General features: G+C 40.9%; 55 protein-coding genes, 3 long non-coding RNA genes and 1 pseudogene across 112 annotated transcripts in view; 30 read left to right on the top strand and 29 right to left on the bottom strand.

The window, feature by feature from the left end:
* Positions 1-1755: 1755 nt before the first annotated feature.
* Positions 1756-17209, bottom strand: LOC120445666 (probable serine/threonine-protein kinase DDB_G0267686). Of its 3 annotated transcripts, none has more exons than XM_039626212.2 (3): positions 17055-17209; positions 11709-12777; positions 1756-3265 (listed from the first exon to the last, which is right to left on the bottom strand). In XM_039626212.2, the coding sequence occupies exons 2-3, from the start codon at positions 12531-12533 to the stop codon at positions 1943-1945; spliced, it is 2148 nt and encodes a 715-aa protein (XP_039482146.1). In that variant the 5' UTR covers positions 12534-12777; positions 17055-17209; the 3' UTR covers positions 1756-1942. The 3 variants fall into 3 exon arrangements, with proteins under 3 accessions (XP_039482146.1, XP_039482147.1, XP_039482148.1); XM_039626213.1 differs by lacking the exon at positions 17055-17209 and adding an exon at positions 16745-16761; XM_039626214.1 differs by lacking the exons at positions 11709-12777; positions 17055-17209 and adding an exon at positions 4687-4888.
* Positions 17210-27193: 9984 nt separating this feature from the next.
* On the top strand, positions 27194-29300 carry LOC120446409. Of its 4 annotated transcripts, none has more exons than XM_039627354.1 (3): positions 27209-27465; positions 27612-27845; positions 29055-29300. In XM_039627354.1, exons 1-2 carry the CDS (start codon positions 27355-27357, stop codon positions 27792-27794), a joined length of 294 nt encoding a protein of 97 aa, XP_039483288.1. In that variant the 5' UTR covers positions 27209-27354; the 3' UTR covers positions 27795-27845; positions 29055-29300. The 4 variants fall into 4 exon arrangements, with proteins under 4 accessions (XP_039483289.1, XP_039483288.1, XP_039483287.1 ...); XM_039627353.1 differs by having other exon boundaries at positions 27210-27465; positions 28976-29300; XM_039627352.1 differs by having other exon boundaries at positions 27210-27465; positions 28954-29300.
* Positions 29301-29651: 351 nt separating this feature from the next.
* On the top strand, positions 29652-153002 carry LOC120446404 (fibronectin type-III domain-containing protein 3A). 4 transcript variants are annotated; one of them, XM_039627344.1, is made up of 6 exons: positions 29652-30068; positions 42482-44561; positions 124786-124836; positions 143506-143675; positions 148369-148822; positions 148892-153002. In XM_039627344.1, the coding sequence occupies exons 2-6, from the start codon at positions 42731-42733 to the stop codon at positions 152644-152646; spliced, it is 6261 nt and encodes a 2086-aa protein (XP_039483278.1). In that variant the 5' UTR covers positions 29652-30068; positions 42482-42730; the 3' UTR covers positions 152647-153002. The 4 variants fall into 4 exon arrangements, with proteins under 4 accessions (XP_039483278.1, XP_039483279.1, XP_039483280.1 ...); XM_039627345.1 differs by lacking the exon at positions 124786-124836; XM_039627346.1 differs by lacking the exons at positions 29652-30068; positions 42482-44561; positions 124786-124836 and adding exons at positions 94032-94175; positions 111877-112873.
* LOC120446408 lies at positions 33827-34635 on the bottom strand. Its single transcript, XM_039627351.2, has 2 exons — positions 34338-34635; positions 33827-34282 (listed from the first exon to the last, which is right to left on the bottom strand). Exons 1-2 carry the CDS (start codon positions 34519-34521, stop codon positions 33981-33983), a joined length of 486 nt encoding a protein of 161 aa, XP_039483285.1. The 5' UTR covers positions 34522-34635; the 3' UTR covers positions 33827-33980.
* On the top strand, positions 95666-97333 carry LOC120446407. Of its 2 annotated transcripts, none has more exons than XR_005615850.1 (2): positions 95666-97153; positions 97221-97242. XR_005615850.1 is itself a non-coding variant. In XM_039627350.1 (2 exons), exon 1 carries the CDS (start codon positions 95780-95782, stop codon positions 97094-97096), a length of 1317 nt encoding a protein of 438 aa, XP_039483284.1. In that variant the 5' UTR covers positions 95666-95779; the 3' UTR covers positions 97097-97140; positions 97221-97333. The 2 variants fall into 2 exon arrangements, 1 of the variants encoding a protein (XP_039483284.1); XM_039627350.1 differs by having other exon boundaries at positions 95666-97140; positions 97221-97333.
* Positions 97317-100002, top strand: LOC120446406. Its single transcript, XM_039627348.2, has one exon. It carries the CDS (start codon positions 97338-97340, stop codon positions 99795-99797), a length of 2460 nt encoding a protein of 819 aa, XP_039483282.1. The 5' UTR covers positions 97317-97337; the 3' UTR covers positions 99798-100002.
* Positions 153003-154866: 1864 nt separating the features above from the next.
* LOC120446638 (transient receptor potential-gamma protein) lies at positions 154867-166911 on the bottom strand. Its single transcript, XM_039627705.2, has 16 exons — positions 166845-166911; positions 160985-161163; positions 160541-160909; positions 160151-160483; positions 159909-160091; positions 159619-159853; positions 159236-159531; positions 158905-159173; positions 158615-158731; positions 158351-158546; positions 158091-158285; positions 157806-158031; positions 157382-157735; positions 156678-156953; positions 156497-156615; positions 154867-156438 (listed from the first exon to the last, which is right to left on the bottom strand). The coding sequence occupies exons 3-16, from the start codon at positions 160889-160891 to the stop codon at positions 156214-156216; spliced, it is 3375 nt and encodes a 1124-aa protein (XP_039483639.1). The 5' UTR covers positions 160892-160909; positions 160985-161163; positions 166845-166911; the 3' UTR covers positions 154867-156213.
* A 1673-nt stretch (positions 166912-168584) lies between these two features.
* Positions 168585-184103, top strand: LOC120447068 (RE1-silencing transcription factor A). The gene is made up of 4 exons (XM_039628457.2): positions 168585-169643; positions 169706-169969; positions 170026-171108; positions 183954-184103. The coding sequence occupies exons 1-3, from the start codon at positions 168780-168782 to the stop codon at positions 170344-170346; spliced, it is 1449 nt and encodes a 482-aa protein (XP_039484391.1). The 5' UTR covers positions 168585-168779; the 3' UTR covers positions 170347-171108; positions 183954-184103.
* Positions 170977-172585, top strand: LOC120447069. Of its 2 annotated transcripts, none has more exons than XM_039628458.1 (2): positions 170977-171108; positions 171531-172585. In XM_039628458.1, the coding sequence occupies exon 2, from the start codon at positions 171544-171546 to the stop codon at positions 172330-172332; it is 789 nt and encodes a 262-aa protein (XP_039484392.1). In that variant the 5' UTR covers positions 170977-171108; positions 171531-171543; the 3' UTR covers positions 172333-172585. The 2 variants fall into 2 exon arrangements, with proteins under 2 accessions (XP_039484392.1, XP_039484393.1); XM_039628459.1 differs by lacking the exon at positions 170977-171108 and adding an exon at positions 171337-171474.
* On the bottom strand, positions 172871-174942 carry LOC120447072 (E3 ubiquitin-protein ligase RNF8). The gene is made up of 2 exons (XM_039628463.2): positions 174922-174942; positions 172871-173377 (listed from the first exon to the last, which is right to left on the bottom strand). The coding sequence occupies exon 2, from the start codon at positions 173350-173352 to the stop codon at positions 172927-172929; it is 426 nt and encodes a 141-aa protein (XP_039484397.1). The 5' UTR covers positions 173353-173377; positions 174922-174942; the 3' UTR covers positions 172871-172926.
* Positions 173624-174799, top strand: LOC120447071 (LON peptidase N-terminal domain and RING finger protein 3). The gene has a single exon (XM_039628462.2). It carries the CDS (start codon positions 173791-173793, stop codon positions 174265-174267), a length of 477 nt encoding a protein of 158 aa, XP_039484396.1. The 5' UTR covers positions 173624-173790; the 3' UTR covers positions 174268-174799.
* A 25-nt stretch (positions 184104-184128) lies between the features above and the next one.
* LOC120447066 (serine/threonine-protein kinase grp) lies at positions 184129-194182 on the top strand. The gene is made up of 6 exons (XM_039628456.2): positions 184129-184260; positions 184895-185118; positions 190884-191061; positions 191765-191907; positions 192420-192629; positions 193218-194182. The coding sequence occupies exons 1-6, from the start codon at positions 184157-184159 to the stop codon at positions 193895-193897; spliced, it is 1539 nt and encodes a 512-aa protein (XP_039484390.1). The 5' UTR covers positions 184129-184156; the 3' UTR covers positions 193898-194182.
* LOC120447070 (zinc finger protein 415-like) lies at positions 193951-195311 on the bottom strand. Its single transcript, XM_039628461.2, has 2 exons — positions 195103-195311; positions 193951-195042 (listed from the first exon to the last, which is right to left on the bottom strand). The coding sequence occupies exon 2, from the start codon at positions 195038-195040 to the stop codon at positions 194270-194272; it is 771 nt and encodes a 256-aa protein (XP_039484395.1). The 5' UTR covers positions 195041-195042; positions 195103-195311; the 3' UTR covers positions 193951-194269.
* A 149-nt stretch (positions 195312-195460) lies between these two features.
* On the bottom strand, positions 195461-197482 carry LOC120444818 (zinc finger protein 2-like). The gene is made up of 2 exons (XM_044005886.1): positions 197411-197482; positions 195461-197336 (listed from the first exon to the last, which is right to left on the bottom strand). The coding sequence occupies exons 1-2, from the start codon at positions 197480-197482 to the stop codon at positions 195591-195593; spliced, it is 1818 nt and encodes a 605-aa protein (XP_043861821.1). The 3' UTR covers positions 195461-195590.
* A 1390-nt stretch (positions 197483-198872) lies between these two features.
* LOC120445663 lies at positions 198873-210484 on the bottom strand. Its single transcript, XM_039626210.2, has 2 exons — positions 210345-210484; positions 198873-200353 (listed from the first exon to the last, which is right to left on the bottom strand). Exon 2 carries the CDS (start codon positions 200254-200256, stop codon positions 200086-200088), a length of 171 nt encoding a protein of 56 aa, XP_039482144.1. The 5' UTR covers positions 200257-200353; positions 210345-210484; the 3' UTR covers positions 198873-200085.
* A 162-nt stretch (positions 210485-210646) lies between these two features.
* Positions 210647-214291, top strand: LOC120445662 (cytochrome c-1). 2 transcript variants are annotated; one of them, XM_039626208.1, is made up of 2 exons: positions 210647-210784; positions 213774-214291. In XM_039626208.1, exon 2 carries the CDS (start codon positions 213783-213785, stop codon positions 214098-214100), a length of 318 nt encoding a protein of 105 aa, XP_039482142.1. In that variant the 5' UTR covers positions 210647-210784; positions 213774-213782; the 3' UTR covers positions 214101-214291. The 2 variants fall into 2 exon arrangements, with proteins under 2 accessions (XP_039482142.1, XP_039482141.1); XM_039626207.1 differs by having other exon boundaries at positions 210656-210793.
* A 238-nt stretch (positions 214292-214529) lies between these two features.
* Positions 214530-217344, top strand: LOC120444515 (cytochrome c-2). Its single transcript, XM_039624234.2, has 2 exons — positions 214530-214627; positions 216695-217344. Exon 2 carries the CDS (start codon positions 216736-216738, stop codon positions 217060-217062), a length of 327 nt encoding a protein of 108 aa, XP_039480168.1. The 5' UTR covers positions 214530-214627; positions 216695-216735; the 3' UTR covers positions 217063-217344.
* Positions 217345-217714: 370 nt separating this feature from the next.
* LOC120444514 (V-type proton ATPase subunit H) lies at positions 217715-222413 on the bottom strand. Of its 2 annotated transcripts, XM_039624232.2 has the most exons (7): positions 222233-222413; positions 221609-222087; positions 220453-220683; positions 219484-219618; positions 218857-219419; positions 218678-218791; positions 217715-218517 (listed from the first exon to the last, which is right to left on the bottom strand). In XM_039624232.2, the coding sequence occupies exons 1-7, from the start codon at positions 222267-222269 to the stop codon at positions 218439-218441; spliced, it is 1638 nt and encodes a 545-aa protein (XP_039480166.1). In that variant the 5' UTR covers positions 222270-222413; the 3' UTR covers positions 217715-218438. The 2 variants fall into 2 exon arrangements, with proteins under 2 accessions (XP_039480166.1, XP_039480167.1); XM_039624233.2 differs by lacking the exon at positions 220453-220683 and having other exon boundaries at positions 217815-218517; positions 222233-222410.
* A 365-nt stretch (positions 222414-222778) lies between these two features.
* LOC120445760 (zinc finger protein 184-like) lies at positions 222779-224497 on the bottom strand. The gene is made up of 2 exons (XM_039626356.1): positions 224480-224497; positions 222779-224386 (listed from the first exon to the last, which is right to left on the bottom strand). The coding sequence occupies exon 2, from the start codon at positions 224380-224382 to the stop codon at positions 222844-222846; it is 1539 nt and encodes a 512-aa protein (XP_039482290.1). The 5' UTR covers positions 224383-224386; positions 224480-224497; the 3' UTR covers positions 222779-222843.
* A 58-nt stretch (positions 224498-224555) lies between these two features.
* Positions 224556-225451, top strand: LOC120445761 (tRNA-splicing endonuclease subunit Sen2-2). The gene is made up of 2 exons (XM_039626357.2): positions 224556-225023; positions 225079-225451. The coding sequence occupies exons 1-2, from the start codon at positions 224570-224572 to the stop codon at positions 225339-225341; spliced, it is 717 nt and encodes a 238-aa protein (XP_039482291.1). The 5' UTR covers positions 224556-224569; the 3' UTR covers positions 225342-225451.
* Positions 225287-225874, bottom strand: LOC120445763 (COX assembly mitochondrial protein homolog). Its single transcript, XM_039626359.1, has 2 exons — positions 225722-225874; positions 225287-225663 (listed from the first exon to the last, which is right to left on the bottom strand). The coding sequence occupies exons 1-2, from the start codon at positions 225771-225773 to the stop codon at positions 225359-225361; spliced, it is 357 nt and encodes a 118-aa protein (XP_039482293.1). The 5' UTR covers positions 225774-225874; the 3' UTR covers positions 225287-225358.
* Positions 225875-226025: 151 nt separating this feature from the next.
* LOC120445762 (probable proteasome subunit beta type-2) lies at positions 226026-226964 on the bottom strand. The gene is made up of 3 exons (XM_039626358.2): positions 226774-226964; positions 226476-226701; positions 226026-226411 (listed from the first exon to the last, which is right to left on the bottom strand). The coding sequence occupies exons 1-3, from the start codon at positions 226862-226864 to the stop codon at positions 226123-226125; spliced, it is 606 nt and encodes a 201-aa protein (XP_039482292.1). The 5' UTR covers positions 226865-226964; the 3' UTR covers positions 226026-226122.
* Positions 226965-227325: 361 nt separating this feature from the next.
* On the top strand, positions 227326-228398 carry LOC120444925 (cytosolic Fe-S cluster assembly factor NUBP1 homolog). Its single transcript, XM_039624923.2, has one exon. It carries the CDS (start codon positions 227412-227414, stop codon positions 228345-228347), a length of 936 nt encoding a protein of 311 aa, XP_039480857.1. The 5' UTR covers positions 227326-227411; the 3' UTR covers positions 228348-228398.
* A 4-nt stretch (positions 228399-228402) lies between these two features.
* LOC120444924 (structural maintenance of chromosomes protein 4) lies at positions 228403-233118 on the bottom strand. The gene is made up of 5 exons (XM_039624922.2): positions 231853-233118; positions 231169-231793; positions 230782-231095; positions 229036-230719; positions 228403-228970 (listed from the first exon to the last, which is right to left on the bottom strand). Exons 1-5 carry the CDS (start codon positions 232986-232988, stop codon positions 228497-228499), a joined length of 4233 nt encoding a protein of 1410 aa, XP_039480856.1. The 5' UTR covers positions 232989-233118; the 3' UTR covers positions 228403-228496.
* Positions 233119-233360: 242 nt separating this feature from the next.
* LOC120447216 (chitin deacetylase 1) lies at positions 233361-237268 on the top strand. 4 transcript variants are annotated; one of them, XM_039628732.2, is made up of 4 exons: positions 233361-233506; positions 235268-236000; positions 236065-236587; positions 236646-237268. In XM_039628732.2, the coding sequence occupies exons 2-4, from the start codon at positions 235333-235335 to the stop codon at positions 236922-236924; spliced, it is 1470 nt and encodes a 489-aa protein (XP_039484666.1). In that variant the 5' UTR covers positions 233361-233506; positions 235268-235332; the 3' UTR covers positions 236925-237268. The 4 variants fall into 4 exon arrangements, with proteins under 4 accessions (XP_039484666.1, XP_039484668.1, XP_039484665.1 ...); XM_039628734.2 differs by lacking the exon at positions 233361-233506 and adding an exon at positions 233558-233895; XM_039628731.2 differs by lacking the exon at positions 233361-233506 and adding an exon at positions 234776-234966.
* A 131-nt stretch (positions 237269-237399) lies between these two features.
* LOC120447217 (U6 snRNA-associated Sm-like protein LSm7) lies at positions 237400-238038 on the bottom strand. Its single transcript, XM_039628735.2, has 2 exons — positions 237894-238038; positions 237400-237834 (listed from the first exon to the last, which is right to left on the bottom strand). Exons 1-2 carry the CDS (start codon positions 237906-237908, stop codon positions 237517-237519), a joined length of 333 nt encoding a protein of 110 aa, XP_039484669.1. The 5' UTR covers positions 237909-238038; the 3' UTR covers positions 237400-237516.
* Positions 238039-238218: 180 nt separating this feature from the next.
* LOC120447215 (BUB3-interacting and GLEBS motif-containing protein ZNF207) lies at positions 238219-244861 on the top strand. The gene is made up of 7 exons (XM_039628730.1): positions 238219-238385; positions 238560-238867; positions 238924-239188; positions 239475-239892; positions 240989-241375; positions 243814-243946; positions 244073-244861. Exons 1-7 carry the CDS (start codon positions 238345-238347, stop codon positions 244207-244209), a joined length of 1689 nt encoding a protein of 562 aa, XP_039484664.1. The 5' UTR covers positions 238219-238344; the 3' UTR covers positions 244210-244861.
* LOC122756406 lies at positions 238238-238632 on the bottom strand. Its single transcript, XR_006356457.1, has 2 exons — positions 238496-238632; positions 238238-238441 (listed from the first exon to the last, which is right to left on the bottom strand). It is a non-coding gene; the product is annotated as an uncharacterized LOC122756406 (long non-coding RNA).
* A 4175-nt stretch (positions 244862-249036) lies between the features above and the next one.
* Positions 249037-252854, top strand: LOC120446137 (protein yellow). The gene is made up of 3 exons (XM_039626962.2): positions 249037-249133; positions 250378-250658; positions 251561-252854. The coding sequence occupies exons 2-3, from the start codon at positions 250394-250396 to the stop codon at positions 252655-252657; spliced, it is 1362 nt and encodes a 453-aa protein (XP_039482896.1). The 5' UTR covers positions 249037-249133; positions 250378-250393; the 3' UTR covers positions 252658-252854.
* On the bottom strand, positions 252822-255180 carry LOC120446138. The gene is made up of 8 exons (XM_039626963.1): positions 254457-255180; positions 254190-254343; positions 253926-254129; positions 253710-253858; positions 253526-253656; positions 253323-253473; positions 253155-253268; positions 252822-253096 (listed from the first exon to the last, which is right to left on the bottom strand). The coding sequence occupies exons 1-8, from the start codon at positions 254688-254690 to the stop codon at positions 252938-252940; spliced, it is 1296 nt and encodes a 431-aa protein (XP_039482897.1). The 5' UTR covers positions 254691-255180; the 3' UTR covers positions 252822-252937.
* A 6212-nt stretch (positions 255181-261392) lies between these two features.
* On the top strand, positions 261393-283262 carry LOC120445172 (myosin heavy chain, muscle). Of its 25 annotated transcripts, none has more exons than XM_039625379.2 (18): positions 261393-261408; positions 263126-263426; positions 263708-263851; positions 265008-265388; positions 265461-265524; positions 265593-265691; positions 265913-266016; positions 268950-269357; positions 270733-270903; positions 271322-271911; positions 274218-274335; positions 275027-275290; positions 276820-277029; positions 277251-278137; positions 278736-278814; positions 279151-280326; positions 280402-281307; positions 282513-283262. In XM_039625379.2, the coding sequence occupies exons 2-18, from the start codon at positions 263223-263225 to the stop codon at positions 282594-282596; spliced, it is 5889 nt and encodes a 1962-aa protein (XP_039481313.1). In that variant the 5' UTR covers positions 261393-261408; positions 263126-263222; the 3' UTR covers positions 282597-283262. The 25 variants fall into 25 exon arrangements, with proteins under 25 accessions (XP_039481313.1, XP_039481312.1, XP_039481311.1 ...); XM_039625378.2 differs by lacking the exon at positions 270733-270903 and adding an exon at positions 270163-270333; XM_039625377.2 differs by lacking the exons at positions 270733-270903; positions 274218-274335 and adding exons at positions 270163-270333; positions 273578-273695.
* Positions 283263-283413: 151 nt separating this feature from the next.
* On the bottom strand, positions 283414-285215 carry LOC120445175 (cytochrome b5-related protein). The gene is made up of 3 exons (XM_039625388.1): positions 284713-285215; positions 284064-284446; positions 283414-283991 (listed from the first exon to the last, which is right to left on the bottom strand). Exons 1-3 carry the CDS (start codon positions 285124-285126, stop codon positions 283478-283480), a joined length of 1311 nt encoding a protein of 436 aa, XP_039481322.1. The 5' UTR covers positions 285127-285215; the 3' UTR covers positions 283414-283477.
* Positions 285216-286068: 853 nt separating this feature from the next.
* LOC120446563 (cytochrome b5-related protein) lies at positions 286069-288707 on the top strand. 2 transcript variants are annotated; one of them, XM_039627583.2, is made up of 5 exons: positions 286069-286127; positions 286232-286358; positions 286432-286762; positions 286837-287219; positions 287276-288707. In XM_039627583.2, the coding sequence occupies exons 2-5, from the start codon at positions 286261-286263 to the stop codon at positions 287799-287801; spliced, it is 1338 nt and encodes a 445-aa protein (XP_039483517.1). In that variant the 5' UTR covers positions 286069-286127; positions 286232-286260; the 3' UTR covers positions 287802-288707. The 2 variants fall into 2 exon arrangements, with proteins under 2 accessions (XP_039483517.1, XP_039483516.1); XM_039627582.2 differs by having other exon boundaries at positions 286075-286358.
* Positions 288708-289217: 510 nt separating this feature from the next.
* On the top strand, positions 289218-290900 carry LOC120447094 (UDP-glucosyltransferase 2). The gene has a single exon (XM_039628500.2). It carries the CDS (start codon positions 289263-289265, stop codon positions 290841-290843), a length of 1581 nt encoding a protein of 526 aa, XP_039484434.1. The 5' UTR covers positions 289218-289262; the 3' UTR covers positions 290844-290900.
* A 1175-nt stretch (positions 290901-292075) lies between these two features.
* On the top strand, positions 292076-293910 carry LOC120447093 (UDP-glycosyltransferase UGT5). Its single transcript, XM_039628499.1, is given in 3 exon segments — positions 292076-292841; positions 292900-293141; positions 293144-293910. Coding segments are annotated over 3 exon segments (1614 nt in total). The 5' UTR covers positions 292076-292143; the 3' UTR covers positions 293818-293910.
* A 655-nt stretch (positions 293911-294565) lies between these two features.
* Positions 294566-297082, top strand: LOC120447092 (UDP-glycosyltransferase UGT5). The gene is made up of 3 exons (XM_039628498.2): positions 294566-294701; positions 295204-296042; positions 296113-297082. The coding sequence occupies exons 2-3, from the start codon at positions 295330-295332 to the stop codon at positions 297029-297031; spliced, it is 1632 nt and encodes a 543-aa protein (XP_039484432.1). The 5' UTR covers positions 294566-294701; positions 295204-295329; the 3' UTR covers positions 297032-297082.
* Positions 297083-298067: 985 nt separating this feature from the next.
* On the bottom strand, positions 298068-317301 carry LOC120447095 (trans-1,2-dihydrobenzene-1,2-diol dehydrogenase). The gene is made up of 5 exons (XM_039628501.2): positions 317142-317301; positions 299374-299778; positions 298936-299215; positions 298631-298877; positions 298068-298580 (listed from the first exon to the last, which is right to left on the bottom strand). Exons 1-5 carry the CDS (start codon positions 317203-317205, stop codon positions 298158-298160), a joined length of 1419 nt encoding a protein of 472 aa, XP_039484435.1. The 5' UTR covers positions 317206-317301; the 3' UTR covers positions 298068-298157.
* Positions 307715-312116, top strand: LOC120447090 (mucin-2). The gene is made up of 2 exons (XM_039628493.1): positions 307715-307925; positions 309742-312116. Exons 1-2 carry the CDS (start codon positions 307715-307717, stop codon positions 312114-312116), a joined length of 2586 nt encoding a protein of 861 aa, XP_039484427.1.
* Positions 313002-323176, top strand: LOC120447091 (diacylglycerol O-acyltransferase 1). Of its 2 annotated transcripts, XM_039628494.2 has the most exons (10): positions 313002-313138; positions 316316-316679; positions 316731-316859; positions 316917-317008; positions 317077-317129; positions 321619-321727; positions 321798-321941; positions 321996-322306; positions 322367-322639; positions 322700-323176. In XM_039628494.2, the coding sequence occupies exons 2-10, from the start codon at positions 316327-316329 to the stop codon at positions 322931-322933; spliced, it is 1698 nt and encodes a 565-aa protein (XP_039484428.1). In that variant the 5' UTR covers positions 313002-313138; positions 316316-316326; the 3' UTR covers positions 322934-323176. The 2 variants fall into 2 exon arrangements, with proteins under 2 accessions (XP_039484428.1, XP_039484429.1); XM_039628495.2 differs by lacking the exons at positions 313002-313138; positions 316316-316679; positions 316731-316859; ... (1 more) ...; positions 317077-317129; positions 321619-321727 and adding an exon at positions 321743-321760 and having other exon boundaries at positions 321863-321941.
* Positions 317353-321439, bottom strand: LOC120447088 (exportin-2). Its single transcript, XM_039628492.2, has 7 exons — positions 321205-321439; positions 319816-320675; positions 319261-319744; positions 318890-319192; positions 318677-318824; positions 318320-318620; positions 317353-318266 (listed from the first exon to the last, which is right to left on the bottom strand). Exons 1-7 carry the CDS (start codon positions 321287-321289, stop codon positions 317529-317531), a joined length of 2919 nt encoding a protein of 972 aa, XP_039484426.1. The 5' UTR covers positions 321290-321439; the 3' UTR covers positions 317353-317528.
* Positions 323177-323293: 117 nt separating the features above from the next.
* Positions 323294-328056, top strand: LOC120444509 (aspartate--tRNA ligase, mitochondrial). Of its 2 annotated transcripts, XM_039624227.1 has the most exons (8): positions 323294-323453; positions 323701-323851; positions 323928-324090; positions 324259-324759; positions 324825-325003; positions 325065-325154; positions 325211-326668; positions 326732-328056. In XM_039624227.1, exons 3-8 carry the CDS (start codon positions 323931-323933, stop codon positions 327596-327598), a joined length of 3255 nt encoding a protein of 1084 aa, XP_039480161.1. In that variant the 5' UTR covers positions 323294-323453; positions 323701-323851; positions 323928-323930; the 3' UTR covers positions 327599-328056. The 2 variants fall into 2 exon arrangements, with proteins under 2 accessions (XP_039480161.1, XP_039480160.1); XM_039624226.1 differs by lacking the exon at positions 323294-323453 and having other exon boundaries at positions 323669-323851.
* Positions 328057-328318: 262 nt separating this feature from the next.
* On the bottom strand, positions 328319-330308 carry LOC120444512 (phospholipase A1 member A). The gene is made up of 4 exons (XM_039624230.1): positions 330139-330308; positions 329712-330083; positions 329120-329551; positions 328319-329060 (listed from the first exon to the last, which is right to left on the bottom strand). Exons 1-4 carry the CDS (start codon positions 330173-330175, stop codon positions 328450-328452), a joined length of 1452 nt encoding a protein of 483 aa, XP_039480164.1. The 5' UTR covers positions 330176-330308; the 3' UTR covers positions 328319-328449.
* Positions 330309-330338: 30 nt separating this feature from the next.
* LOC120444513 lies at positions 330339-336965 on the top strand. Of its 3 annotated transcripts, XR_005615674.1 has the most exons (4): positions 330343-330357; positions 330731-330899; positions 335578-335720; positions 336670-336965. It is a non-coding gene; the product is annotated as an uncharacterized LOC120444513 (long non-coding RNA). The 3 variants fall into 3 exon arrangements; XR_005615675.1 differs by lacking the exon at positions 330731-330899 and having other exon boundaries at positions 330339-330357; XR_005615673.1 differs by lacking the exons at positions 330343-330357; positions 330731-330899 and adding an exon at positions 334909-335038.
* On the bottom strand, positions 330910-333524 carry LOC120444511. 2 transcript variants are annotated; one of them, XM_039624229.1, is made up of 2 exons: positions 332418-333524; positions 330910-332297 (listed from the first exon to the last, which is right to left on the bottom strand). In XM_039624229.1, the coding sequence occupies exons 1-2, from the start codon at positions 333462-333464 to the stop codon at positions 331500-331502; spliced, it is 1845 nt and encodes a 614-aa protein (XP_039480163.1). In that variant the 5' UTR covers positions 333465-333524; the 3' UTR covers positions 330910-331499. The 2 variants fall into 2 exon arrangements, with proteins under 2 accessions (XP_039480163.1, XP_039480162.1); XM_039624228.2 differs by having other exon boundaries at positions 330910-333524.
* Positions 336966-339448: 2483 nt separating the features above from the next.
* Positions 339449-345210, bottom strand: LOC120446029 (hydroxysteroid dehydrogenase-like protein 1). 2 transcript variants are annotated; one of them, XM_039626790.2, is made up of 6 exons: positions 345083-345210; positions 343209-343422; positions 341039-341161; positions 340854-340964; positions 339847-340295; positions 339449-339712 (listed from the first exon to the last, which is right to left on the bottom strand). In XM_039626790.2, exons 2-6 carry the CDS (start codon positions 343384-343386, stop codon positions 339596-339598), a joined length of 978 nt encoding a protein of 325 aa, XP_039482724.1. In that variant the 5' UTR covers positions 343387-343422; positions 345083-345210; the 3' UTR covers positions 339449-339595. The 2 variants fall into 2 exon arrangements, with proteins under 2 accessions (XP_039482724.1, XP_039482723.1); XM_039626789.2 differs by lacking the exon at positions 345083-345210 and having other exon boundaries at positions 343209-343428.
* A 1561-nt stretch (positions 345211-346771) lies between these two features.
* On the bottom strand, positions 346772-348782 carry LOC120446388 (hydroxysteroid dehydrogenase-like protein 1). The gene is made up of 3 exons (XM_039627324.2): positions 348407-348782; positions 347479-347592; positions 346772-347403 (listed from the first exon to the last, which is right to left on the bottom strand). Exons 1-3 carry the CDS (start codon positions 348684-348686, stop codon positions 346889-346891), a joined length of 909 nt encoding a protein of 302 aa, XP_039483258.1. The 5' UTR covers positions 348687-348782; the 3' UTR covers positions 346772-346888.
* A 1695-nt stretch (positions 348783-350477) lies between these two features.
* Positions 350478-352618, bottom strand: LOC120446387 (hydroxysteroid dehydrogenase-like protein 1). The gene is made up of 3 exons (XM_039627323.1): positions 352261-352618; positions 351266-351379; positions 350478-351190 (listed from the first exon to the last, which is right to left on the bottom strand). The coding sequence occupies exons 1-3, from the start codon at positions 352538-352540 to the stop codon at positions 350658-350660; spliced, it is 927 nt and encodes a 308-aa protein (XP_039483257.1). The 5' UTR covers positions 352541-352618; the 3' UTR covers positions 350478-350657.
* Positions 352619-368820: 16202 nt separating this feature from the next.
* LOC120445239 lies at positions 368821-369627 on the top strand (annotated as a pseudogene).
* Positions 369628-369750: 123 nt separating this feature from the next.
* LOC120445238 (mitochondrial pyruvate carrier 2) lies at positions 369751-370619 on the bottom strand. Its single transcript, XM_039625504.1, has 3 exons — positions 370428-370619; positions 370334-370374; positions 369751-370197 (listed from the first exon to the last, which is right to left on the bottom strand). Exons 1-3 carry the CDS (start codon positions 370531-370533, stop codon positions 369922-369924), a joined length of 423 nt encoding a protein of 140 aa, XP_039481438.1. The 5' UTR covers positions 370534-370619; the 3' UTR covers positions 369751-369921.
* A 246-nt stretch (positions 370620-370865) lies between these two features.
* On the top strand, positions 370866-372798 carry LOC120445528. The gene is made up of 3 exons (XM_039625990.2): positions 370866-371273; positions 371946-372017; positions 372400-372798. The coding sequence occupies exons 1-3, from the start codon at positions 370899-370901 to the stop codon at positions 372796-372798; spliced, it is 846 nt and encodes a 281-aa protein (XP_039481924.1). The 5' UTR covers positions 370866-370898.
* On the top strand, positions 372733-377821 carry LOC120445527 (carbohydrate sulfotransferase 13). Its single transcript, XM_039625989.2, has 3 exons — positions 372733-373164; positions 376760-377231; positions 377288-377821. The coding sequence occupies exons 1-3, from the start codon at positions 372877-372879 to the stop codon at positions 377515-377517; spliced, it is 990 nt and encodes a 329-aa protein (XP_039481923.1). The 5' UTR covers positions 372733-372876; the 3' UTR covers positions 377518-377821.
* A 937-nt stretch (positions 377822-378758) lies between these two features.
* Positions 378759-379581, bottom strand: LOC120445529 (electron transfer flavoprotein regulatory factor 1). The gene is made up of 2 exons (XM_039625991.1): positions 379404-379581; positions 378759-379294 (listed from the first exon to the last, which is right to left on the bottom strand). Exons 1-2 carry the CDS (start codon positions 379443-379445, stop codon positions 379079-379081), a joined length of 258 nt encoding a protein of 85 aa, XP_039481925.1. The 5' UTR covers positions 379446-379581; the 3' UTR covers positions 378759-379078.
* A 765-nt stretch (positions 379582-380346) lies between these two features.
* LOC120444430 (transmembrane protein KIAA1109 homolog) lies at positions 380347-408484 on the top strand. Of its 7 annotated transcripts, none has more exons than XM_039624074.2 (23): positions 380347-380713; positions 383089-383368; positions 383424-386574; positions 386632-386835; positions 386898-387441; positions 387496-387776; positions 387836-387956; positions 389125-389705; positions 394086-394422; positions 394488-395699; positions 395791-395955; positions 396013-396214; positions 396829-396919; positions 397022-397137; positions 397202-397857; positions 397924-398056; positions 398121-398982; positions 399047-399662; positions 402189-403157; positions 403221-406866; positions 406930-407130; positions 407198-407328; positions 407389-408484. In XM_039624074.2, exons 1-23 carry the CDS (start codon positions 380591-380593, stop codon positions 408067-408069), a joined length of 15303 nt encoding a protein of 5100 aa, XP_039480008.1. In that variant the 5' UTR covers positions 380347-380590; the 3' UTR covers positions 408070-408484. The 7 variants fall into 7 exon arrangements, with proteins under 7 accessions (XP_039480008.1, XP_039480012.1, XP_039480010.1 ...); XM_039624078.2 differs by having other exon boundaries at positions 394488-395687; positions 397082-397137; positions 407389-408483; XM_039624076.2 differs by having other exon boundaries at positions 394488-395687; positions 407389-408483.
* LOC120444434 lies at positions 381529-382954 on the top strand. Of its 2 annotated transcripts, none has more exons than XM_039624085.2 (2): positions 381529-381692; positions 381777-382954. In XM_039624085.2, exon 2 carries the CDS (start codon positions 381883-381885, stop codon positions 382639-382641), a length of 759 nt encoding a protein of 252 aa, XP_039480019.1. In that variant the 5' UTR covers positions 381529-381692; positions 381777-381882; the 3' UTR covers positions 382642-382954. The 2 variants fall into 2 exon arrangements, with proteins under 2 accessions (XP_039480019.1, XP_039480018.1); XM_039624084.2 differs by having other exon boundaries at positions 381773-382954.
* LOC120444431 lies at positions 389874-392104 on the bottom strand. 2 transcript variants are annotated; one of them, XM_039624079.1, is made up of 5 exons: positions 391951-392104; positions 391700-391898; positions 390435-391641; positions 390140-390377; positions 389874-390086 (listed from the first exon to the last, which is right to left on the bottom strand). In XM_039624079.1, exons 1-5 carry the CDS (start codon positions 392074-392076, stop codon positions 389961-389963), a joined length of 1896 nt encoding a protein of 631 aa, XP_039480013.1. In that variant the 5' UTR covers positions 392077-392104; the 3' UTR covers positions 389874-389960. The 2 variants fall into 2 exon arrangements, with proteins under 2 accessions (XP_039480013.1, XP_039480015.1); XM_039624081.2 differs by having other exon boundaries at positions 389874-390076.
* Positions 392120-393798, bottom strand: LOC120444433 (RNA-binding protein 34). Its single transcript, XM_039624083.2, has 3 exons — positions 393313-393798; positions 392866-393249; positions 392120-392811 (listed from the first exon to the last, which is right to left on the bottom strand). The coding sequence occupies exons 1-3, from the start codon at positions 393728-393730 to the stop codon at positions 392312-392314; spliced, it is 1302 nt and encodes a 433-aa protein (XP_039480017.1). The 5' UTR covers positions 393731-393798; the 3' UTR covers positions 392120-392311.
* Positions 399686-401956, bottom strand: LOC120444432 (xaa-Pro aminopeptidase ApepP). Its single transcript, XM_039624082.1, has 2 exons — positions 401834-401956; positions 399686-401711 (listed from the first exon to the last, which is right to left on the bottom strand). Exon 2 carries the CDS (start codon positions 401681-401683, stop codon positions 399842-399844), a length of 1842 nt encoding a protein of 613 aa, XP_039480016.1. The 5' UTR covers positions 401684-401711; positions 401834-401956; the 3' UTR covers positions 399686-399841.
* Positions 408485-441635: 33151 nt separating the features above from the next.
* Positions 441636-444242, bottom strand: LOC120445829. Its single transcript, XR_005615784.1, has 3 exons — positions 444026-444242; positions 442805-443118; positions 441636-441969 (listed from the first exon to the last, which is right to left on the bottom strand). It is a non-coding gene; the product is annotated as an uncharacterized LOC120445829 (long non-coding RNA).
* An 18373-nt stretch (positions 444243-462615) lies between these two features.
* Positions 462616-471126, top strand: part of LOC120446245 — a 20300-nt gene continuing 11789 nt past the window's right edge. Inside the window, 2 exon segments of the mRNA XM_039627117.1 lie at positions 462616-463225; positions 466058-466614. Coding sequence (XP_039483051.1) covers positions 466539-466614 — 76 coding nt within the window. The 5' untranslated portion in view covers positions 462616-463225; positions 466058-466538.

The raw sequence follows: 471126 nt of genomic DNA, 5'->3' as shown, positions 1-471126 counted from the left end.
TTTTACACACAATTAATTTATTCACATTTAGTTTTCCACTTTTTTACACATGACTTTTCATTTCGGTTTGGACTTATGCTGTTTTTTTGATTTTTGTTGTTCTATGCTAATGTAAAAACTAGGGCTAAAAAACGCAGCAGCAAAAGCCGAACTGCATTTCATCATCCTCAACTAACCATCTATCTCTTTCTCTCGTTTATGTGACTAACTAATTTGCCCGTATTTTATTAGTTTTATATATATGTGTGTATATATATTCATAAAAATTAATTCAATGTTTCTGTTTTTGCTCTGCTTTGCTTTGCATATATAAAAATAAAAGCTACTTAAATATTATGCAAAAATCATTAGGACCTAAAAAATAAACACAAAAATGTACAATGTTTCGCTTTTGTTTCTGCATTTGCGATGCTTTTTGTTGTTTCTTTAACAAACTAGTGACGACAGTATTTGTATTTCTATTTGTATTTGTATTTGTATAATATAGGTAAAAGTTTGCGGTTGCTTTTTGTTTGTTGGTTGGTTTCAGTGGTTGGGTTTGGATTGGTGACTTTACGACGACCAGACTTAAGTGACTAAAAAAACATCTCTGTTTCAAAATAAGGTACAATGATATATTATATATTTTAATCCATTTACATATACATACATCCATATGCAGATATATAGAAAACATATAGATTTCATAGGTGCCTTTCTCAACGGTTAGCTTTTCGGGAACATGAGTTTCAGTGGTGCCCAAATTGGAGCTTGACTTTTTAGCAGCCGCTTTTCCTTGTCTTTACGCTAGTTTTGCTTACAATTCTCTTTTCTTTTTTCTCTTTCGAATTTTTGTAATTCTGTATTTCTGAACTTCTGTTCTAGGGCGAGGTTTGGTTTGTCGGGGCTCAAGCAACCAGCATTCAGAAAAGAAAGCACCCAGGAGTGGACGATCGGGGCCCAAGGAAACGATCTATGGCAAATGCTTGGATCCCAATCCGATTTGTTGCGGTTATCTACGGTCTATGTACGTATGGTGTAAAGTGTATTTTATAATTAATACTGAGATTCTGCTAGTTAGACGTCTCAGGTGTGTCGCTGACCCCAGTAGTCCCAGACCCATTCTAACCTATCTAGTATCTATGTATTTTATGTATTTCATGTACTGTAATATTGAAGTTGTGGGCACACAAGATAAACTATTGTTTATGCAGCCCTTCAAACAGAATAGAAAGTAACTTTGGTTTGTGTTCTATGTTGTGGTTTGTGTTTTACTCGGGGAGAGATGGCAGATGTCAGCACAGAGGTCTGGACTTTACAAAAACAGAATCAGTTAATTCACGCTAACGAAATACACATTTGACTAATGTTTTTTTTACAAATAAAACTATAATTTTGCTTTTAATAATTTAAGCGTTGCACGTATTGAAAGCACATTCCAAGTTCCAACCATATAACATAATTGTTCTACTCCTAATTGCATGCTAGCTAGTGATAGTTAAAAAGGTTTCCATTTTCAAAGTTTCAAAGACCTCTTTTAGAAGTATGACCAAATGTGATATATTTAATCATTGGTTGAAATCCTTCAGCATCATCATCAGCATCTCTCCCTCCCTGGTGTATAAGTACCTTTCTCTAAGCCTTTCTTCAAGCTTTCTTCTCTCCTTCTCCACTTTCTCTCCGGCTAAGTAACACTGCCCCCGTTCAAGCCAAGCTTTGTACAAGTGGTGACCCCGATCCTGGCCAAACTAAAAATAAGTTGTACTGTTTTCTGAATTGGTTTCTGTATTTGCCTACCCTCTCTGTTGACTATTTCAAATGGAATTCACTTGCCATGCTGCGGGGCGAGGAGGCTCCTGCCCAGCCTGATCCTGCTCAAACCCACACCGATGCCCAGGCCCAGACCCACGGCCCCACTACTTCCGTTCCCCATTGCTGCCGTCCACTTCTTGGGGCGCCACTGTCACTTGGGCTGTATCCGGGCAGAGCGTTCCAGCTCGTTGAATTGCCCGTAGTACAAGACTTCGCTGATCAGCTTCTCCGCAATGATCCGCTGCGTGCGGTCCATGGCTCGCAGTTTGAGGGACACGTTCGAGCCAATGAAATCGCAATCATCCCGATTCAGGGACTCTGCGTAAAAGGCGGACGCTGCAACGGCCGCCTGGGCAGAAACACTGCTCTTTATGTGCCCCGGACTGGCGGCCGATTCGGTGGCCTCATCGTTATCCGGATCGGGTTCCTCGCCGTCCGACATGCTCTCCCTGGAGCCCAGCAGAGAATTCATTAGCATATGCCCCGCACTGCCGGCACCGGTAAGCTTTCGCATATTTAAGGGCATGGCGGTTGTGCTGGCGTCACTGCCTCTGGGTGGCAGGATGAAAGCACCGAAATTGGCCTTCGCCTGGGCGACTCTCAGGTCCTGGGCCATGTCCGCCAACTGAAGGCGACTCTCCTCGCCCGCTGAGCTATAGGAACGATGCGATTCGGGTGGTGGCGGTGGTGCAGGTCCGACAACACCACCACCGCCACCACCAGCCGCTTGGCCATGGAAATAGTCCACCAACTCCTGCTTGATGTCCAATTCGTCGTGGCCGTGATGCAACTGCTGCTGCTGCTGATGCTGTTGCAGTTGCTGCTGTTGCTGTTGCAACTGCTGCTGTTGCTGCTGCTGCTGCAGCTGTTGCTGCTGCTGTTGCAGGTGGTGCTGCGTGTGCGGATGGTGGTGCAGCTGCTCATGCGCCTGCCTTGGCGTGACCGCCCTTCCGCCGGCGGGACTGTTAAGCAGGTGATTCTTGTGCGCCTCGTGCATGTTGGTATTCGGTATGGGACTGCTGCCAGCTTCGCTTAGAGTGCGGTCGGACTTGATGGGATCGCTGGCCAGATCATTGGCGTCCCTACTACTCGACCCGCCGCCGCCAGGACCTCCGCCCGCCGGAGATCGCAGCTCGACCTTGGCAGCCAGTTGTCCCAGTGCCGCGGCCGCCGCCACGTCCTCCTTGGTATTGTTGTTGTCCTCATTGTCCGAGGTGTCCATGGTCTTCAGAGGACTCTGCTGGAAATCACTACTGCTGCTGCCACCACCAGGTCCGCCATGATAGCTCATGGGCAGGGGAACTCGCAGTTGCTGTGGCGGCACTCCGCCACCTCCGCCACCACCTCCACCACTTCCTCCTCGCTCCGAGCCACCGCCGCCGGAGCCCGATATCGGCGGCGAGTACTGACCCGCTGTATTCCAACTGTCCAGCGTCTGGCTGCTCGCTATCAACATGGGTATGTTCAGGCCCATCTGAAAGTACAGAAACGGAACGGGCACGAAGAGATTAGAGATAGGGCATTTCCAGGCTGGTGTACAAAGGTTCCTCACTTCGTCATCGTGACGCAGTCCAAAAGATTGGACCATTAAGATAAGCAACTAATGCGGAGCCCATTAAATTATTAAGTGCAAAGTGGGAAATTCTGTTCTTCAGTTTCAAAATCGAATCAAAGTCAAACCACAAAGTTTTTAGAATATATATGAATGAATATTCATCTTCAATTGCTTAACTCTTATCGAAATGGAGTATGTTAATAGACCCGATAGTGGAACAAAATGTGCCATAACTGGGTTTCTAATAAATTGTCGAGATAGCAGGGAAATCGGTTTTTAAAACGAAAGTGTTTCGATGATTGTTTAGTGAAATCATACTGGCTCAGCGCTATTTAAAGTATCGTGATATATTTTTGCAATATCATGATACAAAGGCGCATTTGTATTTGATTGGAAATTTCTGACCTAAAGGAAGTTTCGTGTTTCTGTTTGAACTTTTTGTTTTTGTAATATGAGTAAACTTCTTAAAATCATATTTCCTTGAATTAATAAAGTAACAAAGTTTAATACAATTTCTAACAGTTCGAGAGAATTGAAGAGATTTACGTCTTTTTCTTAGCAAATTGTGGAGAACATTTAATTTTGTCGCGTTAAAAGTCGAAAGCAATTTGCATAAAATAATGCTAATCAATGTCCCCAAAACCAATTGAATGAGAAATTTCAGATTCTGTTTTTTCTCATCGCATTCCAATGCCGGTCAAATTCTCGGCGAAAAGTTGTTTTTGTCACAGTTTTGAGTGAATTCGAAACATAAATTAAGGCAGAAAGAGTGCGAAGTAGGTCCAAATTATGATAATAATGGTAAATAAATAATAATTTGACTGCGCTCAGATCGAGTTTTTGTTGCTATTGCCTTTAGATATATGTATGTTTGTATATCTATATATGGCAAACACACGAAGCGATCAAAACAAATTAGCAGACACACGCACGCACACAGGTGAAAAAAGCAAAGCAAAAAAAATCAAAACAAGACGAAAGAAAGTTGAGACTGGAGAAGTTTGTATGCTCTTGTACGAATAATAATATTTTTCTGAACCTAACCGAGCTATGGATATTAAGTGATATACATTTAACGATGATGAATGTTATAAATCAAATGTTTGTTTTATGGTATATTGTTATATTAATATAATAGCAAAGTTTGTATGCTGCAGCAAAACAACACCAAATGCATATGTATGTTAATTAAGGAATTTAAGTTCTGGTTAAATTGAAACACCCTTCGGGTAGGGTATCATAACAACACACACACAGGTGGCAAAGTGCGCGAACTTTCCAAACAATCGCCCTTCGAAAGTGCCTCGCTTTCCGGCAAACTAAATAATGCTGAAACTTACGTTTGTAGAGTTTGTAGTGGCTACCGATTCCGGGGGAATTCGATGTGGCATAGCAGGTGATCTCAGATTAATGATATTGTTATTATTATTATTAGTGTTTTGATAATGCATTTCGCCTGTTGCTTTTGCTGAGGATCGCTATTTAAACTTGTTGTAGCTAGACCTTTTTTTGTTTGCTGTGTGCGAAAGCGACGACAACGCGACTCGAACTCGTAATATTTTTGTCCGAAATTATTCTAGCGGCGTAGTACAAATTTTCGAACAGCCGAATAACGTGCGAGCACGGGAGAGAACAAGTGTGAGAGAGAGAGAGTAAAAAACTGTGAATTGAAGAGAACGGTTTAAGAGAAACGTGCTTTTTCTTACCAAAGTGTTGGTGACTGACTCATTAAGAGGCAGATAAAACGGAAATAACTGTCTATTTATCGAAAACTTAGGAAATAACAAAACAAATTAATTTTGATTGTTCAAAACTTAACTTATTTTTCACCTTTACACTTTTTTAATCCGAATTTGTGAATTAAAATTACTTAAGTACAAATTATTAAACTGAAAATTAAATCCGAACATCCAATTTAATATGGTTGTTTGCTGTTGTCTTTTGTGAAAACTTTGCAAATGTCAGCATTATTTCGCAGAGAGTCTTCTGACACGCGAAAGAGAATGCCGAAGAATCCAAATTCTACGTCTAGAGGAACCCAAAGAGTGGGATAGACAGATGGAGAGTTATGTGCATAGAGAGGGTTTTTAATGGTCAGGCGAGGCATTAGCATTAACCTACCCCACGTTTGGGGCCTCACACGAAAATAAAACAGCAACAACTACAATAAAAAGTTGAATGTGGTCAGCAGCGATCAAAGTGAGCGCTCCCTGTCTCTTTCCTCCCGCTCCACCCTGGCTAGTGCCATCCCTTTCTGTCTGCGACGATCTCTTTGATTTTGCCTTTTTTTCGCCTAGAACTTTCCATCAAAATGCTGAGATAAAAGCGGTTGGGCACTAACATTTTGGAAGTACCGACCCCACAACGCTCTATTGTTTTACAAAATTACATTTCTTTGGAAATATTTAAACACATTGCTGTCAAAAGTGTCGATCTAAGATTTTGTACATTTCTCATTGAAAATACATAAATGTTTTTGCCTTTATATTTGAATTCGATTCGAATTCGATTTCCATTACTTGCCGTCAAACGCCTACAAATGTCAAAAATCGAATTTTGCCTTTTGGGGCATCCCGAGAATAAGAGTTCAACCTGGGTTGTTTATTTGTTGTTGCCCCCGCTGCTGTTTTTAAGTTTCCTCAACTACACCGCCCCATCAGCCCATCCACCCAGCCCCCATCCCTCCACCACTATCGCCATCTCGTTCCCGCTGCGTGTTGCTATTGTTGTTGCAGCTGCTTTTGTTGTTTACGCATTTGGAGCAGAGTGTGCGTGCGTGTGTGTGTGTGTGCTTACGGGTGTGTTAGTGCGCTGTGTGCGTGTTTGCATGTCTGTATTATTATTTTGTTAAGGCAAATAAAATAAAACAGACATGAGAATGAACTTGCCCTCTCTCGCTCCCACCCACACTCGCGCCCGCTCGCTCTTTCGCTCTTTCGTTCGGATTGTGTGTGCAACTGAAAAATGTAAACAAACTGATTATCATCCAATCCAATGAATAAATAACACACTACACAAACTACGCGTCGTCGTCGCTGCTTCTACTCCTTTGGCACGAAATCCGCCCAGTCCCACCACCGCCCCCTTTGGCCCCCTGTACCACTCTCCCCCGCCCCCTTTCTCCGCACCGCCCCATTCACATTTGTCGCGGGCTACCTCTTTCCACAGCTACAGTAAAGCATACCAAACTCTTTTTAAAAAACGGATTTTATTTAAATAATTAGATTAATAATTGGTATTGTACTTCAAGATCGTTATTAAAACAAAATTTTCAAAGTTTACACTGTGCTGCTGGTAACTATAAAAAGTTAGAAAGATTATTGTACGGATGTATCATATCTCAAGAAACGCCAACTTGCATATTTAATTGAGAAATCTGTTTTCGCAAAGGAGTATTTTTCCAAGAAGCTGCAGTTAGCGAGTTTGGACTGTATCTATCCGGCTGCTCACGCCAATGTTTTTGTAGTACGACGGCGATATTTTTGCAAAAGCGCATACACCGCAGCAACAACAAAAATAACTGCTACACTAACATTAATGAAACTGCCATGAAAACCGCAAGCGCAAGCGCCGCAAACAAAGCCCCCAACCCCCCTTCTTCACCGCCGACTAAAGTGGGGGATTTACACTGGAAAGGGGAGTCGTAAAATTAACAGTGGAACAAATTGCAATTGAAAATGCATTGCGGTGTGCGCAGGGTTATGTGTGTGTGTGTGTGTGTGTGTGTAAGATGACTTCGTCACCTGGCAGGTGCCAATACCAGAGTTGCCAAGTGTCTCGGTTAACGGGTTAATCCCCAGAAAGCTCTGCTCCCTAATGCTGGGAAAGTTCCCCACTATTCCCACACATCTTTGAAATTTATTCGAACCTGAATTTTATCAACTCGTATACATAGTATGACTAAGGTACGATTTCTAGAGCTGTCATGGCCCACGAAAAAAACACTTAAAACACTTGTTTTCCGGGAACTCCATCTGCTTTTCCTTATTGTTCGAACTGCGCCCAAACGGGAATCTAGAATCAAAAACTGTTTATTTTGTATAATCTATTTACAGGTACTATGATTTTTAGAGTTCCATCTTATAATTTGACCATTTTGTAAGTCTTCTAAAAACATTAAAATACCTTCAAGTCGTTTTAAATGACTAATTCGCATGAACGATTTTTAGGGTCATTATTATGCCAGGGCCATCCAAAAGAGCTCAATTTCTTTACGCACCAGCACCAAAAACTCCAGAAGTCTTGCATGAGTTTGGAATCCAAACTTCAGATGGTAAGAAACTGCAGCGAATTCCACGCGCATTTTCCAACAGATAGCCCCAGATTTGCCGCCCTCTACAACAAGCCCTATTCTCTATCATCATCACTATCATCATTACCATCTACATACTGCACACATACATGTACGTACTTATTCATAAAAAAAAACCATACGCTGCGCGCTCGGTTCTAAACAACTTTGCAATGAATGAGTAAACAAAAACAAACGCTGACTTCGCTGCCGGCGTCGCAGTTGCTGCATATTTGCCTTGCACTTTTCATTCCACTCCCGCGGGGGTGGGAAGTGGGTGGTTTATAGGCAGGCAATGCGAGGGAAAACAAAACAACGCGAATTACAACAACAGCTTGATACTCGGCTACTGCTACAACAACAGTAGGAAACACAAACAAGAGAAAACTACACTCGAAAAAACGAAACAACTTCAAGCTGGCGAGCGTGCAAAACATAAATGAACTTCAAATTTGGTGTCGATTATTATTAAACTATTAATTATTAACTTATTAAATGCATTTGTACAGAATCCAATTGACTTTTTATCTTAACTGACCAAACATAATAGAACTATAAGGGTAATGCAAATAAATCATCAACAGCACTATAGCACTATAGTTTAAAATTTCTACAAATTTAAAGTCGTTTAATGTTTTCCTAAAGAACCCAGTTTACTTCATATCTTAACTGAAGATTATATGATTATAAAGCTTATGCAAATGAATCATTGTTAACTATCAAAGGATTTTCTGTTCCCAAAGAACTACGAATATATAGACAAATAAAAATACATATATTAATTATAATAGTATCTACAATCAACATGCTTTTTTCAAGCTAAAAATGTATTTTTTTTTTGCAGGTGTTCCAGGTTGTGGTGCAAATTGTGGGTGGTGAATGTGAGGCAGTGCGTGAGTCGTTTGCTAGCCACAACATTGCGGGACAACAACCAAAACAACAACAAAAACACCAGCTCGTCTTGGGCTTCACCTTGTTTTTGTTTTTCTTGTTCACTTGTCTTAAGGAAAATACCGCAGAGCAAAACAATTGCAAAATATGAACAAAAATACATAACAATAAGTGGGCGGTGGGCGTGGGTGGCGTTTGTGGGTGGGAGGGTGCTCTGTTCGTAGGTGGGCGCTCTGAAAAGGGGGCGTGGGCGCCGTTGTTAGTGACTGCACACGCAAATAATAATGACGCAGAAACAGAAAAACAACACGAGACCAAAGCCAAACCAAAACACAAAAACGGGAGCAGTGGTAGTAGAAAAAAGTTTTAAAAAAATTTCATTGGGAGTGGATTAAAAGGGGAGCACGTCCAGTGTGAACCGATTTTCTACTGTCCAAAGTGGAATAAAGAAAACCCCAAAAAAAAATCAGACCCAGGCATTAAACGAATTAGAGTATGGGAACCTCCGCCCTTCAAAATAGTAAGAATGGGATAAATATGAATCAATTTATGAAAGAAAATATAAAATAAAAGAAAATTAATCATCAAAAACAAAATATATTTATTGCGTCATTTATACCTTTAGTTAAGACGTTTAACATAAATAAAGTAAGCAGGCAACCAGCAATTTGATTTAATTTAAGAAAGAAATCAGATGATTATAGCCTTCAAAAATAAATGTTTTAAACAAATTATTATTATTTTTTCTTTAAATATAATTTTTTTTGAACAGCTCTATTTTGATGGCCCTAAGTGCCAAAAATTTGTTTTGGGGACAACAAAACCGGAAAACCAAAGGTGACATGACTCGGACAAACAAGTTGCATGCATTTAGCCGAGCCACGCCCCCGATCTACCCATGCCGCCCACTCCCTAGTAAAAGGAGAAGGAAAAATGAAAACAAAAAACTGAGAAAAAGTCCAGGCGCCAAGTTTTATATTCTTTGCCTTGCAAAAATTTCATTTGTTTTCTAGAAACGGCAGCAAAAAACCAGCAAAAAAGGAAGAAGAGGCGGCGAGCACAGCTACAACTCCTGGCATTTTGTTTTGATAAGTCTGACAAACAACGGAGCCAAGTAAAAACAAAAGCTTTCAGCGAATCACGACTCAGGGGTGTTTTCGGGGAGAGGGAGGGAGGTAAGGTGGTGTCCACCGGGTAACCACAAAACAAAACGTCACTACAGCAACAGCAAAACAAAGAGCCAGTTCAGAGCGGAGTTTGGAGAGCCGAAGTTGCCAGTGAGTATAATTCATAAATTGGTTAAAAGTCGATAGCTACTATGGTTTTGTTAATTAATTTAAATACGTCACTGGAATCCGATTAAGCACAGTATTAATTGAGTACATACGATTTGCACTTTATCTTTTCAGTTAGCTAACCGATACCAAACAGTTGTCTTTGCTTAAGCAAATTTCCCATTTCTAAGTTAAGATTATCTATTAATTATATCCATATAGTTCGCCCAAATATTACTAAAATTAAAGATACATATATGCACTGAAGAATGCATATGAACTCTTACAATTGGTCCTGCTTATGAAGTGGATAATTGATAGCCTCACAGGTAATCCCGACCTTACAGTTATGTTAGGATACTCAGATAACCAAACGGAGGAAAACGAAACCCGTGAAAAAATCACCGTAGCAAGTGCTGTGCCTTCTCTGCCTGCGTCGCAGTCGCCAACACATTTCGCCGTGCAAAACAAACATTTCATCATTCAGAGAAACAGAAACAACAACGACAACAAGAGGCGAAGGAGAAGACGAATAAGAGTTCGGCGACGAAATGTCAGGGCCCCCCAGTCCCAAGACACCCCCTTCCTTCCCCCTCGCACACTTTTTGCTTGCCTGGCGCGACAACGCATATAAAAACAACAAAAGTACGAGCAACAGCAAGCAAGCAGACAGTGCGGGAGAGCGGGAAGGAAGGAGAGGGTGAAGAAGAAGGAGGGGGTGCGGGTGCGGGAGAGAGCTGGGGACAATGCCTCGCACACACACCACTGCGCATTTCTAAGAAAAATTTATGCGTAAAATTTTAATTCTGTTTTGATCGTCAACAACGAAAAAGAGCACAAACAAGCCAAGCACACCAACACTCCCACCAAAGAGAGAGCGAGAGCGCCGGAGAGTGAGGCCAGTGCAGAAACAGCAAGTCACTTGCGCACATGTTTGCCTGAGCGCCAGCGCCAAAGAGAGTGGAGCCCGAGTGCGTCTCTCTTATGCCGACACTCTCTCTCTCTTTTTCATTTCACAGTTAACTCCAAGTCGTTGTTTTGATTGAAATTAACACTAGAAATGCATGTTTGCCTTTAAAATATTCAATTGAAGTGATAAGCTTCCAAAAATATACATAAAATATAGTGTGTAAAATAAATATTGGTTGCTATGCTGGAAAATTGCTCACACGTCACACGTGTGGTCCTCTAATGCTGAAAACTATTTCTATTGAATTTGATTTTGATAAGAGTTCTAGGGAATATAATGAAATAAATAGATTCGTATGAAATATCCAACGATTTCGCCAAAAATGCGATTGCCCTTGTGGTTTGCTAATGCTTGTTTCCCAATGACACTTTTCAATTTTGTAGAAGTCAAATTTTTTCGTCGGAAATAAATAAAAAGCGTGGATATGTTTGCTTAATACGATTTTGTTTTACATCACTCAATATTTCGGGCGAATTTAAGGATTAAAATGTACCTTTTTGGGTTAAGATCTGTTTTAATTTTTCATCATTTCTAAATGTGGACTTTGGTTTTTGGTACATTAATAGACATACATATGTACATAAATGTGTACAAATAAGATAAGAGCGTAACTCTACTCAATGAAATACAAATCGTTGATTAAAAACGTTTTTTTTCTACAATCCAGCTATGGTGATGAATTGATGAGTATTTCAAGTTTCCACCATAATCTACATACATATGTTTATTAGTTCAACACCTTAAAACACCTTAAGTAATTAGAACCATTTAATATTGAGCTGTATAACCCACCTGATTTGCTTTCAATCAAATGAATTGATAAATAACACAAATTTTGGTAAATTCCTAATCCGGGGTTTTTCAAAACTTTTGTGCTCGACGTCCGTCATTTGATGAAAGTTAATGGAATTTTTTTAAACTAAAGCAATTGCTTACCGCTCCGAAATATTTCAGCTCTTTGGTCTTGATGCGTCTGTGCTGCATGACGGTCTGAGAGCCAGGTGCTCCGCCACCTGGCACAGTGGGTGGTGCTCCTCCGTTGCCCGCCGCTGCAATCGTACCGCTCTCGTAGGCCGCTGCCGCGGCAGCCAGTCCGTTCAGCCCGTTGTGGGCTGCAGCCGCTGCGGATGAGGAAACGGGATTCGGCACCAGGTTGCCGCTGGGAGCATTAACACCGGAGCCAGCGGATCCACCGCCGCTTAGGCTTCCGCCGCCCGCCTCCATGAAATCGAATCGCTTGAAGGCATACCACTTGGACGGATTGGGCTGGATGCCCTGGTATATCTTCACGAACATTTTGTGCTTCTCGCGGCGATACTGCGTGAGGAGCACGTTCATCTTCCGCTCAACCTCCGCCTTGCTGCAACCAAAACGCTCGGCTATTTCCGACCACGCCCGGAATCGGCATAGTTTATCCTTATACTTGGGATCGGCGCGATTCCAGAGCTCTGTATGGCAGCGATACTGCTCAATCAGCTCCAGAGCATCGTCGTTGGTCCACTCCATGATTTTGGGCGATGTATCGCCGCCGCCGCCGCCACCACTGCCAGTGCCACCACCCACTGGTAAACTTCCTCCTACGCCGACGGGCAGTGGAATCAGCTGTTGTTGCTGTGCTTGTGGCCGGGTGACGTTTTGGTGGTTCTGCAATTGCGGGTGGCTTAAATACGGATGGTGGTGGTGATGATGATGGTGCAGATGGGACGTCTGATGTGCGGCTGCTGCTGCGGCGGCTACCACGCTGGCCGGATTGAAGTTCATTTGCCACGCCTCTCAACCGATCGATGGATTGCTTGGTTGCTTTAAATATGTTACTATATATGTATGTACAGAGCTATGCAGTCGAGCTCGTCACTTGAGCTTTACTTCAGCTTTCTAGCGATTTCTGAAGCTGACTCTCAGGGAATGTCACGTGAAATGCACTCAATCAACATCGTCTTCTTGGGTCCTGTCGACTGCGTCTCATTATCTTTCATTTAGCACTGTGTTTACTACTTTTCATTAACTGAAAAGAAAAAAAACAATGACAAAATTAATTATCTAAGTATCCCCTATAGTTTTATAAAATAGTTTCCTACTCCTAAGCAACTCATACGACTTTTCTAAATAAATACTAAATTTGAAAGCGGCGAAAACAAGTTTGATTTAACATATTTTGTTTTATTTACGTTATCACTGGGTTTTTCCCGCACGTCAAACATTCCGTCCCTGAGTCGAATGATAGCCATGAGTCATTTCACACACTCATTCACCACTTGAAACATTTTCAGCGAGCTGTTTGCGGCCAAATACATATGTATGTACATCGAATCGATCGCCATTGGTCATTGTATTATGATTTCGTTTCATTCGGGTCTATGCTCCCTGTTAACTTATTTTGTGCGTCGAGGTGTTAATCAGAAATGGGAAATTTTCTGGCCAACAACAAAGCCAAGCACATGGTCAAGCAAACTTAACAACCACAAGCTTCGAAACCTAAGGCAATCATCATCACCCTACAGAAATAGGCCCCATAGGCCACTCTATTGCGATAGTTTTAGTTGTAAGTGCGGTGGCAGTCAACGTGATAATTGCTGGGATTTTTATTTGATTTGACATCTAATTGATAAATTCCGAATGACATTTTATGTTCACGGAGGAGGGCAGAAGTTGATTGTGCGGAAGGGAAAATAAAGTACATATTTTAAAATTCTAACATTTAACTCCGATTTTCGTAATTGGTTTGAAAACAAAACGGGCATATAGCAAATTCCTTTATTGTTTACTGAGGCAATTACAGTTGCGTAAGTATTTAGTTATTACATTAACTTTCAATTTACTTATATAGTATAATTCAAAACTATTTCGCAATAAACTTATTGTACGCCATTCTACAGCGCTATTAGCCTCATTCTTATCCATACTATTATCCCAACTATTGTATCTGCTCCTACAGCCAAAAATAAACTCGGCATTCGAGCTTATCGGGGACTTCTCAAAGGGTAGATTAGGCGAAATTTTATCTAAACCATGATGTGACGCAAAATTATGAAATAACCTGTTGCCGTGACGTAGCTTTATCTTTTTAATGTCACATGAACTGCTGAGGAAATTCCGTAAATGCTCATAAGATCTCAGTGCAGGGGAAAACCAAAAACCGATATTGCGTTGCTTCTAACGATCGTCATTATCTGAACTGTAACTGACTGATCGACATTTGTAATCACGGCAAACAGCGAAAACAATCGAAAGCAGCATTTTCCATTCAGCAAGTCCCCTTATATAAATCCCCAGCAATTTCTTATAATCAGTTTTTACAGAACACACGTCATCGTCTGCCTAGGTCAGTGGCACTAGTATATAGCTAGGTATAGAACACATTAAACAGTGGAATAAATTCCGCAGTGGATGACAAGGCAGATTTTATAAGGCATAAGCATTTCGGTGTGTAACTGATTTTACACGGGCACAAATCTTGAATTTTTGGATCATTCTTGAACGTTTTCAAATTTGTTTAAGTTTAAAAATCCTTTTTTTTTCATCCTTTTTCTTATGTATGAGTTTTGGACCTCGGATATCATTTGTACAAATTTAGAGTCCATAACCAAAATTTCTTTTAATGACTTATGGTGTACAGCCAAAATACGGCAATTTCAGCAAACGGAGAAAATTCTGCCAAGAAAAGCGCGTGAGTGGTAATTTTTTTTCTTCGTAATCGTGTGTGTAAATGTCACAAGTCAACAGAAGCCGAAGCAGAGGCAACAACAAACGATAACAAAGATGGCAAGGCAACTGCTCGCGCCTCGTCATTCACAATAGACGGAAGTGTATTTCGCACACACACAATCTGCACCCAGGGACACGTGCGCTTTCACTCGCACCAACACCAACACATGGGGCTTTATACTATGCGGCATCTCGCTTTTACATCAATCTTTGTCGAACGTATATTTTCGCTTCCTGGTTTTAGCGACGAGCGCAATTTGCTTTACGTTTTAGCACTTGTCGTTCGTGCTTACAAAGCACAAAAGCCAGCATATTAGGGATTTTGGAAGGAATCAAGGCTTTTGGGAGGGGAGATCCTTCTATGCATTTTTAGAACAAACAGTTATATGCTATACTAGTAACCAGAAATACCAAAACCCCACAGAACATGTAAACTAAGAAGAAATGCTTGATTTGCTAGAATGATAAATTTGGTTTGGTAAGCATAACCATTTTTATCAAACTGTATATTAAAGCTGACAACTGTAAACTTATTTGTGGGTTTTTATAACTGGATTTAAATCAGTAACCGAAACTATAACTACAAGTTCATATATGTCTTTCTGTTTTAGTACACGAATTAGCACACATAATTTTATTAAAAAAAATCGTTTAGTAATCGGTTTTTGTCTCTCAAGCAAAAGTTCGAGAAGTATTTCTTTTTGCGCAGATTGCTACGCTGCGCAAACAGCTGGATGAATCATAACGGTAAACTCGCGCACGGCTCTCTCTCTCTCTCTCTCTCTCTCTCTCTCTCTCACACACACACACACACCCATAAGCAAGCAGAGTTGAAAAGAGACGGGGCGATAAAACCTTAATTTGTTTTTAGTTCGTTTTCGTGTGGTTTTTATTGTTTGTGTTTTATTCGTGTGCGAGTTTTTTTTATTGTGTTTAGTTGTTTGCTTTGGTTGTTTGCGCTACACTATGCGTCAATTTTTAGACGCGACACATTTTGGTCTATTTTTAGAACTTGTTTTTTACGCCACGCTGCTTTTTTTTACGCACTTCTTCGCTCTCTATATTTTTTTCAAGTGATTTTCCAATTATTTTCCGTTGTAGCTTTAGGCTGGAAATACTCGAAATATCATTTTGGCTAGGTTTTTTTGGGGCTTTCCCTTGCATTTCGTGTGCGACCTCGTCGTTTTTTTAAGTAGCACAGTTTTGAGGGATTTTCGTGGAATTCTGCGGTCATATATTTTGTTGTGCTATTCGTACTCTTGTTGTTTACTGATTGCGATTTGTAGAATTTGGGTTTTTCTGCGTTCGAAATTAATTTGCATGTCTCGGAGCTTTGATTCGTTATTTGATTACCGAGAAAATGTGCGACTGTATGGAGAGTTTATCAGGAATTTCTAAATGTCACCGTTTTTATTGTCTTGTAATGTGAGTCAGGACGGAAATGCTTAGGTTGCCATTTTGTTGGATGTTTATTTATAAATTAGGTATGTTGTTCGTAACTTTTTGTTTTTACTTTCTGTACGGTGATTGCTTCGCGTTTTAATATCGAGTGTTACATAATATAATTGATCTTTAAACGAAGCATTTTGATTGAACAGTTTTTTATATTCCACGCTTTATTTGACTGATTTCTTCGACCATTTTGAATTCGTTTACGACCGCTGCCAAAATAAAGGTCTGAATCAGAAAACGCCGAATTTGCATAAAATCCATGTTATCCACAATTTAGTTTGTTTTCGCCTTTTGTCATTTTGGATAAAGAAGAAACCCAGGGAGAGAAACACAACACAGGCCAAAACAAATTAAACAACGCAAAAAGTAAACAACATCCAACGCGAAATTGAGCACAGAAAATTAAAAATACATTTCAAGGCGCGCGGAATGAAATAAAAAACAATTTACAATCGAACGCAGACACACTCGCAAACGCACATGTTATATGTGTATTGTAATAAATTTGAAAAATTTGTTGACTTATTGGGGGTGTTTCTTTATGAAACCAAAATAAATATTTATTTCCGAAGCTGCACAAGGTTTTCGAAAGGTTTCAACATATTTGAACCATTCTAATTCATGGTTTGTATTTTGAAATTTATTTTGAGTATAGTTTTATAGTTAACTCGCGAATTTTAATAGATATTAACAAATACTTTTGCATCACAGTTTAAAAGATTGTTTTACTATACTTAGGGAAACTCTGGTACTAGCACTTCATTTATTTTTATTTGTAAAATACACAGTTTTCGACAACATTCATTATTATGCACCTTCATTTTAATCCCATACGTATTGCAGTGTTTAAACAATTTTTTGTTTTAAGTTATGTCTTTAAATTAACTAGGCTAACTTTTTAACGGTATTTAGCTACATAGTTGCACGCTTAACCGTTTTTACCGCATTTGAAATGAAGGAATAATATTTCACACTGATATTCCAGTCCATAAAAACCGTTCAGAAAATATTTCGATATTGTTGAGTTCTGCCATCACTTTTCTGTTGCTTGTTTGGCAAACAAAAGGAGGTTGTGACGATAAAAAACATCCTTCTCGCAAAAGCACTCGTACTGGCGATATTTACCGCTATTTCAAAGGCGCTGTTGCGCTTTTACGGCTCCGTATTTTTCCCGTTACGCGCGCAATATTGCGTCGAAACAACTATAGCTTTACCGTTAATTACAACCGCTCGCGAGCACCGGATTTCGTCGACTGTTTCGGGCAAACAGTCGCAAACCTATTGGCATCGATTTGTAAACGCACCGACTGCGACGCCGACGACTACGCCGACAACGACTACAGCGCCGGCAGAGGAATTGAAATGAGCACAGGCGGCAGCGGCAGAAGAAGAAGCAGAACCAGAGTAAACAGTTGTTTCGTGGAAAAACAAAACGAACATCGTAATGAAGTTCTCTTTGGCCTGTTGTGAAATTCTACAGTGCCTTGTCATGCTTAAGACAACAACAACGTTGGTTGGGGGAGGGTGGAGAGGAAGAGAGCGACGGAGAGAGTTAGTGAGATTGCGGGAGAGAGAGCAGTGCAGTGCGCGCCAAAAAAAAAAACAGTGGCAGACATACAGGGGCGGCTAAGACAATAGTATTTAGCATAGCTCTTACTCTCTGTGGGGAAAAAGTTCTCTAAGTTTTGACCATTTCAGAAGACACATACATACATATGTATACAAATTCAAAAATTTAAATGTAATTAACTGGTATTACATGAACTACTCTCTTATTTTTAATGTTTGGTAATATTTTTCATCTCGTGTTTGATACATGATGAGCTTCTTGCGTGCTTTATTTGCGACCTCTGCTGTGTGAAGGCTGACTGCGGCGCGACGTCGACGTCGACTGCGCAGTTGTTTTGATAAAGAGCAAAAGAAACACGGCAGCAACAACAAAAGAAGGGGCGGAGGTTTCGGCTGGAGTGGGGGTGGGGAGAGGCGGCTGCTTCTTGGGCCGCACACACATACAACGACACACGCGCAGCCGAGTCAAACAAACAAATAAAATGTGAAGCAGAAATGGCAAAAAATTAAACAAACAAGTAGACAGGAGCGGTTCAGTAAAAAAAAACGAGTTGAACGAACCGAGGTCGACACAAAATAACAAAAATAACAATAAAAAGCAATAATCACAATCTGCTTCGCGCCAAAATGAAACGAAATGTCTACTACGTCGTAGTAAAGTTCCTAAGACACAAAAAAATGAAACAAAAGAAAGTTCAAAGAATGCTGTCATGTTTCATGCAAATAATTGTGATATTCTAACTAAACTCGATGAGTTATTAACCAAATAATTTTAAAAATGTAAAATAATGTAAAATTTTTGAACGTAATACATAATTTCATTTCTTTAATAGATAAAGAGTTTTAAAAACATTCTAGAAATCTATTCATTTCTATTTCAGATACTACCTTGTTAATACTTTTGTTCACTCAAATGGATTTTCTGGAAACTAATTAATAATAAAAATGCAAAGCTGTAAGTCTTCTCTTTTTTCCCCACTTCATAAGTTCGAAATATTTCCTGCTTTTCTATTTTGCTGCCTTTCTTGTGTTTCTGTTTCGGTTTCTATTTATTTTTGTTTAGTTTTGTTTGCTCGTTAGCCGAGTGGGCGGTGCAATGGGGGCAGGTGCTCTCCCATTTCTATCCCTCTCTCTCTCCCACTGCTCTACCATGTATTTCTCTCCAAATGTGTCTCGCTCGCTCTACTTGCTTGTTTGTTTGTTTTTCGTGGCGTGTTTTGGTGTTGTTTTTGTGCTTGGTGCGTAGTTTTTACGTTCGTCATCGTTCGCCTGGTATTTCCGTCTTCTGCCAACGTCGCTGCTTACGTTCTGCCGCAACGCTGCCTAAATGGTTTGCCTTGAGTTGTAGTTGCACTATATATGTACATATTTGTTCTTTTTTGCTTTTTGCGTGCAAACGGATTGCAATTGTGCACAGGAAAAAAAGTTTTACAGTATATTAAATGTTAAATATAATAATTTAATCTTTTTTTTAACGTTGGTTATCATTACATATTTATGTAAGTTTTTTTATTTTTATTTTTTTATTATATATAAGATTAGAGATATAAGATTTTAAGAATTAAGTTGAATACCCTTAATGCTTGTTGCACCAATTTTATAAATAGTTATTAACGTAAAAAAGTGTTTCTGTATATTTTTCGTACCTTTTCAAGTTAATAAATATTTGTGTAAATTTGTGATTTAAAGAAAAAGCACCAATAAAATAAATTGTATTATAAACGAAATGTAATCATTTACAGGTTTTTTTTGAGTTTTGTTTTATCTGCTCTTACTTACATATTTGCCAGATACCCTTTTGTTCCCATCGCAGTCGGCCCGCTGCTTATTCCTCTGCTGCAGTCAAAGTGCATTGCGTTTTTGGTGGGTGCGTGGGCGGTGTATTTTTGCATTTGTTTTTATTGCTGTTGTTTTTCTCTCGTGCGCAAGTTCTCAATTCACGTGCTGCGCTCTCTTCCCCTCCTAAGTCCACAAGCCTGCTCTTTCCGCCTCCTTTCTTCCTCTTGTTTTTCACAAAGCCATTGTCATCCTTTCTCTCTCGCGCCTTCTGTTTTAGTTTTCTGTTCTTGGTGGAATTTTTGTTGCGCCGTTACTTTTCGGCAAGCACTGTGGAATGCAAATAGAACAAAACTATGTAGTAAAGAAACATTGTTTTGTAAATTTTCAATAAATAGAACAACCTATTTAATAAAATGATATCCTATTATGTTTCGTCATTAACGGTTTTTTTTAAACATAGTTTGAAATTGCTAAAGCTCTTAAATTTCTTACTACATCATGCCTACATTTTCGCACTGTAATCATTTTGTGTTCACGTTACGATAATAAAATATCTTAATCTGATTTAAATTTATACGCGCACAACAAATAAAATAACAAGTCATTGTTTACAGGGCATAATTTAGTCGATACCGCCCACTGTGAAGGCCACATGAGAAATGCTAATTAGTGCAAATTCGTTTGTCACAATTTGACAGCGGAGAGCGGGGGCATTTTCTTTTTTGCGAGTAATCAAATAAGAAAGTTCGCCGGTGGGACAAGGGTGATGGGTGAAATGTGGGGGTGACTCTGCCGCCAGCTCTGCCAGCGTCAACGGCGACGCAGCAAACAAACACTTGTTTGCACAGGAGAACGAGAGCGCGAAAGGGAAATAATTCTCTTTCAAAAAGACGGAGAGAGCGAAAGGTAAGGGATTAACTCAGACTCAGAGAGAGCAGGCGCACAGTTAGTGTTAAATGGCTTACACTAAGAAAATTTGATTTTCATATATTCGGACAAAAATTAAGCTAAGATAATCCTCAATCTAAAGTAAAAATAAATGTTTATATTAAGCAGTAAATCTAAAGTTCATAACATACAATATGTATGTATGTATGTACATTCTACAGTCCCCAATTCCTAATTTGTTGCCTTCAATCGTATTTCATAAATTTCTTGCACTTTATTTGCGTTTGTTTGCGTTCAAATTTACAACTAGGAAGCAATTTCGTTTGTTTACAATGTTTGTGTGTGGGCGAGAATAGCGAAAAGAGAAAGAGAGCGGCGGTATGAGGTCCCTGACTACCAGAAATTAAGTCGTGTTTTCGAACCCCCACACCCCCGCACTCGTAGCGACCCCCTCTGCCGACTGAGATGTCAACGTAGGCAGCGACGCAACTGAAGGTCATTATCCATTTCGCATTTCTCAGTGGGTTTCGCTGCGGATTTTTCTCTTTATCACTATCTTTTAGGAGTTTTAATAGAGGGTGTTGTGGGTTTAGCCAATTATTAAAATATTAAACATAATTCTAATGTCCGTAACAAGGAATGATTCCTATTTGCGGTGTCGAAACCTTTATATTAAAATTAATATAGCAACTTAACTATAAACTGAGCCCAAATCAGTACGTAAAGTATTATATTCATTACATCATTAGTTTTTCTAACAAAAGGTTTATGTTTATTGGTTTATTTTAGGGTACCCTTTGAGTGAATTGCCTTTTGCATGCATAAATACAGACTTAATTTTTTTTTTAATTTTTTTTTTTTTTTTTTATGTTTCTATTGTTTTTTGTTTTGCTGGACTTCGGTTGTGGAATTGTGTAAACAGCGGCGACTGCTACGTCGGCAGAGCAACAAAAATAACAAAAACAAAGGGAACGCAGGCATAAGAGTAAACAAAAGTGCTTCTTTCCCGTTTTTCGCATTTTGCAGAGACAATGCAAGAAAGTTGGGTTGTGAAAAATGGAAAAGGGGGTGGGCGCTGCTAAGAAGAAGAAGTTCCGGTGGGTGTGTGTGTGTGTTTGACTGATGGTGGTAGGGGAGTGTGAGGGGAGGGAATACATAAGAAGGGGAAGCGGACAGAAATACCGAAAGCAAAGTTAATGAAGATGAGCCTGATGAGTTTTGTTGCTCTTGTTGTTTTGTTTTCGGCCGCCTTTTGTTGTCGAGCTTCCACTGCAAAAAATATGCAAAGCAGCAGCAACAATAACTAAAACAACAGTGAAACAGCAGCAACAGAAAATGGCAAGAAAACATTCTTATGTATATGTATGTATGTATGTACATTAATTACTTTGGAGGTTGAGTGTTTAAGAACTTTAAAATTATGATCATTTTTGAGTTTTACTTTTTGATTAAAAATATACTAATTATTATATTAAATAAACTAAGAACTCATTAAATAATACTTTCAAATATTGACCAAAAAATGAAAATAAGAAACTACAGCTTTTCTGATTATATAATTTATATTGATTACACTCCCAGCGAATAAATTGTACGGAACAAGGGTATTACTTTGACAAACATAAATCAATAAATCTTGCAAGGTATTTTTTTAAAAATAGATTACAATATAATAATATTAATGCAATTGTTGTGACCATAGCTGTGAGTACATAAATGCGAATCCATCCGATGCAGCGAAATACGCAAATAGAAGCAATGAACTTAATTAGTTGTTGTCTGTCTCAGTCTTTGTCACTGATGAGAAGCGCTTGCGGTGGAGTGAGAAAGAGATGTTAACAGAGTGTCCACTGTTCAGGTGTTAAACCATCAAACTAACTTTACTAGGGAAATAATTAAATATTATAATTTTGGCAAGCAAGGAACTGAACCCCTCCCTCCATTGATGTGTCATTACAGAAAGTAGGATCCTTACCTCTCTAAAATTTGTTTTCAATTTTTATTTCTTTAATCTGGTTTGAAAGAAAATTTGAATGATTTTAATTGTATTTAACATATTTAATGTTTGTATTCAAAGTTCCTGTTTCAAATATTTTGAAAAGTAATTTGTTTGCATATCTCGCAGAAAAAGTACCTTAAATAATGTCTATTCCCTTGTTTTGACTTTTGTGGAGAACAAATCGCAAACCTTGGCAAAACTTCAAGCGGAAGTAAACAAATTTTTCTTTGGCTTTTCACCGCCTTCTGCCTTCTGGCTTCTGGCTTTTGGTTTTACCAATTTCCATGGTACATGGTACTTTTCTTAAGGTCGCCCCATGGTATGCAACATTTTTTTGCAGGCTGCTAACTAACTGAAACGCAACTGTACCGCATCTGAATATAATTATGATGAAATGTTTATTCGGCAAGTGCAGCTATAAAAAATGTGGTGCGGGTGGTATTTTTTTTGGAAGTTTTTATGTTTTCAGTTGAAATGTTTTCGCCGTGTTGACATTGTTTTGCTGAACGGAAAAAATACGCTTGTCGCATTTATTTACTAACCCAGACCCAACTGGTTGTTGTTGCAATTGTTTACTCTTGTTCTTCTGCTTATTTCTGTGTTGTATTTTTTGTTGTTCGGCAATCAACAATAACAAGAAGCAGCGGCAGAAATAACAACAATAACAGGGCCACAAAACTGCTGCAATTGGAAACACTAAGAAAAATAATTAAAATCTAGGTGGCACAAGGTAAATACTATAAATATTGCGGAGCCTTAAGCAGATTTACTCATATTATATTTTTATTTCATTTTAATTGCTATCTAACTAGTTGTTGCGTTGCTTACAATCATTTGAAATTGTTAGAAAATAGTATTGTGCCTTTTAGAATCGTATCGTAAAGTTTCCGAACATTACATTAAAATTTTCGAGTATTATGTGACACAGTTTTATTTATTTTTTGAAGCTTTGCTAAAAACGGAACAACTGTATAATAATAGATCTATAAGATGAACAAATTGTTTAAGAGGTATTTGGTTATCTGATATTCTTAACTTACAGTGCATCCGCTTCGTTTTGGTTAGGTATCTCTTTTTTCGTTGATTTTTCGTGTGCATTCAGCAAAAATGGGTTTGTGCAGCTTCTGATGTTGCTGTTGTTGTTGTTGTTGTTTGTGTTGGGTGTATTTGGTTGTTTTGTTTTGCTACGTTGTTTTTTACGTGCAAGTTGTTCTTTTTTGCGCTTTTACTGCTGTAAATTTGCGAAAGTACAGCTGTTAACAATAACAATGACACCCATATAAACACTCCCGCAGCGGCAACAAAAATGCCAGCTCAGCGATGCCAAGAAGCAAAACCAAAATGCTACAAAGTACGAGTATCTGGCTCGGACAGAGAAGGGAAAATGCCAAAAAAGTCAAGCACAAATCAAACAACAGCGAATGCAGAAAAAATTAATTAATTAAGCAATTTTTGTTTCGCTGCTGACCAACCAACGTCGGCAACACGTGAGTTTTTTTGTGGGTGGTGGTCGGGCGTAGAAATGTATCTGCCTGCTTATGTTTTAGCCTCAGTTCTTGGCTTCAGTTGTTTTTTATGCGTTTTTCCATAGTTGTTGCTCATCGGGTATTTGTCGAATATTTCACTGCGCTTTTCATGGCTGTCGGCGCGCTGAAATGCCTTGAAATGTAAAATGTAATGGAAAAGTGGCCAAAACAGAGCTGAACTTGGCAATATACTCGTAAGTATGTCATCATGTACACAAGTGGCGGCTTAAGCTGATGCGAGTAAGAATGCCTTAATATACTAAATTATTGGGGAAATGCAGTTAACCAATGGTTTAACTTGTGGCGGGAAATCCTGTTTCTTACAATCATAAATTTTCATAATAGGTTATCATAGAAACTAAAATAAATTTTTAAGCTTAATGTAAGCACAAAAAAATATCATATCATATCATATACACCTACATATCTATTTAGTTCTATGGGAAAGCTGCCTTCACCAGTTAATAAATCAAGTATGTAAGCATTTTTAGCAATTATCATTAGGTGCAATTGCACACTAGCAACCAGGATATGCCCGGAATACAAAAGGAGGTGGCCAAATGGTCCTTGGGGCGTGGTGGGGTTAACGGCGAACGGCGACAGCAAGGCAAACAGAAAGGGAATGAAACAATGAAACAAAACGAGCCAACATCAGAATGAAATACAATAAAATTTGAAAACAAACAAATGCAAACACACAGACACAGAAACAGGCAAACAATCAAACATACAAACATACAAACACAACAAGGAGCCAATGCGAATGCGACTAATGAGCACTGAAACAACAACAAAGAAGCTCAGCACGAAGAAGTAGGTACACCGTCGAAGGGAGCGGGGAGAGCGGTTTTGGTGGAGCAAGGGGATGGATCTGACAATCACCTAACCCTTGGCATCCAGCACCCCCCACCCCCCTAACCAACCCTCTTGCGATAAACAAATAGCTCTAAATCCAAGTAAAAAACAATAAAAATCCTATTTTTCGAATTTATAGTACCTCGCCCTTGGGATGATTAGCTAAAGGAATATAAATCAGCAAATTCGGATTTTTTGGATCCTTAAAAATAATTGTAAAATAATTTTCCTTAAGAAGAAAGTTAAATTGTATCTGTTTTACTTAATTTATATATAAATTCGTCTTATTTCTATATCATCATATTCTTATATAATTAAGAAGGTATTTTTTAGTCAAGCATGCCTAAGGGTTAAGCCAACTTGCTGGGTAACAGACCAACAAAAACAACAATGACGAGGACAAGAAACAGTTTGTGTTGTATAGTAAAATGCTTATTTACGCATACAATTGCACGTGAGCGGACGAAAGCCGAGGGAGCGAGAGGGACAGGATAAAGCTGTGCTGGGTGCGAGTGCGACGGCAATAGCCGACAGGGGGTGGTGCCAAAAGGGGGGCGGGTGGAGGAGGAGGAGCAGAGGTAGGCGGTGGGTTAAAATAGGAAGTTTTGTTTGCAGTGCGCACAGCAACGAGGAGAGACAAACACAACTGTAACTGTAATTGTGTGTTTGTTTGCTCGAAACTTCCCCCCACTGCGGCAACCCACCACCCCACATCTGACCGCCCAACCACGCCACCACCCACAGCTGTCTGGCTTCTGTTTCCCTCGTTCTGCCGGCCAAATAAAAAGTTTGTTGAGAACATGGGCAAATGTTTGTTTCAGAAAACGGAAAATGCTTCGGTTGTTTCATCATTATCTTCCTGGAAATTAACGTCGTCATCATCATCGTGTTTCGTATTTGTCTTGGTCTTTGTTTTTATCTTTGCTCCTCTTGGTTTCCTTCGTTTATTGTGCACTTACTTAGTCTCTTTCCTTTTCACTTTCTCTTTCGCTTAGTGGGCATTATTTGTTTATTGCTTATTTTATTTAAGTAATGCCACAAAATTAAAAGGCTAAATAATAAAAATACTAAAATTTCTAAAAATCTTTTTTTCGTCTAATCTTCATTTTTATTCAATTCCAGCGATCATTTCTTTTAATAATTGAGTGGAATAAAAGAATATCAACTGAGAATGGTATTTTCATAAATGATAATTAAAATATTCTAAATTGTATGTTGGTATTTAGACAATGCAGTTCTTTATAAGGGTATTTGGCAATGCGCAGCATCGATTAATTATTTGGATCCTTGTTTGCTTCATCGTCATCGTATATTCGTTTTCGTCGTCTGCTACTTTTGCGTAGTTTTGTTTATTTTATTTGTTTTGCTTTGTTTTATTTTTGTTTGATTTACGTTTGGTCGTACCATTTACACTGCGCGAAATGGGTGGCTTAAGTGTTCCTTTGATTTTTCATTGTAAAGTTGTTTCTTGTGCATTATTATCATTATATTTAAACTTAAAAGCGGGTGCTTTCGGTTTATACATATGTATTATAACGATTGGTTTAAAATAATTGGTTGATTAACTTTTAGTTATTAAAATTTGTATTAGTGCTCAATGGCGCTGTCTCTATCTCTTTTTTACAAGCCGAGCCACCCAAACCACCTACTGCTCCGCCCACTTTTCAAAGCGCCCTCCTCAAATTGTTGGCCTGTCGCCGTGTTTTGTTTTTCTTGTGCTGCTTCTTTTATTATTCGGCTGAGTGGAGGGGGGAGGGGCGGAAAGTGGCGAGTTTTTCTTTTCCTATTTAATTTTGCTTTCTTTTTGTTTCGCCCTGTTTTGTTGTATTTTGTGTAGGTGTATTGACTTAAAGTTTGTTATACTTTTTTGCCTTTTGTCTTTCAGTTCCAGGTTCAATTTTGCTTCTTATTTACACTTCTTCTTCTTCTTTCCTTGGTTCTGGACATGTTGTTGTTGTTGTTGTTGTTGGCTTTGTTGGTTGAAGGAAACGCCTTCGAAACATTTCGTTGTTTGTCCTTCGGATGGTTTGGTTTGGCAAATTTTATCAAGTTTGTTTTTTCAGAACAGTTTTTTCAGAACAGTTTTGGGCTTAGACAGATAAAAAACGAGAGAGAACGCTATAGTCGAGTTCCCCGACTATCTGATACCCGTTACTCAGCTAGTGGAAGTGCGAAGGAGTGTCTTCAACTATGACAGTTTTTGGCGGTTTGTGGGCGTTGGAGTGGGCGTGACAACATTTTTTTTTTTAATTGATAGAAATTTACAAGACTAATACAAAAATGAAAAAATAACAAAACATTTTTCAAAAGTGTGGGCGTGGCAGCTATGGGCGGTTTATGGGCGTTAGAGTGGGCGTGGCAACATGAATCGACAAACTTGCGCTGCGTCTATGTCTCTGGAGTCTGTATGCTTAATCTCAACTTTCTAGCTTTTGTAGTTCCTGAGGTCACAGCGTTCATACGGACGGACAGACAGACGGACATGGTGATATCGACTCGGCTATTGGTCCTGATCAAGAATATATATACTTTATATGGTCGGAAACGCTTCCTTCTGCCTGTTACATACTTTTCAACGAATCTAGTATACCCTTTTACTCTACGAGTAACGGGTATAATAACTGTTTTACTGAGAAAAATTTAAACTACTCGTAACGCCTTTTCCTTCAAACCTATCTGAACTTTAGATTCGTAAATTTATCGCATTAAGATATGCTTTTTCCAAAATCTTAAGTTTTTAACATTATTAAACATTAAACATTATTACCGACAAATTCTTTGTAAAACAGTATACATAGTCCCCCATGAAATGAATAAGCAGACCAAAGAATGGTCGCGAGCTCGCCTATGTAAGCCTAAGGATAATCTCACCACCGAGGCGGGAAAACGAGAACGCTTTGTGCCGTCATGTGAACTAGAGGTGACTACACATTCTTACTTTTGATTTTAAATTTTGGAAAGAACCCACTTAAGTAGGCAACCAAATAAATGCTTAATGTTGAAAGCACACTCGGTGCCGTTGTCAATACATATCGGTATTATCTTGTTCCTATACTTTTCTTACAGTGCAGTCCGGTATCGATGTCGCACTTGATTGGCTGGGAATACGCTCGAATTTGGCTGCGCGATCGCGACAAATTTGTGCAGCAACGCGAACGGGCTGTCAAAGCCAAATATATCAAGAATGACTTCGAGTGGTGGTTAAGGCTGCGAAAAACATCCAAAAAGTTCTGCAAAGTCGGGGCATAAAAGAGAAAAAAATGTGCGAACAACGAAATGTTTCTTACTCCATTTTTAATAGTAAGTACGGTTATAAAATTATTAAAATATATAATAAATAAATTATTAGCACACACATTTTTTTGGTTGCAAGCTTAAGTTTTAATGAAAAGAAGCTGATAGATTGCATTCAATCTTTGTATTTGCTAAAATTAATTAATTCTAATTCTAAATTGTTTTAATCCTATAGTAGTTCCGGAAATGCTCTAAAACTGTATTTCCGGCCCACTCATTCAATTTACATTTTAGCGTGGACACCTACCGCATTGGTTTGGTAATTTGCTAACGCTTTCCAGAAGCTCTTGTAAAATATTCGTAGGTACTGGTGTTACTCGTTTTTGATAACAATTTTATTTATGTATGTAAGTGAGAATTTTGAAAGGAGTATTTTATCTTCTCAGTAGGGTTCATTTAAAGGTTTATCGTCATTTTATTTTATAATCCATAATAAAGCGTGGCAAATGAATTTAACTTTGAATTAGCAAAAGTATCTTCCGCTTGTGTAATTGAACTTCCTTTAGATCTGCACGACATCGGGGGAGAAAACCTCATTGGCTATTTTTTACAGGCGCTCGAGTTTTTAACAAGTGATACATTTTGAAGTAGGTTCCTGTGAGTTAATTGGATTCCGGATTTTTTCACATATTTCACAAATGTTGATCAAATAAGCATTGATAAATACCAAATTGCCTAGATACGAAAAAAATATAATAAAATGAATATAGCTTATCTAGTTTGTTTCTTCTTGCTTCTATATAAAATTATTAATAATTAATATTATTATATGATAGAAATCTTTTTTGTTGTATTCTGCAAACAGTTGTCCGCATTTTGGTGGGCGTCGCAAAAACAACAATTTTGAACAGAGAAAAGCTCATTCATACAGGTTGTAATTTTGCCGATTTTCGAGATTTTTTGACCGGAAACGACGGCAGAGAAGATGCAGCTCGACGTCGAGAGGGATATGTAGTGTGTCCTCATATGTGAATTCTAACCTAATCCTAATTCTATTATAATTATAAAATGTATTTTTTGTTTTAAAGTTTAATATATAGCTGAATCGTACCTAAATTTTTATATATGTTTGTACATATATTGTATATATTTTAATAAAAATATTCTACGATAGGTTTTACTTTCTTTTACTTTAGGAAGTGATCTTCTGTGCATTTAAATACCAGTGCCCAATAACTTCGTAAGGACTTAAATCACAAAATAACTCAATTTCAGGACTTTCAGTGGGCGGAAAACCTGACACCCACGCAAACGAAACGGTTAAAAGAGAGTGAAAAAGAGAAACGCGCGATAGCAACAATTGCTTACTCTTATGCACAGAGAAAAATGTTGGAGAAAATTACTGAAAAGGAAGGAGAATGTAACATTGCGTTGACTTATGTAAAATTTATTAGAAAAGTAAACATGCTTCTAAAAAATCAATGCAATAAAATAGATATCGACTTATGTATTTAGAATTTATATAAATTAGATATTTGATTTTATTCGGTTAATGGGTGCGATTAGAATACTTTCGCATTGGTAAAATGAAATGAAGCTTTATGTTACCGTTACGTGAACTAACGTTAGCAACCGAAATGCGAAGAGTAAGCGCCAGGAGCGACTCGAGTGCAAGAGGAAGCAGCTGGTGCAGGAGAGGGAGAGGGAGAACGTGGCCAGTGCGGTGGAGCAAGAGCTGGGAGCATTCGGTGGGCGTGAGAGAGCAAAGGCGCCCGTATCAGCCGCTTTTCGTAACTCACTCAATGCGAATTGTTTTCAAGCGCCAGAGAGAATCTATATCTACATATATAGAGGGGCTTCTCCGACTCGGTTCGAATATGTTTTTCGCAGCGCGCGCGTTCGCATCGGAAAATCAGAAAAGCTGGCAAGCGTTTAAAAACAAATTCGGCAGGTTCAATTGTTACTTGTTTTCCCCCCAGTGACTATTTCGTCGCAGGTTTTTTGCCAGCGGAAACCATCCGTAATAACCGTTTATCGTTATTTTGTTATATTCGCGTAATTCGTTGTTTGTTCAACCACAGAATACTTGTTACGCATTTCGAAAATGGGAATGCAAAAATTTCCAAGCAGTGAAAATCAAAACGAATAAAATATGTTGGCTGCTTTTTGTGTTTTGCGGGTATGTGTGTGTTTTTGTGTAAGTGAGTGCAGCAAGAAATAAAACCAAAAAGCAACAAACAAATAAATAAATAGAAAACAAAAGCAAATCCAAAGGCAAATACTTGCAAAGTAAGTTGGCAATTTCAGTGTGTGTGCTAGCATATGTTGCATTATTTTGCCCACCAATTTACATGTTTTTCACATTTTCTTCTCTCACAAATGGCAACTTACTATTATGGATGATTTTAACGGTGTTTGGAGTTGGCTTTTCCATTGAGAAATATGAAAAAATGCGTTCAATATGTCAGAGTACACACAAACACACACACCCACAAGCGGCGGCTAACTGTTGTTTCTGTGTATGTGGGTGAATTGGCAATAACGCGCACGTGTATTGGTGTGTGTTTGTTTTTGTTGCCTTTGCGGCCAAGTGGCAGCAAAACGTTGCAAGCAACAAATACAATAACTACGATGGCAAAACAAGTGCAGTCAGCAAAACCAGTGCCTCTCGCTCTGCGCTCTCCCATTCTCTCTAATTCCCACCTCCTGCCCCCACACTCACTCCTCTCCCTCGCACCCATTGACGCAACTGCATGGTCAGGGCTTCTTTTACTGTTACAAAGCTCATGCGTGGACCCGCTTGCGAAATGAATGCACGATGTACTAAGTTCATTAATTCCGTCAAATTGGAAATTGTAATCATAGTAGTTTCGTGGATTAAAGTTAGAGGATCATTTACTTTTAATTGTATGAGCACATAACCATGGTTTGAAGCCATCACTATTTCATGAACTTCATGGCATAAACTTTGCAATTCACTATCTATGGCCGTCTATGGATTTTTGGCATCGCGCTTTTTGCTCTTCGAAGTGCGCTGCTCTCTTTGCGCCAAACAAAGCTCAGCCGACACTTGTCGCGTCTTTCGGATATTTTGCCTCCCACCGTCAACGTCTGCCTCTTTATATCTTTTACAATTTTTGCTTTCACACACTGAACAAAATTAGGGGTATATGCGCATAAACAATTTACTATCAATGTTTCTGAGTGAATTGAATAAATAATTTGATACTGATTTCTGATACAATAGATTGTATATGTATATAGTCGCTGATATTTGAAAAGAGTTTCAAGATAGTGTTACATTGGGTGTAAATCCAACAATACTTCAAATGAAATATTTGCCTTAAATATAAGTGTTTGTGAAAACATTAAATAGTTTGAAAGTGTATTTCTTTGGCTTTTCCACCTCGAGCCGTTTTTCGCTGAAGCTTTTGCGAGTTTGGTTCGATTTCCATTTGCGTTTAATTGCATTTATGCATATTTAATCGAGTTTTACTTTGGTGAGCTTTTTACTTTGGCATATGCTAGATTGTCGCCCAGAAGTGGGGTTGTTTTGGGTGAAAATGGAGTCTTGCTGATCCGAAAGATAGGTTTCAGTTTCTTCCTTTTTGGTAGTGAGATGTTTGGACAAAGTTTTCTAATTGGCCTTGACGCCGTTTTCAGAGTTTTAGTGCTACTAAAAGGCAAGACTGCGAACTTACTGCGTCTTTAATGAGATAATTTATTTGCAATTATAATTTGGTTCATTAAAGTTAATTGAATTAAGGGCAGGCGTTACATGCCAACCAAATGGCATGACAATGGGTGTAGGGTTCAAGATAAAAGGATTTTAGTTAGTGGAAAGTATACTTTGTGATATTAACGGTTAATTACATTTTTTATTATACACAATACCGCCATACACTGTGCACTTGAATACATAGAGAAAACTCTCTAAACCGTCGATAAATCTTGTTTATTTAATATTTTCATTTAGAAAACTTACTTAATTTATTGATTCGGTGCAAATTGGAAATGTAAATATTTTTAATTATTCAACTTTTCCGATACATTTCCCCAACAATATTTAACGCTCGCTAACAGCTGTTGCATCCTAAGCAAACATTTGAGTGTTTATCTTAGTCCCATCAAAAGCTCAATCAAAGTCGCATGTGTACCACCCACTAGCCGGAGATTCTCCAAACTTCTGCACCCCGTACTCGGAAAGTTTGCAACTTTGCATATGTTTATCTGCTAATCATGAAAATGCGATGCGGTGTTGCAAAATATTTATCTAGAAACGCTTGACTCAAAAGAGGAAAACAGGCGAAACAGCTTTTCAGCCAAACTGCAAATGGGTAGCTGCTCTCCTACCGGTTTTCCACTTTTACAGCCCCTGCGACCATATGCCAAAAAGCTGAACCGAAAATCGCACACACATTTGGGGAGAAAACGAAGCGAAACGAAAAAAACATAAGTAGGCTGCTGTGACATTTCGTTGTCTGGGCACACAGTCATCTCCAACAAGGACTGCCATTAAGGATACAGTAGGATTAGGGTACAGCGATTTGCTTAAAGCTAAAAAGAAAAAACTTTAAATTAAGAACAAAATCGTTCATGTTTATTGGACCTATGCTTTTTATGGCTCTTAAATAAAATTTAATTTTTTGTAAGGACATAATAATACCAGCAACTTTCATGGACGTTTAATCTGATTTTAGCATATAAACCTGTATTTACGTTGCATTTTTAAAATGCTCTGATCTTTGAACTCGGCTTAAATCGACGCACCCTGATAAAAACGTAAATGTATGGAGGCACATATTTTGTATATCCGCACAGCGGCACACACAAATAAATCGCCAAGCTATGTATGCCAGTATGCCGAAAAAAAGGGCAAGACATAGCTTCACCCGCTTTTGTCGCTGCCCACGCGTCACGGGCCGAAAGGCAACCACCCACTAAGCCCACTCAACTAACCCACCGCCCGCTAAAACCACCCACCGACGAGCTCACCCACTCAGCCATCGGGTATGCCTTAACATTTACCTTGTTGGCCCGAAGTTGTCCACCAAACATTTGTTGCACTCATCGCGTAGGAAACGCTTCTCACCATGCTGGTTTTTCTTTTTCACCAGGCTCTCCCGTTCTCGCTCTCCCTCTCTGTCTCTTGCTTTCGCCGCCTTTCTCTTTCTCTGTTTACATTGCTCTCTCTTTGAGGTAGCCGACGCCGGTCCGACGTCATCGCAAAGGTCAAAGAAAAGCAGCGCGAATAACTGTATAAAAGTCCCACTATTGCACCGGAAACAAATTTGGTTTTCGAAATTTAATAATTTATTTCAAATAAACAGTAAATACAAACGAAATATTTTTAACAATGCACTCTATTTTTAATATCGGAATAAATTTATACAGTACAAAAAAACCATTTTTCAATAAATAATTCTAACTTTGCAAGAAAAGTATATATTCTCAAACAATAATATTCCACATAAAAAATACAATAAATTAAAAAAAATGTATTATTGTAAAATCCTTACAAGTGCAACTTTGGTGTAGAATTCAAACATTTGAGTACACAGTAAAACTTGTTTAAGTGTATTAAATCTTTTTTGGAAAATCTAAGGGATTCCGTCACTGTGGGTTGGCCATTCTACGTGCCTCGAGGGGTGTGGGTGCGGATTGCGTAAGGTGGCTTTGGTGGGTGTCCAACCATATGGTCACTTCAATGCACTGGGTAAATTGCTCCTTGGCGGAGGCAACGCTTCATTTGGTTTTCAAATTGAATAGGAAGCTTCGCGACATTGTGGCCTCGTTGCCACCCACATTCCCGAATGTACATATATGCTCCGCATCTCCCTTGCATTTGAGGATTCTTCCTACGCTAATTGAGACATTTGTCAGTTTGCGCAAATGAGCAGTCATTTCTCAAAGGCATCCTCTCATTGGCCAAGGGAATTAGTAGACTGAAAGTAAGGGCATCTTCCCGACAGCCATTTGGTATTTTAATCGATTATATCCAGTGGAATCATTTAAAATATTTTAGATTCAACAAAAAAAGTCATTGATGAAAAGAAGCATCTAAATGTATTTTTAAAAGAATTTAATACTTTTCCTCATTATAGGCCGAATGTTACAAAGCAATTTATCCTGTGTTATCCATGCTTAGCATGGATTTCTGCGCTATTTTTTTTGACAAGTTACATTATTCTGTTGCATTTTCTACTTAAAAACAGTTCGTTTAGTTATCTTGGAGGACGTTTGTTTTAAGACCGTGGATGAATTAGGAATGTCCTGCAGTCGGCCCTTTTCAGTTGGTTTTGGTTTTTCCAGCTGTTCCGAAGTCTTGACTTGACTGGGCTTCTTACAAATTTTCTTTTCAGTCACCGACGTTAAAGGAGTCTTGGGTATATATTTCTTTATCTTTTTGGGTGTCTTCGACTTCTTGGAAGATTCTTCTTTGTCAAGGGCGTCCATCTCAGACATCAGTGCATCGAAGGTCATATGGACCAGGAAGTAGCGACCTTCCGAATGTACATTTTTTCTGGTGTAAGATAAAAATATTTTGCTATAACTCACCATCCAGTTTCTGCAGGAATCCCAAGCGATGGCCCATTTCGAGGGTTTGTTTTACAGGCGTTTTTAGCTCATCTTGCGTCAATTCCGTGTTTTTGGCTATGGTCACCAATATTTCTCGCAGAGTCGCCGGTGATTTCAGCAACTGAAGCGTGTGCACTATAATAGCCCCATTAAAGTTGGGCATATTTCCGATTCGTGTGTTTCTACTACTGTATAAATCTGTGCTATCACTAAAATCGGTTCTAAGAACTGGGAGCTATGTGCAAAACACAAAATAAAACTGGACTGTTGATTGTTAGATTTCAATGACAAACAAATTCTCAGCATGCTGTAATTCCAATACTATCGAAACTTACATTTCTAAATAACAAAAAAATATATATATTTTTGTTTTTACACTCCAGATTTGTAGTACATATTGATAGAAAAACCGCTCAATGTTTAACATTCTCTGACCGATGGCGTCGGAATCATTGGCCCAGTTCAGATGGCCATCCAGTTGGTAACAAGACTTACGCAGACTGGCGGACGTCAAGCGCTTATCTATCAGCCTTGCAGAGGCTGGCCAATATAAGCGGAGTTAGCCATATCTATCAATAATCCCCGACTCACAACAACAGGAGTGGTAAAAGAATTGAGCAAACTTTGCCGCTCAGCTTTCCAATATTGGCTTCTGATATTTACATCAGGGACGCCTTTCTGCTGACGTTTTTTGCCACTGCTGTTTCTAATCAGCGTGGTCTATATATAGAATCCCTGACCGCCCACACTTTGGTAATCGAGCCCAGAATATATACCATATGGGGGTTTAATTAAACTTTGTTGTGCAAAAAGAGGCACAAAAAATCAAATGCAAAGAAAACAATAAAGGATGTTTATACGCAAGCGAATGTTTTCGGCATCAATCATGTTTATAGTGGCAATTAAATCGTCAACAGCTGTCGAAGTCAACTGACAAGCTAAGATGTCAATGCTCATGCATCATCAACTTCAGGCTCTAGATAAATGGACGAAAAGGCGAACGAAAAGCACTAAATGAACTTAAAATATTATTAATGCTTTTTAGGTACAAAAATTACGGCAGTTTCAGGGCTGCAAGGGACAGTTGAAAAGCAGTCTCGTTTACTTTTGATATTGACAGTCCACCGGTAATTTAATCAAAAAGTGTCAGATTTTGCCATATGGCTGCCTCTGAACCGAATGATTGGAAGCCAATAAAAAAATGGTTAAAAAGAATGTGACAGCTTGAAAATATATCGATTCTACGATGCTCTGTTACGTATAAGAATGCTCTTAAAGAATTTGTACATCTTAATTTAAAACGCTTGATTCAAACGCTTAGATATTCTTGACAATAATATTTATTTTAAATTTAATTAAACACAATATTAAGAAATGTTTCAATGTAAAGTAATTCAATTATTAAAAAGAAAAAATTCACATGTAAGATCTAAAAAAGACCGATCGGCAGCCAAAAAAATGTTTAAAGGTTTATTATTTCTGTATTAGCTTCTTTACATTCTATGGAAATAACGAAATTAAATGATTCACGGAAAAAAATCCCGAACCTGAAAATTAATACCAAATACCAGCAAACTTGTTATGTGCAAGCTTGCATATTAATTAAAAAGACATTTTCGTTTTTAATAAATATACAGCAATCCAGTGATTACACTTCATTTTACTGACCCTAAAGCACATTAAAGTATGCTTTGATTTTCGCCTAAAGCTATGTTTTCCGTTCCTGTTAAGCTAAGGGCCGTAAATGTATCTGTGTATGCCAGAATGGATTTTGTGGGTGGGTTAAATTCTATTTGATTTCCGTTTCGCATAGACCTAAAAATAGAAGCGTCGAAAAATCAGGGACGACAGCTCTCCGCCCAGAGCGAACATTTATTTAAAATGTTTGATGTTTTCCTCGGTTAAATGTAGCTTTTTGACTCCAGCCCAAAATGAAACACAAACACCGGACTAACAGGAAATTCGTTTGTTGATTGTTTTGCCTCAACGTTATGCACACTAGAAATACACAAATTTAAAATGGCAACATACTTCCACACGGAAATTCTTTTCTCGAAATGCCATTTAAAATGCAGTACAAATGTTATTTTAACACTTGTCACTGTGCACAGCCATAAAACACGAACGAAGTATTTTATGAAGTCGGTAGGTGAAAGCAGAAGGCGTGTTTAGAATGACACGCTTTCCACTTATTATTTATGGCAAGTGAGAAAAGCTGAATTGTGAACAATGCTGGTACGGTTTTTATTGGACAGGAAAGGACAGGTTACAAGCATTTATGAAAATAACTGCGTTTTTTGGGGGTTTAGGTAAAGACTTTTGAAAAATATACGGAAGAAATTTATACCACAACTTCCAACATTGAAATACCTCGTACCAATACCGTACTTAAATAGTTTACAATATCCATTGGCTTTCTGTCAAGGGTGGCTCTTGACTCACCGAATTGCATCAAGTTTAATTTGTTCAATAAATAAGCTTAATTGAACTGAAATCTTTTGTACCAAACTGGCAATACACAAACACATATTCTTTGACATTTATGCAGAGTCAACCCATAAGCACACAGTGAGCTACAAAGGTGAGTGTACAAGCGTGAACTATGCGTACATGTGTGATAAACGGCAGCCTCTGCAGCCTGACAGTTATACTTGCTGTGTTTTATTCGAAAGGATGACCTGTCCGGCCTTCCCTTCCTTTATTTCCTATATCCCTCATTGTGAACTTACACTACAAAAAACTTGCAATGCTTTTGTCATAAGTTAAATGACAATCCATTTTGTGTGTTTCAATATTAACAAAACATTATTCATGTATAATCATGTCTGGAAACATATGTTGCATACATATTTTTAAAAATATATTTAAAACAATAAATGAATATTTTTTACAATTTTCTACGTGAACAAGAAGATTTAAAATATCTTTAGATTTATTTATTTTTTAAAAATTCTTTTTTTATGGATGTTTTATCCAGTGATGCCAGCTACAATGCTAAGTGTTTTAAAGAGCTCTATAAAATTTCTTTGCGTGCCTCGTGTTCTCTGGTGTATGAAGACCATGCAAGTGACAAATTATATGCACAATGGTGGGGCAGGGGGGCTGGCCGATTGGGGGACTGGGTGACTGGGAGACAGGGGAGACAGATGAGTTGTGTGAAAGTGTCAGCATCAGTGTCAGTTTGGGTTTTTCCAAGTAAAATGTTTTATGAGCAGACAGCGAGACATTTTTGGCCTTGGTAAAATATGAGTTGCATTTTGCAGCTCCCTGAATACGGGCAATAAACTGTGACCTGCTCCACCTATGTGCCAGATACATGCTCCTACATACATACATACGTAACTGGTATCTCGTATATCAACTAATTGCAATTTGTTTATTGTCCATGTGTGTGCCATCCTTGTTTTGTGGGCTTTGTAATTTTGTTTTATGTCTGGGACGTGCCTTCTTGGCCAATTGGAAATTTTATACCCATCGATTGCCAATTTTAATTGACTTATTTTCCAGTGCAAAGCAGGCAGGACAGCTGTTGCGAAACGTGATTTGCATTTGGTTAATTCACAAGAATTAAAGCCAGGCCCGTTCGGAGCTGTCTAAATATCATCAACATGTGCCGTATTATTTAAGACATTTTGATTGGGCATAAGCCTCTAACCATAAGCATAAGCTTAACCATCATTAAGTCGGCTCCTCCACAGCACAGTGATGCCCAAAAGTATGCCACATTAAGCATTTTCCAGCAGCAACCATTGCAATACTCTCTTAAATTTTTGCTCCAGTCAATTAATTGAAGCCATATCTTTCGCTTACTTTCGTGGGGCCTTCGTTCAGCCTTCTCGACTGTCACAAATTTTCTCGTCTGACGCTGATCGTTTGCGTCATTTTCATGCGGGCAACTTTTACGCACTTTCGTCTTAATTACTCACACCGCATTTGGTCCGCCTACGTCTTCCCCTTTTCGACCGACTTTTCCGGACTCCCGCTGTTTCCATTCCATGTCTTGGCTTAAATCCTTAAGCTCCTTTCACCGTTTGCCTGTCTGCAAGCCGCTTTCTACATTTGTTTTACACCCTGCGGGGAGTTTCGATTAAGGCTGTAAAGCCATTTAGCCGAGAGTTATATGTACGTACATATGTACATTCATGTTTGAGGAAACATTTGTAAATATAAATAAATACGCTTTTATTGTTTTCCGATTTGTGTTTATTCTTCAAATAGCTCAGATTCAAAATACTACAAAAAATATACTTCAGTGTTTAAGCTTTAATTTACGCCATAACTTTAATCGGGATTAAATTGTATACATGCTTTTTAAAAATGTCATTTTATTTGCTTTTTATTTTGTTTTAGAGAGTATTTCTGAATTCGTTTAGCTACCGAAACAACATTTTTTATCAGGATTTTGCTCTTGTGTCGCCCACCCATTCACGAAAATATAGGTTAAGTGGCGCTTACTGTTTTAGGAGTTTCGCGTTTGATATCTACCCTAAAAATAATAATTACATTTTAAAATGGAATTTTATATGAATTTGAAATAGAGATTAATATAAATAAAATATTATAATAATAATTTCCTCACAAAGTTGTCTAACTTTAATTTCTTCTATGTAGTTTAACTTATGTTTAAATCAAAAAGTGTATCTATGTGTTGCGTAAGAAGTTATGCATGACAGTCTTATCAGTTGAGGGGCTTAGGCTACCGTTCGCGGGTTACATATAAATTTCCCTTTGCTCGGCTCCTTCATCAGCCTCCCATTTTTCTTTCCAAAGTCATCATCATCGTTGTCTTCAAGGACCGCTGCAACATGTTTGCATTTCATTTGTTAGCAAGTTGTCAACCTTTTATCTACGTTATTATGTCTTGCCTACTTTGCTGCTCCTTTCTACTGGTTTCGCTCCTTTTTGTTCTACTTTATCTTATTTTTCCACGCTTTCTTGCTGAGCTTAAAGGTAAGCATTCTAAGTTTTTCACGAATGGAATAATAGCGAGCTGTGGGGTGGTGGCTTGCCATTAGTCAACCGTCATGTCATGGGAATGGGGCGTGATGAGCGTGCAGCGAATTTATCATTGGGCCGCATCTAAGATAAGACCAGGCCACGCGGCGTATGCGCAATAAAACAAATTAATACAAATATTAATCATACGCCGCGTGGTACAAAAATGTCAAGGATCAATAAGTGGCAGGCCAAAGGAGTAAGCGAAGCATCCAAAGGGTCAGCCAACCCCAAAACTGGAGCATCTTTTATTTCTGACGCCTAATCCTTTCTAGTAGGTTAATTTAAACTAATTTTTATAAACTTTGGTAAAAATAAAATATATACGTATATAAAACATTAAACATTTAAGCAAAGTTTTTATACCGAAACTCCACCAGAAATGTTCTCGAATATATGATGATGTTTTCCGGTCGTAGGTCATGAAATTGAAGTATAACTTGTTGCGTTTTGTGGAGCGGAAAGCTCCAAATTGGTTTCGGTTTTTTCGATAGTTCTTACGAGGTATCCCTTACACATGCGTCATGAGAGTGGGTGGCACTTGGAGAGAGTTTTAGAGAACGGTTATTCGGGCAAAACTGAGAGCCCATTAACAATATACTCATTGCTGAGAGCCTGTGGCCGTTTGAGTGAAAATATTTGAGTGGGAATATGAAAGCAAAACCGACACATCTTTGTAAAGATTTTTGGAATGTTAAAAATGGTACAAAAGTACGAAATGGTTTGGGTTCCGTTATTGGGTTTAATAAATAAATGCGTTCATAGAAATGGATGCCTAACTTTAATGACCATATTACTAGGTCTAAACTAGTAGAATATAAACTTGCTACAGTTTCTAAGGGCCGTTTATGAACGTTTCTGCAAACCAAAGTCGTAAAATTTTAATTTAATTTAAAGTGCGGTTTACATTCCAACTTGTTGACTTTGCTTGGGACTCGAATGCTGCAATTCCCTTACTTATGGAGTTGCTTTATTTATTTTTTTTTTCCATCGTGCGTGGCTAATTAAATTTGTGGGCTCACATACACACTGAGGGCTCACAAGGATACTGCCTCACCCAGATAGTAAAAGTATGTGGTCCCCTGAAAACCCTATCCATGCCATTCCCTTGGTGTGGAAAACTTAATTGCATTTTTCCAAGCTTGCGAAGAGCACATCGCTTTGCAACTTTTCCCCCACAGCTTCTTATTATTGATAATACCGAGGTAGCACCCGGTTGAATGACTTTGACTTTCATTTATGACTGGGAAATAGGTGTTTTTGAGATAATTTTTGCAAATAGTTTTATGGTCTCGCATATTTCGATTCAATGGGAACCCTTTAATTATGATTTTGCCTTTTTTTATTGTTCTACGCAATTAAATTTTCCACCCCCTGCTTGCGAAATTATTGGAGTGTGCAAATATTTGTTATATTTGGAAATGTTTCTGCATTTCAATTATTAAAGTATGTGTTCGGAAATGGAAATGAGCTCCCAAATATTTTGTGGCTATTTTGTAAACAGTTTTCCCTGTTTCGCTGCCATCCACGCCAAATTAAATGCACTGAAATATTATCCAATACATTTTAGATAATTTTATACAATTGTTTTCATTTTGGTTTATGATATTTGTTTTGCGGCTGACTTCTAACTCACTTAGAATTTGCTGTATGCTAGTAATATGAATATGAAAACGCCGTTGTTTATTTTCATGCAAACTAATTATATATAAGAGTTCAACCACTTAGCGATAATTTATTTCGTTTGGTTTAATGTGCAGTAATTAATCATTTTAAAAATTTTTATTTTTTTCATGTATTGACTATTAAACGGTGTAAATGTTAGTTACATATTACCTAAAATTACCTTAAATAAAAATTGGATTATAAACACAAGCAAATTTCTTACCTCTCGGATGATGGCAAAATGAATGCCCAATATATTTTAGTCGTAATATTGCTAAAAACAACTATTTCAAATAAAGTATTTATAATACTAAGATATATTATAAATTATAAAATAAATTAAATGAAAACTACACACAAAAAGTGTTGACAAATAAGAAAGAATGTGCCTACAAGCAGAATATATTTACACACAAGCCCATCGGAATTTTCATTATTTTGTTGCTGAACCCTTGTTGCCCAAGCTTAGTCCTAGTCTCTCCAAACACTTCGACATATTTAAGTGTTGTAAATTGAATAGAAAATAACTTCCGGTATATTATATAAATAATTCATTGATTTGGCAGGCCACAAGAATTCGCACAGCGTTTTCTGCCGGCCGTACACATTGCTCATACGCCAGGTAGGCCGCATAAAATATTGAAATTGTTGACCAAAACACAATTTACACATACATTTTGCATATTGACCAATCTCCGAGTGTGCGTGTTGGCGTGCAGCAAAAGTTGTTGAATGTGTTTTCATTTGAATTTGTGCGGACTTAGCTGATTTTACCATCGTTCCCCTAATGTTTAGTTTTTTTTACTTTTGTGATGTGGGTTTTGGTTTAATTTGATTGCCGGTGTTGCAAAATACATTTAAAGTAAAAAACATTTAAATTAAGGGATAGGCCTCAGGCATTTATTTAAAAGCATTTACTATTAATTAACTGGCTTACATTTCGATTCTATTCAAAATTTATTTAGTTTGCTTATAATTCGTCAAAAATGGTTTAACTCAGTATTTACGAAATTCCAGAAAACTCTATTTAAAAAAAAGATTTTTTCTATTTATTGAGTGGCATGTACGGGAAAAAAGGGAAATCAATTTTTTTGTTTGAGTGGCATGTACGGGAAAAAGGGAAATCAATTTTAAAATTGAGCTCAGTAACTTTGCTCTTTGTCTTGTTTATGTTTTACCAATAAAACTATGTTTTTCCAACAAAGTATAGGCAACTCCGTCCACAAGTTTCCCAAACATTTTCAGTTATAGCTCCCCTTTTCTACTTGAATTTATGATTTGCTTTTAATTAAAATAAATATTTTATGGCTTTCGATAAACAATCTGCAGAGGAGCACAGGAGCAGAAGGGCCAGAGCAACACAAGTCAAACTTTCGCCTCGAACTTGAGAGGGCAAAGTGGATTGAAAGTGAAAAACTCTTTGACTTTAATAATTTTTTCTTTACTTTTCCGTCTCGTTTCAGGCATTGCCAATCTGAAAGGTGTAAATAATTGAGGCCTAAAACTTTGACCCTGTGTTTATCCAAGTTCAACTTGTGGTCGTTCGATTCACTTTAAGCAGCATGACACTTTTGCCGACAACGTTTAAAGGCGATCCCCACAACTTGCGACTTTTGTCAAAACAGAATCTCAGTTTGTCATCTCTCATTAATACGATGAAGATCAGCTATTACTAATCAACGATTGATAAGAGAGTTTCGCCTGGAACAAAAATGGCAGCTGCTGTCTTGGAAATTAACGGAAACCAATTGGAGCTGGACTGCGATGAATGCGATTATTACGGTTCCACAGACACCATATTTATCGATAATAGTACGCAAACTGATGGCTTTGATCATGATGAGTCAGAGCTAAAACCTTTGAAGCCCAGATTGACTCAGATTGTTGAAGAGGACGCGGAAATGGAAGTGGTAGTCAAAGAGGAAGTGGACACGCAAGTGGAAACCAACGGTATGCAAAGCGATAGCAATGGCATCAGGGATGTGAAAATCACGATAAACGGTGCTGAATCGAACGAAGAGGAAGAATTAACCGTGGAGGAGCCTCCAGTTAAAGAGAATGTACCACCTGTTGTCCAGGAGCTAGTTGAGTCCGACGATGAGGATGAAATCGACGACGTGACTCGGCTTGCGGGCTTGACGTTGGGCATGGGCTATGCCCGCATCATAGACTACGATAACTTGCGCATCATCGAGCATGTTATCGAAAGCGACGATGAGGACGATAACAATGTGGCTGCAGCAGGTACAGCAGCAACATCAGCGGAATTGCAGCAGGCCTGCCATGATTTGGTGTCTTTCATCGGTGAAAGCTATCAGGTAATCGAGAGGTCAGGTCATGGTCGTGAACCACCGGCCACCTTGTCGGTGGTGGACAACAACAATAACAATCGAAGCAGCGAAGTATCCGCTAACGGTCGTGCCCCCATCGTAGATCAATACAAATCTACCCGGAAAGTGCAGAACGGACTGCAAGCAAATCAAAACGTATCCACCAGTGCATCTGCAACCAGCAGCAGCAGCAGCAGCAATGTCAAAAGCAACAGCACCAGCAGCGGCAACAGCACTTCTGCAACAACCACCAGCAGTGCGTTGATAAAGGCTTATAAATCGAATCTTACCCCATTGGCGCCGCCCTTTCAGCCCGCCGCCTTGAAGGCCAAGCAGCTGCAACAATCGTCGCTGGCCAGCGGCAACATGTCTTCGGTTACGACGACAACAACCACAGCTTTGGGTTATACCGCCTATGAGCAGACAACGGTTTACTATCAGCAGCAAGTTCAACAGCACCAGAAACACCCACAACAGCAGCAACAGTTGTCACCCAAGCAGCAGCAGCAGGAGCAGCAGCAGCCGCAGCAGCAGCCGCATCAGCAGCAGCAACAGCAACAGCAGCCCCTCTGCGCTCAGCATGGAGGGTTGCCGCATATTCATGGCGCCCAACTGCTGCCCGTGCAGCTGATAGCCCTGCAACCGAATGGCGTAACGGCAGCAACAACAGCAGCAGTAGGAGCAGTGGCAGCAGCAGGAGCAGCTGTGGCAGCGGCCGGAACTCCGGCAGCCACAGCAGCGGGTGGTGCCGCAGCAACGTCTTTGACTGGCGCCGCTTGGCCACTTGTGGAGGCGCCAATTTACATCGACATCAATGGCGAATATCGCAGCTATTGCCCGGCACATGGACCGCCGGCAGTGACAGCCCCAAATGGCGCCATCGCCCATCATCCCCACATTCATGCCCTTCCCCACGCCCATTCGCATGCCCATCCTGCCCATTCGCATCACGCACAGCAGCAACAGCAGCAGCAGCAGCAGCAGCTTCATCATCACCATCAGCAACATGGGCAGCATCAGCAACATTTGACGCCATCGCCAGTGACAAATGTTAATGGAAACATAGCACAGGCAGCAGCAGCAGCCGCAGCAGCTTCAGCGCCTAGATTGCTGCTGCAACTGGACGCAGCAACTGTCCAGCAGCAACAACAGCATCAGCAGCAACAGCAGCAACAAATCGTGGCTTCTGGCAAGCGTAGCAAAGTTTACCGAGGTGAGTGGCCGTTTTATGACATTTGTTGTACAGTTTTTATTCCTGTCCATGATGCCCGGGGCTATTTGGGTCCATATAGTTTGCCCAAAGAATGGCCCATGCACTGCTAGAAAATAGTGGGCCCTCAAGTGTGACCATTAACCATTCGTAGTCCATACTATGATCCTATGTGGATCCTTTTACATTTCAACTGGAGCAAATGGATTTTTAAACAGCTCACCATTACTTTTATGTATTTAAACAATGTGTAATTATTTGAGAAATATTCAATTATTAAATATTTTACATACAGTTGCGTTTATACACAACGTTTCTTTCTGTGCACTGACCACATATAGCGCCTGTACGATCTAAAGTGTCTTTCCTGTAACTTTTGCCATTACTTTCCGCTTTGATTCATGATGCCAACATGTAGGATGAGAGTTACATGAGGCACCCGAGACCCTATTTCCGCACCCCTGCCCCTCGTAGCCTCTTTTCGAACCGTCTGCAACCGGGCAGGGACTTAATCAGTTAAGCAAAGCTAACTGAGATGGCAAGCTAACTTGGCCCTTTAGTGTGTGTGTCGTCGCAGTCTGGGTTAAAATTAATTTCGAAACCATTGGGCGCTCCCTTTGTGTGCGGATTGTTTGCTTTTTGGGCCTGGCCAAAGGTAGCGAAAGCATTGGTTAAGTTCTTGGCTTGTTTGCCAGGCTTATTTGCCAAATAATCTGTTTGTTTGGCCATGCAATAAGTAGTTCTGGCCCCGGCGCTAGTTGACATAGGCAGGTAGGACTGTGTCTTGCCATCGAGAAGAGGAGCCTAAACACGAAGCGCTGAAGGTGAATGCAAATGAAGTGGTAATTGCTTTAGCCGCAATCTTTGCAATGCAGGATGGACGATGCTCGTATATATATTATTAAAGAATACCTATCATGAACATAGTGTCCTATGCCAACGTATAGTGCGATCCGTGTCCATAGTATGTTTACTGAAGCAGTTGCACCTCTCGTCATCTATTATTTGGACTGTTACTCCTCCTTCATTTATCTGTATGGAGCCCTGCTCCATTTGTCCGTCTTCATTGCCGACTATCAATGGCATCCGATTGGTTCGACACCTGGCAATTGGCCTCCAGTGATGGCTGTGTCTCCTGTTGACTTTATCCGGCGACATCTAATCGGATTCATTTTTGCCATTTCAGCCATTTCAGCTGCGTTTCAATTTGCATTTGCCGCCGACCAAGTCCTGGGGCTCTCATGTCCCTATCTGCTCGAGTTCGAGTTCGCCGGATCGCAGGATAGTGCATATTGAAGTCATCACAGTTGGCGACACTCCCAGGCAATTTTCTGCGCCAACTTGACCATATCCAGCTGTGTGTATGCAGATGACACTGTGTCACCAGAGTTCCCGGATTCTTGCAGGCCACCCTCCTCCTTTTTTTTCCGCTTTTCTCCCTTTTTTTGTGTGCTTTGTTTTTGTTCCACTGCCAAGTTTTCCGGGGAAGTGTTCTCCTCATAGCTGCGCTCATTTTCAATGTAGATTTTTCCACTGGTCCGCCACACGCTGTGGTCTTATGGACTTCTCGATTTTTATGTTTGGCCCCATGCGACTTTGTTGCCTTGTTTCCCATACCCTCTCCCATCTCCTTCTCCGTTCCCCTTGGCTCTCCCTTTTGCACGCACTGGGTACAATTGGTGTCCATTTCCCATTGTTGCCTGCGCTTCTTTTTCGCAAATTTTCACTTACACATACGAATTTTGCAGTTTTTAACTATTTTTATTTCGTTTCCATGCCCGGCTATTTGCCAAAAACATTTTTTATCTTCGCTTAGCTATATTTGTCTCTACACCATATTTTTCGCTCTCTCTGTTTGCTCCCTGTTCTTTTTTAATGGGTTTTATGTCTCCTAGTGTACATTTTTTATATTTCGGCGACTTCTTTCATGAATATTCTTAAAACTATTTAAAATAATTTTTCCGCCCTTGCCTGCTTTTCCAAAGGTACCTTTTTTCGGAGTCTGAATTTCGCTAACAAAAAAGTTAAAGTGGTTTTAAGTACATATTATTTTTAGTAAATGACTATAACTACTTTTTATGGGATTTACTTTACAGTATTGCTGAAAACTACTATTCGTTTTCGGTTAGTGTAGCCGAAGTACTGCTGGAATTGGTTTCCTGGATTTGAAATTTTGCGTGTCTCTTGGCTTGTTGGCTCTTTGGTGAGAGTAAAGTGCGTACCATGTGGCATGCATCATTTTTGCCAACTACACTCAGTCAGTCGACTGTCGCCATTGTCCATCGTCCATATCCCTGGGCAATGCACATCCTCGAATCCTCAGCCTCGTCCGCATCCATGTCCATTTCGATGCTCCCATGTCCAGTGTCAATTTCTACCATTTCCCGTACCATTTCGCCTCTTGCCTGCCAGTTGAGCGGATTTCTTTCCCCGTTTTGCTCACTCATGTTTTTTATTTCGTTTTTCATTTTTCTTTTTTTGGGCTATGGCCAGTGCAGGATCAGCCGCCTGTTGTCATAATTTTAGCACTCACTGTGCGTTCTATTTTTTTGTATATTTTTTCTTAACTGGAAATGCGTTTTCATCCCCTTCCAACGATTTTAATGTCATTTGCTCTGTCTGATTTTTTGCGTTGCCTCTGTTGAATTTGTTTATTTTTCATGGTGTAATTTATTTGAGACTCGTTGCCGCTGCCACTGTTTGTTGGTAGCTGGGTAGTTGGGTAGTTGGTAGCGGCATCCCATTGGTTTATGGCTTGTAAGTTGTTTATTATTAATGTTTGGCTTATGCTGGCAGTTGTCGGGCCTCCACTGGGCTTGCTTTTTGGTTGCATTTGGTTCAGTTCAGTTCAGCTCAGCTCCACTCAGTTCGGCTCGGTTTGGTTTGGTTTGGTTGCACTTTACGGGCATGAGCTCATAATGAAGTCATAGTTATCTGCCCCGCCCCCCGCATTTTTCCATATCTGTGGGCCATAAAATATACGCGTCGTATGCGTCATATTGCGACAATGCTCGGTACCCTCCCGTCTTCGTATCCGCCTGTGTTCCCGTTCCCGTTCCCGTTCCCGTTCCCCTCCTCTTCATTTTCAGCTTCCGAAATTTTCCCGCTCCCATTTCCCAGCCGCACTGCATGCTCTTGTGCATTAGCAGCACTTATGTATTATTCGCATTAGTCATGCAGGGTGTGCTTTATGTGACTATACGAATGATATGTACATTCGTACATAATATACGAAGCTAAAAATGGAGCAGGCCTTGGGTTTTTATTTCAGTTATCACAAGACCTGGGAGACCTGGGAGTATCACGATGGAAAACTTACTGTTGGAAATATTCAAAAGCCGATCGGACCTCGAAAAGGTTATAAACGATATATAGTCTTCTAATGGTTACGAAGACCTAAATAGCACAAAACTTTAGATGCATTAATCTAATGGCAACTAACATCGATACGACCCGATACATGGTACATTAATTGTTATAGAAAGCGTTCCCTCCATTTCATTAAAATGTTAATGTCTTTTTTGACTCTACAATAAAATGGGTCACTTTAATAATCAACTGTGACAGAAGCACAATCGCATAGTTTGTAAATACTTTATTTATACGAAATGCACGTTATCATCAGCAATCATCAAAGTCAATATGCTGTGAAAATGTGCTGTCATATAAAAACAATATAAAACAATAGAGAACGATATAGTCGAGTTCCCCGACTATCTGATACCCGTTACTCAGCTAGTCGAAGTGCGAAGAAAAATTTGAACACTGACCGTTTTTGGTGGTTTGTGGGCGTAAGAGTGGGGTGGCAAAAAGTTTTTTGGCAAATCAAGAAAAAATTTACAATACTAATAAAAAAATGAAATAATATAAATGAAAATTAATTTTTTAAAAGTGTGGACGTGGCAGTTTTGGGCGGTTTGTGGGCATTAGAGTGGGCTACAAACTTGCGCTGCGTCTATGTCCCTGGAGTGTGTATGCTTAGTCTCAATTTTCTAGCTTTTGTAGTTCCTGAGATCTCAGCGTTCATACGTACGGACAGACAGACGGACATGGTGATATCGACTCGGCTATTGATCCTGATCAAGAATATATATATACATATATATATATATATATATATATATATATATGTGGGGTTTTATTTATTAATATTGATGTTTTATTATTATGATAAGTATAGTTTTAATTAATAACATCTATTTTAATATTAGATAATAGTCTTCACGTCGTTTAAGTCTTCTCTCGTCGAATACTTCCGTCTTCTCTCGGCTCCCGTCACAAACTGCCCCTGTCGTCTGCGTTCTCGCCGCTTATATTGGGATCAGTCGCTTCCTTCTGAGAATCGTTGATATACGTCGTAGTTTCCTTTTGGTTCAACTTCTCTTTTTCCGCGTATTGCGATCGTCGACGTTGACTTCTATTTTCCTTGAATTATTGTCTTTGCGTTTTCGTTGTCCAGAGCGTCGTCAATGTTCATATTCGAATATGTGGAAATATCTCTCCCACATTCGGCCATCCTGACAAACATTCGTCTCGAATGTTTCGTCGTCATCTTATTCGTCGTCGTTTTCATCGCTTGGTTGTCTTCTTCATAGGTTTTCTCTCTAGTATTCGTCGTCGTCGTTTTTACATCTTTATCGTCATTATTTTTCGGCACAGGGCTCTGCCAATCGTCGTTAATTTGTTTGCCCTCATCTATACATCGTTTCGTCTTTATTTTTCGTCTTTTTTTTTTTTTTTTGGTGATTTTATCCTCTTTTTCACCGTCTTTACATCTTTCGTCTTTATTCGTTATTTCATTCTCATATTCGCCGTATTTTCTTGTCGTTTCGCCATCTTTATTCGTTATGTCGTTCTCGTCGAGTTTTTACATCGTTTCGGACTCGTTTTCATCATTTACATCATGAATGGGCCATGACTTCATATATTCAGCACAAGTTGATGAATTTTTTGGGCCGTCCGAATTTCCAATTTTTTGAACATCGTACGCATTGTTGTGCTTCACTTTGGTGATTTCATACGGGCCCAGATATTTTGGTTTTAATTTGAGTCCGCCGCCAAACTGTGTACGTTTAATGGCTACTAGGTCGCCAACGTTGTACATTCGTGCAGGTTTACGTCGTAAGTTATACGTCTTTTTGTTTTCGGCTTGCAATTTCAAAATCTGTGTTTTAGCTTTAAGGCGAAGGTCGTTGCGATTGTCGATAAACAGGCTTATTGATTCCTTGCTGATTAAGTCGTGAAGTTGCTTATCATCTTTGCTTCTCATTTTTACACCGATAAGAAGTTCAAAGGGTGTTGTGTTGATACTTCTCGCGAAAGTTGAGTTAATGGCTTGTTGAACTCGATCAACGTGTCTATACCATTTCGTTGGATCATCTACACTTAACTTGGAAAGAACTGGTATAATAATTGCGTTAATCCTTTCCACCTGTCCGTTTACACGCGGTAAACCTGTCGTTGATTTTACTACTTTTATGTCTTCTTCCTCGCAGTATTGTAAAAAATCTTGGGATGTAAATGCTGATCCTCTGTCTGAAATTATACAGACGGGGTTGCCAAAAACGTTACTTTGTCCTCGTAATTTTGCTATGACTTCAGTAGCAGTTGTTGACTTTGTTGGGTAAAGCCAGCAGAACTTCGTAAAAGCATCTACAACAGCTAGAATGTGCTTGTAATTTTTGTTTGTCGATTCTAATGGGCCTAAAAAGTCAATATGGTAAGTGTGCAATGGAAAATCTTCTTTTTGTAATGGATGTAGTAAGCCCTCCTGCTTGCCTTGTTTGCGGTTGCTTAAAATGCACGGTATGCAGCAGTCAATATATTTTTGAATTTTTTCGTCAATGTTGTCGATAAAATATTCCTTATTTATCAGCTCCTTTGTTTTCTTGACAGCAAAATGGCCTCTGTCGTGAGCTCTACTAATTATCTGCCTCTGCATGTCTTTGGGCACGACGATTAACTCTAAGTCTTTGACTAATTTGTAAAGAACTCCAGCTTTCAAAAAATAGTCCTGGTATGCAACCTTCGAGTCCTCGATGATTTTGCGGATCGCCTTCAAATGTTCGTCTTTGGATTGAGCTTGTCGAAAACTAACAGCGATTGAGTCATCAACTATTGTCATGATTGGGTATCTAGATAAAGCATCGACGTGTTTCATGCGTGAGCCTGAACGGTGCTCTACCTTGTAGTCGTACTCCTGCAGCAAAAGTACCCATCGTGCCACTCTGGTGCATAGGCTTTGCTTGTCTAATGTTTTAGTAAACGCGTCGCAATCTGTAACAATTTTGAATGAAATTCCAAGGAGATAAACTCGAAACTTGGTTATGGCTTCGATAATGGCAAGCACCTCTAACTCATAGCTAGAATATTTACGCTGCGCGTCTGTGGTTTTTCTGCTCATGTAGTAAACCGGGTGGAATTGGCCGTCATCTGGTGATTTTTGTAGGAGCACGGCTCCAAACCCATCTATAGAGGCGTCGGTGTGTACCTCAGTTTCATAATTCGGATTATAAATAGCCAAAACTGGGGTCGACGTCAAGTACTTTTTTAATGCGTCGATTGCGTTTTCTTCTTTGGGGCCAATTATGAATTTAGCGTCGTTTTTTGTGAGATCAGTTAAGGGTTTAGAAATTAGAGCATAATTAAATACAAATTTTCTGAAGTATCCTGTCAGACCTAGGAAACTTTCGAGCTGTTTTAAGTTGTTAGGAATCTTAAATTTGGCTACAGCTTCTATCTTCTGAGGCGTTGGTGATATGGTTCCATTCTCGATTATATGCCCGAGAAACTGAATACGGGTCTGCAAGAAATGACATTTCTTCATATTAAGCTCAAGTCCATATTCGCTGCAAATTCCTATAACCTCTTTGAGATTTAATACAGCCTCGCGCTCGTCCTTTGCCGGTATAATTATGTCGTCAACATAAGGAAGAGCGATTCCTCTTCGGGTCAGAGCTCGGAAAATAGCATTTATGTGTCTTTGAAACACTCCAGGCGAGTTGGACAGACCAAAAGGAACTCTACGGAATTGGTACTGGCCACTTTGTGTTACAAATGATGTATATTTCTTGCTGGCTTCGGCTACTGGCACATGGAAAAAGCCGTTCTTCAGGTCAATCGTGCTAAATACCATAGCTTCTTGCAGGCGATCGAGCTGGTCATCGATTAGCGGCAGTGGAAAATGGTCTTTTATTATTACCTTATTTATACGCCTGAAGTCTACGCAGAGTCGTTGCGAACCGTCACTTTTCTTCGCGAGCACAACAGGGCTTGTAAATTCGGAGTCTGATTCTTCAATTATTCCACTCGTTAGCCACTGTTCGATTTGTTCTTCAATAACACGAGTTTCAGCGAAAGCGAATCTTCGCGGACGCGAAAATATTGGCGATTCGTCTTTCAGAATTATATTCATTTCAATGTTTGTTGATTGCGATTTTCGTGGAATATAATTTATTAAAAGTTCACGCACTTCGTTTTTTGCATCCTCACTGGCTGATTCATTAATGTCAAATTCATCGTTGTTGATTACTGCGTCAATTTTCATCAAATTTGTTTCCGGCTGTTCATCCTCAAAACTGCACAGTTTTCGTACGCGCAACCCGTTCGGTCCAAAAGAAATTTCAGCATGCAAGCATAATTGCTCCCCGATAATCATTTGCGAGTCCATACAGTAGAGTGGAACTATAAGAAAATTTAAATCGTAATCATTGTTATCGATCCATATTCTTTGATTACACTGTCCGATCGGCTTGATTTTATTCGAATCGCGATCTTTTCCAAATCCAATCAAATAAATACTGCACTCCTCTAACTTTGGTAAACACAATTTGTTGAATAAGTCTTCCCGCAAAATATTAAATTTGCTGCCAGTATCAAACAACGCGATGCAATGTTGGTTTTTAATCGAAACGATCTTGCTCGTTAAACCACTGTTTTCTTTCAAAACTCGAGTGTTTGGTTCATGTTCTTTGACACTTTTTTCGTCTTGTGAACAATTCTTCGAAATATGTCCAAATTTGTGGCACTTGAAACACTTTCTTCCTTTCTCTTTATTGTTACAGCTATTAGCAAGATGTCCCTTTTCACCGCAGTTGTAACAAGCAATCTCTTTTTTGTCACTCTTTGCATCACTGAACATTGGCTGCCATTTCTTCCCTTTCACACTTCCGTCGGAGAATTTTGATTTGATATTTATTATTTGGTAATCTTTTAGCTTTCTTTTAAAGTCAGATAAATTTCTTGCACCATACAAAACGGATTTGTTTAGAGAAAGTTCGTCAATACCGTCGATCACGTATTGAATAAGTGCTTCTTCTTCGACTTTTCCTCGTGATGCAATGTCTTTCATCCGGTACAAATATTCTTGTGCGTTCTCGTTCGCACGTCGCTTGCTTTCTCCGAGTTGTTTGTGTATCTGCTTGCTGCTCACTGTCGACTTGAATTCACTCAAAAGGGACTTTTTCAACGCATTCCACGAATTTAGCCGTTTCTCACTTAAAACAAAGAGTTTTGCGACACCCTTTAACGACTTTTTAGCAAAAATTAATTTTTGGAGTTCGTGCCATCCCATAAGCAAGGCTTGATCTTCAAAGTCGCTTATCCACACCTCTATTGGAGTTTCATCACCGCCATCGAATTGTTTTATTGATTCCTCTATGTCCCGAAAACTAATGGCAAAACGGGGTGTCTCATCTTGTGTATTCCTCCGGTCTCTGCCTATCCCATGAGCACTGTTTCCTTCGTCGATTTGGTTTTCTTCTTCTGATTTGTTGTCTTCGTCGTTCTCGCTCTCCTCGTCTGATTCATCGTTTTGTCCATTTTCGTCGTAGGCGAGAAGGTTGCCGTATTGCAAATTCCGAAATATGTGTTCTGGTGCGTTTTCTACATCATGACTTATTCCGAGAACTACGCATATTGATGTAAGATCCCTCTCGTTTAAATGTTCATCAATGTACGTGCATTTGCGTATGTAGGCTGCGGCATTTTCGTCGTATTTGAAACCAGTAAATTCTCGCAGACGCTTGCGATTATTCCTGTCTCCCTCTTCTTCGAAAACGAACTTATGTAATGTGCAAATAGCTGCTTTCGAAGCGTTTTTTATATTATTAGCTATTAAGTCTTTTAAACACGCCATTTTTCGTTGAATTTATAAACAAAATTTTATATTTTTTCGTCGTTCACTTTTCTACACGTTTTCACTGTTTTTTGGTTTTTTCCCGGACGAGCCCCCAAAATGTGGGGTTTTATTTATTAATATTGATGTTTTATTATTATGATAAGTATAGTTTTAATTAATAACATCTATTTTAATATTAGATAATAGTCTTCACGTCGTTTAAGTCTTCTCTCGTCGAATACTTCCGTCTTCTCTCGGCTCCCGTCACAAACTGCCCCTGTCGTCTGCGTTCTCGCCGCTTATATTGGGATCAGTCGCTTCCTTCTGAGAATCGTTGATATACGTCGTAGTTTCCTTTTGGTTCAACTTCTCTTTTTCCGCGTATTGCGATCGTCGACGTTGACTTCTATTTTCCTTGAATTATTGTCTTTGCGTTTTCGTTGTCCAGAGCGTCGTCAATGTTCATATTCGAATATGTGGAAATATCTCTCCCACATATATATATGGTCGGAAACGTTTTCTTCTGCCTGTTACATACTTTTCAACGAATCTAGTAACAGTTATAAACAGTGTGGTTATTATTTATGATTGAAAACGATTTAAGGAATAAAACGCCTTTGCCTCAAATGTTTGCGGCTGATTATTTGAATCAATATTTTTTTATTGGAATTGAGAATTCGATTAGTTTAAGACGTATTTCTGGAATATTGAGAAGTGAGTTCTTTGAAAAGCGGAACACGTTAATAGGAACTGCTTTTTGATGTATGATTCTAGATAGAATAATTTTTTGCTGCGTGACTCTATAAACATATAATATAAACTACATTCATTTTATTCGTCTTAAATGTTTAATTGTTAATGTTTAATTTCAATAGCTCTTTAAAATGTTGTTCAATAATAAACTTTAAAAAGCAGGCGACGTGGAGCAAGCCGCACACACTGTAAAAGTTTCTAATGAAATCCTCGCACTAAAAGCATGCAGTTGACGAAAACCCGAGAATCGAATTGGGATAGTTGGTCCTCGACCGGAAAAGCAACCAAGTGTTGACACCAATTTTCGCAACTTTTAATCGGCTTTTTGCGGAAAAGGTTCTTGTGGGCGGAACTTGGACGAACAATCCGGCTCAAGTCGAACTTAATTAAAGCGCTTTAAGCACTGCAGTTGTCAGAGAGAGGCCGACATTTACGGCTGGATTGTTTCACAAATTGGAGAGTTGTAGACCAAAAACCAAACACGACAAACAAGCAAAGTTTGTGTGCTTTGTTTGAATTTGTGGCCCCAGGATGTGGCTCAAATCGTTGGTGTTTTAAGCGTCAAATTTATCTCACCCTTTAAAAGCTTTTCCGAGTAATAATGGCGGAACTAAAAAAAAAGTGTGGATGCTAAAAACGCTTGAACTAAAATTATGTGCTCTTATAATTGCGGCGCAGTCTGGCCACAGATTTAATTGCAAGCCCCGCGGGAAAACCGGAGATATGGGAAGACTTCAAGACACTGGCAAGTGCAACAATTGAAAATGTTGCGACTGGGCTTTTGGGTGGTACCAAAAGTTTCTTAGTCATGGCCAAAAAGTTTTTGAAGCTGCCAAGGAAAAGTGCATTTTGTAGTGGAATCCACCATCCCTTTTTGTCCTATCCTCCTTTTTTGCGAACACATATGTTGGAAAAGCTGCGGTTGCCTCCAACTTTGTTAAATGCCACAACCGTGTTTGCTTAACCCCCAAACAAAACCCCAGGAAAAAATTCTTAGACGACTAACTATGCTTTACTTTGTCCACCGGGTGTTGTACAACTTGATCCTGAGCACATATATCTATATATATGTCTATACATGTATTCATACGTATGTATGTACATATTTGTTCAGGTGGGCAAGAGTGGAATTTATGGGCTAAGTGGCATATGCGTGATGGGGAATTGATTTAATTTGTTTTAGTCTAGGCAGCAGGAAGTGAGACCATGGAAGTGATTTAGCCGTATAAATACAGACAGTACAGAGTACTGACAAGTCTTTAATTGTTAGGGTTTAATAATGAATATGGCCAGAAGAAGTTATAATAATTTAATGTTACCGCTTATGGTCAGTCACTAATGGGTAAATCAACTTTAAGTGCTTTAAACCAGAAACTGTTGCTGCAACTAGGTATTTTCGGTAGGCCAGTAAATTGTAGTCAATTGTAAATGAATAACTAACTTAATTATTCCAATTAATCCTGTTTGCAATTAAAACTCTACGTGATTGAAATAATGTAACAATTCAAAGGTGTGAAATTAAAACAGAGGCTATTAATATGGTAATTTAATTCAAATGTCTGTTTTTGTAGCATGTACATTTCATACGTATTTCTCGCATTAATATTCCATATTAATTTGAGTACCTTATATTCCATAACACTTCAAAGTTTACAAGTGTTTTTCAACTACTGTGCCACGAACTGCTTGGTTTGTGTCACATCTTTAATATTAAATAAGTTTCACGATAGGAGTGGTACATCTATTCTAGGCACTTGACTGCATTTTCTCTTCGTTCTTACCTTCCGAACTGTTGGCAAAAAGATTCCATGATAATGCGTTTGACAGTTGCAGTAGTTCCTCCTTTCCCAATTTTTTCACATATATATATTCAGACACCAGCTTTATTTGATTTCAATTCAGTAGCAGTGCTCTCAATTTTTGAAAACTCAGGTCACAACAAGGAATATATCCTGCTGAAAATACCAAAAATAAAGCAGGGTTTTTAGAAGCTGATTTTATTTTATTTACCTCTTTTTTTGTATGGCTTTTTTGGTTGTACAAATAAATTGAATTAAATAGGTATTTAAAATTCGCCTCCGAATCATGAATTTCTCCGTCTCTTGTTTTTCCGTGACTCTTTTCCTCACAGTTAGCCAAACTCTTTTAGCTGTTGGCAGTTTGACACGACGACAACTTGCGAAGTGGGACAGAGTGGGACAGGGCAACGAAAGAGACAGATACAACGCGAATGCAATGCATATGTAACTTTAACTCTCGCATTCATTCTATGACACTTTTTTCGCTTCTTCCGTTGAGCAATTTACCAGCAAGTTAGGTTTTATATTCAATTTAAAGAAGCACGTATCTCAGATGTTCCAAGTTAAATTGTTTTTGATTTTCTCAATAAGAAGTAGTCTATAAAGTGGTTTTTGATTCACCAATGTTTGACCTTAAAAAGATATCTATTTGCAAAAGCATCCTGTTTAAAATACAAATAAAAATAACAAAATGGTGAGACTCCACAATTGCATTACTAATTATTATTTACGTGCTTGAATCCCACTAGCTGAAACCTAATTTTCAGCTTGCTAGCTGTAATTGAAATCCCTGTTCTTGAATATTCTATGAAGCGATTGTCGTACAAGGGTTACGTGTTTTAGCCAAAACGACAATTTGCATACGAAACTGGCAAAAGGTGAAAGGGTGTGGGAAAGCTGAAAACTGAGAGGGAAAGGTAGCCAGAAGGAGAAGGAGAGCAACGGTTTTTTCCATGCAATCTTTAGTGTCGAATGGTGCCAAGTTGGAAATGCACTTTTTATGTTCGCATGGCGTGCAACGTAACAAATTTACCCGTAGACAGATTGCACATGTGTACCGTTTTGTAATGTTATACAAGTAACACATGCACACGCTTTTAGTTACACCGCACACAGATATTTAAAAACACAGATACTCCGCACACACAAGGACATATTTAAAAACAGGCAAAGTCTGGGAAAAGTTTCCATGTTGGCCACGGAAAAGAGGGAAAATGGCGAGGGAATGGGTCCACAAATGTGAAACAAATTGTTTAATGTTCTATCTTCATCTCTGTCACAGTTGCTTCTGTCTCTTACTCTCTGTCTTCTCTCTTCCTTCTTCTTGCTGTGTACACCCGGAAGAACATTTGTGTTTAAGCACTAACTGCGATTTAAACTATCTTGCAAAGGTGCTTAAAAGCAAAGTATTATTGCATACTTTTCAGCCGTTATGTTCTTTAGAATCTTGCAGAAATAACAACATTAATTTATATTAACTCCTTAACCACAGTTTATTTTTTTTCTTTTTGTATAATATAAAACTATATTATTTTAATAGTTGATATATATTGAGTAATCCGTTTAAATATTTTTCGTCATACCATTTTTTGGATACTGTGCTTCAAAGTTTTTTACAGTGCATGTGCGTGCTTGGCTCGGTTAAGTTTGTCAATGCGACAATTTCTCGACGTCGACATTTGCAGGGAGTTTCGTAATCGCACGTTTATTACCTCCATTTGGATATATTTCCCCCATTGTCTCCGCATCTCTATACTCCCTAATCTCTGTCCCTTTCCTCCTAAAGAACATCAAAATCATGGCTTAATCGCTCTGACTTGTTGTGGCTAATTGCAATTTGAAATGCTCCATGAGATGAGATGAGCTGAGCTGACTTTGATTTGTCTTAAGTCGGCAATTCTCTCACAGTTTTTGTGTCAATTGTCTGGCTGCAAGGGTAAAAATTCTGTAGGGACTTTAGAATTCAGAAGTTCTTTTCTTCCTTCATGGCTTGAAACAATCTTGTGAGTTTTGAAAATGCCTTTAAGTTCATTTCCAGGGTTGGTGATCTACTTAGCTCTATCAACTATAAATTGCGAATAACACCAAACTTCGTCTTAATCGTAAACTTCCAGATGCTAACTTCGATTCATCAATCAAGTTGCAATGTTAATCCGCCTTTTGCTATGACAAATGATATTCGTGGGGCGTCGTTGAAAATCTTTTTGATAATTCATAAATCAGAGGCCTTACAAGGCCTAACAAATTTTCCCAGGTAAACAAAAACAGACACGATAAATAAATAAATTGCGGCGACATGTATAACATGGAAACATTTTACAAATGCATAATGACGAATAATTTGTGTTACGAACTCATTTTGCATGTTGTAACAGGATGAAAAGAAAAAAAGTGAGAAAAAATACGAAACAAAACTTTTCAGCCAAGTAATTCTCATGATTTCAACTTTGAACTGAGTCTCTGCTGTCACTTTTTCAAGTCGCGTCTTTGCTAATTTTTCGTACCCACCTTCAAATACACACACAAAAAGGAGGAAAACTTCAAACTTGTTAGATAGGAAATTATCCACCGAGCCTCGACATTTTCCCCTGGCTTTTTTTTCTGACAGGCTTCAAGTTGAATACGCTGGGGGAACATCCAAAATTTATGCAAATATGTTACAGTTTCTGGGGGCATCTCCCGGAATCTCCCGGCATTTCCTCTAGTTTTGCTCGCCCACTCAAGTACCCCCGTTGTTGGCCTGTCTGTTTTCTCTTTTGGAAAACTTTTGCCTTGCGTTGGCCTAAAATGTCGTCTTGGCGCCAAAGTTTTTCCTCAGTCCCGCATACTTCACTCTTGTCTTTGGAGAGTTTCAGTTTCTTTTCGCCGGCAATGATTACAGGCCAACTCGAAAGTTGCAAATTAAAGGCACCCAAAAGTTGACCACCACCGCCACTTGAAGGCCTTGATCGGGCTAATCCTTTAACTTTCGTTTCGTTAGGACGTGTGTTAGCCCTAGCTCAATTTTCGCGCATGGTTTTAGCCAGTAATTACCCCAAACAGTAGATGCAAACTGACGCAAACAAAAGGCCCTCAATTACAATTGCGATTCCCAGGCGAATGTTTAACCATCAACACGACACCTGCCCGTCAGAAAATAAATTTTGGGCGCTGATTGTGGGGTGCGATTGTTTGCCGGTGTGGTTAAGTAGAGCATCAAATATTCAAAAGGTGGGCGTTGGTTGGTCGTGGTCGGCACAAAAGCGGCTCAACAGTTGCCGCCCCTGGGAAAATCAAAGGATATTCAGGCGGAACAATGGTGGTAAATCCTACAGGGCTGCAATGGGGAAAAAGTGTTGATATGGGCACTTTGCAACCGCAATTGACTTAAATTGTATGGCTTTATTCAACTTCGTGTGCTCACACATTTATTTTTAGAATTCAATGCAATACTTTTAGCTGCGAAGATATTTTTTAAAATTTATAAAAGGTAGCACCTAGTTATTAAAGCGTTGAGATTCTGGGATCAACAATGACATGGAAGTACCGTCTGTGATAATATGAATAATAACATTGACCACACCAGAAACAACGTTTAAATTGGCTGCGATAAAAGATACAAGAAATACCAATAGACAAAAGCAGTTGTATCCACATACATTAGCAGCAGCAACAGTAACATAAAAAGCAAAAGCAGCAACAACAATTGAAATTGCGAAAACCAAACCAATTACCGCAAAATAATAGAGCGGCTTGTAGAGTATCTGATCCGGAACCACCCACTAAACCACCCGAATTTCCATCAACTCAACAACAACGAACAATGCCAAATTTGCCCGCTATTATGTCGAAATTAAAGCTCATTCACTGACATTTTCGCCCCCAATGAGGTGTGTGTGCTCCAGTGTGTGTGCTTGCGTGCTTTTGTTATTTTAATCATGGCCAACAAGGCCAGCAGGCCAAAAGTGGGCGTGCCTATGGCAATAAACTGTCAATTTTCAATTATGTCCATGACGTGTGAAAGCCACCTACATGGCCCGAACCTCCTTTTCGCTTTTCTGACAGGTTCTCTGATATGGCCAACACTTTGGCCTACTCACACACACACTTCCGCACAGGCACCCCACAATGGCCCACAAATACGAAGACACTGAGTGGGTCAAGCCTGACATTTTGGGGATATATGTTACACCCGATCTCATTGAATCGTGCGGTGAGCCACGTTCAATGTCCCACCGGCTTAGCCTTGTCCGTTTTCCATTGTTTGGTGAGTGCATTAAATACACAGAAAAATGTGCGGATCGTATTGCATCTTTAATATTAAACAATCGCTCTTAAAAATAACAAAGGAAATTCGCAAAATAAGAAAGCATTTTTAGCCATTATTATTATATAGAAAATAAATTATATTTGTTTGTTAAAAATAATTTTCTGTTCTATGTTTTCTTATTCATTACGCCTATTAACGCCTTTTACGAAATGTACAGTTTGGTTCATTATAATTTACACTAAATTATGTATTATTATTTATCAAATTATGTATTATAATTATTTTTAACCTTATTAAATAGCACTCAATTTATTTCTGTGTAACTGCAATTTCATAGCTCATTAATTTTCCAACATTCAATATACATTTAAATTTGCCAATATTTAGAAAAAGATCTTAAGCATTTAGCCTACTTATCGTCCGTTGACAGACGGATTCTTGGAAATCCGTACGCCGTAAATACGAATGTCATGGTTTTCATATAATAATCTCCAACACAACAATGGTCAGCCGTATGTAACAGCGAGGGCAGTTGTTAAAATATATAACTAACAATATCTGACAGACATCGAAAACAATGTACCTTCGTAATTCTACTTTACCCACGTATCTTTTTAGTTTGAGTCAGTTGTTTAAGGCTTTCCTGGTTAAAAAAAATCCTAAATACAGCGCATAGAAGGTTTATCTATTAAATTACAACTTTTCGTTTTGTGAAATCTTTTGTTAGCCCTGTTAAGCCGATTTATTATTATACGACAACTTTCCAGCTACCATGTTCGGCAATATTTTATTGGCCACGACTCGTCCCATTACAGCAGGAAAAACCCCCAAAGCGACCCACGTTGGCCAGTCCAATTGTTCAGTCCTGTTCATGACATTCATTAGCTTCAATGGGAAAGTGTTTCATCCGACAAACTGGGAGCGGCAAGGAAACTGGAATGCCGGACAGAAATGTGGACCGGGACAGGAGGCAGACAATTGCTCCATTCAGGCAGATGAATCGGACACAAACCGAATCCCAATCCCTGAAAGGCAGCCCCCAACTGCCGCCCAGCGTCCGTGTTTATGTCATCGGCATTGTTATCCCTGTCATGCTTTATGCTTTATGTTTACAACCCAATTTTCGTACCCTGCCCCTCCCATGTGTCCTGCCACAAAGTGTCCTTGTCCGTGCGTCTGGTGTCGTCAAGTGCAACACTTGCGGCCATCTTGAGCGCATTGAATTATACCCATCATTATTGGAGCAGTGCCGTTTGTATGGCTGTTATTACGGCTCAATACACTCAGGGAAATTACACCAAGAACTGTGATTTGTATATAAATGTGTTACGGTGATTTTTAAAGCTCTACAGTTATTTGCCTTTTATAAATTCATTGGATTCTAACCAATGCTGAAAATACCTGTTTTAATTCATATTAAAAGAACTTAAAACTAGCTTTCTTTAAGTACACACTATCCTATTGCACTGCACTACAAAAATCTAAATGGAAATTGAATTTGAATTCCTTAAAGGTAGTATATAATGTAAAGAAGGCAAATCTCCGAAAAATAAGCTCTTTGTTGGATAACATTTCTTTCAGTGGCAGGAGATGAGGATGTAATTGCTGTGGATATTAGGAATAGATATTTCTGCCTCAGGAGGAAAGCACAGAAAATAGAATTTTTCAAAATCTGATGAATGCTTTGGCCTGCAGGTTCTATTTTGGGTTGCCAAGCAAACAATTTGTATGCCGGCACATTTACTTTATTTTTTTCCCTAGCTGGTCGGCAATTATTCGGAAAGTCATCCCCGTTGTTATTGCATCATCATGATGAAAATTATTGGTTTAGGGCTTGCATGGATTTTCGATTTTATGACTTTGGGTTGGCAAGTGTTGGATTACAAATTGCTTAAAGGAAAAGACAATGGCCGCAAAAGGAGTTCACAAAAAAGGGGGAGAAATGACTGATGAAGGCTTTCGGTTGGCAATTATTTGGATGGCCAAAAAATGAAAAGTTGATGGCGCTTCCTTACGGCGAGTGAAAGGTTATTGATGCTTTTATCTCTTGGCTGCCCGAATCGCAATTGTGGGTTGAATGGTTAAATTTTATACTGCTTGAGTTACCAAATTGCTGGCTGATGGCTTGATGGTTTTTACGTAGCGATAGAAGGAAATGATTTTTTGGCTGCGGAGTAAGAAATCGGTACAGGGTTATTAGCTTGAAATTTTAAGCTACCTCTCTTCAAAAGTTATGTAATTTGATTAAATATTCCAATTAAATATAAAGCCTTTTGTTCGTCTAAAGTTTTAAGAATTTCCTGTTGCCCCATGAATGATTTCGATGGAAATGTATTGCATTTCATTATTGGCAAACAAGAGTTTTCTTTATTGTGACTTCCCTGCCATCTGATTTCCCAGTCTCTGTGGCAATTTGCGGCAAGTCTGTTGCAATTGGTTGCTTACAACAGCAGCAACACCAAGTGCAACAGCAGCAACAGCAACTATAATAAGTACCAAGGGCTGGATGAAGTTGGAGAGGCTGCGAATGGCGCTTGGTGTTGACGGCATTGTTGTTATGACTACCACTTGCCATCCGCGATGTTGTTGCATGTTGCTGTTGTGCATTGGTTCGGTTGGCCGTTGTTGCACCAACAGCTGTCACGTTGTTGTTGTAAGCAACAGCAGCAACAGCAACAGCAGCAACAGCAACATCAGCAACAGCAACAGCAGCAACAGCAACAGCAGCAACAGCAACTACATCGACCGCGGCCCAAGTCTGCGCGAACATGACAGAAGATGACGCTGTCTGATGATGAGGTGGCGATACTTTGTTTTCTGCCGTAGAGTCGCTTTGAACCAGAGGTACGAGGTGGTATATACGCAAACACTGAGTAGTGATGAGGTTTATGCTGCTGGATTTGACATAATGAAACAGAAATGACGAGACGCTTTTCTGGAACAAGAGAGAGTTCTTAAAAGTTCAAAACCATTGGTCTATGGCTTTGGAATTTACTTTAACTTTTGCTAAGCTTAGTTTTCTTTCAGATCAAAATTATAGATTTTTAAATATATCGTTATGCTTTATAGGTTTTTTTTTAAGTTTTGTTAACTCCTGCTTATAACTTCGGATTTTTATTAAAAATGATTTATTTGGTCGTTAAAAAAGCATAATAGAGTTGTCTAAAAGTGTGCTGTTATAAATTTAAATTTAATCCATAACATGTTGCCTACTCCTGACAATATTAAGAATTAATTTTGTCTCTGCGCCCCTGTGCTTACATATTTAGCGAAAATTGTACATTTAAAGCAAACTTCGCGATGTTTGCACTCCCATAATCGGTTGGTAATACGGCTGAATGTGGCTTTCAGCTCCCTCCATGGTTGTCAGTTCATCTATCGCATTTTCTCTTCCTGGCTCTTCGGTGCCACCTCCTTCCTTTTATTCCATCATACCCTTGTTTCGTCTGCTGTCGCTGCTCATCAACTTCAGTTGTTGTGTCGCATTATGCAATCAATTTTTCAAAACTGCACAAACTCGACTGCGCCAGCAGCGAAGTGAATTTATGGAGGTGCCGTAAACCCTTAATAGAGTTGGCGAATTTAAAAAAGTTTATAAAAATACATAAACTGACTGAAAAGAGACATTAAATTGGAGGAAAAAGTTATAAGTTTTTTAAAAATTAAAGATTACATAAAATATTTTTAATGTAGTGTTTTTGTTAAAAAATTAATTTTATAAAATCATAATATACAATTCATGTTCGCTCTAAGCGAACGATGTGTCGGCCCGACTGAGATTACCCAAAAAATGTGCGCCAAAGTTGATTATAAAACGAGGAGTCCAGAAAGGAGCAACTGAAAGCCCAAGCCGCGGATGGCTAAGTGCAACTTTAATTGGGGACTTTTAGCTTTTAGTTTTTTTTGTAACTGCGGCATTAATGCGATCTTAATGCAAACATTTTCGTAATTACATTTTGAAATTCGGCTTGAGTGGCTTATCTTTCCACCCTTTTTCGCTTTAGCCTCTTTTTGTCATATTGTAATTCTTTTTTTGGCCTGACCACGTGGCGTATGCTTCATTTGACGCGTTTGGTGGCTTTTGTGCCCTGGCTATATTCCCACAAAATTTCCAACAGCTTTTTAGCTGGCAACAGGTGAAAATTCTCATTTCATTTTGGGGCTAAATCAACTGTAAAAAATTCAAATGCCTTATCAGCTCAAGCTTCTGCTTCAATGGAGCTCAGCTCGTGGGTGTGAGTGTGTTTGTGTAATATCTGTGGCTTTTCCGGAGTATCTGTGTGAGCCCAGAGCACATTTGTGTGTGCTCGTCGTTGTGCTACATGATGAGCTTTCTGACTTTTGTTTGCTGTTGGCTGTTTGCGGAGTTTGCCGCCGAATGAATGCAAATGAATAGGAGAATGGCTTAAATTGCAATTGAAACTGTAATTGAGTTGGCAAAAAAAAAAAACATATAAAAAAGTTTGTAGGTGGCAGTCAAGTGTGCTCAAAGCTTGAGGCGACTTATTTTGATAGCAGATTGTCGGTGCGTGAAGGCAAAATTGTGTACCATGCATGCCCTTTTCACCATGCAGCAAAGTGACTCCCAAGCGACCCCAAAACTGGCTTACATAATAAATTGATATTCCTGACGCACTTTTGAGGTGAGAACGGTAATCGAAATGCTTTTCCATTTGCTTTTTAGTCTCTCAAAAAGAAAGGTTGTCCTCGGGGAGAACCAGGTGAAATTTGGTGAAATGGTTTTGGGGATATGGAATAATGATGGAGATTAGATAGAAGCATGATGGACTGCTCGTGTGGGGTGTGTGGGCTAATAAATGGCAGTAGATAACCAGATTGCTGTTTGCACTCAATGCGGCCAAAGGCATGTGCTTGGAATTGAATATATGCGCATCAAAGATTTTCAGAGTTTTTTTTGTGGGTTGAATGTTAGGAGTCTCTTTCTTGCTAAGCTAATTCATCTTAATTAAGTTTATATGTTGAATCTTTATAACATTTGAAAACTTTTATGATAATTTAAGTCATAACAATCCCCCTGTCTGAATTCCGAGCCGAGCACTTACCATGACACTATTATATAATACTGCAATAGAGCGCACAGAAATTATATCACTGAGAAATCCATTCATCATGTACGTATGAAATTGTTGGGAGCGAGAGCCTTTGAGTGCATATTAAAAGTAAAATTCGAATTTCGCTTTTTGCTGCGCTATGAATTTACTTTCTCAAATGCAAAAATTGCTTACCCATTTTGGTTACAGCGCCGCACCTTTTCCCCTTTTTTTTATTAAAGGTAACCCAATGATTTGTTCAAGATTTCGGGCAAAAACCGAAATATTACGAAGAATGACTTTTGGATACCCTTCGAAATCCGAATCAGGTTTATATTTCTTTTTATAAAAAGTTTTTATTTAACTTCGTATTTTAGCTATTAATTAGCTTTCATTATATAAGTTACGTTCTTTCATTATCTATTTGCTATATTTGTATACTTTGCTTTCTATCATGGCACTAAATATAAAATTTGTGGGAGGAAAGTTTTGTTGGAATAGGCATTCCCGGTCTTTCTGTTTTTTTTTTCTTTTTATTTGTGTAAGTATTGACTATTATACTCTTATTATAGAAGGGGCAAAAGCGAAAGGTGCCTTGTTGTTTATCAAACCAAAAAGAGGTTGAACACTGAGGATATTGGGGGGAAATAAAGTATGGATAGTGTAACCCAAAACAAGTTGCATGTACTTGAAGGCGCTTCGAAAGGGAATAGTTCGCTTCACGAGAAAAACCCACTTGAATAAAAAACTAGAGAAAGAAACCAGGTTACAAAAATAAAACGCTCCAGAAATATAACCGCAAATAAATGTCACGAATGAAGTTTAAGGAAAAGCGAAGCAACAATTGCTATAGGACCGGGTGTAAGTTAAAAAAAATACAGTCTGGCGAAAATAACAGTGCGGAAAATCCGCTCAGCAAAGCACAAAAAAGTGTCAGAAGGGGAAAAAAAAATTAAGAAAAATCCCAAGCGCGCTGGATAAGTTTTCCCAATGTGTGTTTGGGTGCGGAAAGTCCCGCAGCGACTATTTGCCTGCAAATGACTTTGAAAGTGCGCATTTATTTCAATTCTTTTGCTGCAGAAGCTGTCGCCTGTCCACAGCACTCGGAATGCGGCCCAACTTGCGTCAAAACTAATGAAGCGTTCAACTGCGAGTTTGGTTCAACCATTTGATTAGCTTCATTCAATGGAGCCAACGGATTCGCACCAACTTATTGCCACCTAAAAGGTAATTTCTTTGGCTTGTGCACACAGAATACAAATTTAAGATAATGACATGGATAGGATATAATAATAATAATATAATGTAACATAGTAACTATCTCATAGGTATTTATGAACTTATAAATTGGTCTTGCGTTTTTGTATGATACTTTTGTTCACTTTAATGTATAACCAATCAAATTTAAATTATATACATTTACTATCGAAACTAACCCATCTCACAATACTCCAACTTCATGTAATAATGGGTAGTTATCCGTCGTAAGCCAAAACAACAGGGGTTTTTTTCGTTTGACTTTGACTTGTAAATCAAATAGTGGGCTTTTCATTCACAAGCGCCAATAGATTTGCGCTTAAATTGGTGTAAAAATCGCCTATTTCACCAGAATTTACTTTAAAAAGAAACAAACAAAATTAAGGACGGTTTGCTATTATTTACATACTTGTTTCAGGAGGTACACAATTTGTATTGTTGATATAAGAGATTTGGGCTTTAGTCGCAAATATATTTTGAATAGCATTAGCGCGTCAATTGACAATTTTAGGCGAAATTAGCATAAGTACACACAAGGTTTGGCAGGAATATGGAATAAACCAATATAATTTTTGTTCCTCTCTCTTAATGTAAGCTGTAACTAAATAGGTAAATGTTGAATGAAAATTTATTTTTTAATCAAGAAAATCAGACATTATTTCACTTCGACATTATCCACACTGTCTTAATCAAGGCTTCTTCAGAAAGCAACCGCTTCCAGTTTTTAACATGCCCCCAGTTCCTTCTCAACTTAATAGCCACCCTCATAGTTAAACAATTAGCGCATAAAACCAAAAAAAAAGAGGAAAATTAAAAAGAAAGCGGGTTTCAGTCACGCCAACGCGGCAAAAGGCTCCAGGCTTTCAGCTCATTATGTGAGCAGTCATGGGAAAGGAAGCAAAAAAGTAAACAAACAGTGAATGCTGGCTATAAGCAACGAATACATTACAAAGTTTTCGCACCAGCACGATGAAAGTATTATTAAAAAAATTAATTAATAATACAGCCATATGGTTTTAAATAAAGTAATAAATTAGGGCAGTAGGTAACTAAATTTCGAGTCCAGCGTTTAAAAAATGTTCAATTGAGGGTATTAGTATATTATTATGTACTCGAATTCCAATCTACAAAGTCCAGTTTGCTAAGTCCAGACCATCTTTCAACAAACACACACAAATTTCCACCTGTTATTAAAGTCAGCAAAATAATTTCTTTGCTCACGAAAGTATGCAGCCATTTTCACTTTTAATTGGAAAAGCATTTTTCAACCTTCCTGACGCTAAATATTCTGACCTCTAACAAACTACCCTAATTGCTTAACATACGTTATAGTTTAAAAATTAAAGATTGCCTATTAAAGATTGACTCCGGGGGGTTTCCTTTGATTAAAAAAAAACAATCTCAATAAATAATGTTGAACTGTTTTGCCGATTTGTTTATGTGACAAAAGGTCAGACGAAAGCAATAAAATTGGTCAAACGAGTTTTTGTGTTGACATAGTGGTTTATTTTGTTATGTTCATCAAGTTATCGATAAATAACTAAAGTGAAATATTAGGGAAAATACTTTAAAGCTCATGCAAAAATGTGAATTTTCCACGGTTTCCAAAAAAAAACTTAAAATAAAATAAAAGGAAATCATTTAAAAATTGTTTTAACATTTTTAATAATATTAAAATATGTGATAGGACTGCCTTAATTTTTTTCGATATTTTCTTTATTTTTACTTAAAAGTTTGATAAAACGCTTTACTACACAAAATGGTTGTTCCTCAAAAATATGTACATCCCTTTTTATGTACTTTATTTAACGGGCAGGAATTTCCATTTAAAATCACGTAGATTCTGGTGGATTTAAGTAAAATGTCTGGGAAATCCGAAGGAAAAGAGGGCTCTGGGCCTCTGGTATTCCTGGCTAAAAGCTGCCTGCAGCTGGCGCCAAACGCAGAAGCCTCGGCTTCCCATCCATCGTGATGCGTTGGCCGCTCCGACTGCCAACTAAATGTCAGTTAGAGTAAGCTGCCCCCCTTCGCCCCTTTCCGCCTTCCCGTCTTCCAGCCTTAAGACCCCAACGCCCCTGGATGCCACGCCCATCAGTTCTTGTACATGCATTTCAGCTTAGGACTGCAGAATTGGAGAAGTGAGGAAAGTGGGGGGGTGGTCGGTGCAGCGGTGGCAATGGATGGAAACTAAGGCACGCAGTTTTCCGATGCATTTTCATTGTTACGCAAACATTTTATGCTACTGCTGCTATTAGTGACACTCGTTAGCATGTTGCCACCACACCCCCCAGCGACCGCCACCGTCTCCCCCGTCTCGCTGCCACGCCCCCACGCCCCCATGTGCAAATATTTTGCTTACAATATACTCGTTTACCCGACATGCATATGCATATTTTCCGAGCATTAATTTGATGCGAAGCGTCGAGCGAAAAATGTCAGCACGTTTGTCATAGGGAGCGAAGCAAAAAGAGTCAGAGAAAATGCTGGAAAATTGCAGGGAGCGTAAAAAGAAAATAAAACAACGATGGTAAAGTGGGCAAGCACAAACTTCGGTTTAATTTTTATTGCATGTAAGGACCTGGTTGTGAGCATTACATCTCTGAAGGATGGGCGAAAAATTGTGGTCAATTTAGGAGGGGAATTTGCGCTTCCTAATGGAAAATCGATCTACCTTTTGCATTGAGAATGGGAAACTGCGAATCTGTTTGAGGAACATTTTTAGCATAATTGTTAACTTTTTAATTACCGAGCCTCTTCCTATTTCTTTTGAAACCGAATAACAAGTTTCATTTTTCTAGCTGTTAAAGTTCTAATTTCGATTGGCATTTTGAATCGGTGAAATGCACTCGGCAATAAATTCTTTGCTCAATATCTGCCGCAAAACTCTCAAAGCTTGAAATCGTAAATTGGACACTTAAGTACTTATGGTTAACTTGATAAGCGCTGGGAAAGAAAAAATAACACAAAAATATCATCCGAAAACTTTCTGATTTTGCATTGGAAATGAATTCCACGGAACTCGACGAAACGAATTCTGTAATGCGCATATTTATAGTCATTTATGCATTTGGGTGCCTGCAATTTGAAGATTTAGAAAGTTTTTATTTATATCTAATTTTTATTACGAAATTCGAGCAAGGTCTTCTTATCAGTATTTTATTTGGTTCACCTTGAGCCATTTAAGCCGCTTACGATTTTGAATTTTTCCTTTCATTGTTTTTTTAATTTATTTTTAAAGCGATTTTCCTTTGAACTGATTGTTTTCATCAATTATTTTCTATAAGCGCCTTAGAAGTGAACAAATTTGCGATGCATTGCGAGACTCGAAATAAGTGCACAGAGCATTGCAAATTAAATTGGTTGTTCTCAACTCATTTTAGGTTTGCATTTAAATGGTTCAGTTGAGTTAAGCATTTTTTCGAACAAAACAAAGTCATAAATTTGTGAAATATTTAGAACCACAAAAACTATGTGAGAGCATTTAAATTTGTAGCCTGCTTTTGGGCGCTTCGAATTTTGTGCGCGAATATTGCGTATACGACATGTGGATCATGCTGCCTTGCCAGAAGAACTGTGGGCCACTTTGTCTAACTAATTGAATATACAGCTTAGTGCTCCATTTTCCATTTAGCTGTGAAAATAGAGCAGCTACTTGTGTGAAACAAATTTAAATAATATATATCACAGGTCCATTTAAAAGCCATTTAACTTAGTTTTTTATTAATGAATTGTATAATATGTTTAGTTTGAATTAATTTAATTAGTACTTGGTTTTGTTTAATAAAATTTGTCGGGTTTGCGTTTATTTATTTTGATATTAAATCTGTGCTTCTCACAGATTTCGCTCTCTGACCTTTGCATTTGAATTACACAAATCACAGCAGCAACAAAATAAATAAGTTTCTCGATTTTCCACAATTTAGCTTGATGCTGTTGGACATTTGTCATTTTTTGCACCACAGCCACCATGCAATTTACCTGCGTTTATTTTTGTATTATTTTTTATTGATTATTACGGCCCACCAAACGTAATATTTATTATAATGATTTGGCATTTTATAAATGTAGGCAAATTATCGTCTGCAGCGATGTAAAGGAAGTGGGATATTTTATGAGCTTTAATTATATGAAATTAATCACAAGCAAATGATTTTAAAATTGATTGAAGTTGAGTGCTGAATATGAGTGGCATTTATGGTGATAACATCGGATTTTTATCTGCTTCTTTATTGCTCAAATGTTTTCAGCATTTCAAATAGCTCCTTGAAAAGTCATTGTCAATGCTTTATAGGCTGCTTTTAACTCCCACAATTCACAGCTCACTGCTCTGGCACAAGCGTATATATTACAACATGAACCCACATGGCTCATCGCTTTCACACTAAATCTGAGGTCACCGTCATCTGCTCCTCGGATTTCTGCTGCTCCTTTCAGCTCCCTTAGAACCTGTGCAAATACATCATAAATAAATAACTGGCTCGGCTCTACAGCCTGTGCACCAATAAACAAGAGACAACGCTTAGTCGAGTTCCCCGACTATCAGATACCGGTTACTTAGTTAGTGGAAGTGCAAAAAAAATTACGAACTTTTTCTGGCGATATATATACATATATGGTCGGAAATGCTTCTTCTACTTGTTACATACTACGAAATCGAGATACCATTTTACTCTACAAGTAACGTGTATATTAAAGAACTTATATGAGCATTTTAAAAATATATTCACTACTTTTATATAGAGTACATAATTTTTTAAATAAAAAAGGTTCAACGTGTGACCCGCGCTTTTCCCACCTAATTTCCCAGATGCTAATGGCTCAGTTCTGAACTCCACTTCATTAGCTGGTGGCCACGCCCTTGGTTTAAATAATTTTTGGCCGCCTGCATTTTAGATCATCGCCTTTTGACAAACCCATCATCATCCGGACGCCCCCACGTCCGCCCCTTTTTTATCGTTGCTTTTTTGCCTTTTGGCGGTTTTCCTTTTGTGTGTTTATGTGTGCGCTTGTGCTCTTTTTGAGAGCTTTAAATTATAAAGTGTTAATGGCGCTTTAATAAACCGCTAATTTTGTTGGTAATCTGACCCCAGCTTGTGTGTATGTGTGCATGAAATTGCAAAAATATAGTAGCATTTTGTGTGTGTTAGTTTTGGCTAACGGACTTTGCCTGCCATAAATCTCCGACAGCTGTTCCCTATTCACCTTCTTTATCAGAAAATCTGCATTAACTAACTCACCCAGAGATGGGCAAAATTTGTAGGTATTATTAACGTACTAGGGTAGAACCCAATGTTAGCTAATTTATACCCCTTTATTCCACTTTAATATCAATCTGGCATTTATGAGTTTACATGCTGAATTGCTTCAAGTTTGAAGCCTATACAAATTATAAAGTTAAAGAGTTTAGTTACGCTGATGCCTATTATAAATTATTATAATAGAAACAAAATTTGTAAATAAAGAAAAGATATAAGCCAATTGTTTTTTGTCTTTTTGATCACATAAAGTAAGATCCTTTTTCAGAGTAAAAGGCACAAGCAACATTAGTACATCCGCCCATTCACTTTGGTGGGCGTGGCTGCATAATTTTTGCATTTACCACCATTTGGCGGTGGGACGTTTAAGAGTAATAACGTTGTTCTCCTGCGGTTGTTGTTTGTTTGCTTTAATTATTGGCAGCCTTTATTTAATTGACTGTAAATTTGTGTTGCGCTTCGTATTTTGTGATATTTAAATTCGCTCACTTTATGGGCTGTTTCGGTTGGCCAAAAGAGCTGGGGGCTGTTTAAATAGGCCACTTTACGAGTTTGAATGGGCTCAGAGTTGATTACAGTTTGAGCCGAACTGGATCGAACACTTTGAACTCACGTAGTTGTCACAAGAACATCATACAACTACAGTTTGTGGTGCACTTGTCCAGGGCTTTGTTAATGAATTTGAAACAATAATGGGAATAATAATTGAAGTGTACTTAGATTAATTGAAATTCAATTTTACTCCACAAAATGTAGTAAGGAACGTATGGAATATACAATTTTAATATAAAAGAAGAGAATATTTACGTTCAATAAAAACTTGACAACTATTGGCCATCATATTTATACCCGTTACTCGTAGAGTAAAAGGGTATACTAGATTCGTTGAAAAGTATGTAACAGGCAGAAGGAAGCGTTACCGACCATATAAAGTATATATATTCTTGATCAGGACCAATAGCCTAGTCGATATGACCATGTCCGTCTGTCCGTCTGTCCGTCTGTCCGTCTGTCTGTCCGTCCGTATGAACGCTGTGATCTCAGGAACTACAAAAGCTAGAAAGTTGAGATTAAGTATACAGACTCCAGAGACATAGAAGCAGCGCAAGCTTGTCGATTCATGTTGCCACGCCCACTCTAACGCCCATAAACCGCCCAAAGCAGCTACGCCCACACTTTTGAAAAATGTTTTGATATTTTTTCATTTTCGTATTGGTCTTGTAAATTTCTATCGATTTGCCAAAAACTGTGTTTAAGACTCTCCTTCTCCCTTCAACTAGCTGAGTAACGGGTATCAGATAGTCGGGGAACTCGACTATAGCGTTCTCTCTTGTTTTAACTGGAGTGAGTTTGTTAATTGCATGTTAAGCTGTGTGTCCGAACGTGGAATTAGTTACTAGACAGTTTTGGATATTTTGAGCACACTCCTTGCAGTTAAAATTACTTCCATGGAAGTCAGCATCATAATTTTATTTAAGCGTTTAATTGTGACGCAAACACGTAAAACAGTCGTTATTATTGCAATTAAATATTTCTGTTGGCCAACTTGGCTGCCAGAAACCGTCTTTAAACTTTGAGCAATTAACTGCTCATTAAATTTATATATAAGTTATATGTATATATGAAAAAAATGTGTAATAACTTCATTGGTGAAGCCATTTTGCCATATAATTAATTTTAATTACTTTCTTCTTTTCTGTGAGCCAACTTTGAAGTACTTTGCTCAAGAGGTATGGCAAACACTTTGACACATTGCCATGAAAATTTGGTGCGTTGGGTAGGGTGGGGAAAATTTAATTTTGATTTACCAATGTCGGAGAAGTTTCCCTGGGTCCATTTTATAACACTTCAAAATTGTATTGCACAAACTTAAGTTTACCCAACTGAAGTGTATTATTTAGCTAAATAAATAATATTTAAATTTCTTGGTCGCATTTCCACTTGCTGTGTAACGGGTATCTGAAAGTCGGAAAACTCGACTATAGCGTTCTCTCTTGTTTTAAATGTTAACCTAGAATTTCCATCAATCCATATATTCACTATTGAAATGGTTTTACTCATTGTTGAATTTTAATTATTGTTTAATATTTAATGTTCTCATTGTTCCTTGCTTTTCATTTTGTGTTTGGTATTGTTTAAATTACGTAAATATTATAATCGTCACAAAATGCGACATTGATATGCCATTTTTCGCTCGACTTAAAGGTCCTGTTGCCATAACATATGAAAAAGTTGACTGACTATTTTTCAACACCATTTCATTCCAATTTCTGGCATATGTCTTTTGTCAAGAAAATTCTAATGCTGCTGAGCGAATGATAAGCCACTGCCGTAGAAACACCTAGTCTGAAATGCCACTGCCACGTATAAGTCCTTGGTTTTCCTTCGTGTGGATGGCTGATGGGTATTGTTTTTTTTTTTTGGGTGGATGGAGAGCGAAGATTCCGCATCAACGTCGTAGTCGTCATCCTCGTGGCGTGTCTGCATGCAATTTGCAAGGGACATGCGACAGAAAAATGCACTAGACAAAAGGTAGCGGGAGCTGCACGTCCTTTTCACTTCACACCCACCGCCGACGTGCCACACGATACCAAGCCGCCCACCGGGTCCGCCCACCTGGTACGCCCACCATGGTCCGCCCGCCTATGCCTTTTGTGCATTCCTCGTTTTGTCATGCCATTTTGCCATTTCCGTAGCAAAACAAAAGTCAACTAAATCTCTTGTCACTGCGCTTCCTCCTCGAGGCTTTTGGTCAGGTCACTGGAAAAAGTTGCAAAGGGAGCGGTGAGAAGTCTCTGAAGTGGTAAAAACTTTCTCGCTGCCCCTATGCACATTACACTGAAAGGTGATTTATTTTTAAATAAATAATTGAGCAGAAATAAGAAAATTATTTAAAGTCCCATGTTTTTTAAAGATAAAAATGAAAATTTATTTTAACAGCACATATTTTGAAAAATAATCATCGTTTTATTTGATTAAATATTTAATATTTAATTTGGTTACATTTTTCCCAGTGCTGGATAAGTTATAAACTTTTTTCACAAGCCTAGTTGGGGGCAGTGGCTTGGTAGAAAAGGAGCTCATTCTTGCTCAAGGTATTTTCGACAATGACAATAAAAAAATTGCTGGCTCTACAGTTAAGCCGGACTAAAAATAAAGTTTGGCCTTGTCAGCTTTAAGATTATCCAGGGAAGAGAGGAACTTATTGCAAACTAGTAAAGTGCGAGCACAGCCTTTGACATCTCTAAGGGTAATTCATCATATTTTTGGAACAGATGTTTTAGAGTGGGATATCGCAGTATACAATTTGGTTAGTTACTTCTAAACGTTGCTCAACGATTTAACACATTATATAAAAATATCCTTGATTGGTTCTTATTAGCTGGAGCACTCTATTAAAATCAAATGCAATTCGGAACTCATAAGAAAAGCTGTAGAAGCTCAAAAATGTCAATAAGCGAACCGAATGTCTCTGCTGAAGTTCTTAAGGCGCAGGGGCAGAGTATCCTTGAAGTTGTCAGTAAGCTGATAAGTGGCACCAAATGGCATCTGGCATTGACATGTATGGATGCCATCGTTCTCCGCTGGCCCCATTTCGCAAACCCCCCTTCCCTGCGTTGTTAACGACATAACGAGGACCTATCTACTAGGGGAAAGCGGAGGAAAGAAGTCCTTTCAAGCGATGAGGAACGCATCCGAAGACGAAGACATGTCCTGTACGTGACGCGCACTTAGCTTAATATTTCCCCTTTCATTTGTTAGGTAATACAAATATATAGACAACAAATACTAAATTAAATATCCCCTTTTAGGAATTAAGACTTAAAAACAAGAAATTAAATTATTAGAAATCTTTTTTCTTAAATTGTTATCATACGTTCTTTTCAGTTCTTTGATTAAGAAAAGAAAAGTTATCGAAAACAAACATTGGTTCAACAAGGAGAACCCAAACAAGGTTTTCCACTACTAATTAATTCCAACTCAAACTTGATGTTACATTTTTCTTGCCACCATTGTGAATAGTTTATATTGATTTTATTCGTGTGACAGCTTGTGTTTCAGCAGTCTACAAAAATGCAGTTTGCTGATGATGAGAAAAAAGGTCGAGAGTCATGTCTACGACTGACGGATTTTCTTAAGAGCTCAATTTAATGATTTTGTTTTCTTGGCTATATTGGAATAGAACCCATGCCATTAAAGAAGTGCTTTTACAATTTCTCCATCTTGATTTTCCACAATTCTTCTAGTGCACTTCGCCAACTAGAGTTTGTTGAATGTCACAACAATTGTCATCCAGCTCGGCCCACATCGCAGTGCATTAAAGTGCGGAAAGAGTCAACGGAATGAAGTTGAATCTTACGGGCTATTATCTCTTTCAATCAGCCGCCTCCTCATGTGACTACCTTTGGGTTTCGCAGACTTTCTGCAGTCCCGACAACGTTGCCCTGTCATCGTTGTGGCAGTCGTGCTTAGGCAGCTATCATAAATTGTTGCTTAAATTGCATATCATACGGTGACATCGAGTGGCATCGTCCCTTCCTTTTACTCATTCTCCTCCACAGTAAGACATCCATCAAGATTCGGTTTTTGTTCTTCATTTTTTTGGCCAGCCTCAGAAGATTCCAGTTGTCATATGATTTTGAGTGAATTTGTCAGTGTTAAAGATTACTACCACTAATATCATATGTTATACCTTAATATATATAGTATATTAATATATACAAGATTTAAGTTTAATCGACAACAGGAGGGGTACATCTTTCAAGGTATCAATAATAGGATTTGGCGTCCCAAGCAGATGCTGCTTTGATTGCCAGTCAGTTCGTCACTTGGAAAGTTTGTCATTTTGTCAGTTTGCCACGTCTGTAGGTTGTTGGAGTGCCAATGCAGGCTGTCACCAAGTCATCGTCATCATCAGATGCTGATTATGATCATGAACCGTAAAAGCAATTAACATGTCAAAGCGCTGACAAACTGCAAGCCTTTTGTGCAGCTTCTTCAATTGCAGTTTCAGTGATTTCGTCTTCTCTTGTACCGCTGCTGATTCTTTACTTTACCATTTTGTTTTGAAAATGTGTCAAGGCAGAGATCAGACAAGAGAGTTCAACCAGCGTTGAACCAACCAAGAATAATACTGGCCGCAATACGCCCTCCACGAAAAAAAGTCAAAGGTCTTGGACTTTTTGGAATGGAATGGACCGCCCACGCCCACTCCTTTTCGGCTTTTCAGGTTTTCGGCTCTCGGAGCTCACTGATTTTGTCTTGCTTTATTTTTGTTTATAACAAAAGGTACCCAGAAGGCTGCATTGCTGATTGGCAACAGCTCCGGCACTTCATTTAATGAGTTTTCATTAGCACGCAAATTGATTGCGGTAGCTCGAATAATTTATTTCTATATACAAAAATTTCGCAACCAACAACAAAAATGAGACTTCAAAAAGTCTTTAAATTTTATGTCAGTTTTGCGCGAGATAAAGGGTTTGGCTTAATGATTTTTTACGACAGCTTTACATCAAGCTGAACTTTAGGGGTAATCTAATTTTTACCAATTCTTGATGCAGACACGGAGCTAAATTAAAATACACTTTCGATTTTATGTTATGACACTTTAAAAGATTGTACATTTCGGTTTTGTGTTTATCGCTGCAGCGCGCTGGCATCAGTAATTGCTAAGTAATTTATTAGGAAAGGGACGCTAAAGGAGTTATTTTCTTTAAGTTTAAATTATCATAGAAAATCCTTGAGATTTTATTAGTAAAAAAGAAAATCTAAGATTTTGAAAAATTCATGCTCCACCAGTAAGCAGCAAATAAGCAGAATTTTTGCAAGCTCTTCGAATCCTTGGGTACTAGATAATTTACATAATTACCCAGTGTAATCCATGATAAAAAATGAAATTAAAAGTAGTAAAGATTTACCATACAGGGCATTTCCGATTTAAAGTGGCCGAACAATTCACTCAACGAAGTTCTTTTCTGAGCCGCCGCTCTTATATTCTCCCACACGCTCTTATACAGGTCTACAGCTTCTAATGGAAATTCCTCTACAATGCGATCTCACAGATACACAGATACAAATGCATGGCAAGTGCGATGACGCTGGCAGCGGGTGTCTGAACCCGCGACAGAGACGGCAATGGAGAAGGACAGAGAGAGAGAGAGAGTAAGAGGCAGAGAGACCTGAATCTTCGATGGTTTTTCTTCTTTTTTTGCTGTTCCAATTGAAAACTGGAATTGGTTTCACTGGAAGCTTTGGTATGCGATTTTCGGAATCACGAAATGGTCAATGGAAGCCAAGAAGTACAACAAGTCATAATAATTGAGCACTTGATCAACAGGGTGAAAGAGAGGGAGACAGAGAGCGAAAGAGAAAAGCAAGGAGAGAGTGACCTGAAAAATACAGGCATGAAACATGAAGGAATATACGAAATCCAAATTCACTTATTAAGTGTCAAAAAAGAGGAACAATAAAAAAATATAAAGGCTGAAGAATATAGAATATTTAAAAAGAAAAGTAATTAAAATTAAAAATTCCTGTATACATAATTTCTTAGTTATGTGCATTCCATACATTAGTTCTTAAAGATTTAAATGCTTAGTTATGAAGAATTTGAGGAAATCAGGACACGTTCTACAAACGAAAAAACAAACATTTAGGACTGCAGTAAGAGAGAGCTACCTGTCGCTTTTATAAATAAGAGAACCATAGTTCTTATTGCTATTAAATCCGAATCCAGCAAACTGAGCAGCCAACAAGTCAGCTCAGAGATGAAGATGCGTCTCACTATTACAGATACGGATACAAACTCACTTCAGATGCATTTGTTATTTGTTGTTGTTGGCAAACAAAGGAATCAATGCACACTGAAGAGTGCTAAAAGACAAGTACATTGAAACACGAAGAGGTGGAAGGAAAACCCCAAAGAAAACCACCACCCCCTCTTCACTATCAGCCACCCAATAAAAAAAGCAAAACAAAACAAACTACAAAAAAGGCGCTAGTGTGTGTGATCAAGTAATGAAAGCAAAGCACTGGAAAAATAATGATTAAGGCTTGGAAAATGTGTATGTGTGCTTGAAGAAGAAAAATTAGTCGATGAGGAAAAATCTGCTTGGAGAAAAAGAAAAAATCGTCGCCTTGTCTTGTGTATGTGAGTAGAGGATGTGAAAGAAAAAAGTGGGAAAGAGGCTATGGGATAAAGGTGGAAAAACTCGATTTATGAGTTTCAATGCAGTTTCCTTTTTTCTTGCCCACTCACAACTGAATGGGAGTGTGTGTGTGAGTTGTCTTTAAGCTGAAGCTGCATATCAAAAGTTAGTTGTCTAGCACCAACTTTTAGAGGAAAGAATCGATAGTTTAATCAGCTGTGATACCTCTATGAAATTTAGGGTATTTCCATAGGTATAGTGTATATTTATTTAATTTAAGGGAATTACTTAATTAATATAAAAAGTTATATTCAAATTAAGCATATCATTATTTAACATAAAGGATGTAATTCGCCTATCGATATGGAATGATAACATTCGAACAAACATACATATTTATCTATTTTTGATAGCTGGGTAACGGGTATCAGATAGTCGAGGAACTCAAGCTTAACGTTCTCCCTTGTTTTTTTTGAAGATATTGAATTTCGGTTGCTTTTGGTTTTTTCCGAATTTTTTCTTCATACATATGTTTTTGAAAACTTTACGAAGTGTTTGACTGCAGCACTGGCTTGTCCGCCAATCTGATGTTTGCCGTTTTGAGGCAATAAATTGAAATGCCCGAACTTTGAATTGGTGGCGATCCAACCGGGCAGCAAACATCAAACACACGTCAATGGGGCGAAGATGGAAAACTCGCTTCCAGTAAAAATACATTACATTACATTGCATATACACGTTTGAATATCCAGCTACTGGCTGTGTGTGTTTCGCATGAAGTTTGCGCAATATTCGTGTTCATCCTGTAGTCGACGGGTTTTTCAGAGAAATAAACCACAATTTGATCTGGCCAGTAAGTTTTGCGCCCTGCTCTCGTATATTAAAAATGGAATCCATAAAAAATCACTTTTAATAAATTTTGTCATAAAATTCGCATTCCCCTTACGTATAATGTGGATATTCGCAAAAAGTCGTATAAAAATCGGTATTGTAAGCGCATAAATCTCTGTCCGTGTGCCATAACAATAAAAATAAATCGCTTTCGATAGACAACTGGGAAATCCCCAAAACACAACAAAAATAAGACCGAGAGCAAAAGTGCAAAATAAAGAAAACAAAACAGGCAAAAAAAATGAAGACTGAGAAAAATAAGGAAAAAATCGGCAAGAATTCAACTGCAACTGTTGCACACCTTGTTCGCTGCTTTCTGGGCTCATCGCGCCCAAGGTCCTATGACAATCCCCCAGCACAGATTTACTTCAGATTTCAGCGATGGGGGACAGGGCACAGGGAGTTCAGTTGTCGGTTGGAGTTGTAGAAGCTTTAGTAAGCAAACAGCTGGAAATATAAAAAATAAACAGCACAGCATTGGTAAACGTAGCGGAGGTAGAGCTTGGCTATTACTGCTGAATTTGCCCTCAAAATATGATTCATTTTGAAAATCAATTCGTAATTGGAAAATGATTACGTGTTTAAAATGTATATAAGCAACAAAATAAAAAATTAATTTTAACTTTGTTTTTGAATCTATCTACATAGTGGATATAAGCTCATAAAGAATATAATGAGATATCGTAAAAATGCGAGCAAGTTTTATTAGACTAACATAATCCACATTTTTACAAGGACTATTTATAAATATTGTATAAATATATGCATATATATTATTTATTTATAAATTTATTTAAGCCCAAACTTTTTTTTAAGGGGGTAGCCAAAAAACCCTACGCCACACTGCAAGTAGTCGGGTCTTGAAAAATCGGCTGAGCCAGAGAAGATGCACCGCAGCTTTGCAATAAAATGAACGAAACTTCAAAGGGAGGGAGCGGGCTATATCTCGCATATATACATATAGATCGAGTGCATCCACTAGACGTCGGGAAAGAGTGGGGCGAGACAAAGGAAACTTTTCAACAGCTTGCGAAACGAGCGAGAAACGTGAGCTAAGCCGAGGAAAAATATGCAATTCGTGTGGCTTCGACTACCACATAGACAGGTTTGCTCACCAGCGCACACGGCTTGTATCTGTGTGTGCGTGTGTGGGTCACCAACTTCTACCTTCAAAGTGCAAGATGCAACAGCTTCGGACGGACGGATGGGTTGGCCATATTGCAGTGCTGCCTAAAGAAGATGCTGCTAGAACGCTACCCCCTTTTGAGTTCTTCTCTTCTCTGCCTTTGCTTAGTGTGAACACTGCAAGAAAAATGTACTTCGTTCACGCAGAGTTTCATGCATCGGTTGCGTTTTTAAATGGACCAAATTTCTAAAGTTATAAAATCAGTTTACAGGTTGCATAAAAGTATGCCGGACTTTTGTGGTTCTTTTTGGGTTCAATGGGTTTAAACCGTTATTATATTTGGTCACATCTTGAGTCACATTTTTTAAGTCGGAATTTCTGAATCGATTTGTTAATTTGAATTTGTTAATTTGCAATATTGCAAGTCCCAGATTCTCACAGTGACCCTAAGGTGAAAGACAAAACAAAACATTAATTGCATATGGCAAGACAATCCAAGTGAGCGGCTGAAGGGGATAGGTGTAGATGGGGTGCGGGTGGGGGTGGGGGTGGTTAGGCCTTGCGGTTGCATTTCGTGACGACGATGATAAGAGCCGTAATGATGATGCCGACTTGTGGAAGAGCTTCACTCTATCTGGATATCTACCTGTCTGTCTCTGTTTTTATTGTACCGCCCCTTCTCTTTTTTGCCGTTTCCGAAATGGAATTTGTGTGCACAGGAAAAAAAATGTATTAAAAATTTATTATAAATGCTGGTAATAAACAAACTGAAAAGTCGATGTGCTACAGAGAAGCCTTACCTTAAGTATGGGTCGATTTTTTTCTGTGTGCTGAGATTGGGGTAACTTAGCTTTATTCCGCCTCGTTTCGTTTCGTTTGTCTGACTGTGACATGAAAAATTAATGCAACATGTCGGCGGCGGCAATGGTGAAAGTTGTAAGCGGCAATCGTAGCGCATGCTTTTCAAGGTCTTTCCTTAGGTGTTGCCCCCCGCCACAGCCTGCCACGCCCCCATTTTTCCGACTTTTTTCTCATTTTCCAACGCTTTTCCTCTCCATCCTTTCGCTTGAACTCCTCGAGCGGTTTGAGGTTAGTGCAACTTGTTGGCTGGAGTGAAACAAGTATTTTGATTGAAACCTCGTTGTCTGATACGGATGCGATACATTGAGGGGAAATCGATTACAAATTGGAGCACGCTCACTTGCAATCAGTTGAAGGGTTTCAAGGGGCGGCTAAATTGGGTTACTGATATCCCAATTGAGTTTGGGTGGAACTCAACCTTCGGCAGTAATTGGAGCCTATTAAAGTTTGATAAACTAGGCAGGGATATTTATTAATTCTCTATAAAAGTCACACAATGTTTCTTATCGATTTACTTTTTGGTACACCATTTGCATAGTTGTATGATAATAGTTATACATATATGAAACTAAAAATATTTTTAAATATTTGTCTCAGGAATCATTTCCAAAGTCGGTATTAAAAGAGCATGGATAATGGGGTATAGCTAAGTTGTGCAATTTAATTCTTTTTTCACATTTTAAAGAGTTTATCAGATAAGCTATAATGCAATATTGAGATGCTGTTTTAAAAGTAATAAACCTCATCTGACATTAAATGCAAATCTCGTGACGTTTTGAGCTGCGCCTCGTAATGAATGTGTCGATTCCCAAATCATCCGATATGCAAATCTCTGTCATTGCAAATTTTGCAATTTCACCTTTCGAGTGCCGGATCTTTCATTTCCATATTTCGACACTGTTTTGGCCACAGAAACCCCCATACGAAACCACAGCAAGACCCCTTCACCAATTTTTCCTTCTAGCCAAATTGCTCCAATTGCTAATAAGGCTCACTCGAAAGCCGCAGCCAAAATCCAAGTCGTTAGCAATGCCAATTGAGCTCAGACACTTCGGAACAATCGGAATCCGAGCCCGGAGTTGGATCAGACGATTTTCATTTCGATTTCCATTACCATTTGCATTTCCCTGCCATTTCCATTCCCGTTTCCATTGTCCGATTTTCAGTGGCTGACGCATGTCAGCACACCCATGCAAAAGTGCAACAGCAAGAGCAATGTGCAATGTGCAACCTGCAACTCGCAACTGCAATTTGCACAACGAGCAGTGAAAATTAAATCATTAAAATTGCGACACTAAAAATGCCAATTAAACACGATTGGGAATTTTTGCAGTGCCAAAACAAGAAATTACAGATTACGCGATAGATCAAAAAAACCAACAAGCCGCGGAAATGCGATGAAGGAGCCAAAGAAGACGAGGACGGAACTGAGTCGAGAAAAGCCACAAATTAGATGTTGAAAGATATACACGAAACTCCTCCAATTGCACCTAATCTTTTGGGGGAGAGAAAAGCGAACAACTAAAATAAAAACGAGGGAACTTGTCGACTGATGGCGAAAACAATGTTAACAAAAAATAGCATTTAAGGAGAAAGTGCGCATACCAACAGCCAAAGTTTTACAGTCTAACAATTACAGCATGATGACGCTGAAAGCCGACGATGATGATGATGGCGGTGCTGATGATGAAGATTGTGGGAAATAACCGGAAAGAAAGGCCTGCCGAGATGCACAGATACTCTTTGGGGAAGAGCGATTTGTGGGGAGTTTTTGAAGAAGTTCCTGATAAGATATGACACGATATGAGAATCGAAAGTTGGGAAACCACACATATTTTTAAAATTCGCAATACGAAATCTCTTCGCTTAAATCGTTTCCTTCGTCGTATGTTTAATTAATTAATCACTTATATGTTTTATTCGCACGGCTTTCCGGATGTATTAATCAAATTATTCAAGATTACCTAAGTAATGGCGAACATATTGAATTATGCAAGTGAAGAAAATTTATTTTTATTTAAAACTGAAATACAATTTTATATTTATTACGGTAGATTAATTCAGTTACAAGAAATTTAATCAATCCAAGAGTATTTACAAACAGTATTACATTTGAGTAGAAAATCCGCAATCATTACGAGTTAAGCCAGAAGAGGACGATTTACGCTGGTCAAAAGGGGAAAGATGAGGCTGTGGCCGCAAGAGAAGTAGCCAAAGGAGGTGGAGGAACACGTTTAAATGAGGTAAAATCCGCCTCGGGATTGAAAAAAAGAGAGTGGAGACGGCGTGGCTAAAAATATCCAAGATGCATCTGGCTGATACAAAACGAGTACACCTAACCGAATCAAAGGCTGGAATTCCGCGTACTCGACCAATTGGAGTGACACTGACGATGCAGTTCATCGACCGGCGATGCTAACTAATAACCGGATACAACAGATGCAAATGCAACCTCTCAGATACATGTTATTATGAGTGATAACCAATTGACACTGCTGCAGGACTCCTCCTCAGACTGACCCAGCTGAACCTTAATTAAAACAAGTCGGTCTGGCATAAAGCGAATAAAAGAGATGAAGACGGATCTGTAACCGATATCCAAGGGCTGTGGAAAAAACCCGATCTTCTGCTCATGATGCTTTCTGCAACGTTTTAATTGTCCCACTTTTTACTGGCTTGTCCCTGACTGAAGATCGGACCTTGAAAAGTGTTCATGCCCTTCCATCTCTTGATACTAAGTAGAAATAAAAACGAGTTCAGAAGCCGAGGGACGAACTGAAACCAAGAAGTGACACTGATTCGAATTCTTTTGGTCGTCTAGGCGAATCCACTTTGCAGTGGCAGCAGGACAGATTTTAATAAAAAAGGCCCAACTGATATATTCAAAAATTAATGGTTGCAAGTTAATCTAAAAGGCAATTAAGTGTGCAGCTTTAATGTTTATTGATTTAAAATTAAAAGCATATATAACAAGTTATATTTGTGAAGCAAATTCAGAAGCTACAGTCCACGGCAAATCAAATAAATAAAATTCAAGTATCAGAGCCTGAACTTTGGGGAAAGCCATATAATGTCTAACCGACAAATTCTAACTACTTATGTTTGACTCCACGAAATAAAACCATTTCCTGACCAACAAACCCGTAATAAAATCCCCCCAAAAACACTCTACGGTCTAGTTGGATGAGAGGCGACAAGTCGAAAAACTTGAGTAACAACAAGAACGTTAAATTTGAGCTTAAATTTAAAAAACTTCGAATTGCTGGGTGGCTATATGGAGGAAGAGCCCACCAACATTCCATCAAAATATGTGGCACAAGTCGATTCAGCCAACCATCTTAAAAACAACTCAAGTCAAGGCGATAGAAGCCGCCGTTTTGTTCGGTTCGGTTTGGGTTTGTATTCCCTAAAAGCTCAGCATTTACACTGGAGTTTAATAAAAAAAATAAATTGAATTTGCTTGCATTTGGGTTTTAAATTCATTTATATGATACCTAATATAAGCAAACATTAAGAATTAAACTACTCTTTTTAGATACACCTTTTACCCATTTCGATTTCTACATATCCTTGGTAACGAGCTCACGCATTTGCACTGTGCATGAGTGAGTTGGAGAATATCCGTGAGCAGTTTCATCACAATATCTCAAACACAGCGGACATAACTGGCAGCATTTGCTTTGGATTTTCCGCAACTAGAACTAGTAAGAGGGGGTGGTGGGCTGTCCCACCCACCCACTGTTTGAAATCCAACTAAGCAGCAAGCATCAAATGCAATTCAAATTGAAATCTTTATAATGCATTTCAATGCATTTTCAGGCCTAACTTTCCAGTGCTATTTCTGCCTTATTTCTTGTGCATGCAAGAAATCCGAAGCTGTGGCAGTTAAAACAGGGAACCAACTAGAACCGCTTTTGTGCGGGTACTTTGACTAAAAAAACTTATAGAAGAAATCAATTATTTTGTCTTGAAATGTCATTTTTATCAAATTATTGTATAGTATTATAAATGTACAAATCAAACTATAGAATACCCACTTATACTCCTAGGATTGCAGGGTATTTAAGAAAAATACGAATCCAATGCAAAGGCAACTAGAAGAGACATAGAGCTTTGGGATTTGATCTCGCCACAAACGGCAAAAGCCTTCACAAAAGAATCTTGAACTCAAAATGGGTAAAGGCACAGATACAAATGCACTTAGAGATACAATTGCAGAGCCACCCGCTTCGCCGCACAGATACTTCAATACCTGGCCCGACTAGTTTCAAATGCCTTTTCTCCACTACGAAAGTGTACATTGCTTTTTCAAAGATTCTAACTCCACATCCCCTCCTGCTTTACTTTATTTTTTTTTTGCACTCAAAACATTTATGGTCTGATAAGAGCCACAGGACAGCAACATCAACGGCCAGAACGTTGACATAGATACGTTCATTGAATTGGGTTAGCTTTCTTCCCCCGTTCTCATCTCGGATTGTTTTTATACCTTTTCAGAGGGTATATTGATTTTAGGCAGAAGTTTGCTCACAGTAGAGGAGACCTTTGCCACCATATAAAGTATATATGTATATGTTATTTGTCGGTATAAATAGCCGAGTTCATATAGCCATGTCCGTCCGTCCGTTTCTACGCAAACAAGTGTCTCAGTTATAAAGCTATCTGCATAATAATATTCCAAAATACTTATTTCTGCTGGCATAGCATATGTAGTATAGTATGCTGGTAATATATAACTCGAAACGGGTTGGATCCGTCTAGTATATCGTATAGCTGCCATGTAAACAATTGGAAAAAATATACCTTTTTTTATAATCTTAGCTTACTGAAAGGGAATAAAAGCGCCACCATGCCGAAGCTCTGGCTTCCTTTTCGGTTGTATTTTTTTCGGTTTTCTGCCTTCGGGGCTAACATTTTTCTTTTCTGTCGAGAAAGACTATGAGAGATTGGCGAGGAAAAGGATGCGATTACTTTGATTTCCGTTCGAGGGTATCGGATTTTTATTGACCTTGATCTTTGTGGAATTTATTCATTTATACTAATGCTTCTCACTTTGCATATCTTTTCAGGTGAGTGCATCTGGTTCTGCATCTCCATTCAATACATTACAGATAATGATTTACCTTTAATTTGGCCTTTGACAAATTCATATGATAATTTCATACATATGTGATTTAAATTGAATAAATGTCATTTAACTTATGGGTAAGAAGTTATTGGTTTACATAAGATGTGCATTATAAATACCTTCTTACATTTTTACCCTTAATATTGCATACAAATTGTATATAATAAATTAACTTGTCTTAGTCAGTAAATTATTTACAATATGACTAAAACTAAATGTTAAATCTTAGTTAGTTATATTTCATATGGAAAACATAAACAAATTTGATGGTTTAAAGCATATAAATACTTACTTAACTCATTCCTGCGAATCGCAATACCACGCAATCCTTTTGATTAGATCTATGTTTACAGAAATTAGCTCAAATTGTTTCAAATGCCACACAGCAACAAAATAAAAATAAGATCAACAACTGGAAAATCCCACACACACAGATGCTGTGCCTCGAATTGCAATTCCAATTGCAATTTCTTCTTTTTCTCTGGTTACATGCAGCTACTCTTCCTCTCTTTCTCCCCCCCTGTTTCTTTCTCTGTCTAAAGTGGCCAGTTTCGGATTTATTTCACTGATACACAGATACACTGAGAATGATTTGTTAAAATGATATGATATGATAGAATGATATGTTAATTAACTGACTCAACTTCTCAACTTCGAAAGACTTTAAAATATTTTTATTTAAACTTTAAATCCTAAATATGTAATCCTTTTCGATCTTCTGGCTCAATACACTTGTTTCCGGTTACTGCTCAATGATTATATTTTTGTTTTCTGTGTACACCTTTTACACCCCCTTAAATCGCCACCTCCTTGCCCTGGAATTCAGAACGAGTTGCAAGTCGCTAACAAAGCCACTCGACAACTGAAAAAATGTGGCCAGGCGAAGTGTTGATGATGGAGAGGGGTATTCTTTTTACCCGAAAGGGGTTTTCAGCTTTTATTGGGGGGAGGTGCTGATGCTGCTGCAGAAGAGAGAGCGGCAGATTGGCTAACTGGCAATTTGAAGACTCGGGCAAGGCGACCAGTTGCAGAACTGCTTCTGATGCTGGATGCCGAATGTCAAATGCTGCCTTCTCGCATGACAAGTGGCCCGCAACTAAATCGTTGCAGCAGCAACAAGTGCACTTGAAACAACAATATTATATTTATTTTGTATTCTATATTGTTTGCAGTGCATTTTAAGACGATTGTCGTTAATAGAACCACTCTTTACAAAGTATACATACATACATACATACATCGTTTTATCCGTTTACAACAAATGTTTCTACATTTAGTTTACCATTCCACGATTGCACACCGATCACACTCTGAAGTTGATTTTATTTACAGTGTAGAGCAGCAGCAGCAGCTGTAAAACGAGCTTTGGTAGAAAGACCGAGGCCAAGACCCGGCTTTGCTCAGTTTTCCTCCACGGGTTTTTCTTTATTTTTCACAAGCTCCTTTGTGCATTTCAATTTATTGCCCCAGAACAACAATTCAAGAGTTCTGTGCTAACTGCACCCACACACCCAAAACTCTGCTCCCCCCAAAAACAAACTTGCCCCTATCCCGAAGCGAAATTGCTTTGGTTAAAAATAACATTTGATGCTAGCACTTGAAATTATGCGTATGCCTGCTGCAAAAATATTTCGCTTGCAGCGCCATCTGTTGTCTGAGTGACCTGATTTTTGAAGTGATGATGTTCTATGGGTTAGCTGGCTTTTTGAAATATTTTTATGGAGTGTTCTCCTTAGCATGCACATCATAGCATGTAAATAAAGGAATTGGCCCATGTTTGCCTTTTTCCAGGTACAAAATTCTGTTGAAATAACACACGAGGAATAGTTTATAATAATTTATATTTCTAATACTGAGACATACATCGACCGAATCTCAATTACATAGTTGCATCTGAAGTAAATGCTATCCAAATGAATAGTCTACAGAATACACCTTACTCCAAAGACGTAAACAATGGAGTCGAGCCACCAACACAATTCTTCCAATTTCCGACTATTAGTTGGCACGAAACAGGTTGCTTTGGCTCTGGACCAAAAATGCCCAAATTCGATGTTGATTCAATCAATAGCGGCGAAACACGTGAACTTTGAACTGACCTAGCCCACAAAGAGTCAAAGAGAAGTGGAAGTGCGGAGAGAAATCGAGAAAAGGGAAACGAATCGAATTGAATTGAAAACGGTGCACGAAAGTGCAACCAGAGGCATGCAACAAGAGAAAGGTAAACAAACGGCCGAAAAGATTTAAAAACGGGTGAGGGTAATATAAAAATAATAGTAATAATGTAATAACTATTCTAGTCTTTTGAAAATGTACAAATGGGAGGAATAATATTAGGTAAAAAAAATTATTTGATCAAAACTATACTACATAAAGCTAAATGATTGTCCTAATAATTTGTACATTTTAATAAATTGTATCTGTACAGTTATAAGATACTATTACTTTGAAGGTAACTATACCACTGAAATACATTTGGGCCCCTTTTTATTTGGCACTTTGGAGGCAATCGAAAGCGGGAGGGGTTTTCGAAAAAACGGCAATACTATATGACTACATATATTGCTTTACGCAACGATATACGGCGCTTTTTGTGTGAAAGATACAATGCTGCTGAAATATTGAAATCAATTGCAGGTCTTTTTTTTGTCGTTTTTAAAGCGCTTTTCTGGTGTTTTTTCTACGTTTTTTGATTAATTGGCAATGGCCAATGCAAATGCTGTTGGCCTTTTGGCTGGAGCACAGCTACAGATACACAGAGGCAAAGATACAGATACAGTTGCATTGTCAACGTTCCAAAACAGCCCCAGCAGCGTATGGCATACAATTTAAAAATGTATCCAAGAGATACATTACACATTACGGCCATGGCTTGCCAAGTCTTGACTTGGAAATTCCCTTCACTGCATTCTTTCCCACACCGAAAGCCAGACAAAAGAGCTGAGATACGTACGTACGTACGTATGTATGTATATATGTATGTATGTATGTACGATGTATATATGGAGAGGTGGCTTTTCGGGGCTATATATACAGATACTTTTCGGGCCTTTGGTCTTTGCTAGTTTTGGTTAGTTGACTGCAGGGCTTACAATATACCCAGTTTCCTCCAACCTCAGTATTCTCTGGCTGGGACTGAGTCGTCGCCGTAGTCATTCGCATTGTCGTAAATTTTATTGGAGTGTAGTGTAGCATCGTCATTATCATCATCGCGTTCATGATGATGCGACCTAACACAATTCTTACTTAGTTTACATTTTAGCTTATGGCTTTTGTGTTTTACTCGCTCCTAAAATAAGAAAAAAACCAATACCTTCAACAATAAAACGTTTCGCATTTCAAAGGCCACACTATTATTATTTTCAGCTATTACTTTGGGGTATTTTTCAAAAGTTTTCAATTTATTTTTGTGTGGAAAACTGATACGACTCTGACTTGCCGTTCTGAGTTATTGCCTTAACATAAATGCTAGTGCTCAAAGTCTTCAATTACTTTTCATTTTTGGCATTCGCTTTGTCAAAGTTCAAATTGTTATCACTCGGGGAACGATAATCTCGTTTTTGGGCTTTCGTCTTGGGTCTCTTTGGGGGTTATCAATAAGCAATTATGCTGCGGCTGAATTTTCGAATTGGGAACTCAGATTTACGTTATGAGTTTGCTGCCCATCCAAAGATTAAATGAAATGAATATTTATACTTACTTTATTTACTGTACAAATTTTGTTTAGTTTCTCTTGGAATAAATTAGATACATTTTTCGAATATTTATTAATCTTGTAATAAATCCTTAATCATTTTTCCTTAAAAACGTAAATAATAATATTATCGGAATTTAAAAACTATTTGCTTTTCAGAAGTTTTCAAGTTCAAGATCCCAATTCCATAAGTAATTCACCAGAAATGCAAATATTTTTGTGAATCGTGATTTTTCGTCAAAAAAGACAAATACAAAGAACAACTGTTGAAAAAATTCAAATTTTGAGGAACATAACGCAATTAAAAATAATTGCACAGCGAAAACTAGTTCACAAAATCAATTTCAAAATTGCTGAAACTCAGAAATATATGCAAAACCGGGAAATCACACAAATTTTGCCAACTCAAATAGCTTTTAAGATATTGTTTAAGAGCGTGCCTCTTGAACTCTTTCGTCTTTTGTAAACTCTCTTTGAATTCAAAAAGTGCACTGAGAGGAATGCCGGTTTTTTGCTGAGAGTGTGTGAGTGCCCGAGTCGTATCTGTGTAGTTACTACGTTGCGGTGACGGTCGTTCGTTCGCATTTGTATCTCTCAGATAAATCGCTCTTACCCACCAGTGTGAGTAGTAAATATATTCCGCTCAGCTGTGCTGCGGGTCTATGTGTTTTTTGTTTTATTTTTTTCTTTACTCGCCCAACAACAAATGACATATGCGGGGCCCCTGAGCGAAAAAGTATCTTCCAGTACCGCCTTCCAGTTTTGAGATACTTTTCGGGTTCCAATGAGAACGGACTTCGGGCTTCGAATCACGAGTCGCTTGCCGATTCGTATCTGCGGCTGCTGGCAGTCCGATATAAACTCTCAAACTGTACGGTTTGGTTTGGCAGTGCAGCTGAAAAGCGGAAAATTGAAGAGGAAAAGCGGCGAAGAGGGGATCGAGGAAGGGCAGCGCGTCGTGTGTTTTCATCCTCGTTCTGCAATAAACAATTGTTGTTCTACAAGTTTAAACAATTAAAAGTGAGTGTGGAAAAAGTGAAGCAAAAAAGTCGATTAAATCGGTTTTCAAACATATCCAATACCAAATTTATATAATAAAACTTGAAGTTAAAAAAAAAATAAATTATATTGAATTATAAAAACTAAACAGTGAATACCAAGCCGAATGCTGGAAAGATACCCAAACAATTAAATATAATAAACGATCAACAAATTTACAAAAATTCCACTTAAAAAACACCATTTCATTGTTATTTCGTTCAACATCCTGTTTTATTATAACCAAAAAGGCATAATCGCTATAATCATAAATAATAATAACAATTTCGTGTGACGTTTCAGTTAATTCTAAAAAACCAAATGAAAAGAAAATAGACAAGCAACAATACCCATCCACTTTTTCAATTGTAATTTCCGGTGTAGCGGAATTTCACTGTGCATTGTGTGGGACTCTAAGTGTGGGTGAACGAGTGTGCAAAAGAGAATGAAGAAGGAAAAAAGAAAATCAGAAAAAAACATAAACAGCCCAGAACAACGTGCTCGTCTGTGTGTGTGAATAAGAAAACTGAGCCATATAGAAAACCATTTCTAAGAAAAGTGAAAAAATTGCTATTGGCTTATTGAAATTATAGCCAACTTTTGTATCCTTTTGGCCCACATTGAGGTTACATAAAGATCAGCAAAAATCGTATTCCGCCCCTTGCGTTGCAGTCATCGTAAAAATGTTTTAAATATAATTAATACAACCAACATTGTCTATCAATGTTTATTTTCAGTTAATTATTTCTCGTCAGTTTAAATAATTTCAAATATTTTAAAGCCCGTTTAAAAATGCTAGTACGAATACTTAGTAGCTTAGTGAGTTAATTGATATTTTGCCATATATATGAAGTTTATTACGGTTTTAAGTTACCTAGACTTCGAACAATTCCCTTGAATTTGAACTAAGGTAATAGTTCTCAGAAAAATCTAAATTGAAATAATAATTTTTATTTTGATGTTTTTCCTTGTGATTTCTTTCTGCAGTATGACATTTGCATTTCTATCAAGATTAGCTTGTATATATTTCTAAGCTCCTACGCAAGTAAAGCTGCTAAGCTACTCAGTAACAACCAAATGCCGATAAAGTCCAACAATCTCAAAGAAACTTTAACTTAAATTGGCTTATCAAAGATTGAGTACAAGAATTGTGAACCCAAACTGACCTCACCTAATCTCAGTTGATTGCAGGAAAATATTTATCTGAGGTAATTTAAGCTGCCCATCAATTTGGCTGGAAAACTTTGCAGGATCCAAGGTCGCAAAACTTTAATTAAACATAAACCAGTCCCAAGTAAAATAGAGTGCAGAGGCTCAGAGGCTTCCACTCCTCGAATGCCAGCTAATTAACATGGAAAATTTATCCGGAATCTGAATATACTCGTATATGTATGTATATATCGTTTACTCATGGCAAACTTTGGCATGGATGGGGGGCGGTACCATAAGTTTCTAGAATTTATAGAGTCGAAAGCTTTCTATCGATAGATAAATATGGCGAGCGAGAAACAGATTTGGGTACTTGTAGATACAAAGAAGAGGCCCCAAATAAACAACACTCTTCCGAAGGGGTATAATAAACAATTCAAATTATTTACTTGCTGCTATCGAATGCTAAACAATAAAATATCTGTAACCTCAATTTGGGCCCAGAGAAGCAAATCACATATGTAACTAATGCATCATTCTACTTTTCAGTCTGTGGGCTAAGTGTAATACAAAAATCGAACATTGAAGCATTCCATTTAAACTAACAATCTAAGTGCAATACAAATAGTCCATTTAAAAATCGACGAGAATATTTACAGAAGCTGTGTTCATAAATAGATTTGCCCAAACAACGCAAAACAAACCAATAAAAGCAAATCGAATTAACTGTATAATCAGCAAAACAATTCAATACACAACAAATAAGAATAATCTCAATAAGCATTTAAAATAACAATACCAATTTTGTGCAATTTAAACAATAATATTATCCATAATTTGCCTTAAAAAGGTTAACCAAATTTTTGCTAACTACTTTTGCGCTAAATCAAAAATAAAAACCTAACACTTTATAAACTTCAATTAGCTAATTGTTATGAAATAAAATTAATAGAATTACCACTAAATAAATAAAATACAATTTTAAAAGCTACAAGGTTTTTAAAAAATATAAAATTGCCTAACAAAAATTAAATCAGCTTTAAATGAATTTTGCTGAGCCGGATTACTTTTGAAACACTTAAAGCTGAATTTACACATTTGTAAGTATGACAGTCAAACGAAAATCTATTAAGAGTCTACAAATACTTTGTAAATCCAAAAACGTTATATCTTTGCTGCCTACGGAGTTTTCATATAATCTAATAGCAACATTAAAAATGGGTTTCTTTCAAGAATATCTGTCGTCTGACTTGTCTTAATAAATATTTTTTTAATTTTATTTCCATTGTGCCAGTTCAGTTTTCAGTATAGTAAGTGGTAGTCAGGCTTACTTTTATATGGGTCAACGAAGTTTGTCAAGGAGATCTTTGTTACTGGCAGAAAAAGAAAATAGAAAAAAGGTATGGACATTTTTATAGTGAACCCTTGGTATTTGAGTGCTTTTCACATAAGAGGCTTACTATACAAACCAAATCCCCATCAAATAAATTTAACTCAATTGCCCAAACATTCCCCAATGGCCGAGCGTTGATTGTAGATTGTTGATGATGTAGTTATTATTGTTGTTGAGGCTTACGTGCAAACTTTTATCTGCATTTAGATTTTTGACATACAAATTTATTGTTTATGCCCATGATAATATCAAGAAAGAACATGCAATTTAATAATTATACATTTTACGGTCTGTTTGAGTCTAGCCATTATACGTGTGAATTAAAAGAGTTTGCTTGGCAAAAAAGTTGGAAAGATTTTTCAATGCACAAGTGCAGTTCCCAACCGTAGTATTGATCATTTCCGCCCAGTTTCGGCCGAAAAAAATGTCCAACTATGTCGGAGGTCGGTGAACTTTTTTACGCGGCCAAAGTTGCGTGTTTGTTTAGGCCCAAAAATCTCACCGTCGCTTTATTGCGGTTATTGACTTTAAACTCATTTCGCTTCCACGTCTTCATCTCTTTTATCTGTTTGGCCCACACACACTTGTCCATCGGCATTCTGGGCCTAATTTCCTTTTCGGTTTTGGGTGTGTTCGCCACATCAAAAAAAGAAGTGGTACCAAAAATATATATAAAGGTATATGGGAAATGGAAAAGAAGGAACAGAAATTAACATAATCAAATTTACTTTTGTACGCTGCGAACACGTTTCGTGGCCGAAAGAAGAAAAAGTGAAGACCATTATTATTTAATTTTCGTGTCAGTCGGCGCAATGCCCCAACGAACGGCATTGAAGTATTGACAAACTGAGGGATATCTACACCTGCCAGTTGCCAGTTCGTTTGACAAGGTGAGCTTCACAATGGTCTATAAACAGATTTTGGCAAGAGTGTCGATTGCAACTGATATGTTCTACGTTCAAAGCATGTTATTGTCTTGCAATTACGATTGAGAAGGTGAACCTAATAAATTCGTGGGATAGGCTTTCTGCAGTTGGATATATTTTAATATACATGTATAACATAACTGGGAATATAATTAAATCTCAGAATAGTTATTTAATTAAATAAATAAGATGCAAAATTTGTGAATAACAGAAATTTTATATTCGGATGGCTTTCATTTATTTGCCAGTACTTCCTTTGAAAAAGTTACGATCAATATAAATTTACTGAACCATAATGTCCCTGTGGTCTAGGCTTTCGATTACATCAAGAAATCAAAATTAATCAATCAAAATTTTAGTTAACATTTAAAGTATCTGCCACAGGATGAGCATGCGGAAAATGTGTTGCCGCTTTTCAGCAAATTTTCCTTGGACCACCAAGATTGATTCGATTGGTAAAAAACAATCGTCTAGGTCCTCATGTCTTTCCCAGGAGCATTGTCTTTGGCGTCAAAGAAACCAAGTGGAAATCGAACAGTTGGCAAAGCTGGTGGGCTACAAACCCGAGGAAATCGATGGCTTTCTTTTTAATCTTAGTCTACGGAACTATAATAATCTGTTAAAGCCCAAGGGCTATGGATGGGATGGCTGTAATGTGCCCCTATGTTATCCGTATGTCTGTGATCGGTACATGGCCATATTCGATAATCGTGGCAACTTACGAAATCCCATCCATACAAGGAGCCTGGATAGTATACTTTCGTTACTGCAGGATTACTTGAATGGTGCTTCCCCTTATGATCGAAAGAACTCGCCTATGGCGTATCCTTACGAACAGCTGGGTAAACATCGTTCAAGGATCGAAAGTGAGAAAGTTTTAAGCGCAGGCGTCGAACACAGCGATTTACAAAGTCTGGGATCATCAGATTGGATCTTTCAGATCCTTGGCAGTCCAAAGAAATCGAAAAGCCAGGAAAAATCGATCTCCCACCGAGAACCGCAAGCAGTGGAGAGACCGGAATTAATATCCGAATTAGAATCAGAATCTCAAAAGGTGAAAATGTATAGGAAAAATAAAGACTTTGGTCGGCAGGCTGTTTTTCTTAATGATGAACTAGCCCTAGCTTATGCCAAGTCTTATGATTATGCGGAATATCTGATGAAAACGTTGGGTCGACATCGATTTAGGGACAGCTATATAGGTCCTGTGGGGGATTTAAGAACAGCACGTACTCGCATTCTTATAAGGGACTTAATCGCAAGGAAAGGAATGAATATAAGTGAAAAAGATTTAAGCAAGGCCTTAAAAAAGGTCGATCTTGAGTGGAAAGGAACGACACGCGCAGATAATAAACGTGAAATGAAAACAGCCCGGGAGATTTCCAGGCTTTACAATGCCATTGTTCAGACGCCGTCAAATGACTCTATTCCTTGGGAAATTATAGGCAATGTCAGAGAGAACTACCCAAAGGTTCCAAAAGCCTCGAAATCTCCCAGAAAATACTTGGCCGGCCGACCCTCATTGCTTTTCCACGAACCTTTTAATCAAAAAAAGAACAGGACCGGGCAACGGCGAAATTCAAGGCATTCCCGGCTAAATTCCGATTACAAACTCTCAAGTGCAAGGATTAAGCGATATTTAAACACATCCATGAAAAAACCTATAGAGCCGGTCGAAGAAAGTTCTTCAATTAAGGAGTGAAGGGGAATGATTGCAGAAACGAGAGTCTTAAAATCCCTTGCAAGGTGGTTCCAAAATGTATTTGTAAATGGGCATAATGTAAAACGGTTTTTCTTTTCTGCCACTAATTTTCCCATTATCCCAGCATGCTTAGAAAATTACAGCAGAGAAATCATTCAAAATTTTAGTTTGGAACTGGCAACCAAAAATTTGTTCTTTCTTAAATACCTGCTTTTCGGAACACCAAGACGGTCAGGCCAAAATGAATAACTGCTGCTGTAGGTCGCATAGCGATCGCACGGATCCCATGGCCTGTCTTCCCCAGTTTCCACGTCTACAGCGGGTCCAAAGTTGTCGGCCATTTTTGGAGGGACGGAAGGCAGTCAGCTGTTGTATTTCGGGCGAGAGGCGTTGGGGTCAGAGAAACGGAAGTATGATCCAGGTTCTGGCCAAGATGGTGAACAAGTCGTCCAGTACGGTCTGCCAATTCCTCCACCAGTTGACACTGCAGGTCTTCGCCAGAATTCTATATCCATTGATGATGGGTTGGAATACGCTGAAGGTACCGTTTGTTATACCTGATATCTGTGAGCTATACTACGGGATATTCGACGAATGTGGTAACTTGAGGGGTTCCATTCCCACGAGGACGTTGCTCATCCTTATTACCATGATCCAGTACTTTCTAAATCTACCCAAGCGGTGTGGATGCAGAAGCCAGGCAGATGATTTCAGGAACGTTCACAGTCCCGTCTATTGTGGCAAAAATGCGATGACGCCATTCTCGGGACAGGGGATCACACAAAAAGGACCATCGACGAGAAGTGAAGTGTGGGCGGGACTTAAGCGATTGGGATACGAAAGACGTGGCGATCTAGATAGTTATCCCTCGGATGAGTCCATTCCATATGGCTATGCACCCCATCGATGTCCTTGCCAGGCCGGGGATCCCAAGATCCAAAGATACGCACAGGGAATTACGAACCCCTATGCAAATAGGACTGGGGCCGTGAGATCGTTGGTCTGCGCGGAGGAGCTGGAAAGTCCCATATTAGCTTGCGATTACAATCAGCGAACTCCAATGGCACCCATTTCACCGAAAGCAGCCCAATTTATTCACATCAATCAAATCTCGAACCTATATGCTGCAGTCGTACAAAACCAACATACAAGACTATTATTTTCCGATGGAAGGCCTCCAAAGCCACGGGTAAGACCCTGCACTGAGAACCAAAACAGATCCTCGGGGGGTTTCATGATGCCCGAACCATATTTCAATGGAATGCCATGGAGTTGGCTGCACAGAGATCCTCAAAGAATGATTCGTCTGCCAAGTGGAGGTCTTCCTTTGAAAATCCCCCGTTACAGACGTCAACCTTTGGATGAAGAGTACCACAGCTTTAAAAGTAGATATGAACAAATTAGCAGACAGGACAGCCCTTTCAAAGAAAGCAGCTTATTGCCTTTGGACTATTACCCATCTGAAAATAGACTTGGCCCACGAAATAGGTTGCAATCGATAAGCTGGGAGAAAAAACTACTGAATCCTCAAAATTATCCTATGAAAAATATTTCCAATTATCTAGGTAAAATCCCAGTTAAGCAACTAAGAAAAATTGAGTGGGAGCAGCTCCTTATAAAAAGAATTAATGAAGCAAAGAGAACTAAGGGAACTTTCGATTACTGGAGGGAGATGATGGAAAGAAATAAGTTGAGAACACTTCAACAAACAATAATGGACATACCAATATTCCCTGCCAAAAAGAGTGGGTTTTCTCAATCAAGAAAACAGAGTGACCGCATTATAATAAAGAAAAGCAATAACTCCCTGAGATCACCAAGACAAAACCAAAAGAAATTAGAAACCGAAAAACCTGGGGTTTCAAAAAGGGCAAATAACAGTCATAGAACTCAAATATCACCTCAACATCGAGTAAAACAACCCTATAGTAGCCAAGGAAAACAGACTTTAAAAAATCACCTCGAACAACAGGTTAAGCCTCAAGTCATCAATAAGAATAAGTCTGTAGATAAGACTTTGCGTTTGGCAAGAAATGAAATAAAAAATAACCAAATTAAAAATCAAAATCGAAAATCAAATTATCCTGATCCCGAGGATTATAGAAGAGAAAGGGCTAGAAACCAAAGGCAGAATAGGAAAACTGCTGGGGAGTCTGTCATGCTAATAAAGCCGGCAAAAAGTATTATACGAAAGTCTGTGGACACTCAGTTAAATGAAATATCCCAGGAAGATATAACAAGTTTGAAGAAACAATTAGAGATGAACATAAGTGATAAAAGGGTACGATTCAGTGTTCCCATGCCTTACAGGTTTGAAAGAGAAACACCAGCAGAAGATCCGAAAAGAAAAACCAATTTCAAAAGTAAACTACCTGAAAGGTATGTTCTTCCTGAAGGTGGCGATCAGATACCAAAGCAGTTCAGTAAGCTCGATAGTCAAGATAAAAGTGCTACAAAAAGTGTAGTTTGCCGAAGATCGGGAAAGTCACCGGAACATGGTTTCAGGAAAAAGCGATTGCAATCAGATGATGTCACAGAACTGCCCACACAAAGTAATCGACCTACGACGGGTGCCCAAAGTAAATATTATGGAAATTCCAAAACAAAACCTAACAAACCCCTCGGTAGAAGCTGTAAAATCCAGCCCAAAGTATTGTTATCCAGAGAGAAAACTAAAGACGTGCAGACACTGAATAACTGAGTGAAGCGATGAAAGTCATTAGGTTATTTGTTATGATAGCAGCGTTCTTGTAATCTATCTATCTATTGGATTGATGTTATTCCCAATATTTACCTGAATTATCTAAAATCAATATGAGCTATATGGTATATTTTTGTTACTAAGCTTAAGCACCGCTTGTATAGAGATATCACGCCTGACCGCCTATTAAATTTTCGTTTTAAAAGTGTACATGTTTGACTGCAGCTACCCAAACTCATCTTGTTTGTGGGAAAAAAAGGAAATGCCCCCTAGCTTTGATTGAAAGCCGCAACACTGCAGCACAATTGTGGTGAAGTTGGTTGCGCTTTTCCGCATTTCATGTGGGTCCAAAACGCCGATAATAATAACGTTGATGATGCGTCCAGTGCCTGGCCGCTGAAAAGGGTTTCCTTTAAACCGAGCTACTAATCGCAGCTTACTTTACTTTTCTGGAGTGGAGTTAAGCTGAAAATCTCCCTTTTTCCACAACTTTTTTTAAATATTTTGTTGTTTGAAACTGGCTTTCAGGTCTCTGGGTTGCTTTCACTGTACTTTGGGGGCCATACCGTGTCCCTCCCCCTTAAACTCCTTTATATATGTGTGCCTAAAAGCTGAAGCCGTGAGCCAAAAGGCAAACGTTTTGTGGGAAGAGCTTTTCCGCTAAAGCCGAGAGCCGTATTGGTAACAAGTGCTTCTCACTTTATTAGCCCCTGGGTGGGCCTATCAAATTGGCTGGTTGAGGAGCCGGGTCTCAGGAAGAAACCGATTAGATATTCATACGAGATTTCAGTAGTGGGAAAGCCTAAGTTCGCTGCATAAATTTTAAATAAATTGTACAAAATTAGCAGCTGGAATATGGCTTATAGAGTAAGTACCGCAGCATGACTTTAATATCTATTTAGTAAGAAGAAAGAAGTAGGCTTTAATGAATATTCATTTATATACATCGAATTTGATTTATGTTATGTTATTATGTTGATTTATTCAAAGCAGCTATGATACCAAGTCTCAGCATCATAGCAACCCCGGGGGCCGAGTTCCTTGAGGTTTCCAACCTTCAAACCTCCCAAAAAGTTTCACCCAAAAAGTTTCACCCAAAACTTCCCACTTACTATGACCACTCTTCACGCACACTCCAACATCCGCACAGCCCAAAATCGTCCCCTCCTGCTCGCACAGTCGCCATGGTGCTTATCAGTCTGATGTGACTGTGATGATAATAATTCAGAGTCAAATATCTCGCGACGTCTAGTGGCCAAGTCATGATTTATGGGATTCTATTCGAGACTTAAACAATACGATAATTATTTATTAGAGTGGAGACCCTTCTGCAATCCCATCAGTACTTTGTGAGCGCAGCAGCAAACACACAAATATGTGTATATAAATAATAAGTTTTTGTTTGGCTGCAATGACTTTGCCCAGTTACTGAATTCCGGGCCCCTCATGCGGCAATTTATAATGTTGAGTGCCAAGCAGTTAGGAGGGATCCTCTGTCTATATATGTAAGTATGTATATGCGCTGCTACATTTCTCCATAAACGATAGAATGTATGTATACATATAGTATGTATATAGGGAGTACCAAGAGTAGACAGACAAGAGTCGCCCTGACAAAACCAGTTGGAAATGGCCTGGCAAACGGAATTTATTGCAATGGAGTGCTGAAAACTAAATCATCATCTTCCAGCCAGATCCAGTCCCATGGGATCCAGTTGGGGGGCCAGAATAATTGATACACTCTCCCCCCAGCTCATTTAATATTTATGCGCATTTAGCCGGTCACTTTTTCCATGCGAAATCGCTAGTTTTGTTGTGCAATAGTTTGCAGTTGGCCCATGCGTAAGTATGCGCAAAATAAATACATTTTTCTTCTCGATTTTATTATTTTTGGCTCTGCTGGTAGGCATAAATTATGCGCAATATTTAACGCCTTTCAAACGAAAAAATGAAGAAGAAAAAACAAACGAGATTCAGAGAAAAACCATGCAGAAACCTTAAGCAGGCATCTATAAAATAAAAGTAAATTGGTTGTCCGGCTTTGGTTTCCCCAACATCCGTATCCGGGGCATTTGGTTTTCACATTTTTCCCCCCTTTTCCCTTTTTCTTTATATCTATATACATATATATATATATATATATATATATGTATGTATATGAATGTATGTATACTTTCTGTGCGTTTTTCCTTTGCTCGTGTCGAGTCGTTCAAGCTGTGGCATAATTTTTACGCATTTGCTCGGACCCCCAGGCAAAAGTGTTGATAAAAAAAATGTATAATACGAACGGGGGCGATAGAGCAGGGTGGGCGTGGCGGCACACGCATAGACTTCCTGCTTGAACTACTACAAAAAATAAATAATAAAGAAAAATGCTGGAGCCGGGCAAAAAGTTAAACAATTCATGGTCGGAGCTTTATGCTTTATACGCAAAACTTTGGTCCTTGATTTCGGATGTCAAAGCATCTCCACTCTTTTCGCTCCACTTTGTGTGCGGAGAAACGCTTATCTTCGCCGGCAGCCAAGTCGCACATCGCCAAACTAGAATTTTGGTTGAACATGCCCTTATGTATCAAAGATGGTCTGTTGATCAATTTGGTTGACTTCAGAAATGGATGGTAAATTGGGAAATGTTTAAAATTGGTACTTCATTTGTTTACTATATTGGCCTATTCCCCTTTAGGACTATATGATTATCATAAAGCACAGTCGAAGATAATAAATAATAGTTAATTGTGCACTTTGTATATAACATATTTTCGAGATAATAACTTTACAATTTTATTTTATGTAAAAGTGAGGGTAACACCTAATTCGTCTTAGCCACTTTGATAGATCGCACATTTCTGCTTGTTTTATGTTTATTTGTTTGGGGCCGCGTCGTTTGCCAAAAACCAAGGCTGTCTGTCTATATATCTGCGATGTCCCTGCCGCTTCTCTTCGCCCATTTCTGTGAGGGGGAAAGGGAGGCTCCACTTTCTTGCCGTCCCTCTCGGCCGGCCATACAGAAGCTATCTCTTTCGCCTCACTGCAAGCTCGTTTTGTGTGAGGCCAAAATCCACTTAAATCGATAAAAACTATCAAATCTGTGCGGGGCGTGTGCCTTAGTTGTCGGTTTTATTTTTTTCATTCCCATTTTTTTTGCTTCTCCCTTCTCCCTTCTCCGGCGGAGTCTGAAGCCGGAGCTTCGTCACTCATACGCCATGTGCGCCGTCTCCAGCGTCGTCGCCACTCATTTTTCGGCCATGTTGCGTATGTTGTCAAGTCTCTTCCGTTTGGTGCCGCTCACTGGAACAGTGTTTGTTTTTCTCTGTGTATGTGTGTTAGCCTTTTTTCTTGGCATCGGCCATCGAAATTGTGCTCAGCATTATTGTTGTTGCCGTTGGCATGTCCGTTTTGGCATGGACTTGGCCCAAACTCATTGTTTGGGGGAATCCCATTCCCCGTTTAGTTAGATTCTGCTCTTCTTTTTTATTTTTATTTGTTCGGGGTGGTTCGGTTAGGCAGCAGCAGCATTTCCGCTCTTTTCCGCTGTTGTCAAGCAGCTAACACACCATAGCACATGTGTGTGAGCTTATAGGCGCCGGCATTCGAGCAAATTTACCCCCCAATACGAACCCCACCCAAAAATCCAAGTGAGATATGGGTGCCCTCCTCAAAACTATAATGCTAAATGACAAAATATGACAAATTATAATAAAGAGTAGGAAAGAAGCTCTGCGAAAAAGAATCTTATATATGCATATTCGTCCAGCGAATTTTTTGACATTTGTCATGGAAATCTTTCCATTCCGCTGATTCGTCTTTTGTCTGGCCAATTTTGCGGTCGCCTCACATGACAGCCAGTTGGGCCTCCACTTGTGGAGGCATACTTCCCGAAAAGCCTGCATTAATACAAATATCACGCACTCGTAAATGTTCCTTTTATAGGCATTGCGTGCTGAGATTTTACAATGGCTATGAAAATAAAGAAACACTCGAATAAAGATTAACAATAATCGGAGCTAATCATAGTGCAATTATGTGTCACTCGAACATGTCGACAGTTGTTTTTGGCAGAGAGATTATAAAAGACACTAAATATTATAAATACATATTAATATATTATATATACATATCTACTAACTATTGTTTATGGAACATACTTACATTTTCTAAATTTCAAGCAATCTCGCTAGCTACAATTTAATCATTTTTACCTTAGGTAGCACGTTATTTCATTTTAAAATTTTGCAACCCAAAAAGTAAAAAAGCCTCTTGATTTTTTTTGTTTGACACACATTTCCAATTATTTTTTGTATGAAAGTTTCCATCAACTTTTTAGTATGTCAACTGCAGTCAAATATAACTCAATTTTCATGACTTAACTAGAACCAATTAAAGGTCCCAGAGCTTTCAATTTACCACAATGAAAACACCTAAAAAAACCAAAGCAATATTTAACGCTATATTAAGAAAAACTTGATATTACTATCAAAAGTTATTAGCTTTTAGCAGTAAAAACAAAATACCAGTAACCAAGTTTGATGTGGAAAATAGGTAAAGCGGTGGTGGTGAAGGGTTGGTGGGGTAAATCCCCTCTTGACAAAAAGTAGATTTGGTTATAATTGGGGGAAAAACCTCACGCCAAGCAAAGTTTCCAATTAGAGAGCGAGTGGATGAACAATTTATTTCGTTTTTGCTTGTCGGAAAAAGCCAAGCTTGAAGTTTTCCCAGTTTTGGTTTAGTTATTTTATATATATATTTGCCAGTGTTTATGGGGCTGTTTTTTAATATACGTTTGGCCAAAGCAATTTGCTCACATGGTGCAAACTGGTGCACACAAACAAAAACCGAACTTTATAAACTAATAAACTCAAACGTCGAATACAAGTGCAGCGCCCCTTTTAGCCCGCCTTTCACTCCCTGAGTTTCGATTAAATTTTTGTTTAGGTATTTTTGCCGCACTTATTTTATTTATTTATTTTCCTTTTTTTTTTGCTTCATAGTGCTCTTTCCTCGTAGCTCAACAATCGGAAAATTGCTGCAGCAATTTTTGTGTGCTCCATAAATATTTCTCGAACATTTTTTGGGGTCTCCCTGCTGGCCTTCTTTTTTTTGTGTCCCTCCAATGCAGCGATTGTCGTTCGCCATATGCAACTAGCAATTTGGGATATTTCCCACAATCTCCTAAAATCACACAGAGCCAGACATGGATGCACCTCAAGGCATTTGTTGTCGTTGGAGATTTGCAAACAGATTGAAAATTGGTTAAGTTGCTGATGAAATAGAACCGAAACCGCTTACTCGACTAGGGGGATTATTTAGCAAAGTGCAGGGAAAATTGTTTGGGAACATTATCAATAAATACGCAAATAAATTGAACAATTTGATAGTTAATAGAGCTGTGCGGATAACATCATCGATGATTTGGTACCAATCGTGTTGTGTATGGTTTATAACAAACCCCGACCATTTTCAGGTTCCTTATTATGTTTTTATTTCTTTTTGTTTTTGGCCGTCTTAATGGCCGTTTGGTTGGATTTTTCTTACTGGAAAAAACTCCCTCTTTTATTAATCGTAATTTCCCCATGCTGCTAATTACATGCTTTACAGCTTGCCCACATTTAATTTGGCCTTTTTGTTTGCAGTTTTAATTTTTCACTCCAACAAACTACAATTGCAAAATTACAAAATTTTATACTATATAGAAGAACGAAGGCGGAATGGAAATTTCTACCAATTAGTGAAGAGAAGGGAAAACCAAGAGGAAAAACTGTTGCAGTTAAGGAATGCAATTATCAAAAAGGCCAAAACCAGCAGGGCCATATCAGAAAGCGAGCATAGTCGTCCACACAGAACTACGAAAATGCAAATGTGCACCCAGTGGTATCTCTTTCTACCGCCCTGTCTCGCTCTCTTTCGCACAGTGTGCGGCACAATGATTGCTGCATTTATGAGATAAGTTTTTACTGTCGACAACAATTAAATTACATTTTAGAGTTTATGGCCTTCGTCGCCGAGTCGCTTCTGTCGCCAAACTTCAATAAATTCTAATAATTTATTTCATTACCGAAGTGTGTGCGCATGTGTGTGTGCTGCGACTAGTGTAAGTGTAATTTCTGCTGCATTTAAATTGTATGGAATGCCAAAAAATGGGAGCACACAGACAAAAGGGCCATAAAAATGCGCCTTTCCTTTTGTATGATTGTTAGAAAAAATGTATTTATTCGTCCATGGAAATGCAGTTATCTAATATGTATGTCTCCAGTGTCGTATTATGACTTCAACAAGTATAGGAATATTATTAGTATTATGCTTAAATTAGCAAACTCATTTTAAAAACGATTCCTTTGTTTGGTTATTTAAACTGTGACTCCAAGTTCTACTTCATATACAGAACAGCATTTGATTGAAAATACGTATCTCTTCTGCATTAATTTCAGAATTAGGTTGGCTTTGTATTTTCCCGCGTTAGTTTTCATAACAAATTGATTATCATTACGGTCAAAAACTATTTATTCGACCCGCATGTTGCGGCTGAATTATTTGCATTCCGAGCATGGTCATAATGCGATGCCTGCACCCGCATCAAATTCGGGTGGTGAGTCCAAGAGCGTTCATTTAGTCATTTGTGTGGTTTAACATGCCCCTTCGACAGCAAGCGAGCCACGCCTCCAGCACAACGCCCCCGTGCTAGTTAGTTATCGGAAAATTGAAAAACCGCATTGCATGTGTGTCTATCTGCACCAGTATTTCCCTCTGGCTGGGGGATTTCCCCGCCAATCGCACCGAGTTTTCGGATTATTTTAGCATGCCACTGGGCGTGTTAAACATGCATTTTCCGATATACTATATACCATGTACCATTGTAGATGCAAACAGATATCCTTGGCACTAGGGGAACATTCTAATTAGTGGGGTCCTTCAACCCTGACTAATGGACATAAGGCAATGTATGTGAGTAGCCATGGCATGAGCAGTAATATTGGTGTGGCTTTAAAGTCTCAGAAGTTCATGAACATATCAAAGTGATTGGTTTTCTGTTATTTAACTATTTTCGTAAAAAATCTGCATCTATTCGCAAACCTGAGTCATCAACCTGCTCACATGCCACACATCGCCTCAGCAAAAAATAAAAATGTAGTTGACTTTATGCAATAGCAGTAATTAGCCGCCAACGCTGCCACAAATTGTAGTTGCATTGTTTTTATTACGCCGCCTTATGCAACTGAAGATAAAGCAAAAAGTACAGCAGTGGAAAATGCAAACAATAACCAGAAATACCAAAAAACCAAATCATTAACATAGTGTGTTGTGTGTGTGAGTGTGTGTCTGTAATTAAACGAAGAAGCTGGCCAATACAACAGGTTGTTCGGTTGTTAGTGGCCAATTTGTTGCATACAGTAAAATCTTGTCTTGTCTTTTTTTTTGGGGGTTTTATTTTTGTGTAAGCTAGTCAGGAAATTATTGAGGTATTCGGTGGGAGACTTATGCAATTAACTGGTGCTGCAGCATGTGAGACATGTTGCATGTTGCAGGTGGCATTTTGCCGGTGGCTGGCTGGCCTGAATTGAGGTTTTTTGAACCAGAAACCATTCTAAACGGAACCGATAACCAGTCGTTGAGCTTGGCCAGGGGAAAATGTGCCACGACATAAAACGCACCAAAGCATTTTCCACATTTCGCCCCTTCTCGCCCCTTGGAGAATTTTCCAGACACGACGCACTCGAGCGCAGAAAAGAAAGAAAGCTGTGAAATGGCCGCCATTGACTGCAGTTCTTTCCCCTCTGCACCTCCGTTCGGATGCCCCTTCCTAGACATTTTTCCATGTCTTGGCTCTCGCCAACTTGGCCAACTTGTCTATTAACGGTAACTAGGTAAATGTTAGAAATTACCGTTAGAAAAATTGCCTCTGCTCCATTACTATTTGCACACAAAGTAAGCCATTTGTTAAGCGGCTACACCACCGCCAGCTAGAGAAAAGCCTAGAAGAATCGGAGGTGGGAGAAGAATTGCTTTGTCTTTCGGCTACCGTGAGTGGGAAAGTGTTGAGTTGGCCCAGAGGAAAAGCCCTGAAATATTTAGCACTTCCACTAACTCAATCCACAATCTGTCGAGCACGAGAAATGCTAATTTCGTTTGCTTTTTAAGGCAATACTGAACTTCGAAAAGACTCATTAAAGGTAATTGTTATTCGTGGCAGGAGGAAGAAAGTTAAGCCAGTGGCTCTTTCATTAATGGTCACTGTGTTCGATTAGGCCTAATAGTCACTGGACTCAATATTGCAACCATTTGGGAAATATCTATTTTAAATTGATTAATACAACGAATGTGGGTAATTTATATCGTCAATTGATGTACATATATTAAGTAGTTATTACTCAGAAGTACTAGGCTAGTTCTCTCTTGATGGAATTTATAATGCGCCATAAAGGTTATCTAGGCAAGAATATAGCCAGCAACTCATATTTGGCATATATAAGAGATTCCTAGTTTATATAAATAAATTGCCCAAAATTAACCAATTTTTAAGCGGCCTAAAGCGCTCCGACATCCTTTTGAGTGACTTGTTGGCCACGTCACGACATTCTGCTGCTCAATAATTCATTAGACATTTGGCACCTTCAACGACGGCGGATCTGACGACACGTTCAGATTCCGTTGACACCTCGGATTGGGAAGTGGGCGGAATGGGTGGAATGGGCGTTGTGGGAGCTGGAAGTGGAGGTGGAGGTGGGATGACTTGGAGGGACAGGTGCTCCCCCGATACTCCAACAAATGGCCTCATCAAGACGCTCAACGTGTCGCAAATGCGTTGCCGTTGAGTGGCCTCGACGCGCCCACCCGCAGCTACACCACCCACTATCCAGGTACCACCTACTGACAAAATAAAAACCCGGGGGCAAGTTTTCACTCAGTAACCACCTGAAGCCGGTCTAGACACTTTTGACACAAATGCGGCGGGTGTTAAGAAAAAAAGTCTACGAATGTCTCCTCTTCATCTGTCTGCCATTAAATATAACGAAAAAAACCAAAGGAAAACAAACACAAAAAACTGAAAGCAGCACATTGCTAAGCTGCGTAGATTTCCGCGTGGTGTCCTCCGTCTCCGTCTCAGTTCACCCATCCGCGCCCCCTCACCTGAGCTCACCTCAGCTCACCTGGCAGTCTGGCGTCGCTGGAGGTGCGTGTCTTATTGTCATGTCACACTCCGAAAAATGCAAAACTTTCAAATAAAACATATTTTAGAGTATTACTTGAATCTGTAATCTGGTGGATCCCCTTGAAAGGGATTTTATTTATTTATTTGATGGGCTTTGAATTTAGCTGCAAAAACTCATTGATATATTTCCAGTAATATTTATTTTGATTTTAAGCTTATATTTGTTTTTGAAATTTAATTAAAAATGAAAACTTTCAGTCGAATACATTTTCTATACTTATTTCCAAGAAAACGAGTTTCTCTGAAAAAAGCATTGCGCTGCTTATCTTCACAAGCGGAGAATAATTTTATTCCAAATGTGAATTTAACCATCACCAATTGAATTAACATTTGACATTCTTTGTGCCCGTGTAGGTGGGTGTGTGCAAAGGTGTGAGCTGCGGCAGGTGAGGGTCTTCGGTGGGACCGAGAAAGAGGAGAGATAGAGAGAGAGGGCAAGACCGAGGTCTCCGGGAGTACTTGAGACAGGTACGAGAGTGCATATTGAGACAGGTGACAACAGTCGCACTTCATTCACTCTGTTGTTGTGACTGCAGCGCCCCCTCCTCAAGCTTCCCCCACCCCTCTGAACTCTACTTCTTGGCCAGGTGCCTCGCGTGGCACTTCTTCTTGGCCCACAGCATTATGCAGCAAGAACAGCAACTGTTTGGTGGTAATTGCTGGCGTTGCAGACGCACTAAATCAATTAGAATGCAGCCCACGCAAGGCATTTGCAATGGAAATTCCTAAGCGCAAACAGATTGTTCTCCTTCTGGCTCATGATAATGTAATGTCTGGCAAGTTGCTGTGGGGCTGTGTTAAAGTTGGTAACTCCATTCAGATTGCCATCTTCAGGAGGAGTGGTTTTCTGAAGTATCTCTAAGCAGTTAGCCAGAATTGTAAGGAATCGTCGGCGTTGTGGGAAACATAGTTGCGAGCTTATAAATCATTGGCAATTAAAACTTTACTGCATTTATCATGGAATGTGTTCTTCCCTTAGCTAATTTTATAAATAATTGTATAAAGTACATATTTATTATTCCAAAAACCTTTCATTATTCCTCCTTCAATATCATTTGTATTTTTTCATCGAACTGGGAACTTTTATGGAATGCATTTCTTTCACTTTTCACGTGCTTCACATTTCTGGACGATGATGCGGAAACTCAGTGCTCCCCGAAATGGAAATGATTTCGTCAGTTGGGGTTCACTGAACCCTACCTTTTTCACTCCTCAAATATGCAACACCCAACACCTTTGTCAAAAAAAAAAAAAATAAAAAAGACGTTTGGTCAGTTGTCAGTCGTTGGTGGAAGGTGCGATAAATGCGGACAGACGTAACGAGCGAAAGGGCCAAAAAGAAACCCATTAAAGTAAAGCTGCATTAACAGCTAAATGAAAACACCCAACAACAAAGCGCAGGCATCGAATTTCCTTACATACAGAAAAAAATCGGGTGGTACAAACACCCAGACAAGTGGAATGGAGCTGGAGAAAGTGGGCACTGAGGCAAAGGGTTTCAATATTTTTAAGCAAACTGAAAACAATTTACTTAATTCTTATTTCGAAATTCGTGGTGCTAACTATTCTTCTCCTGTACAACAGCACTAAGGTTGTACTACCTAAAACAAAGCTCAGTGTCTTCAGATGTTAGGATTATAGTAAGGATTATAGTAGGATTATAATATTTCCACATATTCTTTTTATGTTAATGTTAGTTTCTATATAAGGAAATATATACATATATTTGTTTTCAGTACATAAAAGTGAGCGGGGGAATGTCAAATCGAACGATTAAGACACGCTTACGTTTTAATTTTGCCGTTGTTGTTTTGTTCTGCAGTTTCGTCTTTCTGTTTTGCGTTTCTCCCACTTTTTTGTTTTGCCTATTTGTTATTTGCGGGGTTTCATTTAAGTGCCCGCTGCTGTACTGCTGTACTGCTGTGGCTGTTATTGCTGGTATTGCTGTTATTCCTGTTATTGTTGTTGCTCTTATTAGCTAGTTTTCACTCTTATCTGCGTTGTGTTTGTCGTATTTTCTGTTTTTTCCATGAATGCATGTGGGTGGTGATTCCCCCGCAATCAACCCCCTCGGTTTCACCCCCCTTCCAACACTCATTGTATTTAGTATTGTGCCTTTTGTGAAAATATTTCACTTATTTGTCAAATTGACACAATGCGCAATTCTGGTTGTAATTCGCAATTATTTGACTGAGCAGAGGCAGCACGAAAAAAACAATTGTCGTAGGCTTGGTATGCTGGGAAGCTGGCAGCAGTTTCGAGAGATAAGTTCAATTTGATTTAGTCAAGTACTAAATTCATGGTAAATATTATCTCTGACCAGCGTCTTTCATCTTATCGTTCATGTTCCTGGAAATTCTGTGTGGAACGGAAGTCTTTCGTCATTGATCTTTGATCCATAAACATTCGGTTTTATGTCAATTAGATATCGCAACACATGTGCATGTGTTGACATTTCATGTGTGGTCTCTGCTTATTTGGCCTAGAAATATGAGAACGTTCACTACAAGTCGGATGTTTTTTTTTAGCTTTCTAGCGCTCAGATAGTTTTAACGAAATACACTATAAACTCATGTGTAATTTATTGATTATCACAAAACAGCTACTGTATACTGTATCAGCTGTAAATTAAAAAGTAGTAACCAAACTGGCTGTGAATTTTCCCCTCTTAAAATTCTTGGAAGACAGAGTCGTAGAATTCCTAGTATTTCCACTGATAACCTTGGTCGGGGGCCACTGGGTGGGTGGATTGTTTTGCCTCCGCTCTTATCGCAGCAAAGAAATGATAACGTTATTGGATTGGTAACAAAGAGACGAAGGCACTCCGCATGTGTGCAACTATTAATTTAAGACCAACACTATGTTATTTTGCAGATAGATAAAGTAACGCATAATAATTAAACTGAAAAATGCTAAGAGTGGCCTAAAAGCAGAAACGGGGCAGACAGAGTTTGAAAACGGAATACCATGGTGCGACTGAATGTTGCAGAGCAACACAGCAGCAGCAACAACAACGGCAACATTAGCAACAGCAGCATAAGCAACACCAACGGGACAATAACTAGCAACAATAATGCTGGTGGCAGTTGCTCCTCGACGACCTCATCAACGACCAGTTTGAATAGCAATCCGGCCTCGCCCGCCTGCACTATGGTGATGTTGCCGGCACCGCAGCAACACTTGTTGGTGCAGCAACAGCAGCAGCAGCAACAGCAGCAACTGCCGCCGCAGCCACCGCAGCAGTTGCAGCAGCAACATGCCCCGCAGCAGCAGCAGCAGCAGCAGCAACAGCAACAGCAGCAGCAACACTCTCCCTCGGATGGCGGCTCATCGAATTGCTCGCTGCCGGCATCGCCGCCTTTGCTGCAACAAACCGCAACTCCGCCGCAGGGCGCCCAGATTGTGCCGCCCGTGTGCGCGCTGCACCACCCACAACAGCAGCTGGCCTTGATGGCGGCCATGCAGCACCACCACCACCTGCCGCCGCCCCATGCCCTGCACCACGGCCCACTGCCGCCAGCGCCCCCGAATCTGCCGCCACCCCACGAAAACGGTCACGGGGGCGGTGGGTCTGGTGTGGCGGGTGGTGGTGGCATTTCGCCCAACGGCGGCGGCGGCTCCTCCGCCAGCAGCGTGAGCAGCCTGTCCAGCGGCAGTGGCGGTTCCGGAGGTCAGGTGAACGGTCTGAGTAACGGGACGAACGGCATTGCGCCATTGCCGCCGGGCCAGCTGTATATCCAGTATCCGGGCGAGTTCTATCCGCCGGAATACTACATCGCACCGCATCCGCACGAGGGCATCTGTCCGCAACATCCGCATCACCCACACCCGCACCACCACCAGCCCATGTGCGCCATGTCCACGGAATACGGTGAGTCCTCAGTCGTGTTGCAACCTTTAACTCTTAAGCCTTTAGCTGGACTGTGGGAATTTCATTTAAATTTAACATAGTCATTTCCTATTAACTCTTAGTTAAGATTTTATATATGTAGATATACATACGCTGCAGATATTGGCAATTTCAAGTTCTTGCTTAAAAGAATTCAATCTTCTATATGTGTACATTTAGTATTCAGTATTTCCTATTGGAATGTTCCGTATTTCACTCTAAAATGCCACGGTTCTCAACAGAGATAAAATATCCCCTAAGACTGTGAAGCACTTGAGCATCGCCTGGTGCAGCTAATTACAGCTGAAGTAATCCCCTGGCTAAGTATCTCAATTCGTCAAAAGATACTTCGCTAAGCCTTCGCCACGATGATGCAGTTGCCGAGCTCTTAAGCTGCCAAAAAACTTGGTAAGCGGCAAACAAACAAAAATGGACGGAAAGGGGGAGTGCTCCGCCCTAATGCTAAAAATAGACGAAAGCCATATTTAGCTTACGCAACCCAGTCCACTTTCACCTCCCTCCAGCAGTAAGCTGTATACATTTGGCATTTAAATCTGCTGAGAAGCAAACCTCAACCTCAAACCACCTCCCTGCCGTCCGCAAAGTCAACAAGTAAACTTTGCATTTGATTTATCTCTCCTCCTGCCTGCTGAAAACCCCCCTTCGGAAACGCAGCTCTGACTACGCCAGTCTTTTAATATCGTCAGGCAACAAATTAGCGCTAAATCGCCTCTTTTCTCTGCTCACACTGACTGCACTCGGAATCATTTGAATTGCCATAACAAATTGCCACAACAACAAGGCGGCATCCAGAGTGAAAAATACAAACATATATATACTCGTATTAATAGATACGGCATCGAGTTTCAGATTCGACGACTTAAGTTCCAGTTCGCGTTCTTAGTGCATATAAAGTGACCAATGGTCGTCTATTCAGAGATTTGCATAAGAAGAAAGAATCATACATACAATACTCGTACAGGGTGCCAAGTCTTTGTTTTGGGAATTTAAAAAACGAGTAATCTACTCGATTTTAACCTACAAGATACTACTTTTGCATAGCTCTTTTTTGAGATATCATTATTAACACCCTATACGGGCAGCTTAGCAAAATAACAAGCAATTCGCATTTGTGGTTTGCCATTAACACGACTACACCCAAACACCCACACAAACTGAAATGGACCATAGAATAAAGCCAGTTGGACTGGAACTTAACTGACCAAGCCGAAATGACCGACTATCCAGTCCAGAGATACATATACATATGTACGAACAGAAATAGAACAGAAATGTGTCACTCGAGAAGAAATCAGATGTAGACAAACTTACGGAGTGTGTTGGCAAAATATATAATTGAATTTGATCAGGTTTGCACGCAACCCAAAAACCCCGATAACCAACATTTTCAATTTATCAATGTCATTAACCCTAATTGTGGTTTTTGGTGGGGGGCGCAACAAAGAGACCCCATTGATCGACTCGGCGTAACTCGAGACAAGACTTCAATTTTGGTATCTCTTTGATTGTTTTTTGGCGCATCTTCTAATTCGATTCCCTCGTCTTACACTAGACAGCAAGCTGTGTGTGTTCTCCGTGTGCTAATTGAATTTGCATGTGGGGCTGGCAGTTATACACACCCACCCACCATCACCCCCTCCTAAACCACACCCCCACCCTCTTAAAGCCCACCGCCCGTGGAACTTTGTCACTTAGTTTGATGTCAGCATTGAAGACCCGGTAGAAAGTGCCAGGAAGCCGGGAGTATTCTCTGCTCTAAGTTGCACATAATTTACAATTACGGGGAAGTGTAAATGGCTTTTCTGCCTCCACATCGGACCCCCCGTGCAACCTACGTCCCTGTTTCCCTCCTTTTGGCTTCCTTTGCTCATTTGGCAAGAGCGCCTGCACTGGGGGGAATAATTGCCACCTATAATGAAAACAGAAAATTGTAATTTAAGTCGCTACCTTGCACTGCTAGAACTCTGTTGCACTGATAAGTTATAAGTATTATGACGAAAAGTTTTCAGAATCTGAAGAAGTTTTTATAATTAATTATCACACATGGCGCTTTATGTAGAAATGGAATATTTTTATTTAACATTACTGAGGGCAACATTTATATTTTGTTATTAAATGTGTTTTGCAGTACTCCATCGTGCTGTATACATCAAGTAAAACACAGAATCAGAAAATTCATTCCTCAAATTGAATATTTTGTATACTGATTTCTCCGACAGCTTCGCATTCGCATATTCCCTTTTCCCTCAGCTCCAATCGACTTTGGCCCGGCCTGATTGTTGTTAATCGAATAAACTTGCAGAGGAAATGGGCTCTGAGTGCGTGCTGGGCCTGAGACTTAGGCAGACTCCCCATGTCCCATGCCACCCGGAGAACCTACTTCTCGTAGTGCCCCACCCCAGTGCGCCTGTGTGTTCTAATGGAATTTGCGCCCGGGTCGACAGCAACTTTACTATATTGATATGGATGCTGAGCATGTTATAATTATAAGAATGCTGAGACGGCTCTTGTTTCTGCTCCCTTATCCTCTTCTCCTTCTGGTGGTGCAAAAAATATTTAGCTGAATGGCGCAGATATGGTAGTATTTCTGGAGTAAATATCCGAAGAAGTGGGTGGTCACTGTTCACTTGTCACTGGCCACCCCGCATGGTGTTGATTGCCGAGTCCGAGTCCCTAATCAACATAATTTCTATTATTTTATATGCCCACACCCTATATTTTTATGCGGTCAGCCTTAATGGGCGCAGAACAAATGAAGAGCGGAAGGGGAATGTATTGAAACGAATTGTAGTTGAAGGCTGATAAAAGGGCACGTGGCTGAAGGCTGTTTGAGTAATCTTGAATCTAGAACCACTTCTTTGGGATGCGATCTTAAGCAAAAGCGCAAGCCAAAGCGAATGAGTTGAGACTCAAATTATTAGATTGCACAGTTTGGGTTTTCAATAACATGCAAATTCTGAACGGCAATCAAATAAATGCGATAAGTATATAAGTCTATTTCAAATATATACAAAATGTATAAACTAAACAATTTCAAAAGATGAATCGATGTCCATTTGATACGTTTCCCTACCCCTTATTTAGTCGTAGTTCAGCACATGTTTGAGGTCATTAACAAATAATGTTCCCATAAATACAAGAAAAGCAAACATCTTGGGTATTAAGTACACTCAGTCAATGAACTTACGAGAAATATATGAAACCAGAGAGCAAATAAGAGGAAACGGGCGATGATGGGAAATCTAAGTGTTACATAAACAGTTGTCCACAGATCAGAGTCCCTGAGAATAAACAGGAAAGTCAGGGAGGAAAGCCATGAGGAAGGAATGGAAACTAATATCTGGCCATTGTATTACATATATCCAGCCAGCGCCAGCACCAGCACCCATTTTTCGGTTAATCTCTTTGGTAATAATTTTTAATTAACCCGCACATCGAACGACCTCGGCTTATTAAGACTTATTATACTGGGAGGAGGCAAGAGGGTGGAAGTGTGGAAAACCACGCTGTGAACTCTGCACTTTGAACTTTTTGGCTCTCTTCCGTCATTTAATGTTTGGCAGATGGCCGTTGGGAAAATTAAACGAGATGTCAAAAAATAATTCATCTCCCGTTTTTTCCTATGAAATGGAGCACAAGCTCTTCGTTACTGAAGTAATGCGAAGTAATTCGAGTCGAGACGGCACCTGCGTGTAAAAGCCAAGAAAACTGTGTCACAAAGTAATACAAATTAGGGGAAAAATTGGCGAGAAGGACAAAAGGACTTGTGCAAACACTGCTGATAGAATCCACAAATGATTGTTACTTATTATTCGCACATAAAACGTTTTTCCCAGGGTTTTCCCGCCCCCCATTCCCACCAACAATTGTTCAGTGAGGCATAAGCAAACATTTCCATTTTGCCAGTGAGGACATTGTCGAAGGTCCTGTGTTTCCTTTGTGATGTCATATTACAAGCTCTTAGCTCTTCGCGGCGAATTCCTGTGGGTCGTAAAGAGAAAAGTGCATAAAATGTCTTGTCAGTGGCTGTCAAACTGCAGGCAGTCAGCCAGCGAGGCGACACAGGTATACTAACATACATATGTAGGTAGAAAAGGCTAAAAAGCGTAGAGCTTTTGAAATGAACGGTATGTGGCGGTATGTACGGTTTGGAATAAATGGCAGCTGCTCTTAACCCCTTTTGCCTCCCTTAAATCCACATAAACTTGTCCATTTTTACGAGCCGCTTTGGCGGCACAGATTTATTGGCTTCCTCGCTTCTGCTCGATTTTATTGTTGTTGGCCCGCGGAAAGTAACCCACTGCATTTGCATATATACTTGTACACTTCAACGACTTCGCCACGTTGCCTCCGATTTTATGCCACATTCGAAGGTTGGCCAAAACTCGAAATTCACCCGATAGTTTGCCCATCTCGCGTCGAATTTTATGCCTCACTTTGAAGTGGAGCATTATATCCCACGAATGTCAGTGTTTCCCATTGCCATTGGATCCAACTAATTTTTTTAAGGGGAGTTTCCTTCTCGACGGACTTAATGACAGCGACGACGATGCTGTCAGAAAACGGCGATGACAAATTGCTTTCGGCTTGGAAAAGTGGAAAAGTTGGGCAGGAAGAAAGGCGACATGAGGTTGCATAAATTTGTGGCCCAACCACCCAACCTCCAAAGAATATTCATATTTAAAGTTTCGGCGCTGAGCTCGAACTGTCAACGCCCCCCTTCACAATTGACTTGACGTTCTGACCCATATTTTTCACCAGCAACTCTATTTATTTTCGCAACCCCACTCTTGGAGCTTAATTAATTTTGGTATCAGCAGAAACATTTGTTTGCATACCAGCGGCCACGGCCGAGATGAAATCGGCATTTGCACAGCAGAGAACTTGAGCTGAAACGTTTTCTCTACTATCAATGTCAGTATATCACCGCCTTAATGGGCTTTACCCAAATCCCCCTTCGCAGCATCCGCCTGCCTGCATCTGGCTTCCTCATTTAATATAATTTGTTGCAAGTTTTGCGGCATGTGGCAGCAGACTGCTGCACTAATTGAAACGTAATTATATCATTCGGGCACGGGGTCTGCTCGGTGCATCGGCCTGTCAGTTTCTCAATCACTCATTTAGTCAGTGTCTCACACTCTCAACTAGGCACTAATTGCAATTTGCACAGTTTGAGCTGCACTGGGTATACATACGTGTATGGCTGGAAAGTTATATCACCACTGCACCTCCGTTTAATATTCGATTTGTTACACAAGCTGTTTCACTGGAGTTTATCAGTTTCAGGCAGTTATATAATTTTGCTAAATCATTAGCCTTACTCAAGAGGGTAATTATTCAGGGACTTATCACTTGAGTGTCTTGTATATTCTTGCAAATGCGCCATGTGAACCTTTTTCATACTCACAGAAGATTAAATTGAGTTTGAAGCTAAATTTGTTTATTATTCAAATTAGAATTTCTTAAACTTAATAGGTAAGGCAGCATAAATCATTTACGTGCTTTCGAGTAGTTTCTGTATTCATTTTTAATGTTTTGTACAGTTAAGCCTTTTCATTTTAAATAAAACCAAATTTTGGTGAACTCTCCATATTAAATAATTTATGAAATTGTAAAATAATAATACATACGCAATTTCCAATTGCCGAATCAAGAATTCCATCACTCTTTTTTCAAGTCAATTGTTCAAAAGCGAAAAACGTGTTTCATTTTGGCATTGGCCAAAAAAGTATTTTCCATTGTGATCCGTATTTTTATGCAACTCTCATCGAACGGAAGTTGTTTCTCGATTTTCTTTATACACATACATTTTTTTTACTTTTTATATTTTTATTTCGTCTGCGCGGAATTGGCCAAGGGAGCGCAATTTATTCGTTTGCATTTTTCGAGCTTAAAGTTTTTGGTGCGTGTGCTCGGGATATAAATCTCCCAGCGCATAGATATTTTTTGGCAATTTAATTGAAATGTCAGGCACGTGGTCGCTCCAGAAATCCGAGTGGTGGAATGGAGCTTGACCCTCGACTTGCTCCGCTGCCTAATCCCGTCCAGCTCTTGTGGTTGTCGCACATTTCCGGCTTAAAGTGGCAATGTTGGTGTTGCTGGTGTTGTTGCTTTCGATAGTAAAGCTGGTATTGCTGGTGTGGTTGGTGTTGCTGTTGTAGACTGCCACATCCGTTTGCGACGCGTACACGTAATTGATTTTCCCGCCCCGCCCCGCCTCATTGCTGCGTTTGATATTCGAGCGCAAAATCTCTGCTCCCCACATGGAAAACACAAAGAAAATAAGCAAAAAAATAAATACAAATATGTGGAGCAACAACAGTATTTTTTGCGTGTCAAATGAGAATTTCACTTGCTTTGATTTGGTTTGTGGGGAGTACATGTACATACACGCAAACAAAGGCCAGTGATCTAATTTGGTACCAAATTTGCCAAAAAATTGTACATTTATAATTATACTTTATTGCATTTTACCGAATAAATCTAAATAAATGATACATTCTATTTGACCTGAGTATGAGCAATACCCAATTAAATACCTCTTCAAACAGTATTCTCAATGTTTCCTAAGGTATTTCTTTCTGTGTACTTGTGCACAAGTACGGGTATTATTTTTTTGGCAAATCCAACGGTAAATATGACCGTGAACTTTGAATGGCACATGCATCGACAAACAAATGTATAGCAAACAATGAACAAATCTCTAACAATAAAGTGCACACAATTCCAGTTGTGATTTAATAAAGCCTAACTTATTTTAAGTAATTCGTGCCAACCCAATTAAGTTCCCACATTTTGGAGAAGTCATTGCCATTAACGCTTAATTTATAGGCCAGAAAAAGTCCCTTTTGAAGATATATCTTTTAATATGCCTTTTGCCCCACGCATTTCAAGCCCGTGTAAGCCGCAGTAAGCCGCAATATTGCCCAAATAATCACTGTCGGGTACCAAATAAATTCCCCTTCAACTTCAACAATCCCATGAATCGAATTCACAGTAAAGAGAATAAACAAGTTCGCATAAATTTTTTCTCCGCCGGGTGAGAGTGGGAAAATTGCCTTTAAATTGCTTGAAAATGCTTTCTTAATACATTGCGCAATTTCGTATTGAAATCAGGGTGTGGCAGAGGCACCCACAACAAAAAGAAAGAAACCAACTGAGCAGTGAAAAAATCAACGCAGAACAAATCGCGAGAAGAACCAAACGAAATAATGCAGGATGACAAAATAACTTAAAGCGGCAATAAATTGTCCTGCTCAAGGACATGCTTATGGCGAGATTCGGGGGAAAATGTAGCTAAAATGTAAAAGAAGCTGGAGCAGCCGAAGCCGCAGCCGCAGCCGGCAAAACTGTCAACACGTTTTGGCCATTTCTGTCTACGTTTCGTTAGCCTCAAACAAAAAACAAACAAGCGGCGAATTTAAAAGTCGTGGCATTTTTTTCCTTATGACAATGAGCACTTTTTTGTGAGTAAGCCTGGATTTTAAATGAAAGGGGTGGAAGGTTCATTTATCCTCATAGTTGCCGTGGATGGGTGTAATTTTTAGGTTGGTAGTATTGCAAAACCAGCTTAGATTAATGATGCTATGGGTATCCATTTTAGAGAAAGCTAATTAAAATGATAAATGTTTAAGGTAATGATCTAATAAGAGCGTTTTATAACTATACTTTTCTTTTTGAATATTTCACAGAACTTTTACTATGTAGTAATATGTATGATATGTTATAAGCATAGTTCATTATCCTTTCGTTCCTTTCGAAACTTCTCGCTTAACTTATTTGATACCTCCTACTCTATATATCCTGCGTATCTGGTCGAGAATCTAGCCCTTGGCTTCCAACTTCCCAACTCCCAGCCTATCCACCTTGTCCTTGTTTTTGCGGCCGCCTTCGTCTTGTTTGTTTGCCTTGCGTGTCCTTCGGTGGCGTATGCGTAATATGTTTTTGTTTGCCACAGGCCTGGAAGCTCCCGAGCCAGACACACGCCAGACAATACATCATATACATATACACAGATTGCCACATATATATCTACAAATTTACATATATTTTTATATACTCGTACATACGTACTATGTGCGTGTTGACCTTGCGAATGGCCAGCGGCTATTGAGTGTCTTCTCAGACGCCTGTGTCCCGCACAACAAAAAAGTCTTTTAATTGCTTTTTAATGAGTTGCCGCTGTCATTTCCTCTGGACTGACGGATTGGTGGGTGGTATAGGTGGTGGTAGAGCAATTTAAAAGTAAGGCTTGGTCTATGCTCGTCTGCATGTCAACGCATATATCCGTTTAATTAAAATATGTACGCATCTAATAAGTATCGACTGACAGCCTAAAAACTGGAGAACCTGAGAAATTAAGAAGTTATGAAAGATATGGTTGTACTTCTGATAAGAAGGAAAATACCGTAAGCACAGCTGATCGAATTGAAAATGAATTCAATTTCCACAGTAACATAACAGTACAATTAAGTTTAATTTGGATACTTACCAAGAGCAAACTAATATATTATGGTCTCTTTATAGTTGGTTAAAAGTAAGTGGTTCACCGATAAATCTAATCCAATAAAAGCCCCGTTAACCAGCCACATATAAAGCCGAAATTAATTGTATTACAACATTTTTTCAGTACTTTATTGTGCCCTTTGTATACACATTTTATTTATATCGCCGCATTTTTCTTTTGCCCTAATGAAAAAATCGCAGAGGCAGATGCAGCAGCGCAGCTTTCATTTGATTTGTATTGCTTTTGTTGCAGTTCAGCGGCTGGTAGTTGTTGCTGTTGGCCAGGGCCACTTATGGACGGCAGAAGCTTCTAGAAAATGGGTTCAACAACCGGCAAATGCAGCTAAAAGGAAAGCTGGGCGGAAAATGGTGGAAAACCTTGGGGCGAGTGGGCGAGGGGCGAGAGGCGACACCGCCTAGGACAGCACCCGAAAAAAGCCAACGAATGGAGGAGGGCAGAGAGGCAAATGCAAAAAATTGGCATCAAACAAGGGAAACTTACAATTGGCGGGGCGAAATGAGGGGAAAGGGGCGGTAGAAATGGATGGAAAATGGGTGGCAAATGGGGGGCAGGGCCATGGGACACACATGCAATGCGCATTAAAATTGTAACTGTAACGTTTTCATCTCTGTCTATCTCTCAGTCTGGTTCTCTGGCCTCAAGGCGCACTCCAACCCTCTCCCAACAGCTTCCCCATATTTTCCACCATTTCCCGCCCGCTTTCCTCACCCGTTTTTCCATTCTTATGCCATTTCCATCTCTGGGCAAGTTAAGTGCCATTCATGTGACTCCCTTCCCTTGCTCCCGTTCTATCTGCTCTCCTCTTCGGATCCCAAGCTTTTTGTAACTCTTGATTTTGGTCCTTTTGCTTTTTGTTTCGACTGTTTTATTGTGGGTTTTTGCTTCCATCTTTTTTTTGTACTTTTCTGAGCGCTTTATTTATTAAAAATATTTTATTTTCTGAAAAATAACTGTGGCACATAAAGGGGATGTAATATTTAGGACTGGCTTTAAAAGGCTGATTCTTAGATATTATTTATTTTTTGTAATATATAAACATAGGCATGACTCCCGCACTTTTCAGAATCTTAAAAATTTCGCAGCTTGTTCTTTGATAAGAACCGTAACCTACTTCCCAGTTTTGATAATAAACCTGAGTACCTGGGCCTCAAAGAGCTGACCCGCACATTCTATATGTATCTGAATCCCCAACCGTGTCGTATCTTTGGTGCCGGCAGATTTATATTGATTTCGATATCGCTCGATGTATTGGCCATAAAAATTTCGTTGTCCTTTCATTTTTCCTTGTTTGGGGCACGTTATGATTGTTGTAATTGTCGTTGCCACCCCCAAACCCCAAAAAAATTGGCCTCAATTCCGTTCGATTCCGCTCGATTGGATGCCATTCGAATAGCCGAGAGTCTGGACCAAATAAATTGCCAACCGTTTCACCAACAGTAACACTTTTTCCCGCTGGCCTTTTTCTCGCTCCTTTGTTTGCTGGTCATTTGGGTGAATTTTGTGGTCGAAAGGGGATTTTAGTGGTTAATGCTCTCTGCTGGGGGTCAATTGTGGTGCTGTGGAATGGGTTAAAAGGTCAACTGGCCTGGCTTGTTAAGTGAACCAATTTGTTTCCACGCAAATATCCAAGTGTTCTTTTATTATGGCCTGCTCCTGGGTGAAAAAAGTTTTTGTAAAATGATAATATTTTCATGGGGCTTTGGGGCACAGGTCTTCAACGCGCTCGAAATTGGCATACAATGGCTTTCTGATAAGGTGGCGTAGTTTTGGTTTCTGGCTTCTTTATTAAAGTTGTCATTTAAAGTAACATGGGAAAATTTTTTTTTTTAATAAGCATATTTTATTCCGACTATGTATGTTGGTTATAACTATGATTAAAGAACTATTTATCATGGGCCAGTATTTAAATTAGTTTGGAATCATACGTTTCTTTATTTCGCCTAAGTGCTTGCTCTCATAAAATAATAAATTAATAAAAGACCTGATAAAACAGAATGGCAACGGATTTATTGTCAAATATTGTAATATTTATGGCTTAAACACTGATGTGTGTAGTCATAAAAAAAAAAAGAAAAAAAGGCCTCTGGCACCAAAACCAGTAAAAAAGTACAAATAAAGACACAAAAACTCCGCCACTCCAAGCTGCCTCATAAACCACAAAATGTGTCGAGCCTCATCATAATAATGCATACACACTGATACGAGTATGTATATGTCAGTACAGCCGACGACATGGCATTAAATCCACATGTTGTCTGGAGGGATTTCGAAAAAATAACAAATGCGTTTTCCTATCAAATTGTGTCGCTTGAAAGGCCGAGAACAAAATGTTTTGGCTGTTTCTGAATATAATCATGGTTTTCTAGGCCAACCCGAAATTCTGAATCCCCAAACGATTTCGGACGAAATTTGGAAATTTTTTTGGCACACATGCGGAACATGCAGCACAAACGCCGGGAAACTAAATTATGCAATTAATTGCCAGCCCATCCCCAGACTCATTAGCTGAAAATCGAAATGACCAGACCAATTTCCAAAAATATAATTTGTATAATTCAATTTCTCAAAAGCGTATTCACGCCAAAAGCACACATTTAGCCAAAAGCACAGATACCGAGCCTTTTAGAAAGTGGAAATAACTAGCATGTGAATAAATTCTCAATTAATACACATATATCTGAGAAATATTCATAAAAATTTCAAACATACTTTTGGTAAATATTCAAAAATAAAACCAACTAGACTTGATACATAAGTAATGGTATGGACGAGATCAACTCCTGTTTTTCTATTGTGAATTTATTTCGTGCGTTTTAAATATTTAACACTTAAAATGTTGGCTTTGGTGATTTACGATGTAGGCATAATTGCAATTAAGAGAAATGAAACGTTTGTCCACCAACTGTGTAATTCTGTAACTTGGCTTGTTTTATACTCGTATAAGACATTATTTTTTTTATTAATTTTACTTTTCTGCGAATCTCTCCTATTCTCGATGAAAGAGTATTCCTACGCAATAGTGGAAATTTCCCGTTTTTGTTTGCAATTATATTTGCGGCTTTTTGCGTCTCTGATTGTATGTTGTGTAAAACAAGGGCCATAAGGACGTGTTGCCATAATGAGCAATATTATACATTTACAATTAAAAATATTGAAACAATATGCATACAGGGCCATGTTGTGTATATGAATTAATAATTAATTTTCGCACAGACTTTAAGCACTTTAAATCGTGTAAGCATTTGTACAATGTGACCACTTTGCCTAAATATATTACATTTAATCAAGAACTTAATACTTTTATCAAAATACTAACTTTTGATCTCGCCCTTTGTTTCCATTGCAGGTAAGCCACAATCAAAGATGATTACGTATACGCACTGTTTCGACCTGAAGTGTAAGTGCAAGTGACAAATTCCATTTCAAATTCAATTAGGTTCTGAAAGGAGTTTATTTGTGTGCAGCTGACCGCTCAGCAAGGTCAGACGTAATAGTTTCAGTTTTATTTCCTCGTCTCCGACTTTTTTTGCCTTTGGCTGTTATGCAATCCTTGCGAGGATTCCTGCCTCACGCCCAACGGAAAGTCCATCTCTCTGGGGTCTTGGCAAGCATACCCGTGTCCTGCAGTGGCCACGCCCACTCCACACTTCCCGCGCACATCCTTCCCCCTTTTGGCCTTTTTATGGCCACGTGCGAAAATGCGGCAAAAGTTTTACGAGGTCAGGGTAAAGATGCTTGCTTCTCCAAGCTGAAGATGCTGAAGATGCTGCCGATGATGATGTCACTTCAGTGAAATAATTTGATACAATAAAACTGAGTGGAATGGGTGCAAAGGAATATGGCAAATGAATTTGCATGCACGGGAAAAAGCGGAAGATAATACTAAAGATGTGGTGCTCCTTGGGTTTGAACGTGGCTATTTAAAATATTTAGCGTTACTTTAGTTCATTACGATAATAAGGAAAAAGTGTACTCCTGCTGTAATATCCAAACTGTTTCCGCTTATTTTGCTTTTAAAAATTGCATGCAATCAAATTCAGCAATCTTTGAGCTGACAAATGTCTTTCAAGTAGTTGGCACTTGTTGCCGCCCTAAAATAAAGTACTCCCTTCGGTTGCTCGCCAACCGAAAAAGCCAAGATTCCAGACGCCGTCAACAACTTTGGCAGGTCCACGCCCTAACCATTCGCACAACGCCCCCAGGCGCAAGTCGCATGCAAAGTGCAGAGCTCGGGGATTGTCGGTCTGTCAGAGTTTCGGGGCTTCAGGGTGTCCCCGTCCTCCGTCCAAGTGGAGCTACATACATACGTATATCTGGAGCAGCGCTCAAATGAAGCGGAATCCAAGACTCACATGTCTGCTGGCCACACTCAATTCAATTCAATTAAAAGCCGGCACACGCCGCACCCAAAAGCAAGACGGAGAAATAGAGACAGTTCGATTTATTTAGGATGTGGAATAAAATGACAACTTGAATGCTCTATGAATATTGTAAGACTTACGAGAATCTACATTAGGAAAAATTACTATATTTGGCAAACAGGTTCACAAAGAATTTTTAAATGTAAGCAATTGAAAACCTACTTAAAAATACTTTTAATTGGCTTTCAGTCGTATTGCTGCTTGCATGTTTTAATTACAAGGCTATAAATTTCGATGCCAATCTTTAGCCTTAACTATTTTTTTTTTTTTTAATATTTCCTGCATCGCTGATTCGTGTCAGCGAACCCTGAAAATCTGATTAAAACCCAACTGAAATTCGGCGAATGGTTATGCGATATCTTTTTCACTTTGTTTTGCAGTTTTTTCCGAGAAAATTTCAATTGATACTTGTTTGTATTTGCTTGTTTGTTGGTCTGATTTTTGTTATTTGTTGCTTTTGCATTTTCGAAGGGAGGGCACCAAACTCTTTGGCATTTTTATTGGGTGTGGGTATTCGACTCACCTACTTGGGGCGTAGAAGTGGGAGTGGCAGTGCAGCACTTGCCACAAATTATCCAATGGTTGGGGCCCAGGTTGCCATTCACTTTTCCACATTAACATCAGGTTTTTTTGTGGGAAAACCGTGGAAAAGCGAGTGACTGGATTGGCGGTCACTTGAGGTTTTTCATACTCCTTCACGGGCTGTTCACTTTCCTTCTGCTCATTTAAGTATTTGTCTGGCACTCTTTTCCAATTTGCCTTTGATGAGTCACAAAATGCCGCTGCATGAGCTCAAACAAAAGCAAAAATCAAACAAAAAACGGGAGAAATCCCCTTCACATTTCTGCATACACCCGCACTTTTTACGCCCTTTCTCCTTCGACTTGTGTTCTATTTGCACAACTAGCAGCAATTACTGCTAATTATGAAATTTTCATTTCACCTTGGCTTGCAACTTTTGTCGAAACCAACCAAACTCGTCGCGCAAAGCCACAAAAACAAACAAATATTTATTGACATTTTTGTCATCTTACTTATTCAGTGGTATTTAAACTCATTTTACCCTCAGCCATTTAAAGCTAGTTGGTTTTATAACTATTAGTGGCTTCCTAAAAGCATCTCTTGAATTTGCCAATTAAATCTATCAACTTGATTAAATTCTCTTTATATCGCCTTCAGCAACTGCAACTGATTACTTAGTTGGACAAACACCATGTTAATAATTATGCATATGAAATGAGCTTACATACTTGATTGCGGTTTATGCAAATCGGTAAACCGAAATTTCCTGGCGAATTCCTGCCCATAGGCCACTCTAAGCGGATAAGTTTTCCCCCGTAACATTTAGCTTGTCCAGCTAATTTCTTCTCAATAAAAGTCAAGGAACAGACACAGACGGATAAAAAACTGTGCAGGGGAAAAGGCAAATTGGCACTGGAGTATTTGTTTTTCTACCGTTTGTTTGTCACTGTGCATTTGTATCTTTAACGGCGTGTGCAGCCAAGTACTGTATCTACAAGATGCAAATTAAAAGCCAAGCGGCAGATGCACCAAATATAATTCACTTAAAAGCTGCTGCCCTTCAGAGAGTGACTCACATCCTCAATTTGCGTTCGTTTCAACGTTTACTCTGCTTTCGCTTGTTTTTCCCTGCTCATTCTGATATTTCTCCCCTTGCTCATTCATAAATACGCGAATCGGGGAGACGAGAAATGAAGGGGCCCCCTTATCGCCGAACATGTGACTACAATGCATAGACTGCCCATGGAGACTGTTCTCCGAAGAATTCTTCGTAGAGCCACAGAGAACGATGTACGTCAGTGGATCGCATTCATAAGCCACCATAAATCACAACCGATGATTCATCCAATCGAAGTTCTTAATTTCTAACGCAAGTCCCAACTTATTCGAGTTTGGCACGTCAAAACTTCATAGGTTCTGGGAAAGAAATCTTCTCCACTAATCAAAAGAACTGGCCGTTCCAAATGAATTCCATATGAGTCACATTAAATAGCCGGAAAATTTTAAATCTTTTTGACGCCCAATAAAATAAACAAACATATTAGTATCTTTATTGTGTTTTACTAACGCCGCTCTAACTAATATAAGCCGTCGTATCTGTATCTTTCACCTAATTAAATATGCCTCTGTTGGTTGAATGAGTCGTTAACCATCTCAAGCCTGTGTGTCACCTGCCTAATCAACTTTTACTTTTGACAGTGTTTATATTTTGCTGACCAACTTAAGTTTCATAATTAAATTCAAGTTCAAAGACCTGCTAAAGTAGCTGCCGCATAAATTTATGTCAACATGTCTGAAGCAGACCTTTCCTTCCATTTCCCTTTCTCGTTTTTTTCTGATTTGGTTCGGTTGGCTTGGTGTACCGCGCCCTGCTAATGAAATAATTAAAAAATAGTTTTAATGCTGCTGGCAGGCGGAAAAAAGAGCAAAACAAAAACCATAAAAGTGTCAAATGCAGTTGGTGAATAAAGGCAGCTTAAAATATCGAAAATAAAAATTGCTGCAATGCTTGCAGCTCTGAAAATTTGTGAAATTTCGTAGCCGAAGCGAAAAGAATGTCATGTGTGCGTGCCTGCATGCGAAAAGTGAAGTGCGGCAAGGGGCAAGGGAGGCGAGGGGCGCAAGAGGGCGTGGCAGTCACGGCATGCGAAATGTATCTATTAGATACCCGCCTGCGAAATGCGGTTAACTGCATTGGCAGTCGACGCAGTTTTTCCATTTACCGTTAGCTGAAGTTTCAGTTTGCAGCGTGCAGTTTGCAGCGTGCAGTTTGCAGTTTGGTAGTAGCCCAACCTGACTGCACTTGTATCTGGTATCTCTCAAGCCGTTCTTTGTATCTGAATCTCAAGCCACAGTCTGCATCTGTATCTGTATCTGTTTCTGTTTCTATACATCTGTGAAGTGGAAGCCAGTAGAAGCAAGTAGAAGTCGAAGCCAAAGCTGAAGTATTTGGGTCACTCGTTGCCGCTTGGCTGCCACTCGAAGTCAACTAATGCCTCCTCCAATGGCCATGGCGGGTTTTTCAACTTCTTCTTGGCCGCTTTTTTCAGTTGGCAGTATATTTGGCTGATGCAAAGAGGGGACAGTATTTCGTACTCAGTTTGTTACGCTTTTTGGGCAGGGTACTACTTTGTTGAACACAAATCTGATCGCCGAAGCAGATGATTAAAGCACTTCTCTGAATTGGATACTAGCTAGTAGCAGTTTTGTAGTTAGCTTATCCTTGATTAAGGGACATCCTACTTTAGAAATTTAATAGATTACTAAATAATAGATTATAAAAGCGACTCCTAATTCAAAAATTGTTGTAAGGGTATTTAAAACTTTGAAACTTTAAATAACTAACTCAGTTTTGGCTGTTGGAAAAGGCAGGCAAAGTTTCAGTTTTTGGTAAACGTATACGTAATTTTTGCATGCTGCTCTGCGATAAGCGAACTCTCAAATTCGCCGTGTGTGTGTGGGTTAATTTGAAAGTTTCAACTGTCACAAATGTTATAATTGACGGCAGCCACTTGCGAGCAGTGCATCTGCGAATGTATGTATCTGTGTCGCGTATCTATATCTACACGTGTCTGTACATACATCTCTTTTGTCGAGCGCGTATCTCACGGATGCAGTTCAAATTTCGTTATGCTCGTGTTTAGTGAGCATTTGGCCGTTAAGTGCCGTTAAGTGGACATTGAGTGACAATGCTTCGAGATTACGCCCACACAACGCCACTCGACTAAATGCAAAACAAAAGACCAGCTGAGTAATGCACTTCGCTCCACATTTCACCCAGGAAAAATTTATATACTTGGTAAAAACTGTAACTGCGTACTACGATAGTGGGGTGTGGAAAATCGCTGAATGAGATCAGACAGTGAGTTTTATAGGAAAAGTTGAGCTGATAAAAGGAATTCCTTTGTTAGAAGTGCTGGCGAAATTTGAAAGTTCAACTTATTATGGCATCTAAGGACGCACAGTTGTACACACACTGCAAGTGTAAATTAAAATAAATAGATATTGACATTTAATGAAGTTCAAAAAGGGAATTACTAATGCGCCACAAAGCACAAAGCACTTTACTTGCTTAAAAACATTGCTTTATGCAATGTCTTTGAATTTAAATTGTTAAATAAAACAAAAAATTATACATGCCAATTTAAATATTTTAACCATGCATGAAAAGATTTCCCAAGAAACAATCGCCACAAGAAACCATTAACCGAGTGTTTATTGAGATGGATTTATAGTATCGTATAGTAGTCCCAAGCTTGCAAATTCGCGGACCAAAGCCCCGAAACAACATCCACTTTAACCAAGCCCAAGGTCAATTGCGAAAATATCCATCAGCAAGAGTTGATTATGGGCAAAATCTTGAACGCTTTTTATGGCCACCAGAAGACATCGTGTGTGGGACTTTGTGAATTGAGATTCAGATGGTAATATGTTCAGATGGTAATAGGTTCGTGGGAAAAGTGCAAAGGAGATCATTTGGCAAAGACAACGTGACTTTGAATATTTTAGAGAAAACAATTGGCACAAAAAATAACCATAAACAAGACGAGTGCAATTTATAAAATTGTATCTGTATCTGTATCTGTGTGACCCGTTAAGCATCTAATTATGCGCGAATATGTATATGCTGCTGGATCTGCTGGATAATACATTCTTGGGTTTTATTAAAATCTTTTCGCTGTTGGAAAAATCTCATCGCCATCGCCGTTTTTGGAATTTTCTCGTTTTCCGTTTTGCTAATTTCTGCGCATTTCGCTTCGGCTTTGGCACTGCCATTTTCACTTTGCCATTCATGACTTGGTCCGGGCTTTTGGGCTGCGTGTTTATTGCATCCGTTTTGTGGCATACTTTTCGTGCCGCTTTTGTTGCGAGTTTTGCAAATTTTCTTTTATTTTTTTAGCTGCAGCTAAGCACGAAGCGGATATTGTCACTTTTGCAATTACAACGCGCATAACTTTGCGCACAAAAAATAAAAATGCATGCTTTGGAAAATTGCCTTGGCAAAGGCAAACAGTGAATGAAATTGGAGAGAGAAAATATAGAAAATAAAAAACAAAAACAGAGCAGCCGGAGAAAGAAACGATGCAGAGATAAGCAGAAACAATTTCATAAAAAAGATAAAGAATAAATAAACAATTCAATTGAAAATAATTCCGCAAAGCAGAGGAGCGCAAATAAATGGCAAGAGTTTCCAGCAAAATAAATGGGATCAAGGCAAGGCAAACGGAATTATATCAAAACGAGAAGTCGAGTGTGCCAAGTATCAGATTAAAATTGCAAACGAAATGAACAAAATTATATCTTAGGCACTGCGAAACTTGTTTAAATTTCAAATTAATATGGGCATTTGGGAACGTGTCAAATTTGTCCAATAAACTTCACTTATTTTGGGAAGGCAAAATACATTTTAAAGCTTCATTTTATACTTATTTAAAACTAATGTCATGAGTTCAGCTGTCATATTCGTTTCACTCCATTTTTCAACCCATTTTGTCGATCTTCACAAGAAAGCAAGCGGATAAAACCCAAAATCGTCGATAACTTTCACATTTTCGGGCACAATAAACACAAAATACTTTTTTAGAGCGCTCAACTTTGGCATATTTTTTTATTTCGGGCCCTCGAAAATTTCAAAGACGAACACGACGCGTGCAAAAGACAAAACATAAAAATAAAAAACAATAAGACAAAATCTCCAAAATCTCAAAAAAATCCAATGAGTTCAACGAACGTAAATGAAGAAAGAGTAAAAACCTAAACAAAACCAAACAAAAAGTCACGAAAAGAGATGGAAAAAATTGTTGTAAACAGCCAGCATATAATTAACACAATGAAGTGCAGAAGTAAGCAAAGAAATCGAAGCAAAAAAAATTATAAACAAATTTTGCATGGCAGCCAAAAGTGCCAAGATGTTTGCCAAAGGCTTGCGAAATCTCCAGTGAGCGAATGAAATACTTGCTGAATTTCCAATGAAAAATATACACTTTTTTATTATTATTTCAAAACAAGACGTACAAAAAATTCAATAAAAATGCGGAATGCAAAACAAAGAGCCAAAACGCATTCAATCAAAGGCCATGTCGAAAGAAAAACAAACGAAATAATAATTTAATAACTTCGCTGGAAGTTGTCGACTTATGTCGCCTCCCCAAACACAGCAGCGCAACAAGTAATTAAAAAACAACAAGAGAGAACGCTATAGTCGAGTTCCCCGACTATCTGATACCCGTTACTCAGCTAGTGTAAGTGCGAAGAACAGTTTTTGGCGGTTTGTGGGCGTTAGAGCGTGGCCAAAAGTTTTTTGGCGAATAGATAGAAATTTACAAGACTAATACAAAAATGAAAAAATATCAAAACATTTTTCTAAAGTGTGGGCGTAGCAGCATTGGGCGGTTTGTGGGCGTTAGAGTGGGCGTGGCAAAAAGTTTTTTGGCAAATCGATAGAAATTTACAAGACCAATACAAAAATGAAAAAATTTCAAAACATTTTTCTAAAGTGTGGGCGTAGCAGCTTTGGGCGGTTTGTGGGCGTTAGAGTGGGCGTGGCAAAAAGTTTTTTTGCAAATCGATAGAAATTTACAAGACCAATACAAAAATGAAAAAATATCAAAACATTTTTCAAAAATGTGGGCGTGGCAGTTTTGGGCGGTTTGTGGGCGTTAGAGTGGGCGTGGCAACATGAATCGACAAACTTGCGCTGCGTCTATGTCCCTGGAGTCTGTATACTTAATCTCAACTTTCTAGCTTTTGTAGTTCCTGAGATCTCGACGTTCATACGGACAGACGGACAGACGGACAGACGGACAGACGGACAGACGGACAGACGGACAGACAGACGGACGGACAGACGGACATGGCCAGATCGATTCGGCTACTGATCCTGATCAAGAATATATATACTTTATATGGTCGGAAACGCTTCCTTCTGCCTGTTACATACTTTTCAACGAATCTAGTATACCCTTTTACTCTACGAGTAACGGGTATAAAAATGCAGCCACGAATTCTTGACGTAAAAATGATTTTTATTTGCTTGTAAACAAATTGAATTAATGCTGGTTTATACTGTCGAAACTAATGGCTTTATACTCGAAGGAATTATGGTTTCATTAAATGTTATCAGTCAAGGCAAATCTAAAAACATTTTAGCAAAACATTTTTTAGCAAATTAAATGTGATTAATAAATTAGGAAAATTATAACGCTAGCATGCCCGAATTACACCGTGTATCTGGCTCTCTCAGTCCAGATTTAGTTTTTAATATTATTCGCGTGCGATCCTCTCTCCACAAATCGAAGTTCATCAATAGGCGAGACGAGAAACACGGCACAGGGGGAGGGGAGGGAAGGAAACCAACAATTAATATTGTCATAAAACGCTCATAAAATAAGTAAACTAAAAGAAATGGGAATCCATAAACATATAGTGGGTGAAAGGGCGTTATATATCCGCATATATTTAGGTGGCTGTCAAAGTGACGCCATTTACGGTTTGACAGGCACAACAACTGCAAACACACCAGCAAATAGCAGCTGGCGTCGTTAGTCTGTCTGAATCTTGATGATGATGATGAAGGCAAAAGGGGCGGGACTGAAGCGACATATGTGGATGGCAGTTAAAAGTGCTCGCAAGCTGTCAATAAATTGGGCTTAAATCACGTAAAAGTTGCCGTTGAAATGGAGGATTTCATTTTTGTTTTGGCCAGAAAGAACAAAAATGAACTCGCCAAAGTTTTGGTAAACAATCACAAATTACTACGTTCACAGATATACAAAAGAGGGCTCGTATAATTTACAAATTTTATTAGCAAAGAAAAATATTTAATTTATAATGAACAATCAAGTCCCAGTTACTGATTGAGAAAAACAATTAAAGCAAACCCTACGGAAAATTGAAAATTTCGCTTCGCTAAAAAGGCTTCACTTGAATGTGTTTAATTTGTATTTTACGCCTGAATTTTCTTCAGCGACGAAGGGTTGCCATAAAAAAGCAAATAAAAATATATATGAAAAAAAGGATGATTAATTAAGGTTATTGTGATTAATGTTTTTGACCGAACCCCAAGGTCTAAGCATACAAATCAGCGGAGCGGACGACTGACGGCCGGGAACCTTTTCGAGAGGCAAGAAAACAATGACCACAAGACGGCTCCAGTCTATATACACAGAGGGTATATATCCCACTGACCCAAATCCGGGGCGACACCTCGCTGGGAAGTGGGAGTGGTGGGTGGCAGGTGGCAGGTGGAGGAGCCCCGGAACTCAACAGCTGAGCAAACATTTGATCTGGCTGCGGTTCAGTGGCGCTCAAACTGTGACAGGTGCAAATTGTTCAACCTTCGCCTGTCCGTCCGCCTGTCCGTCCGTCTGCCTTGTCTGTGTGTTCTTTAGCACCTGTACTGGGTCACAAACACACACACTCAGAACTTTCCGGGGAGGCCCTTTTCGCCGGATTTTCCGACTGCCATTTGTTTCCTGCTGTTTTTCCTTCATTCTTGCACTCCTGTACAAGTTTTATTGGTCTGCGTCTGAGTTAAGTCTGCTTAAATTTTCTTGTTGTCCCGGGGCGTTTTTCCATGTTTTGTCCTTGAAGTATCCTTAGTGGCTGCGGCCTTATAAATCTTCTTTTGGACAAAATGGCGCAGCACGTAAGTCGTCATTAGTATTGGTGTTTGCGTTTGACTAAACAATTGTGGATAAACATTTAGTATCGGATAATAAGAGTTCTATTATTCAGCCACCTTTTAAAACTTACATGCAGCATCCTCATTTAAAAGGAAAACTTTGCTTAAGATGAAGTTGCTTAAGAAGGAGAACTAAAGAAAGAACCTCTTTTTGAAATACTTAACTTCGCTTAGCTCTAATCTTTTGACCTGCACTGTGCATTTGAGTCTTTGTCTCTGAAAGGGAAATAAATTATTTTCTGCTTCGGTTATCAGTGAACATAGCCTCGTTTTGTCTTTTCTTTTCACTTTTGTTTTGGGCCATTCGTGTTGCCAACTAATTGTACCGCCTCCTTTACTTACCTCACTGCCCCGCCCACTTGGCTTTGCATGTGCTCAACAATTTATGATCACTGCGGCTAAGCGAAGTACAAGGGAAAAAATCAAGTAAAAAGCGCAGCATCGTTTGTCGCGGCATAAATAAAATTAATTATTCAGGCAAAAAGGCAACGGCTTGGGCTTCGGCTTTGGCTTTGGCTTTGGCTACAGAAATGGCAAAATGGCCAGCTGGCAACGTGCACGGAATCCAGCGACACAAACCAAAGCCGTAAAAGTCAAGAACAACAGCGTATTGAAATTTAAGTGCCGCCAAAAGGCAAAAGTCGTGGAGTTTAATACGCTCGATTGAAACGGGGGACGACAAGGTATTTTTGTCTGTAAGAAGCAACAATTATTTATCCGAGAGCAAACAAAGATTTATTATGTGAAGAGGGGTTCATTTCGCGGTAAACAGAGGTTTCGGCGGTCAAAAACGCAGATACTAAAGGAGACTGCAAAATATCTAATACCATTTTAAAGGAAATAAAGGGAAACTAAATTTTAAAAAAGTTGATGTTCACAAAAAATTTAGATCAATTTAATTTAGTTTATCAATATGGTTTAATGTAACTTACATGCACTTCTTACAAAATTTCTGTGTTCGGAACTAAATTGCCAACTATGGCGAAAATTAATTTATAACAATTAGTGTAAGTTTCGCCATTGCCATGGCTAATGTTTCCTATTTGTACAAAGTGCTGTGCTCTCGGAAATCCTGGAAATCTCTTACGCTGCTTAAATATTTTAACAAAACAACGGGTTAAACCAAACCAAAAGGCAAACAAAAGCCAAAGAGAAAGGAAACAAGCGAACAACGGTTGAGCCACGGTTGAGCCCCAATGACCACGCCCCCACGTCTTAGTTTGTGGGCGGAAAATTAATTACGCACGCTTTAAATTTGATTTCATTTGTTTTTGTTCCAGCAGTTCCCTTTAGTTAATTAAACTGTACTAAGAAAAATAGTAGTTGTACTATTTGTAACAAATAAAAATTTTGAAAAATATGATGGCAATATTTATGTTTTATTTTGGCAATATATTTTAATGATTTCCAATTTAATCGTCAAAAAAATTAATATTATTTTATTATTTTTTAAGCTCATTCTATTTTTCTTTTAATATTTAAAAGTAAAAGTATAATATGCATTCTTCTTGGTTCCATTTTGGCTGTGTGTATTACTTTGCACTCATTTCTAGCCACCCACTCCACCCCCTTCCGCCTTTTGGTCACTTCCCCCCCTTCCCTTTTTCGTTGGCTTTGGGCATTCGTCTTCCATTTCGTGTTTTAATGAGCTTCATGCGCCACACGCTGATTTCGCTTTCTTCGCTTTTTGCTCGTTTTTTGTTTCGCTTTGGCTTGTTATTATTATTGTTTCTTCTCTTCCACTCCGGGATTCTCCCCTCCCTTTGCCACCCACCCGTAATATTTAATTTTTGTTTTTTCCCTACTCGCTCGCTGGCAAATTGCAAATTGCGGGTTAGCATTTCTTAATGTCAATGCCATCGCAGCGGGCAGAAGAAGAATTACTCTGTTGGGTGGTGAGGGGCGATGGTTGAGAAGGGGAGTGGGAGGGCGGAGTGGGAGGGCGGAGTGGGAGGGCGGCAAAACAAAAGACCAGAACGAAATTGGCAAACTCTTGGCCAGAACCGGACTATCACACTAAACGAAATAGATTGCACTATTCTTACTTCTTATTTATTTGCTTTGTTTAAGTAAATCTTTTCCAAATTACACATTAAAGAGGAAACTGCGTCGAATTATAAAAATAGGGTATATACTGTCTGTCATAGTGTAAAATTAATTTCGTATTATATTTGGTAATTGTAGGGCTTACCTTCATTAATCATAATTGATAATTTAAGTTAGTTTTTGAAAGCAATTTACATAAAATAATTCAGTTTAATACAAAGATGTTTATGGTTATTTTGGCCTCATGTAGACTCCCTGGCCAGAACAACGAAAATACAGCTTTTCCCTCGCCTTTCGTTTTTTGGCTTAAGTGGGCAAGTTAATTGAATTGGGGCTTATGCGCGGGCAGGGAGCTGGGTGGGGTACACAGTTCCGACTAATTGTTAATTGCTCGGGGATGGCCAAGAAGAATCAGAAAGGGCCAGGAGCACTCCATGCATTTATGGTAATGCAAAAAGCAAGCGGCGAATGGTGAACATCGAAACAAACCGAAAACCCAGCGGGCGAAGAAATTGAAGTGCGGATCAGGGCCGAAAGTGCAACAAATTGAAAGTGTTAACGATTGTGGCTAGGACTGCCAGGGGCAGCAAGTGAAGTCCTTGCAGGAATAATTAAACGGCCTGATTAAGTGGAGCTATAATTGTTGTCGGGCGGGGGTTCCGGGTTCTGAGTACGAGCACTTTGCCAAACTTTGCGACGCGTTAAAATTGTTTTGGTATATTTATGAAGTTTGCCAACAGTCCATTAAATAAAGCAAATAAATGTTTGCTGACTGAATTCATTTATATCACTTTTATTTATTTTTGCAATATTTATTTGCGTTTACTCATAGCCATTAGTTTTGGTCAAAGCCTATTAAGCTTATCTTCATTTATCCATCATATCCACAAGATATAAACCATTAGGCATTAAAAATTTAATTTTATTGTTTTCTAAGGCAACTTAACTTAACTTTCATCTGCTATAACCGCTTCCTTGGAATTAAATAATTTTTTTAAACTAAACCATGCTTATCTTAAAGCTATAAATTACCAACTCTATTCACAGGACGGCAAATCCCTTGCTCAGTCTATAATTATTTCTAAATTCTCAGGCTTAACATCGCTGAGCGTACACTGACACCCTACCTGGTGATTCCACCACTAATCGGTATAAATCTCGTAACTAAACCGAAAATGCGCCCCATTAGCCCCGCCATCCAGCTGATACATTATGCACCTGATACGGCGAAGACATTAATTTAAAGCCGGCGAGAAAAGCGCTCTTCGCCCCAACATAATTTGCCTGAAAGAGACAAAACCAATAAACCAAATGCTGACTTATAGCCTTGTTAACGTCGCAGATGATGGGCAGGGGGCGTCATTTTTGGTGGTGGGGGAGGAGGGGTAAGGACCTTGGTTTATCGCTCAGAAAACGCGCAATTTTTCGTTTTAATAACAATATTTACTCATCATAAAGCATAAATGAAGGCATAATGTGTTGACGGGCTGAATGTTCGTATAGTCGTATAGATATGTATATGTGCAGATATTAATGTATACATCCCCTGGGAAATGGGTGTAGATGCGTGGGTGTGGGTGTTACTGCGGCGGTCACATCTGGCTGCCACGCCCATGTACGCCAGGCGCCAATTTTTCCCCTGGCTGGTGACACCAACATTTCACGTCTGATTCAAGGCTTTTTGTTTCATTTATTCACTCCTTGTGGGGCCATTTTTTCGCTTGTCTATGAGAACTTCACTTAGGTGACATACAAAAAGCCAATATTTGCCTGACGGGGGAAAGCGGACAGAGGCTGTGTGTTTGCCTCGTCAAAGATATTGGAAATTCAAATAAAATGGCAGTCTGCAGGACACTGAACAATGTTATAACACAAATATTTGTAAAAAATTACTTTTTATTTGAGATACTGAAACAGAAACTTTATTTTTGAAATACTGAAAGAGAAACTATATTTTTGGTTTAAAAAAGACATTTGCTCACAAGATATATATTTCTTAAATATTTTGCAAAGTTTTCACAACCATACATCTTTTCGCTCAGTGAAGATGTGAAACAGGACGTGCGACACGTGCAGACTGGCAAATGACGCAAGGTGGCGCCACCCCAACTCCCATTCCCCATCCGCGTGGGAAAACAAATTCTCCCTTTCTCCCACCCCCCGGCTTTTTAACCCCCCTCGGAAAACCATCAATCAATGAGTCTTAGAGCATTTTATAGCCTTCGATTTGTGGGCAAGCGTTTAACGGGGCGTATGCGCAATTAATGCGCGATGTCGTGAACAAAATGAAGAGAACTCTTAAAGAAATTTTCTGCTAGAGCTTTCCATGATGGAATTCGTGAGCGCTCTGCTCTAATTGCATTTTGCGAAAGCTGTTTTTTATTTCTTGTCTTTTTCTGTATTTTGTTTCATCATAATTATCGAGATAATTACGCACGCATCGTTAATTGGATGGATGCGAATTAAGGGGAAAGAGGGTAATGGTTATGTAGGGAAACTGTGAGGGAGATTAAAGAGAATGGGAATGGGAGAGACACGCAATTATCATGAGATCGGAATTTGAGATAAGTGAGGAAAAGTGTTGATTTAATGAGCCAACTAACCGCAAACTGGTCTGGATTTGGTGGGTAATTATCGAGAACATCAAAGCGATGGAGGAAAAGCCCCCTGCGAGTTAACTTTCCAATCAAAAGTGTAATAGCAAATTGACACCCCCATGGAAATCATTTGCATATCCTCCAATCGAAAAGAATCATAAATCAAGCTCAAGACAATCGAAAGTTTATTTAACTCCCTGGGCATTCATCAAAAGGAATCTTGAATGAATGTAATATATATAAAAAATTCATATAATAAGATGAATTCCTCCTCAATAACTCACTTGAACAAATCGAACAAAACATTCAATCGGAGGAAATCTCAACTTGAATTTCCTTGACTGAAGTTTTGCTTTTCGGCTACTAACCCAATTGTTATTAATTTTATAGACATTTGGTGCGTGTTATTCGTGTTATGCCCGTGCGTGCCGCCAGCAATCGAAACCGCCAGACAACAGCCCTCGCCCATGACCCCTGACCCCTGACCCCGGACCCGCGACGCTGACTAACTGAACAAACGACGGACTGAGGGCAAGAGAATGGGAAACCGGGCGGCTCAACAATGCGTAACAACAGGAAAGCAATAACAATTTGCAATTAGCCGAAACGCGTTTGGACCACAACTTTATTTTGACACTGTCTACCAAAGGAGCGGCGGGGTTAAGGGGGCCAACGAGGGTTAAGAGTGTGCAGGGGACAAGGTCAACGCATCAGGGCAGAAAATTGAAGTGGCTGATTTTGCGCCAGCGAGGGCTGATACCTGAGTTACTGGGATGTTTTAACGCTTTTGTAACTATAACGCACATTTATGCGACGCATGGCTTTTATTGCCATGAAATGTAATTGCTCATCAGCACTTGTCATTTACATAACACAGTACCTTGGTATTTTTAGATCCCTACTAAAATATTGATTAGAAGTCCCAACCAATATATATATATATATATAAAACTTCTTAAATTTCTGTCTTGACTTACTATTTAATTTTCCTAAGAAATATATACGTACATACTCGGAACTTCTAGGGTAACTTACACTTTCCTTGCGAAAATACCTTTTCAAGCACCCCAACCCCAAATCGCTTCTTAAGCAGTTTAGCATTAATTAAGTTTGAGTAAGAGTTGCAGACACTCGCGGAGAAAGACGAGGAGGTTTTGTCGCTGAAGTATAGTACTTAATTTAACTGTCTGTCTGCTGGCCAAGTGATAAGCCATTTCCCCCGCAAACTCGGTAACCAGCCCCCCGTTTCGCCAAACTAATTGCTGCCTTTTAACACTTGAGGGAATTTTACTCGCCATCTATCTCGCTCTCGGAACGGTGTGCATTTCCTGGCCAGACAATCTTCTCCGGCCCCTGAAAAACCCCCTATTTCGCACTACCTTACTCACTCGAAATGATTAACTGCATGGAGTATTGTGGAAGGGGGGAGAAAACTCTAGGTTTCAGTTTATCAGCCATCATCGGTTGTCCGCATTTCAGTTGCATTATGCGTCAGCGCACTAAACCAGCATTTTTACACCTAAGAGCAGATGAAGGAACTTCGGACCAGGGGGACCTGGGAGTCCGGACTGGTCTAGTAATTTCTGCCGGCGGATGGCATTTAATGCATGATTGAACGGCGGGGCCCAGCATTTTCGGCCTCAATGAGTGCGAGACATGGCTAAGCGTATTAGCAGCCGCATTACCGTTAAGTTTACAGTTTAACTATCAAAGCGAAAGCGGGGGGGGAGTCCCAGTCTCAGTCCCAGTCCCAGTACATATCTACCTGCCACACACTCCCTCGCAAAACAACCACACGATAACCTGCCCACAATCCATTTGCCAACATTACGCATACGCCGCGTGGTGTCCATAAAAAATGCAACTCTGCATAGTTTAGCCAGCGAAAGAGAACAGAAGGCGCAAAAGCACAACAACAAGAGCAAATGCTGCAGAAGAGTGTCGAGTATTATATACCCCTTAATGTGCTAAGCTGGGTATTTTTCGAGATCTCACACTAACTCCAGATCACATTAATTGTTCATAAAACGAATCTTATATCCCCATTTCTTACACCCTTCAAAGTAAGGGTGTGACTTGGATTACTTTATTTGTTTTTGATATTTGTCGATAGTGACTAATTAAATATTTACTTCGTACTTCCTCATCTTTATACTGGCAGACTAAGTAGCAAAGTAGCCACCTACCTCAATCGATCGACTTAGTTCTTTATTCTGATAAAGTATGCAAATACTTCAATAGCTTTCTTCTATTTATAACATAATTTTCAACGAACCTGTACACCCTTTTACTCCTCAAGTACCGGGTATAACAGCTAGAAGGCATGGGTTTTCTTTGCGAACGAAATGGAAATAGTAGGAGAAAACTCCGAAAATGGGCCACTAGTGGGCATGGCCACGTTGCCCCTACGTGCCCCGGCATGCAAAGTGCAATTCTGCAGCTGGGAATCGCATTTTAAACCATCCATATTGATGTGCAAACATGGAATGCATTTTATGATGAACATGGATTTCTGACTCGCTCTTTTTCTGTTTGGGCTTTAAATATTTACGGGTATGATAAAGCGTGGGAATTTAACTAAAGGGCGGCAAGTGAGGCCAATATTACATCTTTAATACTTGAGCATTATTTAATAATAGAAATTTTATATATAAATAAACAATAAATGTGTTCTTTGTTTCGTGTTCTGGAAAGGCATGTTAATTTAATCACGGTATTTATAAATTCACATTAATAATAATTCGATTAGTTCACTTGAAATACTTTTGTATCAACGAGAATGGCTGGACATTCATCTCCTTATCATTTATCAAAGCGAATTATGCGCTAATCTCGACCAGACATCGTCCGTTAACAAATGTTTGCTCATTCGCAGTCTTCAGCTTTTTCCATTATTTTCCTCGTCGCATTGCAGCCAAAAAATAGATGAAGGCAAGCAGCAGAGGAATAGAATTGAAAAGCAATACAAATCCACAAATCAAAATATATCTGAAATGTTTGAGGGGGCAACTTTCGGGGCGGTCTGCTGTCGTTTATTCTGTGGCGATGACATGCGACAACGTTGCAGTTGAAATGGATCCCCAGATGGAATGGAAATGGCCGTGGAATGGTAGTTCTGATATTAGTATTATCCCTCGCCTGCCGCCCATTCCCTCGCCGAAATGACAGTGGCGAAACCAGAACCAGAACCAGAACCATAACCAGAACCCGAAACAGATCCAGACAATGCTGAGGCTATGATTTCGATTCCGATTCCGATGCCCTGCCAAGAACCCCGAAAACTTCTTTTGTTCACCCCTCTCCTTCACTCCTCTTCCCGTGCTCAATTCTCGATTTTTCTCTCTTCACGAAATGAGGCTGCCAAGAAATGTTTGCTCTAGAGATTTCTATGCTTCCAACACATTTATTAAAGCCAACTATCGAGAGGACAGAGGGGCAGTGCAGTGCCTATGACAGGAGCGGTACGGCACTGCACGGGTAGGGCCGGGCTGGATATTAATCATCGGGCAGACTTAAATTGCAAATGAAATCGGAATTGGGCAACGGTGCGTATGCGTATCGTAGCTGAGTAGTTCGAGGCGACGAGGGAGCCAGAAATTGGCAGACTCTGTCAAGCATTTGTTGGCTGCAGCAAACACAAACATACATATTCAAATTTATACACTGGCGCAAATCGGAGAAGGAACCAAATATAAAATGCATGTTTGAAATTTGTTTGAGGTTATTTATAAGATATGTATCGAAGCAATTCAGACAAAACTTTTAGAACCAACAAATAGAATTTTTTATAAATAATTTAATTTTCTTTGCCAAAGCATATTCCACTTTCCGAGGCAAAACTATCTTTATACTTTAAGTTAAGACTAATTTGATGTGCCTAAATAGATTAAGACGTATTTTCAAGGTCCAGAACCAAGTAATCAATTCTTCGCAGTGCATATATATTTGCACACATCCAAAAAAAGACTGAGAGTCGGCTAGGAAGAGAGAGATATCCATTAAGCAAACACAGAGAAATCGCCGCTGACATAAAGCAGCAATGGCTGTCCTGGCAATGTCCTGAATCCCCCTAGTCCTTTCTCGCGCGTATCTGGCTGCCGCCTCGCTGGCGCCAGCTGTCGCCTGCTTTAACTTGTGCCCTCTCACATGACTATACAGCACATGTATCTGTAGCATTTTGTATCTGCGAGATGGTCGCACTCGCACTCGCACTCGCACTAGCTCATATCATCAGCATATTGCCGCTTGTTGGAGAATCTTAAGTAATATGTCCCCCATTTCCACTTCGTTACTTTCAGGTCCCGCCGTTCAGATGGTGTCCCAGAACCGACCTCCACCGCCGATGCCGGTGCCCGTCCAGGTGCCCCAGTACGTGAACGAGAACGGAACGCTGACCCACGTGATGCTCTCGCCGCAGCAGTACCAGCAACTGCATCCTGGCCAGGGACACCTCCACCCAGCGCCATTCGTAAGTAGCTATAATCACCTCATAAGCTGAGGAATTTCTTTATTAAACTGAAGTTACAAAATTAGTTTCAATTTGAAACTGTTATTGAACCATTCTCTGAAGTTATCAATTAACACATCTTTTCACATCGTAAACATTTCATTATAATAAGGCATTCTGTAAACTAATTAATTAATATCGACACATTTTATCGGACATTTTAAACGGAATCGGAAAACAATGCACAAAACCCAAACCCTTTGCAATCGAATAGTTGGAAAACAGTATCTCATTTGCAACTTCCTTCGCTTATCAATTAATTGACAGCTAATTGAGCGAACAACCAGCAATCAACGGCAATAATTCCCCGATGCTTATTCGATTTAAGAACGAAATTTGCATTGGGGGCGTCTGTAAAAATAATTTATTGACCAAATGTCGCCGTATGCGGCAAACAAACCGGATTGGATCCGGTTGAAGTGGTTCCTGGAAAACTGTAAACTATTCAATTTCAACCAGACTCGGGGATTCGATGCAAATGCATTATGAAACTGAAACGGCCCGAAACAATGGCTAAAATGGGTAAACTTTTACCTAAACAATAACAACAATTTAAGTAAAGTTTAAACCAAAACAAAAGCGAAAAAACAGTTGGCCAGCTGTCGGTGCTTCTGTATATATAATTTATTTATTCATCGGCTGGCATAAGTTTTTGTTTTTGAACAGCAATATCGTTTTGTTTGTTCGCCTTTCTGCTTCTGCAGTGCAAGGGAAAATTCGAGGGAGTCGAAGGGAAAAGCGTGAAATTTGCATAACTAATTAGTCTATTTCGCACAATTCCAAAGTCCCATTTACGTTGCTCAATTTCTGAGTCACCATGCGCAAATATTTGAAAGGCAAATGCATTCAGAGGCAGTACGTTTATCGCCTGAATTCGTTTCATTGCATTTCGCGAGCTGTCATTTAGGCGTGAGCTTTGACAATTGTTCTGCGAAATTGTTTGGCCAGAATGCTAATTAGCCAGTTGGCAATAGGTGCCTACCAACTGTGAGAAAGCAACCGCATTGATTGTCAGGTAAATGGCCAATTTTGATAGAAAAGAAAACTTTAAAGATAAGCCTTTTCTATTCAATTTCCTTCCATTCCCATTCCTTAAATATTTGCTCATGTTTCCAATGAACCTGTTAAAATGCTCAGTACAAATTTTATTTATTCAAGGCATTTGTATTATAGTTTTGGTAAAATTACTTCTCAAACAATTAAGCACCATTTTAATTGAGTTAAAAAACATTTACACGTACAAATAATTAAAATTGTGAGTCACAAATTTCAAGCTTTCTGAACAATGGTGATACTTCTATTGCTTTCAACTTTGATTCTTGGTCGTTAAGAATTACATATATAAAACTTTTGACTTTTAAGACCTTTAGTATAACGTAAAAAAGACTTTAACTTGGCCATATTTTATTTGAATATATTGTTACAAGTTACTTTCCCTTTGATTTTTTTCGGCCATTAACATCCAGAACTAACATCCAGTTTGCTCCCATGGGGATGCCAAATTGACAGTTGGAGCTGCTGCATTCCAGTTAAATTGCCTTGCTAATTTGCAAAATGGAGGGCAGCGAAAAAAACGCTTGTTAACCAAAGCAGATGAGCATTACAAAGTCACATCACGTTTCGGAGCCCCAACTGTTGCTCCCGTCGCCACTTATGTCTAATAATTTAATAATAACAATTTTATTGTGCAGCATAAACATTCCTCTCATCTCTTTTCTGTAAATTCGTAAGGTTCGTAGCAACATTTAAGAATTTTCATTTCCATTGCTGAAATGGTTGGCCAAGATGCGGCAGATTCCTCCAACAATCCTAGTTCGTGACTTGACCAGACTTCAAATCCGGTTCTGGGCTAGCGCCTAGCGCAATTTAAATTCTATTGCCCAACTCCCCTCGTTAGGTTATTTATTGTATTATTATCAATCGCTCAATTAAAGCCAGAATTAATTGCACTGTGGTTTTTATAATTTTCAACGATTACGCGCTCTCCGTGGTGCTGATTTATTTGTTAATAGTAGACACATCACATACAAGTAGATAAAAGAACAATACAAACAATATGTATTTTCCTCGTTTTAATTAAAATGTAATTGCTCTCAAAGCGATAGAATCAAAAAGAAGTAAAAACAGTACTATATATAGTATACTATGGAGTTAGGAGTTTTAAAAGTAAAAAGCTGTCAGCCTTAAAATGCTGCATTTATGGTGACTAAACAGGCGATTTGCATAACAATTTGTAGGTTTTAGCCGTTGTTTTGCCCAAATTGAGTTAGTGCAAGCCACTAAATGTTGCAGCTTGGTCGTGCCCGCTGCTGGCAACATTGTGGCTCATGACTCCTAATTGAACTCCACTTGAGCTGAACTTTGCTATCACATTTTTACATAACCCGCCAATCCTAATGCCATTTTCACAGTGGAAAACTTGATTAATGCAGCGGGCAACCACTTCATCCGCCTCATACTCAAATTCGGATTCCAGCTTGGACACATGTGGCTTCGTCACGCTTTGTTGCTGAAATGAAAGTGCCGGCGGTGACTGCTCCGTTGACTCCGCCATTCCGACTTGACTGGCGGAGGCTGAATTTTCCTTGACTTAATTAACAATTTGCTGCCACACACGGCACAAACACACACTTGAGCATACAGCGGCTAGACATGGGAAACTTTTCAGGGGGTTTGTTCCATCTTACGTGACCAAGAAAAGATGGAACGGTAGGATAGTCCTTTTAATAAGTTTAATATTTCGGGATTGAGACATTTATCTTCAATAATAAAAATATGAATAACAAAGACAAAGAAGACAGTCTATAAAACGAATTACAAATGCCCGAAATAAAACACTATAGTTAAGCTATTAATGAGAGTTTATAAAACTGGTACACAAAAAATCAATGAAGGAAAGTTATAAACATTTTCAAATTGCAAACATATTTGCCATATGATCTGAAACCCAAACCCCTTTTTTCGGGCGCCACTGAACGAAGCACAGAAATTCGCATACTGCACTTACAAATGGCAGCTTCCGCTTGTGTGTTTATGTTGAAATGTTTATAATTTGATTGTATGCTAATTTACATAGTTGGTGGTGTGGTTGCATTATGCAACTTGACTCGAAATAACGGTATCTGTCGCACCATTATAACCGAAAACGAAACCAAAACTCCGCGCAGTAAAAGTTATAATCTTGTTTATTTTTTCCATGTGCTAGTCCAACTTCTTTTGTTCTCCTTTATTATTTCTGTTGTTTTCGAGCATAAACCGCAAAAAAAAACCCATTAACTTTGACCCATATTTTTTCGTATATTCATAGTTAATGACCATCGGAAAAGAACCGTGGTGAGAAATTTATAGTGTTGAAATTGCACAACACACATAAGGCCAACTTTGGTCTTGTAAAATCGCGAAATTAGTGTAATTTTAGGGAAAAAAGTTTGCCACAGTTGTACACCGATTGGTGGACCAAATTATCAATAATCAGTTAAACCAGTTTCGTAATTTTTAGGTAATATATGCTGCATGCGGGCGTGGCTAATTGCCCATATCCGGAACAGCAATTTATTTAATGATATGCTGGAAAATCGTTTTAGCCGGGAATTAAGTCGGAACACTTTGTATACTCGCTTAAAAAAAGAAAAAAAGTATTTAGGAAAAATTTAAGTTAACTTCTGCATTACGATATTTAAACTTCAGCTATTAATTGAATCTATTAGTTAACTATTTTAATTTTAACTACATTTGTACAAAAAAGTATATATTATAATTCACAAATGATTAATGGTTCACATCTTGAAAAATACCTGAAATATGTACATATTTTCAAATTCTCCTGCTTAAAAAAATATTTCGTTTAGTTCGTATGCAATGCAAATACATTTTAAATATACGCGCTATGTCGTCATCTAACAAAAGCTTTCCAGTATAAAACTGTTTAGGTTAAAAACAAATAGCTAGTTGATGTGAAACTTTTTGGGATGTCTAAAACACTGACGACTGTAAGCAGTGTTGACAATTTAGCTATTCCTTTCACTGTAGCTATTCCTTAATAGAATTCAAAATTATTTAGCTATAAATAATATTAGTCATTGTCTAACTGATCCCAATTTTAAGAAAATTGAGTTAAAACTATATTATTTTGTTTTGCGTAGAAATTAAAGAAGAATGTTTCCTTGCAATTGAGCATCCCTTCAATTGCGCTTAAAAAATACCGTTAGAGAGGTGGTATTTTTCCGCCTCCGCAAGCGCAGCCCCACTGAAAACGTTGCAATTTGTTGTTCCTTGAATTTATACGGGTTTAGTTAGTAAACTTCACTATTTAGTAGTTCCTAAAAGATCGATCATCGATGGAATGCTGCTAGGCGGAGAACGAAGAAATTTATTGCGGGAAGAAGTCGCGTAAATTGTCGTCTTCCGTTTTGCGAAAGATAAGAAACCTAGAGTCCATTAGTTGTTATCAGTTTGTTTTTAGTCGACGGCCTGTTCTTTTGCGAGATATTTATAGCCAGCGTGTAAAAGTTGACGTGGAAGTCAGGTCTTTCAGTCAAATAAGCATGGAAGATTCAAAGAAAACGGGAAAAACGCTGCTTATTAAAGTAAAATTAGAGTGTAACCAACTAATTGATGAACAGGATAATAAAGTGCAATTTCAAATACCTTCCAGATAAGCGCAAATGGCACATCGCACTTCTACACCCCGGTGGCGGGATATCCTGGCCCAGGACCTGCGGGCAATGGTCCACCACACTATCATTTGCCGCCACCACCGCCGCCGCAGCAGCAGCAGCCACCACAACAACCACAGCAGCCGGCGCCCCAAGGAGCACCACCGCAACAGCAACAACAACAACAGCCGCAGCAGCAGCAGGTGGCACCACCTTCGGTCCAAGGAGCACCAAACGCTGGAAGTGTGGGAGCAGCCCAAGGAGCACCAGCCACTGGGACAGCCACCCATTCGCACACCCATTCGCACTCCCACTCACACGCCCACTCGCACACACACTCCCAGCCACACGCACATTCCCCGCACTCGCCATCGCCGCCCAATTATCGGGATGAACGCAGCCAGCGGCAGCACAACAAGCTGCTCCGGAAGCTGGAGAAGCAGCGGGAGTCAAGTGAGTATCCTTTGCCGAAAGCATGCCGAAAGCTTGTATTGTATTAATATGCATTTCACTGTCGTCCAGATCCCCCGCATTCGCCATCTCCACGCCGTGCCAACGAACTGAATGGTCACAATAATAACAACATTCCTCCGGGTGTGTCCTTGCCCGGACACCTCAGTAGCCACCATCATGCAGTGAACCATCAAGGACGCCGCCTACCGCAGCAGCACCAGGGGCAGACCCATCAGGTGGCGCAGCAGCAACAGTCGCAGGCCAGAAACGGGAATTCCCAGCATCCCCAGAGGGCCGGCAGCAGTGTGGGAGGTGCCAGCTCCGTAGGAACCTCCGAGGACGGCGAGGATAACTCCAGTCTGGCCGGCGATGATGAGGAGGAGTACCATCGAGAGAACAGCATCATTGAGCAAATCTCTGCTATTGAAAAGCCCGAGGTAATAGATGTGACTTCGCGGGCAGCCAAAATAATTTGGGAGAGTCCAGCCATCGCAAATACCGTGACGGTGGATATGCGGCAGCTCCGGTACCAAGTGCTCCTTTGTGATTCTGGAAAGCAGTGCAAGTACAAGAGCTTGTACCAAGGGGAGGCATACGAGTGCATTGTGCAGGACCTGCAGCCGGGTCAGGATTACCTGGTGCGCTTGCAGGTGCACTACCAAAAACTTACGGGAACAGTAAGTGATCCTACGGAATTTCGGACGCCTCCCTGTGAGCCAGATCAGCCGCCGCCTCCAAAACTGGTTTCCCGCACCAAGAACTCCATAAACCTTCGATGGGCTGCTCCAGCAGCAAACGGTGCCAGCATTCAGCACTATCTGCTGGAATACGATGAGGGCAGGATGCCAGGACAACCGCAAAAGTTCGTGGAGTTGGCCAAGATCAAGGCCAAGCACTATGTCATTGGAAAACTGCAGCCAACTACGGTCTACAGTTTCCGCTTGGCGGCGGTTAATGAAGCGGGTCAGAGTCCCTATTCTCCGGTGGCCAGCTACAGCACCTCCGGAAATCCTCCGCCAGTGCCTAAACCACCTCAGCTGCTGGCCAGCAGTTCCAGTTCCCTAAAACTTGGCTGGGAGCGGCGGGCCCAAGATGGAGACTTCCTGCTGCAACTGCAAGATGCAGAATCGGGCCACGGTTTCCTGAATACCTACAAGGGTACAGAGCTGCAAACGGAGTGCCTGCAATTAAGGCGTGCTAGCAGCTATCAATTCCGTCTGAGATCCGAAAACGAAGCGGGTTTCTCACCCTGGTCACCGGAGGTTAGCTACCGCACCTTAGCGGAACGTCCCGGAAGACCGGGAAAGCCACATGCCAAGGGAAAGATTCATGGCACCCAGTTCAAGGCCCGCTGGGATGCACCCAGCGATTCCGGTGGTGCTGAGATCCTTCGCTACCACTTGGAGCTAAGTGCCGCGGGTCCAGCATTTGAAAGGATCTACAGTGGCGCCGAAACAGAAGCCATGTGCGAAAGACTTCAACCGGGTACCACATACGCTCTGCGAGCCTGTTGCGAAGGTCCAGCTGGTCAGAGTCCCTACTCCGATATAGGACACGTTACCACGGAGGCTGTGGCGCCATCTGCTCCGCCTCCACCGCATTGCAGTGATCCTCCCTCGCCGTACGCCGCCCTTCTGAAGCTCCAGCATCCGGAGTATAACGGTGGAGCTCCGATCTTAGAGTTCGAAGCCCAGATGCGTCGCCTGGAGCAAGTGCAACCTCCGCACTTGGTCTACCGTGGCAAGCAGGCCTACTTTGTGGCGCAGGATCTGACACCTGGTGGCATGTATGAAACCCAGGTGAGGGCTATCAACCGGATTGGCGCCGGTAATTGGTCCCAGTGGATGAGATTTACAGCTGCAGCTGCTGCTCCTGGTGTTCCCGAAGAGTTACGGGTGCTGGTGAAGTCGGCCACCCACCTGGGTGTCAGTTGGCAACCGCCGTTGCAGGAGAATGGTGCCCCAGTGACCAGTTACACTCTAAAAAGTGCCAGCCAAGAAAGAAGGGAAGGGGACTCGGAGGAGGAGGCCAAAGAGCCGCCTAGCTCCGAATTCCACAACTGCTATCAGGGACCACAAACCTGCGCCGAACTGAGAAACCTTTCGCCCTACACACGCTACCATTTCCGCATCCAGGCGAGCAACTCAGCCGGAACGGGAAACTCCTCCGACGTGATAAGTGTGTGTACGCCAGCCGCAGTTCCAGGAGCTCCTCAAATGCAGGGCTACGAGTTCACCGCCCAGGAGGTCACACTCAACTGGACGCAGCCAGCGGCCCACGGCTCGCCCATATGCTCCTACAACATCGAGTACGGGGAACGAACCATTGCCACTCCGGATGCCTGTACACGCTATACTGTTAGCGGCTTAATGCCGGAAACCGGCTACAAGTTCCGTGTTCAAGCGGTCAACGCCATTGGTGCCGGAGCTTTTAGTGCCTATGCTAAGCTGACCACCCAACCAGCTCCTCCGGCACCACCTCGCTTAGAGTGCAGCGGTGCTGGCCACAATTACATAAAGCTGAAGTGGGGCGAGAACGGAAACGGCAAAGTGGTGAACTCCAATCCATCTGGAAATGGTGGCGACTTTACCAAGTACTTTGTGGAGATGTATGTGGCCAGGGCTAAGCAGTTCCAGGCTGTCTACTCTGGCACCAATTGCATGTGCAAGGTGCACAAACTGCAAGAGCGAAGCAGCTACACCTTCCGGATCTATGCCCACACCGATCGGGCTGGCGATGGGGATTACTCGGAAGAATTCGTCTTTGAGACTTCGGCCACACTGCCGGCGAACATAAAGCCTCCCCGTGTTGTCCAAGAGGGTAGCGTTTGCCTAATGGAGCTACCTGGCGAACTGGGAATGCAACTCACCCTGGAGTGGCAGCACTCAAAGAACTCCTTCAACGATCGCGTAGAGTACGAATTGCAGTATGCAGTTTTGGGCGCAGCTGACTTGGAGGGTGAATCCCTGTCGCCCAAAGGACGCAGCAGCAGTTCCAGTGGCAGTTCAAATGGAGCTCCAATTAATTTGCCCAACCATGACTACAGGCAATTGTATCGCGGCCCAGAGACCAAATTCACCATCGACAATCTAGCAGCTGGTACATGTTACCAGTTCCGAGTATGTCCAGTGCGGATAGCGGCGGGCGGAGAACTCCTTTACGGTCAGCCGTCGAGTCCGTTGCGCTACCAGGTGCCCAGTGAACTTGATCCTAGCTCGGCGACCTGTCATCACCACCTGCACGGCTCCACAGCTATACCGGCGATCGCCTCCAACCAGAGAAGCAGCCGGAAACTGTCCGCCGGCAATGGCTCAACCAACGGTCTGCACATGCGTTCGGTGAGTGCGTCGGCAATAAGTGGAGCGAGCGGCGTGGGAGCAGATCCCGTAGCAATTGGACGACTGCAGCAGGAGCTTTCTGGTTTCAATGCCTGTGCAGATCCCCTGCATCACCATCATCATCATCACCACCATCACCATCAGCCGTGCGGTGGCGGCGTTGGAGCAGCCGGTGGAATCTCCGGGGCAACTGACTCGCACCACCAGCATCAGCATCATTTGCATCACTCGCATCATATGCACCACGCCCACCATCCGCACACCGGAATGGGCGGTAGCTCTTCGAATTCCAGCTCCTCAACGGCAGCGGCCATATCCTCTAGTTTGGCCCAAACGGGAGGGTTAAGGCGGATCGTTAGTAAAGTCACTTCACTTTACTCCAACAGGAGGCGTCTTAGCGATCAACAAAAGGCCGTGTTCATTGTGGTCTCCTTCCTAGTGGGCACTTTCCTGGTCGCCATGCTGGTCAATATGTTGAGGGGCTAAAAGGATACGAGATTCAAATATGTGGCGCCCAACGTGGGATACCATAGCATTTGCAGGCAAAACGACAGGAGAAAAGTAAAAAACAACAAATATGAAACACTTTGTCTCAAAGCAGTAATTTAAACCATTAGTTGTAATTATGTATTTTTTATATATTTACCGTAACTGAATGAAACAAAATCAAACTGTATATTGTCTTATTTTAAACAAAACAAACATAACAGGAAATCAAAAAAAAAAAAGAGCCAATTGAAAGAGGATTAGAGGAGGATAGATGAGAAGGCAAAACCCCATTAATTGTATTAAATGTACACAAAACGGCAACAGCATACATTCACACAGCTAAATGTTAAAAATGGTATTTACTTATAATATTTGTTGTCACAAAACGAAAGTCTAAAAGTCTAATCTCCATATGTGCTATAAACAAAAGAGACCAGCCAGCAAATGAACCTAAAGGCTCACTAGTACTTGTCAAAACCTGTTTTGAAATGCTTCACAAGCTTTTACTTTCTGTGTGGCCCAAAAAGTTGCATTTGCCCTCCAGGCAGGATTGTAAAATTCGTGTAAAATACGTGTAGAGCTAGCATGTGGGCGTGGACCCGCCCACATGCGCATGATTTTTTTTACAAGACTTTTTGTAAAATGTATTCCAAGAAAACGATTGTAGATAGCTGGTCAACAAATTGCACCATCTAAAAACACTCCTAAGTAGCTAAAAAATAACCGAATGGTGGAAGGGGCGGGCATTAATGATGCCAGAGGGCAAATGCAGAACGAATAATTAAACGAAAAGTATGAATTTATTAGACTACTAGCTACAAGTATTCAGTGCTGTATATTGTATTGTTTCCCCAATCGCTCCAATCTACGCAGATATATATATTTATATATGTATACAAAACATAGATATATGTAAAACAGCAGACGCTTCTTTCATTCTCACAACCTTTTTATACGAGTTATTACACAATTTATTATATACCTATTATACGAAGAGCGAACATTGAGAATACCAAGGCAACCCCAGTTGGGGCTGCTATATTCGCTGGCAATCCAACTGTTGCATTTCACAACCAACAAACCAACCAACAAACCAACCAACTAAATAAATTCAACCCGACACTTTTCGTAGGCTGTCCCATGTGGCTATAGCAGCCCCAACTAGGCAAAGTGATTTATATTCCAATTATTATTATTTTTCTAATTAAATAAATTAAACTAAATGTAATTGTTTCTTTCCATAGCATTTAATGTGAATTATACAAAACGGATTCTTATCTAAAAAAAAACGAGAAAAAGAACAAAAAAATAAAAATACACAAAAGAAAAGAAAACGAAACAAATGTTTGTTCATGTAAAGCATAAACATTTGCTTGATGCAAATTAAAAACATTATATATATAAATAAATAAATAAACTTAAATCAGAATCAAATGATAAATAAATGGAAATTATGTATGTTTCTATGTTTACAACTTATAAAATTTATTTGCAAAATATATATATATATATATAAAACATTTAAAATAAATGCGATATACAAATAATAAAAATAAACCTGTAGTTTTTATTTGTGAATTCTTATTTCAGGTGGAGCAAGTTGGATTTTTTATTTAATATAGTAAGTTATTAAAAAAAAAAACAAGAGAGAACGCTATAGTCGAGTTCCCCGACTATCTGATACCCGTTACTCAGCTATTCGAAGTGCAGGTTTGTGGGCGTTAGAGTGGGCGTGGCAAAAAGATTTTTGGCAAATCGATAGAAATTTACAAGACCAATATAAAAATGAAAAAATTGAAACATTTTTCAAAAGTGTGGACGTGGCAGTTTTGGGCGGTTTGTGGGCGTTAGAGTGGGCGTGGCAACATGAATCGACAAACTTGCGCTGCGTCTATGTCCCTGGAGTCTGTATGCTTAATCTCAACTTTCTAGCTTTTGTAGTTCCTGAGATCTCGACGTTCATACGGACGGACAGACGGACATGGCCAAATCGACTCGGCTACTGATCCTGATCAAGAATATATATACTTTATATGGTCGGAAACGCTTCCTTCTGCCTGTTACATACTTTTCAACGAATCTAGTATACCCTTTTACTCTACGAGTAACGGGTATAATGACAACTTCACCCCAAAGAAACTACTGGAACATACGTTTCCTTATGATTTTATTATTATTTTATGTTTTCGTGCAAATAACAATTTTTATTTTATTCTAACATTGTATTTGGTATGCTAGCTCGGTCCTTTTTTGTCAGCAGCAAATACATACATACGAGTATCTGGCGATTGTGCAACATATTTTTGTTGCTCCAAAGGAAAGTATTTATATAAAATGCTATTTGATATTCCTTGTTATTGTTTTCGTTGATATTCCGTATATTATTCGTGTAGTTGTGTGGGTATTTGTCTACTTTAACGCAAAAATCATCTAAAAATTTCGATTATTCATATTTGTATTCTATATATATGTATGTATATAATACATGCTAAAATCGTTATGAGTGCAGGCCATGGATATACACACCGTAGTCCGGATTTATATATGTATACCCATAAAATGCAAACACTTATGTAGTATGCGATTCGATTATTGTTTGTCGTGTTGGTTAAAATCGGTGTATAAAATTGTGGTATCTTTGGTTTATTTACTTGTTTTGCTTTGCGTTTGCTTTTGCTTAGCTTTGCTTTGCTTTTCTGCTTACTTGCTTGCTTGCTGGAACAACAACAAATCCTTGGTTTCAAAATCCTTTCTCTCAAATCAACAAATACACAGCGCTTTCGTCATTGCGGGTATAGTACGTTTTAGTTATTCAATGTTCATCCAAAACTTATGTGTATAAAAAATATGTTTCATGCTAAGGCAACGTTCAACATCGATATGGGATAGTTTAGTATTTCGTACTCGTATATGTATTTAATAAAGGATTTTATTGGATCTATTCTTTGTTTTCGGTGTAAAAGGTATCTCTATAAAGCGCTTGCATGATATGTGTGCTTCATGGTTCAGGTTGAGGAGGAAATCTGGATGCCAGGAAGCTTTGACAATACAATTTAAAGTGTTTTCTTGTAAATGTAAACTTCGAACATCTATATCGTTTTGGTTCGTAGCTGCAAGTTTGACCGAATTTATATCTCCTTTTTTCGGTATAGAGGATTTGGTAGTAAGATGTATAGGCGATGTTTTGTAAATAAGTTTGATGGACATAGAATCTACATTATAGATTGAGGTATAAGACATATACTTTCAGTAGTGCTAAGTAGTTGTTTCTGGGTGGCCAGTGTTGGCTAACAGTTATTGGGTGGTGTGTGCTATTCATCTGAATGGTGTCTATAACTTAACATGGTGAGGTAATTTAAGATCTAGGCTGAGTTAGTCTAAGTATAGCTTCTTCAGTAAGTTTTGCTGCACACGCACACTCGTGATGTTTTCATATCAAAAATGTCAACAATGTGTATCTGCATAGTATTTATGTATGTAAGTGTCTGCTTCAGGTGCGCCATTTAAGTAGTTTGCTGCTTCATCTTTGGTATCTCTGGCGTCCATCACATCCAAAAAATTGCCTCAACCAATAGCTCCGGTGGTCGAAACACAACTGGTGCTGATCAGCGGTTCCCTGGAGTTCACTGACGTATTGGATGGATCAATGGACAGCGTGAAGGTCGAGTTGGTCTCCACCGAATCGTGTTGACTCTGCGTTTGCTCATGTCGCCGCGGCTTGACCAACTGGGCCGGATTGTGCTGCACGCCGGCCTCGGCTGCAGGATAGCTGGACACCCGCTTGAGGGTCTGAACGGGGGAATTAGCTTAGCAACTTAGTAGCTCATTTTCAAACTGAGCAGCTCACCTTATCATTTAGTATCTCAGCAGCGTTGGCCGCTGCCACGGATTCGGTAACCGGACAAATGTTCTTGCTCGATGAGAACTTTTTGCGCTTACGCTTCAGGGCGGCAATGGCAGTGAGACCTGAATTAAAATTACAAATAAATAACCATAATGATCTGCATACACTTCCAATCTTCTCCTACCACTTGTTGTGTGAAAGAAATGCGATCCCACTCCCGAGTGGGCTGCTGGCGAATTGCTAACCACGGAAATCGTGGGAGTCGGTGTGGATGTGGCCGTGGAACTGGTCTCTCCATGGTAACCATATCCCTGCTGGGGCGAGTTCTGGGCGTAGGTTACCCGCATCTGCCCATGAACTGGTGTTGATGTGTGCGAGGAGTTGCACACCGAGTCTTCAGACTTTGAACGCCCCAGCATTTTGCTCACGTTGCCAACTTTGGCTGCTTCAATTAAGGTGCCTGCAAATAAATAATTGTTCAGGCAATACAAAAATAAGGAGGAACAATATAGTCGAGTTCCTCGACTATCAGATACCTCTTACTCAGCTGGCGGTGGTGCGACTAAGAAAGAAGTTATTGCTCACGTGAGCAAACTGGGTGTGGTTATATTAATTGTAATTAGAATTTGTTTGGGGCATACTTTTTTCATATCGTTAAAAGTTGGCCACAAAAAAAACTTTATACGGACAGAATGACGTGGCTAGACCTAATCGGCTAGTTATCCGGATAGAGACAATTTTGGGAAACGCTTAACATTTGTTATTACAAACTTTTCAAGGAGAAACGGGAACAATTGTAGTATCAACTAACAACTATTAGTATTATTGCAAGCATTTAAACATAGTAAGATATGACTATGTTTCCTTAATTTCGATATATTCACATACCCCATCGCTTTTTGTGTCCAGCGATGCGCTTGTTGTACGGCTTCAGAGCGGACTTGTTGTACTTGGTGACCTGGCTAGTGGCGGTCGTTGCCGCCCCCTGAGTTCCCTGGGGGGCAGTGGGCGTGGTCGGGGACTCCGATCCACCGGCCTGACTTTGCTGGCGCTTGTGCATAAAGTTCGGCGTAAAGAGGGTGGATAGTGTGGAGCTGAGGATCTCGTGTTGGTTATCATAGTTGTCGAGCGAGGTGGAGAACTCGGCAACAGGAGCCAGCGATCCCGTAGAGCCAGGCGGTGCGATATTGAATCCCTTCATTAGGCGACGCTCCTTCTGGCGGTTTTTCTTGCCACCACCTCCTGTGGGCCGAAAGAAAACCCATTTAAATAGAGGGTTGTTAGCAATCTTCCAGAGATTCTGTGAGCTTACCACCTCCATGACCCGCCGTCACATTCGTATCCATTCCGCTGTTCTTGAGTATTTCCACCAGCTCGCACCGGAAGGCGGATATATCCTGCTTGATCTCGTTCACGTCGTCCTCGGTGACTCCCTGGGACTCAGCCTTCCGCTGCTCCACAGTTACATACCTTCTAACCAAATTGCGCATTATCTGCTGGTACTTAAAGTCCCGATCGCTAGCCTGCTGCGCCTTTCGCTGCAGGAGACTCAAGATATATGAGAGAAGAAAGATATATGACTAATATGTTCACTTACTCGTATTGTCTTTAGGTGTTCCCGTCGAGCGGCAGAGGATCCGCTGCAGAAGACGCGACGCATCCACTTAATGGCGTACCAAATGGACTTTGGAGTGGGTATAATGTTGAAAGGCGGTGGACAGGTTCCGCCCTCCTCAAAGTAGCTTATCCAGAGTTTCGAGCGAGCAAACTTCCACTCCACATCAGCGCGTTCCTTTAAAAATCAAAAGCGTACATCAGATGATCATTTTTGATGGATTAATTAGTAAAATATCCCACCGAAATAAGTTGATACGAATGATTCATCATGGCAATGAGAAGGTTAAGCAGCACCACAATATTTATAACCGAGTAAGTTCCAAACATCAGCATGCCCCAGAACCTGGTAAAGATCTTGATCCCATCCAACTCAAAGCTGTCCAAATCTATCAGGCCGAAGACAGCCCAGAAGAGGGTTTGTGTGGTTTCGAATAAGCTAAAGTAGAAAAGGAAAGTATTTCATTAGAACTCTAGTACTTGTAGGTTGTTAGTTTTATTAGTTACTTGGAGAATCGGCGCCACACAATGCAAGCATTCGGATCATTGGTTCCATTCATGTTCAGAAGAGCACTCATGGGCGAAACTTCAGGACAGCGTTTCTTCTCGAGATCGGCGTAGTACCTAAAAATGTTAAAATTGAATCTAAGGATTATACGAAACTTAATCTCAAATTATTGAGATGAAATAGGAATGGTTATTATTTACAAATTAAAATGTATATTCTTGATCAGGATCATTTGCCTCGTCTTGCCTAGTGATAGCTTTCTTAAGAAAGTGTTTTTGTATATGCTCACCACAGTAACTGGTTGAGACCACTGCCAAATGCGAAGAGGACCAGGACATATAAAAAGAAGAACTTCATGATGTCCATCACCATCCGGGACAGCGACACCTGCAGTGGCCCCAGATGCGGATTCACCGAGAATATATAAACCAGCTTGAGGCTACTGAAAATGTTCGCTGCACTGAATAGACCCTCCGATATCAGCATCGGGTCCCAGGCGTCCCACCGCTCCCTCGGCAGATCCGTGGCATGCGAGTTGTAAATCATCTCCTTTTGGACCTAGCGACATACGTTTTAACTAATTAGAATGGAATTCAATGCATTTAACGCTCGAAGTTTACCTGGAAAAAGGACACAACCCGCAAAGCCACTGTGGCCACGTATAAGGAGTTCGTCACAAAGTCAATCACATTCCACATGTCGTTTAGGTACTCCTGCAGACCAACGTCCCACAGTTGCTTCACCTCGCTCCAAATGAGTCCGCTCACCCAGGCCAGGATTAGCCACTCAATGAAGGTGGGCTTGGCACCTCGCTTCGTGGGCAGCTCCTCCATCGTGTTGAGCATTCCTGAGGAATCAGCAAAGAACCAGCCTCCAATGAAGGTCTCAATCCGCTGAGAAGCCAACATCAAAAGAACTGGGAAAATCGAGTGAAATCAAAAGTTAGTTACATTCAACCCCGTGAAATGATTGTATTAACTAAATTTGTTTAAGGTGTGCTTACACAGGAAGGTGAAGTACGAGGCGCTGTGGCATATGAACTTGATGAAAGGTTTCCGCATTGTTTGGCCAATGCTGGAGTAGGGTGCCAGGATGTAGGCCAGCGAGAAGATGGGGAACATGATGCCGATCCTGATGATGTCCACAGCCTGCAGTGCCATGTTCTTCCTCCGGAATCCGGGCAATCCTTCGTACCAAATGCTTGCCAGCAATTGTTGAACATTCGAGTGAGCGACGAACTAAATGGGTTAACCCTATTTATGTAGTTTTTGGACCAGTATACGGTGCACCCACCTTTTTCTGGCGCAGCTTAATGGCCAGCTTCAGGCGGTTTAAATGCATCCGTTCGCCGTGCTCGTAAACCGGACCGGTGGGATCGTGGTTAAGCAGAATCTCCAGCTCGTGGGAGGTGCGAGTGTGGTCCAGCAGGGCGGTGGCGAAGTCCTGGCACTGCTTGCGCAGCTCCTGGTACTCGTTCTGCGGGGCAATGGAGAATGTAATATGTGTTATTCAGGAGCCATGGTGCCATGACCCACCTTAAATTCGTGCTCGAGAAAGCTGAGCCGGCGCAGCTCCCAGGACAGCTCGAAGGCCGTGAGGATGGGGTCCTTGGAGGAGAGTGCTATCAAACTGGGACTGGCCAGGGCCCGATACGCGTTGATGCGCGATCTCGAGTGCCTGAGGGAGTCCTCCTGCCGCGACTGAACGCACTCATCACAGCCACATCGCACGTCATGGGGCATGGGCAGCACGGCACCCCGATCCAAGAGGATCTTGATGATCTCATAGTTGTCGCGGTGAGCCGCCAGGATCAGGGGCGTAATGTCCGGCGTGAAGGTCGATGTGTCCTCTGAGGCGGACTCCCAACTCTTGGGGTGAAAATATATTGGCTGGAGTCATGAATTAAAAGCGCAAAACAGACTTACGTGATTGCCCTCGCTGTGAAAGGTGACGTTTTCGTGGTCCAGCAGCACCTCCACAGCCTCAACGAACTCCTCGGAGATGGAATGCAGCAGGGCATCCTTGGTGTCCACATTGTAGTTGATCAGCAGCTCCACCATTTCCAGATTCTCATTGTCGATGGCCATCAGCAGGGCTGTTCGTCCCAGTGGGTCCACGCAGTTCACATTGATGTACTCCGTGTCCTGGGCCTTCTGCAGCATCCTGCGAGTGCCGGCCATATCGCCCCTCTCCACGGCCAGCAGGAACTTCTTCTCCTCCAGCGTCAGCTGCCGAATCTCCTGATGCGGCCGGATCGTGTTCTCCTCCTCCATCATGCCGTGGATGCTGTGCCGCTAGAGGATTAGCGTCAGTCAGTTAGTTCAGTTAATACTTGGACTAATCATCGGGCTATCCTGTGCTAAACCCACCTTGACCCTTCTGGCGGGCTCAATCTGAACCGCTATGTGGCCACTGCCGCTGCTCTCGCTGCCCAGTTTCTTCTCGGCACTGTCCGCCGCATCCGCGCCATTCTTGATCTTATTGAGGATTGGGGCCAGCACCGATTTCCGGCGCGCGGGACTCACAAAGTGAAGCTTTTTTCCGTCGTCTAAATTATATTTTAAACAGTATTACAAATGTGTTTAAAATATATACATACGTAAAACTACTATAGGCACTCTATATAAAAATATTACACCAATATGAGTTAAAATTAAAGATTCATTGGAAACCACAAGGCTTCTTGTTAGATGTTTATACAGATGTCTACTAAAGATAATCCGGTTATGTTCAACCCAGTTTAACCTTGAATAGGACCTACACGCACACAAACACTTAGGTGTTGTTCAAGGCAAAAGCTCCTGCAAATCATCAAATTGCCATTAAAAAATATTTGCTCTGATTTAATATGGCCTTGGGATATAATCGTTATCGTTATCATGGCTGGGAAATAAAATAATCACATTCAATCGGAAAATGCAAGCACAAAAAGCGAAAAAGAAGAGCAAACCCGTAAAGCAAACACAAACACGTGGCGTATACGCGATATATGGTGGCTTGCGGGGTGGCATCAGAAATCTGGGTCAGCTATTGCCTGCCATTTTTGTTTTTCCTTTTCCTTTTATAGTATTAAATACATGTGTGTGTGTGTGTGGTAGAAGTGTTGTCACTTTTTGGCATTTCATTTCAAACGACATTGGGCGCATCGGCAGCCAAACAAACTCTAAGCTGAAATGCGCCCTAAAAATTGTAAACAATTGTTCATACATCTCGAATAGGGTCAAACTACCCACAAATTATAATAATAAATGTGATAGTCGGGCTTATCGACTATTTGATACGCGTTACTCAGCAAAATGAATGAAAATAAAGCTATGCAAGTGCCAATGCGAATGTTTTCTATATCGCCCTCAAACTTCACCTAGCAGCAGGTCCATTTAGTGTTTTTAAATTTTTAATACATTAGAAATAATATTCCCTTATGCCTTTAATGAGTAATGCATACAATTCTTAACAAAAATAACCTTTTTTAGCTAGAAAAGTATGCTACACAAACTAATATTGATGTCATGTATTTAGTGTGAAACTACTTTATCCCTCGAACGTTATAAACATAGCTTGCATTAAATATATAAATTATTCTCCTAATTCTAATATGTTTTAGGACTAAAGTTTAGGACAAAGTTTATTTAACACTTGTAAGTTACGATTAAGTGGTTACTTTGTTCGAATATCTGGTGATTCAGACAAGGCAAAGTCGCATTTTTCCTTCCACGAGCGTTGAACTTTCATTGATTGCACCGACAACACAGACACACTTACACAACTAGGACATGCAGACATGCACACATGCAGACTTTTATATTAGCGTATTCCTTTGAGTGCCTTTGTGTGAGTCTGCGCAGACTTAACCTGGGCAACTTTCATTTATGTTGTCGTAGGTCGAAAGCACAGGTAAACCATATTGCAATCCAAGAAAATTGGCGTCGACTGTGCCGCACACACACACACACACACTCACACATGCGGGCAAGCACTCGCACACACCCAGAAAAAATCGTTTTCACGGCTGACACACTAATCACAGGCGGGACCTATCGGAATGCTATTGATTGACCTGAAAAGTCAGACATCATACACCTGCATGTGCAATTTAAATTCCGGCTGAAACTGCAGCTGTTTAGGTCTCCATTTATTATTTACGTGCATCTATTAGGAGCTAAATAAGTTACAATGCTTACTTCACCGAGTGAAGCTACTCAAACCTTATACAAACTAATAGATAACGAGCAACTTAGTGCCCATTTTTATATAGAATGGTGTTTAGTTGAAATTTAGGTTTATGCTTCCACAAATCTGCTGGTGATTATTTATGACGCGATAAATTTAACTTATCTAACAGATTCCCCCATATTACGACTGCAATAAGAAGTCATTGTCTGCGTTTTAGTGCCAACTACGTTGCGTATACTTAATGTTGATATGCGCACTATATGTCTTCAGGATTTGCCAACTACGTTGCGTATACTTAATGTTGATATGCGCACTATATGTCTTCAGGACTAATAGCTCACCTTCTCCTTCTTCGCCGGCTTTCGCATCGCTCCATTTCGACAACTGGAAGGGTAATATAGAAAGCAAGCGGTTAACCATTTGTTAGTTAGTTAGTACAAATGCTTTAATTAAAACTAAAAAGTTAACATTAAAGAGGTGCGAAAAACGCATAGCAATTATAACTAAACTTGTGTTATGTGTAATATTTGTATCACTACGAACAACTTTAAAACCCCATTTTCTTTATTACATTTTGTATGTATCCACTCTCGAAAGTATCGCAAATTGATGAATTCCGCCTTGAACATTTTGTCGATTTCCATTCTTGAATTTCAACCTTGGCAACAGATCACCTCACCAGATGCGTGTCCCGCCAGCCGCCGAAAACAAACCGAGAACCTTGACACACAGAATCCTCGGCAGGCTCAGTGGGAGCTGCAGCCAACGGCGGATAATTAAATGTCAAGATTGCAAGTAACAACAACGAGGGGGTTAAGGTGAGCGGGGGCTGGAGTGGGTGGTGTGTGGGCGGGTCTGCAGCGTTTGTTGTTACCTTCATGGCTGACCAAACAAGCAGCCACAAAACATGAAGCCACCCACCCACACAAGCTCTCGGAGAGTGAGATAGATACAGAGAAATGCACCGAACGAAATGGGAAGATACTTAAGCAGATGAATTATGTCCTAAATTTTAATTTTTTACCAATCTGAAGAAAGCCAAAGCTGTGTTGATATGCGAAAGTATGGCCATAACCGGAACTCAGAATAAATCGAGTCTCCACAGGCCCCCATTTCGTTCTGTGTAAGTGAGCATGCGGGATGGTTGCGGTTCGAGGAGAAATTCAGGTTCAGGTTTGTCGCTTCACCTCCGGCGAAGGCTGCTCCAACATCCGGCCACCGATCCTTGGGCGGCTGCTGGAGCACCGACGGCAGGACGAGAGGCGGGAGTGGGTGGCACAAATCTGGCATGCATGCCTCAAGTGTCCTTGTGGCGGGCAACAAACGCCAACGACTTGTGGCTCCACACACACAGTGCGTGTCCTTGGATATTCCGCAGGCAAAGACAACGTCGAGGACGAACCGCAACAATAATTGCAACAACATCATCAGCAGAAGCCAAAGCAGTGGAGGATACATGAAGGAGCCTAAGAGCTCTCCATAAAGCAGAGCAACTTACTATTGCGATTAAATTAGCTGATAAATATTTCTTAAGTTGTCTAAAGTTTGTATACTATTTGAGCTGCACTCAGCAATAAAAAAAAGCATGCATAAATACTTCTTTATGCGGTTTGAGCTAAAAAAGTTATACTTATACGCTAATTATGATCCTCACTTATTTGTTGGCCTATCATGGGGCATTACTAAAAGCCAATACGCTTTCGCTACGTCCTAACTTTCTTTTGGTTCTGTTTTTGTTTGCGGCAGTAACTTGAGTCTGAAGACGTTGCTGTGGATACCAAAGGATGCCAGCCAAGGCAACGCCAACTACTTGGAACCCCATTCACCCTCAATTTTTGCATTTCTCATCCGTTTTTGGAGAAGGCCAAGCACGAACTGCTTCAGAAACAGTTCAAAGGGCAGGGGTGCAGCCATAGAAGTCCAAACTTAATGTTTAGGAAGGCACAGCACAATATTTTACTGAGGAAAATGCAGGTCGGCATTACGTATACGCCGTGTTGTCAGCAATTAAAGGCGAACTTAGCGAGCAGCTGTCGTTGCCATTCGTGTTGTCGCTGGCGGTGTCCTTGAGCGCCTTCTAATTGAGGGCACTGCACTCGCCTGCGGTGACCCCAAGGCACCCTTTTCCCCCTTTACCCCTTCACCCCTCTTCCCCTTTTCGACTTCTACACCCTTCCGTTTGTGGGTTTTGTTTGCGCTTAAAAGCTGTTTAACTGTCCTCCGCCTCTCGCCACCTCAACAAATGTGTCCAAAAAAGAAGTAATTTAAAAAGTATATATTTATGGATATGCAACAGCCTAATTTAAACTTACAAAATTCACGTTAATTTCCGAAATTTATTTTTTAAATCAAATAAATAGTTAAAAAAATATAAAATATAAAATAAGTGCACTTTAAAATGTCATTTATCTTCAATTTCTAGATCGTTTTTATATAGAACTATATAATGATATTACTTTTGTTGGAGTTAAAAAAACTGCATATATTTATAAAGGATTATGCTAAATACTTGAAAATTGCCATTGCTCAACTTATTATTATTATTTTGACCTCCACAGTATTTATGCGAGGATTGTTGTAGTTGCACTTGTGTGCAGTCGGGTGTATACGGTTGTGTGTGTGCGTGTGTGTGTGTGTGTGTGGGTGAGTATCCATGTTTGTTTGGCAGTTTTTGTTGGGGGTGCAACATGCAATTGAATCAAATTTCTTGCATGTGTTCGCCTTTGCATTGGTGTTTGTGCCTCTGTTTGTTTGTTTACATGCAACTGTATGCACCCCGCACAAGCACTAATGCCCGTGGAAACACACACCTGCAACCTGAAAGTAGGTTAACTCGTTCTTACGGTTCCATTTTTTTGCAGTAATGCACGAAACGCGCCTGGCTAAGAATGTCATCAAAATATAAGAACCTTTTCTTAGGGCTTGCAGAATGGCCAGACTTTCGGAAAGAATTAATTCGATTTTAAAGTATTAATTAAAAGTTCTCCTCTACAAATAATTTTTTACTTCGAATTATCTACAGCAAATGCTGAACGATATATCATAAAAAGGTATACCAATTGGAAATATCTTCCTATTTAATGTGCCGTCTGCGATTCCTCAGAATTAATAATATCAATAAATTTGCTAATCTTTTTTGACGGCCTCATTGATGTTTGCAGAATAAATAAATGGAAACATCCATTTTTGGCCATGTTTACGGTAAACATTCGTTTATTTGAATCATATTGCTTTGATTTAATACATTTTTGCACATTTAAATAAAGACTTCGTGTACTTTAGGTTTAAATTTTTGTTTGTCATGGAAAATGCACTCGTGCCAAATGGAGAATCCAAGTGATTGGAATCGTACCGAACAATAATAACAATAAAAGCATAAGCACCTTTCAAACTAATCAATCAGAATTGTTCTCTTTCGTTTAGCATTGAGTCTTTTCTTTTAGCTCCCCTCTTATGTGCCCCCCTATTTAAATTAAGTTAATAAAGCACAAGCGTCGAGTGCAACACCTCCCGCTTCCCATGGCTCGGAAACCCAGATGGAAATAGATGGAAATTCTTTCGGTGCAGTGCGACCTTCTTCCCTTCTTCAGTAGAAGCCCCTGCTTCTGGTAATCGAGAAACTGGCACAAGTGGACACTGAAGAGTCATCGACAGGACGATGATGGGGATGCAAATGCCGACGAGAATGGGAATGGGATTGGGTATGAGTATGAGTACCCCCCACCTGGACAAAGGGTCAAAGGCCACTGGGTAAACAATGGCGGAGCAGAGAAACAAAGTAATAATTCTTATCACATACTCAGGCAGCAAACAAATATGCACATCTTTTTATAAAAGTAACACTAATTGGTTATTTGATACGTACTTATTTAATAACTTCCTCATGACCTTAAATTAGGATTGACTGTTCCTATTATTTTAAAACCAAGCTCATATGGTTAACAATATGGAGCCAATTTAAACTATTAATTTATTTTTCTTGCAAATAAATATTCCCATTAAAGTAGTAACGTATCTGTGAATATTTTTCTGTGTATGGGGCACACCTTTACTCACCTTGAGTTGAGATTTCCTCTTGAGGGCGGCAATTGAACGAGTTTGCTGTCGTAGAACCTCCAGTGCAGCAACGAGGTCAGAGGTCGAGAATCAAAACGAAACTGAAAACTGATTCCGGCCAGGCCAATAGCTGAAATCATCCGAAAAAAGCAAATATTGATTCCACGTACTTGGAAACTTTCACGAAATTAGATTTGAATTTTGTAATACTCTAGCAATAATTTGTTTATGCAAAAGTGCGTTTTATTTTAAAACTTAATGTAGTTTTAAAATTTTTGTTTTGTTTTTATATTTATGTAAAAGATTTTAAGTGATCGCGTTTTTGTGAATATATTAGAATTTCAAGAGCATCTAAATACGATTTCCCTGATACGTTGTTCTTTAATTGTTTACGTTTGCGTGAGAAACGCCGCGAAAAAGATGAAAAACATATCGTATGAATTATAAACATTTTGCAGCGAAAATTGTTTTCAATAATTTGATTTAATTTTCGTGATTGCTTTATTTGGCTTTAATTGCACGTTTTTACTGACTAATGAGTGGGTGATAGAGGCTGGCGGATTAGTTCATTTTCGAAATATTCGAGTATTTAAGAATGATTGCGGATATCTTTTTGGAGGTTTCTTTCACTTGGAATAACCTTGCGCGATTTGAAATTCGCAACATGTTGGGAGGGGCTTTCCACTGCATATTTCCGTTCCGTGCTCTGCAACCGGAAGTGCACACACACACATAGACGAAACCCCAACACCAATACACTCAAGTGCAAGGGGTTACTTTTTCATATATTTTTTTGTACGGTTTGGTAACTTTTAAGAGGGTGTTTGACCTATAAATGAATTTATGCCAATTTAGAACGGCAAACACAGTTGAGGGTTTAGAAAAAACGTCGGTAAGCATAGAAAGGGGGCGTTGGCTAACCAATTAAAGCGTTTTTTTCGGGGGGTTGCTTATTTATTTAGTATTCCCTGTTGCTTTTAGCAGGGCCAGCATAACCGGATATATTTGTGCAATTATTTTAATGGCCTAGACAATAACACAGAAACACACAAGCACACAAATGGCAAGGGGCTAGGCATTTTTTATTTGAAATTTACTTTCTTTCTCGAGCTTTTCGTTTGCCTTTGGCCGAAATATGGAATTTTTTCTGTTGGCTTTATTAATTGAAAATATTTTTGGGTTGCCCGATGTTTCCGAGTTTCTCGTGCGCCTTGGCCAGCAGTCGACTTTCAACTGAGCAAGTGAAAATGTCGAAACAGCTGGAAAACTGCAAGGACTCCCGATCCCAAAAACGATTCTTACAGCCCAGACGAACTCTGAACCGAGTTTAAATGACTGAGGGGGTATTTCTATTCAATGGTGGCCCCAAAAACTCAATGAAAACGGCAAGCCGGCTGCAGGCGATGCAGAGCGCATGTGTCCTGTAGTAAAACGGCGGCAAGGATAATGACCTCTTGCAAGAACAGGCAGCTTCTGCATGGGAGTACAAAACAGTTGGCGGTAGGTATCACTTTCATTTAGGTCTTATGTGTCGTTTTCTATTTTATTTTCCCAATTTGAGTAGAAAGCTATACTCAAATTTTGTTGAAATCAAACTTTACGGTCATTTAAAAAATCCGCGCAATATAATAGCGATTAGCAACACTAGCATTGTAAATGTTTGCAACACTTTTTTTTTCTCTGCGATAGTTGAGACTTTCAATTATGTATTCAATATCAGTGCCTTTCGTACACCAATCGATATCAGCAGTCATCGATATGTGCCCTAAACAAACAAACATGTAATTAAAATTAATTAAAATACATACAGTTCATGTACCCCAAACACAAAACTTAGTGGTCCACCGACATGAGTGTGTTCCCAAGATACCCAAACACCAGGCTAGTCCTGTAGCATTAATTTTACCGATTGTGCTTCTTGTGCGGACTTTTGCAATGCTGAGCGAGGATCGGGATTCGTCGGAAGAAGCAAATGGATCGTGCCCCGCCTGGAAATTCCGCTGCAGCGTGGCCAGGTGCCCCTACAGGACGAATAGGCCCTTCAACCTGTCGCGTCATGAGGAGTCCCACGCCGGAATTACTGAACCCAAGCTGTACGGGTGTCCCGTTTGCATCTACAGCACCGACAAGGCATCGAATCTGAAACGACATGTGTCCCTCAAGCATCCTGCATCCAAGAAGGGGTTGCCGGATACGCCGCACCAGCATCGCAATGTCAAGATGCAATGCCAGGTGATGGGCTGCAGATACGAAACAAATCGCCCCTACGACCTAAAGCGCCACCTGATGGTGCATAACAATCCGGAGAAGAGCCACAGGACATTTAAATGCTCCCTTTGCACGTACAGCTCCGACAGAAAGGCTAATCTCAAGCGGCACCACGAGCTACGTCACTCGGGTATAGAGGAGGCCATACAAACTGCGGAGGAACTGCGCCAAGAGAGGCTGCTGGAAAGGCAAATGCTGAAGCAGAAGGTGCAAAAGCTGAAGGATCAGCAGTTGAAACAACGGCACACCAAGCAACAGATGCTAGAGGACCAAATTATTGAAGTACCTATGCTGAAAAAGCAGGTGGAGCACGGAAACATCCCTTTGCCGGCAAAGAACAAGATATTGCCAGTACTGCCAAAAGCAAAAGAAGCCATCCTAAGCAGTGTGATAGAGAAACATGTCAAAAATGAACACGAGGAAGAAAATGAGGAATATGTTTACGAAGAACTGCAGGAGGAGCAGCCACCCATCATCACCATTTGCAAACCGCAGATTATCCATGGAGACATCAGCGATAAGCACGTCATCGTAAGCTTCGCTATATATGTAGATGTGTATTTCGAGCTTCAATTCTTTTCTATTCTCTTCAGGCTGTCAATGTTAATGGCCAGCTGCGATGGTTCCAGGCAATAGATCCGCCGCCAGGAGCTCCAACAAAACTAGACATGCCCATGAGGAACCCTTCAATTTCCGCCCAGCAGCAAATGGATGAATTGGACGATGAGTTGGCCCTGTCCCTTGCCGAGGAAGATCACCAGGATGAATTTCTCGAGCGAATGCTGAGCGAAGAGAAACCACACGAAGGAAAACAGTCCCCGCCGACAGAACTGACTTGGAGTTGGAGTACTCCGGACGTAAGAGAAAACTGAACGAAAACTCATTTTTTCTAACAAGGTTTTTATCACTAAAGGCTGTACATCACATTAGTCCCACAGTTGAAGACAAGGAGGAACTTACAACTGACGATGCAGATACAGATTTTCCAGATTGGTGGGATGATGGCAAGTACACGAAGATGCACAAGAACCAAAAATTTGCGAATCACTCGAAGAAACCGTCGCAGGCAAATGTGCAGCGCATCCTGCGCATAATCTATGATGTTTATTACAAGCCCTTCAAGGAAGATCGCAAACAGTTTGAGGCATTTCAAATTAAGGACTCCTGGCTGTCCGCGACTCGAATGACTCGCATACAGATAGTCAAGGACATGTACTCTAAACAGGGCACGTGAAGTCAAACTTGATGGAAACCTTTTCAAAAATTGGTTCGTTTTTCATATCGGTGGGGAGAATACTATCAAATTGTACAGTTTATTATTTAAAGTGTATAGTAACCGAATTAAGGAAAAGTACTTTAGCACCAGAAAAAAACCACTAACAATAAGTCCAAAAAAAGTATAAGTATAAATAGATATAGATATAGATTGAAAAATCATTAGTCATAAGTTGATAAACATCAGAAATATATTTAGGAATTGTAAATTAAAAATAATGTTATTCGATAAATTGCGTGTTGAAAATTTCAACAATACGATCGCACAAAAAATAATATATGGTATTGTCGGAAAAAAATCAATTAAACAAAAAAAAAATAGTAGTATATTTCTTTAAATATGACAAACTACAATTTTGTATAAACATGTGTCAAACTTCAATCACAAGTTTCATATGATTTGTGATTTAAGACGATCGATATTACGGATCCGAAACGGAAAAACATCGGTATCAGGAAAATTTGCTGGAAAAATCGATAGCTTGGAATGTGTGCATCGAGTTTTGTTCCAGCCCTATCGCAAAGTAATGTATATTTCAGCAGCGTTCGCAGAAATTTTTGCATTTTAATTACTTTGACTGTGAATAAGGGTATGATCACTGTTATTAAGTGTGTTGCATAGCAGTGAATTACAGCAGACCGAAATTCCACATAGAGAACGCGAAATTGGTGCAGAAGTAGCCACAAAAGCAAAACACGCAGGCCGGATTAGACGCTTCTGGTGAGTTGAAATAGTGATGCATAAATTGTGAATGTATTTATGTTGATCCGTGGGTCTTTACCCTTTGTTTATTTAATGACTTGTTGGCTGGACCCCGCTCCCCCTTCCTCATCCTTTTGTTTGACTTTTTGGCGCAATATTATTCACCTCGACCACACACCGGTGTGCAAAAATTCACCGCACACCGGTACATTGAAATTCACCACAGTCGTAATGATTCTTATGAGGTTTTTGTGCTTAATGGCGACTGGCCACACTGACACTTTAAAAAGAATTCGCTAAAGATCGCAGTTTTTTTTTTTTGACAGTTTAACTGTTCAATTGTTTGTGTTAGAAGGTTTCGGATTTGTATTTTTTTTTTGCTTGGTGAGTTTTAGGTTAGGTCTGATGTAAGAAAATTAACAAATGAATTTCGCTTAAAGAGCACGCACAATCATGGCCTGGGTCCCCAATTCGCAGTTCGAGGATGATCTGGTCGCCATGGAGCCGGATTTTAATTTTGTTCATGGTCAGCTGGCCTACGAAATCAAGAAGCAAGAGGAGTTTTGCCCGCGACCCAAGAGCACATACGAATATTTAAAGTCTCGGGAAAAGAGGAATTCCAAGCTCGAAAATCTACACGAAAGCGCAGTCGGAAAGGGTCGCGAAATTCGGGATAGCCTTCGGCTAATGGAAAAAATCCAGAAGATAGCGGGCACAAGGCCGCTGAGTGAGCACGCCACAATGTCAGATTGGGAGGATGACAGCACAAAGGAACTGGAGGCCATAGCCATGATGCGGCACTTCGGAATGATGTCCATGGCGGAAGACTCGCTGCCCGTTGTGCCCGATATTAAACCTCTAGAAGGACCCATTCACATTATAAGAAATGGCCGGAAGCAATTTCCCCTCATCACAGACCCCGAATTCTTCAGACCACGCAAGGTTCCCCGTCCGAAGAATCCCAGTCCTAGTGGATCCTATCACACTGCCAAAAGTACACTCAGTCCCATCAGTCTTTATGGATCTGTCAGGTCCTATTCGGGCAGCAGCCAGGAAGAGGGTGAGATCAAGGAGTTCAAGCCGGAGAAATACCGCGAAATATCTTACCAACCGCTAGAAGAGAGTTTCGACTTGAACGTGGAATCGCCATTCCCCACTGAGGCTCTTCCTAGCCAGTTTGGAAACCCAATCAGCCAGAAAGAAGGTCGCCGGCAAAACGGAGATACTAAACCAAAGCAATAACGTACCAAAGAAGTTTCTTTTAAAGTAATGCGTTTATCAGAATCAAAAGAGCAAACACTATATATAAGCTTCTTGCTCATTTTTTTTAGTTTTGTTTCATGAGTTGTTAAATTTATGAAAATTCGCGGCTTAAATGTCTTAAAAACCCGAATTTAAATTACACTTTATCGACATTTGTACAAGTGTATAGTTAGTTGCCAAATTCAATCTGAAATTTTAGAAATACAAAGCATTCTGGATATCAAAGGGTAAACAAAATATTTATTTATTTTTACAAATTTAATTAGAAGGGAAGGTATAAGTGATGAACTCAAATAGTTAGGCCTCGAATAAAATATATTCTTAAATTAAATTCTTTAATAGAAATTAATTATTGCACATGAATATTTGCCAAATGATTTACTATAAATTCCATAAGTAGAAATGTAGTCTGAAAATTATAGTTTTGGTAGAACAAATGTGTTAAAATATATAATAATAATATATAAGTCACTCGCAGTATTAAAGCTAAGCAACACAACTTATTCAACAAACTTCATAAGAGGTATGAAAATCTTTAATGATTATAAGAAATAATTTTTAAATATCAGATTTTTATGGGGTGTGGTTTAATAACACACGCCGGACGTCTCTTCCAACAGCTATTTTTCTGCATATAGGGCAAATATTCGACTGCTGCAAGTGGGTTCGGATGCACATTTCCCCAAAAAGGTGACCACATTTGAGCGAAACCAGGCGGTGATAGTTATTCGCTTCCCAAGGAAACAGGCATATGCTGCACCTATTCTCCAAGGCAATCTTCTCTAGCTGCTTTGTTAAAATCTTGTTAGCTTCCAACTGTTCGTGCAATAGTTGCTGTTTGTCCATCTCCTCTTCCAGTTTGTTATTTATCTCGTCTTCCTCCTGGCGAAGTTTATCCAACTCCTCAATTGTGATTTTTAGCTTCGCCAGTTGCTTGTCCTTTTGTTCACCAGTTTTTCTTTCCTCTAAGAGCTCCTCAACGAGTTCCATCTTCAACATCCTCTTCAACGAGCGAATCCCAGTCCTTTTGAACATATTGTAGGAAATAAAAATTGTTAAAAAAAAGTATAGGATGAACACAATTTAAAGATAAGCAGTTTTAAAACACAAACATATTCGCAGTGAGTGTTTAAAAGTGGACTGCCTAGATTGACTATTGTTACAAGTGCACGCCCGTTTTTACATGTTTAATTTTTAAAGTTGATTTTTGTCAAGGCATTTCTCAATATTCATTTTGATGGATATTTAATTTACTCATTTAATTTAGAGGAATATTTTATTTTATATTTTTAAGTCGATTTCGTGCAACGTTAAAATTAGTGTACGGCAACATTATTCAACACTACAAAGGGACTGCTGTCAAAAATAATTGTTTCTGATATCTCAAACAAAACTAGTGTGTAACATTTGCAAATATTATTTCACATTAAAAAGGCGATGGATAAAAAAGATATTACAAAGATGTTAAAAAAAAAACTAATCACTGAAATTAATAAGGAGAGAAAACAGAACCAGCTAAAGGACGAAATTATCCGGGATAAACTCGAGTTTAAAAAGCGTGTGCCTGATCTGCAACGGCAACTGGACATAGAAAAGACCAAAACGAAGGCGTTGCGACTGAAGCTATCGGCGCAGGACACGGATGCGAATGCTGAAGAGAAGTTCAAGCTGTCTTTGAAACTAAAGAGGATCGCCAAAGAAAACAAGTGCTACATCTGCCACTTGAAGTATGAGGTTACTGGAGGACATCGCCCAGTTTCCATCAAGTGCGGTCACCTTTTCGGTGAGAATTGCATCCTTGCTCACTTGGATTGTAACAATCAATGCCCCATCTGTAAATCACTGACTGACACTATGGACATTCGCTTCATTATAGCAGGCCAAAATTTGTGCACGGCTGAATTAATGGAATGAACATATTAATATTAAGTGTTTAAGTTGGATACAACAAAAAAAAATGCAAGCAAAAGAGAAAGTAGCAATTTAAGTAATTTGCAAGCACTAATGAATATGGTCAATTATAATTTTTATGGGATGCTTATGTAATAAACAAACGCAACTCGTTAGATGATTAAATCCTCATAATCGTGTTCTCAATTTTCATTCAATTTCCCTAATTCAATCAGTGGATGATTTGAACATGTTGCAAGCGTATTGAAAGTGGAGTGAGCCCGATAATTCCTTAATCAATAAACCCCCTTCTCTATACATACATATATGTATGTATGTATGTTACTGTTCTTAGGTTGGGAACTATTATTAATTTGGCAAAACCGACGCGCCAATCAATTAAGCCTAATAATCTGTCCCAGAGCTGCTGAAATAACATTGAGAAATTGGCTCACAGCACGTAACAAATTAGGGGGAGTTAAATAGGTAGTGGCCAATAAGAAGGGGAAGTAAAAAAGGTACATCCTGTAAAGCTCCATGAAATAATGAAATTAAATTATTTTAATACTACATATATTCCTACAAACGTATTTTTTAAATAAATAATATATTTTTTAGCGTATTTATTTATTTAGACCAAACTCCTTTTCTGACTAATCAAATCAGACTTTAACTTACTGGCTAAATTAGCGAACTTGCTGTATTTGGGCGGTGGGAGTTGTCTGTCTCCTTTTTGTGGCGGCTGCTGCTCTCCCAATCTTGTTTATTTTTTTGTTGCTTGCAGCTTCTCTTCTCGCCTGAGAGTGTGAACTCCCGTACACACACAGATGAACGTTTTTAGTTCCGTGGCAACCGCGTGCGTCTTTTGTTTCCTTTTTCTTCTCTTGCGATTTTCTTTATTTTATTCCCTTTTTTCCTTTGCCGGGGTTGTCAAGCAGAAGTTTTTGTTGTTATTAGTGGTGAAATGGATGCTGAAGTTATTGTGTTTTATGCATAGGTCTGGTGCTTTTGTTGTTGTTACGCAGTTCTACATAAGTATACAAAGAAGCCTATGTATGTATGTCGTACATAAATAAATATGGATGTTGTCAGCGAAAAGTAGACAATCCGAAAGGGGGCGGTGGGAACAGGGGAAGGGGTAGGCTCTATATACATACATATGTATGCATATGTCTATATGTTAACAAGTCTGGAGTCGCGGTTTTATTCGATGAGCGAAAGACGAGGCAAAATCAAAAATAAAGAAGCAATTCGACAAATATCGCAAGCTATTAAAATAAATATGTAAAATGTGCAAGCACTTTTTTCGGGTGGACCTGAATGTTCCAATCCAAATATCTGTTAAAGTGCATCAAAAATAAATAAATTTTTAACAATTGTTAGATTTGTGCTTACATAAAAAATTCAGTTTAAAATCAGATCATTTTTGGTCATAAATAATAGGTTGACTGAAGATGGTCCGTTTTAGTTTCTATAGGCACACAACGCTCTTATGAAAATTAAGCTTTGTTTATACCTTAAGCGTATTCAACCGTCTTTAATTTTTGTACATACCCCCAATCCAATTTCAAAGTATCAAATTTCGCTGCATTAGGCACTAAATCCCAATCAGCTTTGTTCACAGGGTCCACTCCAATTCCTACGCACACGAGTTGTGGCGAGAGTTTCTTTATGCGACGTCAACTTAAGCTGAAGCTGACGAAAGGTAAGCAGCGCACGGAAGGGCAACATAAAACTGAAAACATTTGCCAGGAAATTTCCTAAACTCATACTTAAAAAATAAATGGTCCAAATATACATAAATATGTAAAAAAAAAGTCTCATATATGTGTTGTTCAATAAAAAACCGAAATTTCTAAATGACTTTATCGAAACCACTGTGCAATGGTCGATGGCAGCGTGATCTAAAGAAAAGAAGCAACAGCCCTCGCCGGTAGCCGGCTTTCATCCTCTGCTGCGCTGCCACGGGCAGATCTCCCAGTTTTGCACTGTGGAGTTAAATCAACGGGAAAAAATTTTAAGCTTTATACAATTTTTTGCAGTCTCAGAACATTTTAATATCTGGCATTTTTAATGATAATTTTTTAAATAAAACTTGACAACTTTAAGTTCTAATATTTTCTTTTTTTTTCATTCAATCCCTAAATCCTTAAAAGTTTGTTAGAAAAAACATGATTGTAAGAAATATCAATAAATTTTTGTCAAGGACCGAAATAATTATACTAAACGTAAAATTGTACAAATTTGTTTTTGAATATCTTTCGATGAACATTAGATATGGCTTAAATAATACAAATTTTTGTAATTTATAAAAAACTTGAAAATGTTCGTTGTTGACATTGTTTTTTTTTTTTTTTTGGCGTAAAAATAAAACGGAAAGTACGCATAATTGCATTCCACTGTGCACTGCTGAACTTGAGCGAGAGAGCAAGTTGAACTTGCCAGATGCTGTGGGAAAGAGGAAGCGAGAGGAGTTCTCCACCACTACCACCGACATCCTCCAGCTCCAACCCCTTCCCGCCTCTCGTTTTTGGCGCGCGCAAGCGTAAGCTCTCCCTGCTCTCGCGTTCTCTCCTGCGCTCTCTGGAAGTTTCGAGCCTCTTTTGAGGCTTTTCGTTTAGTCAAACCTAGGCGGCAGTTTGATTTCAACTCTCAGACAGGACGAAGCGCCTGCCACAGGATACGACTGGGAAACTATAGTGAAAACCCACGCCGCTTCGTAATAGTAAATTAATAGTAGAACACCTACTACTGCAGTAGTAGGCGGCGCTTTACAATCGAATCGAAAGGAAGACAATGGCGACGGAAGGAGGGAAACGAACGAAGAAAGAGTGCAAGGACCACGAGGCTGTTTCATTAAAATTGGGATACAGACAAAACGTGGCTCGCAGGATACCGGATACGTCTGTGTGCGTGTGTGTGCCGCATCCATTCAGGAGGCTACAACGAAAAAGGACGGCACACAGTTTTCAGTGGTGACTTTCTCGACAAAATCCTAAAAAAGGACAAAACGGTTCGGTTCCTTTCTGGTTTCTCGGCTTTCGGTCTCGGGGTAGTTCCTTAGTCTTTCAGAGGAACAAGATGAGAAGAAAGAAGAAGCCGTTCAAGAAACCGCTTCGCAAAATTTCCGCGCTATTTCATTGAAAATCGTCAAAAATAGGGCGGAAATCCGGAAAAAATGTAAGAAACAAATATTTTTAAACAACTATTTATTAAATCTTAAGGCAATCGGAAATAATATAGTTGTATATCTCTAAAAGCATAAAGTTCAGACAAGGGACACATTTTCCAGACTGAGTCTAATATCAAATAAGGAAAAAAAATAGTATCAGTGAAATTCAACTTAATATGACTTATTTGTAAATATGAATTTTTTGGCATCACAACTTGCAATTAAAATCGTATTAATTTGGTTTACACTTAAAAGTGTAAAAACTAAAGTAGCCATCTGAAATATGCTCTAATTAACTTTTAATGATTCACATTTTTGTTTAGTCTGCATAGACAAATGCAAGTTATCTTAAAATAAGTACTTAAAAACCACAACAAATTGCACACGCGGCATTTAATTTATATTTTTCCAGCCGCTCTTTGCGTTTTTCCCCTTCCATTTATTTTATTTTTGTGCAAGGCCCGCGAAATAAAAAGGAAAATCTCGAGCGGCGGAGCCAGGAGAAAAGCAACAAACAAAAAATATATGAAAATAAAAAACGACAGAAAAAACTGGCATCGCTGGTCTGGCCACTTGTCCGTCTGTCTGCCAGCCTGTTAAGCCCGTCCTTTTCTCTCACTGTACCGGTGTATTGGTGTGTATCTGTGTGGCTCGTTTTTATGGCCATGCAATATCTTTTTTCATTTCTGGCTTTCCTGTTCGCAGCCTCCATCTTCTGCGGACGCTTCTTCTTCTTTTGCAGCTTGTGCTTCATGTACAGGGCGCAAAAAATAAGATGGGAAAAAAAGCGAATGTTCAAATTGAAATACTTTACAAAACTCGTATTTGCTTAGCCTTATCGGCCCCGCACAGATACAAACGCACACACAGACACCTCAGCGAGTCTCTGTCCTGGTAACGATGCTATATTGCTTCCCCGCTGTTGCCAAGAGCCTTCAAGTTTTCAAGTCTGGTCTCTGAGATCCGTGGTCTTTTGAGCGCCTGTAACCGGTAGATAAAATGCAGAAGGAAAAAACTGACTCCTGTGGCATCTGCATAAAAAGCTATCAATAATGCAGGGCATCCTCTGCTGCAATTAGTGGGCTATATCATTCATCGCAAACGAGACAGATCATAATGCTCTATAATGACGATTGGAGCGTGCCTTCTGTTCTGATTTGCAGACAAATCTCAAGATAACACTTAGAGTACATGCAATTTTATATAAATTTATATATATTTAGAAGCACATCGTCTTTCCTTTTTATTTTATTAATATGCTTCCATTTTTATTTGGTCTAAATAATTAACTAAAAATAACTTCAAATTTATCTACAACCTAAGGCAAGCAAGAGGGGACTGCTTATACCAGTAAACATGTATTTTAAACATGCATTTTGGATAAGCATATTAAATTCAATACTCAACGCCATATAAGCGTCAACGAACTCGTGGTCTTAAAGTCTTAAAGTCTCTGTCAAATCATAAAAGAACATTCATAAATTTGTTTACGGCAATCCATTTCCTCAAATCCACGCTTGCGTTCTTCCCCTTTCTAAGCCCCAGTCACTCCTGATCTGGGCTTACTGGAGGAAACTAAATCCCCTGTTAGAAATCGCAGCTAATGGCATGGAGTAGCCATTAACCAACGTCATTACAGGGTTTTCTGGCATCAGCCAATAAAGCCAGCTGGCTTGACCATGGTCTGACTTACTCTTGTGCCCAACTTGAACTCCATACTCCTTGCTCCAGACTGGAGGTGACTTACCCACAATGTCATTAATTTTACTCGTTGCCGGTTTTCAGTCTGCTCCTTTGCGAGCTCCAGCAGACGACTAGTTTTTAGTTCGCCCCTTCCCTAGTTTATAAGCAGGCACTTGTCCGAGAGTACACTGATAAAAAAAAGTAATTTTAAAAAAAACTAATCTTTTAACAAATAAGTCATTTTATTACTTTGATACTCTTAAGCTAATCATACTTTCAAGCTTAGTAAACATGGATTTTGATCAATATAATTACCACACCATAATACCAAATAACTGTGAAATCAAAACGGTTGCCTCCAACACAATTTTCCACTTTTTAGTTCGTTTTTCTACCTGACTCCCTTTCAAACCTTTGCCATCCGGCCATGAAAATGGCGGAGTGTAACTAAATGTGAGATTGTGTTGCTGTGGCAACAAAGACACTCTCCAATCTCCACCCACTAGCCTTTTTCTCCCACTTACCACTCTCAACCCCTTCGCTTTTCAGACTGCAGTGTGTGCGCTTCGTTTGACTCTTTAATTTTATTTGATTTTTACCCCGTAACTTGTTTGTTTAGGATACAGTTTTTTAAGATCCTTTCCTGCTGGCTGTTTCTTACAGCTCAGTTGCTTATTTCTGTAAACTTCGTTATCTCGGAATTGTTTAGTCGCTTGAACTTTAACACATTTAATTAAATAAAGCTAATCCACACTGCTTACAGGAAAGGACATTTATCTGATCGGACTTCATGGGCTAAAGAAATTCATTTAAAAAGATGTTCGTATTTTAATTTTGTTTGTTTTTCTTTGCTGATAAAAAGGGACACAAAAAACACAATGAAAGGCCAGACTTATGTTTTATGGTTGTTTGTTAAACAAGTTCGTATCATTTATAAAACAGTGCGTGACAGGTGACAATTTTTAAATGATTTGGGTTCAACCGTAGGGAATCACTTTTAACTTCAGGGTTGGTAGGTTTGCCGTCAATGCTGGCAATATTAAATATTTATACATATATAGTTCAAGCAGATTAGATTAGGAAGTGTAAAGATTTTCTGAAAACAAAAAAAAAAGAATATTTATGAAAGTATTTTCGACAAGAAGTCGTTCTAGTTTGCGCATAAGAAACACACACCAAGAATATTTTTCAAAATTTGTAACATTTTCACAAAGCAAAGTTTAACTAAGAGATACTCCTAAAACTAATTTGCGTTCTTTCCCTCTTTCTGGTCTCTATATAGTTAAAATTTTTCCCTAACATACTTTTCCAACTTTGATATCTCTAGTTGAACTTTTTTCTGATGCTTCTGTGGAAAGTTTTGTGAAAACTTGTCAAAGTTTTTAGTGGAGTTTCATTACTCATCCGGTATCATCTGTCCACCATTTTCCTTTGCCTACGTTTCCTCCTCTCCTTCCATTAGGCTGCCCATCACTTTTGAGGTTTTATCCTTGGGCTGTCAACACGTGCTTTGAAACCCCCCCTTTAGCGTCCTTCTGGTATTTTTGTACTACTTTTTAGTCAAATGTAACACATGTTAAATCATGTCTTTCTTTTCGTACCAAACAATATAAATAATTTACCATAGATATATTTTACACGTTCATATTTCTTTAATGTTCTTGTGAGAGACTTACATATAATGTAATAACACAGATCATTTTACAGCGTTTTCTTTAAATATTTGATGCAAAGTATTATTTTCCATGTTGAAAATGATAATACATTCAAATCAATTTAGGAATAAACAAGAAAAGTTAAGTGTAGTTAACCATTGGGTATCTTATCATAATCCCGCATTTCAATTTGCATGACAATCGAAGCTCATTGCGAATGCAAAAACGACTTCTTCAAACTTTTCAATTATTTAAACATTTTTATGTGAGAAAAGGTATCGGTAAGAAGCTCCTCAAATGGAGGACACCTAAAAATAGCCCAAGGAAAAAGAAAGGAAACCCGCAAATACACACACCCATGCGAATAAGAAGGAAAAAATTCCACTCTGTTGAATGTACAAATACACACGCGTAAAAATGTTAATAGTGGCCTGTTGAACAAGAAAAAGCAACAGCATACTCTTACGCTCTTTCTCTCTCTCTGTGAAGCGCAAGCTCGGAGTCCCACAGCAGCGGTCATTAGAATAGAGCTAGTCATGCGTAACGACTACGTCATGTTTTTGCGAGAGTTGGAGTCCGACGGGGTTTCAAAGGCAAGAAATTGCTAAAGGGGAGAGCTTTTTAGGTAGGCAAGGAAAAATAAGAAAGGAAGGGGCTTGCGCTCTTATCTATCTTCATTCCCACACCCCTCCGCTGTTTCCCCTTCCAACTCATCCTTCAAATCCCACAAACACCCACACAGTCTTAAGGCCAGCATTGGGTACATACATTTGTACCTACGCAAAATGTACACCTAACAGCACAGTGGGCAGAATGGGGAAATATTACGTCCATCTTATGACACTTTTCTTGAGTCTGCGATATCTGTGTTTACAAATTAAATAGAAGTATATACGTACAATATACAGTATTTGTTAAATCACTTAACATTTTTATGCTAGTAAAATATTTTTCAAAAATATACAGCCACGGTGCTTCCCTTTCTACTTCAAAAGGAGTACTCTTTTTTGTTCCTCACTCAACTTCATGTCCTTCGCTTCTATTGCTTTTTCCTGTTTATTTTTTTACCGCGAAATCGGCAAGCGGCTGCGCAAAACGAAGGACCCGCAAATCAAGAGCCGAACGGACAGCCGAAGAGGCGAACGAACGAACCATGACCATGCCAAAGGATGAAATATTAACGGCATCACAGCGAAGCGGCACCAAAAAGTAGTTCCCGATTGGCCCTCATTTACTCTCTTTTCTCTCTCTCTTCTCTACACCACGAAAGTTCAAACCCAGCATCCCCATGTGCTTTTCGTTCAGCTGGAGTGTGTGTGTTTGCAAGTAACTGTGAATGACACCGCGGAACGTTGTGGAATCGTGGAACACAAATTAGAAAAGTTTAACGCTTTTCTTTGTTTGTTATTGTTGCCTGCAAATTTCGACTTCATCCATATACAGTTGCGAAAAAAATAATAGCACCACCATACCTTTTTTTGTTATCGATCAAATAAATTAAGGTTAAGGTACCGATAGAACCAAATACTGATTTTTCGCATAATGCTAGATATTTTTCCCATCCAAAAATGAAAAAAAAAATTTGAATTGTTCATACCTTCATTTTTTATAATTTTTTTTGGGCGGCAAGGTCTAAAATGAGGCGAAAACAAAAATAGCACCACTATCGGTTTTTTCAAATAATCAATAATAATCGAAGGATTGCTTTGGTAAAAAGCATGTGGTTATGAAACTTGACACTTGTTCTATTATTTCGAAAACGATTTTTAAAAAATTTCCTTAAAAAAATCATTAAAATGGGACGTGGAAAGCACTGTACTGAAGAAAAACTTGACTTGATCAAAAAACTCATTTCTGAAGGAAAATCTTTTAGAAATATTGGCCAAATCCTTCAATGCTCAAACAAAATTATAGGAAATGTAATCACCTACAACGAGAATCCCGAAAAACGTGGGAAAAAACAATCATTGGGCACCCATCTCTTCAAAAGGCTAGTGCCCGAGAGCAAGAAGTATCCATTTAAAGCTCCTACCGAACTGAAAAAGGATCTCAACATATCCGCAACAGTGCAAACAGTTCACACATGTCTAAGGGAACATGGTTTAAAAGGCTGTAGTCCAAGGAAAGGTCCTTTTTTTAAATGGGAGACACATACCCAAACGCATTAAGTTCGTCAAGGAACATTTAAATTGGCCATGCGAAAGATGGACGAACTTTTTATTGTCAGATGAGAGCAAGGTGGTTTTTTTTGGTGGCAATGGATCTTGATCGAATGTAAGGCGCCCTAGGAACACCGAATATAAGCCAAACGACACAGTAGAAGCAATTAAACACGGCAGATCCAGTGTAATGGTATGGGCATGTTTTTCTTACTATGGAGTTGGACCAATACATTGGATAAAAACCATATTGGATCAGCATGTGTATGTGGATATTTTGGAGACGGTGATGCTACCCTTTGCTGAATATGATATGCCGCTAAAATGGGTCTTCCAACAAGACAATGACCCCAAGCATACCAGCAGGAAAGCCAAGGAATGGTTCCAAAATAAATCAGTTCATGTTCTGGAGTGGCCTGCGCAGTCGCCAGACCTCAATCCCATCGAAAACCTTTGGTCGGATATTAAAAAGGCAGTTGCAGCTTTTAAGCCAACTAATAACGAAAGCCTATGGACCGTGATTAAGGAGTCCTGGAGCAATATAACCCCAAAACGGTGCCAGGACCTGGTTGACTCCATGCCAAAGCGTTGCGCAGCTGTTATTGCTAATAAAGGATACACTACCAAATACTAAATTAATGGGATCGGCGTAGTTTTAATATACAATCACTTGTTATTAATGAATTTGTTACTGTTAAGTTTATATTTTATGTTTAAAGCATTTTTTATGAAGTGGTGCTATTATTTTTTTCGCCCTTTTTTGTCATTTTTCATAAAGTTCCTTAAATAAGTTAAGAATTCATAGAACAATTGTGATTTTTTTTTATTTTCTAAAAAGTGAATTGTTTAACCTTTCTAAAAAGGTATTTCAGATCCTTTTAAACCCAAAATTGTAGATAGGAGACTTATTCAAAGTTTTACTGGGCAAGTGGTGCTATTTTTTTTTTCGCAGCTGTACATACATAAACGTATGTTTACATACATATATGTTTTTATGTAAACTTACCGCTAATCCCGGTGTTTGTTTTTCTTATTTTTCAGATATGCACGAGGTGGCGAAAGCTGAGCGAGAATCGGGCGGCAGATGACAAGGACAACGCCACGCACATGGCGGCAAGGCTACAACAAGGATACAGGATACGGCCAACCGGATATTAAACCATCAACACTAGCCAGCACGGAAAAACAAAACTAAGGCATAACTGCAAGCGTGGTTTTCTGTTGGTTGCACAAGGCAGGACACCATGGCTGCGACGCTGACGGAAGCGGGAACAGGTCCTGCGGCCACCAGGGAGTTCGTCGAGGGTTGGACTTTGGCCCAAACTCTGGGCGAAGGTGCCTACGGCGAGTGAGTTCCTCTGAATCAATCAATCAATCAAAAAATTTCATCACAGACCATAAGTCCATACAAGACGGGGAAATCAATTCTCTTAAAAGGGCTCTTATATCGACATCATTATAAGTTTTACAAAGATGCTAAAAATTTCTTTATAAGCTTCATAGGGTTCTTAAAGGCTTTAAATTACACATGGCAGTGAAATGCAGTGAATTTTATTCTATGATTCAAATTCGCAAAACCGTGTGTTTTGATGTGCGTCTGTGTGTGTTTGTTTGTGTGTGTGGAAGTCAATAAACCGGATATTCTGCAGAGCAGCACGAAAAAGAAGGACTTAGTGAAACGCACTTTTCCGGCGTATTCGCTGTATACATTCATCCCGAAAGCAACCGCTGCGCTTCCCCTTTTTTAAGGGACTCCTTAGTGCGCATGTCCCCGGTGTCCGGGTCCGGGTCCGGGTCCGGGGAATTCGAGGAATACGGGAGTACGACTAACGACAGACAGACGGCATACAGCGCACTCAATGCACCCGGACGGAGAGCAGTCATTACACAGACACCAGTGTTGCAGCTGCAGTTGCAGCTCGTCCTGCAGTCGTCGTATATCCTTTACTAATCCCCAAACTATATCCGATATTTGGATGCAGGGTAAAGCTGCTAATCAACCGGCAGACTGGCGAAGCTGTGGCCATGAAAATGGTGGATCTAAAAAAACATCCGGATGCAGCGAACTCGGTGCGAAAGGAAGTCTGCATACAGAAGATGCTCCAGGACACGCATATTCTCCGATTTTTCGGCAAACGTTCGCAGGGCAGCGTGGAGTACATATTCTTGGAATACGCCGCCGGCGGGGAGCTATTCGATCGAATAGGTGAGTTCGAATTAAATTTATATAAGCATGATTTTAGTCTAGATGATAAGGTGCCAAATCACTACTACTTAGACTTTTGTAGGCATATTCCCATATTCGAGGGAGAAAAGGTAGTGCAACGAATTTAGGGAACTTATCGACTACAATTAATTTTAATTTTTTTGAAATTAAAGCTTTTATTACATACAAATTTGATTTAAAAGTTTGTCATTTTTAATCCTATCGAAAATAAATACTAATATTTAATACAAAGTTTTGGGGTAATAAACTGCAAAACGCTAGTTTATATTTTAAAAAGCAGCGTGGACAAGATTTACGAACCACACTAACGTTTTTTTACGGTGGCTAACTAAAACAGCCCCAATTGTGTCCGTGTCAGCACCAACTAAGCTTTTTATCATCAAGAAGCTACTTAAAGTTTTTTGGCCACTCAACTTGCTGTAAGCCGCTATCCGGCATGAAAGTTGTCCACCACAAGAATTCAATAAATAAAATGATCCCTCAAAGCGTGCTTTAAAATAGTTAAGTATATGGCAAACGTTTATAAGATAAAATGATAAAAGCAAGCCACTTTAAATTGGATAAATCTGTCCAGTAAAATACTTGACTTACGTACATATGTACGCTTAAGAACGTTGTCCTTTGTACGTAAACACGTTGCCTATCAGCTTTTTATTCCGAATATGATTGGATAAGGATGCTCCTGTTTAAGGTTCATAACTATTCCCGCCTCCGTGCTGGCATGCCACATCCCAAACTCATCCAAGTCGGAAATAAAATAGGTGGAGCCGGCAGTTTGGCGCAGATGCCACATAGTCATATAGACGTCGGCCAGACGGGGCAAATATGCCAATATGCGACGCGATGCGATGCGAGCACTGGCAGACGACGGACAAACAAACCGACAGCACAAACGCTGTCAGCGTGCTACGGTTTCGTTGTACTTTTGCGGGTCCAACTTGAAGTTCGTCCTGCCATCCGGTGAATCGAAGTGGAACACTCACACTCACACACACACAGATATCTGCAGCAGCGGGAGCGACAAATCAGACTGACAAGATACGTATCTTGATTACGCCAGCTTTCTGTCTCTTTTCCAATGACAATTTGCCAAATGCATGGGCGGGGGGAAATGGAAAAGGGGAAATGGGAAATGGGCAAGTAGGTGGGACAGTAGGTGCCAAGCTCGTGGCATTTTCATAAATATTAACAGCTTGGCAAAAGGTCAGCAGAAGAGCAGCGAGTATGGAAACGAAGAGAGATTGCCCCTAATGGAAGTGGCGTCCTTGCATTGATTGCCACCTCTCATCCTGGTCCACCCCCGATTTCGCCTATTCCCAATCACCATCATCATCATTTTGCTCCGCCCACTCCGCAGGGGATGTTGCATGGGGAGCTGGTGTAATAATCAATGTGGCAGCCATATTTAGTCCCTGGTTGCTAAGCCATTTTTAATGATATCTAGAGATGTTGCGAACTCTGAGTGATGGGCTATGGGAAACTAATGGATTTAAATGTTTATCAATAAACATGGTGTCTTTATTGTTCGATTCATATTGAACCTAGTGGGCAAATTGTTTAGTTTAGCCAACGAAGTGTGTGTTTTTTTTTATTTAACACCAATTAACATCCTGTCAGATAAAATAGCAAGAAATAATATATGATAAAGGCTGACAGATATTTTACTGTATATCGAATTTATTGTGATGACAGCTGAATGGGTTAGTTATGGGCAGTCAATTAAACGGAGACCATTATGGCATTTTATTACCTTTTATATTTTACTACTGTATGTACATTCCTATACATTGAGATACCGGTTAGTTCAATTATGAATCTTGTACTTGTGTTGCATCACAGTCTATTTTAAATTTACTCAAAGAAGGTACAATTTTTTGGTTTAATTAAAAGTCTGTGAAGGGAAAGCATTGAAGTGCACGACCACTTCCATCGCCAATCATGCAGCCACTCACGAAATCAGATGATCATTGCATATCACGCCTGCATCTCTGCTTTCGATTTTAGCGGTCTAGCGCCTTTTGGACGGGCAACAAAACATCCTTTTCCCAGCCAGGATAGGAAATTGGTAAGGGAAGAGGAGCTCGTGGGAGAGCGTTAGAGGGGGAGCCGAGTGCAATGAATGGCTGCCATAAATAGGTTCAATATGCAAATGAAACATAATGGAAATGCACACATGCAACCAGATGTCCTCGACTACGAACGTGCGTGTATGCGAGAGTTTAATTGTCTGTTTGCACAGAAACGCATTCATTAAGCTTATACTCCAAATGGCGAGATGAAAAGCAGAGTCCTCAGAGGGTGGGAGAAATGGGGGCTTATGTATTATAGATTCGCAACCGATTTGGCCACTCACTCAATCTGAGATGGGGTCCGACATAAATTATGCTTCAATTACAAATGAAATTTTCGAGTAATTTCCCTCATTTCCATTGTCCTGCACAATTTTCACCGCTTGGGTGGGAATAATTCTCTTCCACTCAGTAAAATGCATTTAATTATGCTAAAATGTTACTGACGTCCAGCCGTTTTATTGCTTTCATCTTATTTTCTCGGCATAAGGTATGCAAATTTATACTTTTTCAGTTCGACGTTTATATTTGCTGTACTCGAGCTTAAAGTCAGTCAATATTTCGTTTTATTCTTTAGCACATAAGCATGCGGAAACTGGAAAAAAAACGGCGTGAATTCCAAAATACTTTCGCCAAAAAGAGCTGAGTGTTAAATTCTCATAAGAAATCAGTTTAGCATTCTTAAACTTTGATTTGGTAAATAAATTAAAATTAATTAATTGATGGTTTTCCTGAGTGCATGAGGCACTCGCCTTCGTTTAATTTTACCTATGGCCAAAGAGTTGTGCAAATGGCGCCAACATGCCACATGATAAATGAATTGCAAACAATGGGCTCCATGGAATAAGGGGCTCACAGATTGGGGCTGGGCTTATAGACATGGGCGTGGGACACCTGCCCAACTATGTAAGAGTAAAGAGAAAACAAGAGAGAACGCTATAGTCGAGTTCCCCGACTATCTGATACCCGTTACTCAGCTAGTGGAAGGGAGAAGGAGAGTCTTAAACACAATTTTTGGCGGTTTGTAGGCGTTATAGTGGGCGTGGCAGAAAGTTTTTTGGCAAATCGATAGAAATTTACAAGACCAATATAAAAATGAAAAAATATCAAAACATTTTTCAAAAGTGTGGGCGTGGCAGCTTTGGGCGGTTTGTGGGCGTTAGAGTGGGCGTGGCAAAAAGTTTTTTTGCAAATCGATAAAAATTTACAAGACTAATACAAAAATGAAAAAATTTCAAAACATTTTTCAAAAGTGTGGGTGTGGCAGCTTTGGGCGGTTTGTGGGCGTTAGAGTGGGCGTGGCAAAATTTTTTTTGACAAATCGATAGAAATTTACAACACCAATACAAAAATGAAAAAATATCAAAACATTTTTCAAAAGTGTGGGCGTGGCAGTTTTGGGCGGTTTGTGGGCGTTAGAGTGGGCGTGGCAGCATGATTCGACAAACTTGCGCTGCGTCTATGTCCCTGGAGTCTGTATGCTTAATGTCAACTTTCTAGCTTTTGTAGTTCCTGAGATCTCGACGTTCATACGGACAGACGGACAGACGGACAGACAGACGGACGGACAGACGGACATGGCCAAATCGACTCGGCTATTGATCCTGATCAAGAATATATATACTTTATATGGTCGGAAACGCTTCCTTCTGCCTGTTACATACTTTTCAACGAATCTAGTATACCCTTTTACTCTACGAGTAACGGGTATAAAAATAGTAACATGGAAAAATGTGTGAGAAAACTCCACAGAAACTAAAGCCGCTAAAATAATTACTTCAGTTTTTGCCCCTCGTTACTTTCGTTCGAAAGTTTATTGCTCTTATATCCTTTTTTCACGATTATTTAAAGCCTTTATTCGGTAATGAGAAATGTATTTTGTGTATAAATGTTTATATTTTTGTTTTCTTTTAATTATCCGAATGTTCCTTTGGAAGAAATATATAGTAAGGAAGTATGGTTTTAAGCAAATTAAAATTAAAATCGAAATCACATATCACATTATGATAAAAAGCAAAAAGGACGATTATGTTTCGATATATGATGTATATGATATAGAAGAGTAATGCAAGAGTATATGAATATATTCTGTTTCGAACCTTTCTGTTTCACCTTTTTTAAAACGTTTCACTCCACAAGCATAAAATTTATTCAATCAAAATGGCAAATTGCATCATCTCGATGCAAATTTCATAAACATAATACAGCTTTCCCTATTCACCTTTGAACTGTTCCGACCAAAGTGAAAGAGTCAAGAGCAGACACAAGAGGGTTAAAGGTAAAATCGATAAAAGGCGGATGGATGGTGGGGCAAATGAGATGATGGTGTTTGATATCGCTTGCAGGATGCGGCTGCCTTTGACAGTCAATCAGGTGAAAGGCATAGGAAATACAATCTGTCTAGCTAATGGTAACCCCAGGCGATAGCCTCCTCTTCTATTGTTTATCCTTTCGTCTGACTATTTTGATGCACTTCCGAGTGGAACTCTTACGCCGAAGTGGCTGGCATGCTATGAGAACGTTGAAGCTTTTCGTATTAGTTGCGAGTGCAGAACAAAACAAGAGAGAACGCTATAGTCGAGTTCCCCGACTATCTGATACCCGTTACTTAGCTAGTGGAAGGGAGAAGGGGAGTCTTAAACACCGTTTTTGGCGGTTTGTAGGCGTTAGAGTAGGCGTGGCAGAAAGTTTTTTGGCAAATCGATAGAAATTTACAAGACTAATACAAAAATGAAAAAATGTCAAAACATTTTTCAAAAGTGTGGGCGTGGCAGTTTTGGGCGGTTTGTGGGCGTTAGAGTGGGCGTGGCAACATGAATCGACAAACTTGCGCTGCGTCTATGTCTCTGGAGTCTCAACTTTCTAGCTCTTGTAGTTCCTGAGATCACAGCGTTCATACGGACGGACCGACAGACGGACATGGTCATATCGACTCGGCGGCTATTGGTCCTGATCAAGAATATATGTATATACTTTATATGGTCGGAAACGCTTCCTTCTGCCTATTACATACTTTTCAACGAATCTAGTATACCCTTTAACTCTACGAGTAACGGGTATAACTATCTCTATGAGAACGAGCTATTTTAATTCTTCTCAAGGTTTTGGATATTCCAACTTGCATAGGTTCAATGTACCATAGTGACTCCAAGACAAAGTGGCGTTTTGAATGTTGTCTACATAAACAACAGGTAAACCTGGCATCTAAGCAAACATTTTGACAATGTTTACGCTCCGGCCTTGATTAAAATTGCATAAAAATGTTGATTGTACTGCGGCTGTCTCAACCTGACACTTTTGCTGTTCCGTGAAAGTAGCTGCAACCGACTAAGCTCATACATTTTTTTTACACACGCATATCAGAATGCATTGCATTTATTTTTCACCTTTCCTCCAAACTGACCTGTTTTGGTTGGTTTTGTGCGGCTGCACATTTTTCCCATATTTGAAGAGTTCAGTTCCGCTGGAAAATACCCATAAAGAAAATACAAATAAATATATGCATAAAGGGCGCTTATTGTTCGACGTACCTGTATAAATTGCATTGCAAAAAGTGTCGAAAATTGTAATTCAATTTCTGCGAAATGTTTTTTACATTTTGATCTGACATTCCTTAATTGTATGCCGCATACACGCTGTTTTAAAACCTTTATTTGTTTGTTTATTCTTTTGCAGAGCCCGATGTGGGAATGCCGCAGCATGAGGCTCAGAGGTATTTTACACAGCTGTTGTCCGGACTCAATTATCTGCATCAGCGTGGTATCGCTCATCGGGACCTGAAGCCGGAAAATCTGCTGCTTGATGAGCATGACAACGTGAAAATATCGGACTTTGGCATGGCTACTATGTTTAGGTATTAGATACAACACTATATAATAAATCCAACTGAAACTCAAAAGCAAAGGGATCCTTCAAAATATTTTAGACTTGCGATTAGAAATACCACAGCATTAGAAGGTCAAAAGCTATACAAATATTTAAAATTAAATCAGCTCTACGTGGGAACGTACAAAATCCATTAACTATGGCTAACCGGTAGTGAAAAGTTTTTCTGCACTAAATTGACCGACAAGGAGAATAGTTAATTGAAAGCATTGTGGGCACAGCATCCAAACAAAACATGCCTCTGGTGGTTTTAGTTTTCAACTTAGCTAAAACTAATTCAAGTCGGTTAGCCAGCCAGCCTGTATTAGAGAGTTTAAAATAAACAACAGTAAATAAACAACAAGTCAGCAATTATAAGTTTACTACCAAACTTAATGTAAATCACTTAATCTACATAAAGGGGATCTGATTTTGCTGAGTATTCAGCTTAATCGTTTAAAGGAACAATGTTTTCTTACTCAAAATTCATTAATTAGACTTAGTCGATTTTTTAGGGGATTGTTTTTATTTATTGAATATTTATTTATTTGCTAAAAGTTGTGTATATTTTTCACAGTGTAATCGACTGAAGCCCACACTTATTCTCGATTCTTTATGCTCTCTCTCCCCTTTTATCTCGCAATACCCGCCGTCTTCGATCTGGTTGTGTTCACGACATTACCATGGATCAGGTGCAAGGGCAAGGAGCGACTGCTGGACAAACGCTGCGGCACCTTGCCGTATGTGGCTCCCGAGGTGCTCCAGAAGGCATATCACGCGCAGCCGGCGGATCTTTGGTCGTGTGGTGTTATATTGGTTACAATGCTGGCGGGTGGTAAGTTTAATTTCGGTGCGAGATTGCTTTACATGTGCTCCATTTAATGCATTTTCCGCTTTTTTATTTTGGATTTTTTATGCGTGATTTTTGTGCACTCCCTTATAACAAACAGAAAACAGTGAAAAACAATGCAAGCATCATTTCCAGAGCATCGCCATCGAAATAGCCTCGCATTTACGGAATCAATCAGTTCATGCATTATGTACTTGCCCACTTTTTTCGGTTCTTTGCTCACATTTCTCCTCTTGCACTATTTATCATTTTTGCTGTTTCTTTGGTATTCTAGCTGTAGATTGTTTCGCGCACATTGTATATCATCTAAAGCTTTTATACCAAAGCTCCAGCTTAAATTGCTTAACAGCGCACCAACCAAAAACAGCCACAAATACAGGAATGATTAAAAATATCTTTATCACCCGCTTGCAAAGTCAATATATTCATGTGTCTTTCGTGTAATTCGCATGTCCTTGCAAATGTATTCAAATAATGTGGCATATTTTGTTTTTCAGAGCTGCCCTGGGATCAGCCTTCCACCAATTGCACGGAGTTTACCAACTGGAGGGATAACGATCACTGGCAAATGCAGACTCCTTGGAGCAAACTGGACACCTTGGCTATTTCGCTGCTTCGCAAGCTTTTGGCCACCAGTCCTGGCACGCGTCTGACCCTGGAGAAAACTCTGGATCACAAATGGTGCAACATGCAGTTTGCAGACAATGGTACGTACTTTGTAGTGCACGATTCGATTAAATCTGTGTATAAATCAGTGAAAAGTTTAAAAGTCCACTAAGTGGCTCAGGTACTTAGTGACTCTCAATGCTTTTGACATTTTGGGGGTCACTCTGTGCCTGTGCTGCCAGTGGGACATAATCCACAAATAAAGTGATTTACATTGGAATAAGTGACTTGAGAGTGTAGCTGCCTTGCCATTGCTTTGGCGCTTTAGCTGTATGATAGATTTATACTACTTCATAAAGCTAGATTACCAAAGCATTGGCTTCTGCAGATCAATCATCAGACAAATTAGTCCATGCTTAGTTTTTATTAATTATTTCATTAATTTTTATATTTGTTTAACTTATCGGTTGCTCTTTTGTTTGCATATTATTTGCTCTTTGGTGATTTTAGCTGTATGGTGTGTTTATGTGTTCCATAGAGCTTTATTACCAAAAACCAAATGGTTTCTGCATTATGCTTGAGTTGATTTTTTTTCATTTGCTAACTTTATTTGTTTTTAATGGTATTATTATTTAAGATTGTTTCGATTATCGAAATTGTAATTTTTCAACAATGTTTCTCTTTTATAGAACGTTCCTATGACCTAGTGGACTCGGCGGCTGCTCTGGAGATATGCTCGCCAAAGGCTAAGAGGCAGCGTCTGCAGTCGAGTGCCCACTTGAGTAATGGCCTGGATGACTCCATCTCCCGGAACTACTGCTCTCAGCCCATGCCTACGATGCGCAGCGACGATGACTTCAATGTAAGACTGGGCAGTGGTTGCTCCAAAGAGGATGGAGGCAATCGCCAGGCGTTGGCCCAAGAGGCTCGGCTCAGTTACTCATTTTCGCAACCAGCTCTTCTGGATGATCTCCTACTGGCCACCCAGATGAACCAAACGCAGAACGCCTCCCAGAACTATTTCCAGCGTTTGGTGAGGAGAATGACCCGATTCTTTGTGACGACGAGATGGGATGACACTATCAAGCGATTGGTGGGAACCATCGAAAGACTGGGTGGCTATACGTGCAAAGTCGGCGACGACGGAGTGGTCACCATTTCGACTGTCGATCGGAATAAGCTGCGATTGCTTTTCAAGGCGCACATTATAGAGATGGATGGCAAGATTCTTGTGGACTGCCGGCTGTCAAAGGGTTGCGGCTTGGAGTTTAAACGACGCTTTATAAAGATCAAAAACGCTCTGGAGGATATCGTGCTCAAAGGACCCACCACCTGGCCAATAGCGATTGCTACCAATTCGGTGCCTTAGCTCATAGTTTTATTCGACCTATAAAACCTCTCATGTATTTGGTTATATTTACATTTGCCTAGCCTATAAGAACAACTCATGCATCACATTCGATCAGAATCATATAAACTTCTCAATGTGCTAACTTATTTTTAATTCATTGCATTGTTTACGAGTACGTTATGTATTGCTAAGCGGGCTCTCTTAAGATTTTAATTTTGTTGAATTTTAAAGCGAATATCGAGTATTGAAACTAGTTAGTTTAAATGTTATCGAACAATAAATCTAATGCGATTTTGAGTAAAATGGTTATTTTATTACTTAGATGAGTTTCCATACCTTAGCTTTATATTAAAATACAATGCGTTGTTGGACCTGCGGGATTGTTTGATTTTAATTTTCTAAAACTTCCGAATAGTGAATCAAATTGTGAGTTAGGAGAAGATTCAAGCTCTTAAAGGCCCTTTCGCATGTTGAGCACTTGTATGGTCCAACTGCTGTGTGGACGAGCATGTGTCGTCTAAGATGGTATTTTTGTTTGAAGGACCACTGGCAGTGTGAACACTGAAACGGTCGCTCTCCCGTATGAGTCCGGATGTGCTTTGTAAGGTCATATTTGACCCTAAAGGCCTTTGGGCAGTAACAACACTTATGTGTTTTTTCTCGAGTGCCCAGCCGGGTGTTTCGCTTGTCCACCGGTGTGGATATCACAGTTTGTGCGTCTTGGTTAGGTGTTTCTCTGGAGAGACAATGGGAACGGTCGCGATCATCGAATTTCCATGTATTACGTGGAAGCACTAGGGAAGCCGAATAATGATGATCCCCAAAAGCATCCTTAGTTCGCTGACTATGGCAATGGGTTTGATATAAGTCGCCTACACATATTTCGAACTCTTGAACCTTTTCAGTGGATTGATCAATTTCAACCAAATCAGGAGGTTCGCTCTTTGGGGTTTTTAAAGACTTTTGAAACTTGCATGCATGCTGCGCATCTTCCAGGCAACTTGGACAAATGTGTTCGGGAAGGTAGTCGCCTTTTGAAACTCGATAGCCGGACCACTTGGCAATCATCTCCGGAATCGAAAGTCCAAGTCCAGTCTTTCCATGGAATATATTGACCAGTTCGTCGTGGTTCGCCAGGCAAACTCGACATATCTTTTCCATTTCTATAAAAACAATAAATCATGTACATTTGAACTGGCGACAAGCCAATTGAAAATACTTACGATTAATGTAAATGATAAATAAAAATGTTTATTATTAAAGTAAATAAAAGTATAGGGATGAAGCGTTGATTGGTACATCTCAGAAATTTAGGTTTGAAGAATTTTAATCACCCTGTGCCTGATATGTTGTTCGTTTGCAATCGAACTGTTATGTTATTTCCGTACAATCGGGCAGTTATCGATTATAATTTAATAGAAATTTATAGCAGACACTTTTTAAAATCATAGTATCAGAAGTTTACAAAATACAATAAAGCTTGTAAGAAATTAAAGAACTATTTCATTTTTATGACTTTTTTGGTATTTTAACGATGGTATTTTTTTAAAACGATAATTTATTAAGTTAAAATAAGAAAACTAAATATCACCTGTATATTTATCATACATAGTTATCACCTAGCTTGAAAACTCTTAGGAAACTGTAATTACATTTATTTGCACAATACACGGTTCTTAAAATGACCTCCGAGCACAGGTGGAATGCCAAGTTATTTTCTCGAATGAATCGGGACATGCATCTTAAGAGATCTGGGATCTGCGTAGGCCTTCGAGCAATGGTCGCACTTATAGGGTTTTTCGCCAGTATGAGTCCTCATGTGCCGACTAAGAATTGCCGACACCTTAAATCCCTTTTGGCATAGGGAGCACTTATAGGGCCTTTCCTCCGAGTGAACAAGAAGGTGTGCTTTGAGGCCAGAGTGGTCCATAAAGGTGCTCTCACACTGACCACACTTATGCGGTCTTTCTCCTGTGTGGATACGGATGTGTCGACATAAATCGATTTGTTGAGCAAAAGCCTTTGGACAATATTCGCACACAAACGGTCGTTCGCCAGTGTGACTTCTAGTGTGCACTTTCAGTGATGAGGCATATTTAAAGGTCCTTTCGCAGATATCACACCTATACGGCTTCACGCCAGTGTGTATCCTGGTATGCACCTCTAAAGTATATTTAGTCACAAACCTCTTATTGCAATGCGTACATTCGTATTCTTTAAAATCCCGGAGATTCACTTCAGTCTGCCCGTTCTGCTGAGCTTCCTTGTGGAAGTTTAATTTGTGTCGTTTAAGATCGATTATTTGCTTATACGTTTTGGAACATTGGCTACATGAATACGGTCGTTCGCCGGTGTGAGAACGGATGTGTATCTTTAGGGATGTGCAATACTTGAAAACTCTAGGGCATATGTGACATTTAAACGGCATTATTTCCTCATGATTCCGCATGTGGGCGACAAGGTTTGAGTGACCAAGGAAAGCACTTGCACATAGATTACACTTGAATTGTCGTCTCGTGGTGCCGTGAGTCTCAGTGTGCCGCCTTAGGTCGAAGCTTTGCTTAAATGCCTTTGGACAGTGATTACATTTATACGGACGTTCCCCCGTGTGAACACGTATGTGTTTTATAAGATCACCTCGGTACGAACAAACTTTAGGGCAATATGTGCACGTAAGCTTAAGCCTATCCGATGAAACACGGTCCTGATGCTTTAAAGAAACACTTTTCTGATCTTGCAGTTTTTTGGTCTTTTGAAAAGTACCAATATGTGGCTTATGCTCTGATGGAGAATCATTGTCTTCTTCCTCGTGAGCCCTGAGGTGGTTCTTAAAACTACAGTAGCGCGCAAAGGATTTTCCACATCGGGAACAATTGTGCGGTCGCTCTTCGTTGTCTTTGTGCAACAAAAAAGTCTTTGGTATACAAGGATCTCGAACATCTCCAACGGGTGGTTCGATTTCGTCTACTGATGTAACTTCATCTCCGAAGTTGTCCTGCTGAATGTGGCAGTTAGATTGGTCGGATGAACTAGCGTTAGCCTGTCTTATATTCGAATTGGAATGAAAATATTCACCGACAGATAATTCGCTATATTCATCGCCTTTAAAATAGGCACCTGTTTGATCAGTTGCACAGACTGATATTTGATCCTTAAGTAGGTGAATTTCTACTGCGCCGATCTTTTGGGGATGCTGGAATAGTTGTCCAGTCCTTTCCTCAATTAAATCTAAATCTTCTTCAATTAGGTTATCTCGGCAATCTAACTTTTGACTAGAATTTGATTTATCACTCGCGGAGTTCGAGACCTGCCAAAATTCGTTATACTCCGAGTTTTCCTCGGCGGCTTCCACTTTTACTTGGCACAGGAATTGGTGGCCTATCTGGGAATATCTACCTGGGAATGCCGAATATCGAATGCATTGTGCGCATCCTCCAGGCAACTTGCGCAAATGTGTTCAGGCAGAGAGTCCCCTTTCGCAACTTGATAGCCGGACCACTGGGCAATCATGTCCGGGATTGAAGGTCCCACTCTTGGTGTGCCGTCGAAAATGTTGACCATGTCATCGTGGTTTCCCATGCAAACTCGACATATATTCTCCATGGCCCTTGTAAAGAAGAAAGGTAAATACCTTATAATAAGCAGATTAACCGACTTACATTTGTGATTTAATGTAGATTCCATTTACTAAAATATTATTTTTTGATTGTTTACCTCTGCGCTGTGTATTTCCTGGCCACATGAATCACCCTGTTGTTACTAATCTGTTCTGTTAATAATATTTCATGAATCGCCCTGTGATAAGTAAATAGTGCTGTTAGAAACATCGAATACTACTTTTTTTTTTTTTTTACACAGTTATGTTAATTAATTTATTGTTTAGTTGTTCAGTTTAATTTAAAACCATTCTTAAAATCTTTGTTATTAAATTGATTTAATAATTTACTAAAATAAAACTTGCCTTTTTTCGTGATCTTAATTATTAATTAACCTTAAAATATTATAAAACAATTTTACAAATACTTAAAACTCTTAAGACTTAAGATTTTCAGAGTCGTAAACAGCTAAGGAAACATTATTTTACAGGATTAGACAGTAAACCTTTTGAATTCGAATGTAATTTGTGTATAACGTAACATCACTTTGCGTGAGAAAGAGCTAGATTCCTCCCCTTCACATATTCAGCAAAAACATGGCAAAAGTCTTTCTACTCGGATTTTCCACTTTCTTGATTTGACATAGGAACTGATGGCACATTTTGGAAAGTCCGTTGAATCTCGAATGCATTTTCTGCATCTTCCTGTCAGCTTGGCCAAATGAGTTCGGGAAGGGAATTGCCTTTTCTGACTTGAAGGTCCCAGAAACTGGGTTCTTTCGAATATATTGACCATGTCATTGTGGTTCCCCAGGCAAACACGACATATTTTCATTCATAGCGCTGGAGTAGGACTCGCTTTATATATTGAAACAATAATACTTGCTCCCACAAAGTATATTCGATTATCATTTTCTAGGGACTGGTGGTGTGTTTTCCAGGGAGTATGCAATTTTCTTTGTAGCCTCGAAGTACCGGATCTTGCATGCTGGCTACACTTTTCAGTGAACGTCGATGCATTCTTGAGATTCAAAATATTTACGATCTTAAGACATTTTCCCACACTCACAGATTTCTGGCTTGCATATTATTTACATTGAATTCCCATTACAAAGTCTTCTAAACACCCTGTACTAAAAATGTGCTGTTAGGCGCGAAAACATATCTTCTTTTATCGAATACTAATCGATAAAGGGTTTGATTTGAAATTGAAACCGCGCACGTGTTCTAAATACAAATTTTATTTCAGAAAGCAGAAATCTCTATGGTGACAACATCAAACCATTATTTTCTAAAAGAAAATTGGGACACAATTTATATCCTTTGATAAACAAGTCTACCCATGGTTTTCATACCAGTGTGACCCCAACGAAATCCAAAGCAAAATAAATGCCTATGTTACATTGAACACTCAACAGCTTAAAGACTTTATTTATTGACCGATATCGATTTATTGCATTTTTCTCAACATAAATCTGCTGCAGTGATATTGCTATGTTCTAGTACAGTTTTGTATTGGCATTTACCGTTATGTCCATTTTGCAGGGTTGCATTCTTGCTTACTAACTAATTAATAAGTAAAATTGAATTCCGAAAATCTCTGATAACTTTTTCTGTTCTTTGTTGTCGTAGTTATTTTATTGATGTATAGTACGTTCTGAGGTTGTACAGAAATAAAGATACCGTTTTCATTATTGTGATTTTGCATGGCTAATGTATTAAAAACAATTGCTGTCGTTTGGCAACTTCTTTGCGTTAAATGCACTTCTCATATTGCTGGGCTTGGATAACTATTGTGAATTAGTGTTAATATTTATTGGATAAGCGCATTTGCATAGACTCCGATTCGAGTTTTGATGTGTAAATATATTCCTCTACATGTATACATTGTATTGTAATTGTTAGTACTGGATTTTTGTTCGCTTCTTTAGTTAATATATGTATGTTAAGTATTTATCTATTTAATAGCCTTGCATAAACGTTTCTCTTGATGTTCCATTTATGTATTTTCTTTTGTGACTCGCAAAACAGTGTTGTAATTACAAAAATATATATACCTCGTGTTGTAGTCGACTGTTCTCGAAACTTAAACTCTAATAAACCCGAATAAACGCAATAAGTTGATTATGATTTAATATTTATTTGCGTGTAGTTTGCAATTTGTAGGTGTCTTATCTTCTTGTTGACTTATTACAATACAAAAGGTACGAAAGGCGCGAGAAATTCCGTTGTCACGGAATTTACACTAAAAATTGACTTAATTGTGAAGAGCTTACTGAACGAAATGGTTTTCGATTTCCCAATAAGGACCGTAAATTAAACATTGGATTCCCAGGGGTTGATATTTCTAGCTTTTCAGTTTAAACTTAACATGGTATTCTGTTTACTCATTTTGTAATACTTATTCTCTACATTGCTGGAAAAGTTAAGGTGACAATAGTTTGGTGTTTCTGTTGGTGTCTCATTATATATAGGAAAACTTGACTGAAAAGCGGCAACTAGTTCGAGTATCTGACATATGCATTTACATATCTTAAAATTTGTTATTTATATTTTTTCTTGGGAAGAGGAAAGGATCTCGGGGGAATCTCGATCTCAGGGACCAGCTCCGTTACTCGGCGCGGCAGAGCAGCGAGGCGAACCGGAATAGACGCATCCAGCTGAAGAGCTTCGATTCTATGAGATTCTCCTCCGCCGTCGAGGTGGTCATGGAGACCCGCGACGAGTTGGAGGACTTGCTGCTCCGTTTCTGCTGCATGATCCTGGGCGAGCTCATCTTCATTATCGAGTAAGTCGTCTTGGCGGCTTTTGGATTGCACACGCCACAAAAGTGGACGTGGGCTACGGGTCACAAGCGTGGAACGAACGAAACGCACAGGCTGCAAAGGAAATTGAAAGGAGGCATTAGTCAGCTTCGAGTGCTATTCAAAGTGGCAAGTCAATGGCTCAGGGCATCGAGTATCATTCTCTGTGTGGCAGTTGTCGAGTGGCAGCCGTGACATTTGAGCAGTAGTCAGCAAATCTCCCAAGTTCCCCAATTCTCCCACATCCCCCATATCCTGCAATTCCCCAGCGAAAAGCTGGTTGATGGCGAATTGAAGAATGATTCTGTGAAACAGGCATACACATTCAAAGCTCTTATTCCCGAAATTACACTACAAATTCCCGAAATTACAATTACAATTTCTTAGCATTCTGTTCAGACCAGAGTTGGTTGTTGTGGATATTCGATAATATTGCATTATGCATTCAGCTAACTCCAGTGTTCCACTACTTACTGATTAATATGAAATGAACACCCATCAGCTTAAGCCAACAAATTGAGCTTTCTCTGCTCCCCTCTTCGTTTATCCAAAACAATCATTTAAGCACAACCATTAGGCCGAACTAGTTTTGTTTAGCAACAAAAAAGGCAGTGCGCAGCTCTAATCGAAATGCTCCAATGGGTGCACACACCCAGCCCAAAAAGGCATTGGTTCAACCCACCCATGCAGAGCCGATGACCTTGCCCATATGCACTGAAGTATGTACACGAGTGGTATGCCCAAAAAGAGGCCCAAATCGAAATGTAGCATCCAGTTTTTCCAGATCTGGCTAAAGCCAGACACCAGAGAGCATTTCAATGACAAAGCGCAACGCTTCGTTACGTATTATCAAAAAAAAACATACAAATCTACTCCATAGACACTGCTTTAATTGGACAAAATCCTGTCTATGTTGCCTGGCAGAAAAGATTACATAGAATTGTAGGAGAAAAATTGCGTGTGTTCCGTGTCATTGGCAATTATGCAATGCACAATCCATTCCACCCCTCCCCCATTTCCGCCCACCGCCTTCAGAAAGCAAATTAATTTCAATTCCCTCTCTTTTCTCTGTGTGTGCTCATATCTATGGCGACAGTCGAAAAAAGTGCAGTCCGGTCGTAAAACATTTCCATTTCCATATATCTGGCGGACAATAAAAAAGGCTGCGACAGCAGCTTGTCGCGTCCACGCGACACATAAAAATATTGCTTTGTTTTTTCCGCCTTGTACACTGTACGAGTATTTTGGGGATCGCTTTTCCATCTAACTTCTAGCTTCTTGCCAAATGCTTTTTCACTTTGTGTGTTTTGTAAGCAATCTTGTCAGCGCTCAAAATACGCCTGCGCATTTGCCTGGCTCATTATAATGCTTAGATCATGCAGATAGCCGGGCCAACGAATATTTGAGTGTACAGTGGGCCATGTGGGCGAAATCGTACTTAAATCCAAACTATCATTTCAAGGCATTTCAAAATTACGTGCAATTGTAAAAACTATGAGGCAAGACTAATAGGATAAAGCCCTTAAAGTTAAAATAAGAAAATATTAATAGAGTTTTAGAAAAAGAATTTTCTGATTTCAATTATTTAAGTTTCACCCTATAATTACCACAATATCGAACTTCTCCTGCCCTCTAAATTACACATCTTATAAATTACCGTGGTGGCATTCAATAAATAAAAAGAAAAGTTTAAATTTAGTGCCGTTAATAGAAAGGCAGATAGTTTTCAGTTCGGTTGGAGATACACATATTTGAGCTTATCTCAGTTCGCCTGAAATGTACAAATTTTCCGCCGCGTGCCCCTCCACCTCCTCAGCTCCATTTTCACCTCCGCCTCTGCTGCTTTGACATAAACATTTCGGGAATGGGAAATATTTTCCGTTTTCATTTTAATCTGCGCAATACTACGAATGCAGCTGCTGTGGTGTCAGTTGGAGCGGGATGGGGCGAGAGATCGTGATGGCGTGGGCGTCTTAAAGCTAACGGGCCAACACGAAGCTCGCCCACATATGCATATGTATGCATAACAGCTCCCTCCCTTTTTCCCCTCCCCCTTTTACCGTTTCACAACTAGTGGTAAAAAATATATATAAAATAAAATATGATGTAAAATATTTGGTTCATTTTAAATCTTCATCAATTAAGTTGGTTAATTCAAAGCAACACGTAGCGTTGTATTATTTAGTTACGATTTTTTTTAAAGCGCAAGACTCATTTTAATAAATTAACTTAGTACTAACTTAGTACTAATCATTAAAAAAATAAATGTTACTATTTCTCTTTAATTTGCAACTGTCTAGTTCCTCTTTTCATTGGATTGAACATTTACCAAGCGACCATCGCTCACTGAATATCCATCCATCTCTCCTTCTCATCGATGACAATTTCAAGGCAGTTGTTTTATTGGATCTGCCGGCACCGCGGGGCGTATGCGTGATGTTTTTATTGCCGTTAAATTAACCGAATGCCCAGGCGATTGGGAGATGGGGAGAAAGTGGAGAAATGGGTGCGAACATGCAATACTTTAGATTTGAAGGTAGTAGTTATATCCACGAATATTTGTGGCTTCGTGCCTGCCCCTCGGGTCATGTATTTCAATATCCTGGGCGCCAGCTTTTGTGAAATTTATGAGTGTCGAGTGTTGGAAATCGAATATCTTTGATGGCGACGCTGTCTTTTCGGTAATTTGTGGCCCATCATTGAGTTCCGCCGAAGTTTTATCACCCACGCAGACAGCTTGACATATTTTAGGGCCTGTAATGGCCGAATAACAGCTAATAATACGGTGAGACTCTTGATAGATTTGCTAGGATTTCCCATCTTGCCTTGGCTTCATTCCTTTGACACTTTGTATCCAGCTGTCTGACAAATGTTTCCATTTTCCTCCTAATTGGCTTCAATTTTATGTCGCCATGTGATGTGTGCTTTATACTTTTTTCTACATACATTTGTATGTGCATAAGTATATTTCATTTTGCTTGTCACCCCGGCTCACATTGACCCACTTGGCGCATGCTGTGCAATATTAGCAGCAAAACAACAGCAGAATAACTGGCAGTTGCAGTTTGAGCCTGTGCCAAATTCAATTATCAATTTGTGCCTTTTGTGCCTTTCATGCATTTTCCATTTCAACTCGTTTTTCCCTACAGTTGGCAGATGGAAAGCCAACGGAGGCAGTTGCCATGGCCATTTGCCGTTTGCCATTTGGAATTTGAAATTTGAAATTTGTTGGGAAGCGACAGCTGAATGTCTGAAACGCCGTTGATAACGCTAGTTAACCTAATTTTCTAAGTTTGGGCAAACACGAGGATTATTGACATTTAAATGGACTGAGAAAAGGTAGAAATGAGTGGAAAAAGCTAATATAAAAAACATGAATTGCAACCCTATGGATATAGTTTAAGAACTAGAATTGGTCATTACTAAACTATGTAACTATGTTGAGTTTAAAGATCTAGCAGTTCTCCCACTTTGCTCATTAGACCCACATATCTGACCCATTTACCAGCACTTGTGGCTATTAGAAGTGTGTAACATCTAGCATTTACCTGATAATTTCCAGATACTTGCTCCGAATGGAAACTGCCCCTACTTTTCCCACTTGTTCATTGTTCTACTATCGCCATCACAATTGCAGCCGCAGCCACAGCCACTGTCGCTTGTCGCTATCTGCAGTCTTGTCACTCACTGGTTGTCTCTGGCGGTTTCAATTGCATTTCAAATGGGCGTTTGCGTGTCCCGTGGAGTCGGGAAATGTAGCCGGGAAACATGGAGACTGGGAGCTCGGCTTGGTGTTGTTATCAAGCGCGTGCCACTTCAGTGCCTCGCTGACTGACACAAGCACAACTCGACCGCAGATTCCACAAACAAACACCCAAACGACCCACTGCCCCGCCCATTCACCCATCCGCCCACTTTGACATCCGTCTTAATGAGGCTTCAATATCACTTGCCAAGTGCCACACAAGCTACACAGAGCGAAAAAGTCTTAAATATATTTCTGAATTTGATTTTATCCGCAGCGAAGCAATTAGTTGAGTTAATGCTAGTCATAATCTTGAAATCATTCTAGCTAAGCATTGCATTTGCAAAGAGTATCATTATCTGTATATGATATATGTATAACTGTGAGTGCTGTAGCTTGACACAATTTTTCTCAACGTGCATCTGGTTACTATGTGTGCTGCTATTGTAAAATAGAGACTGAGCGAAATTGAGACACCGATAGTTAGGTCTATGTGCTATGGTCTAGACTTTGAGAGCTAGAGCAGCAGATCTTAGTAAATAGATAACGATATCTAATTGGGTCAGACTGCAATACGCATATTATGCTTGATTGTAACCCGTTCGATTGATTCAATGAGCGTAAACAATAGAGAGCCTTGAGAGATCCCACTTTATTTTTTCAAACATCATTACATGACAAAATCTTTGGCAGATCTGTAGACTGCTTTTCTTTTGGGGTGCGCCATGATCTCACCACACAACAAACTAGAAACAATAAACAAATGACATCACATGGTCGCAAGTCAAGTTGGGGACCCGTTCAACTTGAGTCGGCAATTAGAAGGCAATATTGAAGAGATATACGTATAAATCATAAATATTAACAACGCACAAACACACACAGACTAACAAGCTGGCCGATAATGGGAGTTCAAAGAGCCAAAGATACACACTAGAGAAGATGGGAAAAACCTGAATAAATATTTATAAGAATGCTAATTCCCCGATTGCAGTGGCTGCAGTAACAGTAAGACGAGAAAACCAAGCTGCCACTGCTGGTTGGATCATTGTCTTTTGGCCCAGAAGAGCAGTCAAGCAAGAGGGCTGTGCCTTTTTTTTTTGGGAAGGGGAAAAACCGCAAAAAGGCGGCAAGTGCCCTAGGTTTTCCTCCCCAATTTCCCCCGTACTATCCATGCACTATGCAACTGCGACATTGTAACAGTCTAGTTAACTTGCAACTTACAAGCGAATGTATCTATCCACAAGTTACTTTACAATGGCCCCATCTCTGTGTGCTACTCCAGCCACTACCACTGTCCCTCATCTCTTTTCACCTCCTGTACTGTGTTGACTGACTTTCGAAACGTGTTGTCATGTAAATTAACCGAAAAATAAAAGAAGAAGGAAAACTGCCATGTTGCCGGCTAGCTGAGGAATACGAGCTACATGCAGCTATGCTGCAAGTATCTATCAGATACACAGAACAAACACACGGAGCAACAGCGGTAGTGGGAGGCTATGGCCCCTCAGCCTGAGAAAGACAAATATAATTGACAATGCAGAACAGCTGGAATGAGTTGCAAACATCACAGACAATGCCGTTTAAATGGAAAACTGTTAGACGTCCCAGGCCAGCAATAGCTACAACCTCAACAGTCCGAAGACCAGTTGTCAGCTGTTCGGGAAAAACTTTACGCTGCACCGCACAAAATCCTACACAATGGCCAAAAATTAGGTTGGCCCTTAAGTCAAGTTCCTTTAGGGAGCTTCAAAATCGTTTAAAGTGCCTATCTCCGTGGAAAACAAGGCCCTATGGCTCATGGTTAGCACAATTTTTATTTAATTTTTTCAGCACGATTGTTTGTATTTCTAAAATATTTTTAAAATCTTTCACATGGCAATTTACAAACCAGCCACATACCCCTTGCGAAATCGCACCTTAATATTTTGTAGTATCCCACACATTTGCCAATAGGAACAACATTCCCCAGACAATACAGATCCATTATCAAACAAACAATTATTTGGAGTGCAAAGAAACAAGGGGTGGCAATGTGCAATATCACGATGGCAATAATGGCCACTATGGCCACCGTCCATTTCCTGTTCTTTTGGCAAGACTATTACGCATACGCCACGTACACAATACAAATGCAAATATTATACCATTATTGCGCACGAAATGCCAACGTAAGCAATAATAAACACCGAAGAACCAGACGAAGACAAGGAAAAGCCAATAAACACTAAGCCAAATGTGGCCACCCAAAAATAAAGTCAAAGAAAGACAAGAAAGAGACTGGCTACCCGAAGTTCAAAGTTGGCTAAAAGAAATTGCGCGGTCAGCTTGGCGAGTAGCTCATTAGCTGAAACCAAAGTCCCATTGGGGCCAGCTCGTTAACTTGGCTTAGGGGAAAATCGGTGGGGAAGTTGGATCGTTAGATCTGAAGCATGGTTTTATGACCGAGCTAACCGTATACATAATGATGGGAAAATCTTTCTGCCTGCGCCTGATAAGAAATGCGACTCACAAGAGCCACAGATAATCAGAGCGTGATCGCTCCACTGATGGTGACATTATTTTATTGCTCGTTAAACGATTTTAAATAAATTAATGAACTTAAGAAAAATTTACGAAAATGTCGCAATAAAATTCAAATGAAGGCAACCAACATTGAATGAATAAAAAACAAATAAACTCTGAATTAGCTGCAATTAAAGTGGCTTCAAGGGCTAGCAAAGTGCTTAGAAATTCAAATAATTGGAAAGCCTTTTGCAATTGGAAAATTCATTTTAGCCATTAAGGCCCAATAGCTTTCATTCTATATAAGTTTACCTAATTATAAATAAAACAAATTGATTGCAAAAGCGAAAGATTTATACAAAATACCCTAAATATGCAAACAATGTGATGGTAAATCAGTAAATTAAGTAATTTACCATTGTATACCATTTGATAATGGTATAAGTACTTGTACTATATGTATCGTTTGTAAATATAACGAAGTCATATATTGTAGAAAACATTGTTTTGGACCTCAAGGTTTGCCCTGCCAGAAATTTCCAATTAAGTCAAAGACCACACACCGTCTTCAGAAGTTTCCCAAACCCACACTGCCCCACTTTTCGATGTCTTTAAAACATTCTGTGCTGACCAAAGCAATTCAGCTCGGAATGAGTTTTCTAGCCCTACGTGGGGGTTTTCCCTCTCAAGTACTTTCAATCGTGGCCAATGCATAATTCAGAACTCTAATTCGAGGGGCCACAAAGTAAAGAAAGATGACGGTGTGGAAATATTGAGGACCACACACTCTCACTTTGCAGGGTGGACTCTTAGGGAAAGGGTCATTCGGGTTTGACCCCGCTTTTTGCATGTGGAATCAACCTCCTTGTGACCTTACTGCTGCAAGCTCAAGCATCAGCCCATTGATTTTCAAATAAATCTAATTGGCGTGACCGGCAGTCACGCCCACTTCCGCCCACCCTGTCTGTCCGCATTTTCCTGTCAAGCTTGAGTTCCTCATTTTGACTGCCTATTTTCAATTTCCATCTCACACGCTGTGGAACTTTCAGCAAGTCCTTCCGTCCCATTCTGTATTTGTAAATGGTTGTACATAACTTATGCAATTCATCGTTGTCGGCTTAGTATTTTTTGGTTGTCGAAATTGTTTTTAAGCTCATTGTAAGCCCCAGACTGATGCCTCCCTATTAATTTTCAGCTAATCTCAATCAGTCAAACGCAATGGCGAAAAGTCATTCTAACCAAACTCATCTGTAACCCAACTGAGAACTTTCATAGGAGTTTGAGTGACAAGGCTTATTTCTGTTTGTTGGCCCATTTCCGCTTTTGGCTAATTGAATTTACGTTGATTAAACTGGGAAATTAACAATAAAATTGTTTAATTGGAATTGGCTTAAATAGGATAGCGAAAGCTTTTTCAGTGGATTTATCATATCCGGAGAATCGGAGTAATTACCAACCATTTAGGAAGTTGGTTTTAATTCCCAGATTTATGGGAAAATACAAAATATAAAAATTACCCTGATTAAATTATGAAAAATTTAAATAAATGCACACAGTTTTCTATACCGAAATACGTTGCTGTTCATCCGCCAAATTTTAAATGTGAAGCAAAAAAGTGTTTGTGTAAACATGCTCTAAAAATAGTTTTCACCATTTAAAATTTCACAGAAAGTCTCTGTCATTTATCAAAAATTTCCACAATTACTCAGAATAAACCAAGCAAAACGAGATACATTTTTATTTCAACTTATTTAAAGCACTTTTTCCGCATGACAATCCAGTTTCGGAATATCTATAATTTTCAGAGAGCAGGTAAGAAATTTGTTGATGTGACTAATGGCACTTGTTTAAGTATCGTTAATACAAAGAACACTTGGTGGAAAGTCAAAAAAGAAGTTTGGTAGTTATGGCTTGGCTTATCTGGCAAACACTTCAAGTGCACCCCAATTTTCTGTCCCTTTAGTGAAAACTCATGCACGTTTGTAATCTGCTTCGCTGTTCTGGTTTTCCTCCATTCGCTTTATTATTTTAAGCGCAAATATTGATTTCCCTTTTGTGTGCTGGCTTTCCCGAGTTCCGAGTGTTATAAATGCAATACAAACGACCCAAAGTTTGATAATTTTTTTGGGGTTCCATGCCCCATATGTTGCTTATAGTTTTGGCTGAGGGACACCAAGTGCACTTAACGATAGATAAGAATTGAACGACCAACAGAGCTGACCTACTTGGAGAATCGGATAGCTTATATGGTGTAGATGGGTTATGTACTCGATACACATATGTACATATGTATGTATGTGTTTTGCGGCCAACAGTGAAAGCCAAAGTGTTCAATTGGTGGGGCATTAAAGCTGGCTCATTACACTCAATGGGTTCGAGTGCTTCGCACGATGAATATTAATCATTAAGTTTTATGTCTCTGCCAGCAGGACAAAGCAAATTAATTAAATTATAGCAATTCCTCAACATTTATGCTGTAATTGATGTTGGAACACCTCACCATGTGAACTAGCGGCGGCTCATAACAAAAGGCATACGGCTCATTGGCCTATATAAAATGCGAGTGCCATGCCAAGGCATAAACAAAAGGCAGAAATGATTAATAAACTGAAGCCAAAAAGGGGGCGGCACATCGGCTCCGCTGGTGTGTGGAATACAGATGATGTGACATAATTGAAAAACCGGAGGTGGGGCCGAGGAAGCCTTTGAGAACTTTTTGTGTGAACTTATATGTCAAGTCGAGTGCACGGAGCAAAAGTAATCAACTACCACCAGAAAAGGGAATGAACCAATTCTTTATGACTGCCAAACAGAAAAATAAAAGATTATGCGGTTCAGTTCGCATGAGATCCACTCTCAAAGTTCGCAGGAAAGGTTATGTTCAATCATCGGGATGGAAAACTTTGGCCAACTTTTACTTTGAAAGAACTGGCCAATGTTGTTAAAGTTCAATCCAGAAGGTTATTTTCGTGGAATAAACTTTTACAAAAAAGTTTCTTTTAAAATACTGATAATATGAAATTGCAGTATAACATAATACGTTGTATATTAATAAATTCGGGAAGCACTTGAAGCTGCTCTACATGAGTAGAAAATAAACCAGGTGTTTTAACCACAAGATTTAAATTTTGACTACATATGTACATACATATGTATTTAATTCTTATTTATTTTGTTTGCCTTTGTGATCTCGCCATACCAGCAAACAAATGTAAAACGAACTAACCGAGATTTGCCTATTGGTTTACATAAAATATCTATTTGTATGTTATAACTACATATTTTCTCTGAATCAATATGTTAATTTAATGGCAAATCGAACTCCATTAAGTTATAAAAAGAATGGGATTATCCTTTTAAGATGTGGACCCCATTCTCTGCATACGCAGATGTCCTTCGCCGATAAAAAAAAAGCGAGAGCGTTATGGGATAATCTGGTTCTGGGCAGAAACTATGTACTTATACTTGTATATACATTAGTCGCAAAGCTCTCGCTCATATCGAAATTTATAAAGGAAATGTAAAAGAACTCAGGGTGAAAATAGAAGTGGGGGCAGGCCATAAAACCAAATGAAAAACGAGTTGGGGCTTACGTTTGAAGGAAAAAGGAAATAAAAAACAAAAACGCATAGGCGTGATTACGTAAAATGCGTAAAAGAACAGAAAAAGAGAGTAAATCAGCGATGAGAAAGAGAGACTCGCAGGAACCACTTGACGCATTTCAAGGACACGTGCAGCCTTCGCAAGGACACTCGCAGCATAAAAGAGTGGCGCATTACACAACACTGGCTATGGGTAACGGTTCCTCAAACTTACCGTAATATGCAAGTTGGCAGCTCCTTTCTGCTGGCTGCCCTGTAGCTTTCTTGCCCTTTTTGGATTCAGCTAGGTAGGCCCTGACCGAAACGCTCTCGAAAATGTAGCAGTGGTAGTGGTCAGAACAGAGATAACTTTCGAAAGTGACAAGCAGCAAACAAATTTTCCGTTCTCGCCGAGTCTTGTTGTTTTAGGGAATATTTTCCAATTCGAAAACTATTGCGTTTTAGTTCCTTCACAGTCGCAAGACGCGTAATATTCGATCGGTGCAACGGTGAACAGAATCGACAGCGGGAAAACTGAACGCGACGAACTCAGCTGATTGAATGAAAACCCCAAGCTGAGCAGCAGCCACAATTGCCCCAACCAGCGCTCATTGAGAGAGGGCGCCAGCGAGAGAGAGAGAGCGAGCAACAAGCAACTGCAGAGCGAGAAGAGCTGTAAGTCGGGTAAGCTTGTTGCATTGTTGTTGCCCCTTACACAGCAGTTAATTCAAGGCACATTCTTAATTTTATGAAAATATTACATTTCGTTACATATCAAATTGATACTAACTAATTTATGTGACACATTGCTGACCGCTATGTTGCGTGCAATTTATTTAGAAATAAAAGTGTAAATTGCTATTTCCATACATCATGGGGATCTAAAAAAAAATTAAATAAAACAAATTACTAAGCAAGCAGATAATAAATATATTTTTTTAATTCATTGCCAAAAATTGGCATTCTTCCTACTTTTTTCAAACTGCGAAATATTTTGATGCAGCGACGTCAGCGGTGCAGTCAGAGCAAAAAACAGTTATAAAATGTCTAAAAAAAAGCATTTTTAGTAATTTTTCATTCACACATTTCCAACATTGCTCTCACACGCAGAGCTGCAGCACTCTCGCGCTTTCTCTGTGTCATTTATGTTGGGGCTGCTCTCTTTCTGGTCTCTCTGCCCCACTCTTTCGCTTCATGGCCTCTCTCTCGCTCAGCATAGAATGCAAAGCCAACTAGCGGTGTTGTTGTAGTTGGGGGGTTATGTAACTTTCGGGCATCCGCAAGCACAGAAAGCTGAAAGCGTTGAAGGGCAGTCAGCGACCTCGTTCTAGAAAAGAAGCCATCTCTTCAGCCCCTCCACACACCACCCCTCAAAAGAAAGCCCCTAAAGAAGAAGAAGAAGCAACAGCAGTGAAAAGCGCGTAGTATAAACACATGCTGTAACATATACAGTGGTACATCCATAACTAAAACTATATTTAACTTATTTTCTATTTCTGAAAACTTTTCTGATTTTTTTAATCGCCATTATCTTTAATGTAAAGTTATTTATAAAACCTATTCTTTAATATAAATATTTGACATAATGTCGTAGAAGTATTACTGTCCAATCAAAAAGAAAGGGGAGCAAGAAAGAAATGTAGGTTTTTTGCCATGCAGAGCAGGCAAACCAGAAATGTCTGCTTTTTAGGTTGGGGGAGGTGGTTCTTTATGGGTATAGCTTTCGAGGGGGTGTGGCTCGGCGGGAATCCCAAAGTCATGCCAAATTGCGCAACAGCCAAAGCGTTGTTCTTGGTAACCCGCTGACCGAGGATATTGACGCAGAAGTGGGCATGGAGTTGCAAAAGCTAAACTCTAATTCCACTGGTTAAGTCTGAGGTACTTGAAAAAATTATAATTTAATTATGTGCAGTGGACTTTCCATGGTTACAATACAATCAAGAGGATTTTGGTCTACATAATTAAGCAGAATACATTTCTAAATACATTTTTACAGATGCGCAATATGCTTTTAATTTTTGCATAACAATTTCCGCACCTTACGGCCAATTCAATATCGGCATATCCTTTAGCTCGCAGGCTCCTTTGTTCCTGTTTTTAGCACTCTTTTTGAACCCAATTTGCCCGGGACCTCTCACCTTTTTATGGACTTCCGCAGCGATAGATCTAGCAAACAATATAGCCCCACACCACTTCCTTTTCGCAGGCTTTCTCTATCCCACTTCCCCACATTTGGCCGGCCCGTTCAAGCGTAATTTAATTTCTTGCACCATTTATTTATAGTGGTCGGGCAAAGGAACTCGAGCCAACAGGCAGGATAGTTTTGCCTGCGGGTAAATTATGGTTCCATTGCCAATTAGGTTAGGTCACAACCAGGATGTCCCAACAGGGATGCAGAGGTAGTACACCTATGCCAGTAAAGGGGCGCCTGGAAAATGTCATTGTTTACATTTAGAATGTGACATTTACTTGGATAAACACGGATGTACATACATACATATGTATGTACCTTACTATAAACACAATTTTAACATATATTCTTTTTAAAAAATATCCTGGAGAAATTTAAGATTACTGGTTGAGCTAAACATAGTTATTATTTTTTCCATCGATCTCTAAATACGAATTTTGAAATGGCAGGTGTCCAGTGAACATCATCCCTGTATGACCGTTGTATGCCCCATGTTGCCCTCTCTCTCTCCCGTTATTCATTTCGCTCTGTTTTGTTTTTCTTGTTATGTGGTGGCATCTGTTTTTGCCACAGGAAAACGGTTGGGCAAAGGGAGGCAGGGGCGGAAGCGGAGAGTGCGTAAAATGCGTTTTAATTGAAAGGAAATGTTCAAAGCACATGTGCATCTGCTAGTGAGCGAATGCGAGGGGAGAGGGGGTGGCGAACGGGGTGGCAGAGCCGAATGTGTCTGCTAATTGAATTACCTTTTGGTTGCTTTTCCCATTAGAAGTGCCGCCAAGTTCTAGAGATGCTTGTTTGCTTTTTATTTAATACCCATTTTGATTTAATTTTCGTTTTTCCTATTTTTCTGACCCAATTTTGTCTTGCTTTCGTGCATTAGCAGTTGTCTCTGTCTACCGCTGTGCAGCCAAGAGAGTGACCAAACGATGCGCTCTCGCTCTCTCTGTTGGCCAGGACTTGCACTTTTCAAACGGTTTTTCACGACACTGAAACAGATTCTATTTTTATTGAATTGTTAATTCTATTAACATTTTAACGTTACTTGTTGTTATACATACATATTAGCATGGCTTAAAACAACAAATATATATTTAAATGAATAGAAAATACAATAACCAAAGCTGGCAAATGTAAATTTTTGATTTTTTTAACGGAGATGCAGCAAAAGAAAAATGTTTAAAATTAAGGTGTGAACAATCTTCTTCTATTCCACGTTTAAAAAAAATTTAAAAGTAATATATAACATGCATACTAATCTAGAATTTAAAAATCTAAGCGTTACACATGCCCCAAGGTTGTCGTCCAAAAATGGCAGAGAACAGAGGTTACCAATTTCTACATTTTTAAGTTTGGGAACACCTAACCAATTTTTCTTTATACCATCAGTGAAATTGACAAACCAAAAAGATATTATATAGTAATTTCCATTATAATCAATTTAAATAATTATCAATTTTGCTATTCGTCCTTTAGGCTTCCAAGATGGGTGCTGGTGATGCGGAGAACGGCAAGAAGATCTTTGTGCAGAAGTGCGCCCAGTGCCACACCTACGAGGTGGGCGGCAAGCACAAGGTGGGCCCAAATCTGGGCGGGATTGTGGGTCGCAAGTGCGGCACAGCAGCGGGATACAAGTATACCGATGCCAACATAAAGAAGGGCGTTACGTGGACAGAGGGAAATTTAGACGAGTACCTCAAGGACCCGAAGAAGTACATTCCTGGAACGAAGATGGTGTTCGCAGGTCTCAAAAAGGCTGAGGAGCGGGCTGATTTGATTGCCTTTCTCAAGACAAACAAGTAAGAATTGCCTGCGAAACAACAAGATCGGCAACCAAACTATCCGGAACACTGCGCTACAGGAATACACCGAACATTTTCAAAAGATGCCGCATGCCCTTGGTTTTTTAAACATCGATTGGCAATGACCAAGCTCAAATATATTTCAAAAACGTTTACTTCTACTTTTGCCAATTAAAGTTGATAAACCAAAAACCCTCTTTTTACTTCAAACTGCGCGCCATGCAGGGGAAGGAGGGTGTTATACCAATTAGCTTTGGTCACAATTGCTTGTATGGTCTTGCTAGTAAACGTTAATATAATAGTAAACTAGTTAAATAATGAAATATTTTCATAAATTATTAAATTGTCCCGTAAAAAGTGTAGAAAAGAATTACTTATACGCCCTGTGGTAGATAATAACGATCTCAAAAAGGTCCGACATTTTTTAATGCTTGCTATCCGGTCACTCTGGTCACACTAATTACCTATCGACAGAACGCGCGCTCCTCATTCGTGAAAAATCGGCGACGCTCGACGTTTGTGTTCAATGTAAGTAGTGGGCGGACTTTTCGTATATTCAAGTGACGTAAATATTACCTTGAATAGTTATTGATTATAAAGCTCCGAGTCTAATAATAATCAGAAACACTTCCGTGCCATTTGCGTAATATTCCGTCGCTGTTTTCTGGTGTGAAAACTATTCGCATGCAAATTGAACATATATTTTTGGGGATGATGAAGGTTACATAAACGTGTCCTTGTGTGTGTGTATACGTGTGATTTTTCACTAGATGTTTATTAGTTTGTTTGCCGAGTTTTCCATTAGAAAATATTAGCAGTGAATAATAAATAGTAAAAATAGCATCCCAAAGTCACATTGCCATTGAAAAAATCCCCGGAGAGAGTTGATTACATGAGCAAAGAGAATGGCGAACCCGATCATCAGCTGTCTCGCTCGTCCAGTGTGGCAAAAAAAATTAATTCTTGGAATCTTTTCTGTTTGCCTACGCTTCAGCTTTGTGGCTTTAAGCGCGCCACGTGGTTGCTAAGCAGGTTTTTCTTTCTGCGATGTGCAGTTTTTTTATTTGGCTAAAAAGGAAGAGATTTCACCTCTGCAAGAAGGCTGCTTATGTAACATTCGCTTTTCTCAGGAAACTTGAATGTTGTCCCAATTTTTGGTCATCTCTTTGTTCTCGCCACCTTGCTCACCCACACAACACAGCTGCCTTTGGCCTGTTTCCAATTTTCCAATTGCACTTTCCCTTCCTCTCACGCACACGCACGCATGCGATTTAAGTAAAAAATTCTCATCAAGGCCAAATCGGATGTTGACATTGTTGATGGATGCCACCCCACTCACCGTCAAAGTGCATGTTATTTTACACAGAGAGAAATGAAGGATCGAACAATTATTTTCAATTTATTACATGTTCATATGTAATATTTAAGTACAATCCATATATTTTGGTAAATTTAAATGTAGTGTACAAATAATAGTTTGGTTTCCATAGACAAATCTATTTAACGTTGGATTAATATTTTATTTTGAGTTGTGTTAGTGATTCAGCTAATATAATTTCTCTCAGTCTATATGCTTGATGTGAATTACTCACCACAACGGTACTTTGCACTCTCAAGTTCAAATTGCTGCATGCAATCTATAATCCGGCAATTAGCAGGATGGCCATAACACAGACCCTGGAATAAAAGCATACATAGTTACGTAAATAACTAACGTTTTTTCGTATGGTGCTTCCTGGAAGTATTCCGCCTGTTGCTGAGCAGTTCTGACGCAATTAATCGGCGACTGGCAAATATACGCGAGTGAGAGAACAGAGTGTGAGAAAGAGAGATTGAGTGGGGGCAACATGTGACCAGCGTCTGAAGCTTTTTCAAAGTGTGTTTCTGATGACGTTGCGTTGCCCTCGACGCGTGTGTTAGTGAGAGCAAAGTATGTGGGTTAAAAGGGGGTGGCGGCAAGAGAAGACTAAATGCAGACTACGTTAGATAATAAAATTGGGGCCTTATCAGAAACAACAGCCGACTAATGCACTTAGCATGAGCAATTTTAATAATTCCGTTTCCGCAGTGAGCTTATCATTTGTTTACATAACAGGGCGATGGGACAAATATTATTTTGCGGCCCATACACAAAAAAAACTGTTTTAACTACCTACTTTAACCCATTACTTCCAAAGCATACAAATTATTGAAATATTTTTAACAAGATAAAATCATAGATTATATAATATAAGAAACTTGGGAAAATCATCTTGATTGAATGCCATGATCAGAAATCCTTAAGTTAAATATTAAATCACGCGTTCCACAAAAAACTATGTATCGTTAAACTATTTTTCCAGTCGATCAAGGTTATCTGATTTAATAAGTAGATCAGAAAGTGTTGCATATGGTATTGTAATTAATGATTAGTTCGTGCCAAATTATTATCAGAGTAGAGAAAAAAAGAAATAGGTAGCAGCTATGAACTTTAGACCAATATTTGTAGTCAGTAGATTGGTCAAGTTCAAAGTTTATATTTTCTTTGGTGACAGATCTATTGTTTTCACTTCTATCAACAAACTAATTAATTGAAAACAAAATTTATTTTTACAGTCGAGTCCGTGTTAACACATTAATAAACCACATAATCCATAATGGGCGTTCCTGCTGGCGATGTTGAGAAGGGCAAGAAGCTGTTCGTGCAGCGCTGCGCCCAGTGCCACACCGTTGAGGCTGGTGGCAAGCACAAGGTCGGACCCAATCTGCATGGTCTGATCGGTCGCAAGACCGGACAGGCGGCCGGATTCGCGTACACGGACGCCAACAAGGCCAAGGGCATCACCTGGAACGAGGACACCCTGTTCGAGTACCTGGAGAACCCCAAGAAGTACATCCCCGGCACCAAAATGATCTTCGCCGGTCTGAAGAAGCCCAACGAGCGCGGCGATCTGATCGCCTATCTGAAGTCGGCCACCAAGTAATGGTGCAGTCCATCAACTCACCCACAACCACTGCAGGATGTCAAACTGTTTTATTGTGTTCAGTCACAGTCCGGCAAGCAACCGCAGCAGCAGCAACAACTACAAATCAACAAAGTACAGACCTAAAGAACTACAATTATGTTAATTTTAAAGTTTAAATAGGACAATTTATTATTTAATTTAAATACGAAGTGGAATATTTAATTTAAACCCGATGAGAATTGTGACATCCACAAGAAAAAGTTAAATAATAAAAAAATGAACTACAAATTATACTTAAAAGCAGGAATTTATTTTTTGGTGGTTCTTTGGGGCATGTTTGTTTAACTTCGTTGTTTTCCGTCATTATGTGTTCTAATTCAGTGTAAACTAGTTTGTTTTGACATGCGTGGAAAATTAATTTAAAATAATATAAATAGAAATTGTAATTAAAAGACATTTTTAATTGTCCTGCCAATTTCTATCTTCTTCTTTTAACTTAAATTTTGTGGGCTAATTTATATGGGTCCCTCTCAGCCGAGTTGCACCAAAGACCATTGGTCGCACAAAGATGACCACAAATCATCCTGGGCTGCCGCGAATTTTTGAATAAAAACATTGTATAACTGAGAGAGAGAGTAAAAAACTGTAAGCGCCAAAGTACTCTCTTACACTCTTTTCACAATCTTTATTGCCAATCGTTATACAAGCATACACTGGTATTTTAAATAATTGTGGCTAAATTATGTATATTTTTTTTTACACTCCCAAGATTTTATCATACACTTTAATAACAACTTTATTATGCAATACATTTTTTTTTTTTCAATTATGCTTATTTGATTTATTTTTAATGAAAGAAATACTTGATAGGTTTATCCAATACATTTTTTGTTTTCTTTAGTTCCGTTTTTTGCTTAGAAGTGGGTGCGCAGATGCGATTTTAATCGTAAAAAGCGCATATGATCTGGGTTAGCAAAACTCTGTACAGCGGCGCACTCATAAAACTAAGAACACAAATAATAATAACAACAAAATATATAAACAATCGAATTGAATGGAACAATTTGTAGAGAATAGCTGCTTGTATTTGCTCTGCCATTACAGTGAATTGCTTTTTGGAATGCCAACAAAAAATCAAATTGTTCTCTCAATACTTTCGAAGAACTGAGGGCGTATGGTATGGGCTAACAAAAACTTAGTTTAAACGGGGGAACAAACATGCGCTTAAGGATAGCAAGAACAAACATCATTGTAAGTGTGATGGAGAAGCAAAGGATCTGGCTGGATATATAGATCCCCCTACGACTCTTATTGTTAGTAGAGGTCTCAGGCTGGCGGCCTGGCTAGAATATTAGTTCTGTGCCTGTGCATGGATAACTTGTTGATTGGACCATCTAGGCCTTGCCAGAGATAGGGGCGTCACCATGTTTCTGGAATTCGTTTTGCTTCTCCAGCTCCTTGCCCAGGTATTCCCTGATGAAAACAAAGAGAGAAACAAACGCATATTGAGTACAAAGAGAATTTTGATGATAATCTTGGTCATGGATTGAATACAAATTATATGAGGATCACTGGACCTGAATATGGATGAGGGGAACGCATGAGAGGATAGGCATTGAAAGTCCATACTAACCAGTTGTGTACCATCAGCTTTTGCACGGCCAGCAGGGCTTCGTATCGCACATTGGGGTCCTTGTGGCCAAGATGCTGCATTACGATCTGCTTGCCTCCCAGTTGTTCCAGGACGCTAGGGAAATAAGATTTATGAATATGATTTTATGTAACATGACTTTAAATCTATATTATACTTACTGCTTGCCGCGTAGATAGTGACGCACATACTCTCCGATGTCGAAGCAGGCGACGGAAAGGATGATTCCATCATTTGAGGTTTCCAGCAGGTGGACGAGGATACGCAGCAGCTCGTAGTTCTTCTCGTTCAGGCGCTGGGCATTCTCGCGCCAGAACTTGGCCGACTTGTGGACAGGCGACCATTCCAAGCGACCGCTTCGCACCTCTGTGGCGTACTCATCGAAGGAGCTCAGGTCCTGCACCGAGTTCTGGAGCTTCTCGCTGAGGTACTCTACGTCGGATGTAATGTCCTCGTCGTCGAAGCGACGCTGCTCCAGGATGGATAGCTGCTTCAGCACCTTGCACTGGACCATGGCGATGCAATGGTCCTTGGCCACCGATGAATCCTCCGGCTTCTCGATCAGATTGCGGAAGACCGCGAGGATAATGCGAGTCACCTTCTCCTTGGCACAATCGCTGAGGATGTCAGCCAGGATGGGGATCACGCTGAACTTGTTCATCTTGGCGGCCAGCAGGGGATTGAAGGTCAGCACCCACAGGCAGAAGATCAACTGGTATTGCACCTATGAATAAGAAATCGAATTTAAATTGTACCAAACAATTTACGCATTTCAATTTCAAACTCACCTGGAAGTTGACACGAGTGGACAGGATACGGATCAGAGTGCTGATTCCGTCGACTCCGACAAAGGCAAATCGATACTCATCCACGCGGAGCATCATCTGCAGGCACCGGGCCACCGACTGGATGTATTCGTTGTTCTGTTAATGTTAAACGGGTGCCATTAGTTTTAGCCTCGGATTCAATTATAGTTTGATTAGTTAGGATTGTTAGTTATGACGATATCTGCTGAAATCTATTTTTCGCTAGCTACGACAACGATAATTACTAAAGCTACGTACAATATACGAAATAAAGTGAAAAAGAGAGTGGACAACATTTAAGAGAGATAGAGTTGGTAATGCAACATCGTCAATGGGGGTACGAACAGTTCACCTTATGCCATTGGTATATCTGTGTGTAATTTTGGTTGATTTACGTGTAGTTTGAACCATCACCTGGGCCTCGAATTACCGTTACACCACACTGATATGCACTGATTCATACACTGCTTGTCAACACTGGTAGCTACAGCCTTCGCGCTGGATTTCCTCGCTGTCTTCTCACGCGCTATTAGTTGGGTTAGTAAACAGTTACGAAATAGACTAAGAATTACCACACAAACACACGGATCTCAGTCAAAGAGGTAAGAATAATAAAGTACACGTTGAAGAGGTCTTAAGTAAGTCAAGGGCTTCGAAATCATATTGTTTCTATGTGTTACATATGCTCATATGTTAATTGATCAAAAGAAATATTACGAATATATTTTATACGAAAATTCCCGAATCACCAAAAAAAATATATTACTTTTCAAATTGAAGCTATAAAGTTTGACTGAGCCTATCGACTGTGTTCCTTAGAGTGAGCAAAAATTTGTTATAGTTTATTCGTGTTTTTGTGCGGTTTTTGGTGGGTGGGTAAGTGGATGTTTTGGGTTGTTTCGGCGAGTGGATTGCTGAGAGTTTGGTTTTGGGTTTAGTTGTTTGGAATACCGGTATCACACATTTGCCATCCTGCTGCTGGGAATCACTGCCAACGCCCACCTCGCGATAGCTCTCGTTGGCCCTCTCGGCCAGCTCGTGCTGCTGCTGCAGCTGGGCCAGTGTGGGACTGTACTGGTGGCCATGGTGGTCTTTGTCTTTGCCATGCAGTCCATGCGTGTGCACAAGGATCGTTTGTGTCCGCTTGGCCAGCTGGGCCATCTCTTGTAGATATGCTAAGCCCTACGGGTGGGATCAGAGGTCGAGGGTCGTTGGTTGTGGGGTTGGTTCGTCCACAGACATCGATTCAATCAATTCATAGACGGTAAATTGCATATAAATAAAAATGTTCACAGGGTTCGAGTGTAGCGGAACAAATAAAAACCATAGATGGACAAGAACACAAGGTAAAAACAAACTTATATTCTGGTGCTTAATAGACACATGACAACGATTGCACGTGATGATCGGTAGAAGTGAGGTGGCGAATTATAAATCGAAGATAATATGCGGTTTGGATATGGTGTGACTAGATTCTGAGTGCTGATGTATGGTAGAATGTATTAACAAACTCATTGCTTTGACAACCCGTTCGCAGAGATTTCACGAGTATTTCACCAGGACGAGGTCAGTTTTGTTTGGTTTTCAAACGTATACATGGTCAGTATTGCTCGGTTTAGTTGGATTAAAATAAAATTCAGTATTCAGTATCGGCAAGACATGCATAATGTAGATTATTTGGTTTGTTAGCTCTAAATTTAAGTGGTTAATTATGGTCACTGCCATTTGTTTTAACAAGCAAATCGATAACGGATTAGTGTAAATTTTTTTTAGAAGGGTTTCTTAAACTTTAAACGTTGAAGTTTTTTCAAAGGGATTGTTGAAGCACAACCAATTCCTTAAGCTATTTATAACATGCTGAAAGCTAAATGCCTGCCTGGGGAACCAATGTATCATTTACAAAATCTGATGTAAATCTAAATTTGTTTGACTATATACAAAAGAATGACTATAAATTTTGGGATTTATATTCAGTGCAAGCTTTGCTTAGAAAAATACGTATACTGGTTCAAACTTTACATGCTCCCTTAGCTTCATAAACAGATAACAGGCTACATAAACATGCTATCAAAAAGGTTCACCCAGTACCACACACAATCAGACTCACATTGGTGGCCAGCTGATCCTTCAGGAACTGCAGATAGAAGTTCAGGTCGGACTTGGGCATGGTCTCATGGCCCCAGCAGGCGAACTTGGCCAGGATGCGCGACGCCATGTTGACAATAAAGCCATCCTGACGGTTCAGCAGGTTCAGGAACGGACCCCAGATGCACTGCTTCAGCTTGCCGGCTGTCTCGTGAAACAGATCGACGCGGGAGCGATCCTCCTGCAGCAGATCGTCGAGCAGCACAAGGATGTATTGGATGGTGGAGTCCTTTGACAGATGCGAAACCAGATTAAGCAGCGTCTTGACCACCTGGCTGGAGTTCTGGGCCAAGTAGCTGGCACGTGACTTGTCCAATGCGCTGATTGCCTTGTAGTCCTCCTCGCTGATCATCTGCGACTGCATGTAGGATGCCCAGTTGATCGTCCTGGTGCGGATGTCTGCCGCCTGCTGCTGCAGCACCGAGGTGGCAGCAATCATATCTGGTGGTAAGCAGTTAACCAGGTTAATAGGTGAGTTACACACGGGGTGCTGCGCTGGACAGCCAACCACCCCACACACCCACACACTCGCACTTCGATTTTTTGCAAAGGTCGTGTGAGAGATGGGGAGAGAGGAAAAACTCACCAATGTTTTCCTCGGGCAAATACAAGGCGGTAGTCATTTTGAGGGCTTTTTTGCGACGACGCTCGGCACACACAAATTCAAGCACAGAATTTATGAAAATCTATCAAATATAACCGAGTGTTTTTCACACTACTGCGACACAGCACCGAAATTCAGCTGACTGGTCTTGTGACTTTTCTGCAGCCTTTAATCGAATATTCGATATGTGGAAATCGATAGGTCGAGCAGAGCGAAATGCTATCGATAGCTTGGAGCTGCCAACGCGTTTTCTTTATTGTGGTATTTAAAATTTTGAAAACAGATCTGAGCTGAATAAAAAAATATGGATTTGGTTGTTAACTTATTAGTTAAAAATAATTTATAATTCCGTGATGCTCGAACGTTTTAAATTTATTAAATTTCTTTATTAAAAGCACGCATCTCTAAAAAATCTGAGTTTGCTTTTACCTATTTTGCCTCATTGTTACCAGTTCTTCAACACAAACCATGAAAATTTAACGAGGTTTTCGTGTTTAACTTCTATTAAAATAAAAAGCCCATACTGAGTGTCTTACAAAAACCAACAGTTTTATTTTCTCTTAAGCAAAAATTAGGAATCCCAAAAATAGGAGTCAAGAATGGCATTTCCTTTGGTGTCTAGCCATATTCGTTAGAACCGAAAAATACTTCTTGCAGTGGGCGCACCTATACGGTTTTTCCCCCGTGTGGATGCGGGTGTGAATTTTCAAATCAGAAGCGCGGGAAAAAGACTTTGAACAAAACTCGCACTTGTGAGGTTTCTCCCCATTGTGCAACAGGATGTGTCGACTTAGACCCGAAGCATACGTAAAGGACTTCTCGCATTGGCTACACGTATGCAGCTTTTTGTCGCTGTGGGTCAGCTTGTGCTCATTGAGATGATGTTTATGCCGAAAGGACTTTGAACACTGCTCACACTTGTGGGATCGCTCCTCGGAGTGGGATAAAACGTGGGCACGCAGGGCATAGGGACGGGCATACGAGTTAGGGCACTCCGGACACTGGTACGGACGAGTCTGTGCGTGACTTAGTAGATGACGACTGCAACTGGAGGAAAACGGAAACGTCTTGGGACACTTGGGGCATTTGAAAGCCCGGGCTGCGACATCTGATCGTGGGCACTTAGGTCTATCGGATGAATCCTTTGAGTGGCTCAAAATATGTTTCTTATGCTGCTTTGAATTTGCAAAAGTCTTTGGACATTGGGAACACTTGTATCGTTTCTCATGGGATCGAAGATGTAATCTGTAGGAGTCCTTGTCCTTCAGAAATTTCGGGCAATAGTTACATTTGTAAGGCATGTAAGTAGTGCGATATGGCTGTGCTGCATGCAAATCAGATTTCGGCTTGATATTAGCTTGATTCAATGTACGCTTCAAAAGCGTTCTGGATGGGTTACTTATTTGGCACCGTTTATCCTGATGCTTTTGGGCAGGCATGTCCGATTCAGATGGATGGTTATAGTCATCTTCTTCGTAATTGTCCTCTTCAGAGTTACTAAAATCTGAGCCAGAAAACTTCGATTCCTGACTATCGGCATCATCTCCCGAATGAGTTAGAATGTGTTGACTAAACTGCGAGGGTTCCGCGAATGATTTTGTGCACATGGAACACTTGTAGCGTCGCCTTCCGCGAGAAGGTAAGTCTGGAACAATAGGAGATGTATCTAGATCCAATGAAATGGAGCTGGGGAGTCTAGATTGGTTAGCATCATCAACTTCTATCTTGCAGATGCCTTTCTCGAATGGATCGTTTGATGCATTGCCGCCCGTTTCCAGGAATACCTCATCGTCCACAGGCTCGTGTTTTACCAGGTATTTTTGGGCTATCAAAGGTACTTCTACTTCTTTGGTGTCCTCCAGCTGTTTTTCTATTCGCGATTTCTCGCACTTGACCACTTTATAGATCCCTTCCTCTTCAAACCCTTGAATGAATCCAAATGTCACCCGAGCGTCTTCCAAGCAAGTCGGACAGATCGTTTCCGGAAGAGAGTCTCCTTTCTTTACTTGGTAGCCAGACCACCGGCTAATCATATCCGCAATGGAAATCCCCGGGTCCTGTGCACCATCGAATATGTTGATCATGTCTCCTTCCTGCTGCAGGCAAACCCGGCATACCGCATCCTTCTCCATTTTTCTAAATCAATGGTTAATACCAGAGGGGTTCATAGATAAATGCAACTTAGATTATGGCTGTGTTATTTATTTCTCAATTCCAATGTCTCCTTACCATCAATCCAGTGTAACCATAAGGCAATCATACAAACCATCCCTAAAATGATTTGAATGCTATTACAATATTTTTGGTATTTTTGATGGCATGTTAACACTTAGAATGCAGTTAACGTTTGCTTGCAAAAGAAAGCGCTGCTCTAATAAAAATGTGAACTCCACGCCTCTGCCAAGTTGCCAGGATGGAGAACGTTACAAGGGAAGATTTACTGGACTCTCCGTGGAAATAGTTGATCCCGAACAGGCCAAATCCCTGTACGACAATGGTTGTTTTGGTAAGGGAAGCAAATCTCGCGGAGCACCGGAAAGTGGAGACGAGGACGAAACGCTACTCCTGGGAATGGAAGAGTCCTGCTTCCTGGCCCATTATTTGAAAGTTCTAGACATAAGGAACTCAGCCGGCTGCTTCATGGACTTCCACAGGTTTGTGGAGGTCGCCAAAGAGCAGAATGATAAATTCCTTGAGAACTTGGCCAGCTATGTGTATTTCAAGTCCAAGAATTGGGTTATCAAGAGTGGTATTAAGTTTGGCGGTGATTTTCGTGAGTTTTTTGGCTGCAGACCTTAGAAATATATCTAATAATTTTCCTCTTTCAGTTATCTACAAGCAAAGTCCACGCTTGTACCATGCCAGTTTTTTGGTCATTGTGCAGAAGCCTGGTGATTCAGACCACTATCAATCAAAGAACTTGAAAGGTGTTCAACGTGTGGCAGAAACATCCGATAAGGATGTGCTGCTCCTGACTGTCCAAGCACCTAAGGATATAAGCTGTCCAAGGGACTTGCAGGAAGCTACAGTAACGGAGACAATTGTGAGGCGTTTTAATTACTTAACTTTTGTACAAAGCAAACAACAATAAGGAACTACTCAAGGATTCTACAACTTCTCCAACCGGTGCTTCTTGGGTATACCAGTGCTTCGATAGTCGGCTCGCTCCTGTAAATATATCTGCTTGCATTCCTCCTTGAAGGCTTCGTTTTGATACCACTGGGTGAGGCATTCCTTGAGGGCTGAGTTTTGCTTCCGGCAGGTGGCCACCATCAGTATACTGCTGGCCTTGCAACACTCCTGGAAGTCGGCCACTTCCTTCGAGCAGAACTCCGACTTGGCACGATCCCGCATTATCTTGGGTATCAGCACTTCGCGCTCCACCTTGCGCAACCTGGTATCATTTGGATCACCTGGCAAGGGGAGTGTCAGTTAGTGTGCTGATTAAGTAGGGTTACTTAAAAGGCTCACCAAGTCCATGGGGATTGTGGGGATCCACGGCTGGTTGTTGTTCCAAGCTCATATTGTGTTAAAAATACTATTTATTTTGTGTAACAACTTTTAGTGTGACTGCTACTATTGCTTTGGAAAATACTAAGGATATAGAAATACCACGAACATACTAAAACTAGATTCATCTTTTTAAATAAGTTTTTAAAATAAATTCATTTTTACTCCATAATACGATTGGTCTAATAACATGGATATTATTGAATGGTTATCCTTACCATCAACTTTACCGAAATAATGGCAAAACCAAAAGTAATGGACTAAATTGATCTGCAAACCACCTTTATGTATTAAATTAGCCAAAAATCCAGACGCATTTTATTACAAAACTTTGCATTTTTAATGCTTTAATCAAAACCTAATTAAGCGGCCAGGCTTGCAGCGCTGATTGGCTCTAAGTCCCGCACACCATCCTTGTCCACCACGGCGACAGTAAAGTTCTTGAGGTTGACGACCAAGCGCTTCTGGATCTCGGCAATGCACTTCTTGAAGACATCGTAGGCTTCCGCCTGGGTTATGTTGGGGTGCCAGTAGCGATCGTAGATGCTGGACGCAAAGATCGCACCATAGCCATGACCGGCGTAATTCACGGGCAGTGCATTGGCCAGATAGTCGATGAATGTGAGTTCCGGACCCTCGTTGGGATCGTATCTTTGGGGAAAGAAACACATAAGGCACGGAAAGCAAATGGATTGACTGATATTAAGATCCTTACCCGGCTACAAACATGAAGACTTGGTAGGGCGTACGACTGCGAAGATATTCGGCCAAATTCTTGCGCGTGAAATGCGCCGACGCATGTGGACTCAAATCGTAGCCATTGCGCATCTTGTACAGGGCTATGTTCTTCGAAACAAACTCGGTGAACTGCTCCGTGTCGCCCGATTCGCCCACGGTTGAAATAAGCAGATTATCCGAAACCTTGTGGATTTTGTTTTGATCTGCAAAGAGAACCAACGAGAGTCATGAAATGAGACCGTAGCCGCCAAGAAAATGAGCAACGTTAGGCTTACCCTCTTTCATCACGATGATGGAGCGAGCGTGGGTGGTGTCCGCCGCCAGCATAACGAAGTCGGGTCCCTTAATACCCAGTAGAGTCTCCATGTTATAATTATACTTATACTTTCGGGTTTTTCAACGAAAATTACAAGTTGTTTGTGAGTTGCCGAATGCGATGACAAGCAAGTTAAATGCAGAGTGGCCGTATGCGAGGCGGCTAAAAATACTTGAACGCTGAAAAAATACTATTAAAATAGGCTTAAATGTATTTAAAAATTAATTTTTAATTTGTTGTTTTTTTTTTCAGGGAATTTTATTAAATATATTATATTGTAATTAATTTGAGTTGCATTCTAATTTTACAAGTTTGTCCAAAACTGTGAATATTATTAACTAAATGGTTTCAACATTGTTTACAATTAGTAAAGTCATTTATTAATAAAGTCATTTTTGTATCCTTTAAATATTATTTTCAAAATACAAAGTACTTAAAATATTAATAAAATATATCAGTTTAATATTATTTTGTAATTTAATTTCGGTTAAGCAACACTTATTTGAGTTTTCAGTTTTAGCTTGGCCACACTGTTCCCTTGTTATCATTTCATTTCACAATTAGTTTACGGAATTTTAACTATTATAGCTAAGAGCCATGCAGGCACCTCCTCCAGAACATTGTCCTGGCGTGGAGAGCGAGCAGGCGGGCAAGGGAAGCGCCTGTGCGGGTTGCCCCAACCAAGGAGTCTGCAGCGATCCCAACAAGAAACTTGAAGATCCCGGAAAGGCCTTGGTGGTCGAATCCATGAAAGATGTAAGCAACAAGCTGCTGATCCTGTCCGGAAAAGGGGGCGTTGGCAAGAGCACGGTGACCAGCTTGCTAACCCGCTATCTGGCCAGGAGTAATCCGGACAGCAACTTCGGCGTCCTTGATATCGACATTTGCGGTCCATCGCAGCCGCGTTTGATGGGCGCCTTGGGGGAAAGTGTCCATCAGTCCGGGTACGGCTGGTCACCTGTGGGAATCGAAGACAATGTGTGCCTGATGTCCATCGGATTTCTGCTGGACTCCGTGGATGATGCCATTATTTGGCGAGGCCCCAAGAAGAATGGCATGATCAGGCAGTTCTTGAGCGAGGTGGACTGGGGAAATCTGGATCTCCTGCTGTTGGACACACCACCTGGAACTTCCGATGAGCACCTGTCCGTTGTTTCCTACCTGAAGGACGACACTAACCCGGAGTCCCTGCGCGCCGTGATGGTGACCACTCCACAGGAGGTGTCTTTGCTGGATGTGCGCAAGGAGATAAACTTTTGTAAAAAGCAAAATATCCCCATTGTGGGCGTGATCGAGAATATGAGCAGTTTCCGTTGCGGCCATTGTGGAAATAGCTCCGAAATCTTTCCTGCCAAAACAGGAGGAGCTGCCGCCATGTGCGCCGAAATGGGAATCCCGCTGTTGGGCTCCCTGCCCCTTGATCAACAGATATCCAAAGCTTGTGATTCGGGCGAGGACTTAACGGAGTTTAAGAACGTCACCACTGAGGCACTGGAAGGGATTTGCTCAAAGATTATGGCTAGTTTTAGTTAGGAACGTAATGTTAGAGCCCACTCAGTTTTTTAATAAAGAAAAATGCCTGTACGACTGTTTTATGTAACATACAAATTGTTAAGAGGCAGTTTACAACATGCCCGTTTACGAGATAAGAAAACATTTTACAATATACTAGTAAATTAGCGTTAAACATTTAGCATAGGTGGGGAGGATGGCGGGCTGGCTAGGGACACGTCCGTGGTTATTCTACCCGTGGCAATTGACGGTTGAGCAGCAACATCAGTGGCGGCCTGTTCCATATCTTGCGCGAGTATTGTGTTCCTTCCCGTACTTTCCAAGGGCGGCGCAAATGTGGTATCCCTTCCCAACTCATTTATCAAGCGGATTATTTGTTCCGACGGCCGGGCTTGACTTTCCTCTGTCCGACTATCGCCTTGGTCCTCGCCAGCTATACTGTCATCCTCCTCAATGGTTCCACCAACGTACTGACTGTTAGCGACCACCGCTGACTGCTGAGTGGGCAGCGCAGGCGGATAGTTAAGCATAGTGATGCTGTCCGTACAATCGCTGACCTTGTATATGCCCACCAGAAAGTTGGCCAGCTCAAACATGTTAACACGAAGTGAAACAATTATGAACTGCGCGTTTTTCGTACGTTCCTAAATAGGCAAAACAATTGGCGTTAAAATGTGAAAATAAGTCTAGAACGCAACGGGATATTTACCTTAATATAGTGCCCCACTATAGAGACGTTCTTAAAATCCAGCGCCGCATCAATTTCATCCATGAAGTACAGCGGAGAGGGCTTGTAATAATGAAGGGCAAATACAAGTGCCAGTGACGAAAGAGTTTTTTCACCGCCTGACAGATTCGAGATGTATTTCCAGCTTTTTTTTGGCGGTCGCACCGTAAAATTCACGCCCTCGGTGAACGGATCCATGGAGTCAACCAGCTCCAGCTCTGCATCACCACCCAGGGTGATCATCTGGTACATTTCCTTTAGCTTTCTCGTTATGATGCTAAAGCCATCCATGAACTCCTTGTACCGACGTTTGCGCACCTCCTCGTACTTGTCGCGCATCTCATTTCGCTTGGAGGTGATGTCCTCTAGCACACGGACGCGATCGAGATAGACTAAGCGCTTTTCGTTGAACTCCTTGATGCATCCCAAATTGGGTTTCTTCGTTTTCAGATCTTCCTCCAGCATAGTTTGCTTATATTGCAAGGCTTCCAAAGTCTCTGCCTCCAGTTCTTCTTCGGTTAGTTCTTTGAGTGGCGCTTGTGGTTCAGCCTCTCCAGGAATCTCGTTGAGCTTCAAAGGTGCTAGTTGAGCTTGCCATCCGGGAATGTCTGTCTTCACCTTGTTCATTTTTCCCGCTGCCGCTTGTAACTTAGTGTCTATTTCAATGCGCTCGATGTTTCTTTTGTTCTCCTGCTTGGTGATTTCATCTATTTCTTTCTTAATATCGGAGGATTGCGATTTGGCGCCCTCAATGGACGCTTCCGATTCCTCGATTTCCTTTTCCAGCTCCTCTTTCTTTTTGTGAGCCTTTTGTCGATCTTCATTCAACGATTTCAATTTTTCTTCTGCAGCATTTATGTTCTCGCGGAGATTGTTATTATTTCCAGTGATTTTCGTGATATTTCGATCTGCTGTGGCCAAGGCGACATTCAACGACCGCACATTGGCAGCCAGCTTTTCGATCTGGCTGTTTACCTTCTTGATCTTAGCCTCTATGGGCTTTACATTTTCGTTTCTAAGGGTATCGTACTGGTTTTGGATTTCTTCGATTTGGCTGGAGACAGCCTGTTCGGCGAATTGAGCTTGTTCCAGCTCTTGCTTCGCTGCTTCTATTTGCTCCTCCCGTTCCTTGACGGCGCTTTCGTCTGTTGTTTTCTTGAGCATTCGCTGGCGCTGCGCCTCGCATTGCTTCAGGTTGCTGGCCATCTGTTGCTCCAGGGAAGTAATGCTCACCGCCAGCCGCTTGTATTCCGCTTCGTCACGTTGCAAGCCATTCTTCAGGGTTTGAATCTCGCGCTCAAGACTGCCCTGCTGTTCCTGGCAGTAATTGACGCGGGCCTGTAGCTCTTCCGCCTGAATCTGCATATCTTCTAGAGCCTTTTGAGACATTTGCGAGCTATCAGCCGATTCAGCCGTCTTAGTGCGCACCTGAGTGCCCATTTTACCGCGTATTGGACGATTGCCGCCACCAGACATGGTGCCCGTCATCTCGATCATCTCACCACGTAAGGTCACAACTCGGTAGCGTTCCCTACCGTAGGCGATGCGGGTGCCCTGCTCGAGATCGTCGCCCACCAGTGTGTTCCGCAGGGCGAAATAGAAAGCGGTTCTTACGCGGTCATCTTCAACCCTAACTAGATCGTACAATCTAGGAACGTTTTCTGGCCTGCAAAAGTAAGTCTATGCTGTAAATACCAAACATTTCCAGTCATGATTGATGTTACTTACGTATTTATCCTGGAGTTGGCCTCACGACGCAGGTGCTCAATCTTGTCCAACGTAATAAAGGTGGCTCTGCCCACGTTATACTCCTTTAGAGCACCAATGGCCGCTGATGCTGTGTCATAGTTGTCCGTAACAATGTTGTCCAAGCGACCGCAGGCAGTCGAAATAGCGATGTCGTACTTGGCATCTATGCCACCCAAGTCTCCCAGGCGCCCGAGAATACCGGGGATCTTTCCCTCCATCTTCATACGCATAAGGAAGTCTAGGACCTTGTTATTGGAGCGCTGAGCCTGCATGACGCTAGACCTTTCATTAATCTATCGGAAAAGTTATTTATTAATATACATGATAAGGAAGACACATTAAAGAATGTAGATAAATTAACATTACCTCTGTTCTTAGTTTGTTGCACTGCATGGATAAATTGCGCTCCTCTTTCACCATTTTATCCACCTCCGCGGTCTTGCTGGCTATTTCGGTCTTCACGCGTGGAATGCCTTCTTTCAGCTCATCCACCCTTGTTATTTTCTCTTCTAAACTTTTCTGCGACTGCTCGTACGAGCTTTTCAGTGTTTCATATTTCCTAGACTCAGTGGTCTCCGCCTGTTTGAGGATCTTGAGCTGGGACTCGAACACTTGCAGCTCTCCTTTAGCCGTATTAACCTTCTCCTTAAGGCCCACCAGTTCGTCACTAAGCTTGAGGCGCTTCTCGGTCAGCGGTGCAGTAGTTTTAGTTAACTCGGCCTGCTGCTTTTCCAGCTCCTCACTCAATGTCACCTTATTCTTTTCCAGGCTCTCCAACTTATTGTTGCAGTCCTCGATCTCGCGCTGATTTTTCTCCGGCAGCTTGTGCAAATCCTCCAACTCCTTCTCGTTCTTTTCTATCTGGGCTTTGTCCTTCTTGCGCTGCTTATTTGTGTTCTCCATTGTGCTTTGAATCTCAGTGTAGGCACTCTCTACAGTCACAAGTCTTTTTTTGATTTGTTCGCGCTTTTTCACCAAAGCTTCGTACGCTCTGAAATTTTGTTTAAATAGTTATGAAACATCTCAGTTTCGGAAATGTTAAATACTTACTCAATTTCCTTTCGGATAATAGTTTCCTTTTCGGCTCGCTCTTGTTTCAGGGCAGCTGTGCCCTCGTCGTGGGTTTTAAGCTCCTCCACACAGGCTTCGTGCTCCTGGGTGTACTGCTCCAGCTTGCCCTTTTTGATGCTGATGATCTTTTGGATGTGAAAGGATTTGGTGCGCACGAGCTCATTCTCCTTCTTCAGATAGTCGACGGCCTCATTGAACGGCTGTTCCAGATCTTTCATCTCGCGCTCGGCCAGCTTGCAGCGGTTGTGCTTCTCTGTTCGGTCGTCCGTAAGTTGGTCTACCCTTTGGTTAATCTGCTGCAAGGGGCGAATGTAGCGCTGGGTGCCGACAATATCCTCCAGGTATTCCAACATACCAGTTTCATTTTCAGTCTGCCCTTTCGGCTTCATCATGGCAATGGACTCCACTTCCCCCTGCAGGATTAGAAAGCGATTGTGTTCCAGATCCACATGGTGCTTCTTCAGCAGTTTAGCCACATCCTTGAGCTGGGCCCGCTTGTCGTTGATCTGGTAGTAGGAAGAGTTGTCTGACATGGCTGTGCGTTCAATGACAATGCTAGAGTTCGGCACGTCCTCGCAAGTGCCGTCGGCCTTGTCAACGATCTGCTTAAAGTGAACGGCGACCGAGCAGCTTCGAAGATTGGGAAAACTAGACGAGGAGTGGATCAAGGTCGAGACACGCTTGCAACGGATGCGATTGGCGCGGCAGCCAAATACAAACATCATAGAGTCGATAACGTTGCTCTTGCCGCTGCCATTCGGTCCAATGATGGCGGTGAAGCTCTGGTGGAAGGGACCCAGTTCCACTTCGCCGGCATAGCTCTTGAAATTCCGATTCACTATTTTCGAGATGATCAGGCGCGGTCCGGTGCTCTCCATGGAGCAGTGCGGCGGCACCGGTGGCGGAATGTATATGTCGCCGATTCGGGTGCCGCCCTCCTCGTCGTCAAATATCAGTGCATCATCCAGCGCGTCCATGGCGGCGTCCTCCTCCTCCTGTTGTTGTTGCGCCCGCAATTGTTGCTGGGCAGTTAGCTGTGGTATCCGGAACTGGCCGCTCTGCCGGTGTCCGCCAACTGCCTTGGGCGTGCCCTTGCTGGGACGCGACTTCTGCATCGTGTGCTCTTCTTAGTAAATTCTCAGCGCTTATTTATCCAGGAAAGATCCTCGAATTACAAAACTAAGTTTTCGGGCGCCAATGGAAATAGGACGCTACTCGCAGTGTGACCGTCTTGATTGACCCTTAAAATACTTCAAAGCCGCCGTGCGAAAGACCGGTTGGCAGTTCTGTTGCTTGAATTTAAATTAAAAGCCGTTACGTCGGCGTTAAGGACAAATGAAATTAAAACGGATATTAAACTGCTAGTGTTTTTGTTTTTTAATTGTGTTGATTGAAATCACCATAGAACACCTAGTGATACAATTAATATGTAGTTTTCTAGATCGACGGGGTTCGGAAATCTTGAACATACATTTCATAGTGAATTAAATCAATTGTGTAACAGCCAAGCCAACTACTTAACTACCAAACACGATGAATAACTCAACAAACTCATATTTTAAAGGAGCTCTCTCCGCCTCTCAAACATAAGCAAGACAGCCGCTGTGAAGAGCTTTCTCTCCGCTACCTACAAGTAAGAGAAATGCCCAAATATATAATGCTTTGGCTGCATCCGCACGACTTTAGTCACAATTCGGCATTGGTTCGGTGCGGTACCATTTCCACTCGCGATTTTCCTCGGTTTTCCGATCGCGCGGAAAATAAAAGCGCTCGTAGCAGCAAACATTGGACACACACCAGTGGCAAAGTGGAAAGCAGGCTGAAAAATGCTCTGCCCGGGGGAAAATAGACATAATGTAAATTGCCAAACGAGTTTCACAGTCAAGGTCGTCGCTTCCGCCCAGCGACGCTTGAGGCCACTATCAGCGCGAATCTCCAACGCCCACCGCTTACCCAGTTTGTCCATCTTGATGGTGGTGGCGATTATGATTATGTCGTCTTCGCTGGACGCCCTGCTCAATGGTAATTTCTCCACTTTTGTTCGGTGTTCGATTGGGTTCGGCTGCGTGTCTTGCCTTTATTTCGAATCTATTTAGTTTTTGGCATGCGCTTGCGCGCGCACATTGGGTGTGAAAGTTGTCGATCGAATCGAAGGAGTTATATAACACAAAACGGGGAGCCAAGTGGGGCCAAGTGGGGCGAGTCGGGTTGTCCCCATGCCCGCGTCCCCTCCCGACCCACCGAAAAAGAGCGTGTGCATTGAACCCCATGACAGTTGCTGAAATTTTCCTGACCCGCTGCCTTGGCCTCTCTGGCCAACGGAGATGATAAATTTACTTTCTAAATGCTGCAACTGCCCAGCTGCCCCAGCTAGACATTCAGCTAGAGCTGCAGATTGAGATTGAGATGGAGATTGCGGTGGAGATGGAGATACACACACGGACTGCCAGTCCGTCGGACTATCTGCTATAGATCTACACATATGCACATTCCTCGAATCTCGAGATCGCATCTTGCATTTGGCCAACACGCGTCGCTTGCCCAACCGCCTGAGTTACGATCTGGTGCGGCACGGCTACGGGCCATTGCTGCCAATTCATGATGCAAACGCATTTCAGCCTATCCGCCGCAATGTGGCACATGGTTGGGACTCATTTCCAAGTGGGTGGAGTTGCTTGGGCTCCAGAAAGAGCCATTACACAAGTGACTTTGGGAGGTGCTTTGGCTTATTTGAAAAATGTATAGTATAGGTGTAGCCATTTACTAAACATAGTATCTGAAGGGTGCTCAATAGTGCTTACCCTCATTTCTTGAAATATTTTCTAATATATTCAATACACATGACCATAGCACAGTTGGCTAGGGCATAAAATTTTAAAAAATGTATTTAAATGGCAAGCAAAGTAATTTCGAGTGCTAGCCAGCTGGTCTGCGTGACTAGTTACAGTGTTAATATTGTTTCCACCACGTTAATGACACGGAGGAAGATCATCTGAGATCACATTGTGGTTAATATAATGTTAATTGAGGCCCCGGGCCAATCAAAAAGGTCATCGAAATCCAAATCCTCGGATTTTGGGCACTTCTAAGTGGGCAAGTGGCATACACATATATATTTCCCTGAAGCTTGTCCAACCTTTCGATTGAATTGAAGTAGCGACGTGGGTTTTTGTCGTGTTTCTCTATAATAGTTGACTACTATTGGCAACTATGTGCCGCCCATTCCAGTGCGTGATTGGTATCCAGCTGAAAAAGAAATATTGCAGCAACTGGCTAATTTTGGGTTGACGTGAGCGGTTTCGTTTTTGGGTCAATGCATTAATTAGTCTCCTTGTTAATTACACACGGCTATCTCACATCTCACACCCAGTTTTTGTGGTTTTGTGCTTTGCAGACAATGATGGAATAATCAGTAACCAGACGCGGAATCGTCGCTCGACCTCCGGCGCAGCCAGTTGCATGCAAGATGCACGCTTCTACCGCAACCCCAACAGGCCGGTCCACAAGATCTGGACGAACAGCGAGTGCGCCAAGTATTTTCTCTGCCTCGACGGCGAGGTGTTCGAGTTCAAGTGCTCCGAGGGACTGCTCTTCGATGTGGTGCGTCAGATCTGTGACTTCAAGGCGAATGTGGACAACTGCGATGTCAGCGCAGAGACGCCGGCTCCAAAACCACTGCTGGAGATGGCCGACTGCGCTGATGAATACCAGTTGGGTTGCGCCGACGGCACCTGCCTGCCGCAGGAGTACTTTTGCGATGGATCGGTGGACTGTCCCGACGGCTCCGATGAAGGGTGGTGCGACGTGGAGCACGATCCGAATGCGGCGGGAGCCTGTGATCCGCGAAAGTGTCAGTTGCCTCAGTGTTTCTGCTCGAAGGATGGCACCCAGATACCTGGCAGCCTTGCAGCGCAGAGTGTTCCCCAGATGATACTGCTGACCTTCGACGATGCCATCAATCACGACAATTGGGAGCTGTTCTCCAAGGTGTTGTTCACGCAGAACAGGAGAAACCCCAACGGGTGTCCCATAAAGGGCACATTCTATGTTTCGCATCCCTTCACCAACTATCAGTATGTGCAGAAGCTTTGGAACGATGGTCACGAGATCGCAGTGCACTCAGTAACGTAAGTTGATTACCCTGTAAATTGAGCCAGTTATTTGGGTTTAACTTTGATTAATTTCCCATAGGCACCGCGGCCCAGAGATGTGGTGGTCCAAGAACGCCACGATTGAGGACTGGTTTGATGAGATGGTTGGCCAGGCGAATATCATCAATAAGTTTGCAGCGGTTAGAATGGATGAGATCCGTGGGATGAGAGTACCCTTTCTGCGCGTCGGCTGGAATCGGCAGTTCCTAATGATGAAGGAGTTTGGCTTCGTGTACGATTCATCCATGGTTGCACCGCACTCGAATCCACCTCTCTGGCCCTACACCTTGGACTACAAGATGCCGCACAGCTGCACAGGCGTGAATCAGAATTGCCCGTCCAGGAGCTATCCGGGCATTTGGGAGCTGGTGATGAACCAACTGGAAGCGGGCGAATATATGTGCGGCATGGTGGACTCTTGTCCACCGCACTTGAGCGGCGAGGATGTCTACAGAATGCTGACGCACAACTTCAAGAGGCACTATCTCAGCAACAGGGCACCGTTTGGCCTGTATTTCCATTCCACTTGGTTCAAGAAAGTCGACTACCTGAATGCATTTCTGGTGACTATTTCATTTGACAGCTTTAATACTAGATCTTTATTCTCCTTTGACAATTTAGAAATTCCTCGACGATCTGCAAAAGCTGCCGGATGTGTTCTTTGTGACTAATCAGCAGGCGATTCAGTGGATGCGTCATCCTACGCCCAGCAATCAACTGCACCAATTTGAGTCCTGGCACTGCCAGCCGAAGGATCTGGATCCCCACGAGCAGGTCTGCAACTCGCCGAACGTGTGCAAGGTGCGGAGCCGCGTGCTGCAGGAGGATCGCTTTTTCTACACTTGCATGGATTGTCCCGCCCAATATCCCTGGATTCGCAACGAGTTTGGCCTGGACTAAGGTGATAGCCCGCTTGAGACTACTGAGCCTGCGCAAGGCGCCTCACATGTCCATAATATTTGGAGCGTTTCATAAGCAATTTCATTACAAATACTTTGCATTTGAATATATTCAGAGCGCAACATTATACACAGGCTAGTTTTCAAGTTAGATGAGTTCGGAACACTCTTACACACGTCCATATTGTGCAGTTAAATATTTTTTAAGAACAAATTATAAAAGATTTTTACAAATCAATAAGATTAATGCATTTTTAGGCTTTCGTTCTTTAGAAAAATTAATATTTATTAATTGGATTAAGTATACTTAGACAATTCAGTTTTCAAAATCCAATTATAAGCAAACCCGTTGATAACATACCTGACAAGGATAATGTGCATACACATAAAATCGGAACACTCAGAATATTATGGAGATGCTTAAACTCTTTCGCGGGAACGTGGTTCTTGCGGCCTGATTAGATTTTAAGAACTTATTTATACGTATGTCGGTCTCCGCTAAATATATTTAAACCGATTTCCAAAAGAGCTTTGTACTTAGTCTATATCATGGAACGCATCCCAGCCACAAGTGGCTCCTGGAACGCATCCGACTATTGAGTTATAAACGGATTGGCGATGCTCTCCACTCCGTCTTGTGGACAAATGAGGACCAGGGCTGTGCCGCGACAGACGACCAGTCCCAAGCTGCGGGTCTGTTCCTCGGTCAGTTTGTAGGGCTCATCCGAATCGCGCAGATACTCCACCGTGTTGTCCAGCACCAGATTTAGCAGCGCATCGTAGCCCTTGAGGATTCCGGATGCCTCGCGGCCGCCAGCGAACTTTACGCGGATCTGTTTCTCCAGGTACTTGGAGAGGTCCAGAATGGACTCCTTTCGGCGCTTCTCCTTGCCGTCATTGTTGCCACCCACCTGCCAGTCCACAGTTAAGATGATTTGGTGTCGAAATGTAGTAAAGTTATTTAATTTACCTTTTTATCTGCCATTATTCTGTCTTATTTTTACTTTTTGGTAAATGCCGGCTGGTGAAGAGTGACCAAAGCGTACTTCCCCAGAAATACGTTACAAATAATGCGCTACTAGCCAACAGAGGGCGCTGAAGACCTTTTCTCGGACACACTTTGGAACACTACGGAATATTATCGATAAAAATCAAATAAACTATTTTTACAGAACACATTTTTCAACGTTTACGACTTTTTGTTTGTTCTTTATATGCGTAAAATTATAATAATTATTTTCGTTAGATATATCGAGAATTCATTTATTTATATCGATTTCCTATCACCATCTGGTCACTCTGACTGGCTCTCCATTTTGTTTTCCACGACAGAGCAATTTTTAGTACATCAAATTGCTTTTTTTTTATCAACTACCGGAGCGTTTTTGTAAATTTAAGTGTTTTAAAACCACCTTAGGATCATGGGACGCAAGAAGAAGAAGGCCTCCAAACCCTGGTGCTGGTATCCTTTTCGCAAAACAAACAAATATTTTTCACTGCGTGTGCCGCTCGCTGTATCTGCACATACACTCACATTTATATAATGGTATTGTATTGGGGGGAGATACATACACACATACTGGGTACAACGCCGCTTTCTCGGGAATTTTCCTTAACTCTTAACGCCAAAAACTAGGTACTGCAACCGTGAGTTCGATGACGAAAAGATCCTTGTGCAACACCAGAAGGCCAAACACTTCAAGTGCCACATCTGCCACAAGAAGTTGTACACCGGACCCGGACTCTCAATACACTGCATGCAGGTGCACAAGGAGACGGTGGACAAGGTCCCCAACTCGATGCCCAATCGCTCAAATATTGAAATCGAAATCTTCGGCATGGACGGCATTCCCGCCGAGGATCTCAGGGATCACGAACGCCAAAAGAATGGCGGAAAGTCTGATTCAGACGATGATGAACCGGTGGCCAAAAAGAAAGTGGAGTGTAAGTGGCCAGCGATGTGTAATATGTACAAAATTGCTATACAACATTCATTACAGATGCCATGAGCGTACCGCCGCCTATGATGATGCCCCCAAATATGATGCCTCCCCACATGCTTGGCCAGTATGGCATGGGAATGATGCAGCACATGCCGCCACTGCCTCCGTATCCTGTGCCCATGATGCCGCACATGATGCCTCCGCGTCCTCTGTTTCCAGCCGCCATGGCCACCACATCAGCGGCAGCTGCTGCGGCGGCGGCGGCCCATCATCACCACGCTGCCGCCATGGCTCAACAAAAGCCAACATTTCCAGCGTACAGGTTAGCATCGATAGGGGAAGACCATACAAGAGTCCTGCCAGCTTTCCATTTTTCTAGATACAGAATTTAAACTTAGAGCCCTGCTAATATTCTTTTTTTTTGCGGGGGAAATTAAGTGCTGCTTGCTTTTATCTAGTACAGGTTTAAACTTTAAATAATGGTTCATATCGGCAAATTCTCCCTATTAAACACAGTCCTGAAGCAAGTCAAATGACTTATTATTAGGCTAAATTCGCAAAACTTGTTTTAGACTAACGTAGACTTTTATTTTTCCTTTTTACTAAAGTAATGCTACCATAAGTGCTCCGCCTACCACCAATCATGCTGGTGGCGCATCCAGTGCCCCACCAAGTGGCCCGCCCGATGCTCAGCAACACCAGCAGCGACCACCGGCTCCTCCGGCGGCAAGCGGAACTTCCGCTGCTGCTGTAACCACCAAGATTATGCATCCGCAGGACGACCTAAGTGTGGAAGAGTTGCGCGCTCGCCAACCGAAAATACAAGCACGGCTGGCTGCCGCTTTGGCTTCCCTGGCGAATCCACAAAGTCGCAAGAGTCCCAGCAACAATGGTGGCGCCTCCACGTCAATGCCCGCCACTCCGCCGCCTCCGTCGCTGGCCGGGATCTCGCCCACGGGTAGCAATAGCAGTAGTGGCATGGCTAACTCGATTGTCGTCTCCGCAGCCATGTCAAAGGCCCAGGAAGTGAGTTCTTATCATAGTTATAGAAACCATAGCCAATATAAATAAACAGACCGTGACGGAAAGTACTTCCACTGATGAACAGGAAATAACAAACACAACGGACTGAAACGAGGACGTGTAAAAAAGACAATTTCCTCCAAAAAGAAACATAAATTATGTAATTGCACATACGAATCCAGACCCCATTTCGACTGCATTTTGCATTCTAAGAGAATTCCATTTTTACAAACTGGACATTACAATTACATTTACATTGCGCAGTTCGCCAATTGCGACAGCGGAAGATACGTTTACACGACCACAACGTACGAGAGCAAACAGATTACAGATTACGAGAAACACACAATACGAAACAAAATTAAAAGAAAAGAATACTTTTTTTAGCATATAGTATGATATATGTCTGTACAATTTTTAATTAAAAAAGAAATTAATGGCAACAAAACAAACGAAACGGCGGTTTTCAATTTAATTAATTTGATTTAAAGCATCTTACCACAAAGCATAGAGAACTCGATAGAAGGGAAAAGTCTTCATAAATCTGATATAGCAACACATGTGCCAAATTCCCTTGTACTGTATTTTAAAGGTACAGCGGAAGCAGCTGAAATGCAATTCACAAACCCACTGATAATTAGCAAAACTCTTCTTAGCGGGTGGGCTGATTTTATTAAATCTTAGGGGCAGATTTAAAGTTAGCTAAGAAGTATTAGATCTATGTAGTCGGTTCCTTACACTCCTAGGCATACATTTTTTATCAGTTAAAGGTTAAACAAAAAATTTTAAATAATTTAAAAGCTTAAAAGTTAAATAAATAATCACAAATAAGAATATTTCTTTATTAAATTCCTTTACCCACTTATGTCCGTCTAATTTTGATAGTTCAGCAGCTTACAAGCTGAATTTTAAATTTTGTTGTTGTGTTTAGCCCCATTCTGGAAGTCTTTTGAGAGCCTTAAGAAAATTATTTGCTACCATGATATGTACAAGAACTAACTCAGTCAGGATACATTTTTTTTGTTGGGTTGACCCCGAAACTACACCCTCCCAGTGGCACGTGAGATAAATTCAACCGATTCCCAACATTTTCTTTCAGAACGCCGCTCTAGTAGCCGTGGCACAGGCACACGCACACGCACATGCTGCCCAGGTACAGGCCCAAGCTCAAGCCCAGGCCGTGGTACAGGCTCAGGTGCAAGCCGCCCATGTGGCACACGCTGTGGCAGCACAGCAGCAGGCGGTGCAGCAGCAACAGGCGGCGCAGCAGCAACAGCAGGCCGCGGTGCAACAGCAGGCCGCGGTGCAGCAGCAGCAGCAGCAACAGCAACAGGCGGCGGTGCAGCAACAGCAGGCAGCACAGCAGCAGGTCAAGCAACTGGAGGAACTGAATCGGGCTGTGATGCTCCAGCGCTTTCAGGCTGCCCGACAGCCCGGGAATCCCGGTGCTGCTGCAGCGGCTGCGGCGGCCGCAGCCGTCGGCATGGTAAGTCTCTAATCCAGCAGTGCTGCGTATGCAACGCGAGCAAACAAACAACAGAATGAACTTGACTTAACAATACCGAAGTTCCGTGTGCTGATAATCTCAATCTGTAAAAGACCACAATACAAATACCGATCTTGTGTCCTCGGGTGGTATCATAAAGCCAACGACAGCATTTTTGAGTGGGTTACCCAATATAGCTTAGAGCTTCGCCTCATCATCATGCTGATCACCTACTAGCTAATATTTTTCGGAATTAGTTGGGGGTCCTAAATTTAAAAAAATCTTCTAGCGAGATAATCTATGGTTAACGAAACTATAACCGCACACTCATAAAACTAATCTCAAATTTATGTGGAAACCATCGAAATATTTAGCTTGAAGAGATTACGGATTATTAAGGAACATACATTACAAAAATTTGTGTATTTTGTAAAAAAAAAAAAATTTTGAAAGTTAAACCAGGTTTCAGTTTCTAACTACATTGAAATATTTAAGAGGTAAAATTTGCACTTTTTAGGCCACAATAACATTTCCATCAGTGTAAAAATAACTTGGCTAACTACAATCGCTTACCAACACTTTCGCTTAAAGTTCCCCTTTCTTTTCGAACACATTACTGTTGTCCAGCTTAGAAACAAGGAAGCTCAACTGTCTCAACTAAGTCTTTCGCCTTGTGTATAAATCTTAACCCTTATAAGCTTTTAAACTGGAAAATTGTGTTAAAGTTACCGTTACAATTGCAGTACAGATCAGAAGGTCAGTGTTAATAAACGATAAAGTGTTGCGCAGGGTCCGAAATAAGTTACAGTATGTATGGTTTTTGTACAACAGCAAGTTTATCTCTTCCCCCCAAAACCGAACTTAATCACTCCCTCCAATAAAACTCACACCCCGCAAAATGATATGTGATATACAAAGTGCAATGCAACAAGATAAGTAAAAGCCAACAACTCCATTATAACCTTACTTAGTCGTACTTATGCAAGTAATTATGTAGTCTAAGCAAGTACCTACTCTCCTCTATCTCTCTCAATCTCACACCCATGCGTATATAATCCACAAGATCAAATCAAGATAAAATCCCCCGTCCCCAAAAGAGTTTCTAGTACGTACTGCCTTGCAAGTAAAACAAAAAACAATGAACATTAACAAATATTTAAATCAGTGAGAGAACAGTCGTGAGTTATGTTTAAACTATTTTGCAAGCCATGTAAGTACATTCCAATAATATCTTTTACAAAAAAAAAAAAACAAAAATGAAACAATTACTTTGAATTTGTCGTAATGGTTGCTGCGTTGGTTGGTTTAATTGATTGATGATTGATTGACTGGTTGATTGATTAATTCATATCCACAAGATATACACTTGAATTAAGTAAGACAACACTCCGCATTGATATGTCTCTCTATTTCTATTACCTTGATACTTCACCCACCAATATATAAACAAAACCTGAAAACTACCTCATAAGCATACTATCTAAATGTTTTATGACCTGTAAATTGTACTACCATATCAGTGTTTTGTGTTTTTTCGATCACGCATTTCTGTCTCCAGCTCTTTCCTACATTCAAAAGCATACCTAATTCCTACCATCCACATTCATTTCCATTCATCTGGTTCTATGCGCAGTACAAATGCTTAACCAAGGTAGAGGACTTTTGGTCCGCGACTCCTTTAATTTCATGTACACCGATGAGCTTGCCGTAGACTTCCTCCTAACCCCCTCTCATCCTCATCCCATTCTTACTCTTAGTCAAGTTTAAAACTAACTTTAACTGAAAGATATTGGAACTTGAACTCGACTTGAGCCCATGCCTCCGGTTAGTAAATCAAATTGCTATTTATTTTTCTTAAGTGCGAATATGAATAATTGTTTATGTTGCTCTACTTGAAGTGCAACTCAAATATTAAGATACAAAACCAAATATGGTTTGCAATGCAATTCCCTCACACCTTCTTCCACACCATCGTCGTCGTCAGTTCAGTTTCCGAATTGTAAGTACTTTTCATTTTAAATCAACAAACTATTTAATTACAACCAAAATATATTGTTTTTACCATGGTGAGAAGAGAAGAAGTCTCGCCTCTTCTCTCTGCTCTGCTCTACTCAATATTCTACTCTATATTTCTTGTCTCTGCTCTATCATACATTTGTAATGCGATGCAAAAAATGTTTTCCACCAACAAACAACCAAACACACACACACACCTCTTATCCATTTATTGAATAAGTACGCAAAAACAACTTATTAATATTTTAAATGAAAAAAAAAAAACAAAAAACGAAACAACATAATTAATAACAACTTAGCTAATTTTGTGTACAATGGCTTCAATATAGACCTTGCTGAAGTGCCTTCAAGAGTATTAATACGAAACCTCTTTTCCATGCTCTTCTATATCTTTCTCTCCTCATCCGGTCCTACACCTCCAGATGCCGCTCCCTGGGCACATGCAGCTAATGCAGCCGATGCTAAGACCAGCGATGGCCATTGGACCCCATGGGGCTCTCATCGGCGGGAATATGCTTAGAGCCGGTGGCCCTGGACTGCACGGTATGCCTGCAGGTATGTGGACCAACGGTTTCTGGTTGTAAACGGTGTTTTGGTTGGTAACTGTAGCAACCAACTCTGCACCGTTTATAATAAACCCCATCTGAGTATACAAAGACTTATATTTCGATTTCCGTTAAGGTCTACTGCCGATGCAGATAGGACTACCAGGAATGCCGGGTGCCTTACCAGCAGGAGCGATGGCGATGCCTGGAATGGGTGTGATGCTGCAAGGACATCCCAACATGCTGCAAATGATGCAGCCGCGCTTTAGATGATGTCTGCCCGCAGCGCCGGGTCTGTTGCAGGCGCCAGCAGCCCAGCCGCCAACGCACCTGCAACCGCAGCCGCATTCTCAGCACGTGCAGCCAGTCGGGTCTTTTTCCCGGACCACGGCCGCTCTGCAGGCTCAGGCACCACTGTTGAGCCTGCCGCTGCCACTGCTTTTCCATGAGTGAGGCACGGATCATGCTTATGATTGCAAACGGCAAACAGCGCGCACTCAGCAAGCAAGTTGTTTTATAAATCCAACCAAAGTCAGTTTTTTTCAATGTATAACAGTTTTTGAGACACGGTACCCTAAACACACATACACACTTCTTGGCCACACGCTACCCACTAATCAGCGGTTATGCCCAGTAAATCAGTCGATGTCATATATATATATTTCGTTCATCTAAAGCACTTCATTCTAGCTTTCGTTTCAAACCAAATTGCTTAATTTTCTCAATCCGACCGTCTCGTTGTGCGTGCATAAATACATCTTTTAGATATATTATTCGTACTCTTTGTATAACACAATGTACCACAACGCTAAACCACACACACTAACACTATCCATCTGAAGCTATTTTGTTGTGCTGTAGATCTCTATCTTATATCTGTATCTATATCTATATCTGTATAATCAACAAATTAATCGTTGACACTTAACCTATACAATTTGTTGTTTTTTTAACATTCTTTTTCTTTTTTTTAGTTTCATTTAGTGAGCATATACTTAAAACACATCCACACCCACACACTCTCAAGTTGTTTAATTATATCTCCTCCAAAACAAATGAAATCCGAAAAGAAAAACCTTCGAAATCACACAAAACTAAAAGCAAAACCAAAACCAAAAAACATGAACGCAAAACCCTGGGTATGTTGACAAGTGCCATAAGCAGCATTTTTGTGTTGTTTTTGTGTTATTCGTGCGTAATTATACTTTCGAATCTTTATGTCCACGTGAAAAGCTCTGCAAACTGTTATAATGTTTTAAAATTCATGAAACTTCTGTTCAGGCCCCATGTTGTCTAGACCTTCGTTCAATCGTTCAGTTGCGGCTGACAAAAAGTAAGTCATATTTTTCTTTAACTAGTATATTCAGCTATATACAAAAATATTTATAAACATATTCAAAATTCGTTTGTATTGTTTCTGTTTTTTTGGTATGTAAAATATATTTTGTGTGTGTCATCGTGAGACAACAGAGATCAGAGCAGGTATCTACATTCAATTTGATTTTCCTATTTAATAGTTATATGTGCATAAACAAATACTATCTATCCTAAATCATTTGGTTATGGTATGGTTGGTACTAATCAACAACAACTACAATAAAACAATATACCCATCCCTATATAGCTTATAGAGTTGCCCCTTGGTGGGAATCTAGATAGGAATTGCTCACGTGTTAGTAACTACACTCGATAAATTGATTCGGGATTGATCATGATGCTTTTGTTTTGTTGTTACCGTAGCGATCTTCCAAAGTCCTAAGTTATGTATGTAGCTTCCTTTTCACGACTTCAACTAGTTTTCGAACTAACTAAACGTAATACTCGAGAACTTCATCCTTTATAGAGACGCTCAGGCTTTTGTTAATCCGATGGTAAACCTATACAATTTTAGCTAGCATAAGTAGTCGTTTGACAGTTAAAAGTACTAGTCGTATCCTTCTTGTTTTGTTATGTTCATGGAAAGCAGCATGAGTCAGATTGTTCTCCATTCCCCGAGATCTTCGAATACTCCGAACCCAGACCCAGTGTAGCCTACGTTAGTTAGATTTAGCACACAGAACCCTGGAGAGCACCACACGCGACTCAATCTAAACTCACCTACGTTTGAGTACACCTCTAGTACACACATGTAACACTTGTAACCCAACCATTATACTATATATCTCTGTATGTATAAATACATGTATTAATGTAACTATACCGCGTGACTTAACCATAAGCAATGACAAGTGAAAAACTGCCCAAAAAGATGCGGTTGAATCTGAGTATTCCCCTCACTCGGGCCAGTTTAGCGCAAAATTGATGTTGGACTTTTGGGTCTGGCAAATTTGCCGCACCGCCATCGGGATATCGCCGGGCATATCAATTTCTTTGGCCCGGTTCGATGATCCTGCGGTGTTAGAACGGCGTGCTTCAGACGAAAGTACCTCAATGCAAGACAGACAATATCCCAGATTTGGTGGCATTACTCGTATACGATTCACACACTCCTCGACTAAGCTCGCATCTGTACACAGTCGTTATAATCGTACTAGTAGACTACATATTCTCTTTCTCTGGTAACTGTATGGCGAAGACTTGTAAATATTTGATCGACGCATTTCATTTTGTAGAGTTGCTTTTACTTACCACGTTTGCTTTACTTTCGTCGGGAATGCCTATCATTTCACTGATAAATTTCTTTAGTTACCCAAATTTTATATTTACAATTTTTTATTTGCAAAACAAATTAATTCATTTTTTTGTATTTTAATTAGATTATTTTTTAAATATGTGTACAATTATTGTGGCAATAACAAAAAACAAAATGTTGATTTAAGAATTAAAAAACTTGTTGGTTTTAATTAGGTCCTTTGTCAATTTTGAGGCTGTGTTATGTTTAGTTAATCCAGTTAATTATTAAAATGAGTTAAATTAAATTGATTTTGCTATCGTTTATGATTAGTTTCGGCTTGCATTTCCCGTCAGTAGTGAACTTATAGTATTGTTTTTGGTGGTGGTCTTTAAGTAAATCAATATTTTCTCATATTATTTTTTGTAAATTTCTATCCATGCAATGCACGCGTTCATTTGAAAAGAGTAAAGCTAAAAGGCTACAAGTTTGTTAACATTTAATGGGCTTGAGGTGTTTTGCAAGGAGAACTAACTAAGAAAACTATGACTTAAAATTACATATTTAGACCACCGAATCTGTCTGTCTTTGCGCTGGGCGACACGCGAGTAGCTGGACAAATGGCAGTCACTGTAATACTAAACCACACACAAAACCGATCCATGAGCGTAAATGTCTGCTGCGTCCAGTCGAAAGCGTGTCACATTAATTTTGCTGAGCGAAGAGTCCCCTGCGTCCGTGCTGCCCCCTTCTATCTATCCATATTAATATAAATAAGTGGTATATGTCTATCTTTGGATTATGTTTTGCATGCCCAGAAGAGTATGCCTTCCGACCACAAAGTACAAGTTCGAATCGGACGCAGGCGATGTGCCGTAGCTTGGTCAGGAGATATACGGTCCTGGTCCTGGTACTGGTCCTGTATATTGTAACTCTGAGGCGAGGGCACATCACAGTTATGGAACTAGCTGTTGGACTTTTCGGTCCTTGTCTTGCAACCAACCAACCACTCAATCGTTATATTCACACGCATAACACCACTACTATAGCTTCTGAATCAGACGAGCCGCATTCGCATACTACGCGTCTAGTTCGATCCACACAATCCGGCGGCAGAATCACCAACCACATCGACCACACCACATCTCAAAGCATCCGTGCAAAGATGGATCTGAAAGAGATTTACTAGAACGTTTGGTTACACATTTTGTTCAGTGTTGATTTACTCATTTGTCAATATGAAATTAATCAATAATGCTTTGATAGTTGCAATTACTTTGTTTGGGAAAGTATTTCAAGATCGAATAAATTTCAAATTACTAAACGATAGAATTTCTTTTGCCAAAGATCTTCGAAGCTTTCGACCAAAGTTTTTTTTTATTAATTAATCTTTGATTAAATATAAATGTTACCCGTGTTTATATTTCTCATAAGCTTTAAACATTTTTGTTGCATTTACTTTTAACTAAAGCTTACGGAAATAACTAATCAAATTTTCCTTATCCATTTCTGTTCGTTCCACAAATAATCACACAAATACTTAGCTAATGCCTATACTATATTTAGAGCAAATGCATAAAATCAAAAACCAAAAAATTTGCCTATGCTAAATCATTTTTAATGTTGTCATGTAAATGAAAAGATGCAAAAGCAAGGAATAAAAAAAAAAATATAGCATTCTTGTACGTAAAATGTTTTTACCAAACCACAAAGAAAGATAGTATACAACAGCAAGTTATATAAGCAATTGTTTAAATTCTTTTAAACTATATAAAAAGCAAACAATACTATTAGGAAAACATATATTGCATAAAAGTACTATTTCTAGTTTAATGTTTGGATTGTTCTCTATTCTTTTGAAATTAATTTATTGACATTTTAATAAAACATTTAAAAGTGAATATCATGCGTTTTCTTAAATGATTTGGTTTCAGATTAAAACGGAATAATAAGTCTGGAACTGTAAGCTATTATTATTCATATATTAAAAGGGTAACTTCACATCTTCCATGGAATTCCCACAAATTTGATGACTCATTCGAATATCCCCATTTGAGCCAAGGCACTCATTATTCTGTCAGTGAGGCAATCGGAAGTCGGAAACTTTCCATGATGATAAACCAACAATTTGATTACAATTTAATTTCACATATTGATTTAAATACAGAATGACTCGGACATGGGCTTGTCTAATATCATTCCATATTTATGGGCCAATCATGAAAACACAGTAGGCCTACTGTGATGGCTACGAACAGCGTGGGAGTTGTTTCAGGGGCTTGTCAGTCGCGGGGCCACAGCTGGATATTTTAATGGGTGGATTAGTAAGTCCATGGTGTGGGAGTTATACATAATATTTGTGGGATAGCCCAGGGAGCGTGCCAAAAACTACTTTAATTCATACACAAAGTGCTAAACCGTCTTAACGGCTGACTAATTCAAGTTCAGTCGAATTCCAAGAAAGCCGCTTTGAGCGCAGACCGGTCTCCAATAAGTTGTCTTGACTGGCGGCTCACTTGACTTTTAGTTTCGTTTCGAGTCTTGACGCTGGCGGTTGTGTGCTGCTGTTTTGTTGATCACGAAAAGGTGTGTTAAGTGCCGACCCGAACTGTTGACATTTGTTAAAGATTTGTCAAGTAAATCATATAAACATATAAGCTCGATGATCATTAAAGCGAAACCAGGGCCAAACAAAAGATTCAAGACACAAACTCAGAGTTAGCCAAGTGACAAGGCTTGCACAACTCAAGCTGACCAAAAAGTGTGTTTTCGATAGTCGCCCCTTTTGTGATTTTAAGCCATTCATTCCCAATTGTAAAAAAAAAAAACAATAAATATGTATCAGAAACAAAGCAAACAAAAAACGCGTTAAGTTATAGCAATAAAAATAAGAATAGATGGAAAATCTCGTCGCCATTCCATTAAAATCCATTAATAATGATACAACATTTGTAATTACATAAGCCTTAGACACGCCCACAAAAAAAAACCGAAAGTATATTTTAACATCTGACTCACGTAAATAACTTGAAAAATGCGAAATGTGCACAAATCGTTCGACAAAAATACAATTTATTAGAGGAACAAACGAAGAGATTGGCGGCCAGTCGGAGTGCGCACTTTGAAATGCTAATGGTTGAACCGCGAGGCTCAACTTGAGGATGATGATGAGGTCGAGTGTTTCGGACAACGAGGCAGAAAAAATGGATGATACTCTAAAAATAAAGAACCAGTGAGGTGGCAGACAACTTGTAAACAATTGCTTTTGGAGAAAGGTTTGGTTTGAAGAGCACTCGAGTAGTAGATGTCTTGAGCAACATACAAAGTCAAAAAACGAACCCCTTAAAAAGAGTAAAGAAAACATCGACCAACTTCCTTGGCCACGTTCTGATCTTGTTCGTTAGATAATACACCTCAAGACTCGCTTTTAACCAAATTTTAAACTTTGTGGTTTGGTAACTGAGACAAAGTTTTGGCCGACCAAAGGCAACTTTCAAATTCCGAAGTGAACCAAAGAGATATAAAGTGTGAGTCATGCGGAGCATAAGAAGGCCAAGAAGGCTGGTCCAAATGACATAATTCCAGAATTTATGAACTTTATAGAAAAAACAAATCTGGTGGAAAACTAGAGGAAAAAGCGTGAAAGACACAATACTCATACTATGACTCAAAACATTTGTAAATAATGCCTATTCTATTAAATGAATCTCAAGTTGGCTTTTTCTGAGTGTCTGATCTGGTTGCGTTTATGGCTTGGACAAGGCCGTTGCGGCTTAACGGAAGCTTAAATGAGTGGAGCAGCTCTTATTAATTGATTTTGGTATTTGCAGTGAATTAATTGGAGCCATGCTGCGATTCAGATTAGGCCTGCTGCTTCTGTGGGCGGTTTCTGCCCTGGCAAACGACAATCTTCGCGTGGCCTACGAGTGGCGGGAAATGGACTTCAAGTACGCCAGTCCGGACCAGAGATGGTCGGCCATCGAGCGGGGCGAGTTCAAGCCGGCCAATGTGATACCCTTTGGCCTGGAGGTCGCCAGCCACCGACTATTCGTCACCCTGCCCAGATGGAGGGACGGAGTGCCGGCCTCGTTGGCCTACCTTGATCTTAATGGTAAGCGCTTGAGTTCCATTGTTGCAGCTGCCGCAGTACATGAATTTGAATATAATTGCCCCATGCAATTGCACTATGTGTGCCAAGAACTGATCTAAGACCTGAGATCTCAAATCTCGGGTCTCGTGTCTCGAATCTCACAGCTCAGCAATTGTTTTGGTCGCGTCTGATGGCGCCTCTGATCAACTTGACCATCCCAAGAATTGCGTTTCCTTTCGCACTTGCGGCAATTAGCATAGTAATTCCGCTCGCTGGCGTTATTAGCTGTCTGACAACAACAGAACGCCACAAATCGGTGCATACTGGTTATATGTGTCATCATCTTCATTTGGGGTCCCGTGCACTTTTGCGATAAACATTTACATTAGGTCAGAGCAAGTGCACATATGGGTCAAGTCGTTATTATGTAGCCTTTGTTATTATTAGCATATATATCAGAACGAATTAAAATACGTTAATAAGCATTTATTTTTTCAGTTACTGCTTTTCCATTTCTTGTAAGTGGGAGTACAAATAAAGTTACTTTACCTTTTGCTGCCTCACAACAAGGCCAGTGGGCAGTTGATACATATGTATATACACAACTCAATCAGCGCTTATTAGCAAGTATATCAGTTTACCCAAGTGCAATGAAAAGCATCAGTGCGAATTACTCAGCAACAGTCAACAAATGCCCCAACATTTTGTCAGCAATACAATTAGCAATGCAAATGGCCAAATTTAAATACAAGGCAAAATGACTGTTGACGAGAGAGATCAATAAACCTTCAAATGTAATTTATATTATATATATATATCAACAAACATACACATACATACTCTAGATAATTATTTAGTTATTATATATTTAACTTTATTCATTGTAATTAATTGTGCGTTCTAATTTGATGTATTTTATACAGATACGTCCAGCAAGGGTCCAGCCTTGAAGCCGTTCCCCAGCTGGCAGGCCCACAATCTCCAGGAAGCCGAGCCGGAATTGGTATCCCCATTCCGCGTGCGAGCCGATCGATGCGGACGCCTGTGGGTACTCGACTCAAGGATCTCCGGAGTCCTGGAGCAGACCAAGATCTATGGAGCAGCCCAGCTGCTGGTCTACGATCTGCATAATGATGATTTGTTGAGACGACACGTTTTGCCAGCCGCTCAGTTGAAGCAGGGATCTTTGTTGGCCAATCTGGCGGTGGAGGACTCTGACTGTGAGAACACCTTTGCCTACGCAGCCGATTTGGGCAGTCCCGGCTTGGTGGTTTACTCATGGAAGGATCAGGAATCGTGGCGTGTGCAGCATCACTTCTTCCACCCCGATCCCATGGCCGGTAACTTCAGCATCAACGGCATTGAGTTTCAATGGGATGATGGTCTATACGGACTGGCTCTATCGAAGCCCCTGGAAACGGGCTATTCCACCCTGTACTTCCATCCACTCTGCTCCACTACGGAATTCTCTGTGGATACTGCGATACTGCGAAACAAGACCCTGGCCACATCGCCTATGATTTATCGAGAATTCAAGGTGCTGGGCTCCAGAGGACCGAACACCCAGGCTGGCGCCGAGTTCTTGGATCCGGATACCGGGGTCCTTTTCTACGCCCTGCCCAATCTGAACGAAGTCGCCTGCTGGCGCACTGCCACAGACTTTAGCCACAGCTCCCAAAGCCGCATCTACATGAACAATGAGACCTTGGTGTTCCCCAGTGACATTAAGGTGGATGATCAGAAACGTCTGTGGGTTCTTTCCAATCAGCTACCCGTCTTCATCTACGATGAGCTCTACCCCGGCTCAATTAATTTCCGTATTCTAACTTCCAGTGTTAAGGAGGCCATTGAGAACACAGCCTGTGAAATTAGAACTTCCCCTCTACCAGATGTAATCAACAAGCTGGGGGATATTCTTAATACTAATATCAAGGTGAGGGCCAATTCGGCTCCTTCCCTGAGGAACCTGAGCTCCCTGATGGTCGTTGGCTTGTGTTTGCTGATGGGCTTTAGAATCTAGATCCCTGGATCTGTACATAAGTATCTTGTACACTTAAAAGGAATGTTTAATGTTTTTTTCTGGATCAGGATCACTTGGAATAATTCTTTTAAGCATTTTCCCTGATTTCTTAGACGTAGAAAATATTTTATTTGAGCGCAATTGTAAACTGTTAAGTTGTAGGCTTAAAAAAACTTAAACGTTGTACGTGAAGTTGATTAAATGTAAGAAGTATATTTGAATAGTTTTCTTTATAAGTACTTCCCACCTATTGTAATTCCAAGCCAGCTTGGTTATTGACTCAATACTTGGGGTGCTTTTCCTTCTTTTTATAAGCAATGGCTATATCGATGGTATCATCGCTGGCTTGGGATTGACCATCCTCGGAGTTAGCCGCCAACTTCGCCTGCTCCTTCTGTTGCATCTTCTTAATGAATCCGCCACAGAAAAAGAGAGTCATCTGGAAGGATACCAAATACCTTATTACTTTGCCATTTTTAATGGGGTCTTCGTCTTACGTGTTCCAGTATGCCAATCAACCCCAGGACAGACAAGCCAAGTAGAAATCCAAGGGACCCACCCACATCGGCTATGAATTGTGTGGTGTCATAGCTGGGACGCTCTTCAATCATCTGAAAATGTTAAAAGGCTCAGTGAAAGATCGATGCATCATGTTATAGCCCTACCGATATCAGTTTGGTTGTATAGTATATGTAGATTTGGGTTCGCGGCTCTGGTTGGTTGAAGGCCTTGCGGTTTTGAATGAAGGTTGTGTATATTCTCGATTGGCAGGGCTGAATACAGTCACAGTCAAAGTCGTCCTCATTTTCATAAACACTGAAAGAGAAAGTGGCAAACATAAAAGACAACACCAAAGCTCCTGTCTTACTCTTTATAGTCCGATATCAGTTTCCTCATGGAAATTGAGTCATTGCAGGGTTCACTGGCAATTTCATGCATCCAGGGCCCCGAACACTGCATATTATCTGCTAAATCCTGCCAGATGCATTGTTCCCCACACTGAAATGGTTGCTAATACTTATTTATGGGAACTTATTGGTTTTTGTACCTACCTTTAAGTCACTGTAATCCTCATCTTCGGAACACGCCTCTTCTCTGGTCTGCACATTGGAGAAGTATTGGGTTTGAAGCTTGATCTCGATTTCCTCATTGACACTGACAAAAACATACTCCACTCGACCAGAGCCCTTCATATTGATTTCTTGGTAGAAAAATGAATTAAAGCGTATTCATCTATGATTTTATTTAAGCTAATCTCATCTCCTTACCTGTGAAATTCTCTTTCTTATCGTGTATGAAGACATGCCACCCGACACCACCTGTGTCCACATCGCTGGTGGAAGTGGTCAACATGGAATGTTCTAGCATTATGGAATAACCTACATCCTTTGATACTCTTTTGGCAGATTCCTTGGGTCTGAGGGTGAAGCAGCGACCCATGTAGAAGTGTAGACTGCTGTTCATGACCACGTCTAAGTTCAACAAGTACATTGTGGTATGCACTTAAAATACTCCAAATTAATTTGACTTACTGTTTCTGTCCTCGTTTAGTCCGTAAAACACAAAAGTATCCCCCAAATCATGTGTACTGTTTTCAAAGAACTCATCCAGTGATATTTCTCCAAACGGATATTTCATCCAGCAGGTTGCATATTTAGGATGAGGGCAAGCACCACCGGAAAGGCGCTTTAAAATATATGTATATCGATAAAATTTTATAAATTGAGGAGTTGCAGAAAAATCCACAAATGAATAGCTGTGCTATGGGTCAACATCTTTTAATTTTCTTATTCACTAACCGTTAACACGTCCTCCTTATAGGGCGGTTCCCGACATATGGTGACCGCTGGCATTTCGATGGTTTCGTTCAGGTTGTAGTAGGAATGAGTGGAGATGGGTGGGTTGTAGAGCTTGGCGAAGCACTCGTACAGCTGGACAATGACCACAATGCAGCAGGTGAAGAGGACCAGGCAGCGGATGAGCTTGGCAGGATCACGGAAGAGCCAGGCCCGAGTCTCCGACCAGTAACCCATGGCGAGCGGAAAGTGAAACTCGAGTGAGCCCGATGGATATGGGGTTTCGAGTTTCTGTCATGGCTGAGGGCCAATATCTTTGGCTCCGCAGCATGCTTGAATTCTCACAGTTGGTCAAGATAAGCCTAATATTGATTTACGTGCCGTGGTGGCGATAAAGCGCCATCAGCCCAACCATCGATGGTGACTATACAGCGGGACATGTGCTGTATTCATCGTTTGCAAAACTCCGTAGTACCACGGGTCTAAGCGTAACATTACCAAAACATGTTGTTTATAATTGTCTACGCCTAGTGCTGATAGCTGCCCCATATCTACTGAACCCGTAGTTGCAGCTTAAATCACCGCTGGGTAACTAATTTATGGTTTTATATCTGTTTGCTCCTCGTCCAATGGCTGCGTGAGCACAGGCAGTATTGTAGTGTTCCTTATACGGCTCTATTATAAAGTTTTCCTAATGCTCTTTACTAAGTCAGGTTTCTTTTGAATGGCCACTAAAATAAAAATGAAAAAATAAAAATCTATTTGTCTTTACCAACCAATTGGTATTGCGAAGATGCTTTTAAATCGATTACAATTTATTTTCGTATACAGATCCATTTCAATTATATTTAAGGATGTTATTGCTATTGGCAGTTTATTTTTTAGGAAGTACAACGAAGATTATGACAACTGCATTTATTATATTCATTATACCTACACACAAGCTAAAAAACAAATCCTATTCCATGCAAAACCCTTACATAAAGACTCATTTGCGATACCTTAGCCTATCATCAAAGCACCTCGCACGGGCATAGCTTGACCTTATAGACAGCTAAATCTAAATCTATGCAAACACCTAGCCATTAGCAAGGCGTATACATATATTTGAAACTATATAAACAGATCGGGATATATAGCCGAAGCTTTCGGGCGAAAACAAACAATGCTTGGTGGATCCAGCCAGATCGAGGAGAAGACATTCCTCAGTTGTGACGTTAAATCAGAGCAGCAGAAACATCGCCCCAATACGACCCACTGCTATTTATCCAAGCCCCTATGTACAATGTTATGTACATGCTGGGAAAGTAAAACAAAAAAAAAAAAAAAAAACACAAAAAAAAAGAAGAACTAATAAACAAAAAGAAACTTGCTACTAAAAATAGACAAATTGAAACATTTCATGAGATGAAAACACCAACACAACGTGGACATGGACGTGCTGACGAGCACGCCAAAAAATCAAGAAAAAAGAGTGTTTCTTTACTGATCGGGCACAGATACAGATACAGATCAGATACAAATACAAACACAGATGCAGAAAAGATCGCATCAGTTCTGTGTATCGGCCGTATCTGTGGGACATGACGGACTTCTCGGTCCGCGTACCACACGGCGTATGCGTTCTGCGCCCGTGGACCCGTATAGTTAGAGCCCAGGACGCGGTCCCTGTGTGCGAGCGTGTATCTGAATCTACATAGAAAATTTTAAATCTTAGATACTCTCGTATACATAGAGAACTGCAGAGTAGAGAACGTTCGCTTGTGTTGAACTTCTTCGCAACTAAATAGCTTTTGCTTTAAATTTAGAACACAGCGGCGGCTATATTAAACGCATATGAAATGTTTTTTAGATTCAGTAGGTATGCTGGCAAGGTATATAGAGAGTCCAACATATATCTGTACAACTAGTACGAGGTCCTACACCCGATATATTCTATGAAGAACTCTACCTGCGTTTCACTAGCGTATATCATCTGCCCCTAAAACTTTCTAACTTTTCATACTCTCTCGAGACGACCCATATGCATACATACATATGTATGTCCCTCCTTCGATTTTCTGTGGAGTATGAAATATGTTTTAAAAATACACTTTGCTTGTCGCTCATAAATTTCTAAAAACAAAATCGAAAAATACTTTTACATTCGGCCTGGTACTGACTCATTTCCATGCTGTCTATATGTCTGTACATGATTAATCAGACCGCATACACACATTACGCGCAGAGGCGTCCGATGGGGGGAAATGGCCCCCCTCGAAATGGAAAATATTTTCATTTCCCATTTTCACTCATCATTAATAAAAGTCTCGACGCTATATAGACTTCGATTATTGCCCATCGCTGCACTTGAGTTCTATGGTATATAGTCGATTCCTTGGTTGGCTGCTTGGGTACTTGGGTGCAGTCGGTTTAATTGGGTGACAAATGCTTACAGAAATAATTTTTAATGCTCCACACATCAATGACTAATACTAAATGATTCGATTGGATTGCCTAATTAATTAGCGATAGATGGCATCTACATAAGACTATGAGTTCATATTTGAGTAGGGAAATCTTCTGCGGATTGGTTTTGCATTATGCGTGTGCGATTTTCAATTGAGCCAAGGCAATTAATCATTTTAGACCACACGGGTCCACATCAACACCCAGCTGAGGGCTGGAAAACGTTTTCCATTTTTCAGATTGCATAAATATCTAAACAAAGTTGTGTACTAGGAAAACAAACATTTTGCGATTGCTTTGTGCAGGAGCCACAGATGAAAATAGCTTCACCCAAACTGTATCATCATTTAAGACAGCTCAAAGAAGCCGGTCCGCAAAAATCGAATTTTTTAAATTTGAAAGATGGAATCGTTTGCCCACCAATTAGTTATTTTTTATTTTAATGGCAATAACTTCGTTTGCCCACCCTTTTTGAAAAAACTTTTAGTATGGAAAATATAAGCCCTTAAGGAATTAAGCATGTTTTATTCCTCAAAACTAAATATTTTCAAACAAAATCGTTTGCACACCCTTTAAAAATGGTTTTTGACCTTTAAACATTTTTTTTTCGTTGCCCACCCTTAAATAAATATAAATATTTTCATTTGCTCACCTCTTAAAACTAAATATTTTCAAACAAAATCGAATTGGCGCCAAAAAGTCGATTATTGCGGACCCAGTATCTTTGGGCTATTTAAGACAATTATTTAAAAAAAAATTTTAAAATATTTATTAGAATTTCGTCAGCTTAAGCTTAAATCGATTATTACTATTTTTAAATGAAATATTATTATTTTAAACGTTTAAATTAAATTTCATTTGTAGCGGAAGGTCATTCGATATAAATACTTATTTTTAATTTTCTGTACTTATTTATTACCTTTGTAAAACAATTATAATTTTTATATATAAATTAATTAAAATATTTTTTCAATCAACCAGTTTTTATAATTTCCCACTTTGGCTGAGTAACGCGTATCCAATTTTTTTTTGTCCCGATTCCCAACTACATTTCGTAATTTCGAAGTTGTTTTTAAAGTTTTATAGTCTTACAGAATATTATTTCTGAAAAAAGGAAAAAGTTTAAATCTTTTAAGTCGAATTTTGTGAACATTTTCTTTTGCGTATGTGATCGATCAAAGAACAATGAAGTGACAGAAAATCGACATCTTAAGTCATATTGCATACTAGTCTGCATCTTAAGGATTGACAGTTGCAAGTGCTAATGCCAATTTGCCCGAGCACTTGGATAATAAATTTACGAGACGTTCAATTACCAGATATTCCGTAGGACGGTCAGATCCTCTGTTGCATAACCCACACGTAATGCAGGAAGTATTCATTCATTTGTCATGCCATGTGCTACCTGGCAACGTGTGTATGTATGCAAGTGCCTCCCGCTGTTCACTGCATCTCCACCTCTCCAAGTCTTTTGGGAAACCAAGAGAGATCTCTCGCGAATTTGATGTGGCGGGCATGGGCAGGGGATCGGTGCGCCAGAGATGCGAGTCCACGACGTTGACCGACGGTCTCTTGGTTGGCGCTCGAGGATTAGGGATAACGGCTTGGGGGCTGGGATGTGGGGATGGCGAGGAAACAGGCCGACGATAGATATTTTTATGTCGACCATTTGGATGGGTTCCAATGCATTTAGACGAGAGTTATCTATAGACTATGCATGTATTTTGGTCACGGTTGGCGTTTTTAAAATATTTTAATTATATGTGAACCAATTGGTTGTGCAGAATTTTTAGGGAATACCATTCAACAAAAATTTCGGGCAGGGTTACTGATATCATGAAGGGAAACTGATTGGGCGGGAGGAATTTGAACCAGGCTGCATATGCAGACACATCTAAGCCAACAACATTGAAATGGTATGGTACAGTGCGTAACAGAAATAAAGTTTTGTAATTGAATAAATAAGTAAGGTTTATTTTTATACAATTTATTTAATGTTAGGGTGGTTTTATACCATGACAGGTCCAGTTGCCAATCGAATTTGAATTAACTTAAATTTAAAAAAGTGTAGGAAATGCCTGAACTATAAGAAATATTATTCAAGTATTTGTAGCGAAATATTTAATTTTGTTAGATTTGACTGCTTTGAAAATGATCTTGACCCATAACTATCTACATACAGTAGTATGTCGAAAGTACTAAAGCTGCCATCGCTGATGATGATTTATGATCGGTTGTGCAAAAGAGAAAGAGCCTTTAAGTAAAGCAAATGAACCACTAACCGACTTTATGGCTACGCAACGTATGTAGTTCCCAGTGATCTGCGTTTGTGTCACAACCAACCCTCGAGTTTACCCCACCGAAAGAAACGCCATTCAAAGTGTCTTCTGTTTGGCAGCGACTTTGGGTGGTGCTGACCTGGGTGGTGCAGGTGCGGAGGAGGACCTCGCACATCGCAGAGATGCGGCATCTTTGAGATAGCCCATTGCAAGCAATAATTGTTGCTGCCTCGTGTAGACAAGCACCTCATGTACACCCTCCACCACCCTGTTGAAAAATGTGGGGGACCACCAGTGCCAAAATACACAAGAAGAAGACAGCATCTTGACACTAAAATGCAAAAATTGCTTTGCGTCAATGACTCAAAACGAAAATGTTTTTGTGATTTTCAACAAAAAACTGGGAGCAGAATATGGGATTCGCTTTTTACTTTCGAAATATTTTAGGGGTGCAAGGGAAGCATCTAGAATAACTGAATAATTACAAAAATTATGGCTACTAAATGCTTTTTTATTAAATATTAAAATATTATATTACTCATTGGCTTGCAAAAGTACAACAAATCCCGAAATAATTTATTGTGAGGTGCTAAATTGTAGTTTGTTGTTCCTGGGAACTCTTTAAAATGCTTAATTTATGTTTTCGTCTTTTTGCCCACAATTCTGGTCGACAATGTCACAGATTTTGTTTCAGAAACGTAGCAAAAAGTATTATAATTTTATATGTGAGAAAAGACTAGAGAACAGCAAACCATGCCCCGAAAATAAAGGAAAAATCACTCACACTTAAATGAGAACTGAAAACTTATACAAACTATAAATATTCCTCAAAAAATGTTTGAAAGTTGTTTTTGTCCGAATTCATGAGATGTTTTTTGCGTATTCTCTTTCCGCTACACAATAATGTTAAATATTGTTAAATATTGAATATTCAACACGAACCTACTCATTACGAAAAGTATTTGTAGAATACCTGGCAGTGGGTGTATATACATTTTTCATATAATTTCTGTCTCGGAATTTGACATCGTTGTAAGAGGGAGGAGCATTTCAATTCTGTTGGCATTTATCATAATTCTCTTTGTCGGCGGTATAGATTTGATAAATTCCCGACAAATCGCTACAACACGAATTTCATAATGCACTCGTATTTGCAAACGCATCTGTATTGGGCTTTAGCATTGAAAGCTAAAGATTTTCGCATCGCATTGCTCTGAAGGACGCCGACTACATTGATTTGATGTGGCATTTCTCTGTCTATCTATCTATATCTAAAGTATCTCTTCAACTATGTGTTTTATTTGCTTTTTTTTTGCTTTGGGAATGCTCGCATGTTCTGGCCCATCGATGTTATTTTGAAGTTCACATCTTTACTTTTGGCAGGCATGAGTTTTCTAAGGCGACATCCTTGTTCTAGATCATCAATCAATAGCTCGAAGGATCGGGGTTTTGCGTTCCATAACTGAACCATGACCAGATGGATGTTTAAAGGTCTTTATGGTATGAGCCGTTGATAGCAAACGATCGATCCCCTAGAACAGCTGTTTTGCAACTGATCGTTAAGTGATCGCAGATTAGAAGGAAACCTAACTAGCGCCTCCTGATCTCTTGCTTTCCCCCTGTTTTCCACCCACATTAGTGCCAGATCGGATTGGCATTGAGGTGACCAAAAACCAAAACCAGAACAAAAAGCGAAAAATGATCACCGAGAAAAACAAATAAAGATCCCACCATAGCATATATGTACATGTGTGCGTCTAGAAATGATATGTGAAATAAGTAAAAAGAAAGCTCCCAGAAGAAAGAGCGGGGGATTCTGGCGGAGAAGAATTGCCATTGCCTCAGGGCGGAAAAGTTGTCATTGAAATGAATTTTACTATTCGACTAATGCGAGAATTGCGAGAGAGCTCACGCAACCGCAATCGTGTGAGCAGGAGCTTTCCGCTCTCGATTCCGCAACGATCCTGATTGCATCATATGCTCGCACATATACCGTCCACCACCCCGCAATCCCCCATAGAAATGCCCACTTGCTAGAGAAGAGGAATCAGAGCAGCCAAGTGCTAGACCGAAAAAGGGAGCAAGAAAAGCCGAAACAGAAACAGCGCCACGCACACCGATCGTCGAATCGAAAAGCTTTCGGGGTCTTACGGGATCCATGGGTATCAAGTTGCCCCGTATAAAAGGCAAGTTTACCGGTTGCACGGTTCAGAACGGCTTTCGAGCGCGTAAGTGCAACACCTTTGATGTGCGATCTCTGATTTTTGGATATTACCACCCAGCAGCAGTAGCGGTAGCAGCAGCATCAGCGGCAGCAGCAACAATTTGACCTTTTTGTCAAAAAGCATAAACCTAAAATAATTATTACTACCTATACCTCGTATATACATACATATATGCAACAAAATCGAGAAATTTCAAAAAGTGTGTGTTTGTGCCTTAACTAAGATCCCAGCGAAATCGGATCTATTAAAACTCTGTGACAATAAGAACAGTGAACCGGACTCTGACCGAACCTCGGATTATCGAATCGAATTGGATTACAAATAACCATCTTTCCTTAGAAAGTACTTCAGTTACTTAACATAACCTATAGTCGTTTTAGTTTCTTTACTTTCTCACGGCGAATTTTGACTTAAAACTAATTCATCGTATCATTTTACGGTTACTTAAAAAATTCTACAACATATAGATCATTTAAATGTCAGAAAGAGACAGCTAGCTGTTACTTCATCAAAAGAAAAATTCGTGTATCGATGCGAGTTCGAAATGCCGTAATAGCCATTTCGAATTACTGGCGAAATGATTTCATACACAAATACCTGTGTGGCCGAGACATATGCGTGGCATGCTATTAAATAGAAAATAGATTTAGAATACTCGAATTCGTAGTCGGCTCATATACATGGGCGAAATAATTTCGAATATGTTTTAAAAATAACCAAAGACATTAGAAAGAGATCGCCAATACATATAGCTTATGTCTATATGTGCCATGTGGTGGTAGCATGAGCCAAAAAGCTTCTCGAAACCACGAACTACATATAGACGAATATCTATGTGACTTTAGTTTCGAAATATTTTCGAGAATTTTAAAAATAACGCATTCGTTAAAAGTTCGCGTCAATTCGAGTTCGAATCGGATTTTCGATTGTCGATTTAGTGTAGATTGTCGAAAATCGTTCCGCCTTCGAAGTTTACTGAAAGGAATCATTGCGATCCCGTGAATTGCTCGTATGAGAACACCTTATCGAGATAGTAGTTTAACTAATCGAAATCGCGATCCTAACGGTTATATTAATTTTCTTCCTACAGTGAGTGAGTTGTGGTGACCGTTTAACTCCCTATAAACTGTAAATAAGAGGTATTGTGCGTACTTAAGAGCTCAATAGTATGTTAGATTATCTCACAAAAAAAACCTGGAGGAAAGTACGCCAAATATCTAAATGAAAATCGGCGTTACGTAACAAATACCAACGCCCCGAAAATTCGTATATATGCATAGCATTCTGATATATGTATGTATATATAAGTGGTATACATATATACATATTCGAATCGGATCCGTGATCTATATTTAAGCGACAACCCACACAATTCACTTGTTGTCTGTTTATAACAAAAACAAAAACACAAGCACCGACCAGACCTAATTAACTTTGAGGTGTGAGATGAAATCAAAGCCACACATAAATAAATATCCGGTTACGGTAACGGAAATTTCGAAAACGCGAAACGGGAAAAATGTTCATATTTGGAAATCGAAATTTAATTTCGAAATCCTATCCACGCACACACGCGTACAAATGTTGTAGTGTCTGCTATTGCTGCTGCTGTCAAAATGGGTCAAAAACACAGAATCCAAAAATCGAACAAAATTCCAAAAATAATATGCTTGCCTGAAAACCATATAATAAATACTATATTTCTCGTGTATATTTACAGGGAAGTTTTGGGCTCACGACGCGATTAACAAAGAAATTTTGAAAAGTCCCAATATTATTTTTCGAGTTTTTAAGTTTCTAAACGAAATTTAAGCAAGATGCCGAAGCCAGTAGCCAATCAGGAGGATGAGGATCCCACCCCATACCTGTTCGTGTCTTTGGAGCAAAGGCGTATCGATCAATCGAAACCCTATGACTCCAAGAAGTCGTGCTGGATCCCCGACGAGAAGGAGGGTTATCTCCTTGGTGAGATCAAGGCCACCAAGGGCGATATCGTCTCCGTTGGTCTGCAGGGTGGAGAGGTAAAGTCATCGTCTACAACAGGCATCAACAGCGAAAAAAAAAGACAAAAAAAAACAACAAGCTATTGAAATGCCTGTTATTGAAGTTTCTAATTCAGGGTGAACCACAAGTGTTAGTCGGCTGTTATCCACTGAAGAAATCTTTTTGGTACTACAAGAGGGATTTTTCAATGGATAGCATAAGACTGGGACTTTTGCATGACCCCAAGCACTTCAATAGCTTGAAATGTAGATACAAATATTGGAATGAAACTATAGATTTCGCCTACATATACGATTAGGTACGAGATATCAAATCCGAGAAGGTGGAAAAAGTCAATCCACCAAAATTCGAAAAAATTGAAGATATGGCCGACATGACCGTGCTTAACACTCCTTGCGTTTTGCACAATCTTCGTCAGCGTTACTATGCTAAGCTCATCTACGTAAGTGTTGTACTGCCAGAAACTCACTAATGTATGGGTATCTCTTCTTCTCTCTCTCAATCTCAATCTCAAAAACGAACTGCTAACCCAACGTCTAACCAACAAATGTTGTACAAAAACTAAACATAACCAATCGAACTGAATCCGACTATCGAACGAAAATGGTATACAGACACGAGACTTAAAGAAAGATCTGCTCCAGCAAGTGAACCCCCCGAAATACGAAAAAGCCGAGGATATGTCCAACTTGACATACCTTAACGATGCCTCTGTGCTCCATAACTTGAGACAGAGATACTACAACAAGCTGATCTACGTAAGTAATTGCCGATCAAGGGTGGCACACAAGTATGCGTTCTATGTTCTTACCCAACCGCTTATCTACCGCTAATCACTCACACTTATGAAAAAGAAAACATCTCAAAATTATCCAAAATTTGATTAGAGCTCTACTGCAACTAGTCTCCAAGCATGGCCGTAAAGAATTTAACGCAATTGAGTAGACTGCTAATTCTGTCATTGGCTCTTTTTTCGGACTTTTGAAACACACTTTAGCCCTATGAAAAAACATAACCTCAGCTAATTCCTCACTTCCTGTGACGTATGCACTAATCAAGCTTGTATTAAAATGAATCTTGGCCGTCCAGTCGGATGAACCGCACAACTGGAAATTAAACGGTTCTACACACAGCACACACACCTTACATTCAAAGCCACAAGAATTGGTTCTCAACACACAAAGAAAGCCGAGCTGAAAACCCACAAGCAGGCCATCAATCATTACCCAATCCAAACAGAAAAAACTTTAAACAAGTATCCTGAAACATCGTAGTTAGTTTTTATTTACTTATAACACAAAACCGAACACCAAAAAACTGGTAGACCAAAAGACAACCGAAACTGTTACTAAAAGTCGTAATTATAAGAAAAACTTATTCTAATCTTTCCTCTGTCTATAAAGCGATTACGAGCACTCTGAAAACTGTAAACTGAATACCTAAAACTGAAACAGTTGCTAAAAACTACAAGAGGTGCTCGGAGTCGTCTGATCCACAAAAAAATAACTTTCCAACGATTCTAACAAAGATTAATGCACGCAGTGATCTCCACCATATTAACAAGCAACTTCTATCCCATCTTTCTTGGCGAAAAACAGACCTACTCCGGTCTTTTCTGCGTTGCCATCAATCCTTACAAGCGCTACCCCGTGTATACCAACCGTTGCGCTAAGATGTACCGTGGCAAGCGCCGTAATGAGGTGCCACCCCATATTTTCGCCATCTCTGACGGTGCCTACGTCGACATGTTGACCAACCACGTGAATCAATCTATGTTGATCACCGGTGAGTCTGGTGCCGGAAAGACTGAGAACACCAAGAAGGTCATTGCGTACTTCGCCACCGTCGGTGCCTCCAAGAAGACCGATGAAGCCGCCAAGAGCAAGGGCTCCCTGGAAGATCAGGTGGTGCAGACCAACCCTGTGCTTGAGGCTTTCGGTAACGCCAAGACCGTGCGTAACGATAACTCCTCCCGTTTCGTAAGTAGTCCCCGACTTGATAGATCACCATGCGGAAAATGAAATAATTTGAACGTATCCCTTGCAAACCAGGGTAAATTCATCCGTATCCACTTCGGCCCCACTGGTAAACTGGCTGGTGCTGATATCGAGACCTGTAAGTTGACACTTTAATGCGCAGTGAATGTTGATCCGGACACTAACGTAATTCTCTTACCATTACAGATCTGCTGGAGAAGGCCCGTGTCATCTCCCAGCAGTCCCTGGAGCGTTCCTACCACATCTTCTACCAGATCATGTCTGGCTCCGTTGCCGGTGTCAAAGGTATACAAACGTCTCACTTACTCATCCATACATCCTCCATTCAGAGAATCAGAGAAATTCTATTTTCTATTTAAATATCTTTTAGTTGTGGTTTAGGTTCAAGACACTCACACGAACACAAAACACAACCCACACACTTAGAAACACTCACACACGAACCCATTCAAAATTGATTCCATAGATTAATCGAAGTACTTTCTATATACACACTATCTGTCTAGACATCTGTCTGTTGACCGATAACATCTACGATTACCACATTGTCTCCCAGGGCAAGGTCACTGTAGCCAGTATCGATGATGCTGAGGAGTTCTCCCTCACCGATGTAATTGCCCTCTCCTTATTTGATTCTAAATTTCGTTTTTATATTGTTGATTGACACTTAGATACTTATTACTTATTTGGCTAAACTACTACTATTTGAACTATCGTAATCTATTTTAGAGCAATTTATAGCTAGTTGGTTAACTATTGCGTACCGCTATCGTATCGTAAATGGATTAGGCCACCCCATATCCGCTTAGCTGTAGCCCAATACTATGCCACGAAACATCCCAAGGAACGGATATTTGGATACCCATAGTAGAAAGCTTTCACTGAGACCCCCGCCCCTCCCCTACCAACAAAAGTACTAACCCATTTCATATCCAACTAACTTATATTCAAGCCCCTTCAATAAGATCAACTTTTTTCTACCTCTTCCACGTACCTTCCACCAAATACCTCAACATACAACTGCACCTTTCATAACATTCGTACAATGTTGTTCGCATATATATTCTGTGAATATCTATAAAGAATACTGTCTGCTCTCGAACAACATTTACGACTATCGCATTGTCTCGCAAGGCAAAACAACCATACCCAGCGTCAACGATGGCGAGGAATGGGTCGCCGTGGATGTAAGGCCATACAGAACATGGTTACTTATCTGCATTATCGTACTACCCTCGAAACCATAACCCATACTACGCATACCTCTTAACTCAATTCGGTGTTGTACACTTAATGTTGTCCAATATGAATACTCCTGTACATATATATGTACGCGTTTCCATGTCCTAAACTTCATGTCCTGGTCTTATTTAGAATTCACAAAGCCTGCCAAGCTAGCCAAGCCAATAAACAGAAACTATAACCCCTAACCTAATATAGAACCTAATTAACTCAATCCAAATAATGTGATTTAGGCAGATTTTATGATAGTAGGTAGGGTGTAGTTACCTTCACACAAACACATATCCCCTTATTTAAGTTAAATGCCATATCATCGAGTCTTTTTGTTCGCGTAAATTAGAGATGGTATTTCTGGGCCAACATATTGGTGATTATCCCGGCATTTGCCAGGGCAAAACACGGATTCCCGGTGTCAACGATGGGGAAGAATTTGAGTTAACTGACGTAAGTTGTAGTGCAGGTCCAGTGTTTCCCAATTCAAATCCTACTCCAGCTCGGAACTGTTGTAAAAAGATATCTTCTATACCAGTGTTACGTATTCAATTTTTCTTATTAAACTCCACTGATGATTTTTGATAATGATCCGAGCACGATCATATCGACCTTTCGCTCTATGTAGTGACGGCTATGACATCTGTGTATATATGGTTAACTTTCAAGTGTTATTCCGGAATTATCTTGAGTTACTGCTCTCTCTATCTCTACATCTCTTTCTATACATTCTTACCAGTTTTTTTCCCACGTAGTCTTGCACCACAATCCAAAATTCTGCTTGTACCATACACAAAACCGAAGCCACCGAATAGACCCAAATCCCTCAGCTGGGAGCAGGAATGATCTCTGTTGACCTAGCACTGAATCTGTACAGTTAAGTCCTATTCGATTTCTCACTTGACACCGGGTTGTATTTGAATGCCATCAAATGATAGAACGAGATAAAAACCTGCTCCTGGCAAAGAAAAACTGCACAAGGATAATGTCCAAGTTGTAGACACATACACTGCAAACACTCTAAACACTCCACACACCAAACACACAGCATTAAGCATATGGCACATGTGCATTAAGGATGTGAAACCCTAGGCTTAGAGCATAAGTTATGTTCTTCTTGCTAAACCAAAGAAAAACCTCTTTTCCAACTATGTGTATGTAGACATGTGCTTCCTCTCCGATAACATTTACGACTACTATAACGTATCCCAGGGTAAAGTAACTGTACCCAACATGGATGACGGTGAGGAATTCCAGCTTGCAGATGTAAGTGGTCGCCAAACGAAGCACACACTTCCCCAAAACCCAAAACCCACACCCTCACCCTCACCCACACGCACACGCGCACAAACACATAGACATATAGACACTTTCCGTTTATATATGCATCCAATATCGGTAACGTCTGAACGACAAGGAACCCACGAACCGATGAACTCCACCAAACACATCGAAACAAATATTTTTTGAGTGTTTTGTGATTATCTTTTCTTTCCATGTTTTTTTTCCGTTACCCAAGTTCCGTTTCAAAATCCGATCCCGAAAATGGAACTTCTAGAGAGTAAGAATGATGGAATGGCGAATGTCGCAACCCTTGCCCGAAAAAGCATCCTAAGAATCGGTCTTTGAGCCGATGTCCTTTCAATTGTACCTGTATCTAATACGAATGCCCTGACTACGACGATTCTGTTGTACTCGACTTTGACTTTATGCCTGGAATGTCAATGCATCATGTTATCCTAAGATATTCCTAATTATAATTAGAGAAGAGTGTGTGTGAATACCCCTGTAATTTGTACCTGCAAACGCGACTCTATGTACAAATTCAAGATTGTATCCTTTGTGTCTATGATAGTTTTAGTGTACAACGGCCAAAGACTGACCCGAGAGCCGTCCTCGCCAAACTGGTTGAGAAATGTAGCACGTAAACCTTTTATAAAACCAATAGTATGTCCCACAGAAAGTTTATACTTTTCATCTGTCTTGTTAGAGTTTAAGCAACCCGGCAAATCACGCGTTTCCCAATGATTCCGGAATACTTAAGCCACCTGGTAAACCTAGCTATCAGTAGCACCCGTAGGTCTACTAACCATAACGCTGCTCGATACGAAATCTTTTGTAATTTATAGTAAAACCGTTTAAGCATGTTTTGCATGATCTACTAGATGTAAGCTACACTGATCCACAGAGAAAATGCTCAAAAACAAACCCCAGAAAATAACGCCAATAAAAGCTGACTAACCAAAGGAAGTTAAATGATGCCCTACTAAAGCTCCACACGTTTTTGCCACAAAACCTTTCCACCAACAGCAAGCCTTCGACATCTTGGGCTTCACCAAGCAGGAGAAGGAGGATGTGTACAGGATCACCGCCGCTGTCATGCACATGGGTGGCATGAAGTTCAAGCAACGTGGTCGCGAGGAGCAGGCTGAGCAGGACGGCGAGGAGGAGGGTGGCCGTGTGTCGAAGCTGTTCGGTTGCGATACCGCCGAGCTGTACAAGAACTTGCTGAAGCCCCGCATCAAGGTCGGCAACGAGTTCGTCACCCAGGGACGTAACGTCCAGCAGGTCACCAACTCGATCGGTGCCCTCTGCAAGGGTGTGTTCGATCGTCTGTTCAAGTGGCTGGTGAAGAAGTGTAACGAGACTCTGGATACCCAGCAGAAGCGTCAGCACTTCATTGGTGTACTGGATATTGCTGGTTTTGAGATCTTCGAGGTGAGTATCGGACGGATCGGGGACATGGTCCGAGTGGAGTCCTCTCAGGGTGCTCACTCGTGGTCACTCTGGCGGATTTCAGTCGGATGTAGCTGGTGATGACTTAGCCCAAATCATTTTTATGACTGGGTTATCTCATCCCCAGCCGACCTGCTAACACGTCTCTTAAAGATTTAGATAGGGATTCAGACTCCGATTCAGAATCACTCGGGGAACAAAATAGGTGCAACCTATCTTCGCACTGAAACGCCACAAAACAATACAAAGATACACTGCAGCACTATCCGTAGTTACCTTACTAGCGCACTATTATAAATTGTAAATATTCCCAACTCCAATGTAGTACAACGGCTTCGAGCAATTGTGTATTAACTTCACCAATGAGAAACTGCAGCAGTTCTTTAACCATATCATGTTCGTCATGGAGCAAGAGGAATACAAGAAGGAGGGTATAAACTGGGACTTTATCGATTTCGGTATGGACTTGCTGGCCTGTATCGATCTGATTGAAAAGGTGCTTAATAGATTCAAATCACTCCATGTTTTCTCTTTGTGTACTTTGAATTGTGTGCACTTGAAAAATGCACTGAATTATTTTCGTTTGTTATGTCATGTCTTAGCACTTTCAATATGAATCGAAATCTGCGGATAGGTTTCCGCCACAGTGATCTCAGGTAAAATGAGTGTGTTCTGAATGTCAGGGAATTTTGTTGGCATGCCCCATCTCCAAGCACTGGTTTGAAATATTTTGAATATGTACTCATCCCATCAATCCGCACCATTTCCCCCAAAATATGATATCTAGTACAACGGTTTCGAGCAACTGTGTATTAACTTCACCAACGAGAAGTTGCAACAATTCTTCAACCATCACATGTTCGTTTTGGAGCAAGAAGAATACAAGAGGGAAGGCATTGACTGGGCCTTCATCGATTTCGGTATGGACTTGTTGGCCTGTATCGATCTGATTGAAAAGGTTCGTCTCCTCCCAACCAACCTTCCTAGCCAAAAATTATCCGCCATCGCTCGTTGTTCTGTCAACATATATGAATAAGTTTATTTATAAAGTTTTCAGCACCCCGAATGGCAAATCATCTAAAACTGATGATCCCAGATGGGGGTAGCATATATATTTATTGTTTCAGTCATGCGGAGAAGTGCGCCCATAAGCGTTTTCTAGCTCCATATATATATATATATATTATAAGCACACAAACCCACATCCATGTCATGCCTCTCCAGAATGAAGAATCCCCAGAAACAGTTCGAGGGAAAACCGAAAGTAACTAACCCAACGAAGTCAAACATTGAAAGCAACATACAAATTAACACCGCTTTATCTTTATGTTACATATTGTTCCGATCCTCAATCTAGTACAACGGTTTCGAACAATTGTGCATCAATTTCACTAACGAAAAACTGCAACAATTCTTCAATCATCACATGTTCGTTTTGGAACAAGAAGAATACCAACGCGAGGGCATCGAATGGACCTTCATTGATTTCGGCATGGATCTGCAATTGTGTATTGATCTGATCGAAAAGGTACAGACACGGCCACAACTATCTATCAGAGCAGATAGCCCAAGCTGACCATTACACAATAATACACAATTGCGATTAAAGTGCACCTTGAAGAATGATCTAATATATTATAATCTAATCGATATTAATTTCCGTTAACCTAGTCGTAAGATCGCCTTAAGCTAAACAAGCACCAACAGTTAATGCATTTGCAACTTTGCGACTCACCACTAAAATAGTAAGGGGTAAGTCCTATGTACTAATGTGTTTTGTCGTCTTAGTCGTCTTAGTGAAGCGATATGCCGCTTATATAATGTATAATGTTAAAACGCTACTTTAGTTTAAATGCGTGCTTTTACTAGAAAAAATTTGTCACTAGCCACACAGAAGCATCTTCGAAGAAACTAACGAATGAAACTTCGCCTCTTCTTACCACTAGCCCATGGGTATCTTGTCCATCCTGGAGGAAGAGTCTATGTTCCCCAAGGCCACCGATCAGACCTTCTCGGAGAAGCTGACCAACACCCATTTGGGCAAGTCGGCTCCATTCCAGAAGCCCAAGCCTCCAAAGCCCGGTCAGCAGGCTGCCCACTTTGCCATTGCCCATTATGCTGGTTGTGTGTCCTACAACATCACCGGTTGGTTGGAGAAGAACAAGGATCCTCTGAACGACACCGTTGTCGACCAGTTCAAGAAGTCGCAGAACAAGCTGCTGATCGAGATCTTCGCCGATCACGCCGGACAGTCGGGTGGCGGTGAACAGGCCAAGGGAGGTCGTGGCAAGAAGGGCGGTGGCTTCGCTACCGTCTCGTCGGCCTACAAGGAGCAGTTGAACAGCTTGATGACCACTCTGCGCTCTACCCAGCCTCACTTCGTCCGTTGCATCATTCCCAACGAAATGAAGCAACCTGGCGTGGTTGATGCCCACTTGGTCATGCACCAGCTGACCTGTAACGGTGTGCTTGAAGGTATCCGTATTTGCCGTAAGGGTTTCCCCAACAGGATGATGTACCCCGACTTCAAGATGCGGTAAGTATCGGTTGCGGGGGTATTAGGCTTACAACATAATTAATACACTAGCACTTAGACACTTAGTTCAAGATCAGATATATTACTATAGTAATAGTACAGCACTTTCGGTCATTTGTACATGCACCTGTTAGCTTTATGAGTAATCTATTAATTATGATCGACTATTAACGTATGAATTGTAATACTCAACTATAGTTACATGATTCTGGCTCCTGCCATCATGGCGGCCGAAAAGGTGGCCAAGAATGCTGCCGGAAAGTGCTTGGAAGCCGTCGGACTGGATCCCGATATGTACCGCATTGGTCACACCAAGGCACGCACGCATAAAATGTTCTTTTTTATATCCACCTTGTGTATGCAAGCGAATGTACTCACTCCAATTGTATCACTAGTGTATCTTTCAATTGAATCCCCACTTGTTGATCCTCGTTGTATGTACCATGTACCGTGCCAGAAATCAATTCCAGTTTCAGTGCTGTGTTTAGGTGTATCTCCGTCTTAAGGCTTACTGTGTGAATCACGATTTGTTCTGAGTATGGAATCAAAAACGAACTCTACATCCTGACAGGTACCAGATTCTGAACCCCCGTGGCATTAAGGACCTCGACTGTCCCAAGAAAGCCTCCAAGGTTCTGATCGAGTCCACCGAGCTGAACGAAGACCTTTACCGTCTGGGTCACACCAAGGCATGAGAAAGATATTTATTTACCTAAGCTTAATCTGGCAAAACAACTTCAAAATTTTGCAAAAACAAACACTTATGAGTGGATGGCTCAATAGAATTTTCATGTAGTCAATAATATTTGATACGGTGCTCGAGAAAACCTCAACGGGAGAGCTCCCCAATTCAAAATACCCATATACATTCACACTTTACACACAGAAAAAAAAAACAAGAAGGTTGATAAATCACAACTGTTCCGGGTGGGAACGATGGTATAAATATTTCCATATTGCAGCTATCAAATCCTGAACCCAGCTGGCATTGTTGGCGTTGATGATCCCAAAAAGTGTGGATCCATCATTTTGGAATCCACCTCATTGGATCCCGATATGTATCGCATTGGACACACCAAGGCATATAAACGTTCCAATCCGTTTAGAATTTTCATGCATTTTGGACTTATTTCTTTCTTCTGCTCCTTCCCACAATAAGTAGATTTGAAATATACCCCTTTCACACTTGACGAATACCACACAGCTCGTATTCGAATCCAATTTTCTCAATACAAAACAATTGAACTTCACTCGTATCTCAAAAGCCAGCCAGAGGCAATACGAGTCAAAAGCATCCACAAAAGAAATACAATACCAATACAGCATCCAACAGATTTTAGGCGCCCTTTAGGTAAACAGCAACATAACTCTACTAAGGGCGCTCAGTTCAGCACTTCTCTCCCCATTCCCGGAAATGATATGATATGAAATCCCACTCCAACACGCACACACACACATGTAGACACGAACACCTAAACACTCGTAAAGCCCCAAAGCATGGGTTCGAAAGTATTATGATAGAAGTTCCGTTTTGAAGATTTTTTCGTTAAGATCAACTGTAACTAACCCTAAGGTATAAGCTAGAAGTACTAAACCATAATTCGATACATAGAATACTGTAGTATCATTTAATGTTTATTATCATCATCTATATGTGACCATATAGCTACCAAATCCTGAACCCTAAGGGTATCAAGGGTATTGAGGATCCCAAGAAATGCACGAAGGTTCTGATCGAGTCGACCGAACTGAACGATGATCAGTACCGTTTGGGTAACACAAAGGCACGCACAAACAAACATTCTTTATACACTTGATTACTTCAAAAACTCCTTTTGTCTATGGCTCCAAAACTGATGTCCAGACATTCATTCACACTTTGCATCAACAAACTGAAAACACCCATGGAGTTGGACCTTGTCGAGAGGCAAACTAAGCAAAAAGCCTAGAGTCTTGACCGGGGACACTCTGTTCGCATGACATTTTTCTCTATCTCTCTGTCTGCATAAGTTAATAGAAGGACACACAATACATCAATACAGATCCTTCCCAAAAACACCCAAGCCTAAAACAAAAGTCTTCTTTACCAACAGAAACCCACAGTCCCTCAACCCAAAAGTTCATTGGTGTATCCGTATTAGTAGTAACTTACCTAGACGTAACTCTACTATTTCCTAGTCATTAGTTGATTAATCTAACCCCACCAAAACCAATACAAAATTAGTTAGTCTGTATGCCATCTTACACTAAACCAATCGTTTGAAACTAATTAATACAAAACCTTCAAACTACAAACCCCCATACAGCTACAAGATCATGTGCCCCAAGCAATTGCAGGGCGTTGAGAAAGACAAAAAGGCCACTGAAATTATCATTAAGTTTATCGATTTGCCCGAAGATCAGTACCGTTTGGGTAACACAAAGGTATATGACCGACAATATATCTCAAACATTCATTCACGAACTACATCATCTGCACTCTACTGCTTCAATCTCGACAATGTCTTCCTGTCTGCTTAACTCGTCTCAAGCCCCATCGAATTTCATCGAATTCGTCAGGGTTTGACTGAGGTTTTGGCCAATCGGTAGATATTATCTAGACCTCCACATTTGCACACTTGCACATATATAAATTCCAGAATTGTCATTCCTAGCCCAATCCTGACAACTTTTCCAGCTGCTAGTACACAGCTTATGTCAATGATTTGGCTAGGGATTGCTTGATCTAGACTTTTATATTGCCTCTCCTAGTCTCATCTGAGTGTTTTCATCTGCCTGAATTCTAATCCCATTTGCATCCCCATACTAAAACTATAGATGTTATTTTGTTTGTATGTGTGAGTTGATGTACCTTTCTGTTCTGTTTTGGTTTGTACCATCCATCCTCTATCTATCCCAGTTCAACCTGTCCAAAAGTGTTTTTGAAGAACCGCTTAAGCATAGGCCAAAAAAAAAAAATGAATGAACCTCCGCCGTCTGAATGAGTTTCCCCAGAAGCTCCCAGAACAGTGTTGGTTCCGCTTAGTGCACGCGCTCTTCAGTAGATGGAACCAACAGAGATCTAACCTATTTTTTTCCCCCCAACCCATTCCCAACCTTTAAATGAAAAAAACAGGTGTTCTTCCGCGCCGGTGTCCTGGGTCAGATGGAGGAGTTCCGTGATGAGCGTCTGGGCAAGATCATGTCCTGGATGCAGGCCTGGGCCCGTGGTTACCTGTCCCGTAAGGGCTTCAAGAAGCTCCAGGAACAGCGCGTCGCCCTCAAGGTTGTCCAGCGCAATCTGCGCAAGTACCTGCAGCTCCGTACCTGGCCCTGGTACAAACTGTGGCAGAAGGTCAAGCCCCTCCTCAACGTCAGCCGCATCGAGGATGAGATTGCCGTGAGTATTTCCCCAAACCGAATGAGATCGTACCAGGCTGGGTCTGGGTCTGGGTCTGGGGTCTTGGTGGACTCGCCGTGTGGTTCGATGGGGATGAACTTGGACAGTACAGTTGCTGGTGACAATCATGCGGTGACCGCAACACGTTGATGTAGCCCTGGTGTGTCTATTCCATTTAGTCACTGTCTGGGGTAATTGGATGAGCTGGGGCAGCTGCAAGCAGCAATCAAATCCCCAACTCAATCTTATTTTAGCCAATGGTCATAAACATTGTTTCGATGCGAAATTCTTGCGCTTAATTAAGCACACATCTTAATACCTGCCCAGGGGCCCATGAGCGGGCGAACCGAACCACCCACCCACTACCAGCTGCCCGAACATATCGATACGATCTGATTCCAATCGCTGGGGCAGCCAAAAATAGACGCTGTTATAATCTCCCCGCACTTTCGGGCCAAATGTGGCCTCTGTTTGCCCCAGGCGAATCACTTCGCTGGAATCCAACAGCTCTTCACCTCTCGCATTACCATACACTTCCCCACGTACAATGTATTTGCTTATGAATACTTTTCGAAAATTATGACTTGAAGTGAGGTCTATTCTTGGCCCTGCCACATAGCTGGGGATTTTTTTTAAGAGCCACAATTAGTTTGCCAATTAGCTTGCTAATTAAATAATAAAAAATGCCCGAGAATGCCCACGTATAGTTCGGATCCCCGATGAGTAATTTACCATGCATATAGTACATCCATACGCACGATATTTCTAACCGATCTATATATGCACATATATATACACCAAAGATGGTACACCTGCTTGTCCCGCCGCACAAGTGCGACTTGATAGGCCCCATACCGACGCAGTATAGCATTAGCAATAGCAATGCCAGCAATTCGTGAATTATGATGGCTACCTCCTAGCCAAGGCGATTACACACATGCCAAGTGGCAGCAGCTGCCATTTCGCTGCTCTGCTCTGCTCTGCTCTGGTGCCGTTCTGCTCGCATCGGGGCGTTTTTGCTAATTTTATAGCCAAAGTGGCCCAGTGCATTTGCAGCAGCCATTCCAGTTGTATTTGACCAGTCGCCGTCGCGGTAACGCGTACCACAAAAAATCGAACCCCTAACGAAGAACCAACCGATCTGAGCAAAAGAGCATTAGCCCATAAGCATCTTGGCTGGCATAGAATATAGCTAGCGACAAGATAACGAATTCAAATTGGAATTGCAATTGCAATTGAAAAGCCCTCGCAAGAGAGTTTCCCATTTAAATAGGAGTTAAAGAAAGTGATTTATCACCATGGCCGATGAAAAGAAAGCCAAGAAAACGAAAAAGTCCGCCGAATCGACCACACCCAGTGCCACTGAGGAAGCGGCTCCAGCCGAAGCTGCTCCACCAGCAGAGGCTGCAGAAGCTGCTCCTCAACCCGAACCAAGCGCCGTCGAACCACCAGCAAAACCCCAGCCAGCTGACGAGATTAGTTCCGGCAATATCCCTTCTAACCCATCCAATGCCTCTAATGACTTACAGCGTCTGGAGGAGAAGGCCAAGAAGGCTGAGGAACTGCATGCCGCTGAAGTGAAGGTCCGCAAGGAGCTGGAGGCCCTCAACGCCAAGCTGTTGGCTGAGAAGACCGCTCTGCTGGACTCCCTGTCCGGCGAGAAGGGTGCCCTGCAGGACTACCAGGAACGCAACGCCAAGTTGACCGCCCAGAAGAACGACCTCGAGAACCAGCTGCGCGTAAGTATCCCATTAATCCCATACACCAAATCCCATTTATGCGATGGCATAAATCCAAGTGCCACGAAAGCGGAAAACGCGAAATTGATCAGAGGCAATCGAGCATGAAAGTTGCTCTGCTATTTCTGGCCATCGGCGCACTTGGCTAAATTTAGGAGTGACCGATCAGCAACTTACTCAGCCACTTAACACACCCACACAATTTTGTTCAATTCCATTAGGATATCCAAGAGCGTCTGACTCAGGAGGAAGATGCCCGCAACCAGCTGTTCCAGCAGAAGAAGAAGGCCGACCAGGAGATCTCTGGCCTGAAGAAGGACATCGAGGATCTGGAATTGAACGTCCAGAAGGCCGAGCAGGACAAGGCCACCAAGGATCACCAGATCCGCAACTTGAACGACGAGATCGCCCACCAGGATGAGCTCATCAACAAGTTGAACAAGGAGAAGAAGATGCAGGGCGAGACCAACCAGAAGACCGGTGAGGAGCTCCAGGCTGCCGAGGACAAGATCAACCACTTGAACAAGGTTAAGGCCAAGCTCGAGCAGACCCTCGACGAACTGGAGGATTCGCTGGAGCGCGAGAAGAAGGTGCGCGGCGATGTTGAGAAGTCCAAGCGCAAGGTTGAGGGCGACCTCAAGCTCACCCAGGAGGCCGTTGCCGATCTGGAGCGCAACAAGAAGGAGCTCGAGCAGACCATCCAGCGCAAGGACAAGGAGCTGTCCTCCATCACCGCCAAGCTCGAAGACGAGCAGGTCGTTGTTCTGAAGCACCAGCGCCAGATCAAGGAACTGCAGGCCCGCATCGAGGAGCTCGAGGAAGAGGTCGAGGCTGAGCGCCAGGCCCGCGCCAAGGCTGAGAAGCAGCGCGCCGATCTGGCCCGCGAGCTCGAGGAATTGGGCGAGCGTCTGGAGGAGGCTGGCGGTGCCACCTCTGCCCAGATTGAGCTCAACAAGAAGCGTGAGGCTGAGTTGAGCAAACTGCGTCGCGATCTTGAGGAGGCCAACATCCAGCACGAGTCCACCCTGGCTAACCTGCGCAAGAAGCACAACGATGCCGTCGCCGAGATGGCCGAGCAGGTTGACCAGCTCAACAAGCTGAAGGCTAAGTAAGTATTGCTCATACCTTTAGACTTCTGGCTAGCTTTTTCAGGTGCAACCGCTATTGAGATAGAGAGATCTTGAAGGAACTACAGTCTAGACACCTTTTGAAGAGCTTTGGTTGGCGAACCGAACATAATAGATATTTTGCTCTTTTTACCCATTTGCTAATCCAGGGCCGAACACGATCGCCAGACTTGCCACAACGAGCTGAATCAGACTCGTACCGCCTGCGATCAGCTGGGTCGCGATAAGGTAATATGTCGTGATAACTGGCGCCCGGGCACGGACGTCCAGCGATCCATACATATACAGAATCACACTGAACACAGCATGTTCCAACCAACAAATAAATATGCTACCACACAACTACGTACAAACGAACTACGCTGTGTGTCCCCCTCTCTCTCAAAAACTCTCTATCTCTCTCTGTCTAATAAAATGGAAGGTTTTTTGAAAAGGTTCAACGCAAGGAAAGCAATTCGCTCGCTTCTCGCCTCTGTATCTGTATCTGTATCTGTATCTGTCTTTATCCCCCACAAAACATGAACTAACCCGTGAAATACGAACCTCTGCTCTGTGTCTCTATCTATCTGTCTAAACCAGGGCTGAGAAGGAGAAGAACGAGTACTACGGCCAGTTGAACGACCTGCGTGCCGGTGTCGACCACATTACCAACGAGAAGGTATTGAATTTGATCTCTACATATATTATTGCTCTCACCGCGATGCTGTAAATTTAAATGCTGAAAGTTCTAGTTTAGCCACGTCTACATCTGTGTATAGTATCAACGTAGTTGCAAAGCAACCACACCGAAGCCCCAAAAGAAAATTTGATTTGATTATGTAAAAACTAAAACGACCCACCACCACTAAAGTAATATCCAAGCTTGATCTACTAAGCCCCAAATGCCTTGTACAGCACTTGACACGAAACCAAAATGCCACACGTACAACCAATTATGAAAGTTGCCAATCCCATTCCGAAACTAATGAATACCCATTTCCTAAACGACCAATAGGCTGCCCAGGAGAAGATCGCCAAGCAGCTGCAGCACACCCTCAACGAGGTGCAGTCGAAACTGGATGAGACCAACAGGACTCTGAACGACTTCGATGCCAGCAAGAAGAAGCTGTCCATTGAGAACTCCGATCTGCTCCGCCAGCTGGAGGAGGCAGAGTCCCAGGTGTCTCAGCTGTCCAAGATCAAGATCTCTCTGACCACCCAGTTGGAGGACACCAAGCGTCTGGCCGACGAGGAGTCGCGCGAGCGTGCCACCCTTTTGGGCAAGTTCCGCAACTTGGAGCACGACCTGGACAATCTGCGCGAGCAGGTTGAGGAGGAGGCTGAGGGCAAGGCCGATCTGCAGCGCCAGCTCAGCAAGGCTAACGGTGAGGCCCAGGTGTGGCGCAGCAAGTACGAGTCCGATGGCGTTGCCCGCTCTGAGGAGCTGGAGGAGGCCAAGAGGAAGCTGCAGGCCCGTTTGGCCGAGGCCGAAGAGACCATCGAGTCGCTCAACCAGAAGTGCATTGGCCTGGAGAAGACCAAGCAGCGTCTGTCCACCGAGGTGGAGGATCTGCAGCTGGAGGTCGACCGTGCCAACGCCATTGCCAACGCTGCCGAGAAGAAGCAGAAGGCCTTCGACAAGATCATCGGCGAGTGGAAGCTCAAGGTCGACGATCTGGCTGCCGAGCTGGATGCTTCCCAGAAGGAGTGCCGCAACTACTCCACCGAGCTGTTCCGTCTTAAGGGCGCCTACGAGGAGGGCCAGGAGCAGTTGGAGGCTGTGCGTCGTGAGAACAAGAACCTGGCTGATGAGGTCAAGGATCTGCTCGACCAGATCGGTGAGGGTGGCCGCAACATCCATGAGATCGAGAAGGCCCGCAAGCGCCTGGAGGCCGAGAAGGACGAGCTCCAGGCCGCCCTCGAGGAGGCTGAGGCCGCTCTTGAGCAGGAGGAGAACAAGGTGCTCCGCGCTCAGCTTGAGCTGTCCCAGGTGCGCCAGGAAATCGACCGCCGCATCCAGGAGAAGGAGGAGGAGTTCGAGAACACCCGCAAGAACCACCAGCGTGCCCTCGACTCCATGCAGGCTTCCCTCGAAGCCGAGGCCAAGGGTAAGGCTGAGGCCCTGCGCATGAAGAAGAAGCTGGAGGCTGACATCAACGAGCTTGAGATTGCTCTGGATCACGCCAACAAGGTAGGTTCAACAACTAGTACCTCGTCCAAACAAAACGACTAACCTTAATTCTTATACTCTTATCTTTCAATTCAGGCTAACGCCGAGGCCCAGAAGAACATCAAGCGTTACCAGCAGCAGCTGAAGGACATCCAGACTGCCCTCGAGGAGGAGCAGCGCGCCCGCGACGATGCCCGCGAACAGCTGGGTATCTCCGAGCGTCGTGCCAACGCCCTCCAGAACGAACTGGAGGAGTCCCGCACTCTGCTGGAGCAGGCCGATCGCGGCCGTCGCCAGGCCGAGCAGGAGCTGGCCGATGCCCACGAGCAGCTGAACGAAGTGTCCGCCCAGAACGCCTCCATCTCCGCTGCCAAGAGGAAGCTGGAGTCCGAGCTGCAGACCCTGCACTCCGACCTGGACGAACTCCTGAACGAAGCCAAGAACTCCGAGGAGAAGGCCAAGAAGGCTATGGTCGATGCCGCCCGCCTGGCCGATGAGCTCCGTGCTGAGCAGGACCATGCCCAGACCCAGGAGAAATTGAGGAAGGCCCTCGAGCAGCAGATCAAGGAGCTGCAGGTCCGTCTCGACGAGGCCGAGGCCAACGCCCTCAAGGGAGGCAAGAAGGCCATCCAGAAGCTGGAGCAGCGCGTCCGCGAGCTCGAGAACGAGCTGGATGGTGAGCAGAGGAGGCACGCCGATGCCCAGAAGAACTTGCGCAAGTCCGAGCGTCGCGTCAAGGAGCTGAGCTTCCAGTCCGAGGAGGACCGCAAGAACCACGAGCGCATGCAGGATCTGGTCGACAAACTGCAACAGAAGATCAAGACATACAAGAGGCAGATCGAGGAGGCCGAGGAAATCGCTGCCCTCAACTTGGCCAAATTCCGCAAGGCTCAGCAGGAGCTTGAGGAGGCCGAGGAGCGTGCCGATCTGGCCGAGCAGGCCATCAGCAAATTCCGCGCCAAGGGACGTGCCGGTTCTGTCGGTCGTGGTGCCAGCCCAGCGGTAAGTTTCTGAACTATGGCATCATATGCCTTCATCATCACACCCCTTTAGCACTTAAGACCCACCCCACTCAGAGAAAAAGTAAATATGTATGAAAACCCATTTGAACTTCTCTCAATCGAACACTACTGAGCCTTCATATTGCTGCATCAGCGCCATCTCACTCACGTTATTTCTGGATCTGTTATTGAATAATGTGTATATTCTTCCCTTTCATATTGCGCGCGTATGCTCTGCTTCTTCTTACGAAAACAGATCTAAGCCTGTGGCATCACCATCGAATAAAAAATCTATATAGCGATCCAATTATGGTTCATTTACGATAATGAGAGAACAAAACCATGCAAAGAGAATTATAGCTTATAAGAATTATTATAAAATAAATACTAATAACAATAATATAGATGCATCACACGACATTCGCTAGCAGACAAAAATGTATAAATTAGAGGCCACCCCAATCAGAAATCAATGGATCGAAAACAATTCATCGAATACCAACCAAGAATGCGTTCATTTTGACAGAAAACCAAACAAAATGCCAAAAAAATATATTGCAAATAAATAAGCAAGCAACCAACTGCAGCACCAGGCTAAATCAATCGAAATGCTTTCTTTACCACTATTTACAAAAATGAGAAAAAACAATACTATTCTTCCACTATATTATTATAAACTGTATTTGTACATGTGTACTGCAGCCGACAGCGTCAAAGGGCCGCAAGAGCGCGCTGCTGGAGCAGTAGAAACTTTCTTGAAACATTTGTAAGTGGACGTGTTCGTGCACGTCTTGACCCGTTCTTGTTGTGTCGGAACTCTTCCCTCCCACTCCCTCACACGCACACCAGTCAGTCAATCATCTCGTTGTCTCGCTCACTCGTTCGTTGTCGTTGCTCATAGTATCGTCTCGCTGTCGTACTCGTCAAGCGTTCTCGCTCCTCTCTCATTCGACACTCGTAAGACACTCTATCTCTCTCTCGAAGAGCAATTACGTTAGCTCACTTCGTAACCTAGTTATCGTTATTTCACCGCGCCACTCGCTGGCACTAAAAAACGTGTTCAGAGAGTACTAGGCGTACTCGTTATCGTTCTATCCCGTGCAGTCGATCCAACATGGCGACTTGTCCCATCCCCGGCATGATTGAATAAACATAGATTTTCTTTATGAACTAATTTTAATCAACTGATTTTTCTCTCTTCCGCAGCCCCGTGCGACGTCCGTTAGGCCACAGTTCGACGGATTGGCCTTCCCACCACGATTCGACCTTGCTCCTGAAAACGAATTCTAAATGCCATTTCATTTTTTAATTTATTTTAAATGATATTTCATAATGATTATGTTTATGATTTTAATATAATTTCTTAATTTAAAAACAAAATAATAAAACTATAACAAAATAAATATCGAAAACGACGGGAGGCAAACCACCAACAACGCCAGATGCACTTAGGCAAAAAAGGAAATCATATAACAACAATCGATCATCATCGATTAGCATACATACATACATAAGTGATCAGTAACAGGCTATTGTGTAAGCGCGACATTTGCCATGGGGACACTACTCGCTGGACCTGTATTTGTATTTGTATTTATATATTTTTATACAACTCTCGAAATGCATTCAACCAACTAACTATCAAAGAACCATCGGTTCTCAGTCGAACAACATGAGATGATAATCGCGAAATGTGAGCCCCGTCAAAATGAAGGCCCCGCGGAGGTGTCCGCCGGTAAATGTCGCCCGCAGTTCGAATATTTTGCTCTATATGTACTCCCAATATTGTTTGTCATGCAGACCAGACAAGACATACGGACGACACGAGCTACACACTGCGCTTATGTTTATGTTAAATTCAGACTCTATCAAGCAGTGATAGGGAGATAAGATCATCACTTGACACTAAATGAAAAGTATACAAAAAAGGAACAAAATAAATGTAAATCAATTTAACCAATGTGTATTATTTTCCGTGGTAGAATCAATCGACTGGGATATATTCCTCACATTTTATCTAGGAAATGATGGTTTAACTGAGAACTGGATAACTGGATAAACTTTCCCGATTTTCCATTTACGTTAAGAAATTACCACAGGGGCCTTGTAAACTAGTAAGATGATTTAAATATATTTATTTACTTTTAATTAAGCCCCATACAAAATAAGTCCTACTTTCCCGCCCCTGGAGCCCTGGGATTGGGCTCGATGCGCAACAGTTGCTTGTGCTGGCCAATCATGTGCTCAATGTGGTTGCACTCGCGGAGATGACCCTTGAACTCGTCGAGGGTCTGATAAAGCACCGGATAAAGAGCGGGCAGGAGGCCATGATCCAGGGTCGGGAAGAGATGGTGGAGCACATGGTCGCCAAAGTGGGTGAGCACCAGGAACTGCGACCACTTGAGATCTCCGCGGTCGATAATCGTGTCCACCTGGAAGAGACCCCAGTCTCGATCCTCACGGTTGGCATCGCCCTCGTGATAGATTTCTGGATCGTGATGCGCCGCATTCAGACCAATCACACAGAAGCTGAAGCTGGCGATCGACGTCATCGCGAGCCACTGGCGCACGCAGATCCAAACGCCTAGAGATCCCCCGGTTCCCAGGTATATGGCAATGGGTATACTCAGCGGCAGGAGGTCGTGCCAGTAGAGGATGTTGGTGTGACGCAGCGAATAGAAAATACTGCAATATCAATCAATCAAAAGATCACTGATTAGACTTTGTTTACGATGCCCGGCTCGATCACACACTCACCGTGTGCCCATTTGTATGAAGAAGGCGAGGGCATATGCCACCGGCTCCGTGACCCAGGACACATAACGCATCAGCTTGCTCTTGATGTGCGGATTGGGCACCCAGCACAGCAAGGGCTCAAACATCGAGAGCTCCAGATCGAAATACGAATTGGGGTAGATGTGGTGGGACAGCGCATGGGACACACGCCAGGACGCAAAGTTCATCAGGCCCAGGTTAAAGGCGTACATCTGCCAGTTGTCCCGACGATGGAAGTAGTTGTGGGACACGATCACCGTCCAGCAGAGGGCCACACCCGCCAGGACGAGAGCCAAAAGGCTGTTGTACTTGGCACTGGCAATGCCAAACAGGTACAGCGACACAATCAGTCCCAGGTGGATGAGCTAAATGGAAATAATATTTATTTATCATAAGTATGATCATAAATATAAAATAATTAAAGAATATGGAATCATATGGAATCGTGGAATACCAATGAGGCATATTAATTTTGCTGCGACACGTGAATTTTAAGATTAGATATTTTTAGTTGGGCCAGGAGGTTCCACTTCTCATCAATATGTAACTGATTAGAATTACTTGACTGATAAGAACTCGAATCAAAGGCACGCCCATTTTCAATTAGGTACTTTTTCAGATTAGCACTCACATCACTCTTCTTTTTCGGACGCTTGTCTATGGTCTTCAGTTGCTCACGCACTCGCTCCTTTAGAGTCTTGTAGAAGCCTCCCTCCTCCAGGGTAAGGGTGTAGATCCTGGGCTCAGCCGCATCCCTCACTTTATATTTGGCGATCATCTTCTCAGGAGCCGTGGTCAGATGGTGTGCCTCGAAGGCCTCGGTTATGTCGGTGCCCTTGGTCTCACGAATCCAGAAAGGACCGCCAGGATGCTTGTCAATGAACGAGGTGAAGTCGTAGATGCCATCGTTGATGCGCCAAAGTCCTTCTGCTCGATCGTCCTGCCGTTTGCCCTTTTGCCAGCTGTGTGTGGTGATAAGGGCCGAGTTTCGGTATGTAGGAAACTTGGTGGCAATGCCACTCTTCTTCCACTCCTCGATTACCATATTGCCGAGTCCTTTTGATCCTTGACGTCCTTGACACACACTCTCCGATCCGAGCACCTTTCGGCAGGGACTCCAACGACTAACTGAACGGCACCGGCAGTGTTCCGATTATTTTATGCGTACCGCGAATCTCTTTAGATTATATAAACCGAAAATAGAGATTTCTCAACAAAACGTTTCCATTTTGATAAGGCTTCTGTCTTATCAGGGGACCAGCGCAGCTGCCGCCTTTTAACTATTACGTCTATTTATTTCGCATATTTTTAACATTCGTTCTAATCGTTAATTTATTAGGTGAAATCTCTCGCAGTGGGCCAGTCTACGCCCCACATGGGCGGTTCGCCCAGACTTCGGCGACAATAGGTCAGTGCGGTGGCCATATATTGTTGTGGTATCGCACCATTTTGAGGCATCGTTTGGCTGGCGTTGGTCTAGCCGAAGGAAATTAGTTTTTGAGATTCTTGGGGGTAGTCCTATATTTAAGAACTCCAATAAAATATATATAAAATAATATTTTAAAGGGCTCAATTAACTTATTTACTAGGGTTTATTAACATGGCTATGCATGTGGCGCTTGAGTCCATCTTTCTTTTTCTCGTAATACATGTATTATTTATGTTTTAAGCAAAGGATAAATGGGCTTGTATAAAAAACGTAATATTTTGTAAGCCGAATTCTGACGTAAGGAATTCAATATAGTGCATACACTATTCAAAACCATACTACTGATCAACTACACCAAAAAGTGTGCTCTGAATACCATTTACATACTATTTCTTTTCCATTCGACCCTCGATAAGAAGTGAGAGGCGCTGAGCGAAGAGCTTTCAATCGGCGATTGTGATACTCTCGGATCAGAGCTTTACTAATTGATCGAGCGAGTGAGTGTGATGCGAAGACAAAAGCCGAGCGACGCTCCAAATAAAAGTTTAGTAGGCGCTACGTAAACAAACTTTGCGGTTAGTCTGCATCTGGGGTGCGCAGAACGACCGGTTCTTTTGGTGGGTACTAAGATGAACTTGGGAATCAAGCAACTAGTTATCAACTACGATTAAGCACTAGCGATCAAGGTACTTCGGGGGTTAAAATATACTTCATTTATCAGTGTGCATCGATTGACAAAGAGTGCACAAAATGACGCCGAATGTAAAGGACGATGGGGCCTGGAAAGTATCGGGAATATCGAGGAATTATCCGAGCTATCGACAGCATAGACCGATTACCAGTGAAAGGTTCGCATCTGAGATACCCACAAATGTTCAATTAATTAATCACAGCAACATATTAACATTTTCTCTTGCTCAGCTGGCTGGATGGAAAAATTGTCGATGACGAGGCCGAAGGTCTTTGGCGCATTAACGATAAGCTCTACGACTTAAGCGACTTCGCCGCTCGCCATCCGGGTGGTTCTTCTTGGATTGAGTGCACCAAGGGCACGGATATCACAGAGCCCTTTGAGTCACATCATATCGAGGAGCGAGCTCGAGGAATGCTGAGCAAGTTCGAAGTGCGACAGGCTGCAAGGCCGAGGAACTACAAGTTTACTCTAAAAGAAAATGGTTTCTACATGACACTGAAGCGGAGAGTGCGTGAAAAGCTAAGGAAGATCGATTACTCTCCCACTAAGAAAACAGAGGTATTGTTGTGTCTGTTGTAGTTCCATTGAAAGCTTGTTTCCAAAGAGATACTTACTGTTCTATAATCTTTCAGTTTCTCCATCTTGGTATCTTGGTGTCCGTCTTCCTCTTTAGTTGGGCAGGCACAGCTCTGGACTCATTGATCTTCAAGGGTTTGGCTGGATTGGCCCTTTGCTGGGTGGCCACCTCGACCCACAACTATTTCCATCAACGGGACAGTTGGCGGATGTACACTTTTAATTTGACCATGATGAACTTCCGGAACTGGCGGATTTCACACGCCCTATCGCACCATGTTTACGCTAATTCTCTGCACGACCTGGAGATGTCCATGTTTGAACCTTTTCTATGCTGGATTCCGGATCGTCATTATGCCAGTAAAACGCAGCGACTTATCTCTGTGATGATCAGTCCGGTGGTATACGTAGTCCTGTTTCAAGGACAATTTCTCATACGGTGAGTGACTAAAATAGTTTTCGGTATATGGTACTAATGGATTGGATTTTTTATAGTTTGGTCCTTTCCCTGACTAAAGGAAACGTTCTGCACTGGGATGATCTCATTGGATTCGGTCTGCCCACGTTTATATATTTATCAACTGGTGTTGACCTGTTGAGTGCACTAATAAGCTGGCAAATAATAATTGCGGTTGGGAGCTTCATCTTCGGATTTATTGGTCTCACTGCTGCCCATCATGATCCTCGCATTCTACACGATGGGGATGCCCAACGAAAGGACTTCGACTGGGGTCTTTATCAGGTGGACACGATTATTGATCGCGGAGACATCAAGTGGTCGGATCTTCTGGTGCTCACCCACTTTGGGGAGCATGCTCTGCATCACCTATTCCCCACGCTGGATCATGGAGTGCTGAAGCACCTGTATCCTGAGTTCAGGAAAACAATGAAAGAGTTCCACGTGGAACTGCGGGAGATCAATCACTGGGGTCACATTAAGGGACAAAATCAGCAATTGCTTAGAATAGAAAAGAATCCACTTCCACCGGGTAATACAAAATTTAAGCAGGTGGGGCTATAATTATAACTGGGGAGGGAGATGGTTTAAATAGTTCATCATACCAAATAATAATGAGTTAGTTAAGGAAAAGTCTAGATATAAAAATAGGAGAGATCTATTAAACAAAATGTGGCTCTCTGATGTCTACGCAATACGTTCTCTTATCAAAAAAACTTTGTTCAATTCTCTTTCTCTTTTTGTTAAGAGAACTTTTCGCATTTTCGCTACTTTAGGTTGTTTGGTACGCATATTTACAATAATATAATTTATGGTTGGGATTATGAGGTGCGTAAAGACCAAAAACCAACAACCTCTGATACATTTATATATAATAAGTTGAGAGATCAGTAGGTGCTATGAACGTGTAATAATTTTATTTGAGTAGACCCACGTAAATGGTTGTCTACTCCGAGTGACCATTCGATAATAAGCTTTTGCTGAATCACCCTGACAAAGTCATTGGAAAACGCTTTGGAAACCCAAAATATATGTTCATTGACTTCTGAATAAAATGGATTTGTCGATCGACAAATAATGTTCGGATTCTGTCAATCAGGAACTCTTATTGTAAGCTTAGGGTCGCAGCTTCTCATGGGTTTTCTAAAAAGGTGCTAAATACCTGGCAAGAAACGATTGATCAATACCTTGGTTCTGACATAAAACGCTTCGCGGTGTATCCTGAGATCAGTGCTAATGTGTCAAACATCCTCTAAATGCTGGAAAAGAAGCAGGAAAGGATAGCATTACCGAAGCTCAGTACATTGCTCGTTTTTGGGAATCGAGAAACGCTGCTGCCACGGAACAACCAGGATATGGATTGACCATCGATTTGTTCTCCTTTACAGAAGGCACTTTTAAAATGAATGAAATAAAGTAGCATTTATATAAGTAAATCAATATTATATAAGGGGCATTATATTTTAATTTTTGAATATTATTTTATAATATTTATATTGTTATTTTATACATGAATATCCAATATAGTTTTTATATGACTTTGTTTGTTTGCATATTTGTGATAGTGAAATTATTTATGTAACATAATGTTCAAAACTTATAAAACGTATATATGTATCTGCATACAACTCTTTATTCATGAAATGTAAAAATAACTGCGTTTTAATCCCTTCTTGAAGACTTTTGACATCCAAAATAAGTTTGCAAACAATCTCGTTAAGAGCAGGTAAATATGATTAGCAAGAGAATAAAATGCTAAATTCTACTAAGCAGTTTATTTTATTATAAGCACTTAAATATCAAATTTAAAACATTGCGACTGAATCTTATATTTTTTATTTCTTAATTATCTGCTCAGATAACTGATTAAGAGCTTCCGAAGAGCGTATTAATCGGAAACGAAGGGAGTTGATAAGCAAACCAGATAAGCAACAGCACAAGTTTTTTCACCCATAAATAGGCAGCCGCATACCCAATTCTCTTTAGTTTTTGTTTTGTCAGTGGCCGGAGAGGTTACATGAAAAAATGATTAAAATGATCGGGGTCCGCTGCGTACTTTTGTTGCTACTCGGTGTGGTGGCCTCCACCCAGGGAGCTAACATTTTGGGGCTCTTCAGCAGCCACAGTCCGTCGCATCTCATCATCCACATGTCGGTGGCCAAGGCACTGGTCGAGGCTGGACACAATGTGACTGTGGTGTCCATGGTGAAGCCCAAGGTGATGCACAAGGACATCCACCTGATTGTGGTGCCTATGAAGGAGGAACAGGAGCGCATCATGGAAAGCCAAATGACTGAAATGGCCGTGCAGAAGAGCTCACTTGTTAGCACCATGCATCGCCTTCTAACCAGCATGGATGTGATGATCAATGCCCAGGCGGAGCTCCTCTCCGATCCTCGGTTCCAGCGCATTTACGAGACCAAATTCGATTTGATGATTATGGGTTACTTTATCAACGACTTCCAACTGGGGGTCGCCCATAAGCTAAAGGTCCCGGTAATCATTGATTGGATGTCGGCACCTGTTCCGTCAATTGATTCGTATACGGGTAATCCCGCGGAGTTGTCCTACGTGCCCCTCATGGGAACTGTGGCCACGCACCCCATGGGCATCCTAAAGCGAGCTGAGAACGTGGTGAAATCCCTGTTTTTCGACTTTATTTTTGTTGTGTTTGATTACAAAATTACACGAATTTATAATGATGTCTTTCCGGAACAAGAAATGCCATCTTTGAAGGAGTTGAGGAAGAATATTTCCATGGCCTTTGTCGGCTGCCACTTAATCAGTGAAGGACCTATTCGACCCCTGGTGCCTGCCATTATCGAAATCGGAGGTATACAAGTGAAGGATAAGCCGGATCCTCTGCCCAAGGACATCGATCAGTTCTTAAGCAAGTCCCAGAAAGGAGCGGTCTTTCTCTCTCTCGGCTCCAATATCAAGAGTTCTACTGTAAAGCCAGAAATCGTTCAGTCTATCTTCAAGGTCCTGTCTGGACTGAAGGAGAACGTTATCTGGAAATGGGAGGACTTGGAGAACACACCCGGTAACTCATCCAATATCCTCTATAAGAACTGGCTGCCCCAAGATGACATACTGGCCCATCCGAACACGAAACTGTTTATCACACATGCTGGAAAGGGCGGCATTACGGAGGCCCAATACCATGGCGTGCCAATGGTGGCTTTGCCGATCTTTGGAGATCAGCACGGAAACGCCGCCTTGATGGAGAAATCTGGATATGGCGTGGCACTGGATTTGCTGTCGATAACGGAGGACAGTCTAAAGGATGCCTTGAAAAAGGTTCTGGAAGATCCAAAGTACAGACGAGCTATCGGCCAATTCTCTTCCTTGTACAGAGATCGACCCCTGACTGCCAAGCAGTCGGTGGTTTTCTGGACTGAGTACATCCTGAGGCATCATGGAGCACCCAACTTGCAGAGTCCAGCGGTGCACATGAATTTCATTCAGCTTAACAATCTTGATATTTACGTTTTAATTCTGACGATTCTGGTCTTGTTTGTGCTCCTTACCCGACTAGTTGCGAAAATCGTGTGGAATAAATTTGGGGGAAAGGCAAAGATTTCGAATACGAAAAAGCTGCAATAAATTATGTTACACTGACAATTAAAATTAAACAAACTGTATTTTTTATTCTAACATTTTAAAATTAAACCAAATATGTATTTCATAATTGACCCAGTTCGTGATTTTGAAATTTCTCATGCTACCTTACTATTGGGCTTACGCACGCATTCAGTTATCAATAGCGCTGCAAAGATTACTTATTGGCCTGGTAACTGTTGTTTGTTGGGACAACTTTATAGCTAATCTCATATATTGATAAAATTCGAGCAAGAATAATAACATATATTTTATTGAGCATATAATAAAAGATGATATTTCCCACTGCAATTATAACTAGACAGAAGTGGGAGTGCGAGAAAGAACTTTTAAAATTCCTTTTTTAATTGCCAGAAATTGGCAAGACAGACATGTTTTAAAAGTGGAAACGTAAAAGTTGAAAACGGTCTCTAGAATCTGCACTTTCTAGCTCTTAGAGTTACCAGTCAGACGGTAGCTCTAAATGATGTAAAATTATTATTATACCCGTTAGTCGTAGAGTAAAGGGGTATACTAGATTCGTTAAAAAGTATGTAACAGGCGGAAGGAAGCGTTTCCGACCATATAAAGTATATATGTTCTTGGACAGGATCAATAGTCCGTTCGTTCATACGCTGAGATCTCAGGAACTACAAAAGTTAGAAAGTTGAGATACAGGCTCCAGGGACATATGCTGCGTATGTCGATTCATGTTGCCGCGCACACTGTAACGCCCACAAACCGCCCAAAACGGCCATGCCTCTTTTTAAAAATGTTTTGATATTTTTTCATTTTTCTATTAGTCTTGTAAATTTCTATCGATTACCAAAAAACTTTTTGCCACGCCCACTCTAACGCCCACAAACCGCCAAAAACTGTCAGTGCTGAAGACTCTCCTTTGCGCTTCCACTAGCTGAGTAACGGGTATCAGATAGTCGAGGAACTCGACTATAGCGTTCTCTCTTGTTATTATATAATGTCTTCATAATCATAATGTTGTTAGCAATTTTGTTTACTGATTAGACGACAAATTTCGTTTAATTTTTTGTCCCATTTAATCGTGACTCTGGCTGCAGATACGCTGTCTGTCCGAAAACCTTTGCGATAGCAATAATCTTCTGGCAATGGAACAGTGTGTTTGAACAGACCCTAAGCAGACTTCCCCGATGTGCCCAGTCACTACCGCGCAGCGAAAGCCACAAACCTTTATCAATGTAGTGATACTGCGTATGCTATATAAACTAGAGTGCAAGAAATTTATAATCTTTGTCGTTTACTCTGAGTTCCATGGAGAGGTTGATTCGCAATGATTGAATATGGTAAAATCGGGTTTTTGATAATATTCCTTCTGGGCACACAGACCCCAAGCGGTGATGGAGCCAATATATTGGGTGTTTTCAGCACCCCCAGCCCTTCGCACGTGATCGTGCATATGGCTGTGATGAAAGCCCTTGCAGATCGAGGTCACAACATTACAGTGGTGACCCAGATGAAACCGAGACTGGCGGCACATGAAAACATTACCGTCATCATTGTCCCTCCAACGGAGGAGAGACTTAAACTTATGGAGGAACATTTGGCGGAGAAATCCAATGCGAAACTATCTTTCTGGGCGAACATTGCCAAAGGGATCGTCCAGTCGTCTTATCAAATGGATGGACATTATGAGTTTATGACGCATCCCGATTTTAAAGAGATCTACCAAAATCCAAAGAGCAAATTCGATTTGGTGTTTTTGGGGTTAATGGCCAATTACTTTGAGTTGGGCATCGCCGCCAAGTTGAACTGTCCGGTAATTGTTTCGTGGGTTGGAATTCCGCTGCCATTCTTGGACAGCCTTGTGGGTAATGTCCACGATCCATCGTACGTCCCAACCGTAAATGTAGCACTTAAAGCAGGCCAAAACACTATGGACTTTGGCCTAAGATTGGTAAACTATTTTAAGCATACCTTCCTGATCGCCTTAAACACATTTTTGGACTTTAAGATGAAACAGTTTTACGAGTAAGTATATTAAAAAGAACTAAACAGAAATAGTAATTGATTTATGAATTCCTTAAAGGAGCGCTTTTGAAAGTGAATTAGAGTTTCCAAACTATTATGAGACGAAGCGCCGAATTTCCTTGATGTTCTTTAATTACCATTCCCCCAGTGAGGGACCCATTAGACCAACAGTACCTCAATCGATTGAAATTGGTGGAATACAAGTAAAGGAGCAGGCCGATCCTCTGCCCATGGAATTGGCCAAGTTTCTTGATACGGCGGATGAGGGCGCGATATTTTTCAGTCTAGGAACTAATGTGAATATCCTAATATGGATATCCTGTACAAAGTGCTATCCAAGTTGCCTCAGAAAGTTATATGGAAGTGGGAGGACCTGAAAAACAAACCAGGAAATGCATCCAACATATTTTTTAGCAATTGGCTGCCCCAGGACGATATTTTGGCCCATCCTAAAACGAACCTATTCATAACTCATGCGGGCAAGGGCGGTGTGGCAGAGGCCCAATATCATGGAGTTCCCATGGTGGCATTACCGATCTTTGGCGATCAACAGGGAAATGCAGAAATCATGGCAAAATTTGGCTTTGGCCGATGGTTGGATATTCTCACAATGACGGAGGAAGAACTGGAGGAGACTATCCATGACGTCCTGGAGAGTCCCACGTATCGGAATACGATCGGAAAGTTCTCCTCCCTTTACAGGGATCGTCCGTTAACAGCCCGTCAATCGGTCATCTACTGGACCGAGTACGTATTGCGTCATCAAGGAGCCTATCATCTGCAGAGTCCCCTTATTCACATGGATTTTGTCGCTCGAAATAATCTCGATGTCTACGGAGTACTTATTCTTGTCATTCTGTCTATAGGTGTACTACTCATAGTCACTGCTAAAGTTATATTTCGCAAGATTTTAAATGTTACGAATGGTTACAGTAATCACCGCAAGGCTGTGTCTATCAAGCTTAAAAATAATTAATTGAGATCTACGTTTTCATTAGATATTCGTCATATTAGTTGTCGTTATGAAATCGAAATTTCAGGAAATGCTGTTTTTTAGCAGGCGAGCTAAGCGCCCCAATTTAAATAAATTATGAAAAAATAACTGAAACTTTTCGTACTTTTTATAAAGATTCTCTTTCTTAAAAAACACTGATTATGGCAGAGAGTACTATAGCGATAAAACATTTGCCGGAGAGCATGAGTGTGCACAAAACATTCATTGCAAATTGTTTATAGGCATGTACATACATACATACTTTGTGGATTGATAAACGCAATGGGCGTTGAAATAATTCAATAGCAGTTTTTGATGTCATTTGTAAGCAAGTCAGAAGCATAGAAGCACTTTTGGAAGAGGACGCACAAAAGATTCAAATTCCAAATTTTGCACTATAAGCACAAAAGAAGCAATTTAAAATTATTCACTTGAACCTAACCCTAAGATACGAATTAGATTGGTGGGGTAATTAACTGCGGCAGCCCGCGTTGTTAGCTGTGACCTGCATTTATATATTGTATGTATATATTTATTTATTTTTCCTTAAGCTGATGTCATGCACCTTACACAACCGGACAGTTAATGAAATAGCAACAATGATTCCCAGACCTAGAACAACACTCGCTCAACAGGTTGCTTGAGCATTCATACCCATGTTCTCGACTGCGATTATTTTTAGAGGCCTCCCGCTCGGTTTTTCTCTTCTCTCGAGAACTATCTCATCGGGTCATTCCAAATCGGATCGAATTCAATTCTCAGTGATTCGAGCGGCGTCGAGGCAGCGCGTGCCGAAAGCGTATTGTTTTCCAAATTATTTCCTAAAGTATTTAAATGGCTCATATGGGTGTCTCTATATAGACGAGGTATTTACATATCTATAGTCGTTGCTGTGTTGTGGTCATCAAGGGAGAACAAAAATTAATGAAATAATAGTTAACCTACAAGTTGACATTGACAAGGCGACAAGGTTGCACATTAACCTACGTAATTGCAGTCGAAACATTTTAAAAATAGGAACTAGTGATCTTAAAAAAATAAATAAGTGCTGTGAATAGAGTCTTGCTGATCTAAGCAGTTCAATAAAAGAGACTTTATCCCTGATGGAAATATAAAAATTTCAAAAGAATTTGTCGTTTTTCGTAATAATCAATATAAAGCGTGTCTTGTTTGAAATGCGATACTGTCTTGTTCTCTAGCACTTAGCCCTTTAAAATAAAATATTTTATTAAAACATATTAATTTGATAGAACGAACTTTAGTCCCAGATAGCAGACAACGTGTACCACACTTATGACCACGTAGTAAATACTGACGAAATTACTAAAAAGTGTATGCTACTGAATAGAAATACACATGCATTTGCAGATTAAACAATCGAAGATATCTTATCAGTCCGCCGTTATCGTCCAAATACACTGTGTATAAGATAGTCGCCGGCTGCTTGGGACTCTATCAGTTTCCACTTGCACTTGGACTTGAACGGAGCGAGCCATGACACAAAACCGGAGCACTTGGATTGGTTGCAGTTTGGGCGGCCTCTTGGTCGCCCTATTGGCCCTGCAATCGATGCCCCACGGCACGGAGGGAGCCAACATCCTGGGCGTCTTCACCAGCCACAGTCCGTCGCATTTCATCGTGCACATGTCCATCATGAAGGCGCTGGCCGAGAAGGGTCACAACGTGACCGTCGTCTCCTCTGTCCCGCCCAAAGTCACCCACAAGAGCATTAAGCACATTGTGATTCCAATGAGTGCCGAGGATGAGAAAGTGCTCAATGATGGTATGGCTGGGATGGCCAAGGACAAGCCCTCGATCTGGAACACCATGAAATCGATCTTTAGCTCGCTAGCCCTGCTCGTTGATAAGCAGGTGGACGTTTTGGAGGATCAGAGCTTTCAGGAGCTCTACCTGAACAAGGGCAACAAGTTTGACGTGGTCTTCGTGGGATTCTTCTTTAACACGTACCAAGTGGCGTTGGGTGCCCAGTTTAATTGCCCCGTTATCGTTTCCTGGTCGGGCCCACCAATGATGATGGTCAACGAGGTGCTGGGTAATCCCGAGCTGTCCAGTGTTCCCCAAATGCATATATCCGCGCCCCCCGGACAGCCTATGAATTTCCAGCAGCGAATGCAGAACTTTGCCAGCACCTTGGGATTCAATGCTCTCAACATCTTCCTCAACCACAAATACAACAAGTTCTATGAGTGAGTACCAATCGGTTGATTAAGTTCAATGTTTAAAAATAGAATATAATTCCATTCCCCTTTTTTTCAGTCGCCTTTGGGGCCAGGACAAGTCAATACCCGCTTTTGAGCAGGTCAAGAAGAACGTCTCCCTGGCGTTTGTCAATAGCCATGGCATCAGCGAAGGTCCCATCCGTCCGAATGTGCCTGGGGTAATTGAAATTGGAGGCATCCAGGTGAAGAGCAAGCCAGATCCCCTGCCAGAGGACATAAAGGAGTTCTTGGAGAAAGGAAAGCAGGGAGCCATCCTCTTTAGCTTGGGTTCCAACTTAAAGGGCGAACATATCCAGCCCGAGGTGGTGCAAACCATATTCAAGGGATTGAGCAGTCTTAAGCAGCAGGTGATCTGGAAGTGGGAGGATCCCAAGAACACGCCCGGCAAGGCGGCCAACATACTCTACAAGAAGTGGCTGCCCCAGGACGATATCCTGGCCCATCCCAAGATCAAGCTGTTCATCACCCATGCGGGCAAGGGAGGCGTGGCCGAGGCCCAGTATCATGGAGTGCCCATGCTGGCGCTACCCGTCTTTGCCGATCAGCCGGGAAATGCCGATAGGCTGGTGGCCAGTGGATATGGCCTGCAGCTGCCGTTGGCCACCCTGGATGTGGACGAGTTTAAGGCATCCATCAAGGAGGTCATCGATAATCCCAAATACGCAAAGACATTGAAGAGCTTCTCACAGCTCTACCGCGATCGACCTTTGAGTCCTCATGAGTCGGTGGTCTACTGGACGGAGTACGTGATCCGCCATCATGGTGCCGCCCACATGCAGAGTCCTTTGGTTCACATGAACTTCATTGCCAGCAATAATGTGGACATTTATATCATTGCCGCCCTGGTGCTCTACATCGTCTTCATTATCAACAAGATCGTATGGAAATTTGTGTGGCGTAAATTATTTGGCAAATCGAACAAAGCTTCTCAGAAGAAGAAGGTGAAGAAGCAGTAGTTTGTAAATAAAAAACTTTTATATAAATAAAAAAAAAATTAAGACCACAAACATATCATTAATTATTTTAAATTATTTTGCTTAATGACGGCTAGAAGCAGAATTAAGAAATCCTTGTCTTCGCGAAATTCGATTATCAATTACCATTTCATAATCATCATATATAGTCGACTATCTTATCCGTAAACATTCCTTATCAGTGTTAAGCTAATTACCCTCAAGCGACGTCATTGAATTTTATTATGTCAAATTATAGTTTTGTACAAACAGTGAAGGCAAAAAAAAAATATAGGAAAACTATTGTTCGTTGGCTAGTGTTGCAAACACGATGTATGTGTGTATATCGCTACGGTTTAGCATAACAATACATATTATATAAGGGGCCGTCCTTAAACCTCGTGACGCTCCGAGGGGGGGGGAGGGGGTGCGCCGAAGAATCACGTAAGGTCACAGTAGGGAGGGGGGGGGTTACAATAAAAGGTACGCGACGTACTGATTTTTTTATAAGAAAGCAGCTATAAGGTACGTTTTTACATACTCAAAATTTGACTACGTGAAATTCTTGAATTGAATCTCGCGCCACATTTTGTCAATAGTGCCAACTTTTTTTCACCTATAGGGGGGGGGGGGGTGGAGTGACAATTTATCACGTGACGGTCAGGGGGGGTTGCGGTGAGAGTCACGGTATGTCACATAGGGGGGGAGGGGGTCAAAATGGCCCAAAATTAGCATCGCGAAGTTTATGGACGGCCCCTAAGTACAAACAAAACAATAATATTATGTAGAACATTACTGAACTATCCACGATAATAAACAAAACAGGAAAATAACTGGTTATAAGAAATTCAAGTTCCAAATTCACCACTGCCTATCAACCTTTTGTGGAAAAGCTCTATTTTAAGTAGCGACTTTGATACTTTTTAGCCTGGACACAAACCACATGAAAAGCCATGATAAACACCTTATTCGCACAGCGATTCGTCACGACGCAGGCTTTCCTTAAACTTGGTAACACAATGAAAAATGCGTTTATAACTACTCGTTGAAAATTGTCTAATTTATTAAAAACATTACGATTAGCTTCTGCCGCAACAGGTACACGCCCCGCATTTCGGTGCTGCACCAATCAATGACCTTTGACCTGGTCTTTCTCTCCCTGCTGACTGATTTCCAAGCTTCCGCCCATGCTGACATCCTCCACTACCCGGCACGTCTCGCTAGCCAGCTCCTCCGGATCTTCGACTATGTCTTGAACATCCTCGATCTGCCTCTGCAGATCTGAAACCTCGCTGCGACTAGCGAATTCACCGACCCCCAGTTCGGCGTGGATGGTGTCCATTAGATTGGCCAGCAGCAGGCTCTCGTTGTGACTGAAGTCATCGCTCTCCATGCTGCCCTTCAGAATGCAGTTCCGCACTTCCTCGGCCTCGTAGCACATGCCCAACCGATTGTGGTAGTGGGTGGGTGGCATCTGATCGCCACCGGGGAGGGGGAACTCGTAGTCTACCTCCTCGGTGATCAGGCGAGTGGGACACCAGTAGTTGTTCATCTTGGGGAAGAATGCATAAAGCAAGATTGTAAACTTTGGGCACAACCCACCTTAATGGACCCATCCTTGCCTTGAATAACTGCCTGGTTGCTGAGCTTCTTTTCGGAGCTGACCTCGATGAGAGCCCTCTTTCCACGCGTGAAGCACAGTTCAATGTCGGCGGACACGTCCACGTGCTCCGAGCTGACCCTACCGCTGACCTTGAGGCAGCGTGGAACTTCTCGAAACACCCACAGAGCCAGCTGCATACCGTAGACCCCGAAATCGTTGGTTACCCCGCCGTAAAGTCCTAGTCTCCTGCGAATGGCTGCGAATGCAGTATGTGCTGGATTTGCATCTAGGTATAAGCACTTACCCCTGCGAAACGGGCAGCCCCAAAGTGCAATGGACCTTCTGTATCTCTCCTAGACGGTTTCGCAGGATCTGATGCCGCAGGTAATGATAGGCGGGCACGCATCTTGGCCACATTCCCTCCATGAGAAACAGACCGCGCGCCCGCGCCTTCTCCAGCAGCTTGGTCACCTGCTCCTCCGTCATGCAGAGCGGCTTTTCACACAGGACGTGCTTGTCGTGGTTCAACATGAGATGGCACAGCTCCGAGTGTTGGGGATTTAGGGGGGAGATGTACACTACATCTGCGCTCGAACAAAAGATGAGTAAGATGGTGTCAGGAGTAAGAAGCTTGAGGAAGTGTGTGTGCTATAGTTAACTGTGAACGAGGACTATCATTTGGCTTTTATTTAGAAATGAAACCCAAACCCTTAATATTAGATATAACGTATTAAATACTCACCGACATTCGGACACTTGGCCAGATCCTCGAAGCTGGTGTACACGTTCTCCACCTGATGGCGTTCGGCGAAGGCGAGGGCGTGCGACTGATACGCAGCCACGCAGGACACGATGCGGTGGTGCTGCTCGGGCAGGACACTCAGCGCCGCGGCAAAGTCATCCGCCATGAGGCTGACGGGTGCGATGCCCCAGCGCAGCGTTGGCCTCTCGTCCACCACCCACTCGCCCCGTTCGAGGGTCGCCTTTGAGTCGGCCTTGGAGGAGGGGAACCGATTGATGTGCAGCTGGCGTGGTCGGGGTCGCCACATGTTGTGGTCACCAATATCGCAGCCAACGAATCCGAATCTGCCACGCCTGCCATCCGACCTGCTTGCTGAACGTGTGGCACGACCTGTGGGCAGGTGATCTGCGGAGTGGTTGGATAGTCGCTATTACTCACTTCTACCAGAGAAAACTGCACTTAGAAAAAATATGTTCATGTTTGGTTGTAAGCGAAGTGTACTAATTTTAAAGGCCAATTTTAAGGAATCCCAAATATTTAGCACTTCAGTTACGAACTAGCTTAGATTTAACATAAGTTTTGGAAAAACTACTTTGGTTATATTAAGTGAATCTCATATTTTCCGAGTGTACAACTGCTGGTGACGATCGGTATCTACTTTGTCGCGTAAAACGCATTTCATTCATACAATCGAGCGCTTTTCCACGAATTGGCGAAATTGCGGGTGTTGGTTTTGGCCGCCGGCAACCGGTCCGGACTCCGCTCCATCCGTGGACTTGGACGTGGACCATCTACGTCGAAACCGAGACGACGAGCGCATTATGTGGCGCTGTTTAGTGCGTCAGTTCCTCCATAATTAGTCATATTTGTTTAGCATCACAACTTGTGAATGACTCTCTGCCGCTCGTTGCAGCTCAGTCAGGTTTAAAGTCGCTAGTTTTTATGTTTGTTGTGTTGCTTTTCTTTTACTTATTGTTTTTGTTTTTGCCGTTGTTGGTGTTGTTTTTGTTGTTGTTGTCGTTGTTGTTGTATTGGCCTGGTCCTGGCCAAGTTGGCCAAGTTGGGAGCTGCCTGGGCCGCGCACTTTGCGCTTCGTTCTGTCCGCATTCGAATTTCACTTTCTTTTTTAGAAACTAAACATCGGACTGCTTGTGTATTTATCACCGCAGCGCCTTCCGAATGGGTCGTCGCACTTTGACAAGTACTTTGTTAGCGGGACACGCATAAAATAAATACAAATTCGAATAATTCGAAGTATTATTGTTGTACGTTTAATTTATGAAACTAATCTACAGGATGTATACAAGCCATAGCTGATTCAAACCACAAGTACTTAAATTGGAAAGATAATAAAAGGATTATTCCATTATCTATACTGTTTAAATAATAACCTTAAATTTAATTAATATTGACAGAAGTATAAACATTTATATTTCATCTATTATTGTGATGATAGCGCATAGAAAATTCGATCTTCCGCTGCCCAAGCTGCCACCTTTCCCGGCTTATTTCACTTTTCAATAACTCGAGTGCGTGCAACAATGTACAGCAGCGAGTGGTCGCTTCTGTGTGCGAGTGTCGATGGTGCGTCCCAACAAAAAGCAAAAATTTGTTTATCTAATTAGCAATGCGCCGGGCGACGTCTTTTCGGGGCGGCAGTGCTTTTCACCTGATTTTGCATGCATGGCAGGCGGTGCAAGTGGCAAGTCGATGGCCGTAGAAATTGCCCTAACCCCAAATGCAAAGCGATAAAAATATGTGCGAGCCGCCTTTTCGTTTGGCCAGTGAACGAAAGTGTTCTTTGGTTGGCTCCAAAAAATGCTGGAAACTAACCAAAGTCCAAAATGAGAAGAAAACAACCAACTCTCGCCCTGTGCCGGAAATGTATTTGTATATGTCACTGCGAGTGTATGTGTGTGGGTGAAATTATGTGCCAGTGAAAGGTTGCCTAATTTCTGTCATTAAGCTACACGGGCACGAGCAGGACTTCGAGGTGCACTTAAAACAATTGGAGCGAACACTCAGTTACATTCATATTGTAGCGTGATCCGGAATAAATATATAATTTATTTTTTATATGTAGGGAACTTATGAAAATGACAGCTCCAACGTTAGTAAACTTCCCCTAAGCTTCTTCTGGAAAATATTTTGTACCATTGATTGCATTCCTCTGCATATTATTTATAGTGTAACACGGAGGGCGGGGGGAACGCGACAAGAGCTGACAGCCAGAGCACACAAATTTGCCATGCGTGTGTGTTTTGATGACTCTTTCCCGAGAGCGACGACACGGCGGAGACGACATGTTCATTAAAGCCAGAGCAGCGTCATCTTGGTCGCCAGCAGTTGCCGGTTCCTCTGGCGCACCGACAAAGCAAATAAATACTCAAATTTGCATGCCTGCAACATAAATCGTCGCAAAATATTAAACAAGTCAGCAGCAACAGTTGAAATCAATAAATTTATTGATACAATTTACACGGCCGAGTGGGCTGCCAGATAGCTGGCCACATGCAACATCGGCCGCATGCAACACATGCGCTAATTAAGGGGGTTCCCACTTGCTGGTGGGGGTGTCTTGGCAAATGCTGCACTTGAGATGGCGAGATGGCCTTGCCATTGCAAGTGGCCACTGGACAAGTTAACGAGCCCGGCCAAATGACCAACTGACTGAGGAAACCGGGATGGGGATCTTAAGGTGGGGAAAAGGAGGGGAAAAGGAGGAAAACAAATTACCGTGGGGGGATTTAGTGAGGTACATTACAGTGATTTGCGATGATTTGGTCCTTACTCTGACTCGATTTCATCGGGGACAAGCCACCGAAATAAATTAAGAGTCATTTGAGTTTTATTGTTAACTAATTCCGATTGCATTCTGTTATTTGAGTTTAAGCTTTTTTCAATTCTGAAAGTGGGCCAAAACCGTCCATTGAATTTACCTTCTTCTAGTAAAAGATTTAGCAAAAAAAGGGAAAAAGAAAGTGGAATAAGGTGCAAACGTACAAATTCTAAAACGACGGGTACTTAGGAGTGCGCACAGATATTTGCGAGTTGTGCCATTCTAAGTTTCGAAAGTCATGTGTCAAGTTCGTTGCCAAAGTCTTTTGATTTGCCATAAGCTTTTTGTTCGTCGTTTTTGCAACACTGCGCCTATTGACACCTTCAACATGTTAAAAGAAAAGGGGGACAAAGGGAGGCTCTGTGGCCAGTAAACAGCATAATCTTTCCGCAGCCGTTGCTATTTCATTTCATTTCTTCATCGTACTGACGAGTTTCGTATGCATGCCTGTTGGCTTACTCTAATCTTCCCCTCAACTACGCACACGCCCAGCAGCAACAGCAACGCCAATTGACAGCCAGTCATGTCATGACTATTGCCAATTGTTTTTGCTGCCCAAAGCTTTTAACATATTTTACAACCCGATGGCCAGTAGAAATTTATTTTGAATGTTTGATGTTTATGCAACAGGTGGCAGCGAAAGTGTAGATCTTAGGGTATAAATCTAATGTTCTCTTTCATTTAATCTTTTTAATAATTTAATAATTGCACTAGCATTTATTTGCATCTTTGACTTTCCTAAAATCCAAAGTTCTGCTCAGAATATTCAAGTGAATCTCAACAGAAAATAAAATCAAACCTAATCAGAATTCGTGGCCAGCAGCGGTAACATGTTGCAGGTAGTGAAAAGTGAGTCTGCCTTTGGGCAACGACAGCAAACAGGCAGCAACAAAAGCGAAAAGACGACAACTTTGGTGACGAAGTCGACTGCGCTGCCAACTGCGATGGCGACGCGTGTCTTTATCGATTCGTTTTGGCCAAAAGCGTTGGTCAAAAGCGTTGCGACGGCAGCAACACCACGAAGACAAGTGCAGGCTTTGCTTTTCAGCTGGTTCGATGTACCTGAAAATCTCAGCCGAAGCCGAAGTGGCTGCTGCCTGCGTCGACGACGCTGCCGCTTTTAACAGTTTCGAATTTTAGTTTTGGCCGAGACCACGCGAAATCAGTTAACAAACGGACGCGTTTTGAAACGGATGCACTGGCTGGTGGCACTGGCACTGGCATTGGCACAGCGAAGCGAAACCTGAAGCGCCCGAACCTCTGGCTCCTCCATAAAGATCCCAGGTTTTGTCCCAAAACCCGAGGCCGTGCGAATGTCTGTCGGTTTCGGCGGCAGAAGCTCGAAGAGCTGCTATCTTCATCGGTCGCGCTGGTCGCTTAAAAGTGAAATTTACTGAATGAAATGAAATGTCTTCTGGCCAGCCCCACTGTCTGGCCGAGTGGCTTTGTGTTTGATTATTGATTTGTGACTATTGTCTTGTCGGCAAGGAAGCGTCTGCAAATTAGATTGCCGCCCCAAAACGATTAAAAAAGCCTACAAATTATAAGAGACATTTCTCGCAGAACCGCTAAAATATTTGTTCCTGTGCCAGTGACATTGAATGGCCAGCCGATTGGCCCGAATAAAGGTGATGTAAGATCCTGCTTAGATTGTGTAAGCTTGTGAAAGTGAGAGAACAAATCGTACAGGGAAGAAAGTGCCCGAATGTTTGTTAAAAAAATTTAATGCTATATAGAAATGACTTTAAAAACCAATGGAAGACATAACCAGAGAAAAATATTTATGGATATTTGTATGACATATATGCCACTTTGCTCGATCATTGATAGCTTAACATCTTGTAAGCCTACGTGTGATTTAAGAAAATCATGAACGACTATTTATTGCAATTGACTTCAGCTTAAGTTTAATCTTGATACTTTAAATACATGAGTGATCACCAATCAATAATCTGTGAGGACTAATTGTACTTTAAATCTATCTATAAAACCTCCAGTATTTGTAAGGACCTTATGATCCTCTTTTGCTAGGAGCCCAAACTCCTTCAATTTGAAAATTTCCCCCAAAGTGCTGCTTGTAATAAATCAAACTATGACCTACTTTGTTTTTAGAATATCTGAAGTAACATTTCACTAGCAGGACGGTCACGATATATTGTCGTTGGACATTTTCCCGCATTTTCCATCTATCAACTCTCGATTTTCAATGGTATAATCCATGAGTGCGGATGTTGCACATAAATTCCACCTTTCTTCGCCAGCGAAATCGAGTGCTTTGTCTCTTTTACGATCTTGCATCTCTGCGCAAAGAATTAAGATGCTGAATGGCGTTAAAGCCGGCGCTTATGCCAACGAAAAACAAACAAGCAAACGGACATCACTCATACGCCGTGTGTACAGAATCAAAGAGGCGATGGAAGGCAAGGAGAGAAAGGGCACACATCCTCTTGATTTTCCCGGCACTCCCGGGCCACTCGGCGCGTTTATCTTTCACTTAAAGTGAAGATGACATTCTTTAAATGAAATTAACTGCCGGCAACAAAAAGCCCGATGCTGCAAACTGCAACTGCTGATGCATTTGTAGATGTCGCTGCTGCTGATGTTGCTGCTGCTGCTGCTGCTGCTGCTGCTGCTGCTAATGTTGCTGCTGTGGCAGTTGCTTCTGTTGGCAGTTGGCAGCTGCTTTGGCTGCAATTAGTATTTGTCTTTGGCTAATACGCTGCCATGTTGGTATGCATCTCAGTGCGCCAGTTTCTTGTTGCTTGTGTTGCAGCTACTGCTACTGCTGCTGCAGGTTGCAGGTTGCTGCTGCTGCTGCGGCTGCTGCTGCTGGCATAAAAACTGTCGCGCACTTGAATGGATATTTGGTCTCGGCTTCGGTTGTTTGTCTATTTATTGGTCTGTTTGCTTGCTCATCGGCTTTTTATAGCTGCCTTTTTTACACACTCTGGCTTAGCCGTCCACTTAACAGCTGTCGCTTTGAGTGCATCTCTCACTCCATCTCCATGTCTCACTGATTTTTTCCTAATCCCAGTGTCTCCCAGTTTCACAGCGCCACTGCAGCCTTTTGGGTTTGATGTTGTGGGCAGCGTTTGAGTACCGAGTGTGTCCGCTTTTAAGATACACCGAACGCAAGTGCTTGGAATGGCATTTATGATAGGGGATCATATAGTTTTGACTTCGCGTGGGTTGCTCAATCTGTGGCTATCAAAGGTGTCGAGATCCTGTGAGTCACTGGAAAGTTAAGGACTAGTTTTACTGCACCTTACCCAATTGATAAGAAATACTTAAATTTAATCGGAAATAAACTACTTTATGAAACAGCTCTTCGCTGTAGCTTTTTTAAATGTGCAAACATTAAAGCAAGTTACATTTATATCAATTACAATTAGTAAATTCAACTTGGTTGGCCCAGACAAATTAGTTTGCTTTAATTTGAATGAGTAACAAAAGTAATTATATCTTTAAATGTAAGCTAGAGATCTAATATATATATATATCCAATTTGTATACCCTGTACTCGAAGCGTAGAAGAAAATTCTAGATTCGTTTAAAAGTATATAACACGTGGAATCAAGCGTTTCCTACCATGTTAAGCACATATGTTATTTATAAGTTCTGTTTGTTAAAATAGTCATATAATATTAGTTATGAATTCTGAAAAAGGTTTTATTTTACCATTTTTCTTGGAATTTCCATTGATAAGCCCTTCCACTAGCTGAGCATTTGATTGCCGAGTAGATCTAGTTTTCTTTATTGTTAAAGGCTTGGTCCTTTTGTTATCTGTTGCTGAAAATTACACCGATAATTCTTTAAACTTGCATTTGATTAACAAATGCGACAATCGCACAATAATTAGACTGAACACTCACTTAGCAAGCAACACATTTCTTTTGTCATGTAAAGCTAATAGAGTTAAATAACACGGAAATTATGCGTAATTAAACGCATTATGCAAAGCCGATGTAAGATAATAAAAACAATTAAATAACTCACACGAAACGAGAGCGTCAAAACAAGTTAGGCCTACCGCATAAAAATGCAATAGCTTTAATGAAGGAAATGGGGAAAGATTGAGGGAAATTAGGAGCGATACTTGAAAATGTTTGGTCAAAAAGTTGGCCGGGATAAATTATTATCAACTGCAAGTGCATCATCACCCCTCCCCCACTTTTCTTAGCCGTCGGCGAGTTTTATTTGATTTTAATTGCTGCCATAGCAAGATGTTTGCCATTTAATGGCTTTATTTATGCGTGTAGTAATCAAGTTAATTTTTACGATTGCCGCCGAGCGCGAGGCAGCAGCAACAACAACAACCGTAGCAGCATGCAGGCAGCAACAAGAAACCCGTAGAGCTGCTGCGAATAAATGCAAATTTTCTTTTATGATCAAAAAGCACAAGTTTCACTTTCGATGGGAACGAGGCAAGCCGGCAAGCGCAAGCCGAAAAGAAATATTCACAAAACCGAAAAAGAGGCAAAGATGACATGCAACTGGGAGGGAGATGATGATAAGAAGCCCTTAGGACATCTTTTCGAGAGGAAATGCAGAAGAAAGAAAGCCAAAAAGAGCAGAGTCGCCGCCCACCCAGGTCGTATAACATACATCATCTGACCACCAGTGTCCAGTCCATTTCCCGGTATCCTGAGAGTCATCTGCTTATTCATCTGCCGCATAATACCATAAATTAAGAATTAATAGCGTCGATCTTGAAGAGGCGTCTTTTATCAGACCGATACCTTGCTTAGTTCATGATGAATGGTTTAAGTCGGACTAAGATTTCCCTCAGTCCAATAGCCAAAGCAATTCTGCGAATATGATCATGTAAAGAAATAATTAGATGTCCTTCTGAACGATAAGTTTGTTGCTTAAGTCTTTTGTTTCCCCAAATAAAAAATGCCTATTAAAGCATTTATTACTTGAATATCATACGTATTTTCCTTAAAAAATAATAATTTTCCAGTAAAAATGCTTCAGGACTTTTAACGTTGCTGAAGCTCGTTATTTTAAATTAAAGCCTTATCACTTTATACATCTTCTCGTTTATTATTCCCTCAATAGGCCTCGTTAAAATCCGATTTGTGAAAACAATTTACAATTTAATACCTTTTCATTAATAAACCGAGCTAAGTGAAAGGTTAATTATCTTTACTTTTTAGCTTATATTAAACTGGCATTCCATTTTATGCTCACAACTTAAAGGCTACCTGAATTTCATACCAGCTCTAAATTAACTGGCCAACCATCTGGATAACAACCTGTTAAGTGAGTCGAATGCAACCACCGCCAAACTTCCTCATTCACGTCCGTTGTTATTCAATAGTTAAGAATCAATTGCGGTGGCTGAAATTGCACAGATCAAGTTAGGCGGACACAATCGATGTTGGCTATTAAATCATCAGCGACTCATAACCGAAACTGAACAATTTAACCAAATTCCAGATAAGACGAGAAGCAACAGAAAACCCGAGACACCGATCAACGAACCAAGCCAGCCGCAAGATGATTAGTGAACGCCACAAGAGCCGCGATTTGGTTACGATACTTGGCCTGTTCCAACTCCTGCTCCTCGGACTCGGTCTCGGACTCGCCTCCGGCGACCATGTGGTCGAGGTCTTGGCTCAATCAACAACCGCATCCACATCACAGCCGCAGACTTTGGAGACGATTGGCAGCCAGGATGGGGCTGCTGTGACGCCCGGTGCGACAACAGGTGAGCGAACAACGTGCAACAACCGCAGCGAAATGAAAAATATGAAAGATTTGCACTTTGATTTTGTTTCGCCAACATAATTGGGTGGCTGGGTGCGGAGAGCGGGCACTATTTTAATGGCCAGCATTAGGAGATCAAACAATTTTGAACGCAATCATGCGAGGCATTTTAATGCGAATGAAAGTGAAAATCGTCTGGCAACATTGTTTCGTGGTCACAGGCAATTATGCAAGGATAAATGGGATACAGATGCATGTGCTCGATTGGCTGGGATTGGAGTGGCTCCGGTTAAGCTGAGCTACCCAGTGTAGGCAGAGCGCGCCCACCCATAATGAAAATCCAGGGGAAGGGCTAAACGACGCAGTGAATACCCTACAATTCAACTGGCATTTTATCCGACCAAATTTAACCCCTATGCATGAACATGAATATTATTAATGTAATATTTAATTCTAAAAAAATTGATGATTTAAATGATTTAAAAAGTAATTAATACATTTTCTGAAAAATAAACATCATATATACGACAGTCTCATATTTAAATAGGTGATAAGACATCTATTTTATATAGTATACACTATAGTCTCTTTTTCCATTTTAAAATGTTATCCGACCAGCGAGTCAATTGCTCTTCATGTAAGCGTATTAAATGCCAATTGGTACAAGGAGATCAAGATGCAAGAGTGGCCATTTCCGCCTGTGTCAAGTGCATGTCCTCACGTCGAGGAGCTGGGAGCTTATAGCTCCGCATGCCTTTGCAAGCGCTCAAATGGAAAGCGATTTGTCTGGTTTTAGCTAATAATTTATCGGGCCTCCGCATTCGCATTCGCATTCGCAGTCGTCGCCTTCGCCTTCGCCGCCTCTGCCACTTATTTTCCTCAGTCCGTTGATCAGTCAATCAAGCAGAAGGCGAGCTAAAACCAAGCCGAAATCCAAGTCTACCCGAGTGGTTCCAACGAGACCTTGTGTCTGGCTGTCTATCTGTTTGCGGTGTTGATTGCCATGGTCGTGGCCCCCACAGATCAACGCCAGCCATCAAGGAGGAGCCATCAAGTGTTGTCTGCCAGGTGGGCGTTGGGTAGGCTTCACCTCTGACTTTGGCTTTATTAACAGCCACATGGCGCGCAGATGAGCCGCTTTTGAGATCCCGGCAAGCGACTTCGGCTTCGGATTCAATGGATGCTCCTATCAAGCGCTCAGTATGCGGGCATTAAAATCAATTTATGCAAAATTACTCGAAAGCGATAAAAGTTAGATAGCCACGAGAGAAGTTCGATGAGATCACTTGTGTATTAATCCTTCGACCTCACCATTCTTGCAAGCATAATGTAGTTACCCATATTTATAAACATATGCTTACTTAAGCATCCAATCCATTATTAAATGCCCTTCACGAAATAATAACAATTCTATCCACTCGACATCTCTAAGTAATGCAGTTTTTTGTATTGCTGGTATTTTGGTAAAATAAATTATTGGGCAATAAGATGTTTATGGTGTTTCAGAGTAATATTTCCAATATATATTAAATGCATGAAAATGCAAATAAAATTAATTCATATAGCTCCCCTCGCTATGAGCAACCAGGATGCCATCTCAGCCAAGTGACGGGACAAAAACATTTGTTAACACTTTAACGAGTTATGATTTAGCCGGACTCTGTCTTTGAGCATGGCCAATAGCTGAATAGCCGAGCTCCACGCTGAATCTCCAGCTTGAATGCCTCCCGGCCAGTTGGGGGGCAATTAAAGTTGCACTTGTAAAAGTAAATTGATACGCTGCTCAATCATCTACCCCTGCGTCCTCTCTTTCACAGCTCCACGGCTGGACCCGAACAACAACAACGAGTGGCGTCCTCTTGGACACGGGGATCCCCTGCAAAAGGATCCCACCTACGACTACAGTCCGCCGGCCTTGGATCGCGTTCGCTACTGGGCGGAGAACAACAGCACGGGCCAAAGTAATCCGGAGGCGAGGAAAAAGGAACTACCACCGGAGGTTCTGCGCAACAAAACGAAAAGTGAGGTACTGCTCCTTGGAGTGGCAAGTGAGCGCGTTAGGGTGCCGCACTCCCAGTCATATCCACCAGTTGGTGGTTTAGGCCACTACCAGCAGCACCAGCAGCACCAGCAGCACCACCAGCTGCAGCAGCTCCAGCAGCAGCAACAACAAGCTAAATATGCGGCCATCCGAAGGAGCTACTATGCCCCCACCCAGCAACAACATAACCCACAAATGCCACAGCAAACACACCACATGCCACAGCATCTACATGCCCAGCAGCACATGCCGCCCACCCACTTGATGCCACCACCCATGATGATGATGAAATCAAGTGGTTCGTCCGTTTCTCCCATGGAATATAGGCACAGTATGATGGCCACGGGGGCGCCCACCTCCTACATGAGCCTCAACCATATGAGTTCACCAACTCCCAAACAGGCGATGACTTCCTCCGTGATTTACCATCAGCCGCCAGCGATGGGTCACCACACCTCCATATCGTCTTCAACGCCTTGGATGACCAGTAGGCCACCATATCGTTTGAGTTACTCCGACCCTCATCTGCAGGAATCCATGCACACATACAGTTTTTCAAGGCCGCATAACCAGCAAACGATGATCTACTCGCCCAACTCACTGCCAGGACATCAAAATGGAGCGAAGACAGGTCTTAGGAAACCCTGGCTCCATGAGCTTCTCCAAAAAGAGGTGGTGGTAACGTCGAAGCCCAAGGTTAAGCCTACAATGCCAGCCACAAAGTATTTGATGGGCACAACCAAACCACATCACCCACAACCACCAGTTGGGTTGGGCTTAAGTTCCACCCGTCCCCCATTTACCTATGCACCCGTAACATTTGTGCCCGGTCCACCCACCATAGCAGTTCCGACTGTGGCCACTAGAAAGGAACCCCAACCGGAAATCTACATCACACCCACTCCTCAAACAAGTAGCTCTGGTTTTAGGCCCATGATGATGACCAGCCCTACCAGCGTGGGAACCACTCCATCAACCACAACGACAACTTTGCCCATTTATCAGCGAACCACAACGACCAGTAATCGTTTACTGATCCCCCAGACGAGCAATCTAGCACAGAGACCCACAGTGGCTCCTGCTCCCAGTGAACCCACTACGGACTCTCTCTTCTCCCACTACAAGCAACCACCGAAGCCGCTGCTAGGACCCATGTACCTCATCATCGAGGGTCACTCGAAAGTGAAGACCTATGGCCAAAATGAATTGGATCCACATAGTCCCAAGATAGTGCCGGTTATCTCAAAGAGGGAACCAGTGGTTAGGATAGCGGATCCTAATGAGAAGAGGGGAACTGTGGAGTCCTATCAGGTGAAACATTTGCACACCAAAACCACGCCTATGACAACTACAACTACGACCAAAAAGCCCATTACTACGAAACCTACGACCACAAGAGCTCCAGAAAAAACTCCTGTATATAGCACCACTAAAGCACCAGTTAGCAGTAGCACTACAACAGTTGCTACCGCTACGAAAACCACAACCTCAAGAACTACTAAGGTGCCAATAAGCAGTACTACCCCCTTAATTACACCACAGCCCACTCCAGATAACCCAAGCGGGGTCAATGATCTGATGAGTCTACTGGACAACATGTTTGCCGATGCCCAAAGGATAGCCTCTTCCACTGATTCGCCTTTGGTAGCCAGTTCGACCACGAGCACCGTTCTGAAGCCAGTTAGCACCAAGTTGTTGCCGCAGCAACCGGAACCCAGGATATCCAGTCAAGCGGCGGGCATAGAGAGCCTCCTCGAAAATGACACCCATGAAGATGATGAAGTTGGTGAAGGTCTGGGGTCGCCGATTTCCACTGAAACACCACCTCGGGCAACGCGTCAGGTATTTGACTATGATCAATTGCCTGAGTCACGGATTAAAGACGGGGTCACCACCAGAGATGATATTGTGGAATACGATGATGATGATGATGTGGAGGAGGGCATTGAGGATGATAATGAAACGGTCACTGATGCTCAACAGGAAAATGACGAGGACGACGAGGAGGAGGCTGAAGAGCCAAGCAATTTACTCAAACGAATCGATCAATTTGTGGATGATGTGGATGATGGTGATGACGACTTGGAGGATCTTATCGAGGGTCTGGACGAGGACGAGGACGAGATCGACGAGAGGCGACAGCAGCATTAGCCCAAAACATGCATTTTTCTTGAACTGCGCTCTATACCAAATCTATCAAAAACTTTTTCTCACGCCTAATACGTTCTTGTACATAAGTCAGCTTTAATTGAATCTGTATTTATTTGTTGTTAGTTGTTAGACCATGCCGGCGTCACAATGTGACTGCATTCTATACCCAATGTAATTCGAGCAAGGAGTTTTCGTTGTGTAATTAAGCATTAAATTATTAAAATTTTTCTACGTTTTTTAGTTGTTAAGTGTGAAAATAATTGAAAATAAAACGAAATACGAAGATTAAAGACAATAGAGCCATCTATTGGGGAGATCAGCCGAGTGCGCCACCTATTGCGTAGCAAGCTGCTTTTACACAAGTATTTCTACACGAACACAAGTACTTAGATGTTAAAATTAAATTAAGGTAAGTTAAATCACTATAATACGATAAATAAAATAATTGTATTATTATTAAATTATAAAGTAAAAAATAAAGTTAAAAGTACATTTTTCTGATAAAAATTTATTTATATAATATATTTATATTTGATAAAGTATAATAACTATAATATTAGATTTTCAAACAAGCCGCCAAATTTCTTTCCAGTAAAATCGATCGTTCACTGTTCGATACCGATACCTTAAGTATTTCTGACAGTGATGGCATATTAGCAACAAATCTAAGTGTCTAAGAGACAAATCTGTTTCGAGTATTAATTTTGTACTTATTATTACACTTTACTTTTAATACTACCTTTGGTATAGTTTACAGTCAACGTTTATGGCTCTCACTTCGTTCCATTTGGGGTTTCCCGCCAAATGAAAACATTTTACGCTAAACTTTGGACATCACTGATGTTCGACCTATTGGCTCGCTCTGTTTATTTCCAATTGGATTTTCCAAGCGTCAGTTGAGAACTCGCCGTTGAAGCGTGCGGATAACGGTAAAAATAGGCCGCTTCTAGTACGTGAACATTAGTCTGCTCTTGTTGGAAGCATCAACAACAACTTGCCGATTGGATTAAATTGTGTGCAAGGTGTGCTAAACTGAGTAGCAAAATAATATATTATTAACTAAGTCCAAACAATACAAAGTTCACAAAGCTCAAGTGGAAAATTAAGCGATAAGTGTGAGAGTTTTTTCTGTGTTTGTTTACGCTTCTTCAGAGATCTTCGTTCTCTGTCTCACTTTCGCTTTTGTTTGGAGTTTACGAAGGCGGAGTAATGAACTTGAGCGAGTAAGAAGAAGATCTGCAAATGCAGTTGTTCCAATCGGAAATGTGTTTCTGTGGCCACTGAAAAATAAAACAAAAGCAACAAGTGGCAAACACGTGCAGAGTGATTTGGTGACTCAAAGGCCATTAAAGCGGCCTAATTTTATGATAACTGCAGCTAAGCTGATAAAGAACTAGAGAAACTTAACAACAAATCGTATATAATCGAATAGAGAAGCTATATATTTGCATACCATATAGCCATCATAAATTAGTGAAACTATCTCCGCCTTCCCTTGAATTGAATGAGCGGTGATAATGTCTATATAACTAAATGTGTGAATGCGTGTGCATATATTTGACCAATGGCTGTCTAACCTTGATCCGGGCATTGCGTCGGGAACTGAAAAATACAACATTTCAGAAATGTGGCGTCTCGCCATCAAACAGAAAAAGCCAAACAGTAAAAACCAAACAAACTTCTATGCCAAAAAACCGGTTTGTGCTGAAAACCCAAACAGAGAGTACTTCTGACTGGAGATAAAACGACCCAACAAAAGGAAAAGAGAGAGCTTGTGTCTGGTTGGGAAAACAAATTCCATTCCAATTAGAAATTATCAGTCGCACGGCAAATGTCAGACTCCGGCTGATAAGAGCATTGTTTTTTCCTTCTGATTAGAGAGAAACCGTCAAAATTTTTGTGTCTTTTTCCTCTCGATAAGTTATGCTACAGTAAAGCTTGCCATGTTGAACTTTACATTCTAATAAACTAGACATGGTATCTTGAAAAAAAGAAGAAGCTTTAAAAGTTGAGTTTTTCTTTAAACAAATAATAGGAAGATTTCATTACTCAAAGCCAGAAGACCCTTTTAATTCGATTCCAGCAAGATCGCCCTATAGAATTCCGACTCTAGCTTGCATGCATCTGATTTACATGGTAAGGGGCAAGAGAATTGTGATTAGGGTGGCCCAGCCAAACATGTCTACCCTGGCAACATGATAACGAGGGGATTATGCAATCTCCGAGTTTATGAACCGCAGCATGATAACTTTTATCAATCGATGTTCCATTGGGCGACGTTCAGTACTCAAGCTCAAGTTGATGAATCGACTTGAATTACTGACCTACTTGTATCGTCGTTATGGAAGGTTCTCCTTATAAAGCTGCAACCGGTTCCGGCAGTAATTATTCGACCAAGTAGGACACAACTCAAACTCCTGGAATATTTGCACGATTTTAAGGACGCCCTAGGACTGTGCATAATATAAAAATGAACAGTGGTCACTTAGTTGACGAAACTTTTCCAAGATCCATTATCATCTGTTGAGGAAAGAAAGTGGCGAAGTTACCGCAGTACCGCCCCCACCTTCGCCTGTTTAAATATAAACCGAAAGTTCAACAAACTAATCGTCAAACCGCAAGAGTATTCAATTCAGGTTCGGTTTCCACATGCGGGTTGTATAAGTACATATGTTCTTACATATCTACCCGAACAGCACAGGTCACATAAATAGTGCTCTCGACAGAAAAAGTAATGTAATAATAACGCCTAGCTAGGCGTATGCACATTTTGTATAAGAACCTTCGGCAAGTGAACTTTGCTTTCCTCTCACCTCAAGCTTGAAATTATCAATGTACAAATTTATCCGGACTGTCTTATTTGACCTCTAGTCTGGTTTCCTGCACGGATCTGTAAAATGTACATATATCAATGTATCCCTCTTTGAGTTTTCCATGTACATATTTACATCTCGCACTGCTGCTGTCCCCAAAGCCTGGTAATTACTCATTACTTCGGCGATGAGCCATGACGAGCTCCGACTTCAAGTTCTGAATGACGTTGCGTCACGGTGACTCGACTGAAATCGTTCTGCACTTCATGAACATATGAGATTGCACTTGGATCAGTTCAACGTTCTGAATAATTATGTAAAACTGTGTGTTTGCTGCCAGTGGAATACTAAATACACGCTGAGAGACAAAAATTGCTAAAATTCTTTACAACATTACATCTTTTAAAAGCCATTAGCCAATGATTGGCATCTACGTACGAGTACTTTAAATTGATGTTTAGGCGCATAAGCGATAAGCAGCGATAGTGGTCGAACTTTGATGTCAAATAAACTAGGTATCAAGATACTACTGAAATAAAACTATTAGGTAGAATTGTTGCCTCATTACGTGACGTTGATTTTGTTACTTAGGATTTCTTTTCAACAGATAACTCACAATACTGAACTATAAATATTAAATAATTGCTGAGACAACAATTTCCTAATCGTATCTTGCTAATCGTTGTTTGACATAAACAACTTACGTGAACGCAAATCTATAACTCGAATCGCATTTATATTCAAAAATAGAATCTGCACATACGAGTATAATAAACGGTTGGTTGCAAGTTGGGTGTGATTTTCATGTTTGAGGTTTAGTGCCGATAATGCCCTCCCATTTGGTTGACATGCGATCTTGACTGTGGGAGCTAATGTCAAGTACGCTCATAGTCGCTTTACAACTGGTTTTACACGACTTAAGTGAGAAGCAATTGGCTTAACCACATTATCAGATGCGGGTTCAATGTCTATGCAAATCTGCATCTGATTACACAAACACAATCAGCAATCTCTTAGTCAGCTGAACTTTGACCGCAATGAATGCGGATTTTACTTCTGGTTGGGTCCGGATTTATTTGTTCTCTAACATAGTAGATCTAAACAGATCATAAATAAGAAGCGAGATATGTGATTATTTGATTAAGACATTTTATTACTTAATTACCCTCATTACTTTTAATCAGAGTGTCGTACTTATTCAATAGATTACGTTCACTGATTAGAACCTCCTCCTGGGATCCGATCTAAGGTATATGTTGGTTAAAATAAAAGCACTTAATTATTTTATAGGGATAGCAAAGCAAATCTTATCTTTGCATTTCAGCTGCAAATGGAATTTGTGATAAGCATGAACTAATCATCATAAATTGAAATTCCTTCATATAGAGACCACCACCATGACCACCAATAAGGATCCCCAAGATAAGGAGCCCGGGAAAGCAGAACAACCGACCAAGAATGGCGGATCCAGCGGCGTGGGAATCATGAAACGCTTGAGAAGATCGGCTTCCGCCACGGAACATAATCTTAGCAGTCTGCGGAACCGCAAGTCAACACAAAATCTATTCGATCAGCACGGGAATCCCATCGATCTTAGACAGTATCGCAAAGTTTTGGATAAGGATGAAAATGGTAATGGAACAAACGCATCCGAGAAGAAGCTGAGATATAGGAGAACACAAAGTGTGACTCGGGCTGAGGAGATATCCAATAAGGAGGAGAAACAGAGAAGAGCTCAACCTGGCAGACCGTAAGGAAATTAACCTTTTTAGTCCCAAATTCAGGGTTTGGCTTCTTTCAGAATCCATCGGCCACGAGATTCTCTGTTTTCTTGGAGCTCTGGATTTACTAATTTTTCTGGCCTGGTAAATTGGGGATTTCTACTGCTCTGCATTGGAGGTCTGCGTTTGGGTTTGGAGAACCTGTTGAAGTAACTACGATAATCTTAAGTAAGAACACGAGTTTTAACTAATTCCCCACTTCCCAGATATGGCATTCGCATTAACCCCCTGGACTGGTTCTTCTTCATAAGCGGCCACAACGAAGGCGAAGGCCACAACGCTTTAATCCTGAGCATTTGTAAGCACCCACTAAATCAAGGATTTCCCAAGCGGAATTCATAACCTTTATATCACCATCCGTTACAGACTCTTTAGTTCACATCTCGCTCTGTTTGGCTGTGGAAAAGGGTCTAGCCATGGTAAGTACTCACTTTGATAGCATCTCACGCCAAATTTCTTCGGTGGCGACTTCAAATATGTTATTAGCTTAAACATGGTTTATATGCTAAATTTAAAAATCTCTAGGTAATTTTAGATACAGAATTTTGATAAATTAATTGAAGCTTGTTGACAAGAAATGATTTATTTATCAGAGAAAAAAGTTTGAAATATTCCGAAGTTATCGCAGTTTAAAACAACCAATTTCTGAAAACATAACTTTTAATTGTTTACAAAACTTACATATAGATACATTATAAACAAACTTTTATTGACAATAAACTGGGCATGCATGAATGATTGAGTGCGTGTATGTGAAGATTCACGAATGTATGGCGAGGTTTGATTGCGATGAATAAGCTCCGAGTCGTTCGTTTCCATTAGGCAATTCGCACTCCAGCCTGATCACAATATTTCTGTATTACTTGCTTGTATTCCGGCTCCAGGGGCGACAGCAAAGTGGAGAATTCTCCTGCCCTAGCCTGGGCAAACTTAGAGAGCGAAGTGGCTAGAAACTGGCGGGCATCCGTAATCTCAGCCAGGTAATCCTGCTGGTTGGGCTGGGCATTAGTAAGTTGGGCATATGCCACTTGATAGCCCGCATCCGGATCTTCGGCAACTCCTGCTGGCTCTCCTAATTCGAGACCCTTCAATTTCTCTGGTGGTCGCTCAAAAAGATCGATTAGAGAATGCAGCAGTCGTGGCCAGAAAGTAGCGTACTGTTGCTGCAATATTTCTGGAGTTTCTGTAAGGAGCTTAGTGACACCCACGGCCACCATTTTGCGATCCTGTTCCTTAGGGACCTTTCCCATTTCGGTTATGAACACGCGATCCAGCAGCATTCCAAACAGGTTAGGCTGAATCTCATCTATCAATTGAGCCATCTGACTGCCACTGAACTTGATCACATAAAAGCTGAAGAAGATTATGATGCCGCTTAAATACTTTGGGGTCTTTGAGAGAGACAAACGCTGGAAGAGCAAGCCAAAGATCTGACGAAGATTAGTTTGAATCTCAGCAGAAGGGTAGTATGAAAGCAGATTCTGGAGCAGATAAAAACCTTCATGGTCGTTAGCCTTGGAGGCAATCATCTTTTGGAATATTCCGAGGATTCCGCTCTGAAATAAAATTGATAAGACTGGAAGCTCTGATATTTTATAAGTTAACTTACCAGTTTACCCAAGGCTTGAATCTGAGCTGAACCCTGCTTGATAAAAGCAGAAATAAGGCGAATCAATGGTGTGACATTGCCCGTCCGGTCCCACAGAGCTGGGGACAACAAGCAAGGGAACAATGCCCAATAGGGTTCCGGTATTGTACCAGAACCCTCACGCATTTCCAGCAGCACAGAAAGCATCTGGAAGACGTAAGGCATAAATTCCACAATATCCTGCTGTAAGAATCCTTGGAAAACTGGGAACAAAGCCTCCTCAAAGGAGCTCACAGCCGAGGCATCGGCCTGACAAACAATTCTAGTGGAAAAGAAAGTTTGTAATTTATCTTTAGCAACAAAATATATAATACTTACTTTATACACAGAGCCAGCGTTTCAAAAAGGTAGTGATTAAAGTGTGGACGCGACGGCATTTTGGTGAGAATCTCGGTAAGCCGTGGAAGGGCGACGCCCATGAAGGGCATGGCAGCCGATTGCAGAACCGAAAAGCTTCGCATGATAGCTACAAATAATAATTACGGCTTTGTTAACAAATCAGAAACGCATAAGGTATTCTCCCAAACTCACCTTTCATTACATACTCATTCTCTCCGGATCCTGGAAGCGAAAGGGTCGCAAACAACCCGCTAACAAGTTGGGTTGCGTGAGGTTGTAAGACCTGAGGTCCAAACAAGATCGCATTGCTGGCATCCCGCATAGTTAGGATCTTCTCCACGGAACAAGCAGCATAGCTATGAACAACGGGGCTTTCGGCGGGGAGATGTCTAATAAGCTGGGGCAGGCAGTTGGCCAGGACTTGGGGACCCAAAATGCTGCGGAACACCATTATATATTTAATGGCAGCAGCTTTAAGCACGGGAAACTCGTTAACTGCAAGGAAAAGTGGAAGAATGCAGATATAGGATGGGCGAATAAGGAAAGTGGTTATTTGGACATACTGTTGGGTCTCTCCAGTTCTGGAATAATTTGCTGGGCACAAAATTCAGGAAGTGGGACCAACTCCGAGGTCTGTGTAATGCCATGCTTTTGAGTTCCACCTCGAGATGCCCACGAAGTAACCAAATAAATTGCCGTATCCTTTGACCTCCAATTGGTAGCCGGATTCTCTTTGTACTTGGTCAACAATATCTCTAGATACTGGCCAAAGATGCCAAAGATCTTTTGCTCAAAGTTGATTGATAAGGTCTTGACCAGATCGCATGCTGCCCGACGTCGTGTATCAATGTCAGAGCCTTCAATATCCCTCCGAATATACTCCTCCGGACTGTCCTCAAAAATTTCTTCATCTGAGGGCCGGATATCTAAATTGGGAATGACTACTTTATCGCAGATCTGAGCCAGAATCTCTGGATTCTCAAAAATGCTCTGATAGTGCGGGCGCTCTGCCACGACAGAGAGGAACTGCAGAGCATGCGAAACCAACTGCGCGCAAAATAGATATAGAGAAATTATGGGATTAATTATTAAAAAGGCTAATGCTTTTGGTTACTCACCGAATCGTACTTGGTTTGCAAGCTGGTCTTGACCAGCAACTCCCAAACTGCAGTCACAAACTGCTCCATAAATGGCTTGAACTCCTCGTCGTACTTTTTCGCATATAGGCAAATGTTCTCGCAGACTTGAGCACGTAGATGCTCCAAAACACCCGCATCCTCATCATCTCCAGTACGCAGGGATGGCACATCCGCGGCCAGTTGTTGAATAAACGCTCCCATCCAAGTGTTGATATTGTCCTCAAAGAATTCTGGCAAATCTTGAGAATTGAGCGAGAAGAATACTTTGTTTACAAGGACCAAAGAGCCGTAGATGACCTTCAAAGCCTCGGCATTGTTCTCGTGCACTTTGGTCAGCTGCATAGTGGCCTGGAGCAGATCTGTCAGTGGTTTAGCCATGCGATCCAGCACGAATTTGATCTCCTCCCACAAAGCCTGCGACTTGAACTCATAACGATAGCGCTTGAACAGCGAGTGTGCGGTTTGCAAAACGCCGTTGATAACATTGAAATCGCCAGAGGCGAATCTCTCCACCATCTCGTCGATAAGCTGCGGCCATTTTTTGGGAAAATCATGTTTGCCTATGATGCTAACAGCGTCGCTTAGTTGTTTTTGCAATGCCACCGGTGAGTGAAGCATTAGCGTTACGATCAGGCTCTTAATGGTGTTCCTGTCACTTTCGTGAATGCGATCCGGCCCATCGCTGTCCAGGTGGGCTGCCCAATTCCGCTTAATATAGTTCTTAAAGGCAATGGCTCCCGCCACCCGCGTGGTCATGTCCACTTGGGCTTTGTCTATCAGATTGAGCAGTAGGATCGGGTAATTCTGCTGCAGTTCCGTAGACTCCAAAAGTTTTTCGGCTATAAAAGAAGAAGGATTAATATTATGTATGCAAATCCATCAGTAAGGAACTGATATAGGAGCCTAAAGTGATCCTCGGTAGTCTAAATTAAATTTATTTCATGACAAACAGTAAGACTTTTATACAATATTTAAAAATTTTGGTTATGGTTATTTTACATATTTTAATGATCTTCAAATTTTGAAGTGAAGATCTGCACGTGTGGTCTCTATAAGCTAAGTATGAGGATATTTAGATTTTGGCACGACTTAAATAGTCCTAAAACTAGGGCTATGGCTTTGAAATGTTGCTTGGCAACAGTCATATCAAGATCAGCTAATCTCGAATCAGTGAATAGAAAGCTGCGCGACTGTAAAATTCCATAGAGGTTGGAAAAACTTGTAGAACATTTCAAATGGATTTAAAAACCGTATTATATTTAAGCGTCGCCAAAAATCATTTCCCGCGCACACACACATCAGCAGCCCTGCACGCATGTGCAGTTGTGTGTGTGCCACAGGCACACGCATTCCTACACACACACTCACCCGGCCGGCGGACATTTGGATCGGCGCTCAGCGTCTGCTGCAAATAACCGGCCAGCAGCTGTAAATTTGCCTCAGTCACTTCCATTTTGAGTCTGTTTTCTTTACGATGGTCCTATTTGCTTTAATTTAAATCACTCGAGGCTTTTTCCTCCACACTTTTGCAACATGAAATGAAATCGCAATTCGTTTTTGCACACAATGCTCGCAGATCTGGAGATGGATCTCAGGGCGGTGTTTCGCTATCGATTGTTAATTAGCGATGAGAGAAGTTACAGTTACTGGGAATCGATAGTTTTAAAATTTAAATGTGCATATTTTAAATTGATAACACATTTTTAAATGATAACTATAGTTGTTTTAAAAAAGAATAAAATCATTTAATTAAAAAATTAATCAACATTTTTAATATTGCAGGAAATAATTGCAGAGGGCTTGGGCATATTCATCCAGATAGTCAACATTGTTGTGTTGGTTTGCCTGCCGGTGGTAACCATTCACCTGAAAGGACATGCTTTTAGTTTGAGTAAGAAAATAACTAAGCTGAAATGTATTTTAGGTAACATATTTATTTTTCAATTATTTAATTTCTGTAGTGGGCGCTTCAACTGTTTGCTTCTTTTACTCTGTGTTGTTCCTGAAACTCTGGTCCTATGTGCAGACGAATATGTGGTGCCGTCAGACTTACTATCAAAAGAACACCCGTGAGCGGCGACCAAGTATAACTTTGGCGGAACTAAGTATGTTAGGATCTCTTAACACCGTGTTATATTATAAATTTATCTTTTATCCAGAAAAAGGTGTTTTGGATGGCGGGGATGAAGACGAGGACGTTTCAAAGCTGGTGCAATATCCTGATAATCTCACGTACAAGGATCTCTTGTACTTCCTTTGCGCGCCCACACTCTGCTATGAGTTGAATTTCCCGCGAACTTCGCGAGTGCGCAAACGCTTTTTGCTGAAGCGTTTACTGGAGGTGGTGATCGGAGTGAATGTGGTTATGGCTTTGTTTCAACAATGGATAATTCCATCGGTTCGGAACTCCCTGATTCCGTTCTCCAACATGGATGTGGCCTTGGCCACTGAGCGACTCCTTAAACTTGCGGTTGGTAGAGTGGAAATTACATAAAGCTTACGTATCATTTAATATCGTTTCTTTAATTAGCTACCTAATCACCTTTGCTGGCTGTGCTTTTTCTATCTAATGTTCCACTCTTTTCTAAATGCGGTGGGCGAACTGCTGAATTTTGCTGATCGCAATTTTTATTGTGATTGGTGGAATGCGAATAACATTGATACCTTCTGGCGGACATGGAACATGCCAGTTCACAGGTGGTGCGTGCGTCATCTCTACATCCCTGTGGTACAAATGGGCTACTCCTCAAGACAGGCCTCTACAATTGTGTTTCTGTTCAGTGCCGTGTTCCACGAATATTTGGTAAGAGGGCTGCTATTATGTATTTGAATATTTTTACAATATTATTATTTAAATTTTCAGGTCTCCGTTCCTTTGCAAATATACAAGATCTGGGCCTTTATGGGCATGATGGGTCAGATTCCCCTCTCGGCCATATCCAAATCCATTGAGAAGAAACTGGGTCCCCGAATTGGCAATATAATCGTGTGGGCTTCCATAATTCTCGGTCAGCCTCTATGCATAATGGCCTATTATCACGATTATGTGGTCCAGCATTTTAAAAACTCACTCAACGGCACCGACTACGGGAGTTAGATTTCAATAACGTCATATTTTTAAAATGGAATATCCCCTGAAATATCTGCATTGGTCGTACTTTTCGTAATTTATAAGCCAGAATGCAAGTTAAGAAGAAAACTTGTGATTGCCAAAATACAAAGCATATTTTGTATGACTTTTGCACATGCATGTAGTACTGATGAACACAAATAGATTGTTATTGAATGCATTTGTTAATGAATTTAAGTGTCATGTAAATAAAACAAATTTTAAACTAAAGCTTTTATTTTGGTTTTTACTAATATTTAATTAATAATGAAACTAACAGATATTTAATTAAAATAGCTTCGTATTCGATAGTTTCTTCACTAGAATACGCTATTGTTTCTGCTGCACTATGGTCACACTTCATTGCTGCCCAAGCCAAAACAGTGACAGTTTTTTTTCCTATAACTCGAAAAAGAATTGTCGTCCACTTGTGGGCCTAATATTAGTAATATTGTCTGCTCTACATAATCGGCGCAACTGTGGCCCCACACTCGATACAGCTTTTGCGGTAAGATCTAATGATTCGCCAATTTCTTCGTCGGCTTTTCGCGACGCCCGGCACATAGACGCATACACATTCGCTGTTTGGCCAGTGTGTATATGTGTGCCTCTGTCTGATTAGTGCGCGCCAGTGTGTGTGTGCAGCTCGTGCTGGGTCTGAAAATTTTTCCTATATCGCCCCTTGCATGAGGCAATACTTAAATGTGAGAGGGAAACACATTCTGAAGGGCGACAAAAATGTTATTAATTTCCAGAACCCTTTGGAGAAGTCATCAGCGCCTCCAGCTGCAACAGCAACTCGTGCACAGTGCATCCAGTGGCGTCTTCTTGGCGGAAAGGCACATTCGGCATCGGAGCACCCCGGATTCGTTGGTCTCGGCGCAAGAACCGGCTGATTGCGGTCACGTAAGTGCTTGTGAATCAGGAACTAGCCATTAATGTTGTCCATGTTCAATCATTAATCCATTTTTTCGGCTTGCAGATCATGAGTGGCAGATATCGCGGAGGCGGTGGTGGCGGCGGACGATTTGGAGGCCGAGGTGGCGGTGGATATGCAGATAGTGGCGGCTACAATGACTTCGACAACTACCGCGGTGGCGGAGGACCAGGCTTTGGACCAGGTCCCGGGCCAAGTCCTTTTAACAGTAAGTAAATATATATCTCAGAAGTCGCTTACCTTTTTTATTAAAATTCCAAATTTAGTGTAATTTGCCCAACTGATTATAAATATACTTTAAAAATAATAGAGAATTAACAAATACACTTTTTGTCATTTATTTAAATGCATATACTTTTAACTCTTACATTTCAAGTGGGTGGTCCTAACATTTCTGGCAATGAGCTGATGCAGTTAATGAGTGCCATGGCCAGCAACTTCAACATGAATTCACAGCTCCCGCAGCCGATGCGCCAAAGTTGCGGCGAGTTGCGTAATCACCACTGCGGTTTATTTGTTGAGCTGTCCGGAAGGCTGATTAAGAAGCGGGTAAATCGGTTTGCGGAGCTGCGCGATCGCAACGGCGGCGCCTGCCAGCTTGTGGTTCTGGAAGACAAGCATCCGCGAGTGGCACGGCGCATGAACAACATGCCCGAAAACACAACTCTAACTATTGTGGGTTTGGTGATGCGTCGACCACACAATTCTTGCAATCAAACGATGCCAACGGGCGAGATCGAAGTGGAGGTGCAGGACATCCTTAACATTCATTTCCCGGCAAGCGGCACCAAGAGAGCTGGTGACAAGCGCACTTACAGCACAATGGTGCAGCAGCAGAGTAATCTTGGGATTACAAGCACCGAGTACAAGATTGCCAGTAAGTGGGAAAGTCATTTAAATTCTGGCAAACGGGGAAACTTGTATTCTTATTGTATTTTACAGAGAACGAGAATATATTGAAGTATTTTGAAAACCGCGATCTCACCTGCAACGATCTTAGGCGTGACGATGTGGGCAAGACAGTGACGTTAGTTGGTTGGATTCCATCTACCAAAAACAACAAATTCTTGCAGCTCAAAGATGGTTATGGCCAAACGCAATTAATGATCGAGGATCAGTCGGTAATGGAAAAAATGATATGATTGTTTCACCCAATTGTTTTAAAATAATATTTATCTACAGCTTAGCGACACATTTCTTTCAACTCCAGAGCAGACAGTTATCCAAATAGTGGGCAAAGTTCTGGGGAGACCAAAAGCGAATGTTAATTTGGTAAGAACTTATAAACTTCATCGATTGGTAAAATGAATCAATTAGATCCCCCTTAGAAATACGATACTGGTGAGGTGGAAGTCAGTGTGACAAGCGTAAAGGTCCTGAATCCAGACGATCCCTACGACGGTCCCATTAAGGCCAAAGAGAAGCAACAAAAGCTATCCATCGATGATCTTGAGGCTGAGGAGGCTGCTGCCGAAGCATCGGCCAATCTTTCTAGCAATAATGGAGAATCCAAGGAAGATGCTGCGGAAGCAGCTACCACTGCAAATCCCTCTGTAACTGCCGAGCAACGAGTGAAAGTGGCGGATACCAACAAGTTTGCCGACCGCACGCATAACTGCGGCGAACTAACCTCCAATGATATCAACGAAAAAGTCGTCATATGCGGCTGGTTGGAGTTCCAGCGGATGAACAAGTTCTTCATTCTTCGGGATGCTTATGGACAAACTCAGGTACTATTGTTACCAAAAACAGAGGGTCTCGAAGAATACGCAGACACGGGCGTGCCCATTGAGTCAATTGTGCGAGTTGAGGGTACAGTGATACCCCGTCCAGCGGCCACAATAAACCCTAAAATGCAAACTGGACATGTTGAGGTAGAAGCGGACAGAGTGGTTGTTCTCAATCCGGCAAAGAAAAACCTTCCGTTTGAGATCCGAAAGTTCAATCGAGCTGGCGAACGCTTGCGGCTTACACATCGGTATCTGGACCTGCGTTTTAATGATATGCAGCATAATCTTCGCCTCCGATCGGCTGTTATTATGAAAATGCGAGAGTATCTTGTCAACTATTTGGGTTTCGTAGAAGTCGAGACACCAACGCTCTTCAGACGAACGCCAGGCGGAGCTCAGGAGTTTGTAGTACCCACTCGCAAAGCGGGGCACTTTTACTCGCTCGTACAAAGTCCGCAGCAATTCAAGCAGATGCTGATGTCCGGTGGAATTGACAGATACTTCCAGGTGGCGCGTTGCTACAGGGATGAAGCAACGCGTCCAGATCGTCAGCCGGAGTTTACCCAACTGGATGTAGAGCTATCTTTTACCAGTAGGGATGATATCATGCAACTGATTGAGGAAACCCTCCGTTATTCGTGGCCCAAAGATTTCCCGCGTCTGCAAACACCGTTCCGTCGTATTACTTATGAGGAGGCAATGGAAAAGTACGGAAATGACAAGCCGGACACTAGATTTGGTTTCCTGTTAAACAACGTGTCCGAAATCATTGAAAAGAGTGATGATTTCAAAGAAAAATACGAGGATCTTGGTGCTTATGCCATTGTGGTACGAGCCAGTGAAGCCTTTTGGAATGGAGCTGCTCGAAAGCATTACGAAAGTCTAGGCAAGGAGTTCAAGGGTACGTTGTTCGTGCGCAAATTTGGACCGACAAAGGATGTACAGGAGAAACTGGGAAAGCTACTGGGAGAAGATGTGGCTACCGAGATTGCCGATAAGTTTGATCTTGAGGAGAATGATCTTCTTTTCTTGGGCATTGGACCAAAAGTGGAAACTGTAAGTAATTTTTTTGTTACTTAAGTAAGATTTATAATTAGTTTTGTCTTTATCCGCATATAGCGCGCAATGTTAGGTCGTATCCGACTGGACTATCAGGAGTTTCTTGTGGAGAATGACAAAGTTAAAAAGCCGAATGACTTCCGCTTCCTGTGGGTGATCGACTTTCCTTTGTTCGAGCGAAATCGTGAGACTAATCAGTTGGAGAGCGTTCACCACCCATTTACCCTGCCACATAGTGATGATCTGGATAACTTTGCCACTAGCTGCGAAAACCTGGAGAACATACGCTCCCAGGCTTACGATTTGGTGCTAAACGGCCAGGAAGTCGGAGGTGGTTCAATTCGCATCCATGATCGAGACATGCAGCACTTTATATTGGAACAGATTCTGAAAATCCCACATGACCATTTGTCGCACTTACTAAGCGCATTGGAGTCCGGATGCCCGCCTCATGGCGGCATAGCTTTGGGCTTGGATCGCTTGATTGCCATCCTATGCCGTGCGCGATCAATACGCGATGTGATTGCATTCCCCAAGTCACTTAATGGTCGTGATCCGCTTTCAAACGCACCAGTTCCCATTTCCGATGAGGAGATGAGGCTTTACCACCTTTCTGTGGTAGAGGAGGAAGAGGCCAGCACAAATAACACATCACACGAACAGGAGGACGACGATCCCGATCAAGAACGTGCTCCTCCATCCCCAATGTCGGCGACTAGCGAATCCGAGCAGCCACAAATGGACGTGGACATCAAGACAGAGCCAGAAGATCAAAAGGAGGATTTTGATCCCGAATCAGTGTCAGTGAAAACCCCAACCAAAGCGGCAGTAAAAGCTGTTTCCGAAGAACCCCCACCAACCGAGCCCGTTGCATCGGTGGCTGCTACGCCAACCAGAGCCAGAAGGACGGTTAAAAAGAAGGTCTAGGACGGGCGTTAATTAACTTTACGGATAACGAATTAGCATTTTACGTGTAAGCTACGTGGTCAGGACGGAGGATGGCAGCTGGCGGGTGCATTAGTCGGCCATTCAGATAACACGGCAGTCGGGTCGAGTTAAGTAACTAACGAATCCCATTTTATACACACAGTTGTATACCAAAAAGGTAAATATATGTACCCACCATGGATCTTTACAACGGACTTCAATACCAGAATATAGGAACTAGGGCAAAAACACTGTACTCTCACATCTTGATCCGGTTGTCCTCATTCTACAAATTATTATGGCAACAAATTTATTACAATTTACAAAATATACAAAACAGCTATTGTATTCGCAATTGTTTAATTATACAATGCTTGAATTACAGTTTTCATTTGTATCAAATTTTTTGCAGATATTAATTGTTGTAATAGAACAGATTAAAATGAAATTGAACTCAACAAAAATTCCGTACTTAAATTCACAAAAAATATACGTTCTGCATCACGGATGTTTAAGCTGTAAACATTCAAGACGGGGTGTACAGATATTTGTATCTTTTTCTGATTTTAAACCATAATGATTGTAGTTATATTGCATAATCTTCGTTTATGTTCAGTATAGTACGTTTTTCACCTATTTATTTAGCTGGATAACCAATAAAATTCATATAAAAGGATGCAATATTGATAAACATATTACTTTCCAGATTTTGTAAAAATATTAGGTTTTAAACATAATTTATTTTGTTCGAATGTATTTGAAAATATGAATATAAACTTAAGAGACTCTTATATATTAGTAAGGAATGGGGGCAAGTAAGGATTTTAAGTAGCTTAAAACATCGAATAGGGCTAGTCCACTGTGGGCACAGCAAAGATGTTATTCTCCATGAATCCATATGTAAGATTTCTTCTGTAATCCCACCAGCTATGTGTGGGACGTGCCTGCGTGCCTATCTGGCGGTCGTCCGGCTCAACAAACTCCACCGGGGTCTGCTCTTCCACAGAGTCACCGTCGCCATCGTTCTCTTTCTGTTCTGGACTGAAGCTCGTCCAATGCTCGTAGGGATCGTGCTCGCTGGGCCACATCTGAAGGTTGTTGAAGTTGGCTGCCAGTTTGCCAAACTGATCGATGTGATGCAGTAGGGGATCCACACCTTGGTTTGGAGGCGCCTTCAGTTCTTGGAGCGGAGTTCGCCACTGCGGTTGCTTTGCACCCAAAGTGGGCAGATCCGTCCACTTGCCCAGAGCAAATGGCGAACTGTCATTGGTGTCTATCATAAACATTCCCCTTGTAGTGGGCCGTATATTGTCGCCAGCTTCAAGCAAAAAATTCGTGGGAGGACACATTCCCAGGAGGTAGGATATGTAGCCACTGCAAGCCCATCCCCAAAAACCCTTGGGTGAGCGGATGGATTCGAGGAAGTACGCTGGAGCACGTTGGTGACTGCAGGCAAAGGAATCTGAGCATCAGAAACACGGATTAGAGCTCATAGTTATAAAATAGCGGGAAACGACATACTTATTTTCTGTCCGTTGCATCCCGGCTGCATGATTCCACCATTCATGTAAAAATCCGCATGGCCACATCTCTCCATTTTTCCCTGGACCAATGCATTTGTGTGTATGACATCCACATAGCTGGCATCACTGGGATCCAGTTTATCCGCCTTGCCGGAGGTGATGAAAAGAGGCATTGCTGGATCCAATCCCGTAATCCTTGGCAGCATGAACGAACTCAAATTCCTGGCTATGTAGTTGGGCACTTGAGCTCCGAGTGAGAAGCCTATCACATGGATATCCGTATTACCCGTCTCCACCAGGCGCTCTACCAACTGTGCTGTGCAGGTTCCAGCGTGTTTGGTGTTATGAACGGCACTTACGTAGCAGGGTCCTGGGGAGAGGATACTCCAGTCCACATATATGATATTGTAGTCCGCTTTGGCCAGGTATTCTAGAAAATAGTTCAATTCATTTATAAATGTGGCTTGTAAGCAGTTTTTGTGCATATGCTGATCTGAATTTGGTTTCATCTGGGATATCATCAAGGATCTTTGAATCCTATTAAGCGGGGTAAGGACTCTGCTGAACTCTACATCCCGATTTTTACTCACCTTCTCTCATCTGTTGCAGGGGATGTAAAAACATATCCGAGTTATAGCCGTGGATGATAATCTTAGTGGGATATCGAGGGTTAAAGTAGGAGTCAGTCAGGTTGGACTTCTCCAGGGACTCGTCTATGTGGAGGCACTGCCTGTCCATCGGATTGTGTCGCGTATAGATGTAATACTTGACATCCGGATCCGGACAACTTCGACCTATAGCCCACTTGCACGGACCGACGGTAATATCCCTATTCGAGGGTGTTGTTGGTGTAGAGGGTGTGGGATTAGTAGACCCCTCAGTGGTGCTCTCATCCTCATGTTGAATGGGAATAGGTTTTAGATTTAGGAATACTTTTCCGATAGTCTCCCGGTTGAAGCTGACTGAAGATGATCTTTGAGTAAATGAATAAAAGTATGATTCATTATAATTACCCACCTAGAACCAGCCAACCTATGACAAATCGCCAGTGCATTTTGTTATCTAGAAACTTGAACCACTTTATGCATCCACCTGTGGTTCCGATTGATTTCAAACACTAAACGAATTTCTTGGCCAGTTTCGTGAAGCGTCCGGTCTGAAAACGTTGGAGAAACTAAGAGCCGGCTGGTCGAGTCAAGCCGATTGTGGCCAAATTATAATGAAATATGCAAATGAGTGAGTACTTTTGATGGTGTGATTGAGTGTGGCAATAAAGTGAGAGTTGCGGGTGGAAAAGTGAAACCGACCTAAGAATTTTAGGTACACAAAAGAAGGTGTCATATGTAAGTTATTTCAAGCGTATTCTTAAAACTGTTGTGTAAATGGTTTTCTGAGATTTCCTGTTTAACGATCCAAACGCTTTTTCTTTCGTGAATTCAGAAATCCTCATGATTTGCTTATAATTTTTGAGAAAAACTCATAAATGCATTAACACAACACTTACTCACTCAACGATATGCACTCATAGATGAGATATACACTTACGTACGTGATTGCGATTTTAATAAGCAACGTTTACTGAATGAAAACTTTTTGTTATTATCATCAGCGATCTTGGATCACGTACTAAGGCGAATGCTCGCAGGTCTTTTAAATTTATAGGCATCATGTCTTACGAAGAATCATGAATTATTATTGACTCGGCCTTGTTCTAGAGATCCACATAGATAACCAGAGATACTTCCCGACCCGGGTCAATGAAAACAAACTAGAATAAGGTATGTAATTTCATTCAAGTGGGGAAATAACCAATATAATTATAAGTACATCAATTGGAGCTTTCTTTATGGCCGTATGGCAAGCGAGCGAGCAACAAGCAATAAATATTTGCAAAGATTTAGGCAGTCGCAAATATTCGGTTTTCTGCTCTGGAATTGTTTTTGATGCCTTTGCGGTTTATTACCGGTACGTGTGTCTAGAACGCCCACGATTTTCCACTCGGAACCGACTCTTAATATATAATATTGATGATATATATGTACATATGTGAAAGCCAATTTGCTGCTATATGGAATGTCAAACAAAATGCGTATAAATGGCTAGATGGAAAGACATATCCCGCCTGTGTCTTCAAATGACCGACATGTGGGCAATATTGTCAAATTTATTCAAATATGAATAGCTAATCTTCATGTGTAAGAACTATAATATTTGTGGGCGGTTGAGCTTTTTTAAAACCATATTTTAATAGACAATTGAGATAAAGAATGTTGATGGCAAGTATATTTTCAATGCCTTGGTGAATCTAAAATTAACATTATATTTTTTATTTCTAACATTTCTACATTTAAATGATTGAAATTTTAAAATTGAACACATCAAGTAAGTGGCTTTTCACACATGTTGATCATGCATCTGGATGGGGGATTCATGGCCTTTTCGGGACTGCACTTAAAGGCCTCCTGGAACTCAGGAAGATTCATGTAACCCCTATTCAACTGGGCAGCAAAAATCTCCGTTTGGCGGTTGCATAACTGCTGGGCCACTGCATAGAAGAGAACCCTTTGTGGATTCAATCCGAAGTAATCCAGCACAAAGTTCTCCGCAAAGGCGAACCTTTCACCTTGAAGCCAAAAGTGATAATCCCTGAGAGAATACTGAAAAGAGCGATAAAACTGGAAGATCTCTCCTATCTCGTGCGAACCAAGTGGCCTGTAAATAGGAGCCAATTTTGCATCGTAGTGTTGAAGTGACTGTCTTTCTAAACAATCCATGGCAGAATAGTGGCCGTCGGTATCCAAGAGAAGTCGGGATTCCCTCCAAAGTTCCAAGCCATGTGTGGCATAATAGTGATAAGTGGGGCGGTGCAAGGAAAGCAGCACGAAATGGAGAAAATGTCTCAAGAAATAGGCTGGCTGATTTACATCTTCCTCGTCCACATACGGCGATACAAAACTATGACGCAGTTGAGCCCGTCTGAGGATCAGGAGATTTCCATAAAAGGAGTTCTTTACGAATCCCAATCCTCCGTAGTTTTCGTTTAGTTCAGTTATGTTTAGATAGTTTTCTGCATAATTGTGGAGAATGCGTGCCACCTGAAGCTCCTTTTTCTCCATAGAAGCTGGCCACAGGTGTCCAAACCAATCTCTTCTGGACAATTTGGATCTCCTAAGTTTCTGAAAAAGAGTGGTATGAAGTTGAAAGGATGCCAGAGCGACTTCCCTGCTCAGATGGGGTCTCAAAACATGCCATTGCCAATATTCAGCGTGCACTAGTCTCTCGAACTCCTCAGATACCTTATAGCAATCCGGATATCGAAGCTGCTCCTTAGCTTGCCACGCCACATAGTTGTACACAATGCGAGGTTCCGTTTGCTTGAGTACTTCCCAGCCATGAGTGATCTTCTCGACATCTAGAAGAAACTTGCGCGCTCCTTCCAGCCGCTCCTCGGAGAAGTTAAGTGCGGCAAAATACTGCTGAATAAATTCCATTGTGTTTTCATCCAGGAGGAGCTGTTCTTGACCTGGTCTGGAGGCGGTGGTTTTGGCATTTCTGCTCAAACTTCTTGCAAGTGGGAGTTCTCCTCTTAGTCGGCGACACAGGACCCTCATCTCATGTGATATTATGCGGGGCACTTGATGATGTCGACCTTCCATGACATCAGATAAGCTTGATTGGAAATCCGCGATACTAGGACAGCGCAGCTCCTCCATGGGACTCACATAGATCGTATCCATGGCGAAATAGATATGAAGTAGGGTGGGCAAGCCATGGGCTAAAAGTTGAGCTGACAGAACTATCCAATTCAGCTGCCCATTAAGGCTCCTTCGCTCCCATTGGTGTTTGAGGAAAGGCCAGGAAGAGAGCACCTCTTTATGTCTGGCTAGGAATGGAATCTCCTCCAGCATGCGTTCCCAATGGGAAGTCGAACGAGTAGGGGTAAAAAAATTCCGTTCTCCCCTCTTTCGGCATTCCGCATACAGTTGAGAAATCAACCGTCCTGGTATAGTTTCGAAATTTCCAACCTCAGCCGTAAAGAAGTTCATTCTGTCTTGTTGGTTATACAAATAAGGTGGAAGGTAATCCTCTGGATTTTCCTCCTTCGTTTGATCGAAGTTTCCACAAGCATGTGCATAGAAGTCATCACACGGATCCATTGAGTCATTCTTAATTTTTACCAACTGTTGCAAGTTGCTTTTGTACAAATGGCTAAAAAACTGGCCCGATTCTATCTCCGAATCCACTTCCATTTCCACTTCCGTAACTGAACCCGCATGTTCTTCATCTTGAGACCTCACTATTTGAATAATAGCGAATAAAGCAAACTGAATCTTCCAGCGCATTTGGTGTATATTTAATTGCGATCCGCTCGTTTGTTTTGTTCCACGAAAACTGCGCAAAATCGTGCTCAGAATTCCTCCCTAATGTCTTGATAAGCCACGGAAGCTGCGAATTGAGCTCAATATTCTCGATTCTATCAAAGTTTCCAGTTCTCTTTGCGCTCTTTAATGGAGCTCGCCTTGAACTTAAAGAACTTTGCTTTCCGTTTTCTTTGCTTTCCGCAAAATCGTGCTCAGAATTCCTCCCTAATGCGAATTGAGCTATATATTCTTGATTCTATCAAAGTTCCCAGTTCCCCTTGCGCACTTTAATCGAGCTCGCCTTGACATTAAAGATCACTGCTTTCCGTTTTGCCCTACATCGCTTATTAATACAATTATGTCATAATGATTGAGATTTCCTTTTATACATGCCTGTAAATACGGTTTTAAACATTTAAAATATGTGAATTTCAAGTAGATATCACGGATATATATCTATTACTGTAGTGTGCTTGCAAAAATATTTGCAAACTTATCCCAAAAATTATCCGAATGTGCTTTACAAATATTGCGCATACGCAATGTGGCCGCAGCTGCTATAGCTCAACCTAAATACCTTATTCTATCAGGTCGATTTTTATTTTTTTTTTATTTCATTAACATTAGAGTTCATCTTCATGAAATTTCACTGACTTTTCATAATTATCTTGGTCATTATTTATATATGTATATTCTTGTTTCAAGACATTTTGTTTTTATGCCATTTGCGCATTGCATTTTTAAATTGACTTAATGACAAGTGTCAGCTTAGGGAAAGTATATGTTTTTTTAGAAAAGTCAAGGACCCGAAATGTGTGACAGTTGTTTATGAACATTTTGGCTGGTATTTATATGTCAACAGACGACATGATTGGAGGTTTGAAGGAGGTGTGTCAGCTAAAAAGGTATTAGATGGAAAGGATTTACGTATTCCCAGTTGAATTTTATTTATAAAGATATATTATTAACAACATAAACACTATGTGCTATTTCCAATTTAAACGATAAGAATTGTAGACCCCATGCCAAATTAAAACCTCAGGTTTTTAGTTCCTGTGCACTTGCGGAAATTCCAAAACGCTGTCAATATTTTTGAGAAAAATGTTCCGAAAAATGGAACAAGCCATATACTAGATGCCAAAATTATTTTTAATAAGCGTATTGTTATTGTTGGTGATTTGGCTTCAGATCCGGCCAACGGCTGCTCAGAAACTGTCAAAAGACGCGCAGCAAATTTATTTTATTTATTTTCGATGTTATTTCTACGCGACTTTCCAAAAAGTCTGCACTTTCTGCCCTGGCAGTGGCGTCTCATTTTGGCCAATGGGACAACATATTTTACTATATGTATATCCAAAAGCACGAATACACTCTCACCAATCTATATCCACTTGTCAGATCTGCTCTAAGTATGCATGAGTATTGATGCTTGCAGATCGCAAAGTATTTCATCTATATCCCAATTCGTGGACGGGCCAACGATTTTAGTTGAGCCAAAGGCTTTCAGCAGTTAATATCACAAAATTTCGTCTTTCCCCAGCGAACAAAAAATCAAGGTAAGCCCAGGAGACAAGTGAAGTGACCTGAGGACCCCAGTTAAATGACAAAAAAATTGTGGGAGTTCAAAAATTGATTTCAAGTGTGCCGTTTCGTAAATATTTCCGCACCCGAATTCTTTTCAATTTTTTTGTTGGAACCGGTCCAATCTATAAAACTGGAAATATTTTAATCCATATAGACATACGGTTCTTTGATTGCTATATCAGAAAATCAAAGAGCACAGAAACATAATGTAGATATAGCCAGGCGACGACGAAAGAAAAGAAAAATTTAATATTTTCCATATGGATTTGATATTTGTCGACTTTATATACAATTTTTTACTTATACCATTGAATTTTATTTGATTAGATTATTTTGAAAGAAAATCATATGTGGTGCGCGAAAATTTATTGCCGCCTCTTTTATGTTTTTATGAAGATAAACTTCTCACGCGCCAATAAAAAATATTTCATGTATAAGTAATCCGAAAATAGGGAAAAGCATCTAAACCTGTCATTCTTAACCTAATAATAAGTAAACATTTTATCCGCAGAAAACTCAATCAAGATGAGCGAAGCCCGTAACTTGTTCACCACCTTTGGCATCCTGGCCATCCTGCTTTTCTTCCTTTACCTCATCTATGCCGTATTGTAAAATGTTTCCGGCAAGTAGAAGGTCCTTAGGGCAGGACAGAAGGTAAGACAAAAGGCGTTCTAATTGATTTAATGATCTGCTATCGACCATCGAACCGTTTTAGTTTATAATACAAAAATATTTCAAAAATCAAACAATATTTTTGTAGTGAATGTAATATTGGTTTCAATGTACATTTCAATTACCCCAATTTTCCCATTGAATTTTATCGAGATAAATACACATCAATCACGAACCTTGAAATGGTAATTAAGGCCAAATGTGCCATAAACTCAATGGGGACTACGTGATAAATAAAGATTCTTTTAATATTTAAAAACGTTTTAGGGCAACAGATTGGCCAAATGTACAAGTTTTTCGGCCTAAAGTAAATAAATTTGTTAATCAAACACACAACTGGAGAAGAGAACATCTTCCCCAGCAAAAAAAAACCATGCCAACCAAAAATAAATAAACAAAACATTTTTCAAATGACAAGGTCCAGTCGGAAAAAGCAATTTGTCTAGGTGCAGTCCAGCAGATGAAAAATGTTCATAGACCACAGAAAATTGGCTAGAATCGCATGGAATTCAAATATACATATACATATGTACATATGTATATCTCTAATATGCAGATCGATCTACATACATCCATATGTAGATACACAGATCTAGAAAATATTTGTGCCGCGTCAAAAATATTACCAACAACTGGACTCACATACAACCAAATAGCCGGTGATACATACATAAAGAAAAACGAATTTTTTATATATCGTCTATATGGGTGGGTGGGTGCGTGCGCCCAGGCAATAGCCATAATTCCAAGCGCTGGCCAACTTTTTGTGGAGAAGTGGAATTCAGATCGGGAAATTCAGTTATTGCGCGCCTTTAGCTACGAACGGTTGGAAATCTCCTCAAGCTATTGACTAAATCCAGCCCCACAAGTGTGTGATATCGATCGATCGATCTAATTGATTGAATTATCTAATTCGATATTATCCCTATAGCCAGCAGCCAAATCAAAGCAATCAAAATGAATGAGGCCAAAAGTTTGTTCACCACCTTCCTCATCCTGGCCTTCCTGCTGTTCCTGCTCTACGCCTTCTACGAAGCCGCCTTCTAGGCCCACATCCCCAGTCACCCATGATCACCAGTACCACCACCCATCAAGGATAGCTTACATGTTGAATTTCAATTCCAAGCCGCCGGCCATGCCATCATCTTGTGGCCCGGTGGAGCTTCTAGGACCCTACGCGTTTAAGATGTTTAGCATTTAATGGATTTCTACTAGTAACCTAAGCCAGGTGAGCACCCATACCCCTGCCAATTAATTTAATTATTAAACACACACATCAAACCAATTATCGAAACACTCCCTCGACGCCCAAGAAAAACAAAAACCTTGAATACATTTTTTGGCAGCCATTTGGCCTTTTCGACCGTTTCTATTTTTTAACGACAAGATTTCGACATGGCCCACTAAACACCTTCCTGTCGTCACTTCCCCCCGTCATTTGGAAGCATTAAAAATCATTTTCACACGGCATTTTCCAAATGTCGCAACTTTGTGATTCAAAATTATTTTCGCTCAAATATGTTATATCCCTCCTAGTGCAGAAGCACAACAAATGTTCAAAGAGACATTTTTTTATGGCCTGAATTTATGATTGGCTAAGGTGGAAATTATAAATAATTTTCATTAAATGTTTTTGAATATTTCAGGCACTGCTGATAAATAAACTTGAACAAATATTCGAGTATAGAGCGCTATTTTCGAGAAAGTCCAATACTGCTTTTTTGCAATCCCTCCATGAATTGTTTCAAGGAACCAAAAATAAATCTTTAAGAAGCTTATGTTCTTCGAAACAAACAAATGCCAGCAGTTGTTTATGCCAATGTGGCCACTTTAACAAACCAAACACGAAAATAATACATTTTATCAATCGCAGCGACTTTGCGTCAGAAAAAATGATTCTTGATTCTTCTTTTGCAATCAATAAGTCGAACACTGTTATAAAATAAATGTTTCAAAAAAATTCTCTGTAAATGCACATTGCAGATGACGTCAATGCCACCAGTTGCCAAATTCGGAGGCTCGGCGATCAGGATGAGCACTTGGATGGGTAACCCCTGCCAAGTGGTAAGTACCAATTATTCCGATCCCCTGGGATGCGCTTCAATGAAATATTTTCTTCAATATTTATTCGTTTGTTTTTTCACAGTGCTCTGCCACATTTCTTCCATCTTTGAGGCGCTGCAGGATCGATAAATCTTGAGAACTTTGCTGCCGGCCTTGGCGTCATCTGCTCTAATCATAAACATAGTTTTGTGATCTTTTTTATTTTCGTTCGGCAATGGAATCTACTTAGTTTGCAATTCATAGACCATGATGTACAGTATAAGCAAATAAGGAACAACACCAGCAATCAATGCGAACCATCGATTATTGGTTATTTCATTGTTAAACAACCACGTTTATCGCACTCGTACTTAATAAGACATGCATAATGTATAACTGCATTTTACTCGACTTTTCTTAATTAACTTGTGAATAACATCCGCAAAAAACAGCAACAACAAACTGCAGGAATAAAAACACAAACACCAAACTATTTGTTACTTTTTCTTTAATTTTGTAAAATGTGGGGTTTTTACTTACTGTAATCAAAAATAAACTAAATGATATTTTAATTATGTATTTCGTATAAGTACATGTATTAAGATTGTGGGGCCCACTTAAAGAAAATATAATATTTCAGGCATACTTTTAGGCTTTTTCAAATCTTGAATCGGTAAAAACACCGCATTACCGTTTGCTGTGATTTTTCATAAATAACGTACATGAAAGAAACAAGAGGTAATAATTGTTTATAATAAAACGAAGCTTCAATTGGATTTATAAAATGTAAGAAAATGTATCGACATTTATTTAGAAAATATTTTTGAAATCAACTTCTTTTAAATGGGGTTAGGCCTTTTAACAACGTTTAATGTGAAAAACATTGATATTTAAGCATCCTACAAACAATTAACAAATAAAACTCAATTTATTTTACTAGGCACTATTAAATCTGCAATTGGAATGGTGTAATTTTTTTTTGCTTAGTCTTTGCTTCCAGCCAAAATATAATTTCGTGCAATTGTGGGCAGTTCTTCGATAGATCTTTAAAGTACTTATACTTCATTTGCATGTGGCATAATGCAAATTATGGCTTTTAACTACTGTGCAGAATTTAATAAAAGAAACAAAAGAAGAGGGAATGCAATAGTAGATTTCCTCGACTATCAGACACCCGTTACTAAGCTAGTAGGATTGCTAGAACGATTACAGTACACACTTGCAACTCTATTAATAAAACGAAAAAATGAACAAAACATTTTTCAATGTTTGGTCGTCAAAGTGTTGGAGAGAAGAAGGACTAACCTAGTAATCCTGATCAAGAATGCATATCCTTTTATCGGAAACGTTTTCTCTTACCTGTAACATACACTTCAACGCGTGTAGTATACCCTTTTACTCTACGAGTAACGGCAATACAAATTGTAAGACAAGCAAAAAGTGCAAGCAATGAAGCGGATACCCAGTCATTGTTGGTCTTCAGGCGGCTTCCGACTGCAGTTGGCCACTTTGTTATTTTGTCGGTCAGCAGTTTCGCGCGCTGGCCAACCGGTTTCACGGCTAAAACCGTCCAAAACCCAACCCCCTCCGCTCCTTGGCCAAATTGCAGCGCTTATGCAATCCGGCAGTGCATTTTGGCAATTGATTTTGCCAGCCGGTTTTTGGACTTGCCTTTTATCTCTTGCTTTATCTGTTGTTTTACATTTTAAATTTTTTTATGGCTTTGTACAAAAGTGATTTTTCTTCTAGTGTATAGTTTAAGCCTTATGACTAAGAACCAAATATTTACATGACTCCTAACCTAGCCTAACAACTTAAGTAAGCTTCAGTTTCTTTTGCTTTTGCTCGAGGGCCTCGATTCTCAGTCGCTTGAAGAGTTGGTGTCCCAAGAATGTGCGGATCGGCAGGGGAGCCAGTTTCATGAAGGCATACTGTAAAAAAGATTTGATTTAATAATAAGCTATGATTATGATTGTGTAAAATATTAAGGCATTCAACAACTTCTAGTCCGGGAATTAAGTGGTATTGGATATGGAAATAAATTCTTAATCGGCAAATAGCTGACCTGAATTCCGTGGGTCCAAAAACCGTTGGTCTCGCTCGTTTTTCCCAGTGTAAATACGGCGGACCGGGCAAAAGTATATGCGTTCGGGAAGAACAGACCTCCCTGCATTACCCGATCGGCGTAGGCATTCATCTTGGTGACCACAAAGTTGGGCATCACCAGCTGCACGTGGATATTGTGTTCCGCCACCTCCAGTTCGAGGGCCTTGGAGAAGTAGGTGACAAACTTCTTGCTCGCAGCATAGACGGTCATGTTGGGCAGTGGCTGGAGCTCGGAGGAGGATCCCAGGTTGACAATGGCTCCCTTTCGGCGACCAATCATCTGGGGCAGGATCTTGCGGGTGAGCATGGTAACCGATCCCATGTTGACGGTGAGAAGGTTCCAGAGAAGATCCTCTGACACAAGGTCAAGGCTCTCTGGGTGGTCATACATCATACCCACGTTGTTGACTATAAAAGTGAATAATAGTTAGTGGTACAACAATTACGGTTCAAGCATGGCCATAATGGTAACACAATATTAATAACAACTCATATTAAATGGCACTGGCATTAAGTTCCGCTGGCCAAGAGCAATGTCAACTGTTATCAGCCAAACATTTTATTAAGTCTGCCTTGAGGGGTTCGCAAGGTTGTCGAAATGTAAATTGCTGAAGCGTTTATGAGTCTGGTTGGCCGAATAAAAATAAAGCCCCAACAACAGCGCTTCGCCTGCGTACTTGAACATCGCCTAAGCCACTCTTCGCCTCGCCAATAGACCAAAAACCAGAGTCATTATAATTGCACGCAATTATTATTGTTTGACATTGGCTGCCGCGCAAGAAAAATAGTCACAAAAGATGAAGCGTATATAAGCAGCTACTACTGTTGAAAATTACAATGATGAATGTATGAATTGGTACATTATCGGATAACAAAGCCGCTAGTATCTGCAGTAAGTGCACAGCTTACTTAACCAAATGATGTTTATGTTTTTTTCAATGAGAGTATCTCTTATTAATTACTCACCCAAAATGCCAACGTCTATGCCCGCTAGTTCCTTTTCAATCTGATCGTACACCTCGCGTCCCCTGCAGAAATCCACTGCAATCCACTTGGTCTTCACTTTGTACTGGCTCTCTGGGGAAAAATTTCGAAATTTAATAAAAACAAGTACAAAGTAAAGAAAGAGACATGTACTAAGCACCCCTTACCAATCTCATTGGTCACCGCAATAAGCTTCTCCTTCGTCCGCGAGATGAGCACCAGGTTGATACCCTGGCGAGCCAGCTCCCTGGCATACTCCTTTCCAATGCCATCGGTTGCGCCAGTCACCACTAAGTGAAGGGAAGCGAACGAAATCTTGATGAGTACAGGCGAAGGTCGCCAAAAGGAATCCACACTCTTTTATTTTTAGCAGTGGGACTAAACACACGAAATATTTAATACTATACTATATGTACTATATGAGAATATTACTGAAATTCTAAATAGAAAATTATATATATTTGCAGTTGTATATTCCCGATTATTAACAGCCGAGTTGATATATAGTCGATATAAATGATTATAGATTATAGCCGCCAAGAGTCGAAAAAGTGGGAAAATTAATTGAAAATAATATAGTGGAAGTCATAGTTTCGTTGTTTCTGATTGTTAAATGTTCTTAGTCGGTATAGATCAGTTTTTTTTAGATATATACTTACTGCAAAGGTATATAAGCGTCGACTTTCCAAAATGTGTTCATTTTATATAAAGACTGGAATCCATATTAAACTGAATTATTTACTTTACAAGACCCATTTCGTCACTTTCTGATGTGTACCTATACCTTTAGCAACTGAATAATGCCACGACCTCCTTAAAAGACCTTTTCGAATCTAGCATTTGCCTGCTAATTAACCCACTGCATTCGGCGAGTCTCTTTAAATCACATCGCCGGTTGTAGTTGTCGGTTGTCGAAACCTCAGCAAAAATCATGAATCGGCCGCAGAGAAGCGATTAGAAGCAAACCGGCTAGCGTGGTGGCAATTGCAGCAATGTTGCCACTGGCAGCTGGTTATTGGTTGCCAAATATTTGTGCAACGAAAACGTGAAACACGGCAGAAAAACTTACGAGTACGACGGCAACACCAATCGATTGTTGGGCTTGCGTGTTGCTCCAAAATTACGACTGCTATAGTTTTGGCAAAGATTTGCACTTCGATTGGTGAGTAATGAAAACAGATGGATGGAATCCATAATTCAATTGGGAGAACCGTATACTGCAATTAAGCAATAAACTCGAGCAGCGATAGGCAAATTTATAACTGCTTGACCACGAAGAGCAGCACGAGACTCTAGGCAATGAAAGCGAATTAATTAGGTAATAATAATAAAGCAAAAACAAAGCGATCGCAAAGTGCGAAACAGGCGAGAAAATCGCAAGCCGGTTTATGAGTTGAATGACTTTGTCTGGTCCATTAACGAAATTGTAAACAAATCAGCTTGCTTGAATAATGTTTTTATTGGTCAATTATTACTCTTTGGGGATATTTTGAATAACCAATTTTAATTCTTTACACAATTTTGAATGCTAATTGTATTGTGTGAGTATTATATTTAAAGTTAACCCTTTTTTAAATATTTTTCCAAAAATCAATAAAAATAAATTTATTAAGAATAAATAACTGTTTATTTAATTTTCATTATTAATGATACTTATAATGATTCACATGGATTCATTTAATATCCCAGCCTAACTAAAAATAACCATATGCAACAACCGAGCATACAGATAAGAAATTCCATTTTGGTATAAATAATGATGGAAATTCATAATGTTTACTGGTTTCTTATCTTATCATAAATGGATTTTGTAACTGTTTTACCGAAACTTGCTAACCATAGAAACGCGTTTCAGTTTTTGTCGCTCGAAGATTTATTTGCCTATAAGTTAATGTAGTACATGAGGTGGAATTACCGTATAAATCAATAATTTAATTTATCAGAAAACAAACAAAGCAATATATAAGTACTTCAACGTCTAACACGTTTTTTTTGCTAACGTATAAATAAAGTTACAATATTCCCAAATTAAGTCTGACATTGATATTCTTGTAATATGGACATTTATAGAATTATTAGGCAATTTAATAATATAAGCTATTATAAGGAAAATGCTGGGAAATGCTAGATGCTACCTCCATATAAAAAAAAAACACTGATCAAGAAAACAATCAATTTGCATTTGCGAAAGTGAAGCAAGCAAAAACGCAAGCCTCAAATATTGACAGACCCTTGGGGTTAAAGTATGCAAATACGGGATTAAATAACATGACAACATTTGGTGAATAATACTGCGAAACTCAGGGATATAATGCGCCTACCGATCGAAACACTCACCTGCCCATTGTCCGAACTTTTCCACCAATGTCTTTGGCAAGTGCGGCTGGAAATAGGGTTCCAGGACGGCCTTGATTATGCTGACCAAGGACTTGAGGTTGTCGTACAGGAATACACCGATGGTGAGCAATCCGACCAGGTAGATTGCCGCCGAGATCAGCTGCCAAATGAACGCCATCCTCAGCAGGGTGTATATGCTCACTTCCAGAACTGGCTGCATGGTTAAGAGAGTTCTTCTTAAATAGTCCCAATAGGCCGAATTTCGTTTGGAATTGTGGAACTTGTTCTTATCACTACACGGCCGTGCTGATTATTTACTGCTTCGTTCGGAATTACTACTATGCCGACATATAATCGCTCGACTTTCGCACTATCGCGCGCTGTCTGTCTGCCTCTTTTTCCGGGGGCACAAGTTGCAGGTTTGAGCGCCAATCACGCACTGAAAACTTGGAACCGCGACTTCGTTTTTTCGTTTTTTCGGGCTTTCGGTTTCGGATTTTCAGTTTCGGATCTGGTCTTCAACAAGCAACAGTTGTAAAATGAATATCTGCGACTTAAAGCGGAAAGGCCACTGCAGTTGGGGCTCTTTTCCGCGGTTTTACTCAGCTCTTTGTCGGTTCATTATTTCATAAAATTGTACATTTAATTTTGTTGCCTTTTACTGCGGCCTAAAGGTGTTGAAAAACTACGCGTCTTGGTGGCGGGTGAATTATTCGACACTTAATTGTTGCTAAAGAAATGCCCCTCTCCCTAACTCGGAATACTCGGTATTTGCACTCGCGGTCAGATGTCGTAATTTTGAAATTTTTGCTAAGTGCATAATCAGCTTACTAGTGGTGTAGAACTAATTGCAAACAATTAGGCGAAAGATGCGTTAAATTGTCTTTTGTCATGCAATGACCCATGTAACCTGAGACATTTTATTTGTACGGATTTTCCTTTATCTGTATTTCCTTTTGCATGTGGATAAATACTCTATAAGTAATACACTTTTCGAAAATGTAATTACTGCATTAAATGACAATATATTTCAAAAGGGCTTCGTGTTTCTTTTTCTTTGCAAAAGTTTAACTAAAAATTGTACAAAAAATTATAATGTTAAATATTCATTTTAATTACATTTTCAACACTTAACTATAAAAAGTTTAAGTATTCATAGGTAGAATCCTCTAATTAGTTGTTAATAATTAAATTTAGCTGTTTCTCTAACAAATCGTACTTTTGTTGCTTTAGGATTTTTCACAGATAATTGCTTGAAATTGTTTTTACATGCTCTTTCTCTATTTAGCAAAAATCTATAATACAGTTCCCTTCACTATCTTTTACAACACCATAAGTTATGCTTATCAGCAGGGCAAACTGCATTTCCCTACAAACAAGCAAAAAACGCATCAGAGTACTCTTGTGACACAACAAAACTTCATTATGCATCAAAGTATTAAACACAATTTCTTCCGAAAAGCATGCAAAATTGGTAATCGGTGGTAATTTGGAAAAGGCTTAACTAATGCCTATAGCAATTAAGTAATAATATAGGTAAATGACAATCGGAAATGTCCCAAAAGCAACTAAAGGGTGAAAAACTAACGAGAATGATGAATGGTGATTAATGGCTTTTTATTCAAAAGTCTGATAATTTTATTTTATGGCACGCTGAATCAAATTTTTATTACCACCATATCAGAAAGTTACGTGTGTCAGTGAAAAGGTCATTCTGGTCATAGCTCACAAAATGCAATTTTCCACTTGTTGCTCGCTCAAAAATGCCGAAATACTTTTGTGAGGTAAATAAATAGCTAATTTATTTAACTTAAAGCTAGTTTCCACAATCCGAAACATAAATTAATTATTTGGAAACGACATATAGAACTTACATGCTGTCCACAAACAAAACCAGAAAAGTTTTCAAACGCTGTGAATATAAATCGATACTATATGAGTAAAGGGCTGTCAGCTACCTCCTGTCCAGCCGAATATGGATTCCAGACTGAGGAACCAGGCGGGAAAAGTTCAACGAGGAAGTTTATAAGCTTTGCCCAAACGTTCTAATTGTAAATAGTGTTGTCTCTTTAGCATTTTATTAGCTAAGATGCGTTTTATTATTTTATGCCTTCTGCTTACAATTGCCCAAATAAATGCGTAAAAAATACTATAAACCCTTATTTTTTTAAATCATGAAATATTCTGATCTGTCTAAAGGTATGAACACCTAAACAACAGAAAGCTTAAAGATATCTTTCAACTTGAAAATTTACCACGGTCCTCAGCAAAGTCACGAACCAATGCTAATACATGAACCCGTCTTAAAGTGTACTATGTTTATTTTAGAAATTTTAACAAGATAACATTTTATCAACTATTTAAAATTTATAATTTCCACTGTTAAAAATAGTTATGTTTACATGACTATTTAGAAGTTAGGATATGTTTAGTTTCTGTTGCCTATGCACCGATTCTAAGTCGCTTAGAGAGTTGAAGTCCAAAGTACGAATCTGCATAGGAGCCAACTTCATAAGGGCATGATAATTAGCGGGTTACGTTTCCTTAAATTTTTGCTTGATGTATTCTAGCTCTAAGAAATTTAAGTAGTGCTTAAATATATGCTTATAATGCTTTGACGTCTCTAATTGTTTGGATGACGATTAGCCGCTTTCTTTTCCCTCTTGTTTTCTGTTTTTAGTGTTGTAAATATTACAAGCATACAAAGGCGTAGCTGCCATGCCTAAATAATAATAAAACAAGAGAGAACGCTATAGTCGAGTTCCCCGACTATCTGATACCCGTTACTCAGCTAGTGGAAGGGAGAAGGAGAGTCTTAAAGACAGTTTTTGGCGGTTTGTAGGCGTTATAGTGGGCGTGGCAGAAAGTTTTTTTGGCAAATCGATAGAAATTTACAAGACTAATACAAAAATGAAAAAATATCAAAACATTTTTCAAAAGTGTGGGAGTAGCAGCTTTGGGCGGTTTGTGGGCGTTAGAGTGGGCGCGTCAAAAAGTTTTTTAGCAAATCGATAGAAATTTACAAGACCATTACAAAAATGAAAAAATATCAAAACATTTTTCAAAAGTGTGGGCGTAGCAGCTTTGGGCAGTTTGTGGGCGTTAGAGTGGGCGTGGCAAAAAGTTTTTTTGCAAATCGATAGAAATTTACAAGACCAATACAAAAATGAAAAAATATCAAAACATTTTTCAAAAGTGTGGGCGTGGCAGTTTTGGGCGGTTTGTGGGCGTTAGAGTGGGCGTGGCAACATGAATCGACAAACTTGCGCTGCGTCTATGTCCCTGGAGTCTGTATACTTAATCTCAACTTTCTAGCTTTTGTAGTTCCTGAGATCTCGACGTTCATACGGACAGACGGACAGACGGACAGACGGACAGACGGACAGACGGACAGACAGACGGACGGACAGACGGACATGGCCAGATCGACTCGGCTACTGATCCTGATCAAGAATATATATACTTTATATGGTCGGAAACGCTTCCTTCTGCCTGTTACATACTTTTCAACGAATCTAGTATACCCTTTTACTCTACGAGTAACGGGTATAACAAGAAATCTATTTTTCTTAATCAATGTCAAAATAACATTTCATTTGCTTACATTGATATATATATTTTTTGCTTTTGTTCTGTATTTGTATAGCATCACAATTACTTCAGCTTTTTTTGTCGGGTATTTATGTAAACAATTTACTGCCGACATATGTTCGCACTCGCCAGGTGAAGGCGGTGGCCACAGCATTTTGGACATGGTGCCACAGGTAACCAGAAGTCTCGTCCACTTCGTCCCGCAGCTGATTAACCGCACTCTTGGCATAAGCCGAAGCCGATGGGATGAAGAGACCACCCTTCATAATCTGCTTGGAGTACGAATTGATCTTGGTGACCACAAAGTTCGGGGACAGCAGTTGCACATGGATGCCATACGGCCTCGCCTCGTGGTATAAAGCCAGGGTTAAACTACGGGTGTACGCCTTCGAGGCGGCGTATAAGGCATCATAGGGCATGGGCTGCAGCTCCGAACCGGACCCCACATTGACAATGGCTCCTTTGGTCTTAGACGCCTTCATGCGCTGGAAGAAGATGCGAGACAGCTGGGAAACGGCCACCACGTTGGTTTCGATGATGATTTCAGTGTCTTCCTGACTCACTTTCAGCAAGGCTGTCGGCGTGCCGACTCCAACGTTGTTTACTGCGATAAAGTGAGTTTATTAATCCCTGTAAAATTAATCCGTTCAGATCTACTAGCTTATTTAATGCTACTTACCAAGTATAGAAATGGGTATATTGGCAGTTTCCTTTTCGATGTGCTCATAGACCTCCGAGCCCTTGGTAAAATCGGCTATCACAATCTTAGTCTGAACACCGGCACCGCTTTCCGCTAAATTAAAAAAAAATAAAGGAACAAAATAGATGTCAATCGTCATGACTTTCAATCATAATTTCGACAAGTGCTTGGCGAGTTCTTTAAAAATGTCAAGTTGTTTTGACAATTATGTTACAGCTAGCCATTTAACGGGAGCAATCACAACCACAGTCAACAAATCCATTTAACAAAAATTCAAAGCTATTGAACTTGTTTGTTCGTATAATTACTGGATTTTACTTTTGGTTTTACAACATAATTAAGTAAACGAACTATAAATATTTTTCAGCTTTATTATCTTTTACCGATCATAAAACGGTCAAAAAAGTGTATAGTCACACCGTAGATTACTAATATTTGGCAGTAAGTTAACATTTTCTCCCCACCCACAACAAAACTTCATTATGCATCAAAGTATTAAACACAATTTCTTCCGAAAAGCATGCAAAATTGGTAATCGGTGGTAATTTGGGCTTAACTAATGCCTATAGCAATTAAGAAATAATATAGGTAAATGACAATCGGAAATGTCCCAAAAGCAACTAAAGGGTGAAAAACTAACGAGAATGATGGCTTTTTATTCAAAATGGCTTTATTATTCAAAAGTCTGATAATTTTATTTTATGGCACGCTGAATCAAATTTTTATTACCACCATATCAGAAAGTATATCAGGTCATAGCTCAAAAAATTCAATTTTCCACTTGTTGCTCGCTCAAAAATGCCGAAATACTTTTGTGAGGTAAATAAATAGCTCATTTATTTAACTTAAAGCTAGTTCCACAATCCGAAACATAAATTAATTATTTGGAAACGACCTCCTCACTTACCGATTTCCTTGGCAACCGCCTGGAGCTTCTTCTCGCTTCTGGCGATCAGGACCACATTGATGTTCTGGCGGGCCAGCTCCTTGGCGTATTCCTTGCCAATTCCATCGCTGGCCCCCGTGACAGCGGCCCAATCTCCGAAACGCTCCTTGAGGGTGGGCCTAGAGTCGCTGAAATACCTGATTTTGAGCAATTTGTACGGCGTTCTTAACTGCTCGTAGAGATAAGAGGCCAGGGCATAAACGCCAACGAAAGTGATGAACGTTGATAGGGTACAGAACATTTTGACGACTTTTTTACTATTACTGTTGTAACTATCGACGGCTGTAGCAAAAAGTACGTGTGTGCGATACGGTTGACTCACTGAAACGGACTGTGGTCACAGAGCAAGTTGTTCCGTTTATGCCGGGCAGGGCGATAAATTTAAATGGTTTGAATAGCAGTCAGTGCTATCAAAAGATTTTAGACCTGCCGTAAAGATACCCCAAAAGATTGTTCCTTATTTTATTTCTTGTTAGTAAGGGAAAGTGCCTAATGGATTAGGCTATTTAATGTCTAAAATAATATCAATTTAATAAGCAAAATGCATATCAACAGGTTTTTGTTAGCGGTTTCAAACATTACATTTTTTTTTTAATTTTAGGTACTTTTTATACCCGGTACTCGTAGAGTGAAAGGGTATACAATATTCGTTGAAAACTATGTAACAGGTGAAAGGAAGCGTTTCCGATTATTATAAAGTATATATATTCTTGATCAGGATTAATTGCCGAGGCAAACTGGCCTTGTCCGTTTGTCGGCCCGTCTGTCCGTCCGTATGAACGTTTCTTATTCGACTTTCAAATTTCTTAAACCCCACGCACACACTATTCATGCTGACAACGTGAATTTAAAAAGAAAGTCATGATGATTGGTAGATTAATTTCCTTATCGACAATTATATTTAAGGAAATAGATTTTCCTAATCATTATTAAAAAGCTTTTTGTTTTGCCCGTCCCATTTTTTTCTAAAATGTTGTATGGATCACACAAAATAAATTATTATAAAACAGGTCCTCGAACGTCCGTATGTCCGTATGAACGTCGAGATCACAGGAACTATAAAAGCTGCAGACTTCGGAGACATAGACGCAGCGCAAGTTTGTTGAGCCATGTTGCCACGCCCATCTTAACGCCCACAAACAGCTAAAAACTGCCACGTCCACACTTTTGAAAAATGTTTTGATAATTTTTTACACTGTTGTTAGTCTTATAATCTTTCTCAGATAGTGCAACCCACACCTCGCACACCACACCCCGCATTTGAATTGAATTTCTTATTTAGATCGAAAATCTTACCTTTCCATTGACCGAATTTATTCTCCAAAGCCCTTTGCTAATTCGACCGGAGGTACGGTTCCAGTTCAGCCTTGATGATGCTGAACAAGGACTTTAAGTTATCATAGAGAATAGTGTGGATGCGGGCTACATTTGCCGATGTTTCTGAAGTCATCCAGGTCTTTGCAACAAGGCTTTCGGAGTGAACCAATAATATAGCGGCAAGTCGACCAATGTTGCTACACCCTTAAACGGAATACGCCACCATTCGTCTTACATAAAGGAGGCCCTCAGCCTAACGCGCCTTGTGACTGGTATCAAAACGAGCAAAAGCACTATAGGCTACACCGGTCGCGCAGTAAATTGTCACTATCCAACAACGTAAGAATGTACAATAAGATCCATCATGGAAGTACGGGTGTCAACGGGTGGGGTTGGCTTGCGGTAGCCAAATCAGAAGGAACCTGCTTATCTAAAACAGGGCTGCGAGACTCATCACCGGTTGCGAGTGGTTTGTGCGAAACACCTCCCTGCACAGAGATTTGATGATGACCACGGTCTTTAAAATCAACCAGCACTCGAGTCGTGACCACAAAAGACTGAGGAATCGGCTGATAAATGCACTGTGCAGAACTCCACCACCACGGAGGCTCAACAGACCACAACCGAGGGACCTCATTCTCTGATCTCCTTTGATATATGTATATATATGTGTATATTCTTGAACAGGATCCATGTTCGTGTGTCGAGATTAAAATTTCTGGTTCGCACTCCCACTGCGGAGTAATGTTATGTTATTAATATTGTTAATATTACAAATATAAATATAGCAAACTATAGTTAGCTCAAATGGACTGGATTAAAAACTGCCAAGGAGTATTTACACTGTTAAATATAAATTTTTGGCTTGCGAAATCCATTTTAAATGCTACTTCAGCTATTTTTTGTTGGATATTTTTTTGAACAATTTACAGGCGACATAGGTTCGCACTCGCCAGGTGAAGGCGGTGGCCACAGCATTTTGGACATGGTGCCACAGGTAACCAGAAGTCTCGTCCACTTCGTCCCGCAGCTGATTAACCGCACTCTTGGCATAAGCCGAAGCCGATGGGATGAAGAGACCACCCTTCATGATCTGCCTGGAGTACGAATTGATCTTAGTGACCACAAAGTTCGGGGACAGCAGTTGCACATGGATGCCATAGGGCTTCGCCTCATGGTATAAAGCCAGGGTTAAACTACGGGTGTACGCCTTTGAGGCGGCGTAATAGGCTCCATAGGGCAGGGGCTGGAGTTCCGAACCGGAACTCACATTGACAATGGCTCCTTTGATCTTAGACGCCTTCATGCGCTGGAAGAAGATGCGAGACAGCTGGGAAACGGCCACCACGTTGGTGTCAATGATGTTTTGGGTGTCTTCCTGATTCCATTTCAGCAATGATGTCGGCTTGCCGGCTCCAACGTTGTTTACTGCGATATAGTGAGTTTATTAATCCCTGTAAAATTAATCCGTTCAGATCTACCAGCTTATTTAATGCTACTTACCAAGTATAGAAATGGGTATATTGGCAGTTTCCTTTTCGATGTGCTCATAGACCTCCGAGCCCTTGGTAAAATCAGCTATCACAATCTTAGTCTTAACATCGGCACCGTTTTCCGCTGAAATCAAACAAAATAAAAGAAAAAAATAGAGAATGCTATAATCGAGATCCCTGACTACCTTTTACTCAGCTAGTGCGAAGAGGAAATTTCCACACTGACAGTTTTTAGCGGCTTGTGGGCATTCGAGTGGGCGTGGTAGAAAGATGTTTGGCAATTCGAGGGAAATTTACATATCTGACAAAAATATACAAAACATTTTCAAAAGTGTGGGCGTGTCAGGTTTGGCCGGCTTGTGGGCGTTAAAGTGGGCGTGGCAACATGAGTCAATAAACTAGCGTCTATGTCTCTGGAGTCTGTACGCTTTATCTAAACTTTCTAGCTTTTATAGTTCCTGAGATCTCGAAATTCATACGGACGGACATATAGACGGACAACGGACGGACATGGCCAGATCGACTCCGCTACCGATCCTTCTGCCTGTTATATACTTTTCAACGAATCTAGTATACCCTTTTACTGTACGAGTAACTGGTATGAATATCACTTACTAAAATTAGATGTAAATCGACATATATGTCCAAATAAAAATCGCATGACTTGCAATCATATTTTCGACAAGTGCTTGGCGAGTTCTTTAAAAATGTCAAGTTGTTTTGACAATTATGTTACAGCTAGCCATTTAACGGGAGCAATCACAACCACAGTCAACAAATCCATTTAACAAAAATTCAAAGCTATTGAACTTGTTTGTTCTTATAATTACTGGATTTTACTTTTGCTTTTACAACATAATTAAGTAAACCAGTAAGTAAGTAAAATATTTTTCAGCTTTTTTATCTTTTACCGATTATAAAAACGGTCAAAAAAGTGTATAGTCACACCGTAGATTACTAATATTTGGCAGTAAGTTAACATTTTCTCACCACCTCCTCACTTACCGATTTCCTTGGCAACCGCCTGGAGCTTCTCCTCGCTTCTGGCGATCAGGACCACATTGATGTTCTGGCGGGCCAGCTCCTTGGCGTATTCCTTGCCAATTCCATCGCTGGCCCCCGTGACAGCGGCCCAATCTCCGAAACGCTCCTTGAGGGTGGGCCTAGAGTCGCTGAAATACCTGATTTTGAGCAATTTGTACGGCGTTCTTAACTGCTCGTAGAGATAAGAGGCCAGGGCATAAACGCCAACAAAAGTGATGAACGTTGATAGGGCGCAGAACATTTTGCCGATTTATTTACTATTTTTAATCGACGGCGCAGCAAAAAAGTACGTGTGTGCGATACGGTCGACTCACTTGAACGGACTGTGGTCACAGAGCAAATTGCACAGTTTTCGCCGGGCAGGGCGATGAATTTAAATGGCTCGAATTAATAAAGTCAGTGCTATCAAAAGGTGTTCGACTTGCCTTTAAAAATACCCCGAATGATTATATTTTATTCGTAATACCATTTCGCCTATTCAATTATGGTTTGCCTAATTGTTTGACGTGCTGTTGGCTTGTAAATGGTCAAATTAAATAGGCACAGCCATTTATATGGTTGAATTATACTGGAAATTTGTGAGAAAGGTCGTGATTTCGAGGCATTTGTGCAATTAAGGCATTGGGCTAAAAGATCAGCTAGCTTGTTAGAATAAGTGAAAGTCGCTAATGGACTAAGCTGCTTAAAGTCTAAAATTATATAAATGGCCTATTTTATGTGCACCAATAGCTATTTGTCAACGGTTTAACAAATTTGTTTTTTTTTTGTTAATTTTTTAAAGGTTTAAATCATTAGTAAGCAAAAAAGTGCGCATTTAAGCTAAAGGCAAACTAGAAAATAATTTAGTTGTGTATTTCACCATCAGGCATCCTTGGAGTCAGTCACCTTCTAATCCGCAACTCCATCCCCAGATGACATCATTGCCCGTTGGTCGTTGTCCTTTGTTCGCCGAAAGTGCACTCTGCACACAACACCACACTCGCACATCACAATTACCGCCTTGAAGCGCGGCATTCATAAATTAGGGAGGGCCCAGAAAATGGCATTTTACAAAACGCTAAGTACACACACGCCTCCCAACCAGCCGGGAATACCCTTGATACGAGTATCCCCTGAACATCCTGACTGACTTTGGGGTAAGGAAATCAGGAAACGCTGTGAATCGAACTGCGGAACAAGAGCACGACATGGGTTATATATCAACCATGTGTGTCGACACCCGGTCGCAGGGGAAGAGCCTTTTGGCTGCTGGCAAATCCATTTTGAAAAATATATATTTCCTACCATTTTTCCTCGTTTTTGGCTGCCGCAAAACCGCATTTATTCAAGTGTCAAATAAATTCATAGTTGTTCGGTCCAAAAAATGAGAAAAACAGCAATCGACGGGGGCGTCGACTGTTGGCGTCGGCCAACTAATTAAGTCGAATGGTTTTAAGGCCAGAGCCAGAAAACCGCCAGAACCCATTCGAACCTAATGGCAGTCGCCCGAAAGTATTCAGCGATTTTTGCGCCGTCCCAGATGCCAAAAAGTATTTAACAATTTTTGGAAAATATATGGTATACTCCTATTTCGAGTGAGGAGCAAACTTATGCTAATCACATTTAATTGCTTTTTAAGCGCACTTTTTGGCAGTTTAGCTAATTAATGTGACTCACACGCATGCATGCGCATGGTTACTATAGAGTGCGAGAACCTTAAATTTGCAGAGACTGCAGTGGAGCTCTTTAATTTATAGCTTAGTTCTAGAAAAATATTGCAGGCGAATGGCGCCAGTTTTCAGTTCATGGAACATATGCCAAGATAAGAGGCTATCTGGATATTTTTTTAAGGGATTGGGAGTACAAACTGGCGCAGTCATTGTCAAAAAGTCAAACAATTTGAATTATGCCTTGCAATTTGTACATCCGTTTCGACTTGGCCCACAGCACAACGAGTCCTTCGCCCACTCCTCGAGTCCTTTTTATATATGAGGGAAATTATTGTTTGCTTTGTTTCGCGTTTGCCGCTGGCGGTTATTCTATTTCATTCATATGGGACCAGCTCATGTAATGCTCATTTTTACAGATTTTTATTGTGGTTATTATTGCATTTATTTTGGCAAGGGGAGTGGTGAGCGAACATAATAATGGATAAAGAACTCTGGCTGAAAGCTGCTACTAACGAAGGGTAAAGCAATTGTTATGAGTGATACAATATATGATGATGGTTATGTTAAAAATGGTAAATAAATAATTGTTTTTTTTTAAATATATTTAGTTTGTAAGTGACATATGGCAAGAAACGTCATAATTTTGAGAATTTATTGAGTTGATAAAACTAAAATACCTCCGTACTTCAACGATACCAGATCTATGCATACCCTATATCCCCGTTCTACTCTCTAATTCTTAATGTAATTCCCCCAATTAATTGCCACAGCATTCATTTGTAACGCTCTCTAATCTCTGACATATCGTTAAAGCGCATTGCTGGCACTCTTGACTGCCGACTGTTGACTGGCAAGGATGCTTAAGGATGTTTATGCCAGGCACTGAATTTTAAGTAGCTCCAAAGGAGGCTTGGCTTGTCGCATTGGGAAAAAAACAACGATTGCAGAGGAAAAAGAGTTGTCAAGTGAATTCGTGACAGGCGAAATGGAGAAGAGATTTCCCTTTTATCTCAACGAAAGAATTCGCCCCTTAAATGGCGCATGAAAATTAGCAAGTTGTCTGTCGGCTGCCATTATGCGGCACACTTTGAATGGCATTGTCGCCGATTTGCCCACTTTTTTCCAGTCTTCTCTTTGATGGTTAGCCATTTAAGGCTAAAGGATTAAACCGTTCTTGGTAGTCAACAGTTAATTAGCAGTTTGCGGTAGTTATCAAAAAAAATGTTGCCTGTTTTCCGGAGGAGCAACTTTCGGCCATAAAAGTGCAATCAGTGGTTAAGTTATGTCCAGGATGTGGGTTCATATGTCCGGACTGCACCTGCAGGCGAAACACTGGCCATAAAAAATGACTAACGATTAAGCCAAAAAAGGGAGGGAAGCAGGGCCAAATGCCAGGACAACCGGCAAGTGTCGTTTTGAAAAATTCAAATCTCGTTGCCAATAAAAGCCAATAAAACTCGTAAAATAACTCAAACAAAAAAGTGGGTGGAAAAGCTGCTGGTGATGCTGCTGGTTCAAGTGTTTTGTGCCGCAATGTTGTGGGTGGCCATAACCATTCACTTCCGATTCTTGCGGGTTAAAGTTGATCTGCGGAGTTCTGCAGATGCATTTAGTTGCCTCTCCAGCTGCACATCGCCACAAATATTTACATACACATATTTATAGCCACGTCGGAATAGGAGGAGCACTACAACGATGTCATCGTTCCCATGACCGAAAATAGCTTTGCAATTGGATGTGGCGTCTACACCTGTTGGGAATATGTCGACGCCGCAAATGTTGACTGGCGCAGTCCTTTGTCATTATAAAGTTGTACGAATAAGTGCGCTTGACTTGCATGTTCTTAAAGTTATTTTTGCCTAAACAATTTGGTGATTAAGTGAAAGCATATGCTGCCACAGGTGTAGGAAAATCAAAAGACTATAAGCTACCCTTTATTCGTACTGCGGAGATATACTGCAGCAAAGCAACAGCCTTAGAGATTCCTCACGGTTACATTCAGTTTTCAAGTTCAACTGCTTTGCACCTAATTTCATATAAATTAAATAAAAAAAGACATTACCCAACAAAAAGAGGAGAAAATATGAATATTAAATTAATAAATGGAACCCAGAATCACTTCACAAAGGGTCGCAGTAGAGGCCCACTTCCACTTGATTACTTATCACGAATACACCTGACTAACTAAAGATTGATTTTTAAATGAATTCCACGTTTATAATAAAAGCACAAATATAACTCCTTTCTCTAACCTATAATTTATTATATCCATATATTTAATAATAATAATAATATTCGAAGCAATTTTGTAATCATGCAACCAGGATTTGCATCAATCACGTGGTGTTCTGCTGCCGTTTGCCAGGTGCGGCACAAATCACAGCATTGGCAACGGTGAAACTTTCACAGCAAGACAAGTCCGCAAGTTTGCCCTGGTTTCGAAGAACCAAAAGTATTCAACTTAGGTCAGAATCTGATGAAAAAATCAAAGAAAACCCCATAGAGGCCCACTTGAATGCAAATGACGAATGTTTTCGCGTATTTATGTGATTTTCCACTGCCTTTCTGCACTGCATAAAAACGCATTTTGAATGCAGACGAGACGGCTGACCGACCGAGTCAACAAGGCAAATTAAATTAATATGCGGATGGTGTTCGTCTAAGCTGAGGTTCTTCAATCTTCGGAGGGGGAGGGGGAAACTCCAGCAGAGCCCCCTGTCGACTCGATGGCCGATATCTGAACTGCATTTTCTGGTGCTGGGCAGACAATTCCTGGCGCTATCGCGATGCCAAATACGCGGCCATGCAAAAAATCGCCGACAGCGACAAAACAGAATAAATATATATATGTGGAGACAGAAAAAGGATACAATGTTCTGGGCAGAGGAAGGAATATTCAAACGTTTTCGCATCCTGTCAGAGGATGCCAGCAAGCGGCAAAAACAATTTCGTACATTTAAATGGCAGCGGAACGGGATGATTCCTTCTTTATGGCATCCTCATACTCGGATTGCTGCTTTTTCCCCAAAAGAAAAATATTGTCTAAAACGAAATGTCGCTTTTGTCTTGCCCTGCGTTCAAAACACATAAATCTCGGCATATGTGCATTAAATTGTTATCCCAGTTCGGCTTAAATATTCTCCTCGGAAAAGGGGACAACCTTTAATTGCCACTTCAATTTTCAATTGTTTTTCTATTCGCCTAACTTACACATTCCTTGGCTCTTCTGTTCGGTCTGTTTTCCATCGCCGTCTGTGGGCAAACTTAATGACCTGAAAACAATACGATAATGTGGGTGACTCTTCATTGTCTCTGCTCGGCATTTTGTGCGGGCTTAGGAAATTATCAACTCAACGCCTTTGGCAAAAACCGAAAAACGGATGGAAGGTAATTTCCAGGAACACGATTAGAAATTCCTGTTGGTGCTCAAGTAAATAAAAGAAAACCTAACGTTTTTCGGGGCTTAAAGGGCTTATAAAAAGGAGTGCAGATAAGGCTAACAGACTAACATATTTTGCTAAGTCAAAAAGTGTTTAAATGGTAGGGCGAAGGATTTAATCCTTTGCTGGTCTATCCCGGGTTGCAGCTATAGGAAGCTACTCAATTCTAATTTATATTTTAAGAAATATCTCATAGGTTTGCAAAATAATAACTTTATTAATGGTGTTTCTATTGAATCATTTACTGTAACCAAACTCCAGGAACTTTCCCTCAGTCCGTTTCCATACAAAGTCCTTGGATACCAATAAAAAAATAGTGCGGTTTTTCTGGCCAAGAAAACTAAACCCTTTCCACGGACCCCCTCCTCTGGTGTCCAGCAATTTGGCAAAAGCCAAGTGGAGGCCACGTGACTAACATAACCAAATACAGTTATAGCCACCACCGTCTCGGAGAGCAAGTGCTCGAAAAATGTTTTGTTTGGCAAAAATCAAGATGTGTGGCGACCTTTCGCTTTTTGCTCTCAGCCCAGATTCCCTGCCCGCTTTTCAATGGGCTCTTACTGCCCAGTTAAAAGAACAGTTGGCAACAGTGAAGAGATGCACAGTACAGAGGGATATGTGTATAGTGAACACTAGGGCGAACTTTGAAAAATGGAGGACATTGCCCAGATTTAAAAATATTAAAAATAAATTAAGGAATTATCAAAGATGAAGGACAGCACAGTTCAGGCATTTAAGCACTATAGCAGTCAATCAAATAATAAAATTACTCAACACGATAGGTATAATATGTCAAATAAATAATTATAAAATATTCCCTGTTTTTGCAACCTTACAATATGATTGTGTAGACCGTTTCACATTTGTATACAAATCGTTGAGCACATAAATTTTACGTTTAAGTTAAAATTTTCAAGTTTTTTTCAAGCCTTTTCCAAAAGTCATCTCTTACATGGAAGCCAACCTACCACGAACTCGCATGTTTATCTTTGGCCTGGCCTTTGTCTCGCTGAAGTGGTGCAGGAATTCGACGGGGAAAGTGGTTTGGGGATCGGGGATGGCGTTGTTGTCCTTTGGCGCTGTTCGGGCAATAAATAAACGTTTAGTTGGTAGCGGAAACAGGGCGACAGCAACAGCAGTTCCACCCGAATCGCATGGCGATGGCATTAGATGGAGGGCAGGTGGTGCTCCGGCATGAGGCATCCGGAGGAGAGAACTTGTTTTGCCCTCTGGCAGCACGTGCTGCTGCGGTCAACGTGTGGCTCGCATTGTTGTCACACTTTTTGCTGCCGATGGTTAAATGACTGCGTCCTTCGTCCTTTGGCGGGTGGTTCCTATTAATGGCCGCGTAATCGGTGCTCAATTAACACACGCGAGTTGCGACCCTAGAAATACACTGCAAAAAAATAAAAGATTTCTGCCTATTAATTTTTTTTAATAAAACTGTAAATGAATATAGTGTTTAAAGCCCAATATGCATAGTTATTTTAAGCGTTGTATCATCTTTGTGTAAAATTTAAGACTTGAATTGTAAATAGTTGTCATAACTGTTTTTAAATTATAAAATATTTGTCCTTGCCAAAGATGCGGTTTTATCAGTGCCGCTGCAACATTGTGGCCTTTACCTAACATGCATTTATTAGAAATTTATTAGCACTGGTTAAAATTTTACATCGAGATTTTTGCTTTGCGCTTGCATAAAATTTTTACACTGGCGCCACTCGTTTCATAACTCAGACAAAGTATCCACTCAGGATGAGAGCGTATGGCTGGTGCTCCATTCCCCGATGGAGCTGGGGACACCCCTAAGTCCACTTATTCTGATTGGCATCGATGCCCTGCGAAGATGTGTCCTTGCATGTGCTAAAACCTGTTGACCATTTGCATTCATTTAGCTCAAGGAGTTCTCAAAGGGCCTTTCCTTTCGGCCCTTCGTTGTTCGATGTTTGGTCTTCGCTACTCCCGATTTGCTTTCTTCCTTTGTAGTTTTTGAAATTTTTAGTGCGTCATTTAAATTCTAATTTTATGGCAGCGTTTATGCGTTTGTCGAAAAGCAGCCATGTATTTATGAATATATCTTTCGAAGATCTGCTTGCTTTGCTACCAACTGCAACTGCGTTCATAATTGGCTTGGAATAATAGTTTCTTGCTTTGGAGACTACCTAGCGCAACTTGATTTTCTTTTACCAAAACAATTTGGCGAAATAACAATATGATTACTCATTTCAAGCGATTTATTCCGAGCTCAGCATTGTTTTTGTGGTTTAATAGGAAGATTGTTCTGCATTTTATAATGTTTTTTAAGTATATAACATTTAAATTTAGAATCTAAATAAAGGGAATACACTGCAATGCTTATCTTATGTAATACATTGGTTGTATTGTCTACTTACTTACCCATTCTTTTCTAATAGGCGATTTTACCTGAAGTTAAAAAATCTTCATTTTGTTTGTTAAATACCTTATTAATAACATGTTCCTTGCCACAACTACCACGTGCTATTCATAAATCATCTGATTATGTTGTTGTTGGTGCTCATTACTGAATCTGGAATAATTTAATATTTGAATCTCAAAAACATTCAAAATTACTGAAAAGCTCTGAAAACGAGCGGGCAGCGCAGAGAGTCGCAGCAGCAGAGGCAAACGAGCTCTGCCGCAGCGACGAGCATTTTCCGAGGAGCTCACGAAGTGCCACGATTTTCCCCAAGGGGAGGGGGATCGTTCGCTTGGAGCTCCGCCAGTTGGGCGAAGGTCGGGGGTCAGGGGACGGCGGAGCAGCGGGATGGACGGGATGTGCCAATGCAAGAAAGGCGTAGCCCTTACACACTTGGAAAAATATTTATCGATATAATATAACGTATTTACCAATACAAATAATATCTAATGAAGTTATATATCATGTATATACGTTGTCAAAGTGCTTATAATTGTTTTCATGAAACCCAACTTACATTTTTTCAAGGTATATTATATTACAAATTATTTAAAGATTTCTTTTTAACGCACATATTTTACAAGTTACATTTTTTCAAGGTATATTATATTACAAATTATTTAAAGTTTTCTTTTTAACGCACATATTTTTAATCTGATAATAAAATATTAATAGCTAACATGTAGCTCAAAATGGCAAACAAGAACATTACCATCTTATTACTCTTACTATTGCTATTATTCTCAAGGCTAATTCGATTAATCCTCAGACGAAAATCTCCAATTTCTCTGAGTGCATGCGGGGGGCGAGAGAGCAAACGCAAGGAGAAGCCCCCGACGACGATGACGACACAAAAAGCAGAGACGAACTGCGACAAAGAGAACGCCGGAACGGAACGTGAACGGGAATTCAGAACGTTGCAATCGTTCGAGGGCCTCTGGCTCGCTTTTTGGCAGGCCGCGCGGCCAGTCGTCAGTCAGTTGGCCAACAAACTGGTAGCGTCTGGTGTGGCGAGCCAACAAAAGGCTGGCAGGGCGGCCAACACCGGACCCGGCCCGAATCTGAATCCGGGTCCGGGCCTGGGACCGTGTCCGTGTCCGGGTTGGATCCGCAACATCTACGGCAGCACGGCTGCCAATTGAGCGTAGTTTGGGTCTCGATTTGACGCGTAGCCAGCCAAGAAGAGTGGCCGGCCAACAACAAAAACAGGTGACGCAGGATGTGGCCAACTGAGGAGGAGATGGCGGAAGAGCAGGAGGAGGAGGAAACGCAGCGCACTTTTTTGGCCACGGTCCGCGTTTGATTAGCCAACTCAAACATCAGGGCCAAGATCAGGGCAATTGACAGCTGGCTCCCTCAGTTTCTGCTTCTGCTTGGCACACAGTCACAGAGACACACAGTGCCTTATGGCCACTGGACGATGGACCACAGTGGAGCCTGGGCAGTACGCAACACCTGACGCTGCTCGCCGGATACTCCCGTCCGTCCCGATCATACAGCAATTAAGAAAAAGCAGATAAACAATTAAATAATAGGAGTATTGCTCCGCAACTGCCAACAACATCCAACGACAACCAGTTGCTCTGTGGTGCTAGAAAGTGAGTGTAAACAGTGTGTGCCTTTGTGAGCTGAACTGACCAACGTGCCAAGAATGAAGGGACGTGGAGTTGGGCACTCTGGCTCTGACCCAAGCGATTTGGCAGGAGCTGATTGTTTCATCTGGCCAGGCTTAATGAAAGGACTCGTCCTGGCCACGGCACCATGTCAAACGCAGCCGGGCAATCGCCAGCGAAGCCCCAAAGGATAAGCATCGCCCAGAACATCGGGATCTCCAGCAAAGGATGCACCAAGAAACAATACTAAAAATATAAAAAAGAATATTCAACAATGTTAAATACTACCCAAGGGACTAAGATCCCAAAGGGAACTTTTAAGATCAGTTTCCAAAACAAAACATAAAATACAACAAAAAAATTGAAATGAAATGATGCATAATATATGCCCTAATTTACAATAAAAAAGCAAGTCACAACATTTGACTGCAAATATAATACGACGACACTTGACAAACACATTATAATGAAATTGAAAACAAACAAGCACTCAACAAACTAAAATAACCACCCTATAACTATTTTTCAAATAGTTGAAATAGTGCTTAGGATCAACCATAACCGCATATGATATAACCAACAACTCAACGAACAGCAAATTGAGCAATTATTATAACCCAATATTAAAATACACTTATAAATATGAAATAGTCACAAGGATTAACCATAGTGCAATACAATACGTCTATAAACCAACGTCAAAAGTTTTATAACGAAAAAATATTTCTTTATAATGAGCACTTTCGAACGATTATAATAAACTCATAATAAATTAGCGCGGGAAGTCTTCGGCGTGGTGAAAGTATATGATGTAAGCACAGCTGAGGAGGAAGAATTTACAATATCTAAGGAAGGCAAAGGAGTGAAAACATCTAAGCGCGGAAAAGTGCTACAAAATGGTAAGTAGGGACTACATGTGGATTTAAATTGCTGATATAGCCATAAGACGATTAAAAAAGAAACCATATCTAAGAAAAAATTTCCTTGGAGTTGTATACAAACTTCTAGAGTTTTTAAATTGTATCCCATCTTATTATAACAATTATTAACAATTAGTTTTTTACGAAACCGAATGAAACTTGCTTAAAAACCTGCAGGACACCAGCATTTAAAATGTATCATGTCAAAATTTGCCATTAACAAAAGTTAAGACTTACACCCCTCTATATACTTCAATCCACCAATTATCATTGAATGGAATCCAGTAGCAACAGACTTAACCTTTTATAGCACTCCGAAATTTTGTGAGTTTCTGCCACGTGGCAATAATCGCGCATCAAAAGAGTGTAAATCCTTAACCCCAAATATAGTGAGGCCAAAGGGGAGGAACGCACTGGAAACAGCCTGGCGCCACATAAATAAGCCCGATGCAACCGAGAAATGACAACGGGAATGCTAAATGCGCTGCAGGAGGGCGTGCCCGGTGAAGAACTATCTAGGATTTTGTCAGGGTCCCAAACGAATTTATAGGCCTGGCCAAAAATGTTAAAGAGAGCTCTTTTACAGCCCGAGATTTGCCTCCTTCGATTCCCTTCACCGACTGCTCGTGGTTCAATGAACAGCCACCAAGGATGAGCTGTCTGGGTTAGAAGGATAATGCCACCCACATTTTTTGCCAGACCAAAAAGCCATCCATTCTCATTCCACATCCATATCCCGGCAAGATGAAACGAAATTCATATATCAGAAATTAATCTCACAGACAGATTTATTCTTTTATGACTGAACGGAAACAAAAACACGCCAGAGTACAATGTACTTAGGGCAATTAAATTTGGGCAAATAATTATTTCTTTTGTAGTTCTCGATGGGAGCCATAAAATTGCCTAGTTATATGTTGTATTTTCGAAATTTTAAATTCCAAAATTTATGAGCGTCTGCACTGAAGAAGAACAACAACTAGCTGCAGCAATCAAAAAGTTGTACAAGGAGATTTACGATCCATTAAAACAATTAAAAATCTACCCGTTGTTCTCCAAGTAGTTAATTGGCCAGAAAGTGGGGTAGTCGAAAAATTAACACGATATTTAATTGCCAAGGACTTAGAGCAGGGCATCCTAGCAGCAGGACATTCCCTAATGTCTCCACATTAATTTTGTCTTTGCCTCGCTGTTCATTTTTTTCAAGCTGGCAATGGTCGAACATTTTTTTGCAGCCGTTGAAAAGGAATTTGTTGACACCAACAATGTTTCGGACATCCTGGCAAATAATTCTCCCGTTTTTTCTCGCCAGGAAATTGGCAACTAAGCCAAGCCAAGTCCAAGGCATTGTGTCCTTCCTTTTCCTCTTGACTGGCTGCATATGTCCAACAAAAGGTCCTCCCGTTCCGCCGCTGGTCAGTGCGCTTTATCTTTCCTTCCGCCAGATATTCGATTCGGAATTCAAATTCCGATTCTGTGCAGCGAAAGGCTTGAAGATTTATGCTCTGCATTGATTTTATTGATGGCCGGGCGTCGAAGGGTGGAATTTTTAAACGTCCGCCAAGTCGAGCAATTAAAACTAATTGAATTGCCAGTGAGAAATTTGTCAAAGACACTTTAAATGCATATCGACGGCGGCATTGAAGCTGAACATTTATTCCTCCTCCTTCTGCATTGTGAGTAGTCGGCTTCAGACAAAACCATAATTCTCAACGGCCTAGACGGGGCAAATAAAGCAAACAAACAGATAAATCGCCAAATTATGATTTTGGCCAGCGTTTCCTTCTGCTCCTTCTGCTGTCATCAACATCGAAAACAAAAAAATCTCTGAGGAAGAACTTTGTCTGCCTTTGGTCCAGTCCAGTAATGATTTACTCTATTTGCATATTTTTGCACTTATAAAAATGCACAAACGATTTTTCATTTTCATTTTTCTTAAAACTTATTAGTGCGGCCCGCTATCCTTTGAACTGTCCGCTTCCATTTTTTTGCAACTTCGGCGCTCCTTTGCCTTTTTTATAATGATGGTCAGGCCTTTGTTATTTATTTGTTATGCATTTGGCCCGCAACTTTGTCCTGCACTGCGTATACGTTATGTGTGCGGGTCGGGGGATGGCGACTTCTGCTGCATTACGTATACGCCGCATTGTCGCAGTCTACAATTGGCAGCGCCTACAAGTCTGCGGTGGTGATTTTTCTGCTGCTGCAGTGTCCACACTTAACTATTTTCCATCTTGCGAGGCGTTACTTTATGATTCAACTTCCCTACCTTAAAAGTTGAATGGCTTACCAAGAAGGAATTGTCCCATGTTCCGAAAAAAGGGAGTTTCACTATTATTGTAAACAGAATAAAGCATAAAGTAGTACTCGCAGTCTTACATGTAGTTTAAATATTTCCATTAGCATGTTTTTAAGAATTTTGTTTTGTATTTTCCAATTGTGTTTGAATGTTTATTTGATATAGTATTAATAAATGCAAATTATATATTTAAGTTCTAGTTAATGTAGAATATCTCTTAGTGTTCGGTTTAAAAATTGTGGCGTACTGCCATAAAAGGTAGAGAATTCGTGCTTCTCCATCGTTGTGTTTCCAACTCTTTCCGACATCTTCGCCGTTTTTCAACCGTTACCGCCCTTTTCTATGGGCTGTTCTTCATTCCCTGGAACCCAAAACGCCACGAACATAAACATAAACAAACGCAGCCCGCTGTCGGCCGCTTCTTGGCATCAAGATTTTTGGCATCATCGTTGGCAACGCATCCTGTGGAATGCGAGTCGCGTGGCTGGCATGTGGGGATTGGGATTTGGGCCTTGGCAGCGGTTCTCCTTTTGCGGGGTGGCGCCTCTAACTTGGCACTCTCATTATGATTTTAATTGCCGACGCACATTTTTGACGAGCTGCCCAGTTCGTCGCTACGTCACCGATTGTTGTTGAATTGGCCAAAGAATTCTTGGCCAGACACCAGCCAGCAGTTGCCAACAGGTGTCCAATTATCATTATGATTGTATTTATCACCCACCAACACAGACACACATGGGAAAACGAAATAATGACGTTTGATTGGCCTTCGGCAAGGCCGTTTGCTGTTGGCCAACTGTCAACGTCTTGTAAAATTTATTGGCCAATATTCAAGCAATTTTTTTTTATTTTAAGTTCATTGCTTTTTCGGTTTTTGGCAGACAGTTAATATTTGCAGCCTGCCAATTTTCCGATTACGATTTTCTATTTATCTCTTCGCATTTTAGGTTGTTTGGTTTTTCTTTCGCTGCTGTTTTGATTGACTTTCAGTTTTCGTCAGATTTTACAGCTGTGACAACGCCTCTGTGTTGTAGATGCACTCCATATCTTTTTTTTACAGCTTTCATTGCAGTTAATAAAATTAGATGAAACCTGTGAAGCTATATCTTGCAGACATAAATACAAAGCGTAATGTGGTTCCTGTTCTTTAAAAAATATTCACAAAAAATGCAAAGGAAACTTGCGTGGATAAATGTGATAAAATATGAAATGTTGGAAATGAGATTATTCCAAAATTTCGCCACACATGTAGCATGTGTACATATAAAAAGTCGAAAATTATACTAATAGGAATGTATATATTAGCTTGGGAATAATTATGGCAGAAAAAGATAATCTAATAATGCTTATATGTTGAAGTTTATATTATTATATTATATAATTATAGTGATTATACAATTTAAATATATTTTAAAGAAAGGAAAAATATTTCAAAAAATCTGTATGCAAATGAAGATGAAAATCCTGACTGATGATGTAATTTATAGAAAGGGTACTGCTTTAAACAATAAATATGATTGCGCAACAGGCCTCCCCTTTCTTCGCTCACCCCCAATTTAACCTGATTAAAAGCTTGCACATTCGATAAATAAACTGCAGGCTAACTGCATCTCAAGGTTCATTTGTTTACCATAAAACACATGCCGACGTGCAAATTAAGCAAATTCTAATTAAAGCTAAGAAAAACTAACACTAATTACAATTTGTGCCGCCGCCCTATAGACAGAGGCAAAAACACAGACAGATGGAACCAGAAAAGAAAAAAGAGCACATTTCAATGAAGCAACTGAAATAGATTAAAACGAAATATACGCCCAGATGCATTTGTATCTGTTGCCGAATCCGAATCTATATCTCAGTCGGTACCAAAGTATTAGTCGTGTCCACGAAGCACGAAAATAGAAGCAGCGGCGACGCTTTCAACGCTTCTTTGCCCGCGTCAATTGCGCGTCATCGCGACTCAAAGATCCAAGAACACATAGAGAGCCGCAGTCTGAATACTATTTATATGTGGTATATAATACAGTTGGTGGACCCCCCAACCACCCCATATATACACGTTTATTTTTTTGGGTACATAAGGGCAGGCGACAGTTCTGCGCAATTTTCTCGGGCTTTTCTCTTTCGGTCTTGACGTTTTTATCGCTATTCTGCGCCTTTCGCCTTCGATCTTCTGCCCGTCAAGTGTGTCCGAAAATAGCAAGGTAAATGAAAAATTCAACACGGCGAAATGAGGCAGAATCAGCCACCAAACGAGGGAAAATAGGAATCAACTTTTAAGCAACCAAATTGCGAATTTCACATTTCGGCTTTTAGAACAAATAAATACAAGCGATATTCTTCCTATGAAAAAGCATATGCATATATAGCTGGCACTGCACAACGCCAAGAAATAAGAAATTGTAAGACAACGCAATTTGTTTTTAACGTCAAAGCTTTGCACTTTTTGCCTTCTATAGGATATATTTTCCTGCACAATTTTTTCCGTGCAAATTCGTTTTGTCTGCGGAACGTATCAAAACAATGAAAATCTATAATATACATATATATTTTTTTTTAAATCTTATCAGCTTTAAATGCTTACCCTTACTATATTTAAACCAGGAGCAAATTCATCAATTAAGTATTTTTGTGTTGCCGTACCATGAAACATAGTTTATTTAAGAATATATTGTATTTACCTTCAAATTGACTTACCTAAAGTGCCAAAGGTGTTAGTTTTAACCCTAAAAGCAAAATCATTTGGCAGTTTAGTTTGACTGTTATACATATATTCCCATTTTCGAATTTCCTGATATTCAGTTATATAAACCACATCAATGCCATCACTCATTTGCCACATTAAGTCTTTTTGACCATGTCCAAAAATGACAAATGGATGGTTAAAATAAGAGACAAAATATCCGAATGGTTATTTATCACACTGAGCCAATGACTGTCGGACTAAGCACATAAATTGATTAGGCAGCTGTGTCGCAGGCAATTAAAAGCAAGTGTTGTCCCTTGGCATCGTTTAGGAGTCTTTCTGGTACATTTCTGGACCACTTCCCATGGCTCATAATTCACGTTAACCTAACACGTGCGTGTGAAATTAAGATAAGGAATTGCCTGGAAGGAATAATATTTGGGGCTCGCCGCATTTGGCAGCTGTTCAATAATACAGTTCCTGACCTAAGTCAATGGGAAAACTCTGCCGAAGTCATTCATCCAGGCGGTGTGAAGATAAAATGAGGGTGCCGGGAATTGCAGCTCGTTCCGGCAAGCGATCGGAGCAGACGGCGTGTCTGCCGCGCGTCTTGGAAAACTTATTGGCAAAACTCCATGATCATAAATTAAGTCGGCTTCATTTGTTTACGCATCGGCCGGCAGGTGGCGCTTTAATTACATGACAGCATCGGCATGGGGGATTTCCCAGTGGAATCTCATCGAGCCGCTTGCCAAGATTCCGCATTACGCAATAAAGTTCATTGCCATCCCGCCCGTCTTTCAGATGCTTTCTTTCTTTCCCATCATTTTTCCTACACTTTTCTATACTTTTTTTTTTTGGAAGCGAGCGTGAGAAAAAATTCTAGGCAAGATTTTGGCAAGCTACCATCTTGGCAGAGGCCCATTACCCATTCCACCAATAAAGACCAACGCCGTGGCACAGTGGCCCAGGACTATGAAAATTAAAGATTAGAATAGATGGTCGGGAGGAATAAAGATTGGGGGAGACGACCACGAAATGATATTTTATAAATAATGATCATTAACAAAACCCCAAAGATTTAAATAGGTGTCATTTCGAAAAATGCGATACTTACCAATTATATTAAGAGAGACATAAAAAATTATTTTAAAGGCAAAGTAGAATTTACATTGTTAAAATAGTATCATATGCTGCCTTACATTTTGTCTATATCGTTTTTTTATAGCAATCAGTACTTGTTACAGTCTTATCTTAAATAAACTAGGTGGCTTATATTCGCAATTTAAAATATTTTTTTTTCATAAAAAGCTAGTAGTTAGAATGTATGTGGTACAAAAATAAATTCGGCTCTTTGGTACGTTCCCAAAATAAATTTTGTAGGGATTAAATGAAAGTCCTTTTACTACAAAAAAGTCTTATTTTGGCAGCCGAAACTAATGTGAGTCCTTTTTTTACACCCATTGCAGAAGCTGAAGGCCTAAAGGAAACCTCGTTGGCCAATTGGGGAGGAGACCCAGAAAGTCGAGCCGATTTTCCGCTGCAACCGCCGAAGGTCTGACCAACCAATCGCAACGCACAGCGGCGACGAAGCCCGGCCGAAAGGGAGAATCTCCGGAAATGGAGGGACAGCCAGCCGCCCTGCAATGCATTTCCTTTGGCAACGTGTCAAGAGGCCCTTCACACACACACACACACATTAGGATTCCAGAAGGATTCTCTGCCTCGCTAACATGCGCATCGAGTGGTATACGTAATATATCAAGTATACGCCTGTTGGCCGGGCAAAAAGTCTGTGAGTGTGTGCGAATGGCCAAAAGGAGTGCTGCCAACTGCATTGCCGGGCTGCCATCGACTACAACCCCCAACCCGAGGACACCACCCTCCTCCCGGCCAGGAGGCCAACGACGAGTCCTTTTTGGAGGCAGCGCATTGGCTGCAGGACGACCGGCGACAGGACGACCAATCACCAATCAAATCGGAGCTTGTGCGCACTATCACAGTCGTCCGAAGGACCACAGGCACGGCATCCAGGACCTCAGCCGGAGACCCCAAGCCGATTGCCTATCTATTAGACATATTATTATTACAAAGTCTCCTATATTATAGTTCTCTAGTCATAAGTCACATGCCCAAGCCATCGCCCCAGAACATCGGGGGCGTGACACATTTTTACCGATAGAGTTCTTAGTTTCAAGCAGAAGCTATACGAAGATGATTTCAAGAATGCATAAGAGAAAAAGAAATAAAAAACAGTAAAGCTTCAGAGCGGCACTAAAAAAAATGGCGGTTGTTCTTATTTTGATGGCGTTGCTTACTAACGAAATTGATTTCACATTGTTAGGCTACTTTTTGGTTAATATTGTTTGAATGGCTTTGCTTGTTGTGTAACGCAATGTGGAAAGTATTTATTGGCACAGAATGGTCTTTATTGAAACTTAAATGGCCTTCTCTTATTTAATTAACTACATAGACTCTCAAGAATTAAAGTAAAATGTTCCCAGACACTTTGCATTTGGGTTACTTCCATCTTCATTTCAGATGATTTCAAACAACTTTCAATAAATTGTTTCTCTTACTACCAATCATCCTCCGATTTAATTGGGTAGTTCGAATGATTGAACACCGCATTCCGAGAATTCTCGCTGCGCCATCTCAGGTGCTTGGCCACTAGATAACCTTGTATGACAAAGACGGCCATGTTGACGGCCACAAGATTGTAGTTCCTTGGTGTTATAACCACTGAATAACGAGCCCAAATCAAGCCCGTGAGCGCCAAGGTGGCGCACTGATTTAGCGATATATTGGCAGCAGGGCGATTTAGCGTATCGCTCAGTCCAGCCAGCACTAAAGTCTAAAATTATAAGACAATCAATCAATTAGGCAATGCAAAAACTGGAAAAATTAGGTTGACTTTAATTGTTAGCTAGTAAGTTAGTTACAGACTGGGTTTAAAATTTAAAATTAAATCTTTAGATATTTAAACGTACCCATTTAAAAAATGGAGCCCAAAAAAACACAGTGCGGGGTCCTGAATGGAAAGTAATAAACATTTAGTTAGTCATATTTAATGGATTTACTCACCTGCTGGAGATTGCCAAAGTGGTTGAACTGCGGTTGGAACAAATTTATCAACAGTACCGATGGTAATATTGTACAGCTTAGACAATGGTCCTGTGCCTTTAGACATTTTTAAGAAAACTATAAATTTTGAAGCAAGAGTTGCAGGAAAAACGAAAATAGATTTAAAATGATAAGCAAGGCAAAGCAATCTGAGGTAATTATATCCCTATATATTTCAATTACATTTTTGTTTTGTAAGTCTTTGCAAACATATTTATTTTGTTGAGTTCTGAGTCCATTTCCAATTTGAAACAGCACCTTTCACATAAAAAGCTTTTCAAATATGCGCGCCCAATTAGAGGTGTGAACTAACTATCGATATATCGATAGCTGCGATAACTTCTGTTCATAAGTATGGCAGCGTTATAAAACAGCTGTTACAAAACAAATAAACATTGTTCTTCGGCAGATAAAGTGAAGAGGAGCATTACAATGGATCGAAGTGGAAACAGAGATCGCTCGCCTTGCAAAAGAAGTCAAATAGAACCACCTATACTCAAGGGGAAGAGAACAGAAAGGAGTAATGTGCTGACCTACAAGAAACTGCAGAAAATGCCACTCAATTTGCGGAAAATGGCCGTTCGAGAGGCTCGCTATAGAAACGAGCCCATTCTAGGAAAGAAAAAGAAGCGGAGAAGGAATCCCCAGGATGTAAAGACTGCCCGCCGCCTGCGGAACGACTTCGATCGATCCGAGCACAACGCCATGCTGGCCAGCACATCCCAGGAGTTACGACGCATCCTGCAGGATGTTGAGGCTCTTTCCGACATTCCGCACGATATATCAAACACTGAACTGCGGGGGGAGGTAATATAATCCTATTATTTCGTGTCTGGAATAGAAATCCAGGCTTAATAGTTATATCCTAGGATGTTTTAGCTAAGGTCCTAGTATTAGTCACTTATTAGTTATTAATTACCACGTGTTATGCATTCGGTTGCTAATTAATTTGATTGGAGTATATATGTTGTGCTTTATAACTAATGAATCCTTTGAAAAAGTTTTCCCCTAATTCGCAAACTGTGACTGTGTGTTTTGACACAGTCTCGAAAATCGTTCATAGGTCGTCATTCATTTTGAGGCTTCTATGTCGGCTTAGTTCCAGATAATTCCAAACTTTCTGCAACATTACGTTGAAAACGCCTTAATCTGCATAATAAAAGACTGCAAATTTACTAATAGATTATTTGATTGACAAAACTAGATCGCCTAAACTAGGTTTACCAAAGTGCAAATATGAACAGCCCTAATGGCTTCCATACAACCAGTTAATCCTCCTACCCACTAATACCAGTTGCAATTAGCACTTGGGATGTTCGTTCTTGCATTGCTTTCGTCACCGATATTGGCCACTGACTACTGACCTACTGCCGTACAATCGACGTGCTAATTGATGGGCTTTTATTATGAAGATATCCGTGCCCGTTGCGCGGTTCCATTGCGTATGTACTATAGTTTCTATATATTTCCCTATTCCAGATAGCCATCGCCGAGGGACGGGCCACCACAATCTATGTGCAGCGGGATGGACTCAGCACCCTCACAGTGGTGGTCAGTATTTCCTTGAATTGATTTGTATCGCAGCTGCTTGCACTTGCTTTCTGTAGCATCGTCAATTGGCCCCTCAAAAGCTTGAGCTCTGGCAGTCATATACACCACCATATACACACCGAAAGTGGGTCAGAACCTTCTTACATTCTTAAGATGTTCTCCAGTTATTCTACAACTTATTTTCCATAGACTTTTTAATTATGTTTGAATTTGATACATTTTAAGCACATTAACTCTAAATTCTTCAACTGCTCGCCATGCTAAAGTGATTTCTTGGCTCTCCAGAATATTTCTGGCCCAAGCTTAGGCTTTAACCTCTCCCTTAAACTCTCTTGATATCTCTTGACAAACGATTCTTCTATAACTGGTCGGTTTCTTGCAGCTCCACCAACACGAGCCGACGATCGCTCAGCTGAAGAGGGCAATTGCTTTGATCTCACGGGCACAGCACAAGCGCAGGCAGCGCGAGCGGTGCCAAGAGCGTCTTCGGCGTCGGGGAATCGCCGACGACTCCGACGAACGACGGCAACCAGTTGCGGTGGCCAGCTCCACCGGCGAGTTAGTTCACTCCGCTCAGCGCAACGGGCATGATCATCGTGCGTTCGTCTCGTGGCGGTTTCTATGGCGATGTTTTGGGCTGCTCAACGTGGACACGAATCAGCCGATCGACGACCAACGCTTCAGCGGAAGGGCTACTTTAGAGGAGCTGGGCATTGAGAACGCAGCAACCCTAAAGTTCGTCCATCGCGTCAAGTATTTCGGGCGCCAGCGACAGAGTTAGTCAGCCAAAACCAATGATAGTAGCTCAATCGATTGTCAACCACACGATTCGAAAGTCGGGCAGCAAATCGCGGTTAATATGGATCAACTGGTTTGGCTTTCGTTTTGCATTTCAATCGGCTTTTCGCTCCTGGGCAATTTCTCCAATGGCCTGCCGTTCGAAGATGGCAATAATAATAACGTTAAAATTACACGCCGGAGCTTGGAGCTGACACAAACCATTAATATTCAACGTCAGGAGTTCATGCAGCGCCAATGCGAGCTGCTCGGCGACCACACACAAACTTTAGAGGATCTCAGCGAGTTGCAGATGGACCACATGATCGTGGACAAAGAGCACAAGCTACTATACTGCTATGTGCCCAAGGTACGATTGAATCAACTGGAAGGGGAGAAAATTCAAATGCTGGCTCTGCAAATTAGGGTGCGAGATAGGGGCATGTGGTAGTTTTTTGTATAAATGGGCTCATCAGCTAAATATTTTGATTACTTGTTTTATATTATATTCATTTGCTGTCGCTTATTTTAAGTTTTCAAATTAATTTTGCAAGATATATATTGCTCTATAAATCGTAAATCTACACCACATCCGGTAAAACCATGTCTAACATTTTTCATCAATCTTCTATAGAAATCAGTTACCATTGCATTCATGAATTACTTAAAGTTGGACGCAGATCAAACAACAGCAATGCCCAAGCATGTGGATAAATCTTCTCTGCGGTTGCCATGTGCTGTGCCACTGAACGCCTCAGCATACATTATTCAAAAATCGGCATCTGTGTCTCAGTTTTTAGCTTTTGCCTCTGCTTTGTTTATAAAAACTTGTTTCTCGTCAAATTCAATTTGAAGCACATGCTGAGGTTTTGTTGATGTTGCGGCTTTTGGCATCGCTTTAAATGAGGCTTGATTTTATGTATGTTTATTTGGCCTACAATTAGACGCAATAAGACAATTATGAAACGACATCGCAGACAGTCCTCCAAATAATCAGATTTCAAGGCATAAAATCCTTACAGTGCGACTTATTTGATTAGATTTACAAAGTGTTCAATAACGAGTGCATTTGATTGCTAAGCTCGCGCCACTTCTGGCTTATCGAATAGGGGCATCCGTGCTCGTGTCAGGTTATATATGTGCATACAATAATAGTGCTGATTTCAGGCGATTTAACGATCAATTACAGCGGCAAGAATTTCACGGCAAGTTGCAATAACGACCTCTCTCAAATGGCCAGCAATTATAGGCCAGCCATTTGTAAGTCGTTGCCATTTCATTTGCATTGCCAGTCATCTTGGAGCGCAAATCTTTTCGATTTGAGTCGAAGGTCAATGTCTTGAAACGTTTGCGCTTAGATTCTGACTTGCTGTGGACTACATTTAAAAATCGTTATTTAAATAAGTTTTAAATAGATTTATATTTGGCCCCGGAGGCCATCCCATGACGCGCATGGCTCTAGATAGGAGTAATCTATTCATTAAATTAATGTGGTGCCCAACGATGAGCCTCATTGGGATTTTACTAATTGGATTAGGAAATTAAACTTTTTGGAAATCAGCTATCGAAAATTGCCTTTACAGGTTTCCCTTATCACTGAATGAGTTATTAGAAAACATCAAACCAAAACGATGAGATTAGATTGCAGGTGCCGGTTTCTTGGGTGTTTGAAGGTGGGTGAGTGGTACGGAAATAGCTTGGTGTTTCATGTTGTCGTTGCCCTTTGAACCGTGACATCTTCAACATAATGATCGTACTAGAATTCAACTTTTATTGAAAGTTATTTATTATGCTGCCAAATATGCATAGCTACTTATTGATTCAGAGGTTAAAGTAATTTGTAATAAACATCAAATCAAAGTTCTGAATAACATAAAATTAGAATGAAATGCATGAGATAATTACATTGTTTACTCTGCTCAACTCGACTGGACTCGAAGTATCTGATCTCGTGGAACGTAAAACCCACTAAGTTAAAGCCAAGCCGCAACCACATTTCACTGAGTTTGCTAGACTCACAGTGCCATTGAAGTGTTCCATTTGCTTGGAGGCGTGTTTGGGTAACATGCCACCTGAATGCCTCGACACACGTTTTGTTATCTTGGCTTTTCTTCAATGACTATCATTCCACATTAGCGCGACTGGTTTCGATTTCACCACGCAGGAGGGGTCAGTGGAGCGTTTACAGATCTCAATTGCGGGTTTTGGCATTCCCATTCGCCACTCGTTGAGTGGCTTGCTAGCTTTACATGTTCCCTCGGCTCGTTCTTCCATGAAGCCGTAAATTGTTTATGCTTACCCTTGGCCAATACCCTCCCTAACCAGCTTCACCTTTTCTTCCCATCCCCCCAAAAGGGGGGCTCGCCACTCCGGCCGGAAACTTTATGTGACCATCGCGTGTCGCTTTAATGGCCATAAAGAAATTGCGTTAGATTTAAATTGTTGCGTTTATCGCTTACGTATTGGGAGGTTATCCAACGTTTTGCTGGCCCTTTCAGTGATTATGAATTCTATATTAATTAGGTATCGAAGATGGCATCGACTAATTTCTACAACCCTTTTACTTAAATACGGATTCCAAAAAATCAAAACACAAAACTGACCAAAAACTAGCAAGTAACGAAAAGTTTATTTCATCTGGCATATTGACACTTTTCCACTTTCGTTTTGAACGTCGTTTAAACACTTAACAGTACACATTCACCTGCAAGGTTTGTTTAAAAGTGAGTAGTTGTCTAAGGATTCGGATTATTTAGAAAGTGTTTGTAAACAGTCAATCATTTAAGATAAGTGACAGGGAATAGCGCCTTTTTTTGCTTAAAATAACACTGTGCATTTCACTTTTGATCGACATCTCGGCATATCTTAACCCTGCCGCTGATCTTTTTGTGTATTTCTGTATATTGCCTCACATTTTACCTACGCTTTTCACTGGCTAAACGTACATGGAATTGTTTGCTTTTGTAATGTGAAATGTTTTTGCGGTGTTTAATTGGGCTCGACATTGCCCGCCCAACAAACGGCCTTTGTATATATGTATGTATACTTCAACTCGTATTTATGTGCTTAACATGCCCCTAGTTGTTGTTGCGCATAGTTTTCGTTAGTTCACTTTAACAACTTGACTTATTGCCCAATGCCTCCGAGTAGGGAAACCCATCCGGTCATCGCTCTTGGCGAAGATTATAATTTATTGCACTTGGCAATTAAAGCCAAAGTAATTCAGCTCATCATATGTTGAGGAGATTTCATTTAACGCCTGACCCCAGAAAATCGCAAAAGCGCAATAAAAGTAACATTTAATTGTCCGATCTTAAATATCTTCAGATTTTTTTTTGTACATATTAATATATATTGAAGTGGCTTACTGGCCTCAATTTCACTTCACGTTAACTTTAAAAAATCATCGATTCGTCCTTAATTAAATACAAACTTTTGAATTATTAACTATATATGTATATTAGTGTAAAATTTCGATTAATTAATTGTCTAATCACAGTTGATTGTTGTGTCAGAACCCTTTTTAATATGTTAATCTATTAGAATTTAATTACAATATAATTGTCAGCTATTAAAAAAAAGTGACCAATATATAAACAGTTCCAATTACTATCAGTAAGTTGTGAATAGTGAATAGTTATGAGGTGAGTGTGCTGAATGACACCTGCTCATAGGTAAATCCGTCCATTATCTACACGATCCACTCATGAACAATTGGTTGGAAAAAGGGTTGATGTTTTCCTGCTTATCGGTGGTTCCCTATCATTATGTTCAATTGTGATATACTCAAGAACTGAGTGATTCACTCCTCCGACCCAAAATCGTTTTCAATAAACTTAACCTTCGATCTGAAATTCTTCATAATGTAAACGAGGAGGAATTATTTTTCTTGTTTATTTGGTTTAATTGGTCGAAGAATTGTGTTCAACTAAACAAATCCATGAATATGATTCTTCGTTCTCCAGGTTGCCTGCACAAACTGGAAACGTGTGCTAATGATGCTCACAAACAAGTGGCACAACGGAACCGATCCCCTCCAGATTCCGGGATCTTTGGCTCACTCCGTGGGCATGTTCACTAAGCTCTACGATCTATCTGAAGCGGAACAGCAACAGGTTCTCAGCGATGAGTACACGCGATTTATCCTGGTGCGACACCCGTTGGAGCGGCTTCTCTCCGCTTATCGGAATAAGTTGGAGGGGGATTCCCCCAGTGCGCGCTACTTCCAATCGCGCGTGGGACGCCAAATCGTGAAGGAACTGCGGCCGGGAGCCAGCAACAATTCGCTGGAACGCGGCGACGACGTCAGCTTTGGGGAGTTCATCGAATATCTGGTCACTCCGGAGCTAAGTCGAGCCAATCAGTCGGACTACAACGAGCACTGGGAGGTTATAGCCAAGCTCTGCAATCCCTGTGTAATGAAATACAACGTAGTGGGTGAGTTTTAATATCGTATTGCCGAGAAACCATTGATTACCATATCATTTTCCCAGGCAAATACGACACTCTCTTGGATGACTCCGCGCTGGCTCTCTACCTGGCTGGAGCCGACAATCTAACATTCCCCACAGGCCACAAACCATCGAGCACTCGAGCCAATCTGCGCACCTATTTCGATCCCCTTCCCATCGGTGCCATACGCAAGTTGTACGATATATATGAGGACGACTTTCGACTCTTTGACTACGCACTGGATGAAGTGCTGGGCTTTGAGTTTGGCTAAATGTGAATAGCTGCTCTATCAATATCCCCAAGTCACCACCATAACGCTTTCCAATGGAAAAGATTGTGATTTTAGGCTAGGACTTGTAGAATTAGGTGCACTCCAATGCGAATATTATTTTGGTTCTGTATACCTCCCCGCGCACAAATGTTTCCAAGGGTCTTGACTGTAAAACTTAATGATAATAATAGATGTTTCTTCCTCAAGGTTTATATACATACATATATAAGGATATTCAAAGTGTCGATTGATTAGTGTTTAAATAATACATTACGCATCAAATATAATTGCAAATGCATTGAAACTGCGCATTTTTATTTGATTTTATGACATTTATGACATATGTTACTTTATAACATCTGAACGTCATTAAACGCATTGATTAATGAAAATAATTATAATATAATGCTTTTGTAGAAATAGTACTGTTGATAGACGTGTTTTTAACTATTTCATTTATTAGACGGAAATATGGTAGATTACTTAAGTATTTTGCCCTATCAGCTCTATTTGTTACTCAAATCCGTTCTGTGTTTCACTGTTGAAAATCTGTGAAAGACAAACCTACGTCAATGCGAAAATAACTGACAGATTATCATGTAAAATTCTATTTACAATGAACGTGCTCTTTACGCACTGGCATTCTTGCTCTCTGTTATCAGTAAAAAGCTCGCTGATAACATTGAGAAGTGAATAGAATAAAATTAGATTTTTAGTTGCATTGCAAAGGAGCTTTCATGTTTTCGTCAGCGCGAAAAGAAAAGCTCAATCAACTCGAAAACGTCGGCGGTTGTTTATCACCAAAACATGGACGGTTAAATGGTCAGCGTGTGCTCCACGTATATTTATACGTATATAGCCACTGGGGCGACCTGCGATCAGCGGTCAGATGAATTTAAATACGCAGTATTGTCGATACGCGACGGCGAGACGGCGCCCAACGCATTCGGGTATGTTGGCAGGCGTACCGAATATCTGATAGATACTTTTATCACAGCGACACATCCGAAATAGACCCAGATAAACATACCCTAGCCAGGCCCCCTTCCGGCGGAATCACTCCAAGGTCAGCGCTTAGAGGGAAAGTGGAGATGGAACCAAAGAACGTACACCTGAAATGGGAATATGGCTAATTATTGCTATACTATTTCCAGGATGGTCATAAAACAGTTGTGAAGCATCCAAGTGTTCAATTTTTTTTTTATAGCAAGACACATTTGTTTTGAAATCATAAAAGTCAATTAGGTTATTCAATGACTGCTTCGTTTATTCGCTACGTCCGTTTTTCGCTTTTTTTGGTGCCTCAATAACAAACTTTGAGTTGGACATTGACAAGACATTCGAAATTATTGTTGTGTGTTTGGGTTTAGGTTTCTTTTGGCCGAACAATATGCATATCTGTATGTATATTTTTTGGGTCTTTGTGTGCGACAAGCAAGGCGAAACGTATCATGTTCTCACGATTGTTCTCCCTCCGATCCACAGTATCAGTCCTTGAATTTTCGCTACGATTTCCGCATCGCTGCCACGCCTCCTGCCTTCCGTTTTCCGAGCCGCCCGCTTAGTCATTGTAGCTGTAGCGCTGCTTAACACTTCGGTACTTCTTCAGGGAGTACAGGGCCTCCACCTCCTTGGCCAAGTAGCGTCCTTGGGCCAGCAGGGCGACGATCTTCTTGGGGTCCTGCTCATCCTTGTGGTTCATGAAGGCATCGTGGATCTGCTTCCTGAACTTCTGCGGCCCGTTCAGGCCGGGATATTCGCGGCCCAAATACTGCAACTGCAAGTGTTTACGCAATGTCAATTGGGGAGGGTCTTGGTTGAACTTTTTTTTGGTTTTTTGGGTGGGTGGGGGTGCACGTGCCGCCGGGAAACTGTGCGAAACTTACGTGCTTGTAGAGGGTAATGACTTTCGAGCGCAGCTGTGACATCACCAGTGGTCAGCGGAATTGGTTTGTTTGTTAAATGCAAGTTAACAACTGAATCGCAAGAGCTTTTCTCTGCTTTGAATTTATTTTATTTGGACCGAAGTGAATCACACGGCTGTTTGAAAGGGACTAACGCGTAGCCGCCAGTTCCCCGTTAGTGATGGCAGTTCGAGGGCTTTCGGAAATAACTTAAACTGTCCAGTCTATGTCGTGACTCGTGAGAATTATATCTTTCCACCGTAATTTATCGGTTGACAAATTATTTGAATAGGAAGATTGAAAAACATCTATCATAATGACAATTATTCTGTCAGTGTAATCAGTGTTGCATATTTTCATTAATTTTTTTTTTTCAATATTATCAAACAAATATTTAATTAAAACGTGCAAGCCTTTACTGTACTTTTCAAGATCACATAAACTTAAACCAAATCAAACTAAATGTGCATACAGATTTTCTTTTTCTTATGTTTCGGAATATGTTAATTACATATGTTCAAAAGACAGCATTACGCGCCATCATTATCAGTAACGTGCGCATCTCTGTCGTGATCCGTAACAATCGCACGACACCCGGTGTTGCCAGCCAGTTAATAACAGCGTATTGTGCATCCCTGATCGATCAGCTGTTCGCGAAGAAGAAGAAACGATGGGAGTGTTTTCGTCCGAGGCGAAATTATTTTTATTTTTTTCGCGCTTTATAGCCAGCGATTAATGAGCTAATCAAGCTTTTAACGCGAACGAGTAGTTGCAACTCTTGCTGTGATAAAAGGCAGTGCGCTGCCTCGATGAGAAAGCGTGAAAAAACGAATCGAAAATTGAGACACCCGCGACCACCGAAACAAAGTGGGAAAAATCGAACCTGTGTGCGTGTGTGTCTGCGTTCAGTTAAATGTGTGTAGAATAGTAAATTTAATTTAAAATTAAAGAGCCCAATGTGTGCAATCCATAATCGAATGATATATACAGCCTGCGATCGGTGATAATGAGCGCGGCGATGAACAATCGCTAATCGCGAGTGCAAAACCTGAGTAGCAGCAGTAACAACAGCAACATCAACAAAAGCAGCAGGCGAATCCAACCCACACCGCCCGCTTCTCCCCGCTCCATCCACACACACACACACAAACACACACAGAGCAACAGCGATGGAGGCGTTGGAAGTGGAGGACACCAGCGATGACAGCCTGCCCATGGGGTTCCCAGAAGTGGGCACCTGGAACAGCACCCACAATGTCTCCTTGAACGACATGAATCTGGATGCGCGCATGGTGAGAATACGCTTCAGAATGCGATACTTAATACCCAGCATAAGGGTGTATGTAATGTGTATATAATTTGATTAATACGACTCGTATGGTATGCCAGTGAATCAACCGACAACTGGCTTTATCTCCACGTTTATTGGTTGAATGGTCAAAGGGAGCAGCGGAAAGCTTATCAATCAGCGGGATTTGGTCATTGACACACGCATACTCCGCCTGCTTTCCACTCCGCCGCCCCGCCGAAGATAAGACTATTGGTTTCTAGGTTGATCTAGAGCGCAAAATATAGAATAAAGAAGCTTCCTTTTATAATCGTCTATATTTCGGTTTTAACTATATATTTAAACAAAGTATTTTAACCCGTTTTATTAGGATCAAACGCATTTATTAGGTCAACACTAAAATTAAAATCCACTTTGCATTATGGTTTAAATCCCACTAAGTAAACATTTAAAAGAATAGTAAGCCCTATAGGTTAATTGTTGATAAATGGTGCAAATTATGTTTTTATTTAGTGATTAAGCCAGTGTAAAAAAAGTGATGCCCAAATCGTCCATACGTAAACATATTTCTTTGTTGGAAATAATTACTTTACTTCGCCTAAGTGACACAAATTATTAATAATATTACTCCGAATATGTTTGTTTATGTGTAGTACGCTATTTTGTACATTTTAATCCGAAGATAGTTAGCTTTTATAACTTTTAAAAAGTATAGTATAGAACACTAGAAATGCTCGTTTATAGAACGATTTTATTCGTTCGAGGAGCAAGAATAAGCATGAGTAAACATAGGTTTATAAATCAAAATTACTCCGTCGTATTTAGATTCTTTTAAAAACACCTACCCTTCAGACTTTCTTCTATTGTAGCCGTTTCATTGAGGCCATTTGGCACTCAATATATAAGACTTTTTTGGGAGTATACCACTTAAGCATTAAATAAAAAATTTCCGGAATCGAACGTGCACACAGAAAAGCTGTCAGGTAGAGTTTAAAAAGTCACATTTTTCTCTTTTTCAACGCAGTCATCAAATATATCATCAAAATTTTCATTATTCCCAAAGACAGCGTGCAATAATTTTCATGGTCTGCAGTCACCTAAGAGAATCTGAAACCTTGACAAACCTTGCAACTGCGACAATCTTCGAAGTCCTAGTCCATCCGTGGTCAAGATATGCAGGCTTTGCGAACGCTGATTCAATTACTTGCAACGCGGCATGGTCAGATTATGAGCCACGTACGGCGATCCAGTGGGAGTAGCAGCTTTCCCGAGTTGGCCTTCTTCGACGACCTCGACGACATCGAGCCGGAGGATGAGCAGGGAGCGATGGATCCTCAGTATCCCATCCTTCACAGCCGCCATGCTGATCTGTTCTACATGCCGCACTGTGTGGGTCCAGCGTATCAGGGTCTTATCTCTTCAGTGGATCAGCCGTATGCCACCGCCGACTATCCGGCCGATGAACAGACTTTGGTCAAGGGGAACGATACCATTCTCGGGTCTGTGGTCGCACCTTCCGAAATGTGTGTGGTGGCTTGCCCCAAGTTGCTGGCGACCTACATGCGTCGCCTGTTCCACCATCCGTATGCCCGTTTTGGCAGCTCGATGAACTTCAGCATGATTGGACTGAGATTCAAAGACACAGATGCTGACGTAGCCCTACGCTCTTTTGTAATCTTCGCCAGCCACAATTCGCGTGAGATCATGAACAATGGTTATTGGGCGGACTTTATCAATCCCCTGACTGGACGCGCCCATTTCCGCGCCGCTCACTCCAGCCGGAAGCAGTGCTTGGAGGCCCAGCTCCTTGGGCGTGGCTTAAACTTATCCTTTGCCAATGGCTGCACCATCATTGAGGAGCAGAGTGACAAATTAACCGGATTCATTTTCACAGACACACCCTGCAAGGTCCTCGAGGCTTGGTATTCTTAGAAGATCACGAAATCACTGCACAGCTGCTCTTTTCAATGTCTCTGATTGTGTACACATTAAAGTCCAGTTGCGAAGCCGTATCCCCTTCATACTCAAGAGGGTATTTTAAAAAATTTTACGTAATTCTTGGACTTTCTTATTTTGATTAGGCTCATGGAAATTAGTCGCATCTGTAAACTAAATTTGAATATAGTACATGATGTTATTTTTCTACAAAGATGGAAATGATAAGAAAAGCGCTCAAAATTGTACAGGATTTATATAAAATTTGTTTATAATTTTGAAAAATACATTTCTAAACCCACAATGGCAATTAAGTTGTATTTATTGATTTCTTAATGCAACCAACAACATGCACTACAATTTCTTAATTACATTCATGGATGTGCACGTGAATATATATTTGTTTCTTTCTTGAGGCTTAATATCGATTTGAAATCTTTTTAGATATGGTTGCTCGCCTCGCTGCTAACCACAATCACCTGGGTGACTTATATTACCTTCTACAATTCTCGAGTGATTGGGATGCTGATAACGAAGATCGCCAACCGTTGGTTCATCAAGGGCGCATACTTCAAAATCGGTTCTGTTGCCCTAAATCCGCTGGCAGGGAAGATAATGTTCCGAGACTTCGTCTATATCACGTATGACTACACAGTGCGGGCCCAGGACGGATACTTCATATTTCGCTGGTGGCGCTCCTATGTGCCCAAGGATGTCTCAGAAGGTAAGTTGGCATTACAAAGTAACTGAACGCCCTTTTAAGACCATTATTTTTTTAGATCTTTCTCATTCGGACACGCGCCTTTCGGTCCAGTTAAATGGCTACGAGCTGCATATATACAACAGATCGGATTTGTACGACACGCTGGAGAAGACCTTTGGTCTAGAACCATCGCTGCTTATACCGACAGATGCGGCCAGCAATGAGGAACGAAACAAGCTCAAGGAGCACCACATGAACCTGGAAAACGCACGACAGAGCCAAAGGATTCAGAATGTAAAGAACTCGGAGGCTATGCAGGCCACCACCTGGCGGGACTTAATACCAGTGATTAAAATTGACGTCTGCTCCGGTCGCTTTGTGTTTGGAAACCGATTAACGCCAACTACACTATCGATTTCCGTAGAGGAGGCCCATTGCACCTACAGTACCAAGCCAGCTGTCTGTAGATTGGATCACTTTATGCACTTTGTGAAGGCCAAAGTCGAAAATGCGAAAGTGCTCTTCTGTCCGAGTCCCAAGTATACGGGTTTGATTGATGAACCACCACGATATATGGGCGAGGGCTTTGTAGTGATGATGTCCAATCAAATGGATCTGTATTTCTACATGGACGAGCCAGGAGTTGTGCCGGAACATCCTGTACAGATTGTCCTGCCCAATGGTGATGTTGTAGAGCCTTCGCCTCCGGTCTGGGGCATAAATGCAAGGTGTCTCAGAGGCACTGATTTCAGCTATGGACCTTGGGCAGACCGTCAAAGAGATCATCTGTACAAGTATTTTTACCCTTCAGATTGGAAGCAGGCGGAAGTTACTCCCACACCCCAGCCAGGAGAACTTCGCAGTTATCAATCCTTTGATGTGACATTATGCGTGCTTAATGAGGCTACTATTGACATACTCTTTTCCAAAGAAAAAGAGACGAACGCAATGCACATTACCGTGGGACCTGCTTCATATGTAGAGGTAACAATTCCCTGGGTCACGCAACCCGATGGTTACACATCGAAGATCCAGGGACAGCTCTTCCACGTGGAGGCCACCACATCACTGCAGTATCGCAGCTTGGCAGAGTTTGAGTCCTTAGAGTACAAGGTGCGCATACACTACCCGACCAAGTGGAACGCACCACAGGATTGGAGCATTTCTCTTTCCGGCTGCAAGACGAGTGCTTTCATAGTGTACAAACACAAGTGCTTCTTCCAGGATCTCATTGAGGATTGGGCTAATAAGGCCAGGCCGGATATACTCAGTTTTGTCCCGTATACCTGTAACTTTAGCATCCGGCTGCATGAGTTCGAAATTCTTATGCTTTGCAACGAGTACAATTGGATCGATTGCAGTAGTGCCAACCAGGAGAACAATCATTTGGCTTTCTGTGGAGACGTCTTTGAGATGAGTTTCGCCCTGCCCTTTGACGATTTTCTGCCCAAGACGGTTACTCTAAAGTTTTGGATCCACGGAGAGGGTTTGGATTTGAGCTTATACGTACCGGAAGTCTCCTCGGTGCGTCCTATTGTTTTAGCCATAGATGAGAACGCAAGACTGCTGACCAGGGAGGGCAAACTCATCCGGCGCCCAGAGTTGTACTCCAAGAAGTGGCGCAAGATTTGTCAGCGCTCTGCCGGTTGGATCGACTGCTGGGCAGTGCCTATTCTGGCACTGTCAATTCAGTACGTCTATCATCCTGTTCCACCATTAGGACCAGATCCTCAAGCTGATATAACTACGCCAGAAAAGGAGGAGATCTTACTGAGTCCTATGCGGATACCGAAAGTTAGAAAATCACCAGTTAGTAGCTGGCAGCAGCCACCAGAACAGTATAGCAAGTTTGATCCCGGAACGCTGGCCGCGGACCATGTTACTGTGGAACTGGAGATTGGTAGTTCCGTGCTTATGGCTTATGGGAATGTGCTGCGAAACTTTATCAGCCTGAAGGAAAATATTTTCGGAGAGGATCAGAATTTCACGGACATGGAGCAATCCAATGTAAATATGAAGGAGCCCGGAGCTGCGCAAGTAAATCCCAAGGATCAACTTCTAGCCAAAGAAAAAGAGCTGGCCAATAAATCCATTTCAGAGACTCAACCGCCCGAGGAAAAGCGCAAACCCTTCGATCCCCGTCTATATCGTCCCCTGGAGGTGATGGTCTCTGTTATTGTGCATGACATTCAAGCGCACGTAATGAAGAATTGCAATGAAGATGATCCGCCATGTCCAGTGGTCCTAATTGAAAGATTCGGCTTCGAGATGAATAAGAAGTATCATGAAACCACTCTGCAAGTACTAGTTAGTCCGTCGTATTTACTGACCTCGGATTGCCTGCAACGGTCACAGAGGGAGCAGCATATTAACCAGGGTCACCTAATGCTCTCCGCAGTCCAGGTCAGAGGTCATGCAATGTTCAGCAATGAGGGCTGTGCTCTGGACGAGGACACTTTGGAATACTCCTGGCTCGTGGAAGTGCAGTTGGGCAAACTTACCGGAAAGCTTACCCTTCCACAGCTCGTAAACGTCGTTACAGGTCTGGAGACACTTATACTCTTGGCCATTGACCCGGAGAACTGTTTAAAGTCACCTAAGACAGTAAGAAACTGCCATCACGGAGTGCCCAGCAATTTATGCCCCCAAACGAAGGAAGAGAAGAAATACAAGTGTCCCTCCTCCGAGGATATAAAATACAAAATGACGCGCGTTTCGGTGGATGCAGTGGATGTATATCTGATAGAAAGTGGCACGGCGTTGCATGCCTGGATCTCTCCTATTCGTTTGGCCAATTGTAATCTTCACGGCCAGCGGGTAAAGTCGGGGATCTCTGGGTTGCTGCCCTCCATTCTATTGCGTTTGTTCATGCTCCACACGACGAACTCGACATTTAACACCAACACTACTGGCAGTAATCGTTCAGGCAAGTTAAGGCGAGCTGATCAGGATTCTCTAAAGTCCCAGGATGCAGGGGGATCCCATTACGCTTCGCATGGAAAGGCCGGTAAGCGAAGCTCGAACTCCTTCTCACGGCGAGATTCTCGCGAGGAGGCAACGCGGAAGCTTAGGGGAAGTTTTTCGGAACCACATACCAAGCGTACACCAGAAACAGAGATATCCGAAAATTGGGTGGAGGTCGGCTGCACTTCGCTGGGTCCTATTTTGTTGGAGGGAGCTTCGGCTTTACCCATTCCGGATCACGAACTGCATCTCGTGCAGCACAAGTAAGATTACCATTTATGTTGTAGCCTATTGATTCTAATTTGGTGTTTACCTTACAGCTTTCTGCGTGAGCACGATGCCAAATTTAAGCGACTGTGGTTCCTGTGGTCCAATAATGGAAGTGCATTGTCCTCTGGCAGTGAGATCTCACGTTGTGGCTGTATCGGTGGATGTGCCTTTTTTGGAAGCAATCGAAATGGACAAAAATTCTTCAAGCCAACGGCTCAGGATGCCCATGATAACTACAATATTGCGCGATACTTGTGAGTAAAATGTAATTTTAAAACGGAGTGTCTAAATCTAATAAATACACGTACAATCTTAGCATCATTAACAACAATAAGGACTTTGGTTTCGGCGAAAGCATTCTGCACCAGGGTCAACTTGTCTTCCACACCCCGCCCTACAGTCTTCATTGTGTTTCCCTGTACGACACAGCCGATTTTAATGGCAAAGGCCGCCTGTACAGACCAGCTGGAGATCTGCGGAATGGAAGTCTGAAGAAGACGGATCTCTGCTCTTTACCCGATGGCACCAAGTTTAAGATCGGGGCGAGTGGAACAACTGGAGTTGAGAAACCTGAGCCCAACTGCCGAAACAAGTCTCGAGAGAGCATTGGATCACCGAATACTTTGGAAAGGAGGACTAAGCGGTATCCGTGTACTAGACAAACTTCCGTGGAGGTACCCTACGCCCGCCTGCTGGATAGTCCCTCCAAGAAGCTGCAGCTGCAGCACGAAGCGTCTGCCCGCGACGCGGGAAGTAGCCATCGACGTGGTTCTGATTCAAACAGGCTGCGGGTTTCACCACCTAAGACTAGCATTTCCGACTCCAGACTGACAGGGGATGTCCTCGATGATGAAACAGAGGTACGGCACAGTAAAAATGTTGTTATATTAATTTTAATATATTGTTCCTTGCAGATACCGGACGAAATGTCGCACTCGGCTCCTCATTCACATCCGCTGGAATTCGAAATTGCCGATATTGCGCTTCATGTCCAAGGACTAGGTGGAGATCACCTCCCACGAGAGGTACAGCGCACTATATCGTTGACATCGGAGAACCCCTCAGAGATGTTCTTCTCCGCCGAAGAAGATATATCCAATGTAATGTCTCAGCGGGGATCTATGAAGCAGCGAAACAGTGTAAATAGTGGATCCGTAGTGCTGTCTGGAAAGAAACGATTCTCATCGGATCTCAGGTGCCTAATTACAAGTTATACCCACAATATTTTGGCTAACAGTATTTATTTAAAACTAGCATTGGAGCGCAAAACGATAATGGAAGTCACACATTACCCACATATCGCAGCGATCTAGAAATCCACGCTCCCGACGGCAACAAAACACTTCCAAAGCGCCCGCAGAGCACCACAGAACTGGTAAAGCTTATACATGAAATACTCAAACACCTCGGTTACGTATTTAATAATGTTAGGCCGATTTACTCAGTGAATTATCTACACCAAGCGCGTTTAGCTTTGCTGCTTTGGGGTCAATTTTGACTCTGTTTTTCACTGAATTCCATATCACCCATGTTTTAATCAAGGCGGCAATTTACCCAATTCGAAATATTATGCGATTCGAGTCTACTACAGTGCATGCTTCGCTCTTTAAACATAAGTCTATCTATAAATTTACTTTAAATTACTTTTGAGCAACAATTTTTCAATATTGGCTTGCACTTTAAAGCAAAAATTGAGAAACTGTTGCTAATTTTGTTCTACTGTAAGCCACGCCTAAAATCTATTCCTTTCCTCAACTCGATTCATCTTTAAAATCCAAAATCAATTTATGAACTAACCAAATCGATATAAAAACCAAAACCTAAATCAAAAATCACCCAGAACGAAGACGCGAGACGCATTCACGGTCTTGCTACACCAATACGAAAAATAACAAATATCTCATCTCGTCCTGAGTACCGACATTTTGTTCATGATGTGAGTAGTTCTTAGTACCAACAACAAGCAACCAACCAACCTCTTCTAACTAACAAGTAGCCTAACTAAACCGAAATTCGAATGCTAGTCTGTTCTGAAAAGCCCTATGTATCTGTAGACCGTTCTTACTTTATAAGTTTAAAAAAATTGTATAACAAATTCACGATGATCTCGATGATTGCATGGATGTTCAGTATTAGTGCATGAAAAGTCTATTGCTCCGATCCTATCTTACATTAATGTTATAAGCTTTGAAGCTGAAAGGTGTGGGTTAATACCGGTATCAATCCACAAAAAATTCAATTTCGATATGTTTTGGTTCTCAAATTAGTATCATTTGTCAGCTATCTCCTTGTTTTGAAAACTTATCTGTTCGTTATTATGTCAATTCGAACAACTGAAAGTGATTGCAAACTGACTTTAAATCTTTACATTTATAACGCAAAAATCGACCAAAATCTTTGCTGCACTTCAACAAATAGTTTCTCACAGTTTTTTTGCTTGTGTCCTTTGAACTGGCTATTTTAGTTGTAGAAGCCGAAAATAAATTAACTTCGTATTCCACTCAGAATAAATCTAATAATCTGTTGTCATATTCATTCTACAGGCCGATTCTCGTGGCTCATCGTCTGGCACCCCTTCACTGTCTTCCAACTCTTTCATATCGGCCATGTCTTCACAAGAGGATGTGGCATTGGTCAATCTGCACCAGCAGGTCAACAGGCCAATTATCGACTCACCCTTGCTGATGGCCAGCTACCTAAACCATTTGTCGCAGGTGAAGTGCTTCAACTGGAATGGATGTTCCTTTCCCTTGGGTCCAGATGTATTCTCTACTCCACTCTTCTCGGAGAACGAAGACGGTGGATTGACCTACATTGGTAGCAAGATGCTGCCCCACTTTGATCTCTACTCCTGTTGGCGGGAGATTAAAGTGGTTCCTCGATACGAAAACGCCACTGGTAGCAACAGCTCGGCCACTTTTATGGGCGGACCCAAGTCTCATCCCTGGGACCCCAGTGTGCTCCTAAAGGAGGAGGAATCGGACAAGACTACAAACGGTTTTGACGATGGAGAGTTCATGAGTCTGCAGGCGGAGGGAGGAGCGGTCTGTACCTCGGTGGTGGCCAGGCTAAAAGGTCAACTGAATGTCTTCCTTACCCCGCTTCTGCTCGAGGGATTACAAAGGTAAGTGGCGATGATAATAAGTTAAATATTTCATTATTAGCTGAAAATTGGAACAAGAGCCTACTTTTGATAACGAGCTCACAACTGAACCTTGCTATAATCTCGGCAATTGCGATTCGTATATTGCCTTGAATTAAAGCAAAAAATAATGTAATAACAAAGTCGCAGTTCTCGTATTTCCGGTTTATCATTTTATGGGTGCGTATAAAAAATATACAATGGCGTTTATCAAGTATAGCGTAAAATATAAATAACTCAACTTCGCTTGATGCGCAAATGGGCAAGATTGGACTCCCTCAGCCCCGTATGGGCATTAATCCGGCCACCCTGATCCCGCGGAAAAGAGTCCATCAGCTTCTTTATATACGTTTCTTTGGAGTTCTAATTGCATAAAAATATATATTCTATAAGGAGGTGTGTGGTTTCCCACTCACCTCGGGGGAGTCATCAGTGTTCTTATTCTCGCGTTTTTCTCTCCTGTATTCTGAATCCATATTGAATTCCTCCATTGTTCTGGGCACCTCTTCGGTGAGTTTGTCCATGTTTAACGCTTCGCTTTCTCTTCGATCCTCAAGCAATTGACGTTCGCCACGATCGTTTTCACTTTGTATGTAGTCGTTCTGCATTTGAATTAAATAGCGTGGTGGATCCCGAGCATTATTGGCAATAAAACTTTAATAAGAAATATACAGAAAATGGCATGGGAACAAAAAATCGTAGGTATGTTACCTTTCGCTATCGAAGAGATGTTCCTGCTTGGGCAGATCAGCGTTTAGTGGCATAAGCTCATCCTTGATATTCGTCTGCTTATCATCTTCATTGTTCACGTGCACCCCAAATTGCTTCTCTGTTTGTTCTCTTTTACGATGTGATATCCTGGAGAGCTGATGGCGATCGTAAGGATCAAGTGGGGCTGCTTCATCCGCTATCGGTTTGTTTTCACGTCCGTCGACTTTCTGATTCCGATTAAAAAGCTGTTCATCTTGATGCAAGCTAGCTGAATGTCCATCATCGAAGTTTGCCAGATGTTCTTTATCAAAGTTATACAGATTTTCTGAATCGAAATTAGCCTGACGCTCCTGCTCTAAATTCCCCAGATTGTTAAAATCAAAGTTGGGCTGATATTCCTGTTTTAATTTAAACTGATGTTCTTGATCCAAAGTGGGCTGGCTTCTCAGCTTTAAGTTTGTAGATTGTTCTTGATCTAAGTTGGCACGATCTCCCTCTTGTAATTTGCCTAAATGTTCGTGCTTCAAGTTCACGGGGTAATCCTGCAAGAAATTTTGACGACTATATTCCTTTTTCAAACTAGATTGATGTTTCTGCTCTGAATTAAGCTTGCTATCCTTTCCTACGTCGAACAGCTGACCTTGCTCCAAATTGGCTTGATTTTCTAAGCCTATGTAGCCGTCAAACTCCGAACTTGATAGAGCCATGTCTGCATCATTCAATGGTTCACCTTGATCATTCAAGGCTGGTATGAGCTCCTGACCCAGCTGCGCATTTCCAGCTAACTCCCGCCCTAAAATATCCTGATCCTTAAGTTTGCTTCTACTTTCCTTGCCTCTTGATTGCCTGCTGGCGTGGCACAGAAAGTCATCTGCCTCGCATTCAAAGTCATCTTTAGGTTTCTTGCACTTCTTGTTTTTTGGCTTCGGATATCTGGTAGTTTCAGTTATCAGATCGTCGTCCATATAGCCACCGGATTTTGGCTTGCAATTGTCGTATCCGTTTTTAGGTGGGCACATTCGAGTGGTTTTAGGCGCATAACTGCTTTTCTTTGAGCAACGCCTGGTGGTCGGACAAGTGGGTCTCTTGGTGCACAAAGCAGGCTTCATTTCTTCGGAATCCTCTTCATCCCGGCAGCCATCATCGAGGCCAACATCCTGCTTGCGTATATTGGCCACCGCTTGTCTAACATGGGTTCTTTGACTTGCTTTCTTTGAAAAGTTTCAGTCGGTGACAATGAAAGACCATCTGCATTGATTACTTACCGTCAGAATCGACATCTTCATCTCGACTAAGCCGCTCGTCAAGTAGCTTGTCCAAGGAGTTAAGATCATCTAGGGATAGATCTTTAAGGCTCTCCTGAACCTCAGCATCGGAAAGACCATTAGTAAGGTCGGGGTAGTCGGCAGGATCGGCCAAGTGAGCAGTCAGTACACTTAGATCCTTGGAATACGCCTGTGATTCCTAGAGTACCAATTGTACAATACCGTAAAAAGGCAACTAACCATTAACTTACCACAGGAAATGCATCCAGCACTAAAGGACTAACACTGCAAATTAAGCAGATCCCAAGCAGAAACATTTTCTTATCGATGTTTTTTTTAACTGAGCATAATTTCAAAGCCTTGTTGGTTAAGCTCATTCGCTTAATTAAGGTTAACTTAAATTAAATTTCAAAATACGCATTGTTGAAAATTTCGCATTTTATTTTTAAGTTGTTCTCTGAGTAATCTTTCAACGATTACTTAGTCAACATTATCAATCTAGTGTCCTGTACATAAACTGATCCGGTGGTCAACTTCGTAAAAGAAAGTCAAATGAATCTCATTGGATTGGATTGCAACTTATTTAAAACTTATGCCTATTCTAAATGTATATTAACTCTTTTGTTTGGGTGCTATTTTTTTGGCTAGAGCTGTTTGTTGATCGTTGCTCTTCTTTTTAGGCTTTTTGGCCTTCTTGATGCCGTCGACTTTGACCCCCCGATACTCGGACTTCTTTTTTTGACCAGGAGTTGCTCCCTCTTTTTTTGAACTACTGTTCTCCTTGCCCTTCTTCTTGTCAAGCCGTTTTTTTGCGCCTGCCGAATTCTGGTTCTTAGCCTTGGTCTTTGAGGACGTTTTGGATGCAGCGGAGGCAGCGGCAGCGTCGCGTACTTGTTTGGCACCGAGTTTTTTGACTTGATAGCGCTCCACGTTGATAGGCCTATCGTCCAGAAGCGTCTGATTCAGTTCAAGCGCTAATCCCACAGCATCGGGCTTTTGGAAACAGACGTATGCTACTCCTTTGCAGCCCTTGTCGCCATCCTGCAGGCAGCGTATGTAGTCTATCTCGCCGCAGCTGGAGAAGATCTCGCGCAGCTGCTCCTCGGTGGCCGCTGGATATTAGATTTAATGTTAGCATGTAGTTAAAACTACTCAAAACTACTTACAGTATTTTAGGCTGCCCACGAATATGGTTCGCTTGGCATCCTTGTCACTGGGCTGCTGATCCGTTCCCTGGCCAAAACCCTCCGCCTTAGCCGCGGGAGTAACCCGCAGGTGATTTTCCTTGAACTCGGTGCCATGCAGAGACAGCGCTTGCTGGGCAATCTCGGGGTTCTGGAGCACCACGTAGGCGTTTAGGGAGCCGGCTCCCTTGCGCTGTTTGTGCTTGAAAAGCTGCTTGCCACCGGCGGTGCGAAGACGGATGGATTGAACCAACCCATAGGGTTGGAACAATTTCACCAGCTGGACGCGTTTGGTGTTAATGGGCAGATTGCCCACGAAAACGGTGGACGCCTCGTCTGCAGGATTGCGTTCCCGCTTAACTCCTTCTGTGGGATGGAAATGTTAAAATTAATTTATATAGGGGGATATGGTTTATCTATTAACCTTACCTTCATTCTTGTTATTGGCTTTGGCTTTCTTAGCCACTTTTCCTTCTGCTTTTGCCTTTGGAACAGTCGTTGGTTTGTCCTCTGCCTTTTCGTTTTTGATGGCCTTATCCTCAACTTTGCCCGGGGCTTCTGGTTCCTTCTTGATCTCCTTGGGTTCCAGTTTATTCTGTTGCTTCTTCAGCTTCTGTGCCTGCTTCTTGGCCTTCTTTTTTTCGATCTTGGCCAAGTCCTTCGCGGACAATTTTTTGGGACTGTCTTGTACGGCGGCCCTTACTTCATCTTTTGGCACTTTAACTGCCTTCTTTTTGGGATTTGCTTTCGATTTCTTCTTCACTTTACCATCCTCCACAACGCCGGGCTCTTTTTTAATCGGCTTTAACTCAGCTTTTTCTGATTCTTTGGCTTTTGGTGTTTTCATTTTTGCACAAATAGATCCTCCTTACCAATAATATGTTTTTCTACACGTGTGACCCAAAAGTGTGCCCGTCCATGGTCCGTTAAAAATACCATCTATTCGAAAAATTAATACTAAAATGATAATCAAAAATATATACCGAATTTACCGTTTTTATGTTTTAAATCACAAATTTTATGTTAATCTTAATAATATTCCAAATTTTGAAATTAATATTTTTGGCTAGTACAAAATATCGAAAAAAATATTTTAAAAATGTTCTGGAATATCGGCAGAAGTTAGTGAAAAAATGAATAATAAAATAATATATATATTTCCAAATTACTTCGCCGTTTTTAATGGTTATTGTTTTCTCCAGAATGGTGGAGGCCGCCGTCCCAACAATTCAATCAATGCACCTGCTCTCGGTGGTGAACTTCATCCACACCTCCTGTATCGCCAAGGTGAACAACGACAATATCCTGAAGCGGGATCAGAGCTTGAGCTACTGGTCGCAGGTTCACTCGAACTCCAAGCGATCCACAACGGAAAGACATCTTCAGGGACCCGGGGACTCGTTCCTCAGCGACGTATATGAGGAGAGTATTTCCACCAAAACTCAGGGTCTGATTGTCTTGCCGAAGGTCAGCATCACCATGCTGCAGTCCTCCATTGTGGAGGAGATTATCTCAGTGGCAGCTTTGGATAATGTACAAGTGAGTACATTAGCCCACAATGCTTGATTGATCAAATTACCACCAATTTGCTATCTTTTTTATAGGATCTAAGCTGCGTGTCACTGCTCACCTTTTACATGGAGGGAATCTCCACGAAGTTCCACCTGGGAAAGACGACGCGTGCGTCCATGCACAACGTCTACATTCAGCAAACGGTCCAGTCCGGAAGCAGTAACAAAAAGGGTGGCATCATGAAGGGCACACGCGCTCTTTTGGCACATCTTTCCTCCCAGACGCGCCCCGACAATGTTCAAGGAGAGCCCATTCTTATTGAGACATCGGAGAAGCAGTTGGAGGAGCTGGTCATAACGTTGGATATCGGAAGAGCTCATGCGCAACTGCGACGCCTGAAGACAGAAGGGCAGTCCTGCACCCAGGACTCGCCCATCATTGTCACTGCCATTCCAGAACACAAGAGCAAAGTGCTGTTTGAATGCCTGAAAATGCCGGAAAGCACGGGCATCGAAAGCATTGGCTACATTATGTTCGAGTGTGGCTTGGAGGGCGTGGGTGTGAAGATAGTTAAGCGATCGCACTTTGAGAAGTCCGAAAACAGCAAAGAGGAGTTGGCCGAAATGGCGGGAGCTGGTGCGGGAACCGGAACCTCCGCGGGGGGTTTCAATCTCAATGATTTGGTGGGCCAAGGAGACGGAGCCACAGGTTCTGGAGATGGAGGAGCCACTTCGAAAGCTGAAGCCGCATGGAGGTTGATAACAAAAAAACCGCCTACACCCAAAACTCCGAAGGAGAAGTTTCAACCTGCTACAGACAGCAGCATTGCGGCAGAAACCTCTGGGGCTGAAAAGGGAAAATCCACACCCAAACCTCCAGATGAAGACGTGGAAAAAGGAACCAACACATCAAATGCTGTGCCAGGAGCCCAAAAACCAACAGCAGGGTCAGGAACCAACCCCAAGGATAACTACGACAAGGTTCTGTCAAATGTCAAGGAAACGGATAAGACTTCCTCGTGTGTGATTGAACTAAAAGCGGTTTGGTTCAACTTCGCCGCACCACCTTGCGTGCCTATTACCCGAAAGATTGATCTGACTCGACTGGACTGGAATCTCTTGAGCACGGCCTCTCCGGCTATCACCGCATGGATGAACCCCAGTAATCGACTGGCCATGAAAATAGTATCCTTGATGAAGGCTCTTCACACGAGACAAACGGCAGTGGCTGCTTGTCTTATGGCGGAGGCCATGGACAACGAGAAGATCCAGAGAAACCCCAAGATCAAGAAGGTAACAAAAGAGGTATAAAGGTTTTTATACAGCAGTACAGCCTATAGACCAACTCACTTTTTAAATCTTCCGTATTAATTTATTTTATTTAAATGATCTGCAGAGTCGGTACGCCAATAACTACACGTTGCTGTCTAAGACGCTGCAGGAGGATCCCAGTTGCCAGCTCTGCTACATCATGCAGAAGTTGGTTCTCGATGAGGGCGTTCAGAGGATAGAGACGATATTCAAGCAACACGATGTTCCACATCTGAACACTCTTAGACAGGTTAGTAACTGCGCTGAATATTACCTTTTAGAATTGGTAAATTTCCATTTTTTAAAGGGCATTATTGTGCTGAGCCGGCAGTGGAAGAATACTCTTTACAATCCGATTCTTTTTGAGCATCAGTACAAGAACAAGCTGGCGCGACCCATTAACGTGACCTTTTCGTTCCCGCAAAACGAGGAGGATGCGGAGAATGATGAGTGCGAAGGTGATGTTGAAATGGGCGCCTTTGCCGGCGTCGGCGAGAATCCGGAAGAGAGTGAGAATGCATTATTACTTGGGCAAACACAGCATCATCGAACTCACATTGGTATTTTTTTGATTAACGCTCTCCTTCCGCCGTCTGTGGCGGGTGGTTATCTCCTTTTAACATAGATTTATGTATAGTTATAGACTCTTTCTATATTTCCCCCTTCCTGCTTGATGCTTTTTGCTCGTTTTTTAACCAAATTGAATGATTGTGTCCGTATAAGTGCGAGCGTGTGTTTCTTAGATTTGATATCTACTACCTTCCATTTCCTTTTTTAAATACTTTTCCCACACAATTGTTATCCACCGCTTTGAGTGTTCACCATTTCATATTGTTTGATGCTTTGCGTTTGCATTATACTACAGAACAATACAACTCTTCTATCCTTTTTGGCTATTACTATATCTTTATCTATGAAACTAAATTTAATCCTAAGTATGTTGTACACTAAACGATAAATATGTTAAGCTTATCTTATCTACTTCCTCTCTCCTATTCTCTAATGCTTTTTACTGTTATTTTTATTTCGTTCAGTGTACAACTTTTCTAGAAGAGTGCTTTCTTGAAGAGTGCTTGTCCAAAATTCAAAACTTTTATTTGTTTATTAACGTTTCCTTCTGTAGGTGTTCCTTATGGCCATGATGGTGCAAACCATGGAACCGCTTCCCAGCGATCTACTTCCACTTCGCCAAATATACACCATCCTCGGCGTGGGTAAGTTGAAAATGTTTGCTTGCTTATTCCCCATCACCTACATCTCGTTAATGTCATGCTTGTGGTCTGTTCTTCTCTCCAAACAACATCCGTGTGCATCAGCTTAAGCAAAGTGCACAGCAAAGCCTCTAACTATTCACAAGGCAATTCATCTCGTTCCAGCATTCAGATGCTGCCCATTATTTCCGGGCTGGTGGAGAAGCAGGTTCCGGAATTCGGTGAGTAGATTTCATTATACTAATCATAAAGAACAAATTATGATTTTATATATTTTCTCATCAGAATACGGTGCCTTGCAAGAGGGATCCTTGAGTTCCACGAACTCGGTAAATAAATTCTGGCTGGGCGCCGAGAACCACAAGGAGGATTTGTACTTCTGGATGGCCAAACAGCAGGATAGCAAAAAGAAGCACTTCACAGAAAAGGAAAACGCTCGCCCGGCTCCTCTGAAAATGACTGAACATCCAGGACAATCTCGTAGTGGCATAATGCAGGATTCCATTAAGCTTCTGGATGCCCACCTAATCTTTGAACCACTTCTCACCTGCTTGGGGGTTATGCCACAACAAATGATCAACAAGTTTTCCAACGCGGACATTTCTTCGTTGGAGAACTTTGGCACCAATCTGTCCCTGATTGGCACGTTTGATTCTATTCGGGTGGACATTGTGGTCAGCGAGGCGGGTGACAAAAAGAACTCGGCCCAAAAGCCAGCTAAACTGAACAAAAAATCAAACGGTGGCAGGGCCTCCATAATGATGGACACTCCCTTGTTCTTATGCGAGCGAGTGGGTGTGGAACTGGAAGTCTTAAAAATGTCTGATGGCATGGTGGATCAGGCGCGCCAGAATGTCATCTATATGTCGCGTCGCCAGCTTAAGAAACACACGAGCACAGTGATTAATTTCAGTCTAAATGTTAGGTTTATCTCGCAGCAGGTAGGAGAAAAATCTGTAAATTAAAATACAAATAAGCTAAGCGAAACTGTTATATACGTATTACAGGTAAATATGCCGCTGCTGAGGCTGCTGCATCAGATCTGCAATATGTATCAAAACGTTAAGGATGCCCAGAACGAGTTTCACGATCAGCCTGAGCTAAGCAAAAAGAGCCAAACCAAAGACGAGTGCAGTTTGGGTAAGTTTATGCCACATTGTGATCATAAATTTATAAACCTATTAACTATTCTGCTACTTTTCAGCATCAGAGCCCACAGACATCGTGCCATTTAACTCGATGTCCGAACGCTTTAGCCATGGCGAAAACTACTCAGATGAACGCTACGACAAATTCAACGAAACGATGCCCACAATGTTGGCAAGACCGCGTCCAGGAGGTTTGGCTCCCATTATTCAACTAACACCTTCTCCAAATGCCAAAAACAGGCCCCAAAGTTTCGCCCAAAAACTTCGATCCACCGGGAAATCCGTGAAGGGCAAGCTAGGATACACGAATTTGAATGAGTCTAGTTCATCGCCACTAAGGGATAGTCCAACAATGTCACTCCACGAACAAAATATCCTCAAAATGTCCACCGAGTCGAAAGCTTCGCTAAATGGTGCTTGTGCCACCAGTGTTAGTGGGGATTACCAGAACACGCTGACCAAAGCTGGAATGCCGACGATGGCACCGATGTTAGGGACGCCCAACTGCTGGAAGACAATCTACCACCTATTGGAGTTGTATGGTACCATGCCGGAGACCAAGACTGTGGTCCAAAGGAGCTCGTTGAACGAACACAAAAGCAAGTCGGCGGGCTTTGCTCACGACGAGGATGACTTGGCCAGTGCACCAACACCCTTACCCCAACATAGGGAGATGTTGCTGGTAGATGCTCCATCCCAGGAACGAACACGCCTGATAGTTTTCGGTGTGGCCAAGATTCACAAAACTCGCCTGCTGGCCACGCTTTCTGGCCTCAAGCTGGAATCGGAGATCACCACCCTTAACAGCACAGCCACTTGGAGGAAAAAGGCTCGTCCTGTGTCCTTGGAATGCTCTCTTACTGGCCAAGTGGGACGAGCTATGATTGTGCTGCTCGAAGGGGTGGCTCCCAGTCAACAGTAAGCACTTTTTTGCCTGTTTTTTTTTGTATGGGTATGTAAACCCGCTTGTGCTTTATTTCAGAACCGTTGTAAAGGTAACCGTGGGCAAAAGCCAGACACTTTACTCGAGCCTTTCAAAACGGGGAAAGGATAAAAACAGTGGACTGCTGTCGATTGGAGCTGTTAACATAGACATACCGCAACATCCGGTGGCCCTGCATGGAATGATGACTCGAAGTTCTAAGCAGTTGTCGTCCACTCTACAGGAGCTACGTGTTAAGCGTAACTCAGGTCGGTCCACGGTGCGTTCGCATACTGCCGAGGAGCCGGAGTCTCCGTTCCATGCCCGCAATTCTGGGGGAGCCAGCAGTGGAACTGGAGTGGCCAGCGAAATGCGGGAGCGCACTGTTTCTGGCGGAGCTGGTGCGCAACAGCAGCCACAGCAGGCGGCTCGCCGGGCAGCACACATGGCGCAATCCAAGACGGGCACGGCACAGCACCAGAACGGATTGCTTCAGCCCCTGGTCATGCAGTTCAACGTGCTGTTGCAGAGTCTGTCCATCAATGCCGCGCTACTTCCTTCGCTGCAGGCTCAGTATCGCATGAATCATGTTAGTTCCATGGGAGTAACTGGGCAGAGGGCAAAGTTCGTTATCGATCTTCCCACGCACACGCTCAGCTTTAACACCAAAATTCAGGTGAGCTACAAAGATTTAAAAACTATTTTTACATAATATTTATTCGGCATACAAATTTAAGATAGGCCTTTTTAAGAGGTATATAAAAGCATTTTAGATATTTTAGTCTTGAGAAAGGAGTATTGTATGTATGCGACAGAATAGTAGTTAAAGATGACGGAAATAACAGGTAAAAAGCATTAAATAGGCTGAACTTCCTTTTTGAGCCAGGACAAAGTAAATTCGTCTCCTTCACGCGACAAGATTGGTGAAAGAGTTTCCCAGACTTGTTGATGATAGCTGTTGAGCAGCTTAACTTCCACATCGGATAGAAGTTCCTTTTTAATCATTTTAGTTTGCTTTGGGCACATGGTGATGGTTTTGAAAGTTAGGGCGCCACGGTGGGAAAAGTTGTGTGCCACTTGACCCGGCACAATTTGTACAATATCCTCGACACGGATGCCGAACTCTCCATCCTGGTAGAAACCAGGCTCATTGGAAATAAACATGTTCGCCTGGAGACCAGGATCGTCGGGCATTAGTCGAATTCCAACGCCCATGGGACCTTCGTGGACATTTAAGAAGTGACCCACTCCATGGCCAGTTCCGTGTCCGTAGTCCAAGCCCACGTCCCACAGGGCCTTCCTCGCCAGAGTGTCAAGAACCTGTCCCTTTACCTTAGCTGGGAATACGGTGGAGCCAAAGCTCAGTTGGCCTTTCAAAACGCGAGTGTAGGCTTCCTTCTGGAACTCGGTGGGCTCACCAAAGTGAAGGGTCCTCGTCACATCCGTGGTACCATCCAAATATTGAGCCCCGGAATCACAGAGATAAATCTCCTTGTCGTTTATCTTCCTGTTGGTTTCCTCCTTTGGGTGATAGTGAATAACAGAGCCATTGGGTCCCGAAGCACTAATTGTGGTGAAGCTGAGACCCATGTACTTATCCTTTGTTGAACGGAAGGACTCTAGTTTATCGGCACCAGACATTTCATCGACTTCCGCACCCTTTTTCACTTGATCTTCAAGCCAGGCGAAGTACTGACACAGAGCGACGCCATCGCGAATGTGGCTGTTGATGAAGCCCGCGATCTCGATATTGTTCTTAATGGCCTTCAGCACACAAATGGGAGTCACCTCTTGTATTCTACGTGACTTGGGTATCAAAGCAGTTAGATAGTAGCTGCTGGTGGGTGCTATCCAGATCTTTGACTCCTTGGTCGACACAATCTTACTGATCTCAACGCCAATTGAGGCGTAGGGCAAAATGCATATCTTTACATTGTTCTCCGTTTGATGCTCCGCAAAATCAGTGGGTAGTTTACTAGAGTCCACAAAGAGCAGTAGCTCATCGTTGGTCACAATCAAGTAGGAGAAGAAGACGGGGTTAAAGTCAATGTCCGAGCCGCGAAGGTTCAAGAACCAAGCGATTTCATCGAGGGCACTGACCACCAGGGCATCGGCATTCTTCTCCTTCAATTGCTCGCGCACCACGTCCCACTTTTTGGCGATAGTTACGCCAGAATGTTCTAGTTTTAGGGTTATAATCTTGTTTGAGGTTTGCGGTGGCTGGTCCTGACCCCAGACCTCGTCAATGAGGTTGTCTTCAATGGGCACCAGCTGGCATTCCGCGGAGCTCAGTTCCGTTTCGATGGGTTTCCACACGCGGAACGACAACAGGCGAGGATCCACGCCCACGAAGCTGCCCTTGGGCAGATTCTTTGCCAGCCAGGCGCCAATCGACGGAGTGGCGGTCAGGCCATCCCGCATCAGAACCCAATTGGAGTCCAGCTGCTTCTCCGCCTGCTGATAGTACCGCCCGTCGGTCCAGAGCAGGGCAGTCTCCGTCGTTATCACCGCCGTGCCAGCGGATCCATCGAATCCGCTGACAAAGGAACGGCGCTCGTCATGCTGGCACTGGTACTCCGACTGGTGGGCGTCGTCCGAGGGTACAATGTACGCCGATATGCCGCAGGAGTCGCCCACCTGGGCGCGGAGCATCAGCTCCCTCAACCTGGCCAGAATCTGGGTGGTGTTCCTCTTCATTGTGGTTCCCTCAATGGCAGCAAAATAACTATACGAAAAACACAGAAAACCTAGTCAAGTTTGGGCGATAAGATAATCAACCTTAATCAGGTCTCTTTTTGTATCCCATAAATACATAAATAATCGGGCGAATATAAGTGTCACACTCACAAAGGCTGTCAAACTATTGTTTAAATTACAGGGTGCAAATATTTTATAATCTTTTTGCACTGACACATTTAATTTTGCAATTAATCGCACGTCAAAAATGCTGAACAATCAACTATATTATTTCATATCGCCTGTAAGCTTTTAGTATTTTTTGGTTTCCGCATAACAAGGTAACACTAAAAGTTTGGCGGGAAAAGTTTAAATATTTTTTAACTTGGCTCTTATTAATGTATTTAATATACAATTAAAATAAGTTATATATTAAGTCAGCAAAATCTTTTTAAGAGTAGTGAACTAAATTCCTAAAACATGTTTTTGAATTAATAAAACCCCCTTCCTTCATAATTTTTTTTAGAACGAGATGAACCTGCCATCGGAAGCTTGTATTGGCCTGCCACCTGTTCATGTTTTGGCGGAATACATTCCAGACCACCGCCAGGATCACACGGAAAATGTCGAGGGCATTGTGCTGCGCCAAGGTGGCTATGTGAACGCCAGTGCCGAGATCGGCGAGTTCGAGCGCTGCCTAACCACAGATCTTCTAAACCATCTGGTCTTTGTGCAGAAGGTGTTTATGCGTGAAATCAACGAAGTGCTCCAGAAGGTGTACGGAGGTGAGAAACCTGTACCCCTGTGGACAGAGGAGAGCGGCGATAATTCGGGAGCAGTGCAGGAGTCCTCGCTTAAGCGCATCCTCTTCTCAATCAACATTTCCATGAAACGCATCCAATTGACGGCCACTACGCCCTGCTCTTCTGCGGTTCGATTTGAAACCGGAATTCTGGAGTTGCAGCTGTCCAACCGCGTGAAAAACCTGGGGGATATGAGCAATCGTAAGCTCTTCTTTAAGGCCCACATAGATTTCAATTTGTCCCTGGGTCAGATTATCCGTAACGTGATTTTCGACGAGGCCGAGCCGGAGTTCCAGCAGTACGCCTTCTTCCACACAACCATCAACTTGAGGAATGCCTTCCAAGATGAACTGCTCAACGAGGACAAGGAGTTGATTCTGCTCACCCTCAAGAGACCGCTGGTTTACGTTCAGCCAATTGCCGTGGACAAGGCGATCCTCGTGTGGCTGAACTACAAGAATGCGTACGAGTACTGGGCGGAGAAGCGCGCGAACCTCTGCCACGAGCACGCTCAGCATAGCCTCCTTGGTCAGTACTCTGGACAGCATCAGAACCAGAATCTGCAAAATCCACAAGTGTTCGATCGCGTGGCTTTTGGCCAGATTGCAGGCTCAAATTTGTCTACGCTCTTTCTGCAACTAACCGTGGAGGACATGGGCATTTGCTTGCCCCTGAAACAAGTCAATACTACGGTATGTAACTAATTAAATCAGTGATGTATTGGTTTCCTGAACCAAATAAATTTTCTTTCATAGACATTTGGATCCCGGTCATATCAGGACTTTGATGCCAAAGGTGCAGTGGTGATCACGCTAGAAAACACGATAATCTCGGCCTGCAACTCGGGGGCTTTGGTTTCTAAAGGAAAGTTCCAGGGACTGTGCCTGCGTTTTGCCGATGATTTTGAAACCAATCTGGATGACTGGAAACCCAACAGTGCAGAGCCCATTATGAACGTTTGCGTTGTGTCTGAGGGAACCTTCGAGGTGTGTTCCCGCACTACAGCAGCTAAGAAGGGCGAGAACGCCAAGTGGCTGCTGAACGTGAAGTGGCAAATGGAGGGCGTGGATATTCACCTGGATGTTAATATTGGAAAGCAGCTAAGTTCTCTTGGCCACACTCTTACCATGCTCACGGGCTTCGAAGAGGATGAGACCCAAATGGAATCACCCGACAGCGATGAAGGAGATCAGAGCTGCAGAGATACGTTTGTGCGGCGGAGAGGAGACTTCGACAACTTGCCAGCGTTTGTTTTTGATCCCACCATCGATTCCAAGAAGCGTTCGTTTATGATGGAGAAGGAGATGGCCGAACAGCTAAAGATCATCAATGATTTGCGCACTTTGGGAGCATCACATAATACAGTCGCCCACGAGGAGAGGCGACTCCAAGAGCTACAAGCCATCTGTTACAAGTATTTCCGTAGAGATATGATCCAAAAGTGGAAAAGGCCTTCGTTAAGAAGGTCACTGAAGACCTATGGTCGCTCGCATTCGTACATTGGATCTGGATCTTCAGTGACTGGAGTTGGTGTTCCCCAAACAATGGACAATGGTAGCTATACTGGCAGAAGACTGGACACAATTGCCTCCAATGATGAGATATCTAGCTTGCAAAGCACACCGGCCTCTTGTCATTCCCGTAGTGCTTCCTTAAAACATACGGCAGGCGGAGGAGTAATTGGAGGGGGAGTTAATGCTCTTGGACGAGTCACCTTCACGGAAGCTATGCGGCAGACTTCACTACCCAATGCCGACACGGATACAGAGACAGCTGACAATGAGCTTGATTGGCGAGGTGATATCACGCCTAGTGAGATTGATGTTGATGGCACCTCCGTGGAAATGCGACGCAAGCATGGACATGGTCAGAAGCAGCCGGAACCCAACATCGACTTTGAACTGGACATTAAGGTACTGGTGAACTCTGGAAAATGCGTGCTCCACACGAAGGATACTGGAGAGGAGCGAGGCTACGCTGGTGGATCGGGAGCAGCTTCAAGTGGTGTGCCAGCCTCAAGTGTAAAATCCCACAAGCGCGAGAGAAGCATAGGCAACGATTGGGGCAGTCCAACTCCCTCGAGAAGGCAGAGGGACAAGAGCAAGCTGCGCTACAATGCCAACGCATTGCTAGCCGATCTTACCATTTTCCATATCCCAGGTTTGGATGTGAAACTTCACTATCAGTCAAAAACACTGGCCGAGCAACAAACTGGAGATCAGTTGCCAACTGGACGACGAATGGGCAGCAAACGAGCAACTTTGTGTGCGTGGATGACTTTACAAAGTATCCCAGAGGAAACTATCATATCTCCCCATATTTTGGAATTCCTAGAGCAGACTCTAGAGCCCATTCCTGCTCGTCAATCCAGCAGTGTTCCTCCGACTCCCTCCCACAATACAGGTGTTAATCTGGACATACTGCCTGCCAACTATGTGACTTATGCTTCATTTCCGGTGGATGTTATTGTTTACTTTCATATGCAACCTTCTACCTTTAGATTTAGTTGTCTGCCAGTTTCTAGAGTGGAATGTATGCTTCAGCTACCTAGTTTGGATATTGTATTCAGTTCAAAAAGGAGCAGCGACGAGGAAAACTCAGCACAGCCAGGGGTTCATGCCCAACCAGATCAGCAGCTTCCCACTGGTGGACTAAGTGTCACAGGCTGCCTTGCCGACTTCAATGTGTTCATTTTCCATCCGTATGGTGGCAAAAAGACTTCTAAGGAAACACAGTTTTCACCTCTGAGCGACAGTGAAAGGAAGGATTCGTTGAGTATCAACGTGGAGTTCGTTAAGTTCCACATCACGCGTTGCAGAAAGGTGTACATCGAACCTCTGCCCAGTTCTAAGAGATCTCTTGATCAATCGCGAGCCGTGATACGGTTCTCTACAATTGTGGATATTGGTAGTGCCAGTTTTAAATACGACATGAGGAGACTGACTGAGATCCTAGCCTTCCCCAAGGCTTGGTATCGCAGGAGGATTGTGAGAAGGCTTTTCCTGGGTGATCTTAGTGTGCAACAGCAACAGCAGCAACAGGGAAATGGCGCAGAAACACCAACTGGCTGCTCACCTGCTACTCCAACGCCCAGTGAAGACGCCTCCAAGGCTAAGGATAAAATGCGCCTTGACTTTGATGGACAAACGTCGCAACAACAGCACTTGGGACACTTCGGAGCTGTAAGACATTTAAAAAATCTGGGCAAGTCCTCCAGCGCTGAGTCCTCAGGAACGCCTCCCTCTGAAAAGAACCAAATCACTGCCTGGGAAACTCTGGTCATCTTTGCAGTTAATTTTACTAAACTTAATGTGCAAATGAACATTGGTAATGTGTGTGGCAATGTGGTCTGGCTCACAAAAGACTTTCAATCGGATGGACGTCTTTCCATCGGAAGCACTGGCTACAAAAACATGTATGCTGGGATATATCTGGGGGGATCTGCCCTAGATGCCAAAGGTGGTATAGTTGGTGGTAGTTTCGAGGTGAACAAGATCAACAAACGATTTCACATCAAGGAGGAGGCGGGCATGGAGCCTTACCATACCATGGGACTGAGTTTTATGGCCCTGGAACTGAGACTAGATTACATGGGAACATCAGTGTTGATGACCCGAATTAGCAGCTTCTCAGCTGCCATGAAAGATGAGTGGCGCACTGCTTCCCAAGCGGCTGCAACTCCAGCACATGGCAAGGACCAACCCAGAGCCTTGATCTTTATTCACGGCGATCTTACCTGGGACCAATTGCAGATCATGATCAGCAAGTCAACTACGGCAGATCTATTGAAGATGTACTTCAAATTGGAGGAGTTCTTCACACAGCAGTTCAAATCCTCCAAGAGGGTGTTTTCCAATCTGGAACCTCGCTTGCAGGATCGCACTGCCAGCATCAAGAGACGTCAGCAGCTTAAGAAAAAGCCTGCAAATGGAGAGCTTGTTGCTCCGCCTCAGATTCAGGGTATGATTGGCGAAAATACAGACGCACGTCATCACCGTCATTGGCAGAAGCCATTGGCACAGGCGGTAGGTCTGGTGGTGCCCTCACTAGTGACCCGTTTGCCACGTCACGGTAATGTTTTGGGTGGCACCGTCGAACTTCGGGGACAGAACATCTCCCTGGCTTGCTTTCACGGAATTAACTTCAAGTCTAAGTCGTGGGCCCTGTTCAGTTTGAGATCCCCATCCATTAACTTTGCAACTGAGGCGCGGCAAAGCGAGGACGAAGTGCTGGTCACCCAGACACTGACCTCTTCCTTGGGACAGACAACGGAGGTGCAGCAGCAGCAAAACCACTCTATGGCGATCGTGAGTCGTATCACCAGAAACATAATTTTCCCGCCTCAGTTCAAGACGCTTAATGAGTGGTTCCATTACGCTTTTGCAAACAGCGAGATTGATGGTAAGTTGAGAAAAGATAATTCTCAGACAAAGGTAATTGACCCGCCATTTCCTTTCCTCACAGCTGTGGATCGCTTCCCCATGCTGGAATGCGAGCGGGAGATCGCATCCAATTCTATAGAGCGAACACGGGCTTCTGGTAGCAGCAGCGCTGCCAAGGCACAGGAACACAACCACAACCGCGAGGTCATCTTCGCCCTGCCCAGCCTGCAACTGCATTTCAAGACTGAGCACAAACAGGGACCAACCACACCAGAGCCAAGTGGTAAGTACCGAAGCTTCATCAATCCATTAAAACAGGAAGTTACTCATAGTTGTTTGTTCGCTTGCAGAAAATAAGCCAGAAGTTTTGTGCAGCTTCATCACTGAATTCGATGACCACATTTTTGTGACCGTCGACGCGGACGCCTTCTTCTTCCTGCACGATCTCATCACATCCTATGTGACTGAAAAGGAGAAGGTGGTAAGTGCTAAAGATGTTTTCTTGTAAATTGAGAAATAAAACCATTTCTTTCCACCCTAGATCGGAGCTCAGTCGGCGAGGGCAGCGTCGCCCAATCTCTCGCAGAAGGCTAACCTGAAGCCATATCTGACTGACGAGATACTCAAAGAGAAAAAGGGTGCCTCAAACACGAACCTTACTGCTCAGGGCAAGCAAACTAGCGGTAGCAAGAGCAGTTTGGACCCACTGCAAGGAAGCCACACGAACCTAGCGAACGCTGCTGCCAACATGTCAGGGGCAGCGACAACGAACACGTCGACAACCACAACAGCCACAACCTTATCACCTGGAGCGGCAGCTGGTGGACCATCGACAAGCGCAAACGACTGCACTGATGGCAAGCAGCAGCAACAGGAGGGTTCCCCGCCGACCTTTGATCTCGAATCGTTTGTGCGTGACTGGCGGCACTTTGAGTGCCAGACGTGGCACTTGGAACCGACAGTTCGCCTACTCTCCTGGGCGGGAAAGTCCATTGAGCCATATGGCGTTGATTACATCCTAAACAAACTGGGCTTCAGCCATGCACGCACCACCATACCAAAGTGGCTGCAACGCGGATTTATGGATCCGCTGGACAAGGTGCAGGCCCTGATGATGCTGCAACTGCTGTTGATGGTGCGCGAGAACAAAGTGGAGCGTGATGGTGGGGCAAGTGGAAGTGGCAAGCAGCAACAGCAGAACCATCGACCCCCAACGAATTAGCCATGGCAGAGTAACATCTATGACAGTTGACAATTATCCAAAGTCCTTCGATTTAGTCTAAGTAGCGATGTATAGATTTTTCACACGTGTAAAGTTTTTATTATTTATTACCCTGGTCGACCTAGCATGCTTTAAGATTGAAACTGGTGGTATTATGTGGCCAGTAAGGCAGCTTCATATATAATGTAAATGGTTTGCTCTCGTTCCCCTTCTTTTTAAGCGTATCTGTATACCCTTTCTATAGGTGTAATGTCAAGTGCTTCGTGTAATTTGCTCAATTTTTGCGCTTTGTAACTATCATTACATGGTTTTGTTATTTTAGAAATTACTAGCAACAATGAGCAAGGCAATTGTGTTTAATATATAATTAGATCTAATTCAATATACATACTTATATTATAATTCAAAAAAATGTGTAAGTGTATCCATAAGTATATTGAATAAAATTTCGGAAATGCCTACCAAAAAAAATTTAAAAACTGCAGTACAACGACTTATACTACTTATTAACTCAAACTTGGATAAAATTAACTTTTAACATTTTTTTAAAAATTTGTTGAACTACTTTACAGCAAAGTAATTTAATAAACGCTTGGATTTGATTTTTAGTTGGGAATCAAAATTATTTGGGTTCCCCACTTATCCTGTGACTGAAAAAAAAAATGTTCCGGCTAATTTCGGGCCAACTTTGATTGTTCATTCGCCTCCTTTCAGCCTTGGCTGGAGTCCCTTTGAATCTAGGCCTCATGGGTGGCCTTTTTATATTTCCTATCCTTTTTTGCTTTTTGTTTTTTGCCCGAGCAAACTTTGCATCCGCAGCGCGCATCCGTTTATGTTTTCGTTTTGTCCCGCTGGCTGAACAGTGCAAATGTTTTCCTCGGCTTTCTTGGCGCCTTTCAACGTTTTCCTTCGCCTGTCACTGGGTCTTAGCTTTTTTCGGAGGCTGAGAAGACTCTTGGCTGTGTCTTTGTAAACATTTCATTTTCCATCAAGGTTGCGTTTTTAATTATCTTTCCTTTCTCTGGCTGCTCTCGATGCGATGGGTTCCTTCTTCTTTTTTAGCATATTAGGTTCGGGTTTTTGCCTGAGTTTCTACATCATTTTGCTGGCTCTGTGAAGCAGTTGCCCCGAGTTGATGAGCTTTTCACGCATTGTAGGCGCGCGCGGAATAAAAAAAAAGCTGCCGAGGTTCTGATGGGGCCTATGGAAGAGTGGAAGCGTGGTAGCGTGGAAGAGGGGGCTTCATGGGATTCGGGGGTTTCCGCCTTTGGCAAGGGTCTCGTGCCAGTTTAACTTGGGCCCCGAATGCGAGTGGTTTACTTTGGAGATTAGTTTATCTAAAGTTAATGAGGGTTAAAACTAATAGGCGAATGGCTTAATTTTTAATTATGAGACTTGCTCTTCCTTTGTGGTTTCTTTTCTTGGCTAAATGGGGGGCCATTTTGGTCTTTGTGTTTAAGCTCATCTTGTTTTGATTTTCATTGCGATTTTTGTGGGTCCTTGACATTTTCGTGGCACTTAATTTAAACCGCCACCAGCTAAATGGCTTCTTTAAATGGGATTTTAAACAAAATTAGCTTCGAGAAGATGTTCTAATCTAAGACCCACTTGGGACATTTGATACCCATTTCGTTATTAGTTTTCTGCTGAAATGGGATTTTCCTGGAGCATATAATGTGACATTTGCCCCATAAATTGTCAACGCATGTTGTCAAGGTGCTTCGGACACTTTTTCAATTAATTGGCGAAACTTCAAATTTCACTTTTTTCTTTATTTCTTGTTCATTTTTTTTTTTGGCAATTTATTGAGTGCGCCCAGTTTTGAATTACAGTCATTTCCACTACACATTTTCTGCTACACCCGATTTTGGTGGCATTCGTGTCTGGATCCTGTGAAATATGAGATGAGCTCTCATAAAAATCCCATAATGGCTGGATACTTGTGACTACAGTGAGCCTTCACCTTCGCCGACGCACTCCACAAAATGAAAACTTTATATTCCTTTTCGGAACTTTAAATTTTAGAATTTAGGAGGTAATATTCATAATATATTTAGGAAATGTTTCAGGAAGAGTTAGGTGTGTGTAGGATGCAGCTTACAGGAATAAATATTAGCAAAATGAAATCCGAATTCCAACAAAATACAGGGTATTAAACACCATTGACTCCTTGCCGCGATTTGAATTCCCCAGTGTTATTTATTAGACCAGTCGAAGGCAATCAAGCACACGCTGTGCAACACAATTTATGCCGCACAACCCTTGAACCCAGGCTCTAAATTATTTTTTAATTTCCTCTGGAGGGGCCCGAAGAAACTTTGGCTGGTCGAGAACAACAAACAACATAATAATCAAGTCAATAAAAAAGTCATAAAAAATAGAACACAAGAAACACAACCGACCAATATCTCAAAGGGCCAAGGAGCAAAGTCGGTTAGGCCATGTCCTGTGGCCGAGTCTATTTATCTGTGTGTGTGGGGGTGGTCTGGTGGCATGACCGACCAGGACATGCCATAGACAAATATCAGACAAGGACTTGTAAGAACGATAAAGCAGACAATAAAAACCACCAAGCCTAATAAAAATTACATTTTATTTCATTTCCCGCCCTCCCCCTCCGATTTCCGGTGGGAGGTAAACAATTTTAAATAGTCAGAGCCACGCACGTCAACAGAAGCAACCCCAACTGCTCGTCCTGGGACTCAACTCGAGTCTCTAAATTACAGCCAAGATATTCGGCTGCCAGATAGCGGAAGCTTCCGCATCGCCATCCACATCCACATCCCCACCCTCAACCTCGATCCTAGCCAGAAAGTAATGTAAGTAATGGCTCCCCCGTGTGCCGGCCAGTGCACAATTTGTGGACATTTAACTGTTTCTAATAATTATGTAAATGCCCGTCACTTGATGCGCCACTTTTGTGGCCAGTGTCCCCAGTTTCCTTCGCGACCTCTCCCCATCCATTGACCTCGCAGCAATTCCTCTTGGCACAATTATGCTCAGGCCATGGGAAAATAAAATGAAAATAAAGCTCGTGGGCGGGAAAGGGCAGTGTCAAATATAATGATGTTTTCCGGCCCGTCCAATTGGGAATGGTAACCGGGAATGGGTCCCGAGTAGATTAAATTGCAATATATTTTAAACAACATTCCACTTTGAAGCCAAAAGCCTGCGATTTGTTTTCTATGTTTATTTATACACGATTAACAGAAATTATTTCTATATTGACTAACCCCTTTTTATACCCGTTACTCGTAGAGTAAAAGGGTATACTAGATTCGTTGAAAAGTATGTAACAGGCAGAAGGAAGCGTTTCCGACCATATAAAGTATATATATTCTTGATCAGTACCAATAGCCGAGTCGATATGACCATGTCCGTCTGTCCGTCTGTTCTTCCGTCTGTCCGTCCGTATGAACGCTGTGATCTCAGGAACTACAAAAGCTAGAAAGTTGAGATTAAGCATACAGACTCCAGAGACATAGACGCAGCGCAAGTTTGTCGATTTATGTTGCCACGCCCACTCTAACGACCACAAACCGCCCAAAACTGCCACGACCACACTTTTGAAAAATGTTTTGATAATTTTTTTATTATTTTTGTATTAGTCTTGTAAATTTCTATCGATTTGCCAAAAAACTTTCTGCCACGCCCACTATAACGCCTACAAACCGACAAAAACTGTGCTTAAGACTCTCCTTCTCCCTTCCACTAGCTGAGTAACGGGTATCAGATAGTCGGGGAAATCGACTATAGCGTTCTTTGGATTTGCATATATGTTTGGATTGCATATATTTGAATTATAATGACTATGACAATTAGACAAATGATATTTACTACGTCTGTAAACTGCAATAATGGTTTATTTTCTTATAGTCCTGGTATAATGCACTTTACCATTCCATAATACTATTTTAAATATAATTTATCAAAATGTAGATATACCATTAATTTTTTAACTGATTTATTAAATTGTAAGCTATACCTAAAACAAGATTTAAAACGAAAATGGTAAATATAATGCACTCTTCCTGTCGGAACCATTTACTTCCATTAATGGCCTCCTACTGGCTGACTACAAAGGCTTTTACTGTGGTGTTGGCCTCTCCTATTCCACTGCAGCCAACCATAAAATTATTATGCAAATACGGAGGCGAGGGGCGTGGCAGGTCGTGGACCAAGGGTCAGGAGTGTGCACATATTAGGGCTACAAGCCGTTAATATGCAAATGGCACCGCGCTCATTCATAAAAAGGGAGTTTTTCAACGGCGCAGCAGTCCTTGAATGCTGCTGTAGTCGTTCCCGTCTGAGTCCTGGCAACAGGATGTGCCGGCCATTCACGACGATGGGAGTTGGAGCCGCCTGCTAGTTTTTAAGGCGATGAAGGTTCAGGGTCCCAGGACAAGGACAAAGGTTCGCATGTGCACGGTTTGCAGGACTAATGAGTGGTACCAGGCGGAGAAATGCGTTGAAAGTAAGCATAAACTGGAGACATTGGACAAGAACCATAGAAGAAGAGTATGAAAAAGTAAATATGTATAACATTTATACACGTGAACGTAGTGACGATGCGCTCTACAAAACATAGAAAAGAAAAACAAATCTGCTGGGATGGTCTTTTTTCAATTGCTTCACGAATCGAATGACATGCCCTTTGCTGAAATCCGATGCTCTGTTCAAAGTTTTTCAAAGCCAAGTTTAACTTTCCAATATAGGGTTCTCAAAGGTCAGAGGTTTGCGGTGAAGATGCGATCGTCAATAGCTTTTATCTCGTTCAGAGGTGTGTTTGACTGACATATATATTTTCCAAATAAAAATTTTTTGTATACGTTCCTTCACATTAGTAGATGCATTTCATTCCCAACATTTTTGCAAAAGAGTCTGTACTCTAACACATACCTTCAATTCATAGTTTTCAATGTGGAATAACCAACCGAATATTATTAGTGCAATTATTTGGTCCCACAAGATATTCTTTCCGTTCGAAAGACTGCACAAAAGAAAGCAACCAAGGCCAGCGAGAAAACTCTGGAGAAGAGGAGCTGGCTGAGGAAGTGCACACACAAGTATTTCGCCACTCGACTGTGGCAGAGTAATTTCATAATTATGCAAGCACAAATGCCATTGTGTGACCTCCCCACCCACTTGTGTGCATCGGTCCGCCATGCACCATCTCATCCCCCTTTGCTTAACGCCCAACCATCCGCAATTTGTGGCAGCCTCAAGTGCATGGGAAAAGTGTATAATTATTTGTTGCCTTGTAATTTTTCACTTAATTTCCATGGTCCGGGGCGTGACATCCGTTTTCTGCCGGCGAAAAAAGTGTGCAATTATTTTTAACGCTCCTCAAATGGCAAGTAAAAAGAAAGTTATGCCTATGCTGTGGCTTACTATAGAAGTATTCGCTTAAACGATTATGTTTTATTATCTTGAACATTTTCCAAAATGCTTTAATTTAATATATTATATATTATTATCATATTGTATTTTATTATTTATTATATTATATTAGTTATTGTATCATAGTATCTATTATATTATAGTTAAGACTGCATGTGCTTTACATTTCTCTAGTTTTCTCCATATTATCCATGGTAATTTCCCCTCTTATTACTGCTACCAAAACCACTTTAGGCTAATCATCGTATAAATGGTTTGTAAAATATTAGATAAGGGCCAGCAAAAAATAAACTGTTAAATGTCTTGGAATTAAATGCGTGATTTACCCCGTTGCCGTTTCACTTTGCTATCCGCTTTTCCAGCTCGCTTTTCCACTCCGCTCCCACCTTGCCACTCCATCCCAAGTGGCTGCTTTGTGTTTTCCTCAGCAGGCGAACGGCAACGCGATTTTCCATTAAATCCTTGAACAGCTAACGCGCTTAACTTTGCTAACCAACAGAACCCCCCCTCCGTACTTTTTTTTGGAGGCAGCCCCGGCAGAGCTTATGCAAAAATTTTGTTTTATACAATTTTCAAGTCAAGCGCCTAATCCCAACACTTATTCTTATACACTTCAATGTCTGACACTGGAAGTGGGGGTTGCACGCAGTGGGTGTCTAAGAAAGGGGGAGTACAGAGAGAAAAATATGCTTGCTTGGTAATTGTAGATAAATTGACTGATAATATAGGTAAAAAACAGCTGAAACTCTAAGAAATTTGTATATTACAAATGAATTATTTTACTTGTAATTGCTGGAAAATTAAAATATAAATACAAAAATATATAAAAAATAAATAATTTAGAAAATAATAAAAAATATGTTGTTTCTTTTTTTGCCGTGTGGTTACGTCTTGTCGTCGTGGGGCAGGGCATATAAAAGTTTTTCTTTTCCTAACCAGACAATATTTTATGACAAGTGCTGGGACTGCCAAAAAGTGGGTTAAGAAGGGGGCGGTGGTGCCTCTTTAGCTTCTAAGATGGTTTGGTGAATTGCGGTTTTAGAGGGGCGGTGGCGGGCCTGTGGGTATGGCAACACATTGGCGCATTTTGGGATTATGCCACTGAAAAATTCATTCATTTCCTGCTTATTTTTCACGACAAAACTGGCGAGACCGAGCCGCCTTGGCAGTGAGTTTTCCAGCCAGCCGAAAACCCCAGCACTTTGTAATATATAATTAAGATTACAAGCTCTCTGGTTTTCGGAGTCTGAGGCTGTGGCTGTGTTGCCCTGCTTTTACGACTCGACTTGACTGATAACCGAAGGCGAACTGTGCGCGGCCACAGGAATTTATTCATGGCTGAAGTCCGAGGATGGGATTGGGATCCTGTGGGATCCTCCGGCTTACCGGGTTGTTTATGTCCGGGTGCGACCTCTCGCAGATTAATTTATGCGCTGCGTAATTATTAAATCAAAAGTATTAATGCCCGGTCCGGCCATCTTATCACGAAGTGAATGGTGAGTGAACCAAGAAAGGCGCTAATCAACATTTAAGAGTTTCATGACCCCCTAAGTGGGTCTGAAATAAATTAATTTTGAGGAAAAAATCGAAATAAATGTTTGGTTATTGGAATTGCAGAGGGATTCTGGATAAAAATCCAGATATATGGAACAGCATTCTAAAAATGCGGTTTCCTAGACAAATAGTTAAATTATAGTCAGCACCGTGCAACTGGAAGTTGAGCAATCACGCCATTTGAAAGAGAATCCATTCACATTCACCCATTCAGTTCCAACATATTCATCTCGATAATTTGCCACACAGTGGAACTGGATCGAATTGTGGCAAATTGTCAACCATTTGACAGGCGCCATTAACAAGCCTCTCTGGCCGTGAAAGACGACACCACTTCAGTTTCAATTTGCATGACGCATTAATCAGCATTCGATTTGAATCTCGTTATCCCCCCGCTGGCCTTTTTTGCGGGGGCCATTCCCCTGACGACCAGCACCACGCAATAAATTCGAGCATCAAATGGTGAGTAATTTCTTTATGCCGTCGGTGAAATGTGCCGCCATAACTTAGCCCAGGACGTCCAGGTCCAGGTCGACCAGGACGTTAAGAATAGAGCAGTTGGACAATCGAGCAGTTGAGCAGTCGAGAAAGAGGTGGAGCCGAGCTACCTAAAGGAAATTAGTATGCCGAGACATGAAAATCATTAGGCCAAAGACAAACCGCTCCAACGGCGGAGCCACTCGGTCTGCGTGGTTGTCACTAATTAAATTATATACATAAGAGGCACATCCACGGCAGCACTGGAATCACTGGATGATGTTGGGTGAACTGGCCAGATTTGGCTTAACGCCCACCGCAGGTGTAATTAAAGAGCTCGTGCTGCAATAAATCTACTCCATCATAGGGTACTATTAGGGTAGGCTATGCCTACCGGCTATGTGATAGAACATCACAGAGCATATGGGCAATACGTAAAATTATGTGAGGGTGCCTCAGAAGTCTCTACTGCCCCTCAATCAAAGAAGCCGAATTCATTTATTTTGTTTTAATTTTACAATGAATCCGCAAAGACAACTTTCTACTCACAACGAAATAAAAATCCTCCTGTTTTATCCGCAGCATTGTTTTGACCCACGGGAGTCCATTCTAGTAATTAAAGAGGTCCACCAAAAGGTTGTGCCACCCGAGCGTATGAGATTGTTTTCGATAAAGATTATGCACAAGTTTTACCACTCAGCCACCACACCACCAATCCACCCACCTCATTACCACCCCAATGCGGTTTTTCTATTTTCTTTTTTATACATGTTTATACCCGTTACTCGTAGAGTAAAAGGGTATACTAGATTCGTTCGTTATATATATTCTTGATCAGGATCAATAGTCGAGTCGATCTGGCCATGTCCGTCTGTCCGTCCGTCTGTCTGTCCGTCTGTCCGTCTGTCCGTCTGTCTGTCTGTCCGTCCATATGAACGCTGAGATCTCAGGAACTACAAAAGCTAGAAAGTTTAGATTGGGCATACAGACTCCAGAGACATAGACGCAGCGCAAGTTTGTCGATTCATGTTGCCACGCCCACTCTAACGCCCACAAACCGCCCAATACTGCCACGCCCACACTTTTGAAAAATGTTTTGATTTTTTTTCATTTTTGTATTGGTCTTGTAAATTTCTATCAATTTGCCAAAAACCGTTTTGCCACGCCCACTCTAACGCCCACAAACCGCCCAAAGCTGCCACGCCCACACTTTTGAAAAATGTTTAGATATTTTTTCATTTTTGTATTAGTCGTCTAAATTTCTATCGATTTGCCAAAAAACTTTTTGCCACGCCCACTCTAACGCCCACAAACCTGCACTTCTACTAGCTGAGTAACGGGTATCAGATAGTCGGGGAACTCGACTATAGCGTTCTCTCTTGTTTTTAATTTGATGCGAGACAACAAGAACTCGATATAAAAAGGGAGTCACAGAAAGAAGGAGAAAGGTTCCGTTTGGCCCTTTGGCAACGGGTTAAATCGCTTGTAATTACGCTACATAAATTTTAAATAAGTATCCGTTTCTTTTCGCCGCTCTTTCCGCCTCCTTGCACTCAAAGGACCTACCCGCAAATGTAAATATATACATATATATGTATATACATTCAAATGTACACTCCAAGTTCCCTTTGTGATAATTGCGCGGCTTGGCTCTTGGCTGGCGAAGTCAGTGCCCAAGTCAACCTCGAGTTGACCTTTTCCCCGGTCACCGTCGATTCGCCACCCGTTTCAGCCAAGCTTACATGCTAATTGTAACCAAAAATCCTGTTTATTGTGCGCACATCAAACTTTTAGTGTTGGTAAGCGGCTTAGTATTCAAATTGAATGTAATACATTTGGCCAAATTGCATGCGAGCTTGGGTCTTAGCGCAAAGTCCCCGGGATTTCGGCTGATTTAAGCTGCTGTTGTGGACAAAGGGTTCGCTTTTGAAAATCCAAGTCAGTTTAGGGGTAACGAGCATCCTTGATACGATCTCCACGTTTTTTACGACACCCCCGTCAAAGGGAAAAACTTATGGACGGACACATAATGCTAATCGGCTCTAGGATAACACGTTCACACGACTCAAATCAGAAAGCGTAGATTGTTAAATGGTTAATTTAAACAGGTTAAAGAAGGAATTCCTGAAATAAAAAATATTAATCGAATTTTATAAAGCTGGTAACTGCCCAAGGAAGCAACATAAGTTATTTAAGGAGCTTTTAATGCGCATTCAATTCTGGCTATCATTCATGGGCGATTCCCTGTGAGCAAACACTTTTTAGCACTTACCTCTGACATTGGAATTTCCTGTTCTTTTTAACGAATGATGCTATAAATAACCGCGCTGAGTTTTCTTGCCCCACTCAAGGATAATAAATGCACCTGTACGCGTCACACCGCGTTTCTTCATATCATGACCGATATCCGGCTTACGCTTAACCAATAAAACTGTTCAAAATAATCACATTAAATATTATCCCCCCGCCACCGAAACTGCCATGTAGAGCGCATCAATTTCATGCCTTGAATTCGAGTACGAAAAAAGCAAGAAAGACCCCATTGAAAGGCATTAAAAATTGTTACGTGGGTATATGGCAATGAGAGGGAAATGGCGTGTCCTTACAACCGCTCACCGCGGGCGGCTCCTGACGTTGTTCTCGGAAAAGCGGATATTGATAAATTCACGGCAATCAATAAAAAGTGATAAATGACAATTGCGTGTAAGCAAAAAAATGAAGGAAGAATTAAACAAAGGAAAAAGTGGGGGCAAGAAAAACACGGAAAAGCAAACTGCTTGTAAGGCAGCGAATTTAAAAACCTAACGAGTTCAGTATCGTTTCGGCACCCTTCTTCTGTCACTCTACTGAAATCGTGACGAAAGACGATTATTTGAATAAATATTAAACAGTTAAAGCTTATTGGTACTATGTTCTTTGACTAGATCTTAAAACGAGTAACGGGTAAAAAAATTATATTTAAGTTTCCTGTGATATAAGGGTGAATGCAAATTATTAATGGCAGTAAAGTAAGTTCTGCTGTGTTAATTTGCTTTTCTTGTTGTGACCAGAATGCTCAAAAAACAAAAGAAAATGTCTACTAATTGCTTGCTAATATCCATTTCTCAAGTGAATACGTTTTAGTGCTTTGATTTTTGTCATAGTTTGCCAGCCGACTGAGCAGGGCAAAACTAAAGCCTGGAAATGCAAGTAAAAGGAAATAAAACAAGGCACAACAGAAAGAAAATTACAACTTGGTAGCAATCGAGCAATAGTGGAGTTCAGTCCACATCATACTCTTTTAATGGCATATTGCTGCCGGGCCATTGTTTGTCGGGCCTGAATGCATTATGTTGGTTGGTCGACGGCAAAAATTGCACATTGAAAAAAAGGTGTTAAGAATGGGAAGGAAATGTTTTTCCAATTATTTATAGACATTCCACAAATTTGTTGAGGAAAATCAATTTTATACCCTAATATAAATCCGAAAGTAAATTATTTTATTTGAATTTTATTTCGAATTCTTTACATGTAAGGAAAGTGCAACAGCATTGTGCCAACCATCATGGCGTATGCTTAATGTTCAGTGTGCTGGGTAAATAAAACTCATTCAGTCACATGAATGCTTGAACACAAAGGACAATGTAAAAGTCTAGTGAAACTCTCGTTTGTCGCTCTGCTGACACAAAAAACCAGTTGCCGTTATCAAATTGTTAACTGAAATAGGAAATCTTAGTTATGCACTTGTTCCACTAGTGTTCATCTATTTCGTTGAAATGCTTGTTTGCAATGAGTAAACGGAAGGATGTTTTCCCTTGCGAAAGAGGATGCACATTCATGAAAATGGACCAGAAAGTGGGTATATTTTACTTTATTGCTTTTATTTTAAACAATAAATTGAACTAGTATATTAACCGGTAGTCCCCTTTTCTTTAATATGTATTTTCTTGGTTGAATTTTGTACACAATATTAAGATTGTTTGATACATTTAAGCTTTGAATTTATATTTTCTTACAAAAATTTCCCTATTTTAAGCACCCTATCATCAAAGGATAACAAAGCTTTGATACAGCTTCACCCACCATCCAAAAAAGTTAGTGTCTGTTTTGCCGCATCATTACAAGCACTTGTTATGCCTTTTGTCTTCACTACGACACACATGAGCTCGAATTTTTTGCTATCATTTCCATTTCTATCGTTCCTGCTTTGTAATTCAATAAAATTGTTGTCCCCACGCCTCCGTGCGCCCCCCGAACGCAGTCGATGTAAAAATAACAATAAAAATCAGCTTACAACAACTACACACAATTATGCAAGAGAGGTGCTAGGAGTTCAAAATAAAATGGGAGTCCTTCACCGAATTGCCTCATCTATTTGATTTTATGTGTAACCCATTTGCCGTGTACTCGAAATACAATGGAAACCACATACTTGGCTTTTATGGGCCGGCCATTCGCCATTTTCAGGCTAGTTGCCATTATTAGCCAGGCTTACTTGGGTATTTCTTTCTTGATTTGGTTCCAAGGTAGGAAGGTAATTCTTTAAATGGGTCTAGCGAAGGCGGGACGAGTAATATAATTATATTCTTGAAAGAGATAATTGTATTCAAACATTTTAGGGTTAAATTTGTTCAAATTGTATTACTTAATATATAACCAAAAAATAAAAATTCTAAAGATTAATTTATGTTGTGGAAATCCCACCGAATCCTTTGTCCGCCGATTTCCCAGCTAGTTTGTCATTCTCCGCCGCACGATGACCTCGTGAGAAACCGCTAAGTAATCACCTGCTTTCGCATGGAGCAGCAAATTCGCGGGAAAGCATAATCCCGAAAACGAGGAGAAAGGAGCCTTTTTTGTTAGCTGGTTTTGGGGCGAATGCAGAGAATGCCATTAAAAATCCAGGTGGACAGAAAGCGCTGGCCAATAAGGGAATGCCAAATCAAAGTGTGATGGGGCTTGGCTACCTCGCAATTCACGGCGGATGGAGATGCACGAGGAGCTGCCACTGAGTCGAGAGCTGTCAGCTCGGAGCCGCAATGCGGCCGCAACAAGGGGTTAAATGGAGCAGCCAGGAAGGGGGTCTTCAGAAACATTCGGGACAGGGAGCAGGGGTTTCAAGTAGAACAGGAGCCGAAAACGCGACAGCAAGCGTAGTCCATTAAACGAGTCAAAAGACATCGGAGCCCAGGGACGCCATGCTGCAGTTGAACTCAAAGTGGAGCCAACACAGCAAAGGAGAGTCGGGTTTCACGTCTTTATTCCAGAATCCGTTTTAATGATTTTCTTCACTCAAAGTGGGGTTTTAAAATTTTAGTTTATAATTGCAGGAAAAATAGAAAGATCGGTATTGTTTCATAATTGTTAGTGTTACTTTGAAGCTTCAATAAATTAACTAAAATTGTTTGCTTTTCGATTAGGCATATTAAACAACTTTTAAGAACTTATTTATTTGCACAAAAAAAAGCAATCAAATAATTTAATTATTTACAGTCCTGTTCTTGGTGTTGACTGGAAACACTTTCTTTGTAAGCTTAGTTGGTCTTGTCTTCTTTCCTATCTCTCAATTTCAAGCTATTCGGTTGACACTTTCTATTTCCGGCTAACAAACTGTAAGGATAAGAAACTAAGCCATTTCGGATCTTCGCCCCTAATTAATTACACTGTGATGGATTGGCCTAAGTGGTGGTGTTCTATAGCATTTAGCACTCAACAGTTTAAAAAATAAATAAATTAGTAGACTTTGTAATTGTTCGTATTTCTTTATCGGGTGCTTGCGGCTTTATGTTGATGTTGCCAATGTGGCATAGCAATGAGCAACCTCCTACACGTTTTGGGGCACAGTGGCAGGAAATTGTCAACAATAGAAAACCGCCTTGTCTGCGGGTAATTTGACATTGGGCGACATCGCTAATGATGAGGATGAGCATCCCGCGAGGATGTGGCAATGTCAACTGCAACAGGAGACAATGTATGGCACATCTTGAATTTTCCAATGATGCACGAATGGATTGGTGGGTCGCACGTAGTCACATGTTTTGCATATTCCCTCGAGCCGCGAAATGGCTAATTCATCTCAACAGCTAATTTTGACTTCAAAGGGAGTGCTGCAGCCAATTGAAAACGCCCACAGTTGGGGGTACTGCACCATCCTAGTGATTGATGACCATTACTTGTCGCCATAAAATGTCAAATGCCAGAGAAGCGACCAAGATCTTTTCCATTTACTTGTTATAATGGCATCAATATTTGCCAACAGCAGTGGCAGCGGACACACCATAAAGCCAAGCCCAAGGCACTTCCTGTCCAATATGAAGTACACACACAATGACAAATTATTTGGTAGCACTTGTACACCTGCGTCCATTGTCATGGTCCACAATACATTTTGCACACAAAATATTCTTTGATTTGTGCATAAAATGTGATCTATCAAAAATAAGATTCGAGTGCGTGCTCTAAAACGTTCGTGTTTTAATAGTGAAGAGACAAGTAGTGCTTATAATATGCCTATTATGCTGACCATTATTGTGTTTGCGTATTTCCTAATGCACTTCACTGATTTAGTGTTTGCTACATTTCGTGTTTCCGGCTTTTTGTTGGCTTCCGCTTCGCACTTGCTGTCGATGGGAGTTGGTGCTGCTGCTGCTGATTCTCTGATTGTGGCTGCTACTGCTACTGCTGTTGTTGCCACTTGAAGAGCAAACGAAAGGATACGAAACGAAACCAAGCCGACACCAGTCAAACCATTGTCATCATCCCCGATGCGATGGTGTGGTGGCCACTTCAAAGCACGGTAATATCCTTGTCTGGCCAAAAGCGTTGATTGTCGCCCGCCTTTTGCCACTTTCACTGGCGCTTTCGTTCTCGTCCTGCTGCGGATGACTGCAGTGGCAGCTGCGGAATGGAGCAGCAAAAGCGAAACAGCAGCAACAGCAGCAGCAGCAGCAGCAGCAGTCTGACCACTTGCCCACTTTGCTGCGGCCTTTTTGGTTATCCTTTGGCCATTATGGCGTAATTGACACTTGCTCCGCAACTTGTCTGCTTCGTCCTGCTGCGGTTGCAAGTTTCTCACTAAATTAACAGTTGATAGCTGGGTGCTTTAGCGAATCAAATTTCCATGGCTATATAATATATAAAACTAAGCCTCCGGTTACTTCTACCCATAACTGTAGTATATAAAATTATTATGTGTAAGATATTATACTGAGTAAAGCATATTTTTCCGTATGAAAACCCATCCTGAGCTTGGAATATTTATACATTGTGTCAACTCGTCCTGCAAACAATCATGTCGTTCAAAAGGACATTAAAGGCGAACGCGAGGTTTGGCTATTGGCAAAAATGGATCATGGTCTGCAAGAAGTTTCGGGAATGCAGTTGCATACATCAAGGACTTGCCACGGCCCTAACCCTATTTTCCAGCTTCTGCTGCATTGCAAATGCATAAACACAGTTTGATATTATACCATCGCCAGCTGTGCGCATCGAATCCTGAAGCGGCACGACCTCCTTCGGATCCTGCTCCTTTTTGCCGTGGAGAAAAGGCAGTCATCGAAGGCGGACAACACGTTGACATCAAGGAACACATCGTGCGCCGAGGAAAATTGCATTAGAGTCAGCCGCCTGCACATCCACATATTCATCCACGGCGATATGACAGCAGGAAAAACAGGAAAAATGGAAGGAACCAGCGCCACAGTCATCGAACATTCGGGTTTCCTTTCGCCCTCTCCGCGGGCATAAAATATTCAAAATATTGTAATCGCAGAATGCGAACCAAAGGCGGGGAAAAGCTGGGAAAAGCGGGAAAGGAAACTTGCTTTTCATCGTTCCGACAGTCGATGTGCATAATTTCCAGTTCAGTTTGGTTCAGTTGGATGCAGTTCGCTGCATTGCACTTGTGTACTGAGAGAAAAGTCTGATGTTCATCATAATAGCCAAAGGCATCACTTGTTAATAAGTAAAAACATTGCTCGAATAAACCATATTTTGTTTTACTACATAAGTTGAATTACAAATTCATTTATAATTAGCATACTGCAAACTTTTTCTTACAAATTCATTTTGGATTTTCATGCTTGCTATTTAATAAATTAAGATATGGAAGTATGTGGAGTACTATTCATTTGCATAATTTAAAGAGTGACTAGCTAACTTTTTCCTTCGGTGTTGTGCTCCTGCTACTGCTACTCGCATTTCCATTCCCCCCATTTCCCTAGCCTTGTGAATTATTTATTTGCCATGTTCTGTTTACTCGGCAAATTTAACAACTTATTAATAATGCATTTTTTTCTGCTGACTCCGCTTGGCTAAACATTTTCAGCCACCGAAACCAGACCATCCCGCACTCCCTGACGTTATTTTGGACCTGTAATCGGGCAGAGGAACGTTAAATATTCCCTGCATTATGCTATTTTTGACTATGTGTGCGAGTTTCTGTTTCGATTTCCCCCCATTATGATTTTCATTATTGTTATTATTGCCGGCTGCATTGTTCGCATCCGAATTTGAGCCAAAAAGCTGTCAATGGCTTGGCGTGATTATCTACAAGCTGTCTGATTTCGATTGTGATTCCGATTTCGATTCCGTCTGATTGGCTGACACATGTTCGAGCCTTTGCCTGGCTCAGCGTAAATTTACAAATTTCAACAAGAAGTCAGCACAAAATTATTGTGTTTCATAGATGTCAGAAGAGGCAAAGCATTTATGGGCGACTTCATCCCGGCCCCCTGGCTGCACTTCTCATTTTTTGGCAGAATGTCAAAAAGAGCTTACTGTGGCTTAAATTTGTATACAGCTGCTAGCTCGCAGAGAGAATAGAGTTATTGACAGTTCTTCAATGATCCAAGCAATCGTGTTTTTATTTCAAGTTAAGAGCAATGTGGGCCTTCTTTGGCTTTAGTCTTGCAATCAACAAAATAGGTGCAGTTTGCTAGTTAAATAAAATACTACGATTGAACTAATATAAAAAATATGCAAATAAAGCACCATATAGATTCTAGGTCTTTTTCTAAATTATAAGTTAATAGTGAAAGCGCTACTATCCACTGTGCATTTGGTGCTATTCTTTTGGTGTTTTAGGACTAAGCAACTTCCAACCGAACACTCTCCGATTTCGGCCCATCCGTTTATCCTAGGGGCACTTGGCCATAACTCACTCACGCCAGCCAGCTGCCAACTGTCTCCGCTTTCACCGTTTTCCCATTCTAGTAAACCCCATATAACCCACCTCTTCAGTATTCGCCGTTGAGCCTTCGTCTGTTGTCTGGCTTGTGCGCTCTTCTGATTGACAGGTTGAACCGCGCGAAGTCGCTGAATTGCCGAGTTTTGTATTTCCTAACCTTCCAGGAATGCTCAGGGACTTTGGCTAAAAGCAGAGTTTTGTAGGTTGGCAGTATTTTTGCATGCTGGGTAATTGAACTGTAAATACATTTGCACCACGAATTTTTTTTAGATTGTGACGAAGAACTCGGCGTAGGCGCAACTGTGAACTTAAATTGGGAATGAGAAATACACAGTGAATGAAGGTTTAAATACATTTTCAAGGTAGCGAACACTGAAAACTAATAAATAAATCACTGAAAAAATAAATCAAATTAAATAAATATCCTAAGATATGGGCTAAACTTAAAATAAATAGGAATACTTTATATACTTTTATATAAGACTGCTTGAAAATAAACAGAACCTTAAGCCTAAAACTCCAATTTTTTCTAAGTGTTTTTTCTAAGTGGGCGGTGGGTGCGGCATTTGGCAGAGTGAGCTAGGAACTGGCAGAGTCCGAGTTTCGAGTAACTGTCTTTTGTGAGGCTCAAAATCAAATCCTTTATTGCCGCTTGCTGCTGGATCAATTAACGTTGAATGTGTGTGCAGAGGCAATACCGCAAAAGCCACACTCACACATGCCCGCACACACACACAAACACACAAACACACACACACATGCTCACGTGGTGACGACAACCACTGACAACCACTCAAACTGCCTGCACTTTTTCGGTTAACAATTTTGTGTGTCTGCATGAAGTGCAGTGCAATTGCAACTGAAATTGCAACTGGAATCCAAAAACTGAATTCTCCTGCCCGTATCCGGATTCGGGTCCGAGCTGCCCGTTTATAAGGGGTTCCCGAGTCCTGTAGAATCCAGGATCCCACAGTCCTCCCCGTCCTCCGGCTGGCGAACATTTTTGCGGTGAAACGTTAATTTCCCACCGACCACTTTTCAACAGTTTGTCAACAGAAGCTGGCCAAGTGCGTCGAGCTTTGGTTTACCAATTGCCAACAATGACAACGATTGGAAAATCGCAGTTTTCGAAGGAATGGGAGCAAAGGATACCTCTGCGAGATGGCTGACGTGTTCTAGGATCTCGAAATGGCTCCCTGATTCCTCAAAAATTTATGCTATCCAACGAATAGTATTCAAAATACAATTATAGTCCGCATTCATATTAAAATAAAAGATATTGTACGCACACCATTTTAATTTAGTTAATGCCAAACTATCTCGAAAACGAGTATACCCAGTAACATCTGAAATTACAGCACGTAAAAACAGAACTAATATAACAAATCGTTACCTAGCCCAATTCCAAAGCTGAACCAAACACAAAAGGTAGAATTATTTTTTTTTTATTTTAGCATTTTTCGAGCACCATTTCTGCAGCAGCCTTTGGTAAAAAAACGGGGGTTGGACGGGAAAAGCGTGGAAATTTTGCTCGAGAGACGCAAATCGGAAAGTGTTTGCTTACACGAGCACTTTGGTAAATATCAATTAAAACTGATTTACTACCCCAGCTACAGATGTGCATGTGTTTGAGTACGAGTGCTGTGCTCCTACCTTAGCTTTCGTTTATCCAATCCAATCTGCTGCATTTGAATGCAATTTTTGGGTCTTTGCTTGGGCTCTTACTAGAAGGTACAACTTGATTTGGCTTTCGGTGTGTACTTGTGTGTTTTTTTTGTGAGCCTCTTTGCTTCTGGCTTAAAAACTATTTTTTCATCGGCTAGGGTGCCCGTGTTTCTGAGCTGTTAATTAATTTTCAAGCAGTAGTTCTGTTCACTCTTAGCGAGCTGGCCCTCAACATTAAGTATACGCCATGTGTGCACTTTTGCTGTGGAACAATTGAAATGAATTGACTGTTATAAATGAAAACACTGTAAATTAGGTTTTTTCCCCACAATCTGATGCAATTGAAATTTGGCGGTTTGATGTGGAAAAGGGTTAATTAAAATATTTTAGCTATATTTTGGATTAAAACACTTCAATTTAGAAGAACATATTAGTAACAGCATTGAATAAATATTGTAAGACATTTTCATTTAAAAAGGAAACACTTTAAGCGCTTTAAGGGCCATGATTGAATTCAGATGAAGTAATTATTTTCGAAATTTTTTCTGATACCCTTCAGCTTCAGTTACAATTTTCTTTCTGACTGCCCCGATCTGCAAAATGAATCGATTTATGCACCTTTTTTATGCACTTGAATGTTAAAAAAAAAAACCAAAACAAGCGAGACAATAAACAATTCCGGCTCCGGTTTTCCATTTGCACTTTTCTCCATATATAAATATTCGGTTCACATCCGATTTTTGCTTTGTTTTTAAGCATTGTTTCCTTCGTTTCGCTGGTGAACTTGTTATTATTACCTTTTATTGTTTTTGTTGCTACCACTGCGGTGCACCTGGATGTTCATGATTCCCTCAGTTACCGCTCCCCTCCCCCATTGTGAGTGCTATGTTGGCGGATGAAAAAATAGTTAAAAAAAACATTTGAAATACCAACGAGCATTGAACTAGTAAGCTACATATGGGCAGAACAAAATGCGAAACAGAATATAAAGTAAAAGACAACAAATAAATATGGACGAGGTGCACTGCTCAAAATAATCAAAGGAACCTTAACATGAAAAGTGTGTGTATAAAACTACAAAAGAGAAAGTTTCAGTAGTTAAAAAGCCATTAATAGCTGTGCGCCAACCATCAGCAATCACTTTCAAAGAACCAGTTCCTCCTAAAGCAAACATATTTATTACTGTACAGCCTAATTTTTGTTCACATTTTTCTGTTCAATATAATATGTGTAAAAGCTTTGGACTACGCCACGCGTCTGCTATGATTATTGTTTTGGTTTTCCCCTTACAGGAAGTTGGGCAGCTGGACAGCTGGACAGCTGGACAACTGCTTCTGTGGCCACCCCCTCATTCACTTTCCACTCCACCGCTGGCACGATGGCCGAGAATTGATATGGCTGTGGCAAGACCATTATGGAGCTCACTTGGCACGGCATGCACAAATTTGCATTAAAGTCGATAAAACCCAGCAGTTGCTGGATTCGGAGTAAAATTTAAGTAAAAGTGCCCACAGTCAGTAGTTCAAGCCCATAAAAACGCGTCGCTTAGGAGTAAAATGTGTTCCGAAAAGGTAAAGATAGTTATGAACTACTACTTCTGTAGAAGTGTTTTACAAATGAACAAATCCGCCAATAATTCTCTTGTCATCCACCTTTGAGTTACCCACGCGAATATGTCCCAAACACTGGAAACGCATTTCAATTTATATCAATTTACAAATCCTCGACCGGGAAAACGAGACACGGATGAAGCCCACGGGGATGTGGAGAAGAGTCAGATGGTGCTAATAGGGCGACGGATATGAGAGCCAATGAAAACATTCAGCTAACCGAAAAACCGCTAAGCACGCAGTTCCTCATCGAAATCCGGCTGCGGGATTTTGGCTGAATGCCGCAAAAAGAATAACACATCACGCATACGACATGGAAGCCGCATTATGAATATTTTGTTAGCCATGGCGAGCGGTTGTAAGTGCAGATCTCAACTCTCCGCCCGTTTTGAATTTGCCCCCCTGTTGCACTCAATTGAAGCAAATATCAAATAGTCATAATCAACATTCAGCAAAAAACATTGAAAACGCATTTTCGTTCATTTGATTTATGAGTAGAAAGCGCGACAGTTGACAGTTAAGCACAGGAGTATGGCCTGCAGCCAGGACCTCCCGCAGGACCCCATGGCTAATGCATCAATTATACTCCTCGCAATGCATTGCATTGGGTGGCATGAGGGGGAAACTCGACACTTTGTGTCGCATTTTAATTGCCTGGCCAAAACGACACATATACAAATGCACGAAAAAACCACAAACGCACGCTGTTACTGCTGGGAGAATATTATTATCGATATTGATATTGATTTCGAGTCGTTGTGGCGAATGCATTAGATAGCACAATTTTCGATATTGTCCCTATTCCGCGGACCACATGCAATGCATTCAATTTAATTCAATTCGATGGCCCGTGCGTTCGTTAATAACCACAAATATTTTCATAATGCGCGCTTATGAAAATTTCGCAAAATTACCAGCCAACGAAAAGTATTTTGCACACATCGCTGGGCGACGCAAAGTCAGCGAAAAATTAAATGAAATGTTTTCGGGGTAATTGGATGGGATGAGTGCTTCACAAGCATCCTTTAATTTGCGCAAGTTGGGGGTTGTTGACTCTAAATTAAAGCCGAGTTCGTGCCCATTTAGGTGGCCTGACTTTAAATTGCAATTAGCCATCAGGAACTCGTCTTCTGAGTTCAACCTAATATCGCTTCTAATACGGTACTAAAACTAGCAGTGCATAAGAGGTATTACTAGGTCTACTACACATCCATCCTATCATACCGAAATTGGCAAGCCCAATTTTGTGTTTTAACAATGCAGGCCATTCGAGTAGTTATTAATCCAAATATAGTGCGATGATATTTACTTTATTAAATGTAATAGATACTTATTTGCTGAGAAATTGCATTTGTTATATTTCCATTAAATGGTAGGCACTTAATGTAAACACCCCCTTTAAAGAGCAATAATGCTTCTAAGGTTTCTACACATTTTACTCCTAGAGTTAATCAATTAGCAATTACAATAAGTGTAACCACCTCCAGTGTGCAAGTGAGCAATTTTGAAAAATAGTCTTTTCTTGTTTCTTTCTGGCACATCTCCATTTACCTCACAGTGCCAGCAGCTGACGATATCTGATATTCGAGCTCTTTTGAGTTGAGTTTTCAAGAATTACGAGGTGACAGAAGGATGGTGTCTTCGGTGTCTGGATTGTTATTTGACTTTTGCCTGTTGTTGTTCGTCGTAAATCAATTTTAATCAATTTTTGTGCCAGTTTGCCCCACTCTTTCCCCTGCGTAGTGCTTAGAAGTAATTGATTTCCCCTCCATTAGCGGCGCGAATCGCAGACAATCAATTGCGGATTGCCCCGCAGAAGGAATCGTGGCAGGAGTGGAAGGAGCTTGTCATTGCTCTGAGGCACAAACAAATTAAGGACAATTATTTCAATTAACCAAATGCAAATAAATCGAACCGCGTTAAGCAAACAAACATCTACGCTGGCTGCTTTTGCTTTTTGCCTTCGGTTTTTCGTTCAGGGTGTGGTTTATTCATTGGAGAGGTTGGAGGTTGGGAAATTGCCGTGGAAAGTGAGGCGAATTTTTCACTTTGCAAATGGCTCTGGGTTGGATTGATAATAATTTAGCCGGAGTTTATTTAGGCTTTAATTAATAATGAATTGAGAAACTCATTACGTGGCGGCAAACAAACGGCGAGAGTCGCCTCATTAATTGTATTCTCTTATGTAAAAGCAGCTTACCAGAGTTTGGTCTACAACAAGTTGATTATACATATATAGGGTGTTTTTTTTAGAGGTATAGAACTTTAAATTGCAATAAAACAACGATGGATTATTCGATTGACATGAATTTTATTGACATGAAAGATAATCTTGTGGCATTACATTTTAAATATGATTGCTGGCTCGGATGTAGTCCAATCTGGACGTCCAATTTGCAATGACTTTTTCCAATATTTGGCCGTATATCGGCAATAACACGGCGAATGTTGTCTTCCAAATGGTTTAGCGTTTGTGGCTTATCCGCATAGACCAATGACTTTACATAGCCCCACAAAAAGTAGTCTAGCGGTGTTAAATCACAAGATCTTGGAGGCTTATGAAAAATCGGGAACAACAGCAATCTCGTTTTGGGCCCATTCGACGAATCTACGCCTTGCTTGATGATCGTTTGGTTTCAATTCTTGCACGAGTTGGATTTTGTAAGCACGCATGACGAATTGCCAAACCAAACTGAGAATAAATCACTTGACAGCTGTTAAATCGGTCGCCATCTTGAACAGTAATGCCAACTTAAAGTTCTATACCTCTAAAAAAAACACCCGTTATAAATAATACTATGGCATATTACGGTTGCAGGTATTTAATTTATTATAATTTTTACAAACGGAAAAATAAAAGTGCTATAAATGGATCTTAATTGGTGTGGTTAGTGGTGCATTAGTAGTAGAAGCTCTAAGCAAGAATGTTAAGAGGTTAGATGCTGAATATATGGCGTTTTCTCAGACAAGTCGCTCAATATTTGCTACATTTGATATCTGATTAGGCATAATCAATCGCTCTACCTCCGCTGAGGTCTCACATAGCTGAGTAAGCATTTTGTCCCGCTTCACGCTAATTACAATGGGTTGAATTCCCGGTCCCACTTGACTCCACGGCTCTTCAGTTGCCGCTGCCAGTTGGAAGTGGCATGCAGGACCATAGGCAGGATTCCGGGGACGAGGAGAGCGTTGTCGAGTTGCCGGGACAACACAGCCACTTAGTTAATGAACCTGTTGAGGTCGAGATCGCAGGCGCTCGGCAGCCCAAAAACAATGGATGCCAATGGAACGGATGACTGGCACTCGCACCCCCCTATAAATATCCTGCGTATCCTGTGTATCAACAGTTGTTGTACCGAATGCCCCTTCAATTGCGATATTTGGGCATATATGTGTGCGGCTTCAAGAGCGAGTTTGTGTGCTTGTGTTTGCCTGTGGTTTATTACGCTGCTCTTGGCAATTATATTTGTTACCCAATTAGCGTAAAATTGTGTTTATTGGCATACGACTGGGACCGCATTGCCCCCTCCTCTGCCACCTTCGACGGAACGTCCGTACCACCTAGCACCTTGCCCCACCCGCCCTCATTGAATTAGCTAATGAAGTTGTTGTTGCCGACTGCCAGCTGCCCCGCTCAAATAAGCCCACAATACACACACATCTGCATGCCCATGTATCTATTAGTTTGTTAACCTAATTTGCTAAAAACACCCGCACATACGAGTAGGCACTGTTTGTTGCTCGAGTGGATGTTGCCAGAAGTCCAAAGTCTCCTGGTGCACTTAAAGAAACATATGCCTATTTTGTAATATTAGGGATTTCTATGGATTTACACGCGATTAAATATAGGTTTTGGCCTTACCCTATACACCTTGTGGCTTTTATATAGTCAATAACTAATGTTGAATTACTTAAATTGTTTTTACATTACACTTTGTTTTCTTTAAGTGTCCCGGTGCGATAACTTATTGGCTTCCCCATCGGAGTAGTGGCTCTGAAGGTGCTCTCATAGCTGTTATGGCTAATGCCTAGATAAAACATCTCATAAGGTATTGTTGCCACCAGCAGGTCGGATATAAATCGCTTGTGGACTAAGCACAGCTTCTGTAATGTGTGTAGTTGCACATTTGCGCAGTAGCCCCTGATTTATCCAATGAAAGTTGATAGAATTCACTGAACGTGGTATATTAATAAGAAAATTAACCACAAGATAGTAGATAGTTAGGATTACCTGGACTATCGTTTTGTATATCTGTGTACAAATGTCTAAATATCTAGACAGAAGCCAAAACAATTATTCTAAATGTAAAACGAAATGCAAAATCGGATTAGGTTCATTGCAAGAATGCAATGATTACGTAGATAATTTAATTTGGTGCCCATAATCAAATTTACTCCGACGAAGTGACCCGCTCTCAATGCCCAATTAAAGTTGGCCAGCTAAGAGGATTATAAATTAACGCGATTGTTTGCATATGAAACGTAGGATGTTTACTTATACGTGTTTGTCAAATCCAAGCTTGCACACCTGACTCAAATTTTCTTCAAAACTTTTAATTGCGGTTGTAATTGACTAGAAGTTAATTAAAGTAGTCTTAAAATATTTTTGAAATGCCTCTGATATTTTCGCTATTTCTGCTTTGAAAAGGCTGTTGATAACGAGGACTTCGATTCCGTTGCAGGACTCTTTTTCGCAACTTCATTTCACTCCTCAAGACGTTAATTCCTGCCGCAGACTGTTGTTATTTGCTGAGGGAAAGGGGAGGAGCTGCCTCGTGATTTATTTGTACTTATTTGTGCTGCGATGGAGTTGGGACTTTTCCAACCCATCCACTTGAAGGCGCCGCCCTTTGTCTCCCACTAACCAGACAATTATTTATTAGCTACCAACATAGCTTCAGCCATACACACATGGGCGCTACTGTATCCGAGTATCTGTGTTAGCCTGGCTGTTTAAGACAGCTTAAGGAGAACATGTTGAAAAATTCATTTTCATGTTCGGCTGCAGCTCAAGCAATTTCTCATAAGCCAGAAAAGTTTTCCTTTCGGAGCAAAATAAAAGCGGAGCCAAGCAGAAAAATTTAATTTGAGCTCCTTATGCGTGTCTGGGCATTCCAGTAAGCTGCTTAGCATATGGCATATGGCATATGGCATAAGGCATAAGGAACATGGCATGTGCCGTATGGCATATGGCGGTGACTGTCCGGCCCCCTTCTTTCCCCATTTCGATCAATCACTGGACAAAGAAAAATGGTGGGGCACGAATGAAGAGCTTCAGTATTTAAAATGGCAATTACAACGGAACGCGGGCAGTGAGGCACCCATATGGAGCATAAGTAAAAGTGGCTCATAAGTTCCTTATCTTTACCTACCAATTATATCATTTTGAGGGGTAACAACATTTTTGAGAGCCGGCATCAAATGCTCTTTATGCTCTTTTCGTATTTGAAAAATATTCATCAATATAAATGTTTTACTTTCAACAAGTGTCTCTCCTTATATGCCTAATTAAAAATTATTTTATCAATATTAGCCTTAACCTGAAAACCATGAAGTGTGCGGTCTTCAGAAATCTCGCCTAAATTACGTTGCCAAGTTTTAACTTCAAATTGATACAAAGAAATATAAAAGTTGTGTGCCAATGTTGTTAGATGTAGCATCAAAAAATCAGTTACGTGTAGTTGTTGCATTCATATTCCATAGAATATATGGCCCAAAAACTACCAAAACATTATTTTACGATCAAGCGCCACCTTCTTTAAAATGTTCCAAGTTATCCGATTAAACGCTTGTGTGGGTGCAGGATATTCGCCGTTCGTTTCCGCTCAGCTCGACTCACAAGCTGACCATAAAACAGCTTTAATGGCGGTCGTTTGGGCCAAGCCCGGTCCGCTCCTTTTGCCGGCATTCAACTCTTACGCTCATTTATCATACTTTGAGAGCCTGCAGCGCAGATGAACTTCGCCAGTGTGTGCGGCCTGCATTTAACTGGTACATATGCATACATGGCCAGGCCATATACACATTGATATTGGTTGGCAAACATTTCGCCAAGTGCTCGCTGCTTGGCTCGAGTTAAGCGTTTCGGTTATTTCCCGCATATTTTTTTATTGGCCATATTGCGAGCATTTCATTTCAATAACTCTCGCCTCCTCCTTACGCTTAAGTCGTAATCATGCTGCAATATGGGCTCTTAAAATGATGGACCTTACGTATGCATATTGACGCATTTATCTGCGCTGTGCTGCGTGACATTTTGTTGTATGGTCGCTATGAATTTATGGCCGTTAATTAATTGCGCATACGTCATGTATGACACACTCATTTGACTTGAGCCAGCAGCTTGCTTAAGTGCAGTTGCAGTGAGTTTACCATAGTAATTACTGTGCACACGCATCGGCATAGCATCCTCGTACTGCAATAATTTCCATCTTTATTCTGCTTCTGAGCTCATCTTGTTAGGCCTTAACTTGTATTAGACTTTTAAAAGTACTCGTAGTCTTGTGTTAATCGATTAGAGCGCTCTTAGTCAAGTTGAAATCTTGTAACATCTTTTTAAAATGGGCTTAAATCAATAAATATTTGTAATATTTAAGTGGTGATCCATTGCAATAGAATGTACCTTTTAACGAATTAAAGTACTAAATCGGCACTCTTACACGCCGCAAGAAAATATAATCTGCGTGTAAAATGTAATTATTATTCCGCTTTTAAGAATCTCCCCAATCGAGCAAATTTGAAAATACATATGTTGGCACAGCGTTTCCATATAAATTGAGAAAAGAAATTCGGAGAATCGAATCGAGAGAAACGAATGGAGATTGCTTAGCATTGGGATGCGGGTTAAATGTGTTTCGAGGCGACTGAAAATCAACAAACGGCAAACAAGAAGAGGCGAAGTGCATTCAACGGGATGTGTCACATACGCATCATCAAAGGCAGAAATGGAACTTCCGTTTCCGTTTGCTCACAAGACGAGAAATGGAAGATGGTTGGGGGGTTGGTGGATATGGGATGTGGGATAGGTAGTGGGGCATGGTGCATCCCGAATGGTGTCAAACACAATGCTTGCTCAACACTCAGCTCGACTGATTGCAATTGCTTTGCCTTGTTTGCAAACACACTCATATTTAGTTGTTTGCCCAGCCCGGAACTGTATTTGAATATTTCATAATTTGCAAATATTTCTGAGCTCGCCTCGCCTTGAATATAGATACGAATTCTTCCCGCTCCAGAGCTCTGGATGCTACCTACTCATGATCTGTTGCTGTTGCTGTTGCTTTTGCTTTTGCTGTTGGTGTACGTGTCTGTGGCTTAATTTGTTGCAAATGTAGTTTGTTTTTCAATTAGCAAACACTTCCATTCCACAATCCACTCCAGCCGAAAGCTGCCTAGGAGAGCCACTAATTGGTATTTTATCTTTTAATTTCTAGCAAATTTTCAACACACACACACACACACACAAATACACAGAACGGAATAGATAGATATTATACATAGAAATCCCAGCTGGATGGCTTAGAGACACTTGCTACGTTTTAGTTTTCAATTGTTTGTCGGGGGATTTTCCAAATGCCCTCACTCTGCTCCACTTTTCCCCCCATTCCATCAACAGATTTTCCACTCCCCCATCCTCCCCACTTCCCATAATCACTTTCCATCGACTGAGTTTGCACTTCGGTGAGCCGCATAAATTATTTTATATTTAGCTGTCGCATTAATGCCAATTGAATTTGTCTGATTAGAGACGACTTCGGTGACGGGAAAGAGAAAAGAAGTGAATAATGAATGGCACTTTGACTGTTGATTGTGCTCTGCCACTCCTCAATGGTTTGTACTTTTGCAGAGAGCATAACCAAGTCATTGCCTTCCATTTTTAAAGGCTACATATACTAATTGATTATTATATGTGAAATGGCTCTTATTTGGCATTGAAATAGAAATCGAGAATACCATATTGAGATAGGTAAAGAGAATTGCCCACTTCGGTGCTTAGAATCAATATTTTTCGCACTATCAAAAGGATTATTAGCAAATTGTTTTCGTAGCAATTAACAATATGATGCTCTTAATTAGTTTGACATCAATGCATCTGCCTAATTATAATTTTTATTGCTCACTTTTTGTGACCTCCATTTCTGTAATTTTTTGTGATAACAAATATAATTTATGCATTGTAATAATTATTGTCATAATTGTCAGTATCGGCTGCCCTGCCACGCCTTCTTTCCGCCCTTTTATCCAGCACCATTGTTGTTGTTGTAGCCGTTCTCATGACAAACGATGTGACAATTTAAATCTATTGGCGCACGCTGTGTGATAAATTGGTCTCAGCCAACTCGCTCAACATCGCTCGTTTCGTTTGACAACGTAAAACGAGTGGGGTAAAAGCACATAATACACAAATAGTAAAAAAATTAAAAAGCATAGTGCAGAATGCAACAGCAGCTCCAACGGCGATGAATCGAGGTTTCGAGGCCAGTAGTGACAACACTTTAGTCTGACACTGTCAATTTGGCATTAAAATATCGCACAGAGCTTTATTAAACCAGACAGTTGATCCAAGGGCTCAAAAGGCAGCAAGAAAGTTCGGAATGTTCAGGTGCTTTGCTTTTCAGAGAGATTCTCTGTGTTTTTTTAAATAATTAAAAAATGCTGGTAGTCTGTTATATTTTATTTCCAATAATTTGTAAACAGATTTTATGTTTTTATTATATTGTTTATTATTGTTATTGTTATTGCTTATAACTTCGGTACAAAACATTTTATAAATATATAAAATAAGTTTACAGACTTACAATACTTTATATATAGTATTTAGTATTAAATAATAATCTCAAGATTTTATTCTTAAATGAATACCACTTCCATATCTTTATATGTCATACATATACTTTTTATAGATAAGTGTAATAACAATTTCTGTTACGTGGCCCAGCTAATTAGCCAGCCTAAGGCACATTTAACCACATTTGGCGCAGAGCCAATTAGTTGACTTCCTTATCAGTGGAGAACCTGTACAACCACAAAATTAATTGAGCAAACTATTTATAAACAAATACTGAGGGGTAATAACAACAATTTTATTTTGTATAATTTTTATTGCCACCTCTTACATTGGTAAATAAATCCAAACCTAACCCCCTGGAAATGTCGTTCGTTTGGCACGCAATGCGTTTACCATTTTCTTTTTTTTGGGTTTTCGGTTAGTTAGTTCGTAATTATTTAAATGGTACAAGATACTCCATAATGATAACACTCCAGAACCGGCACGTTTCATTGGCTTCCTGTTTCTCCATTTTTGGGGGACTGGGTGACGGGCAAAATTAATTGCCGCTGTAGTTTGGCTTCGGTTGTGGGTAGTGGGTTTTCGGTTTCGGCCTCGACTTGTCTTTCACTCCGGCTAGTTAGTTTTGCTTACTGCTGGAAGAGTTGTACTTGCAGTCACTGTTTTCCCGCTGTAAGCTGTGAGGGGTTTTATATGGCACAAAGTTTGTTGGAACTGCTTATCGGAAGCAGCAGCAAAGTTACCCAAAAGCCCGCAAGTGTGTGGTAATAAAAAGTTTTCGTTTTTGTCTCTTCTCCCAGCCATCCATAACTACCCAGAAACGTTCGTTATGCGACTTAATTGTTAGCTGTAAAGATTTACCATCACCAAAGTTATTTTTTTGTTGGCTTGAGAAGAAAACATTTGTAGGAGGAACACAGGGGATCTCCTTAAGAACACACGCACACAGTCACGCAGTCGTCTTGCATTGTTTGTATATGCTAAATTTTTAATGTGCAACTTTTAGTGAATAAGTTTTTCTGGTTTCTACTAGGGGAAATTTTGATTCCAAGATGTTAGGAAAATAGTTCCCAGTTACTAACAGAGTACTAAAACAAACATTTGCCTAATGTAATTGTAATTTCACAACAAAAATAGTTTTGATTTTAATAAAACTACTAATGATTTGTATAAATAAATGCACGTTAGTAAAAATTTGTAAATTGTGCCCCATAAAATGTGAGCCACTGGAATGTAAGCGGCAAGGAATCCTTATAAACAAAACGATCATCAGCTGTAGAACAAGCCATGCACACTTTTTAAGCTTTTCTGAATGAATAATATTTGTGCAGAAACCGCAAAAAATAGAAAGTATTAACAAAAACACAGTACCACCGCAGATGGCAAGGAAAACCTTGTCATCGCTTGTTTGCTTGTTAGGGTTGGGCTCTTCTTCTTTCGCCGCCCGGTGATGTCCTTTTTGGTATATTTTGAGCAGCTGCACTTAAACATAAAGTAGCAAAGGTAAACACAATATTAAAAAAACAGGGCCCACGAAAAGAAAGGCGGTTGAAAAAAAGAGGACATTAAAGTGCAGCCAGCGTTGGCAGAGGATGTGGTACCAATAAAATACAGGAGAGACTGCAAAAAGCTGCACAAAATTATATATGTATTAAAGGAATAAATATATTATGCACCGCAAACATTTTTGTTTGCCATTTAAAATTGACTTAAGTTGGCATTCAAAATACCGCAGCAAACCAAAAAACTAAAGAATAATAATTTGTAAGCCCTAAAGTAAAATTTTCGAAACAAATAATTCGTTTACCGAATTTGATGTACAAAGAAGGCTGTGAGAATATTTCCCGTGCACGTCAGCTACGTAGGCACACCAGGTGCACTTTTGTGTCTGTGTGGGTGTGTCCTTGTCCGCGTGTCAGTGTGTCTGTTCGGCGTATCCGTTTAGGTTTTCCAACAGGAGCAGGAGCAGGCGAAGGAGCAGCACTCAGCGCTAGGCTACACACGTTAATGTTGTCCAAGTGCCGTGCTAAATTATGTATGTGCCCAGCATGTGTGTCTGTCTCCCCTTCCTGGTCTCCTGGAAAAGCTGAATAGCAGCAGGACCTCCGCCGCGACCTGTGCGCAAATAGTTTTCAGAGTGCTTGAAATGCGTGCCGCCAGACACCGCAACTGTAATTATGTTGAAAGTAAAAAGGTTGTGAAATATTAACTACTGACTTCCCTTTCCACATGCTGCACTACTGTAACTTCAATTTTGAATATGTTATACTGCAATTGTCTACTCTTGTCGCCTCCTTTAGGGTACACAGATCCTTGAATATGTGACTTTATGTCTTATCCAGTTGGTTTATAGTCAAATAGTTCTACTACGCTGCTGATCTTGGTTGGCCTTATAATACATAGAACAAGAGAACGCTGTAGTCAAGTTACAACATACCTGTTACTCATCTCGCTTGAAGAAAACTAATAAAATTACAAAATATACACATCTGCTAGCTCTTATAGTTCCAAATCTCTAGCTCTTATAGGCCAAATCGACTCGGCTTGTGATCCTGATCGTAATCAAATATCTGTTTCAGGGTCGGAAACGCTTTCTTCTACCTGTTGCATATTTCTGAAGGAATATGGTATACCCCTTAACACTACGAGTAACGAGTATAAATATCTCATACGCTGCTCAGCTAAAGCTCATTTTTGTCTGACTTTGCGTTCCCGCTTTGTTAAAGTTTAAGACGCTTACCCAGCGAACACTCTGCGACTTCGCTCCGCATGCATTCGTTCATTGAAAAAAGTCGTATATTTTTGCAACGACGTGGTAGTGCGGCCCCGCCCACTTTTCATTTAGTCAGTGGACCAAGCCAGTCTGCTAATAGAAATAAAAACGAAAACTGCTCACAACTAAGCTCGGCTAAAAGCTCAAAGGCGGCTGGCTCATAGCCGCCTACCCACATTCAAGCCCCCTGTTTTAGCCTGCAATGAAAACAAAAAGCGATTTGCAAGTTTTCTATTGCGCATAAAAGTATGCTACGGAACCTATTTTTTCCTCTGCTTGCTTGCCTATTTTTCCATCCTTTTTTTCTCCCATGGTCGTGTTCTTGTTGCCCCCCTTTCCTTTTCCCCGCTGGGTTTTCTTGTTTTTTTCGCTTTTCATAAAACCAAACTATTAAGCCAAGTGTTAAACTCATTTAGCGCGGATTTATGCGCCCGAGTGCCTCGTGCATATGTGTGTGTGTGCATGTGTTTGTTGCAAGCGCTGCATGTGTGCGTGCGTGTGAGCCAGCTTTGTAAACGTGCCGTTTTCTTTTATGCGTTTTTAATAAGCCTTTTGCCAAGCGTGTCGTAGTTTGTTTGTTAGTGACCCTCCCCCTCAGACCCTTGATTTTTTTTTCTATTTAGAGCTTTGCATTTTGATTGCTGGCATTTGTGGGCCTAATATTTGCAGCAGCAGCCGATTTTTCTCATTTTTATTTTTAGTTGAACTTGAAGCGAAAAAAGTTGAGTAGTGGAGCAGGCCTTTTCAAATTTTTGTAGTTGTCCCGGCTCTTTTGTTTTTAGTCCTTGATGACAATGTGTGTGGGAATTAATTAGAACATTCTGGCTTAAATCTGCCTATCCGATAATTGAAAGGAGTGTAGAACAAGAAAAAAACGGGTCTAGTCGAGTCCATCGACTATCAGATACCCGGCTCTCAGCTAGTGGGCGTGAGAATGAGATTGTTCAACATTTCAACATTTTCAACAAAGACCCAGCCGATTTGGCCGATGTAACTTTTGTTTACAAACGAACAAATAAATAAATAATTGTTTAAGTGGCCAAAATGTTTTTGACATAGCCATAAAAATTTATAAGAAAAACCAAAAAAATTACGTTAATACCATACAAATTTCTGCCCGCTTTTAAAGTTCTTGAGATCTCGACGTTACACGAACGGACAGCGGACTGACATACGGACATGGCCAGATCGACTCAGCTACTGATCGGAAACGCTTCCTTCCACCTGTTACATACTTTTCCGGGAGTATAGTATACCCTTTTACTATATGAGTAAAGGGTATAAAAATACGTGGACAAATTGGGGCATTATGGCAGGCAGATTTGCTTGAATCTAAACAGATTAAAAGATTCACATTCGAGAAACAGTAAGCCTAATAAAGAATGCGACCCAACGTTATTTAAATGACCTAGCATATGATCTACTTGAATACTTTAAGACATTTTGCTTAGGCGTTCATATATAAATTTAATTATTTAACTTTGAGACATTTATAAGAAACGTGTTAAAAATTCTCACCTAAGGTGTGTAATCAATTTTGCGACCAGCGTATGTGAAAATGTGTTTGACAGCCTTTCGATTTTGCTAATTTCTGTGCATAAAACTTTTCGAAAAACCGCAGACTGTTAAAATATACATTGAGATTGTGAAATTGGATGTCGGTTTAAAGAAGTGTTGTTTATAAATGTTGAAGTATGTGAAATTTCATCAATTTACCACGCAAACAGTCATTATTTGAGTTCCGATTTTGTGTTATTGTTACGCTTTCTCCTTCTCAGCATTGCATTATTTTATTTTATGCATAAGCATTAGTGCAGTTTTGTAATGACCATGTTTTCGTTATCCCTTACTTGTTTGTTTGCCGGCCGTTGTTGTTTGCTTGTCCATTTTTGTTTTCCAATTTGACATGACTTGCTGATGCCGTCTTACCGAAGCAAATAACCAAACCAAATGCCATGATTGTTACAGTCGCTTGCTGTGCGGGGATGCACTCAAAGTTAAGTTTATTTAATGGAGAGGCGGAATATTTGAGATTTAGGGATAAAATGTTGTAATGATTTAAAGTTTTGTCTATGTTAATAAATTAGGTTGATGAAACGAACACCGTAGTTATCAAAGGAACTATTAATTAAATATTAAATGCACGTATTATTTTATAATATATAAATTAATATTGACAGTGCAAGGATTATATTGTTTTCTCGCATTTTCTTTCGGTGTCTTTGCCTTCATATTTGACAGTTTTCGTGCAGGATTTTTGCATAAATGCCCAAGTGTAGTCAGTCAGTCAGTCCATCATTTGGACAAGCACACAGTTTAATTCCCTCGCCTCATCTCGACTGCAACATCGTCTAGCCCATCGCATCGCCTTGGCTTGGTCCTGCTCCTTTGCAGCTTGCCTGCTTCCCACATATACATATCTTCATCGGTCTGCCAGGACAACCACAAATATCCAACATCATGCTTCCTGCGGGGAAGTGTGCTTTATGTATAAGGAAAAGTGCCAATCAAAGTTAATTGAAAATTCATTGAATCTTGTATATTTAAGTGAGGCATACAACATAAATCTATGTAAAATGAGTGTGTCTGACTGCGTGTGTATTGGTGTTTTGCCGCCTGTGTCTGTGAGTGTGTTTGTGTGCTTATCTCATCTGGATTCGATGCTGTAATCATGTTCTGCGTTGCTATTGTGGTAGAACAGTTTGTGTTTGCAGTTGAGCTTACAAGGTAAACAAATTTCTGATCAATGCATAAATACCAGAAATAGCTACACAAATTGCAAGGAGCATTTTGGCGAATATAAATATGACACAACGGTCATTTAATACGTGGTATTATTAGGCATAAATAATGCGATAATTAACGACTAAACTTTAATTGTTCACCTATAGGAACATCAACAAAATATGTAATAAATGATATACGAATTTGTAAGTTCACTGAATTGCGATAAGTTAAATGGTTTATTTATTTATTCTATAGTAACGAAGCCACGCAAAATAAGCACTTTTAATTCTAGGTCACTTACTAATTCATATGTGAGTACAGTATTCCTACTTTGAAGATTGCATCGAGACTTAGAACCGATATCTAAATCCTTTCTTATCAATTGAACTGCAAGTAAATAGTATGTCTTTGCCAAAGAAAATTCAATGCGAGTGCTTTTGACGTCAAGTCTTTGTTGGTGGTAGGTGGTGGAGTCTGATTTTCCACCCATTTTCCAACCACTCCCTACTTCGCCTGTCATTTGCATCGAGCATTGCTGTAACCACACTTACAGTTACAGCTTTCCAAGTGTTTACCTTTTACTTAAGAAATTACACTCGGGCAAACAGAATTTGCGTGCCCACAAATCCTGACTCGGAAGTCCGACTACAAGTGGCTGCGTATTTTTTTACCGCCCACAGATCAAACGCCAGCGACGCTTTTCCCCACTTCTTATTTCCCTCTTTCCCTTGCCGAAGCAGCTGCCTACAAATTGAAAAGTTTTCTTGGCATTACTCGCCAGGATTTGCCTTCTTGAATCCCAGATTCCTTTGTCGAGGATGGGTATATCACGGTCAAGTAAACGTAGGCCAACTTTCCATCTATTTGGTTTAAAGTCAAACAAGGTACCCTAAAAGAAATAAAAAAAACACCATAATAACTCAATTACTAAAAATATTTCCATAAACGAAAGGCTCATAATCTTTAGTAATAATACCCTTATTTTAAATGAAGCTATTACGTATATGTTTCATCGGTTGTTGGAAGGATATTGCGAAGGTCGAATACGATTCCTCGGCAAATTCCCATCTTCAGTATTTCCTACTTATTTTCAAGAGGGCGCTGCTTTGGACGTCTGTGGCCCCCTGTACATTTGTTGACTTTTGTGCGCTAATAGCAAAAAGCGTTCCATTGTGCGGCAAAGAGGTTCTGCCCCCAATATCCCCATCCAGCCCCTCAAGGAGCTCGGCCAGCGGGAAGTTCAAAAGTTTGGCGTGCCAGACAATTTGTGGGTCTCAAAGTTTTTAATAAGAGGTCATTGATTTACATTAGCCAGCCAAATTGGTAAATGCTCCTGCTGAAAGTGGGAAACCATAAAGAGGAAAGCGTTTGTTGCCTTCGGATTATACGTTATTGAAAATGATGCCAATGAAATCCTTCACTTTAATTTGTTTAAGGGGATATTCAAATTTTAGGATATACTAAAAACTAATGAATACCTAAAATAAACTATGATTGCGTTTTTTTTACTTTCAATTAGCTTTTCGACTGTTACAACTGTATACCCGATAAGAAAACGTTATGATGAAGCAGAATATTTGTATTCAAATATTACTTGATTATTCGTATGGCTCTTACATATATGATGTAGTAGTCCGTGTCGACTTGTATACTGCATGCAATAATTATTGACTTTTGGAAAAGTTTATTGTTGATATGTAGCTTTAGAACTGAGAGATAACTTTCCAATTGTTCCTGAAAATATTCCCATTTGCCGTTGCAAGGCATACTAAATAGCTTCACTTTTTTGATACTACCCTACTTTGGGAACCCTTTATTGATCCACCGCTTAGTTCGCTTGATTGACCACGTCACAAAGGTCACGCCAGTTCGCAATGAGTAGAAGAGAAGTCCGGTAGCCGACAACACTTAATATTTATGACCATTCGAACCGCAAACAATTGAAGCTTAAAAGCCAAACAATGAAATTTAGAACTTCCAATTAGGAGTTGACCAAAAACGGCGGCAACGACAAACCAATAAAAGCCAACTTTATGGACTACACAAAAGGCGTGGCCGACGACGACAATAACAAGCTCATAAAATGTTTTTTGTTTGTTCGGTTTTGGCCCACCTGGCACATGTAACCAATAAGCAGCCATAAAGGACACACAGGATACACCCGAACACGCACACACTCACACACACACACACAGAAACACACGGTCCAAATCAAATTCAAACTCAAAAGGCACAAAAACTGATTGAGGTCTTCAAATTGGAAATGAAAAACTATGCGCTGTGCCCCGCCTCGCCCAAAAAGCCGCAAATTGTTGCAGGCTTTTTTCGGGCTAACGTTGAGGTTGCATTTGATTTTAGGGACCAGACTCAAGGGCCGTGCTCAAAGGTAAAGGGGGTGGAAGTAGGAAAAAAGGCGGCACAGAGCTATTACATTCAAATCAGACGTACCAGTTAGTTAGTGCCCATTGTGTGCAATGCCAGGGTAACAAGGGTACACTCCACACCCTATACCCTCTCTTCATTTCAAAGCCCCTGATTTGGAGTTAACAGTAGCGGAGCAGTGTTGAGATTGATGAACATAAATTAGGGACGGTGATAACAGCAATTGTTCGATGAAGTTGAGCTAGATCGATTATGTGATTATTTCTGCTGAAAAAAGGATACCACTGAGAAAGAAGATTGAATAGAAAGGTTTGCCGAAACAAAAACTTATGAGATGTCAAAAATAGTTTCTTATCCAATATTAGTTGATACTACTTTTCTTATTTCTGAATGGAAAATAAATTAATAAAGAATAATAGCTATAAATGACGCCATTACACGGCCTCTATTCTAGTACTACGCATTCAGACTCCGTTAATAAAACCTTACATAATTAAATCGCAAAGTTGCGACACTCTGTGATCACGAATCACAACTGTCGCCCATCTCCTTTGCATGCGCATTAAGCATACGCAATGTGCGCCCAGTTTATGGGCCGGCTCAAAGCTTTTATGCCAACATTTTATTGATGCACACCGAACCACAAAGGGGAGGGGGTGGTGGGGAGGTCGAATAAGGCCAGACGAAAATACATACATCTACACCAAAAATTGTCACAACTGGCTGGGCTTTGCCCCTGATCCACATGGTTCTTGCTGTTGGTAATGTGCGTTCGTATGTGTCTTTTTGTGGGCATGTGTTCTGCATTTTGGTGCAGAAATTAAGTTGCATTTTCATTATTTTCGTACATCCAGGCAGCCGTTTGGCCATTCGATGCGCTCGACTGGACCACAGTTCAATTATAAACTGTCCGCAGGACACTCAGAAAAATGCCTTGCCAATAACATTTGCAGATAGTTTTGTCATATATAGTTTTGATCTCTGAATAAGATAATCTTGCATAATTGACTAGAAACCATTATTTTTGGGTGTTTTCATTGGCTTTTTCTGTTCAGGACATTAGAGCCAAAAAATATGTAGCTTTCGCTCAGCGAAATCTAAGTTGATCTGAGCTTGGGCTACTGGCTTTGTTTCACTTTTGATTTGCATGTTGTTTTTCCTTTTCGGCTTCAGTGCATCTTTGTTTGTCAATTTGCTTGGTTTCTTTGTTTTGCTTTTTTTCTGCTCCTGGTGCTACTGCCATTTTGGGAAACTCCGTTGCATCTTTAAAGGTCCGTGCCGGGCAGGAATATGCACACAAAGTGAAATGAAATTCTCCCCAAAGAAACCCAGCAAATGTTTGGGCCCAGAAGGGATTGGGATTGGGGTTTTTGGAAACGGGGGAGACCGGATGCTTGAAAAACTATCCCATTGGCAAGCGGAAATGCAAATTGTCGTGTGCGCATGTTGTTACAAATTCAAAATGACAATGGAGACGCTCCGTTCCACACGGATCCAACTAACCGTGCAGTCAGCTTGGTCGCAACTCGAGGCGCCACTAACCATCCGGACCCCCTGTTTCCACCACCACCCAACACCCACAACCTCCCCCTGGACGCCATCAAAAAATACGATAACCCTGCTAGAAGAGTGAACATCGTGGAGTCATATGCATTAGCTCGGCTCCACGTGGCTCTTTAAGAGTACCAATCGCTTTAAGCCACAACTGGCAAGCCGAAGGAACAACAGCCAGACAGTGCGTTTCGTTTATATAATTGGAGGTTCCATTTTAAAGTTCATGGCAAAATTGTATGAATTGAGTAATTTGGCTTTTAATAGCTATTTATAACGAATATATTTATGTATATACTTGAAGCTAATTTGTTTAACTTATGCTACATTCTTCAGTTTACCTCTCTAGATAATCTCTTTTTTTTGTTTCAGGTATGATATAATGTTCTGACAATCACTGTATTTTACCACATATTTCGGCACTTGTTCGCATTTTTTTACATTTTGCATGCGTAAAAATTTCAACGATGCATTTTTCATCCATCCCGTTTTTGCATCCGCCTGTGTCGGCATATCCGTACTCGCATCTGCATCTATCTATCCACTTGAGCCACATGCATGTAAAAGTCATTTTTCTTATTTGAAAGTTGCGGCCAGCTCAGGGGCGGGTGTCACGCCCCTTTCTCCAGCTGCCTTACCAACGGGAAGTCTTACGCTCTTGCATAGTTTATGAGCCACTCCAAGGACGCCAGTGGGTCCTCTCGGTGGTGATGCTCCTGCGAAGACTTCCACTTACGCTCTTCCCACAGCTTATCCCTTTCATGGCTGAACTCGTTCGCTTTGGAACTTCTTTTTGTAGTTTTGGGACTCTGGTTAAATATTTACCACTTGTGATAGAAGTTAAACAGCCATTTTTTAAGATTAAATATATATTTGTTAACATTTAATAGTAGGCCAGCCAATTTAGGATAGAGCATGGAGAAACGCTATATTACTTCAGGGTGCCCAATGGGTATTACAATCCTTAACCATCTATGTACATGCCTTTTCTTCTGGAAACGCACTTCCGCACTCGAGTTCAAGTCAAGGCTGTCCGTGGCAGGCAACTTTTTGAAGCTTGCCAACACTTTGGCCTCCCCTTGGGAAAATCAAAAAAAAAAAAGAAAATGGTAAAGGACCGGAGTGGGGGAGAAAAGTGAAGAAAAATGAAAGGAAGGAAAGCTGGAGAAAAGGACATACTAGTACTAGCAAGTACATAATTTGAGCATTTAATGAAACCCGCTGCACTCCTATGTAGCGAAATCTCATTTTATTTTCCTCTGTTTCTTGTTAGCTTTGTTCTGGGCCAATTCCTTTCCGCATTTCGCCACTGCTGGCTTTCGTCGGACGTGGACAGTAATTATAAGGCCATTAGCAGGGCGTCGGAAGAGGGTTTTGCGAGGGGGCTCAAGATGGGAAGGGGTTGCCTGCGAGAACGCATGGTTATTGTGTAAACGCATTAAGCTTAATGTTCAGCACAAAATTAAACAAGTGGCCGAAAACGTTTCAACGGAATCGGCAGTCGCCACAAAGTGGGAAAACAACTGGAAATGAAAAATTAGGGGTTTAGATAAATTCAGAATGCACTGTCATCTTTAAGTGATAAACAGCATGAACTTTCCATTTATATTATATTTATTTATTTATATCCTATTTGGAATACATTTCGACAGCAATATCGTAAAATATATAAGTTTTTGATATATCCCCCAACAAAAACCAAGACATTACACCTGCCATAACATCTAAAAAGTTATGTCACTTTTGTCACATGTATATTTTGCTTTATCTTTTCATTTTTTGTAAGCAATTTTTACCCGCAAAACCTCATTAAGCTCGAGGACAGCTCTAAACTTTCCTAAAATCCATGCACATCAAATTTCAGCTGTCATTAAATGTGCCATAAAAGAGCTAAAACTGCTGGAAAAAATAATGCAAAGTTTAGGAAAGAAATGGTGGTGGTGTTCATGCTCATGTTGATACACAGATAATCATTAGACATAAAGATTTTTTGTCGCTGCAGTCGAAGAAAATTGTCGATAAGTAACCAGACATAGTTCACAGAAACAATGCAAGTCAAACGTTTAGATAAAACTTCCAAGTTGATGCATATTTATTTCATTGCATCTTTAAAAGTTTCTAAGTTTAAAAAACGGAATAACTTTTTCTTAATCCTATGATTATTTCTTTAAGTGTAGAATTCAACCTCATGCACATGAGACGCACTGTCGGTTGTTGGGGACAACAGTCATGTGAGATAGACTTTTGGAGCGGATCCCTGGAATAGAAGACTTTATATAATGACCGCATTAAGCAAACAGCGAGTTGGCAAAAGCAAAAGGGGGGGTCTGAGATCCTGTGTCCTGGCCTTGGGTTGGTTCCGTTGAATTTTGCCTGGAAGCGGAAACCTGTGCTTAATTATAGGTTTATCGGCGCATAACTTTTGGCTTTTCCCTCAATTAAAATGTTAACATACACACACTCTCGCAAAAGTAACACATATCTTTATTGTAATGGAGGTACAAAGTGTTGTTAGTTTTATTCCAAACCCATTTCTTGTACTCATTTTGCCAAGACAAACGATGTTATCATATTGAAGAAATGGAAAACTTTTAAATGGTCAAAAGTTCCTTGTTGTTGCAATGAGTATGGGGTAAAAGGTGGACTCTAAAGAGGCAGTGCTATCCGTCATGCTGGATACTAGGATCATATCTGGGTTTTCAATTGTTGTTTATGGCATACTTGTTTTAATGGAATATAGATTGAGAATTTATTTTTGATCGCAAGTTTTTCCCTCTATATTTTTAAACAATTTCCTTCCACTTGGTCATGTCGCACCCCTCACTCCTTTGTCGTCAGCTGGTTTTCTCTTTTTTGCCAATTTATGCTGCATCATTGAACAGGAGCTCAATAAAATTTGTCGCATCCGATTGCGGGCTCATCTTTAAGGGTCCACCACTCGCTTTAATAGTTATCCCGATTGCCTGTCACGAGGCTGCCTCTCCCATATATACATATATACATATATAGATATATATTCGTATGTATGGGTACATATCTGCTACTTGGGCGTGAGCCTGTGTGTGTCTGTAGCAGGTTGATTTATGCGTCGGGCCCGGAAAGGAGGCAAAAATAACACAGTCAAGTGCATGGCAAACACTTGGCCCTAGACGCCGTCTCTGCGGCTTGGCCACTTTCCCGCCGTTCCCGATGCACTCTGACCCCCTTTTGGCCCTACACTTCGGCCACTACTTGCTGGCTTTTTGTAATTTTTCACATAGGCAGCCGGGCAAATGCATAAAAAGCCAGACAGCTGAGCATAAAATATTGTTGTTATATGAAAAGCAGCCCTGGCACAAAGGAGCTCGAATGCACGAAGGGAAGAGTGCAGGAGTAAGATGGTAAGATGCTGGACTGGACTGGCAGGACATTCAGATACCCTTAAGTGCGCCGTAGACTCCAGTTTTATATTTTGGTTTACGCTAGGTATAAAAGTGAATTTGTTCAAATATTAAACCAATCAAGATTGAGGGTGGGATGAATGATCTATATGAAGGGAGGTAACATAACATTCTCCGAGCCTTAAGGATATTTAGAACTTGAATAATATAGTTTTTAATCCTGCATACCGTTTTCTCCAAAGGGTATTTAAAGTAATAAGGATACAATCAGCTGCAGCAGCTGCATTGCGCAGTCTGCGTCTGTTGCTTTGTATGAATGAAAAATGAAGTGAAACTGAACTCCGACCGAACTTGGTGAACCCAACTGAAGGAAAGTGTCGCTTCCCAGCCAGTTAGGCTGTGTTTCGCCACGTCATAGTCAAAGGTTTGAGGAAAAACTGGGGAAAACGAGTAATGCATTGAGAAAAATGTAAGGAAAGTGTAAAAAACGATGAATATAGGCGTTACCTGACGTACAAATTAGACGGTCACATTTAAAGGAAATACGTTTTTAATGCGTTCCTCCTGAATGCGTTATTGATGCTTCTACTTATTAAATTAAATCACAAAAATTTGACAGGTGGGGTTTTTTTTAAGGTGTAAGGAAGAACTAGAGCGCTGAGAAAATTCCTTTACAACATCTTTCGCTGCCATAGAAACTTACCAACTGGCTGTGAATGTTTGATAAGAAGCATCCATTGATGAACCGAACAAACGAAGATGCGATACTCTGTCGAAAAAGTACACAGACTGGCAAGAAAAGTAAGGGGGAAACTTCCCTATGCAAGGTGTTCGTTCAAGTATTCAATGGTTGGCGCTGCATTTTGTCCATAATTTCAATGAACTGGCGTCCATTCAGATTTACTGGCTTGCAAACGATAGGGGGAGAAATATGAAGTGATACGGATATTTATGGGAGCATGTGCATATTTATTTAGGAAATCAATATGGTGCACACAAACTTTTTTTTCAATGGCAATGTTGTTGAAATAATTCAGTTTTTCAGTTTTTATTGGGGTATTTAATCAACGGATTTTATTTAAAGATTAATGCTATTTGTCATGTCTAATATACAAATTATTGTCCATTTTCAAGGTAGAACCTGCAGTAATCTTACAACATTTTTCTGTTGTTATATCTTTTTGTATGTACTAAGATAATTTTGCCAGGAATATAAAGGAAAATAACGACTAAGCCGCAAAAACTTATTTGCGCTGAAAACCGAATTGCCAGCAGCTGCTGATGAATGACGGTATGTCATATCCGAGCTCTAAATTGACACGCGCCACTATTTAAGGTTTTCGCTCATGGGTGATGGGTGGGAATCCTGAGAGTGGAAGGCGGTCGGAAAATTGGGCGGAAAAGCTGGTACAGAAGCAGCAATGAGCTCATTGTTATGGCGGCGAATGCGCCGCTTCAAATCAGCGGCATAACTCAATGAAAGGCCATTGTTGCCGTTGCTCCTGCTGCTCCTGCTGGTGATCCAGGCAACCGTGCACATATTAAATAAGCAATATAAACAGCCCGAATCCGTATCCGTATCCGGATCCGCAGTCCGCAGTCCGTAGTCCGCCGGCGCTGAAAAGGTAAAACGGGTCAGGATCCGGAGGCAAATGGGGGTTAACCGCAACATAAATTATGGCAGTCGGTTGGCTGCCTCATCACTCAGGCATCGCGTAGTTTGTTGCGTATTTTATTGGCCGCGTATGCGCGTCGACAGCCAGTGGCATAATTTCGCAGCAAATAGCTCGAAAAATTTGCATACGCAAATATGTGCGAGTGTGTGATTGGGTGCGGAATTAATTTCGGCGAGAAGGCGGCAAAAGAGGCAAATTTTACGGAAGGGTGGTTCCAATCTTAAGGCAAAGCGTACTGCGCCTAATTGGAAATTTGTGGCTGCCAAAGCTGAGACAATTAGAAGCATTTCGCAGTAGTGTGCCCTTATCGCAGATTACTCTACAATGCAATCAACAGCTTGATGAAAACATTTTTTAATAGTCTATATTATGCAAATATGTTTATTCCCTTTCTTAGAATAGGGGTATAGGACTGGCATATACTTATGACAGCTATGGTTCAGATTTTGAATTGCAATGGTACAACGCCCACATGGAAAAACTTAGGAGAAGTATAAAGTGCTCGGTGATTTTTCTTCCCTATCTAGATTGCCAAGCAGAAGCAGAGTTTTCCATTTACATTTCATTTACTGCCTACCAGTACTGCCATGTGTGTGTTTGCAGAGGAAATTAAATAATTGAAAAATAGTGCAAAAATAAATTACACGTCAAGCTGAAGCTGAGACAAAGAAGCCTTGTGGATGATTTCAGGCAAAAGGAAGGGAAACGGAGATTTAGAGCGCTGTAAATCTCTGGATAACTGCCAAAAGGCCGCAAGATGTGGTGACACAAATAACAGAGGTAAATTAACTCTTTCACTCAAGTGTACTTCAGCAGTTAATTATGAACGAAGTTGCAATCAGATGCAAATGGCATCGTATAAAGAAAAAGCAGTGCAAAATATTAACACTCTGACAGTTCAATCAGCCACTAGATATGTTTACTCAGTAGCCAGTATACAATTGTTGTATGTAAAAGCAAACCAATTCGAATGTCGGACTACAAGAATTTGTGGGTCAACTAAACAAAGGATTTTCCAAGTCACACGTGCATGCAGGAAAAGCTTTCTAGAATATCAAATTTTATGGTAAACTTTTAAATGCACAAGAAAAAATATTATCGCTTAAGAATGTTCCTTTTCTTCTTAAATATACATATATCAAGTTTTAAATATTTTCTAACTCCTTTGTTCTTTTATTTAATCTGAAATTACGGACATTTTAAAAATAATAATTAATATCTTTCAAGCAAGCTGAAAAAATGTTTCAAGATCTTATCTCCACTTTAATGGGGAAATAAAGTTGCAAATTGAATCCATCTGCGCGTTTTTCCACCTGCATTAGTGCGTTGCGAGCCTTTCGGTTTGTTTTCTTTTGCGGCCTTCCCCGGTTCGAAGGACATTAGCATAAAAGCGTTACTAATATACGGATACCAGGAGACCAACAAGAAACACTTAATGAAGCAATTTTTAGCAGGCTGCAGTAGCTGAAGCAAGAGCAGAATCAACTGCTGCAGATGCTGCATAAAAAGCAACATTTTCCAGCTAAAGCCAGAAAGCTCTCAACATGTGGTACCCTCTGGCATTCTGCCGCTCTGCCACTCTGCCCCATCCTCGATCCCATCCGGATGCCCATTCTGCGCGTGGGAGTAGCAGGCTGTGCTGTTTGCTTGTGCAAAAGTGTGTACAGGTGACTTAATCAACATGCAACTCATTTTGTTTTCCATGCAGGTGCATGGACTTTGCGACCATGTGAGTGGGCGGGTCGTTCCATGTGGCTTGTTTGCTTAGGCTTCCAATGCCGAGTGGGCGAGGAGTATGGGCAGCATGAGGAGCCAGAGGAGGTGGCTCCAGTGGCAGGTATTTAGCTAAAGCTCTGCCTAGTTGCAGGCGAACTGTGCAGCAGCAACAACTCAGGTCGCATGTATAAGACACTAAATTGTGTTGATATCAACAATGAGCCCGAAACACTGCCACTACACGAGGAAAGGTCCTGAATGGGTTAGGTTGGGTTGGGTTGGGTTTGGTTGGGTTAGGACAAGGACTCGGAAGTCTCCCAGGATGCTCTCGGTAGCCAAGACAAAGATACCCAGCCATCCACACTGAGAAAAAATGGGAAAAATTGTAATTAATATCTAAGGGCAAGGCAAAACGATTTCACATATGGATTAGAAGCTTAAACATATTTGTTTTTTAATTGTTTTCCTACAAGATTTATCATTTTCCAATTAAACGTAGACTGCAGCATAATAGTTTTAAACGATTTTTTTCTAAGTTGCATTGCAGATCTGCGAATGGGCTTAGAACCGGGCTCAGTTAGGCAAATGCATACAAATGGCATCTCCATATGCCCTCGGTTCGCGCATAGGCTTTCCTCCATTTCCACCCACAGTTTCCCAACGTCCTGTGGAAATTATGCATATGGAAAATAAGGTGGGAGTAGTGTATCCTGTGTGTAACCCTGGCAATAGATACTTTTGGGTGTGGACAACATATTGATGATGGCCTGGAACCAAGTTGGTAGTTGACACCCGATCCCAATCCACACCTCCCGCATCCAGGAAGAGGACTCCAAGTGCAGAAGTCACTTAAAGGTGGCCCTCGTGGGATTTCAGCAAATTGTCGATTGCATTTCGGCACTGAGTTGCCTCAATTAATTGAAGCTGTGCAAGATTGCCTCTTCTTGTGTGTTTTTAGGTGGGCTAAACGGGTCATGAAAACTTGTAACATTTGATTGCGTTCGGGTGCTGAATTTTAATTATTTCAAGGACGGAATTATTTTGTCTGAATTTGAAATGTCTGGATGTCCTTAATGTTAATAAAATTCATATATTTATGATTAATATTTATTTACAATTTTGTTTATATAATTGTTGTTTTGTTTGTTAAATCTCTCCAGTTTGTTTCCCAAACAAATAATAAATCCTCTCTGGCCAAGCAATTTGTTGTCCTTCCAGTTTTCAGCTTGTAGAGGAGCTCTGTCAAATAACTCGGCATATTAAAACACTCAAATTGCAATGGCAGCAGGGGGAAATTCTAGCAAGAAAAAAATGAAATGGAAAACAGAGTCAACGAGCTCGGCTTGGGGTCAAGTGTGACATGGCACATTCTGATTCTGGCTCGTTGCCGGCTGTCTCACCTGTCAGGTGCAACACTTTGGCTATTAGAACGCAAAATTTAACAATGTCGCCTGGGCAACCTCACCGGAGTTCCCTCCAGCCCCTCCGGCACCTGGGGGATCCCCGGAATGGCCGCTCTGCAGGTGTATCTCGGTGTAAGTGTAGCGCCACAGGTCATAAATTCAATTTGGCTAACAAACACGTTGCACTCACACAAAGACAGTGGCAAGTTGGCTGCAACATGTGCGAAGTTGTTTGCTAGAGCCATTTTTCATTCCAGCAAATGGCTGCTGGAGATGTTAGTCTTACATTTCTCCATCTTGATACCCTACAAACGTCTAAAGCGACTATTGAGCAATTACAAATTCTCCACCAAAAATTGAAATTACTAATTTTGTTTGTTTTGTGTTTATTTAAGAAATATATTCTGATTTCACTACCATTTTACAGGTTTATGGTACACCTTCTATACATTTTTTATCATTACTCTTATTGTACATTCTTATTTGAGATACATTTCTCCAAATATTTATTCAGTAAGAACTAGAAAAGGTATAAGCAATGTCGTTCTACGATTTCCTGGGCATCCCATTCATGTTTTTTGTTGAGTTTTCCGGTTTCACCTTGTTTCGTTTCGGTGAAATCAGAACCGTAAACTAATTAAGATGATTAAAATCTTTTGTTTTGCTCTGTACGCCAAAACTGGATGAGGAAAAAAATGGACGAGGGCATATGTGTTGCCCACAAAAAGCAACGTAAATTTGATTTTCAAAAATTTCCCATTTAGTTTTCCCTGTCAAATGGAATCTGTAATAATCTATACAAAAACACTTGGATGGGAGAGAAAAACTTAAATAATATGAAACTGGCAAACGGAAGCTGGAACAGCAACAAACATCCGATTAAATTATGCTCAAAGTCAGAAGCGCAGACAGAACTGGCCAACAAACCACTTTTGGCCAAGTTGGGATGGGGTCTGGTTGCATGAAATAAGAAAACTTTTCGGCACACTCTATCTCCATCTGCAGTCTGCATTCTCCGCTTCGCTCCAAAAATAAATCAAATAATTCAATTTTAAGCTAAACTTATTTTCGTATTAAAAATGAAAATCAAATAGAAGATAAAAAAGGATCAAGCTGTGCTAGGAAATGCTCTTATGTCGGGCTGCACCGCCCATCCGCCCCCTGTGACAGTGGGCGTGGCCGGCAGTCATGCCGACGCACAAAGCTGCAACCGCATGTGAGGCCATTTCATGTATATACAAACGTACATATATTCCTATGTGTGGGGATGTTCTATCTGAGGGTGTTCTGGCATGACACTCCTTATTTTTCGAATTAGGCTAAAATTCGAACTCTGCTCTATGTATCTGAATATCACGAGAGGAGCTTTAATGGCTAACTACTTTGATGTCTAAATTTCCAAAGCTTCTATAGATCTATATTCTATGAACAGTAATGATATTACGAAGAATCCATTACGAAACCTTATAATATATTTTTTCTGCATTTTTCAGTATTTTTCTGCATCTGAACTCGTTTTGGGTCTGTGTAAAATCCCTACTCTATTCGAGTGTTTGTAACTCATATCCTTTTGCAATTTTCGTCGCTGTTGGCCACTAACCGCACTCATATACCAAAGTCCAGAGATATGTGCGAGTGTGTTGCCTGCGGGCAGGACAATAAAATTGTTTGTCGTTCAAAAGGACCTCTCTGACTATCTGGCTATCTCCCTCTGTGTAGCAGGAGCTTAGATTTATGCGGACCAAAAAGTATCCGACTTCTCCCACTCTACTTTTATGTTTCTGCCTGCCTGCAAATTGCACGAAAGTTAAGCAGTTCTGTTCGGTGGCCAAGAGCTAATCCTGCGCCCCACTGCACAAAAGCCACAATAATCCGATGGACTGGGATGAAGGTATCTATATGGTACAAAGGCTAAAGGATCGCTGGACGACTTGGAAACTACGATGGACCGAGAGACAAAATCAATTAACAGTTTTCGGTTGACCGCAGGCGTTCTTTAAAGTTTTTCCCACCCTCCCCACGCAATTTGCTTGTTGCACTGGACTCTCTCACCGTTTTCATTCAGGGCATTGTGCATTGTCTGCGGGTTATAAATAATAAATAAATGTTTGAATGCACCTACAACCAACAGAAAAACCACAAGGCAGGGTGGCAGAATTTGGCAAAGGCAAAGAGGGAAAAAATTGGAAATAAAATTTTTCATAATCGAAAACGTGACTGTAATTTTTGAGCTGCCGAGCCAAGTTGCCATTTAAGTGGCGTTCTCCAAACCGTATTCCTCTGAAAATCTCAATATTCACCTACCAGTGAGATTCGAACGAAATTTATTTGTTTATTTTTCAGAATAACCAATTGGATAATTAATTGTTGGAAAATTTCGGTCATTGTTAAAAGCCATATTGAATAAAAGACATTGCAGGCAATATTTACGCATTCACTCGTTTTGGGAATGTCTTTTTTTCTATGAGGGGATCTCCTTTTATTTTCGATTTCTGGTTGGACGGCTTTGTGCGAATGAAAATGCGATTTGCGCTTTTTATGATTGGCATGTGTTAATAAATTTTCAGGGCTCATGGCGATGAGTGGCACGTCACGTTGTCCATGATCCTCTTTTTAGCCCATCCTCTTATTATCTACTCCCCCGAAGGATACGCGTGTGTGAGAGCTGACACATGTTTTGGGTCCAGGCTAGATGTCTCATGGGCTCACTTCCACTTCCTCAAAAGCTTTCTGTAAATTAGCTCAACACTAATTTTGTGCTTCGGTGAGCAAAAGTATTTTGCAAAAAGTGAGGCCAACGATGAGGGGAGTAATGAAGGACTTCTGCGTTTGATGTGACGACAGGATATGTTTTTATCAATAACATAAATAATTCAAGTCAAATGTCAATGGCTCAATTTTTGTACCGGCAAAAAGGCTAGAACCTACAAAAATATTTAAAACGAATTCCTGGTTTATTGCTATCGCCAAAAACTTCATGGCAAATTAACTTAAAACGTTTTTTGCATACGCAAATAAACACGATGTGTGGCAGTGGCGGATTGCAAACATTTCCCTGATCTATTTATGCTATGAAAATACCTAAAAAACAAAAGCCAAATAACACCAAATGGAGCGGGAATTTCAGCACATCCACACCAACACACGGAAATATATATAAATAAATTTTCATTTCGTTTCGCATTCATCAAACATTTTGACAATTTTATCTCAATGGGCGTCCGAGTGTCCTTTATTTTTCTACGTTTTTCCCATCTAAGCGTCGGCCAGCGTTGGGCAGCCAAAAAGTAAATTTATGTTATGTTTTTCGGGCCCCCGAGCCAAATTCTCACTCCCGAAACCCTTGGTCATTTCGACTGGACATTGCCATGCAGGAAATGCGTGTTTAGCAAATGTTTTTAAATTGTATAACGAGAATTTATGACGAGCGCTTCATGGACGCGGGGTATCGCAAGGTACCTAATACGAGTAGGTACAACTTCAGCAGAAACAGCAAAAATTTCATGATTTCAGTTCGTTTAGCTTTTCGTTTTATTATTTTTCGGTGTTGAAAGAGACGCCCATTTGAATGTGTGTATTTTGAACTATTTGTGTAAGTTTAGAACAGGAAATTTACGTTGAATAGGAAACTAATTTAGTTAAATAAGCTAATAAAAAGTGCAAAATAAGGTAAGAAACACATGAATATTAATTATATTGTTTGGTAATGAAGATTGATTTACATTGACACTTGGCCCCAAAATGAAATCTACATTATTGCTATGTAAACACCCTCAACATTGTTGATATTGGCCAAGGCATCTTGGTGTCCTAACTGAAACAACCTTATCCTTCCGAATCATTACTGAGCAGCAAAATGATATCCCGCCCCGCCATCAATCCCCTTCTTTTCCCACGATTGCCATTTATTTGAGGCTCGTGGCACTTGGGCCCGTTTGGTTTGTGCAGCATTTCAATGAGCAAATGCAAATAAATTATAAACAAAAAGGGAGACGGAATTCAAATAAAAATATTGATGCTGCTGCTGGATGTCGGAGAACGTGACGAAATGTGTTTTGTGTTTGTTGTTTCTATTTGTCGAGCACTTAAAAGAAATAACCGCCACGTTCTATAAATTAGATGGCGTTTCTCGCTTTCAGGTCCTGGGGTTGCTTGACTAACGAGGCGTATGCGCCATGTCCTGACAAGTGAAAAATGTCCCGCACACGCATATCCTTGCCACTTCTTAGCCCGACATGTGTGTGTGTGTGTGTGTGAGTGTATGTACGTGTGCGACTCAGGGGCGCTGGGAGCGAAAGGGGGCGTGGCAAAGAAGGCTCGCAAGTGCGAGTGAGTGGTTGCGGTCGGCTGGAGCTGCTTCTTAATCCTGGCAGCGCCAACCGCTTAATTATTCATTGAAGCCAATGCATTGGAATGCCGAAAGCCGCAGGCTTATAAATAGCATGCGAACAGCGGAACCTCACAATTCTGCGGCCACCTCACTCAACATTAATCAGTTTACGGTCGCAGCTAAATTGATTCAAACAAATATTCCACGGCGTTCTCTCTCTGCGGAATTTCTTCTAAACTCGCGCAGTGCCATAACTTGGCACTTGGTCAGAAAATCGCTATCGCACCATCAAATAGGCGTTAGTTTGACTTTGAAAAGGGAGGCAATATGATGGATTTCCTTGATACCAAATACCTCGATAGTATCAAGTAAAATACCTATTGTTCGAAATATATTTATGAAAATATTCAAGGCTCGGATCTGCAAACATCTACTTGAAATATGTGTGCATATGTAACAGCAATATTTGAAATTATTGTTAGCAAAATAAATATTGAAGAATCTATTATATGGATGTGAAAATATTCCAAGCCTTTCAACATTTCCATGCAAAGATCCCAACTGATTCCGGCATTTTTTGAAGCCTGCTTGGCAAACATTTCACACCCACCAAACACACATGCATGCATGAAATTGTGGGAGCCTCCTGTGCGTGCTTCCTAGTCCTTTTGCCGCAATCCTATTTTTTCTGTTTTTTTCCCCCGTCTGCTCCCTTTTTGTGCAGCATTTAGCAGCATGGGGCGTGCTTTCGACTGCGTTCTGTGCACCAAATGACCGAGTTCTTTGTTATAGTTACTACTTCTGATTCTGCTGCCTTTGCTGGCGGTTGTAAATGCATTGTATTCATGTGTGTGCAACTGTGTTTTTGCGGCCGCATTTATGAGTTTGCATGTCGTGTTTGCAACACACCCTCCCAAAACCTCCCTTATCATCACTGCGCACAGCTGCCAACACTTTCAATTGTTTTCAACACTAAAAATCCTCGACAATGAGCCTGAAGTCGCTCTTTGCTATATGCGAACGATGGTTTACTTTCCTTTTGCCTAAATTGTGTTTTTCCTGCGGCAAAGAGTTCGTGGACAGAACCATTTTTCTTAAGTTCCTTCACTCGGCAGGTTCTTCATAATAGTAGTGAGGTATTAAAATTGAAATACTCCTAATTGCATATGACTGTGTTTATTAATGGGAATATTTTAGATTGTGATAAAAGTATCGACTATTACTGCCTATAATAAAAGAGTCATAAAACTCACGGGAAATCGGAAAGTTACTCTACTTTGTTTAAAGAAGTATACAATTTATCTGAAATTAAAAATAACATTTTAAGCCTGCATTTTGGGAACCGTCATCAAGGCAAAATGCGTCATTTGCATGCGACATGAAAGACAATTAGAGATTGAAAGATCCGAGAAAAGATTCATCCCGTAATCAAATGTAACATTTGCGAAATTATTTTCCAGTCTACTCCGCACTGGCACCATAAACATAAAGAAAATCCATTTGTATGCAAACAAGATACTGCCTCCGACTAAAACTGAGACTCCAGCGAGAGACTCAACTCAACTATTTGGCACTGACTCGCATTTACATGCTAAATAGCCTTTCGCTCGTCCTTGGCAAAAGGACCTCGACTCCCCTACTCACATGCCACTCCCCCATTCGGAATCGGACTACGACTGAGATTCAGTCTCGTCGCCGTGTAATTGAAACGTTAAATAATAAAGCCGCCTGTGGAGTGTAAGAGATTCAATCAGTCCATGACGAAGACAATTAGGGACTGGATTTGCCTGACAAAGGGACGAACTTAACAGGATCTAGGAGGAGAGAAAAGACATGGAGCAGACCGCAAAGGACAGGTCTTCTCACCTACACTGAATTTCAAGCAATCAAATTTATGCAATTTGCACAGCCACACACAAAATCCAAACAAAAGATACATGTCGAAATTAAACAAATGATGTTTAAAGTAGGTGTTAGGGCGAAAAGACACCCATTATTTCTTCACTAGATCCGCCTAGAATATGACCGTGTTGGCTTCTTGGAATAAATTAGAAATCATTAAAATGTTTTAGAACACGAAGTCTATTTATAAAGTGATGAAATGAATTTTCCTTCTTGAAGGTAACACTTATTTCTAGAACCCATATACTTTGCTATAAAAACTCCAGAGAACAGAAACAACTTGAAACAAAGCAAGTTGCAGAAAAAGTTGACGCAATCAGCAACAGTATTTCTATCTCTTCTTATCTCTCAATGTCTCTATGCCACCATCGCTTTTTTCCATCCATTCGAGGAAAAGGAAGCGAAATTAGTTGGCTGCAACCTGCAAAAGAAAAGTTTTACGCTTAAGTAAAAGTGCAAATGCTTGCCATTCTTTCTTCGCCCATCAGCCGTCTCTTTCGCATAGAGTCGCCCCATCTCTTTCCCCATTCAATGGCTATATCTGTATGTCCCTTTCTCTTTGGCATTGCCTTTGGTGCTTCCGACGCCTTTCTTCGCGCAAATTGCGCACAAATTAGTTCAAGTTGAGGCGCATTTCAGCGTTATGACTGTCAATGAGCCGATGCCGGCAGATGCACTGCGAGAAATTATAGTGGAAATTTGGGAAGATTTATTAAATATGTATTGTAGCGATTGGCAAGTGAATTAGAATAATTTTGCATTGTTAAGCATATTGTTGGATAGTCTAAGAAATAATGCTTTTAATGGCTATGGGAAAATATTTTATTCGCGGTGTAAGAACTAGGAGAGGCGAGTGAAAGCCGAAGCTAGAGAGAGGGAGGACTAGAAAGCGGAGAACTCCTAGCTGTTGGCTCAACTTCAAATTGCCAGCGGGGCATGTGCAGCACAAAAAAAAAGTTGGAGCCCCTTGAGCTAGGGTTACGATGGTCTAGAAATGATGTGAGCGGTGGGTTAGGGGATAGACGCTTCACGATAGGGGTTTGGGGCACGGAATTGGGGGAGTGGCAGGCTCCTCGACCGATTTGCTTGCTGGCATTGTGCCCCAGTCAGCAGTTTTTGTTTGGGCTAATGATGCGGAGGATGATGTCGATGTTATTGGTATTTTCTATTGATGCCTCACTGGGCAAGGATCTGTGTTGCTTGTCCTACTTCCTACTTCTCCAACTTCCTCTTGTTCTGCTCCTTGTTCTTCCACTTGTTTCTATTGTTTTCGTTGTTTACCAATGTTGTGTGCGTATCATAGAAAATGCTATTGGTGCAGGCTCTGCGGGACTTAACTAGGCATTTGACGAACATCATCTCTGGGTTTATTTGGAGGGGCACGCGATGGAGTATTTGAGCGAAGAAAGTTCTACTAATTTGCTGTATTTTTGTTAGGATCTTGAATCTTAACTAGTGATTAAATAAACGTATCACTGCATTACATCCGCCTGCGTAGTGCAACTGGACTAGCATATGCATCTCCAGATAATCTTGGCATTAAAATAACTAATAACTTTTTTAAGACTGCTCAATAAGTATAAAATGAAGTTGATGAATTTTAAATCGCAATCTTCAGTTTGGCCCAAAATTGGCATTCTGTTGTGCTGCTGTTAAAATTCAGCTGACCTGTAAATTTCCCACTATTTCTGCTGCCCAAGCTATAACATCCATACTGTTAGATGGGCTAACATATCTGTTAAATTACATCTGTGGAATATGGAATTGAAACAAACCAACCGCGAGCTCTCTCCCGCCTTCTCTTACTTTCTTTCCGGACAAAGAGAGAGAGAGCTCTCTCACGGTCGTAACTCGCAACCTCAGACAATGCGAACCAGTTTGTGCGTTCTAGTCGCTTTTTATCCTGATATCCGGTCGTCGTTTTTCAGTTCGGGAATTGGCTCGTGTGTGTTTTCGAGTGTGCGGGGGTGTGCAGGGGTGTGCGTGTTGGGCGCCAAGTAAAAACCAGGTAATAAGGAGAGCGAAGCTTTTAGTCTTGGTCGGTTATTGGTGCTGTGTGGTTGGTGAAGGCGACACAAGTCCGTGTGGCGGCAAAGTTCTCGATTCTCGATTCTCCGTTCCCGATTCTCCGTTCTCCACTCCAGTTTGCTCCAGTCCCCGAGTCCTGAAAATCGCGATAAAACCGAGGACACTCGTGCGTACGTGCGATTGTGTGAGTGTCTCATTTGCCAGGGTGTGTGTGTGCTTGTGTTGCAGTGAGATGGCAAATTATGAATAAAATGTAAGCGAAAGTAAGGAGAAACAAACTAAGTCCACTGCAGTTGGGTGAAAGAAAAGAAAACTAATCCTCCCCCAGTTGAAATCCACGAATTTATTCTCATCAGCGAGTGGAACTTTCCCATCTCTTCCTACTTAGTTTGACAAATTAAAATGCATAAATTATGAACGAAAGTACCGTTACGTGCGTGACAACCAATCATTTGTTATTATTATGCACGTGGGCCAGCGCCAACAAAAACGGTGAGAGAGCGAAAGGTAAACTTGGCTAAAACACTGTCGCCCACAAAAACGCCATCCCACTGGAGTTCTCTAAAGTTCTCTGGAAAAATAGCGCTAAGCCAAAAACAAAAGAAAGGCATCGCCGGCAAGGCAATAAGTGAGTATTATGCGACATACAATTTCGCTCATATTTCTTAAGGGATTTTTCAGGACAGATAAAGAGGAAAACACAGCAACGTAGCAACACACAAATTGTAACTTAAAGTTTTATTAACTTGGCGCGGACCTAGGGGCCAGTTCAATTTGTGCACACGCCTCAGGTGTCAACATAAATTATTATAATTATGAAATTCTATAGCCGGATACGGGCCAACAGCAATATACTACGGGCAAGGGACAGCCAAGGACACAATAATATCGACTAACCAGAAGTTGTTTCTAAACTGTAAGCTTGGCTTACAAGGCTTTGTTGGCTTTTTAAATTATTTTTTAACATGATTATATCATGAATCCTTAGTCCTTTGGGAGGTGATATCTATGATGAACACATTACTTAAAAAACTTACAATTAAATTGACTGGTCTGATACCCATTAAATTACGATTAAAGGTAGTTGCATTAAAATATGTTAACAGGAAAATACGACACAATAGATCCTATAATTTTGACCACAGACGTGTGGACACCTCCATTTTCCGCCATATATTTGAAATGCCCGTACAATGCCAATTAATTTGAGTTGCCGAGCTGGGACATTCTCTGTCCGGTCTTTGAGTTATGGGCTTTCATTAGTCTCATTTAGTTCAGGGCGAGTCGGGGGATAACCAAGGAAGCGGGAAGAAAACTCCTACCAGCACAATCTTAAATTGCGAAACTCTGCCAGAGGTCAGTTCCATGGCTCGCTGACCCTTATGGCCTTATCAATTGACACTTAAAACTCAAATATTGCGATAAATAAAAAGATTACCACCCTCGTTATTGAGGGAAACATATTTTTCAGTTTCATGTAATTTATCTCATCCGCTCTGGATTTAATGGTTCAGGTCTTGGCAAATACTTTTCTTTTTTATTGTGATGACACGAAAATGATGTGATATTTTTGGAACTTGATGGACTGTTCGATAAACGTTTAAATTTAAAACGTTCAATAAATTTAAAAAAAAAGTTACTTTTTTTTTGTTATATAAAGTAGAAGTCTAAGAAGTCTCAAATGTTATAATAATTAAAACTTCTAAATATTAAAAATTTGTTTTTATATGCTTGCAGATGCTTTAATAGCATAGCACAGTTGTGGCTTAAATTTTAAAGCCATTCTCAGGTCCATAGAACTAACGTCAAGGGCTGTTCAAGGCCCCAGAACTCGTACACATACCAAAGCAATACCCACAATGGGTAACACACACACAAGCACGCAGAGGGCAATGCCAGTCATTCAGTCAGTCAGGCATTCAGTCAGTCAGGCATTCAGTCAGTCAGTCAGTGAGGCATTTCTCGTACGGCCATTCAGTCAATTCTTCATACGGCATTCAGAGAGCTCTCGTTGGAGGCGCTTAAGCCCCAATATTCCCCTTCTTCTTCATCGCCCCCAAAAAGTGTGTTTGTGTGTGTTACAACGAGCTATTGGACATGGCCTTATAGGCAAATCTTTTTAAAGCGCTGGGCAAAAGAACTCTTCCAACAGGGGATTCTAACCAAAATTTAAGAAGGAAAATCTAGGAGCTATGATTTTAAAGATGTGAGTGACCTTTGGTGTCTAAGTCCGCTTAGACCTTGCTCTCCGATTATTTGCATATTTAACAAGCCAGTACCAGGCCTGCCACATAATTAATTATGCAAAAGACTCGGCTCAGGAGCCAACATCAAGTATACGCAGCGTGTGTGCGCTCAGGGTCGGACTCGACTATTTTGCATAAGCCACTCACCGTTCGACATGTGACTCAGTGTATGCGTGTCTCTTAAAATAGATGACAACAAGGTGCTAAAATTATTCATGGCCTCTAATTACAAAACATGATTTCGGAAAACTTTCTGCCCAAAAGGCTTTCACAGATTTTTCCCCCAAGTGCCTTGGATGCTTGCCGAGAGTTTTTGGTTTTAATTGATTTTATGCAAATTTAATTCTGCCTACCCGAGAACAATTACACATTTTCGGGCCATACAATGGTATTGTTAATTTATGCCTTTGCTCAATGATTTTTGGGTCTGAGCTGTGGGCTTTGCCTTTGGGCTTTCGCTTCGGAGGGCATTTAATTCAAATTAACAGTTATTGGCCATAAATTGTATGATTAATTCATTTGGTTTCTTGTTTCTATGCAATGACAATTGTAAGCGTCTGTCTTTGTTGGCTTCAGAACATTGGCAGCTGGAATGTTGAGCTATGGAGAAGACTTAGTCAGTTCGAATTTCAAAAATTCCGTGCAGTATTTAGGCAACTCGCAATTTAAAATAACTTTTGAAATGATATATAGACAGAAAAGATCAAGTTCAGAAGGTGCGTTCCAAATACTCGTAAAAGGAGTTTAAAAATGTATCAAAAGAGAATCTATTACCTACTTTCCATATACAAATATATTATACGATTTCTGTGGTGCAATGATCGCTAAATTAGAAATAAATATATACGAGTTAAGTTAGTTTTTCGCCAACTTGTAATATAATCCCTTTATCATTCCAATAAAATATTGTTTTAATAAAGCTTTAAGATTTAATACTATACGGATGTCTGCAGAGGCAAGAGCCAACACAGGTCCGAAAAAGGAGGAATTAAAATAGCTTCGAGTTTCCAAATATATAAATTTTATGGGGCCCAGAAGTGGATACCGGTTACATTAATTGGCAGCCCAAAATAGAACCAAAGAAAAGGCCATTATACGCAAATCAAACCACTCAGGCCAATGATTAAATAATAATAGAACAACTTAATTGTTTGACAAAACCGAGCTTTAACCAAGATAAATATTCTACATATTATTATTTGTTCTATTTTCAGATGGTCTTAGGCGAATTTTGCTGATATTTCAATTAAATTCAGTGCGTTGGGAGACACAAAAAATAACGAAACAGGAAACTACACCGAAAAAGGAAACGAGACTGTGAGACAAATACAAATAGTGGCAGGATATAACATGTAAATGTGACTGGCCATAGATGTCTCTGTGTGGGCGAATGCTTAATAGGAAAAGCAAATAGAAACGAGCTCATGGAAAATAAATATAAATAAGGCAACGACAGCGACAAGCAAAACAACAAGAAAAGCAATTGGTTGACGCTTTCCCTCGTTGGCGGTCAAGGAAAATTTATTGCATTGCACAAATGAGACATGAAGAAAACGCAAACGAAGCAAAGGCAAACATAGAAAAGCGCGAGCATGGACAAGAAAAATAACCGAAAATTCCGCAACAAATTGAAAAACTAAAGTTTTAGCAGAAGCAACTAACAGGGAAACGCAGAGTGTAAAAAGAAAACACAGCATGGGTCCTGCAACAAACTGTCGATATTCATTAGCCTATGGCGCCCTCATCTTTTTGCTGCTCCAGCTATGTTTCGGTAAGTTTGAAGCTTACACACTTGTTCCCTCTAAATGCAATTCATAATCACGGGTTTCTCTGCGAGATAACTTATTTGAAATTCATTTAATAATCGATACTCGAGAGCCTGCCAAGACTTTGTTAAGTTCAGAAAGTCATGCGCAAAGTCAAGGCAGTCAGGTCGTGGGGATAAATCCTTGCTGAAAATCCCTTCAGCTCTCAAGACCTCGCAAAGCCTTTAATAAACAGCAAGTTTGCTACTGCCACCACCGCCTCTTATTTATTTTTAATTAAGTTCAACAAACTGCTGAGCAAAAACTAAACAAAATTAACTGGCAAACAAGCGAAAGTTGCGGTTAACCACAAGGGAGAATTAGCAGAAGACTTTTGATTTGCGGAGATAATGAAGATGTTGATTGGGGTTTACAGAAGCCCCTAAATATCCTCTTCAAATGATAAAGGGGTTAGAAATAACGATTTTACTATAGGTTGCAAAAGAAAACAGCAATACTTGTACACATTTTAAAACGACTGATTCTTTTCCATGAAGCGGAAAATGGTTTTAGTTTTTGCAAAAAAAGAACATCAGTTTGAATGACTTCCAATTATTACAGCAAACGAAACTTGCGGATGACTGAACCATAAATTAAATTCACTTAGTTGCGCATCCTTTTTTGGCGCCCACCGCAATTAATATATTTTATTAATATTAATTTTGTGTGTGTGTGCGAAAACCTTCAACTTAATTAGCTTGATTGCCGAGTGGCAGAGCAAAAAACAAAAAATATATCTATATATGTATGTATAGGAAACACCAGTGAAACTTTTCTGCTGTCGCATTTAATTAAATAAATAAACATGCTCAAGTTTTTTTTTGCCATTTCCGCTTCCGCTTCCGCTTCCCTTTGCGGCAGGGTTGTCAAAGCAAAAAAGTTTCTGCGGCAGATCCGTGCTTACTATTTAACTTAGCTTTCCTTCCACGCTCAATTGCGACAGCAGAGCGAAGTAATAATAATGACTGACAAATACAATTTCTGTCTAGACAAACGGGGGACACTGAAATGATTATTATTTGCGGGCACTTAGCCGACTTGGGTTTGAGCGAGCGCTGCCTGAATTATAGATAGAAATCTTATTTTCCTATTATGGGGTCACGTACGCGTGCCGCACAAGGGGGAAAAATTGGGGAAAACTGGGAGCGAGCAACAAATAATGAAATTAAGTTAACGTGGCGCACACTTCTGGCCAAATTGTAACTAACAAAGACCGAGCACCGAGCACCGAGCACCGATGTCCGCTGTACGATGACCGATGTAGAGGGAAGCACACATTTATTGGCAGCACATGAAACTAATGTTGAGCGACACGCACTCCCCTCTTTTCCCACCCTCGGCACTCTCCACACTTCCAATATCTTCCGATATCCCCTTTGATTCAGTTAATGAAAGTTCCTGCAGACGGCAAACACTCGAGGTTCCTTCGAGTGGAGTTTATTAAAGATTTCGCTTGGCTTGCAAAGGCATCATAAATACCTATAAGGATTATTAAGTGCCTTTCCCAGCGATTAGGCTGAGTTAAAGTGTTCTTGAGGGCCCATCGAAGGGTCCGAAGTGGGGAGGTGCGAACAGATTGTCGGCTTACGTGTCGGCTTATTGGCCATCAGCATGAATAGTAAAAAGGTTGAACTCAGTCTTATGAATTCCCCTTATAGAAGTCTATTCGTAATTATATTACAAATGTATGACGGCAATTTGACACTAAATTTAAAGCATATGCAGGCATTCTTTCTTAATTAAATTATCATAATTTTTTGGCAATCAGTACTATGATTAATGATTGAAGTTCGTGTATTTATTTATGTGTATGCATGTGTGGGATAATTTGCGACTTATGCACTGACATCTTTGATATTATTTCGCTTGTCAGGCAAAGTGAACTTTAATTATATTATTCCAGCTGTGCCTGGTTGGAGTAATTTAATTGATTTTCTAATTAAAGAAAATAAAGTGCATTATGCATGTCCCTTTGATAGAAGACCTATCTTGGCCTGGTTAATTTTATGCAGTAGGTATTTCGGATTGATGACTACTGAATTGGAGGTAATTAGATGGAATAATATAGCCCCTGCATAATGAATGGATTTGTTGACACACAAATGTCGAAGGATTAAGCTTGTAATCCATACAGCAGTCGCATATTGCGCTTTTCACAGTGCTTACAAATGACAGTGGTAAGTTTGTAACAAAATTCTTTTAAGTCAAGTCGATATCGCAACTTTGTGACTTTATGCGCCCTGCGATTAACCATCTAACATGAAACAGACTCAATGGGATTCGATCGATTGTTGCCAAGTTTTTAGCATCTCTAATCTTTCCCCTTACGTAATGGCGTATATTTTTTGTTTTTCCCTCCTGTTTTCTTTCGTTTTGCGAAATATGCAAATGAAAGTGCGCCTGCAATGCAGCAAAAACTGAACTGAGTCGAGCTGAGCTGAGCTGACAACTGGGAGCTGTTGGCTTTGGTGGCCAGAAGGGGTTAAGGGGCGTTGGGCCGCCCAGGGGGAGTGGCAGACGTGCTCCCGTTTTCCCGCTGCAATGACAACGACCAGGACAACGAGGATGCACTAGTCGTCAAAGGGAAGTGAAAAAGGTTAAACAACGAAGAATTAAATACTCTTGAGATATTTTTAAAGGGAAAGGATCGGATAACAATGATCTATACAAGATATGTATATAAAATGCATTGCAATCAAATCAAAAGTATAAAAAGGATGCTTTTGGTTTAACAATTACATAATACATGTGCCTGCATTGGGCAACAATATTTAGTAAAAGAATTCTTATTTAGAAATGTAAAAAGGATATTAAGTTTATGCACTAATTATTTTCACTAATAAGAAAGGATTACTTTCGAGGCTCAAATTACAATACCCTTTCCAAGAGTATCGCGTCGAGGCTGAGACTGAGACTGCAGCTGAAATAAAGAGGGGACCGGACTCTAAACTAGACAGAAAGACAGACGGAGCATAGTAGGAGGAGCAGGCTTAGGAGGGGGAGACCAACTTCCGCCTCTGATTGCAGATTAAGCACGTTCTAGGCGACTGACTTGGCTGGCAAGAGTGGTTATGGTGAGTCTGCGGAGGATGCAGGCGGGGATTGATGCGTATTGACGCTGCTGGCGTCTGCTAAACATTGGAAAAACATCTTTATTTGCTCAAGGCTCCGTATTCGGACCCGCAACGCCGCCCACAACCCCAGAAAACCCATGGGTAAGCTCTCGAGCCCAGCCGCATCATAATTTCCTTGTCTCCTCTGTGCTGTCTGGAAAAATTTGCATTGTAAGTGAAGCCTTGGCCGGGCCGTAAATTCTTGGCTTGGCAACCTTCCGCACAATGGCCTCCCTTTTGTGGGCCGATTTTTCAATGGACTCTAATAAAATTAATTGCATTTTGCATTTGCCAGTTGCCAGCTTTATTGATAGGAGGAGCGAAATAGGGGAGTCAAATCCAGGCTGAGCTGAGTTGAGCTCATGTGACAGTCAGATGTGAATTGAAAATTGCAATTGCTTTGCACAGAATTTTCCGGACTTATTTCCCGAATGATCAAGGGGAAACAAGTGCCGAGATTGATACACAATGTTTGCATTGTGTAACCAATCCGCTTCAGTGAGTTAGTATCCTCGTCATTTGACTGCAAAATGGTTTCTATGCCAAATAATAATTCTCTTGTATGTTGGTTTTGTGCCGTTTTCAAGCAAAATTCCATCTAGCGTTAAGTATTTGTGACAAAAATAGGAGCATTTACAAAAATTTTTAAATATTTTAAATTTTCTATCGCACCCCTTCACATAATTGGATATTTGTTTCTTCGATTTAAAAAAAATCATTTGTGCATACAAATGAATTTAATTGATATGGCCGTTCTACAAATTCATCAACCGTCCCAGATCAATTGCCCGACAAGTTTCGCCTTTAAAATCGACTGCCCTCAAACTTTGAAAAGTTTATTAGTTACTTATGAAGAGCACCCCTGGCACAATATTTAGGCTACTAAGGACATTGCTCACCCCATCAGAGAACCATAATGATATGCAAAGCTAAACTTTGGCAGTAAAGTTCTGCACTTGACACCCATCCCCAGCAATTTTGGGCTCCCCCTAACATTGAATTAGATTTCGAGCACAACTAAACCTCAAAAAGAAACTCGTTTCGGTAAATGGGGGCGGATAACTTTTGTCTGTGGTTGACATTTGTTGCCCTCGGGTGGCAAATGAAATCATTTAAAAATCAACAATAATTAAGTAGCAAACTTTTGTCTGTGACGCTTCGTTTTAAGGTGAGCCGAAGAAAGTGGTGAGTGATCCCTTTTCGGCCATATCTATGACGTTTACACGACGTCAAATGGAAAACTTTCCGGCTGTGTCAGGCGCACAATCCTAACTTGGCTTTCTGGCATTGGCTTTTCTCAATTAAGTTAAATGACAAAACTTTCCAATTTCTGTCTTATTAATTGGCTGCTGAAGGCCTACAATT

This window comes from Drosophila santomea, chromosome 2R (genome assembly GCF_016746245.2).
Source record: "Drosophila santomea strain STO CAGO 1482 chromosome 2R, Prin_Dsan_1.1, whole genome shotgun sequence".
Classification (NCBI taxonomy): Eukaryota; Metazoa; Arthropoda; class Insecta; order Diptera; family Drosophilidae; genus Drosophila; species Drosophila santomea.
This window is presented reverse-complemented; position numbering and strand designations above follow the sequence as displayed.

What these genes read in the sequence shown, in the direction of transcription:
- LOC120445666 (XM_039626212.2), bottom strand. Translation starts at nt 12,533, where the DNA reads ATGAACTTCAATCCGGCCAGCGTGGTAGCCGCCGCAGCAGCAGCCGCA. An exon ending in AGCTGAAATATTTCGGAGCG is followed by an intron (nt 3,266 to 11,708) that starts GTAAGCAATTGC and finishes CTGTACTTTCAG; the next exon opens with ATGGGCCTGAACATACCCAT.
- LOC120446409 (XM_039627354.1), top strand. Translation starts at nt 27,355, where the DNA reads ATGAATAAGCAGACCAAAGAATGGTCGCGAGCTCGCCTATGTAAGCCT. An exon ending in TGCCGTCATGTGAACTAGAG is followed by an intron (nt 27,466 to 27,611) that starts GTGACTACACAT and finishes CTTTTCTTACAG; the next exon opens with TGCAGTCCGGTATCGATGTC.
- LOC120446408 (XM_039627351.2), bottom strand. Translation starts at nt 34,521, where the DNA reads ATGCCCAACTTTAATGGGGCTATTATAGTGCACACGCTTCAGTTGCTG. An exon ending in ATTCCTGCAGAAACTGGATG is followed by an intron (nt 34,283 to 34,337) that starts GTGAGTTATAGC and finishes TACATTCGGAAG; the next exon opens with GTCGCTACTTCCTGGTCCAT.
- LOC120446404 (XM_039627344.1), top strand. Translation starts at nt 42,731, where the DNA reads ATGGCAGCTGCTGTCTTGGAAATTAACGGAAACCAATTGGAGCTGGAC. An exon ending in GCGTAGCAAAGTTTACCGAG is followed by an intron (nt 44,562 to 124,785) that starts GTGAGTGGCCGT and finishes TTTCCATTGCAG; the next exon opens with GTAAGCCACAATCAAAGATG. An exon ending in GGAGAAGCAGCGGGAGTCAA is followed by an intron (nt 148,823 to 148,891) that starts GTGAGTATCCTT and finishes ACTGTCGTCCAG; the next exon opens with ATCCCCCGCATTCGCCATCT.
- LOC120446407 (XM_039627350.1), top strand. Translation starts at nt 95,780, where the DNA reads ATGAGCATGCGGAAAATGTGTTGCCGCTTTTCAGCAAATTTTCCTTGG.
- LOC120446406 (XM_039627348.2), top strand. Translation starts at nt 97,338, where the DNA reads ATGAATAACTGCTGCTGTAGGTCGCATAGCGATCGCACGGATCCCATG.
- LOC120446638 (XM_039627705.2), bottom strand. Translation starts at nt 160,891, where the DNA reads ATGATGGAGGAGGAGAACACGATCCGGCCGCATCAGGAGATTCGGCAG. An exon ending in TTCACAGCGAGGGCAATCAC is followed by an intron (nt 160,484 to 160,540) that starts GTAAGTCTGTTT and finishes TTTCACCCCAAG; the next exon opens with AGTTGGGAGTCCGCCTCAGA. An exon ending in TTTCTTTCACACAACAAGTG is followed by an intron (nt 156,616 to 156,677) that starts GTAGGAGAAGAT and finishes ATTTTAATTCAG; the next exon opens with GTCTCACTGCCATTGCCGCC.
- LOC120447068 (XM_039628457.2), top strand. Translation starts at nt 168,780, where the DNA reads ATGCTGAGCGAGGATCGGGATTCGTCGGAAGAAGCAAATGGATCGTGC. An exon ending in TCAGCGATAAGCACGTCATC is followed by an intron (nt 169,644 to 169,705) that starts GTAAGCTTCGCT and finishes TATTCTCTTCAG; the next exon opens with GCTGTCAATGTTAATGGCCA. An exon ending in GGAGTTGGAGTACTCCGGAC is followed by an intron (nt 169,970 to 170,025) that starts GTAAGAGAAAAC and finishes TTATCACTAAAG; the next exon opens with GCTGTACATCACATTAGTCC.
- LOC120447069 (XM_039628458.1), top strand. Translation starts at nt 171,544, where the DNA reads ATGGCCTGGGTCCCCAATTCGCAGTTCGAGGATGATCTGGTCGCCATG.
- LOC120447072 (XM_039628463.2), bottom strand. Translation starts at nt 173,352, where the DNA reads ATGTTGAAGATGGAACTCGTTGAGGAGCTCTTAGAGGAAAGAAAAACT.
- LOC120447071 (XM_039628462.2), top strand. Translation starts at nt 173,791, where the DNA reads ATGGATAAAAAAGATATTACAAAGATGTTAAAAAAAAAACTAATCACT.
- LOC120447066 (XM_039628456.2), top strand. Translation starts at nt 184,157, where the DNA reads ATGGCTGCGACGCTGACGGAAGCGGGAACAGGTCCTGCGGCCACCAGG. An exon ending in GGCGAAGGTGCCTACGGCGA is followed by an intron (nt 184,261 to 184,894) that starts GTGAGTTCCTCT and finishes ATTTGGATGCAG; the next exon opens with GGTAAAGCTGCTAATCAACC. An exon ending in GGCATGGCTACTATGTTTAG is followed by an intron (nt 191,062 to 191,764) that starts GTATTAGATACA and finishes ACCATGGATCAG; the next exon opens with GTGCAAGGGCAAGGAGCGAC.
- LOC120447070 (XM_039628461.2), bottom strand. Translation starts at nt 195,040, where the DNA reads ATGGAAAAGATATGTCGAGTTTGCCTGGCGAACCACGACGAACTGGTC.
- LOC120444818 (XM_044005886.1), bottom strand. Translation starts at nt 197,482, where the DNA reads ATGGAGAATATATGTCGAGTTTGCATGGGAAACCACGATGACATGGTC. An exon ending in TTTTCGACGGCACACCAAGA is followed by an intron (nt 197,337 to 197,410) that starts GTGGGACCTTCA and finishes CTCTCTGCCTGA; the next exon opens with ACACATTTGCGCAAGTTGCC.
- LOC120445663 (XM_039626210.2), bottom strand. Translation starts at nt 200,256, where the DNA reads ATGAAGATGAGCTCGCCCAGGATCATGCAGCAGAAACGGAGCAGCAAG.
- LOC120445662 (XM_039626208.1), top strand. Translation starts at nt 213,783, where the DNA reads ATGGGTGCTGGTGATGCGGAGAACGGCAAGAAGATCTTTGTGCAGAAG.
- LOC120444515 (XM_039624234.2), top strand. Translation starts at nt 216,736, where the DNA reads ATGGGCGTTCCTGCTGGCGATGTTGAGAAGGGCAAGAAGCTGTTCGTG.
- LOC120444514 (XM_039624232.2), bottom strand. Translation starts at nt 222,269, where the DNA reads ATGACTACCGCCTTGTATTTGCCCGAGGAAAACATTG. An exon ending in TTTGCCCGAGGAAAACATTG is followed by an intron (nt 222,088 to 222,232) that starts GTGAGTTTTTCC and finishes GCTTACCACCAG; the next exon opens with ATATGATTGCTGCCACCTCG. An exon ending in ATGGCAAATGTGTGATACCG is followed by an intron (nt 219,619 to 220,452) that starts GTATTCCAAACA and finishes TAACATTAACAG; the next exon opens with AACAACGAATACATCCAGTC.
- LOC120445760 (XM_039626356.1), bottom strand. Translation starts at nt 224,382, where the DNA reads ATGGAGAAGGATGCGGTATGCCGGGTTTGCCTGCAGCAGGAAGGAGAC.
- LOC120445761 (XM_039626357.2), top strand. Translation starts at nt 224,570, where the DNA reads ATGTTAACACTTAGAATGCAGTTAACGTTTGCTTGCAAAAGAAAGCGC. An exon ending in TAAGTTTGGCGGTGATTTTC is followed by an intron (nt 225,024 to 225,078) that starts GTGAGTTTTTTG and finishes TTCCTCTTTCAG; the next exon opens with TTATCTACAAGCAAAGTCCA.
- LOC120445763 (XM_039626359.1), bottom strand. Translation starts at nt 225,773, where the DNA reads ATGAGCTTGGAACAACAACCAGCCGTGGATCCCCACAATCCCCATGGA. An exon ending in CCACAATCCCCATGGACTTG is followed by an intron (nt 225,664 to 225,721) that starts GTGAGCCTTTTA and finishes TCCCCTTGCCAG; the next exon opens with GTGATCCAAATGATACCAGG.
- LOC120445762 (XM_039626358.2), bottom strand. Translation starts at nt 226,864, where the DNA reads ATGGAGACTCTACTGGGTATTAAGGGACCCGACTTCGTTATGCTGGCG. An exon ending in CATCATCGTGATGAAAGAGG is followed by an intron (nt 226,702 to 226,773) that starts GTAAGCCTAACG and finishes TTCTCTTTGCAG; the next exon opens with ATCAAAACAAAATCCACAAG. An exon ending in GTCTTCATGTTTGTAGCCGG is followed by an intron (nt 226,412 to 226,475) that starts GTAAGGATCTTA and finishes CTTTCCCCAAAG; the next exon opens with ATACGATCCCAACGAGGGTC.
- LOC120444925 (XM_039624923.2), top strand. Translation starts at nt 227,412, where the DNA reads ATGCAGGCACCTCCTCCAGAACATTGTCCTGGCGTGGAGAGCGAGCAG.
- LOC120444924 (XM_039624922.2), bottom strand. Translation starts at nt 232,988, where the DNA reads ATGCAGAAGTCGCGTCCCAGCAAGGGCACGCCCAAGGCAGTTGGCGGA. An exon ending in GCAACAAACTAAGAACAGAG is followed by an intron (nt 231,096 to 231,168) that starts GTAATGTTAATT and finishes CTTTTCCGATAG; the next exon opens with ATTAATGAAAGGTCTAGCGT. An exon ending in TAGTGGGGCACTATATTAAG is followed by an intron (nt 228,971 to 229,035) that starts GTAAATATCCCG and finishes TTGCCTATTTAG; the next exon opens with GAACGTACGAAAAACGCGCA.
- LOC120447216 (XM_039628734.2), top strand. Translation starts at nt 233,700, where the DNA reads ATGCTCTGCCCGGGGGAAAATAGACATAATGTAAATTGCCAAACGAGT. An exon ending in ATCGCAGTGCACTCAGTAAC is followed by an intron (nt 236,001 to 236,064) that starts GTAAGTTGATTA and finishes AATTTCCCATAG; the next exon opens with GCACCGCGGCCCAGAGATGT. An exon ending in ACTACCTGAATGCATTTCTG is followed by an intron (nt 236,588 to 236,645) that starts GTGACTATTTCA and finishes TTGACAATTTAG; the next exon opens with AAATTCCTCGACGATCTGCA.
- LOC120447215 (XM_039628730.1), top strand. Translation starts at nt 238,345, where the DNA reads ATGGGACGCAAGAAGAAGAAGGCCTCCAAACCCTGGTGCTG. An exon ending in CCAACATTTCCAGCGTACAG is followed by an intron (nt 239,189 to 239,474) that starts GTTAGCATCGAT and finishes TTTTTACTAAAG; the next exon opens with TAATGCTACCATAAGTGCTC. An exon ending in CGGCCGCAGCCGTCGGCATG is followed by an intron (nt 241,376 to 243,813) that starts GTAAGTCTCTAA and finishes CTACACCTCCAG; the next exon opens with ATGCCGCTCCCTGGGCACAT.
- LOC120446137 (XM_039626962.2), top strand. Translation starts at nt 250,394, where the DNA reads ATGCTGCGATTCAGATTAGGCCTGCTGCTTCTGTGGGCGGTTTCTGCC. An exon ending in GGCCTACCTTGATCTTAATG is followed by an intron (nt 250,659 to 251,560) that starts GTAAGCGCTTGA and finishes TATTTTATACAG; the next exon opens with ATACGTCCAGCAAGGGTCCA.
- LOC120446138 (XM_039626963.1), bottom strand. Translation starts at nt 254,690, where the DNA reads ATGGGTTACTGGTCGGAGACTCGGGCCTGGCTCTTCCGTGATCCTGCC. An exon ending in ATAAGGAGGACGTGTTAACG is followed by an intron (nt 254,344 to 254,456) that starts GTTAGTGAATAA and finishes TATATTTTAAAG; the next exon opens with CGCCTTTCCGGTGGTGCTTG. An exon ending in AGGATTACAGTGACTTAAAG is followed by an intron (nt 253,657 to 253,709) that starts GTAGGTACAAAA and finishes CAACCATTTCAG; the next exon opens with TGTGGGGAACAATGCATCTG.
- LOC120445172 (XM_039625379.2), top strand. Translation starts at nt 263,223, where the DNA reads ATGCCGAAGCCAGTAGCCAATCAGGAGGATGAGGATCCCACCCCATAC. An exon ending in TACCCCGACTTCAAGATGCG is followed by an intron (nt 271,912 to 274,217) that starts GTAAGTATCGGT and finishes ACCCCCATACAG; the next exon opens with CTACAAGATCATGTGCCCCA. An exon ending in ACCACATTACCAACGAGAAG is followed by an intron (nt 278,815 to 279,150) that starts GTATTGAATTTG and finishes AACGACCAATAG; the next exon opens with GCTGCCCAGGAGAAGATCGC.
- LOC120445175 (XM_039625388.1), bottom strand. Translation starts at nt 285,126, where the DNA reads ATGGTAATCGAGGAGTGGAAGAAGAGTGGCATTGCCACCAAGTTTCCT. An exon ending in GTCCGAAAAAGAAGAGTGAT is followed by an intron (nt 284,447 to 284,712) that starts GTGAGTGCTAAT and finishes ATTTCCATTTAG; the next exon opens with CTCATCCACCTGGGACTGAT. An exon ending in TTCATACAAATGGGCACACG is followed by an intron (nt 283,992 to 284,063) that starts GTGAGTGTGTGA and finishes TTGATATTGCAG; the next exon opens with TATTTTCTATTCGCTGCGTC.
- LOC120446563 (XM_039627583.2), top strand. Translation starts at nt 286,261, where the DNA reads ATGACGCCGAATGTAAAGGACGATGGGGCCTGGAAAGTATCGGGAATA. An exon ending in CTCCCACTAAGAAAACAGAG is followed by an intron (nt 286,763 to 286,836) that starts GTATTGTTGTGT and finishes ATAATCTTTCAG; the next exon opens with TTTCTCCATCTTGGTATCTT. An exon ending in CAAGGACAATTTCTCATACG is followed by an intron (nt 287,220 to 287,275) that starts GTGAGTGACTAA and finishes GATTTTTTATAG; the next exon opens with TTTGGTCCTTTCCCTGACTA.
- LOC120447094 (XM_039628500.2), top strand. Translation starts at nt 289,263, where the DNA reads ATGATTAAAATGATCGGGGTCCGCTGCGTACTTTTGTTGCTACTCGGT.
- LOC120447092 (XM_039628498.2), top strand. Translation starts at nt 295,330, where the DNA reads ATGACACAAAACCGGAGCACTTGGATTGGTTGCAGTTTGGGCGGCCTC. An exon ending in AAATACAACAAGTTCTATGA is followed by an intron (nt 296,043 to 296,112) that starts GTGAGTACCAAT and finishes CCTTTTTTTCAG; the next exon opens with TCGCCTTTGGGGCCAGGACA.
- LOC120447090 (XM_039628493.1), top strand. Translation starts at nt 307,715, where the DNA reads ATGATTAGTGAACGCCACAAGAGCCGCGATTTGGTTACGATACTTGGC. An exon ending in GACGCCCGGTGCGACAACAG is followed by an intron (nt 307,926 to 309,741) that starts GTGAGCGAACAA and finishes TCTCTTTCACAG; the next exon opens with CTCCACGGCTGGACCCGAAC.
- LOC120447091 (XM_039628494.2), top strand. Translation starts at nt 316,327, where the DNA reads ATGACCACCAATAAGGATCCCCAAGATAAGGAGCCCGGGAAAGCAGAA. An exon ending in GGTTTGGAGAACCTGTTGAA is followed by an intron (nt 316,860 to 316,916) that starts GTAACTACGATA and finishes CCCACTTCCCAG; the next exon opens with ATATGGCATTCGCATTAACC. An exon ending in TGGAAAAGGGTCTAGCCATG is followed by an intron (nt 317,130 to 321,618) that starts GTAAGTACTCAC and finishes TTAATATTGCAG; the next exon opens with GAAATAATTGCAGAGGGCTT.
- LOC120447095 (XM_039628501.2), bottom strand. Translation starts at nt 317,205, where the DNA reads ATGTTTAAGCTAATAACATATTTGAAGTCGCCACCGAAGAAATTTGGC. An exon ending in GGCCAAGTGTCCGAATGTCG is followed by an intron (nt 299,216 to 299,373) that starts GTGAGTATTTAA and finishes GTTCGAGCGCAG; the next exon opens with ATGTAGTGTACATCTCCCCC. An exon ending in GGGCTGCCCGTTTCGCAGGG is followed by an intron (nt 298,878 to 298,935) that starts GTAAGTGCTTAT and finishes AGCCATTCGCAG; the next exon opens with GAGACTAGGACTTTACGGCG.
- LOC120447088 (XM_039628492.2), bottom strand. Translation starts at nt 321,289, where the DNA reads ATGGAAGTGACTGAGGCAAATTTACAGCTGCTGGCCGGTTATTTGCAG. An exon ending in TGCAAACCAAGTACGATTCG is followed by an intron (nt 319,745 to 319,815) that starts GTGAGTAACCAA and finishes TTTTGCGCGCAG; the next exon opens with TTGGTTTCGCATGCTCTGCA. An exon ending in ACGCTGGCTCTGTGTATAAA is followed by an intron (nt 318,621 to 318,676) that starts GTAAGTATTATA and finishes CTTTTCCACTAG; the next exon opens with AATTGTTTGTCAGGCCGATG.
- LOC120444509 (XM_039624226.1), top strand. Translation starts at nt 323,684, where the DNA reads ATGTTATTAATTTCCAGAACCCTTTGGAGAAGTCATCAGCGCCTCCAG. An exon ending in AACCGGCTGATTGCGGTCAC is followed by an intron (nt 323,852 to 323,927) that starts GTAAGTGCTTGT and finishes TTCGGCTTGCAG; the next exon opens with ATCATGAGTGGCAGATATCG. An exon ending in CACCGAGTACAAGATTGCCA is followed by an intron (nt 324,760 to 324,824) that starts GTAAGTGGGAAA and finishes TGTATTTTACAG; the next exon opens with AGAACGAGAATATATTGAAG.
- LOC120444512 (XM_039624230.1), bottom strand. Translation starts at nt 330,175, where the DNA reads ATGCACTGGCGATTTGTCATAGGTTGGCTGGTTCTAG. An exon ending in CCTGCAACAGATGAGAGAAG is followed by an intron (nt 329,552 to 329,711) that starts GTGAGTAAAAAT and finishes ACTATTTTCTAG; the next exon opens with AATACCTGGCCAAAGCGGAC. An exon ending in ATGCAACGGACAGAAAATAA is followed by an intron (nt 329,061 to 329,119) that starts GTATGTCGTTTC and finishes TCTGATGCTCAG; the next exon opens with ATTCCTTTGCCTGCAGTCAC.
- LOC120444511 (XM_039624228.2), bottom strand. Translation starts at nt 333,464, where the DNA reads ATGCGCTGGAAGATTCAGTTTGCTTTATTCGCTATTATTCAAATAGTG.
- LOC120446029 (XM_039626789.2), bottom strand. Translation starts at nt 343,428, where the DNA reads ATGCAGCCAGTTCTGGAAGTGAGCATATACACCCTGCTGAGGATGGCG. An exon ending in TGCGGTGACCAATGAGATTG is followed by an intron (nt 340,965 to 341,038) that starts GTAAGGGGTGCT and finishes ATTTTTCCCCAG; the next exon opens with AGAGCCAGTACAAAGTGAAG. An exon ending in CATAGACGTTGGCATTTTGG is followed by an intron (nt 340,296 to 340,853) that starts GTGAGTAATTAA and finishes TCACTTTTATAG; the next exon opens with TCAACAACGTGGGTATGATG.
- LOC120446388 (XM_039627324.2), bottom strand. Translation starts at nt 348,686, where the DNA reads ATGTTCTGTACCCTATCAACGTTCATCACTTTCGTTGGCGTTTATGCC. An exon ending in GGCGGTTGCCAAGGAAATCG is followed by an intron (nt 347,593 to 348,406) that starts GTAAGTGAGGAG and finishes TTTTTAATTTAG; the next exon opens with CGGAAAGCGGTGCCGGTGTT. An exon ending in TATACCCATTTCTATACTTG is followed by an intron (nt 347,404 to 347,478) that starts GTAAGTAGCATT and finishes ACTTTATCGCAG; the next exon opens with TAAACAACGTTGGAGTCGGC.
- LOC120446387 (XM_039627323.1), bottom strand. Translation starts at nt 352,540, where the DNA reads ATGTTCTGCGCCCTATCAACGTTCATCACTTTTGTTGGCGTTTATGCC. An exon ending in GGCGGTTGCCAAGGAAATCG is followed by an intron (nt 351,380 to 352,260) that starts GTAAGTGAGGAG and finishes GTTTGATTTCAG; the next exon opens with CGGAAAACGGTGCCGATGTT. An exon ending in TATACCCATTTCTATACTTG is followed by an intron (nt 351,191 to 351,265) that starts GTAAGTAGCATT and finishes ACTATATCGCAG; the next exon opens with TAAACAACGTTGGAGCCGGC.
- LOC120445238 (XM_039625504.1), bottom strand. Translation starts at nt 370,533, where the DNA reads ATGTCTAAAGGCACAGGACCATTGTCTAAGCTGTACAATATTACCATC. An exon ending in ACTTTGGCAATCTCCAGCAG is followed by an intron (nt 370,375 to 370,427) that starts GTGAGTAAATCC and finishes CTTTCCATTCAG; the next exon opens with GACCCCGCACTGTGTTTTTT. An exon ending in GGGCTCCATTTTTTAAATGG is followed by an intron (nt 370,198 to 370,333) that starts GTACGTTTAAAT and finishes TTATAATTTTAG; the next exon opens with ACTTTAGTGCTGGCTGGACT.
- LOC120445528 (XM_039625990.2), top strand. Translation starts at nt 370,899, where the DNA reads ATGGATCGAAGTGGAAACAGAGATCGCTCGCCTTGCAAAAGAAGTCAA. An exon ending in ACACTGAACTGCGGGGGGAG is followed by an intron (nt 371,274 to 371,945) that starts GTAATATAATCC and finishes TCCCTATTCCAG; the next exon opens with ATAGCCATCGCCGAGGGACG. An exon ending in TCAGCACCCTCACAGTGGTG is followed by an intron (nt 372,018 to 372,399) that starts GTCAGTATTTCC and finishes GGTTTCTTGCAG; the next exon opens with CTCCACCAACACGAGCCGAC.
- LOC120445527 (XM_039625989.2), top strand. Translation starts at nt 372,877, where the DNA reads ATGGATCAACTGGTTTGGCTTTCGTTTTGCATTTCAATCGGCTTTTCG. An exon ending in TATACTGCTATGTGCCCAAG is followed by an intron (nt 373,165 to 376,759) that starts GTACGATTGAAT and finishes TTCGTTCTCCAG; the next exon opens with GTTGCCTGCACAAACTGGAA. An exon ending in AATGAAATACAACGTAGTGG is followed by an intron (nt 377,232 to 377,287) that starts GTGAGTTTTAAT and finishes TCATTTTCCCAG; the next exon opens with GCAAATACGACACTCTCTTG.
- LOC120445529 (XM_039625991.1), bottom strand. Translation starts at nt 379,445, where the DNA reads ATGTCACAGCTGCGCTCGAAAGTCATTACCCTCTACAAGCAC. An exon ending in TCATTACCCTCTACAAGCAC is followed by an intron (nt 379,295 to 379,403) that starts GTAAGTTTCGCA and finishes AAACACTTGCAG; the next exon opens with TTGCAGTATTTGGGCCGCGA.
- LOC120444430 (XM_039624072.2), top strand. Translation starts at nt 380,591, where the DNA reads ATGGAGGCGTTGGAAGTGGAGGACACCAGCGATGACAGCCTGCCCATG. An exon ending in TGAATCTGGATGCGCGCATG is followed by an intron (nt 380,714 to 383,088) that starts GTGAGAATACGC and finishes AAATCTTTTTAG; the next exon opens with ATATGGTTGCTCGCCTCGCT. An exon ending in TCCTCGATGATGAAACAGAG is followed by an intron (nt 387,442 to 387,495) that starts GTACGGCACAGT and finishes TGTTCCTTGCAG; the next exon opens with ATACCGGACGAAATGTCGCA.
- LOC120444434 (XM_039624085.2), top strand. Translation starts at nt 381,883, where the DNA reads ATGCAGGCTTTGCGAACGCTGATTCAATTACTTGCAACGCGGCATGGT.
- LOC120444431 (XM_039624079.1), bottom strand. Translation starts at nt 392,076, where the DNA reads ATGAGCTTAACCAACAAGGCTTTGAAATTATGCTCAGTTAAAAAAAAC. An exon ending in TGAAGATGTCGATTCTGACG is followed by an intron (nt 391,642 to 391,699) that starts GTAAGTAATCAA and finishes TTTCAAAGAAAG; the next exon opens with CAAGTCAAAGAACCCATGTT. An exon ending in ACACTGATGACTCCCCCGAG is followed by an intron (nt 390,087 to 390,139) that starts GTGAGTGGGAAA and finishes TTATGCAATTAG; the next exon opens with AACTCCAAAGAAACGTATAT.
- LOC120444433 (XM_039624083.2), bottom strand. Translation starts at nt 393,730, where the DNA reads ATGAAAACACCAAAAGCCAAAGAATCAGAAAAAGCTGAGTTAAAGCCG. An exon ending in AGCCAATAACAAGAATGAAG is followed by an intron (nt 393,250 to 393,312) that starts GTAAGGTTAATA and finishes TCCATCCCACAG; the next exon opens with AAGGAGTTAAGCGGGAACGC. An exon ending in CGTGGGCAGCCTAAAATACT is followed by an intron (nt 392,812 to 392,865) that starts GTAAGTAGTTTT and finishes TCTAATATCCAG; the next exon opens with CGGCCACCGAGGAGCAGCTG.
- LOC120444432 (XM_039624082.1), bottom strand. Translation starts at nt 401,683, where the DNA reads ATGAAGAGGAACACCACCCAGATTCTGGCCAGGTTGAGGGAGCTGATG.